The sequence below is a fragment of the Ahaetulla prasina genome, chromosome 2, assembly GCF_028640845.1.
Source record: "Ahaetulla prasina isolate Xishuangbanna chromosome 2, ASM2864084v1, whole genome shotgun sequence".
NCBI lineage: Eukaryota > Metazoa > Chordata > Lepidosauria > Squamata > Colubridae > Ahaetulla > Ahaetulla prasina.
The window spans coordinates 45,077,422-45,654,137 of NC_080540.1; the positions used below are offsets into that span (position 1 = coordinate 45,077,422).

General features: G+C 39.9%; 1 protein-coding gene across 2 annotated transcripts; it reads right to left on the minus strand.

Moving 5' to 3' along the window:
• Positions 1–13,350: 13,350 nt before the first annotated feature.
• Positions 13,351–257,493, minus strand: PDZRN3 (PDZ domain containing ring finger 3). 2 transcript variants are annotated; one of them, XM_058167061.1, is made up of 10 exons: positions 256,298–257,493; positions 236,902–236,988; positions 233,299–233,406; positions 40,750–40,997; positions 35,276–35,363; positions 22,685–22,783; positions 20,491–20,553; positions 18,935–19,039; positions 16,990–17,106; positions 13,351–16,077 (listed from the first exon to the last, which is right to left on the minus strand). In XM_058167061.1, the coding sequence occupies exons 1-10, from the start codon at positions 257,015–257,017 to the stop codon at positions 14,536–14,538; spliced, it is 3,177 nt and encodes a 1,058-aa protein (XP_058023044.1). In that variant the 5' UTR covers positions 257,018–257,493; the 3' UTR covers positions 13,351–14,535. The 2 variants fall into 2 exon arrangements, with proteins under 2 accessions (XP_058023044.1, XP_058023046.1); XM_058167063.1 differs by lacking the exons at positions 233,299–233,406; positions 236,902–236,988; positions 256,298–257,493 and adding an exon at positions 76,370–76,773.
• Between the last annotated feature and the right edge of the window lie 319,223 nt (positions 257,494–576,716).

Here is a 576,716-nt window from a genome sequence, read left to right on the forward strand (position 1 = left end):
AGCTTTCCTCTGCTTTCCAGATCTGTGAAGACCATAAATATGAGGACGGATCAGGGGTGAAATGCTCCTGGTTCGGACCGAATCGTGCGATCCGGTAGCAATCTTGGCGGCTGGTTCGGCGATCCAGTAGCGATGGCGAAACAAAGCTCTGCCCACCTGCCCAGATGTCATTACTTCCTGGTTTTAACCAGGAAGTAATGTGTTTTTTACCTTCTGCGCATATGCAGAAGTTTTTTTACCTTCCTTACTGGTTCAGAAGTGCACGTGTCACATGCATAGAAGGTCTGCACATGCATGTGACACGTGCATTTCCAAACCGGTAAGGAAGGTAAGTAAATTTCACTCCTGGGATGGATGACAAAGTAATTTTTTTTCATCATCATTGTAACTGTGAGTGGCTGCTAAATAAGGAAGTCACAAACCAAACATTACTGGTTGAGTGCAAATTGAAATAAAGGGTTTACCATTACGAACACCAACCAAAATAATGAGCATCATTCAACTGTGAAAAAGTGATCCCACTAGGTAGCTACAGGATGGCCAGTTCACCATCAGGATTCCCAACTTGTCCTTATGGATCAATTTAATATATAGGTTACCTCAAGAGCAAAGTCCCTCATCACAAATAAGGCGTCTTTCATTATCAATTGCCATCCCCTTAGGCTGGTTCTACCATTGAGACTAATGACCTCAGTAATAAGTAAATAAATAATGAATGAATGAATAAATGAAGATATTTTAGTTAATGCAAATTACCATTTGCTTCATGTATGCATTCATTTATTTACATTTACATCACATCTGGTGCTACATGACTTAACCTCTCTACATTTTAAATGGTTATAAGGGAACTACTGGTTCTGAATCAGCCCAAGTTTTGAAAAGTGACCATTCTTGTCATTTTCTGCTGCAGCATATTGATCAATTGTAATAGGAGCCACTGCTCTTGATGAAGGCAGCATTTATAGCTTTTACTTTCTGAGCAAGGCCATAAATACATACATTTCATTATGCTTTTGCCATTATTTGCTCATCATTCACCTGAAATTATCATAAGTCTATGGTAGAATCCATTAGGTTTTTCAGCTTATAGTTCATATGATTACAAAGCATACCGTAACACGGTCATAAAATGTCTTGGACTGAGATGCAGCTATTAGTCAGTATTGGTCATTTTCTTTCCATTGACATAATGGCAAAACTCATCTTGGTGATTGTGGGAACAGATAATCTTCTCTCCTCATCAGTTAGAAAGCCTTTTCTATGGTGCAGGTTAAAATATCATTTTGCTTTGCAAGTGGAAAAAAAGCTGTTTTCCTGATAGAAACGTCTGACGGATGTTTCATCTGCTCTTTCAAACAAACAAAACAATAGAGATTAAATAGCTACAAATATTTTAAATTGCACTTTGGACTGACAGACTTCCATGTGGTAGGCTAGAGAGGGAAATGATCCGAGTATAGAGCAGCGGTCACCCACTGGTGGTCCATGGACCACCGGTGGTCTGTGAGAAAATTTTGGTGGTCCACCCAAAAATTATTTCCATTTTTTATATTGCACTAAATCAGGAGTCCTCAAACTATGGCCCCTGGGTTGGATACATGCAATGAATGTTTGTGTTGCTGCAGAGTATCTTCCTTCGGGGTCTTTTTGTGCAGATAGGAGGGGGGCAGAAATTCTGACTTGGGATCTGCTTCAGCCTCCTGGTGTGGGGCTTTGGGCGAAGGTTGGAGGAAAGTGCCGCTGATGGCGAAGAGCTGGAGGGCCTTGTTCCAGTGGGATTGCATCATGGCCTGGAACTGGCTGACCATCTCAGCCCACTGAGCCTCCAGGTGCCGGTACCTGGTCTTGCACTCCCGGAGGTCTTCCCTCTGCTTGGAAAACCTATGCCCATAGTCCTCAGTGAGGTGCTTATCCTGAGCCTCGTTCTTGGTCAGATCCAATTTGAACTGAACCAGCTGTTTTGCCAATTCTTTCTCATAGTGGCTGCTTAGCTCCAATAACTATTTCCTGTTGGGGCCCTAAGAAGCCCAGGCGGGAGGTGAGGAGTGGCTGGCAGGGGAGGGGTGGGTAGAGGCCGGTGAGGTGCCCCTTGATGTGAGTGACATTGAGATGGCCACGCCCACCCAGTCACATGACCACCTAGCCACACCCACCCAGTCATTAGGCAGATCATATTAGTGGTCCGTGGGATTTAAAATTATGAATTTAGTGGTCCCTGAGGTCTGAAAAGTTAGTGACCCCTGGTACAGAGGACAAAACTGTAGGGGGAAAAAATCAGTAGAAAAATCACACTCAAAATTAGTAAGGATAATTGATGAAAATTATGTCTTCTAATATTTTGCCCAAAATAATTTTTCCCATCAACTGATGTTTAAAGAGGGCTATTAGAAAGTGTGCAGCATTTCCCCATATACAGCAGGTTATAAATAAGCAATCAAACTGGCAACTAATATCCTGAAGCTAGGTGATATACTAAATAATGTCATCACATTTTTACTGCCTTTTCTGAGTGATCAGTTCTAGCTGCCAATAGTGCCTCAGTAAATGTCAAGCTTTGCTTTTCATTATGTTTTAGAATCAGATGCAACAGAAGATTCTTATTTTTATTATTTTCATTCCTTGCCTTTGTTCCCTTTGATACAGATTTATACGGCATCAAATAGATTTCTGCAGAGCTGAGACCCCAGTCTGCAAATGTTGGTATCTAGGTAGCATTTTTTGCAGACCGAGTTATAACATTTTTATTTCCCTCCTCCATCCAGTTTTATCCTTTCAGGTGTCTCTGGTGCTTTTCCAACAAAGTGGAGTTGGATTTTGTTTCTGAAAGGTGGGAACATAATGGAAAGGACACCTTTTTGCTGTTAGAACCTCAGTTCTGTAGATTGAAAGACATGCTTTGCGCCAATCTGGGCGTGAATTATTTTTCATTCTGGAGCAATTCGCGTGAAATCTCACTCTGTCTTCCCATCATCTTGAAAAAGAAAAAAATATCATAAATATGCAGCACTCTTGTTATGAAGGAGATGGGACTGAAATTTGAAAGAAATAAACAGTTCAAATTGAGCATATTGTGCATGAAGGGTGGTGGTGGTGGTGGAAAGGAGGGGATGGGGAAAAAAAGAGAGGAATAGAAATTTAACATTGGATAAATACATGAAGTAAAGGAGAAATTTAAAATAATCTGTTGATCAGGAAGAGTATTATTATGCACAGAATCCCTCAAAAAGAAGGCTTGAATGACAATGAGGTGTGAATACTGTGACAGAAAAATCTGCATTTTTATGTTTTTCCCCCATCTTTTTTCCCATTTATTGTAGGACAGGCAGAGCCTGGGGGTGGAGTCAAGAGAGGAATTAGCCTGGAATCTCTCCCCCCCCCTTTTTTTTCAGTGGTGAGATTCAGCCAGTTTGCATCTATTTAGGAGAACCGGTTATTAACTTTCTAAGCAGTTCTGAGAACCGGTTGTTGGAAGAAATCTCCTTTTGTTTTTTTCCACTTTACAGGGCTAATCCTGTAAGGAAGGCAGGAAGGAAACATTCTGGAGTTGTTTCTAGCCTCATCTTTGTTGCCCTGATTACAGAAACTGCCTCTTCGGTTAACCCTTATTACATTGTAATAGCTAAGGTGAGTGACGTTGAGTTGGCCACGCCCACACAGTTACATGACCACCAAGCCACACCTACCCAGCTGGTCATTAGGGTAGAGAACCAGTTGTTAAATTATTTGAATCCCACCTCTGCCTTTTTTCATTCTTTTTTTTCCTTGCCCCTTAATTTGCTAAATAAGACAGTGTCTTTCATCTCCCAAAAGGCAGGATCGAAAAGATGTTTGGAAGCTGATGTCAAAGCCCAAAGTTCTTTCATGCCCCCACAGTGGCTGACTGGGGACACTGTTTTTAAGAGACAGCTTCACCGATTGGCATTTTTTTCTCATTGAGTTCATCAATTACAAATACAATTCAGCAAAGAGTTAGGTTATCCATTTGTCCACAGGTTTCTTCATGCAAATGCATCTTCCCAACAAGTCACAATGTGCAGAAACCCAACACTTCAATTTAGTAGTACATCCACTTTCCAGTTTTGCACATCTGTTACTGGAAAGGCCTGATGGGTGATTCCTTTTCCAGTAGTGCTTAAAGGTGTTAGCTAGAGTAGTATTCCACTTCCATTCCCACAATCTATAAATCAATCCAATGTAGTAATTACCATGTTTCCTTCTAAGCCTGGAATCTTACGTTCCCATAAGAAGTCTAAGTCAAATCCCTCTTGGATCCTGTTAACTCTTATGTAGCTCCAATTTGTGCTGACCATTTGTTGACTAGACACCAACTAAGAGTTCTCCACTCCTCTGAATACAACAAAATACCTTATGCCACCAGACTTGAAATGCTGGGTTTAGAAAACTTAGAACTCCGCCGCCTCCGACAGGACCTGTGTTTAACTCATAGAATCATCTACTGCAATGTCCTTCCTGTTGAAGACTACTTCAGCTTCAATCACAACAATACAAGAGCAAACAATAGATTTAAACTTAATGTGAACCGCTCCAATCTTGATTGCAGAAAATATGACTTCAGTAACAGAGTTGTTAATACTTGGAATACACTACCTGACTCTGTGGTCTCTTCCCAAAATCCCCAAAGCTTCAACCAAAAACTGTCTACTGTTGATCTCACCCCTTTCCTAAGAGGTCTATAAGGGGCGTGCATAAGAGCACAAACGTGTCTACCGTTCCTGTCCTACTGTTGCTTCATGCTTATGTATATGTATGATATTGTGACAAATAAATAAAATAAAATAAATAAAAAAGTATCAGCACTATCTTTATTGTAAGATCACATTAAACAGGATCTTTTAAGACTGAAAATAAAATTAGGGAAGATTCCTTCTGAAACATTTCCTATGCTTTTCCTCCACTTGCAGACTGAGCTACCTCTTACTACACCATTACCTGGGATGTAAGCCTTCTTGTCCGTTAAGGCCATTCTCACATGCTATCATACAATTTAAGAGCTGACATGCTGATTCTTAAACCCAGTTATCCCAAAGGTGTTTTTTTAAAAAGGCAACTGGACTTCGTTTTTCCTTGAAGACATTTTGCTTCTCATCCAAGAAGCTTCTTCAGTTCTGAAGATCTGAAGAAGCTTCTTAGATGAGAAACAAAATGTCTTCAAGAAAAAACAAAGTCCAGTTGCCTTTTTAAAAAACACCTTTGGGACAACCATAACCTGGATTACTGAGAACCTCCATAGAAACTTATATTCAGTACTTCTTTCCTCCTTCTCTCTCACTAAGAAGCACCAACATTTGTTATTTTGTTAGACCGATGTCCTTGATTTCCAGAGTCTATAACTGCTTGCCCTTGACTCTTTGCTCCATGATGCATGAATCTACTTATTGGAGCTTAGTGCAGCTCCATGTAGGATTTTACACATAGGCAACTGTACACTGCCCAGATTCATTCTGAGAGTAGATGAGCAGTCTTTAAATTTGATGAATGAATGAGACACATATTTTCCTCTAGATATGAGCTCAAACTGCATCTGCTCCTCTTGGGGATCATTGGTCCTGATTACCAACTCCTATAACTTTGCTCAGTCAGAGGCAGCATATATCCAATGTGGATGACATCAAAAAACAAAACAGGATCTTAAATTGGAAATCTTCAGGAATAGTTAGGCTGCAGAGTAAACTAGGAAGTTGAAAAAATTCCCAAATAAAGACAGTGATAAACTTCCCTTGTATTGTGGGCAAGAAAATGGCATGAACATATCCAAGTATTCATCATGAGTCAACGCTGACTCAAGCATTATCTCTTTAAAATTTGCATGGGGATTAGAATTTACCACGAAACCCCAACTCACTTCTTAAATTTGGCATGTCCTAAATTTTGAAGTAGATTCAGCTTTGTCATGGATGATCAACACTATCATCCACAATTAAGCAGACACAACTTACGTAGTTAGTTCAGAAGCAATCCATTTGTTTTGGGGACCAATGGTATTTTAAAATGTAGACTCAGAATGATGAAATAAGAACAGCATAGAATAAAGAATAACAAAGTTGGAAGGGACCTTGAAAATCTTCTAGTCCAGGGGTTTCCAACCTTGGCAACTTTAAACCTGGCGGACTTCAGCTCCCAGAATTCCCCAGCCAGCAAAGCTGGGAGTTGAAGTCCGCCAGGCTTAAAGTTGCCAAGGTTGGAGACCCCTGTTCTAGTCCAACTCCTGCCCAAGCAGGAATGAGCAGCAATGTGAATATATCTCTTCAGAATCAATGGAGGTTGATAACTAAAACAAGATATTACATTGTTTTAATACTATTATTAAAAACACTATTATCTTAAGCAAGAGCTTTCTGCTAATGTGTAAAATAATGCTCACATATGTCTTAAAAGAACTTTGAACAAATTTGTTAATTATTTACTAATCTTGTGGACCACACTGATTTTAGACTTTACACATGCAATGAAAAATAGCTTATTTCTTGAATTTGGGGAAAAAAAAACATAACCAAAGATAGGATAATGTTTTCAGTTCTGACTTCATTTTTTGGTAATCAGTTAATGTCAACATTTGGACTTTATATGAGGCCATATTCTTGTAGAGTCCACTAATTTCAATATGGAACCAATCATTGTGAAGCTTTTAATGTGATCTTCTCTAGAACATGGTTTTTTTAAACAATTATTGTTGGAGTTGCTTTTTTGAGAGGCCTTTGTTCAGGTCCCCACTTATTAACAAAAGCATACTATGCTGAAGGATGGCTTATCCAAAATCTCAAAGCCAGCGCTCCTGCTGAAGACAATAGAATTTGTCCCGAGTCACCAGTCTTGCTGTGACACCTGGGAGGCCCACTTTCCCATCTGATTGAGCACATATTGGAAGGGAAGGTCACAGAGAGTTCATTTTGACAGAAGTGCTCTTCCCCTATTCTTAAGGGGGCTCCCTGTTGCAAGAGTCCATCATGGCAAAAAACAAAACAAAACATAAAGAGGACGATTTGTCAAAAGAGGTGTTTTAAAAGTCCTTTAACTGATTAGTCATCTAAAACCATTAAGAGAATGGCTGTCAAGAGAAGAAATTTGTCTCAGGGTGATGCAGGTACTAGAAACAGTCTTGTTTACTCTAAGAATGAATGAAGTTCCTCAACTTCCTTAATATTCAAGATACACTGCTGTGTTTTGTTGCTAACATAGATTCTCAATATAAAATAGATTGAAGGTGTTTCTTGTTGTTTCTTAAGACAATCTGTAATTAAGATGGGATGGGAAGAATGGGGCTAGTTTTAGTAATCAGTGGCTGGGTAAAACACCACTTACTTGGAAGCCAGATTATTTTCAGAATACAGACTAGTAATACAGCTGGAAGGGAACTTGAAGGTTTTCCAGTCCAACCGCCTGCCCAAGCAGGAGACCCTATACCAGTGGTTCTCAACCTTTATAGTGCTGCGACCCCTTTAATACAATTCCCCACGATGTGGCAACCCCAACCATAAAATTATTTTCGTTTTGAATTTATCGCCACCGAAGTCAGACATAGCGATCTGAACTGCTTGCGATTGCCTTAAGGACGGAGGCATTAAAGCGGAGACTCCTCCCCTATTAAGTTTATTGCGCCTGAAGCCAGATTAGGCTAGCGATTGGGAGTGATTGCAGCTGGCTTGAGAGGGAGACATCAGAGCAAAGATTTCTCTCTTTTTTAATTCATCGCGCCTGAAGCCGAATTCAGCTAGCGATTTGAAGAGCCTGCAGCTGGCTTGTGGAGTCAACCATTGGAGCGCGATTCTTCGAGTCGCAAGTATACTTCCCATATTTCCGAAGGTCTTAGGTGACCCCTGGCAAATCGTTATTCGACCCCCAACGGGGTCCCGACCCACAGGCTGAGAACCGCTGCCCTATACCATTCAGGACAAATAGTTGTTTAATCTTTTCTTAAAAATCTCTAGTAATGGAGCATCCACAGCTTCTGAAGGCAAACATTCACTAATTAATTGTTCTCATTGTCAGGACATTTTTTCCTTAATTCTAGGTTGGATCTCTCTTTGATAAGTTGACATCCATTACTTCTTGCCTTGCCCTCCAGTGCTTTGGAGAATAGATGGTCCCCTTCTTTAGGACAGCTTTTCAAATATTTCTCAATTTGAGGGTATAGTGGCAATAATTACTATATTTAACCATTTGATGGACGCTCCTGATGTAAAACGGTGATGGCTTCCTAGACTAGCGTAATGTATTGAGTGAGTGCTGAGTCTCCACAGCCAAAGGAAGGCTGAGTTTAGAACAATTTCCATTCTGCCCAGCAGTGTTTGCGTATATTGAAATGTAGTTGTAGCAGCATTGCATAATCTTATATGCCATTTCAAGGTAATTTACTGGTGGAATTATTTCTAGAAATGCACACCTCCTCTTCATGCTTTTTCCATGCGTTAAAAAACAGTGTTAGTAAAAGTGGGATATAAAATGTTAAACAGTGATTGAGCTCACCTTTTCTTTATCTTTTATAGGACGAACAGCCCCAAGTGAAGATAATGATTACAAAGTGACTATGTAACTTTTATACCTCCAAGAACGATTCTGTAAACCATTTTCCTGAATGAAAAAAATGATTGCTATCATATCATCACTACTAAAAACTATCCTTACAATTACTTTTTGCTCTGCTTCCCAGAATGGGATACCATGTATGCCAACAATAAAATCCTGATAATAAAAGACTTCCTCTTACAATAATGAATCCAAGCCAGGGGTGAAATCCAGCAGGTTCTGGAGAACCAGTAGCGGACATTTTGAGTAGTTCGAAGAATCGGCAAATACCACCTCTGGTTGGCCCCAGAGTGGGGTGGGAATGGAGATTTTGCAATATCCTTCTCCCAGGAGTGGGGAGGGAGTGGGGATTTTGCAGTATCCTTCCCCTGGAGTGAGGTGGGAATGGAGATTTTGCAGTATCCTTCCCCTGTCACCCCCACCAAGCCATCCCCACAGAACCGGTAGTAAAAAAAATTGGATTTCACCAGTGATCTAAGCTTTTGTAGATTGGAGCAGTGGATCCATTTTGGCTACACAAAATGGGGTGGAAATAAATTTTCTGACCCCTTGGGTTTTCAACTCAGAAATAACTGAGTTTTGTTATACAAATCTACAGTGGTTTTTTTCCCCCTTAGGCACTTTAAAAAATGTATATTTCTTTTCACTACAGAATATAAATTGCTATTCAAAATATAGAGGCACAATTTAAAAGTCTTCATCAAGGGCTTTCTCATGAAAATTAAGTTTCTTTTGCGAAGATATACGGGGATTGTGGGTTGCAGAGAAAATATAAGGACAATCTGACTTGATTTTTTTGTCATTCCAGCTGCAAAGTATTTAAATGTAATCACTTTTGTGGGCCAGGAGGAGAAAGAAGGAACTACACACACTGTTCCTATCTCTAATGGTCACCCTTTTAGTGTGACAATGTCTTTTCTTAATTAGTTTGTTTTCCATAGGGATCTGCCCTCCCCCCAACAAAGAACTCTTTTGAAATCAAAATAAGTAAAGGAGCTTAAATTGCTGATGGCTTCCTTTTGTGTGTCTCCCAGACTTTTGAGCAATTTTGCTAACAAAAATCTGGTAACCTCTTTCCAAAGGCCACTGAAGATCAGATTAATTTACGTATTTTCTGTTTATCATCCTAATTAATTCTCCAGCCAGTAGCCCCTAGGCAGGTTGTGAGTTCTAATATGTGATAGCATGTGTTTTCGTTTAAAGAGGGCTGGCAGCACTGATGAAGAAGTTCTCCCATTGTGCCATTTTTACCGTGCAGGAAAGTGAAGGCATGGTAATGTCAAACTTTGTAGTTATAAAAATAACATACTGCAGATCAGAGTTTTTTTTTAATTAACTAGTAGTTTCTGCAAGTTTAATGGAACTTACTCCCATGAACACTGCATGCTTAGATAGTGGTGCCTAGAAGAGTTGATAAGATATTGGGGGCTTTATCATCCCCATACCAACACCCAGACGGTGTTGACAGGGGGGCAGAGGTCGGCCCCGAGGCGCCTCACTTGTGGGGTGCCGCAGGGGTCGATTCTCTCACCCCTTCTGTTCAACATCTATATGAAGCCGCTGGGTGAGATCATCAGTGGCTTCGGTGTGAGGTACCAGCTGTACGCTGATGACACCCAGCTGTACTTTTCCACACCGGGCCACCCCAACGAAGCTATCGAAGTGCTGTCCCGGTGTTTGGAAGCCGTACGGGTCTGGATGGGGAGAAACAGGCTCAAGCTCAATCCCTCCAAGACAGAGTGGCTGTGGATGCCGGCATCCCGGTACAGTCAGCTGAGTCCACGGCTGACTGTTGGGGGCGAGTCATTGGCCCCGATGGAGAGGGTGCGCAACTTGGGCGTCCTCCTGGATGAACGGCTGTCTTTTGAAGATCATTTGACGGCCGTCTCCAGGAGAGCTTTCCACCAGGTTCGCCTGGTGCGCCAGTTGCGCCCCTTTCTAGACCGGGATGCCTTATGCACGGTCACTCACGCCCTCGTGACGTCTCGTCTGGATTACTGCAATGCTCTCTACATGGGGCTCCCCTTGAGGGGCATCCGGAGGCTTCAGTTAGTCCAGAATGCGGCTGCGCGGGTGATAGAGGGAGCCCCTCGTGGCTCCCGTGTGACACCTATCCTGCGCAGACTGCACTGGCTACCTGTGGCCTTCCGGGTGCGCTTCAAGGTTTTGGTAACAATCTTTAAAGCGCTCCATGGCATAGGGCCGGGCTATTTACGGGACCGCCTACTGCTACCGAATACCTCTCACCGACCCGTGCGCTCTCACAGAGAGGGACTCCTCAGGGTGCCGTCAGCTAGGCAGTGCCGTCTGGCGACACCCAGGGGAAGGGCCTTCTCTGTGGGGGCTCCCACCCTCTGGAACGAACTCCCTCCAGGACTTCGTCAACTTCTGGACCTCCGAACCTTCCGTCGCGAGCTTAAAACACACTTATTCATCTGCGCAGGACTGGATTAGATTTTAAATTTACTGGTTTTAAATGGGTTTTATTATTTATATAGTTTTTAATAATTCGGCTATGTAGAATAAGTCTTTTAATTGTTATTTTAGTCTGTATTTATATGTACTTTTTACTTGCCTGTGAACAGCCCTGAGTCCCTAGGGAGATAGGGCGGTATATAAATGTGAAAAATAAATAAATAAATAAATACCTATCATTTAGCTCAATGACTACTTTAAAGTAAGCTACGGAAAAAAATCCAAATGTGGGGCCAGAGCAGGGATGTCAAGCTTGATTTCATTGAGGGCCATATCAGGGTTGTGGGGGGCCAGCTCGACATCACTCGTCTGTGGGGGCATCTGTGGTGGCCCAAGTGCTCTGCCAGTGAAAACAGGCTCCCAAGCTCTGTTTTCGGCTGTGACATCTTACTGACACCCTCTGGCAGTGAAAATGGAGCTCAGGAGGACCACCCATGGTCCTCACGAGCTCCATTTTCAGCTACAACAGCATCCTGCAACCCTCTGCCAGTGAAAATCAAACTTGAGAGGGCCATGAGTAGTCTTCCTGAGCTCCATTTTTGCTGGCAGAAGCACCGCAGGCCGGCCCCCGTGTCTTGAGTTTGACATCCCTGGCCAGGGGTGAAATCCAGCAAGTTCTGACAGGTTCTGGAGAACCAGTAGTGTAAATTTTGAGTAGTTCTGAAAACCGGCAAATACCACTTCTGGCTGACTCCAGAGGGGGTGGGAATAGAGATTTTGAAATATCCTTCCCCCAAGAGTGGGGTGCGAATGGAGATTTTGCAGTAACTTTCCCCTGCCAGACCCACCAAGCCACGCCCACTGAATCCGTAGTAAGAAAATTTGGATTTCACCACTGCCCCTGGTCTAGAATCACTGGGAGTTCGGCAGTATATAAATTTAATGAATGAAATAATGAGATGAATATCAGATTAAATTTACCTTATTGCTCGCAAGTTTGGAGGTGACTTCATCGAAAAATACTTAAGAGACAGAATGAGGTGTCCATCTGGGACTTTATGATTCAGAAAAAGATACTGAGGTAATGTCAGGCCTGGAAGCCATCTTTTGCATTGGGCCTTCAGGCCTGCCACATTTACTACTGTGGGAAATTGGGAGGGGGGATTGTATGGAACATGGGTGATATATAGTTATATATATGTATAGTTATGATAACATTCCTTTCTCATTGGAACTGATGAGACGGTGCTATGATTGGACCATGTGATGAACATGTGGGTTCAGAGGAAGGGACCTTGACTTTCTTTTGGGTGGGGAAAACCTGGAAGCTTTCATATTTGGATTTTCCCAGATGTGCCAATAGGACATCTCTAATAAAATGAAACTTTGAGGAACTTCAAGCCTCAGAATCTTCTTTCGTTGGGGGTGTTACTTGGAAGCCTGACAAGTAATTCTTTTGTTTATGGTTTGGTTAATCTGACACATAGAATCAGCTGGAAGGTTTTCTAATACCACACCCTGTTTCAGGGAAGAGCCTTATACCATCCCAGTCTATTTTTGACAATCTCCAGTAATAGAACACCCACAACCCCAGGAGGCAAGCTATTCCACTGATTAATTGTTCTCACAGTCAGAAAATTTCTCCTTGCTTCTAGGTTGGATCTCTCTTGAACAAAGTTCCAGCCATTACTATATCATGCAACATAGCCTCCAGATCCTTTGTGACCTTTGTTGCTCTTCTCTATACATTTTTAAGGATCAATATGAAGAATAGATCTTTTAAAGGCAAAGAGTGCCAAAAGCAGAATTCTGCCAACTGCAGCAATAAACTAGACTCAAAAATACACCTAAGAGAAAATTGAAAGCAAAAAAAAAAAAATCATTTTGAGAACATGATCAGCAAAAGAATCTTATTTTCAGAGAAAGAAGCTTCTGAGAAACTGCAGGGTAGATTGTGACACAGATCAAGTAGAGATTCAACCTAGAAATAAGGAGGAATTTCCTGACAGTGAGAACAATCAACCAATGGAACAGCTTGCCTTCAGAAATTGTGGGAGCTTCATCACTGGAGGCTTTCAAGAAGAGACTGGACTGCCATCTGTCAGAAATGGTGTAGGGTCTCCCGTTTGGGCGGGGGGGGGGTTGGACTAGATGACCTACAAGGTCCCTTCCAATTGTTAATCTATCTACCAATTATTTCTAAACTCAAATGTTTATTCCCAAGTAGGTACACGCTTGCACACTGTTTTTCCAATCCTAAGAATAAACATTCAACGATTACAGCTAGTAAAATCTCAATATTGCTGTGTAAAACAATGCAAGGCTCTGCAGTGACAGTGCTGCGAATAATGGATTAAAACAGACAAAATAAAGCCTACTACAACTGAGTTGAAATATAAAACAATAATTTATTTTAACTTCATTTTACTTGTTAATAACTAGTCATGTTTCCCATGAAAACTGCTCTCAATTTCAATACATTCCAATCTACAAAGCTGACAGCTACTACAATTGGCATTTCAAATTACACAATTGGTTTTGTAACACCATTAGACACACATGCACATTCGTTCAACAGGCCACAGCCTTGGCAAACTTCAAAACCTTTCAGAGCTGCAGCATGTAGTAGTTGCCTTCTGCTCTTTCAAGTGATACCTACTTTCTTCCTTCAGAAACCAGAGAGAGAGAAGCTGAAAGAGTGCAGCTGTTAGCTAGAGTCCTAAAGAGTCATATGCATAATATTTTCAGTGCATAGGCATTGCCTGTCCCCGTACACTTTTATGGAAAGCTTCCTCCATAATCTCTGTAATTTAATCCAATGACCTATCTCTGGCCACTTTGCTGAAACAGGACTGTAGTTACCCAAATATTTATAGTAATCACAGTGAGATTTTAATACTACCAGTCCAGCCAGCGCAATCCAAGTTATTCCAATTAGGCTTCAAATCTAGGGAGGTACATCTTCCAGCTGTGTTTAGTTTACCTATCATAGGTACCATGATGGACAGGCAAGCCAGTAAACTCCAAAGACACAGCCGGTGTGATATGTTACTGCAAAACGATTCTATGAAGGGTTTGCTAGTTCAGCTAAAAATATTGATTAAAACAGCAACCTCTGCGGAAAAAGGACCTACTAGCAAAGATATATTGCAAAATACTGCCTTGTTAAAAATACATATTTGAGGTTGTCATTGCGTTTCTGCATGTGTAACCTTTTTTAAAATAGGAATATATGAATAAAAAGATATTACCTGTGTTAAGTATGATTAATATGTTTTCCTGTTATTTTAAAACACTTTATGCAAAAGGATAACAAGTTACAAAAAAAGGTACTATTGGTATTCCAAATAAGCTTTGCCTCTTCAGTATTGCCTTCAAAGATTTGGGGTGGATGATGTCTCTCTCCTCTTTGAAAATGCTTGAGAAATCCAAATTCTCCATTTGGATGGTAGATCCGATGAACGTGTCTTATATACAAACAAGGAAACAAAAACAAGTGTTGCCACATTGAACGAGGCAAGAATCTCTACCCCAACGGAAGGGTTTTACGTGTTTAGCTTTGGCACAGAAAAATTATACGGTAGTCACTGAGAGGAAAGAGTTGTAAACTTTTGTCCCATCCGGTGATTTTGTGCCATGGGTTAGGAGTTCTTGAATTGTCATCCAATTGTCAAATATCTTTTTGTTTCGTTTCTTCATCATTTTTTTGTGGCTCAGTTCTATGATATTCATTTCCTTCTTGTCCTCAGTCCCTTGTTGCTCCTTTAAGCATTCCAACCGACTTTGCATCATAAACTCGCGCCGCTTTCTCTGCTCCTTGGCCTTCACAATATGCTGCTTCCGTTCCTCCTTGCTCCAGTAACGGCCCATCTTCATTTCACTGATGGCATCATCATCTGTTGTCATGCCGCTGCGCTCCTCTCTGATCTTTATAGCACGCTCTCGTAGCAGCCGGTCCCTGACTGGCCTTTTGGTGATGTAGCGAGTACCGTCACTTCTGACCTTGACTTTCCATTCCATCCTGGGTTCACTCTGGTTTGAAGAGTTCCAGTCTTTACACATGCTCACCAAACTCATCTGGCTCTGCGCGTATTCCACTGCGGACTTCTGCTGGATAAGCTGCATATAGCTTTGGTAGTGCTGGGCATGGGCTGGAATATGGGCATGCTTGTACGGAGAATGTTGATATGAAGACAAAGTGGACCCACCGGCTTTGGGAGCTGGAACTGAGCTTTTGCTTTCTTCGCTAATTTTCCTTTCCTTGATTTCCGATGGCTGGCTAAGATCAGCATCTTTGGGAGGAGGCGGGTTAGCCAGGCTGGATTCCTGATCTTCTGAACTAGGCAACAATTTCAGAGTGCCTTCTGCCCCCTCCCTGCCTTGTAAAGTGAGAGGATCTGCTGTCCTACATAGAGAGTTGTTGGGGGAGATGTCCAACGTGAGTGGTGTGCTTCGGCAACTTTCACCAGTGTTGTATGCACTGGAGCTGTCCTTATCTGATTTTTCTGGGAGCTCAGTAATATCCGAGAGCTCATGTCGGCGGACATCAATGCTGGTATTGTAGTTGCGGAAGCCACTGTTATGCAGCATCCACGGCTCTCGAAACTGTTCCTTCAATTGCTGCATCTTATGGGCTCGGACAATATTAAGACACTCCAGCTCAATATTACGCAGCTCCTCATTCAGCATCTCCAGCTCCCTATCCACACTCTCATGGTCACTTTTACTCATATCCAGAGTACTGTTGTGGCAGTACAAGCTGTACGGGTTTGTGGATTTGACCTGGCATTTCAGCTCCAGCAGTTCACGAAACCTCTCGCACTCATCCACTGAGATGCCAAGGAAGTCTGCATCTGTGCAGTCAGCTGAAATAAATGACTCATTGCTGAACTGCATGTCACCACTGCCCAGCGTGTCCTGGCTATAAGCGAGTTTCTTCTGGCTTCCCAAAGTGTTTGAGGAAGTAATGTGATCGTCGCCATTGTTCTCTTGCTCGGAGCTTTCGTCATTCCGAGTGCTGTCGTCTGTACGTCCTACGCCACTGTCTTTTTCGTGTTGATTGGATAAAATGGTTGCAGTATCTGTGGTACCGCCATCCTCTTCGTTTTTCTTCTTCTAAAAAGAAAATTAAGAACAGGGAAGTTTATTAAAAAAAAACACTAATATGCAAACTACAGGTTTCTTTCTTTCTTTCTTTTTTTTAGCCTAATCGTTATTTATGGAATGGGCCACTGTTTATTAAGTTCTTCCGGTAGGGAAGATTGATTTGGCCTACCTTCCAATAGTGGAATGCCAACTACAAAAAGACAATTCTTGGGCAGTGAAAAATTAAATTATTTTAGTATAAGACATAACAGAACTTGTTCATTTTACAAATGTAATCTCAAACTCAGTGATGCAAAGGAAGTTTTAGCTTGTATCATAGATAGGGGTGAAATCCAGCAGGTTCTCACAGGTTCCAAAGAACTGACTGGAAATTTTGAGTAGTTAGGAGAATTGGCAAATACCACCTCTGGCTGGCCCCAGAGTGGGGTGGGAATGGAAATTTTGCAATATCCTTCTCCCAGGAGCGGGGAGGGAGTGGGGATTTTGCAGGATCCTTTCCCTAGAGTGGGGATGGTAATGGAGATTACCACCAAGCCATGCCCACAGAAACAGTAGTAAAAAAAATTGGATTTCACCACTGATCATAGACTTTATTTATCACAGTATTTCTGGTCTTCGCTCAGATATTTTTTAGAAAATGAAAATGGTAGGTAGAAGCCAGTGTTTTCTATAGAAAGGTATTCACCTAATCTGAAAGGAATTTAAAACATTGAGTTGATGGAGAAGATTATTAGAACTAGTGGTAGCTGGGTGAGCAGTACCCACAACTTACTTTTGGTATACAGGTGTTTTGTGACAGGTTACATGCACCATATAATACATGCTGTATACCTGCAGCCTGAAGTTTGACTAAGTTCCCACAACACTCTTTCCATATTTTCAATATCCTCATCAGACGCTTGGCCTAACAATGTTTTTTACCTGCTGTAGCATATTGGCAGTAAACTGCATTGCTTGGTGGTGCTGTTCCTCTAGCATGTCCATATGTAAGTCATCCAGAAAATCATTTCTGTCATCATCCATCCATCCCTCGTCTAGCTGTAAACAAAATAAACGAAACAGGGTCATTAGGTACATAAATTTAAAAATATTATAAATTTTAAAAAAGTAAGTTTCCCCTGCCCAATCATATCTAACTGTAGAGGGCAGCGCTCATCTACATTATTTAGCCGTACTACATAAAATTTAGCAATGGCCCTTTAGGAAACTTCATGCATTATTATCTTGCCACTGAAGTCCTGCTAAATTTCTTCCATGCTGTTAATCCCAAGTGCAGAATGTAAGCCTATGTATTGCTGTCATCCCGGTTTAGAACAGTAAATGATTCTTCACTAAGCCGCCCTCTCAAATTTCAGAATCCCCATCATCCCATTAATTCCTAGAAATAAATTTATTACTGGTACCAAAAATAAATAATTAAAATTCAGATGGTTTCTGACATGGACATGTGCAGCAATAATATAGTGTTACTACCAGTTGGGACTGAGATAGGGCTGCATCAGTTCAGTGATTATGCTTTGCAAACTATGTTCAGTAAACCTTTGGAGCAGAGGTGGTATTCAGCCAGTTCTATCCGGTTTGGGAAAACCGGTAGCAGCAGCTGCAGGAGGCTCCACCGACCCACCCAGATGTCACCATGCCTTGTTTTTGATGCTCTGTGCATGCGTGGAAAGCTCTGCACATGTGCGGAGGTGGCGCGTGTGCTCACTTTTGTGAACTGGTAGTGAAGATAACTGAATACCACCCCTCCTTTGGAGGTGGTATAAGAAGTTCTGGCCATATACAAAATCATATTCAGAATCATATACTATACTGCCTCACCCCAATGGTATCAGCCCACCCCATTTGGTCCCACAGAAGGGGCATGCTACAGGGTCCTATTATTGGTCAAAGTGTTTTGACTGGTTGAGGTCTAGAAGGAGAGCCTTTTCTACCATGGCTCTTGCTCTTTGGAACATCTTGCTGCCTGAGATAAGATCTGCCCCATCTTTCTGGCAGGGCATTAAAACCTGGGTCTGCCAGTTGGCTTGGGATCCTTATGGGGGCATTATGTTGGAGATTCCTGGCAGACTAACAGAGAAGATGTCACCACCGTATCAAATCTTGCCTTTTGCTTCATATTTCTGTAACCTAATGTTTTAAAAGTTTTAAATATTTTACATTTATAATTTTAATTGTAAGTCACCCAGAGTTATTTTGCAGTGAGATGGGTGGCATATAAATTTAATAAGTACGGTAATAAATAAATAAATAAATGTCATTATCATGTCTTGATGAGATCAACCACTGCCCAACAATCCCACTGAGACAAAAAGAGCTACAGCAGCTGTAAAATATTAACTCTATTGTCAAATAACTTTGCTTCTCCCTGTCTACTTATTACATAAATAATAATAAAAATTCTTCATGCCTTCCCATTTTTTGCATTAACTCTTCCATTTCCTAGCCCCACGATCTTTAAAAACCATTTCCCTTTAGAAGTCTTTAACTATGTACTGCCATTTCTGCAAATCATTTCTTCGTCGCACTAGTTTCTCTCTTGGCTATCCTATCAGATGGGTAATACTCGAATGTCTCATATATATTGTTTGACCGATTAATTCATTAATCAATGATGTCAACTTGGTGTTGGCTCTTAAGTGTTCACAAGGATAGACCTTTTCCAGGCTGACTGTCCCTTGGAATATGTCCATCTAGCTTTTCCAAGGGTCCACACACATCTAGCTGTACAGTAATTGGCTTAATATATTGATACATTCAACAATATTTTTTTAATATCTTGATCAACTTCCATCATCAGAAGAGATTTTTTTTTACTGTAAGACATAGATAACATCACATCATTAACTGAAATATTGGAGAATACCTGGAGAATTTCTGGTCTTGCTATGAGTAAGGAGACATTCTTGCTTTCTTCACTGGTCAAAAGAGCTACAGCTTCTTCTCGATTCTGTATCTCAATTCCATTAATCTGATGAGAGAAAATTAAAAAAAAAAAACTTCTGTCACCCTCTCCAATCACTTAGAAAGTGCAGCAAAGCATGTTTCTAGAAAAACCTGCTGCTATATGGATATTTTGGACAGATATATTACTCTGATTGTAGATATTTATACAGCCTAAGGCATTTAATTTATCAGAACAACCTGCATCTTCATGAAACAAATAGAACTATTTGAGCTCAATTCTGCATTCCCCCAAACCACTGATTAAGTATTGCTTTTCATCTTCTTTCTGAATCTCTAAAATGGAAAGAATTTACCTCACACCCACTTCCTATATTCTTCTTTGGTTCTCCAAAAGAATCAAGCAGCTGCAGTGTTTAATGTTTTTTTTTTGGGGGGGGGGAGGGGAACCTCCAAGTTTTTATTTTAGGAGCATCTTAACATGGAACGAGCTGATTTGCCATGTCAAGGAAAATCTAGTTTTAAAACTTTGCGCTGGAAAGATAAATACATCTTCTTGCCACATAAACTTTATTGCATCAAAAAGTAATGTGACATTTGGGATTCACGGGACTGTTGTGATGCTGAATAAAATAAGGATTATAAATCTCTATGCCTGCTAAAAGTGCTATATGATGGCAAATTCAATAACATTACACCAGTGTTAAGAGACTGTTGGATTATCCCCTGAGGTAGTTTTTCACAAACATAATGCTGTCAAGTAACACTTTGCCTTTCATGGTTGATCTATGAGAGTAAATACAACTGCATTTGGTCTAAAACGATTTTCATCTGCCCTTTCACCAAGAGACTGTTTTGGTAGGATTTTTCCAGGGGGGACTTTCAAAATATGATTGGTAAAATCTAGACTGGGGAAGCTGGGAAAAAGAAAAATCTCAGAAGGCAGCAATGGCAAACCACTTCTGCCAAGAAAATTACATGCACAGGCCCATGAAGTTGCCAGAAGTGCTGTTCATCTCAAATGAAACTTTAACTTTAGTGGTTAAAATCAGAATGCACAATTCCTCAAAAGCTGGTTTTTCTTCCAGCAGGTTTTGGAAGCCCAGGAAAATAAGATACCTTCACAATGGCCGCATTGTCTGTAGGATGCTGGCCCATTCTCCCATTGCCTTATTTTTATCTGTTTTTAAATTGTTTACACTGTTCCTTTATATGTGATTGTTTTATTATATGCCACCCAGATCAGCATAATATCTGAGATATAGCCTCATATATAAATTTGATACATAAATAAATACAAAAGCCAATGTACGGTTTCACCTAATAAGGAAGATGCTTGGATTAGAAAGTCAGTCAGGGTATCTCATTGCGTAATTTTGACCTAGTGCCTCTCTCTCAACAGGTTTACTTCTGTGGGCAATATTGGAGAAAGGAATACTATACATATGGCTTTCAGCTCCTGGAGGAAAGATAAATATAACTATAAGCAATAAATGAATGAATATTTTGAGAGCTCACTTGAATTATGCGATCACCCTCTCTGATACGGCCATCCTTTGCAGCAATGCTATTGGGATCAATCTATAAAAGAACAGAAAGCAGTTATTCAACTGTATTCCCATCCACCCAGCACGTTTTTAACAATTAAAAATATTTGTTCCATTGCCTCAGGGTAATATAGTTTTTAAACTGGATTTAATAAATTTTAAGTGCGGCAATTGCTGATTTCCCAGACTGTATTGGTTTATAAGTCTACCTTGGTAGGTAGAATTTAATCATGGATCTTATAGATCAGGTTAGGCACTCCTATTTAATCACGCACTATATCTCAAGTAGGCATTTGCTTACTTAGGCAAACAGCTAATGGTCTACATTATTTTCACATTTGAGTATTGCAGAAAGACCATATGTTTCATATGAACATCTAAAGAAGGTGGTGGTGGGGGAAGCATTCAGGTGCACAAGTTTACTATAGTTGGGCATCCTGATAGAGCAACATTCACAATTGTGGGACAAGACTGCTGTGGCATTTGGGCACAGAATTCTTCTCCCAGCAACATCTACTTGCCTGATAAAATCTAGCAGAGGAAATACTATTTGTGTCCTCTTGGACTTTCTCAGTTGTCCCTTCTAGGGAAAACAGCACACACACTCCCGCCCCCTGCATTCAAACAATCCCCGCTTTCTTGGCCTTAAGGAATATAAAGGCCAATTTTCATTTAGCAATGAAAACTCTTCTATTCCATCAACCATTTGGTTGGGCCCTTTTAACTCTGTCTCCTAAAAAGGAATTGATATTTTTCTTCTGAATATGTTTCACAGTTTTATGTTGTCATACTGCATTATTATTATTAGAAAAACACTTGTATAGGCCTTGAGTATTGTCTTGTGTTCATAAATAAGCCATCCATATTTAAAACACATACATATACATGGAGAGGGAGAGAGGGAGGGGGAGGAAGAGAGGGAGGGGGAGGAAGAGGGAGGGAGGGAGGGAGAAAGAGAGAGAGAGAGAGAGAGAGAGAGAGAGAGAGAGAGAGAGAGAGAGAGAACAATTGAATGGGGCTTTCAGGCACCTGGAAAATATATTGATTTGTTGGCACATTTTTGTTTATTGAACTTATTTGTAAAATAGTTGCATTCAGTGCTTAATGTACCTATTTTTGTTAATACTTCTAACAAAACTAAAGTGTTGCTAGGGTACTCTAACAATAGTATTCTAACTAAAACATCTCCTCACAAAGCAATTGAAAATTTCAACCACTTCATCCATTCTTCCTGAATCCTTGCAGACAGAAAAACCAATGTGTAAACTTTATGTGCTCCTACATCTAAGTAAATATATTATATGCATGTATTTCATTAGACTTCAGTGCTTAAAATTGCACAGCCATCCCAATGCTACTGTGCAAACATGCTAACTTAGAATGACATTTCATGCATTTCATGAGGTGGGATTTAGAGAAATGTTTATTACTGGTTAAGGTCCCACAAGACTCTGGATCTTTTTTTTTTTGTGCAACAAACTAAACAGGCAACCATTACAAATTAATTGTGGCATTCTGAAATCAATAGGGCTTAACTTAGTTAATCTCATTATTTTCATATTAACCCATCTCACTTGAAACAAAAATACTTTTAGTTGTGACAGTTGACACATTCAATTACAAAGCCATCAAGGAATCAAGCAATTCATGAGTGGGTCTCACAGGTGCAGGAATCTGGTGTGTTCAACAAGAACAAATCAATTATTTATTTCCATAATTAAAGTTAATAAAAGCAGAAGAAATGACAGAATATAGCAGCAATAAAAAAAACACCCGTATCTATGTTGGTGATTTTGGAAACAACTTTAGGAAGCCTATAAAGAAAGCATACCACAATAGAAATCAACTCTGAGAAGGCACAACTTGCCTATTTAATTCCTGACTGAAGACTAACAACCAATAGGTCTTGTAACGAAGACTTGAATGGATACTTGAGCCTTCAACTAGGACTTTTGTGGAGATCCTTCTAAAACTAAGTGTGGAACTTTAATTAAAATTCATCTATGAATGGGGAGTATAAATGCTAGCGCACCAGATGATTTTTAAAAATAATATACCAATTCTCCTTTGGGGTTACATAAAGAAATGAAACTGATATAACAAAAGAAAACTCTATTGCAGCTACAGTCAAAAGACTCATGCTGTTAAAGGAAATATCATCTCACCTCACTGATATAAATACCAATATCATCTTCATCATCAGTTCTGTAGCAGACAGTAAGACCAAATTTGTCCTGGCTGTTCACTCGATGGAGATCCACTTCCTAGAGCAAAAGGACGAAACAAGGTAAAATGTCAGTTTTGTTCTTCAGACTAAGTAACAACATTTTGCTTATTGTTTCTTTTTCAATGCTTAAAATGACTGCATTAAATTAATTTACTGTCCTAGAGGTGATTATGGACATACAGTCAATACTGAAAGCAATTGTGAACCATCATCAATATTAAGTCATTTTGAAAATACACTCTTTTATTGATCATCTGGAAGAAAAATGGTCTGTCTCTTATAGTGTGTCAACCAACCCCTGAAAAGCTAAGAGCTCAGCTAAAAGACAAGAAAGTTTCTAAAACTTCTAATTTTGGTGCTGCCACTGTGTGTATACAGAAGATCCCTTGATATAAAAATTGGAACTGGTTTCTCTTTAGAACATGTAAATCTTTTGGCTTTAATAAAGATTTCATGAGCATAATTAAATTATTGAATGAATAATGAATGCTAGATGCATTTTTCCTGGGGATGCATCTTATTAGTATATTTCTTTGATGATGTATGAATTATAACTCTGGCAGATTGTGATGCAAAGACTTTAATCCTCAAATCATCCAACATCATTTAAATATCCTAGTGAAAGTTTGAGCCATAAACCAAGCCCATTATTAAATAATTTCATAGCAACTCCTAAGAATATTCTCTGGGTTAACTTTGAAATGCAATAATAACTTGGGCTATGCTCTGCACAATTTCCTATTTTTGCATAGTTTGGATTCCCCCCCCCAAAAAAAATAAATAAATCACAAAATAATAGCCTGTTGGAAAAAAAGATTGGAAGCTTCACAGAAAAGGTGCTGAACAGATCATGTACAAGATAGCTAATATGTGGAGTTTTTTTTATTTAACAACAAAAAATAGTTGTAAAAAAGATAGAATTAAGTTTTGAACTTTTGTGTCAGTGTGAATTTCTGCTTTTCCCCTGCATCATGTTTGACAGCATATCTTCACTGGGAATTTGGAGTATGCTATACAGACTCTTCACTAGGTTTTATGATCAGGAGGAGAGAAGAAATCTTGCCTTTCCTATGAATGCTTTGAGAAAAAAAATTCTGGATTTTTTTTCCCTCTCCAGAGGCCCAAACCAGAGCTACTCCATCTTCCTCTATTCTTTTGCTGGCTTCTCTCCTCATCCAGCTTTGCTCTGGTTCTGTTGTGTCTTCTAATATAGGCCAACGGAACCTTGAATCTTTTTTCAAAGTCTATTTTCAACATTCTGTTCCACTGGGAGAAAAAACAAGGTAGGGAAAGTTGTAAAATACAACTTCTACAATTCTTCCCAACCCATTTAGTAGACATGACCACAGGAAGCATATATTTTTTATTCTGTGTAACCAAATAACATGTGGGCATCTGTGTATGCACTTTCTCACTGGGGACCATGAATCATTGCTGGTGTATGTTTGGATAAATCATTATCATAGAATAACAGAATGGGAAGATCTTCTAGTTTAACCCCCTGTTCAAGCAAGAGACCCTATTCCATTTCAGACAAGTGGCTGTCCAGTCTTCTTAAAAGCCTTCAGTGATATAGCACCCATAACTTCTAGAGGCAAGCTGTTTCACTGGTTAATTGTTCTCACCGTTAGAAAATTTCATTCCAGGTTGCTTCTCTCCTTGATTAGTTTCCACCCATTGCTTCTTGTTCTGCCCTCAGGTGCTTTGGAGAATAGTTTGACTCCCTCTTCTTTGTGAGATATTGGAACACTGAGATATTGGAACACTGCTATCATGTCTCCCCTAGTCCTTCTTTTCATTAAACTAGACATACTAGATGGGGAGGAACAGGTTCAAACTTAATCCCTCCAAGACGGAGTGGCTGTGGATGCTGGCACCTCGGTACAGTCAGCTGCAGATGCGGCTGTCCATCGGGGGCGAGTCGTTGGCCCCGATGGAGAAGGTATGAAACTTGGACATGCTCCTGGATGGTCGGTTGTCATTTGACGACCGTCTCCAGGAGAGCTTTTTATCAGGTTCGCCTGATCCGCCAGTTGCGTCCCTTCCTGGACCGGGATGCCTTATGCACGGTCACTCATGCTCTCGTTACCTCTCGCCTGGACTACTGCAATGCTCTCTACATGGGGCTCCCCTTGAAGAGCACCCGGAGACTTCAGCTAGTCCAGAATGCGGCTGCGCGGGTTATTGAGGGAGTGGTTCAGAGCTCCCACGTAACATCTATCCTGCGCAGACTGCACTGGCTACCTGTTGTTTTCCGGGTGCGCTTCAAGGTATTGGTTACCACCTTTAAAGCGCTCCATGGCTTAGGACCGGGTTATTTACGGGACCGTCTACTGCCGGCCTCGATCTCCCATCGCCCGGTGCGCTCCCACAGAGAGGGACTCCTCAGGGTGCCGTCAGCCAAACAGTGTCGACTGGCGGCCCCAGGGGAGGGCCTTCTGTGGGGGCTCCGACTCTGTGGAACGAACTTCCCCTCGGACTTCGACAACTACCAGACCTTAGGACCTTTCGCCGCAAACTTAAAACCTATTTATTTCGTATGGCTGGACTAGCTTGATTTTTTATCTTTAAATTTTAATTGACTTTTGATGGGTTTTTAAAATTTAAATTTTTGTAATTTTATGGGGGTGTATGTTATTTTAATATTTGGGCAAATTTAAATCAGTTTTTTAAGGGTTGTTTTTACTATTGTGTATGTTTGTATTTTATCTGCCTGTTCACCGCCCTGAGTCCTTCGGGAGAAGGGCGGTATACAAATTAAAATATTCTATTCTATTCTATTCTAGAGAGTATGGACCATTTTTAAGGAGAACATCAGGAATCACTTTGAGATCCTAAACCTTAATAGCAGACAACCACAGGAACTACAGAATGAATTCAAAGAGGAAAGTATTAAATCCTTCCATTTTATGTACACCGAAAGCATATCACTAAGACTAATTCCTTGTGTGTCCAATCACACTTGGTCAATAAAAAATTCTATTTTATTCTATTCTATTTCCCACCATCCAGTCAGAGCTGAAGCAGCTTCTTGGATGAGAAGTGAAACGCCTTCAAAGAAAAATCAGAAAATCCAGTTGCCCCTTGAAAAAGCATCTTTGGGACAACCATGACCTGGATGACTGAGAATCTCCATAGATCGAAAGAGAGGGCATGAAATGAATGCAAGAGCAGGGAGGACAGCTCTCTATTTTCCATCTTTGAATAACTTCCACTATGTGATTTCCTATTTTGATATCCTTGTTAATTTGTTTGCCCCATTTAATCCTATTCTATTCAAATATACCTCTGTTTCATTCTGATTGGATAGTTTCTATCTATTCAACATTTATTTAAATGCTGCAATTTATACAGTAATTACATATATCAATTTATCTTCTAAGTTTTTTGTTTTCCACAATTTTGTTTTTGTCAATAGAAACTGCAGTTGCTAACTATATGTTCAATTGAACTCAGAAGTCCCACTGAGTGGGAAACATTGTTTTTTCTACATCCTAATAACACTGATCACTAAATGGTGGACTGCATGGAATTCCAGCCCTTATCATTTCTTTTTTCAGGTAGCGTACAAATTAATAAATCAGATCAAATCAAATAGGACTTCAGGAGACCCCCTAACGCACAGCTCATAAACTTACTGCTTAGAACTGCAATTAAGTGATATTTATTTGAGGATTATTTGAAAGAGCAAGAAATGAAAAGACAAGTCACACAGATGCATGATAATGGTCTTGAAAACTATTTACACATTCCTACATGTGGGAAAAACACACCCACAGTGTTCAGATCACGAATGCTCATTTCCCTTCCTGGTATTAATGCATTATAAGATCTAATAACGTAATAGTCTGCCAAGTAAGAACCTCTCCATTTCAACCTGCTATGTCATTCACTGGGGAAAGACAATAAAACTCACTGACATGAATAATTTATTGGCATGTTGAGATGACAGCTGCCACGATAAGCAACCTCTTGTTATTTACTTGTCAACATGTGTAATTTGTCTTGAAAAAAAAACAGAGCAGTAAATGTCAGTGACATTTGAGGTGGTATTTAAATGATTTTCAATCAATAGGTGCGATTGTGAATGGCTCCACATTCTCTCCTCATTCTTTCTTTTGTTACAGAAAGGTTGATTGAATATCAGTATAATGGATTTTTTTTTCCATATTTCTGAATCTTTGCCATTATTTTTAGCAAGGGGATTGAAGGATGCTGTTCAATAAGGATGATATCAGCCAAATGCAGTAGTATCAGCAATAATATCAGCCAAATGCAGATGCTGGGTCACTACTTTAGATGTTACATACCAAAAGAAATTTCAGTTTTTCTTTCTTTATTTCCTGCCTTTATTATTTTTATAAATAACTCAAGGTGGTGAACATACCTAATATTCTTCCCTCTTCCTATACCCTCCATAAGAATAGAGGAAGATAGATTCACTTTGAGTTACTTTGAAAGTCAAAGTAACTCAGCTGACTTTCATGCCTAAGGCACTAAGGTAGTGACTTAATAGTCTCCTGATTCTAGCCTGGTGCTTTAACCACTAGACCAGAGGTCTTCAAACTTGGCATAGCTAGCTGGAGAACTCTGGGAGTTGAAGTCCACAAGTCTTAAAGCTGCTAAGTTTGAAGACCTCTGCACTAGACCAAATCAGGCTTTATTTAACTAATGTTAAGGAGAGGTAGATGCCTCCCACTTCAAGGTTTATTTTCTTATATGCATTTTTATCCCATCTATAACGGTATAAGACATAAAAAAATCCACGTAAACTAACAAATGTAACAGATTGATAAATAATTTGTTCTATACGTATGTCTAATCAATAGGAGAGAATGTTTGTAGCTTAGGGTTGAAGTATGGAGACCTTGGTGTCTCTGAATTTAGTTTTGTTTGCTTGTAGACATTTCATTACTCAGGTAGGTAACACTTTCTATCCACTGAAGATGGTACTCAGTTGAATAATGCAACATCTTGGAAACAACCATGTTTACGGAACTTACCATGGCCAACTCGCCATGGGACAACTCATCACAATTCAACAATTCAATTTAATTATTTAAAATAATTAAAACATTATTTTTTGGCATTTGGATTTCATTTTGTTTCTCCTTTGGCGTCCTTTCTTTAATGATTCAATTCCACCTTTCTTCGATATTAGTGTAACTCTTGTCCTGTGGTGAGTAAGCAGTGATGATGAGTTGGCTGTGGCGAATTGGCCATGGCAAGTTCTCCATTCAGAGAGCTCCAAGGATTTCACAGTATGTTTATTCACTGTGCATTATGTACTGTGATATATCACAGCAGCCTTTCTCATCAAGTGTTCCATGAGACGTTGTTAGGGAGATCACGATTAGGAAAAACAAAAAATATTTTGTTTGAGTAGTAGCCATGCAAGGCTAGTACTCACAGTGGTGTGAATTTTTATGCGCCACAACTCAGCTGCCAGCCTGCCACTTTTCTGATGTTATAAACATTGTAAAACTTGGACACATAAGGTAAACATAAATTGTGAAGAATTTTTGCAATGTTTATGCAGAGATTCCCCAAATTATTTTAAGGATTCCTCTGAAGGAAAAAGATTGAGAAAAGCTGTAGGATGGAATGGAATGTAGGATGGAATGGAATGTACAGCTAAGACATGTACAATGTGATTTATATAGAAATCCTGGTGCAAACATTCTGGATGGGAGAAAATATATGAAGTACATATGCTATTTTTGAAATGTTCTTTTTTTCCTAAGTTTAACTTATCCGTGGGTTAAAAATTGATGAAGAAGGAACAAAAGCTACATGCAAAGGTGGAAGCATCCATACAGCTCTCAGAATGACTATGGGCTTCTATCCAAACACTGTAAGATCAAGTTCAGGAAAGGTTTTTTCCACTGAAAGAAATGGGAAAGGAAGTCTATGTAATGGGACTCCTATAAAAACAAGTGGTTGCTTGGAAGAGGAAAAGGTTCAAAAATACACAGGGCTATCATTAAAAAACTCAATTGTCAGTTCTTTGGTGCTCTATTTACGTTATCTGGAATATCACATTCACACTGATGATTACACTAATGTGAATTAACTTATGGAATGTGTTTTAGGCCTCAGACCAAGTTTCAGATTTCAGATGTTAATGGTTTGGATATTTTCATACTCCTGTATCTCAGCTGATCACTTGTTCTTTTCAGTATGATGTAAATTCAGCCCACATCACTTCCTCATTCCCTGCTATGCACTTTTGACTGATGATGCTGGGAGTAAATCATCAAAATAAAATTAAAAAGGGATCTGAAGAAGTGGTGCTTGGACAAAAAAAGCTTAGAGAAGAAAAAAAAATCGCCTTCAGGACAAATTCTGAACAGGTGTTTAATATCTGGATTTTTATGAATAATTATATGCATATTTACCCTTGAGTACAATTGCTTCAGTTCTAGTTAGAAGCAGAAATAACTGGGATTTGATGCTACTTTAAATATGATAATTTGGTGTCCAGAGAAAAAATAACAGCTGCTTCCTGGTTGTTTGCATTTCAGAAGTTATAATCTAATCATGAACCTTCAAGAGTTGATGGTTATCAGTGCTACTGATGTAAAGCAAGTTATTCTCTTTCTTTTAAGCAAAGCACCATCTAGATTTTCCAGTTATTTCCTGAAATAAAACCCATAGAGTAAAAATGAAATAGAATAAAATTAAAATCTGGTTTTCAAGGAGCCCACTTATAATGACTTTGGAATGCAGATATGATTGCAGTTTAAGCTCTGTCGTATTATATTGTGGTTTTGTGGGTTTTTATATTTATTCTTTATTTCTGTTCTATGCTTTTAATCCTTGTTAGCTACCCTGTATTACAATTCATACATTTGGCAGCCACACAGATAGTGAATTAAATAAATAACCAGAGGAGTATGGGAGGGGGAAGTAAATCATATTTGGCTTTTGGTCCCCCTCCCCCAACTCTGCAGCAAGGATAAAGAAAAGGGTAAATCTCATTCGTTTAATGGAGCCATATGGTTACCGTCCATCAAGCGAGCAAAACAATGTGATATGACAAAGTGGAGGATTTATTCTATTGCATATTTTGACATGAAGAATTTAGCTCTGAGCCAGAAATCCTCCTTTGCACACTAAAAAGCCTAGAAAAGACTTTTGTATTAAATGTTCCTAGCTGAGAATAAAGGGATTGGCAGTCTAATATCAATAAAAAACATATTCAAGAAAGAATAACATAGATTAATGGCATCGCACTGTATAAAACAGCTTCCTAGACTTCATTTTTAGACTACAACAGAAACTTCTGTAGGCTCTCTGGAATGACTGGAAAATATACTCTAGCAGGAATATGTTTTTTAGGGGGCGATTGATATTTTCTAAAGATGATGCACATTTTAAGAGGCAGGAATGACCACTGACAAAAGTTTGAGACATAGATTATTCTTGTGTTATAGAATTCTTATACACACATTGGCATCCTTCAGTCTCAAAAGACTATGGTATCGTGCTCTGGAAAGAGGTCCTAAAACAGCATCTAGTGTGACTAAAAAAGCCAATTCGAGAGTGGCAATTCCTTCCACACTGAGGGCAGACAGATTCTGTCCCCTGCCCAGCCCCCAGATTTCGCTGGTTCCGGGACTTCCTCTTTGCCTCAGCCTGCCGAACAAGTGTCTCTTTGAATTGGAGAAGGCCATGCTGCATCTTTAGCCTCCAAGCTGAACGACTGGAGGTCAAGGTTTCCCAGTTGTTAATGTCCATTCCCAGGGCCTTTAGATCCCTCTTGCAGATATCCTTATATCACAGCTGTAGTCTCCCTCTGAGGCGCTTTCCCTGCACTAATTCTCCATTCAGGAGATCTTTCGAAATCTGACCATCAGCCATTCTCACGACATGCCCAAGCCAGCATAGACGTCACTGTTTCAATAGTGTATACATGCTAGAAATTTCAGCACGTTCCAACACTGCGCTATTTGGAACTTTGTCATGTCAGATAATGCCAAGAATACGTCGGAGACAGCGCATATGAAAGGTGTTCAACTTTCTCTCCTGCTGTACAGTACGTAAAGGGTCCAAGATTCACTGCAATACAAGAGTGTGCTCAGGATGCAGGCTCTATTGACCTGGATCTTGGTATGTTCCGTCAGCTTCTTATTAACCCATACTCTCTTTGTATGTCTGGAAAATCTGGTGGCTGCTTTACTAATATGTTTATTCAGCTCAGTATCTAAAGAGAGAGTGTCGGAGATAATTGAGCCGAGATACACAAAGTCATGTACGATCTCCAGTTCTTGTGCAGAGATTGTAATACAGGGAAGTAAATCCATGTCCTGACTCATGACTTGTGTTTTTTTCAGGCTGATTGTTAGTCCAAAGTCTTGGCAGGCCTTGATAAAACAGTCCATAAGTTGTTGAAGGTCTTCGGCAGAGTGAGCAGTAACCGCAGCATCGTCAGCGAAGAGGAGAATTCTTATACAACCAACAATATGCAAATATAAAATCCTGAATGTGGAACACAATTGCATAAAATTATCAGTTGCCAATTGGCAACTGATAAGGAAAGCTAATGGCATGAATCTTGATGTACAAACACTATTGATTGTTAGACTAGCATATAGTAATACCTTATGAATTATTATGCCTATAGCTGCCCATAACAGTAAAATTCCAAAATAAAAGATTATAATGAATGAACATCTGTCTGCCAAAGGGAAAGTTAACCTCAGAGGTTTATTGAACGATATTTCAGACAATCCTTGTTAAGGCCAGTTTTAAACTTTATAAAACAGAGTTGTTCTTTTGAAAATGACACAAAGGATCACTTTTTATTGGAAATGAAGTGCTCTCTGGAGGTTGTAAGGTATTGAGCTTAGAAGTTTCCTTTCATTTGTAAGCATCTTTTGTTATTAAGGAGCCTTTTAATAAAGACCCTCACAATTGAAAAAAGAATATCCTTGCTGGGCTTATAATGGTGTTTTCTCCAGCAAAAATTTAAAGCATGGATGATAATGGATACATACGTCTGGAGGTGTTAATCTAAAGAAATGAACTCATCTACATTCCCAGGGGGCACATTCTTGGCTTTAGAAAACAACTCCGTGAAGCTGTTAGATGTGCAGCAAATACAGTACTTACGTATTCATTTCCATGAAATTAATCCTGTAACATTGCCACTAGCTTACAGACTGATATCCTGCACAGGCACATAAGAGGTCATAATGGGCCTAATTGTCAGAGTATTTATATAAAGTAAACTTGGGTAAGAACCATCCACAATTAGTTGAGTAAAAAACATTACATCACCCAATATATTTAAATGTGCATTAATATTTAGTTGATTCAATTAATTGATATTTGATTAGTTCCTTCCCTTTTAACCTTATGGAAATGTATCAAGGTCTAGGCTTGAAATGGGAAATTATTCTAAAGAGGCAGCATCCATGTTACATGGATATCTATTCAATCTTTTGGCAAAAAGGTATTGCAACTATAATTTGTTTCATCTTATTATTGTTGTGATTAATCACACAGTCAGCCAGATGTTCAGACTGGATTTGGCATTTTTATCTGTCTATTGAATCCTTCCCAAGGACCTGGGATTAAGGCATATGTTGATTTTGGTGATGGAATACTATTATTATTTGGATGCACTGTTTTGATCATGTTACTATATAGATAATTTTGTGAACAATTTTGAGTCTTCATGGATTTGAGCAGCATATAAATCCAAATTAGCTATGGTATGTTAGTAAGTGGATAGGGTAGATAATGTCATTGGGTTGGTTCTGAGTTGCAAATTCATTATCTGTGAAGACTTTTTGAAATACTGAATTGATCTAAGAGTGGACTTGATGTATGAGATTCCCAACTGTGACATTTTAAAACCATTTGGAATAAGGACATAATCTGGGTTATAGACTTTGATGAAATAAATCCATGAAACTCTTAGGAGTTTCTCTCTATGTGAAAATTCTGAGTATCTTTGAGTCTGATACCATACTATGTTTGGCCACAACAATAGAAATGAAGTAATTAATAAACAATCTTTAGTTTTTATTCAGACACATGGAAGAAAACTTAGTTGGATAAAATTAGTCACTCTTAATCAAATTACTCACAGATCAGATCCAGAGTACCAAATATCTCCCAGATCCTCTACTCTTACCGGTAGTTAATATTTTGAAACTTACTTATAATAACCCAAAATTGTAGCAGCAACTGAAGATTTGGCAGTAAGGAAAGCATGGATGGTAATACTTAAGAAATCGCTTAAATCTATAACTCTTGTGACCCTAGAGTCCCACAAAGTCAGCTCTTAATTGTCTGACTTGTTTTTCCCTAAGTAATTTCAGAAAGTTTTGATAGGCCCTATCTCCATAATAACTAATGTACGATGCAATATTAAAACATCCAGCGGCATCCAGCTCTTTTTGAATGGAAATGAGGGTTACCATCTGAGATATATTGGTAGGGAATGGATCTCACAAAAGTTCCTTCTGAGCAATCATACGCAAGATTTGGCAATGATGACTTCTGGTGAGAAGTTCCCTGAGGATGGGCTCCAGCATGAGACCAAAAGCTTGGAAGACTAAAGGGTCCTGGTTTCTGACCCAGATTGGATCCTGCAACGTTATCCTTGGACACATATATGTGCCTCTATTTGGACTTGCACTTTTAGTGCACTTAGTACTTTGGTCATTTTGAATGAAATTTCAAAATAGGAGATCTCAATACATATTGCCATGGTGTCATTTGTGCCTGCCTTTTTTTAAAGCTTAATTTTACTTTTTGAGACCAATGATAGAATATCTTGCCGAATTTCCCAGCAACGTTAGATTTCATCCAGAGCTGTGCTTGCTTGCTGCTGTTGTCTTTAATGGACAGTTCTTGGCAGTTACTCAATACTTGTGACTGCTATCAGCTTGTACAGATTGGTAGGCGATTCTAGTGCATTTCACTGCATTCTAGCAGGAGCGATAGTCATTTACACAGGGGACTTGTTGACAATATCTGTTAAGTCATTAATTGTGAATTAGGAAGGCCATAAAAGCCCAGATGATGGAGTGGAAGTCAGAGAGTGTTTTATGGAGCAATGAGCCCAGGTGGTTTGGTTTGATATTTTACATTCTTTTCAACATTCCTGCCTAAGTCGATGAAGCAAGTGGCCCGGTGGTCTATTTGAGACAAATTAGTCAATAAACAAACAATGTGGTTAGAACTGCTTGAGCATTTTTAACACTCTTGACTCTTTCCATTGATCTTGGTCTCCTGGGTTTAGAAAGATTCTCTTTAAATGAGAAACTTCCTTTAATCAGCAAACCTATCCATGATATTTAGTTGATCACATTAGAGAACTTAAAAAAGAAGAACTTAAGAACTTTCCTGAACTAAACTGCTATGAATTGAATTAAACTAAGTAATATGAGTTACACAAAGGGTCAGTTGTGAAAGTAGCTGCTTATTTAACTTGTTCTGCAGTTGTATAATGGCAATAGCAATTTGTTGCACAGTTGCTATAGATCTGGAAATCTGAAGTATAGCTGGAGGATGCCTGAGTAGACCTCCTGGCAAAATGTTCTCGTATCATAGAAGAAAATATTTGTAACTCAGGGTCCAAGCTTGGTGGTTTTCTTGCAGACATTTCATAACCACACTAGAATGAACTCTACAGGAAAGCTAGAACTACTTTTACTGAGATTGCCTATAATGATAGAATCTTGCAACTCTGACTGATTGTACTTTACTTCTTCCCTCCCCATATACTGAAGTGAATTAGGATGGTGTTTGACTGCAATGTTGAGTGGGCATGATTCTGAGTGACAGAAGGAAGATCCACAGACTAAAACAATGCTTAGATGAGAGGCAGTGTAACCTGCAGAAGCAATGGGCAAATATCTCAGTAAGGGATGCTCCTTAGTTTCTTGGACTGTAAAGGAGACTTTTAGGCTTTCAAGTTTTTGTTAATGTAACCTTACAATAAAGTTAGAGCTAGTATTTTTCGATGTGCTTCTTCTCTACACTAGCTTATACTTTGGAAGATTTTCTTGTTTCCCATGGCTTAAAAATATTTCAACCTTCCCTTGCTTAGGTAATAGTCCTTGCATATTTCCACCAAGGTCAACTTCCTTACTTTCTTCAGTTCCCTATAAAAATGAGGAGGGCTAAGATTTAGGATAACACATTTCCAAGTGAGAATCCATACATGCACAGAAACATTATAAATGAATGCTCCAGCTTTCAAATTTTATTACCAGTCTTTTCTTAAGTGAAATATGTAGTGGAAAATCTGTGCTTGTAAACCAGTTGAAAATATGGCTTCTTATCCTTTAATTATGTAATATTTAATTAACTGAATATCAAAGCAAATGAGCACTAATTTCCTATTCTTTGTAGTGCAAACTGCTGAACAAAATAGATCATTTAGAAGCATATTTCCAATAAACTGGGATAATGTAATGGCTAATTTGATTGCAGCAGTAATGGTGGTGGCATGTGAAAATATATTAAAACATTTGTATACTAAATGACTGCTTCAAGTTATTACTCATACCTCTAATTCTAGGTCCTCTCTGTCCATGTCTTGATGAATGCCTCCCATGTAAACATTGGGGTCATAGTATTCATGCCCTGATGAATGCCTGGGAAAATAAAGCACAGTTTAGGTTATCCCTCCTGATTCTAATTAGCATATTAATCCTCCCCCAGTCACATGGCAGATCATCACTAATATGTCAGGTATGCATCCACACTGATGCATTGCCTGTGATCAATGGCGCTGAGGTTGTTAGCACATTAAACAATGACCCACCCCCTAAAAGCAACCAAATATAAAAGCCTTCTCACCTCCTTAATATAATGCAACAGCATCATATTATAATGGCCCCTCTAGGTGTGGTTTGTTGCCACTAGACAGAAGAACATTTATTCCACAAGGTTCTATCAGTAACAGTGCCAATTCACTATCAGGCAAGATATAACTTCAGGGGAGGTAAAGCTTGGCAAAAGATTATTGCGTGAATGATAAGATGGGAGAAAAGAGGAACGTGCTATCAGAAGGGAGCAGGTCTATTGTATTGCAGACGAGGGAAACTTGGATGATTAGAGACACATTTTCCCCTCTTTTTTTTTTAAAAAAAAAAAGCTGCCAAAAGATAAGAGAGGTAAAGGCTGTGATTAATGATGTCACTGAAGATGATGGATTTTTTTTCTCCTTCTTTTCCATCTGTGCATCGGTCCTGAGAGGTTTAGACTGTAAGATGCAGTACGCCAATTTATGTCTTCGCATAGCTATTGTTGTGTTTTTGAAAAAAATCAATGGGAAATTGTGTGGTGACTGTTCAGCAGCACGCTAATCTTCCATGGAAAAGATCATGAGGGGAAAGTGGGCAACTGGTCTAAAACCATAGGAAAAAATTGTGATCATTTCTATCTATCCTTTGGTTTGATTCAAAAAGACTTTGAATTATTGTTCTTCCACAGAAGAAGAAAATACTTGGAAGAATTATTATGCTTGTGGTGATATTGGAAGATTGCAGAAAACTTTTCTCTCTTTAATTATGTGTTTTATTGCCTGTAAGCAGTCTAGAGTCGCTGTGAGCAAGTAGGCGGCTATATAAATTTTCTAAATAAATAAATAAATTATATTCCAGCCTTCCTAAACTCCACCCAAGGAAGATCATGAAGGAATAATTTCCAAATTGCTATCCGATTCGGAAAACAAGATCGCTAGAAGAGACCATGATGTGAGCTATCTGAAAGGCTGCACAGGTATGTAACGTGAAGAAAAGCCATCACCACTTTTCGTCAACAAGAGAATAAATAAAACAAGAAATACTAAAGTCCACTTGGAATGAGGTAATAAAGTCCTCATCGCTGGTGGTAGAAGAAGAAAACTTTCATAAATGTGGAAAACAGATTTTCCTGCCGTAATGTTTAAAGAATTGGAACATATGGAGGAGAGAGTGCACATCAGGGGTAAAATCCAGCAGGTTCTGATAGGTTCTGGAGAACTGGTGGCAGAAATTTTGAGCAGTTCGGAGAACCGGCAAATACCACCTCTGGCTGGCCCCAGAGTGGGGTGGGAATGGAGATTTTACAGTATCCTTCCCCTGGAGTGGGGTGGGAATGGAATTTTTGCAGCATTCTTCCCCTGCCACCCCCACCAAATCATGCCCACCAAGCCACACCACGTCCACCAAGCCACGGCCACAGAACCGGTAATAAAAAAAACTGGATTTCACCACTGGTGCACATATCTTGGGGACTGTTTCAGTAACGCAATATTTTAACTTTTCAAAAGAAACCCAGCAAGAGGACAACATGAGAGTGCCTTATTTGTATTTTACAGATAGTTGTGTCAGTTTCTAGGTTATATTTGAATAAAGGCAGAAATAAAGGCTGCTTCTATTGAGAAAACCAAGGGAAAGTATAGAATACATTTTCTTAGCAACCACCCTTAGCAACCATTCTTATCATCTGCAAACTACAAGAAAAGGAAATTATTGATAGTATAGTCTGGAGGTAGAAGTGGGGGGGGTGGGTGGGAGTAAAAAAAGGGAGACTAAGCAAGAAGTACATAATTATTTATTTCTTATTTAAAACCATCATCAAATCCAACTAAACTTAGCAAATGTTTGGATCCAGGCACCGATTACCTGTTGTTTTTACATTTTTTTTCTTGTTGCCTGCTTATGCTTAAAAATAATATACAGTATTAGAAAAAAGATCGTAGAAGTTAAAATAATAATATACTGATCTGAAAAGGAGGGACAACCAACATTTTAAACTTTTTCTCCTAAATTTTCATTACCTACTGGGACGAAAAAGAATTTAATGACACTTATAATGGTGTTAGGTTCTTAACGGGTAGAAACAAGCATTACGTCCCATTCCCTTGGGAGCCTATCCTAAGATAATTTAGGAAAATTTCTCTATCAAATTCAGAGGGTCTTTATATCTTGCAGATAAAAGAAGACCAAGCTTTCAATCTGAGTAACTGAAACCTTGTAGACAGATGATCCTAAACTCTATGGGACAGACATACTCTTGCCATTTATTTTATGGTCCTTCCTAATAGAGGCTGTCATGAACAAGGCAGGAAACAACCAGAACTTTACATTTTTTGGGGAAGAGGGGGAATTTATATATATATATAAAGTATGAGCCACTGTGGCTCATACTTGATATAGTCTTTAATATATATATATATTTGTTTTCTGAGGTTTTTGCGGGTGTTTGTATGTAGGTCTTTGGTTATTCAGGTTTTCTCCCACGTAAAATTGGAAGTGTCTTGGCGACGTTTCAACGAAGTCTCATTCATCATCTTCAGGCTTCAGCTTCGTGCTTCTGGGAGCAATGTGCACATATATTTTTATATATTTATTTATATATTTATATAAAAAATATATAAAATATATAAAAATATATATTTTAAAGATTATATCAAGTATGAGCCACAGTGGCGCAGTGGTTAGAGTGCAATAATGCAGGCTACTTCTGCTGATCACCGGCTGCCAGCAGTTTGGCAGATTGAATCTCACCAGGCTCAAGGTTGACTCAACCTTCCATCATTCTGAAGTCGGTAAAATGAGGCCCCAGATTATTGGGGGCAAAATGCTATCTCTGTAAACTGCTTAGAGAGGGCTGTAAAGCGGTATGTAAGACTAAGGGCTTATTGCTATTGCTATCCTAGGGGTTTTCTTAGTATTCAGTGAGAAATATTCCTTGTTCTAAAACAGAGGTGGGGAAAGACTTGTGGATTTCATAGCTGGCTCAGGTATTCTGGGAGTTGAAGTTCACACATCCTAAAACAGCCATTGTTCCCCACCTCAGTTCTAAAATATGATTTGCATAGAGTTTATTTACCTAGTTATTTAGCAGTAAATACAAAACTACTAAAAAATTATCAAGTAGATAGATGGTGATTTCCTTAGTTTTGTTTACTTATGCATATAAAACCTTTAGTGGCAATTACATATTTTTATAAATAAATTATATTTACCCTTTTACTTATATCTGGGCACAAAGCCATTAGGCCTGCCACGTCTAGACTACAGAAATGACCACTAGATGGCAGGAAATACTGTGTAGCCATCCAGATTGTTTCTGCACATCGTGGGCTAGTAGTAATTAAAGATAAGTTTATGGAAACACAGATAAGTGGGCATACTACTTCGGTTAGCAACATGTTTTCAACAACAACAACAACAACAACAAATCAGCACAATGTTTCCTACTCATAAAGCAGTAAATTGTTAAGTAGTATTGCCTGAATTATTGCAATTTTGAATTAGTAGTGTAAGGGTAATCCTGGAAACTCCACCAAATTATATTTTTTCATTTTGACCTGTTTTCATTGTGACATTGGCCCCAAAAGATGTCTCTTTGCTGTTGATTTTTTCAATAATTGCACCAAGTGAAAAGGTTAGTTTGCCCTTCTTTTGCTCTAGTTTCAATTGCCAAGCAAAGAAAATCTTGTTGAGGCTTTTAATTACTCAGTCTTTTAAATTAATTTGGAGATTCTATTATAAGCTGCTACTGCTATTTATTTCTGAGTTGCTGTGATTTTGCTTTCATTTAAAAGTTCAATTGCTAATGATAAACTAATTGGCCATTCCTAATTTCATTGAGCGTTACAGTGAAAAATGATTATTTGGAATAAAAATTATTTTAATAATTATTTCAATAAAAATGTAACCATACATATATATATATATTGTGAACACATTCAAGGAGAAATATTTTAATATAAATCCTTCTAATATAGTTTCTCCCTGAAGATTTCATAGAAATAGCTCTTTAAAAATCTTTATCTGAAATAAGGACATCTTCAAAAACAAATTTGTCCGCACACAAAAGTATTACTTGATAATTCAATATTCATTCCTATGGTTTTGTAGTTATTTTGGCTTATTGAAAAAGTGGCAGAAATATTTCTACCCATCATTACTTTACACTTGGGACATTCTGAATTGTTACTCAGAGAATGATTGTCTCTAATTTATAGGTCCTCACAGAGGAACTGGCTTAAAGTTCCATACTAATATGGACCTGAGTATGATATACTATAGGGGACACGGTGGCTCAGGGGCTAGGACGTTGAGCTTGTCAATCGAAAGGTCGGCAGCTCAGCGGTTCGAATCCCTAGTGCTGCCATGTAACGGGGTGAGCTCCCATTACTTGTCCCAGCTTCTGCCAACTTAGCAGTTTCGAAAGCACCTAAAAATGCAAGTATAAAATAGGGACCACCTTTGGTGGGAAGGTAACAGCATTCCGTGCGCCTTTGGCGTTGAGTCATGCCGGCCACATGACCATGGAGACATCTTCCGACAGTGCTGGCTCTTCGGCTTTGAAACGGAGATGAGCACCGCCCCCTAGAGTCGGCAACAACTAGCACGTATGTGCGAGGAGAACCTTTACTTTTACCTTTACGATATACTATATTATTTTTAATTGGCTTGCTACTGGGAAGATTGTGGTTTAGAGTTTAGATATCCATGATACCTGACCTGGATTGCCAAACTGAAGGATTTAAGCAGATGAAGAAATGTGACTCTTTCTTTCCATCTAGTAAGCCAAATGAACGAGTCCCAAATTTGCAGAGGAATGCACTAACATGTCTAGTAGGTGTGATGTCATAAGGATTCAGGGTTTTTGTTTAGGAAGAGTACAGATTTAAAGAGTAAAATAAATAGCCTAATAGATAAACTCATATTTTTCATTCTTTTGGGTGTGTCTGTGTGGTGTGTTTTGAACGGAAAATCATGTTGCTGAATTTCAACAGATGCAATCTGAAACTGCTTTTATGGGTGTAAGATGATTTCTGGCTTACATATTACCCATACATACAAAAACAAGATTTTTCAGTTAGAGGGGGCTGAATATAGAGTTAGATATTAGCATTTCAGCAGCTTAGGACACCAATGTATGAAATGGAGCCCTTCTGTGTTTACTGACTTGTTTTTGGTGACCAATAGCACCCATAGCATTAGCTGAAATTCCAGCATTACAAAACATAGTACTTACTCCTCAGGTAGGAGATATGGATCCAGGACTGGTGGGGTAGGTGAGCCCATTTTGGTTAGAGCCATGATATGTTCAAAGGTAATCTCAGTCTGAGTGCCTATGTCTACCAAGAGACACTCATGAGAAGGACTGAAGATCTTGGTGCGTGGCGTTCTTCTCAGGACTTGCACTACAATGGGATCTTTAGCTGTTTTAAAGGCTTCTACAGCTTGATCGTGAGTTGCCTTGGACAAATCTTTTCCATTTACCTGTGAAGGGAGACAACAAAACCAGAAAGAAAGGCAAGTAAGGACATGGCTTTCCTTTCACTGAAAACTATTTGTGAAATAAACACCTTCCCCTATCTTCCCATCCTTGTAAAGATAAATGCATCTCTAATGAACAAACTTTGATTTTGGAACCCTTCTACACCCCTGTAATGTGCAATAATGATGGTTGGGCTAAACCATAAGCAACAAGGCTGGTGTTGATGAGGAACCTTTTATTTTCTTCTGCTGGCAGCTTCTAAAATGTCTCAGTCAGTTTCCTTTCCAACAGCATCCATGAAAATGTTGAAGGGATGAATTAAAGCATCTCTCGTCCACATTGTCAGAGGCGAACTTATTTAAACTGCTTTGGTTTGGCTTTGTTTTATAGCACAAGAAGAATGCAATATTAAAAGGTGTATCCATTCATAGATAACAGATAAAAGCCTAAATAACTTTGGAACTTCCAGATTCATTTTAAATTTGCCATGGAAAATTATTTCTGCAGCTGATCAGCTAATTTGACAATTATAATATTAATCATTCCTATGTTTGTGGAACAGAGGATAATTAAGGTATACATAGTCTAGACTTCTATATTAGAAAAATTCCAGATATTCACTGTCATGATGGGGCTGCAACTGCTTTTCTCCTGGCTGAGAATTCAGGACATCTGAAAAACACCTGGTTGGAGAGGACATTAGACTATTTAAATAGCCTATTCAAAATTGCTGGGTTACATTTTTTCTTTTTAAATAACACTTAGCAATAGCACTTAGACTTATATACCACTTCATAGTGCTTTACAGCCCTCTTCAGCAGTTTTACAGAGTCAGCATTTTGCCCCCAACAATCTGGGTCCTCATTTTACCCTACCTTGGAAGGATGGAAGGCTGAGTTAACCTTGAGCCAGTGAGACTCGAACTGCCAAACTGCTGGCAGTCCAGCAGTCAGCAGAAGTAGCCTGCTGTAGTGCATATTAACCATGGTTCTTAAATATTCCTTTAGTTATTGTTTTGGCTACTTGTTGAAACATGATGCCATTTCTATTTCAAGTCTCTTTGAGGCGAAAAAGCATTTTGTTGTGACACCTATTCCTGTTAATTCATAGTGAAAATGCACTTCAGAGATACTCAGCTGAAAGAACTAAGCTGCATGAACATCTGGTGCATTGTCTAGTGGAGGTGATGTCTGGCAGATATCATGTATGGCTCTGTCTGCTTTCCTCCATCATTTCAAAAGGTGACTTAAGGCTCCTTTTCCCATATCCTTTTTGCAGGATGTCCTACATTACATTTTCTTCTCTTAATGCTCCAGTACTTATACTGGGAATGTCTATGGAGATTCTCAATCATGCAGGTCATGGTTGTTCCAAAGGTGCTTTTCCAAAAGGCAACTGGACATTCTTGGGTTTTTCCCCCTTAAAAATATTTTATTCAGTTCTAACTGAATGGTAACGTATCTATAACCATTCCCTCCGTTCAGTTAGAACTGAAGAAGCTTCTTGGATGAGAAGCAAAATGTTTTCAAGAAAAACCCCCCCAAGAAAGTCCAGTTGCCTTTTGGAAAAGTACCTTTGGGATACTGGGGATATGTTCAAATGTGGCTCTAGTCTCCCTGAGAATTAGATGTATTCTTTGGGGATGTCTATCAAAAGCAGTCCCAGCTTATGAAGGTGTAAAACAAGGTTGCATATAAGTTCCACTACTTTTTATCTATATTTAAATCCATAATACAAGCACTTGCTATTTCAGTTCACCATCCATTTATTTTAGGTGATTGTGCAATTTCAGCATTACAGTATGACAAACAATGTAGTTATTATTCTCTATTTCACAGATGGGAACAAGAAAAGCACTTAGAGCACTAGCTTTATTCTGTACAGTACAAAAGCTATCAATGAACCATCAGAAAACCAAAGTTTTAGTGTTATCATAAAATTCGCAAGTGGCAAATAAATGGGACTCAAACTGAGCAGGTATGACCTATAAATATCTTAGTACCATGCTTCTTTGTCCTGGAATTCTTTTTTTTTAAAAACTGGGCAAGTGTCACAGTGTCTATGTCAATAGCTATCATATGATTTTACCAATCAGAAGGAGCCTATTTCTCAGGCATAAAAAACAGGAGCCAGAATAGAATTCAAAAATACTACTTTTCATGGTACCCATACACCAGAATCTGATCTACTAATTGTCAAGGCAAATTGGAGCTAGTTAAGCGTCAATGGAATTCATGGGGGGGGTTTGATTTAGGTCTCGGGTGGCGACGTAATGCCTTCAAATTTACAATGACCCTATTCTCAGACTGAGCCTGGTTATCTCCTACTACACTATTATATCCTTGCAGCTTGCAAGGTTTTCCAAGTTAAGGTAGTCCCTCAGCTTCTTTAACACTCCAAATTTGCTCTTTTGCAAAACTTAATATTCATGAAAACTAGTCAGGGTTGCTGTTTTTTTCTTACCTTCTGACAAAAATTATGGCCACCTATCTGAAGTTGCTTACTAAATAATAACTGCCTATAATCAATGATACATGCACATCAATAGTCTCCTTTTCAGAGTTACTCAAAAGAAAGCATGTTGGAGGAATGGATTGTATTTTTTTTTTTGTTTAGATTATTTAACACATAAATCACATTGAAATCTGAAAACATGCTGCAATTTAGTCAGACATTAGGGTACATATTTATCAAGAAAAATGGGTATTAAAACAAATCTCACATTTGATTTTAATTCCTACTTTTTAAAAAAAAAGGTATTTTAATGCGTGCAACTAGATACAGAAACATTTGGGGAAAAAACATAAAGATGAGTATATTTGATCAGGAATCATTGCAAAACCTGATTTTGGATCTTCTGCTGACTATTTATCCTTATTGTGGAAATACCACCTTATGTATATGCTGAGTATATCTTACTGCATTCACCTATCTTGGCAAAGTAGTACATGATGGTGCAAACATCTTTCAATTCAACAGTGCCATATAAACCAGTTTTATTCATCCAAGTTTTATTCATCTGTTTTGGAGGTTAAAGATGTTTCACTGTCCAAATGGCTTTTTTAAAACACCAAACACTCTGAAAGACCATGGTAATATATAGCATCTTTGTAACAAGAGTTTTGCATTATTGAAGTGCCAACATCAGTTAGTGAGGGAATGATTTGCAATATGTATGTACATGTCAGTTCTTATTCCAATAAACATAATAAACATTACTGATAAGAGATTGATTAAGCCATCTTTGCTGAAACACTTGACTGCTCCATCTATGTGTATGTGTGTATATTTTGATTAATTTCAAAATTTACATCCATATAGATCAGCTTTCATTTAACAGGTATGATTTGATGATGTAGGGCTTGTAATTCCCAGAACTCCTCCAATCTGAAACCCTTCACATATGTTGAGTTTGAAACTGATAATTTTGCTTCTTTAGCCTGATATATCCTACATGAGTGGAATTTGGCAGATACCAACATTTACCGGCCAGCATGGTTTTCCACCTAAATATCTGGGAGACCACCAGTTTGAGTGGCGGTGCCAGTAACATGCACATCAGAGGTGGGTTTCAGCAGGTTCTGACCAGTTCTGGAGAACCGGTAGCGGAAATTTTGAGTAGTTCAGAGAACCAGTAGTAAAAATTCTGACTGGCCCCGCCCCCATCTATTCTCTTCCTCCCAAGTCCCAACTGATCAGGAGGAAATGGGGATTTTGCAGTAACCTTCCCCTGGAGTGGGTTGGAAATGGAGATTTTACAGTATCCTTCCCCTGACACGCCCACCAAGCCACGCCCACAGAACCGGTAGTAAAAGTTTTTGAAACCCAGCACTGATGCACATCTTTTCTTCCCATTTTGGCAAAGATACCTGTTGCAATTCAGGTCTTTGGACGGAGCTGCAACATGGTACAGGAATCTATTAAGGGGACAGAAAGCCCATCCAGACATCATATTGTTTTAATCAGCTAATGGGTACCTGAAAATAGGATATTAGTTTTCCATAGGAAAATGTTTTTATAGAAAGGAGAAAGTGTGTTGCTGGACTGGTAAGTGAAAGAGTCATTCAGGCTTCATTATTCAAAGCTGGCTGAGAACTTTGGGAGTTGAAGTCCATAAGTCTTAAAGGGACCAAGGTTGGAGACCCCTGGTCTTAATGTACCCCAGCAAACTAATTAGAGCTTGCTCTGAAACTAGGACAATTTGCCAGACTTTGCCACCCTTGCTTTAAGACTCTTCACCTCTTCCAGGAAATGGGAAGAGGTCAAGATACATAATGTGTCTGGAGCTCAATTCATATTCCCGAAAATGCCATTCCCACCAGCCTTCTTCATTTTATCCTGACCATCTGGGTTCACTTGTCCCAGACGGCTTTCGAGTGGAACATTTCTGACCTGCCTATGAACTTTGGCAGAGCAAAATAGGGCAGCATTGAACACAATAAATGTAGCTTCCAGAGTTCCTGTACAATTAAAATGCAGCTATGATCCTTGGAAGCAGGGCAGGATACAAATATAATATATAAGTACTTTTATGATTTGTGAGCTCTAAATTACAGCAGAAGAACAAAGCATCTTAGGGAAACATAAAGGCTAACAGATTTATTATAGCATATGCCTTTGTAGTATTGTACTTTCACAAAACTTCTGCCTCAATAAATCTGTTTTGTCTTTATGGCATCACATTTTATTCTTGTTGCTGTTGCAAGATGGCTGCTTCTCTGCAGCTAAAGTCTCCATGTGATAGGTTTTATACCTCTGTTCACCATAAAGCCATGCACATTTCTGTTCCAGCGAGATAGATATTCAGTTGCTTTCTGCAGCTTGAGTATTTATTTTTGTATAGTGTGAATATTACAAATACATGCTTGGAAACATATCCGAAAATTCAGATAATGTTTTGATACATACTACAGTATGATTAGTTTCATGTGTCTCTCAAGTGGATTCAGTTGCAATCCTCATTTTGCTGTTATGAATGTTCATTAATTTGTTCTATTAATCTTTATCTCTTTTCTCCAAGGAGTTAATGATCACATGCATGGATTTCTATTACAGTATCTTCTTTATGACGACCTTTTGATGTAGATTGAAATACAGTGGCCATAAAATCTCCAGATCAGCACAATTTGAATTTGGGTCACTCAATTATAACCGGTAAGTAAAATACCTCTAACAGAGCTCAATGATTTCCTTGGCTTATAGAGCTGAACAGAGGGCTAAAGTGCAAATGTAGGAAATATCATGACAAATCACGCTTTTTTTTTTCAGGCCCATTTGAGATTTACTCTGTGCCTATGGATGTAACAAAAAGGCCCTAAAGAGTAGTAATGTTGCACTTTACAGTCTAATACCATCTTTACCAAAATATTGTGTTCTAGATTTGAAAGACTGAATTGCTACACCTTGAATCTCAATCTGGAGACACTGGGAGGCAACCTTATTATCACTTGTTGGGTTTATAGAAACACTTATAGGAATAGATCTCAAAGATGTAGACAGATGTATGTAGATATGAGGGCCTCTACTCATTTATTCAATGCTTATATATAGGGTTAATATGTAGGGTATAGCAGTGGTTATCAACTTTTTCTTTACCACTGACCCGCTTTAAATACCATGGACCAGAGTGAAATCCAGCAGGTTCTGACACGTTTTGGAGAACCGGTAGTGGAAATTTTGAGTAGTTCTGAGAACCGGCAAATACCACCTCTGGCTGGCCTGAGTGGGGTGGAAATGGAGATTTTGCAGTATCCTTTCCCTGCCAGGCCCAGGAAGCCACGCCCACAGAACAGATAGTAAAAAAAAAAAAGGATTTCACCACTGCCATGGACCATGGTCACGGACTCCCCAAAATGTAAATCAAGATTTCTTTAAATTGTTGTGAACACCCTGTGACCACAACATGGGCCCCCAGGAGTTCATGGACCACAGGTTGAGAACCACTGAGGTATAGGGTTTCCAGCCTCAGCAGGGGGTTGGACTAGAAGACCTCCAAGGTCCCTTCTAACTCTGTTATTTGGCTTTTCCTAGTTCATTAAATTAGTCAGGCTGGGACTAATATCATGGTTAAGGGGGGAGGGGTTAATCAAAGTCTTCTTTGATTAACTAATCAAAGGCTATTGCTGTCCCACTTGAAAACCATCACGGATCTGCTGTTAGACCCCTTGCAATTTGCATACCGAGCAAATAGATCAACAGATGATACTTTTAATATGGCTCTGCACTACATCCTACAACATCTTGAATCTCCAAAGACTTATGCAAGGGTCTCTTTTGTAGACTTTAGTTCAACATTTAATACCATCATTCCAGACATTCTTCTAACTAAGCTAAACCAGCTACAGGTACGTGAACAGACTTGTAAGTGGATCACAAGCTTCATAACAAAAACAGGAAGCAGCAGGTGAAGCTAAGCAGAATCACATCAGATACCTGTACAATTAGCACAGGGCCCCCCCAAGGCTGTGTGCTCTCCCCACTTCTCTTCTCTCTGTATACCAGTGACTGCATCTCCAACGATCCATCTGTTAAACTACTGAAGTTCACAGATGACACAACAGTGATTGGTCTCATTCGAGACAATGATGAATCCACATACAGACGGGAAGTTGAACAATTAGCCTTGTGGTGTGACCGGAACAATCTGGAACTGAACACACTCAAAACCGTAGAAATGGTGGTAGACGTAGACTTTAGGAGAAACCCTTCTATACTTCCACCTCTCACAATACTAGACAACACAGTATCAACAGTAGAAACCTTCAAATTTCTAGGTTCTATCATATCACAAGATCTAAAATGGACAGCTAACATCAAAAACATCACTAAAAAAGGACAGCAAAGAATGTTCTTTCTGCGCCAACTCAGTAAGCTCAAGCTCAAGGAGCTGCTGATTCAGTTCTACAGAGGAATTATTGAGTCTGTCATCTGAACCTCTATAACTGTCTGGTTTGGTTCTGCAACCCAACAAGACAGACACAGACTTCAGAGGATCATTAGAACTGCAGAAAAAACAATTGCTACTAACCTGCCTTCCATTGAGGACCTGTATACTGCATGAGTCAAAAAGAGGGCTGTGAAAATATTTACAGACCCCTCACATCCTGGACATAAACTGTTTCAACTCCTACCCTCAAAACAACGTTATAGAGCACTGCACACCAGAACAACTAGACACAAGAACAGTTTTTCCCCGAATGCCATCACTCTGCTAAACAAATAATTTCCTCAACATTGTCAAACTATTTACTAAGTCTGCACTACTATTAATCTTCTCATCGTTCCCATCACCCATCTCCTTCCACTTATAAATGTAACTTTGTTGCTTGTATTCTTATGATTTATACTGATATTGTTTCCTGATTGCTTATTTGTAGCCTATGACTATCATTAAGTGTTGTAAGTGTACCTTGATGAACGTATCTTTTCTTTTATGTACACTGAGAGCATATGCACCAAGACAAATTCCTTGGCCAATAAAAATTCTATTCTATTCTATTCTATTCTATTCTGTTCTGTTCTGTTCTGTTCTGTTCTGTTCTGTTCTGTTCTGTTCTGTTCTATTCTATTCTATTCTATTCTATTCTATTCTATTCTATTCTATTCTATTCTATTCTATTCTATTCTAGAGATAGGATACACTTCTATGTGCCTTTAAGAGACAATGTATAAAAATATTTTTAAAACCTGCAGATTCAAATGACATTTTTAGCTACTGTATAAGTCAATCTCAAATGTTTCCTGGACCAGTTTCTATTAGGCTTCTGTTCTCCTGGAACTAATGGAGATACATTCTTAGTGTTTTTTTGATACCATCAGCCATGGTATCCTTCTAGATCAGGGCTGTCAAATGTGAGCTGGATGCATCATATGTTGGCCATGCTCAAAAAAAGTCCTGATACATCAGGTGATGCCGCCATGTCGATGCAAGTTTGACACCGGTGTTCTAGATCATTTGGTAGGATGTTTTACATTGCTTCTGTGCAGATTGTGCGCAGAAGATGGTGCTAAGAGACTATTATTCAACACCCATTACCTTCTCTGGTATTTCAAGGTTCTATCATGGCTTCTGTACTTTTTCAAGTAGCTGCATGAAATTGTGAGGAATGTAATTCAGAGCATCAAAGGTGGGTGCCTTTGCTATGGCCATCTCTATTTCTCCTTGGCCCCCAACAAAGTCATCAGTACCCTTGAATGTTGCTTAATTTCTATAATAAACTAGATGAAACAGAACAAGCTGAAATTAAAGCAACTTCCCAAGAAAACCGAAGTGGCCTGGAAAAAAACTGATCTTGAAGAATGAGGTGGAATTTACTCTGAATTGGGTTATACTCCCTCAGAAGTAGCAGGTCCATAGCTGATCTCTAGCTGTCACATGATCACCACCCCACTGACAAGCAAAGTCAACGGGGGAAGCTGGATTTCCTTAGTGGCTGCATGAGTTACTTATTACCACACTGATTCGCTTAACAACTGTGGCAAAAAGTTTTTTTTTAAAAAAAAAATCAGAAATGACACACTTAACAACCACTTTGCTGAGCAACAGAAATTCTAGTCCCAATTGTGGTCATAAAGCCAGGACTATCTGTATGTTGTTTTTTGTTTTTATTGCTCCTGCATGGTTGCAGCTCCTGCCTGTTTTTGCATTGCCATCCCCTATTTCTTATCAGAAAGCTGTCAATGCATTCATGGGACAAGAAATTTGTTTTTTTATCACACAACTTGCCTTTTTTTAAAAAAATTAAGGCTAGGAGGGAGTGATCAGTCAAGGTTACCCAGCTGCCTCAGGGAGAAGTAGAAGATAGACCGTTCCTAGTTTAGCAACTTAATCATATACCAAGCATCATAACTATATTGCACTGTCTCTCTGCCACATATACATGTAATTGCTTACTATGTATAGTACATGAATAGAATAAAGAAAAATGGAAGGAGTAAAGAAATGAGGCATATAAAAGACAGGTTCAGATAGATTTGGAAAGAGGGAAGAAAAATGGGCAAATTAAGGTGAGGCATGAGAAAACAGATGCATGAGAAGAAGGATGAATGCATATGAGGGATGGTAGAAAAAATATATGCAGAAAATGCTGTGCTATGGTAAAAGAGAATGAAAATTGGGAAAAAGTGGGAAATTAATAAAAAGATATCTGGGTCAGCTGAGGCAGTAGCCCTGCCCTCTTAGATTAACAGAAATGGAAAAATGACTCCCAGAGTGACCCCAGCTGGCCGCTTCTCATCCAGAAAGTGCAGCCAACCTGGGAATTAATGTATTTCTGTTTTTCTACACTCTCTGGGTAAATCAGTGGTGTTGGCTGCATTTGCAAAAATATAAAGACAAAGGAATGCTCAGTTTTGTTCCGGTCAAATTAAATGTCATTAACTCACTCAGTTGAGCACATTACTATTTGTACTGCTGTAAAATTAAGCCCAATTCAGTTAGTGGAAGAAATGCTGATTGTGTCCAAAGTTTTATTATTTACCATAAATGAAATGTGAAATGCTAATGCCTGAGGTTTAGTCTTGATCTTTTCCTTAAAAGACTAAGCAATTAGGGTGACAAAGCAATCAGAGTTAAAGCATACAGAAACAACCCATGTTATATCGAGTGTAACATCCCGAGATCACTGATAGCAGAAAAACACTTAAATACTATTTGGTCTAAAGTTAATGAAAACTATGGAAAGTATTTTCTAGCCAAGTCTTCTTAAAATCTTAAAATAAGATTCTTATTCAGAATTTGCTTTCAGAATTTATTTTAATGAAAAAGATGTTTTTGATAAATTCTCAGTGGCCTCATAGAATAGTTGCACTGAATTTGATCCTCATTTCAACAGCTTTTTTGGCTGAATTGGTTTTGCTTTTAATTGGCATAAGTCATTGACATTTATGGATTAAGTAAGCAGTATTGCCATCATTTCTTTGGCTTCACTCCAGGTTAGAGATGGGAATGCCTGGAAAAAACTTGGAAAAATGGGGAAAAAACAGGGTTCCCCCCCCCATTTTTTTCCAAATGGCTTTGGAAAAAGCCAGAAAAAAATGGGGAAAAAACCCAACAACTTCCCCCCCCCCATTTTTTTCTGGTTTTTTTTTTCCTGGTGATCCCATCTCTATTCCAGTATGTGTATCCATCTGCAACCAGTGGTGGGACTCTACTGGTTCGGACCGGTTCTGGCAAACAGGCTCCTAGCTGACAATCAGCTAGGAGCGAACCGGTTCATCCCGATGATCAGATGGGCCCATCTGCTTGCCCATGCTATTTTCCTACCTTTGTCTTCTCAGCTGATTCACGTGATAGAGCAGATTGCCACGTGAATCACCTGTGTTACTCCTCCAAAGAAACCAGGAAGTGAAGATTTGTTCAAACTGTGCACATGCGCCCAGCGTGCGTCAGGTATGGACATGCGCAAATCGCACAATCACCAAACCGGTTGTTAAACCGGGAGGATCCTACCACTGTCTGCAATGGGCCTTGGAATTCAAGAAGAATGCTCTGTACTGGAATTATAACATTACCAAACACAAATAAAAATTTAATAAAGTAGCTTTTAGATCTGTAAGTGAACAAGATGTTTCACCATAGTTTTACTTGGGTTAGTCATGGAATACCTACCATTATTGTTGCAACTCATTAAACTAACTCATATTCATTTCGTAACCATGTAGGGCAAAGGAACTGTTGTTCATAATGGCTATTCAAATGTATTAATCATGTAAGTGATTAGATGTGGAGAAGTGGTGGGTTTCAAATTTTTTTACTACCGCTTCTGTGGATGTGGCTTGGTGGCATGGCTTGGCTTGGTGGGCATAGCTTGGTGGGTGTGGAAGGGGAAGGGTACTGCAAAATCTCCATTTCCTCCCAATCAGCTGGGACTCAGGAGGCATAGAATAGATGGGGACGGGGCCAGTCAGAATTTTTACTACCGGTTCTCCGAACTACTCAAAATTTCTGCTACCAGTTCTCCAGAACTAGTCAGAACCTGCTGAAACCCACCTCTGATGTGGAGTATCACATGGTGCTTTCTCTGAATTCATTTAGTTCCCAAGATAGAATACCCTTTCATTACTGAGATTATAATTCGCAGAATTCCTTAGCCATCTGGGGTTCAAAAGACTTTGGAGAATATATATAGGAAAAGTCTAATTTACAGTGAAAGCCACATGAACTTTGTCGGTGGAGTAGCTATAGTTATGAGGAAAACTGCATGTGGAGAATACAAAGGTATCTCGAAATATCTGAGCCTTGGTTTTTTAGTAATCGGAAATAGACAATTCTAGCCATATATGCAGGCTTCCAACCTTCAAAATATTCAGAAACAGACACATCATTTTCTCACATTACCACTTTTTTTCACAGTAGTAAAAAGATCTTAGTTTAAACTGGTGTTTAAACTTGCTGTTTTTCCTTGTTCCTTCTTGTGTTTATTTATCTTCCGAGTTAATGGAACTCGGTATTGTGGAAGCTTTCATTCTCTTTTCCTATTGACAAGAGCATGCTGGATGTCTGACATACTAAATGCATATTAGATTTATCACATGGGAATAGTTGGGATGACGGAAACCATCATTCTAGGTATGGAAATAAAATCAGTCATGTGAATCAAGCACAATCCCACTGCTTTCTTGGGAGTTATTTAGATTTATATTAATGTCAGAATCATTGACATCTTGCATCATTTCTTACTAGCAAGAAACCTCTGAACACTATTAGTGAGAAATGAGGTATTTCAAGATGTCTATCTTGCCCAAGGAATCCAATTAACATGATCACAGAGTGTAAAGAAGATTTAATTTATTTATTTGTATCCCGCCTTTATTATTTTTACAAATAACTCAAGGTAGCAAATGTATCTGACACACCTTCCTCCTCCTATTTTTCCCACAACAACCACCACCCTGTGAGGTGAGTTGGACTGAGAGTGTGTGACTAGAAAAGCACATTCAGATCTGTAATAATTTGGCAGGTTAATTTTTTAATAAATAGCTTATCGTTTCCATGGCCCATAAAAAATTATTTATTTATGAAATTTCTAGGTGGCTTACAAAATACCATAACAAAAATAGAAAATTAAAAAATAACATTGCCAAAAAGTAGACATCCAGAAAAAAAGCCAACAACCTTTTAAAAGACAAAACACCACACCACACCCTGATTCAAGATCTGGGGATTTTAAAGTCTTATTTGAAGAGGGGAGGACAAATCAGGGGGGTAATATTGAAAAATGGCAAATGTTATTATTATTCGCACCCTATATGTGGGGTTATCTTCCACCTAGTTTAAAGCAGCTTTTTGAAATTGTTAGGCCTAGCCATAAAGATGAATAAGGATGCATGGATGTACAGGAAGCCCTTGTATTGTGAAGTTCATTGGATCTATATGCATAAGATGACAATGAATTCAGCTCCCTAGAATTTCTGACTGCGAGGACCATTATCAATGCAAGCAAAAGAAGTAACATTCCGAAACAACATAGATTGTATAATACTTTAAGTTTCTCTATGAGTCCAAATCAAAGAATGCAAAGGCTGCTAAAGCACATGAACTTCTCAACTGGAAAAAAGAAGATCTATTATTGTGTTGTTCATCCTGGACATAAACTGTTTCAACTCCTACCCTCAAAACGACGCTATAGAGCACTGCACACCAGAACAACTAGACACAAGAACAGTTTTTTCCCGAAGGCCATCACTCTGCTAAACAAATAATTCCCTCAACACTGTCAGACTATTTACTGAATCTGCACTACTATTAATCGTTTCATAGTTCCCATCACCAATCTCTTTCCACTTATGACTGTATGACTATAACTTGTTGCTGGCAATCCTTATGATTTATATTGATATATTGATCATCAATTGTGTTGTAAATGTTGTACCTTGATGAACGTATCTTTTCTTTTATGTACACTGAGAGCATATGCACCAAGACAAATTCCTTGTGTGTCCAATCACACTTGGCCAATAAAATTCTATTCTATTCTATTCTATTCTATTCTATTCTATTCTATTCTCAGAGAGGTTTAGAGGTAATCCTTGATTTATAAGCATAACTGGGATTGGAATTGCCATCATAAATTATTGCAATCATATGTTGAGTTGGACCTGATTTTACAAGTTTTCTGGTAGCTGTTAAGAGAATTTTGTGGATGTTAAACAAATCTAAGTTCCCCAATGGACGTTTGATCACATGACTGCAGGATGCTGCAACTGATTGTAAATACAAGCTGGTTACCAAATTCCCAAATTGAGATCATGTGACTGGGGGTGATGCAACAATCATGAGTGAAAATACAGGTCATAGGTCACTTTTTGTGAGGTTGTCATAACTTAGAACTGTTGTTAAATGAACAGTCTTAAGTCGACTACCAGTATTAGAAAGCATCTGTTCCAGTTTGTTCTATTTGTATTCTGTCTTTACTTTTAGCTAAAGGAAGGCTTCCAATTGGAATCCAACAATTTAACCATTATATTCTGAATGGTATATTTCAAGTGACTCCAATCTTGGCAAGTTTAAGATTTATGGACTCCAACTCCCAGAATTCCTTAGCCAGCATATCTAGCTAAAGAATTCTGGGAGTTGATTTCCACAAGTCTTGAAGTTGCCAAAAATTGGAGACCTCTGGTATATGGGAGTGATCTTGGGAGATGAAATGCTTGGGTGAAGAGATACTGTCTAGGGAGCAATCTGATTAAAGGGAACATAGCTCACAATTGCATAGTGAGTGGAGTAGGGCTAAGGCCTTTAGCCACTTTGCCTAAGTTATAGGCCTATAAAGATGACAGTGGGAGAACTGTACTTCAATCTTTCAAGAATCTGTTACAGCTTTACAATAAATTAAAATGATCTTATATGATCTTGTTTCCTATCTGGTCTAACTTGGTAAGGCTGACCTTACCAGATAGACCGGATAGTCTCATTGGTTGCCCTCTTAATATGTGATTGTGAAGCAACTGGGCACATATTTTAAAAATTAATGCTTCACTTTCAGGCAACTCTGGCCTGATCAATCTTTGCATTATATTATATTATACAAATAGTTTGCAGAAATTGAATTCTACTATAGGAATAGTGTGTAGCCACATAATTGTTTAAAATTAAAACATGTATAGATGGAGGGAAGATTTGATCTTTCCAGTTTCTTAAGAAACTTTGCTCTCTGACTGATCTTGTAACAAGAAAAGGATAAATTAATAACAACAGAATAGGCAATTGCTTTTTCACTGAAGGTTTTACAATAAAATAAAGGAACTCAGATGGAGTGGAATTCAGCAGCACCAAATTATGCTTAACTTCTTAATGCTCCTTAAGGGTTTGCAAACAGAAAATATTCTTCAAGAATTATTGACTATGTACCTCAAACATACCTGCTGTAAGTCAGTAGCTGAACCCAGACTTTACATGCAGAAAGCTCCAATTTAACAATTAGTTAAAAAGGTCAAGTCACATGCGGTGATTAGATAGGGTTGGTCTGCATTGGATTTGTAGCTGAGAAAAAATTCTCTCTATACATTTCTTACCATCTAATGCTTATCCAGGGTTTTGCAGAGCTGGTATGTAACTGTTAATGTCACAATTAGAGGAGACAATATTAGATAAAACTTGACTAAGAATAATAGGAAAGCTGCTTTGATGACAAAGGATTCAGATGAGGGACTGGGGGAGAATAAGTCAGCTCAAACTAGCATTTTGTTTCCTGGTAATTTCACCAATTTATCTAACTGTGAAGCAAGATTCAGAAAACAGGTAATGAAGTTGTGAAATTAATTTTTAATACAAAATATCTGTCTCCAGCATTATTTAAAAGCACAGTTTATGATTCTGTGCTGGTTTGAAAGGGCTGCAAAAATCTGGATGATCACTTGATTAAAATAAAGAGAGAAATACAGAAAAATCCAATTTCTTGCTGCTGCCACCTAATAATCCTGTGTGCTTGTTTGGTGGTGTTTTTGGTTTTTTTTTGCAGTTGAGAAAGGATTTGGTTAAACTCAGAAAGAATATTGTAAAGGAGAAGACTTAAGAGTGAAAAGTAAGTAATTCAAATGGTCAGTCAAGAAGGTAAAACCAAAATGAGCTATCTATATGTAACAAGACATCAATACTATGAAGCCATGACTGAGAAACAGAATGATAGAACAGACCATTAAGGCAATAGATGATGAATGTTCCTAATCAAGAAAAGATGACACCATGAGATGAAAAATGGCAGGCCTAGGCACAAATCCAAATGGAAAGTCTTCCAAGCAAGGGAATGCAAAGGAAATCTGAAACACATTAATCATGTGTGTGGATTTTTTTAAAAAAAACCTTATGTTGTGATGGGCAAACAAGGACAAAAGGCAATAAAAGTTCACAAGTGTCTCTGTTGCAGCACACCTATTACCATATCCCTCTCTGACATGACCTTTTTTCAGGTTAGGCATTTCTATTTCTTCCATAGAAGGCTGCTACTAGAAGGTGATTACTGCTTGGTCAAAAGTCTAGAGCAGGGGTGTCAAACTCAAAGCCCGGGGGCTGGATTCGACCCACAGGATACTTAGATCTGGCCCACGAGGCCACTCTGGAAACAGCGAGGGACCAGCCCGCGGTGCTTCTGCCAGTAAAAATGGCATGTCTCTCTCCCAAGCTCCATTTTCACTGGCAGACGGATGCAGGAGGCTGTGGCAGCCAAAAACAGAGCTCGGGAGCCCATTTTCACTGGCAGAGCGCTTGGGCCACCACCAGTGCCCCCAACAGGAGTGATGTCGCCCTGGTTATGCCCCCCCACCAAGCTGCCTGAGGTCAAACACAACCCTGATGCGGCCCTCAATGAAATCGAGTTTGACACCCCTGGTCTAGAGCATTTTGTCAGATGAACCTTCTTAAATGCAAACAGAATTTCTGAAAAATATCTAAGAAAAATCCCACATTAGTAACATTTGGGTGCCAAGTAATTTACATAGATTTATGAAAAATTGCATAAAATTCTTTTTAGAGTTAAATTAAAATGTCTCCAGGCATTCTGAATTTTGAAACTGAAGCAACTAACTTTTCTTTTAGGTTGATAAATTTTAAATGCATATTGTATAGTTTTTATACCTCTTAAGTTTGTACAGTTATGTTATACAAGCTTTATAATTTTAGCTACTCCACCCTGAGTTTACTAGAGATGATAAAAGTGAAATTTGGAAATAGAAAAAAATGAAGTAACAAAATACTGATCAAAGCAAAAAGAACAATTGTGAGAACGCTTGCGAAAGGCAAAAAGAATGAATATAGGAATGAACAATTTCTACAGAAGTGTCTACAGCAAAGTCAAGTGAGAAGAACGTGATTGTCATCACCCAAATGCCACCTGTTAGAACATAGAACACAGAATCATAAGGATGGAAGAGACCTTGGAGGTTGTCTAGTCCAACCCGCTGCTGAAGGCAGGAGCTTTATAGCATCCTGGTTAAATGGCTGTCCAAACTCTTCAGGAGGCAAATTAGATATTATTGCTGCTGTGAACTAGGTTCTGGGAAGAAACTCCCCTAAGGTTTTAACATACCTCTGTTAAACATGGGTGACAGTATACTTCTGGAAATATGTATGAACCAGATGTTTATGTTGGTTCAATGGAATGTGTCAACTCTCAATCTTCAAATACTGAGTTTTGACTGAGAGGCAAGGCTGGATAATATTTAGTTCCGTATAGTCTTGGCCTAAGGCAATTTTTAAAATTTGAATTGCAAAGATCTGCGCATAATTAAAACATTTCTACTGCAGATATTAGAATTTTTGTTTTGTTTCTAGTTTTCTTAATTTCTTTTTTTTTAATTATTTCACTTCCCCCACTTCAGTTTGTTTTAAATAGAATAGAACAGAATAGAATAGAATTTTATTGGCCAAGTGTGATTGGACACACAAGGAATTTGTCTTGATGCATATGCTCTCACTGTACATAAAAGAAAAGATACCTTCACCAAGGTACAACATTTACAACACAAATGATGGTCATAGGGTACAATGCAGTCATTGGTATACAGAGAGAAGAGAAGTGGGGGGAGCACACAGCCTTGAGGGGCCCCTGTGCTAATTGTACAGGTATCTGATGTGATCCTGCTTAAATTTTTCCTTTTATGCATTGAGCACTTTTTACAATATCAGTATAGTTTATACATACTTACAGTTTATACACTATAGCTTATAAAGCTTGTATAACATAACCAAACAAACTTAAGAAGCATAAAAACCTGCATTAAAAATCTATCAGCCTAAAACAGAAGTTAATTGCTTCAGTTTCAAAATTCAGAATGCCTGGAGACATTTTAATTTGACTCTAATTTTTTTTAATGTCATTCTTTGTAAATATATATATGTGTGTGTGTGTGTTATCTGAGGCAAATGTGTAAGTTGTAGCATTTGTGTAAAGGCATCATCATTTATATACACATAGTCTTTGATCATGATTCAGGTGCCTGGCAACGAAGCCCACACTTTTGACCATTGCAGAATTCCATGGCCCTCATTTGCAATCTCAACTGCCAGCTTCCTGCAGGCAAAGTCAATGGGAATTGTCAATGGGGAAATTGGCAGGGAAGGTCACAACTAAATTGCTTTTTCTCCTGAGGAGCCCCACTACAGAGTGCAAGATCCCAGAGATTTCATACTCCCTGCCAGCCCTATCTTCCTGCACTCTATAGCACATGCCAGAAGCCCCAGCTGGTCTCTGGTTGTGGCTCCATAGAACTGTCCATGGACCTCCCGCCTGTGGCCCCCATTGGCTCCTCCATAATCTGTAGCACTGCATCTAGCACTCCTCCTCAGTAACACCTCCCATTGTGCTTTTCACATCTTCCTGTTAACAACTTGTGCGGTTCTGGGGTTACAATGGCAATCAGGATTGCTGTCACTAAATGATCTAAGTGGCATCACACTTTACAGCTGCTTCACATAGCAACTGAAATTCCCAATCATAAACCAAGGACTACCTGTATTGTCATTTAATCCCTATTGTGTATCAATTTATATTCACAGATGTTGACAGGACGACACTAGATATTTTACTACTTAATAGTAGAATAGAATAGAATTTTTTTTTATTGGCCAAGTGTGATTGGACACACAAGGAATTTGTCTTGGTGCATATGCTCCCAGTGTACATAAAAGAAAAGATACCTTCACCAAGGTACAACACTTACAACACTTAATGATAGTCATAGAGTACATATTTAACACTTAATGATACAATACTTAATGACAGTCATAGGCTACAATTAAGCAATCAGGAAACAATCAATATCAGTATAAATCGTAAGGATACAAGCAACAAAGTTACAGTGATAAGTGGAAGGAGATGAGTGATGGGAACGATGAGAAGATTAATAGTAGTGCAGATTTAGTAAATAGTTTGACAGTGTTGAGGGAATTATTTGTTTAGCAGAGTGACGACGTTAGGGAAAAAACTGTTCTTGTGTCTAGTTGTTCTGGTGTGCAGTGCTCTATAGTGTTGTTTTGAGGGTAGGAGTTGAAACAGTTTATGTCCAGGATGTGAGATATCTGTAAGTATTTTCACAGCCCTCTTTTTGATTCGTGCAATATACAGGTACTCAATGGAAGGCAGGTTGGTAGCAATTATTTTTTCTGCAGGTCTAATTATCCTCTGATAATAAACAGAACTGTCTTAATTGTCCTTGGGGTGCAGAGTTTGGAAATCACTAGAGGTACCCCAAAACAATTACAGAGATACTAAAAGTAATGTGAACTGAGAAACTTTGGGAAGCTGCTTTATGGGAAGGTAAATCACAGGATCCAGAAGTACAGCTGAAAGAATGAAAAGTGTTTTCTATATTACCGTCATGTCATGTCATGTCAGGTCACGTTAAACTTCCTATTTCTAAACTGACCATCTCCCTCAGAGAGAGGTCTTGGTGGTGTACAATATTATACTACATTATTACTACACTACACTTTATTATACATGTAGTCCTCAATTCACAACCTTTTGTTGTGAATTACAACAAAAGTACAATATTAAAGGTCAGTTATGACTGTTTTTCACACTTATGACTGTTGCAACATCCCCATGGTCATGTGATCAAAATCCAAACGCTGGTAACTGACTCATGCTTATGATGTTGCAGTGTCCTGGAGTCATGTGATCAACTGTTGCGACCTTCTTACAAGCAATGTCAATGGGGAAGCCAGATTCACTTTACTAACTTAACAACTGCAGTGTTACTAACTTAACAACTTCCGTGATTCACTTAACAACTGTGGCAAGAAAGGTCGTAAAGGTCCACAAGGTTCACTTAGCAACAGACATTTTGGGCTCAGTTGTGGCCATAGGTTGAGGACTATCTGTACTATGCTAACCACCCAAGTCAGGAGTCTATTTTATGCATCTAATTAGAGAATTTTCATCATCAACATATCACAAACTGCAAGTTATGCAACAAGGAATCAGTTATTCCTTACCAATGCAACCTCTTTTTTGTTTCTATAGAAAGATACTAAGCAGACCAGCAGCTTCTAGACCTGTGATGGCGAACCTATGGCACGAGTGCCAGAGGTGGCGCGCAGCGCCCCCTCTGTAAGCACGTGAGCCGTCACCTCAATTCAGCTCTGCTGTACATGCACGTGTGCCTCCCACTGGCCAGCTGGTCTTTGTGTGGGGTGGGCACGCGCGCATGTGCGGGGGTGCACGTGCAGGGCCCCCCGTTTGTGCACTGAATTTTGGTGGTTTGGGCGCACGCACACACTCGTGCTTTGGACACTCGGTCCGGAAAAGGTTAGCCATCACTGCTCTAGATTAACTTTCTACAGATAAGATCGCAGTTTTACTGCTACCAATATCATGGCTCTTTATTCCTTGGAGTACAAAAGAACATCCTCCTAGTACTACTATTATCCACTTGAGGAACAAGGGAATAGAAGATGACATCTCTGTTTGAGAACTTTGATCCCAGAGGAATGTGAAGAGAGTAAGGCAGAGCAAGAAAGGCATATGTCATAACAGAAGTTCTGTAAAGAGATGAAGAAAGTAGAACTATTTATATCACTTACATAGTGCATCAAAACATTCTTTTCCCCAGAGCCACTGAAAGTGTTATAATGGAGATGTTATTTTGACTTTTTAAGCTCCACTTTATACCTACTAACTGCAACATGTGCAGCATGTTTCCCTATCTGAATATTTACAAGATGAGTCAACGTCTATTTCCAAGAGTTCTCATCAATGACCATACAGGATGGTCAAGTCAGGGTGTAAAGATTCATTTATTTGTAAGGACAATAGGCTTGGGTATATTATAATGTGAACTTTGTTATGGTTCAATATCAAGTGTCTACCGTAACTTATAAAATATGCACCTCTTTAATCTTATATACCCTCTTACACAGCACTCATTTCCTAGTACTGTATTATCCAGTGGTGAAATCAATTTTTTTTACTACCTGTTCTGTAGGCGTGGCTTGGTGGGCATAGTGTGGCTTCGTCAGTGTGGCAGGGGAAAGATACTGCAAAATCCCCATTCCCTCCCCACTCCTGGGGGAAGGATATTGCAAAATCTCCATTCCACTTCACTCTGCGGCCAGCCAGAGGTGGTATTTGCTGATTCTCCGAACTGCTCAAAATTTCCACTACCGGTTCTCCAGAACCTACAGAACCTGCTGGATTTTACCCCTGGTATTATCCCCATTGAGTGAGTGAATGAGTATGTGTGGGGCTGTCTGACTCCATCCTGACTCTGGGGAGAGTACAGCATGAAATAATTAAGAATAAAGTAATGAAAAGACTATACAAAATAGACTTCCAGAAAAAGAGAGCCAATGCCATGAAAACACAGGGGTCACCAACTACTCTACTCAAAGGATTGAAGGAAGACCCAGATTTTATGATCTTCATTAAAAAGGGTTGAGGGATCTCTGTGGGGGACGTTGTTCCAGATAGGAGGCAATACAACAGAGAAGACCCACTTCCTGGATCCTATTGGGTTACATTGTCTAATTGATGTCACCCAAAGCATGCTGACTCTGCCTGATTGTATATTTTTATTCTCTTCTAGCAATGGTCCATCCGGACCTGGATACTGTTGGTTTTTCACCTGGCTAGTAAAAGGTGGCTCTGCTATCTTTTTGCTCTTAAAAGTTCTCCATCTACTTTTTTTTTATTTGCATTTATATCCCGCCCTTCTCCGAAGATTCAGGGCGGCTTACACATGTCAAGCAATAGTCTTCATCCATTTGTATATTATATACAAAGTCAACTTATTGCCCCCAACAATCAGGGTCCTTATTTTACCTACCTTATAAAGGATGGAAGGCTGAGTCAACCTTGGGCCTGGTGGGACTTGAACCTGCAGTAATTGCAAGCAGTTGCTGTTAATAACAGACTGCATTAGTCTGTTGAGCCACCAGAGGCCCCTTCAAGCTGGCTGACAAATATAAACTACCTATAAATACATTTGAGTTAGACTTAGAATAATATTATAGTCACTTTGAATGTACACTAATTGGCATAAATTAAAATGAAATTTCGTAGTATACAGCTCTCAAAGGGTCACCACCTCCAATATACATTACATAAATATGACGAATGAATGAATGAATGAATAAATAAGCAAGCATATACCCACATATATTATATGACACAGAGAAACAACAGTCTTGTTCGGATGTATAAAAAAGGTAAAGGTTCCCCTCGCACATATGTGTTAGTCGTTCCTGACTCTAGAGGCAGGGCTCATCTTTGTTTCAAAGCTGAAGAGCCAGCGCAGTCTAAGATGTCTCTGTGGTCATGTGGGCAGCATTACAAAATGCCAAAGGCACATGGAACGCTGTTACCTTCCCACCAAAGGTGGTCCCTATTTTTCTACTTGCATTTTTATGTGCTTTCGAACTGCTAGGTTGGCAGAAACTGGGACAAGTAACAGGAGCTCACCCCATTATGTGGCACTAGGGATTTGAACTGCCGCATAATGAGACCTTTCGATCGACAAGCTCAGTGAAATGAAATTTCGTTGCATACAGCTCCCAAAGGGTCATAGCTCCAATATACACTACATAAATATGACAAATGAATGAATGAATGAATGATTGAATGAATGAATGAGCAAGCATATACCCACATACAGGGGTGAAATGGTCCCGGTTCAGACCGGCTTGCCCAATCTGATAGTGATGGTGGCTGCTGGTTCGGAGAACTGGTGGCAAAAATCCCTGGCCCCGCCCCCCTGCCTCTGCTGAGCCGCACCATCAGCAGAGTTTTTTTTTTTTACTTTTAAAAGCAGTTCTTCGTCAGCCAAAAACATGCCTTTAAAAGTAAAAAAAAGCCTTTGAGGATTCTGCCCCTCAGCTGAGATCGGCAGAGCCTTTAAACATTTTAAAAAAAATTGTTTTAAAGGCTTCTCTGGTGATCTCACCTGAGTTCCTCATCAGCAGAACCTTAAAAAACATGTTTTCTACAAGTAGAAAACTTCCTTTTAAGAGATTCTAAGGCACTTACCTGATTACTGATCTAGTTGCTAGCTAATCTATTTCCTAAGCGAGCAACTAATGCTGGCTGACTTTGCTGGCTGAGGAATTCTGGGAATTGAAGTCCACAAACCTTAAAGTTACTAAGGTTGGAGACCCCAGATCTAAAAAATATAAATAAAATAAAATAATAAAATAAAATATTTGTGCAGCTTTCTGACATTTGGTGTGTTTCTGTAGTGTTTCACTCTAACTACACAAACACACAAAATCGCACAAAGCTGTATGTGGCATTTTGTGTGTGTGTGTCAGTTGTGTTGTGTGTGTGTAAAGTATGAAAGTTGGTTTTTGAGCTTTTTGTAGCTGTGTGAGGTTCCTGCTTGTTGCAAGGGCCATTTTGTGTGAAGTACAGCTGCTTTTACATTGTGTGTGTGTGTTAGTTGTGTTGTGTTGTGTGTGTGTAAAGTGTGAAAGATGGTTTTTGGTACCACTTTTTGTTTTGTATACTTTGTTTATTATTTTTATTATTTATTGTTATTGGCCATGCCCACCCAGTCATCTGACCACCAAGCCACACCCACCAATTAAGCCACGCCCACAGAACTGGTAGGGAAAATTTTTAGATTTCACCCGTGCCCACATATATGACACAGAGAAACAACACAGTCTTGTTCGGATGTATACATGTACGTTATTGGTATCTACTCTGACATGCAGCAATAGTATATGGTTCAAGATAAGAATGCATATGGAGTCCTATATGAAAATGCTGAGAACTGAATTTGGTATTTTTTGGATGCAAAATGCAAGGTGAAAAAAACTGAGCTTTGTCCCCTGCTACTTTGCAGTTTTCTTATAAATAAATATTGCTCATATGAACAGCAACTGTTTGTATGAGTAACATTTTTATTAATAAGCTATTAACAGTCTACCCAATTACTTGTAAGACTATTGAACTTAGAGGGATTTATTTCTCTCTGAGTAGACCTAGTAGTAGGCCTAGAAACAACTGTAATGTTTATTACTGAAATATGATTTAGGTTACAATTTACCTACATTGCTCTATGAGTAACATCCACTGAACTCTAAATGAAGGCTAACCTCTGAGTATGATAACTTTGTCCTTATAAAAAAAAAGCAAAGAACCTTCTATAAAATCATAGTAATTTGGGGATTTGTATTATCAAAAACATCAATTCTGTTAGACTACAAATGTCTGGATTCCTTTATGTCCTGGTTTAGCTACTTTAAAAGATATCTGCAATTCGAGGAAGGAAAAACACTGTAACTTTATTACAAACACAGCTGGGAACAACACCTGTTTTCTAAATCTCTTTTTCTCCCTCGGGTAAAGAGAAAAGAGGTTCAAAATTAAGGTTAATCCCTTTTACAACTTCATTTAATTTTTTTAAAGAAAGAAATTCACTGGAATGGGCAGTCTTTCTTTTTAAAAAGTGCAACTTTTAAACTTTTGTTTAGGAGTAGGCTTTCAAGTATCTGTGGATATGAGCCTCTATACTGCCCTTTTCTCTTATCATCTATAAATGGCAAAGTAGTAATACCAAGACTAAGACAATTTTTTAATTGAATGGAACAACATTCACTTGTTAAACATATTTAATTTTGCAATAGTGGTGAATACCTGTAGCTCAGGTATAGGATGAGGGTGAAGGTTCATTCCCCAAGCTTGTGGGTTGGTTTCCAAACATTTCATTACCAGGCTAGGTAACATCTTCAGCAGAATTTAGGGGATGTCATTGTTAGTGTTCTTCTGTTTATAAGGTGTGGGCATGTCAAGTGAGGTTTTTGTGATGGGTCAGGTGTGAGTCATCAGTGAGTCTTGTGATGGCTACCACCTGCCAAACTTATGAGTTTATCGAAGCCTGGCACTCCACAAGCAATTCCATCAACAGATACATTGACCTACAAGCAGCCTATGAACTACTAAAAATCCAAATCAACTACACAGCCAACCACAGACAGCATCGATCCTCAACAAACCCACGCAACTCCCCCACCAGTTCACCTCCCAATGAGTCTGACCTGATGTGATGGGTCACAAGACTCATCACAAGACTCACTGATGACTCACACCTGACCCATCACAAAATCCTCATTTGACACACCCACACCTGTAGCCTTTATAAACAGAAGAAAACCGACATCCCCTAAACTCTGCTGAAGATGTTACCTAGACTGGTAATGAAACATTTGGAAACCAGCCCACAAGCTTTGAAAATGAACCTCCACCCTCCTATTTAAACTTTCCAGTAAAATTTTCCAAGTGGGCGGTCTCAGTTCTAAAAAAAAATGATATTGAAGTGGATTAATTAGAATGAACCTTGAGTGATTTCTTTCGTGCTTATATTAAAAGACACAACACTGTGTATTTGTCTTAAAGTCTGAGCTCACTGAAAGGTGTTGGCTTTCTTAAATTGTTTTGCTTTAAACTAAAGCAAAACAATTTAGCTCAAGGGGCTAAGGTGCTTGTCGATCGAAAGATCGGCAGTTCAGCAGTTCGAATCCCTGGTGCTGCCGTGTAACAGGGTGAGCTCCCATTACTTGTCCCAGGTGCTGCCAACCTAGCAATTCGAAAGCACATAAACAATGTAAGTAGAAAAAATAGGGACCACCTTTGGTGGGAAGGTAACAGCGTTCCGTGTACCTTTGGCATTCAGTCATGCCAGCCACATGACCATGGAGACTTCTTTGGACAGTGCTGGCTCTTCAGCTTTGAAACGGAGAAGAACACTGCCCCCTAGAGTTGGGAACGACTAGCACGTAGGTGCGAGGGGAACCTTTACCTTTAAAGTGCCTTGGAAACTAACAAATAACACTTCCGATACTGAATTACATCCTTATTTCCAAGTATCCATTGTATCTCTTAAGCATGTGAGAATACCCTGGTTCACCAAGAAATATGCAACCGAGAAGTTGAGCTAAGTTCAGGAAGCAGCCATGGAAAATGAGGTAAAATGACTCAGAGTGTTTTTGCAGATACAAAAGAAATGAAAATGAAACTTTGATTTTAGGTTTTGATGATTATATTGATTTTGCTGCTGTAGGAATGGTTTGAATTAACTAGAAACTTTAAAGCAAAAGGTTGAAGTTATAACTTTTCATGTACCTGCTGCCAGTGGTGGAATTAATGTTTTTTTTACTACCGGTTCTGTGGGCGTGGCTTGATGGGCGTGGTGTGGTTTGGTGGGCGTGGCAGTGGAAGGATACTGCAAAATCCCCATTCCCACCCCACTCTGGGGCCAGCCAGAGGTGGTATTTGCTGGTTCTCCGAACTACTCAAAATTTCCGCTACCGTTTCTTTAGAACCTGTGAGAACCTGCTGGATTTCACCCCTGCCTGCTGCAGTGAAAAAAGTTGTAAATCACTGCTTTTTTCCTTTAAAATACCATTTAGCAAATTATAAAATTCTACAAACGAAATAAAAATAAAGAGGATTCCAAACTTTTCTTGACTCTTCAATGAAACTGACAAATATTTCAGAATATTTTCAAGGCTTCCTTTCCTCTTTAGCTTTACCATTTTTATCACCTGTAGAAAATTAACAAAACATTGATACAGGTAGTGATTCCTGGCTACTTCATTGAACTTCTACCAAAGGAGTGGCCTTGGGTGGAGAATCATGACATGGTATAACATATCTTCTTTTAGAAGGTCCAATTCAAAGAATCAGATAGGAGATAGGGAAAAAAACACCACTCTTTGAACTAGATGGATAAACCATTTGACTAGGAAAGGACTATTTTCTTCTCGTGGTATACTGAATGTCTAGTAGAAAGAATGAACCTGCACGAAACTCTTAGAAAGTTAGCTGATGCCAGCTTCCACCAATTGAGCAACTTCAGAGACAAATGGGAAATTTATTTGGAAATGTTCAAAAGTTTTTTAAGATAACTGCTTTCCGATTTAACTGAAGTAACCAGACAATCTTCCTTCCTTCCTTCCTTCCTCCCTCCCTCCCTCCCTCCATTATTGTTTTTTAACTTAGTTGTACATCATCGAGTCACTTTATGAGATTGGTGATCATTTAAATTTTAAAAATAATTGTTTAATTATTTAAAAATGGAGGTGACTTATAAGTTTAGAAGACTTTACCCCTTTCCTACCAGGTTCTTCACTCTCTTAGTTTGATTTTAGTATAGTTCTTAATAATATTTTGACTTCATGTTGTTTAATATTTTAACTAACTTTTACTTTTTTTTAATTTGTAAGTCAAGAATTTGGAAAGGTAAATATTAACAAATTGTTGTTATAGTCACACAGAATCACCTTGTAGGGGAGATGGGCAGCATAAAAAATTAGTATATAAATAAATATATATTGGGGAAGTATCTTCTATTGGTATCTGAATCTACCATCGTCTTCTTCACCATAAACTCTTCTCTTGGTCAGAATCTGGCTGAGTGGCCAAGTCCGAAAATATGGATCAATGCTTTATAGCACCACCCTTCAATTGACTCAGTTTCAATGTACACAGCTTTACTGCTTGTTTTGGTGCTCCTGAAAATGAGCCATGACCTTCCTTTTCATTATTAATGAACATAACACAACCCATTTATTAAACGTATACTTTCCCCTCTACTCCTGATGCCTGTTTTTCCTTCCAGTATTTGACATGTGACAGTAAAGTGTCAAGTAAATGTCCCCTGTGAATTCTTGCCACCTGCTTCCTAGTGTTGAACAAATGTATAAAAACATTATGAAACCTATTCGCCCAATCATTTATCATTTTAAGGAGGAAAGATGCTTTCTTATCAGCAAAGCACACTAGCTACACCATCTTTGGTTTAATGTTTTAGCTTAACTAAACATGCTACAATTCTTGGAAGGAATATAGTAGAACAGACATCTATCAGCCATGTTAGTTTAGTCTTTATGCATTACTATTATTTTTATTTTAATATATACTGGGGCTGTTTTTCAATAGATGTGCACACAGCCATGTATACATAAAATCCTATCATGAAATATAAGGGAATTTTTTTGTAGATAATTGAACAAAAATATTGCATTATTTATAAATAAACTAACAGGAAAAATCCTATTGCCAGTTTCTTGAAATGTTCTAATTAAGAATGGATTATGAGCCACAGAGAGACATGAATATCATTATGAGCCATTTTTCAGAAAGTTACAGCTCTCTCACTGGTGAGAATGGTGAGCTATTTCATCTGCAGAAAACAGCGAAATCCTTGGCTTCAGTATCCCGTCTTTTATTATTACATTTTTCTTTAATGAAAAGTGTGTCCTTTTTCCAGATGGCATTCACTGCCTTCTCAAATTCCCGAAATGTTATTATTTACCAACCATGGCATAGACACTAATGATGGTACATTAAATACTATGTCTAAGTTTTTAGTACTTAGAACCGTTAAACACATGAATGGGCTATCAAAATATATATTGTATGCCTGGAACTCTTTTAAGTTTGGAGATGTTCGGCTGGCTGATGCATCAACGTTTATTTTTCACTTTCCTCCCTTCTGCAAATTTTGTAATGGATTTATTTAATAAAATGCATCCATCAGAGAAAACTCTACACAATTCTGTACACATGGGAGAAAGCTTCATACATTATTGTGTACACTGGAGAAAATGGCTCATTAAAAGTATCTATGAGAGAAGAAAAATGTATAAAAAAAACTCCATACAAAGTTTTGTGTGACAGAGTAGACCAGACTAAGGAATCAATGTCACGTAAGTCTAAAACTACTTTTATTAGAAGAGCCTACAGTATATAGGTTGTCTTTAATTTATGACCATTTGCTTAACAATGGTTCAAAGTTACTATGACCTTAGAAAAAATGAGTTATGACTTGTCCTCCCACCTCCATGGTCACAGAATTGCAATTTGGCCACTGATAATTGGTTCACATTTACATCAGCATCTTATGGTCACATGATCATGATTTACAACCTTTCCAGCTAGCTTTGAACAAGCAAACCAGCTGGGGAATCTTGATTCGCTTAATGTCTGGGTGGTTCACTAAATGACCACATGATTTGCTTCATATGATTTGTTAAAATGATTGCAGAGTCACATCATGACTTGCTTAAAGACTGCAATGCTTAGTGACCAAAACTCTGGTCCAATTGTGATTGTAAGTTGAGGCCTATCTATTGTAATAGAATCTTACAAGGCTGATTGTGTTTTCCTCCTCCCTCACTTTATCTTTGTGTGAATTGGGGGGGATCCTATCTAAGGTATTTCTTCAAGTAAGTCTTTTTGGAATGGGCTTAAATTGTGCTTCTCTGATTGTTACCTTAGTATCAGATCTTCCGACTGTACTTCAAAGTCACCCTGTGTCCTCTTTATTGGCCACCAATGTTCATATATGTTTTATGCAATTTCTTTACGAAGCCACCATTATTAAAAAATAGTTTCACTGACTAATCTGGACAGAATTGATCAACTCAATGAATAAATTAATCGATAGCTGTACACATGTTCTTCCCTTAAAAATTATGTCTGGTATTATATTGTGATGTATGTGTATAGTCAGAATGGGAAACCAGGAAATAATATGATGGATAGATTTTCACTCACAATGATATTGATGAGTTGAAAAGTCCTCTTCAGCTAAAATATCAACTTAGTTTCTCACAATTGATTATAATAAATCAGAAGAATTCCTGAGTGGAGTAAATAAAATGTAGTTGTGGGCTTGTGTGTTCTGAGGAAGATATGCCAAGTCTTATCAGAGTGGGCAGATGAGAGGGTTGTAAAGCACTATGAAGCAGTATACACATTTAAGTGCTATTGCTATGCAATTTAAATAAGAGAGCAATATGAAGTGGTATATAAGTCTAAGTGCTATTGCTATGTAATTTACAGAAAGCCATACTAGATCAGTTGTTGTGGAGGTCAACAAGGACCTAGCTAGAGTTGGAATTCCTTGACATCTGATGACAAATGGGCTACAGGCATTAGGACTGTTAGCTGAGCAGCTGTAAGACTACTGGAAGAAAATTGTTTACCTATTGTAAATATTCAAAGACTGAAAACAAAGATCTGAAGCACAATGAAGAAGATGCACTGAAACTAGTATACCAGGATGACTTACTGACTACTGGAGACATCAAGCTGGTCTACAAGAAAGACCAAATGAAGAACAGAAAAGAGAGATGACATGTCAAAGTATTACATAGTCAGTGCATAAAACAAAATAGCAGGCAAAGCAGATCTGGCAATGGTGTAGGAAAGTTGAAGAAGGAGACAGAGGGGCTAATTCTGCCTGCACAAGACCAAGCTTTAAAAACAAATGCATGCAAAGACAGAATTGAGAAGGCAGCAACAGACAGAAAATGCAAAGAAGCTGAAGAAACAGGATAACCTAAGTAACTGCTGTAAGAAGCCTGAACAAATTGACTATAAATAACAATGGTGTATTGGAATAACTTCAAGAAATGATGGGGTCCCAAAATAGACAAACTAATAGAAAATGAAGTCACTAAAGTGTTCTGGAACTTTAGAATTCAAAAGAGAAGCATCTACATACATAACACCCCAGACTAAACAACTATCCATAAGAAATAAAGGAAAATGTATAAATAGTGGAAAATTGCAGAACCTGGAGACAACAGAATAGAAGAGAAAGAACTAAAGAAAATCACAAAATACAAAGGCCTGTGAATAGAAGTAGATTGACTACGAGAAAAGAAAGAAAACACAGTACCAACAGGGATAGGCTCTTTGGGTGCAATTCCAAGACATACTGTATGGAGCACCAGTTTCATATGGGGCCACAGATTGCCAGCCTCGATTGAAATCTTGTTTATTGTTGATATTGGCAAAAAACAAAACAAATAAGAACATCCTCTCCTCTCCAAATAGAACCTTTCTGTAACGTCCAGAGCAGCATGGGAACATTTTTTAAAATTTCAAATTTCTAAAGATTGTCTCCTTAGAACAAACTGTACAAGAAAGCATTTACAATTAAGCTTTTGTCATGTAACAACTTGTATTCAGATGGTTGTAACTGTAGAGAATATATATGTACAATAACTCGTAAGTGCCATGAATATGCATGGATACTATATGTGCTTTGAAAACAAAGCCAATGTCAAACATGTAGAGTTATCTGGAACACACTGTTGCACATGAATCCCTCTAGCTCTGTAGCATTTGCATTCTTGGACTTTAGGATAGGGCCAGCTACTCATATTAACCATGTAAGTTTTCATCCTGTTTTGAAGCAATACTTATGTTGTTGCATATGGATATAAAAGCAAATAGTATTTATACACCATGTTACAATTTAATGACAATATGCTAGGGTAAGTCTATTATCTGCTTTGCCTTAAATGCTAATGTTTACAATCTTAAATAGTTCTAAAACATTAAATAAAATGAAATCATTACAGTTTATCAAAATATCTCCACTATTAGGTTTTGCGTGCACACACACACACATAAAGACCCATTCATTGTTTCTTAAAAAAAAAAGATAAAATGATTGCTATTCACTTTGAAATTATGTCATCTGGTTATTATTTTTAGTTTTCATTTTTCTTTACATCATTAGTTTATGCCACTTGATTACAATTGTTTCAGATAGGATTTCTGTCCAATAATTCTCTGGTAGTGAACTGCCCTCCACACAAATTACTAGAGCAGCAGTCACCAATTGGTGGTCCGTGAACCACTGATGGTTTGCGAGAAAATTTTGGTGATCCGCAGAAAGATTATTTGCATTTTTTATATTGCACTAAATACTATTTATCTTTTTAAAAAATTCATATTAGTGGTCCTCGGGATTTAAAATTATGAATTTAGTGGTCCCTGAGGTCCGAAAGGTTGGTGACTCCTGCACTAGAAACTGTAAAACAAACTATTCTCCTCCCATTAATGTTTTGATAAAATTGAAGCAGTACATGAAAGATGTACTGACACTGTACTTAAGAGAGAAGAAAATTCTTCTCTTGGAATATGATGATAACCACATGCCAAAGTAGTAGGTATTCCTTCTCTTTTCCTTTCTTTCATAACTGGTCTAACTATGGTTTGCTTGAATCATGTAATAATCCTAACAACTGCTGAATAGCTTGGGGAGCAGGAATTATTCCTGTTCTCTAACAATAGGAACATTAGTGCATTCTAAAGAAAGGACAGGACATTATTCTTACCCTGTGCATTCCTTTAACTTGTAGTACACAAATTTCTTGTTATGCTGCTAAAGCTTGTCAAAAGGCCCAAGACTATTATCTTAAATTCACCAACTTGGAGGGTTCAAAAGTAACGCTATAAACTGGTAGAAGTCCAACTACTTCATTTTAACTACCATATTTTTCATTGCATAAGAGACACTTTTTTCTCTCCCAAAAGTGGGTGGAAATGTCTGTGTGTCTTATGGAGCGAATATTGCTGAAGCCCCGCCCACCCGCCGGCCCCCACCCACTGGCTGTTTTCAGCCTCCGTGCGCCCTGTTTTCGGCCTCTGCGCATCCCATTTTTGGCCTCCATGCAACCCATTTTCAGCCTCCCCGAAGGTCGAAAATAGGATGCGCGGAGGCCAAAAATGGGATGTGCGGAGGCCAAAAATGGGATGCGCGGAGGCCAAAAACAGGAGTGTGTCTTATGGTCAGGTGCATTTTATGGAGCAGACATCCCCAAACTTTCAGACCTCAGGGACCACTAAATTCATAATTTTAAATCCCACGGACCACTAATATGATCTGCCTAATGACCAGCTGGGTGGGTGTGGCTAGGTGGTCATGTGACTGGTGGGCATGGCCAACTCAATGTCACTCACATTGAGGTGCGCCTCATCTGCCTCTACTCGCCTTTCCCCTCCCAGCCCCTCCTCGCCTGCCTGCCCGGGCTCCTTAGGGCCCCAACAGGAAGCAGTTGCTGGAGCTAAGCAGCCACCATGAGAAAGAGTTGGCAAAACAACTCAGTTCTAATTGGATCTGACTGAGAAGGAGGCTAAGTAGAAGCACCTCACTGAGGACTAGGAGCATAGGCTTTCCAAGCAGAGGGAAGATCTCTGGGAGTGCAAGGCCAGGTACCGGCACCTGGAGGCTCAGCGGGCTGAGATGGTCAGCAGTTTCAGGACATGATGCAGTCCCACTGGAATGAGGCCCTCGAGCTCTTCACCACCAGTGGCATTTCCCCTCGGCCTTCACCCAAAGCCCCAAATCAGGAGGCTGAAGCAGACCCCAAGTTGGAATTTCTGCCCCTCTCCGACCCACACATAAAGACCCTGAAGGGGGAGACTCTCTGCAGCAACACAAACATTCATTGCATGTATCTGTCCCAGGGGCTGTAGTTTGAGGACCCTTGATTTAGTGCAATATAAAAAATGCAAATAATTTTTCTGCAGACCACCAAAATTTTCTTGCGGACCACCAGTGGTCCATGGACCACCAGTTGGTGACTGCTGTTATGGAGCAAAAAATAGGGTAAATGTGGATCAAATTGCTCAACAAATAAAGGGTGTAGGGGAAGAGAGGAATCTTGGGGAAAAGGCTACTTTTGAAAAAAAAAATACAATGGAAAAATTATTGTATTTCAGAGGTGGGCTGCTGCTGGTTCAGACCGGTTCAGACGAACTGGTAGTTGCGACCAGTGGTCCCGCCCACCCACCGTGGCGCTATCCCATCTTATATCGCCCTCTTTTTGAATATATACGGAAGGCACATGTGCAAGCGAAGTGAGCGTGCGCATGCACACGCTCACATTTTTGGTGCTGGGCAAACTGGTTCTTACAACTGGCAGCAGCCCACCACTGTATTTGTTGCTTTGGGAGAATTGTGATTTATTGTGCATAAAACTCAAGTTTTAACCTTTATAGCACATTTCTCATCAACTTCCCCAAATCTTATCCAGAGGTTCTCTCAACCGTCTGGAACCAATTAAGATAAGAGGATTATAAGAAAGTTATACAAAGAAGGAGAATCCGTTGCATTGAAAAATATTGTTTCATAGCCAGACAAAGTTGAAGATTGTTCATGATATTATATGAGTAATAGATTTAAAAATCCTTATAGCAGGAAATTCGTATGTACGGACAACTGTAAATATAAATATATGATTGATATGTTTTCTCATCAATGTGGTTTATATTTTATATCTTCAGTATTTCATTTTGCAACCTGAGGCTTTATTACCCCATTAGCTGCTCAGAATCACTCTACAAGTGGGTGGCCCTATAAAAGTAAGATAAATAAACAAGTTTGCTCATGTGATGTAAGGACTTGATACTCTAATGTACCCCTAAAGGATAAAAATCCCACCTTCCACAAAATACATAATAAAAAAATAATAATGATTCTAGGAGAAAGGATATTTCCTATTCCCAAGTGTCCATTAAATATGGAATGATGTCATTATGGTGGTTTACATAATTTACATAATGATGTTACTACACAAATCATGGAAATTGGTACAAGTAAACAATTTGCATCACATGGCTGTTATAAAATTAAGATAAAATTAACCGTCTTATTCAGTTGATTTTTATGCAATGGATATCTCTCTTATTTTGAGGAGAATATATAAAATGAAATTTTGGTCTACTGCATCTGAAGTCCTCTAAATTAGGATCAAGGCTTCATTTTATTAATCTACATTTTCTATCTTCTGAAGCCAGAATGACAGGCAAAACATTCTTACTTTAGTTTAAGACATAAGATATACAGTGCAACTGCTTATAAAAAGGGACGTAGACTGCTATTGTAAAGCATCCATGTCATGTTTGTAGTTACCAAATCATTTCTGGATTAATTGCAGCTTTCAGGACAGGCAATACATCCATAGGAAGGTTTAAAAAGCAATTCTATTCCTTTTCTATTTCTGTCAGCAATAGAACAAGATCCATTTTATACACTACATTGTGAATGCTATGAAAAATCACCTTTCTCAATGATTTACAATAACACCCTCTGCTGGCAAGTATAAAAATCCTCCAGATTTTGTATTTAACAATACATGCAGCATTGTTGTTAAACTACTTAAGTGTTTTCATTTTGTAAAACACTACTTTGTAAGATAAAAATCAGTGTACTCATTACTTACGTACAGATAACGAGATGTATTTCTAAAGGTAGGTTTTGATCTGTCAAAGCTTGCAAATATTTTTTTATAAAGAGAAGTTAAAATAGTTTCTGGTATCAAATGGCTCTTTTTCTTTTCACAATTATGGTTTCTTTGACAGCATCTCCCTTTATCATGAATACAAATCTACGGTAGGTTGTAATGGATATTTCAGAAGGAACTTCAGAAAGAACTTAAGAGACAGAGCAACCAATGTGAAAAGGAGGAAAAAAAGACCGGAAAAGGATTAATTATTATTGAAGGCTTTGTTTCCTCTTTCTTGGGGACTTGGGAGAAGCAATTTTATCAAATGGTATAAAAACAATTCTGAAAGAACTAGCCACCGACTCACAGATTTCTGAAATTTAAGAGTACAACTTGGGTAAGTATTTGAGGAAACATTTATTCATTTTATTTATAGAGCCATTTTCCCCACAATTTGTGACTCTGACATCAGTCACTGATCTGATTCTTGTAGGTAAGTAAATTAATGTATGTGACCTGTAGAAACAAATGCCACAATATTATTGGTAAACAGAAAGCTCCCCTTGTAGTCTGTCAATCGTTATTCATTTTACTCCAAAGTTGATCAGAGAGCTTAACCAAAAGCTCACCTGGCTGAGGTGGGTTTTTTTTAAAAAAAACCGTCAGTGGGAACAACATTCCCCAGTGTATTGACCGGTTTGTGCATTTCAACAAATATTTAAACTTCTGTCAGAAAGCAAGCTGCAAAACAAGATGCCCAAACCTTTCCATTGAAGTAAGAAAGAGATCTCACTGAGGAAATAAATTAAAATTCCCCATTCATTCATTCACCCTGTTCTAGCAACCACTACCCCCAGGATAAGTTAATGTGCCCTCAATCCTTGCAATTGGAAGCAAAAACAGGATTACCTGGCAAACTTCATATAGTAATTTGTATTGTTCTTCTTGCTTCTGAAGAGAGCACAAGCTGCATCCCATGTTTCAGAAAAAGAGTCTTCCTTATTTGCTGTGAGAGCCAGAAAGTTGTTGTTTCCAAGCATGCAGGCAAATACTCCTCTGGCACACACAAGATAATCAGATGAAACTGAACGGGCTCCGAGTGGAGATGCTCTGATCACTGCTCTGCCTTCTTCCTTAACACACGCCCTCTCACAGTATACAACCCTCCCTCTCTCCTGCTTTAGTCCAATGCACACACTATATACTGCTATTCATGCATATTAATCAGCTCTCATTGACTATTCATAACAGGCAAAGATACGGAGGCTATAATTGCTGCCTATGACAGCTGAAATTTCTCTAATTAACAAGCAAGCACTTCAGTAGCAGGGCATAATAAAAGACACTAACAATTCTGTAAACCATTTTGTAGCAATTACAAATAAACACAACTGCATTTTACTGTAGTCCCCAAGGATAATTTTTAGCATACTTAAGCAGATTAAAAGTACATTTTAAATGTAAGTCATATCCCAAACACTTCTGCTGCAGAAACACATTATGGGCATTATTAACCTATGCAGAAAAGTTAAAGAAAACAATAAATATTTAAAAGAATTCAGCTACAACTAAAGAAAAGTCTGTTGTGAAGAGGCCAGATGTTGAACAAAAGTATTTAAGACCAAGGACCCTCTGGAATAATGTTTCTCAACACCAACAACTTTAAGATGTGTGGGCTTCAATTCCCAAGTATCCTATAGTCAGATGCGGGGGAATTCTGGGAATCCACACAACTTAAAAGTTGCTAAGGTCAAGAAACACTGTTCTGGAAGATGTGAAAATTGGGAGGAAGACATTCTTTTTTTAAAAATTATTTACATTTATATCCCGCCCTTCTCCGAAGACTCAGGGCGACTTACAGTGTGTAAGGCAATAGTCTCATTCTATTTGTATATTTACAAAGTCAACTTATTGCCCCCCCAACAATCTGGGTCCTCATTTTACCTACCTTATAAAGGATGGAAGGCTGAGTCAACCTTGGGCCTGGTGGGACTAGAACCTGCAGTAACTGCAGGCAGCTGTGTTTTAATAACAGGCTATCTTACAGCCTGAGCCACCATGGCCCTTCTGAACCTTTTTTAAAGGCACATTATTACCAGAGAATCCCATAATAGCAAAGTTTATTACACCTCAATTCCCATTAGCATCATAATAATTAGAATGTGGTTATAGCACCTAATGCTATCAGATAATATTGTATAGCTTTGCTGTATTTATGTACATGTGGTGGCTCAGGGGCTAGGACGTTCAGCTTGTCAATCGAAAGGTCGGCAGCTCAGCGGTTCGAATCCCCAGTGCTGCCGTGTAACGGGGTGAGCTCCCGTTACTTGTCCCAGCTTCTGCCAACCTAGCAGTTTCGAAAGCATGTAAAAATGCAAGTAGAAAAATAGGGACCACCTTTGGTGGGAAGGTAATAGCGTTCCGTGCACCTTTGGTGTTGAGTCATACTGGCCACATGACCATGGAGACATCTTCGGACAGCGCTGGCTCTTCGGCTTTGAAACGGAGATGAGCACCACCCCCTAGAGTCGGCAACGACTAGCACGTATGTGCGAGGGGAACTTTTACCTTTACCTTATTTATGTATATATAAAACAGAAGAAGATATTACAGCTTCCTTTAAAGCCCACAATATGTGTTCAAAATGGATAGTGACTGTTATAAGTTCTCTTCAAGCATTCAACCTATAAATTAGAATTTCACTTGTAACACACTTGGCTATTCGGATGCATCAAGACATACTGATTTACTGCCTTCATCTGATAAATACTTCATACTGTCTTTGTCTAAATTCTTGCCCTCAGGTTAAGCACCGACAAGAAATAATTAGAGCTACAACATACCAAGGATTGGTTCATATGTTATGTAAGTCTTATTTACAAGTTAACCAGAGAGATGGTTTGATACTGTAGTTATAGAACTAGACTTCATGATTTTAGGCCAATCATTATAACTTAACTTAGCATATGGGTTTGTTGTGAAGATAAAATGGGGAACAGAAAAATGTGGGCATTCTAGCAATTAAAATACTTTCTGAACTAGAATCTAGTTTATAGTGATTCTGCTAAATTCTAGAGGTCACCCAGAATTCCAGCAACACTTCTTCTATTCCTGGGATAATTCATTCCTCTGAATATGTAGCAATGACTTGCAAGTTTATTTCTTTGCTAACACACATGGAGGACCAGTTTTTTCAGATATACCACAAGTTTGGAAAATATAAAAGCCTGTCCCAAACTGGCAATGAACTTCTGAGTTTAAAGTGGAACTTTCCCATAGTATTCCTTATAGAAATATGATTGCTAGCTTAGCTCACCAAATGATATTTTATAGTCAGTATGAAAGCCACATGAAATGTGAATAATCTAAGCTTGTACAATGATGTAATTTCAAATAAACATTTATATTGTAAATATATTGCATCATATAAAGGACAACTTTCAGCTGAAATGCTCCAATGAGGCCCATATCTTACTTGCTACCTATGCTGATCTCAGCCTCTATTGGGTTAAGAGAGACACACCATGATGATATGCTAAATTACAGGGGTGTTAAACTGGCGGCCCTTGGGCTGGATACATCATATGCAGGCCACACCCACCCCAGCTCCGCGAAGGGAAAAAACATGACAGCAATGTGAAACCGCAAGTTTGTGCTAAAAGATAGAGTAGTGAGGTTGGGTGCTATGGTACACTTAAAGTCTTCACTTCTCCAAGTTTCATTTACTATGAAGATGAACAATTTGTCATTTTTATGAATGTGATCTGCATGCTTTGAGATAATTTACAGCAGTAGTAGGAAGATTTGCAATCTCTAGTAATCTATTTATTAATACAAAGAAGAAAATTGTTCTGTAGGAGAAATCTGTCTCTTAAACATTAGAAACACTGAGCATGGAAAAGTATTACTCGGGGTTACAAGTGTTGGGCAAAGTGCTAAGAAGTCAGGGTTGAGAAGACTTGTTTCATCCTGTTCTCCTTGCATTCTTAGGTAGTGACCTTACAAAGCTACTCTGTGCTCAGTGAGATATATTAAATTGCATGCTAAATTTTCCCTCTCTTGTGTCACAGTGTATATGATCTTCTGCAATTGCTGCATCACCATGTAGTTTCAGTATCTACCTCTCCAATGGTCAAATAAGGAGGATCTGAATGACATTGCACCAGTTGCAACTGAAATAAACCATCAACTTACTGTAGCATTATTAAGAAAATGAAACAAAATAGGTATCACATGTAAGCAGACTAGGGGTAATTTTTCCCCTACCGGTTCTGTGGGCGTGGCTTGATTGGCGTGTCAGGGGAAGGATATTACAAAATCTCCATTCCCACCACACTCCAGGGGAATGATACTGCAAAATCTCCATTCCTACCCCACTCTGGGGCCAGCCAGAGGTGGTATTTGCCAGTTATCCGAACTACTCAAAATTTCTGCTACCAGTTCTTCAGAACCTGTCAGAACCTGCTGGATTTCACCCCTGAAGCAGATACTCAGAAATACAATTTAGAACATCAAAGTTTACTTTTAAACTGTTCCATAATATCAGTTGGGAGAATAAGTCAAGAAACTTTGACGCTTCATGTTCTTGTTAACAAATATTCATTCAACTATGCAATATCCATGAAATAAGGTCCACATGGTTAGGAATCAAGTCAGTAATTCATAAACAGATTTGGCTTTTTTTGTTTTTCAACTCTCAATCTTAATACATTTTTACTTCTTAAATTAACTCACATTATAATATGTATGTTCCTTATGAGGGTTTGAGGAAAGTGGTTTCATATATGTTGGGAGCAATGTACATTTGGCTGACTGTATCAATAGCCTAATTAACTCTCTTTCATTCTGAACATTCCTCATATGAAAAGAGGGCAGAACACATGAGCAGCTGTTCCTTTGTAATAAATCATACCATTTATATATGCTGAGTTCATTTAATGATGATGACCACTCTTGGAAACAAAGTAAAAAGAAAAAAAATACATGTCTTTGAGCAATAGCATTTATTTCTTAATCTAGATTTTTCATTTCCATACAAAATTATTTTTAATCAGACACAGAAATTGGGCAACCTAATCAACTCTGAAATAACTATAAATCCATGTGAAGAATGTATTCCACCATCAATAAGGCTATTTATCAGATCTTTCCTATGCTCATAAAACTCTTATGACTGTCATTAGAGTTTGGCTCTTTATAATTAGAGACTAGTCATTTGTAAAGATGGAAGGTTTTTTTTTAACTTATGAATAATTGGAAGCACTGGCAAAATGCAAGAAAAATGACAGCAAAGGCAAATTCTGAGAGATACATCTAAGGCCAATTTCAGTCCTCCTATGCTGAACAGAATTTTCATTTTCCTCTTAAGTTGCTATACAGCTACAAGATTTGGGTTGCAAACATCGTACTGGACAGTATGATGATTACTTCATTGCCATCTAGTTGCAGCCCCAATCTGATATCTTACTATCATCAGTTTAATTATCCTCCAGTTCCTACATTTCCTGGCTTTTGTGCCCTCATCACATTGTTGCTATCATGTCAATGTTGTTTAGTGTCATTTCTATAGACCACAAATCTGTGTGATACCAGCAGCAGCCTAGGGACAATTGTTCTATGGACTTTTTGATAGCTTCTGGTAAAGTATACTACAAGAACTTCATCATAGTTTTCAGTGTAAATTGTCCTTAGTTCCTTATTAAGTTGATTTATTTGTTTACTTACGTTATCTTCTTTGCCTATTTGTGATCTCATATAAGGCTCTTGATTGCTATAAAAGTCAGTCCTTCTCTACTTAAACTGATGGAAGACAGTCACCAGAAGCTTTCAATATTATGCAATTGTAAATGTCCATACTTTGAAAAATGATATTTAAAAGAAAGTTTTCTGTTCCAGATTATTATAATTTCCAAAGTAACTACATGGACTTTTTAAAATATAAATCCATCTACAAGGAGGGAGGAGGAACAAATATTAATAAATATGTTTAGATGGCACTCTTTCATCTGAAATTTGGACGAGTTCTTTATCTTCTTGAAACCAAAATTACCATATTTTTTAGACTATAAGATGCTCCGGGCATGCACCTAGCTTTTGGGGAGGAAAACAAGAAAAAAAAAATCTGCCTCTGCCTCCCAGCAATTTGCCTCCTTGCAGCAAACAGTAAACAACCTGGTCAGCTTCAGCACAGCCTGATTTAGCACGAGTAACTGATTGGCAGTTGGATCAGCCTCCCGGAGTATCACCTATCAGTTGTTCCAGGCTGCGGGGATCGCCACTGCGTGTCGCTGCCCATTGTTGTTGCCGTTTATCCCCACCGCCTGGAACAGGCCAAAAATGGGATGTGCGGAGGCCAAAAATGGGACATGCTGAGGCAGCAATAGGCATTAGCAGTGATGGGCACTGGTGATCCCTGCAGCCTGGAACTGCTGATGGGCGGTATTCCGGGAGGCAACTCCAACCACCAATCAGGCTGTTTGTTCGTGCCAAATCAGGCTGTACTGAAGCTGACCAGGCTTTTGCTGTTTGCTACAAGGAAGCAAATTGCTGGGAGTCAGAGGCGAAGGGTAGGGGCTGGTGGGTGGGCGGGGCTTTGGCAACATTTGCTCTATAAGATGCACAGACATTTCCACCCACTTTTGGGAAGAAGTGCATCTTATACACCAAAAAATATGGTAAGTTAAAATTACTGTGTGGCTTTAATGCTGAAATAGTCACCACATAATCATTTCCTGTAGACGTAAGAAAGAGATAACTGTCTACTTTTCACATTCAAATCCCAGGTTCAGAGTCTGGTTTTTAATTAAAGTGGAAAAGATCAGACTGAAATCCAGAACAATCCTCCAATCACTGAACCAATATTTATAGATAAATCAGCTTCATTCTGTATAAAACAGATATTGTATGAGTTAACAAAGATGAAAGGACATTTCGAGCCCCACAATGGATAAATGGCTGCAAAAGTTGATGGAATTAACAGAGGTGGCAAAATTGACTGCTTTGAGCAAAGAAAAAAAGAAACACCACTTTAGTACTTTTGTTTTTACTTGGAAACCGCTTCTGGGCTTCGTGCTTGAGGCTGAAAAAAAATGAATCTTCGATTTTAGGTTTTATTGATTAGATAGATTAGTTATAGAAATGGCTACTTTATACTATTATGTAAAAGTAAGAAGTTGAGATTGGATGTTAACACCAGAGGGAGTTAGACCTGAATGCCTTTTTTTCTTTTCTTCCTTTTTTCCATACACTTCTCCTTTCCCCTTTTCCACCCTTAGTTTTCCTACTATTTACTTTCGTATTTTTGTATTTTATATTGTAAACTAATAAAACTGTAAAAAAGTAGATATTGCATGAGTTAAAAATCACTGTCTTTAGTGCTATACATTCTTCCAAATTCAAAGAAGCAGGTGCATAAGACCTCTTTAAAATAGCTACATCTTTTTTCAGGCTTCTATTTCAGCTTGAAACAAAGATATAGCTGCTTTAAATAGATAACTCACTAAAAAAGCAGAAGATTCAGTCAAAAGGCTGAAAGAAATTAAAGCTGTTCTTACACTTATGTTCATATTCCAAATGATTCACTTTTTAACATTGCACAGCTCTACTGTTCATTAATTAAATGGAAGATTTGTAAAAAAAAACTTTGTTGCAATATTCACAGTAAGAATATTCACTCTTTTTTAAAAAAAGAGTGGAATTGACAGATTTGTTCTTATAAGAACTACAATACTTCTGAAACCTTCTGGATTTGACACATGCTATGTAAGTAAATAACAGCAGTTTTTGTTCAATTTTATCCTCTTTGATATGCTGGACAGGAATACTCAAAACCATGTGTTTGAGTTAGTCACAGTGCAATCAGATTTAAGTAGTTTACTGGATTAGAATCTAGCAAAAATCAAAGGCAGGATACTTTTTGCAAACAGTTTTGGCAAATAAATATTTGAAATGCATTAAAAATGAATATTCAAAACCTACAAGTTTGTTTTTGGATTATGGGGCTCTTCAAGAATAATATTATCTCCCGTTCCAGACATTCATTACCTTCATGCAGAGCTACAATATCTCTCTGTTTCAAAAGATATTTAAAATGCAGACTACCTGACAAATCCTTTTTATTCTGTGTAGATGCAGGAATATTATTTTATTCTGAATTAACTCTATTACTTAATTATTTTTCTACCTGAAGGAATTAATTTATGTAAAAGTGAATGTGTGTGTATGTGAAAAACAGGCAAACATTATTCCTTTCATGGAACAAGTTTCATTACTGTCTCGTGCGACATTACTGCCCTCTATTGGAATGAATTCAATTTTAAGTGAAGCCACCAAGAAGAGCGATCTTGACTGTGTTCTTCTTAAGTGAGAAGATTTCCTTTACTTTTAGTATTTACCCAATATACTTTCTTCAACATATGGGGTCTGAAATCTCATTTCAAATAATTTTGATAGCAAATATGATGGTTGAATCTCCCCACATGCTCTCCAAACCTATTTGAAATAACCATAAATGTAGAATTATTTGTCTGGAAGAAGTTATTTTGAACCTAAGGCTCTGGCTAGCAAATCAATGGAAAACTGAGTGTGCTTCATGTTCGGCAGAAAGTTTGTGATAAAAGCTGACTTGAACCCAATCAGTCTGAGGCTCAGAAATGGAGGGATAACGTCTTCACTTCCTACAGCATTTTACCTGTCCTCAAATACTTAGGCAGAGGTCAAGCTTTTCATTATAACTATAGTTCTGAAGTGATGCCTTTCAAACCACAGTTACACCAAGCAGATGGCCTCCATCCAAATGCAACCAGGACTTTTATCTCCTGTCTGGTTTAAAAGCATTGCCTGTACAAAAGCCAGCCTTCTTTGACCTGTTATTCCTCAATATAACTATGCACAATTAAAATGGACATTGGTCCTACCTGAATGTCCTTTCTCAGTTGACGGGACCAGCAGCCAGACATGGGAGTGACTCGCTCTGTATCCAATGGGATCGAGTCTGCTAGTTGAAAAGCACCTCCTCCTCCTGGTGCCTTCCAGCTTTCAGACGAGGATGATGCGGCAGACCGACGCACTGAGCTGTAAAACAAGAAACTGCAAGAGACATATTATGTCCCCCCCGCCGCCAGATGACCATGAGTGTCCCTGTGTCCCTCTAGAATACAGGAACCGGGCGCCCAGGGTGGGGCTGGCTGCTGGTCCCGCCAACTGAGAAAGGACATTCAGGTAGGACCAATGTCCATTCTCCAGCAGGGCGGGACCAGCAGCCAGACATGGGACATACCAAAGCTAAGTCTTATCAGGAGGGAACCGCCCGGTCCGGGTTTGAACCCCCCTCCAGGACCCTCTGGAGAACTCTGCGACTGAACGCCGCGTCCGCAGACGCATAGGAATCGAGCTTGTAATAGCGTATGAAGGGATTCGGGGATGACCATGTGGCTGCTCTGCAGATTTCCTCTAATGGAGCCTGAGTGGCTCAGGTGGCCGAGGTAGCCGCACTTCTTGTTGAATGAGCAGTAATGCGACCTGGAATAGGAATTCCCTGAATCTGGTATTCCCTGGCAATGCACGCCCTAAGCCATCTACCGATGGTAGATGAAGACACCTTGAGACCGATGGTGGCTGGTTGAAAGGACACGAAGAGAGCCTCCATCCTCCTAAGAGAGGCGGTTCGTTTAATATAAATTCGGAGGGCTCTCCGGACATCTAGGGTATGCCAGGACCGTTCCAGCTGGTGTACCGGATCTGGAGAAAAGTTGGGAAGAATTAACTCTTGTGATCTATGGAACATTGAGTTAACCTTTGGCAGGAAGGTGGGGTCTAGCCTTAGGACCACTGTATCTGAGTGGAACACGCAAAGATCCGCCCTGGTGGAAAGGGCAGCAAGCTCAGATATTCTGCGAGCAGAAGTGATGGCAACTAGGAAGGCCACCTTGTACGATAAATGTAAGCCACACTCCCTCAGAGGTTCGAAGGGGCTTTTGGTGAGGGATGACAGAACCCTCGTGAGGTCCCAAGATGGGTACCTGTGGACTACTGGAGGGCAAAGGTTAGTTGCTCCCCTCAGAAACTGGCGAATGAGGGGCCGGTGGGCTAGGGAGCGTTTTGCACCGCAAGTCAAAATAGAAGAGAGAGCAGCTACCTGTTCCAATCCGTGTTGAAGGAATATCAGGATAGTGACCGTAGAGGCAGTTGTAGGGTCTATGTTCTTGGCTGAACACCAGGCGAAGAAGGTGCACCAGATCGATCCGTAGATGCGAATGGTGGAACCACGACGGGATGCCTGGATGGTGTTGACGACGTTGGCAGGTAAGTGTCTTTTCCTCAGGAGGCTCCGCTCAAGCGCCAAGCGGTCAGCTTGAACCACTGAGGGTCCGAATGGGTCAGATGTCCTTGATTGAGTGACAACCTGACCTGAGGAAGTTTCCAGGGGGGAGCCACTGAGAGAGCCACCAGGTCCGCAAACCACGGGCACCGCGGCCAGTGTGGAGCCAGCAAGATGAGTTCCGCCTGTTCCCTTAGCATCTTCCTGATAACCTTGGGGATTATCGGAATGGGAGGGAAGGCATAAAGAAGGGCTGCGCAGAGCGTCTATGCCCTCCGCCCCCGGGACTGGGTACCTGGAGAAGAACCGATCCAGTTGACGATTGTCTCGAGTGGCAAAGAGATCTACCAGCGGGCTCCCGAAGCGGCGTGTGATCTCGAGGAACAGGTCCGGATTCAGCTGCCACTCCCCGTGGTCGACTGAGACTCTGCTGAGCCAGTCGGCTTGTGTATTCGCCACCCCTGATATATGAGAGGCCCGTATGGACCTCAGGTGAGCCTCCGCCCAGAGGCCCAGTTGTACTGCCTCCTGCAACAGAGGCTGAGAGTGGGTTTCCCCTAGGCGGTTCACATGAGCCTTTGTGGCCACATTGTCCGTTAGAATGAGAATGTCCTGATTTAGAACGATGTCCCGGAATGATAGTAGAGCTAGATGAATGGCCCTTAGTTCTAACCAGTTTATGTTGTGGGTCAGGTCACACTGACCCTGAGCCATGTTCGATCCCAGATGGGCGCCCTAGCCGTGAAGACTGGCGTCTGTTGTCAAGACTAGGCGTTGGGGTTCCCTGAACTCTCTGCCTTTTGACAGGGCTGGGTAGATCCACCATAGAAGGGAATGCCTGACCTGCTCTGGAAGTTGGACAAGTATTGGTGACGTAGCCGTGTGTGCTTTTTGATACGGGAGAAGAAACCACTGCAATATCCTGCAGTGGAGACGTGCCCAAGGTACAATGCTGATGCAGGAGACTAGTTTCCCCAAGAGTTGGGAAAGGATCTTTAAGGGAATTAGACGTCTTTTGATCACGCCCATGACTAGATTCTGTAAGTTGGAATGACGCTCCTGTGACAGATAAACTCGGCCCTCGACCGTATCTATGATGGCCCCTAAGTGTTGGATTCGATTTGTGGGATGTAGGTGACTTTTGGCTCTGTTGATTGAGAAGCCGTGGGCTTCGAGAACCTGCAGTGTTGTGGACAAATCCGCTGCTGCCAGGGTCTCTGTCCGGGATTGGATGAGGAGATCATCCAGATAAGCCTGGATTCTTATTGGGATTGCCCGGAGATGAGCCAGGAGAGAGGCCATCAGTTTTGAGAAGACCCTGGGAGCGGAGGAGAGCCCGAATGGGAGGGCACAATATTGGTAATGAAGACCCCCGTGGCAGAAGCGGAGGAATCGTCTTTGAGACGGACGAATAGGGACGTGTAAGTATGCTTCCGTCAGGTCCACTGACGTGAGGAAGTCTCCCTCCCTGATGCTCTCCAAGATGGACTGAAGTGACTGCATCTTGAACTGCCTGTAAACTATGTGGCGGTTCAGAGCCTTGAGGTCGAGGATTGCTCTCCATCCCCCCGAGGACTTTGGGACTATGAACAGTCGGGAGTAAAAACCCTGACCGTGCTGGTCTCGTGGCACCGGTTGGATGGCCTGAATAGAGAGAAGGTGTTTGATGGCTGATGCCACGAGAACCCGTTTCGTCGGGTCGCAAGATAGCGGGCACTTGACGAAGTGACTCGGAGGGGCGGAGAGGAATTCCAGGGAGAGACCCGACCTGATTGTCTCCCTGACCCAAGAGTCCGTGGTGGAGTCCTCCCATTGGCTGGCGAAGAGCGCCAGTCTGCCCCCAATGGGAAGGACGGGCAAGCAGTCAACGTGAGCGTCTGAATGGGCGACCTCTCGCCCCCGAAAGGGCCGCTTGAAGGAACCCCTCTGAACCTGACCTCCCTGTCTATCCTGTCTACCCTGTCTGGGGGAGAAGGACCGTTGGGTTCTGGAAGTTCCAAAGTTAGAATCAGCCGTCCTGAAGGGACGAAAATAGGGGGCGGGTCTGGAGTCTGAACGATGGGACATGCTTGGAAGGATCTTGCGTTTGTCCTTGGTCTCTATAAGCAAGGGATCCAAGGCGCTCCAAACAGTGAGGTTACCGAATACGGGGCTGAGGCCAACCACCATTTGTTTTTGGCGTCAGCTTGCCAGCGTCTGAGCCAAAGAAGGCGGCGTGAAGAAACAGTGGAGCCAATCGATTTAGCAGCAAATCGAGAAGCGTTTAGGGTAGCATCGGCTGAGTATTCAATGGCAGCTATAATCTTGTTTAGGTCCTGATGGGACCGAGTGTCCGTGACTGGTAAACGGTCACGCAACTGCTTTAACCACAGGAGGGCAGCCCAATTAAAGAAAGAGGCAGAGGAAGAGGCCCTAACGGCCCAGGCTGCTGCCTGATGACTTTTAACTAGGGTTTGCTCGGCACGCTTGTCTTCCGGGCGAAGGGTTTCCTCTGGAGGTCCTGTTACCACAGATGGTCCTGCTAATGCAACTACTGGGGCATCAACTGTGGGGATCTGCAATAATTTAAGGAAGTTAGGTTCCAAATTATATAAGCGGCGGTCCAAGGCATTGGGATTAGGACCAGCTATAGGAGTGGTCCATTGTCTATCCACGACCTCCACAAAAAGTTTGGGGGCAGGCACCTCTTCTGACTCAATCACAGGAACTGAAAAGAAGTCCAAGGGTGGATCTGTGGTCCCTGAGGTAGGGTCTGGGGCAGTACGGGTCACCTCCAGCCAGGTGGTGACCTTGGCCTTGTGTAACAAGGACCAAAATAGTTGTGGATTAAAGAGACTCACAAAGGAGGGTTGGTCTGGGACCAAATCCTCATCCTCAGAGAGGTTCTGATCCCTGAGGTCCCCTTCATCCACTAGTGAAGCCCGAGATGGTGAATGAACTTGGAAATCTTCAGCATGAGTTGTGGTGTAGTCATGCACCAAATCATGACTAGTCTGGGATGCTGCATAATCTGAGACCCATGAATGGGTTCGTGTCTGCCTGGAGGCAGTAATGCCCCTCTGAACAGCAGCTGCGATCATATCTGCCATAGCTGCAGGGTCGTTAGGCACTGGACCAGGTTCCTGATGGCTTACTGGCCCCTTGGGAATATTGGCCCTGGAAGACACTGTTGCTGAATCCTGTAATGGAGGAGCTGCAGGTAAAACTTCCACCTCTGATATGGAGATAGAACAGAATAAATCAGTGGAAGGTTGTGGCTGGGATGAGGCCACAGAACCATCCGGTGATAAAGAACTCACTGGAACCCCAGAAGCCTGCACAGAGGACTGAACTGGTGCAGTGGTGGACTGTTGTTCCTGTATAAGATCAGAGGATTCCCTCACTGCCCTTGCAATAGCTCGATCCATAGCCTTTTGGCGTTGCAGGGCTTTCTTTTCAGAAGTCTTGGAAATTGCCTTTTGGGGCTTGGAAAGAGAGGATTGTAGTGCCTCTGATCTCAAAGGGGCCTGAGAACTAGAAGAACTAGGCCCTGGTATTGGGCTAGTTTGATGTTGCTTTCTCTTACTAGGCCGGGTTGGGGGAACAGTGGCCATCTTGGAAGGCTGTGACCATTGGTTTAGGCCTCTAAATACACGTGGGCAAGGCCTGGATGAGATGGCTGTAAGCCTCTAGAGGCCCAAGGCGAGGCCTATATCAATCACAAACCTAGGATAAATTAAAATACAATGAGAGAAGAGGTCCCAATCCCTATATATTCCTAGGGCATACCCAGTAATTGATCCCTTTGCCACGTGGCTACTACAGAACCGGGGGTGGCTGAGAAGGGGAATAGTACTCACACACTGAAGACCTTAAAAGGCAGCAGAAGAGCCAGCCGAAGAACGGAGAAGAGGCTCTGCAGGGTCACCAGAGCAATCGGGAGCGAAGCCCGGGAGCGCCCACAAGGATCCGACGACTGCAAAAGAGGCCCAGCAAAGGCCTTGATCAGGATGGGGCGATCTGCAAAACGCCCCTTAAAAATGCCCCAGAGCTCAGGCAGGGGCCGGCTGGCTGGCCTAAAGCCTTTTCTGGCGAGGCCAGGGCGATCGGGAAGAACCCGGGAGTGCCTGAAGAATGCCTTTAAATCTGCGGCTGTGCCTTTAAATCTGCAGCCGCCAAATCTGCCAGCCACGGGGAGGCGTAATAAATCCTCTTCAGCCTCCCCGCTCTATATCCAGCGGCTTCTTAACTGTCCCCAGCGGTATCAGGCTGAATCGCCCTTCTCACTGGGGGGGGGGAGCGCTCAACCTGCAAAGGGAGCCTCAACCCCAATACCAGCAGCCGTGGAAATAATAGAATAGGGCTGAATCGCCCTCCTAATAAGAACTAAATTTCTTACTTTGCTTTCTGTAGAAACCGAAAGGGAAGCAGCTCAGAAAATTGCGTCTGTCCCAGTCAGATCAAGTCTGAAAGCTGGAAGGCACCAGGAGGAGGAGGAGGTACTTTTCAACTAGCAGACTCGATCCCATTGGATACAGAGCGAGTCACTCCCATGTCTGGCTGCTGGTCCCGCCCTGCTGGAGAATCAAGGAAGAGTTTCATGTTTACAGTTGACAGTGACTAAATGAGCGCAATGAGTTCCTGCAGCTATTTTGTTACAATTCAGGAATTATAACTGCTATGTGTAAGCAGATCCATATTATTTCCATCTCAGGACCAAACTCTAGCTGTTTTGGTCTTCCCATGAATACGAAGATGTTATCCACAATTTAGTGCTGTATACTACACAGCTGAACACCCACAAAATGCCCCATTTATAATGTTCTGGCAATTTCTGAGTGGGCAACTGGGAAAAGATCATTAAATTTATTTACACATGTATTTATTTTAAATTAACAAACTGTTAATGATCAATCCGGGAACCAATTTTAGCAGGCTAAGAAATGCTAGGAACAAGCTGCTACATCTGCATGAAAGCCAGGCAAATAAAAATGGACAGTCCTACAATATCGATATAATAGCCTAGGTCAAAGTGGACAAGATAGTATCCTTCAGGATCTCTGGTGGGCCCCTCATTTCATGTATCTCATCCAGAGCTTCCTGTCAGCGTCCCCAAAAACCCCCTCTTCAAGAAAAGACTCCGAAGCAAGCATCTTTCAAAGTTCTTTTATAGGATAGGTAAAGTGGCACAACTGGGGAAATCCGAATCTGGGAGATCCGGGTCTTCCCTCAGAGAAACACACTCCAAAACCACCACCCCAACCCCTCTGCCAATCACATGGTCCAATCGCCAACCGTCCCATCTCAAGACATCACTCCGATCATTCCTTCTCCAGATGCAGTTCTGGCCTGACCTTGACCAGCAGGAAGAATGTTATTATGTCTCATGGCCCCTTCTACTAACCCCCCCTCCTACTTTCCCACATAGGAGAAAGTGGCAGCGCGGAAGCCATCAGCCTAGTATGGCTTCCAAAGCTGACACTTCCAAGGTTAAATCTGCTTTTCATTTCTGTAAGATAATTAGTTTTATTTTCAAAGAATCAATCAAATATTTTCATCTTTTCTCTGGACTCTTACAAATCCATTGTAATTATAAAAATTACCCTTTGGAAACATGTATTGGAAACATTCTTTTTATGTTCACATCACAGAAGTAAGTAACCTGCCCAATCTCCCTTTCGCTTTTTAAATAAAATTATGAAATCTTAATTTTTCCAAGGAACAAGTAATATACAGCCATCTCATATTATTTTCAGAACATTTTTATGGAAAGATTGTTAAATGAGAAGGGAAAACCAATAATTGAGATTTTTGTATATTTCAATATAGAAGAGTGTTTCATAATATATATTGTAAATGCATAATAGGTTAAAAGGTTGTAGTAAACATTCTATGAATAAAATATCTCAAATGACCCATAGACCCATGATGGAGAATCTGTAGCACGCGTAGCCTTATCAGTGGGCACGCGAGCTCAGCTCAAGTGCACATGTGCGCACTGGCCAGCTGATTTTCGGGCCTTCTGGGCCCACCAGAAGTAGGGAAACCGACTGTTTCCTGCCTCCAGAGGGCCTGGGTGGTGGTGGGGAAGGCCCATTTTTCTCTCTTACCTGGCTCCAGAGCCTCTCTAGGAGTCTGGGGGGTGGAAAACTACCTTTCCCACCCCTCCCCAGGCCCTCCGGAGGCCAGAAACGGCCCGTTTACCAACTTCCGGTTGGACAGGAAGTGACTTTTTTGCTGACCCCAGCCCCCAGAGCCTCTCTAGGAGTCTCTGGAGGCTGGGGACAGCAAAAAACGTCACTTCCTGTGCAACTGGAAGTTGGTAAATGGGCTGTTTCTGGCCTCCAGGGAAATGGGGAAGGCCATTTTCCACCCTCCCAGACTCATAGAGAGGCTCTGGAGACAGGTAAGAGAGAAAAACGGGCCTAGCAGGCCAGGGGGGAAGAGTCGTGTCAGGGGGGAAGAGGTTGTCTGGTACAACCTAATACAATAATGACATTTTAACTTTAGTAACACATTTTGATAGGATTTACTATGCCATACTTTCATCTATAATTCCATGATTTCAAATTTATCTTTAATATTAATAAAACTTCTATATAGATAATTTGGCCAGCTCTGTAATTGTTCAGCCCTTCAAGATGGACCAGCTTAGGAGAGACATCACAAGAAATATTAGAATTCTAATGATAATTTTTATTGAAGTTTATACATTCAAAGATAAAAGATAATACAAATTAAGAAAAATATAATAAAAAATACAGAAAAAGAAAACACACATACACACACTTTGACTTCTACCTCCATCAAGACAAGTACTAATATGTTCAGTAACAGATCATCTTCTCTGATATTTCAATGAAAGGTTTTTTTCCTTCCAACATCTTCTCTCCTATCAATAAACAAAATATAAAGCCTTGTCATTTAGTCCTAATCAGCAAAAGTCTATGAAAGCCATCTAGGTGACTTTGGACCAATTACCCTCTTTCAGCCTAACCCACCTCACAGGCTTGTTGTTGTGGAGAAAATAGAGGAAGAAGGTGGGTAGTCTGCCGCCTTGAGTTATTTGTAAAAATAATAAAGGCAGGATACAAATAAATAAAAATGGAATATAAGTAAATACAAATCATTTTGCTTCAAAATATAGTAGCTTGTAAATCACTAGTTTTCAAATATTTGAAAAATTCTATATGGAGACAACAAGTTCAAATATCATATTAAACTCTAATAGTCTTTGCTGGATTTTGGCTATGTTGTACAAATCAAGACTCTGTGGCATATATGTAAAGCATATCTTGAGAGACTTAACACCGATTTCCCCAACCTGAGCAGTGTGCAGATGCATAGATTTCAATTTCTAAATTGTCAGTACGGATTCAGACTGGTTGAGAATTCTAGGAACTGAGATTCACAAATTTAGAGGGCATCTAAAGGATGGGGAAGGTTGGTTTCCTGTGTTGTAAGAACAACAAAGATGATTAGAAGACTGAAGGCTAAAACATACAGTTGCAGGAACTGGGTATCTAGTTCAAGGGTGTCAAACTTGCGGACTGCGGGCTGGATGTAAAACACACAGGTCATGCCCACCCCAGCTCCGTGAAGGGAAAAAATTGCACGATACATCACATGATGGCAATATGACACAGTGAGTTTGATACCTGTGGTCTAGTTTAATGAAAAGAAGGACTAGGGGTGACATGATAGCGGTGTTCCAATATTTAAGAGGTTGTCACAAAGAAGAGGGAGTCAAGCTATTCTCCAAAGCATTACCTGAAGGCAGGACAAGAAGCAATGGATGGAAGCTAATCAAGGAGAGAAGCAATCTAGAACTAAGGAAAAATTTCCTGACAGAACAATTAATCAGTGAAACAACTTGCCTCCAGAAGTTGTGGGTGCTCCAACACTGGAGGTTTTAAGAAGAGATTGGATAATCATTTTTCTGAAATTGTGTAGGGCTTCCTGCTTGAGCAGGAGGTTGGACCACAAAACCTCCAAGGTCCTTTCCAACTCTGTTAATTTATTTTGCCAATCATTTTTAAACAAATCTTGTTTTGGTTCAATAAGTGAATCCAGATATAGAGACATTTGAAATAACAAGGGCAAAGACTGTTCCAGCTATATTTATCTGAGAAATTCAATATCTGTGGCCCAAGTTTATATTACTACACCATATCAACCTATTAGCCTTTCATGTGGATTTCCCAAGTCTTAATGAGATGAAAGCATCTTGGGTAATTATCCTTACCATTACTTTTCTACTATTGAATTTTCCTGCTTCCTTCTTTCTCTTAGGGCTTCGATTCTCTAAGTGGACTGTGAAAACCAATGGACTATTAAATTCTTCAAAGATGATTTGAAAAAAGTGGTTTTGGTATTGTACAAGTACAACCATACAGTGTCTTTTTTTTTTTATTAAAGTGGATACTTTTAAGCCTTCTCTGTTAGTTCGAAATAAAAGGTGTTACTGCTTGAAAAAGGCGTTAACTTTAATGAGTGGGTTTCTTAAAGTAAGTGCATATATATTTTGCAGTCTTATATTTTAATTAATAGCAGTGAGGTGATGTGTACTCATAAGTGGTCCAAAGCACTTCTTCCAAATTATTTTTGAAAAGTATGCAGCCCCACTGAATATGTGATCTTAGAGCTTTTGATGTTGAGCACATTATTTTAATCATTTTACATACATCCATGAATGTATTTTCAAAGTAAAAAGACCCATCAATTAATAAATACACTTGCTCCTTCCCCGATACGATTCTTACAAAACCCTTTTAGCAATTTTTCTGTCTTTTAGGATAGGAATTTGATAAATATTAAAATAAAAGGGTAAGGAAGGAATATCTTCATCAGAAGAATTGTGGACTCCCTGTTGTCTTATCAGCATTAAATTATGAATTGAGTTTGATGTTACATGATGCACATCTATTTGCTCAAGTGCTGATTTTGAAATGGACTTGAGCTTTATGCATGTTGTACAACGCAGTTAATGTTCCATATGGCTTGTAAATAGGGAAGCTTGTTTATGTGTGATATACAATAACTCTTTAAATCATAACCCAACTGGGGGACAAGAAGACAAAGAAATGTGAGGTTTAAGGCTGGGGGTCTTAAAGACGTAAACCGAAAGTGAGCCTTCAATGTGCAGGCTGTTTGAAGAAGCAGCTTCCCAATCTGTGTTTAATAATCTCTTTAAAAGTATACAGATGAAGGCTAGCGACTACTACATTTTATCAAAGGCATGAAACATCTAACTTGGTGTTTTCATTTCTGTCTCTGAAGGAAAGATAAATCTGATGGGAAACTGGATATCATTACTGCTAAAAATATTCTCGGTTTCTCCTGTGCTTAACAAGTGAAACCACCAGTAATGATGTAATTTAGCTTGTCAAAAAAGAAAGAAGGGACATAGGGAAAACAAAAGGATGAGGCAGAAGGCAAGGTATAACTAAGAGGCACAAACGCACTATGTCATCTTCTAATTAACTAAGTGATCCTTTATCTGTCAAATCAAGCAGGGAGCTCCACGGACTTGTGTCTTATTGATATTCACATTATGGCCCAGGGAGCAGTGGTTCTAGTCCCAGTGGTTATAGTTAAACATTTTCTTTTTTAAAAGATTGCTTTGCGTGGCCCGAGGTGGTCACCATTACCATTCATAGGGAAATGAGCAAAGGCCACCCGAACTGCACAAACTACTACCAGGAGAGAAAAAGATGATCTCCAGGGGTACATACTGATTTCTGAATGATTATGAGGAAGGGCCTATTTAAAAAGGCACACCTCACAAAACAACCCATACTTGTTATTGTCTTCTTGCCATACTATTGTTGTTGTTTTTTTTGGTTTTTTGGGCAAAGGATTATTTTCCTAAATTAGGAAAAGTTATTCCATTTCTGATTTCATGCAAGAGGTAAATATGTATTTAATGAAGTCTACCATGAGGGGGCTGAGAGGAATTTGTTCTAGCAGTTCATTGATTGTGAGCCAAGGAAGTTGTTACAAAATTCCCAATCCCACAAGAACAATAATCCTTAAAGATCAATAATACAATTATCTCCTCACATTGGAGACTGCTGGGTTTTTTTCCCCAAGACTTACCCTTCATTTTCTGACATCAATAAGATCAACTAATAACACAGCTAAGGTATTGTCTCTATTGTTGCTGTTCTTAAACAATTTAAAGTTACTAATGGCTTGTTTTCAAATTCACAGATATAAACCTCAGTGTCAATTAATCCCCTGCTTGGAAATGCTTTTGTGGGCATCTTTCACAGAAAGCTAAAGATATGAAAGCCCAAAGCAGTGTTCACATAATCCAGTGGTGTTTACATATGTGTGCACCTTCGAATCAGTATTGGCAACTGCCTGGACAAGTCCTGGAAGTTTTCTTGGCAAGTTTGCTATTGCTGTCTTTTTCCTAGGGCTGTGAGAGACTGACTGGTCTCAGTCTTCAGTTTCTAACCTGGTGCTCTAAGCCAGGGGTCTCCAACCTTGGCAACTTTAAGATTTGTGGACTTCAACTCCCAGAGTTTTGCTGGCTGAGGAACTCTGGGAGTTGAAGTCCACAAGTCTTAAAGTTGTCAAGGTTGGAAACCCCTGCTCTAAGCACTATACCAAACTGCCTGTATTACTGAAATCTTCAGTCACCAGCTATGCCCTAGTGGCTAAATTAAACTAACCCCCTCCATGATTTTAATTTTAAACTCTGTGTTGTATACTTCAACAGAAAGGAAGTACAACCTGTTCAACCATTATCTAATGCAGAATATTGACTTTTAAATAAAGGAACAATTGGGCTTTACATATCTGGCCGCTTGCCAACAAGCAAACAGCTTTTCCCCACCCTATTTTGAATGTTTTTCCAATACTCTTTTCAAATATTTTTCTGAAATGCTAGGATTTCAACAGTAATTATAAGAGGCATGCTGTTTTGAGAATATCCTTAAATATAAGATTCTTTGCTATTAAATTAATCTTCTGGTTGTATTGGTTTGCAAGACCTGGATCAGAAACTAAAACCTGGTGCCTCCAGGTGGTTTGGACTATCAACCCCATAACTTTTCATGCTGTAACCATTTAAAGGTTTCAAAAAATTAATGGCAGACACACATTTCAGCAAAATAAGTAACAAGAGTCAGCAATGAATGCCCAGAATAGGAGTGGATAACGATTAGCCGTCCATACATGGCTGAACTACAACTACTAGCAATCTCAGCTAACCTGATCAATGGTGAAGAATGCCGGAAGTTACATTTCAGCAACATCTGGAGCACTATCTTCTGATCTAAAGAATGCGTAGAGCACAGGTCTACAAGATATCTACAAGGTCTGTAGAATCTTCTATAGATCTATATCAGGGGTGTCAAATTCAAGGCCTGAGGATCCGGCCCATGGGGTGCTTAGGTCTGGTCCATGGGGCCACCCTAGACACAGCAAAGAACTGGCCCATGGTGCCTCTGCCAGCAAAAATGGAGCTTGGGAGGGCCATGTATTTACGTCCCCCAAGCTCCGTTTTCACTGGCAGAGGGTGGCAGTAGGCCGTCATAGCTGAAAACAGAGCTCAGGAGCCCATTTTCACTGGCAGAGTGCTCAGGCCACCACAGATGCCGCCGACATGAGTGACATCAACTGGCCATGCCCACCCCAGCCACACCCACTCAGCCCCCCAAGGTCAAATACAGCCCTGATGCAGCCCTCAATGAAATCGAGTTTGATACCCCTGGTCTATATGATCTAGAAAACTGAAGATGGAGATTATTATTACTAAAAATTTCATTCCTAAGGGAAGAGGCAAAACTGGATGGAGTTACATTATGATCATCTAATCCACAGGTGTCAGACTCGTGGCATCACATTGCCATCATGTGACATATCATGACATTTTCCTCTTCATGGAGCTAGGGTGGGCGTGGCCTGCCTGTGTCGTATCCGGCCCATGGGCCACCAGTTTGACACCCTGATCTAATCTATTGTAATTTCTACTTTTATTTAAATACATTAACACAAAAGTGCTTAGTAAAACAGGAGACAGTATTTGTATAAGCAGAACAATCATGTGTATTGTATAAATGAACATCCTAGAGAGATCTATCAAGTAGATGAATATTTGGATTTCAGATGTCTTCTGAGAACACAAATTATGGGTTAGAGCATTGACTGAACAAAGAAAATGTGTCACTCTAAGCATAAAATCGTAATACTTGCTCACAATTTCACCAAGAAATGGGCTGAATGAATAACAAATGTCAATATAAAGTGGAAAAACAAAAGACATTCCCACAATACTATTTACTTTCCATCTGCTTGTGTTTACATTTCTTTCAGCAGTGTGTGTGTGATCAAACCAGCTCCTTTCGGGGGATAGCTATGTCAGTGACGAAGACAGACAGATTATTTTCATAAAGAAAATAATTCCAGTTAATTATCTATGCAAAACAAAGGTCTTCCCCGAAAATTAAGCAGCACATATAATCAAGGACTTGCAAAAGTCTTATGCTGAAGTAGAGTAAAATGGACAAAACTGAGATCTACCAAGAGATTTATGAGTAATATTAATACACAGATCTATGTGATTTTCTGAACTGCTTTAAATTAAGTAGCTGAAATGAAGAAAGCCTGGCTGCCAAGAGTAAATTTTTAAATTACTGCCTTCAGTTCTCCTATTCAAAACAAAATTTTAAGGTTACTAGAATCCACTTGATGGAGGTCACAGCCTTAGTCAATAAGTTGGCAATTTATCTGCTCCAGAAAATCTATTGAAAAGAAATACCGCTTTTAGACAAACTTAATAACTTTTGTTTAAAATCGTACTATTTTACTTCGGTACATATGATCTGTACATGCATTGTAACCACTGTATAGCATATACCAGGGACAAAGCAATTGGAGACTGAACCTGGTATGAATTTTTGAGATTGCACACACATCAAATGTCTTCCTTCAGCTAAGATAAGAGGACAATTAATGAAAGAGAATTAATGAAGGGGAACCATAGACCTGACAAACAGATAACCTTTTGCTTGACTTCATAATTATTTAGATCAGGTAATGCTTTGGTTAAGCCAGGATTGGTATTTACTTGAATTTCTAATCCTTGAAGACAATCTCGAGGACTTTACCTTATGCCACCAAGATGGTCATACCACTCAGGATGTTAAATCATCTTCTTCCTGAGCTTCAAGATGCAGATTCTGATTTAAATAGCTGTTTTGTGTGATTAAGAGTAATTTGAAGCAATTAAAGAAAACAGTTCACTTGTGACAGGTGGCAGAAAACCAGAAGAGATAATTGCTTTTTTTTTAGCCATCTGTGTTAATTGCCATTAGCCAAATTAAGCTGAGATGAACCTCTTTTGAAATTCCGGGCAAAGTTCTTTCCTCCTTCAGCTTGTAATACAATACTGTCTTAAGACTAATTAGAAAAAAAGTAATTTCATCCTACAGGCCACAAAGTATCTATTTATTAATTTCAGTGAATGTTATAAAACATGATAATTAAAACTGAACCTTTTCAAAGTAACTATTATGATTGTGGAGGTTGTTTCTGGTGAGCATAAAAACCTCAGCTGGAAGCAAATGTAAGCAAGTTGTTCTTTAAATAGAAATGTGTCTGAAAAATATTACTTCCCTTTTTTTGGTATGCAAAATGCAAGACAGAAAAAAACCTGTTTTATGGAGCTTGGTGTCTTTTGGATAAGGGAAGGTCTCTTGTTTTCTCTATTATCTTCCTAATTTTTTTTAAAATGGCAAAGTCCCTTTCGTCCAGCTTGATATTCTATTTTCTTTTCTTTCCCAAAGCCACGGCTAATCAAAAAATGAAAAATCTGTACAGTATATGCACAATATAAATTGTCAAAAACCTAAGCATAATGCCCACTTCTTCCATTACACTAATTTTGCTTTCACCTATTATTCATGAAAGGGTCTTCATGATCTGCTCCATTGCCAGTGATGACCCAATGGTGCATAAGATGTCATGTGTACATAAAAGTCCGTATCATCTTTAATGACATGTCAGTTATTGTCTACAGCCCCCTTCCCACTTCTGGGAAAGATTCAGCCTATAGGTCTGCCAAAAGAAGGGTCATGATTCAGTTTGACAGGGGAAGAGCTTGGACATATTTTTCCTTAATTGCTTAGCTGTCATCTTAGATGCTACCTTGGGTGACTTTTTCCATTTGGAGTAATACATGGTATATGATATATTCAAATGCCCCAATATTTATTTTATTCAAGTTGTTCCTCATTAAGAAGACAAATAACTATCAGTCATTCTTTCTTTAATCTAACCGGTGGTCATGATGGCAGAAGATGTTTGAAAGAATGAATGAAAGCGAGATCATTTGGATTGCTTTCATTTGTCTTCTGCTCCCTGCAACAGACGTGCCACAATTCATAACACTCACAAAGAGAAGCAGGCCTTGAAAGAGGTCCTGAGCTGCATTGTAAAGCCACACAGTAGCACCTTTTTTTTTCTTTTTCACAGCAGGAAGTGACTTAATGATCCTTTCTGATATTTTTTTTCCTCCTTGCAAAGATTGTAACTCTTTTATGGAGGAACATAAAATGTTCATGTTAACATAGCCTTACAAATATGGTATGTGCTACCCTTAAGCTGAGTAAATCAAGAGAAGAATTTAAGATGGATTCAAAACTAGATTGAACAAAAATGTCATATTTTCCATCACCCATTTTCCACCCATAAAACTAACAGATACATCCAGTTTATATGTTTAATGAGAATTACACAGGGTAAGAAATTATATTGTCTTAATTTCTTTTCCCTTTTTTTACAACATGTGTAGATAACTCAGTTTCAGATGTATTCTGGAAGGCTTACAACATAAAATTAAATAAGGCTTAACATTTAATAGCCACGAACAACACAAACAATACAAGAGACACAGCATAAAACAGCCAGTTTGGGGTAGTGGTTAAGGTGAAGGCCTAGAAACCAGGAGACTGTGCATTTTAGTGCTGCCTTAGGCACAAAAGCCAGCTGGATAACTTTGAGCTAGCTGTTGTCTCTGATCCCAATTGTTATGGAGAAACCAGGGAGTATGTTTACCACTTTGAGTTACTTATATAGTAATAGAAGCGGAATAAAAATCTAATTAAAAGAAGTCAAGAATTATGAAGTAAATTATATGTAGCAAACTGAAGGAAGGCAACCACAATTCTGGAACATCTCCCTTGTTAAGAAAAGACTAGTGAAAATATGTGTAAATGAGAGATAGAACAGAGATGAACAATGGGGGTTCAAAATAGAAGACCCTTAAATCATCCAAAGAAGTTGCATAATGAAAGATTCCTGAGAAGATAACAATTTGACATGATGGATGCCTCTCTCTTGGTCAACAATGGTTGTCAAGAAGAGGGAGAAGTGAAACCCTCTGCCTTTTAATCAACTACTGATTAAAATCCCCTGAAGTCATATTTTTATGACATTTTTGAAGGATGAATAAGCAGTGCCATCTTTTATCCATAACAATCGCCTCAGTGGGTCTCATTAACTGCCCCTTAAATTGTGATTTTTGCCATCACTAGTGATAGACACAAAATTGAGTAAGGGGAAGGCTTTTCCCCCTTGCTATATTTAGGCTGTAGGCTTCTGCTTTAATGTGTAAGAAAATGGTCTTTGTTTCATTTGCTCATGGCAAGCTCTGTTAATCCAACATATTGAAAGTATAACTCTCATTAGCCATGAATGTGTCCTGCACTCAGAAAGTTGGGTGTCTCATAAAAGCCTCAGTGCGGAAGTACCAATGTAGTGTCACAATTATTGTCCATCACTCAGTGCAATATCCTCAAGCAATGCTTTTATCAAATGCTTATTGATTAAAAGCCGGTGTTCTTCCTCGGTCTAAAGGATTAGGAAATATTACTGTTGATTTTAATAGTGTTTAGTAGACAGAAATCAGATACAAAGCAGTGTTTCTTTAAGTCTGGACCTTCTGAAACAGCCAGCCTTAATTTAGAATATTTGAAATATTTTGAAGTATTTGAAGAGTGATTGGATTTAGATCATGTTTCCTTCCCCTGCATCTAAGATAGAATGATAAGATTCTTCCTTGAATATTTCTTCCCTGAAGGATATTAAGATATGTATAAAAATAAGTACAGTTTTAAAAACAGATTTTCTAGAAAGCAGGCATCTATGTTTCTCCTCTGCCTTCTGGGGCAAGGGAAATGAAAGGATTACGGTGTATTTTGAAAGAAGCTGTATACGTAGGCCTACTGTACACCATCTGTAGGGTAGGCTACAGACTGGTGAATTTAAAGTGTGTCCTCCCCATCCATAGTATATTAATTCTTTTTGTTATTATCATTTCATTTTATAAATATTAGTTCTTACTTCTACAACATTGAGGTATGAAAAAATATGCTCTATATCTCATTAAAAATGAAAAGATTTCCTATAATTTTCACAGTAAAAATATTAGTTAACAGAGACTGATCTTCATCTCCAAACATGTATGTCACAATTCTTTTTTTTCTTTTTCTTTTTTCTTTTTTAAAAAACACTTAAGGACATGGGAGCTCCTGATAATACAGGACTGCTGAAGACCTTCCAGTTAAGTAAAATAACAATTAAAAAATGAAAAGTAGTTGAAATCTTGCAAGGCTGGCCAGTCATATGAGATCTACAGTAGACTCAGCTAATATCTTATCTGAGAATATCAGCAAGTTGAAAAAAAATTAGCATTCTTATAAAATGTCTCATAAAGTGACATTACTAAAATATCAAAGGATTCAGCAATACTATGAGAGTTTAGGCCATTTGGGAGCTAAATTAAAGGAACGTCTAATACCATGTGAAAAGAAAGAATTGTATTTCATAATCTCTGTCTGCATTAGCCAACTGCAGAGTTTAACCCTTTCAAAATGCCAAATTAAGTGCAACGTTGTACAATTTTCCACTTTACTAGAAGTGGGAAAATAACCTTGTGTTATTAGTCTTTTCACAAAACACGTGTTAAGAACTGCTAAGCCAACTCTTAGTACAAAAGACTTGAAATCTGATGAATAGGAAGCTCAGTCAAGCTTGCTTTCAAGTAAGATCTTAACTCTTTAATTAAGATTTCTTTCAAAAATATTAGTCGAGGATGGCTCAAAGACGTTCCATTTACTTAAGAGATGTATCTTTATACATATCACCAAGGATAATTCTAAACTGTGAACAAATAAAAAAAGACTTGTATGAAAGCACTTCTCGCTCACAGAACAGGGAGGTTTTATTAGTTGATATTTTACCTTGGCCCTGCATCTCCCATGTTCAGCTATAAAACAAAGGGTTTCATTTCTAGGTGTCCTTCATACAAAATTGGCTCCCAGTTACAGCAGCCATTTGTCAATGGCTAAAGAGCCTGAGGCTAGAAGTAGACATTTAGTTAAAGGACCTTCAGACTCTTTTAAAGAGACCGCTGGGACCCGCCAACTGACCAGTGTGTGACATCCACCCTAACTCCCTCCTCTGTCGCCCTTCGCTTCTTGCTGTGCTATTCCTTTTAATTGAGTCAGCTCAGTGTGGGCTGTTCCAAATCACTTTAACCTAAACATGCCCCCGGACTGAAGCTCCTAATGACCTTCCCTTGGCCCTAAACACATATGGCTGAGACAATGCAAACATCATTTGGAAGATGAGTAAATTCAATAACTCAATTACCACTGTACCAAAGCTACATCCATCAGCTTGACCACAGGAGCATGGATTTTTAGCTCCCTGCCTTTCAGTGGCTAAGCATTTGGGCAAGAGCAACTAATCAATTTAGAAATGATTAAACAGAAATTTGTAACACTTGGCATTATTAAACCTTCAATCTTCATTATGGCCTGTTAACGATTACATCATGCCAGTCCAAAATAAATTAACAGGATCTGGCAACCTTTTTGACATAATACATACTGGAGGAGGGGGAGAAAATTTATTACAGAATCTTGCAGGTTTACTAGCTTATACTATCATACCATACAAGTACACTAGTGTTCTATGGGACGCGAGATTTATCCAGTTCAATGTAATTCAAAGTTTGCTTATCTTTATAAATTTCAATGTTCAATTAATTAATTAATCAATTTTTAACAGTTAACAATATTTGTATGTTGCCTTCATCTCAAGACTCAAGACAGATAGCCATTACCATTAAACCACAGGTAAAAAAATAGTCAACTCTATCCACAAAACATTATCAGGGACAAAATGCATGAGCCACTACATTACTCAAGGCTGGGGAAGCCATCAAAAAATTCCGTGATCCTGTCCCTCAACTATTCAGAGAAAGAGAATCAGAAGCATGACATTCCTGATAAAAAGATTTTACTCAGAGATTGGTCCTCAGAAAGGAAAGATCTGAATCATAAATACAAGAGTCACTAGAACAGATTTGGACCAGTGGTGAAATCTAAATTTCTTTCCTACCAGTTCTATTGGCGTGGCTTGGTGGGAGTCATGTGACTGGGTGGGCATGGTTATCTAACCATGTGACTGAGGGATCAAAAGACAGAAACTCACTAATGATGTCCTGCTGGAGCAGGGTTAGACTAGATGACCTCCAGGTCCTTTCCAGCCCTGGATTATCCTCTGAAGCTGCATCTAGTGCCAGGTTTGTAGTCCTTCCTTCCTTCCTTCCTTCCTTCCTTCCTTCCTTCCTTCCTTCCTTCCTTCCTTCCTTCCTTCCTTCCTTCCTTCCTTCCTTCCTTCCTTCCTTCCTTCCTTCCTTCCTTCCTTCCTTCCTTCCTTCCTTCCTTCCTTCCTTCCTTCCTTCCTTCCTTCCTTCCTTCCTTCCTTCCTCTCTCTCTTTCAAAAATGGACCCCCGCACCCCACCCCCCCATTTTTGGTCTACCAGTCTTCAAGGAAGCCTACTGGCAGCAAAAATGGACCCCTACCCTTGTAAAAAAAAAGGTTCCGATGACCGTGCGCCATAGCTGTGATCCTCGGAGCCTTTTTTTACCTTTTAAAAACATTTTTTTACTGCTGGCTCTGGTGAATAGGTAGTAAACAAATGCTTTAAAAAAGTAAAAAAAAAAGGCTCTGATGATCGTACAGCTCAGCTGTGATCGTCAGAGCCTTTTTTTTAAAAAAAAATTTAAGCATTTTTTACTTCCTATTCGCCTGAGCCAATAGTAAAAAAATGCCTAAAAAGTAAAAAAAAAAAAAAAGTTCCGATGATCAACTGAACGATGCACGATTGTGGAACTTTTTTTTTTAAAAAAAAAACTTTTTAAAGCATTTTTAACTACTGGTTCCAGCATGTACCTCTGCATGCACAGGGGGTACAAAACACATTACTTCCTGTAATTGGTTAATTCTCTGAACCACCCACCATGATCACTACCAGATTGGGCGATCCGGTCTGAACTGGGAGCATTTCACCCCTGGTTTGGATCATTCCCAGGAAAGTAGGGTGTCCTTATTTTATATAAGGTATGATTAGGTTTTCTTAGAATGGGAGAAGGGAGTAAAGGAACACTGACAAAGGCAGGCGCTCAGTTTCGCAGTTTAGTCAGGAATAATAACTGGTTAAAAATAGAATAGAAATCTTCCAGCATTACGCATGGGGAACCTGATCTCATCTAGGTCTCTTGCAAAGGGTGACTGGGAGAACTCTACTAAGATCCTATCTCAGTGTTAAGATATTCTGCAATTACATTCAAGAAAAAGGGTAAACATAGTATATGGTAATTTTTTTTAAAAAAAATGATTCATGTGATTGACATGGATGGAAACAGGGCCAATAAAGAATGTGTATGGGTGTGTGTTTGGGTGTGTTTGGGCATGAAAAGTAAATCCTAAAATAATCTACACATTCTAATTGTTTTGTTCTCTGTAAATGCAGCTACTTAGAGAGGGATTGTTTAAAGATACATATTAATGTACTGTGAAAACAAGGCTTCATGTTTGTAATTTTAAGAAGCACAGTAGCACGCATTTCCAGTAACAAAAGAGAAACCTATCTTGATCGTATAAAAGGCAATACTATTAAAAGCTAGGTTTTAAAGTCAAATGCATCATGGTATGGCTTTTTAGCTGATTTGTGTATCTACTTTATTTACATTTAAAGCAAATACAATGTTCTGTCTACTTTAGATTGAATCCAATATGCTACTTGGGTTTCCTTCCTTCCTTCCTTCCTTCCTTCCTTCCTTCCTTCCTTCCTTCCTTCCTTCCTTCCTTCCTTCCTTCCTTCCTTCCTTCCTTCCTTCCTTCCTTCCTTCCTTCTCTCTCTCTCTCTCCCTTCTCCCTCCCTCCCTCCCTCCTTCCGCCTGTTTTTGATTAGAAGGCTGGACTTTGGAGATTCCTATTCAAATACCTACTCTGGAGTGGAATTCATTTGGTGATAGGGCCAATCACTATTAGCCTAAGTGCCTTCATAGGTTTGTAATGAAAATAAAATAGGACTGAGAAAGACTATGCATGCAACCCGGAGGTCCTGAAAGAAAGATGAATATAAATGTTTCAAATATTTTAATAATAAAAGGCTCATCTTTTGTTTTGGATGTGAATTTGAAACATACAGTGGAAACAGGATGGAAAATATAGTTAAAACGTTAAACTATCTTGCTTTAGAACCTATTTTTATAATAAACGCTAGAGAAATGCAAGCTTTGCAGTCAGATCTTCCTTGTTGAATTAGATCATATTTCGATGACGCTATAAAGGAAATGTCTCTGCTTTATAGTCTTGTTTTGTTTGAGAACTTTTAATGGGCTTAAAGTCACAAAATTTCTTTGCACTGGGGTGAAATCCAGCAGGTTCTGACAGGTTCTAGAGAACCGGTAGCAGAAATTTTGAGAAGTTCAGAAAGCTGGCCCCAGAGTGGGGTGGGAATGGAGATTTTGCAATATCCTATCATGCCTACCAAGTCATACCCACAAGCCACACCATGCCCACCAAGCCACGCCCACAGAACTGGTAGTATAAAAAAACTGGATTTCACCACTGCTTGGACTCCATAAATGTACTGCACCTTTCAAGTATTACACAGTTAGAAAGGAACAGGAGTAACAGTCATTATGGCAATTATGCCTATGATGGCTTAGTAATCATGTAGTTCCTGAATGATAACAACAACTGAATTCTGAAAAGAGCAGTACTACTTTGCAGATTTTTCAATAGGCTTCCTGTAATCTTTGTGGGCAGCTTTATCTTTCTAATAATAACAATACTGGTTATCCTTCAAAATTAACTATAGAATCATTAAGATCAGATAAAGGCAACCAACATGCCTCATTTCTGATCAGCTCACAAGACAGTAGTCTCTTATGAGGACCATGTTATCAAGCAACATAGCTAATGTTAGAAATAACTTTATCATGCTATGGGAAAAGTCAGCGATCATTGAACTGATCGGTTCCGGTTTAATGGACAAGCAAGTTACCCGAATTCAGTTTTCCACTGTTCCCCATTGTGGGCAGGTTCCAATCAATTTTATAAGGATGTAAAATCTTGGCAGACATGGATCTCAGTGAAGATTCATGTAGAACAACTTTACAAGATGTGTTTCAGCAAGCAGAATAATGGCAGCCAAGTGATACATCCAATGCCACAGAGAGGTTATAAGGGAAGAAATGCCCATAAATGTCTAAATGTTTATGGAGCACAGAAAAATTTATTCGTATAGTTCTCTCTCCAAATTCAATAGAGCAATTCTGTTCTATTTCATGCAGTATCCACCCCTCCTTCCTTCTGGTCATTAGTTGCTACTAAGCTGTGAGGAAAGCAGTAGTTCATCATCTGGATACATCTATGCACAGAGATTAGAACAAGCACCGACCTCCCCAACTTAGTGTTCTCCAGATGTGATGGGCCCATAATTCCAAACATCATATTTGAATTCCCTAAAATTGGTGGAAACTGCTATAGTGATAATCCAGAATCATTTATATAATTATTTATACCAGAATAAATACACATACACACACAGAGAGGGAGAGGGAGAGAAATACTGATCTTTAGCTAAATCTCCATCTCCTTCCAAAAAAGTTTATACAGAAGTATTTATTTGGAAGCTACTGATTACATTAGAACAGCCCATGTAAATTCATTTTTCACTATTTGCATATTATGTATACTATTATATATGAGTATACTATTATACTCATGCATAAAATGATTATTATTACATAGTGTACGACACAGAAAAAACCCTCTCATGGTTATTTATTTTTCTACTACGGGAGAAACGGGACCGCCTGCTGTTACCTCATGCGTCCCACCGACCCGTACACTCACACAGAGAGGGACTTCTCAGGGTGCCGTCCGCCAAATAATGTCGGCTGGCGGCCCCCAGGGGAAGATCCTTCTCTGTGGGGGCTCCTACTCTCTGGAATGAAATTCCCCCTGGTTTACGCCAAATACCTGACCTTCGGACCTTTCGCCGCGAATTGAAAACACATTTGTTTATTCGCGGCTGGCTAACAAGTTTTCTTAAACTGCTTAAATTTTTAAATTCTAAATTCTATTTATGTTTTAAATTGGGGTTTTTAGATTTTAAATTTTAATTTTTTGACCAATTGTATAATAAGTTTCTTAATTTAGTTTTTAATTGTACATTGTTTATGTTTTATCCTGGCTGTACACCACCCTGACTCCTTCGGGAGAAGGGTGGTCTAGAAATCCAATAAATAATAATAATAATAATAATAATAATAATAATAATAATAATAATAATAATAATAATAATAATACAACTTCTATGATGCCCGATCCTGAGATATGGTGGAGGTCAAGACCTCCATCCTATCTCTAGTTAAACCTGGGATAGACATGTATAGCTGCACTATTCACATTTTGAGGATACCCTACTGTTGTGACTCATCCTCCCTCCTCTCCTCAGCCGGGCCCCTCCCATTTCCAACCTGGCCTTTTATCAGACTCTGAGTCTAATAATCAAGATGAACGGCCTGTCATGACTCCAGCCCCCGGCCCTGGCCCCATGCCCGGAGAGGATTCAAGGAGTGAAAGGAGAAGCCCAATAAACCTCACTCATACAGCGTGTGTTCCTTTGGCTCAGCCTTCAGAGCAGGAAGCCAGCCAGGTGGTGGAATTACCTGGGCCTACTTCCTCTGACCCCTCCCTTTCCCAGATGCTGACAGCAGATCCAGCTGAAGACAATTCAGAGTAGATGGACCCTCGCTTCCGGAGATCTGAGAGGCGACGCCAGCAGAAGGAAGGGTGGGGCAGGCCTGGATAAATGCTGAGTCATGGAGTCACACCCCACAGCCTATATAAAGGACCTGCTTTTGGCATTCCAACCTTGAGTCAAACAAAGTCTTATCTAGTTTGCTGATATCAGATCCTATCGCTGAAGTCACAACTTGGACTCCTGCCTGCCCTGATAAACCTCGAAGGAACTTGGCAAGCTGAAGAGGCTTCGTTGCCAAGTTTGTTACGAACTTCCTTGAGTCGTTCGTCGGAGTGGGGGTGGGACACAACACCTACATTGAGTGGTACTATATTGCTGATGAGCAATATAGCACCACTCAATGGTATGTCCCTGAACCACAACTTGACTAAGGACTGGTTATTTACTCCCCACTCCAACAAAGAGTTTAGGATACCATAACAAAAGTTATGGAAGTCTGCCAGAATATACAACTACATTCCACTATCTGGGTTCCATCACATTAATTATCTGTCAGGATAATTAATCCAGCTTCCATTCTATATCCAGGTCTGTATCCAGTCAATTCCAATAAGAGAGCATCACAAGTATCCATTCCTAAGGATAGTCAGATAGTCCTCGACTTACAACTGTTCATTTAGTGACCGTTCAAAGTTACAGTGGCACTGAAAAAAGTGACTTATGACCGTTTTCCACACGTATGACCATTGCAGCATTCCCATGGTCACGTGATCAGAATTCGGATGCTTGGCAACCGACTCATATTTATGATGATTATAGTCTCCTGGGTTCATGTGATCATCTTTTGTGACCTTCTGACAAGCAAAGTCAATGGACAAGCCAGATTCAGTTAACAACTGTGTTACTAATTTAACAAGTGCAGTGATTCACTTAACAACTGTAGCAAGAAAGGTCATAAAATGGGGCAAAATTCGCTTAACAAATGTCTTGCTTAGCAACATAAATTTTGGACTCAATTACGGTTGTTAAGTTGAGAACTACCTATACAACTAACATCAAAATGACAAGTGCATGTTGTGACTTTACAGCACAAAGTTTGTATCACACACAACATGTTAAGCCACATTTTGTCCCTTCCAAATCCCTCTCCCTTATCTCCCTATAGATGTCTATGGACAACAGTAGACGGATACATGATATACTCTGAACAGCAAGGATTCTTTGTTCCTTCATCGTATTTCCTGATTTTAGAAATTCTAATTTTGAAATAAAGCTACAGAAAAACAGAACCAAAAGGAAATGAAGTTCTTTAAAGTACATGTTTTAATATTCATAAATATATTTCATTCATTTTGGAGACATTTTCTGATATGGTGTTTCTGGGCAGCAACCACAGGCAAAACAACAACAATAATAGAGATAATGGAAAATAGACTTTATCATATTAGGACTTTATCATATTAAATCCTGGTACCACTGTAATTGTATTAGTGTTGGTGCAAAAACTGTACTGCTGTTCTAACACTATGTAATCAAATCTAGGCAATACAGATCATCTTGTAATTTAATAAAGCAACAGTCTTGTTAAACCCACAGTTGTTTATCTCAATTCAAAATATCTGAATACATTTGTAAAGTTACATTAAAAAAAAGGATTATATTAGAAACTTTGCAATAGCATCCCTATGGTCAATCTTAAGGGTGAATTACAATGGTGCACTGCAGCAGCTGTAACCTCGAAACCAGATTATAAACTTTTGGGGGAGGTCCATTGTAACTTCGCTAAGTGACTGGTTGTAAATTGAGGTCTACCTGTATCCATAAATAAATGACCAAGGAGCCGTCACATATTCCTGCTTTACTGTCTTCCCATTGTTGAAGCATTATCTTCGATCTCATCCATGTTCTTTTGTATGTGGATCTTATTGTATTCAGTAATAATCCTCCTTAATTTTGTAAAATGTTTCAAAATTCAAACCTACATGGTTTATCATAAACTTCGCCAAACCTGGCAAACAGTTTCTCAAACATACCTGCTCATATTTACACATTTCTATATGAATTGCCGAAAAGCAAAAATTTGGAGAGCATTCCAATACCCATCATAAACCTGCACCATACTTCCCAAATTTTATTTCCTGATCCTCCCCTTTTAACCAGAGTTCAAATCTCCCAGGTATTTTAACAATTGATTATTATGTATTTACTCTAGCCATCTTTGATTTATAGAGGAGAACAATGCAGTCTTCACAATATTAAGCAAGCGTTACCATTTTCAACTTATGACTTCTTTGCCATATTTTTATATTTATGTATTCATTTCAAATTCACCTTTGTTGCAGGATCTTTGTTCATCTACTTCCACAATTGTTCAATTAATCTCTCTCTCTCTCCCTCCCCACCCCCCTGCAATATTTTTCTCTCATACTCATTTTTGCAGTGTTCTTTTATCTGTAGGTTTTATTGATCTACAGCTTCTTTCATTTGATTATTCTAGCATGGATCATTCCCAGAGTTGTTGGAAATTGGGCATATATAAATTTAATAAATCATCATCATTATCACCATATAAATAATCATGATTATGTTCCACAGTTCATAGCAAAACATCATACATTTCTGCAGCACTGTGTAACAAAACTCTCTTCACTGAATGAGGAACGGCTTTCATTAACTATGTTAAGTGTTATTGCCATATTCATTTTAAACCAAAACTATTTTATTCCAATTCATGAGATTCAGATGGATTGAAAAAAAAGAGAAATAGAAAAATGAAAATGTGGAAATCAAGTCAGTTAACCATGGCTTTAAAAAAAGAGATGGTACATGGCATAAAAGGGTGTGTCAAAATTTTCAATTTTCAATTTCCAAACATTAGGAATGCTCAAACGTTATGACCTCTCTGGGGGATTGTAAAGATACTTTGGTTACTTTAATATAATTTAAATGGTTGCTTGGTAAGTAACCACATAAATATCATAACTTTTTAACATTTTGTTTGTTCAATTTGCATATTATTTTAATCGTACATGAAATATTTAAAGGATAATTCCAAGTATGTTTTGTGTGTATTTTTGAGTATGTTCTTTGAAGAGGTGCATATTATCCTAAACTGGAATAATTATTCCTCTGCAGGCTCTTTCATGTTCAAGTTGGTTATATATTGCTACTTTCCTCACATCTATGCTCAGAAATGCACAATGGATGCAGAGGTACCTCACTGAATCTTAGACTTCCTTAAACTGGGAAAGTGATCTGCCATTCAGGCTCAAGAATGAGTAACACAGAAACCCAGGCTATCTTGAGTTATAAGGTAGAAAAGGGCAAGAGTTATAGAGAATTTATCTGAATGCATGGAGGACTTCTCACTGAGTAGAAAACAGGGTCATTACATTGGCTACATTTCCTGCCTTTGACCTCCATTCATTCATTTGGAAGGAGTCAGTTTGGTCTAATGGTTAAGGCACCAGGCTAGAAAAGGTTGTCAAGATTCGGGTTAATGTCAGGGTTCCAAGTAACACCCCCAACGAAAGAAGATTCTGAAGCCTGAATTTCCTCAAAGTTCTATTTTATTGAAGATGTCATATTGGCACATCTGGGAAAACTGAAATCTGAAAGCTTCCAGGTTTTCATCCCCAAAAGAAAGTTCAAGTCCTTGCCCAGCACCCACATGTCCATCACATGATCTAATCAGTCACCATCCAAAACTGGAGATACATCCCAGCCACCTCATCACAGCTGCAGGGCACTGTGGCCTTGACTCTCTGAGAAAAGAATTATTTTGACTATATATCACCCATACTTTATAAGATCCCCTTCCTATTCTCCCACAGTAGAAAATGTGGCAGGCCTGAAGGTTCAACTGTAAAAAATGGCTTCCAGGTCTGACAGGGGAGACTATTAGTTCTAGTCCCATCCTAGCTGTCAGCTAGATAACTCTCAACCCAACTTACTTCACAAGGTTGTTATTGTGGGAACAATAGGAAGAGGAAGGTGTGTTAGATACGTTGGCCACCTTTTTTTTTTATTATTCAAAAAGTTTTACAGAAATTTCCCCCCCCTTTCCCCCCCTCCCCTCCCTCCTCCCTTCACAACCCTCCTCCCCCCCCGACTTCCCGGAACGAGCACAAGGTATAGTTAAAAATAAAACAAACATATGCTAAAAAATTTCCATCCCAACTTAATTATACCCCTACAATCATCAATTCCTAACTTCCCCTGCAAACAATCAAAAATAATACATCATAATCATTCAAAAACAGTCTGATAACTCTTAGTCTGATATCTACTTGAATATAGTCAATCCATTTTTCCATTCCTTTAAGTATCTTTCTTGCGTATTGTCTTTCAAAAAGGCTGATATCTTCGCCATCTCAGCCAAATTGGCAACCTTCAATATCCATTCTTCTATTGTAGGTACTTCTTTTTTCTTCCAGTATTGTCCTATTAGTAATCTTGCTGCTGTTATTAGATTTAAAATCAATTTAGTCTCAATTACTGTACAGTCCGTAATAATTCCCAACAGAAAAAATTGCGGCAGGAACTTTATCTTCTTTTTCAAAACATTTTGTAAAATCTACCAAATTTTTATCCAAAAGGCCTTTATATCCTTACAAGTCCACCAAATGTGAAAATATGTAGCGTCATCACAATTACATCTCCAACATTTTGCTTGCATATCTGGATACATACATGATAATTTCTTAGGATCTAAATGCCATCTATAAAACATTTTATAAAAAATTTCCCTCAGATTCTGTGCCTGTGTGAATTTAACATTTCTAACCCAAATTTTTTCCCAAGTTTCCAATAATATTGGCTCCTGAAAATTTTGTGCCCACTTTATCATACAGTCCTTTACCAAATCCCTTTCAGAATCTATTTCAAGTAACACATTATACAATCTCTTTATATGCTCCTAAGACTGATTTCTAATTTGCTTTACCAAATTTCCCTCGTTCTGCTCTATACCAATTTTCTGATCTTCCTTCCATCTAGCACGTAATTGCTCGTATTGAAACCAAGTATAATTTTTCCCTTCTTCTTTTAGTACGTGCAGAGATTTTAATTGCAAATTACCTCTTTCAGTATACAAAAGATCTTTATATGTAATCCTTTCCTGATTCTGTTCTATGTTTATATTTTCTATTGTATGTCTAGGACTTGCCCATATAGGAACCTTATAATTTAGTTTATAAGAGTATTTTTTCCAAACACGCAGAAGAGCAGTTCTTAGCACATGATTTTTAAAAGCCTTATCCACTTTTTTGTCATAAATTAAATATGCATGCCATCCATATAGCAGGTCATAACCTTCTATATTCAAAATTCTTTCCTCCATTAAATTAAACCAATCACTTATTGCAGAGAGAGCAGCTGCTTCATAGTATAATTTAAAACTGGGCATTTTTAAACCTCCCCTTTCCTGAGAATCTTGAATTATTTTCAGTTTAACCCTAGCTTTTTTACCTTCCCATATAAATTTGTTAATTCCCTTCTGCCATTCCTCAAGATTCTTATCTTTCTTAATTATTGGTATCATCTGAAAGAGGAATAAAAATCTAGGTAAAACATTCATTTTAATATACGTTGGCCACCTTGAGTGATTTGTAAAAATAATAAAAGACAGGATCTAAATAATAAATAAAACAAATTAGTCCTAGAGGAAACCAACCCTGACTGCTCTTTAGCAGGCCAGATCCTGAAGATGAAACTGAAATACTTTGGCCACCTAATGAGAAAGAAGGACTCACTGGAGAAGTGCCTAATGCTGGGAAAGATTGAGGGCAAAAGAAGAAAGGGACGACAGAAAATGAGGTGGCTGGATGGAGTCATTGAAGCAGAAGGCGTGACCTTAAATGGACCCTAGAAGATGGTAGACGATAGGAAGGCCTGGAGGAACGTTGTCCCTGGGGTCACAGTGGGTCAGACATGACTTCACAACTAACAACAACAACAAAATAATAAATAAACTGTATGTGTTCTAATTTAAACCAGACTTTTAGCCAAGCAGAGTCTTGTTTGAGTTTTGAGTTCAGACAAAAGTGCGTTCAATCCTTCCAGCAGCAAGCATGGTGCCTAAATAGGAGAAGAAATGGGGCTACAATGCCAATCCCAACCTAGACCTTCCATGTGCTCAGAAAAATGCCTTAAGAGGATTTATGACAGCAGGCCCTGTGTCAGTTCTGAATTTCTAAAGGTTTGAAACTCAGCAGGTGTTTTCTGATGAGGTTAACCTTTCTGGTTGATTTCAGCATAGTATAGCTATGTTTTATGTATTTAAAATGGATGTTCTCTAACCTGCTTCAAATACAAAGGTTTCAGTTAATAAACGTATCTTATTAAATACTAGACTAAACTACAAAGCCATTCTAGAGATGAGCCAGTTAAATTACCTCTTTAATGCCACTGTTGACTCCTGAATAAATGCCCCATCTGGCTCTGCCACGGACTTTACCCTAATTGTAAGAAGCAAAGGTATGCCTGGTACTCATTAGTGCAAGCCCTCTCGCATTTGAGGCTGGTTTATAATGGCATAGGTCAAAAAAGCATCACTTTAATGAGAACCTTGGAGGAAGCAGATAGACATGAATCATTTCTCATCTTCACCTTGATATTGCAAACAAAATCTCCTGCATGCAGTGTTGGCAATAGACATTGTATTAGTCACTATTATTGGAATCCTATTATATACTGTATAAACCAAATGTAAGATTAAAACACAACAAATCTGGGATAATTTAAACTGAATAAGCTAATTTAATTCCCCTGTCTTGTTCTTTTTTATTGTGGAAAATGCAGCTACTGCTGTAACAGGAGTTTTTTTAAAAAACTGGAAAATGTCAAACTTGTCCGTAATCTCCTGAAATAGATTTTTAAATAAAAATGAATTACCTGCTCAAATATTGGGGCTTTGAAGAAAAAAAGTGCCCCTTTCTGAAGCAGTTGGGAGAAACTGAAAACCATTTTCATATTTTATTTTGCAGGACTGTAATATTTGATCCATTAAAAAGAACTTCTTCCAGGTTAAGAGGATGAAAATCAATTTCTTAGGAACAAATACCTAAAATCTGTATTTATGGTAACTGGAAAAATCAAATGGTACAAAGTTAGGCAAAAGGCTATGAATGAACTTGCATTAAACGTCCCCTGCAAAGTATTCTACATTACCTTTTTATCTATTATTACATAGATTTCCGGGCAGATTTTGACCAAAAATCCTAAACAGCCTAAAGTCAGCAAGAACAAGTGGGCATGGTTGTAAACAGACACGTTTGCTACAGTCTATTATTTGGTCAAGACAAACTACTTGTCAAGAATTATAAAAAGTTGCTTGTTCAGCCAGAAGTCTGAATGGAACAAACAAACAACAAAAATCCTTTCAAAATACAGTTACAGCAGGGGTGAAATCCAGCAGGTTCTGAAGAACCAGTAGTGGAAATTTTGAGCAGTTCAGAGAACTGGCAAATGCTCTGGCTAGCCCCAGAGTGGGGTGGGAATGGAGATTTTGCAGTATCCTTCGCCTAGGAGTGGGGTGGGAATGGAGATTTTGCAGTATCCTTCCCCTGGAGTGGGGAGGAAATGGAGTTTTTGCAGTATCCTTCCCTTGCCACCCCCACCAAGCCACCCCACACCACACCACACCATGGCCACCAAGTCTCGCCCACAGAACCAGTAGTAAAAAGTTTTTGGATTTCACCACTGAGTTACAGCCATATGTACATTTCTGGTTCATCTATCCTGTAACATGTAACTCCTTTATATACAGGTAGTCCTTGACTTATAACAATTCATTTAGTGACCTTCAAAGTTACAACAGCACTGAAAATGGATTTGTATGGCTACATCCAGAACAAAGAAATATGGCCTTGTTGATAAAATATTTATATGTTCTTCCTCTATATCAGGGGTTCCCAATCCTTTCTATACCCTGCACCCCTAGAATGCTTCTGATATATTCTCACACCCCTTACAAAAGTAAATAATTATATGCATATAATTATGCACATACACTATAATTTTGAAACAGTACAATAAACTGAACTATAAGGAGAGACCAGCGTATCTTTGTATTTTGGATCTGTCTTCCCCAGTCTTTGTCCTGCCACGCTATCATTCATTTCTCTTCAGAATTGTTCTCTAATCTATACAGTATCGTATCTCTTACTCATTTTTTTCCCTTCTGTTTCTGATTTTGGGTCTGTTGAACTGAACCAGAAGAGCCCAAGTTCCAATTCCTGATTCAACCACTAAATGCATTTGCAGTTGGATGCTTTCACAATTACAGCAATGCAAAAGCAAACGCACAAGGAAGCCAGTTTGGTTGTGTGATGAAGGCACCAGGCAAGAAACCAGGAGACTGTGAGTTCTAGTTCTGCCCTAAGCATGAAAGTTAGCTGGGTAACTTTGGGCCAGACACTCTCTGTTCAACCCACCTGACAGGGTTGTTAGTATGGAGGAAATAGAAGGAGGAAGGACTATTAGATATGTTTGCAAACTTGAATTATTTGTAATTCAGGGGGAATATAAATCAAATGAATAAAAATGTAGGATCTAGTTCTTTGGCATCCGCATCATGAAACTAAACTCATGTACAAAAGGAGCATTTTGTATCATGAGTATAGCACTACTGTCTCTTTTGCTTCTCTCGTTGTCATTACCTCCACCATCCCATTACTCAGTTCCCTGCAGGATTCTGGTCCAGCCACTGGCAATCCAATCTATATCTTACTGAGATTGGAGACCAATTATATTTGCCTGAAGCTTGAAGAAAAAAAGTGGAATATGAATGCAGTAAATGAATAATAATAAATAAGACTGTGATTGTCTATCCAGATTTGGACACTGATCACTTTTACAATGAGAAAACTGGTCCACACACGATTCATATGTTGCCCTGGAAATGGGGGCTGTGTGTTCCTTAGTCAATATCTTCACTGAACCTGCAGCTAGAACAGCCAACCCTACTTACAAAAAGAGAGACAGAAACTCTCTGATTATAGAATCTTTCTTGATACAACATTCCTCTATTCAAGCGCTCTCCCAGATACATTTGATTTAACCCTAACGAACTGTGTTTCTCCTGTGCTGAACTTTGGCTACGACTATTAGATTATAAGACTTGAAGTTCAAAACATCTAGAGGCCACCAGATGTATATGAGCTCTTCAGTATGTTTCTTTAATGACTGAAATGTCAAGCCACAGCCATGCTATTTTTCTCTTCCATGCAAATATAAAGTATGCAAACCATTATGGGAAGATAATGAGAAACATTAAAGAATTTTCAAAAGAAAAATAATTGTAAGAACTCAACTTTATCCCCGTTAACTAGTGGGTCAAGTTAAAGGGAATGTGAATTACAATTTTTGACCACAGGAAAATGTCGCATTCCGAATGAGTCAATCTTGATAGTTCTGAAGACTGAAATGATACTTTTGAATTAAAACATTCTTAAAAAGAGGAAAAAGAAGGAACTAATTTGCAAACCTCCTTTATTTGATGCTAAATTTTATGCATGTAAATTTCCAGTGTGAAAATGATATTGGATAATCCCTTTCAATGTTGAATAAATGTCATTGTTTGCCATGACTAATCCATGGTACTGGAGGCAAAATTCTACACAGGAAGCCATAAAGGGGCATATTCTGCTTCTTTATTATTGAATGTGCCCTAAGTAATATAATTTGTTTTTTGAAAAATAAGAATCAATTTACTAAGATATTTTCCAGGATGCAGCCCCAGGCACTTAAGTAAAAGGAAAGGGGAAGTGCTTTGCATCACCAAAGCAAATTCTGTTAACCTGATAAAGCCAGAGCAATCTTCATTTGGAGAAATCTTCTAATTAAATGAATAAAATTATTTTCAAAAGACGTTCAATGAAGGATGCTAAATAGGATTATTCTACCCCATCAATTTCTTTTTTTGATGTTGAATGAATCTGTGATGCCAGGTAACATTATGATTTTGTGCTCACTTCATGCTCGTTAATGGGATTATCAAGTAAAATCTGCTATAAAAATTGGAAAGAAAGCACAAAGGATTTCTGTAACACGGAGCAAACTTTTAAATAAATCACTTGGAAATAAGAACAACTGAAAAAAATTGCAGAGCAATGTCCTTTTATCAAATTACCTCTATGGAAATTATTTGAGTCAGGGCATGATTAATTCCCTTTATATGCCACCTACCTCTGTCTCTTTGTCTGACTACCCTTCCACATATTTATATCCTGCTCTCTGCATCTTAATTATCTCAATCCTGCCTCCCAATGTTATACAAAACAAAATTTAAGAACCCAAACAAAAAGTAATATTAAAAATTGAAGGGGGTATTAAAAAATAATACAATCAATAAAAACAATACATTAACAGCAACAGAAGTAGGCATTAAAAGCTTAACATTCTTACACATCCAGGAAGAAATTAAAAGACCTTCCATTAAAAGCTTGAATAGACCTGTCATCTGTCAAGAAAGATTGTCTTATCAAAACGGTTTTCTCTCCCTTTTTTTTAGCCAGATGTGGGTGGCTACTCTAAGCAGGATTTCCAGGGAAGATCTTAATATTTAGGAAGGATCACACCAATTTAATAGAGTCACCTTGTTTATTTGCCCAGCTAAAGCCTTCCAATTATTAGTGCTAGCTTTGACTTAATTGTAAATTGCAGAGAAGCTCAGCCAAAATGCATCTTTCTTCCTGGGAATCAGGACAGAGCTTGTTGGCATTAATTCTCTCTTAGAAAATATAACAAAAGGGTCAAAATGGGAAATACTGCAACTTTGAAGTCACTGAATTAGTAAAATTCTGGCTTGGCAGCTTTAGTGGAGATGAGATCTTCTGTTTCAAAAACTGTGCTATCCTGAATAGGCATGTTCTATCTTTCAAAATTAAAAGGGAACACTTTAAAAAAAATTGAACAGCAGTTACTTTGTTCCATGCCCAATAAAATAAGAAAATGGGAAAGAAAAGAATATTATACTAGAATGTTTTTCCTAATAAAATCTTCAATGCATCTGTCACTCACTGCTAGTTTAAACTAAGATTATAACATAGCCTTCCCAAAACGAATGGCTTTGCTGACTGAGATTTATGGGAATTGTAGTTTCACACATAGGGTCTGAAACAAATGGTCAGAGGTCATTAAATTCTAAAACCTCATCGCCTTAATATGGACAAGGCTGTATACGGTATTTAAAATCTCAATGGCACTTTGCTTTAATATTTGCACAGGAAGCATTATAAACCACTATCTTGATTCAGCTAATCATATCTAGACATTATAGTTTTGCAACATTAAGTTCTTCACAAATATAATAATTGGGACAGGTATTTATGCTGAGAAAGTGTTTGTGATTTCTGTTACCCCAGAAGTGACTATACATCTATGCTTCTTAGATATCATCTACCACTTACTCTAATGTTATATTCTTCTTTGAGGTGAATGCAATATAAGCATTACTTCACTTGAAAGTGTGCAAAGTATTATTATTAATGATCTATTTGCAAGAGAAAAATTATTTGGAAGAGAAAAAAATCAAAGTAAAACTATATTTTTCCTTGCTTCTCAAGGGTATACATGTATGTCTAGGGATAGAAGGGAATTATATGGTTCTGCAATCTCCGCCCTGATTTCTGATTTACCTTAAACAGGTAAATTTAATTCCTAACATCTGGTTATTTTAGAGATGAGCTGGAAATTAGGACTCATTCAAAGAATTATGGCATTCTAGTGCCATCTAGTGAAAGTTTACAGCACATTGTATTGTTGAATGGAAACTATATCTTAGATGCTACCAAAGCAAAGCTTCAATGGGTGTAATTCAGGGGTGAAATCCAGCAGGTTCTGACAGGTTCTGGAGAACCGGTAGCGGAAATTTTGAGTAGTTCGGAGAACCGGCAAATACCACCTCTGGCTGGCCCCAGAATAGGGAAGGAATGGAGATTTCGCAATATCCTTCCCCCAGGAGTGGGGAAGGAATGGAGATTTTGCAGTATCCTTCTCCTGCCACGCCCACCAAGCTACACCATGCCAAGCCACACCCACAGAACCAGTAGTAAAAAATTTTGGATTTCACCACTGGTGTAATTATTGCCAAAAATGCAGTAACAATAGAAGCAGAATATAAACCCTCCAAGAATCCCATAACATGTATTTGAAGGTGGGCTTTCCTTCCCTTAACACTGGATTATATAAACATTTCATTATCTGTTTATATGATCAGCAATTTAGAAATATCCTAACTTGTATCAACTGTGGATTGTGTATACAATCAGGAATTAATCACTACTGAACTGAACTTAAAGAAAAAGAGCACATGGATATTCCAGATTTCTTTAAAAAAAAAATCCCCTTTCAAATACGGTAGGATAAATGCTACTTTTTTTACAACTACATCTCAGCAATCTTTCAATGATTGCTTATCATTTTCTTCTTTTGGACAACTTAACTAAAAATTGGGTTGAGCAACCTGGGCCCTTGGGTCACAGTTATTATCATCTGGCACTCTTGTTTTTTGCAAGAAAGTAATCAGATCTCTCTTAAGAATGTTTTCTCTCTTTTCCAGAAGCCTGTTTACAGAATGTGGAGATGGAATGGGAAAGAGAACAATGAAAAGGGGGATTTTTAAAAAGAAAAAAAAAACAGAGGTACAAGAATGAAAAAGGATCCGTACCTCCACTCATAACTTGTTTCAGCCTTACTTCTAAATAGAATGTGGCTCCAAGCAGATAACTCTTTAGCAAATGTGACTGTGAAAAGAAAAAAAGTTGCTTGCTAATTAGTCATGGTGGCACACAGCCTACTTCTGCTGACTACCGGCAGCCTCAGTTTGGCAGTTTGATTCTCAAGGACTCAAGGTTGACTCAGCCTTTCATCCTTCTGAGGTCAGTAATATGAAGACCCAAATTGTTGGGGGAAATATGCTAACTTTGTAAACAAAGAGCTGTAAGGCACTGTGAAGTGTTATGTAAGTCTAAGTGCCTTTGAAGCGGTATACAAGTCTAAGTGCTATTGCTACCTTGCAATGTATATTTACTTATAAAGGTGATATTTATTTTTTGAAAAATTGTATGGTGTACTTTTTGTATGTTGTATTGTTGTTTTTGTATGCTGTATGTCATATTTAAAAAACTGTATTCATTAACTTTCTATATGGTAATTTTTTATTACTTTAGTTTCTAATTTATCTGATTCTTGTAATTAGGGCTGCAGGTGGAAAATGTTGTGATAAATTTAAGAAATAAATTCCCTCTTCCATTATAATCCCTTGCCTTAATTCAGAACTAATATCAAAAGTATTCTTATGACAAATAAAATAGTGCACTTTATTAAGGCAGTGTGTTAACTTTCCAAGCAAATAGTATAAGATAAACAACTTTATTCAGGTTAAATCATAAAATACCACAAGGTTTAAAAGCAAAAAACAAAAAAACAAAAAACCCCAAAACCTTTTCCTTTTCTTTTAGGCCTTTACACAAGTTTTGACTTTTTAATATGTATCTTGAAATAACTGTTCAATTCCATAAATCCAGAATAGGATTTTGTGGTGGCAGCAGTTTAACGACACAATTCTTCTTTTATTTATACCATACTATGCTGCTCTATTGGATTCTGTTCTGTTTTCAATTTTCTTTTTCCTTTTCCAAAGCAATAATTAAGTGATATTCACACCATTGCGAATGTAATGATTACCAGATTAAATACTCCAGGTGCCAAATCCTTATAAATAATATAAATTTGCCCTTATATAGTAAAGTACTGTTTGAATAATATCTTAAATATTGTATAATGGATATCCCTAATTATTTCCCAAAATATTAGCTGCTACATGAACTAACAATATAATTTAATGCTCAAATAAACTTAAATGCTACTTTAAAAGCATTTAGTTAGTTCCTCTAATGTCTACAGTGGTTATGTGGAATCAAAGAACATTACAGCATTTGTATCGAATGTTAGAATTTTTAAAAGCTAATGTGTAAAGAGCAAATCTAATTCAATGGTCATTAACAGCCAGAAAACAAATAATTACCAGTTAAGAAATACATTAAACTCTTTATTAAGTTGTATGCAAACATCTTTCAAAAACTCAAGGTACCTTGTAAAGAAGAGAATAATGAAGTTTGGATTTGTCCCCAGGAAGACAAAACTCTTTTTCTAAGCAATAGAAACCTTGTTTGCTAACCGACCTGGCTATTTGCACAGGTGATTTTTCTTTAGCATACAACATCAAAGCAAATGTGCAGCACTGTTCTTCAGTATTTCACAATGGATTTCTCTAACTATATATCTAACTTTAATGCCATTGTAATTAATAGGGTGTTATTAATTAAATTATACTTATATTTCATATTGGTTCATAGGTTATGGAACATTTCTCTCATCAAGTTCTGAAAATATTTTAACTAAAGGTGAGGTTGAAAAGGAAAGCCTGCTACCTCTTTGGTATAAAACAAGTTATGTTGCAATCCTGCATCATAATCTTAATCTCTAATGAAACTACTGTCAGATATCAGATTTTATTATATTTGCAGCTCTGTCTTCTACGCGCATGCGCAAGATGGCAGCTTGCTAGAAGATCGGAGCCGCCGACGGGATGTTCTTCGCTGGATGGCAGCGTCCAGGTGGCTAGCCGAGCTGCTTGCGCCCCCCGGCCCGCTTTACCATCCTCTTGGCAGCTGTGGGAGAGGTCTGCGGACCTTCTCGGACTCACGGCTGCCAAGAATGAGGTCGGGAGGGCAAGGGCGAGCAGCGGACGGCGGCCATTACTCCGGACGTGAGGTGAGGCCGTGGCTCGTCGTTCGTTGCTGACAGACGAGGCCGTGGCTGTTCTTCTGCTTTTTCACCGGAATAACTTTTCCTGCATCGGGTTAATTACGGTGTCTCGACCGCCCCCTGGACTTGTTTTTAGGTTTGAGGGGGATGGAGGGTTGTTTCTGGCCCTCTCACTGCCCTCCCTGTATGAGACTGTCTTCTAGGCCGTCCTTATTCCGCTCCTCGCCGCGCTTGGGACCTGCGGCATTTTACAACGTGTCGGCCCCTTCGGAGGTGCCTGGCCTGGCCTGGCCTGGCCTAGTTCTTGGAAAAGGCCTGGACGTGTGGAGTGGTCAGGCCTTTGGACAAGATTTGGAGTTCTTGGAGCGAGGGGCTGGCCTGGAGAGATCTTTAGTCTTGGACCATCTTGTTGGAGGGGAGTGGTGTGGTGGGCATTGGAGGCGTCCTGGCCTATATGGGCCTGCTTCATTCCACTATTTTAATATGCATTGTCATCAGCACTTTACATGGCCTTTTGGGATCCTTTGGCCATGATTGTTCCCGTGGAACTGTGGTGGAAGAGACTTGGAGACTGGCTTGCGATCTGCCGGGGGACTTATCCAGAAATGACTGAAAAAGAGATACCGATGGCGATGTTAGAAGAACTACCTACCTCATTTTCAATAGATTTTAGGACTGAGTCACTTTTCCATCTTTCTCCATCTTTATATCATTTGTCATCATGTACTAGCCACCATTTGAAGAGTCATCAGAAAATGGGTATCCATTGGAGAAACTATTGTTTAATATCCTGCCGTCCTGGGATAGTTTCATCCCTCGTCGAATTCTTTCTTCTAGCCACGCGATATTTATATGACATCTATGCGATATTCGGTACAGGAACTCTTGCGCCTGCGAGGTGCCCCCGCCTCGCAGGAGTGGCCCGCTTTATTACCGAGGGCTGGCCTCAATGATGGGTCTTGGAACCCACAGAGGTGGCATGCGTCAAGGAAGAGCCTTTAGGGTTTTTTAGATAGGGAATTTTTAAGGGGTGGGAGGGCAAGGGCGGGTGCTGGGGGCAGCCTGTCGGGTGGGGAGCCAGTTCCTGCGCGCGCTCGCGGCGTCCATTTAATAGGTTCGAAGGTTACGGGGGAGGATTGCGTTCCTTTTGGTGAGGGTGGTTCCATTTGTACGGTAAGTGGGAGGGGCAGATATGGCGGAAGGGGGGGATTGTATCGTTTTGGGGGGGCGCGCGCTCGATGTTTACAGGCGATCGCGCGCCCCGATCCCCCTTCCTTCTCCCGTTTCCCGGATGGCCAAGACCCTCAGAGCCTGGGCCTTCGACTTATGTTGTGCAACGCCCGGTCCGTGGTCAATAAGGCCCCCTTAATACATGATCTCATTCAGGGGGGTGCCGCGGATCTTATAGGCGTTACGGAAACCTGGTTTGGCACTGAAAAGGGTGTGCCCCTTGTGGAAATGTGCCCACCGGGTTTCCGTGCACTCCATCAGCCGAGGGCTCAGGGTAGGGGTGGGGAAGTGGCGGTGGTTATTAGAGAGAGTCTAGAGCCGAGGGAGACCACTGTACTTCAGATTGCCGGGTGTGAATCCCTCTTTGTGAGGTGGGGTCATAGGTGTCAGATGGGCTTGTTTGTCACGTACCTGGCTCCTTGCTACGTGACAGCCGCCCTGCCCGAGCTCTTAGAGGTGCTGGCTGGGGTGGCAGTGGAGACCCCCAGACTTATAGTCATGGGGGACTTCAACTTGCCATCTTCCGGCACATCATCGACAGCAGCTCGGGAGTTCATGGCTTCCATGACGGCCTTGGACCTGACCCAAGTAGTCGATGGCCCTACTCACACAGGGGGTGGCACGCTGGACTTGATTTTTATCTCTGGTCAGTGGTTGAAGGATCTGGACTTGAGGGATGTAGTCACTGAACCTTTGTCATGGTCAGATCACTCCCTCCTTCGCCTGGACTTTCTGACCGCTACTCACCGCCGCAGGGAGACGGAACCAATACGTTGGTTCCGTCCCAGGCGCCTGATGGATCCGGAGAGGTTCCAGACGGAGCTTGGGCCATTTCCTGAGGGTCTGGCTCACGGCACGGCTGAGGAACTAGTCGCGGCCTGGGAACGGGCCGCGGCTGGGGCTTTAGACCGCGTCGTGCCTTTGCGGCCTCTGACCCGGCGTAGATCCCAACCGGCTCCTTGGTTCTCCGAGGAGCTGAGGGGGATGAAACGCCGGAGAAGACGCCTAGAGAGTTCGTGGAGGTCCAGTTGTTCGGAGGCTGATTGGACACAAGTTAGGTCCTATAATAGGACCTACCTTGTGGCACTGAGGGAAGCGAGACGTTGCTACGTCTCGACCCTCATTGCGTCGGCAGATAACCGCCCAGCCGCCCTGTTTCGGGTGACCCGTTCCCTCCTTCACCAGGGGGAGCGGGATGACCCGTTGCAGGGACGTGCTGAGGAGTTTAACAGTTATCTATACGATAAAATCGTTCAGCTTCGGGACGGTCTGGACCAAAATTGCGGGGATCCAGATGGGGCGTCTGAGGGCGGTCTTGTTGACATTGTTTGGGATGAGTTTGACCCTGTGGCTCCCGAGGACATGGACAGGTTGCTGGGTAGGTTGAATGCCACCACGTGTTTACTGGACCCGTGCCCCTCCTGGTTGGTACTGGCCACACAGGAGGTGACACGAGGCTGGCTCCAGGCGATTACGAGTGCTTCTTTGTTGGAGGGAGTCTTTCCGACCGCCTTGAAAGAGGCGGCGGTGAGGCCCCTCCTCAAGAAGCCTTCCCTGGACCCGGCTGTTTTAGGTAATTATCGTCCGGTCTCCAACCCGCCGCGCGAAGGTTGTAGAGAGTATGGTGGCATGTCAGTTTCCCCGGCACCTGGAGGAAACTGTCTATCTAGACCCGTTCCAGTCCGGTTTCCGGCCCGGTTACAGCATGGAGACGGCTTTGGTCGCGTTGGTGGATGATCTCTGGAGGGCCAGGGATAGGGGTTGTTCCTCTGCCCTGGTCCTATTAGACCTCTCAACGGCTTTTGATACCATCGACCATGGTATCCTGCTGCGCCGGTTGGAGGGATTGGGAGTGGGAGGCACCGTTTATTGGTGGTTCTCCTCCTATCTCTCCGATCGGTCGCAGACGGTGTTGACAGGGGGGCAGAGGTCGGCCCCGAGGCGCCTAACTTGTGGGGTACCTCAGGGGTCGATTCTCTCGCCCCTTCTGTTCAACATCTATATGAAGCCGTTGGGTGAGATCATCAGTGGCTTCGGGGTGAGGTACCAGCTGTACGCTGATGACACTCAGCTGTACTTTTCCACACCGGGCCACCCCAACGAAGCTAGCGAAGTGCTGTCCCGGTGTCTGGAAGCCGTACGGGTCTGGATGGGGAGAAACAGGCTCAAGCTCAATCCCTCCAAGACAGAGTGGCTGTGGATGCCGGCATCCCGGTACAGTCAGCTGAGTCCACGGCTGACTGTTGGGGGCGAGTCACTGGCCCCGATAGAGAGGGTGCGCAACTTGGGCATCCTCCTGGATGAACGGCTGTCTTTTGAAGATCATTTAATGGCCGTCTCCAGGAGAGCTTTCTACCAGGTTCGCCTGGTTCGCCAGTTGCGCCCCTTTCTAGACCGGGATGCCCTATGCACGGTCACTCATGCCCTCGTGACGTCTCGTCTGGATTACTGCAATGCTCTCTACATGGGGCTCCCCTTGAGGGGCACCCGGAGGCTTCAGTTAGTTCAGAATGCGGCTGCGCGGGTGATAGAGGGAGCCCCTCGTGGCTCCCATGTGACACCTCTCCTGCGCAGACTGCACTGGCTACCTGTGGCCTTCCGGGTGCGCTTCAAGGTTCTGGTAACTATCTTTAAAGCGCTCCATGGCATAGGGCCGGGCTATTTACGGGACCGCCTGCTGCTACTGAATACCTCTCACCGACCCGTGCGCTCTCACAGAGAGGGACTCCTCAGGGTGCCGTCTGCTAGACAGTGTCGTTTGGCGACACCCAGGGGAAGGGCCTTCTCTGTGGGGGCTCCCACCCTCTGGAACGAACTCCCCCCAGGACTTCGTCAACTTCCGGACCTCCGAACCTTCCGCCGCGAGCTTAAAACATATCTATTCATCTGCGCAGGACTGGATTAGATTTTAATTTTATACGGGTTTTAATGGGTTTTATTATTTATATTGTTCTTTTTAACTATTTGGCTGTGTAGAATAAGTTTTTTAATTGATATTTTATTCTGTATTTATATGTACCTTTTTATTTGCCTGTGAACCGCCCTGAGTCCCTAGGGAGATAGGGCGGTATACAAATACGATAAAATAAATAAAATAAATAAATAAATAAATAAATACAAGCATACTCATCATAAATCCAACTAATTTGGGTAGGACCAAAATATAATCAATTGGAGCTTTGCATTAGGTTAAAAATAAGGCTTAGCGAGTGACATGATAGCAGTGTATCCAATATCTAAGAAGCTGCCACAAAGAAGATGGGAATCAACCTATGTGTCGAAGCACCTGAAAGCAGAACAAGAAGCAATGGATGGAAACTAATCAAGGAGAGAACCAAGGAGAACAAGGAACTATGGAGAAATTTCCTGAGAGTTAGAACAATTAATCAGTGGAATGGCTTTTCTCCAGAAGATGTGGTGCTCCATCACTGGAGGCTTTTAATAACAGATTGGACAAACATTTGTCATTTCCCCTTTTTTTAAAGAAAGAAGGATGGGGATGACAATATATAGTAGACAAAGTGGAAATGTGAAATGAACCAGATCAAGAGAATTAATTTTCCCAAAAGTTATGTTACTTGGGAGGTCTTCAATTCTAAGAAAACACTATACATCAGTGTTTCTCAACCATGGCAAGTTGAAAATGGGTGGACTTCAACATGGCTGGCTGGGGAATTCTGGGAGGTGAAATCCATATATCTTTAAATTGCCAGGGTTAAAAAACCAATGCTGTATATAGTTTACCTTTTCCACTCCTGTCCTGTCAGGGTCCATTAAAAGCCTTGAGTATCTAAAGAATAAATGTTAAACCATTATTACATAGAGTGGAGTGTGATCTATACAAGTTTATCCATCTGGATTTCGTATATCTCAGAGAAAATAGGTTTATCAATTCATACAGCTCTTATGAAGAGAATGGAAGCCAGGGGTGGGGAAGGGGAAGGTGGGGAGAAATGGTAAAATGAAAAGTGAATATTTGAACCGTGAGAAAATCTTGAAAATGATAGTATCTTCTCATGAGTTCTAGCTATATTTCTGAAGAAACAGATATTTGTAATTTCAGTGTAAAATTGGAGAAGCATATTTTGCATATTTCAAAAGTGAGGAAATCAGTCATCATGTATTTTATTGGTACAGCTGTCTTAGATCCTGTAAAACTCAGTATCTGCAGAACACATTTATCTGCATATCTGTATCTTTTCCTCTTGGTACTATCTATAGACACTGTTTGAATATGATGCCAGCCTTTTTCCTCTTCTTCTCCCCATGCATAACTAAGAGATCCAGGAATCCTGATTGAGACTGTTCACTACGTCTAAACTTTTTGCGTTAAAAAAAAAATGAACTGAACTGATTTCAAAATGTGAGCTACAAAATATTAGCCAACATATAAATGGCCACTAGATGGCTTCCTTATAATGAATTTAAAGCTATAAAAAAAAACGACCCTGGTTAGAACCATCAAGAGAAGTGGCTGATGAAAGCTTAGATGCTATTCTTATGAATAACAGAACAACTTCCATTACACAATCTCAAGTACAAGGAATTAAAAACTAAGTCTTGTTACTTTGTCCAAAAGCTTACTAGATACTATTTGATCAACATCTCTTTTTAAAAGGGAAAAGGCTGCAAGTAAAGCTGAAATATGGGGAAAAAAATGCATTTGGTTTTTGCTACATGCAGCGAGAGAATAAAATGTAAGTCTTTCATTAAAACAACATAAGTGCTGTAACATTGTCTTCTACTATTTGCTATCATAATTATCTGAGTTTTTTGTGCAATGCCTGAAATTGTCCCATTCAATTCCAAAGGCAGAAGACCCAAATTTAGGGGCCACAACTGAGAAGGCATTTGTTTCAGTCACCCTTTTATTGTGCATTGACAGCAGCCAGGAAAATAAGCTAGCCACCCATAAAGATTTCAACAGCAGGGCTGCTCCATTTCAACATTTGAATCCCAAAGACAATGACGAATCCGCATATAGACGAGAGGTCGAACGACTAGCCTTGTGGTGCAACCAAAACAATCTGGAACTGAACACACTCAAAACCGTAGAAATGGTGGTAGACTTTAGGAAAAACCCTTCCATACTTCCACCTCTCACAATACTTGACAACACAGTATCAACAGTAGAAACCTTCAAATTTCTGGGTTCTATCATATCGCAAGATCTCAAATGGACAGCTAACATCAAAAACATCATTAAAAAAGGACAACAAAGAATGTTCTTTCTGCGCCAACTCAGTAAGCTCAAACTGCCCAAGGAGCTGCTGATCCAATTCTACAGAGGAATTATTGAGTCTGTCATTTGCACCTCTATAACTGTCTGGTTCGGTTCTGCAACCCAACAAGAAAAACACAGACTTCAGAGGATAATTAGAACTGCAGAAAAAATAATTGCTACCAACTTGCCTTCCATTGAGGACCTGTATACTGCACGAATCAAGAAGAGGGCCGTGAAAATATTTGCAGATCCCTCGCATCCTGGACATAAACTGTTTCAACTCCTACCCTCAAAACGACGCTATAGAGCACTGCACACCAGAACAACTAGACACAAGAACAGTTTTTTCCCGAAGGCCATCACTCTGCTAAACAAATAATTCCCTCAACACTGTCAGACTATTTACTGAATCTGCACTACTATTAATCGTTTCATAGTTCCCATCACCAATCTCTTTCCACTTATGACTGTATGACTATAACTTGTTGCTGGCAATCCTTATGATTTATATTGATATATTGATCATCAATTGTGTTGTAAATGTTGTACCTTGATGAACGTATCTTTTCTTTTATGTACACTGAGAGCATATGCACCAAGACAAATTCCTTGTGTGTCCAATCACACTTGGCCAATAAAATTCTATTCTATTCTATAAAAAACAGTTTACACTAATTTGAAGCATCCGTTTTATAACAGATGAAGCAATCAACGTATTACATCCAGCTATATTGGTAACGCCACTGATACAACTGAAACAACATTTCAGCCTTTAAAAGAATTGCTTCTTTTAAGCAGAATTCCCCAGGAAGCCATCTTTAAGGAGTTACAGCATAAAGCATCCAGTTGTTCTGAATGCTTATTAGCTGCATGTTATTTCAGTTACATGACTTGGCTCCATTTAGTAGTTCTTGTCATTTGTGTTTTGCTGAAGTAGACGCAAAGTAAAATATTTCATAGCTGCATATTCAACCTACATAAAAAGTATGTTCCTCTAAAGAGACTGAAAACCAAGCAGCCATTCCAAACTTCAGACAGGAAACACCTGGGCTCTTGTGGTAAAACAGCATCACTATGAGCACACTGTTGAGTTTTCAAATAGACTGGATTGGATTCTTATCCATTCAGTTTTTATAAAACTAACACACAAAGAGGCTTAAAAAATCTGCGCAATGCAAACTTGTCCTGAGTCTTATATTAAACTGTTTCCCAAATGTTCCATGCACGTAACATCTGCAAAAGGCCTTGAGAAAGTGAAAATGTCATTTGTGACTACTATATTCTCTTTACTTAAATGATATGTACCAGCCTGGTCCCTAGGATATCAAATAGCACTGTGTTCACCTAACTTCAACTTGACAAGAAGAACTTAGTTCAGGACAAGCCCAACAGGAATATATGAATGTAACCTATGCTATGGCAATGGGTGGATGGCCTGTACAGCCGGAGTGTGTTCTGAATCATAAAGCACTGCCATTAAGGGTAATGATAAACAAATCATGCAAGCACCCCACTCACCCTCCCCTTCTTTATTTCTCTGAGCCAAGTTAATATTTAAAAGTCATCTATTTCTAAGCAAAAGACTTGTTTCTAAATATTTTATGCCCTGATCCACAGACTGGTGAAAGCCAACAAAACAAAACACATTACTACAAGCTTAGACAGAAACTCTCTCTCTAGCCGGATAAATAGATGCATTTCCCCGGTAATATGCATTGGATGCATGTGTAGGAAGCCCCCTCTTCCCCAGATTAAAAATATTCTTTACTCTTAATATTAAAATGAGGCAGGATAGAATATTTCCCCAAAAGAGGAATAGAGAAAAGCCTCAACAAAGGCAGAAAGCAGTCCCCGTCTTCCTATCATAGGAAAACAGCTTCAAACTAAGAAGCTTGAGGAGGCTGGCCTTTAGGAATGCAGATTTTGTATCCATTCAGGAAGACTGGGCCAATCTATTCACAAACAAAACGCCTTCAGCCACAGCTTCCCCAGGCTGGAGTTGATGGGATTAAGAATTTACATTCCCTCACCCAAATTCTAAGGACATGTCCTTTAAGATATAATAGGATTAACCCACCACCCATTGGAATAGTAAAAGACACAAGGCTCACTACATTGCACACACCCTGGAGCATCTCAATCACAAAACCCCAGAACCCTACAAAGATCCATCCACTCACTCAGCTATTTTGTCAGCCACCCCAGAAACATGCTGCTGTCACTGAAGTTTCTGAAAAACCAAATAGAGAACTTCTTTCCTTGTAGCCAGCCTTCATTTTATTTATTTTTTCTCCCAGCTTGGTACCAAGTCAGGATTTTTCTTCCAACACATGTAAAGGAAATATAAATAAGAAACACTACAACAAAATTGAAAACCCCTTTCAGTACATGTTTTTATGGCATGCTACGTTTGTGTATCTTTAGACAGATCCTCACACACTTCTGCTTTTCTCTTTAAACTTCTTATCAAACACCGGGTGCATTCTATAACACCTGGAAAGTTCCAAAATGCATTGCATGGGTGCATTTAGTATTTCATATTTGATATAATGCTCCAGAATCTTCCAGTTTTTAAGATTATTTCAAAATCTTAACGAGATTTTTCTTTGAGTACAATGGAGATACAGTGGGGTTTTGGGGTCAACAGAGTAGATTCACAGCGAGGTGAAATAGATATGATCATTTTGAATGTCCCAGTATAATATCCCTTGAATAACTAAGGCTTAAAGTATAAACTTTATAATATAATTTAAATGCCTAGATGGGTGGGTGCAGGGGAGAAAATTCTGAAAACATCACACTAGTAAAACAGTCTCTATTATTCATACACACTGTAATATCCTTTATAAAAAGACATAAATACAAATCTATTGAAAGAAGACTTAATATACCCAGATTGCACACATATATACAAATTCATATAAAATAAATTTTCATCTGCCTATTATGTTAAACAGACAACTATGGTTGCTTTGGTTTGCCCACTGAAAATATATCCGAATGTGTACTGTGTGCATCATACATTCTACACAAAATGGTACTGAATCTATTGTGATATTATAATTAGGGCCCCCACTTAATAATAATAATATAAAAGATTTGGAAGGGACCTTGGAGGCCTCCTAGTCCAACCCCCTGCTACCCTACTTCTACCCTACCCTACTTCTGGGCAGCAAACAGTTTAAAGCTTCCTATTTGCAGCCTTCTAGTAGTTGTCCAGGGTTTTGCAATTGAAATTTTATAACTTTATTTATAATATTAATATGAAGTGAACTGGGGAATAGTTTTAAACTCCCAAATTTCCCTAAGATTTATGAATATAGTATCAAATTCCCAGAGATATTAGAAAATATGTTGTTACAAATTCTTGAATTAAAACAGGAATATATTATAGTATCCTCAAAACAAGCTTTAGAGTTTATAAAACACTAGTTATAATTTGACTTAAGAACATTACATGAAAGATTTGAAAAGTAATCCCACCCTTGTTAAATTTATTTTGACTTTTTTTTGGGGGGGGGTGTACTTTTGTATAGAAGGAAACTTGGTATAGTTGAATCTGATTTTATAGCAAAGAAGAATGAGAGAATAAACCTGAAATTAAAAGCTCACAGTCATTCTTAAAAATATTTTGGCATGTATCTACCATATTTCCCTAAAAATAAGACCCTGTCTTATATTTTTTTGAACCCCGAAATAAGCGATTGGCCTTATTTTTGGGGAAGTCTTATTATTTTGGGGCGTGTGGAGCAAGATGGGGCTCGTCTTGCTGTCTTACCTGATTTCCAGCTCTGTATTTAAATATTTTTGGGGAGGGCTTATTTTTGGGGGGATGCTTATTTTAGCGCATGCGCTCAAAATCCCTAATGGGCTTATTATCAGGGGATGTCTTATTTTTGGGGAAACAAAGTACCTGATGCTTATCATCTGCTATTATAAATTTTACTGTTATTATTGCATCCACAATATCATCATTACTGTATTAACACATAGTTACATATAACACAACAAAATGCAAATGAATAGGAAAATATCAAGCTGAAAAAAAATGTGAACAATTCCTAAGGAAGTATGTGGTAATTTTGACATATTATAAAATGCAAACAAATAGCTAATGATAGCAAGAAACTAGACTTTCAGACTATGATGTCCAAACTCACAATTTCTGAAAGAGTGGAAGAGGAAGAGAGAACATCACTTTAGAATAGACATCTGAAGATCATACCCCCTACAAGGGCGTGCCGAGGAGTTTAACGGTTATCTATACGACAAAATCGTTCAGCTTCGGGACGGATTGGATCAAAATTGGGTAGATCCAGGCGAGGGTTCTGAGGCCCGTCTTGTTGAGGTGGTTTGGGATGACTTTGATCCCGTGACTCCCGAGGACATGGACAGGTTGCTGGGTAGGCTGAACGCCACCACATGTTTACTGGATCCGTGCCCCTCCTGGTTAATACTGGCTACTCAGGAGGTGACACGAGGCTGGCTCCAGGGGATTACAAATGCTTCTCTGCGGGAGGGGGTCTTTCCCGCGGCCTTGAAAGAGGCGGTGGTGAGACCCCTCCTCAAGAAGCCTTCCCTGGACCCAGCTGTTTTAGGGAACTACCGGCCAGTCTCCAATCTTCGCTTCACGGCGAAGGTTGTAGAGAGTGTGGTGGCATGTCAGCTACCCCAGTACCTGGATGAAGCTGTCTATCTAGACCCATTCCAGTCCGGCTTCCGGCCCGGATACAGTACGGAGACAGCTTTGGTCGCACTGCTGGATGATCTCTGGAGGGCCAGGGATAGGGGTTTCTCCTCTGCCCTGGTCCTATTAGACCTCTCAGCGGCTTTTGATACCATCGACCATGGTATCCTGATGCGCCGGTTGGAGGGGTTGGGAGTGGGAGGCACCGTTTATCGGTGGTTCTCCTCCTACCTCTCTGACCGGACGCAGACGGTGTTGACAGGGGGGCAGAGATCGACTCCAAGGTGCCTCATGTGTGGGGTGCCGCAGGGGTCGATTCTCTCACCCCTCCTGTTCAACATCTATATGAAGCCGCTGGGTGAGATCATCAGACTGAGCTAGATTTTAAATTTCTGGGTTTTAATTGGGTTTTATTTGTATATTTTAATTAACGGGCTTTAAAATAAGTTTTTTAATTGTTTTTATTCTGTATTTATATGTTTTTAAGCGCCTGTGAACCGCCCTGAGTCCTTCGGGAGATAGGGCGGTATATAAATATGATTAAATGAAATGAATGAATGAAAATCAGTGGCTTTGGGGTGAGATACCAACTGTACGCTGATGATACCCAGCTGTACTTTTCCACCCAGGGCCACCCCAGTGAAGCTGTCGAAGTGCTGTCCCGGTGTCTGGAAGCCGTACGGGTCTGGATGGGGAGGAACAGGCTCAAACTTAATCCCTCCAAGACGGAGTGGCTGTGGATGCCGGCATCTCGGTACAGTCAGCTGCAGATGCGGCTGTCTGTCGGGGGTGAATCATTGGCCCCGATGGAGAAGGTACGCAACTTGGGCGTGCTCCTGGATGGTCGGTTGTCCTTTGAAGACCATTTGGCGACCGTCTCCAGGAGAGCATTCTATCAGGTTCGCCTGATCCGCCAGTTGCGTCCCTTCCTGGACCGGGATGCCTTATGCACAGTCACTCATGCTCTCGTTACCTCTCGCCTGGACTACTGCAATGGTCTCTACATGGGGCTCCCCTTGAAGAGCACCCGGAGACTTCAGCTAGTTCAGAACGCAGCTGCGCAGGTTATTGAGGGAGCGCTCGAGCTCCCACATAACACCTATCCTGCGCAGACTGCACTGGCTACCTGTTGTTTTCCGGTGCGCTTCAAGGTATTGGTTACCACCTTTAAAGCGCCCATGGCTTAGGACCGGCTATCTACGGGACCGCCTACTGCCGGCCTCTATCTCCCATCGTCCGCACGCTCCCACAGAGAGGGACTCTCAGGGTGCCGTCAGCCAAACAGTGTCGACTGGCGGCCCCAGGGGAGGGCCTTCTGTGGGGGCTCACCCTGTGGAACGAACTTCCCCTCGGACTTCGACAATTACCTGACCTTAGGACCTTTCACGAACTTAAAACTTATTTATTTCGTATGGCTGGACTAGCCTGATTTTTATTTTTATTGGATGGGTTTTTAAAATTTTGTAATTTTATGGGGGAGTATGTTTTTTAACATTTGGGCATTTAAATCAGTTTTTTAAGGGATGTTTTTAATTATTGTATGTATTTGTATTTTATCTGCCTGTTCACCGCCCTGAGTCCTTCGGGAGAAGGGCGGTATACAAATTAAATTATTATTATTATTATTATTATTATTATTATTATTATTATTATTATTATTATTATTATTATTATTATTATTATTATTATTATTATTATTATTATTATCCAAGATTAATGGAAGTGATAGGCAACCAGAATTTTTTTCCATTGGCTCCAGCTCGATACTCTGCAAAGGATTGTGGGAGCCATTGTCAACTCTGAAGCTGGCCTTCAAAGTATCTAGAAGGCATCAAGTCACCATCTTCTGCTTTTAGGCATCAGTAATACAAGACATTGTGAACTCAGATAAGTGAGAAAAGTATTTGAAATAGCAGTGGTTCCCCTAAATTAATAATAGCTATGAAAAGGAAGAAAAGAACTGAAATGAGTGTGGTAAATATTGATGTTGAAGAAAAATACTGAATGAAAAGTAAGACATAAATTCTGTTGAAAAGTGGAAAGGCTGCTGACCTACATGCTGACGTAACTGGAGAAATGTTAAATATGTTGTGGTAATGAGATTTGTTGAATGTGTGTGTGTGGAGAATGGTGTTATTGCTCTTTAAAGGAAAGACAGTAAAAGTGAAGGAAATAAACAGGGAGACATTATTTTGGTAATTATGCCTGGAAGGTATTACACACATTTTCTGATAGAAATACCCAATGGACAATGTGAAAATTTTGGGAAGTACATTGAGGCTTTATGCCAGGCTGGGAAAATGTTTTCCTCTCTTGTGCAGATCATTGAAAACTGTATGAAAATTATCAAAAGTTTATTTACAAGTGGTCCTCAAATTACAAGTGTACTGGAGTCTTCCCATTACAATTGTAAGTCATTAATGGTTGTAAAACATGATGGACCTGATTTTATTATTATTTTTTTGCAGTGGTCATTAAGTGCAAATATACTGTTTGCTATGCTCATGGTATTGCCCAAAACCGGAAATGCCAGTTTTTGTCAAAACTGTTGTAAAATATGTTCATGTGAACATGGGATAATGCAAACAGCCATAAATGCGGCGGGGTTGCTGTGCAGCCATGTGACTAGAGGAAGGCATGACTGCCAGAACTTTAGAGTCAGGTTTTAAATCTCCCCTTTCATATAGCTCATAGCTTTAGCCGATCACTGTGCAACCGGTTGTAAATTGAGGACTACTTGTACTGTCAACTGGTTGATGTGGGGTAAGTGTATAATAAAGTCAATAGGTTTCCATTATAGAAGTTTTGGTACAAATGTGAAATCGAAGACTGGTTGCTGGTTATGGTAAAAGCAATACTGTTGTGGTCCGCCAGCAGCCTGCGGAGCTTGCAACGGAGTCGGATAGCGATGAGGCTGAGAAAGAACATGGGCCAGTCCTGGAGGCTGGGGAAGGCCTGGATGAGGGCTTACGTCGGAGGCAGAGATGGGGCCAGGGCTATTGGGGAGTGAGGTGCGGACTCTGGAGCCTCCAGAGGCTGACAGTAGTGAGGCAGAGGAACAGGAGGAGCCTGTTCCTAATGCACACATAAGAAGAGTTGCCAGAAGGCAAGAGCAGCTAAATCAAATAGGATGACTCGGGAGTAGGGCCAAGAGATGATTGGCCCCTCCCATAAGGCTTAAAAGACCAGCAACGGCGTTTGGACTCTTTGTCGGAAAACAACGTTGATAGCCTTGCTCCTTGTCTTGCTGCATTTATTTCTTGTCGGTGTCTTCTGCTTTTGAACTTTTGCCAAGAAAAGCCTTTGGCAGTTTGCCTAATTAGACCAAGGTTGGTGATAAGACTGAAGAATTGTGTTATGAAGAATTTTGATTTGATTTAGTTTGGACAATGCTGAGAATGAGTTAATTCTCAGCTGTTCTAATAAAGTCTGTTTGTTTTTGAACTGATTGCATTTACTATGAGCCAAGTATTACTACTTGGGCCTGGGTCACAACAAATACTTGATAGAAGTACATGAACATAATCAGAATGCTTAGCAAAAGAGGGAGTTTGAGAAATTAAATGATTCCCCATGAGAGTCAGGTAGATCATACAAGGAACTAAAGAGTTTGGATCTGAGCATTATTGCATGAAAAACCAAGATAATTATGTTTGACAGGGAAAATGAATAAATGGCAAAAAAACCTAAAACACATCTGTTAAATGTTTACTATAGATGGGAAAATAGATAGTGAAACATGAAGTCATGGAGATGCTGGTAGAGAGGAAGTGAGGGATATGAAGTCTGTTAAGAGGAATGAATGTATGGAAATGAGGATTCGGGATTCAGTATGTCAGTAAAAACACAAAAGTAAATTGAATGTAGGAGGAATATCATACTTAAGAAATGTGCCTCTAAAATAAGAAGCAGATAAATGTACAGTGGTATCTCGGTACTCATCATTAATTGGTTTTGGGGAAATGCGATGAGTACCAAAGATGATAAGTACCCCACAGATTTTTTCCATAAGGAATAATGTAGGGAATCGCAAGGCAGCTGATACTGACAAGTTCTAGCTTGTGCATTGCGTACCAAACAAACAATAAGTACCACAACAAAATATTCACATCAAAAATATGTTGAGTATCAAATCTGATGAGTTTCAAAGTAGTTGAGTACCAAGGTACCACTGCAGTTTGAATACAAATATGAGTACTTCAAGTGAATTACAATAATGAGGTCTGATCACATGAAGAGGATAAATGAGGACTGAATTGCATAAAAAAAGTATGAAGAAATCACAGATTAGATGAGAAAATGGGAGAATAAGACAATTATGGTTAGTGATCCTTAAAAAAAGAGAGGATAAAAATTTAAAGAATAAAAGGCAGTGTATGAATTATTATATGGATGCAATAAAAGCAAGAATGGATTGAGAGTGTAACAAGGCGTGAAGAAGTATGGCGAACACTAAATTTAGCTATATTTCCTCCTTTTTTTCTCATCTCATGTCTTTAATTTTGGCATATTCTTACATTATTTTTCTTACTCTGAAAAGAAATAGTGGGATGGGCAATAGTGGGATGGACATTTAAGTACAATAGAGTTATTTAGACATTCTGAAATCATCCATTTTTGGATTTCATTTATTGGACACACAGTACCAAATCTATTCCTATTGTTCCTTCTGCTGCATTGAATTCTACTGATTTCCACTTACTTGGTGTTCTACTAAATAATATAACCTTCTATATTAGCTACTTCAGCTGAAATTCTATCATAGTTAATATTTAACTCTTGAAAGGTTAATGGTCCAGGGATATGAAATGGGTTTGACTTGAAAAGGCAATGACAACAGGGGATTCCAAAGAACTGGAAAAGACAAAAATAGTCAAGTGAATTAAGTTAAGGATATAACTTAGAAGAAGTTCTCATTAAATTACTAACAAAATGTTATTGTTGATATTACAACTAACTTTGTTCTCTATTTCTGCAGTTTACAGCTGAAGCAGAAAGTTAAGTGAGATTGCCATACAGTCTGATAACATTACCAGCCACAAACAACAGAAAAACACAGGTAGACATGGTATAATTCCAGGTTGGCAATACTACAAAATGTGTGTGTGTTGAATACTCTAAGAACTTCAAATGTGTGGATAAGCATCTTGAATTCTAAATAATGGATAAATTAGCTGGGGGAATTTGGGAATGTGAGTTCATACCCAAGATAGGAAAATGTTACCTTAAGAAAGAATTTCCCCATAATATCTCATAATAAAAAAATAGCCAGATGAGGACTGTAAGTACTCAGTGGCTGTGGAATGCTAACTGATTACAGTATTGAAGATGGGGAGAACCATATGTGGAAGCATGAAATGGAGCATCTTGGAATATTTTAGTATAGATAACAATCTAAAACCTTTTGAATAAGAACTCTGTACAGTGGTACTTTGATATTCATTGTTTATTGATTCCGGGACGTACTATGACAACTAAAAACGAGTCCAAAATAAACCACTGATTTACCACATAACCCTTTGTTTCAGCAGGGAAAGACTTTCTATCTGTCCCTTCCCACCATGGCTGACTTCCTGTCCTCTTTCTAAAGCCATCCCCCCTCTTCCTTTAGCAGCAGCCTTCCCAGCATGGCTAACTTGCTGTCTATTCCTCATGGCTGTCCCCCTTTTCCTATCACAGCACATCAAGTACATCACAAGTACAGACTATGAGTACCAGGACAACATTTCCGCATCAAAATGCATCAAGTACCAAAGTCAAGCAGTTGAGTACTGAGATACTACTGTTCTATGAAATAAGCAATTCCAATATGTGATATGTCAACCCTGAAGTGAACCTGGCTGAGGCCATCTTTTGGGCTTCAGGGTTGCCACAAAGCAGAAGAAGGGACAGGGTGGGGAGAAATAGCTAGATGGGGTTTTGTAGCCAAAACAAAAATGTTTTCTGTGGGAACCAAGGACATTCTGACAGGTGGCTGTCCGGAGGAGGAGCAAAGTAACCATGCACCCGGCCAGCACCTTGACTGGACAGCATTATCAGTGACTTGGGGGAAAGGGAAAACTTTTACTTTTTAATTAGGTGAAAGCTGCAGGAACTTTCAGAGTTGGCTTTATTTATTTATTTATTTATTTTTATTTATTTATTTAATCACATTTTTATACCGCCCTATCTCCCAAGGGACTCAGGGCGGTTTACAGCCTATTAAAAACACAAAAACACAAATATAAATACAAGATAAAACACTAATTAAAAAACTTATTGAATAAGGCCGGATTTAAAATTATAATTAAAATTATAATTAAAATACTAAAACCCCATTAAAAACTGAATTAAAATTAACATCCTAGCCCAGTCCTGTGCAAATAAATAGATGTGTCTTAAGCTCGCGGTGAAAGGTTCGAAGGTCGGGAAGTTGACGGAGTCCCGGGGGAAGTTCGTTCCAGAGGGTGGGAGCCCCCACAGAGAAGGCCCTTCCCCTGGGTGTCGCCAGTCGGCACTGCCTGGCGGACGGCACCCCAAGGAGTCCCTCTCTGTGAGAGCGCACGGGTCGGTGGGAGGCAGTCGGTGGCAGCAAACGGTCCCGTAGGTAACCCGGCCCTAAGCCATGGAGCGCTTTAAAGATGGTTACCAAGACCTTGAAGTGCACCCGGAAGGCCACAGGTAGCCAGTGCAGTCTGCGCAGGAGAGGTGTCACATGGGAGCCACGAGGGGCTCCCTCTATCACCCGCGCAGCCGCATTCTGAACTAACTGAAGCCTCCGGGTGCTCCTCAAGGGAAGCCCCATGTAGAGAGCATTGCAGTAATCCAGGCGAGATGTCACGAGAGCATGAGTGACTGTGCATAGGACATCCCGGTCTAGGAAGGGGCGCAACTGGCGAACCAGGCGAACCTGGTAAAAAGCTCTCCTGGAGACGGCCGTCAAATGGTCTTCAAAAGACAGCCGTCCATCCAGGAGAACACCCAAGTTGCGCACCCTGGCTTTCACCAGTTGTGCCAATATGATGTATTCAATAAATTATTCTTTGAGGAATTTGCCTGCCTCAGAGTTCTGCTTTCTATGGGTGCACTACTTGCAACGCTGACATGCTGATCAGATTGTATGCGAATTGGAAAATCACATCAGTAGCATATCAGTGGCACCAATATGGGTCATCTCCATGTGATCCCAGCCAAATTATATTGGACAACAATAATAGATCAGGAAAATCCTTCCTGAAATTATTCTTTGATATTTAAGTCAAAACTGTAGCAGAAAAAAAGACAATAAGACCAAATGCACTCTCCAAAGCCATTAGTGTGCCACTAAAATTGCCTTTTCCTTTGGAGATGGGACATTCGAAGATGATTTCTTTTCCAGTGAGTGCAATAAAAATGGTTTAAAAAGCCATTTTTTTTTTGCAAATTAGACTTAAATTTTACATTTTCTGCTGGTCACTAAGAGGCCATAGTTTCCTCAGATGACCAGTGACACGGTTCCAAGTAACAGCCTGGATGAAATCAAAACTCCAAGGCCAGAGACCTCCTCATAGCATAGATTAGGTATGTCATACTGGCACAGCTGGTGAAAACCTGACTCTGAATCTTCCTGGGTTTTCCCCACCCAACTCAAAATCTGAAGTTCTTCCTCCCATTACACACAACCATCACATGCCCCAATCAGGTCACAGTCCCAAACCCGGATGATTCCCATCCATGCCCCGATAGGTGCTGGTGAAAGTGTCCTTGATTCCCAGAAGAAAGAATGTTATTTTGGCTACATATTTTCCCAGCTATCCCTACTCTCCTCTCCCTTTCCCACAGCTATAGCCAGCCTTGCTGTGGCAACCTTGAAGACATTCCAAGATGGCTCCAGGGTTGACAACCAGGTGAGTGGTTAGTTATACCTATGTAGACATAAGAAAAAAAGTGCAACCTGCTAAATGCTGTTCCATGCAAATCTGCCTCAAATAAACAGCAGTTCTGGCTGGAACACTTTGTGGATTGCATCCAAAGGGGTGCAAAGTAAGTTGAAAAACAGATGCTACTTAGCAGAGGTCAAGCGTCTTTTCAAAATAGCACTTTATTTTTTCAGGAACCTCTTAAAACATATACCTGCCATTTGGAAAAGCTTGGAATGTCCTGCTTTGAGCTGATGTTTTGTAAAGCTGTTTTCTTCTCAAAGCCAAGTCTGGACCAAATTCATAAACAGTTTTTCAAAGAGACATTTCCAATCTAAAAACAGACATTTCCTTGAACTAAAATATGATGATTGTTGCAGTCTCAGGCATACACCCAGATGCAATTGAGAAGTCATTTCTGCAGATGATGATCAGGGAACATAATGCAACCTTACAAGTTTCTTCTGGATCTTTCTCTTTCATCTCATTTTACACAACCCTTGGTTCTCCAAGGATTGCAAAGTGAATGGCAGGACTGCACTAAACTATAATATGGCATGTTGGGTCTGGCTTAGTCTGAGGCATGAACTCAGTCAATTATGTCATATTCAATAAATCATAATTAAATCAAGGTTTCATATCATACCTCAATAGTTCACTAATTCTTATCCCTTTTACACAGACAACGTTGCAAACTTATGGCAAGAGTCTAGCACTGTATGTCTGAAGAGGTTCCATTGCATTACTGCCACAAAGAAGAGATCAACCTATTTTACAAAGCACCAGAAAGCAGGACAAAAACCAAAGGATGGAAAGTAATCAAGCAGATAACCAACCTAGAACTTAGGAGAAATTTCCTGACAGTGAGAACAGTTAACCAATGGAACAGGCTTGTCTACAAAAGTTGTGGATGCTCCAACATTGAAGGTTTTTAAGAAGAGATTGGACAATCATTTGTCTCCTATTTCAGCAGGGAGTTAGACTAGAAGAACTCCAAGGAGATATATTCCTTTTCCCCAAAAAAAAATAAATAATGTGGCAAAAGTGAAAATGAAGTGTTCACATATTCATAGAAATAGAATCTGCTGTTCCCTTGTAGGGATGGGTTCAAATGCTCTGACCGAGAGTGGCATAAAAAATAATAACCTCACTAGGCAACAGTGCATAAATTCATACCACCTTGTTGGTGGCATGGCATAAATAAAATTGTTTTTTATTTTATTTTTTTAACAAAACAGCTAAAGTTTCAAGATAACACACATGACCTCTATAAAGGTTTGTCCATCCAATAAGGAGTCATCCATTCTTTTTTATTTTTTTAAATCACTTTATTTTGGAGGTCAAAGGGTACCATTTAAGGAGATCACAACATCATGTCACCAACTTTTACGCATTTGTGAAGTAACAGAAGTATTCCTTCTGAAAGTGAATATTTTATTTTACCATTACATCAATTACATATAAATGATATATTTCACACTGCTCACATTATCAGGGAACTTCCTTAGTAGATTGTGGAATGCTGTAGATACAATATACCTTGACTCCAGCAAATATTTGTCATAGTACCACAAGTTTGTTAAATGTAGCCTGGATTGCACGAAACCTACTGGAGACATCTCTGATTCAGAAACCATACTCAAAGTGGAACATTAATAATTATCAAATTAGAGTACTGCATCATATATTTGGATATTTGACGTGGTAGTTTTCAACACATTTATTTATCACGTAGATGACATGGAGGAAAATTTATAAATCGTACATATAGATATGCAGATTACATAAAACCATGTGGGGTAACCAAACTCTGGAATGGCCTGATATGTTAAATGGAGTGAAAGCATCTTAAAGACAAAACAAAATTGTCCATTTTGGAGACGGAAATAAAATATACAAAGAATGAGCTCAAAATAGTGCTCCAGGGCAAAAATGGAATAGTTGTTGGTATAAATTGGATCAGTGAGTCATCAGTTTGAAGAGGATATGAGGGAGGGATGGAGGGAGGCAGGGAGAGAGAGAGAGATGCCATTTTTGGCCGCATTAACAGAAATCACACAAAGTAACGGTTCCACTTGATTCTATCTTGGGCAGAGCTTACCTCAAGTATTGTGTCTGGTTCTGGGCACCTCATTTTAAGAAGGATTTAGACAAATTGGAACAGGTTCAGAGAAAAGTAGTAAGGGCAATTAGAGGATTAAAACTGTCCCACGGAGAGAGATGGAAGGAACTGAGAATGTTTAGCCTAGAAAAGAGAAAACTGAGGGGAAACATGATAGCATTTTCAAATACTTGAAAAAAAATCACATAGAAGAAGGCTAAGGCTTCTTTGTTATTATTGCAAAAATGAAGACAGAGAATCATACATGTAAGTTATAGGAAGACTGATATCAGATAAGAGTTGGAAAAAAGATCCTTAATTTGTCAGCAGAAACACCAACTCAGAGACATATTGCATGCACAATATCAGACAAAGAAACAGGAAGTGATGAGATATGCTTCATAACAACAACATGTACTTATTTATACAACAAATATCCATCTTGTTCTCATGAATCTGGATGGCTGACAATACATTAAAATACTCCAATCAAGGAACTACAAAACATAGACAAACAACAGTTAAAAATAGCCTTATCAAAGAGCCATCAAGAATACTCCCAACAAAACAGACAGGGCAAGTCACTAATACTAAACAGAGTGCAAACCTCACTCCCTTCTAACACTGATCATGTTACCCAGTTGGTTATAAAATGTTAGCAAGAAAACAACAAAGCTCAGAGAACACCAAGGACCTAGCAGTATAATAAAAATCTAGATGGAACATTCAACACCAAAAAATGTAAAAACAATTGTAAAAAATATACAGGGAAAATCAAAGAACATACAATGTACCAGAATGAACTAAAAACAACATTTCTCACTCTAACATTATTATTATTATCTTTTTTATTCATTAAACATGAAACTCAGTCAACTGAACATTTTAAAATGTATCATAAATACCACTGACTGGTGCTAATGGCTGATATGGGTTGCTGCCAGCGTCCTAGGTATCAGCCAAGTATCTTCTTAAAATATACGATGTTCCAAGTAGCACAGTTTTTTGTAGTTCCACTGATGTTATTGCAGGAAGCTGCAATTTCTTGATGTGTTTTGTAAAATTCTTGGACATGTGGACTTGTACCAAGTGTCCCAATGACAATGGGTATCACTATTACATGTTTCATCCATAACTGTGTAGTTTCAATGGCCAGGTCACAATATTTCATTATTTTTTCCAGTTCTTTTTCTTCAACTTTGAAATCTCCTGGTACAGCGATATCAATAAATTGTATGCTTCGGCCCTCGACAGTCATGATATCTGGCATGTTGTATTCCAAATGATGATCTGTCTGTATTCGAAAGTTCCACAAGATCTTCACCCTCACAGTTTCAACAACTTTTTCCACTTTATGTTCCCATGACTTTTTGGATAACGGGAGGGAGGGAGGGAGGGAGACTTGGCTTCGCACCAAAGAGAAAGGTAAGTGGCTTTTCCTGCAGCCAAGGTCCCCCTCCCGTCCTGGAGCTACTTCGTAAATGGGCACCACAACTGGGAAGGTTCAGATCTGTCAGGAATCTCCCTGCCTGCACAGAGCACCAATCTGCCTCCCTGCCACAATGGTACCTATCTATCTACTTGCATAGAACATGTTTTCAAATTGTTAGGTGGACAGAAGAGAGTGACAGGAACTCATCCTGCCACACAGTGCTAGGACTCGAACCCCAGAACAGAAATCATCTCCAGCGTCACTAAGCCATTGAGACACTGCACCTCCTGGTTTCCCTTAGTATCTTGGTTCTAGTGGCTGGGTGAAAAAGCCAGGCTTTCCTTAAGACTAAAGAGGAACAGGACCATGCTGCCATGTCATATGGGATGCTGTTTCAGAAAGGAGGACTACAAGATAGAAGGCACATATACTACATCTCAATAGGTGACACTGCTTCATTCAACCATTCTGCTGAATCTAATGAGATGACCAGACAAAGTAGAAATAGGCTATCAAATAATTTGGCCATGAGTCATTTAGGGCTATATAGATGATAATCAACACTTTATAAACACCATAACTTATGTTCTTGTATCAGATGTGGTGACACAATTATGTCATTAAGGCTTTTGCATAATGATTTTGCTGCCTACACATTATCATGTTGATGTCACTGCAGTTTATAATGTTTGCTGGTGGACTCATTTTCACTGGTTTATTTCAAGTAGAGGCTAGAAAGCTCTTGGTTAGAGAGCTTTAAATTTAGATTCTTCAACTAAGCTGAGAGTTCATTTTGATGGCTTAAATGTTTTTTCCCAATTCTATAATTCTGAGATGTCATAGTAATCAAAGCTCTCTGTTTATTTATTTCAACAATGATGAAAAAAAAATGTCAAAAATAAAAATATCCTAAAAAAACAACACAAGAATACCAGCACGGTCATACACTTGAGCTTCTGTTGTATTTAAAAATGTTGGTATTTCTTTCATATTAGAAAATAAAAAAGGAATGCTGAAAAAATCTTGAATTGCAGATTAACGACAGTGTTGTCTATTAGTACAAGGATGAATAAAAGTAGTTAGCTTGATTTAAGTGGTTAATGGGAATGAGTCTTCCTTAATTGGTGTTAAGCAAGTTTGCATACAAACCATAGTTTGACCATCTATTCTACACTGTGGTTTAAAATTATGATTTAGAGACAATTCTTAATTAATGATAATCAACATTTATTCACTTCAAATATTAAAACAGATTATTGTTATACTAATTAACAGGAAAGAATTAAATAGATGTACATATAAGTGTTCACAATACACTATAACAGGGGTCTCCAACCTTGGCAACTTTAAGCCTGGTGGACTTCAACTCCCAGAATTCCCCAGCCAGCAAATCTTTGCTTTGGTGGCTGTGGAATTCTGGGAGTTGAAATCCACCAGGCTTAAAGTTGCCAAGGTTGGAGACCTTTGCACTATAACATAGAAAAGCAGGGAGGCACTTGGAAAAAAATTAATAAATTGGTCAAAAGTCTAATTCCCCCCCCATATTCATATGCATATGCATATGCATATGCATATACATATACATACTATTCCCCTCTCCCTCCTTAGAAGGCAGCAATTTGAGGTACATTTTTTTTCTTTATATCTGAATTCAACAATCTTCCCAAATACAGGGAATAAGCACACAGATTTCTACCTGCTCCATTAAAATAATAACAATAGCAGCAGTGTTGATAGATGCACCTTTTCAAGGTGGCCCATGTTATGAGATTTCAATGCTTTCTTTTTGAGATTTTGGGAAAGTTAAATCACAGCATTCTGGGAGGTCTAGAAAGCCCTAAAACAGGGAGGAATGGTACAAAAATAATTGGTGAGCTTGTAAAGATGGAATGTATGCTTGCAGCTAACCTATAATAAAAATTAAAGTAACTCACAGAAAAGTGAGAGGTAGATTATTCTTAGCATGAAGAAATTTTAAAGGAAGGTGTAGACATGATTAAAATTAGTGTCTAGGTAGATAGAAATTACAAATCACATTAAAAAAAATTAAGTGGCCAGGCTCTCCCCTTGTTTCAGAGCAACTAACATGCAACAGATTTTGGACACACAGTATCTCTTAACAAATTACTCCTGTTGATCCAAGGATGGTGAGGTCAAGGTTATAGTTCAAATCTTTCTGCATCAGGGTCTCCCATTAAAAACCAACAAAGCATGCAGCTTTGAAGGGCTAGCATCATCTGTTCACCAATCTGGGTTTTTTAGTTTACACATGAGTGAAACCTGGGCCACCACTTTGGAGGAGGCACAGCTTAAAGTGCCGGTCAGTTAATCCTTCAAACAGCACAGCTACCACTTTCATGTAATCTAGAAAAGATTAAAATGGCTTGACGTTCTTTTTGAAGTTCAGTTGAAGCCAGTCACTTCCAAAGCTTGTAATTACATGCTGGACTTGAAGAGAAACAAATACAGGGAATTTATGGCTTTGATGGTTTCAAGCAAACACCAAGTGATTATTTAAAAGGGATTAAAGAAAGTATTAGATCAATATAGATTATATGATTCTTACACCCAGAGCAATCTGCCCTAAAGTGATAAATTAGGCCTCTATTTTCCCTTTAAAGCTGCTACTATCTAAAGCTGAAAATATGTGAGCCCCTTGTCTTTTAACGAGAAGAAAATATGCAACCTGAAACACAAAATTCCTTAGCAGCTTATATCCTTGGTCAAAAATGGCATTAGCCATTTACGGACATAAGTTTATCCACATAACAGTAGGCACCAAGGTGGAGGGAAAAAAAGAAATGTAGATAGAAATATTAAATATAAAATTGCTGTTCCAATGTGTGAAACTTTTTGACACAAAGGTATGCATGCATGTATAATAGTGCTATGCAGAATAATAGCGCTGATAATTCACTGGAAAAATCAGGAATAATAGAAACTGCAAAATCTAATTAGTTTGGCATTTAAATATACAGGTGTCCTCAACTTACAACCATTCTTTTAGTGATGGTTTGAAGTTACAACAGCACTGAAACAAGTGACTTATAATTTGTTTTCACACTTATTACTGTTATAGCATCCCCATGGTAACATGATCAAAATTTGGGTGCTTGGCAGCTGGCATGAATTGATAACATTTGCACTGTCCTGGGGCCCTGTATTCACCATCTATAAACTTCCCAGCTGACTTCTGACTTGCAAAGTCAATGCGGGAAGCCAGATTTGCTTATTGGCCACATGGTTCACTTAAGAACTTCAGTGATTTGCTTAACAACTGTGCAAAAAAGATCACAAATGGAACAACATTCACTTAACAACTGCCTTGCTTAGCAACAAAAATGTTGGACGTAAATCAAGCACTACCTATAAAGCCATAATAAAACTAAAGCTGTTCAGCTGGAAAATCAAATCAAATTAACTCATTTATATACAGGCTGAGACCAATTAAGTTAGGATTTATAAATCAACAGAAAATGCTAACATCTGGCTGTGAATTCCATCAGCTATGCTGGACTCCGGCTAAGCATTTGCCTTCATCATTAATTGAAACTTGTAGATCCTACTTGTTAAATAGCAACAGATTGGCCTTCATGGATTCACTCCAGTGAAACTACAGGAAATTGATAAGATCTATCTGGTCTCCATTCCTCACCCCTAAACCCTATGTGGATCATATGATTATTTCATCTACTGTACCTCACATGAGGGATGGTGCTAATTCAATGAGAGTATTCAGCAGCCACTTTTATGTTTATCTGTCTATCCCATTCTTCATGGTTTGTGTAGTTTTTAAATTCCTTGGGAAGGCTACTACCAGCAAGGGCAAGGGTTTCATGAAAATTATTTTAAAGAAGCACTGGCCTTCTGCAAAGCAAAGCAATTGCAATACTTCATTTAAAGCAACTCTTTATTTAATTGAATTTTTCTAGATCCCTCAGATACTCTGTAGCAGGGGTGTCAAACAGAAGGCCAGCGAGGTGGTGGGATATGGCCCATGAGGCCATCCTGGAAAATGTCAGGGGCTGGCCTGCATCGCTTCGGCCTGGTCTACCCAATGCAAAGAGGAAATATTGGGCCAGCGTGGCTTTGGTCCAGTCTTCCCAGTGAGAAGAGGAAACATGTCAGCAGTTTGGAGAGTGGGTCAAGCTGGCCATGCCCACCCAGTCAGCCATGCCCAGTGAGTGACGTCAAGCTGGCCACACCCACCCAACCCCCGAAGATCAACCACAGCCCTGATGCAGCCCTCAATAAAATTGAGTTTGACACCCCAGCTCTATAGCAGGGGTTCTCTGGACCAGCACCAGTCTCTGGCATGCTAGAAATCATCTGGGTGATGCAGGCAGTGTGCTAAACCCATGCCCCCTTTGGTCTGCAGAAAAATCTCTCTCCACGGAACTGGTCCATGGTGCTCAAAAGTTTGGGGTGGGCACTACTCTATAGGCATTGTTAGACAATATGAGAAAGGAGGGTCCATTTCTTTGTTTACAAGTGTATCAGACTGCCTCAAGAACATAGACCAATAAAGATAAGGTGAACTAATTACCATTCTAGGAATTTTGTTGAAGACAAATGGGAAGGTTCACCCATTTGCCTTCAATTAATTCAGCATTATGACTGACCACACCATTTCATTAACAGATTGACCCTCATTCTTTGCAGGCATCTTGTGATAATGCTCCCAACATATTCTCAAAATTCCCTTGTATCTACCCCTGACCAAAACAGTGATCATCATTTTACATAGAAAGTATAAAATCAAAACAACTGAACTTACTGAAGGTCCATTGGTATGGAATATAAACAGTATCCTAAAGCTTGTACATTTTTCTGATCTTATCTTTACATTATAATGTAAAGGACCATGGAGCAGCAGACTTTGGTTTACATTACCAGTTTAGACTAATTTGTATGCAAAGGCAGAATATAAACCACTTAAGACAAAGAAAGTGCACATCCTTTCCAAAGCGTATGTTTTTTTCAAGTCAAAATGATAGTCTGACATATCCAGAATGTCCTAGTTTCACAAATACTGTCCAGTACAATTGAAAAAATCCAGGTGATGCATGAAGAACAAACTAAAACTTACAGAACTAATAAACATTGTAATAGGGCTTTTTATCCAAAGAAGAGCAGCCATGTTAATCAAACCTGTCTTAATGAATCTTCCTGCGACCTTAGTCTTGAAGGGTAGCAAGTTTATTTTAATCCCATTACATTAACATCAAAGAGAATAAGATTTCTTGGCAGAGTTAAATGAAGCAACAATGAGGGATTTATAAAAGGAAGGTCAATCACCCATCAGTCTTTCTGTCTTAATTAACCTTATAATTTGCTGAACACTTTTGGCAAGATTTAAAGTCAGAAGTAGCAGACCATCAGAGTGTATATGTGTGTGTGTGTTTCTCTCTCTCTCTCTCTCTCTCCCTCCCTCCCTCCCTCTCTCTCTCTATATATATAAGGTAAAGGTTCCCCTCACACATATATGCTATTTGTTCACGACTCTAGGAGGTGGTGCTCATTTCAGTTTCTAAACCGAAGAGCCAGCACTGTCCAAAGACATCTCCGTGGTCATGTGGGCAGCGTGACTAAATGCCAAAGGTGCATGGAATGTGCATGGAACCTTCCCACCAAAGATGGTCCCTATTTTTCTACTTGCATATTTTACATGCTTTCGAACTGCTAGATTGGCAGAAGCTGGGACAAGTAATGGGAGCTCATTCCGTTATGTGTCACTAGGGATTCAAACCGCTGAACTGTTGACCTTTCGATCGACAAGCTCAGCATCTTAGCCTTATCTAAATCTACATCTACAATTACATCCATCCATCCATCCATCCATCCATCCATCCATCCATCCATCTATCTATCTATCTATCTATCTATCTATCTATCTATCTATCTATCTATCTATCTATTTTTTATTTATTTATTTATTATTTATTTATTATTCGAATTTATATACCGCCCTATCTCCCGAAGGACTCAGGGCGGTTCACAGGCAGATAAAAAACATATATATACAAATTAAGAAAACCATTAAGAGACATATTCAAAAAGCCTAATTATTAAAAATAATATAAATATTAAAACCAATTAAAACCCCTATAAAATTTAAAAAATTTAAAATTTAAAAAATTTAAAAACTAGTCCAGTCCCGTGCAGATAAATAGGTGTGTTTTAAGCTCGCGACGGAAGGTTCGGAGGTCTGGAAGTTGACGGAGTCCTGGGGGGAGTTCGTTCCAGAGGGTGGGAGCCCCCACAGAGAAGGCCCTTCCCCTGGGCGTCGCCAGACGACACTGCCTAGCTGACGGCACCCTGAGGAGTCCCTCTCTGTGAGAGCGCACGGGCCGGTGAGAGGTATTCGGTAGCAGTAGACGGTCCCGATATCTATCTATCTATCTATCTATCTATCTATCTATCTATCTATCTATCTATCTATCTATCTGCTAAATGTTGGAAATATAATCAGACACAGGGGACGTATTATCATATGTAGTGGACATGTGTAAAAAGCAAAGAAATATTGGACAAAAATGCATACACGGTTGGAGAAAATGTTAAAACAACATATAGATTATAAACCAGAAATATTTTTTCTAGGCATAATACCTGAAAAGTATGATAAAGGGAATTTATACTTAATATTACATGTCTTGACAGCAGCAAGAATTGTATATGCACAGTACTGGAAAAATGAGGAAACACCTACAGAGGATGATGTAATTAAAAAATTTAGATTGCATAGAAATGGACAGATCGATATTAAAAATAAAAGAAAAAAAGATACAGAGTATTTTCGAACAGTAGAGGTAGAAATTAGGAGTGGGAAAAGTATTATTGTATATAAATAAATTGATCCAGACAATACGCTGTTCACTAAGCACTTATGTATGTAAAGTGAAAATATATAAATAAACTGTTAAAAAAATTTATGTGCAAAGACATGCAACAGTCAAGTAGTTGCTTTTTACTAATCCTGTTAACTAAGGGTTTCTTTATTTGATTTTTACCCCGTTTCCCCCAAAATAAGACATCCCCTGATAATAAACCCAATCGGACTTTTGAGTGCATGGTAATAAGGCCAAGCGCTTATTTCAGGGCTCAAAAAAATATAAGACAGGGTCTTATTTTCGGGAAACACTGTATTTTTCCTCAATCTATCCAACTCTTGGCAGCTTGTAAATACAATAAAAACTAAAATACAGAAAGGCAGATATAAAGTGAGTTCCTCAAATACACTACCGTCCCCTACACATGCCAAACCCAAATGCTCTTCAGAAAGGCTTTGCCAATTTCTTCTCGCAGATGGCTTAGATAAGACTTGATCTAATCTCACAAAAGGCTCCTAAAATTATACAGATGAAGTTTTTTCCAGACATATATGGGGAAAAAAATCTGTTTTGGGGAAACAGGAAGGAACAGCAACCTCTTGATGTTTGGGTATTATACTAAATGGTTGCTAGGGCTGGAGACTGAATACTGCAGAGTTATCTCACAGAAAACAAAATCATTTTTTAAAAGGAAAAGGTAAAATAGAAACACTTTTCAGTTACTAGAATGCAAACTCTTGGTACTGAAGGAGCTAACTTACAACGCTCTTGTACTTCATGGAAAAAATACATAGTAACTCAGATAAAGAAGAAACTAAACCCCAAATAAAATATAAGGCTCCAGACAAGATGACTATGAAACAAAGTTATCTTTCATCTTCTTTGAGAAGAGACTGGAGAAGTTTCAAGTTAATGAACCAAATTATGGAAAAGTCTGTGGAAATGTCATAATTTCATGAACACATTCTGAAGAATGGAGTAAAAAGACATGAGCAATAAGACTTGAGTACTATATAAGAGAAAAAGACAAGGGGTAATGAGATTTTAGTACTATATAAGAGAAATTGAGCTTAGCACTTTGCCTAAATACTGTCCTTTTTTTCTGCAGACGCAAGCCTCCTGAAACAGATGTTTCCTTTGCTTCAATTACTGGGCTTCTTAGTGGGAAATTTGAGTTTAATATGAGTCTGACGGAAAGATAGGAACCCCCATTTTTTCTAGACTAAACCTATCTCCAATAGAACAGCAGGCTGGGATATTTATGTTTGGTATCTCTTGCAGTTGTGGACATACCTAATGATTTTTTGGGCACAAGGGCTGCATTTTGGCAGAGGTTACATCCACAATAGACACTTTGGTTTTTAAAGGATTAATTAGTTTGCATATATATAATAGAATGAGATGTTTCAAGCGCTTATACCCTGTTATGGAGATTCATAGGAGGTACATGGTAACACCCCTGTTATGTGAGCTGCACTGGTTGTTAATCTTTTGGGGTCCAATTCAAACTTGATTAAAGCCCTTTATGGCATGAGTTGTCTTCTCCAATGAGATTGGCCTGCCCCAATTGTTCTGACAGAAGGGCCCATCAACCAAGGAATTTCCAGCTGGTGGTTTCTAAGAGAAAAAGAGTCTTTTCTGCCAGAGTCCCTGCCTTTTAGAACATCTTGCCACTAGAGGTGAGATCTGTCCCAACCCTTCTGGCCTTCTAGAAGGGCCTTAAAACCTGCCTCTGCATGGGGTCCCAATCAAGATACTTTTTGGCTAAAGGTGGCTGGAGCATTAATAGAGAAGGCACCAACAATACTCCATTTGAGCCTGTGGATTTTAATCTACATTTAATCCATGTGATTTTAATTGTTCTTATATAACTATAAATTCTTTTTATATTTCTATTTTTACTACATTGCAAGCTGTTCAGTAGTTTTGGGTAGGGAGGTGGTCAACATATACCATGTTTTCCCAAAAATAAGACCCTGTCTTATATTTTTCTGAACTCCAAAATAAGTGCTTGGTCTTATTTTTGGGGAGGTCTTATTATTTTGGGATGCGTGGAGCAAAATGGGGCTCCTCTTGCCATCTTACCTGATTTCCAGCTTTGCGTTTAAATATTTTCGGGGAGGGCTTATTTTTTTGCGGGGGGAACCTTATTTTAGTGCATGCGCTCAAAAGTTGATTGGGCTTATTATCAGGGGATGTCTTATTTTTGGGAAAACAGAGTAAATTTAATGAGTAAATAATCATTTAAAGAAACTTCGACTGTTTTATGCAAGAGTACTGTTTTAGTACTCTTGGGGAGTGGCTAAATACACACCAGGTGAAGATCTTTTCTTGTGTAGCTGCAATCTGTTGTATGAATGGGGTGGGGCTGGAAAGAAGGGAAAGACGGAAAGAATGGTTAATGCAAATTAACCATTGTTGTTGCTGTTGTTGTTACGGGTAGTAGTAGAAAGTAGTATTTTGTTTTTATTAAACAAAAGTGAGATTTAAAAAAAAAATCAAAGGGTTCAAAATCAAAGTTATACCGAGCAAGAATTTCAATGTAAATAAATCAGTTTAAGTTCTATTGTTCTTGAAGGACTGGGATTTTCACTTTTTTTTATTTTTCACCTTTGTGTCTATGGAGGTGGGGGGAGGAACCAAGAATTAAGTCAGTCATTTGTCTGAATGTATTCATCTCTGTAGAGTACTTGCTAATTGCTTTATTGATTTTTATTTATTTTTTATTTATTTAAATAAATAATAAAATTAAACATTAAAAATTTATATAAATATTTTTTATTTATTGATTGATCTTGGCAGACTTGAACACTGGGCCCTATCTAACAAAATGAAATTTAATGTAGAGAAAAGCAAAGTCCTACTCTTAGGTAAGAAAAACCAAAAACACAATTATAAACTGGTGGAAACCAGGCTTAATAGCAGTGACTGTGAGAGGGATCTTGAAGTCTTAGTGGACAACCAGCTAAATATGAGCCAGCCGTGTGCAGTGGCAGCTAAAAAAGCCAATGCAATCCTAAATTGCATTAACAGAGGGATACAATCAAGATCAAGTAAGGTAGATATAATTAATACCACTCTATAAAGTCCTAGTAAGACCAAACCTAGAGTATTGCATCCAGTTTTGGTCACCATACTATAAAAAAGATATTGAGACACTAGAAAAAGTGCAGAGGAGAGCAACCAGGATAATTAGGGGACTGGAGGCTAAAACATACAAAGAACAGTTGCAGAAACTGGGCATGGCTACTCTAGTGAAGAGAAGGACCAGGGGAAACATGATAGCTTGGTCCAAGCTTCGGGATAGCTTGGACCAAGATTGCGATGATCCAGATGAGATGACTGAGGCTCGTCTTGTTGATGTGGTTTGGGATGAGTTTGATTCTGTGGCTCCCGAGGACATGGACAGGTTGCTGGGGAGGCTGCATGCCACTACATGTTTACTGGACCCGTGCCCCTCCTGGCTGGTGCTGGCCACTCAGGAGGTGACACGAGGCTGGCTCCGGGGTATTATAAATGCTTCTTTGATGGAGGGGGTCTTTCCCGCTGCCTTGAAAGAGGCGGTGGTGAGACCCCTCCTCAAGAAGCCTTCCCTGGACCCAGCTATTTTGGGTAATTATCGTCCAGTCTCCAACCTTCGCTTTGTTGCGAAGGTTGTAGAGAGTGTGGTGGCACGGCAGTTCCCTCAGTACCTGGAGGAAGCTGTCTATCTAGACCCGTTCCAGTCCGGCTTCCGGCCCGGTTATAGCACGGAGACAGCTTTGGTCGCTGGTGGATGACCTCTGGAGGCCAGGATAGGGGTTGTTCCTCTGCCCTGGTCCTGTTGGATCTCTCATCGGCTTTTGATACCATCGACCATGGTATCCTGCTGCGCCGGTTGGAGGGGTTGGGAGTGGAGGCACCGTTTATCGGTGGTTCTCCTCCTACCTCTCCGACCGGTCGCAGTCGGTGTTGACAGGGGCAGAGATCGGCGTGGCGCCTCACTTGTGGGTGCCGCAGGGTCGATTCTCTCGCCTCCTGTTCAACATCTACATGAAGCCGTTGGGCGAGGTCATCAGTGGCTTTGGGGTGAGTTATCATCTGTACGCTGATGATACTCAGCTGTACTTTTCCACCCCAGGCCACCCCAGCGAAGCTGTCAAGTGCTGTCCCGTTGTTTGGAAGCCATACGGGTCTGGATGGGGAGAAACAGACTCAGACTCAATCCATCCAAGACGGAGTGGCTGTGGATGCCGGCATCCCGGTACAGTCAACTGCTGACTGTTGGGGGCGAGTCACTGGCCCCAACGGAAAGGGTGCGCAACTTGGACGTTCTCCTGGATGGACGGCTGTTGTTTGAAGATCACTTGACGGCCGTCTCCAGGAGAGCTTTTTACCAGGTTCGCCTGGTCCGCCAGTTGCGCCCTTTTCTTGACCGGGATGCCTTATGCACGGTCACTCATGCTCGCCACTTCTCGACTGGATTATTGCAATGCTCTCTACATGGGGCTACCTTTGAAGTGTACCGGAGACTGCAGTTAGTCCAGAATGCAGCTGCGCTGGTGATTGAGGGAGCACCGCGTTGCTCCCGGTAACACCTCTCCTGCGCAGTCTGCACTGGCTACCTGTGGTCTTCCGGTGCGCTTCAAGGTTTTGTTACCACCTTCAAAGCGCCCATGGCTTAGGGCCCGGGTACTTACGGGACCGCCTGCTGTTTCCACATGCCTCCCACCGACCCGCACGCCTCACAGAGAGGGTCTTCTCAGGTGCCGTCCGCCAAGCAATGCCGGCTGGCGGCCCCAGGAAGGGCCTTCTCTGTTGGAGCTCCTACTCTCTGGAACGACCTTCCCCGGTTTGCGCCAAATATCTGACCTTCGGACCTTTCGTCGAATTAAAACTTATTTATTCATCCAAGCGGGACTGGACTGATTTTTTAGATTTTTTAAATTTCTAAATTTTAAATTTTAAATTTTTAAATTTTCTGTAATTTTATATGGGGTATTTTAGGTTGGTCAATTTGACGGTTTTAATTCGGCCACTATTGAATAGGTATTTTAAATTGATTTTTAACTTTGTATACTTACTGCTTTTTATCTTGGCTGTACACCGCCCTGAGTCCTTCGGGAGAAGGGCGGTATAAAAGTTTAATTAATAAATAAATAAATAAAAATAGCCATCTTCCAATATATGAGGGGCTGCCACAGAGAGGAGGGGGTTCAAGCTATTTTCCAAAGCACCTGAAGGCCAGACAAAGAATAATGAATGGAAACTGACCAAGGAGAGATTCAACCTAGAAATGAGGAGGAACTTTCTGACATGAGAACAATCAACCAATTGAACAGCTTGCCTTTGGAAGTTGTGGGAGCTTCATCACTTGAGACTTTCAAGGAAAGATTGGACTGCCATTTGTCAGAAATGGTGTAGAATCTCCAGCTTGAATGGGAGGTTGGACTATATGACCTATAAGGTCCCTTTCAACTCTGTTAATCTGTTAATGTCTATTAATGGGTCACAACACAAGCCCCTTAGAACTGGACCCAATTTGAGTGAATATAAGCAAAATAGACACATACAATGCTCAGTGATAAACAGGCAGTCCTAGACATACGATCATAATGGAACCAAAATTTCAGCTGCTAAACAAGGCAGTTATGTGAGTCATGCCTGATTTTAATGACCTTTTCTGTCACAGTTAAGCAAATCACTCCAGTTGTTAAGCAAACCTGGCTTCGCCCATTGTCTTTGCTTGTTGGAAGCTAGCTATGAAGGTCAAAAATGATGATCATGATTCCAGGATGCTATTACCATTGTATACACGCTGGTTGCCAAGCCATTACATGACTTCAGGGATGCTGTGATAGTCATAAGTGCAAAGACCAGGTGTAAATAACTTTGTCGTTGGAACTTTGATTGTTAAATGAATGGTTTTAAGTCAAAGCTGACCTGTAATGGAAAAACAGTCTTAAAATGTACATCTAAACTTTAATTTCCCAAAGTTCAACCCTAATTTATTTATTTATTGCTTCAATCACTGGTTTCATTTAATAATATTTCATATAATTGAGGTTATACATGAAAAGAATGAATATTTTGATTCATGAGAACAACAGTTTGTAAAAGAAGGAATGCACCACTCAAATACTGGAAGATGTGATGGCGCAGTGGTTAGAATGCAGTATTGTAAGCTAACTCAGTTCACTGCCAGGAGTTCGATCCTGACCGGCTCAAGGTTAACTTAGCCTTCCATTCTTCCAAGGTCAGTAAAATAAGAACCCAGATTGTTGGGTGAAGTTGTAAAACACTTAGAGCTGTAAAGCACTGTGAAGTGGTATATAAGTCTAAGTGCTATTGCTAAGGTAGAACTTTAAAATGCCTGGGTGTTCAGTGGTGGCCACTTAAATTTAGTTAAAATTATAAGGATTGTTTATCCATACTCAATTTAATCACTGCATCTTTCCTTCCTGAAAAATTGGGTCATCTAAAATTTGAAGCTATTAACTATTCAGATCCATAACTTGTCATCCCCCACCTGAGTGAACATATGCTTAAAATACTAGCTAGATATCTGAGCCTCTAACAACACTGTTACAGCATAAAAATCTGAATATTGAGGCAACATTAAAACTGTACAATGTTTATAGTTTTTCTAGCAGTTCTGAAACTGCAAACAAAATGTGGGAAATTTAAAACTTCCTCACCAACTCCCAGAAAAGCTCCCTAATGCCATTGTTGATGGCACATTAATTCTGAAGAGAGATGTGAAAAGGAAAAGCTCTGAAACAGTATTTCTCAACTTCAACAATGTTAAGATACATGGACTTCAACTTCCAGTATTCTCCAACTGGCACCCTAGGGGGGATTCTGGGAGTTGAAGTCAACACATCTTAAAGTTGTTGAGGTTGAGAAAGACTGTTTTTCAACATCATAACAGACCACTGAGCTTCCAAATTACGAAACAGATTCAGGGAGCAACTGTAATATAATCCTAGCAGCAGGCAAACATTTGCTTGAGCATGGGAATGAAGTGGATTTAAATGTACTCTGTTAAATTTTAACACATGCTCCTGAGAATCATAAAAAAAAATAGGAAACCTAAGTGCAGAGCTTCAATTGGCTAAATCCGTTATTAAAGACAGACCTTCATTGGTACACTTTTTAAATGACCTTACAAAATATGGGTCTGCATTTCCCTTAGATTAGTCTCTTGACTGAAGCTGGGTTAATAATTGCAAGTAGTAGTGAAACAGTTAAATGTTGTTGTTTTTCTCATGTATCATCAGTTTTCTGTTCACAAAGACTTCCAAGTTGTCAATAATTTTCCAAGTAAATAATTTTCTAAGTAAATAAAATAATTTTAAGTAAAAGTTACTTAACTTTGGAATAAACTTGTTCTGGATTTTGCAACAGATGTACAGGTCCTTTTTTGCAGAATATATCTTTTTGCAACTGACATAAGTAATTCAAGGAGAAAGCACAGTCAAAGACTGAACATTGAGAGCCCAATTTGGTGCTTGCTATACAATTCCAAACATATAGGACAATGATAGTTAACCTTTTTTTCCTTGGGTACTGAAAGCGCATATGCGCTTTTGTGTCCATGCCCATAATGCAATGCTCCCCACACCCTGTGCATGCATGCATGATCCCCCATGCTCCCCCCCCCTCCCCACACATCCCCCTGCCCGCATGTGCGTTCAACCCCCTTGCACCCTGTTTTGGGCCTAGCAGGTCTCCCTGAAGCCTCCTGGGACCCGCTTTTGGTCCCAGGAGGCTTCAGGGAGGCCTGATAGGCCCAAAATGGGGTGTGGGGGGTGCCACAGATGCCATCCCTGCATATGCATGCACAACCTCCCGTGCATGTGTGTGTGTGAGACCCCCCCTCCCCGCTGCACATGAATGCATGACCCCCCCGTGCATGCGTGTGCATCTCTGCAGAGACCCAAAAATCATCTGGCTGGTGGGAGGCTGGGAGGCGCGCTGACCTAGGGTGATGGCTTGCGTGCCAGCAGAGGTGGCTCTGTGTGCCACCCGTAGCACGCATGCCATAGGTTCGCCATCACGAATATAGGATATGTTGTCTTATCTTCCCTTGGTAAATTTTTCTACAGTCTGCACATATTCATATTCTTTGTTCTGCACAGGACTTACAGTCTAGACTATTCACCATCTTAATAGCCTTTCTCTGAACTTGCGCCATGTATTGGTTATTGCATTTGTTATTGCATTTTTTAAAAAAATCATTTTTTTTCCTAGTGTTTCCTAAACCACATGGAATCTTTAGCACCCAAATATCTTTTCTTTTCTGGACTAATCCAGAATGCAGATTGTCATATATGGAAATCTAAGAACTGGCTCATTCTTCCTGTTAACAGTGGAATGACAATACAAAGGGTTGGTGCATTGTCAATTGTTAACAAATCACGTGTATCAGATGGGTAGCAGTATAAACTTATTAAATACATAAATAGGTGTCAGATATATCATAATCCACATCTCCTTGGTTACATTCAGTTTCATGTAGGGTATGTTTGTTCAAATTATGATTAGTTTCTTGTTCTATCAAATGGTCCAAGTAGTTTTACTTCCTGTTATGTTTTCCTTAGAATATATGGTAGTAACTACAGGTAGTCCTTGACTTACAACTGTTCATTTAGTGACCATTCAAAGTTACAATGGCACTGAAAAAAGGGGCCTATGACCGTATTTCACACTTATGACCATACAGTATCCCCATGGTCACGTGATTTGCAATCAGATGCTTGGCAGCTGACTCACATTTATGATGGTTGCAGTGTTCCAGAGTCATGTGATCCTCTTTTGCAGCCTTCTGCAAGCAAAATCAATGGGGAAACCAGATTCACTTAACAACCATGTTAGTAATTTAACAACTGCAGTGATTCACTTAAAAAATGTGGCAAGAAAAATCGTAAAATGGTGCTAAACTCACTTAACAAATTTCCCACTTAGAAACATAAATTTTGGGCTCAATTGTGGTTGTAAATTGAGGATTATCTGTATAATGTCCCTAAAAAGGTTTGCCAAAAGGATGTTTAATTCATATCTAACGTATCTGAGACAACTTGTAGGAAGCTCCTAAATAGCTTTTCAACAGTGGTGGTATTGACTCACCTTCGCTATCGGTTCGCAAATGTGAGCATACATGCGTGTGCGCTTTGCTCACGCACTTCACTCACACCTCCTCTGCACATGCACAGGACCTGCGCATGCGCAGAGTGTCAAAAATGGGATGTGATGACGTCCAGGTGGGTGGAGTCTCCCACAGCCACAGCCACTGCTACTGCTCGCCCTAACCGGATCGAACCGGCTGAATACCACCACTGCTTCCCAGACAGATACTGATCAGGCCTATGAACAGAGTCCAGAGGAACTCGAGAAGATGATTTCTCCCTGTCAAAATGGAGTAATTATTCTCTTCACACCATCACCCTATTCCAAATTAGCCTTCTAAGAACCTCTTCCAGCTAAAGGATCAAAAGGAAACTTGGAAATAAAAGTGATGAAGAGGGAAGTGTCACTTGGAGCATATGGTGGATATGGATATTTTCTCTCCCTAACTACTCTTCTATTCCTAATTACCTCTACAAAACAGTACATTGAATTAAAAAGTCACTGCTTAACATAGACATGTGTATACATTGTTTAATCTAACCCTGCTGTGGTTTTTTTATTTTTTATTTTTTATTTGCATTTATATCCCGCCCTTCTCCGAAGACTCAGGGCGGCTTACACTATGTTAGCAATAGTCTTCATCCTATTTGTATATTTATATACAAAGTCAACTTATTGCCTCCAACAATCTGGATCCTCATTTTACCTACCTTGTAAAGGATGGAAGGCTGAGTCAACCTTGGGCCTGGTGGGACTTGAACCTGCAGTAATTGCAAGCAGTTGTGTTAATAACAGACTGCATTAGTCTGTTGAGCCACCAGAGGCTCTAACAATAATTAACAATAACATGTTTCTATGCTCTGTTCGTTCTATCTTCCATTCTAAGCAGTTTATAGTATTTTTTTTTCATGTGAGATGAGAAAAAATAACAAATACTATTGGTATTTTGATTCACTTTATAATGGAGAGGCTGAGCTGATGTTAGTAATGGTAATACAAAAAGCTCTGAATGTTCAACATCTGTAGAATGAAAAGCTCTCATTTTCTTTGGCAAGTAACTCTGAAGACAATCATCCATCAATTTCTACATTAACAGTAATGGAGACCTCTAAAGCTTTGAAAAGTAGGGAAACTTCTTAACAAAGCTTCGTAAAACTAAGTCTTTCATTATTGCTACTTACTGGATAACTGCTACATAAAACAACAACAACAATGATTTCACTGTTTCTTTCAGAAATACTGGATTTTAAAGATTTGGTGGAAGAGCAGAGTAGGGAGATGAAAAAATTAAAGGAATCAATTACTCCATTATTGTTATCTAGTATACAGACAGAAGAAAGACTAAATGAATTTAACCAAATTAATTCAGATTTGCAAAGGAAAATAGATGAAGTTCAAATTAATTTGAATTTAGAAAATAAAATAGATGATATTCAGGTTAAGGCTGATAAGGCAGAGGAAGAAAGGGTTATATTACAATATAAATTAATGGAATATGCTATAAGGGTGAGAGGAATAAGAGAGTGTAAGGGAGAAAATTTGAAAGAGATTTTTACTCAGGCCTTTGCTCAGATAGAGGGAGTGGAATCAGAAGATTTTGAAGTTAATATTGAAAAAATTTATCGTGTTAATTCTTGGTGGGCAAGGCAGAAGTGCTTACCGAGAGATGTGGTTATTTATTTTACAAATAAGAGGATTAGGTATGGAATTTTGCGAGCATTTTATAAAAATAAATTTCAAATATTAGGACAAGATATAATAATGATGAAGGAAATTCCTCCTAAAATGTTAAGAAAGAGAAAAGAATTTGCCTTTCTGGTGGATGAGCTTAAGAAACATCAGATATATTTTAGATGGGAGGTTCCAGCTGGTTTAACACTGAATTATAAAGGAAGAAAAGTATTTTCTCAACACAATTTGTAAAGCACGAGATTTTTATACTAATGTATTAAAGATTGGGAATTCTTTGTTAACAGATGTTAAGTTGAATGGTGAATAGATGGTCGAAAATGTGTAAGACAGAAGAAGGGGAGGGAGAATGTTTAACTTTATTATATATGATTATGGTTAATTTTTGTAAATGATTTATTGTGGATATAAATGTGTAATTTTAGGGGTACTATTTGATATATTTAAGGTATAAAGGAATAGGAAGATGGAATATTGTTTAATTTTGGAGGATAGATAGTAAAATTTAGGAATTTGGATTAAATATTATATTTAAGAGATGGATGTAATGTTAATTAGAATGTAATTGTTATAATAGATATATTTTGGATAAGTTATAGGTGTAATTTTAATAATGTTATTTGATATAAGTAAGGTAAAGTGAAGATTTTAACTACTATAATTGATACTTTGGATATTTGTAATATTATTTGTTGTATATATAAATGTTAAAGATGTGAAAAGATGGACTATTGCTTACCCTTGAAGGTTGGACAGAAAAATTAAAGAAACTAAGTTGGAAATATGAACTATTTTTGAGAGACTGTTTAGGGAAGAAAGACATTTTAGAAGAACCCTTGGTGAATATTGGAAGATGGAACGTTGTTTTGATATTGATTGATGAAGGTTGGATATTAAAAACTATGTACTTTATTCAAGAATAAACACTAACTCAATCGGAAACTTCTGAGAACTCTAGGAGTGGAATGGTTTGATATATAATGGATTGGAAGAAAAGTATCTTCTTTGTCTTTGGAAGGGGAGTGGAGGTTTTAAGGAATGACTATGGATTATGATTTGTGCTAGATTTTAATTCTTGTTGTTAGTTTTATACCCTGTATTCGGTTCTCGGAAGTCCTGGGGGTGGGGAGGAAGGGAAGGGAGGGAGGGGGCAGAAAATGGATTGATAGTTAATGTACAAAGATGATTGAAGATGTATAATTAATGTAAGATCGGACCTGCCTGGCTACCACTTTAGAATGATGGGAAAGAAGGAAGTAGAAGAGAGAAGGAGGAAAGAGAAGAGGAGGAGGAGGAAAGGAAGGAAGAGAGGAAAAGGGAGAAGAAAGGAGTAGGGAGGAAAGAGGAGGGGATGTAGATAAGAGAGGGGGAGGATGGATGGAAAGTAGAAGAAGGTAGAGAAGGAGAGTAAAAGGAAAAGGAAGGGGGTGGTGACCGGGCAGATCCGATTAATTGTATATGATGGTACATTAAATATGTTATTGGATATGTTATTGGATAAGAATGTCAAAATAAAACTTTTTTGAACAAAAAAAAACAATGATTTCACTGTTTTGTGATAACTATGTTACAATTCTTTGGTGGAAGATAAAAACCAATAACATCTCGACTTCAAACTGATCAAATAATAATGATTTTGTATTCTTAGAACTAAAAAGCCATAACACAATACACCATTAAGCTGAAACAGAAGAGGCGGAAATACTCAGATGTCCCCATGCAGCCATTTTGATCTTAAACTAGCAGTTTTCTCTGACCTGTACATGCAGAATCATCATTTATTTATGTGTGTACTTATTTAAACATCTCTTTGTATGCTTCTCTGTATGCTACTTCATCCAGGAAGCTTTCAGCTCATAAAAAGAACAAAACATTGCATAAAACAATATTTAAAACAGTATCACCATCCAACATAGCCAAGCAACCAGCTTGACTATTATCTGTAATTGTTACCCACCATTTACATGACAGCCTCATCTTTGAAGGCCCCATAGAAAAGCAGTTTCCACTGTCTTCCCAAGTATCAGCAGAAAAGACACATCTTCTAAACTTGGGATTGTGGTGTTCAGACAAAGAGGCTTTGTCTCTGGGGCTCCATCACCTTCATTTCTTCAGGGGTAGGTGAAGAATCTGTAACATGCCTTCTGGACCAATGTGTGCACGTATTAGCAGATTTTTTAACTGCAGCAGGCAGTTAAATGACCCATAAAGGGGGCTATATATAATGATGTATTTAATTGACAACGGGTGGATCTCCTGCACTATGGGTGTGGTTCCTGTACCCATCAGTAAGTAAACCATTATATTTTGCATCAACTGTAGATAATGTCAATATTATCTTCCTTAATATGTAAGACAGCCAATTGGAGCGTCTAATATAAGTAGTCCTTGACTTACAATTGAACCCAAAATTAAGTGAGACATTTGTTAAGTGAATTTTGCCCCGTTTTACAACTCTTTCTTGCAACAATTGTTAAATGAATCGCCGTAATTGTTAAATTAGTGACACGGCTGTTAAGTGAATCTGGCTTTCCAGGTTGTCAGAAGGTCACAAAAAGTGATGACATGCCCCTGAGACACTGCAACCGTCATAAATTTGAGTCAGTTGCCAAGCATCTGAATTTTGATCTCGTGACCAAGAGGATGCTACGGCAGTCGTGTGAAAAACGATCATTAACTCATTTTTTTCAGTGCCGTTGTAACTTTCAACAGTCACTAATTGAACCTTTGTAAGATGAGGACTATCTGTAATGACCTGTTGGATCTTTTATGTTCAGTATTGCAGCGGACTTTTCTTCTGCCCTACTGAAAAGGAACTCACTCAGTGTGTAAATGAAAGAACGGCGAAGAGAACATCATTCTCCTACTTGCAAAACTATTTCAGGAAAGCAGGAAAAGGAGAAGAAATAACCCCAAGCATCTCTGACTGACCCTCTGTTTTAAAGTGCCTCGGTTAGCAGAGTGCCAAGACAAACAAGCTCCAGAGCAGCAAGCAGCGAAGAGATCTTATTACAGCAGCTGAGCATAACCAGAAATATTGCTGGCTGTGGAAGAGGGAGGGGGAAGGAGAAACAGTAGAGTAGAGTTACAGCTTTGACGTGTACTATAACACAGTTTCGGTCTCACATGGGGCTTTTTAAAAAAAAAAAAAAACAACCACCAAAAAAAAAAGGAACAGGCCTTTTGCTCTTAAGAAAACTGGTGGGAAAGAACATTATCCCAAGCATGGAATCTGCTCCTTTCCAGAGTTCAAAACTCTGAAGATTTCATTGGAGAAATGTACTTAGGTCTTCAAAGAAGACAGCAGCAGCAAGGGCAGGAGGAAAGTTATATATATATAAAAAAGATCTCACCCTCTGAAAGGGGCTTTATCAGCAACAGTGCTAACAAATACATGGTTGATTGCTCCAGAAGAAAAGGAAGTTTTCTAAAGAGCTGGGAAACTAGAGAGCATTATTGATGCAGTGTCTCCTTGGCTCGCCGTAGTTTAGACCAGTTTGTGCTGTCAAATTCCACATCACAAGAACAGCTGCAGTCTGTCTCAGGAACGCAAGAAACATTAGGATAAATTAAGCCACGTACGCATATAGCTCTGACCATAGCTGTGATAACTTTTGTTTCCATTTCCTGAGGGGAAAAAAATTACCTGCAATGACAGGATAGGAATGGCTTATCACTGAATCACTGAGTGGTTTTGATTAGGTTGCAACTAAGCCTAGGTCCTGGAAATGGTGCGATATGTTGTTTTTTCTGCAGCAAAGTAGAAATTTTCCAAAATAGATACTCTTAAATTTTAAGCTACAGAGTCAATTATCCAGCTATATAAGACAGAACCCATGTGGTGTTGCTCTTCAATGCCTTGTCTATGAGTTTAGCAAACACTGCAGTTTTCATTGTCCATGCATGGCAGTATAAATATATTCCCTGTAGACAAATATGGAATTTTGCCATAGATGGCTTTGTGCCTGAGCTGTACCTTGAAAGGGCTATGTATTAGCTGCCAGAGGTAACAGCATGATTCTGGCACACTTATATATCTGGCCAGCTGTAGATTTCTGATTCCCACTGCTATTAATTGGAGTTCTCTACATTTGTCTCCCAAGACTTCTCATTTGTAATTAAGACAAAAACAAAGCCAAAGCTGCTGGTGCAATCTACACAAAAGAACAGAGAAAAAAACATGAAGTGGGATATCATGTGTTCAGGATAAGTTCTATGACCTGCAGAGCAGCGTTCAGCAATACATAAATATGGAAATAGGTAGAAGGTAGAGCATTAAGAAAGGATGACACATAATATATATTTATGCTCTACCTTCAGAAAGACTATCATTGGAGGAGGAAGACAATGAGGAAATGCAACACCCATCTACTGCTTCTTACTACCTGTAAAAGTTCTCTTCTACCATCACCATCTATGCATGTACACTGAGCCACAAGCATACTCTGGGGAGCCTGTTTTGAAATGTTCCACCAATCTTTCCTGCAGTGATAACAGTGAATAGCAGGTAGGCTTCAACTATTTTGGGAACTTATTTTTATGGGATAAGCCATTCGTGTTATTAGAATTATTGGGGTTATTTCCCAGAAACCCAGTAAGGTCCACCTTAGTTTTGACACTATCAGCCCATAAAGATATGAACCAAGTTTATTCCTGCTCCCCTGCTCAAAGCTTGGGGAAAATGGCCTTTGATCAATTAGAGAAATGGGAATCTTATTTTGCTGTAAAGCAGCACTTGAAGGCAGAACAAAGAGCATTGGATGGAAACTAATCAAGGAGAGAAGCGATCTAGAACTAAGGAGGAATTTCCTGACAGAACAATTAATCAGTGGAACAACTTGCCTCCAGAAGTTGCAAATGCTAAAACACTGGAAGTTTTTAAGAAGAGATTGGACAACAATTTGTCTGAAATGGTATAAGGTTTCCTGGGGTTGGACTAGAAGACCTCCAAGATCCCTTTCAACTCTGCTTTCTGTTCTGTTATTCTGTAATCAATGCCACAGTGATAAGACTTCCCCTTCCATTCTCAATGTTTGGGAGATTGACAGAATATTTTTTCAGTATAGAGGTGCTTGTTAGTGGCAACTGCTTTTTAAATATTCTCCAAGTGGGATAACTATAAGAGACAAGACAATAAAATTGTACAAACATTCTCGTGTTAATGGTCAGCCAACATAAGGGTTTCATGATTACCAGGCACTTTGGACAACTGAAGGCCAAATGGGATGTAATGCAGAAAACAAAGTTCAAACTGTTTGAGCAAGACCAAGGGACATGAAAAAGTTGGGACACTGCAGAAATATTTTTGTTGAGCTCTATGTATATATATAATAGTTTAAATTCTTCACTCTGAAAAAGTTGTATGTGTGTGTGTTTATTTATTTTACAAAGATCTTTCCTTGTTCTTCTTGTGACCATGCATCACTTGTAAAGATTTAAAATTATGCTTAAAAAAATTAGAATGTTTAAATAATATATGTAAAACAGAAGCCACAAACGAAGTTTTATATAAAATGTCAACAGTGCTGGAATAAAAAAAAATTTCTCAACACAAAATATACAGCTATTTACCTATTACTAATATTCCTATGCAATTTGATTCTCAGGTGTTTTCAGATGTTAATATTGAAACAAACAAAATGTTAAAAAGTTATGGTATTTATGTTGTTACTTACCAAGCATATCTAAATTGTATTAAAGTAACCAAAATATGTTTACAATCCACAAACCATGTCATAACTTTTGAGTACCCTTAATGATTGGAAATTGAAAGTTGAAAAATTTGACATACCCTAAAAGGTGCAGCAATAAACAAAAGGTAGAATAAAGATTTCTCTGTCAGTCGTATCCAATTCTAGATGAGCACCATTCCCTGGCAAAAGGAGCCAGTATTGTTCCACCATTTTCTGTGGTCATGTGACCAACATGGCTTTATGCCAATGGTACACAGAATGCTATTACTTTTCCACCAAAGTGGTACCTATTAATCTACTTGCATTTGCATGCTTTCGAACTGGTAGATCAGGGGTGTCAAACTCATGTCACGGCAGTGTCACGTGACGGACAGTCCTGTGGTAGATAGGCAGGATCTGAGACAAATAATAGGAGCTCACCCCATAGTGCAGAGCTCAGATATTGCCTTACACACTGTAAGCCGCCCTGAGTCTTCGGAGAAGGGCGGGATATAAATGTAAATAAATAAATAAAAAAAGATCTCAAACCCAGGCTGTCAGCTCTCTAGCTGACAAGCTCAGTGTCTTTAACTGCTGATCCATCACGCCCACTTCAGTAACAAAAAATGTGCTATTTACTGTGTATTCATACTCTAGGTGGACAACAAGACTGGGATTCTGACCTTAGGAAGTGGATAAGTTATATTGTGGACAAGGCAATACCTTATATATTCCGGATCAAGCCATTTAAGTTTAAAAATCACATTCTCACTGAAACTATATCCAGATTCATATCCTTTGGGATGCTGAAGATATGGCATCATCCAACTCTGAAACGAAATTGTTAATTTAGGTAAACTGCAGTGTCACATATTGTCTTTATAATATAAAGAAAATGCTGGCCATCACAGCTATTCTCTCTAACATATATTGGAATAGTGTTCTTAAATACAAGACTTACGTCACTGCTGCCTCATGTTTTTACTTTTCCCATCAAAGTCATCTTTTAATTGTAGCAGGTCAAGTGTTGCTTTATTTTGCTGACTATCTTTGTGTACCATGGCACTGTGCCCAAAAGTTACTTGTGGCCTTGTGAAACTGCTCATTAGGGGAGGACTAGTAACTGACATGAACTCAAATGGGAGGTTTTATATTTCAGTGTGATGAAAGAGGTTGCTTTTTGGACTTAGGCCAGAGATACATACAGAGTTATATTAACCAGAGGGGGAAAAATTATGAGATATCCTTTGCAGTTGGTGGTTAAACAACAACAGCATCTGAATTTCAAGCAATTTTACTTGGATTTCATGCTTGGATCACGTATATACCAGATGGTTTGCAAGCATATGGCATCCTGATCAATCGATGTCATCTTCAATTATGGAACTCAATGAGAAGTCTTCTGCTGAGGCCTTGAAGAATTGTCTAACTTAGGGTTGTTGTGTTTGGGCCAAGTCAGATGTTCAATATACATACTTATTATATTTTCAGTCAGCTGCAGTCTTCAGATGTGTTGCATGATATTAATATTTATAAGCTGCTTTCAACTCAAAAGAGCTCTTCTATAGCATAACAAGCAGAAACACAACACGATTTGCAGACAATATATGTTTAACATAATCATGTAATAATGAAGTAATAATGTAATAATGTAAAAGTAATAAAGTAATAATGAAGCTAAAAGCACACATGAGTACACATACACATAGACGTGGGCACAGCTGTAGAAACCATAATACTAAAGTAGTATAAATCAACAATTGGAAGCCTCAATAAAATTCTGTCAATCAACTGCATTTCTAATTTATGACTGTCAGCTAAGTGTTAAAGAATAGTAGGCAAGCATTTTTCCTTTCTGTTTTGCATGTGTAATTTTAATATGGTCTTTTTGTTTGATGTTCCTCCTCCCTCCTTAGTATTCATTGCATTCATATTCAAGCATCCATCCAGCTGGGTGATTTTGAATTTTAGAACTATATGAAATAACAATGAACAGGCAATGTGCAAAGTATATTTTCTAAATTACTGGGCAATGTTTCAAAGGACCCCAGATGGGCTAGCTCTCTGCTCATATGTATTTTGGCACATTATCACTGATTCACAGTCATAAAAACCTTGATAGAAAACTGGTTCATTTTTCTTCTTGTTTTGGGTAAACAGGCTGAACTAGAAGAAGTCAGAAGAATTACCAGGAATATTGATTGATTAGTATTTTCTGTATCTCTTTGGGGATAACTGAACTAAGGTGACACATTTTTTCACAGAATAAACTAATAATAATATGCCTTCAGATATTGTGTAATTTTTTTTGCTTTTCTAATCGAGTGTCTACCAATAACTTTCATGAGATGAAATCAGGCCTACACAGATTAGTATTGTTCCTTATGATCCCACTTTTTCTTGACTTAAATCTGGCTCAGAACTCTATTTTCAAAACTCATAATCTTATTTGTTAACTTTCCTATCCATTTAGTTTAAATATATATTGTTAACTCATCAAGCAACTGCTGTATTTAGATCCTTATGTGGCACATTACTTAGCTATCAATTCTTTAACACTTCTTTTGGTGTCTGGCAAAAAACAAACAAACAGATCTTCCACATGAGTTTCTTCCAATGAGATCAACGTTTTTTTTTTCCAATCAACTGAGGAACCTTCCATTAGTAAGATACTACTCTGGTGGCTCAACAGACTAAGTCTGTCTGTTATTAACACAGCTGCTTGCAATTACTGCAAGTTCAAGTCCCACCAGGCCCAAGGTTGACTCAGCCTTCCATCCTTTATAAGGTAGGTAAAATGAAGACCCAGATTGTTGGGGGCAATTAAGTTGACTTTGTACATAATATACAAATGGATGAAGACTATTGCTTAACACATTGTAAGCCGCCCTGAGTCTTCAGAGAAGGGTGGGATATAAATTCAAATTAAAAAAAAAACAAAAACTACCAAAATGTAGCAAAACATTGGTATAGTATCTTTTGAAAAATACTTTATTTAAAGGATTTTGGACTCAAGACCCTTCACAAGATCTAACATCTGTTCAGTCACTCTCCATTTCTTTTTAGAAAACCATTTTTATTTATATGCTGCTCATCTCACAGTACAAGACGACATTAAGCAGCTACATTTCCTATACTCAAAGCACTTATTTTTAGATATATACACAAATGCTTCTTGAATAATTTTTCCTTAGGATTTATGAGTTTTAAATGCATGTTTCAACTAAAGCTTTCCAAATGAGATATTCAAAATAACTATTCCTCATATACCAGGAATAGAATATGGTATCAGCCTGCTATATGTCACTACATATAAATTACAGATTATTTGGACTGTTCTTAACCATATAAATCTAAACAGCAATCATAACCTATATTCTGGAATTAAACTTTAGAAATTCTGTTCTACGCCTCCTTAGGGAAACTTCAGGTTAAACATCTTGTTTTAGAAATCAAGCACTGAATTTCATAAATGTGAGAAACACTTATACTGATATAACAAAAGGTATATGCAAGTTCTGAAACTTCCATTAAAAAAAAGGATATATGTACTGTATGTATGTATGCATGTATGTATATATGTATATAAACATGTATGTATGTATGTATGTATGTATTTATATCATCACCTGCTCTAGGCAACTTACAAGCAATAAAAGCACAGTATGGAAAATAAAAATAACCCCCCACCCCACCAGCAACAAATAACAAATAAATATAGTCAAATAAGCCACTTGATGGGCTCCATCACATTCTGGGTTTCCCAGACCCGCTGGCAAAACCAAGGCCTTATGAAAGACCATCAAAGTAGAGGCCAGTTTTTCTGAAATTTCTGAAAGAATGATATTCCAAGTTGCATTGCACTGTTTTATTTAAACTAAGAGATGTAAGAGATGTCATGATGTTCCTATCAAAAGGGTAAAAAAGTCTGGTATGATAGCACAATACTGCTTTCATCATTTGTTATCACCTTGAAAGGCATCCACACACACATACAATATAGATATCTCTGTCAAATAGTGCAATTGTTAAGATTTGCCTATGGAAGCATTTGGCTCAATGAAATCCAAATTCCATTTACTATTTCCATAGTAAGAGAACAGATATAGGCAGATGCTTAGAGTTGGCCAGTGTGCACAGGATGTTATTAGGACTTCCAATATGCATTCACAGCTGTCTGTAAAGGTTGTAAAAGTAATCAGGTCATGTCCTTTCCAGAAAGAGCAATTTGAAGAGGCCCAGAGTTGCAGAGAGAAAAGTTCATGTGGAAAAGCTCTTTTCCATGAACATAAATTCTGACTAGTTTGAGGTATGAAAGTTAAGATTTAGACCATAATCTACATGAAGTCTGCACGACTTTATTCTTTCACCATTGTAAAGCATATATTATTTAAGTTCCTAGACAGTATTTATTGTTTCATAATAATCATGTAAGGAACAGAGTAAATGTGATGATCAAGACTTTGATTATCCTACCAGTAAGATTTCAGCTGAGGGTTAAGCAGCAGCAACAGCATTTTTCATCCCTACTACCAGTCCCACCCTGCAAATAAAATTAAACAAAGTCCACAACTATAGGTGTACAACTCCAGGAACAAGCAACACTACAGCTCCTCTTCTCTGTGTTTCTTGGCTGGCAAGCTGGGAAAGAAGTGGTAAAACCGCTGCTTGAATTTGCTACAAAAGCAGTATCTTATTGAAGACACTATGCTCCTGGAATTAATAGGGACATAAGGGGTGGATCTACCTACTGGGTACTTTTGTTTTTAATTGTAGAACTTTTTCCAATTGGCCTATGGGTAGAAATCAACTTATCACATCAATCTCAAAGAACTAACCCACTACAATTGTCTGGAATTGGGTGATATATGAATCTGTGAACATGAGCATCTGGTTTTTTTCCTATTTGTTACTGATACTTTGGTAATCAGTGACAATATATGGATAGACTACTTTCGGTAATGAACTCTGCACATTCATGTGATACAGATAATCTTCGATTTACAACAATTTATTTTGTGACTGTTCAAATTTACAACGACACTGAAAAAAGTGACTTATGACTGTTTTTCACAGTTATGACCTTTCCAGCATCCCCATGATCATGTGATAAAAATTCTGCTGCTTGGCAACTGGTTCCTATTTATGACCGTTGCTATGTCTCAAGGTCATGTGACCCCCTTTTGCAACCTTCTGACAAGCAAAGTCAATGGGGAAGCGAGATTCACTTAACAACTGTGATTACTGACTGATCAACTACAATGATTCACTTAACAACTGAGTGCAAGATGACATTTACCCCCGACAAGAATTGCCAGAATATTCAAGGATAAATCTGAAAAATGTTAGAAGTGCCATCAGACACCTAGATCATATTACTATATGTGGTGGACATGCATGGAACCTAGAAGATACTGGACTAAAATACACACATGGTTGGAAAAAATGATTAAAAAACATATAGATTTTAAGCCAGAAGTCTTTCTATTGGGGATCATACCAGAAATATATAGTAGAGAATTGAGATATTTGATGGTGAATATTATAACAGCAGCTAGGATTGTGTTTGCTAAAAATTGGAAAAATGAGAAATTACCTTTGCAAGATGAAATTATTAGGAAAATAATGGAATGTGCAGAAATGAGTAAATTGACATTTGAAATTAGAAAGCAGGAAGATAAGCAATATTATAAGATATGTGACTTATTTTATCAATGGTTAGAAGAAAGGATATGTTAGAAAAGATCTGAGAAAGGCTATTACTAAGTGAAATATTAAATTGAATTGATTTAGAACGATGGAATGAATGTTATCAGATAAGATATTAATTTGTGGACATTTATATGAAATGAGAGAATGAAAGGTTATAGCCATTAGTTAACTAAAGGATCAAATATTAGATGGAGGTAATGTAATACTAGATGAATCAAGGATATTTTTATGTTGAAAGTCCACAAGAGATATGTAATCACCCCACCAACACACTGTAATTGGATTGAAGATGCTTTTATGTTTGTTTGTTTGTTTTGTTTAAAAAATAAAAAAACTTTTGCAAAAAAAACCACAACTGAGTTGAAGAAAGATTGTAAAATGGGGCAAAATTCACTTAACGAATGTCTTCCTTAACAACAGAAATTATGGGCTCCATTGTGATCATAAATCAAGGACTATCTGTAGTAGCATTTCAGTTCTATGCTACTATTCAGTTCACTATTCAGTTCTGCATTAATCAATATGTTTGCTTTAACTGATGAAACCAATCAATGAATGACTTTATGAAAGGCAAATCTTGAAGAAACACTTAGGCCAAGTAAGCAATGTTGGCAATTCAAGACAGAATATTTTGAAGAAGAAAATATTCTAATATAAGAAAAACAAATTCAAACCAATCTAGAGACTGACAGATCTTGACTTGAACTTCTACAGCCCAATTCATATATATTAATTATTGATTTATGTATGTTAGGATAAAAAGGAATCCAAACAGTATTTTCACGGAGGTTCTACTCTTCTGATTCTGCTATTTGGTGAACCTCTCATTTAGGAAGCTCTCAGCCTAAACTTTGATTTGAACCTCTGGTAATATTGTACTACTAACCAGAGCATATAAAACATTTGCTAGACTAATCCTTGAATACAGCTCATCTGTCTGGAACCTGCTCTGCATATCAGACATAGATACAATTGAGAGAGTTCAGAGATATTTCACAAGAAGAGTCCTCCACTCCTCTGCTCACAATAAAATACCTTATGCTACCAGACTCCAAATTTTGGGCTTAGACAACTTAGAACTACGCAGACTTCAATCTGACCTAAGCATAGTACATAAAATTATCTACCACAATGTCCTACCTGTCAAGGACTACTTCAGCTTCAACACAACAATACACGAGCAAATAATAGACACAAACTCAAGGTAAACCACTCCAAACTTGACTGCAGAAAATATGACTTCAGCAACAGAATGGTCAATGCCTGGAATGCACTACCTGACTCTTTACTTTCTTCCCCAAACCCCCAAAACTTTAAGCTTAAACTGTCTACTGTTGACCTCACCCCATTCCTCAGAAGTCTGTAAGGGGAATACATAAGTGCACCTGCATGCCTACCGTTCCTGTCCTAATATTCCTTTTTTTTTTACTTACTCTTTTCATGTACCTTAATTATGTTTATACTTTTACCTTTTATCTTATATATGCTTGACAAAATAAATAAATAAAATTTAAAAAAAACATCTGTAAATTGTGCAGCTGACCTTGGAAACTATTCCAAGTAGAACTTAACATGGAGGAAGATACTTTTATTCTAGAAACAGTGAGAGAAGAATAATTTTGTTTTGCAATTTCCTCTCTCCTATCCTTAATTGTATCTCATAAGCCTTCAAAAGTATATTTCACATGATTAAATATATTTTTTCTAGATAGAGAACTTTTATAGTGTTATATCAATCAATCAAAGACTTTACTGTAACGACTTCTCAAACAAAGAAGTGTTAAGATAAAGAACAGCTGTTCAGAAAAAATATATATGCAAGGACTTATTCTTCACTATGTACCATGGCTGTCCCATTTATGAAGAAAATATTATGCTATTTTAAAGAAAAGCAGCTGGTCTGAGTTTATGAAACCTGAATGATCGTTTCTTGGAACTTGATCATCAGAAGGCTGGAAACATTTCACTGAACAGTTCTGATCCAATTTCCGCCAGCATGTTTCCGATTCTGATTTCAGTAATAAAAATTGATTATGTGGTCACAATTTGGCCGTAATTCCTAATAGCCAAAGTGAACAGTGAAACCAGTCAACGAATTTCATTTGTTACATGTAACTCTGAGCCATCTTCTTTGTGACAGTCATTCTGTCACTGAAAGAAAAAAGAACTCAATGTAAGTCAAACTACTTAAAAAGGCTTTGAAGAATTTGTGTTGAAATATATAATGTTCTCAAATGGAAAATGGTCCACAAAAGATCTAGATTCTAGACATTAGTTTTATTCTGCTATGGATTCTTACTATATATTTAAATGTTTACTTAGGTATGAATTCTATACCAATTTATCAGGGGATGAGACAGACTGAATTCAAAAGATCTTGAGTTCGTTTGACTACAGAGGTCTAAGTTTATTTATTCTGACACTACAAAGTTTCAGTTATATGATATTCTAATCATATAAAAATTTCATTATAGTATAGTGTTTTCTTGGTCATGTTTGTAAAGTACAGTCAGACAAAGAAAGATAAAGAGAGAAAGTTTGGTCTAGTGGTTAAGGCACCAGGTTAGAAAGCCGGACACTGTGAGTTTTAGTCCTGTCTTAGCCATAAAAGTTCTGTGACTTTGGGCCAATTATGCTATCCCAGACCAACTTACCCCACAGAGTTGTTGTGGGAAAATAGGAAGAAGAAAATGTGTTGGATATGTTTCCCACCTTGAGTTATTTGTAAAAATAATAAAGGAAGGATATACACTGAATTTGTAAAGAAAAATAAAACACAGTTTTAAATGAAAGACAATAGAAGGAACAGCACATTATAGTATAACTTCGAAGTTTCCAACACTTTTCAGTACAGAAGTAGAGAAACAGATACACATCTGGAGCAGAGAAAAGTAATACCACAGTCAATGCATGATCAACTTCTGATGTGAAATAGCATATGTTGATTTTTCATCACAGATGCTATGGCCAGGTCTCAGTAGTTTACCCAAAATATAATCAAATCTTATATGAGAGCAAGTGGCAGCATATTGCTGATTTTGAAAAAGTTAAACAGGATCACATACAGTTACTACCTGAATGAGAAACCAGTAAGAAATCATAGAATTGAGCTTAGGGGTGGAACATGAGGGAAGGCAATAGCAAATTACTTCCATACTGCTGACAAAGGAATAACTAACATATATCCTGTTCATACAGTCACTAAGATTCAAATTTGACACAAAGGATATTTTACAGTTATTACCAATTTTGGATCCTAAAACAAACTCTGTGAATGTAAAATGTTTGCTTTAGGATCTTCATTATATGTTATTTTGTCCATTAATATCCCCTTTTAAAGTATAGCCTACAAGAACATGCACCTATAATATATTATACAACTGGACGGGATCCCAATTGATCTTCCAATCAAGTTACATGCCCCGAGATAGAACATTTACATCCAAGGATTCATACAACGGTATAAGGGTAACTTCAAAGTACTAGGCTGGTTTTTGACCATAATAAACATTTGATTTGAATCTTAAAATATAAATATAACAATACTGAGGAGATCTGTTGGTTCAGAAGATATAGATTTCGATAGATATATACATACATACTGTACATACATATTTCAATATATTATACACATATTGTATATTCATGCATACACACAGAAAACAATAATGAGTTTTGTTTATCTGAATTGCCTTCAAGGCTATTCAAATTCAGATTAGTGGTTTTCACTGAATCTTGAAGAATGTGGTGTCTATTTACTGTATAAACATCTTTTTCTGTGTTATAGTTGAGAGGGAGTTCTAATTTGGTCTCCCCATCCCTATTTGGAGGGATTTGGACCATGCATATCTGGGCAAACACTGCCTACATTCTCCATGATGCCCATATCTGCAACTAAACTTATCACGCCCCCTTCCTCATAATCCGTTTTAAACAACAACAACAAGAAACTTTTTGAAGTCCCAGTAAACACTGTTCATTAGACTATTCCCATCTAAGTGCTAAACAGATTCTTTTTCAACAAGATTTATTGATTTACACAGCTGATCATTTTTATCTTTCCACATGAAGTTAACATATGATAACTTCTATATAAGAACATGAACGAAGAGTTTTATAGTCCAGCCTGAGGTAAGGCCTTGGTAGGGCTGCTTCATTAAATGTAATGTTAAGGACAAACTCCTCATTGTTAAATTTTGCAGGAATAAAAACTGCTGCTTTTGTAAGTGGGTCCCAAAATATGAATTTTTTAGAAGATGCTGTTCTGCTACCACAGGAATGCTGAAACTGAGCCTGTTTGTCTTAAAAGTTTCATGCAAGAGCTAGAGCTCCCAAGATTATTTTCTATTGGCAAAAGTTATAAAAGTTATATATTAATTATAGACTAATAAGAAGCATCTGAGTTTTAGAAGAAGCAAAGTAGAGGCATAATATTTCACATCCAAGGAGATACTAGCATCCCAAATGGCGTTGGCTTTTAAATAAATTCTAGAACAATACAAAGGACTTTTACTGGTCAATATACAGATATACATTACATGAGATATTAGCAGCTACATGCAAACTATCATAAGGAAATAGTCTTTAATTAGTTCTATTCAGCTCTTAATTGCATTTGAACAACTCTCGGTGTGAATCAAGTGACTCTAGATTTAAGAAAAAATTCTAGATTTCTTCAAAGCTTTTGAAACAAGCATTGTTTGATAGTAATGATTTCTTTGTCTTGCTTACTCCAGGTTTCTACTTTCTACTTTTAAAAACAAAAGCATAATTATTTTTATAATGTTCCCTACAGAAAGGTAGTCAGATTAAAAATGAATGAGCTATCACTGGAGAGATCACACAATATCATAGACCCTAAATTACAAAGTCAAGTTTGCTCAATGTAAGTTCTATGCTTCAGACAAAGCCCACTCAGTTTTTCATTAGGGCAGAGCAGAAGTACACAGCCTATGGCTCCTGAGCATGCAGGAGCAATGCATACTTGAAAACATTTGGATCATATTGCCTTAATAATATAGTACCACCTACATCTGGTGGGTGACAATAACACAGCTGTCAATAACACAAATTTGTCAGAATTTTCCCTATAAAAATATTAGCAATAATTAAGAAATACCTGATTTGTTTTTGGTTACTGAATATTAAAGGTAAAGGTTTCCCTGTCCAGTGGTATCCAACTCTATGTTGTGGTGCTCATGGCTAAGGGAACCAATGTTGTCCAAAGTCATTTTCTGTGGTCATGTAGCCAAAGATGCATGGTATGCTGTTACCTTCCACCAAAGTGGTACCTATTAATCTAGTTGCATTTGAACTGTTTAGATGGGCAGGAGCTGGGACAAGAAACATTAGTTCTCCCTATCATGCAGCACTTAGCTTTCCAGTTGACAAACTCAGGGCCTTTAACCACTGAGTCATCGTGCCCTCTATTGAATACTATAAATCTTAAACACAGTCCCTTTTAGATTTCACAAAAACCAAAAGTAAAGTTTGGATTTTTTATTTTTTAAAGCCTTTATCATTCTGAAACTAAAACCATTACTAGAATTTCACAACTTAAAATGATGCATCTGTCCTTTCTCTGGCTAAGCAATTCATGCGCACGTTCCATCACTGTACAATAACGTTTAGAAGACTAGTGCACAGTTCCTATTCATGTTAATAAAGAAAACATCAATCTACATTTTCCTTTCAATAAAGGGGAAATCCACATAAGCAGACACAGATCTTTGTACTTCAACAACTTTTATTTTTTCATGGGAGTAGGCCACCAACTTAAGGTCAAAAGCCTGTTTTCAACTTCAGAAGAAATTTCCACGTCTTGAAATAGTTGACAAGTTTCAGATTTGTCTCTTTAAGAAAACAAACAAGAACTGATTGGATTAATTTGACTGAGGAAAGAGTTTTGAATATAGAAGGTTATGGTTTGTTATATGGGTGGCATGCCTATTTATTATATGATAAGAAAGTAGATAAAATATTTAAAAATAATATAATTAGAAATGCATTATTGAGGGTCTGGAGGAAATATCAATATAAATTAGATGGAAAGATTCCAATATGGGCAATCCCGAGACACATGATAGAAAATATAAATATATATCAAAAGATGGAGGTAGTTACCTATAAAGAACTTCTTTGTATGGAAAAGGGGGAATTACAATTAAAATCCAGAGAAAAGATGGGGGAAGAAGGGAAAACTTATACATGGTTCCAATATGGACAATTACAAGCTAGATGGAAACTAGATCAAAAAATAGGTGTTAAGCAAACTGAGGATAATTTGTTAAAACAAATGAGAGATCAAGGCCAACAGCATATTAAGAGGTTGTATAGTGTATTAGTAGAAATAGACTCAGAGACTGAACTGGTTAAGGATTGTATGATTAAGTGGGCACAAAATTTTCAGCAACCGATAATGTTGGAAACTTGGGAAAGAATTTGGGTGAGGAATGTGAAATTTACACAAGCGCAAAATATGAGAGAAAATTTTTATAAGATGTTTTATAGATGGCATTTAGACCCCAAAAAGTTGTCATGTATGTATTCTAATGTACAGGCTAAATGTTGGAGATGCAATTGTGAAGATGCCACTTATTACCATATATGGTGGACTTGTAAAAAAGTTAAAGCATTTTGGATTAAAGTATGGTGGATTATGCAGAATATTTTGAAAAAGAAGATTAAGTTTACTCCGCAGTTCTTTTTACTAGGAATAATTATGGACTGTACAGTTATAGAGACTAAATTGATTTTGAACTTAATAACAGCCGCAAGACTTTTGATTGCTCAATATTGGAAGAAAGAAGAATTACCTACAATTGAAGAATGGACACTTAAAGTATCAAATCTGGCAGAAATGGCAAAAATCTCTGCTTATTTGAAAGACTATACACAAGAAAAATATATTTTAGAATGGAAAATGTGGATTGATTATATTCAGAATAAGTATCAGATAAAAAAATATCGAATAGCATATGAGTAAATTTAGGAAATATTTTGTATTAGATATATTTTTGAAGGAGAGGGGAATTGAGAGTGTGATTAAGTGTGGAGAGACTAGAGGTTATAATTTAGGAATTATTTTAGATTATGATTGTTAGTTTTGATACCCTGCATTTTGTTCTGGGAAGTCGGGGTGGGGGGTATGGGGGAGGGGAATTGGGGGGTTGAGGCTAGAGATGGAGTGATGGTGAATGTACAGGGATTATTGAAGATGTATAAATATAATTAATGTAGGGTCGGGTCTGCCCAGTTACCATTTTAGAACGGTGAGGAGGGAGAAAAGAGAGAGTAGGAGGTAGGAAAGAGGAGAAGAGGAAGGAAGAGGGGTAGAAGAGGGAGAAGGAAGGTATAGGGTGGAGGGAGGAGAGGATGTAGATAAGAGAAGGAGAGGAAGGTTTGGAAAGAAGGCAGAAGAAGGTAGAAGAGGGAAGAGAGTTAAAAAGGGGGGTGGTGACTGGGCAAGCCCGACTAATTGTATATAATTGTACATTGGATGAATTATTTGATATGAATGTAAAAATAAAACTTTTTTATAAAAAAAGAAAGAAAGAAAACAAACAAGAATATGCTTTGAATACATCCATTTAAATCTGTTTGTAGAAGAGAAGGCATTCACAATGGCTTGGAATTCTGTACCCCTAGGATTTCTGGAAAGCAATACAAGAATACATACAGCAATACAAGAATTAATTAATACATAGAATACCAACCAGGAACAATGGGATATTTTCCTTTCTTGCTTTATCCGTATTTCATAATATCAAAAGGTTGGAAGGGTCTATTTAGACCAATGGTCACCAACCACAGAAAAATTATTTGCATTTTTTATATTGCACTAAAAACTATTTATCTTTTTTAAAAAACGTATTAGTGGTCCACAGGATTTAAAATTATGAATTTAGTGATCCCTGAGATCCGAAAGGTTGGTGACCCCTGATTTAGACCATTAAGTCCAACTCAGTTCAGGAATCCAAATTACTGGTAATGTGTCTCTCACTATCTAAGTGCAATGTTGCTCAACCTTGGCAAATTTATGATGGATAAATTCAACTCCCAGAATTCCCCACAGATATACTGGCTTGGGAATTCTGGGAATTGAAGTCCATATATAATACTGTTGCCAAAGTTGACAAGCACTGATCTAGCCTGAGCCTGAACACAATGTACGAACGGGAGACCACCACGTCCCTCAATAATTGGTTCCCCTGTCAAGACTATTATTTGTAAAGATATCATCCTAGTTATCTGATAAAGTAGCCTGTGCCAAAAATAACCCCTCTTTCTGATACCATAATCACAGATAAAAAATCCAATAACAGAATCCATTGTATTTATTTAAATGACAATTATGATTATTCTGGAACTTGGCATCTGAAAACCCAGTTTTGCTATTATCTTAATTCTATCCCTGGAGAAGCAGAATAATAATAATAATAATAATAATAATAATAATAATAATAATAATTATTATTATTATTATTATTATTATTATTATTATTATTATTATTATTATTATTATTATTATTATTATTATTATTATTATTAAATTTGTATACCGCCCTTCTCCCGAAGGACTCAGGGCGGTTTACAGCCAAGTAAAAACAACAATTAATAACACAATACAAATAAAACAATAACTAAAAAACTTATTCAAATTTGGTCCCAATTTAAAATACATTTAAAAACCATAAAACCCAATTAAAAATTAAAAACCCAATAATAAAGGATCATATTATTGTTTTCTGTGCAATAGTTAAGGGCAAGAAATCCTTCATAATATTTTTACTGTAGTGCAGGGCTGTCAAACTCATGGCCCATGGGCCGGATGCATCATGTGTTGGCCATGCCCCATTTAGCGAAGGGGGAGAAGTCATGATACATCACGCGACGCCGCTGTGACGCCACAAGTTTGACAATGCGAGTGCTGTAGTGTTTTCAGTGTTTTGCTGAAAATAACTATGGGAAAACTAATGAATAATCTATTGGCATGACTGATATGTAGCCACTGTAATTAGTAAAAATCAGTAGCTCACAAATCAAGTGAACAAAGATTCTTCAGAAGTTCATTTGACTGCACGTTTTAATGTTGTTTTTAAAAAATACTCCCTTTTTGTTTCACTGTTAGATACCAACCCTGTCTGTTACATTTGAAAAAAACGACTTGGATGTAAATTCCATTCTCAAGACTAATCAGAGCTTTAAAATTATTTTAAAATATTGTTTCTCCCATTATGTATCTTTCTACTTCATAGAAACCCAAACAAATGAGGCATTTTCAGATTCTTGATCTAATACTGCTATTTTGGAGTCCTCATTATCAGACTATTCACAGTCATTTATTAAGTTCACCGACTTTACAAAGAAACATGCACACAAATGGACTTTATGCTTTCCATCAAGTGAAAACTGAAGCAAGCATTCCAGCTTCACTTTCATACAGACTGGGGGGTGGAGAGTGTTATCCGAAGAATGAATAAAGCAAGGAAGGGGGGGAAAAACCCATCAAAACCATGATATTAACTTTGATCATATAAACCCCCTCCAAAGATCATTTAAACCAAAGGATCAGAACTAAATACTGTTCTCTTTATATTTATTGCTATAGCTGATTTTTATTGATTCAGTTCCAAATTAGGCACTGCTCAGCCGACACATGTAAGAGATCAACACAACAGGCAGCTCTTTGGGATTTTTTGTAATGAAAAACAGTGGCAGGAGACTGTGAGTTGAAATGGAAGATAATATAAATTTTTCCCAGGGGTGGAAAAGCAACTTGGGAAAATGAATTCTCAGCAAAAATATGAAGAGTTAAGCTCTAATTTCCCTGCTTCCTAATTCCAACAAGGCAAACTCTGTGATTTATCAGTTGGCTACTAAGAACCTGGAGTTCTTGTGTAGCCTTCCAGTTGCAATATAGTTGCTTACATATGTATAAATAACCTTTTTCCCCTAAGAAGGAAGTCTAGTTATTTTTTTAAATTTTGGCGCTTCTAACTGCAATTCAGTCTTTACTACTAATATTTGATTTTTGAGCTCAAATAAATTCCAAAACATCCCACAAGCAATAATATAACATTGAACCCCCTTCCATAACATTTTTAATTAATTCATCTATTTATTGAATCAGACTTTTTTAAAAAAACTGATATATTATTAAAGATTTTATTAATTGAAATGTACAAAATTAACAACGTTACTTAAAATTGTATGTAAAATTAAGTAAAAATTAAGTAAAATGTAAAATTAAGTAAAATTAACTAGCACTCTTACCTAGTTTGGGTAATGAAACGTCTACAAAAAAAAACAACCAAGCTCAGATAGCACCAAGGACTCCTAAAAATTCTATTCTGTATAAAAAAATATATAGATTATTTTGCTGTTATTTTTATAAATGTGTATGTTTTATTAGAAGCACACATAGTGAGCAAAATGGAACTTTGTGGAACTCCACAGTATAAATGATGGAATTAAATAGACATTTCCCCAACAATACCTTCTGGAAGTGATCCATATATGAGTGGAAGACATTCAGGAGAACGAACAAGGTTGCACTCTACCTTTCTCATAGGAAACATCATTCTACATGGCAACAGAATGCACCAAATTCCACCCAAACCTCAAGAGAAATGGATCTAATTAATCAATTTTCTCTAACAGTATCTGCATCTGATCAGACACAAATGTTCAAGTGTCTTGGCCAAGAAGGGAATGTTGGTTACAAACCTATAATTATGGGATCCAATTATATGTTTTTCAGAAGTGGTCTCACTACAACTTCCTTTATTGAGGATGGGACCATTCCTTTTCCCAGGGTTAGGGTATGGGCAGAATGAATAACAGAATGGATAACATCCCTGACTCAGATAAACTCTCTCTTGTTATGAGAGATAATTGGCTATAAGTGGCAAGTGTAATCATACTATTGGCCATATTCAACAATTTTTTGCTTATCATCCAATCTTAATAAGTGAAAGTGACCTAAAAATTTCTTATAGATAGGGCTTATTATTATGCCTATTTTGTGGAGATCGGATAGACAAAAAAGAAAGAAAAGGAAAAAAAGCATTGTTGCAGTGCTGCTTAAAAGAGCTGTTCTAAGTGGTTAGGGAAGAACCATTATCTCTGGCATTATGGCAGTACTCTGAGGACAAAATCAATCATGTTATACACTCTGCAGTTTTTGTGAGTAGAGTGGAGTGGAGGGGAAGGGAAGGGAACGGAACAGGTTTATTGGCCAAATGTGATTTGACACACAAGTAATCTGTATCCAGTGCAGAAGGCTCTTGGTGTACATACAAACAACAAAGTAATATAATCATAAATTGCCAATAGGAGAAGGTAGTAGATGAGAAGGTTAATACTAATACAGCCATGCTACATGGGTACATACAGACATAAGAAAGCACTGTGAGAATTAGATATTCAGCAGTATTTATCTAGCAGTTTTCAATGTTTTTAATATTTTGACTAGGATTATGGTATTTTCATGTACACTATTCTCATAAATTGGATACTAAACTGATAAGCATACATAAAGGCATACATAAGATACACACTGGATTTTTCATTCTAAAAGAAAGTACATTCTATTCAATTCAATATTCAGTGTGCTTTTAAATATTGCTTCCGGTATTGCCATATGCAAAATTAAGAGGCCTTGAAAAGGGTTAAGGGAGATTCAAGATCTATTCTCTTGTTCTGGAGTTTTTAACTGAAGGATTATTTAATATTTTTGCTCAAATACTGGTTATTTATTCATACAAATATTAACTGACATCATCCAACTCACTTTTGTAAAAATAAAATATATGCTTTCAGATTAACCTATGCAGCAATATGCAGCTGTATATTGTAAGGACATTAAAAGAGTTATTTATGAACTATTATTAATGATGAACTGTGTTTTTTTTCTTCTGCAAGCCTCTTCAGAAAGCCCAAAGGACTACTCAAAGCTAATGTACAAATGCATGGTAAACTGTATCACTAAAGATTTCTGCACTCTCATGCAAGTTTATTTAATTACACAAATTAGAAAAAGACCTTACAAATGCATGCTATAAAGCAGCTGACCCTGAGTCATTATGGTTCCTCAATGGCCAAGGGAAAGTTTTTGGTACAAAAGAAATGGAAAAGCTGAGTCAAGGTATTGGCAAGCACCAATGTTTGGATTCAGTGCTTAAAGCTATTCTCAGGACATCGGAGCTGGCTTCAGAAGGCATTCAGCCTAGGACCGCATATAGCAAGCTGGGGTGGACAGATCTTTCATTCTATCTAGCAAGGGATCTTGTGTTTTTCCTCTGTTAGCACAAGTTAGTCTTGGGATTCCATACCATACAAGACATATACAAAAAGAGAAGGTTAAAGAACATGAGGCAGACTCAGAAGAAGATGGAAAGACAACATCAGACACATTACAACAACACTAATTAATCAAAGACGCATTACAACAACATTAATTACCAATAGTTGAGGCCACCAGAAGAGCAAGAAGAACTTTGTATCTCCTTCATCACCCAAAACAGCAGGAGGAGGAGGAGGAGGTGGTGGTGGAAATTTTTAGGCCAGGCAGGAAAAGCTACTACTGCAGGCCCACAAGATAATAAAAATATTTAAAAATAATGTATTCATATACATTAACTATATTACATATTATATATGTGATCCAAGACAATTCCTCTTTACTCAACGCAAGCCAAAAGTTTGGACAACCATGCTTTGGACAGTGGCTCAACAGAAGGCTCAACAGAAGGCTGCAACAGTGGCTCAACAGAAAGAAACTTGGGGAGGACTCGCCCTAATAGATCAAGCAGTTAGAAGTGGTGGAGGAAGTCTGTACTTTTAGGGTTGCAAGAGTGTGTTAATATACCCTTACAATGTAATAGAATCAATTCATGTAGTCATGTCTCTTGTCTGATTTACCTGGGAAGGCTGACAGGTACAAAGCCAGCTGGATGACTTTGGATCAGTCACTTTCTCTCAGCTTTAGGAAGAAGGCAAGGATAAACAATTTTTGAAAATGCTGCCAAGATACAAGTAGTTCCTTGACTTACAACCGTTCATTCAATGTCCGTTGAAAGTTACAACAGCACTGAAAAAAGTGACTTATGACTATTTTTCATGTACGACTGCTGCAGTATCCCCATGGTCATGTGATCAAAATTTGGATGTTTGACAATTGGCATTTCTTGCAAACAATTGGCATTTCTTGCAAACAATTGTAGCAAGAAACGGGAAATTCACTTAACAACTGCCTTGCTTAGCAACAGAAATTTTGGACTCAATTATGGTCATAAATTGAGAACTACCTGTACTGGTCATCTGCCTCATATGTAATCTACATAATAACCCTGTCTTCTCCTTTCTTGCCTTATCTCAATATAATCCTGTATAGTTTAGCCATTTCAATCTTGTAATGAAATGAGCATTATCTCACAAAAGTGTATATAACTTTTAGTACATTTGCTAGTCTGAAAAGATTTTTTTTTAAATTCATAAACATTTTGAATACAGTTTATTGTCAGGGTATATCTTTTACAAAAGAAAAACAAAGAAAAGGCAGTAAAAATATGAACACAAATATTAGAAACAATAGTAATAATGTAACAGAATAATTTTGACTAAACTTCTCTTTATATTGGTTTATTTATAATTCTGTTAAATATATTGGCATTTTTATAGTTATAAACTATCTTTATCTTTAATTCATACGTAGCAATAATTTTTTTAATCTATTTTCTACTTCTTATCTTTAACCACTCATAAAATTCACTCCATATCAAGTAATATTCTGTGTCATCCTTATCTTTTATTTTTAAACTCAGTCTGTCCATCTCAGAACAGTCTAATATTTTCCGAATTATATCCTCATCTGGTGGAGTATGCTCATTTTTCCAGTATTTTGCAAATATGATCCTTGCTGCTGTCAGTACATGCAAAACTAAATATGTAGTCCCTTTATCATAACCCTCCAGCATTATACCTAACAGAAATACTTCTGGTTTCAGGTCTATAGGTTGCTTAGTCATCTTTTCTAATCAGGTATGTATTTTGTTCCAATATTTTCTTGCTTTCATACAAGTCCACCACATATGATAGTAAGTACCTGGGGACTGATTGCATTTTCAGCATTTAGCAGACAGATTACTAAACATTTTTGCCAGCCTTGCTGGTGGTAGTCTGAAAAGATTTTATTAGGAATGAAGGTAATTGAAATCTCTCATGACTGTATTTACCTCGTTTGAAAATTCCATAATCTGATCTAACATGAGCATATGTTTGCTTAAACTCTAGATTTTTTTCTGGACCGATGCTCAGAACAGCTCATACATATGTGGAGATTTCTGTCTTTATAGTAAACTTTTTAATTTACAATGTGGTGAAAGTGTTGCTTTTAAAAACTAAATTAAGGCTGTTTGAAGCAGCCAGACAATGTGAAAACTGCTGTTTGAGCTGGAAATGCTTGTAAAAATGCTCCAGGAGGCTGCCATATGTTCTTTTGTCTTATCTCCTCTTGGATATTTAGGGGAAAAAGTTTGCTGTCCCATGTTAAACAAAAAAATGAAACAACCCCTCCCACCCAACAACAGAAGATATCAAGGATCAAAACTATTTGTGCTGTATGTAATCGATCACTGAGCTCTTCCAATGTATATAAAAAGTATGTCTATATGTGCATCATAACAATGTCATCACATCTACAGGAAAACAATCCAGCAAAGAAAAAACTTCAGCCTTGAGCTAGATATTATATACATAATTCTCTACTATTGGAATCTCATCTTTGAAGCAGAAAAAAGTGAAGAAATGAACAGCTGAAAAGTGGGAAAAGTTATGGAACACCTTTACTGCCTCTGTCAAGGGATCTTTTGTGTCATAAAATGATTCTTTCACAGTTCTGCTTTATCAAAGCAGGACTGAATAAATATAACCATACAGTAATACTTCTACTTCTACACTTATGTATCTAATGCATTTCTACTTATGTATCACTAAGAACTACTCTAGGATCTTCCTGTTACAACTCTGTTTGGCCTATAATATAAGTATTTGTGGAACTTGTAGCAATTATCCCAGTTTGTGAAATTAGAAACACAGAGCTGGATTAAAGGAAAGCAAGTAACTTTATTTATTTATTTATTTATTTTTCGTATTTTTATACCGCCCTTCTCCGAAGACTCAGGGCGTTGAACAGCAGAAATAAAATATAAATATCAAAAAGGTTTAAAATACAATATTCATTATAAATCTGATTCAATAAGATGAGAAATTTAAAATTAATAAGTAAAAAATTATAAAATAGATTAATCCCCTTAAAAACCCCACTAAAACCCTTGATTAAAAATTTATCATTAGGCCAGCCCTGCTTGGTGAAAGAAGAAAGTTTTGAGCTTGCGCTTAAAGGTCTGAAGATCAGGGAGAAGACGTAGCCCCACAAGTAGTTCATTCCACAGGGCCAGATCCCCCACAGAGAACGCTCTTCCCCTGGGGGTCGCCAGCCGACATTATCTGGCCGACGGCACCCTGAGGAGGCCCTCTCTGTGGGAGCACACAGGTCGATGGGAGGTTACTGGCGGCAGCAGGCGGTACCGTAAATATCCCGGTCCCATGCCATGGAGTGCTTTAAAGGTGATAACCAAAACCTTGAATCGCACCCGGAAGACCACCGGCAACCAATGCAGCCTGCGCAGGAGAGGTGTTACATGGGAGCTACGAGACGCTCCCTCAATCCCCCGCGCGGCCGCATTCTGTACCAGTTGAAGCCTCCTGGTGCTCTTCAAGTGGAGCCCCATGTAGACAGCATTGCAGTAATCCAGACGGGAAGTAATGAGAGCATGAGTGACTGTGCATAACGAGTCCCGATTCAGGAAAGGGCGCAATTGGCGAATCAGGCGAACCTGATAAAAAGCTCCCCTGGCGACGGCCGTCAAATGATCTTCTAAAGACTGCCGTGCATCCAGGAGAACGCCTAAATTGTGCACCGATTCCCTGGGGGCCAATGATTCGCCCCCCACAGTCAGCGATGGAATTAGCTGACTGTGCCGGGATGCTGGTATCCACAGCCACTCCGTCTTGGATGGGTTGAGTCGCAGTCTATTCGTCCCCATCCAGATCCGAACTGTTTGAAGAGACAAACAGACAGACAGACAATATCATAGATGTATGGATGTGAACCAGAGTTTTTCTAAAACAAGTCTCTATTTAAGTAAATTAATATATTGTCTATTTTTCAGTGGCTATCTATAATCAATCTGTTTATTCATTTCTATCTCTATCACTTTAAAATAATTCCTTGTAATGAGCTCAATTCCTTCCTGAATTGTTGTACCATGAATTTTGGAAATATTATAGGGGAATAACTAGCCCTATAAATAGCTGGGACCTAGGTCATGTAAAATCTAGTGACCAGCTTGAATTTGCTCTGGAAGACAACCAGTGAATCTGTTTCAACACAAGAGCCATTTAGAACTTCTAGCAGGCAATACACATCATCACATTTTAGGCCAGCTACAATTACAAACCATCTTAAAGGTCACCCAACAAGGTTCATTACAGTAATAAAGTCCAGAAGATATACTAATACAACCTTGTTGTATTATAAAATCCTACCCTATCTTGGTAGCCTCCTCTGAATTTGCCTCACATGGTCAGTATTCTTTCCAGAATGTGCTGCTTAGTACAAGACCCAAAATCCCAACCAAGACAGAGTAAATATCCCATCCCAAGCTTTTTCATTAATATATCCCAAAAGGGATTTATCTTTTTAGCAACTATATGATACCCTCTGCTCATCATCATCTTGCGGTCTACTAAAACACTTTTCACATGTGCCATTGTCAAGACAGGCTCTCCAGTTTCTTGAGCCTTCCATGTTTTATTCCTCAGATAAAGGCTCCTATATTTTACTTGGTTAAATTTTACCTTATTTAATTTTCCCCACAGTTCAATCTTGTCTGGATCTTTAGGAATATTCTTTTTGTCTTAGTTTCCCATATTTCCTAGGCTTGGATCATCTACGTATGATCGAGAACTACCAGAACTACAGGCAGGATTTCGAAGAGGCAGAGGAACTAGAGATCAAATTGCCAGCATACGCTGGATCATGGAGAAAGCTAGGGAGTTCCAGAAAAACATCTACTTCTGCTTCATTGACTATGCTAAACTCTTTGATTGTGTGCATCACTGTGGATCACAATTATGTGGTTGTGGGGAACCACTGATTGGTTCAAAATTGGGAAAGGAGTCTGGCAAGACTGTATATTGTCACCCTCCCTATTTAGCTTATATGCAGAGCACATCATGAGAAAGGTGGGGCTAGATGAATCAAAAGTTGGAATTAAGATTGCAGGAAGAAATAGCAACAATCTCAGATATGCAGATGATACCACTCTGAAGTTGTGCAGAAGTTGGCTTGAAACTCAACATTAAGAAAACTAAGATCATGGCATCCGGCCCTCTCAATTCCTGGCAAATAGATGGGGAAGAAATGGAGGTAGTGACAGATTTTATTTTCCTGGGCTCCAAGATCACCGCAGATGGGGACTGCAGCCAAGAAATTAAAAGACGCTTGCTTCTGGGGAGGAAAGCTACGGCAAATCTAGACAGCATACTAAAAAGCAGAGACATCACCCTGCCAACAAAAGTGCGTATAGTCAAAGCTATGGTTTTCCCAGTTGCAATGTATGGCTTTGAAGGTTGGACCATAAGAAAGGCTGAGTGCCAAAGAATGGAGGCCTTTGAACTCTGTGTTGGAGAGGACTCCTGCGAGTCCCTTGGACTGCAAGGCGAACAAACAAGTCAGTCCTAGAGGAAATCAACCCTGACTGCTCTTTAGAAGGCCAGATCCTGAAGACGAAACTGAAATACTTTGGCCACCTAATGAGAAAGAAGGACTCACTGGAGAAGAGCCTAATGCTGGGAAAGATTGAGGGCAAAAGAAGAATGGGACAACAGAGAATGAGGTGGCTGGATGGAGTCACTGAAGCAGTCAGTGTGAGCTTAAATGGACTCCAGAGGATGGTAGAGGACAGGAAGGCCAGGAGGAACGTTGTCCATGGGGTCACGATATGAATTTATATATTTGCTACTACAATTTATATGCTGCTTAATTTTGAAAAAAAAATCCTATTAGATTACAAATAATGTGAAAATAAAATAAAATCCCAAAAAAAGAATAAAACAAACTACTAGTAGTGAGCCTTTCTGTCACTCATCAATACAGTGGGGAGTAACAATCAGAACAGCAATTGCCCACTCAATATTAGAATAACAGAGCTAGAAGAGACCTTGGAGATTTTCCCTATACCAGGAGACCCTACCACCGAGTGCCAAAAGTAGAATGTGTATGCCGGAACCCAGAAGAGAGCAGCTGGTCCGGCGCACATGTGCATCGGCTAGCTGCTCTCTTCTGGATTCTGGCACATGCATGCATACCAGCCAGCTGGTCTTTGTGTGAAGACCATCTGGCCAGCGCACGTGTGCGCACCAGAATCCAGAAGAGAGAAGCTGACCAATCTGCATGCACACCAAACCAGCTGTCCAATGCACATGTGCACAATGGAACCCAGAAGAGCAGCTGGCGAGGGCACACATGCCCACAGAGAGGGCTCTGCATGCCACTTTTGGCACGTCTTCCATAGGTTCGCCATCACGGCCCTATACCATTCTATATAAATGGGTGTCCAATTTCTTCTTGACAACCTCCAGTTATGGAGCACCCACATTTTCTGCCATGCTATTAATCGTTCACATTTCATCATGATCCACTGATGTTAGAATTTCACTGATGACTTGCTTCAAATTGGCAAGTGATCTTTCATAGAAGCTTCAGATGTTAGAAAAAATAATGCAGAAAAAATAATTGCTACCAACTTGCCTTCCATTGAGGACCTGTATACTGCACGAATCAAGAAGAGAGCCGTGAAAATATTTGCAGATCCCTCGCATCCTGGACATAAACTGTTTCAACTCCTACCCTCAAAACGACGCTATAGAGCACTGCACACCAGAACAACTAGACACAAGAACAGTTTTTTCCCGAAGGCCATCACTCTGCTAAACAAATAATTCCCTCAACACTGTCAGACTATTTACTGAATCTGCACTACTATTAATTGTTTCATAGTTCCCATCACCAATCTCTTTCCACTTATGACTGTATGACTATAACTTGTTGCTGGCAATCCTTATGATTTATATTGATATATTGATCATCAATTGTGTTGTAAATGTTGTACCTTGATGAAGGTATCTTTTCTTTTATGTACACTGAGAGCATATGCACCAAGACAAATTCCTTGTGTGTCCAATCACACTTGGCCAATAAAAATTCTATTCTATTCTATTCTATTCTATTAAATTAGATGGGAGACAGTGGAATGGTACCATAATACAGATGCTCAGGATAGTTTTAGCATTTTTAGTTTCTCAGTACCACTTTCCATAGCACCCAGAAAGATTTAAGCAAAACCACAAAACTTCCATCAAGGTAAGATGGTAATAGTTTCAAAAGCTGCTTAGAATCCAGGAACATTAGTAAGTTCATAGTCCTTACATCTGTCTCCTCCTTGTATAGATCATACATCAGGGTGATCAAAAACCATTTTTATGTGAAATATAGGTCAAATTTTAGACTGTAAAAGAAACAAGTAATTTGTTTAATCCGCTTAATTCCAGCTTCATTTATTTTATCATAATAAACAACATTTATTCAATTAAATTGCCTGACTACAGTGATGTTCTTTAAACTGACTATCACAAGCTATGGGCAAGGAGCTACAACTGCAAAAAAAACCCTGCATAACAATTGAGAATATACTGTTTATATTTAGGGGAGAAAGACTATTACTCCCTGCAAATATGTTCTTAACAGTATAGAATAGAATTAGAATAGAATAGAATTTTTTTATTGGCCAAGTGTGATTGGACACACAAGGAATTTGTCTTGGTGCATATGCTCTCAGTGTACATAAAAGAAAAGATACGTTCATCAAGGTACAACATTTACAACACAATTGATGATCAATATATCAATATAAATCATAAGGATTGCCAGCAACAAGTTATAGTCATACAGTCATAAGTGGAAAGAGATTGGTGATGGGAACTATGAAACGATTAATAGTAGTGCAGATTCAGTAAATAGTCTGACAGTGTTGAGGGAATTATTTGTTTAGCAGACTGATGGCCTTCGGGAAAAAACTGTTCTTGTGTCTAGTTGTTCTGGTGTGCAGTGCTCTATAGCGTCGTTTTGAGGGTAGGAGTTGAAACAGTTTATATCCAGGATGCGAGGGGTCTGTAAATATTTTCACGGCCCTCTTCTTGATTCGTGCAGTATACAGGTCCTCAATGAAGCTGTAAGCATTTGGAAGGAATCACAAACTCTTTTTTTATGGCTATTACCTGCTGAGTTAGCAACCATAATAGTATTGGGATTATATTCAACTTTCCATTCTGTAAATTATATTTCCAGACACTTTTTCTGCCATTTGAAAATACCCAATATTTCCTGAAAAAATCCTGGATTTATGTTCATAAAAAGGATGGAAAGATTAAAGCATTTCCACCACCCCCACTTCCCAAAAATGATGCTCTAAAATAAAAGGAGAGTAACTGAAAGAGGACTGTGCCCTAAAACAGGGATCCCCAACTCCCAGGCCGTATCCCACTACTGGGCCACTGCCTGTTCAGAATCGCACCACGCAAGCATGCAGGCAGACGCAGCTCCAGTTGCACAGGCCCTGGCTTTCATGTGCGAAGCTCCATTTGCACAAGCAACTACACAAATGGAGTTGCCACTCACATGGAACCATCTTCTCCCCTCCCCCCCACCCACCGGTCCACTAAGCTGGAAAAGTTGGCAATTGCTGTCCTAAAATCTGCCAGTCCAGTTTTGTTTTAATCCATATTTAGGTTATTTAATAGGTTTTCCAGGTTATAACTTTTAAAATCTTGGCAGAAAGAACTGATAGGGCTGTTTTATGCGAGATATTTCTAAAGATTAAGTTAGCTATCATCTTTCTGTTGCATGTCCTATTACCTCTGGTTTTAGCTTGTCACCTCTGCAGCCAGATAACTTCTAAAGCACTTTCTCTACCCATTTCACATTACAGACTAAATTGTGGCTAGTATAAGAATGCAGTTACTCACAACTGATAAACCAATACCTTTACTTATCACTAACAGATTGTATCATTTTACTTCGAAAGCTGTTTAGACCTTAAACAAAAGTGCATTCTTTGCAATCCAAACATTTGCTAGGGTAGCACATTTTAAATTTTTAATGAAGCTTTTGAGGAAACAAAATCAAAAGCCATTAACTATTCTGGAATCATTTACCTGACTGTATTACTGCATGTTTGGAAATGTATAATAACTTCGTAAGAAACTTAAGTCATAGCTAAAATTTAACTTCACCAAAATAAAAATATGCTCTGTAAGTACATATGCAATAAAGAAGTGTCACAACTGGTTTAGCATTTGAAAGTAAATGGATATAATCATATTTTCAGTAAGAACGTATAGTATATGCTTAAGGCTGAACTCAAATTTGAGTTGAATAGATGGTGTCATAATGATAAACAGGACATAAAGTACAATTGTTTCAATTTAATCTTGGCAACAACTAGCTCCACCAGGCTTTGTTCAAGAATGTCTATAAAAAGAAGAAAAGAGAAAAAGTTTGGTGTCCCATTAGGTAGTCACATGCTAAGACATCAAAAGCTTTATTTAGCAAGTTCAAAGGAATCGGGCCATTTAAAAAAGAAAAACTGAAGGTTTGTTAAAAAGTGTTTTAATCTGCATAAACTGCAATTACCATCTGGGGATGGCATGACATACATTTCACCAATGTGTGTAATTTACAGGTAGGTCTCAATTGCTTAGTGTTGGCTTGCAGCTCCTGCAATCAAAAAACCAACCCACAGCGAACCATTAGTTCACTTAATGATCATGGCCTTCATTTAATGACCATCACAAAGACGACTTGATTTATGACTGTAATGGGTAGCTTCGATGATGGTCATAACTCGAGGACTATCTGTGTTCTTTCATTTCTTTTTCCCCATTATTCTTCTCCCGGCTTGCTCAGCCACAGTTGTGTCAGAGGCCATGAGAAGAAACAAGCCAACTTGGTTTTCTTTCCAATAGTGTCTTCGTTTATTGGGTCTGCTACAAACAGGGTCTCAGTAAAGGAAATGTATAAAGTCAGTGCTGAAAGCTTCTGCCTCTCAGCCCCTTTTAAAGATCCCACGCTGCTCATGCCCCACCCCATGGCTGAACTGCTCTGTTGATTGAATGCCCAGCCACTCTCTCCCTCCTCGTCTGACAGCCTCAATTGCCATGTCATCTACTAAATCCCGGAACTAAAGCAGCTCTTCCTAACGCCCAGCCCACATCTCCCTCTATCCCGGCTGCCAGTGTGCTGATTCCTTTCTCATGCTTGCCAAACACTGATCCCTGCAGCCCTCAAACAAGTCCTTGATATGTCATCCCTTTGGATCTTTGATTAGGGGCTGCTCCCATGATCCGTATCCCTGTAGTGTCATGTGTCAAGCCGGAGCTGGGCTCGACATCTTGTCTGGACAACAAGATTTTTTTAAAAGATCAAAAGAGGCAGTTATTTACCTGCACAGCAGAGATAGCTTGTTTTAAAAGTAATAATAGATTAAGGTTGGGTATCGGTCATTGAATGATGCTATCCTGAATCAGTAGGAGCTGATTTGTTCTTCCCAATTCCGACCTTGGTTTTTCTAAAACTATGGCTATGCAGACTTCTAAAAGGAGCACTGCGTACAAACACTGCATCCACTGCATTCTAAAAGGAACACTGCGTACAAACACAACATGTCTCTGCTTTTCACTATTATTTCACTATTTTTTTTTCAGATTTCCATCTAGGGTTGAATAAAGAACTACATTAAAGATTGATTAAAGTAGAAGAATTTGTCTTAGCATTTCTTCAAATTATTTTTTAAACATGCAGATCTCTCTTGCCTATGCCTGCATGTTTCTAATATAATGCCTGACCAACCCACTAATAAACAAAAATTACTGGTTATGTGTTTGTACTGTTCATTTTTTCCATAGTTGTCTATTTCAATATTGAAACTGTAGTGTGAATCATTTGATACAACAAAATGGAGTATAAACTTGGAATCTGCTGGCAATCATTCAAGACTCAATTTTGGCAACCCCCTGCACTGAACCTCCTTCTAAATGCAATGACAAAGTTTCATTTATCATACAACTCATGAAATGCGTGAAATTAAATGCAGGTCCCCAGGATGAATAAACGGAATATATACATGTAAAAATGCAAACAGAGCCAAAAACAAAGCTTTCTTTTATTATTAGCAAACCTGTTTTTGGTACAGAAATGGAATTAGGAGAAGTAAAAGATTTGCATATTACGATCTATATGCCAGATCTGTTCCTGAGATAAAATGAACACACAAAAAACCTCACAGAAATAAAATTTCCCAGCCCACCCCCACTCTTCTTTTCTGCTTTTTCTAGCAACATGAGATGGAACACAAGGATCTAGGGGCAAGAAAAAGAGGGAAATAACATTGTAGCAACTTCTTAATTCACGGCACTTAAGCAAATATAAGGGTAAACGTATACGGTATCTGGAACTTATAATCTAAATTGTTATTTTAGAAAACATATAGTACTCTCACTAATATGCATAATGAGATGCACCTTTGTCAAAATGCCCAGTGTCACGTTCCCATATTAAGGCTTCAAATATTTAGGATGCAAAACCCAATTTTAATGATGGGGAAATTGATAAGATGAATTTTCCATAGGGACTGGTTTTCTCACTAAAATTGTTGTTGTTAGTTGCAAAGACATGTCTGACCCCTCGTGACCCCATAGACAACATTCCTCCAGGCCTTCCTGTCTTGTACCATCCTCTGGAGTCCATTTAAGCTCACGCCTACTGCTTCAATGACTCCTTTCAGCCACCACGTTCCTTTCTTCTTTTGCCCTCAATCTTTCCCAGCATTAGGCTCTTCTCCAGTGAGTCCTTCCTTCTCATTAGTGGCCAAAGTATTTGAGTTTCATCTTCAGGATCTGGCCTTCTAAAGAGCAGTCAGGATTGATCTCCTCTAGGACTGACTGGTTTGATCACCTTGCGGTCCAAGGGACTCACAGGAGCCTTTTCCAGCACCATAGTTCAAAGGCCTCAATTCTTTGGCGCTCAGCCTTTCTTATGGTCCAACTTTCACAGCCATACATTGCAACTGGGAATCTAATATCACTAATATTAAAAGTAAAGGTTCCCCTCGCACATACGTGCTAGTCGTTGCCGACTCTAGGCGGCGGTGCTCATCTCCGTTTCAAGGCTGAAGAGCCAGCGCTGTCCGAAGATGTCTCCGTGGTCACGTGGCTGGCATGACTCAACACCAAAGGTGCACGGAACGCTGTTACCTTCCCACCAAAGGTGGTCCCTATTTTTCCTACTTGCATTTTTATATGCTTTCGAAACTGCTAGGTTGGCAGAAGCTGGGACAAGTAACGGGAGCTCACCCGTTACACGGCAGCACTAGTATTAATTAATTAATAATTAATTTATTGATTAATTATTAGCACTAGTATTAATATTACTATTAGTGATATTATAGTAATATCATTAATATTAGGCTACCATTATTGCATGTAGAATAGGAAGAATATTAAATTTCACAAGAACTCTTAGGGGGATGGCCTGGAAAGTTATGCAACCATCTCTCAACCCTGGGTCAGTGACTATCCCAATAATTACCAAAGAGAAACCCCTCTCCCAAAGCCAAAGTAATATGTTAGGAGCAAAGTAACTGCCACAACTCCCTTTCTGAGAAATAAAGGAAAGACTGGATCTAACTCCATTTTTCAATGATAAATTGCTATGTCTCTATCACCAAATAACCTAATCTAGATGCAGGTAGTCCTCCACTTACAACACTTCATTTAGTGACCATTCAAAATTACAAAAGCACTGAAAAAAGTGATTTATGATCATTTTTCAGAGCTATGACTTTTGCAGCAGACCATGTGATCAAAATTCAGCTGCTTGGCAACTGGTTCATCCTTATGACCACTGCTGTGTCCCAGAATCATATGGTCACCTTTTGCAACCTTTTGACAAGCAAAGTCATCGGGGAATTCAAGATTCACCTAACAACCATGTTACTAACTTAACAACAGCACTCATTCACGTAACAACTATGGCAAGAAAGGTTGTAAAATGGGGCAAAACTCGCATGTCTCACTTAACAACAGAAATTTTGGGCTCAATTGTGGACGCATGTCAAGGACTACCTGTATATCTAGATTTACTGATGTACTTTTTCTGAGATAGAAAAATGAAGTACTATTTAACAAAAAGTGTAGTATATTGAACGTGTTGTTAGTGGAACAGACTATATCTTAAGACATAAGCTACTTTTTCCAATATTCTCTTCAGCTGTTTTAAGTTGTCATCAAGGGAAATAGTTAAGGGTTTCCACAACTCAAACTCCTATTATTTATACGGTTGTGAGCAGATGGGATGTCTATTTCTAACAGGTGTTTATAGAAAGGCTAAGGTTATAGGTCAGCTCGCAAGTTTACTAGGGTTGCAAAATCTAATAACCTATTTGCTCTTTGACCCTTTTAGGGAATATAAAAACAAAAGGGCAAAACTCTTTTGCAAAACTCAAATAACCCCAGAAGACTTGGAATATGAACCTCTTTTTCAGACAATGTTTTGCTTGATGTATATTTTTCAGTAGCAAGCAACGGCCAACCACAACCACAACTACCATTGGCAGACCTTGATTCATGCCATTCTGTTTCCGAGACCAATGTCTACAGATAGAATAGAATAGAATAGAATAGAATAGAATAGAATAGAATAGAATTTTATTGGCCAAGTGTGATTGGACACACAAGGAATTTGTCTTGGTGCATATGCTCTCAGTGTACATAAAAGAAAGATACGTTCATCAAGGTACAACATTTACAACACAATTGATGATCAATATATCAATATAAATCATAAGGATTGCCAGCAACAAGTTATAGTCATACAGTCATAAGTGGAAAGAGATTGGTGATGGGAACTATGAAACGATTAATAGTAGTGCAGATTCAGTAAATAGTCTGATAGTGTTGAGGGAATTATTTGTTTAGCAGAGTGATGGCCTTCGGGAAAAAACTGTTCTTGTGTCTAGTTGTTCTGGTGTGCAGTGCTCTATAGCGTCGTTTTGAGGGTAGGAGTTGAAACAGTTTATGTCCAGGATGCGAGGGATCTGCAAATATTTTCACGGCCCTTGACTTAGAACAACAGGTCACCTACCGACTGTTCCAGGTTTTTTTTTTTTATTTAGTTTTGTCACAACAGTATACATAAACATTGTCATAGTAAAAAAAGAATAACATATCATGAAATATATATGTGTGTGTGTGTGTGTGTGTGTGTGTGTGTGTGTGTGTAAAGGATATGCATAGCTATATTAATTAGAAATAATAAAGAGAACAATAGGACAGGAACGGTAGGCACTTTTGTGCTCTTATGCACGCCCCTTATAGTCCTCTTAGGAATGGGGTGAGGTCAATAGTAGACAGTTTTTGGTTGAAGATTTTGGGATTTTTTGTAGAGACTATGGATTCAGGTAATGAGTTCCAAGCATTAACAACTCTGTTGCAGAAGTCATATTTTCTGCAATCAAGTTTGAAGCGGTTGACATTAAGCTTGAATCTATTTTTTGCTCTTGTAATATTGCGATTGAAGCTGAAGTAGTCATTTACAGGAAGGATATTGCAATAGATGATTTTGTATGTTAAACACAGGTCATGTCGAAGTCGATGTAATTGTAAGTTTTCTAATCCCAGGATTTCAAGCCTGGTGGCATAAGGTATTTTGTTGTTTTCGGAGGAGTGAAGAACTCTTCTAGTAAAATAGTTCTGGATGCGTTCTATTGTATTTATGTCAGAGATGTGGTGTGGGTTCCAGACTGATGAGCAGTATTCAAGAATAGGTCTGGCAAATGTTTTGTATGCTCTAGTTAGTAGTGTAGAGTTTTTGGAAAAGAAGCTGCGTAAAATTAGGTTAACTACTTTTAGAGCCTTTTTTGCTATGTAGTAGCAGTGGGCTTTGGCATTTAGGTCATTTGATATGAGAACTCCAAGATCTTTGACAGGGTGAGGGTCGTCGGTAAGGTAATGACCATCAAGTTTGTACTTGTTGATAGGATTCTTTTTTCCAATATCTAAGCATTTGCTGGTAGAGATTTGGAGTTGCCAAGTTTTAGACCAATCGGAAACTAAGTCGAGGTCTTCTTGAAGGGTAGAAGTATTGTTAGTGGTATTAAATAGTTTGACATCGTCAGTAAAGAGAACACAATAACTTGAGATGAGGTCACAGAGATCATTTATGTATAATATGAAGAGCGTTGGACCAAGAACACTACCTTGGGGAACGCCATTTTTGACAGGAACAGGATTTGATATAGCGTTACCAATTTTGACCACTTGTTGTCTGTTTGACAGGAAGGCATTTATACAATTGTGAAGAGGTCCCGAAATGCCGTAGGATTTTAGTTTGAGCAGTAGTTTATCATGTACTACTGAATCAAAAGCTTTGCAGAAGTCTATGTAGATTGCATCTATTGCTTTACCTTGATCAAGGTTGGTAGTCCATATGTTTTTGCAATGAAGAAGTTGTAAGTTACAAGACAATTTTTTTCTGAAACCAAATTGTTTATTAGAGAGAAGGTTGTTTGTTTCAAGGTGGAGTGTAATGGATTGGTTTATGATAGATTCCATTACTTTGCATGAGACACAGCATAGAGAGATAGGTTGTGAGCTAACTGCAAAAAGGGAGACATGAAGTGGTTCTGAAGTTCCAACAGTCTTTCCCCCCACCTCCCCCTAGTCATGGGACCGCATTTCTGGAGCTTGACCAAATGGCTTCATTACAGATATTTGCAGTGCCCCCCAGTCATGTTTATTACATTTTTGCTGAAAACCAGAAGTTAGTTCTGGTTTTTGGCAAAATTGAGTCATAACAAACAATGGATTGACCAAATGACCACTGCAAAAAAGATCGTAAAATTGGTTGGTCGCATGACTGACCTGATCTTTATGATGATCACAACATATGACTGCAGTGGGAAAGTTCCATCACAGTCATATGTCAAGGACTACCTGTATTCAGGACTATGACAGAAATCTGGTGGAGAATCCCTTTCCCTGAAATGAAATTTACAAAGCTGACTTCCCCCTTTATTTTGCCCATGTATTTAAAGTACTATTGTTAATGTGAGCAGTAAGCCAGAGAGGACACTTATAATTTGGTGGCAAGGGAGTGTCTGAATGTTGGTTATAGATGCAAGGAGGAACAGTCAGGATTTCAAGGTTTTTTTCCTTGGGTTTTAAGGACACGAATGTAGTTGTAGTCATTTAACTATGCTAAGCCTCTTTTAGGGATTTCCCAACTGCATGTCAATATTTCCTCCTGAGAATGGCAGAAAACCATCCCATCAGTTTTAGCAACTGAAGCCAGAGGCGGTTCTGGAGGCCACAAAAAAGCACTACAAACTGAATCCAGATGGAGGTAACTGGATTAGTGTGAGATAAGGCACATGAGTTATGACCTGTTCCATAGGAGACAATGGCAACAAATCTGGATCAAATCTGATCTCATAGGAAACCTTCTAAAGAGTGATCTATTATGGAATATTCACACCACTAATTCATGCATGTAAAATAAAGCAGATTTGTCTTCTTTGGCCTCACGCTCTCTGCTTTCTTTTTGGACACAATTTGATCTCTTTTTCTCTCTGCCTGGTTTGCTACAAAACAAAAATGAAGAAATTAACGGCTGTATCCAAGGATTATGTTGTGCCCTAATTTGGTCAGTCTAGTTTTGACAAGTCACTAAAGAGCTCATTCTATAGAGGTGTGCAAAACAATATTAATTCAGAATGGCTATTTCAAGATGCCAGCAAGATTTGGAATAAAAAAAACACGTTAGTTATTAAGCATTTTTTATTTTCCTTGATGGAGAAAATAAAAGTATGCTTATTCAAGAGAGGAGATGGAATTTCATAATCCTTCCTTAAGATGTGTTTAAAGGGACGAAGCTCTGAAACACCTTTAAGGAAGGCTGGTATGCCCATCAAAAGTTTTCTGAAGCGATTTCACTTCTAAGTGAAAGATGGAGCCTATCAGACTTGTATTGTTTATGTCCAACTGTCTTATCTCAAAGACAGTGTTTTAAGGTATCTCTGGATCAGCAATGACATGATATCTTCCAATATTTGAGAAAGACAAGAAGTAACGGATAGAAATTTATCAAAGATAGATCCCACCTAAAATTAAGAGAAATTTCCTGACAGTGAAAACAATTAACTGGCGGAATGCTTGCCTTCAGAAGTTGTGAGTGCTCCAACACTGGAGGTTTTTAAGACCATTTGTCCAGAATGGTATAGGGTCTCCTGCTCAGGCAAGGTGGCTGGACTAGGAGAACTCCAAGTTCTGATATTCTATAAATTGGGTTGTTTCAAGAGCACCGGTCTAAGACTGTACTGTTGTTGTTGTTGTTGTTGTTGTTTTGAATTTATATCCCGCCCTTCTCAGGACGGCTTACATTGTGTTAAGCAATAGTCTTCATCCATTTGTATATTATATACAAAGTCAACTTTTATTGCCCCCAACAATCTGGGTCCTCATTTTACCTACCTTATAAAGGATGGAAGGCTGAGTCAACCTTGGGCCTGGTGGAACTTGAACCTGCAGTAATTGCAAGCAGCTGTGTTAATAACAGACTGCATTAGTCTGTTGAGCCACCAGAGGCCCAATTAAATTGTGATAGAAAGGGAAAATTATTTCTGCTATCAGTAAGCAATACACATACAAAAAGTATCCTGTTTTAAGGTTTACCAGGCTAAATGGAAACGTGAATAAGCAGCTTGGGGGTGGGTGGAACTTTGAAACAAAGAAATTGAATGGATTAGGACAATGTATGACCTTTTTCCATTCCCCTTTTGTGTTATTTAAACTGCTGACAGCCTGATACATGCCATACCTTCATCGGCATGTAGCAATCCTTGCATCTAGCTATACTTCTATGGATTTCTAAACATGAGTCCAGACTGAAATTATCCAGCACCCTCCATATAAATGCCTTGAACTAAGCATACCGAAGTTTGAGATTAATGCAAAGGACCGGTAGCGCCTCGCTTAAAACTAGCAGCAATCTCTTGTGCAACAATTACTGGAAACTATCACTCCTGTACCATCCTCAAATAAACTACATTGTCAATAGAGACATGATACACAAGGCTCAGTGTCTCAGTCTTTGGAAATCGTTGAACTTGCTTATATCAACCTCCTTATGGACCAATATATATTTGCTGATTTATTACTAAGAACGTTTGAGAGCTTAAATTATAAAGCTCTTCAGAGATGGTTCTACTGAAAATGTATTTATCCCTTTCAGAAGTTGCTGCCATTTGTTATGAAACTCATCCTGAACTGTCAAGCATACCTTTGCAATCAAAGCAACAGCTGCCAGACTGATACAGCCCTGTCCCAAAGTGAAAATGTTTGAATGCACTGATTTATCAAGAAAGAAAGAGGAAAGAAACATGCATTAGTTTATCAAGGAAGGAAGGAAGGAAGGAAGAAAAAAAGATGCAGGTTTTAGTATCAAAATATCACTGGATAAAGTGACTGAACACTAATCAAATGGAAGGACATGAAGCAGAAAAATAATTTGTAGTAATATTATTGTGTATACTCATGGAAACAACAAAAGAAATCTAAAGGATTTGTATATTTGAAGAATCTGATTATTTTGCTGAGACAACCATAATGATGGTTCACATTTAGGCACAAACATTTGAGCTAGCTGTGTAATTATACATTCTTTCTGAAGAGTAATTTATTCCTTCTACAATATATTCAATTATGATCTACATGGTGGAGCCCACCTTATGGAACAGATGGATACCAAAGCCAAAACTCTATGTTATAGATTAGGAACCCACAACATATTTTAATATCCCATACTTCTAGTTTTTTTATGTATGTTGTGTGTCTAACCACAGCAACCAGAGTACATCATTCCCCCCCCCCATGAACATTAGCAGGGCTTGCTGGATCATGTCCCTGGCCCACCTAGTACAGCACTCTGTCCTCACAAATGGTCAACCAACTGCACAGAAGCCCACTCATCTCCAAACAGATGATCTTCAGAGGTAGTCACACAAAGCAATAAAAGCTAATAGCTATTGATCTCCTTGGCTTCCATAAGTACATGGATTGTCAATCTAAGTGGAAGAGTTTTTACCCCAAACAAAGCCCTCTTTTGGAAGATTTATTTCCAGAACATATGGAATCCAAATGGTATTGTCCAAGACGTGGAGAATACTGTCCCCCAACCCTTTGCCGTTTTTAAACCACTTTAAAATAATCACTCTATTGCTAAACTCCTCTGGTTGATCTGAGGATGAGAAAAACAACTCTTCTTTCTGAAACAGAAAAATTAGCCAAGGTTGATGTAATTGCTACTGCCATTAAAAAGCTAATTGTTTAGGGTTTTGAATGATTATTACAACAAAAGTCTTACAGGTTCATTTTCTCGTGCTATGGATGAAAGTACTCAAGAGCTAATTTCCCTTTTTATCCATTTTTCTATTGTTAACTATTGTTTTTATCCTTATTCTATTTCACTTTTCTTTTTATTATTTTATTTTTCTATTTTATTTCTTTATAGTGTGTAATATTGTCACTTGGGTTCCCAATGTGTAAATATGACCATGAAAGTAATAATGCTCAAGTCTTTTAGTGCTTCTGTTTAAACTTGTGCTTTATTTTTATTTTAATGGTTTTATAAAAGGTTTTTAATTCATCTTTGTTAATTGTCCAGAACTAATAGAGGAGTGTGAAACATATAAACCTTTAAAATGAAAAAAAAAAAAGCTTTTGAAAACAGGATCCTCAATTTAATAAAATTTGAAACATATGTTAAAACATTGTCTAATTATATCATCTCTACCAATAGAAGAGAATATTTGTAGCTCAGGGTTAAACTGTGGGATCCTTGGTACTTTCTGAGTTTGGTGGTTTTCTTAAAGATGTTTCATTATCAACTAATGCACTGATGATATTATCTAGTTGGGTAATGAAATATCTACAAGAAAACCACCAAACCCAGAAAGCACCAAGGACCCCAGATATATCATCTCTAGTGCATTAATCTTTCTGCTTCTTAACTTCCATATAAATTCAAAAGATGCAATTTCCCTTCAAGTCAATCCATGCCACTTTCATGGCAGCATTTTTAGAAATCTCTGTACCTCCTTCCTGAATGGTTTTCAATTTTTCAGTCTGGGAGACAGAGAGAGGCAGAGAAAAGAAGGAAGAGAAATTGGCTAAAAGTGACCTATTTACCCAGCTGGCTTTTGTGCCTAAGAAAGGACTAGAACTTAGGTTTGCCTGGCTAGGTGGCCAAGATGCTGAGCTTGTCAATCAGAAAGGTTGGCAGTTCGGCGGTTCAAATTTCTATTATAGATCTCCTGTGTGAGCAGGGGGTTGGACTAGATGACCTCCAAGGTCCCTTCCAACTTCTGTTACTGTTAGGTTTCCTTGTTCCTAGTAGAGCACATTCAATCACCAAACCAAATTCACTTTCTATTCATTCTATAGCTTGAGTGGCATCAAGTCAGTTTTGACTCTTAGCAACAATAACAAAAAATGATACCCACTATTTAGCAAACTATACCTTTGCAATACAGCCTCAATGTGCTGTATAAAAACCCTTGTGCCGTCCTCAAGCCAATGGAAGTTTTACGACCTAACCTATGGTATAGTATCAATGAAAGTATCATGCCTCAAATGATCAAACATTTTCTTATCCAATAATTGATGCATGATCTAAATTGAACTTTCTTCTCATATTTCAACTTCTATCAGAGACAAATACAAAAGTATAGTGAGGTGGAGAATGTGTGAAAAACTTCAAATGGAAAAGAACAAACACTATGTACAGTTGTTGGAAATAACAAGTCTTGATGCAGAGCTCTCAGACATCTGATACTTCTAACATAAGCAAGAGAGAATCTATACTGGGTATGTATAGGGGATTTCATGCTCTTAGTAAGCCTTAATATTTCATTCTCCTAATATGCCCCTTTTCATGGCTGATATGTGTACTGAACAAGAAATTTTGATTTTTAAACAAATGGCAAATCCTTGATACAAGGTAATATCTCATCCTATGCTTAGATATGCTCCATTTGCATTTTTAAAAAAATGTATTATTAGCCATTTATATTGTGATTTGTATCCAACTAGTATCTGTAGAGCTTCTCAATCATCCAGGTCATGGTTGTCCCAAATGTGGTTTTTTTCAAAAGGCAACTGGACTTTTATAATAATAATAATAATAATGATGATGATGATGATGATGATGATGATGATGATGATGATGATGGGTCCTTGAGTGGCGCAGACTGCTAAACAGTCTGTTAGAATAGAATAGAATTTTATTGGCCAAGTGTGATTGGACACACAAGGAATTTGTCTTGGTGCATATGCTCTCAGTGTACATAAAAGAAAAGATACGTTCATCAAGGTACAACATGTACAACACAATTGATGGTCAATATATCAATGTAAATCATAAGGATTGCCAGCAACAAGTTATAGTCATACAGTCATAAGTGGAAAGAGATTGGTGATGAGAACTATGAAACGATTAATAGTAGTGCAGATTCAGTAAATAGTCTGACAGTGTTGAGGGAATTATTTGTTTAGCAGAGTGATGGCCTTCGGGAAAAAACTGTTCTTGTGTCTAGTTGTTCTGGTGTGCAGTGCTCTATAGCATCGTTTTGAGGGTAGGAGTTGAAACAGTTTATGTCCAGGATGCGAGGGGTCTGCAAATATTTTCACGGCCCTCTTCTTGATTTGTGCAGTATACAGGTCCTCAATGGAAGGCAGGTTGGTAGCAATTATTTTTTCTGCAGTTATTAACAACAGCTGCCTGCAATTATTGCACGTTCAAGTCCCACCAGGCCCAAGGTTGACTCAGCCTTCCATCCTTTATAAGGTAGGTAAAATGAGGACCCAGATTGTTGGGGGCAATAAGTTGACTTTGTATATAATATACAAATAGAATGAAGACTATTGCTTAACATAGTGTAAGCCGCCCTGAGTCTTCGGAGAAGGGCGGGGTATAAATGCAAATAAAAATAAAAATAATAATAATAATAATACAACAACAACAGAGTTGGAAGGGACCTTGGAGGTCTTCTAATCCAACCTCCTGCCCAGGCAGGAAACCCTACACCTTTTCAGACAAATGGTTATCCAACCTCTTCTTAAAAACTTCCAGTGTTGGAGCATTTACAACTTCTGTAGGCAAGTTGTTCCACTGATTAATTGTTTTAACTGTCAGGAAATTTCTCCTAAGTTCTAAGTTGCTTCTCTCCTTGATTAGTTTCCACCCATTGCTTCTTGTTCTACCCTCAGGTGCTTTGGAGAGTAGTTTGACTCCCTCTTCTTTGTGGCAACCCCTGAGATATTGGAACACTGCTATGATGTCTCCCCTAGTCCTTCTTTTCATTAATCTAGACATACCGAGTTTTTTTTTCCTTAAAAAAGTTTTCCTTCTCATCCAAGAAAGTTTCCTCAGTTCAGTAGCTTCTTGGATGAGAAGCAAAATGTTTTCAAAGAAAAAAAAAATCAAGAAAGTCCAGTTGCCTTTTAAAAAAAATACTTTTGGGGATATCCAACTAGTACATTTTAAAAATTTGTTTTAAAAGTTAAAAATATATGTTCAGTCTTACTAGAAAGGCTTATCCATTGAAAACCATATTCTAGAATTGTACAGCATTCAGGATACAGTTCCAAAAAGTTATTTCAGAGTTCATGAGGATATAAACATAACATTGCTGTGCAACTCTTTAAGAAGTACATCTCTTTATAGGAGGTAATCCCAGGAAATGATGTAGCTGCCTTAAGCAATTGTAGATAAGTGCTACTTTTACATCTCCCAAAGTGTGAGGTAGTTAAGCCCCACTATTTTTCTCCAAAACAAAAAGGGAAAGAAATCATTGAAACATTCTCTGGTGCTCTTAGAAGACTTTTTAAAATGTGGGCTATGACTTCCTTGGTCTCAAATAAAGCCAGGGAATCTGAAGTTAAGAACCAAAACCACGATAGTAGAGTTGTAACTCAGTTTTCATATTATCAAATTCAACTGCCTGACTATTATTGTGTAGCTTTTCACCATGATCTCCAGATCAAGCTCTCCATAATTTGTTTCATAAAAAAAGAAGTTTGCTTGGAATTACATTTCACAACATCTTCTCTTCTGATTCATTGTTTTGAAAAACACATTAAGTGGCAGCCATGTAGTACAGCTCAGGCAAATGATCCAATTCCTTGTGTGTTAAGGCCAGCGATAGGTTATCCAAGTGGATACTCAACAGTACTGCAGCTGAGATCAATCAGCAATGATGGCTGGCCTTCCTGAATGCAGGGTTTTGGAATGAATCAGAAAGAGAACTGTTTCTGCTGTTCCCTATCCATAACTAAAATGTTTAGTCTGCAGCTTTGGCAATATGATGCCAATTTCCCTCCTCCCTGCTTTGCTTTAGTAATTTCCCTTGCTATGGGCAGAAGTCAGAAACAGATGGGCAGAGCAAGGCAGGAATGTTCTTGCATTTATGATTGACACAATAAAACAACACTTTATCACCTTCCCTCAATCCACCCACTGCAAGAGGTCCATCACTCTTTGTCATTTTAATTGTCTTATTTACCAGTGCTGAAAGCATTGAGCCAGATCAATAACAAAAATGATTGCTCAATGACTGTAACTTTGTTGCTTGTATCCTTACGATTTATATTGATATTATTTCCTGATTGCTTATTTGTACCCTATGACTATCATTAAGTGTTGTACCCTATGAATCTTGATGAACGTATCTTTTCTTTTATGTACAATGAGAGCAAATACACCAAGACAAATTCCTTGTGTGTCTAATCACACTTGGCCAATAAAAAATTCTATTCTATTCTATTCTATTCTATTCTATTCTATTCTATTCTATTCTATTCTATCTTCTCAAGGGACAGAATAATAGAATTGGAGACCCAAGCAGGAGACCTTAATACCATTTCAGACAAATGGCTGTCTAAACACTTCATAAAACCTCCAGTGATGGTGCATCCACAACTTCGGTAGTTAACCTGTTTCACTGGTTAATTGTTCTCACTGTTAGAAAATTTCTCCTTAGTTCTAAGGTTGCTTCTCTCCTTGATTAGTTTCCTTCCATTGCTTCTTGTCCTGCCTTTACATGCTTAGGATGACAGGTTGACCCGCCTCTTTTTTGTGATAGCTTCTCAAATATTGAAAGACTGCTATCAGGTCATCCCTAGTCTTCCTTTTTGTTAGATTAGATAGACTAGACTAGAATGTCCTGTGGGATACATCTAAGGCGTTCCAGGATTCCATCTGTTAGATCCAGTTCACTTTCTTTCTATGTGTACATGTAATTTAGGTACAATGAGTCCTGAAATTATTTGGACCAGAAGGGTTGAGCTTGGAAGAAGAGGAATTTTGAGGATGGAAAAGGATTCTGTACATAAGTCTTGGGTGAAGTTTATTTACAGAATACTGTAAGTTCTAACATGGCAATATCAGAAACACAGTGAATGATAATAAAATGGACAAAGACCATGCAAATTTTCATGAAGGAAAAGAGTGCACTGCTCTATAAAATGCCGAATAATTTCCAAAACCTTTGTGTATTTATTCTCCTTTCAATCATGTTACTAACATTCCTTTTCGTTTTTCTTAAAACAACTTCACATTTGCTTGAACTTCTGTTGATCCCAGAATTCTCAGATTAAATGCCTTGAAATACTGAGTCATCATCCATTAGTCTTATGCCTTCTTTCCTAATGCTGATGCTTGTACTCTTTTCATTGACAGGGATAAGGCATCCCCCGTAAATTACAGATAAAAAGCAAGCCCCTTTGCCATTTTAAGGATACACTTCAGTGCTTAACAGTTAAAATTGCCCATGGCAGTAAAATGTAGAGAAAGGCCTATGAACTGACAGGCATAACTATAGTACTTGCCAGAAACATAAAATTTAAAACCAAGGGTATGCTCCAACCGCTTGCTTTGGCATTGACCTTGGCTTTACAAACTGCCCTCCTTAGCACAGCTTTCAAAAGAAAATGTTTAACCACGGCCTTAGCCATTAACTCCTATGGAATTAAGAAGGTAAACTTCATTACATTAATTGGGTTACCCAAGGATTCATTTCCACTTTTGAGAAAGAAAAACTGGTTAAAGAAAAGTAAAGAACCCAATTACACTGACAGATTGGACATCTAGTTGAACAGGAGTGAACAAGAAAAGGTCAACAGCATCTATTTTCAATAATTGTTGCATATTGCATAGTTTATGTAGCCACGAATCAACGGGCATCAGTAAAAGTGAAGATGCCACCTAATTCAAGAGAGACCTTTTTAAAGTCAAATGTGTGTGGTTACTATAGTTCACTCTTTAAATTACAAAAAAATAAAGTATTTTAATAGATAAAGTCATTTATAATTCTTGAGGAGTTATTTAACAAATAATTTTAATCCTAGTAGTATTCAATTTACCATCAGTCATTTAATCCTGGTAGTCCTTGACTCACAACTGGTCAAAGTTATCTGGAAAAAGAGAGTTACAACCCAATTCCAAAGTTCTGACAGTGCCACTCCCCACCGCCATGGCAAACTGCACCAGTGAATGGGTTCATTTAACAACCACTTATTTAATATCTGTGTGTTTGTTTTATAATTGCCATGGTTGCTTAATAACTGCTGCAAAAAATGTTGTGACCGATCCAATTTATGACCATCATGACATATAACCATAAATTGGCAGGCTCCATGGTGGTCATCGGTAAAATATTTGTCAACCCTGAAGCTGACCTGGCCAAAGCCATCTTTTTTTTTTATTTATTTACATTTATATCCCGCCCTTCTCCAAAGACTCAGGGCGGCTCAGTGTTGCCACACTGGAGCCACACTGCCACACTGGAGCGAGGGATAGGGAGGGGGGATTAGAGATAGCTGGGGGTTGTGTAATCAAAATAATATTTTTTCTCTTGGGAACCAAGGACGTTCTCACACCTGGCTGGAGGAAGGAGGAGTGATGTCACCAGACCTCAGGATGCTGCTTTGATTGGGCCACATGACTTGTTTGGGATTGAGGGAAAAACTTTTACTTTTAATTAGGTGAAAACCAAGGGGTCCCTCAGAGCTGGTTTTCACCAGATATGTGCCAATTTGATATTTGCAGTAAAGCTATTCTTTGAGGAATCTATGTGCCTCAGAGTTTTTGCTTACAATGGATCTATTACTTGGAATCCTGACAATATTACTTGTACTTAACCAACCAAATGGTGACTCCAACTCAGTTAGACCCAAACCCTTGAGATGAAAGTCAGATCTTAATGATTTTTCCCCCAAAGATAAGCAGAGATGGGGCCTGTTATCTGTCATGGAAGGGGAGGAGAGATGGTTCCAAAGCATGGGGCAGCCATCCCTCTTTTTATTTATCCTTTCCATTGCAGTATTCTTGATGAAGCACACTGAAGCTGGATCCATGCAATCCAGAAAGAAAATTGTGTTTTTTCATGGAATATGGAACAAGGGTTCATATGCTTACTTTCCGAGTTGCAAGGAGAAAAAAGCCTAGAAAAGTCAACCACATCAAAGGCACTGAATAATTCATTGCAAAATCACCGTCTCTCATCTGGCCTTATGTCTCTATAGTCATTTACAGTCTGGCTGACTGAAAGAACAGAGCCTTATTCAGCAGCCAAAGCTTGCTTGCTTGCTTGCTTGCTTCCAAGCAATGATCTTGTGGAATATGTTCTACCTTTGCAGTAGGCCACCTTTCCTACTGAAAGAATCTTCAACCTTCTGTCATGTCTCACTACACACACAATACAGAGATTACACACCAGGTTGCTACCAATTGCTTCTTTCCTAATTATTTAGGAATAACTCCTCAATAATTTCTCTTTAAACTCAGCAAGAGAGTTTTAAAGAGTGAAAAAAGACATACCATGGATAAAAATTCCAGTAAGCCACAGATTGTTGGTCCTTATGCTATGACTTCTCCCCTTCGCATATTTATCTTAATAAGATTCTCCAGTTAAGCACTCCCGTTGTGTTTAAAGGGAGATTGTTTCTCTGGGACTAAGAAAGTAGCACATAGCATCTTCCCACATTCCAATCACTGCACAAAAAGTAATGTGTGTTACTTCCTGTATGGGCAACAACTGCCCAGGTGAGGTAAAGGAACCAAGAGTGTGGCCATAGTTCTGAAAATGTTAGTTCTTCCTGCTATGGCTAAGGATGTGTGGAAATAGCTAGTGTCAACCCCCAAAGGTGCTTTTTTCAAAAGGCAACTGGACTTTGTTTTTCACTTCTCATCCAAGAAGCTTCTTCAGTTCTGACTAAAGAAATTTCTTGGATGAGAAGCAAACCGTCTTCAAGGAAAAACAAAGTCCAATTTCTTTTTGAGAAAGCACCTTTCAGAGAACCATGACCTAGATCAATTAATTGAACTAAGCTGTCAATGACAAACTAAGCTGTCAATGCGTGTCGCGCTTTGGCCAGATTGAGTGGCCAAAGCGCGACGCACATGCATGAATCCCCAAAATGCAATGCGCGCATGGCCCCCAAGCATGTGTCCCCCGTGCATGCTCGCACCCCCTGCATATGCCCTCTTCCCTGTGCATATGCAGCAGAGACCCAAAACCAGCTGGCTGGTGGGAGGTGTGCTCATATGCACGGCCGAGATGAACTGGAGCAACAATAGAGAGAGTCTCCTCCGACATGCGTGCCATAGGTTCGCCACCATGGACCTAGATGATTTAATTTAGTATCAACATTTATACACTCATCCTGATTAAACCCTCACCACGCATACATTGAGACACAACACTGTATATACATTATTCTTATTCTTAGGAGAAACTTACACATGCACACACATACAATATGGATGCCCACATCCTGATTAGCCCCTGAGGAGAGTTTGCACATACTCACACATCACAAACGCAACATGTTAATTTCCCAGAAGAAAATAGCAAGGCGTCCTATGACCACTGCTGGTAAGAGGTCTGGAAATGATGCCAGAATCCACAGTCAGGATGTATTCTACTTTGTTAAAAACAATTTATCATTCTTCTCTATTCTGCATCAGTCAGACCACATCTAAATATCCAATTCTAGACTCTACACTTTCAGAAGGACACTAACTAACTGAAGGGCATCCAGATGACAGAAACCAAGATTACCATTTTGAATGGAAAAACTTTAGAGGAATTACTTTAAATATTGGAGTCATGTTTAGTGTAGAACAAAGAAGATTGAGGAGAGCCATGATGGCTGCAGTTGAATATCTAAAGGACTGTCATGTAGCTGATGGGGCAAACTTATTAAGACTTGTTCTAGAAGATCAAAAAAAAAGAAAAGAAAAGAAAAAGAAAGAAAGAAAAGAAAAACCCTGAATTTAAATAAATGAAAGAAAGTAGATTTTAATTAAACTTTGGGAAAAAAATCCTAATGATACAAGCTATTTAGCAATAGGATAAACTGTCTTGGATGGTGATGCCTGTTCCTTCACAGTAGATGTTTCAACCTAGGCTAGATGTCCATCTTTTAAGGATACTGTAGCAGTGGATTCTGCTTTAGATGAGGACTAAGCTGAAGACGCTCTGAAGGTCTCATTTTATTCTACCATTTAAAAGAAAAAGAAAATCTTCAGAGCACTCTCGTTCAGAGTTCATGAGAATTACTCATTAAATTATTACTGTAAGTAAGACATTCCTTAAATCCAGATTGTAATTAGAATAGAATAGAATATTTATTGGCCAAGTGTGATTGGACACACAAGGAATATGTCTTGGCGCATATGCTCTCAGTGTATTACAGTGTATTACAGTGAATTACTATTGTCCATGACAGTCTAAGCCAGGGGTTAGCAACCTGCGGCTTGGCTCTGGAGCCACATGTGGCTCTTTCATCTCTCTGCTGTGGCTCCCTGTCGCTGGTCGGTGCCAAAATTTTGAGAGAAGCTTCCAGTTAGGGAGGGGGGAAGCATGGCGTGCCAGGAGGAGACTCTATGGCAAGGGGAGGGTTTTCAGGTCGGCTGCACAATTGATAGGGCTTTTGGTTAGGACAGGTAGAGGAAAAAGGACACCACACCAGGAAGAGACTCCATGGTGGGGGACCCGGACTTCCGGTCGGCTCCAGAATTGAATGGGGACTTCCAGTTAGGACTTTTATTTATTTATTTGAAGATTTAAGATTGCCAGCCCCCGGTCTACGCATATGTCAAAAGCTCAAAAAAACTCAAGACAAATCCCGTCCCACTGACTTCAGGACCCTTCTCTATATTTTCTTTTTATTTGAGTACTATTTTTTAATGGCAACCCCAAGATATTTTCAGATTGTACTTAGTGAACAGCCAGAAGGTTTAAAATATTCTGCCTTCAAAAGAGGTAAAAACAGCAGAGATAACATGATATAACCAAACAGCCTCTTTTTCTGTTTGCATTTGTTTCACAGTTTACTCTCACACTCATTTTCCCACTTGGAAGATGAGCCCCTTCAACTAATTCACTGCAAATATGAATGACCCTGGGTAGTAAATTGAACTTGCAGAAGCCACTGAGACCTTTCCCAAGACCTCTATTTATTGCTCCAAATTTGCATACGGCTCCCAAATGGGTTCTGCTATGGCTTATCGCCTCATTGACAGCTTAGTTTAATTAAGCATATGTGATAAAGACAAGACTTCCTGAAAACATTATGGAAATGTTCCACAAGGTATGTATGTGTGTGCATATGTGTCTGATTTAGAAAAAGGGAGATTAAACAACAATAGTGTGAACACTGTGTTTTAATGTCCTGAAAGTAGGTCATAACAATCAGTTGGGATAGAGAAACTCAATTTCCCTTGAAAATTGAGAATTCTGGAATAATTTTAGGAAATCAATTGCACAACTTGCAGATTGTCTCTTAATCTTTCATACAATACTAAAAGATAGTTCCAATTAAACCCATAGTATTTATTCCCATCTATTGGCTTTGGGCCAGTAAAATGTCCCCACAGAAATGAAAGTTTAATATATGTGAGATAATAATTGACCTTCATTCATCACACTTAAATTCTGGACTATGAATTTAATTTCTTGTCAAACATGACAACCTCAGCCACAGGATTGTATAAAGTTACTGAGCCACTTTGTGTGAAGACCCCACCAATACTACCATCAAATTTTGGTTTAGCTATTTTCTAACATTTTGAATGGGAAATATACACATCCCTAAATTAGGTACTACACAATAAAAACACAGACACAAGAAACATTCCAATTTTTCTCCAAAATCAAGAAATAGAAAATTCTAATCTGTATATCATCTTGCTTATTTGCTGTCTTTAAATCATTTCTGTTTTCTTTTATTAGAATTTTTGTATATTTACACCAAAGTAAAAAAACTAAAGAGGGAAGGGATATGATTTTCACCCTTTTTTCTATAAACTAGTTGCCATTTTATGCTTTCCTCTATAGGAAGTTAGCACCCACCCCTCTCCTAGAAAAATGAAATATTCTAGGAAATATTAAAAAGGCAGAATATTTCCCCTAATAGAGAAATAGAAATTTTAAGACAGAAACCCAAGTCCAGCTCCCTGCCCCCAGCAGATACTTTAGTTATTTACAAGGCAAAAGCCTGGGCCAGCTTATCTACAACACAAAAGACATGGCCCTCAGGACATGATAGGATTAGCCCTCACTCAAGATTCAAACCAGGACAAAGGCATTAAGCCATAATAGGAATTGCCCAAAGCCCCTTCATTACATCATTACCCAGCAAGATTCAACCAGGCCTGGGACACAGACAGCCTACAAAATTAACTAAGATATCCGACCCCTGGGAGACTGACAGCCAATGGGATACATTTCTTGTACAGGAACAGGAAACTCTAAAGCAGGGCCCAAGAGAGTGTATAAATATATCCCTCTCTCCACTCCATGTGTTGTTGTTTTTTTGCTCAAGACTCAAAAACCCCATGTGGTCCTGTCCACCATTAAACCATCTTTCCAAGCAGTCTCATGTTTCCAGTGTCTTTCTCCTCACTTGGAACTCAGATAGACATTTCTTCCAACACCTCCATAGTCTCTTTAGCCCTTTTTAAAACCCAAATGCATAAACCATTAATTCAGTATTTTCTTTGTCAATAAAAAGCCCATATAAGGTTTCCTGTCTTTGAAAAAAGTCATTTCATCCCCTGACCTACCTCAACACCATTTACCAAGATTTCCAAAAGAAACATTGAAAATAGTCTTGGCCTGCCAAAAGTTGTCTATTCTGGTCTTAGCTTATCAGTGTTAACAGAGACAAAACTCAAGAAATATAATTAACTAACGGCTGGGAAATGGCTTAACTTTTTCATATCATAAAATAGGAGATGTTTCTCTTGGCTTCTCCCCAGATATGGTAGACATCAAAGAAGAAACTCATGTGAACCTCTGCTTATCCACAACCTAGGAGCAAGACACTATCTACATTTGTAAAGTTATTGCAAGCTATCTAAATATGGCTTAAAACAAAAACAAAACAAATATGACAAGCTACTACAATTCAAATGCATGTTAATGCATTGTACTGCAATTCAAATGCATGTTAGAAGACTGCTATTTCTTCTTCATGGTGGCGCAGTGGTTAGGATGCAGTACTGCAGGCTACTTCTGCTGACTGCCATCTGCCTGCAGTTTGGCAGTTGAAATCTCACCAGGCTCAAGGTTGACTCAGCTTTCCATCCTTCTGAGGTCAGTAAAATGAGGACCCAGATTGTTGGGGGAAATATGCTGATTCTGTAAACTGCTTAGAGAGGGCTGTAAAGCACTGTAAAGCAGTATATAGGTATAAGTGCAATTGCTATTTCTAAAGTCTATAAAACTTGACATTATTTAGTTCTCTAGAAGGCAAATATTTCTATCTTTTCATTTGGCATCTTTGTAGGCTTCTTCTCATTTTTAAACTAATTCAAAGAGCCTGCTGCCCCTAAGTATTACAAAATGTCCTCAACCAGCTAAGTGCAGCACTTCCCACAATACAAATGAATGTTCATCTGTTTTACAAGCTTTCTAAATGTAGAGAAGAGTTAAGAAAGGTATGTCCAGTTATTGGAAAAGCTTGCAACAAGAGAAGGATGGAATCCCCTTGCCGCAAAGGAGGTTCTATCTTCAAAGCTTGCAGCAGCAGCAGAAAAACTAACATGATGGGAAACAATATGGGATAAATAAAATGGGCAACAGCCCATCCATGTGTGGAAATACTTTAAAACGAAACAAGATGGTTTGGATGAGAGCCATTATTAATTTACCATTCAGCTGAGTTTCTTTTTTGTTGTTGTTTTGCAGTGATTTGCCATGGTTGTCACAAACAACTTGAAACAGGAAAAAGGTTGTTGGGGGAGGATAAGTATAAATTTCCAGAACTAAATCCATAAAAGTATGGATCCAAAGGGCAGTAAATATTGTATTGTACAAGGAGTTTCTCCCTGCTTCTTTCTGCAGTTCCTAAAATGGGGGGATTTTTTTTCCACTCAGGGATTCAGTACTGTATGATCAGGAGATTTTCCTGAGTCAGTGGTGTGGTTTCTACCAGTTCACCCCAGTTAAGGCGAACTAGTAGTGGCGACGGCTGGAGGCTCCACCCACCCGCCCAGATGTCATCACGGACACTCTGTGCATGCGCAGAAGCGCCACATGCGCACTCCCAATTCCGAACCGGTAGCAAAGGGAAGTGGGACCCACTACTGCCCTGAGGCATTATGGATGAGCTCAGCAGACCACATGGGTCTCTTCAGAGCAGATCCTGATCTTCATATTCAGTAAATAATGAATTATCATATGGTGCAAACAAAACAAAACAAAACAACCCAACAAGTACTTTAGTTGTAAACTTTCATGAAGCACAATCCATAAACATTAGAAATATTGGCCCACTGTACTGTACTGATCCTGAAATAACACATTAAAAACTTTGCTTTTAGGTCTATTCAAGAGCTTGCCCCTGTCTAGTGGATTTTTAAATCATTTTTTATCATAGAATTATAAATGTACTTCATACATTTTGTGTTATTTTCTGGATGTGCAAAAGGGAGATTGCTACAAAGAGGAAAAAACACAAATAACAAATAAACCCACTTGATAGAGAGATAGCAATAGCAACAGCACTTAGACTTATATACACCACATTTTAAAAGCTCAAGAGAAAAATAAAGAGAATAAAGAGAAGAGGAGGAAATGGAGAAAAATTGAGGGGGAAAATTAAAAGAGTAAAAGTTAAAGAAAGGAGGTGGAAAAAAGATATAAGAAAGAGAGAAAAGAGAAGATAAAAGAATGGGAGAAAGGGAGAAAAATATTAAGAGATAGGATTTTGGAGACTGAAAGAAAATGGTTAAAAGGAGGGAAAAAATAAATAGTAGAAAAGAAATTAAAATAGTTGTAGAAATTCTTAGGAATGATGGAAATTAGAAAAAATATATAGAAATATATAGATTATTGTAAAAGTAGTAAAAAAGGGTGAAATAAAGTGAATGAAGGGATTAAAAAAGAAGGAATATATTGTTTAATGTAAAATGGAGAAATAAATGAAATGTGGATGGGATATATGTTTTCTTTTTCTTTTTGTGTCTGAGAATGCATGGAATGAGAGAGAATTATAGTTGATGGTAAGGAAATAAAGTTTAAATATATAAAAGAATGGAAAAAATTAATTGAAGTTAAGCTATAAAATTGTAAAGGTTAAAAAGAAGAAATATATTGTTTTTAAAAAAATAATAATAAATAGTCCAGCAGATGGAATGTGAAAGATAGTATTGTTTATAAGTGAAAATGATTGTTATTAAGATGTAAAAGGAAATGAAATTGAAATGTTAGTAAATGATGTATAATATTGGAAGAGAATAATAATTGAAATTGTGAACAAAACCTCTAAGTAAATAAGAGGTGGAAGGTTATATTAATTGATTGTAAGATACAAATGGAATAAGATGAAGGCAATGTTAATAACTAAAATATATAAGGGGAGATTTGAGAAATATACTCAATAAATGAGAAAATCGGGGTTGCCTGGACATTGAAGTGAAAATAAATACCGCAATGGAGAGAGATAAGAAGGAGAAAGATGGAAAGGGAGAAGGAGGGAGAGAGAAAGAAGAAAGGGAAGAGGAGAGGAGGAAAAGTAGGGGAAATAAGAGTAGGAGAGGTTAGATAGGGAGGAAGTAGGGAGGAGGGGGAGAAAGGAAGGGGAAGTAGAGAAGGGAGAGGAGAGAAGAAAGTAGGTAGGATGAAAGACGGGAGGAAGAGGAATGAGAAGAAGAAAGGATTGCTGTGAAAAGGAAAAGATGCAATGGAAGAAAGGCAACCCCGAATATATTTGAAAATGTTAGGATAAAAATTGAAATAGTTAAAAAAAAAAGGAGAATGAAAGAGAATGCATACTAATAAAAATGGAGAAATTAGAACTTGAGGGCAAAAGAAGATGTGACTTAGTGAAATGAGCAAGGAAATATTAGGATATGAATAAAAATTATGAAAAAAAATATTTTGGCAAAAACTGTAACTAAGAAAAATATACTTGAATATTTATATATATATAGGTCTTTGGTTATTCGGATTTTCTCCCACGTAAAATTGGAAGTGTCTTGGCGACATTTCGACGAAGTCTTATTCGTCATCTTCAGGCTTTAGCTTCTGCTTCTATATTTTTGTCCAATCAGAGCACAGCCAAGCTCCCACCCAATCAGTTCAAACCCCCACTGGCAGTTAAAAAGGAAGAGACAGCTGCAATCACACATTGCTCCCAGAAGCACGAAGCTGAAGCCTGAAGATGACGAACGGACAAAAATACAAACAAATAGAAGGCGCACCCATGGGATCACCCCTCTCACCTGTCATTGCCAACCTCTACATGGAACACTTTGAAACCCAAGCACTAGAAAAATCTGATCACAAACCCAAACTCTGGCTCAGATATGTAGACAACACCTTCATAATCTGGCCACACGGGAAAGAAAAACTTGACAACTTCCTCACACACCTCAATAGCCTACACCCCAAAATACAGTTCACCATGGAAACAGAAGTTAACAACCAACTTCCCTTCCTAGATGTCTTAGTCTACAAGAAACCCAATGGCTCCCTAGGACACACCATCTACCAGAAGAAAACACACACAAACTGCTATCTGCGCGCACTCTCACACCACCACCCAGCACAGATCAACTCCGTAGCCAAGACACTCATCTCTAGAACAAAACGCTTAGCTGACGAACAACACCTAAAAACCGAACTACACACTCTCACAAACGTACTAACATCCAATGGATTCCAGAGAAATAAGATTACCAAACTAATCCAAAAAGAACCCCCCACTAAAACCCAAGACAGACAACAAGAAAACGGCACAGCCCTCCTCCCATATATAAAAGGCACCACAGACAGAATCAGCAAGATCTTCCACAAACATAACATCAAGACAGCATTCTGCACAAACCAAAAAATATCCACCATCCTAAGAAACCCCAAAGACAAAATTGAGTTAGAAAATCAAGGAGTATATGAAATCCCATGCACCGCCTGCCCCACCACATACATCGGACAAACCAACAGAAGAATAAGTGCACGCATTGAAGAACACAAGAACTCAGTCAAAAAAGAGGAACCAACTTCTTCCCTGGTCCAACAACTTAAATCCACAGGACACGATATTGATTTTAAAAAGACCAGAACTATCGCCAAAACTGAACACTTTAACAACAGAATAATCAGAGAAGCCATCGAGATAGAAAAACGCCCACACAGCATGAACAAACGAGATGATACCTCCCGCCTACCAGCCATTTGGAAACCCGCCCTTATTGACAAACGAGTCCTTAACACGAGGAATGACACCAGACCCACACTCACGAGGTCCACACAGGATGTCACCACCACACATCCACCCAGAAAGCAGACCCAAACCCACACTGATCAGGAAGCACGACCAAGGACCAGAAGCCAGACCGCAGCTGCAACATTAGCCATTTCAAACCCCTCCAATCCATACATGCAGCAGACTGACACCCACTATGAAGATGTAGCACGACCACGAACACGAAGCCAAACAGCAGCAGTGCAGCTCACCAGCTCAAATCCCCCTGCAACTCAGACTCAAGCCCCCACCCAAACAGGACACACCCCCATCCAATCAGAGCACAAAAAAACCCCCATCCAATCAGAGCACAGCCAAGCTCCCACCCAATCAGTTCAAACCCCCACTAGCAGTTAAAAAGGAAGAAACAGCTGCAATCACACATTGCTCCCAGAAGCACGAAGCTGAAGCCTGAAGATGACGTATGAGACTTCGTCGAAACGTCGCCAAGACACTTCCAATTTTACGCGGGAGAAAACCCGAATAACCAAAGACCTACATATATATATATATATGTATTATTATTATTATTATTATTTATTAAATTTTTATACCGCCCTTCTCCCGAAGGACTCAGGGTCCAAAATAGAAACAGAATATATACAATTAAAACAACATTTAAAACATAGCAAATTATAAAGGCTGATAATTAAAAATGTATGTATGTATGTACAAGAAATGATATGGCCAATACTTTGTAGACTATATACCACTTTACACTTTACTGCTTTACATTCCTCTCTAAGCGGTTTACAGAGTCAGCATATTGCCCCCAACAATCTGGGTCCTCATTTTATCCACTTTGGAAGGATGAGTCAACAACCTTGAGCCTGGTGAGACCTGAACTGTGAAACTGCTGGCAGCTGGTGATCAGCAGAAGTAGCCTGCAGTACTGCATCCTAACCACTGCGCCACCGTGGCTCTATTATAGATTTAATAATAAATAAATATTGCTTCTTTTTCTCTCTCTTTCTTGACATAAAATGACCAGTGTTTCCTAAATATGTTTGATTATTTTGTTTCATCAATTGTTGACTTTATAGGAATTTTGTTAGCCAGAATTCTGATAAATGAAAAAACGATTTACAACCTAAACTTCACCGTAGCCAAAATACCGCTATCTACTGAGCTATGTACTTAATTTACACAACAAAATTCAAATAGTTGTCCATCCAGTTTATAATAGCTAAATCTTCCTGTTCTTTGTTTAACATGTACTCCATGTATAATATCATTTCTCCTTTTTTAATAATCTAGACCTCAAGAAAGTGCCCATGTAGCTGAAAACTTCATTCTTCTGGTGTTCAGTATTAACTACTGTTCTCATTACATGCATCCTTCCAGAATGTCTCCTAGTCTGCCAGGAACATTAATAATTATGCCAGGATTTCTTCTTTCTTTGACACAATTAGATTTTTTTTCTGCAGTCTTTTCCATGTGATATAATCGCAAAAGGAAAGGAATGTAAACTCTATGCTGTTTTTATATCGCTGCTGAAGAAATCCCAATGGTCTGTGGGTGATGATCCTAAAGAAAACAGAAATATCTACATACAAATGAAGATATGGAAGAGCCTGTAAGAAACTGGTATGGAGGGCTAGGGAGGAGCTGAAAATGGCCAAAAGTTGTGAAGACAATAAAACCTAACAGAAACTAGGTTTCTCTGCCCTGGAGGCTAAAATACCACGCATTAGGAAATGGAAAAGAACTGCAAAGAAGACAATATAGATCTAGCAATACATCCAGATGTATTTTCTTTTTCTTTTCTTTTTTCAGAATATAGGTATACCTCAACTTACAACAGTTCCTTTAGTGACCGTTTAAAGTTACAACAGCAGTAAAAAAAAAGTGACTTATGACCATTTTTCAGAGTTACAACTTTTGTAGCATCCCCATGATTATGTGATCAAAATTCAGACACTTGGAAACTGGTTCATACTTCTGACTATTGCTAATTCAGACACTTGGAAACTGGTTCATACTTTTGACTATTGCTGTGTCCCAAGATCATGTGATCAACTTTTGCAATCTTTTGACAAGCGAAGTCAATGGGGAAGCCAGATTCACTTAACAACGGTGGCAAGAAAGATCGTAAAATGGGGCAAAACTCACTTAACAAATGTCTCATTTAACAACATAACTTTGGGATTCAGTTTTTATTTATGTTATTTATATATTTGGTGACTACATTTTTCTCTTTTCCCATAAGGTTTGCATTTAAAAAAAAAAAATCACCAAACTCTAACAATGTATAGCAGCAATACTGAGAAACACAGGAAGCTGTGGCTGGTGTGCCATCTACTCCTAGCAGCCACATAAATAGATTTTCTTTATGAGCTGTGGCTGAACTCATACAAAATACTTGATTAAAAATTACTTTATTGAATTAAGGTTGAGTGAATCACGTGAATAGAGGCAATAACACAGAACTAAATAAAACAACTGCAGAAAACATTTTAAGAAAAATCTACTTCAGTAAAACAATGTCATATAAGCCTTTCCACAGATGCAGAGGTGTGATGGACAATGTTTTCGTTGTTTCTTGCATTAAATATTCCAGTTCTCACACTTTCTAAAGTTTCTAAAAGTCCAGCTTGTGTGGATTACTTTGGCTTTGCTTCCCCAGAAACTAAGCTGACAACAATCTATACTTACCAAAGCCAAAAAGGCTTGCTCATGTCGGTATAAGAAGCAATAAAAGGAAGTTGAATGAAAAGTACAGGAAAAGAGTCTGCTCCCTCTGTCTTTCTATTTCTCTAGATTAGGACATAAGTGGATAAAAACTTCTGTAAACAGACATGATCAATAGGGCACACAACATAGAGAAATTCTTTCAATAGTTCACCACATTTGAAAGCACTTAAACTTAACAGGAAAAGGTCTCACTCTTAATATTGTCAGCTGGTTATCATTTATATTTATGGAGGGGTGTCAAAACAATTCTATAAGCTTATTAGAAAACACTGTGGTTTAAAACTACATATATTATTCCATTGTAATCAGAGTGTTCTGCATTAAAATGATATATAAAGCATAATATGAATAATGACATGAAGCTGCTGAAATACCAGCTCCTAATTTTGTATAATAAGTCAATGAACTGTGAATTTCTTCCAAGCTGCTTCAAAGGATTCAAAACTTTGAATCCTAGGCTCCAAAGGACTACACCTCAAAGAGGTGTTCTGCAGATGGATTCAAGCACAGCCGAATTCTTGTACTTATTAGGGGCCTTCATTTTCAGCTGGGACAGCAGACGGTATGAAACCGAGTGTATCCTCACATTATTTTTTTTCACCAATTTCAAAAATGAACTGTTTCAAAGTAATGAATTCCACATGCTTGAAGAACAACAATGAAAGACCTAGTATTGGAACAGAAGACATACTTTCCAAATCTCTTGTTGGATGATTATTCTGTTTAGTTTTTGCTCCCACCTTATCATCTACCCCTATCAAGTTAGTCACTTTCATGCCTCCTACCCCAATGCCATATATACTAACTAGCTAGACGCCCATGCTTCACTACGAAGCTATTTGATCAGGCATGATAAATTGACACCTAAAGCCTGAAACTTAATGTAGAATGTGTTAACTCTGTAGCATCAAAGCATGTTAATATAAGGCAACTGGTAGTTGGAACAGAAAGGGAGGGGAAGTAGAATGTCCCAGCCCGCAGGATGTATGAGTCACATGCTGGCACCCCCATGTCTGGTTTAGCGAAGGAGTAGCATCAGAGTGTGTTAATATAAGGCAACTGGCAGTTGGGACAGAGTTCCTTTCAGGTGCGGAGGGGGTGTAGAATGTCTAACCCCTTAGAATCAGAGCGTGTGAATATAATACTGTATATGAAATACTAATGATCTGATGATCATTTCAAAAAATCCTTTCTTAGTAAGCACCTAAAAGCCAAGAGGAACATACGTGCCAAATTTCAAGTTTGTAGGCTTTACCGTTCTGAAGATTTCGTGATGAGTGAGTGGTATTTGGCTTTTATATATTCTAGAAGATGTATCCTTTCTCAAGCTGGTATCTATTAATTGCATTGAAATGCATCTCCCTAATCTTTACCTAGCAGGCAATGGAAACCTCCTTTTGATACTTAACGTTCAATGTCTATTGAAAAGCTAAACCATGAATTGTAGTCCTGTAGTCCTGCTTGGGCACAAAGCTAACTTGACCTTGGACCAGTCTCTTTCTCTCAGGAATGAGGTAATGGCAAACTACTTCTGAAAAACCTTTCCAAGAACATGCAGAAACTTGTCCAGACAGTTTCCAAAAACTGGACCAAATTGAATGGGGGGAAAAGTCACAAAAGTGCAATAGAATGGAATACAAAGACAATGATCACTTCTGCAAAAAAAAAAATCTGTGCAAAAGGCTAGAGACAATTCAGGAGCCTTTTTCCTTTATATATTGCTGTTTAAATACACAGATTATCCCATGTTTTTAAATAAAATGAAATCACTTTTTGAATAGGAATACTTTCAATATTCAATAGCTTTTCAGCTGATCCACATTAATTTTATTCCAATCACTTCATACAACTGACATAGTAATTTACTGCATATGTGAGACATTAAGAGTGATTATATCTAATTGTCTACTTATTGTGTTGTGCATGAGCTCCAAAATAGTACCATAGATGAGTTTTCCAAAACCTGGTGTACTCCAGATGTGTTTTCCACAGTGGCTGAGATTGACGAGAACTGTGGTCCAACACATCTGGAAAGCACCGTGTTGCTATAGCATCTCTAAAATAACATCCAGACCCACAAATTAACATCCAAAAGTTAAATCATGATACTTTTTAGTTACCTAAAATTGAAGGAATTAAACCAGAAGTGAAAGAACTTAATTTTTTTAAGTAAAGTCAGTATCTTGAATTCAAGCTGAGAAACACAATTCAGCAGAATTTACATCCTTTTTGGAACTGTTCACAAGTGTTTAATCTAATCCTGAACAGAATGAAAATGTGAACAACATACAGATAATTATGTGTAAAAACCACTGGAAGAAATATGTTCTTAATTTAATTTTTGTATTTCATTTCTTTAAATTAATTGTCTGAACTGAAATTCAGCCACTCTCTGTACTCTTGCCATTACATCTTTCTTTAAATGATAAATTATATTTTTGAATTAAATGAATTCAAAACAATAAAATTATATTCTGTACAACATAATATACTTTTTTTTATACGAACATTTTTATGATAAGCAATTATACCCATTTTGTGCGCACCTTTAAGTTACTGACTCCTAGTGACTGCCTATAGTTTTCTTGATAATGTTTTTCAGAGGTAGTTGACCATTGCCTCCTTCTTAGGGATGAGAGAAGGTAACTGGCTCAAGGTTACCCATCTGACTTTGTGTCCGAAGTTGGAAAAGAACTCCCAGACCACCAGTTTCCAGCCCAATATCTACACCAAAGCTCTTTTATTTGGCAAGCTTATTTTTTACAGGTTTGATCTTATGCTATGCTTGATTATTTCCAATTTAACTCTGTTCTTCAAAGCGGTTACAGAGGCATAGAACATTAGATATTCTGTGCATCTTATTTATCTCTGTGTTTCTTTTTTCATTTCAGATCATTGGAAGGGAGCCTATTTCAAAACCTTATGGAAGTTACATACTTTTGGCTCACAAGTTAACAAAACACCATGAATTTTCTATTAAGATCAGCATGAAATGGAATTTTGTTTATTTCTGAAAGTTGTTCAACTACAACCTGACTACAACATTTGATATCTAAAGTATTTTATGAGATATTTTATGAGATAGGTATTCTAGCCTACTTGTACATTTAGAAATGAACTGCTGAATATGACCAATACTTATTTTAAAAGAAGATGATCTCTTCTTTTTTGTGTGCTGGCTACTGACTAAAGGATAAATAAAGTCTACCAAAAACTCTCTTTTTTTCTTGTTTCTCACTTCAAAAGTCAAAGTGAAGCAATCTTTAAGAATGGTCCAACCTACAGCAAAAATAGCTTATCCTGTTCTCTCTCAGGCCTACATATTTTTCTTGTTATAAACCTATTATTTTTCTGTCTCATCATCTGCCAGTTTGCAACATCCTGACTTTAGCTGAGACATAAGCATAGTGCACTTTTTGCAAATACTGTTAAGAGCACAAAGACAATCTTTCGCACTGCTATTTTTTTCCAGATCATGAAATGAACACAAAATAGTTAATTAGAATACAACACTGACATATAAGGAGCATTTTTTAAATTTCTGCTAATCAACCTCTCCATAATGTAACTGTGAAACGTGGTATCTTTTGCATTATTAGATCTGGTATCCTCTGATTAGGCAGGGGGCCTCAAAATCAGCTTTCTGATTCTATAATTCTATATACAAGCACTGTGAGAGTTGCCATATATTCTATTCAACATGCAGGGTTGATTTAAAGAACACATAGGTAAACAGCTTGACGTAGTCTCCTCATCACATTTTCTCAGAGCATTTCTCATGTTCAGGCATGTTTCATGGAATCAGATTTCTTCTCCAGCATATAGAATTCTAATTCTTTCCAGCTTGGACTCCAAGTTTCTTTGCTTCAAGTCAAGTCAAGTCAAGTTCTTTACAATCAATTCATGGTGATTTTCTTTTTTTTTTTGAGGAAAGTATATGGATGTGAATATATGTAATGGGGATGCAGAAAACTTACATACAAGATGGATTCCCCCAACAGTTGATGTAGGTTCCCTTTGAAATTTTCCTATAGTATGTTGTTTTTAACAACTCTTTCAGAGCATGAATAAGCCAGCACATGAACTATCTTCTCTTACTTCATCTTCTCTGGTTTGAAACCCTAACCCTTCTTTATTTTTTAGTAAAGGGCAGTGTAAATTCCACAGACAGCAGCAAAGTTTATTATCATCCCATATCAGCATTCATAATCTCCATGTGTTCAATAAAACCTAAACGAACTGCCACAAAGTTGTGGCCCAATTATAATGCCAATATTTAAAAGATAGCAATCCTTACTCTTCTACAATACAGAATGCTCTCCACCTTTTACAGTTACGGTAATCACTGATGCCCTTATCAATAATTATAAAATAATACATTTTAATTCCTCAGTGGAAGAGACCTGTATCTACTGATTAATAACTATAGTGTGACACCATTCCTTATCTGTTTCACATTCTTTCTACCAGAACAAGGTCACCTCTGAAACCTATCTTTGCCTCTCAGACATTAAGATTGGATTGTATTTGGGAGTCCAGATAACGTTAATGTGTTTGGACATTAAAGAGATAAAATACAGTTCAAACGTTCAACCACCATAGGCTTCTTCATCATACTAAGACTATCACAATTCCAGAAGGTAACTTGCACAGGCATCCAGAGCCTTTTAAATGTCAAGATTTCTGCAGGCTGGAGACACCAACAAAATTAAAGATAACTGTTACAATATCTGATCTCTCCCACTTATTCTAGCAAAGTTATTCTGTAGTTATAAAGCAACTAATCCAACTGTCTGGACGTGCTATTTGTTATGTATCTTTAAATATTTAGGCGGGAAACCAGCACGTTGCTGATTGGTTGAAGCCGCCGGTTAAACAGTATATAAAGGGTTGTTTTTCCCCAGCCAGGTTGCTGGGTTCACCATATATTAAAGAGCTGTTGTCACTACCCTGGTCTCCAGCCTCGTTACTTCCCGAACTTAACACTATTCCTACTTTGGATTCATGTATTAAACCTCATTGGAGGAAGTTAAATCTTATAACTTCATAAAGAGATCATCAGTATTCACCATATGGTACATATAGGATGTGCCTTATTTTATATATTTTTAGTGTGAAAGTAACAGAAGGATTCTAATCTGAATTATGGCAGAGAAAGGATTAATTCTTCCCACTAGACAAAAATTTTATTAGGACCACAGTAAAACTCTATTTATATTTCAATTTTAATCTGACTAGATATAACTAGATTAGAACTGACACACATACACACACATATCCACTCAGAAAGATATAATATACAAAGTATATTGCTTCATTTAATTTATTTTTCATTATTAGTTATAAAAATGGGAAAAATCATAGCAACCACTTCTAATTGCCACAATACTGTCTTTCCATCCTATTTTAAGTTATGACAAAGTATCTTAGATGACATTATTTGTTTACATATTATTTAGTAAGTTAAATTAAAAATGAACAAGGTTGAAATTCAAACAGGCAAACTTGTTTCAAATCTGGCATGGACATATATCCTGTACCTCTTGGCACCTATAAGGAGCTGTCCCTTGTCCCTGGTAGAATTTATATTTTACCGACAAAGAAATAAAGGAAGACTAGTACAAATCTATTTCAAGCTATTTAGCTCTCATCAGCTAGCTATAAACTTTCTGGGATTCAAACCTCGGCTACTTGCATATTAGGTAGATGTATTAACCTCTAAGCCATGGGCTCTCCTCGCTTTGTCAGCTATACTAGGGTAGAGATTAATTTTTTTTCCAGTGAAACCTGTCTATCAGGGCAACCTGGTCTACCCAACTATGGGAAGGAGCATACTGCTTCCGCCTTTCAGCCCTAATCCAGGAGCCTTTGCTGGCAGAAAGGTTGCCTGCCTGGACTGGAGCTGAAAGGCGAAAGTGGTATGCTCCTTCCCATAGTTGGGTAGACCAGGTTGCCCTGATAGACCGGTTTCACTGGAAAAAAACACTTATCCCTGGTAGTTACATGTGGGTATATCTTGCTGTCACCTATGCAAGGCCTCCGGAAATCAAATTGAGTGTTTTCTTTTCCTTGAGACCATGTGACCAAAATGCAGGTTTGAGGAAGGGCATGGCTGCTTAAGTTGCTGCTAATAAGTCAGCAACCATGGCTGTGCAGCACCTGAAGTGTATTTATCCCTTTAGATCTAAACATGTCATTCTTTCAGAAAACCAAAACCATGAGGTCCAGTTTTTAGGAAGAGAAGTTGAAGTCGTTATAAAATTTATAAAAGTTAGTGGAGAAAAACTGCATGAATATTCCTTCTTTCTCTTCCGGTCAGCCTTCTTATATCTTTAAATCAGACATTATTTTATAATCTGCTTTCTCTTTTTCAGCCTCCATTGCATCTTTAAACAGCCTTTTCCAAGCATAACCGGTTCTATCTTTAACAAAAGTTAGTACATAAATAAATACATTTATTTTATGTATGCAGGAAAGAGAAAGTCTATATATTGCTTTCTGACAATAGAAAATCCATTACAGCTGCTTATTGCACATTTTAAAACATAAGAGCAAAGGAATTCCAGGACTTGAAAAGACTGGCTGTTCCAGTGCTATCTTTGGCCCAAAAGCAAAAGTCCTTTTTGCCTTTTCTTTTTTAAAAAAAGAAAAGAACAATAGTCCAGTAATGCTTCCATCTTTAAAACAATTTTAAAAATTGAGACGCTGAGAAAATCAACAATGGAACACGATTTGCAATTAATTGCTTCTTGTTCCATAAATTTAAGTTTCTCCTTTAAAAAATAAAAAGTGCTTTAACACCATCTTAAGAAATAACAATAAAAACTTTTTTTTCAAGCAATCAAGACATTAGGGAAATGGGAAAAAAGTTGAAAACGGGCATCCAGTAACTCTTTAAGGGATTTCTTAGGGAAGCTCACCAAAATGTGTTCCCATACTCAAGAGAGGCATCTGTCCTTTATCAACTGTTTGAACATTTTAGTCTTCTTGAAAAAAAAGTCTTAGAAACCAAGCTAAATAAAGTCACAGTTTTCACAACAAATATTTGCCTCACATATGGTTTTAACTAAACCATTTGCATGTCTCCATCAGCTTCAGAAGAAATAGCTGCAGCATACCAAGTAGAAGCTCGCTCTTCAAAATATCAGGACAAGCACATACCTTCCATAATCTGCTTTCTATAATTAGATAACAACTCTACCTAAAGCCCAGAAGGTCAACATTGAAACAGTCAAGCATGTTTCAGCTGCCTTCTCTTCCACCTTCTGCCACTCATGTCACTACTCTGTTGGATTGGAAATGCATGCTATACTTTATACCACAGAATGAGGATATATAGCTATGCCAGTTGAAAATAGATTAGACCAAGTGTTCTTACTTCAATAATCTGGTCATGAATCTGGAGTCCTCCTTCCTTGGCAGCAGGCCCACTGTCAGCTATTTTAGAGACAAAGATTCCTTCGCTGGTTGGGCCATCTTGATTGTCCTTTAAGCAAAGAAAAGAAAAAGAATGAAAACAGCACTTACGAGTGAAGGAAACAGAAGTCATAGCAAATGTTCACTGTTGAAACTTGGAATGCCATGTGGATGCTACAGGACATTGTGGTCTGCACCATGGGAATGCAGACCTTCTCTAGAGGTAAAGGTAAAGGTTCCCCTCGCGAATGTATGCTAGTCATTCCCAACTCTAGGGGGCGGTGCTCATCTCCATTTCAAAACCAAAGAGCCAGCGCTGTCCGAAGACATCTCTGTAGTCATGTGCATGACTGAACGCCAAAGATACATGGAATACTATTACCTTCCCACCAAAGGTACTCCCTATTTTTCTATTTTGCTAGGTTGGCAGAAGCTGGGACAAGTAACAGAAGCTCATCCCATTACATGGCAATAGAGATTCAAATGGCTGAACTGCCGACCTTTCGATTGACAATCTCAGCATCTTAGCCACTGAGCCATCATGTCCCTCTTAGGACTTAGAACGTCTTACCTAGACCTTCTCTAGGTAAATGTTAAAGGCAGCAACAATTGGTTTCTAGTTTGGAGTAGCTACATTGGATGCTCCTGATAAGCACCAGAAGAAGAAATACAAGAGGCTAGTTCCCAAGAAGCCTCTGACCCTGCCCACATCTACACATATAACAGATGAATTTGAAGAGAAGAATCTGCAATCTAGCTAAAATACCCATTCATAAAGAAAAAACTTTTTACATGAGTAAGTTAAAACTAAATGAAGGTTTTATATTTTAAAAAAGTTCTACTTTCAAGATTGATCTGTAAACTTTTTGCTAATTGTTAAGAGATTTTCCAATATGTATCATTGTAATATGAGGGGAGGAAATGATAATACTATCCTCAGTTAACTCACTGTACTAATTAATAGAAGACATTGCCTTTTAACAGGGTGCATTTGTTTCAGTGATGTTGGCAAATGAATATTACTTTTTATTTGGAAACATTTTATTTGTTGCTGACCAGCTGGAATTTGCTTAGACACATTACTTTTACAGTAGCTGGTTTATGTTCTTGCAGACATTTTATTAACAAACTAGGTAACATAATCAGTGCTCAACTGATGATCTTACCAGTTTGGTAATGAAATATCTGCAAGGAAACAACCAAGCTCAGAGAGCATCAAGAATACAAAAATATTGTAAAGTGTTTGTACAAGCTATATTGATATTTTTCATTTAGTTATTTATTAAATATATATGCCACCCATCTCACTGTCCAGCTATACTTTCACTTAGTTGAAAAACAGAAATTTAAACAGGTAACAAATATTCTAATAACATATTGTATTGTAAGATGTCCAGGAACACTTTGAATAGGGAACTGGATGGCATATAAATTTAATGATAACTCAATAAAAATATTTACAGTTCAGGATATAATCCTGTACGTGAATTCTTGACAGGAAATGTGGAAATATTTTTATCAAATTCCTTAACAAATTTGGGTTGTTATAAGCAAAAGCATCTCTATATTTAAACATATTGTCAGACAATATGGAGTCTGCAAAGTTTGTTAAAATATAGCAGCCCATAAATGTAAACATTTTGCTGATATTCAAAACAATTATAATTACAAGCAAAAATTATCAAGTGTCACCTAATCAATAGTTTTCTTAAGCAGAAAAATAAATTATTAAAACTAATCATCCAGATGTCCTAAAATTGTTTCTTATGAATATCTTATTGGAAATTTGGCATGTAACAAATAGCAGGTCCAACTGCTTTACAATTTTGTACAGTATATAAGCTTATTATAATAAGAAAAAGACTATACATTTAGATAGATAGATAGATAGATAGATAGATAGATAGATAGATAGATAGATAGATAGATAGATAGAGATAGAGATGTAGAGATATAGATATAGATACACAAACAGCAATGGAAATATTTTTATTGCTTCTAAAGGCCCATGAGATTTATTAGTCATTATGCTTGAGCAAAGCAATGTCACTTTAAGGAGGTGCATTGACTAAGACTGAAAGAACAATACAATAAAAGGCAATGCCTCCACTCAAAAAAAGTGAGACATCTCAGTGTTTCTAGCTGACATATTAGGATAAGTCACTTTGCTCTGCTTGGCTGCTTTAAGTTTTTTTTTTTTAATTTTGTCACATCATTATATACAGGAACATATAATGAAAGGAAACAATAGGACAGGAATGGTAGGCACTTTTGTGCACTTATGCACACCCCTTACAGTCCTCTTAGGAATGGGGTGAGGTCAATGGTAGGAAAATATACTCAAAATCTCAATGAAGAGCACTGGAGAGGTTTTCAATCAATCCAGGTGAAGTATCTTTAAAGCCTTCCACAGCTGTATCTGTTGTTTTTGCTTTTATTCAAGAGTCCACTTTTTAAGCAAGCTTCTGAAGAAACTGTTCAAGTCATACAGCAGTCTTTGCCAACTTGCTGTTTTCCAGATGTAAAGGACTTCAACTCCCAGAATTTTCAATGGGCATGGGAAGCTCAGCATATGGATAAAATCAGGTTAGGAGATACTGTTCCAAAGAATTCATTTATTTATTAGTCTCTTCTCTAGAAGCAAAAAAAGCAATATATACATAGCACTCTCTTCTCTATTTTTTCTCTCAACAAGTAAGTTGAACTGAGAGAGAGACATTTAGAGAACACCAATTTTTTTTCCAGTGAAATATAGGTAGTCCTCAACTTCCACCATAATTCAGCCCAATATATCTGTAGCTAAGCAAGACAGTTGTTAAGTGGCTTTTGCCCCATTTTACAAACTTTCTTGACACAGTTGTTAAGTGAATCACTGCAATAAAGTTAGTAACACAGTTGTTAAATGAATCTGGCTTCTCCACTGATTTTGCATGTCAGAAGGTCGCAAAAGGTGGATTATATGACCCTAGGACACCGCAACCACCACAAATATGAGACACTTGCCAAGCATCCAAATTTTGATCACATGGCCATGGGGATGCTACAATGGTCGTAAGTGTGAAAAACGGTAATGTTACTTTTTTCAGTGTTTTTGTAACTTTGAACTGTCTTTAAACAAATGGTTCTAAGTTGAAGTCTACTTGTATATGCACGGGGATACTATTTTTCAGGGCAAAATATACAAGTTGCATTACACATCACATGTTTCTTTGGAATAAATCCTACACCTTTTTTAGTGAATGCCTCTTACAGGGATGTTTGCAGTTACAGAATTTATGAAAAAGTAACTTTTTGACTTTTTCAGGTCTGGAAAGCAAAGAAAAGCTGAAGTAAGATCATAAACACATTCAAAGTTTCACCTAGCAACTGCTTCGAGAATGACAAAGGAGTCCCATTGTGGTCACTAAGTGAGAACTAAATATACTTTGTTATGTTGAATCAGGCTTGATCTTCAATTGGCCTTTTTCCTATGTTTAGTTTTATAGTTTTATATATTCATTATTTTTTCGAAACACATATTTTGCATCAAATATTCATAAGAAATATAAGTTCACTATCAACATACCATACACGGACGACCACCAATTATATTAAATCCAAGAGATCCTGAATCACGGTGAAGAAAAAGATTCAATGTCTTTGTCTCTTCACCCTGGAAAGAAGCAAGGAAAATCAATTTAACATTGGCAAGTGTGGGACAAATTTTGTTTCATAAAAATGATTTGAGAAACTACTAGGACTTGTCTGAAGATTAGATTTCTACAAGTTTAAAAAATGAAACAGTCACTAATTTTTATTTCCTTGGATTTTTTTTTTGTTCTAAGACAAAATTTTAGTGTTCTTTTTTAAGGACTTACTGATTTTGCATGTGTCATTTACAGAAGCAGGTATCTTCATATTCATGACTACAAGTATTTAGCATAAAGAAAATACAAAGGCAAATACTGGGATATTAATTACAGTTAGAAGCCTTTGATGGTGCTGGTTAATGCAGTTGCAAATACAGCTTACCTTCTGAGATAAAAAGGAACATAGTTCTAGGAATGTAGTGCATACAGTCCATATCTTCCATAAATATTCATGATGCTATGTTGTTATCTCTCTCTTTTTCCTCAAGCATTTTACTGAGATTTATTACAATCTAATTATTAATAAATTTGTAGGGAGGAATGTGGCAGTTCAAAAGTGTGTTATAAACATGACATCAGAGTAAAGGACAAAGGACCAAAATTAGAATACTTATTCTGAAGAAAGAATTCCCTTTTCCATATAATGGTTACCAAAACATGCCAATCCTTTGAAATCAAACTTGGAGATAATGATTACACACTCTTATGCCCCATCAACATACAATATTCACATCATCAGTCATTTTAAGTAAACCTGAACTGTTTTGTCCACACAATTCTCATCTTTGTCTATTGTGCTATTTTCTGATGAGAAAACAATGCCTTGGGGGAAAATATGTCATATATACATATATACTGTACTTATTTAATGAAGTGCTGCTTGACTCTAATCAGCTTCAGTGACAGTTCCCTCTCCCTTGATTTACAAAATATTTTGTAATTGTTTGTATGCAGACTTTTCTAGATGTAATGAATACAATTTTTTTTGCCTGACAGAAAACAATGGTTAGAGAAAATTGCTTTATCTAAAATATGTACCATTTGTTTAATTATGAAAAGAGCAAGTACATATACAATAACAAACTGACTATGAAATTCTGCAAATTGATCACGTCTGGTCCACTGCTGATCCTGTTCCTAAATATAGGAAGGTCATTTGCTGGCCTTACATCCTTTATCACTATTGAAATGGGGAGACATAGCACTGGAGGAAAAAGCACCCTTTCATGCATGTGGATTCAGCTCTAAGTGTTTGCAATTCCACTGGATAAAAGATCAAATATCAGGGATGGAAACAATTTCTACTTGAGACCTAGACCTTCGAGAGCAGAGTTCAAAATGCACTCTACTCAGAGGTATTATTACTATGCTATGAAAGATCCTATGAAGGGTCAATATTGTATTTCTTGGGGAAACAGGAGGATTTTAAGTTTCTTTTAATCTCCCATCAAGTTTTAGTCCATCTAGTCCAACCCTCTGCCCAGGCAGGAAACCCTACACCATTTCAGACAAATGGTTATTCAAGGGCCGGTTTAGCTCACGCTGGTAAAGCCTGTTATTAAGAACACAGTAGCCTGCAATTACTGCAGGTTCGAGCCCGGCCCAAGGTTGACTCAGCCTTCCATCCTTTATAAGGTAGGTAAAATGAGGACCCAGGTTGTTGGGGGGGCAATAAGTTGACTTTGTAAAAATATACAAATAGAATGAGACTATTGCCTTATACACTGTAAGCCGCCCTGAGTCTTCGGAGAAGGGCGGGGTATAAATGTAAACAAAAAAAAAAAAAAAGTAATACAGGAAAATGTAACAACGGTGTCTCCCCCACTACTATATCAAGCAGTGTATATTGTAGAATAATAAAAATGAAATCAAGCTATATATGTGAAGATGATATAAACTTGTAATTTTGAAGCTTCCATAAAATCAAAATAGATACAATGTAACTAACATTAACTCAATAAAAATTGAAAATTGAATTGTTGGTTCCATCGAAGCAAGGCATTTCTTAATAGAATGGATATAAAGGTGCCTCCAAGTTGCTAAAGCATACTGGTTAGCTCATATGTTTTTCAGCTGTATATATTGCTAAGTATATTTTAAAAGCATGTTAAACTAAAGGAACAATCTCTCAAAATATTTAAAACCACCATTAAAAATCAACTGATTTAAATATTTCTATAGCCACATATCTTCCTAATTTCAGATTTGAATTGTACCAAAACATCAACTTCTATGATTGAGGATCAAATTACAACTTACTGGTTAATAATTTAATATCCCTAGCAGTTTTCAAAATAGGAAACAAAGATTCCAATTTAATATACCTGGTTGCTTGCATCTGCTATGATTTCAAAGGTGCATACATTTGCTTTCAAAATGGTCCAGAGAATTAACAAATCAGAAAAATGTAGATGTCAAGGTAAAATTTTTGCTCCACCTTTAACATTCTGTAAAAATATTAGCTAGTATGTAAGTGGCTTGAAATTAATATATTTTACAGAGGCACAAGTAACAGTTCTTTTTCTGTTCCCAAAGCCATTCTAAATCAAGGTTTTCACCTTTATACCACAATTCCTCTTGAAAAACTAAGGTGTGCCACAGAAGAGCCCAGAGATTAAAATGATAGTAATTTTTAAAATCTATTGTTCATTATAGAAATAACGGAGTAAGTCTTGTCAAAAAGTTTATTGAAATTGGGAAGAATGCTTACATCCATTTTGATAGGGTTACTTTTCAGTTTCAGTTGCTTGAATGTTTGGCAATATATATCCTAGTTACGTATTACAAAATCAATCTTCCTGTTTATGATTTAGCCACAAGAGAAATAAGAGAACTGTCTGGAATTTAAGGCTTGATTCCTTTAGGCAGTTAATCTAATGAAAGCAGACTGGAGATATACATACTAGTTCCAGATCTTCAGTCATCAAAATGATAAGCGCTTGAGTACACTATAAAAATATATGAGTATGTGAAATGTGTGCATAATAATTCATGGATCTTTACTATTAGCTTCTGACCATCACATTCTCACATACCTTCTTTGTGAATATGGTTCCCACAAAACATTTCAATCTAGATATTCTAATTTTAGCCTGACTCAAATTATTAGCTGAAATGATTACATCCATTTCAAACCCATTAGTTAAATTTCAAACTCACACTTATCAAACCCATAGTGTCTACAGTATGCATGTAACCACATAGGGAAATAGTTAAAAAAAAAGAAGTAGTTATGATTCTGCATAGAGTTTAATCAAACATTTTCCAAGCTTTCATAATCACTTAATGCCATAAATTACAATTATTCTGTGATAATGTGACACAGATGGTTTAGACTTTAAGAGACCCGACTTCAACAAAGTAAGAGAGAATAAAGAAGGGTTCCATGGGTGGAAATCTTAATGGGAAAAACGATATAGGATGCTTGGGATACTTTGAAAATGAGATAATAAAGGTCCAAACAAAAACAATACCACTGAAAAGGAAAAACAAGAGACTCCAGATGAGACCAGTATGGCTGCACAAAGAGCTCTGTGACAAATTGGGGGATAAAGTAAAAAAATGGAAAGAGGGACATAAAACTAGAGCAGAATATCAGCAAATAGCCTGAATCTGCAAAGACAGTCAGGAAGGCTAAGGCTCAGAATGAACTAAGAGTTCAAAATAATAACAACAAAAGTTATCTTTCAATACAAAAGGAACAAAAAGAAAATCAAGGAAATGGCACACGAATGGGAGAAAATGGCAAACAGATGATGGGCAGCACAGAGAAAGCAGAACAGCTTAATTCCTTCTTTGCACCTGTCTTTACACAAAAGGGAAAAAAATAGCCCAATCTATCAAAAGCAGCACTGTGGGAGACAGAACAAAAATTCAGGTCAAAATAGGTGAGGGATTGACAAGACAACCTATTTCATAATTCATAATAACAGAATTGGAAGGGACCTTGGAGGTCTTCTAGTCCAACCCTCTGCCCAGGCAGGAAACCCTACACCATTTCAGACAAATGGTTATTCAACATTTTCTTAAAAGTTTCCAGTGTTGGAGCATTCACAACTTCTGCAGGCAAGTTATTCCACTTATTAATTGGTCTAACTGTCAGGAAATTTCTCCTTAGTTCTAAGTTGCTTCTTTCTTTGATCAGTTTCCACCCATTGCTTCTTGTTCTACCCTCAGGTGCTTTGGAGAACAGTTTGACTCCCTCTTCTTTGTGGCAACCCCTGAGATATTGGAACACTGCTATCATGTCTCCCCTAGTCCTTCTTTTCATTAAACTAGACATACCCAGTTCCTGCAACCGTTCTTCATATGTTTTAGCCTCCAGTCCCCTAATCATCTTTGTTGCTCTTCTCTGCACTCTTTCTAGAGTCTCCACATCTTTTTAATCCCCTTGATCGGGATGCCTTATGCACAGTCACTCATGCGCTCGTTACCTCTCGCTTGGATTACTGTAATGCTCTCTACATGGGGCTCCCCTTGAAGTGCGCTCGGAGGCTTCAGTTAGTCCAGAATGCAGCTGCGCGGGTTATAGAGGGAGCTACGCGTAGCTCCCATGTAACACCGCTCCTGCGCAGCCTGCACTGGCTGCCTGTGGCCTTCCGGGTGCACTTTAAGGTGTTGGTTATGACCTTTAAAGCGCTCCATGGCTTAGGACCTGGGTACTTACGGGACCGCCTGCTGTTACCACACGCCTCCCACAGACCCGTACGCTCCCATAGAGAGGGACTTCTCAGGGTGCCGTCCGCCAAACAATGTCAGCTGGCAGCCCCCAGGGGAAGGGCCTTCTCTGTGGGGGCTCCCACACTCTGGAACGAGCTTCCCCCGAGTTTACGCCAAATACCTGACCTTCGGACATTTCGTCGCGAACTCAAGACCCATCTTTTTATCCGCGCGGGGCTGGCTTAAATTGGGATTTTAATGTTAAATTTATTAATTTTAAACGGGGTTTTAGTATGGTAAATTTTAATCATTGGGCTAATTTAAATAAGTTTTTTAAATTGTATTTTTAAACTTGTATATTATATTGTCGGTTTTATTATGCCTGTACACCGCCCTGAGTCCTTCGGGAGAAGGGCGGTATAAAAATAAAATAAAATAAATAAATAAATAAATAAATATCATGGCGACCAAAACTGAATGCAATATTCCAAGTGCATTATAAAGTGGTATTTATAATGCCTTGGTAAGGCCACACTTGGAATATCTGTTTTTGATGTGTTCAAATCTCTGGGACTAGATGGTTTACATCCCAGGGTATTGGAGGAGCTGGCTAATGTGATCCACAGAACCACAGAATGACATCTTTCAGAGCTCCTGGAGAATTGCTAGAGGACTGGAAAAGGGCTGATGTGGTTCCAATATTCATAAAGCTTTAAAAAAAGTGGATCCAGGAAACTACAGACCAATTAACATAACATAACATAACATAACATCAGAGTTGGAAGGGACCTTGGAGGCCTTCTAGTCCAACCCCCTGCCCAGGCAGGAAACCCTACACCATCTCAGTCAGATGGTTATCCAACATTTTCAACATTAGCTTGACATCAATACCTGGAAAAATCCTGGAAAATATGATCAAACAGCAGGTTTGTAAGCACCTAGAAAGGAACAAGGTGATTACTGGATTTGGGTGACTACAGCATGGGTGTATTAAAAACAGATCTTGCCAGACAAATCTTATTGTCTTCTTTGATAAAGTGACTAAAAGAGTGGATCAGGGAAATGCCGTGGATATAATATACTTGAACTCAGTAAAACATTTGACAAAATAGACCACAGCCTACTTCTTGGTAAGATAGGACAATGTGACATAGACAGTATCACCACCAGATGGATTTGCAGTTGGATGATCAGTGGGCATTGATTTATTCTCCACTGCACCTGAAGGAAGGACAAGAAGCAATGTGTGGAAACTTGTCAAAGGGAGACCTGGAAATAAGGAAGAATTTCCTGAAGTGAGAACAATTAATCAATGGAAAAGCTTGCCTCCCTGAATGTTGGAGGTTTTTCAAAAAAAGATTGGACAACCATTTGTCTGGGATGTCACAAAGACACCTGTCCTGGGTAGCGGGTTGGACTAAAAGAGCTCCAAGGTTCTATGATACTTCTTTTTCTTTTTCTTTTTTTTTATTTACATTTACTGTATATCCCGCCCTTCTCCGAAGACTCAGGGTGGCTTACACTATGTTAGCAATAGTCTTCATTCTATTTGTATATTTTATATACAAAGTCAACTTATTGCCCCCAACAGTCTGGGTCCTCATTTTACCTACCTTATAAAGGATGGAAGGCTGAGTCAACCTTGGGCCTGGTGGGACTAGAACCTGCAGTAACTGCAGGCAGCTGCTATTAATAACAGACTGCATTAGCAGTCTGAGCCACATTGTTTGCATGTTAATAATGGAACTGTCAGTCAAGTTACATTAATACTCAGAAATATTCTATAAGCTGAAGGGTCACATATTTTCCTGTCACTGCTTTGAATGAAAAGGGAAGAGAGCTAAAAACAACTAGTAAATACTACAGACTCTTAGAAATTCCTATTAACTTGTAAAATTGTACAACAAAGTAGTCTTTGGAAAATATTACTAACTTAGACTTCAAAGAGCAATGTATCATTTATACCTCAAGTTTAATTATATGTAAATACCACTGATTTCACCAAGATTCTTTTTCATATAAGCTAAACATGTTTATATCTCAATCTCTAAATGTCTGATATTGTGTATGATCAAAATCCAGTCTGCAGAGAAACTCTGCTTTCTGCTCACTATAATTTATTGCATACTTACCTCTCCCAGAAGAAAAAAGTAGAAAAAAAAAAGACAAAAACATCCAGTCCTAGGAGACTGCTTTTATGATCTAGTAAGTTCAGAAAAGAAAACACAAGGATGTCATTGTCCCAAAATCCTATCCTCTGTTTTCCATTGCTTGATGGAAGGAAAAAGAACTGTATTAACCAAGAAACCAATTCTAGATTTCATTTAGAATTGAAGCCATGATTAAAGCAAGGGAAAAAGCTTTCTATTGCTACTTCCAATTCCAATGCTGCTATAAGAAAAGAACAAAACGGCAGTGTTATATAGTAACCAATTAAGTTTGGGAGAAAATGTTTTAGCAAAGTTTTGTAAACATTGTCCACATCAACTTTGCTACGCTATTATGCTATTCATAACTGCTTGCATTTTAGCAGAATAATTGGAGAGGGGAGGAGGAAAACACATATTGATAATTCTACCAGATGTGCTTTCAAAGCTGTGACAACTTTCTTGCCCCTCCAGAAATGAACATTTTTAAAGAATGCAGAAAGTGCTCCCCTCTCCTAGTCTGACTAAATATCTTCTCCGTCAATCACACTGATCGTTAAGGAAAGATTTTGCTGCAAAATGCCACGGCCACCCCACCCCCCATCCCCCAAATCAGTTCATCTGAACCTAAAACAAATGCAATGTTTCTTGCATGTGGTCTTCCCCGCAACTAAGTCAAACTCTTAAGAAATAATTCTGTATTCCAAGCTAACAATAATGGTTGTTTGGGAAAATAAAAATAAAAGAGCAAACATCAAAATATGAACAGTTGTTTCAAGGGCATCACCATTATTAAATAAACTGGTGGTAAAAAGTATCTTCTAAGAACTGCATCAAACCTGTTAAAGAGTTCCTTTTGCAGCCTCCAAAGTGAGACAAGTAGCAGCTGGTTTTTTGCTTGCATTTTTAGAGTTGTGAGATCTTAAGACACCAAATGGGAAATGTTGGCCTATTTAGGCTGAACTCACCATTTACACCACTTAAAACTCTCAAACCCCTCTTCCAGAGGTGGGATTCAGCAGGTTCTGACCAGTTCTGGAGAAACGGTAGCAGAAATTTTGAGTAGTTCGGACAACCGGTAGTAAAAATTCTGACTGGCCCCGCCCCCATCTATTCTCTGCCTCCCCTGACTGGGAGGAAATGGGGATTTTGCAGTAACCTTTCCCTGGATTGGGGAGGGAATGGAGATTTTACAGTATCCTTCTCCTGGAGCAGGATGGGAATGGAGATTTTACAGTATCCTTCCCCTGCCACGTCCACCAAGCCATGCCACGCCAACCAAGCCTCAACCACAGAACCAGTAGTAAAAAAATTTGAAACCCATCACTGCCCTCTCCCAAAACTTGTATTACTTGAGGTTTTACCTTAAATAATTTGTGGTATATACCTGATATACTTTAAAAAGCCTTTTAGATCTCTAGTTAAGAGAGTTGCCCTTAGAATTGGTTATTATTTGACATTTATTTACTAAATGTATAAGACCACCTTATCGAAAGCAAAGAACAAAATACCCTTCACATTGGGTAAACATTATATAAAGCAGAGAACAATGAAAAGTAATAAGTAAAAGAATCGTAAAGTTAAAAAAGTTAAAAAAAAACTACAGAAAGTTTAAAGTTAAAAAAAATTAAAAACTACAGAAAAAAAGAAGATCTATGTAGGCCAGGCCCAACACCAACATTATTTATCACATCTCTCATATTTCCTACACTCATAAACAAGCTATAATTCCTTCCACTAACTCAATACACCTTTTAAGGCACTGACTTTTGTTCTTTAAATTTGTAATCTTTTTATTTTTTCCAGGTGCAGATCAACAAATACAGTAGTGGTCACAATTGTGGAAACCTTTTGGGAAAAGTGTATTTTTGAGGTTTCATGGCTAATAACACCACTTTTTTTTGGAGTTTCAAGACAATCATATTCCACTTCCGGAATGGCCTGGGAATAGCCCAGACCTTAACCCAATTGAAAATCTATCAGCCAATTAAAGAAACTTGTTAGCCAGAAGCGACCCAGCAAAAATCCCAGTTAATAGAAGCAATCATTCAATCCTGGTTTCACATTATAACAGTTGCAGAACTAAAAGACTTGGTTCACTCCATGGGAAGACGTGGTAAGGCTGTAATTCATGCTAAAGATTACCCAATTAAGTATTAACTGACATGATAATTTTTGTATATCTCATTTTTTTTCTATGGTGATAATTTTTGTACATCTCGTTTTTTTCTACGTGTTTCACTTTTTTTCTTTATACTGCTATTCTAATAGCAAATCTTTCATAAAAGTTATTGCATTACATTCTTGATTAAATTATCCATCCATTGATATATAATTTTATGGTACTACTCAAAAAAAAGTGGTGTTATTGGCTAGTTTTAGAAAATACACTTTTCCCAAAAGGTTTCCACAATTTTGACTACTACTGTATTACTTCTGGGGTCCAATTCAAACTTCTGGTTATCACCCTATAATCAAAATTGATTTCATTTAGAGCCGCATCAGGATTGTGTTTGATCTGGGGGGGGGCAAGATGTGTGTGGCCAGATATCACATATGTCAGGGATGCCTCTGGTGGTCCGAGGGCTCTCCCTGCCAAAATGGGCTCCCGAGCTCCGTTTTCCGCTGTGACGGCCTCCTGCAACCCTCTGCCAGCAAAAACAGAGCTTGGGAGGGCTGCATGCAGCCCTCCTGAGCTCTGTTTTCGCTGTCTGAGGCACCGCAGGCCGGTCCTTCGCTGTTTCCAGGTCAGCACCGCGGGCCAGATCTAAGCACCCCACAGGCCAGATCCAGCCCATGGGGCTTGAGTTTGACACCCCTGCCCTATAAGGATCAGCTAACAAGAACTTTCAAGACAGTCTCACCTCAGTTATTTTGACCTGTCTTATGAGTTCTCTGAGACAAGTATGCTGAGAGGACCATCTCCAAGTAGACTGGGGGTTTGATGATGCTTCTTTTCTTGTGCTGCCCACATTCTAGAATACATTATCTCCCCCAGTAGAGGATACTTGAAACAATTTTTATAGTATGTTTTTGCATTGACTATGCAATATATTGGGATCTATAATAATAATAATAATAATAATAATAATAATAATAATAATAATAATAATAATAATAATAATAATAATAATAATAATAAAAACAACAACAACAACAACAACAACGAGTTGGAAGGGACCTTTGAGGTCTTCTAGTCCACCCCCTGCCCAAGCAGGAAACCCTACACCATTTCAGACAGATGGTTATCCAACATTTTCTTTAAAATTTCCAGTGTTGGAGCATTTACAACTTCTGCAGGCAAGTTGTTCCACTGATTAATTGTTGTAACTGTCAGGAAATTTCTCCTTAGTTCTAAGTTGCTTCTCTCCTTGATTAGTTTCCACCCATTGCTTTTTGTTCTACCCTCAGGTGCTTTGGAGAATAGTTTGACTGCCTTTTCTTTGTGGCAACCCCTGAGATATTGGAACACTGCTATCATGTCTCCCCAGTCCTTTTTTCATTAAACTAGACATACCTAGTTCCTGCAACCTTTCTTCATATATTTTAGCCTCCAGTCCCCTAATCATCTTTGTTGCTCTTCTCTGTACTCTTTCTAGAGTCTCAATGTCTTTTTTACATCGTGGCGACCAAAACTGAATGCAATATTCCAAGTGTGGCCTTACCAAGGCATTATAAAGTGGTATTAACACTTCACATGATCTTGTGTTGGCTTTTTTGGCAGCTGCTGCACACTGCTGGCTCATACCTAAATGGTTGTCCACTAGGACTCCAAGATCCCTCTCACAGTTGCTACTATTGAGCAAGGTACCACATATCTGATACCTGTGCATTTTGGGTTTTTTTGCCTAAATGCAGAACCTTATTTTTTTCACTGTTGAATTTCATTTTGTTAGATAGCGCCTAACGTTCAAGTCTGTCAAGATCCTTCTGTATCTTGAGTCTATCTTTTGGAGTGTTGGCTATTCCTGCCAGCTTGGTGTCATCTGCAAATTTGATGAATTCCCCATCTATCCCTTTGTCCAAGTCATTGATGAAGATGTTGAAGAGTACTGGGCCTAAAATAGAGCCTTGGGGTACTCCACTGCATACTTCCCTCCATGTGGATGTAGTTCCGTTGAGGACTACACGTTGAGTGCGGTTAGTCAACCAGTTATGAATCCATCTGGTGGTGGTGCTTCTAACCCACATTTTTCTACTTTATCTAGTAGTAGGCTATGGTCTACTTTATCAAATGCTTTACTGAAGTCCAAGTAAATTATATTGACAGCATTCCTCTGGTCCACTAATTTTGTCACGTTGACAAAGAATGCAATAAGATTAGTCTGGCATGATCTGTTTTTGACAAACCCATGTTGGCTTTTGGTTATTACTTTGTTTGCTTCTAGGTGTTCGGTGATTATTTATTTATTTATTTATAAATTTATTTATTTAAATTATTTATTAGTTGCTTATCTTTTCCAGAATCTTCCCTGGTATTGAGATCAGGCTGATAAGTCTGTAGTGTCCTGGATCTGTTGTTGTTTTTTTTCCTTTTTTGAAGATGGGAACTACATCAGCTCTTTTCCAGTCCTCTGGCATTTCTCCTGTGCTCCAGGATCTTTGAAAGATATAGTTCAGTGGTTCTGAGATCTCATCTGCCAGTTCCTTCAGAACCTTGGGGTATAACCCATCTGGTCATGGTGATTTAAACTCGTCTAGGGTAGACAGCTGTTCACTTACCATTTTTTCCCCCTATTTTAACTTGTGTTCCTAATCTGTTTTTTGTGGTGCTGTTTTTGATGGGTTGGATTGTTTTTTCCTTTTGTGTAAAGACAGATGCAAAAAATGAGTCAAGTACATCTGCTTTCTCCCTGTTGCTTGTCATCTTCTTGCCACTTTCTCCCAGCAATGGGCCAATTGTTTCCTTGACTTTTTTCTTGTTTTTAACATGTTGGAAGAAGCTTTTTTTGTTATTTTTTTACTTTTGTCACTAGCCTTTGTTCATTGTGAGCCTTAGCTTTCCTCACTTCATCTTTACAGTCTTGGGCTATTTGCTGATATTCTGCCTTAGTTATTTGCCCCTCTTTTCACTTTTTATACTTGTCCTTTTTGTCTTTCAATTTGTCAGATAGTTCTTTATCCTGGTTTCTTTTGAGATCTATTATTTTTCTTCTTCATTGGCATTGTGCTAGACTGGGCTTTTATAATCTCACTTTTCAAAATTTCCCAAGCTTCTTGAATTGTTTTCCCCTTGAGGATTCTCATCCATGGAATCCTTCTCAAGCTCTCTCTATGTTTATTGAAATTAGCTCTCTTAAAGTCCAAGACTCTAGTTTAACTTTGTTCTACATCTTGCTAATGTGATGGAATGTCTAATAGTCCCCAGAAAGGTGGAGAGGAAACAAGACTTGAGAAAACATGAGAAAGAGACTCAAAGCAACTCCATCTTTACTGTGCTAGGTATAGGTTTATCAGGAGAATTGCTCTGACATTCTGTTACATTAAATAAAGAGCTCTCTAGAATTCCAGAAGGAACTTTCTATTTCTTATTTTTATATAATTTATTTTATATTTTGTTATATTTTTGTAAATGGCCATGAAGTGAGCAATATACAAATTCTTATACAAATAAGCACTTTTTGGGGAATTCATTCTTTATTCATTTACTCTACTACAAAGTTAGATCGTATCAATGTACTGATTTTATACTGGTCACTTAATTTTGCACTCAATCCACATTCGTTCCATATTTATTCACCTTTGGCTCAACGGCATTCAACTAAGCTTCTCTGGCAAATCCAATTCTCACTTCTATTGGTAGAAGTATGTTCCTATGTTTGCCTCTTACAACAACTATGTTTTCCTCTTACAACATTCATTAATTGCAACAGATCACAAACTCTCCAAACTCTCTTTCTACCACCATTTGTGCATTTTAACATTCTACTACAGTATAAAAATTATCTATTTGTTCTGGTCTTTCTATATAGACCTTGCAATCATTCAATCATTCATTTTCTTGTCAAATACAGCTTCATCTTTGATAGCTAATCTCATATTCCACAATCCTTATTGCATCAATCTATTTAACATGGAACATAATAAATAAATTAACTATCATTTGGGTTCTCAGTCAATAACACTGCATAAAAAGTGCACACGGTCACAACTTCAACCATCACTTCTATACTATCACCACCAACAAATCTTTTTTTTTTTTTGTTTACATTTATACCCCGCCCTTCTCCGAAGACTCAGGGCGGCTTACAGTGTATAAGGCAATAGTCTCATTCTATTTGTATATTTTTACAAAGTCAACTTATTGCCCCCCCAACAATCTGGGTCCTCATTTTACCTACCTTATAAAGGATGGAAGGCTGAGTCAATCTTATTATATTGATTCAATTATTCATTAAATATCCAAGAGGGACATTATGTACCCCCCTTGACTTGATGAGACAAAAATAAAGAAAATTATTAAAGTATAACCTAATAACCTCCACACTGAAGCAGACAATAGCATTATTTATACCAGGAATAAAGATGGGGAGAGATTAAACTACGTATGATACCACCTACTTTAGCTACGTTTTGAGGTTAATATTTTTTATGTTATTTGATTTATGTTATTATTTAAATACCTGTATATGCACAATTTGCAATTACATGTAGTCCTCAACTTACAACCACAATTGAGATCATTTTTGATGTTTAACAAGACAATTGTTAAGTGAATCGGTGCAGTTGTTAAGTTAGCAATGTGGCTTCCCACATCTGACATGTGACTTTGCTTCTCAGGAGGTCACAAAAGGTGATAACATGACCCCGGGACACTGCAACTGCTATAATACATGCCAGTTGCCAAGCGTCTGAATTTTGATCATGTGACCATCAGATGCTGCATCAATCATGTCAAAAACAGTCACAAGTCACTTTTTTCAGTACCACTATAACTTGGAATGGTCACTAAATGAATTATTTTTAGCCAAGGACTACCTGTATTTTCAATGTACCTAACGAAACAGACACAGACTTCAGGGGATAACCAGAACTGCAGAAAAAACAATTACTACCAACTTGCTTTCCACTGAGGACCTGTATACTGCACAAGTCAAAAAGAGGGCTGTGAAAATATTTATAGACCCATCGCATCCTGGCCATAAACTGTTTCAACTCCTACCCTCAAAATAAAGCTATAGAGCACTGCACACCAGAACAACTAGATACAAGAACAGTTTTTCCCACTCTGCTAAACAAATAATTCCCTCAACACTATCAAACTATTTACTAAATCTGCACTACTATTAATCTTCTCATCGTTCCTTATCACCCATCTCCTCCCACTTATGACTGTATGACTGTAACCTTGTTGCTGTTATCCTTAAGATTTATATTCACTGTTTCCCTATGACTTATCATCAAGTGTTGTACCTTATGATTCTTGACAAACTGAGAGCGTATGCACCAAGACAAATTCCTTGTGTGTCCAAATTACATTTGGCCAATAAAGAATTCTATTCTATTCTATTCTATTCTATTCTATTCTATTCTATTCTATTCTATTCTATTCTATTCTATTCCATTCTATTCATGCTTTATTTCCTAATACAGGTCAATATTATATAAGCATTACTCATATGCATCTTAAGTCATGACATAAGAAAATGCAACATTGATCCTCTCTCACACCCAAAAATATACATTTAAAAAGAAACTATATTTTTATAGTTCGATTGACTGCTTTAATAAGCACAGCAAACAAAATACTAACAGCTGCCCTTGGGACAAATAATATTTTATATAAGCTTATTTTGACATGGTGCAATATGGTGGGCTTATGAATGAAACGTTTTACATTAACTGCTGCAGAATATCTTAGTATCACTCTAATCCCTGAGCCAGTATGCCTGCCTGCCATTTGTTTATAACTTTGCCCTTTGCTGCACATAACTATGTTGACATCGCGGTCTGATTAAATAATCCAGGGATCAAAATACTGGAAACCTGCCATTCTTTCACTCCCCACACAGGCGAGAAAGGAGAACAGGTCTATAGCCATGCTGTGGTTTGACTCTGTATTTCTTCAGTGTTTAAAGATGTATATTTTCTAATTGCACTTTTTTTGGCCGAAATTGTTAACCTTGGAAAGTTGCCCAAAAGGTTGTGAAAGACATGTAATTGATTGAAGACTGTGCCACAATTTTATGGTGACTTGACACCTTTGGGTTTTCTGTAGATTACATGCTGCCTTTTTCTGAAAACTGCATAACAGCCTTTTTGTGGACAGGCTGAAAACAGTCATATTATCCAGCTGTGTCCATAAATCTGATGAAAACATTGCTGCACGCTATCAAAGACTTTAAACAAGAAAATAACAAGTGTCCAGTTGGGTAATTTAATAATGCCCCAGCCCTGTTACAAGACCAAAAGTCAATTCAGATATTACATGTTCCAATGATGAGATCATTCCCTGTCTGCGCACTTATGAAAACAGATTGAGAAATGCATATAGCTTTTTGCTCACAATTGCACATTTCAGAATGGGACCACTAAGATCTAATTCTATTATTCTAATATACTAATAAAAAGCTTATAAGAAACTATAAAAGCTATCTGCATTTTACAACCTTAACAGGTATCCAAGCTCTAGGTCCAGGTATTCAGACACTGGTTTCATGGCAAGAGTTATCATGAAAGAAAGTCCGTAACTGCAAGCCATCCAGAGCCTCTGACTTGAGATGGGCGGCCACAGAAATGGAACAAATAAAATAGAAGGCAGACCCCAAAGCAAATCAGCAATTAAGGCTCATATTGTGGGACAGAGCAGAAATATAAATTTCAAAAGGGGAAAGATACTAATATATGATCACTGTATAGATATTAATAGTATCATATTTGGTAAGAATGTTTGGTTTTCATTTAGGTATCCAGGATAGGGACCAAAAAGAGAAGAACTTAATGGTATACCCTAAAGAAACATCAGGAGACAAAAAGTTTCATATCAACATCAAAGTCATCAGATTATTACCAGCAGTATACAAATGAAGGTATGGAATTCCACGGAATAAGAAGCTAAAAAAATGTGAACATAAAATTGTATGTTGATACGAATGTGGATCCTGAATGTTACAGCTCACTGAATTTTCTCCGTGGATTTAGTTTTACAAGGGGACCACAATGATGACTGAGGTTTGTTGGATTACCATCAAGTCACATTGGGATAGTCTTAGCTATCCCACAGTCCACAAAGTGAATAAGCAATATGGGACAATTACTTCTTGGACTCTTATAATATTGACTTTTTCTAGTAAGAATGATTGGATTGAAAGTTTATTTAAAACAGATCCTTAAGAAATGTCAATCTTGGGGGGAGGGGAGCAAATTGAAGAAATTTCAACTTTCTGGCCATTTGTTTCCTTTTGCTCTCAGATAAGGACTCAACACCTATTACCTTGATCTGAAACCACAGCTCTTTATATATTCTAAAATTAGTAGCAACCAAAATAGTGAAGACCTAACCCAGATATGAAGAACCATATCCTATCCCATCTTTTACCCGTATAATACAGATAATCAGATATCTAAAGAAAGCTATGCTATCTCCCCACAGTCTTCTCTCCTCCAGGCACCAACATTTCAAACCATTCCTTCTGTTTTCTTACAAATCTTTTAGCATCCTGGTTGTCCTCCTAGGACATGCTCCAGTTTGTCACCATTTCTCTTAAAATATGAGGCCAAACATACGTAATATACTCAGTGCTAGGCAAAACCATTTTTCTTTTCCCAGGAATGTCACATTTTGTACTCAGTAGGGTACAAGGGCCGGAATAGCTCAGGCTGTAAGGAGCCTGTTATTAGAACACAGTAGCCTGCAATTACTGCAGGTTCAAGCCCGGCCCAAGGTTGACTCAGCCTTCCATCCTTTATAAGGTAGGTAAAATGAGGACCCAGATTGTTGGGGGAGCAATAAGTTGACTTTGTAAATATACAAATAGAATGAGACTATGGCCTTATACACTGTAAGCCGCCCTGAGTCTTCGGAGAAGGGCGGGATATAAATGTAAAATAAAAAAAAAAAGTAGGCTAGAATGAGAGGTCAAAGAAACATCTTAGAACAGGGCTCTCCAACCTTGGCAACTTTAAGCATGGTGGACTTCAACTCCCAGAATTCCCCAGCCAGCTGAATCATGTCTGTCCTGCTACTGTCAAGAAAACTACATCGACTCTTCCATTACTGTATTGTATTCCATTGCATCTTCCTTGGTTGTTGTTGTTTTAGCATGTTTACAAATATTTAATGATATGAGTATTTTCCATCAAGTCAGAGACCGTTAGTTGTAGGCAATTTTGGAGTTAAATAATTAAGAACCAATGTTCAGATACAAGATGCCCATTAAAGTTACACTTTCTTTCTCTAAGGATTTTGGAGTGACAAGATAGATCATTCATTTGGGTAGCACTGAATCAAGAAATTTTTGCAAGCTACAAGGGACAAACTCCATTTTATCATTCTGTTTTCTCAAAATCCTAAAACAGATTTCACATGTGCCTTTGGTAATAGATGAACTTAGATATGTTAATGGACAGCCACACTCTGTAACATAATGAGAAACAGCTGTTACCAAATGCTACATGGTGATCTTTCTACATAATTAACAATTCCTGCTATCACCCTGAGTGATATCATCCCAACTGTGGTATCAACATTTCCTTTTTGAGAGCAGGGGGGGAAAAAACGCTGATCTGGGTTATCTTTTATTTTCCTTAAGAGAGCCACCATTTATGCTTTCGCTTTTATTTATTTACTAATTCATTCTATTTATATACACTTGTAAACTGCATGAACTCCTGGTGGTTTACAGCAATAAATGCTGATGGCCTTAAGGATTATCTTGAGAACTCTAGTAAGTTTTTAAATTTAAGAAAAAATATAAGTAATTTGCTCAAATGATCATAAACGAATAAAAAAGCAACCCTTTTAAGTATCCATGCCTTGTTTCAAGATGTCTTGAAGTTTTTTTTCCCCTTCTATGATCAAAACATTGAAGTAGTTCAAACTCTCTATTAACTCTATTTCCCAGTCCAGGGTCTCTGGATGAGTAGACTTCGACTTCCATAATTCCCAGCCACTGCTCAACTTTGCTAGAGGTGGGGAAAACTGTGCAAAACCCCTCAAAATCAGTCATGATTGAAGAAACCTCAAGGGAGAAAAAAGACACATGTTCAATAAGTGTTTACAATAAAACCTAATTGTGTAAAGGAAATAAGTCCACAAAGACAACTTTTTGTGGATATGAGGATGAGTTGCACTTTCATCCCCCCTCCCCAAAATAACAACAGTACCAGAAAGAGCAAAGGAACTTGGTAGAGGCTCTTAAACTCTGATTAAACATCCACCACCACCCACCAAATCTCTGTTTTGCAGGTCCTATTTCTCCTAAGTTAGTGGAGAGCAGCTTAGCTGTAAATATTTGCCCTTCACGCTGAGCCCACCAGCTGGCTGAAACTGCAGCTGACAGATATGTCTGTAAAGAAGGGAGAGAGTTAGAAGGAGATTGGAGAGGGCTAAGCAGATTTCAAAAAAAAAAGAGAGAGAGAGCTCTTTCCTTCCAACTCTCACTAATAAGGAAAGAGAAGAAAATAAACAACAAATATCCTGTCTCCTCACTCTTCCTTCTGCCTTGATTTGCTTGCTGATTCCCAAGTAACAGATACAGGATGCCAAAAGTCTGGCACTCGTATGGCAACCTCAGGGTCTTGTTTTGTTTCCCCCCTCCCTCCCAAGAGGGATGTTTCCTCTCACCAAAACATTTGTGCCAAACTATTCTTGACCCCCACTCGAATGCAAAGGCCTGGCACATTTGGAGGGTGAACACATTCAGAAGAGTTTATCCTGCAGGGATGAATATGGGAGGTACATAAAAGGGGCCAGAACATTTGGTATGTAATGTTTGGAAAGAAAGAGAGGGAGGGAGGGAAGGGGAGAGAGGGAGGGAGGGAGGAAAGGAGGGAGGGAGAGAGAAGAGAGAGATGGAAAGGAAGGAATTTTTTTTTTTAAATGCTGGGTTGTATAACCAAGCTTTCCATAACTGGGGCATCCCACAGATATGAATTGCAAAAGAGATTTTGAGAAAGCTAAACACACAGAGGCCTGCAGGTAGCTCAGAGCTCACACATCTGCAGAGCAATCAAACGCTCAGAATTGAATGCAGAAGGGGTGCAACTTTAGGATTAGGGTTAAGGTGTCCTCTGCTTTCTTAGGGCCACGGACCACTGGATTAGATCCAATCCAATCCAATCCAATTCAAATCTTTATTGTCAGTGCACAGCGTATGTACAATGAGATTGGTCTGAGCTCCCTCAGTACATCCAAAGACATTGGCGGCTGACTTTAAGACACTTGGGCTCTCCCCCTGCCCGTCTCTCTCTGGGGCGCCCCATGAGAGGACAAGAGACCAGGAAAAAAGAGAAAGGCTAGAGAGACAGCCCGGGAAGGGGAGGGGGTCACAGTGCCGCCCGCCTGTCGGGGAGGGGGCGCACTCACCTTGCTGGGCGAAAAGGCGGCCAGGCTACGGCCGAGCGAGTCGAGGCGGGCGCTGTATTCGGTGAACTTCTTCTGGTAGCGCAGCGCTGTCATCTGGAGCTCGAGCTGCACAGCCGAGAGCTGCGAGAGGAGCGACTTCTCCCGCTTGCCGGCCCGCAGCGCCTCTTTCTTCAGCTCTTTCTCCAGGCCGGCCAGTTTGGCTTGGAGGGCGCCGTTGTGCGCTTTGAGTGCCTGCAGGCAGCAGTGGGAGCCGGCCTTGCGCTCGCGGTGGGTCAGCACCAAGCCGCAGCCTTGCTCGCAGATCCCCACCGGCCGGGCCTCGCAGCTCTCCCGCATATGCGCGTCCACGTCGCGCAAGTTGAGCACCTCGGCGCAGCCCTTATGGCGGCACTTAGCCGGCGAGTAGTCGCACATCTCGGCGTGCTCGGCCAAATGCTGCAGCTTGACCACCTTCTCGCAACCCCGCTCGCGGTTGGCGCACTTGATGTCCAGCTTGAGGATGAGGCTCTTCAAGGGCAGGACGTGGTTCAGCTCCTTGGTGGACATCCGCTGGCACTTCACCGGGCAACTGCCTTGTTGCACGACCCACGGCAGGACGCAGCCGGCGCAGAACACATGACCGCAAGGGGTGGTGAGAGGGTCCTCCAAAACTTTGTTGCACAGATTGCATTTGAAATCGGGATCCACCTCCCCGTTGAAGCGATCCAGCTCAAACCCCATCGCTCTCCGCCTTCGGCGACTGCAAGGCAAACGCCTCCGTCCGTCCGTCTGTTCCCCCGAGCGCACGGACCCACCCAAGCTCCCCCACTTCTCTGGGGTGAGAAATAAGATTAAGCCGCGGTTTTAATCAGCTACTTTTATATACAAAAAATAAATAAATCCCAAGCTTTCCAAATCACACGGTGTCCAAGGAGGGGAAAAAAAGCGGGGGGGGGAGAGAACAAAACAAAATCTCCCTTCGAGAGAAGAAGCCCCGACTGCAGAGGTCACCGGACATTTATTCTCACCGCTCTCCAGTCTCATTCCTTGCGAGGCACGAGGAGCAGCCCAGACTGGCTGACTGCGGGCTGTCTACTGACTGAACTAATTGCCTCAGACTTCCTTGCAAAAAGGCTGGAGAGGAATCCTCTACCGCATTGATCTTAGTTAAAGCGCAGAGCTTCCTTCGCCCACCTCCCTTCCCTCCTTCCCCCTCACGCACGGCCTTTCCCAAACCCCTCCTGCTCTCGCCTTTTTTGGCTCGGTTTAGTTTCTTCTCCTTTTTTTTTTTTTTTTTTTGAGAGAGAGAGAGAGAGAGAGAGATTCGGACGAGGGAGGCCTGATTCCCTGAAGCTGAGAATGCTGTTTATTCATGAGCATAATCAGCAGTATGGCTCGAGCCGGATATATGAAGAAAAAGAAAAGGGGAGAAAAAAAAAGTCTCGGCTAAAGCATTCAGGAGTTTGCACGGGGAAGGGTAGAACGGCAGTTACATGAAGCTTTCTTTGTTTGATGGGTTGTGGAAGTTCTGTGCTGAGAGACTCTTGGAGCAGTTTCTGGTATTGGGGTAGGGGGATCCTTTCGGATTTTATACAAGAAGGTTCTCTCTATCGTTGCAAATAACCTATTTGGTTTTTTTCCCTTCTCCTTGAAGAACTAGCTGGGAGCTGGAATTGCACCATGTTTACTTGCAATATGTTCTGCAGAAAGGGGAGAGATCTGGTGTGGTTGGTCTCCCAGCAGTGGCGGATTAAGGCTCACTGGTGTCCTAAGCACAAGATGTTTTAGTTTACTTTTATCATTTTTTGTTTTACAAACCTTCATTGAATTTTTTTTCTTTCTTTCTCAACTTTGTGGTGCCCCCTTTGGGCCTGGTGCCCTAAGCACGTGCTTAGTCTGCTTAATGGTTAATACACCACTGGTATCACAACTTGAATAGAATAGGGATCCATAAGCAAAGGGAAAGCGATCCGTGGCTTGACTCTTGTATATGTGGAAACAGCAGTCTGATGATGTTTTAAAAAAAGAAAAAAAAGAGATCGAAGTTGATACTATTGTAGTTTTGTAGTAATAAGTAATGTTTTATTTTGTATTCATCAGTTCTCATCTAGAATGCGATCCTATCTCCGTTTCTGGGAATCTTTAAGAATAATATAAATGAAGGCAATGAAGAATGTTAGTGATTCAGAAAACAATTCTCACCCCCCACCCCAAAAAAAGGAAATCTAAAGGAACTGGATATCTTTAGCCTAGAAAGAGATGGGGCACAATCACACTCTTCAGATGTTAAAAAAAACAACAACTACCTATCACATGGAAGAGAGCAAAAAACTTGCTCTTTGCTATCCAAAGGAGCATATCTAAATCTGATGGGTTTAAATTACAGGATGCTTTGTCAGTGGAACAAATCCCCAAGACGGGTGGTGTAATTGCTGCAGGACTTCAACTACAGATTGCCTAACTTTCTGTGGTGACATATTCACTGAGTAGAAGTTTGTGGTTGATGATGTATAAAATCCTTTCCAACTCTCTGAAATGTAAGAGGTGTGCCTGATAGGACCTTTCCCAAGCACTTAATGACCAAACTACTTTAACCACAAACCACCTCCTCCCACTGAGGAATTGTGCCCTAGATGTTCACCAGAAGTTCTCCAGGTACTCAAATCTGTGTTTGGAAGTCTCGTCTTGGCCGGCAAAAATAATAAATGGGGGAGTGAGTTTTTGCTAACCAAAATTAGTTTTCCAAGATTCAGGTTAAAGAACTTCCAACCCCGCCTGAATATACCAGAGATTGGACCTAGGATTTTCTTTGTAGAAGGACCAGAGTTATTGCTATATCTATCCAATGTTACCCAATTTTATGCAGGATGACAAAAAGTATCTTTGTGCACTTTGTCTTGAGCAGACTGGAGATGGAGAAGCAGAAGATGAGAGTGAAAAGATAATGTCTGTATGCATTTTAAAAATAGTCAGGATGCAGGTAATGCAGGCTAAGCTCAGAAATTTCATAAAAGTAGCTCTAACCATTTCATATCACATCTGCACCTTCATTTGTTCTAAATTGAAGAAATGTCCATAGGAAAGGGGATTGTTGCAGAAAAGGAGAAAAGAAGAGAGGAACTGCAAAGGTAACAGGATGACAACTGACCCAGAAAAGCATTTGGATCAAGGTCAAGTTTAAACACGATTTAGGATATTCTACTCCCCATTACAGAATGTATTAGTTAAAGATTCCCTTCTATAAGTTGCAGAAATAAAATTTCGTAAGCTTGCCTTCCTGCCTTCTAAGCTTACAATTACTGACTCAGATTTACATGTTTACTTAACATAAGTATAAGTCGCTAAATGGGTTAGATATCCCCTACTCACTCTGTGTCACCAAAATGTATAATACACACAATGTTGAAAATATAACTAAATGCCATGACATGTTCCCATAAGACACTGTAAAAATAGCATCTTTAAACCTTTGTTTTTGGAGTCACACTTGAATTAAGCAAGTCAAAAAGCAGAAGACAAACATTCTAGGTACAAACAAACATACACACGCGACAGCTACCATCATCATTTTTCCTCCTTGAAACAGAAAGGGGTTAGGGAGATAGGTTATTTGGCAGGATAAGAAAGGAAGGAAAAAGACTCAGAAATTCAGCGCTCAAGCAATTGTATCCAATTAATGGTTGAGCTTCAGAGTCAGAGAGATATGCAACCATTTGTCATCTTCTCCTTTGCTGTCTTTTTAGCCTCACTCACAAGTCATACTATGATGCCTCATAATGGTTGTGTAATTGTGTGTAAGTGTTCCTGAGAGGGATGAACAAAGGATGGCAAGAGATGCATACCAAGATTATTTATTCCCAGCAGGATCATCCAAAATGTGAAGGTTATCCTAGCCAATAGGAGTTTCCTGTATCAGCAGAGCAATGACACAGGAAGATGCATCCTAGGAGGTAGATATTACTTTATTGACAATGGCAAAGGCATTTCATGTTGCATGGAAAAGGCAGTGGTAAACCATGCTTGCATTTTAGCAATAGCTATACCAATAGCACTTAGACTTAAGTGCTTTACAGCCCTCTCTAAGCGGTTTAGAATCAGCATATTGTTCCCAATAATCTGAGTCCTCATTTTATCAACTCAGAAGAATGGAAGGCAAAGTCAACCTTGAGCTGGTGACGATTGAACTCCTGGCAGTGAGCTGAATTAGCCAGCAATATTGCATTCTAACTACTGTGTCACCATGGCTCCTCCAAGAAAACCACATGGATAGACATGAGAAAGTGAAGGAAATAGTGCTGGATGATGGCCCTCAAGTTAGATGGCCTTCAACATGCTACAGAAAAAAAGTGGAGGATCTTTCAGAGTGCTGTAGTTATTTATAATGTTGTGTATGACATGGCTAGATTAGAACTTTTGAAACATTTAGTTGCTGATTTGCCATATAAGAAATCTGAACCTGCAAGGACAAAATTTCAGTCAGAACAAGGAATCTACAGCAAGAAGGATGAACATGGCCAAGATCAACAGTGAAAGTGTATGAATCAACAATGCATTGACAGTTTCTATAATCTGCTGTTTGGATAAACATTCCCTCCGATTCTTCATGCAAGTAATTAATTTAAAAAAGAGCAAAGATGAGTATTTTCACTGAATACCGTTTCACTAATATTTTTGAATTAAGGTTTTATCACATCGTCTAACCTTTACAGAATACTACTCAAAATGAAGAATATTCTGCTTTATTTAAGAACTGAACTCTTGTTTTGGCTTCTATGTTCAGTCATGCTCTATTTTTCCTTTACCATTTTACCCTCTTTCTTCTATATGGTATAAAAATGTAAGATTTATTTATTTGTTAAACATGCTTGAAATATGGGCCTGTAACTTTTTCACATCGTGGGGTAATTTATAAATATTAAATGATAAATCTAAATGATAAAAGATAAATTATAACCAATGAAGAGGCTAAATGAATAAAATAGCACACCTATTATCCTAAAATTCTAGAAATCATGTTTTAAGTACCCAATATGCTACCCATATTGTGTCCATCTATACAATTGGATTTCCTTTGTTTAACGTCGAACAGCCTGCATCCAGTTCACCGTGCACTCAGCATCTTTCCCCATATTGTCATAGTCACAGTTGGTTTATGCAACCAAGATGTCTCTGTGACTCGGCCACTAATGTTGTGGAGTGAACACTTGCTTTCCCATGTCAAAGATCCCATTCATTGCAGGCTCTCTATAAAAGTTCCCAGGCATCAGATCAGGATGACACTTTTGAGAGCTACAGCTAGTCCAATACCCAGTATTGGATTACACAAGTCTGACACATTTTGTTTACAGTAATAAAAGAATAAAATGCTGTGGAAGTATCCAGGAAACGAACTTCAATGACAATTGTTTTCTGAGACCAGAACGTTTTTAATTTGGGAATTGGAATTTCAAAGTGTTTTACTTCTACAGTAAATAAATATTATTATTCCCTGAAGGCCCTTTGGTTGGAACCAGTGGGACTTACATGCAAAGAGCTTGTGGACAGAGGAAGCAGTTCACTATTTCAAACCATGGAGATGGTTCCATTTACAAAGACTTCGTTTTGCCAGCTGGATTCTAAACTGTTGCAAAAGAAGCAGTGGAATTTCCACATGCTGCCTGGGTTTCCTTATGGAAAATATGTTCTGTGCGTTGTGTGGTCTATTACTGTCCCATTACTGTCACTGAGAATTATGTGTGCATGTCATACGGCCAGGAAAGTTTCGTTCTCAGAAAATCTGTTTCCATACATATATAATCTTCATTCATTCTGAAGGTATAATGAAGTGCAACTAAGTAAGACCATACCAGAAGACTATTGAAGATCTGGAAAATAATTTTCTCCCTAAGTGAAGAACTTATAAAATATAGGATGGATGCACACTTCACTGATCGAATGCAATGTATTTGATTTGTTTGTTTGTTTGTTTTAAAGGCGTGTCTGGAATTAGGATGGTTATTTAACTATAACCTTGGATCCAGTTTCTTTTTGCTGCAGCTTATAGACATCACCAAGAAGATTGCAGTGACAAAGCAATATTGACCAATAGATGACATGACTTGCCAAAGATAACAGTCAGTCGGCTTTCTAAACAACTTTAAATAACCTGAGGAACAAAGCTATTCAAAATGCCTTGTAAAATAAGGAAGACTTCAGAATATAAAGGATGATTATCAGCCAAGAAATAAAACTTAAGTTATTCAAGAGATCAAGCATTAAGATGAATCTCTTAATAAGCCACACATGAGAAATGAATATTGTAGGTGTTAAATGATACAGGAAGACTTCCAGTATCATATATATTGAGATTATTATGCTTATTGGAACAACTATTCTAAAATTCAAAAGCTATATAGGGCTGATTGTCTTTTCACTCAAAGATGCTTGCTGGCCTGTCCTCATGATTCTGCCTTCATCCTCCGATCACATCATGGGTAGCCTGGCTTAATTTTTTAGCTATTACAGTTCATTTTTTCTTCTTCTAAAATGTCTTGTTGTAGTGGACACCTGTGCCTCTCCAGGCACTCTGTTGCCCTCCATGGCTATTTTGGCTTGGGTTGCAGGAGACATTATATAGTGGAAGCCAAGGAATGCACACCAAACAGATGTTCAATGCACACCAAAGCCAGATAAGCTTCAGAAACAAAGAAAGGAACCCCCTCCCCTCCATGACATGCCTTAACACATTTCACCTACAGGGAGAAAGGAGAACTAAACTTAAAGAACAAGGAGAGATGGGATTGACTCCAAAGCGGGTGTGTAGTTTTCCAAAGCAACTTTTAGAGAGTGGGGGGGTATCTTTACAGGGATATTGTTTCCCTCTTCAGCCAGATTCATTGTTTAGCCCAGAAGAACTAAGCTATTCTAAGTGATCCATCAGACCTCATGGAATCTACCTATTCCATCCTTTCCATAAGCAAAAAACAGTTTTAAGAGGAAGGAGTCCCCAATGGACAATTATAGCTAAAAGGAATGAAGCACCATTTCATAGACCATAGCTTCTATACAAATGGGAAAGGGCATAAAAAATCCTGACATCAAATCCTTCACTCATATACTCTCATATTCTTACCTCGTCTCCCATCCCCATTTCACGTTAGGGAGAATATTTAACACTCGGAGAAACAAGCCAGAGGAATTCACTGATCATTTTTATTAACATGTTCTGCAGTAAATCTGTAAAAGCAGTACTGCTGTCATTACTGAAGCAGAATAGGACTTGGCAATGACGCTAGTATAAAATATACCAGCACCAAGGTTCCCCTTCCCTTCTCAAGAATTAGAGGAAAGCACTCCCACACCACTCAAGAGGTATCAGAGATCTCAGCAAAAGGCCTGAGGATTACAAGCCAAAGCTTGAGAAATGTCCTAGTCTCCATTATCAAACTATATTATACAAGTATACAAGGATAATTGTATACTTGTATACAAGGATACTTGTATACAAGGATACAAGGATACTTGTATAATATAGTTTGATAATGGAGGCTAGCACATTTCTCAAGCTTTGGCTTGTAATCCTCCGTATACAAGGATACAAGTATACAAGGATTCGAAACTGGCTGACCAACCGCATTCAACCTGTAGTCCTCAATGGAACTACATCCACATGGAGGAAGTATGCAGTGGAGTACCCCAAGGCTCTGTTTTAGGTCCAGTACTCTTCAACATCTTCATCAATGACTTGGATGAGGGGATAGATGGGGAACTCATCAAATTTGCAGATGACACCAAGCTGGCAGGAATAGCCAACACTCCAGAAGATAGGCTCAAGATACAGAAGGATCTTGACAGACTAGAACATTGGGCGCTATCTAACAAAATGAAATTCAATAGTGAAAAAAGTAAGGTTCTACATTTAAGCCAAAAGAACAAAATGCACAGGTACCAGATATGTGGTACCTTGCTCAATAGTAGTAACTGTGAGAGGGATCTTGGATTCCTAATGGACAACCATTTAGATATTGGTGGACAACCATTTAGAACCAGCAGTGTGCAGCAGCTGCCAAAAAAGCCAACACAGTTCTGGGCTGCATAAACAGAGGGATAGAATTAAGAACACGTGAAGTGTTAATACCATTTTATAATGCCTTGGCAAGGCCACACTTGGAATATTGCATTCAGTTTTGGTCGCCACGATGTAAAAAAGATGTGGAGACTCTAGAAAGAGTGAAGAGAAGAGCAACAAAGATGATTAGGGGACTGGAGGCTAAAACAAATGAAGAACGGTTGCAGGAATTGGGTTAATAATAATAATAATAATAATAATAATAATGATGATGATGATGATGATGATGATGATGATGATGATGATGATGATGATGATGATGTTTTAATTTGTATACCGCCCTTCTCCCGAAGGACTCAGGGCGGTGAACAGGCAAATAAAATACAAACAGAAACATACACAATAATTAAAACAACCCTTAAAAAACTGATTCAAATTTGCCAAAAAATTTAAAATAACATTACACCCATAAAAGTACAGAAATTTAAAACCCATCAAAATTCAATTAAAATTTAAAATTTAGAATTTAAAATCAGGCCAGTCCAGCCATATGAAATAAATAGGTTTTAAGTTCGCAGCAAAAGGTCCTAAGGTCAGGTAGTTGTCGAAGCCTGAGGGGAAGCTCGTTCCACAGGGTAGGAGCCCCCATAGAGAAGGCCCTCCCCCTGGGGGCTGCCAGTCGACACTGTTTGGCCTGAGGAGTCCCTCTCTGTGGGAATGCACCGGATGCTGGGAGATAGAGGCCGGCAGTAGACGGTCCCGTAAGTAGCCCGGTCCTAAGCCATGGAGCGCTTTAAAGGTGGTAACCAATACCTTGAAGCGCACCCAGAAAACAACAGGTAGCCAGTGCAGTCTGCGCAGGATAGGTGTTACGTGGGAGCTCCGAACCGCTCCCTCAATAACCCGCGCAGCTGCATTCTGGACTAGCTGAAGTCTCCGGGTGCTCTTCAAGGGGAGCCCCATGTAGAGAGCATTGCAGTAGTCCAGACGAGAGGTAACGAGAGCATGAGTGACCGTGCATAGGGCATCCCGGTCCAGGAAGGGACGCAACTGGCAGATCAGGCGAACCTGATAAAAAGCTCTCCTGGAGACGGTCGTCAAATGATCTTCAAAGGACAACCGACCATCCAGGAGCATGCCCAAGTTTCATACCTTCTCCATCGGGGCCAACGACTCGCCCCCGATGGACAGCCGCATCTGCAGCTGACTGTACCGAGGTGCCAGCATCCACAGCCACTCCGTCTTGGAGGGATTAAGTTTGAACCTGTTCCTCCCCATCTAGTATGTCTAGTTTAATGAAAAGAAGGACTAGGGGAGACATGATAGCAGTGTTCCAATATCTCAGGGGTTGCCACAAAGAAGAGGGAGTCAAACTATTCTCCAAAGCACCTGAGGGCAGAACAAGAAGCAATGGGTGGAAACTAATCAAGGAGAGAAGCAACTTAGAAGTAAGGAGAAATTTCCTGACAATTAGAACAAATAATCAGTGGAACAACTTGCCTGAAGAAGTTGTAAATGCTCCAACACTGGAAATTTTTAAGAAAATGTTGGATAACCACTTGTCTGAAATGGTGTAGGGTTTGCTGCCTGGGCAGGAGGTTGGACTAGAAGACCTTCAAGGTCCCTTCCAACTCTGTTATTATTATTATTACTATAAGTACAAACTGACTAGGTGATTCAGTGGCTAAGACACTGAGCTTGTCGATCAGAAAGGTCGGCAGTTCAGTGGTTCGAATCCCTAGTACAAGTCTCCTGCTTGAGCAGGGGGTTGGACTAAATGACCTCCAAAGTCCCTTCCGACTCTGTTACTCTTTAAACTTGGGAAAGAGATTCCTGTTGATACCCTTCTATAGCTAGACAGAAGAAGATCAAGAACAATATCTTGATTTAACTTGTACCATTATAGAATTATGGAGCTGAAGCATGCGGTAGTTAAAGTATTATAGAGAATTGGGTGATTTGAGGTCAATTCAGGATCAGCCATGGAAATTATTTGGATGACTTTGGGCCAGTTGTTCTCTCTTAACCCAAATTTTCTCACAAGGTTGTTGTGTCAGAAAAGGGAAAGAACGATAACTAGATATGAGACTTGAACTCCTGAATGAAAGTTGGGATCAAATCAAATTAACAAATAGATTTATAGAAATAAATGTACAATATGCTCATGAAAGACTGATTGGTCTATTAACTAATCAATTAATTAAAACCAGAAAATCCAACCCAAAAGTGACTTCGTTCTGCAAGAGGAAAATGGAAACTTGAGAGGTAACGGCATTTGTACAGTAAACAGTATGGCAGCTAGAAAACTGAGCTATGCTGAGGACACCTGGTATCCTTTAGTCTAAACTAGCTAAAACATATTTGAAGGATGAACATTTGGGTATGTCAAAGATAAACAAAGAGATGGGATTCATACATAGGTAAACATTATGAAATACCAATCCAGTTGTCAATGGGATTCTAGCCAAAAGAATTCATTAAGAAAAAAGGAGAAATGAAGATTCCAACATCTGCAAAAGTACTAAATACATTCTAATATCAGGCCTGCCTCAAATCCTTCACAATAAGCCAAACATTTCCAAAAATTGAAGGCAGATGAAATTCTTAGAAAAGTTGCAAAGAAGTTAGCCTTTTTTTTAAAAAAGGAATCTCTCTCATTTTTAAAAATGTCTCAGTCTGCAAATTATGTTTCCTGAGCCAAATAGACATGGTAAAGGTTTTAATTTACTTTCTTCACAATATAAATATGTTCAGACCATATTTATTTTTTTTATTTTATTTTTTTATTTTGTCATAATATATGTAGGTATCATTATATTTTTCCATAGGCAGCCGTTCAAAACCAAGGGTCATAGGATTCTTCAACATTCTTGCTCCCTCCAAGAAAGATGTCCAAGGTTTTCATGCTTTGGGACCAGATTTCCCCAACACTGAAAATTCTATCATGTGAAAAGTCTAAAAGAGGGAATGAAATGATTTGGCTGTATGCAGAACAAGAGGATACGTGACTGTTAAATTTTCCCAGGAACTCTGCCAAGCCATTGATTTGGACTACCTTAATTCTTTTTTTTTTTAATTTTATTTTTATTACAATTTTTTTTCATAACAATTGTACATATTCAACAGAGCTGTGACATTATTGTATATTTCGCATCTACCTTCCATATAATTTCTATATATATTTCTATATATGGACTACCTTAATTCTATTCCACTGGCTGCAGTAGATGTTCTTCCTGATCCCAGCTGATATCTTAAATGGCAAAAATAGAGGGTCCTTGAGTGGCTCAGACTGCTAAGACAGTCTGTTATTAACAGCAGTTGCTTGCAATTACTGCAGGTTCAAGTCCCACCAGGCCCAAGGTTGACTCAGCCTTCCATCCTTTATAAGGTAGGTAAAATGAGGACCCAGATTGTTGTGGGGGCAATAAGTTGACTTTGTATATAATATACAAATGGATGAAGACTATTGCTTAACATAGTGTAAGCCGCCCTGAGTCTTCGGAGAAGGGTGGGATATAAATGCAAATAAAAAAAAAAAGAGACAACCAATGTTTTCCCTCTATTTCTGCTTAGAGATCTATTACCAGTGTTACATTCACTGGTGTGTTTGAGTTGAGCCCATCCGTTATTTTTTTTCTAGCCACATTTCTTTTAAAGGTTGGACTCACCATTGCTACCTCATTTTTTTTTCTGCACCTTTCCTAACTCTGTTGAATTCTTTTGAGATGGAACAGCCTGAAGAATCATCACTATATTTCATGTATCTCTGTATGGAAACATGAAAATTGTTTCAATTCTTTTCTTAATAATCCCTAGCATGAAATTTGCGTTTCTCACAGCTGTCACACAAGGGTCTTGACATACAATCCTTACCTTCATCATGTTTGAAATATGCCCGAAAGTGCAGACTTTGGGCTCCTATTTTCCTGGTGTCCCTCTTTTTACTTCTTTTCTTCCCAGTCACTGCAACACAAAGTGATTGCTTGTTGTTTTTGTTTTTTATCCTGTGCTATGGAGAAAAAAATTATCATATTCTGAGCACTGAGATAAGATTTGCATGCCAGTGATCTGCTTGACACCATCACCGAATCTTTGTTGCTTGTTTATTTAGCGTAGTGTCAAGTTTGTCCCAGATAACTAAGGCCTCTTGAAATTATTCTATCAGGATGGAAAAATACAGGTAATCATTGCAAAAAAAAAAAAAGGGGGGACGTGTTTTCCTTCGGAGATGCTCCCCAGGGAACTCATGCAGATATTGCTAAAAAGTACTGTTCTCTTGAATATCGTTAGCTCAGCAAGAGCCAAGCTTTTGTTTATGAATGAGTGAAAAAGGCTAATTTAAAAATCTGATCTCCAATCATGTGCCCTGTATTAGCTGGAGCATTGCTTTGAAAGGTTTTCATAGTTCAGATCCTTTCTTAAAAGCCGTTATACACAGGGCGGGGTGAGGAGGGAGAAAAGCAGAGCCCATGAAAGGAACTCTTCTCAGCTGGAACACTATGCCTTAGTTCTTCCGTGAAGGAGGAGGCCCCATTCCTGCCTTCCTAGAAGGTTTTTTTTTCCCCTTTCCAGCCTGAGGTTTGAAGTAAGCCGGAGACCTGCTTTCTACCACAACTGCCATCCAAGGTGGACCTTTGATGGAAGAACGAATGAGGGGGCTTATTCAATTCCTCTGAAGCCTTTCTTGAGTGCAGGCATTGTAGAGGAGTGAAATCATTCCTTAAACCATCAGGGCATACTCATTTCAAGGCTGATTTTCTATCTCAACCAGGATCTGAGATTGCTTATTTATTTATTTATTTATTTATTTGTCATAACAATATATACAAGCGTTACATAAAAGGTTATAAATATATGAACGTATATATGAGGAAAAATGAGGTACTAAAAACGTGTATATACATAGGGAAAGAAACAGTAGGACAGGAACGGTAGGCACGTTTGTGCTCTTATGCACGCCCCTTTAGAGTCCTCTTAGGAAAGTGGTGAGGTCAACCGTGGACAGTTTTTGAGTGAAACCTTTGGGGTTATGAGAAGAAACCACAGAGTCAGGTAATGCATTCCAAGTATATACAATTCTGTTACAGAAATCGTGTTTTCTGCAATCTAAACTGGAACGGTTGACATTGAGTTTGAATCTGTTTGTAGCTCTTGTGATATTGTTATTGAAACTAAAAAAGTCATTGACAGGAAGGACATTACAACGGATGATTTTATATGCTAAACCCAGATCCAGTCAAGGCGACGAAGTTCCAAGTTTTCTAGACCCAAGATATCAAGTCTGGTGGAATAAGGTATTTTATTAGTTTCAGAGGAATGGAGAATTCTTCTCGTAAAATACCTTTGGACACGCTCAACTGTGTTGATGTCAGATATATGGTAAGGGTTCCAGACAGGAGAGCAGTAATCAAGAATTGGCCTAACAAATGTTTTATATGCTCTGGTCAGTAGCATGGTGTTTTTTGAAAAGAAGCTACGTAAAATTAAGTTGACAACTCTTAGAGCCTTCTTAGCTATGTAGTTGCAGTGGGCTTTGGAACTTAAATCGTTAGATGTAAAACTCCAAGGTCTTTGACAGGGTGGGGTCATCTGCGAGGCAATGTCCATCAAGCATGTACTTTGTGATTGGGTTCTTTCTTCCAATGTGCAAGACTGAGCATTTACTGGTTGAAATTTGTAGTTGCCAAATTTTAGACCAGGCAGATAGATGATCAAGGTCCTTTTGAATTGTGGATGCATTGTCAGTGGTGTTGAAAAGTTTGACATCATCAGCAAAGAGAACACAGTTACTTGAAATATCAATACAAAGATCATTTATATATATTATAAAGAGAGTAGGTCCAAGAACGCTGCCTTGAGGAACACCACTCTTGACAGGAACAGGATTTGAAAGAGCATTACCAATTTTAACTATTTGTTGTCTGTTTGACAAAAAAGCAGATATCCAGTGGTGTAAGGGTCCTGAAATGCCATAGGATTTTAATTTTAGGAGAAGTTTATCATGTACTACTGAGTCAAAAGCTTTGCAGAAGTCCAGACGAGAGGTAACGAGCATGAGTGACCGTGCATAGGGCATCCCGGTCCAGGAAGGGCGCAACTGGCGGATCAGGCGAACCTGATAAAAAGCTCTCCTGGAGACGGTCGTCAAATGATCTTCAAAGGACAACCGACCATCCAGGAGCATGCCCAAGTTTCATACCTTCTCCATCGGGGCCAACGACTCGCCCCCGATGGACAGCCGCATCTGCAGCTGACTGTACCGAGGTGCCAGCATCCACAGCCACTCCGTCTTGGAGGGATTAAGTTTGAACCTGTTCCTCCCCATCTAGTATGTCTAGTTTAATGAAAAGAAGGACTAGGGGAGACATGATAGCAGTGTTCCAATATCTCAGGGGTTGCCACAAAGAAGAGGGAGTCAAACTATTCTCCAAAGCACCTGAGGGCAGAACAAGAAGCAATGGGTGGAAACTAATCAAGGAGAGAAGCAACTTAGAAGTAAGGAGAAATTTCCTGACAATTAGAACAAATAATCAGTGGAACAACTTGCCTGAAGAAGTTGTAAATGCTCCAACACTGGAAATTTTTAAGAAAATGTTGGATAACCACTTGTCTGAAATGGTGTAGGGTTTGCTGCCTGGGCAGGGGGTTGGACTAGAAGACCTTCAAGGTCCCTTCCAACTCTGTTATTATTATTATTACTATAAGTACAAACTGACTAGGTGATTCAGTGGCTAAGACACTGAGCTTGTCGATCAGAAAGGTCGGCAGTTCAGTGGTTCGAATCCCTAGTACAAGTCTCCTGCTTGAGCAGGGGGTTGGACTAAATGACCTCCAAAGTCCCTTCCGACTCTGTTACTCTTTAAACTTGGGAAAGAGATTCCTGTTGATACCCTTCTATAGCTAGACAGAAGAAGATCAAGAACAATATCTTGATTTAACTTGTACCATTATAGAATTATGGAGCTGAAGCATGCGGTAGTTAAAGAGAATTGGGTGATTTGAGGTCAATTCAGGATCAGCCATGGAAATTATTTGGATGACTTTGGGCCAGTTGTTCTCTCTTAACCCAAATTTTCTCACAAGGTTGTTGTGTCAGAAAAGGGAAAGAACGATAACTAGATATGAGACTTGAACTCCTGAATGAAAGTTGGGATCAAATCAAATTAACAAATAGATTTATAGAAATAAATGTACAATATGCTCATGAAAGACTGATTGGTCTATTAACTAATCAATTAATTAAAACCAGAAAATCCAACCCAAAAGTGACTTCGTTCTGCAAGAGGAAAATGGAAACTTGAGAGGTAACGGCATTTGTACAGTAAACAGTATGGCAGCTAGAAAACTGAGCTATGCTGAGGACACCTGGTATCCTTTAGTCTAAACTAGCTAAAACATATTTGAAGGATGAACATTTGGGTATGTCAAAGATAAACAAAGAGATGGGATTCATACATAGGTAAACATTATGAAATACCAATCCAGTTGTCAATGGGATTCTAGCCAAAAGAATTCATTAAGAAAAAAGGAGAAATGAAGATTCCAACATCTGCAAAAGTACTAAATACATTCTAATATCAGGCCTGCCTCAAATCCTTCACAATAAGCCAAACATTTCCAAAAATTGAAGGCAGATGAAATTCTTAGAAAAGTTGCAAAGAAGTTAGCCTTTTTTTAAAAAAAGGAATCTCTCTCATTTTTAAAAATGTCTCAGTCTGCAAATTATGTTTCCTGAGCCAAATAGACATGGTAAAGATTTTAATTTACTTTCTTCACAATATAAATATGTTCAGACCATATTTATTTATTTATTTTATTTTTTTATTTTGTCATAATATATGTAGGTATCATTATATTTTTCCATAGGCAGCCGTTCAAAACCAAGGGTCATAGGATTCTTCAACATTCTTGCTCCCTCCAAGAAAGATGTCCAAGGTTTTCATGCTTTGGGACCAGATTTCCCCAACACTGAAAATTCTATCATGTGAAAAGTCTAAAAGAGGGAATGAAATGATTTGGCTGTATGCAGAACAAGAGGATACGTGACTGTTAAATTTTCACAGGAACTCTGCCAAGCCATTGATTTGGACTACCTTAATTCTTTTTTTTTTAATTTTATTTTATTACAATTTTTTTTCATAACAATTGTACATATTCAACAGAGCTGTGACATTATTGTATATTTCGCATCTACCTTCCATATAATTTCTATATATATTTCTATATATGGACTACCTTAATTCTATTCCACTGGCTGCAGTAGATGTTCTTCCTGATCCCAGCTGATATCTTAAATGGCAAAAATAGAGGGTCCTTGAGTGGCTCAGACTGCTAAGACAGTCTGTTATTAACAGCAGTTGCTTGCAATTACTGCAGGTTCAAGTCCCACCAGGCCCAAGGTTGACTCAGCCTTCCATCCTTTATAAGATAGGTAAAATGAGGACCCAGATTGTTGTGGGGCAATAAGTTGACTTTGTATATAATATACAAATGGATGAAGACTATTGCTTAACATAGTGTAAGCCGCCCTGAGTCTTCGGAGAAGGGTGGGATATAAATGCAAATAAAAAAAAAAAAGAGACAACCAATGTTTTCCCTCTATTTCTGCTTAGAGATCTATTACCAGTGTTACATTCACTGGTGTGTTTGAGTTGAGCCCATCCGTTATTTTTTTTCTAGCCACATTTCTTTTAAAGGTTGGACTCACCATTGCTACCTCATTTTTTTTTCTGCACCTTTCCTAACTCTGTTGAATTCTTTTGAGATGGAACAGAAGAATCATCACTATATTTCATGTATCTCTGTATGGAAACATGAAAATTGTTTCAATTCTTTTCTTAATAATCCCTAGCATGAAATTTGCGTTTCTCACAGCTGTCACACAAGGGTCTTGACATACAATCCTTACCTTCATCATGTTTGAAATATGCCCGAAAGTGCAGACTTTGGGCTCCTATTTTCCTGGTATCCCTCTTTTTACTTCTTTTCTTCCCAGTCACTGCAACACAAAGTGATTGCTTGTTGTTTTTGTTTTTTATCCTGTGCTATGGAGAAAAAAATTATCAGATTCTGAGCACTGAGATAAGATTTGCATGCCAGTGATCTGCTTGACACCATCACCGAATCTTTGTTGCTTGTTTATTTAGCATAGTGTCAAGTTTGTCCCAGATAACTAAGGCCTCTTGAAATTATTCTATCAGGATGGAAAAATACAGGTAATCATTGCAAAAAAAAAAAAAGGGACGTGTTTTCCTTCGGAGATGCTCCCCAGGGAACTCATGCAGATGTTGCTAAAAAGTACTGTTCTCTTGAATATCGTTAGCTCAGCAAGAGCCAAGCTTTTGTTTATGAATGAGTGAAAAAGGCTAATTTAAAAATCTGATCTCCAATCATGTGCCCTGTATTAGCTGGAGCATTGCTTTGAAAGGTTTTCATAGTTCAGATCCTTTCTTAAAAGCCGTTATACACAGGGCGGGGTGAGGAGGGAGAAAAGCAGAGCCCATGAAAGGAACTCTTCTCAGCTGGAACACTATGCCTTAGTTCTTCCGTGAAGGAGGAGGCCCCATTCCTGCCTTCCTAGAAGGTTTTTTTTTCCCCTTTCCAGCCTAAGGTTTGAAGTAAGCCGGAGACCTGCTTTCTACCACAACTGCCATCCAAGGTGGACCTTTGATGGAAGAACGAATGAGGGGGCTTATTCAATTCCTCTGAAGCCTTTCTTGAGTGCAGGCATTGTAGAGGAGTGAAATCATTCCTTAAACCATCAGGGCATACTCTTTTCAAGGCTGATTTTCTATCTCAACCAGGATCTGAGATTGCTTGGTCTATGCTAGAGGGATTCAGCACTGGCACAAGCCCAATATGAGTTTTGTTGTTGTTTGCAGCACGCAATTTTCAACACTAGGTGTTTTTTGTTTGTTTGTAGGGGTGTGTGTATGTAGGCATGTTTCAGACCGTTTCTGCTCTTCTACAACCAAAAATTCCTCTTGCGGCAAAATCTGTTCAGCAAATCCCATTCAGCTAGCTTTTCAGTATTTTATATTCTGGAGAACAGCCCAGTTTTTTATTTCCTCCATACAATCCTGAAACAAAACTATTGTTGCATCTTGGGGGAAAGCAGGCTTACTGATTATTTTCTTTTTGCAATTCAAAGGCACCTAAGGAAAAACTTCTGACAGAGCCACAGAAATGAATTCTGTGATTTTACTCACTCTCTTCCTTCTTTCTTCCCTTAAGTCTTATCCTTTCTTCAGGAGAAAACTGGTGGAAAATTATGAATAAAGCACTTTATACTCATGAAAGAATACATGTCACATTTAAAGTGTTGTCTGCCGTAAAGTTATTAATTAGGAGCTCTTATTCCTGCATATTCTCTACTGATACTCAGTTTTACCTCAGATTCTTGCAGAATTTTACATGCACAAACCCATGTATTCTAATTTTTTTGAGCTCTGGATGTCAGTGTTCATCCAAGATACAACATGGAAGCTGCGTTTATCATGTTTCTGGGTGACTTTTGGAGACACCAGGAATGGGAGAAATGCAACATGAGCTGCGGTGACGCAATGGTTAGAGTGTAGTATTGCAGGGTAGTTCTGCTCATCACTGGGTGTCAGCAGTTTGGCAGATTGAATCTCACCAGGCTCAAGGTTGACTCAGCCTTCCATCCTTCCGAGGTCAGTTAAATCAGGACCCAGATTGTTGGGGGCAATAGGCTGACTCTGTAAACTGCTTAGAGAGGGCTGTAAAAGCACTGTGAAGTGGTATATAAGTCTAAGTGCTATTGCTATTGCTAACTCTCCTGAGTTTCCTCAACTTGGTCTATCTCCAAGGGACTGGAGTTGGGGGCTCTGCTGTAGTTCTTCTCCTTTTATAAAAGGGAGAAGAGCAGCTGCCAGAAGAACAGGTGGCAACTTAGCAAGGAGGGCACTGATTGGCACAATTACAGCTTGAGTACCAATTGTGACTTTGCCTGCTTTGGGAAACCATGTACACAATCACTCATGCCTAGTGATATCCTGTTTCAACTATTGTAATATGGTGTATATTGGGCAGCCATTGAAGAACATTGGGAAGCCAAAAATGGTCCAGAATGCAGGAGCCCAGATAATTATGGATTTATGTGTTTATTTACTTAATTATTTAATTAACCAATATAACTGCCCATCTCAACAAATGACTCTGGACCACAAATAGTCATATGGTAGTCCTTTCTGCTTTGGAAGTTAGCAGATGGCTTCTTGGTGTGATTCAAAATGCTTGTTGTCATCTTTATTTTTATTTTATTTATTAAATTTATATGCCACCCATCTCACTGTAAAGTGACTCTGGGTGGTTTACAACAATATAATTTTTTCAGGCCCTATACAGCCCCTGGAACCAAAGGACTACCTTCTTTTGTATTTATCTAACTTTCCAATCAGTTCTAGTAGGACAAACTCCAGATGCCATACATATATACAAGATTGTCACTTGACAGAAACAGGCATTCTTAATGCCCAACTTCTATTGTTTGAAACTCCTTCCCTGTAGCAGTTCAATTAGCCTCATCATGCCAAGGAAAATTTTGAAGACCAATCAATTCTGTCTTGCACGGGAAGAGAATATTCTGTGAGATGTGGTGGTGCAGTGGTTAGAATGCAGCTGTCCTGTCCTCCTTCGCCTCCGTCCGAGTGATGGCTTAATTAGCCGACACTATCAGCTCTGGCAGCAGAATAGCGAGCATCTGCCAAGTGTCTCTGTTATCTCCCTCGATACCGATGAGTCACCCAGGAACAACTTCAGCTCTTAGTTAATCAGTTGATTTGCCTGCTACGAAGAGGCACAGCAGTTCTTGCTGCCTTTGTATCCTGTGGGGTGTGGCTCCATGACTCAGCACTTCCTAGGCCTGCCCCACCCCGCTTCTGTTGTTTCCTCTTCTCCTGCCTACGAAACCTAGGGTCCAACCAAGCCTGATTGCCATCAGCTGGGTCTGAAGGTGTGGCCTGGGGGGGAAAAGAGTCAGGGGACGGAGGCCTCATTATCTCTTCCACCTGGCCTACCTCTGACTCCTGGAGCTGAGCCAGGGAAGCTGGTGCTCCCGAGGTAAGTCCTGATGGCCCTTCCCCCTCACTGTCCAAGTCACTTTCTGGCAGCAGGCCCCGCTCGGGGGGCGCAGACACAGCAGCAGCATTGCAAGCTACTTCTGCTAACTGCCAGCTGCTGGCAGTTTGGCAATTCGAGTCTCATCAGCTCAAGGTTGACTCAGCATTCCATCCTTCCAGGGTCAGTAAAATGACAACCCAGATTGTTGGGGGCACTACGCTGACTCTGTAAACCACTCAGAGAGGGCTGTAAAGCACTGTGAAGCGGTATATAAGTTTTAAGTGCTATTGCTATTTTAAAATGGGGTTGTGGGCACCTGGCTTTTATATCTTAGTTTTTGTTTGATGTTTTAAGATGTTCCTATGTATCTAAAGAGTTTAAGAATAGAAACAAAGCATGTGTGCATGTGGATATATCATAGAACAATTTTAAAACAATTTTAAATGGAGACAATTACTCAGCTCTCTGCTACCAATAAAAATTAATGTTTAATCATGATGATTCCTTTATCATCTCTAGTTTAGCCACTGGAAATTCCCCAAGGATGTTTCAGCTCAGTCCCTGATGTCCTCAAGGCTATGTATGCTGTGAATTATGGAAGTTGAAGGAGTTCAAATCTGGAGTATAGTTAGTTGGAGAAGGTAAACAGTGCCTTGTAATCATGTGAGAAATGTTACAATCATGAGGGAAATGTTTATTATTTCTGTGCTCTGAATTGAGTAGCACAGAAATTGAGGAACACAGAGTTTACTTTTTTCTTTATGGCTGAAGAAGAATTCACACTGACCATCCTTTATCCAGGATAGGAATAGGATGGGTTGGTTTGGGGTTTTTTTAATGACAGAAATAAAAAGAGGAAGTATAAATCAATTGTCAATCATGCCATTGTAGATAATACTTAAGGCTAAATCACATAAAACACAAGGAGCCATTTGGATCTTGTTGGATCATTTATTTATTCCTGACTTTATAAATTGGGCAGTTGGGAAGCTAAGACTGCAATCTGCAAACAATTTATTCTATTTTTCCAATACAAATAGTACCTGAGTCCCTATGGATATTATTAGCACTGTGGAGATTTCTGAGTTTTTCTATGAAGCTCATATAGAGTGCGAGTGAGGGATTTGGACCAGAAAATAGCATAAGGGAATAAGTTACGCGCTCTGCCTACTATCCTCCTCTAATCAAAATCAAAATGCTTCTTCCCCACCCATAGTTGAACACAGTTTAGTTCAGTTAAAATTTAAAATATAGATCAGGTTGAGCCAACCGTGTCGGTTCACAAGTAAGTTTAAGTACCTAAAATATATATCTAAATTAAATTTAAGGTAAAGGTTCCCCTCGCACATATATCCTAGTCGTTCCTGACTCTAGGGGGCGGTGCTCATCTCCATTTCTAAGCCAAAGAGCCAGCACTGTCTGAAGATGTCTCCGTGGCCATGTGGCTGGCATAACTAAACGCCAAAGGCACACAGAATGCTGTTACCTTCCCACTAAAGGTGGTCCCTATTTTTCTACTTGCAACTTTTACATGCTTTCGAACTGCTAGGTTGGCAGAAGCTGGGACAAGTAACGGAGCTCATCCCGTTACATGGCACTAGGGATTCGAACCGCTAAACTGCTGACCTTTCGATTGACAAGCTCAGCGTCTTAGCCACTGAGCGACCACGTCCCTTAAATCAATTTACTGAACCCTAATTTAAGATATCCAGTTAAATACGACCCATTTAAGCCTCATTTCTTCTACATGAGGGGGGAAGTCTGACTTCATTGAACTAATGGCAATTCTCAGTTCCGTTTGTTTCAAAGGATAATTTTTTCACAGATGACCATCTTTCCCATTGAATTCAATCAGTGGAATTCAGCGATACATAATTTAGCTCTGGATTAAGTCTTTAGTGTTTAAGGAAAACCTATATTATGTGCCTGACTTTGGGACAGCATGAGCACTCATGGTTGCCTTCAACATATTGTTGCTTCAGAAACTGCTATCTGGGTGTTTTTGCTTACATTGAAATCACAGCTCACAGTGCAAATACTGTGAGAACCTAAAAGGTTAAATAGCCCAGATTAAAGGTAGGTTTTATTTACCTCTGAAGGCTCTGAGTTTAGCCTCTTTTTCTTTGAAGTCCCAGACATCATTCTTATGGTCATCGAGAGGAGCAAAAGGAGGCCTCTTTCTGAAATGAAAGCTGATTGAATAAAGATATCTCATGGGAAAATTCAAAAGTTCCCTTTCCAAGTTTTGTTGCTAGAAGGAAAAAGAAGTTCCATTGAACATTTTAAAAAGAATTGTTTTATACTTAAATCCCTTTTATCCTGTATCTTTTGGTGGGAATTAAACTCTTTCCTCCTTCCAGAAGTAAATCAATCTTTTCCAATTTGTTATCCTTTAGATTGAGCCAATTTGTAGATATCAGGTTAGAAACCAGGGAAACTGTGAGCTCTAGTTCCACTCCCAGCCAGTCACTTTCTCTCAGCCATAGGAAAAAGCCAAAGTCAAACCACTTCTGGAAAACCTTGCCAAGAAAATTGCAGCAACTTGTCCAGGCAGTGTCTGAGAATTGGACATGAGAAGGAGGAGGGGGGGAGAAGGTGGGGGGGAGGAGGAGGAGGAGGAGGAGGAGGAGGAGGAATTTTCTAGATACACTGTATTGGCTGAATTCTTGGAATGCAGTTCCAGCATAACTGAAAGGTCCATGATTCCTCTAATGAATAATGAGCCAAACAGCAATAAGAAGAGGCAAGGTGAGAACTCATAAGAGTTCCACTTGGTTTTTTGCTTGTAGCACTCCACCAAGGAAAAGGGACAAGGGGTACAATGAGATGAATATCTCCTGAAATGAGTTAAATCTGCTGCTGACTGTTCCATAAGCTTGAACTATAGAGAACTATGGCCATATAGAATAATATTGTGGTATTTATCAGCTTTGGAATCAATTATCAGGTATGAATTTTGTTGTATGCCATCCAATTGCCTTTGATGAGATGGGAAGCTTATTTAGTTATTAATTATTTTTTTTATTTCTGTCACACAATATATATAAGCATAAGCATGTAATAACTATACAATATATAAGCATATATATAAGTATGAGTATGTAATAACTATATTGATTGGATATAACAAAAGGAAACAATAGGACAGGAACGGTAGGCACACTTGTGCTCTTATGCACGCCCCTTACAGACCTCTTAGAAATGGGGTGAGGTCAACAGTAGACAGTTTTTGGTTGAAGCTTGTATTGATGTCAGAAATGTGGTATGGGTTCCAGACAGTCGAGCTGTATTCAAGAATTGGTCTAGCAAATGTTTTATATGCTCTGGTTAGTAGTGTAGTGTTTTTGGAGAAGAAGCTACGCAAGATTAGGTTTACAACTCTTAGAGCCTTTTTTGCGATGTAGTTGCAGTGGGCTTTGGCACTTAGATCATTTGATGTGAAAACTCCAAGGTCTTTAACAGGGTGGGGGTCATCTGTAAGGTAATGTCCATTGAGCTTGTACTTAGTGTTTGTAGTTGTTTGATTTATATACTTATATATATATTGTTGTGTTTGACAAATAAAATAAATAAAAAAATAAAAATAGATTTGGAAAGCTGAATACAAAATTAAAGGAAAACTTTGCAAAAGAAGCAGAATTAAGAGGAAAATCCTTATGCTGTATAATCAACAATAGATGGTAGTGACAGTCAATCTGTGTCGACATCTAGTTGTGGTTCAGAAGTCAGATTTTTTTTTTTTTGGCATATTTTAATAAATCCCTGGTGGGCAGCCTTTCAGTGCCTGATGCTGACCTTAACAGTGCTCAGAGATCTGAAATCCATACGGATTATAAAATGGGTATCCAATCCATGAGCAGGGGTAAATTTTTTAGTTTTTGACCTTTGTTTTAGGAAAAAGCTATTTGAGTTTAAGCTTCATGTAAAAGCAGCACTTTAAAAAAAATATTAAATAAGTATTTATCAAGATAACACAATACAAATTTTAAAGAAGAAACAAAGAAAATAAGGAAAAATATTGAATCAACTAAAAAAAAACAGAAAAAGCCCTCTCTTTCTATGGTTACATCATAATTTCCTTTTTTCCCCATCAGCTCTTCTTTTTTTTCAGCAAAAACTCAAAGGGGGATTCCAGTCACAAATAAATGTAGTTGTTGCTTTTTCTGTAATCAAGCAAATTACTTTTGCCATCTCTGCTAGACCTGTATTCTTCATCAATCCTCTATTGTGGGTTTTTGAATTTTGGTACATATAATAGTGTCACCGACCAATTATACATACAAATAATATTTCCTGGCTGTTTTCTAATTGACTGTCAATCAATCAGCCAGAAAAGTTCTGGTTTCAGTTTAATGTTGATTTTTTTTTTAAAAAATGTATCATATGTATTTGAATACAAAAAAATCTGATTTTTAAAAGTCCATCATGGCTGATAAATTGACCCTTGATATTGATGTTGTTCACATTTCCAGCATAAATTTGAGGTACCTTTATATATTCTGGACATTTTTCCAGAATCTTATATCAATAGTACATCATAAAAAAATATTTTAAGTTAAAACATAGTGTAAATTTCAATCCTTTTAACCACACATTTTCCTCTATTGCATAAATAGTGTCCAATGTTCTTAACCAATTTTATAATACAGTTTTCCACTTTTTCCGCTTAACTTTTCAATAAGAGTTTGTACATTTTAGCAATTATATATTCATAATTTATATGTAGGTCAACTTTAAATGCTCAATTCCAATGTCCTATTATCTACATTAAGTCCTTCTCTTAGCTGTGCATGCAAAAACCATTGAAACCAATCCCTGTGCAGCCAATTGCTCTCTTAATTTCATTTTATATTCTCCATGTTCCTGTTCTAACAACTCTCATTAATTTAAACTTTTGTCTTTATCTATTATTTCTTTCCTGTAAAATTATTCTTGTGCTGAGATCCATAAAGGCAGTTTTCTGGCACAGTTTGGGTTTATACCTGTTTCATATACTCAATATGACACTTCTAATGTAATGATTCTTAAATGATACTTAAAACTACTTTAATTTTATTGTACCATAGAAAACCATCTGACCTTCAGTTCATGTCCTTCTAATTCTACAATTCTTTATTACTCAGCAAAATACACTCTCTCATCCAGACTAAGTAGCAGGCTGCAAAATACAATTTCAAATCAGGCAGCTCCAATCCTTCTCATTCCTTTTGCCTTTTTTTTAAATTTCATTTTGTCACAACAGTATATACAATCATCAACATAAACAATAACCCACCATGAGAGAAAAAAAAGTATATATTAGTAAAAGTATGCAACAACTATGTTAATTTGATATAATGAAGGGAACAATAGGACAGGAACGGTAGGCACTTTTGTGCTCTTATGCACAAAATATTATGTATTATAATATTATGTATTTATTATGTATTTTGTATTTAACTCTTGGTTTTTTTTCCTTTGCCATATAAACTTAGATATATCTTTCTGCATCAGTTGTCATAATAAGTAAGTTTAAAACAAAATCATTAAGCAAAACATTAACTTTTATCACACAAATTCTCTCCAACAATTATAATTGTAATTTCACCCATAATACCCTTCTTCATTTTATTTCATGTTTTAACATAATTATTGTGTTGTAATATTCAATTGATGTTAGTCTAATGCTACCCAAGAATGTCATTTCTTTTTCAATCGGAAAACTATTTTTTCCCATCAATTTCATCCCCCTCCCCATTTTTATATTCTTCGTGTTTTGCTTGTTTATTTTAAGAGTAGCTATCCCCAAAACCTTTTAGTTTTTCCATTATTATTTCTACTATTGCGAGAGGATTTTCCAAAATTCAGAGCGGTAACTAATAAGTTTCCTTTCTGTGGGCAGTGGTCAATGCATAATAATTTGGAAGTGAAGTAAACCAGATATAATTGGTAAATGAGTCATCACTGGCACAGGAAGAAGTTTCCTAAAACTGATTAATGTGGAAAATAAATAAACAAAAGTTTATATTTTCATTATGCAGGAACTGTATTGGGAGTATTTACTGTACTTTGAAACATGTCCTTATCAACTAATCAATGTATTTTAGTTCTTTCTGCATAATGTGCTGTAACTGATCTATTTTAATTATATTGTTAAATGTTGATATTCATCGCTTTCCCTCCATACTCTGTAATTGGAAACATTCCTTGTGGCATTTCTTAATATTCCAGTTCTGGGTTTTTTCCCTCCTTTCCAAATGTAAATTTAATCACATTCAAGAGATCCCTGAAACAAAATTATTTTTTTGGAAACTAAACAAGCAATTTAACTAAGATAAGGAAAAAAAATTACAGGATAACAGCAATTAGAACTTATGCCTTTTAAAGAAAAGAAACTATTTTGTTGGAGTTGCTCAGATAATTACAAAGCATCTGGTTGCCTTTTATATTCTTGAAGTTTGCACTGTGCATTGCTGATCATTTTATATCATTCTGGTAGTAGTTGTATGTAAATTATCTTTTGTTCCTATAATTCAGATATTATAGATGCCTAAATGGCTATCGATGAATTGACTAACACCACATGTTAAAAAAGAAAACAAAGCCAGAGGAAATTTAATAATTTGTTTGCTCAAGTTTTTTTGTTTTTTTGACAGAAGGCTACATTTGACTGTGAAATGCAGTGAAGTAAAATGTTTATTTTCACAGTGTTTCTAGGCTGCGTAAGGAGAATTCTGGCACTGTATACTTAGAATTTAAAATAAATATTTATTATATTTTTGCACATTAGAATCAATTCTGATTCCTGGTGATTGCCTAGACAGGTTCCTGCAGTTTCCTTGCAATGTTTTTCAGAAATGGTGTGTCATTGCCTCTTTTTGAGGGGTGAGAGAATGACTAGCCATTCAATCAATCAAACTCTAGATAACTTTAAAAAATTATACCCTGGGTATCTTGTTTGGACCTCTGGCACCACTTCAGGGGAATTGAAGTGGTTTAATCTGCCAGATAGTATGGCCTTCTCCTCACTGTCAACCCTGAAGCGAACCTGGCTGAGGCTATCTTTGAGGCTTCATGGTTGCCACAAGGCAGAGGGGAAGAAAGGGAGGGGGAAAATTAGATAGCCTGGCTTTGCCATCAAAATAAAAAGTTTTCTTGTGAGAACCAAGGTAATTCCAACAGGTGGCTGAGAAGAGATAGAGTAACCTGGCAGCACCACTATTGGACAATGTGACTGATGACTGGAGGGGAAGGGGGAACTTTAATGTATTAATTAGGTGAAAACTGTGGGAACTTTCTTTTTTTTTATTGAAATTTTTTTAGAAAGATTTACTCCTCCTTCCCCCTCCCCCCTCCCCAGCCTCCCCTCTTCCCCCCTCCCTCCCTCTCCCAACACCCCCCACCCGGACTTCCTGGAACAAAATACAGGGTATTAAATCTAACAATCATAAGCTAAATTATGCTAACTATCTGTAAACTCCCATCTTCCCCTAGAACCTTAACTCTCCTTTTACAAAGAAAAAACATAAACATAATTCTTGTAAACTGTTCATTCAAAAGCTATTTGGTATTTCTTAGTCTGGCATCTATTTTCATCCATCTTCTCCATTCCAATATGTATCTTTCTTGTGAGCAGTCTTTCAGGAATGCTGAGATTTTCGCCATCTCTGCTAAGTTTGCAACTTTTAATATCCATTCTTCAATCGTAGGCAAATGTTCCTTCTTCCAGTATTGTGCAACCAATAGTCTGGCTGTTGATATTAAATTTAAAATCAATTTAGTCTCTATTTTCGTACAATCCATAATTATACCCAATAAAAACAATTGTGGAGTAAATTTTATCTTCTTTTTCAAAATATTTTGAAAGTATCAAAATATTTTGTATAATCCACCAAATTCTAATCCAAAATGGCTTAATTTTTTTACAAGTCCACCATATATGAAAGTAAGTAGAGTCATCCCTATCACATCTCCAACATTTAGCTTGCAAGTTCGGGTACATACACACTAGTTTTTTAGGATCTAAATGCCATCTGTAAAACATTTTATAAACATTTTTTCTTAAATTTTGTGCTTGTGTAAATTTAACATTTCTAACCCAAATTGTCTCCCAAGTTTCCATCAAGTTTCTTGTATATTTTGTGCCCATTTTATCATGCAGTCCTTAACTAATTCCGTTTCTGAATCTATTTCTAACAATGCATTATACAATCATTATGCAATTGGCTTTGATCTCTAATTTGTTTTACCAAATTTTCTTCATTTTGCATGATACCAATTTTCTGATCCTCTTTTCATCTGACTTGCAACTGTCCATACTAAAACCAAGTATGAATTATCTTTTCCTCTTTCAATATATTTAAAGACTTCAATTGCAGCTTACCCTTTTCCATAAAAAGAAGTTCTTTATAGATAATTACCTCTTCTTTTTATTCTGTACTTACATTCTGTATCGCATGTCTAGGACATGCCCATATAGGTATCTTGTAGTTTAACTTGATATTTTTTCCAAACCCGTAACAAAGCATTTCTTAATATGTGAGCTTTAAAAACTTTATCCACCTTTTTATCATACAGGAAGTAAGCATGCCAACCATATAACAAATCATAACCCTCTATATTCAATATTTTATCTTCTGTTAAGTTAAACCAATCACTAATTAGAGATAGGGCAGCTGCTTCATAGTATAGTCTTAAATTAGGCATTTTAAGATCGTCTCTTTCATGTATCTCCTATATTATTTTCAATTTTATTCTGAGTCTTTTACCAGCCCATATAAATTTATTAATTCCATTTTGCCATTCTTTCAAATTTGCATCTTTTTTAAGTATTGGTACCATTTGAAACAAAAAATAAAAACCTGGGTAAAACATTCATTTTTAAAACCACTATTCTTCCCAATAAAGATAACTGCAGCTTCTTCCAATTCTCCATTTCTTTCTGCACTTTTTGCCATAAAACTTCATAATTATTTTTATATAATTTCACATTTGAGGCTGCAATATACACTCCCAAATATTTGACCTTTTTTACTATTTGAAGTCCCGTTATTTTCTCTAATTCTACTTTTTGCTGTATAGTCATATTTTTAGATATTATTTTTGTCTTTTGTTGATTTACTTTAAATCCAGATACCTTCCCACATTGACTAATTATATCCATCAAATATACAACCGATTGTATTGGTTGGGATAAAGTAACCACAGGTCGTCTGCAAATGCCCTTAATCTATAATCTTGATGTCTAATTTTAATTCCCTTTATGTTAATTGACCCACATATCTTATTCAATAGAGGTTCTAACGTTAAAATAAACAATAATGGCGACAAAGGGCATCCTTGCCTTGTTCCTTTTTCAATTCTAAAAACTTCTGTTAAACTACCATTAACTATTATTTGAGCTATTTGTTTCTGATATACTGCCCTAATTGATTGTATAAAACATTCCCCAAACTGCATCTTTTCTATTACTCTAAATAAAAATTCCCAGTTCAATCGATCAAAAGCCTTCTCTACATCCAAGAAAAAAAAAAAAAGCTGCAGGGACCTGGTTGTTTCTCTCTAAATATTCTAGTAAATTTACAATTGTCTAACATTATTTCTCATTTGTCTCCCTTCTATAAATCCTGATTGATCATTATGAATCTTTTGTTGTATAATCAACATTAACCTATTGGCTAGTATTTTAGCAAAGATCTTATAATCAACATTCAAAAGTGATATCGGCCTATAATTTTCTGGCTTAGTACAATCTTGATCCTCCTTTGGTATCAGTGAGATAAAAGCAGTTCTCCAGGATGGAGGTACATTTCCTCCGAATTGAATTTTATTAAATAATTCCTTAAGAGGGTCCACCATTTCAAGTTGTAAATTTTTTTAATAAACAGCAGTTAATCCATCTGTTCCTGGGGCTTTACCTATTTTTAGCTGCTTAATAGCTAAAATAATTTCTTCTGATGTTATAGATTGATTCAGTCTTTCCCTTTGTTCTTACGTAAGTTCATCAATATTCCCTTCCTGTAAATATTTATCTATATCTATACCTTGAATTGAATCACTAGCATGTAATTTTGTATAAAATTCTAAAAAAGCTTTTTTAATCAAATTCTGTTGATATACTTCTTTACCTTTATAGTCTATCTTTCCAATAACATGTGATTTCTGTTTTTTCATTATTACATATGCTAACCACCTGCCTGGTTTATTAGCATTACAAAATGTATTGTGCTTAACATATTGTAAATTAGTTGCAACCTGGTCAGCTACAAGCATATTAAACTGTCCTTGCAGTATATTTATTGCTTCTCTAACTTTTTTGTCCTCTGGATTAAGTATAAATAGTTGCTCTTTCTTTTTTATTTCCTCTTCTAGTTCCCTATGCTTCTTCTGCTGTCTAATTCTGTGTTTATTATTCATATATATTAAAGTTCCCCTCATATATGCTTTACTTGCATCCCAAATTATTTCTATCGGAGTACCCTTATTCATATTCATAACAAAAAACTCTTTCATTTGTCTTTTACATTTCTTTACATTTTCTTCCTATCTAAACAAATTCTCATTTAATCTCCAAGATCTCCTATCTGACTTTTCCTGATTGAATTCCACCCACACCGGACTATGATCAGTTAAAGTTCTTGGACATATTTTGGTCTTCTTCACCCTAGAAAGAAAATCAATAGAAATTAGTATAAAATCAATCCTAGAAAAGGATTGATGTCTATCAGAAAAAAAAGTAAGTCTTTTTCTTCAACATTCCTTTCTCGCCAAATATCTCTTAGCTCCAAATCTTCCATAATATCAAAAAAAGCTTTTGGCAATTTCGCAAGATTTGAAATATTTTGAAAAATACTCTTTTTATCTTTCTTAGTATCCAACACTTAATGGGAGACTGTTCCAGTCTCCCATTAATACAAACGATTTATAATTCCACTGTATTATTTTAGTATGTAAAAGTTTATAAAAATTTTCTTGATTAGGTGCATATACTCCAATTACAAGTGTTCTCTTTCCCTCTATTAAAAGTTCAATAGCAATATATCTTCCTTGAGCATCTGCCTCAATTAATTAAGCTGTTAGTTCTTTCTTTAGGTATATAACTACGCCATTCTTCTTCTCTGGAGCCGATGCAGCAAAATGTGTACCTAGTCTTGAATTTATCAAATACTTTTGGTCTGTCACTCTAATATGTGTTTCCTGTAAGCAAATTACATCATTTTTAAATTGTCTCGAATAATGAAATATCTTTTTCCTTTTTTGTGGTGAGTTCAGGCCATTAACATTCCAATTTAAAAATCTATTTGCCATTCTTGGCACTGTGAAGCTTTTGGAACATCAGTTGAAGATCTTCCCCAATCCTCCTCTTTGGCCTGGCCCCTCCCACAGCTTCTGTTTTAGGAATTTCTTTAGTTTTTGTTTGAGATTGCTGCATTTTTTCTTGTTCTTTATGTTTAGTAGCTGCTCTGGTCAGTCTTTGCTCTTTTGGATCTTTAATATCCCCTATATTTCCCCCTACTTCTGATATTTGGAAAATAGCCAGTGATTGCGACAGATCTTCTTCAGTAATTGCAGCTTCCGCTTGCGCTTGTATCTGTTTTCCTTCCTTCTCATACTTTTTTGCTAACTCTGCTTCTCCTCTCCTCCTAGCATCTGGCGAAGGTGGACTTCCAGCCTTTAAAACATTGGTATAAAAATCCCTTGCCTTCCAAACCGTGCTAAGGCAATATCTTTCTCCAGCATAAATTAATGTTAGTCCAGTTGGAACATCCCATCTAAATTGCATCTGTCGATTTCTCAGCTCATTCACAAAAAGCAAACTCCTTTCTATTTCTTAGCATTTTAGGAGGAATTTCTTTCAAAACTAATACCTCTTGTCCTGCTATTTGCATTTTATTTTTGTAAGATGCTTGTAAAATTTCATTTCTAATCCTCCTAGTTGTAAAATAAATCACAATGTCTCTTGGCAATTGCCTTTGTCTAGCAACCCAGGAATTAACATGGTAGATTTTATCAATTTGGAATTGAAGGTCTACTGGTTGCTCCTCCAACAATTGTGCAAAGGCTTCTGAAAAAAATCTCTCTTAAATTTTCCTGTTTGTTTTCTTGCAACCCATGCACTCTTACAGCAAACTCCATCGATCTGTATTGTAGCAAGACCATTTCATCATCTGCCTTTTCCACCTTAGTCTGAACATCCTCCATTTTATTTTCTAAATTCAAATTAGATTGATTAATTTCTTCCACCCTTTCCTCTAACTGGATTATGTTGTTTGCCAAGCCTTGAAATGCAGCCACTATATCTTCTCTTATATCTTTATTATGAGTTGACATCTCCTCTGAGATCTCTTTAAATTTTTCTCCCATAACAGCAGTATGAAGCTTTAATGATTGTTCTATAGAATTTTTTAAAAATTCCTTCTGGGATTCTTGTAAAGCTTCCAGGTTTACGGCTTGTGGATTAGCTGTATGAGCCGGAGAGCCCCCAGCACTTTTAAAGAGTCCAGACTTCAGTTGTTTAGAAGCCATCTTGCTTTAATTATACTTAAATACCTCTAACAAGTCCAATTCTCCTTAATTCTTACAAAAGCATAATGATTAAATTAAATAAATATAAATCTTTCAATTACCATTTTCAAACTGTCCAAATTAATGTAAAAAAACAGCAGCCTTAAGTAACACTGAGGGCGCTAACAGCTTTAACAAGCAGTTCCTTAACTTTCACTTTCCCACCCTATTTATAACAAGCGCCATTTTCTTTGTTCTTCTCGAGTTGATTCGAAAGGAAACAGTTTGGAAACAAAGTTAAGGTTTGTTACTTGCAATCACGATGCTAGTTCTCCTGCTTTTGTTCCGTCTGCATTGAAATCACTTTGAAGCTAATCATAGATGCAGAGGTGGTCATGGCTTCTTGTTCTGCATAAAGTGAAGTGCTCTGGATGCGGAGCTCTTCCAGGCTAAAGAGGAGCTCTCACCCTTCGATCTAGTAGCTTTTCCCCAGGGAATCTCGGGGAGCTCTACCCATGCCTGACTGCTCTGCTTTCCCTCTTCTCCCAAGGAAAAGCTTTCCAAACCATCAGACAGCCAATTTGCGCTGTCAAAACGGTTTTAAATGCAACCACAGGGCTGGTGATCCGAAGGACCGTCTCCGAAGTCTGCGGTGCCACCGCAAGTCCCATGGGAACTTTCAGAGTTGGTTTTGTGCCAATATGATGTATCCAATAAATTATTCTTTGACGAATCTACCTGCCTCGAAGTTCTGCTTTAAATGGGTGCATTACTTGGAATGCTGTCAGTATCCCTGTAGATAATTCTGGGGCCTGTCCCTCCTCACTAAGGAATGGATCATTCTAAACTGAACCACTGGGTGGATGGACACTGTAATGATAGAGAAATCATAACACTTTGCTGTACTTATCACCCCAATGTAGGTGTCAAACCTTCCCCAGTCTGATCCCTTAGGGAAGTAAAACCATCAATTCCATTTGATTGAAGTGAAAAGGCACTTTTACTAAGACATGCTAATTGCAATAGAGTCAAGCAGAATCTAAAATTCCCACATGCCGATATGGAACTAAGTCTCTGGTTTCCTGCTGACCTCCTCCTCTGGTCTGTCCATGCATAGCCAATCCAACACTGATGAGATGTTATGAGAAGCACTGAGGTGTTTGGATTGGGGAAATTCCACTTTCAGGGCAAATGGCCTTGAAGATGCCAGCACCAGTACAAACCAGATTCCAAACAACCCTGTTCTTCGTCAATTGTCAATTCCCCCCTCCCAATTTCCTATCATAAAGGTATATACTTTTCCCTTCTGATGACAGAATGCCAGCAAGGTGCTGAAGCCAGTGAATCTGACAGTAGGTCTGAATATGGACTCCTACATGTGTTTGGTCTGATTTGCCCTTTGATTTGCTTGACTGGGTAAGACACCTTAAGCTTTTCAGATGAAGACTAATGATGGCAATGTATCAAGTTGTAATGGAATGTGAGATTGACCTTGGGGAAAAGGAGAAGAGACTACCTAGGAAACTTTCAATTAAGAGCAGCAGGAGTCCCCAATGGCTTAACAGTCAGAGAAGGAAATTTAGAAAGGACCTGCCCCAGTGGTGAAATCCTACTGGTTCGCACCAGTTCAGATGACCAGAACGGATAAAATCTACCAGTTCAGCAAAACGGTAGTAAAAAAACCTACTGGTTGATCCAAACCAATATTTCTGACGATCAACTGTGCTGTGCGATTTATATTCACTAGAAAGCAGGAAATCCTGCTTTCTAGAGAATCTAAATCTTGCGGAACAGCTGTTCCCCCCCTCGCTGTTCTACTTACCTTCAAATGGCTCCTTTTTCTGCACAAAGCACGTGTTTGGTGTGCACTGCACATGCACGCACAGCGTGCATTTGGTGTGCACTGTGGATGTGCATGCATGCAGCATATGTCTGGAGCACACCGCACATGTGTGGGCAGAGAACCGGTGGCAACCTGCGGAGGATTTTACCACTGACTTGCCCTAATGGATCAAACACTTAAAAGTGGAGGCAGGAAGTTTTATACTTTCAGACTCAAAGATTCTGTTAAAGCAGATGTACAATAAACTAGATTTAGCTCATCTAGTCACATTTCTTGTTTCGCTTAACCAGGAGGGCTACCACAGATGGATTTCTATGCATCCTTCCTTCCTACGTTACCTTTTCTATAATGTGAATAAGCTGCTTCATGGTAGCTAATTAAACAATTTAAAAGACATAACCCAAAAGAAAAAAAAGTTGGAGGGAAATGAGAAGGAAATCACCCTGATGCAGTTCTCAAGTTATAGGTTTTTTTTCAGTGTTTCATGGGAAGGAAAACATTCAGGTAGACTGCTGGAATTGGTGAGAAATAATCCAGATGTTTGGCTGAACTTTATTTCTGTTTCCTCTTGCATCCTGAGAGAATTCATATAACTGAAACCTGCCAGATTAAGTTAAAAGAGCAGCTACCTACATTTTACAGGGGATAGTCAACTGCCTGAAAAAACCCTGCAGAAAATCATTACTGCAACTATTCTTAGCAAATCCTTAGCAACTATTTTCCAGATATGTACTTTGCTTGCTGGTACCTCCTTCTGATGTTGGATGACACTGTGATGAAATTGTCACTTCTGCTGAAAAAGGCTGAACTCTTACGTTTGAAAATAAATTATTTCCTTTCAAGCGTCATTTAAAACCATATTTACAAGTGTCCATGACTGTAACCAGTGACTGATAACTTAAATCATTGTGAACCTGAGCTAGATGTTCCATCAGAAGCTCTTCCACATTGGCAGCTTTTTATATTAAGACAATATTGCCTCTGAAATATAGCTAGCAGATCTCAATAGCTAGCTATATCATTTTGGAGATATACAAATAATATATTAATATAAAATTATAGCTTACTTTAAAGTACAGAAATGAGCATAATTTTGAAAAGAAGTTAAGGTTTGAATTTTTTTTGCTACCATCTTTTTTAAAAAATTAAATAGAATGTCACAGGAGTGTGTAAGTAAGTAAGTATTAAAATAAGCATTCTGTAAGAATATCAGAAAGAGAACTAAGGTGCACCTTTGGAGCATTGGGGGAACTGATTGTTCCTTTAGAAATCTGATAGAGGAGCAGTCAACATTTTGACATTTGTTATAGTATTTTATGCTTCATTTTCATTTTAAGTTAGCTATGGAAAAAGTTGAGGAAGCTTCCAATGGCTCATTTCAAAGGACATATTCCTTTGGATTTTGAAGAAACAGAAGACCTAGGGCTGAGGCAATATTGTCATCCATATTTCTGGAGCATCAAAAAGGGAAAGAATAACACTGAAATGGAAGTTTGGGAAGTAATGGAGCTTATCAAACCATTCAGGGGGGGGGGAAATAACTCCAAACAAAACTAGAAAAAATATTGTCCCATAAAATCCATGACTTTTGTGTCTTGAATAGCACTTAGAGTATAGAAAGCAAAACATTTTTTTTTAATTTTTAGTGAAGGAAATAAATTCTGTGTCAATTAGAATAAAATAATTGGTAAAATGTCTATAATATAACAACTGAAAGATAAAATTAGTTCAAAAGGGAGAGAAATGACAGAATGGGATGAGTTGTACCACAGAAGGAGAGGACCAGGATGATTCACAAGTGCTCCTTACAGTGAGGAACCTGTAAGATTTGGTCTCTGGTGGGTCTGATGCCTTCAAAAGGACATTGGGTTCCTCACACTTCCTTTCTTACTAGGTTATTAAGAGCCATGATGGTGCAGTGCAGAGGTGGTATTCAGCAGGTTCTAACCAGTTTTGGAGAACCGGCTGTGGAAATTTTGAGTAGTTCGGAGAACCAATAAACACCATCTCTGACTGGCCCTGCCCTCATCTATTCTCTGCCTCCCAAGTCCCAGCTGATCTGGAGGAAATGGGAATTTTGCAATAACCTTCCTCTGGAGTGGGGTGGGTATGGAGATTTTATAGTATTCTTCCCCTGCCACACGCACCAAGCCATGCCACGCCTACCAAGCCACACCCACAGAACCGGTAGTAAAAAAATTTGAATTCCACCACTGGTGCAGTGGTTATAAAGCAATATTTGATCCTGACAGGCTCAAGGTTGACTCAGCCTTCCAGCCTTCCGAGGTCAATAAAATGAGGACCCAGATTGTTGGAGGCAATATACTAACATTTGTAAACCACTCAGAGAGTGCTGTAAAGCACTATGAAGTGGTATATAAATCTAAGTGCTATTGCTATTAATGATTTTAATAGGCTTATCAAAATATAAAATACAAAAGAAAAGTGGAAAAATAGGTGCTGGAAAAGGGAAGAAAAAGAAGTTTAAGGGAAAAAGGGAAAAGAAAAAGAAAAACATTGACTTCAGACTCTTTTTAGCGTGGTAGAATAAAATAACAACATTAGAGCCTCAAACATGGTGGGTTGCTCCCAGCTCGGTCTGGTTTTTGCAAACTGGTAGTAATGGCGGCAGGAGGCTTCGCCCACCTGCCCAGACATCATCATGAATGATCTGCGCATGGCCAGAAGCTTCTGCACATGCGCACGTGTGCGCTTCCGTTGCGAACCGGTAGTGGAGGTAAGTAGAATCCACCCCTGGCCTCAACTTTTTATTTTTATATACTTAATATATACTTGCTATTGCTATAACAACCAATGTATCTAATCAACAAAACCCAAAGTCAAAGTTTCACTCTTCCCATTTTCTCCACCTCAGCTCAAAAATCCAGAAGTGCTTTCCAAATAGCATGCTTCCTTACTTAACCACTTTAGGAAATTGCTTGTCAATGGCATTTTAGTTGTTAAGAACTTTCAGAAAGGCATGGGTTTTTGTTTTTGTTTTTTTACACGGACTGAGTTTCATTCTATCCTTGATGAAAGATGTTTTATGCAACCTTAAAAACTTTAATTTTCTTTAAAAAAAATGAACAGCAGAAAGGTGACTAGAAAGTTAATTTTGGAAAATTATAAATGGATTAAGGGACCAGAGGAACTGAAAATAAGAATAGAAATTAATGTAATACTTCCTCTTCCTCTCTCTCTCTCTCTCTCTCTCTCTTTCTGTTTACAATTTTACAAATAAATATTTAAGATTTTGAAACTAACTTAAGAAACCTGCCTGTGGGAAAGTGTTGTTAATTAGAAATAAAAGCATGATAAGTGGGGACTTTGAACATTGACTAGAGGGAACCAGAAATAACTAAAGTTTATAATTAAAGGGGGAGAAATCCATTAATATAAAATGGAGCAATATTATTTGACATAGAAGAACTTAAGGATATATGGGAACAATGTACTCAAAAATCACTCTTAAGAATGTCCGCTACTATAAAAATGGATTCAAAAGGAGTTATGAAAGAAGATATGAAAGGTTTTATTGGATAAAACAAAGACTGTGGTTGACTTGAATGTGGATCTGAACATGAATTTTAAAATGTCAGTCTACAATAATGATATGGTAAATATTGTTGCATTGTATTTGCAAATGAAACCAGCTGACCTCTTAATATTTAAAAGGGGACATATAAATAATAAACAGTCTAAATGACTTAGACAGTCCTCTTATCTTGGCTTTACAAAAGTGATGTGTTAAACTTGTGAAATAATTTCTGAGAGGACACAAAAATAGACTGATAATCAATCAACTTGTAGGACACTATTTGAAGGGACTAAAGATCAAGATTTTTAGAAGGCAAATTTTTTTAGAAGGGATACAAAGTGGGTTTATTGGATCAAAGTTAAAATATATATGTTATTGTTTCTGGTAGTTGTTACTGGATTTTTCTTGATTAGGTCTGAATGATGGGGCTTGTAATATTTGCTTATAGATCAAATATAGATTATGGGAGGAAGAGATTTCTTTGTTGTATTTTAGTTATAGTTACTCATTTACCTTTTTTTGGGATAAGGTTATATGCCACGCTGGTAAAAAGAAAACCCTGAACTGCTTACACATCCCTCCAGTAAATTATAAGAACAAAACTTTTATACCTGAGCAATAACAAAACACACAGGGCATTCCAAAACGGGGGTGGGTGAAAAGGGATGAATATTTCCACACAGAGCAAATATATTTTCCAGGCCCTCTGATATAGAAGTTTTAATGTGTTTTGGAAAAAATCAGCAAAGTGGAGGCCAGCCTGATCTTAGGGGAAATGTTGTTCCATAGAAGGAGGGCTACAACTTGCCTGTGGTTCTTGTAGAGTACTAGAGAGTTTCACCCGGAAAGAGCCTACACTCCAGATCCTAGTAGGTGGGCAAAGGCACTGGAAGTACGTAGTCTTAGTGATTGATTGATTGATTGGTTGGTTGGTTGGTTGGTTGGTTGATTGATCAAGTCATTTTTGACTCCTAGCTAGCACATAAAAAGATTTTCCCTGTGAGGATCTACCCCTAAGCTGTCCTTTCAAGTCTCTTAATGGTGCCCTCGTTGTAACTGAATCCATCCATCTTGCTGTCAGTCATCCTGTTCTTCCTTTTTCTTCTATTTTTCCTATCTTTAGAGCCTTTTCCAGAGAGTAGTGAGTAATTTGAGCCAGGTCACTTGTGTGCTCAAGTGAGAACTCTAGCTTGATTTATTTAATGACCCATCAGTTTGCTGCCAATGCTAAATTGACCAAATCTCTCGAGGAACCTGGCTAGGGATTGGCTTTTTAAGGGTGGCAGGAAACCCCACTTCCTGGATTTGCTGAGTTTGAGAGGCCTCTTAGCTCTCCACTCAAAGACTGTGGTGCGTTCTGTCCAGGCTGATATGATCTGGGGCTCTTGATACAGACTTGCCATGTCTGTATCAGCTCAATATGGTTCTTGATGCATCAGGCCCTTTACCAATTCCTGAGGTGGCAGAAGTCCTGTGCTGTCATCCCACTGAGAAGGGTTCACTTGAGCAAGGAGCCAAGATGCTTGTTCCTTGGGCCGGGCGCCCTACTGGAGCTCAGCCTCAGCTGCTGCCACTTCAGCCAGTGCAGCTACCAAGAGGCAGTAGATGCTCCCGCAAATGATCCCTGAACTGCCTTTTGTCACTCCTCTGGTGGTCGCGGTCCCTCTAGTATCTGAGGGCTTCTGCTTCATCTTCCCTGAGTCTTTGCGCTACTTGGTATCCTGGGAATGTGGCTCAGGACCCCAGACAGCAGCCCTGCAGTGGGAGGGAGAATCGAGTTAATGTCAGGGTTCCAAGTAACACCCCCAACAAAATCAAAACCCTGGCACATCTGGGGAAAATCCAATTCTGAAAGCCTCGCATTTTCCCCACCCAAATTAAGGTCAAAGTTCTTTCCCCCCAATTCACATGTCCATCTAATGGCCCCATCCGGTCACTGTCCCAACTCCAGCTGATCTCTGTCTACACCTCCCCAGCACATGGCAAGACATCATTAGTTCCCAGGGAAAATAATTTTATTATGGTTACAAACCCCTAGTTATCTCTACCCCCCCTTCCCATTCCGACAGTTCACCCAGCCACCTCTATGGCAGCCCTGAAGATGCCAAGGACAAATGGCTCCAGGGCTGACACTAAGTACTTTCAGGAGATTTCTCCAACACCAAATTTAAAGGCACCAGTACTCTTCCTATCCTGCTTCTTAAAGTCCAAATTTTGTTTCCATAGAGTTTGATGGGGAATACCATGGCTTGCACATTTCCAACTTTTTAGACACATCACATCATTTAAATATCTTTTCCAAGGCCTTCATGGCTGCTCTGCTAAGGGCTACCCTGTGGTATATTTCTTTTTATTTTTATGGTCCTATAAGTCCTATAGGCCCCTAGATACTATTAATTACTCCCATTTTAATGACACTTTTCCTTCCAAAGCAGTTGGATGAGGGGGGGGGGAGATTCATAAAAACAAAACTGTATTTAAGAATCACCAAAGAATCTCCCATAAAGAAAGTACAATAAAATAAGTACAAGACATTTTTTTAGCACTTTATTTATGTTATTTGCTCTTTGTATTATTTGTCTTCTACAGTCACACTATAGGGGGAAATAGAAAAATAGATGTGTTTGCTTTCATTTTTGTAATTTGCAAAGAAGAGTGATGGAGAATAGTAACTGAACTGAATTGTAAACTAAGTTTTTATTTATTTTATTTATTTATTTATTTGTCACAACAAATGTGTAGGTATCATACAAAAATATTACCGTATATACTCGAATATAAGCCGATCCGAGTATAAGCCGAGGTCCCCAATTTTACCCCAAAAAACTGGGGTAAACTGGGGACTCGAGTATAAGCCGAGGGAGGGAAATGAGGCAGCTACCGGTCAGGGAAAGCCTCCCTCCCTCAGCCGAGAAGGCTGGCGGCTCCCCCGCCCCGCCCTCTCACTGCACCGGCAGGGCTTCCCCACGCTAATGCAAAAGCCCGCCAAGTTTGCACCATCCGGTATAATGTGAAAAAAAGAAGAAAAAAAAAAACTCGAGTATAAGCCGTATATACTCGAGTATAAGCCGAGGGGACGTTTTTCAGCACAAAAAACGTGCTGAAAAACTCGGCTTATACTCGAGTATATACGGTATATAGTATATAAACACATATGAGTAAATTATTATTTATATTATTTATAGTGATTATTATTTATTACTTATTTATTTGTCACAACAGTATATAAAAGCATAAGCATGAAATAACTATACAAATTGGATACAATCAAAGGGAACATTAGGACAGGTACGGTAGGCATGCTGGTGCTCTTATGCATGCCCGTTACAGACCTCTTAGGAATGGGGTGAGGTCAATAGTAGATAGTCTTTGGTTAAAGCTTTGGGGATTTGGGGAAGAGACCACAGAGTCAGGTAGTGCATTCTAAGCATTAACAACTCTGTTACTGAAGTCAGATTATACGAAAGACTTCAAAAACTGTCAGGTTAGAGCCTATGTGTCTGATGAACAGGCCTCAGACTGATGAAATAAGCAACAGGGTCAGAGTTAAAGTTGAGTTGTTTATTAGACTTCTCTCAAAGGCAAAAGTTACATGTTGGGTGTGGTCAGAAGAAATTACATTCCAACAGCTTCAAAGATTCCCATATGGATAGATATACATAGCTTGCCCATGTTTTTTTTTGTAGTTACAAACCCAATTTCCTTTGCAAGCGACTGTTATGATATTATGATCCGTTATGATCTGATGTTTGGTTTTCATTGGTAGGATCTTATAATTATGGAATATGTAGGTCTCTTTCTGAACTGTTTTGTGGGCATTGGGAAATCAAAAAACTTTCAGAATTGGGAATGTTCCTCCAAATGTCCATTAAATATTTTATGGCTCCATCCTTTTATTATAGATGTTTTGTAGATGTATAGATTAGGGTTGAGAAAGTTTGAAGTTGTTGCTGTTGTTTTGTAAAGTTATCCAGTTGTGGTGTTTCTTGAATGTCAAATTATTTAATCTAAAAAAAAAAATCTATTCTAAAAGTAGCTGAAACCTACCTAGATAATGTTTTGTTTTATTTTCAGTGCTTTACAATTTATTTCAACCACGATCTTTATATCTGGAAACTGTCCACACTTAAGTTTTATTAATATAATCCAACTCTCCTTATTTTTGCCAGAAGAGCTTCTAAAATATCTTTAAATGTGGCATTATTTCTTCAGCTCCCTTTCCTTTCCCTTATCCATCCTGCACAATCCCAGCACACAGCATCTGGTTTTACTTGGCTGTCCTTGGCAAACAATCTGCACTGCTCAGAAGCCTGGCTTTCGACCAAGCTTGGATCCATGTCTTTCAAGATTGCTGCAGAGCCTTTAATGGTAAAAAGTTGATGTCGCTTTTCTCTGCGTTATGTTCAAAAAACTAGCAGCAGTTAAGAGAAACTTTCAGAAGTCTGAAGGAGAGAGTTTTCTCATGACAGTGAAAAAAACAATCGGCCTCAAAACAGTAAGCTGCTCTAGCTATTCTTGTGCCTCCCCTTTCTTGCTCGGTGTCCGGCATTTTGGCTGGTAGGTGTTGCTCTGAAGTGTATATATTTTATAATTTTACTGTAAAATTGAACTGTCAGCAGTCTTAAAACTTGAAATCTCTCTCTCTCCCTCCCCTCCCCTCTCTCTCCCCCTCTTCCTCCTCCCTCTCTCTCTCCCTCCCTCCTCTCTCCCTCCCTCCCCTCTTTCCTCTTCCTCCCCTCTCCTCCTTCCTCCTCTCTCGCCCTTCCTCCCTCTCTCTCCTCTCTTCCTCCCTCTCCCCTCCTCCCCCTCTCCCTCCTTCCCTCCCTCTCTCGCCCTTCCTCCCCCTCTCTCTCTCTCTCTTCCCTCCCTCTCTCCCCCCTCCCTCTCTCCCTCTCCCTCCCCCCCTCTCTTTCTCCCTCCCTCTCTCCCTCCCCTTCTCTCTCCATCCCTCTATCTATCTATCTATCTATCTATCTATCTATCTATCTATCTATCTATCTATCTATCTATCTATCTATCTATTTGTCACACAGTATATATAAGCATAAGCATGAAATAATTATACAATATATAAGCATATATATGAGTATGAATATGTAATAACTATATTAATTGGATATAACGAAAGGAAACAATAGGACAGGAACGGTAGGCACATTTGTGCTCTTATGCACGCCCCTTACAGACCTCTTAGGAATGGGGTGAGGTCAATAGTAGACAGTTTTTGGTTGAAGCTTTGGGGATTTTGGGAAGAGACCACAGAGTCAGGTAGTCTGTCTGTCTGTCCGTCCATCCATCCATCCATCCATCCATCCATCCATCCATCCATCCATCCATCCATCCATCCATCCATCCATCCATCTATCTATCTATCTATCTATCTATCTATCTATCTATCTATCTATCTATCTGCTTCCCTCCCTCTACTTCTACATCCATCCATCTATCCATCCATTCATCCACCTTTAAAGATGAGCATTTTAAAATTACTAGCAAAGACTTTGTGACAAGACAACAAGGGTTTGTAGAAAATTGAAAGATGCAGCCTGCCTATATAAGTAAAAATGCATACATGATTAATATGTGTTTAAAAAAGGATTAAAAATAAAATGAAAAGTCTGGCCCTTTTATCAGGCAGAGTGAATCGTTGGTCTTAGGCTGTGAAGACCGTATTCTGGAAATGGGGCACAGCAGCCAGGTCTTTTCAATGAATTTTTAATACAGAAACAACCAAAGGAGGAGGTTGGGGGAGGGCTAAAATTCCACTATGGCAAACCGCATTTAATCTCCATTGTATTAGCCTGCCTTGTTTACTTGTGTATTTATTGCAAATTGAGCTTCAAATCTTTTCTGAACTATACGGTCACTAGGGGGCTTCAGGCAAGTGATAGCTATCAGTTTAAACTCCTCCCATTTTCATTGCCAGATAAATGCTGGGTTCATTGACCCAAACCAAGGAAACTAAGCATAAATAAGTGGCTTTTTCTACCCCTTCATTATTTTTTTTCCTCTTCTACAAATCAGCCTTTGCAACATTTTTTGTATTAAAGCATGTTTCATATTTCCATCTAGGTCAAGGAACACAGTGTGGAGACATTCCAAGTGCCTTCCCAGTTATTTCCAAATTATTCAAACTACTGCTGATATAGTTACACATATACTTGTGTGATTATTATTTTCTCATCTCTCAACCCAATGACCTACCTACCTTCCTTTCTCCCTCCCTCCCTCCCTCCCCTTCGTCTTTTGTCCACAATCTTTTCCCAGCATTAGGTTCTTCTCCAGTGAGTCCTTCCTTTTTATTAGGTGGCCAGAATATTTGAGTTTCATCTTACGGATCTGGCTTACAGTTCAAGACCTGAAATTTTAACCTTGACACTGGCCTTCTAAAGAGCAGTCAGGGTTAATCTCCTCTAGGACTGACCGGTTTGATCGCCTTGCAGTCCAAGCGACTCGCAGGAGGCTTCTCTAGCACCATAGTTCAAAGAGAAGAAAGTTATGCTGTAATAATAGAATAAGAGATAAATTTATAATTATACTTTTTTTTAATTTTTTATTTTATTTACATTTATATCCCGCCCTTCTCCGAAGACTCAGGGCGGCTTACATTGTGTAAGGCAATAGTCTCATCCTATTTGTATATTTATATACAAAGCCAACTTATTGCCCCCCCAACAATCTGGGTCCTCATTTTACCTACCTTATAAAGGATGGAAGGCTGAGTCAACCTTGGGCCTGGTGACTCGAGCCTGCAGTAATTGCAGGCAGCTGCATTTAATAACAAGCTGTCTTACAGCCTGAGCCACACCGCGGCTTATAAGTTATAAGTTACTTATAACTGCTATAAAAATGTTGTGATAAGCAGGAGCTTATAAAAGGCCAAAGAAACAATTTAATGACTAGCTTAATGAAATTATGCCCATTGGATCATAAAGAATAACAGGTAAACTGGCTTAGCCTCTTCCACTTGAGATAGAATAGAATAGAATAGAATTTTTTTTATTGGCCAAGTGTGATTGGACACACAAGGAATTTGTCTTGGTGCATATGCTCTCAGTGTACATAAAAGAAAAGATACGTTCATCAAGGTACAACATTTACAACACAATTGATGATCAATATATCAATATAAATCATAAGGATTGCCAGCAACAAGTTATAGTCATACAGTCATAAGTGGAAAGAGATTGGCGATGGGAACGATGAGAAGATTAATAGCAGTGCAGATTCAGTAAATAGTCTGACAGTGTTGAGGAAATTATTTGTTTAGCAGAGTGATGGCCTTCGGGAAAAAACTGTTCTTGTGTCTAGTTGTTCTGGTGTGCAGTGCTCTATAGCGTCGTTTTGAGGGTAGGAGTTGAAACAGTTTATGTCCAGGATGCGAGGGATCTGCAAATATTTTCACGGCCCTCTTCTTGATTCGTGCAGTATACAGGTCCTCAATGGAAGACAAGTTGGTAGCAATTATTTTTTCTGCAGTTCTAATTATCCTCTGAAGTCTGTGTTTTTCTTGTTGGGTTGCAGAACCGAACCAGACAGTTATAGAGGTGCAAATGACAGATTCAATAATTCCTCTGTAGAATTGGATCAGCAGCTCCTTGGGCAGTTTGAGCTTACTGAGTTGGCGCAGAAAGAACATTCTTTGTTGTCCTTTTTTAATGATGTTTTTGATGTTAGCTGTCCATTTGAGATCTTGCGATATGATAGAACCCAAAAATTTGAAGGTTTCTACTGTTGATACTGTTTTGTCAAGTATTGTGAGAGGTGGAAGTATGGAAGGGTTTTTCCTAAAGTCTACCACCATTTCTACGGTTTTGAGTGTGTTCAGTTCCAGATTGTTTTGGTTGCACCACAAGGCTAGTCGTTTGACCTCTCGTCTATATGCGGATTCGTCATTGTCTCGAATGAGACCAATCACTGTTGTGTCATCTGCGAACTTCAGTAGCTTAACTGATGGATCATTGGAGATGCAGTCATTGGTATACAGAGAGAAGAGAAGTGGGGAGAGCACACAGCCTTGGGGGGCCCCTGTGCTAATTGTACAGGTATTTGATGTGATCTTGCTTAGCTTCACCTGCTGCTTCCTGTTTGTTAGGAAGCTTGTGATCCACTTACAAGCCTGTTCCGGTACCTGTAGCTGGTTTAGCTTAGTTAGAAGAATGTCTGGAATGATGGTATTGAATGCTGAACTAAAGTCTACAAAAAGGACCCTTGCATAGGTCTTTGGAGACTCAAGATGTTGTAGGATGTAGTGCAGAGCCATATTAACAGCATCATCTGTTGATCTATTTGCTCGGTATGCAAATTGCAAGGGGTCTAACAGCGGATCCATGATGGTTTTCAGGTAGGAAAGCACTAGCCTTTCAAAGGTTTTCATGACTACAGATGTTAAAGCAACTGGTCTGTAGTCATTCAGTTCCTTGATGGTGGGCTTCTTCGGCACTGGGATGATGGTAGAGCGTTTGAAGCAAGAAGGAACATAACACATCTCTAGTGATTTATTGAAAATATGGGTGAAGATGGGGGCCAATTGGTCAGCACAGACTTTTAAGCAAGAAGGAGTTATCTTGTCTGGGCCTGGAGCTTTTCCTGGCTTTTGTCTGTGAAATAGGTCCTGCACTTCCTTTTCTGTGATCACTAGGGGTTGTGAACCCAATGAAATGGGGTCAGTTGTAGGAGGCTTGGCTGTTGTTGGTGTGTCTGAGATGGGGGTTGTGGAGATAGGTGGCTGTAGTTTCCTTTCAAACCTGCAGTAAAACTCATTCAGGTCATCTGCCAGTTGTTGATTACCTTCAGCCTGGGAAGGAGGTTTGCCATAGCCGGTGATATTTTTAAGAGTTTTCCACATGTTTGCTGGTTCATTTGCTGAAAACTGATTCTTTAGCTTTTCAGAGTAGCTTCTTTTTGCTGCTCTTATCTCCCTTGTTAGTGCATTTGATGAAAGATTGATTGTAACTGTTCATAACTTCCAGTTCTGGGATAGCCTTTAATGAAGTTTCTAAAGCTCTTTTCCATTTTCTTTTACTTAGGTCCATAGTTGGAAGCTGAAGCTCTCTTTTCAGCCTTGTTTTGCTCTTCTAGTTTATTTATCTTATACTTTTAGATAATTGGCTTCTCCTCTTGCTGTTGTTTGATTGAAGTAAAGTTTCAATCTGTATTGTTTCAAACAGTTTTACAAGGTAAACTATATTGTAGGAACTTTGGTTGACGACCTGCATTCCATCAATCATATTTTTCAAAAATATAATTTATATTATATTTTATAATAACCAAAATATATTATATTTTGGTAATAACCAAAAGCCAACATGGGTTTGTCAAAAACAGATCATGCCAGACTAATCTTATTGCATTCTTTGACAAAGTGACAAAATTAGTAGACCAGAGGAATGCTGTTGATATAATTTACTTGGACTTCAGTAAAGCATTTGATAAAGTAGACCATAACCTACTACTAGATAAAGTAGAAAAATGTGGGTTAGATAGCTTCACCACCAGATGGATTCGTAACTGGCTGACCAACTGCACTCAATGTGTAGTCCTCAATGGAACTACATCCACATGGAGGGAAGTATGCAGTGGAGTACCCCAAGGCTCTGTTTTAGGCCCAGTACTCTTCAACATCTTCATCAATGACTTGGACGAGGGGATAGATGGGGAACTCATCAAATTTGCAGATGACACTAAGCTGGCAGGAATAGCCAACACTCTAAAAGATAGGCTCTAGTTACAGAAGGATCTTGACAGACTTGAACATTAGGCGCTATCTAACAAAATGAAATTCAACAGTGAAAAAAGTAAGGTTCTACTTTTAGGCAAAAAAAAATGCACAGGTACCGTATATGTGGTACCTTGCTCAATAGTAGCAACTGTGAGAGGGATCTTGGAGTCCTAGTGGACAACCATTTAGATATGAGCCAGCAGTGTGCAGCAGCTGCTAAAAAAGCCAACACAGTTCTGGGCTGCATAAACAGGGGGATAGAATCAAGATCACATGAAGTGTTAATACCACTTTATAATGCTTGGTAAGGCCACACTTGGAATACTGCATTCAGTTTTGGTCTCCGCAATGCAAAAAAGGTGCTGAGACTCTAGAAAGAGTGCAGAGAAGAGCAACAAAGATGATTAGGGGACTGGAGGCTAAAACATATGAAGAACGGTTGCAGGAACTGGGTATGTCTAGTTTAATGAAAAGAAGGACTAGGGGAGACATGATAACAGTGTTCCAATATCTCAGGGGTTGCCACAAAGAAGAAGGAGTCAAACTATTCTCTAAAGCACCTGAGGGTAGAACCAGAAGCAATGGTTGGAAACTGATCAAGGAAAGAAGCAACTTAGAACTAAGGAGAAATTTCCTGACAGTTAGAACAATTAATCAGTGAAACGACTTGCCTGCAGAAGTTGTGAATGCTCCAACACTGGAAATTTTTAAGAAAATGTTGGATAACCATCCGTATGAGATGGTGTAGGGTTTTCCTGCCTGGGCAGGGGGTTGGACTAGAAGGCCTCCAAGGTCCCTTCCAACTCTGTTGTTTTTGTTGTTGTCATTATTATTATTATTATTATTATTATTATTATTATTATTATTATTATTATTATTATTATTATTATTATTATTATTATTATATTCTGTAAGCCACCTTGAGTCGCCATGGGCAAATAGGTGGCAATATAAATTCAATAAATAAATAAATAAGGAAGTAAGTAAATAAGTAAGTAAGTAAATAAATAAATAAATAGACAAAATAAAATTGAAAGCATGCCTTAAATCGTTGAGTACTTTCAAATTAATTGTGAGATTGTTTGCTAACAAGTATTGCTCTGTATATGCATATGTAATTTTCTTTCTGCTTTTATTTCTTTTGAAAAGCAATGGATAAATATATACTGAACATAATCTTGTATGCTATTGCCACATAAAATCTGAAGGCTTTCTCAAGGCCAAAATAGGTGTAACAATTTGTAGAATAATTTGGATACTTGCCCGAAAGCCTTTTCCATCTGTACTGTACATGTCCAATTAAATGCTTTTGTTTATAATAAACTTGTACAGATGTGCAAACATATTTGAAGACTCTAAGCTCCAATATTATAGATAATTCTCTTTCCACAGATGGTCTTGTACACTTTGGTGCTCTAGGCAACATGCTAAAACAATGTCATTTTTAAAAGTACAGTATTTGAATCAAACTCAGTTCCAAGAGACTTCATGTATACATTTATATCGTTTCCTTAATAACAATACAGAAATGGCTTGTCATTACCATATTCTAGATTTTTCTTCTTCTCAGATAGTCTATGGTCACAATATTACTTTGCAGTCAACTTTTTAAGAGACTACATATGATCTGGAACCTTAGAACTGGACATCAGCACACCAGTAAGCCAAGTTAAGCACACCCCTGCAGTTAAGTCATGGTTAAACAAAGCCTGGCATATTGAAATATGTTCTCAGGGCAATGCTGTGTTTCTCTTTACAAAAGCCTGGCTACTAAGAACTCATTGTGCTTTCTTATACAGTCTGACAGATAAAAAATAAAAGAAGTATTTGTGGAAAGATTGCCAATAGGAAATAAGGAATGCCAGATAACAAAGCACAGAAGGAATTAGTCACACCGTTTAAATATATGATTAGGGAATCAGTATCTGTATACACCTTATGAAATGTTTAGAGGCATCTCAGGATTTCCAATATAAGAACTCGGGACAGTGGGAAAATGACTTGCATTTTAACGTGTATGTATCCAATTTTCATTTTCTGCACCTGTATCATAATAATAATAATAATAATAATAATAATAATAATAATAATAATAATAATAATAATAATAATAATAATAATAATAATAATAATAATAATAATAATAATAATAATAATAATGTTTTAATTTGTATACTGCCCTTCTCCCGAAGGACTCAGGGCGGTGAACAGGCAAATAAAATACAGACAGAAACATACACCATAATTAAAATAACCCTTAAAAAACTGATTCAAATATGCCGAAAATTTAAAATAACATTACACCCCATACAAATTACAAAAGTTAAAACCCACAATTAAAATTTAAAATTTAAAATCAGGCCAGTCCAGCCATATGAAATAAATAGGTTTTAAGTTCGCGGCGAAAGGTCTGAGCCAGGATGCAATTTTATGCCAAATCCACACCTTCCCAAATCTTGCTGCGCTGTCTGTAACTCAAAATGCCTGTACAGAATAAGGGGACATTCATTTTAATTAAGATGAATATTAAAATTGCTTGCAAAAAATTAGTGAAAAGAAAAGAAAAGAAAGAAGGGAGGGAGGGAGGAAGGAAGAAAGAAAGAGAAGAAAGAAAGAAAGAAAGAAAGAAAGGAAGGAAGGAAGGAAGGAAGGAAGGAAGGAAGGAAGGAAGGAAGGAAATTTCAAAGAATCATGTTCACAGACATATACATGTATTTAAAAAGAACATACTCACTTATTGCAACTGATGCAGAAATATGACTGTGTAAAAAATAAAGATAAAAAACTAAGCAGAAATTAACTTGATGGTTGAGTCCATCCCTCATTAGAAATTCTCCCTATCCTAGCATGTTGAATCTCTCATGATAGAGTCTTCAACTGTTTTCAATAGTAGGTGATGTCAATTTGGTTTTCTTAGTAGCCTACAGTGAATAATGGTGATAAATTTACAAGATTCAGGCAACAAAAGTCATGCTGCATCAGTTTTGTTCATTATTATCTACTACAAGGAACCCTTCTAATCTTTCTTATAAACCAACTAAGTAAAGTAGGACAATTTTGTTTGAATTGTGGTTTTTTCCCAATGCGACATCACATTTTTATTTCAAAACTTGATATCCACATTGAATAGGCAGAGAAGAAGGACATACAATTTTGCATTCCAAGTTCTATATCTAGCTTCACATTTTAATGAAGCTTTCCTATGATTGAAGCTTTTTATGAAGCTTTTCTGTGGTTGAAACTTTTTTTTTGGCTCTGAATTTCTCAGTTTTCCTTTCATTTCCAGGACACCTTTTTTTCTAAGCAAGGCCATTTTGACATTAAAAATATTAGATTAGAATAGGTCATGACCTAGTCAGTAGGATGATAATGTTTTTAAAACAGTGTCTGTTTCTTGGATGCCTCCCTGATTATTTTCATTTCAAGTTCACCCTGATCATTTTGTCAATCCTGATCGTAATACATTCCCAGGATTAAATTACTGGGGGTGAGCTGCCACTCACAGTGCTTCTCTGAAAAAAAAATCTGCCCCTTTATAGCTTGTTTAATTCTTCTCTGTTTGATCTAGAATCAGTGTGTCTCTTGTCCAACTTGAAATCTTTTATCTAAAGAATGTGTGTATGTATATATGTATTTAATTTATATGCTGCTCATATCACTATCAGAAAACTAGTAAATATCATTCAGAATTCCTTTTTTTTTTTTTTTTGGTCACACTTGGAAGTGCCTTGACTCAGCAGTTGCTTTGAGTTAAAGTTCTATATAATAGCGAATTACCTGTCCTTTTTTTTACTCATGCTGTTTGGAAGTTTATCAAGTTGTAAGGATAAAAATCTGCAGAGCGAAATTAAGGGTTCTCAATGGATTTCAGTTCAAATAATGGTCTTCCTTGACTCCAGCCTCTGTTTTAGCCACCTGGTCCCAATATGTCTATGCTTATACAATTTCTCTTTAAATAAATACTGTTGCCACAATGATGCTTGGAATTCTCTTTAAGTTGCCAACAGTGCTGCTTTATTTTCAGCCTATCACACAGCACAGAAAAACCGACATTGCAGATCAGTGAATTCTCTGGCAACAACGTCTGAATTTCAGAATCTCATTTTAAAGAAATGCTGTTCATCAGATTCACAGAGGATATGAAAGAGGGGGGAAAAAAGGCTTCCTGAAAAGCTGATATATAAGGAATGAACCCAGTGGTGAAATCCAAATTTTTTTTACTACCGGTTCTGTGGGCGTGGCTTGGTGGGCGTGGTGTGGCTTGGTGGGCATGGCAGAGGAAGGATACTGCAAAATCCCCATTCCCTCCCCACTCCTGGGGGAAGGATATTGCAAAATCTCCATTCCCACCCCAGTCAGAGGTAGTATTTGCCAGTTCTGAACTACTCAAAATTTCCGCTACCGGTTCTCCGAACTGCTCAAAATTTCTGCTACCGATTCAGTACCTGTCAGAACCTACTGGATTTCACCCCTGAATGAACCGCAGATGAATTTCAGCAGAGCTTTACCTAGAAAGATGATTTTTTGAGCCCCACTTGGTTTTTCCCCTCACACCCAATCAATTCCCCTGGTGATAACACAGATATCACAGCTTGAGTTTCTAAATATCTAAGAAAGATTTATACCACAAGTTGATAGGGGTCAGCTATTTTCATTTATTGCTCTGCAATTTATGAGGGAAACAAAGCTATGTTGTCAGGATTAGCATTAGGAATAGGAATCACTGGTTTCTTTTTATCTTCCACATGAGTTCAAGAAGCTATTGTAGTAGATCAAGAATGTTCTACTCATTGCTTTTCAGATTTTCTTTCTCCACAAACATTAGATGACCAGAATCTGATCCCTTGCTTTGTCTTTTTTTTGTGTGTGTGTAAATATTAAGGAGATCAATATATGAATGACAGCTCTGATTGTGGTGAAGTATCTAAAGAGCACCACTGAGAATATCTGAGAACAAAGAGTCTGGAACTAGGATTTCATTATAGAGTTTCTCCCCACACAAGAAAGATGAGCACCAACATTTTAACAAGGAAATGCTGAAACTAAATTAATACTGAAGTCTAATGTGGTTATTATGGTTTTTGCCTATATAAATGTTAGACCTCTCCTCTTTGCCTCCGATCTATATCAGAACTGACGATGAAAAAAAAAAAAAGCTTTCCAACCTCATATACTGTTTGCTCATATTATGGACCAGATATGGAACTTGTCTCAGGATTCCACTATTTTTTTAAAAAAATGCTGCTAACAACTTATTTAAATTAACATACATTGCCCACCTCTTTACACATACACAGTATGTTAAGCACATACATCAACCTTTTAATTTTTTTTTATCATGAAGCCAACCTTCTCCCGATATTTGATTTTGACAAGGATCTAAAGTTAGACCGTAACTGGCTATAGATGAAGACTGTTATAGAACTTGTGTAAACAACTTGTGTAACCTAACCATTCAGGATTCCCAGTCTCATGAAATGTTATTATTATAATTCAGCTGAGCACATTTACTTGTGCATGTCAAACTTTCTTTGTCACTGCAAGCTAGTTGAGGTTGAGACTGGCTGGATGGGAGTGGTTGTGTTCACTCAATTGTTAAATTTTTAAAACAGTAGATGAGGACTCCAAGGATTTTCAGAATGGTTGAGAAGATTACCATACTGTATATGTTTTGAAATAAAATATCCCTATCATGTCACTTTGGGAGGTTAGGATAGATACAGAGATCTGTGCTATAGAAGTCAATTTGGACTCAGTTCGCATAGCATGAAGAAATTGACAAATTGTCCCTACATCTCTACGCAAGATGCCACATAATAAAATCATCATGTTGGTTAGGCAAAATGAAACCTCTTTGTATATGCTGAATTGATTAATAAAAGCCAGATATAGAAAAATTCATAAAATTGAGGAATATGCATATGTCTAAGCAAAGAAGGAACCTGAGCATATGAGCATATTTAAGCTAGTGTATTTATTACTTATGGCAGAATGGTTATTTTCATGGCAAAAAGTTGGAATGGCAATGTGAATGTTTTTGCTCCAGTGCATGCATTACATTATGCCTTTTGCTGTACTAATTCATGATCTAAGGACATTTACTGTGTTGTGTATGTTCTTATTGGTGGGGATGTCCAGCAGGAAAACATTCAAATCCTATTGGCTGACACCTGGTCCAGATGTGTATAAAAGGGGGACCCTCTGCCTGAATTGTTTCTGAAGTCTCACTCTAAATAAAAGAGCTGTTGTCACTAGCCTGGTCTCGTGTATCCTCCATTACCCAATCTAACATTGGCGACGAGGATGGGATTGAGGAAAACACGAGCCAGTTGAATGGACCAACAGAGAGAGAACCAGCCCGGTCATCGATCGACAAATCAGGGCGGAAGGGAGCGCAAAGAGAGATCGGGGATCGACGAGATGTCCAAAGGTGCCAGCTCTCTAAGGCCTTCAGACCCATTGGCCCAAAAATGTGGATCGTTCATGGCAAGATTCGATTGCTTCCTCGAAGTCAACGACAATCATGGCTTGCCGGACAATCGGAAAAGAGCACTGTTCCTCCACAATTGCAGACAAGCTTTTTTCGACGGGGCGGAATCACTCACCGATCAAACCCCAGTGCAAATGGTGGACCGGAATGTCCTGAAGGACACGCTCTGGGCCCACTATGGGCCAGCCCTGTCTAAATATGCCCAGTGGTTTGAGTTCCACCAGCGGTTGCAGCATGAGGGAGAATCCATCGGCGCATACATCGCTGCCCTGTGGAAAGCAGCCACCCCCGGCGAGTATAAGAGATTCTTAGAAGAAGCCCTACTAGAACAATTCATATGTGGGGTAAGAGACACCCGATTGTGGCAGCAACTACTCTCCAAGCACGACTTAACCTGGCAAGTCACAATCAATGAAGCCAAGGGACACGAGCTGTCCAGCAAAGCCACCGAAACTATGCAGCACCCTGGAGCAAACTGTGCGCTAGCCCCCACAATGCCAATTAACCAAGCATTCACCCAAGTTGAACCCCAAGAATTCAACCAAGCTGAAGATGGGATGAAGAGATCGGTGAAGAGGCAGTTTCCTGTACAGATCAGTTCAACCGTGACAGCGGAAACGTATGTTCCAGCTGTGGGGGAGACCACCACCGGAGCAGCTGCCGTTTCCGTGATGCCCTGTGCCGTTGGTGCAAGAAGAAGGGCCACCTGGCCCGTGTATGCAGAGCAATGCAACCAATTCAACCTTCCTACCAGAGAGACCATGTGGAATGGAAGCCGGCTGGCCAGCCGCCATTTCCACGCAGGCACGGCCAAAATGGCCACCCCAAAAAGAGCATGAATTCAAACCAAGTCACAATCAGCCAGGCCAACGCAAGACCCGAAGACAAAACATTTACAATGTCGGCATCGATGGACAATGGATCAAAATGGAGATTGACACTGGATCATCCATCACGATCATCTCCTGGAAAACCATCCAAGAGTCACTTCCGCACATCAAAAAAAATTGACTACAACCCCAACCACTCCAAGTGCGCGATTTCCAAGGGTTCCCGTAGAAGGCATCACCACCGTCAATGTTATATACGGTCCCTACCGCAAGAAACTACTTATCACCATTGTCCGCGGACACCTCCCGAGCCTCCTGGGCTGGGACTGGATCCGGGCTCTGGGTATGGGACTCTACGGGGTAAGAGAGATCCAGATTAGCTACAAGAGCATGAAGGACGACCTGCTATGTGAATTCCAGGACGTCTTCATTAGAACCCTGGGCAAGTACGTGGGGACCCCTATCACTTTCAACCTAGACCCCGGGATAGCCCCTATTAGACTAAAAGCTAGGTGGGTGCCTTTTGCCCTCAGGCCAAAGATAGACAAAGAACTGGACAAACTAGTCCAGCAGAGAGTTCTCGTTCCCATCGACCATGCTCGATGGGAGACCCCATTAAGTCTGATGGGTCCATCAGCATCTACGCAGACTATAAAGCAACCCTAAACAAGGCATTACAAAAGAGCACCTATCCGGTGCCAATCGTGCAGCATCTACTGCACTCCCTGGGACCAGGAAAGATTTTCACAAAACTTGACCTGGCCCAGGCCTATCAACAACTGCCCGTCGATGATGCCACAGTGGAAGCACAAACAATTGTAACCCACCAAGGCGCCAAAACCGAATGAAGAGACTCTTGCAGGGAATCCCTGGAGTGCTGCCTTACTTTGATGATGTCTTAGTGTCAGCAGACCACCATCAACTACTAAAAACCAGACTATGGGAGGCACCCACCCCTCGCGACAAAACCAAATTACAAGCATTCCTGGGCCTCTTAAATTTCTATGCCATCTTCCTAAAACATAAAGCTACAGTAGCAGAACCCTATTGCTAATAGACTATTAGCAAAAAACAAAACAAAACCCTGGGTCTGGGGCAAGGAGGAAACCGCAGCATTTGCAAGAGTCAAGGGACTACTAACTGGAGACAGCCTTTTGCTACAATATAACCAGACACTTCCCCTGGTCCTTGTCTGTGATGCATCCCCCTAAGGTGCCATCCTTAGCCATCGGCTACCCAATGGCTCCAAAGTGCCAATTGCCTACTTCTCCCAAACCCTGTCCAGCCCCGAGCAGAACTATAGCCAGCTGGACAGGGAAGCCCTGACCGCTGTGGCTGGAGTGAAGAAATTCCAAGAATACCTATTCGGGTGGAAATTCAAACTCGTCACCTGCTACCACCCCCTTCTAGGACTGTTGGCAGGAGACTGACCCACTCCCATTGTGATGTCACCTAGACTAATGAGATGGGCACTTTTCTTGGCTGCATACAACTACACTTTGATCCACTGCCCCAGCAAGGACTTAAGTCATGCCGATGCTCTAAGCAGATGCCCACTCCTGATGCTGGTGGATGATTCAACCCCGGGAAGGCCGGCCCTACTAATAGACTCTGTGACCTCGGGGCCTCTGACTTTGGCCGAACTAGCTAGATATGACCATCAAAACTGTCATGGGCTGGGTGCAGAGGGGGTGGCCCACAGGGAGGCTGGCAGAAGAGTTCAAACAATTCTCCACCACACAAACCGAATTAGCCACACAAGGGGTTGTTTGTTGTGGGGACAGAGTCGTTGTGCCAACTGGGTTCCAGATGAGGGTGTTAGAAATGTTGCATGAAGGATACCCAGGCATTGTCCACATGAAGGGTCTTGCTAGGAGTTACGTTTGGTGGCTCAAAATGGATACAGATATTGAGGCATGGGTTGCCCAATGTTCACCTTGTCAAGAATCCAAACCCAATCCCCCTGCAGCCCCGATAAGAGATTGGGAGTGGCCCTGAAGCCCCTGGTCCCGCATTCACATTGATTTTGCTGGACCATTCCACGGCCAAACCTTTCTTATAATCATGGACGCTTTTCCAACCAAGTGTTTCTTATGAAATCAGCCACAGTGAAATCTGTGGTCAGGGTGTTCCAGAGACTATTCGCCACCCACTGGACACCCTCGTTTCTGACAATGGACCCCAATTCACTTCTTTACAATTCGAGGGTTTCCTAGCAAACTTAGAGATCTGACATGCCCTCTCAGCGCCCTACAAACCGGCCACAAATGGATTGGCAGAAAGATTTGTCCGATCCACCAAGGAGGAATTAGCACTCCTGGGCCCAGGGGACTGACAAGAATGGATTGATATATTCCTCACGGCCCAATATGGGACACCCTGTTCGGCCATGGGACTGAGCCCAGCTGAACTCCTAATGGGGTGTAAACTACTCCCCTGATGGGTACCAGGTGGGAGGGGAGGGCACAAGGGAATTCCAGACAGGCGATCCAGTCTTTACAAAAAACCGCAGCGAAGGCCCCACATGGATAGCCGGCAGAATTAAAGAAAAAACAGGGCCCAAATCATACACAGTAGATATGGGAAATGGTAGAATCAAAAGGAAACACATAGATCAAATCCGCAGACGAGCAATCCAAGCACCACAAAAACCAGGCCCTAACTACAATCCAATTACTTCAACAGCTAACTCAAACCCGAGGGAACAGGATGACTTACCTGACGACTTCAGTGTCCAGCTGTTCTGTTTCCCTTCCCCCAATACTCCCAGCAAAGAGTCAGTCAGAGGCCTTCTTTTCTCCTTTTATTTACATAGATATATGTCCTGGCCACGTCTACCCACGGGCCTGCCAAGTTTCTGGAGATAACGAGGAAATTATAGATAAGGCCAGAATTACTCACGAATATATTCTTCCCTCCATTGATACAGTTTGCTTGCGCCAATTCATTGCTTTGTCCAAGACAAAAAACCAGGAAGTCCCGCCTCCTATTTATAGTCTCTGCAGATGTCACTGCATGACAATTATGACTTGGCTTTATCCCAACGCTGCTTCTGCTGCGCACGCCGGTCACGCCTGCGCAGCCTTGCATCACTCCAAAACTGTTCTTGGGGCGTTGCCAAATCAGAAGAAGGCTCCAGGGAATCAGGTCTTGCCGGCCCCTCCTCCTCCCTTTGAGTGGGTGCCAGGGAGGGAAAGGGCTCAAGAGAAGCAGGGCTTGCCAGGTCTTCTCCCTCACTTTCTGAATCATCCGAGTCCAGGAGTCCAGGTCCAGGAACCTGGGTCACAACACCAGCGCTGTTCGGGTCCTCCTACAATCCCTGCCGATGACCCAACAGCTAGTAATCCACAAGGGTTTGAAGAAATAGCCGCCAATAATCCACAAGAAAGGGCCCCAATGGAAGAGCTAGGAGGAACCAAAAACACCTCTGACCAGCATGCTTCCCCCGCCAAAACTGAGCTGCGCAAGTCAAGTAGACACAGGGAACGCCCTGGCTACTTGCGCGATTACATATGCTAATTCATGCAAGAACAGAGCGTAGTGCATTCTGGGGGTGGGGGGAGAGTGTTGTGTATATTCCTATTGGTGGAGATGTCTGGCAAGAAAACATTCAAATCCTATTGGCTGACACCTGGTCCAGGTGTGTATAAAAGGGGGACCCTCTGCCTGTATTGTTTGCTGAAGTCTCACTCTAAATAAAAGAGCTGTTGTCACTAGCCTGGTCTCGTGTATCCTCCATTATGATATGTATAACTTTCTGGGCCATGGCTGAATTTGGCCTTTGAGTGTTGAACATGAAGAAGTAGGCAGGATCAAGCCAAAATATAACATCATCAGCACTGACAAATTCACCAACCATCAATTGCAAAAGGCAACTTTACTTGGAACAGCTTACATCCTGTGACGATACCTCTAATACCATCAAACATCAACATCTACCTATCTCAGGGTCTTGGGAAGAACTTGACAGATGGATAAAAATGTCAAATGCAGCCTAAACATCTGTCTGATTATGCACCAAACCATAATAATAATCATCAGAGCTATTTTCAGTTAAAGTCAATGTGATTATTCCCCATCTATTTCCAATAGAATATCCAAGTGTAAAATATCCAGAAATAGCAATAGCAATAGCACTTAGACTTATATACCGCTTCACAGGGCTTTACAGCCCTCTCTAAGCGGTTTACAGAGTCAACATATTGCCCCCAACAATCTGGGTCCTCATTTTACCAACCGTGGAAGGATGGAGGCTGAGTCAACCTTAGCCACATTTTGGGATTTGAGATAGAAACAAAAGACGTTTTATATAAGCCTCTTTCAGTACAATTTTTGGATACCCTCATTGCCTATTTTGCTTTCCCCTACTGAATAAAGAATGGATGATAGCAAGCTTCTCACTTTACTATGTCCAGTGTATGGTATGAAAGGAGCTTCTATGTGCACAGAGATGAATGGGCCTAGGAATTTTGTTCACACTGACTGCACCAAAGGTCTGCATACGGTTTGCAGTGCTGGGATAGATCTTGAGTTAAATCTTACTCCTAATTAAGGACTAGGGTGGAGGGAGAAACATATAATAGAACTGTTGTCTGATTGTCATCAACACATGGTGATGAAGACACTTCATCTTCTTTTCTACTTCTCAACATCTGACCAAAGCTTTGGACTTCCCAGCATTTGCACCGCAGTTTTGAAATATTGCAGAGAACCCATATGAGAAGTATTAAAGGTTGCTTGCAATGGAATTTCTTGGAATATGATAGCAGGCGCTTAATGGGCAAATCTGTAATTACCATATTCATTTCTCATGCAACACAGAAATCAAGTTTTCGGTTAATAACACAATAACAATAAGACTTCTCTGGGGAGCAGAAGTGACTTGATTATACCTTTGCAAAATAATTGGATGGGGTTTGGACTTTGGGGAGAGGCAGGGAGAGAAACCTTAATACATTGCAGATCTTTTTTTTTTTCCTGTATTGCTTTGATTCATTCATCAAAATGTTTTTAATCTTAGCAATGTTGTAAAGCTTTGGAGTTGCATAAATTAAGATTCCCCTGGCTTCAGCAGCAATGTCATTGGAAAAAACTTTTGGTTGTTCTGAAAATATACAAAGTCTAAACCACAGACAGAATTTGCTGAACACTGTAAACATTCTCACAGTGTGGGTATAAATATCTCCTCTTTGATTCATCGCATACCAGATTTTCTAGTCAAGAGGTAGAATAGGAGGTAAAGAAGAAGGAGCATTTTACATTTTGCAAAGAAGCTGACAATCAGGAGAAGCCAAGAAAAAGAGAGAATTGCAAAACCCCAGTGTCTTTCTTTTCAGGACAAACTCTACATTTATATTTGTGATAACAGTAATATAAAATAATGTAATATTTTGACTGTCTGATGTTTTATGCAAAAAATGCTCACAGAGCCTTTGCAAATAAAAATATCTTCCTCTAAATTTGCTCATGGAAACCTTCTCAAGCGATAAGGGAGGCTTGCCAAGAAAAGAAAAAAGATGTGAAACTTGATGTTTGGGAAAATCCAGCCATTTTTATGAGGAATGAAATACTTTCCTGTAGATGCTCTGAATTCAGAGCTACAACTGTTTTAATTCTAATCTAGGACTTTCCAGGAGCATCTAACGTACTTTGAATAGAGGAGAAAAATAGCGAGGCATTTATCTGAAGTTTAGGATCTAAAGTGTTGGATTAGGATTATAAACCAAAATTATAAACCAATTTATAGCAGGATGGGAAGGTTCAGATTCTAGCCACTGTATGATTTGGCACTCATCGCTTTCTTTCAGCCTATCTTACAGGGTTATTGTAGAGAAAAATTAAAGGAAGAAACGTTGTATATTGTGTATGCTGCCTTGAGCTCATAGAAGAAAGGAAGTAGGCATTCTTTTACTTCCATGTGGGCAAAACAGGGCACAGCTTGCTCCAAAGAGAAATGAGGTCTTCTCGCTTGGTTTCACATTTCATATGCAAGACTTGAGAATGTAATATAAAAGAGCTCATTCATATATCTCCAACAGAGCTATGGGTATAGCTGGCAGGGTGGAATACCACTTGCCCTAAGTGCATGGAAGCAATTGCTCTGAGTGGTAGATTGCCATATATATGCCATATATAGCATATATGGGCTGGTCCCAATTTCCCCCACCGCTTGGGTCCAGCCGGTTTCATATTTAATTTCATAGCAGGTGTGAACACAGCAGATTTCCTCTGCTCAGTTTGGTGTTTTGTTTTGTTTTTAAATAATCTGGAGGAGTTTCATTATTAACTGTCTCCTATGTCCCAGAATAGCTCATCCAAAACAGGACTGTTAAAGAAGATTTTGGAATTTCATTGTTCTGATCCAGGAGTGCCAGCAGCCCTGAAAAAAGTTTTCTCTCAAAGCAGGCTAACAAATTTGTCTGGAAGGGAGATGTATAGTTGTCTGCCACATCTATTCATCTCCTCCCCCTGCCTTTTATCCCCAGAGCTAGGATGGGGCTTCGCTAGCAGTGGTGGCTCTTCCATCCCAAAGATCGGCCCACAGATTTCCACTGCTCTCCTCTCCTCTGCCTTCTGTACATCCGGGTGTCAGGCACTGGACCCAGCTGTTCCCCCTGTTCCTCATCAGCCACTTCCAGACCTGGGGGCTGTTGACTCTCCATCTGAGGGCTGACAGATGGCCCAGGCTCCGTCTCTGTCTCCCTCTCTGACAGCTCCACTCCCTCTCCCCCCTTGGAGCTCTCAGGTTGCCTTGATGCTGACCCTGACTCACACACCTCCTCCTCATCTGATCTGGAGGGTCTGGTGGCTGAGAGGCCACAACATTCATATTATGTGTAACTTGGACCCTGATTTATTTTCTTCACCAGAATGTGTTAGTGTACCTGTATAGCAGCCACTGTTAGCCTTCAGTGGCTGCTATACAGAATACGTTCTGTTAATGTCTTAGGGCTGCTGAAGGTTTTTTTTTTATAGTTAAGTCTTCTTAATTTGAACAGTATTCTGTTGTATTGTATACTTGAACAGTAAGTATTTTACTATCATTACATTCCTATGCCAGGAAAAGAGCACTTGTTAAAATTCTGCCTTGTGAGCAGTGATCGTGGCCACAAGGGTACTTGTATGGGGCCTTGAGAGGGGAGGGAAGAAACTGTCAGTCTTGTCTCTGTTGCTGATCTTGTAATTAGAAAAAGCTACAGGAAACCAGTTTTTTTTAGCTCTGTCCTTTCATGCTAGCAATCATTCTCCGTTGGCTTTGAATTTAAGGGAGGCAGGTCAGCACATATTGAACACTAATTGGAGCAAAAAGCTGTCAATAAATAGGGATTTCACCAAACAGACCTGCACTATGATGAACACTGATGGAACATTATGATTTAACATGTTTCAAAATCTAATGGATCTTACCACTATATGAATTTTATCCATGCGTGGCTGAGAAAGGAAGACATATGGAGAAAATTAGATGATACCATAAGAAGATCTCCTTTATAGTCTCTTCTTGCAAAATACATTCGGCTTACAACTTTTTTCCCAAATAAATTGTGCAGGAATAGAAGGCATCCCCTTCCTTTGTGGACAATCGTGTTGTGAAGTTTATGTCTACATTAAATTCCACATAAGATCAACGTTATCTTCTTATTGGGGTTGGACCTGAAGAATCATCCTGGATTCTTGTCTCTGTTTTTTTCTTGCCACTCTGGCTTAACTATTTCTTTTTCTTTTTTTCTTAATGAGACTTACTATGAAGAAGCAGAGAAAATAAAGCCATTCCTTTTTCATTGCTCATGGAAACATTCAAAGCTGCTCTAACAACGTTTTCCAGCAAGCATCCAAAATATTCCCATGCCTCCTGCAGCCAAGTTAGAAAAACACACAAAAAAAATCAGAGTAAAGATTATAATGTGCGCTTTCATTCAGATGACATTGCTGAAGTATGCTGGAATAATTATTTCAGACTTACTAGAGCAGTGATGATGGGGGATCATTCCAAAGCCCAAACAAAGGATTATTTTTTTTCCTTAGAAATGCATTTGCTGCAGGCATTTAGGCTGCAATTGAAATGAGGAGACTTGATTTTGAAGATGGGACCTTTATATGGCGCAAATAGAAGAGAAAGTTTTGCACAAGCATGAAATCAGGCCTGTGTTTCCTGCTCTGAATAATCCAAACTATTAAGCTACCTAAGACCCAGTTCTGACGTTTTGACAGCTGTTCTCCTTGTTGTCATGTGACCACATTTTTCATACTTAGCACAGTGGTGGGTTTCAATTTTTTTTTACTAACGGTTCTGTGGGTGTGGCCTGGTGGGTATGGCATGGCTTGGTGGATGTGACTTGGTGGGCATGGCAGGGGAAGGATACTGTAAAATCTCCATTCCCTCCCCAATCCAGGGGAAGGATACTGCAAAATCCCCATTGGTCAGAACCTGCTGAAACCCACCTCTGACTTAGCAACCTGCCCAGCATTTGCAGCATTAGACATGTTCTGCAGTCATGTAACCATGATCTGACATTTTTTTTGGTCAAAAACCTTCCAGTTTTCGGCAGTAACGCCTCATACAAACAAATGTTCATGTAATGACTGTGGTGTTTGCTTAACAACCATGGCGATTTGCTTAATGACTGCTACAAAAATGTTGTGAAATTGGGTAAGTCATCTAATTATGGGTTACGGCCATCACAACTTACAATCGTAATGGACTGGCTCCATTACGGTCATAAATTGAGGACCACCTGTAGCCTAAATGTTGGGAAACAATGCAGGGAAAAAAGTCTTTTGTGCCATTTAGGGGTTTTCCATACTTTTATTAGAAATAGTATGCTGAACTAGACAGGCTCTTGGTCTAGGTTCTTCTTCTACCATGAACTAGTGATAGCAAAGAAAGAGAAGCATAAGCACTAAATAGGAACTATGCTAATGGAATGAAAAATGGACATTATAGGCATTACAATTTTTTCTTTGATCTTGAATTTGTCTGTAATTTATATATGTATGAATGTACATCATCATCATCTTCTTCTTTTAATTACCCCATAATCCCTTGCGGGGTGGAGTCTGGGCAACTGAATGGAGCTAGCAGAGTGTTTACTGGCCGGACGCCCTTCCTGTTGCCATATGTATATATGTACATATGTGTAAAGGTAAATAGTAAATAGTAAAAGGTAAATAGGGATGCGGTGGCTCAGTGGCTAAGATGCTGAATTTGTCGATCAAAAGGTTGGCAGTTCAGCGGTTCAAATACCTAGCACCACGTAACGGGGTGAGCTCCCATTACTTGTCCCAGCTTCTGCCAACCCAGCAGTTCGAAAGTGCATAAAAAATGCAAGTAGAAAAATAGGGACCACCTTTGGTGGGAAGGTAACAGCATTCCATGCACCTTTGGCGTTGAACCATGCCAGCCACATGACCATGGAGACGTCTTCGGACAGCGCTGGCTCTTCAGCTTTGAAATGGAGATGAGTACCTCCCCCTAGAGTTGGGAATGATTAGCACTTATGTGCGAGGGGAACCTTTACCTTTATATATGTGTGCCAAATTATCCCATATCTTGGTAACACAAACTAAATGCTTATAGAATAACCTCCTAAAACTATTAGTATACCTCCAAAAGCTCGGTGTGATTTAGGAATTAAAAAAGCACAGCAGGGAAGACAGACCTGCTCGCTATTTTAATGGAGCTACACCTTTGTGGCTGTCCTACTTCTCAGTGACTCAGATCAAAACATTTTTATCTGTCAGAACAGTATCTGACTTTTTTATATTAGGAATAATAAATTATTTAGGCAAAAAAAAAATGATTACAACATTTTACTCACTATATTTAAGTCTATATTTCATATTATTTCAGCTGCTTTTTCCCAGGGCTGATCCATAACCAGTGGCATATGCCACCCCCACACTATCCAGCAAGAAGAACTGGCCAGAATGAAGGATAAACTTTACAGTGGAAGGAGACTCAACAGTTTTAAGCACTGATCCGTGCAATGCGGTCGTGATCTTCCTTTCAATAATTACTTTTAAAAATAATTTTTAAGAAAGAAAAAGAAACTCAAAAAGATCAAAAGAAAAGGAAGTGCATATTGCATTACATTGAATTCAGCCTAATTTTAAACAATGCATTTTAACTTTGATCACTTTAAATAATGTTAGTCACTTTCTAGTACATTGATAAAGAGCTAGTTTATGAAGAGAAAGAGAAAACTTATCTGCAATCTAAGATTGTAATCTGCAGTAACTATTTTTTAATACTTAAGAGTGATCTTTATTATAGTTTATGGCAGCACACTTTTTACAAACTAGTCAATAAAAATTATAAAGAAAAAAACATTTATTTATAGGACTTATGTGGCTATCTATGACATATAGTAAATCTAGATGACTCACAACAATCCATAAAACATAAAGGTAAAGGTGAAGGTTCTGCTCGCACATATGTGCTAGTCGTTCCCGACTCTAGGGGGCGGTGCTCATCTCTGTTTCAAAGCTGAAGAGCCAGCACTGTCCGAAGATGTCTCCATGGTCATGTGGCCAGTATGACTAAATGCCGAAGGCGCATGGAACCTTCCCACCAAAGGTGGTCCCTATTTTTCTCCTTGCATTTTTTACATGTTTTTGAACTGCTAGATTGGCAGAAGTTGGGACAAGTAACAGGAGCTCACCCCATTATGCGGCACTAGGGATTTGAACCGCTGAACTGTTGACAGTTGTTGATCGACAAGCTCAGCATTTGGCCACTGAGCCACATGTCCCATAAAACATAGTTACAAACAAAAATATCCTCCCACCAGGTGCCAGAATAAACATCCTCCAAGCTCCATCTTAACTCAATGCCTGAGGGAAGAGCCATGTCTACACAGTCCTCTGGAAGGCAAAAAAAGGGTTGTCTCAAATGGCTGGAGGAGCCAACAAGAAGGCATTCCTCTAAGGTCCCATCAGAGGACTACATTAAAATAGGAGACCTGGAGTAAATCCATACTATATAACCTAATAGGATTGGCTGATACTTTCAAAGAGAGGATGATCCTGCAAGTAAGTTTGGCCATGTGCCATGTAGGGCTTTTCAAGGTGATAACCAACACCTTGAAGTGCACCTAGGAAGCAACTGGATGCCAGTGCAGGTCATGCAACAGTGGTGTTACATGAGTGAACCCTAAGTCATCCAAAATTGTACATGCTGCTGCACAGCAATAGCACTTAGACTTATATACCACGTCATAGTGCTTTAGAGCAGTCTCTAAGTGGTTTACAATGTCAGCATATTGCCCCCATCTGGGTCCTCATTTTACTGACCACAGAAAGATGAAAGGCTGAATCAACCTTGAGCCAGTGAGAATTGAACTCCTGGCAGTGGGCAGAATTAGCCTGCAATACTGCATTCTAACCACTGCATCACCCACGCCTCTTAATGTATTTTGGAATAGTTGCAATGTCTGGGTCATCTCCAAGGGTAGCCCTTTGTAGTGTGCAGAAGGTGACTAAGGGACAGGTGATAGTGAGCAAGCAAAAATGATAATCACCCAGCTCCTAGACCAGGGGTCTCCAACCTTGGTCCCTTTAAGCAAAGCTGGCTGAGGAACTCTGGGAGTTGAAGTCTTAAAGGGACCAAGGTTGGAGACCCCTGTCCTAGTGAGATTTCTTGATCAGTTTGACAAACTTTTTCTCTTCATTTATTTGGACACTTCCAAACAATTGCTTAAACTATTTAGGGAACATGAACTCTATGTGTCACCTTTCGTCTGACTTCACCTTAAGCCCTATGTTACTGTGTTGGCTACATTGTCTGAGACAAAGTATAAGTAATAGTCTAAGCATTCTCCTGACCTTCTTGTCAGGACCCATGATTCCTTGACTTCTTTTCTACAGTGAAGTTTAATTATTTTTGTCTCTGCTTGCTGACCTTTACCCTCCACATAAATTGAATCTGAAATCTAAATATTTTCCTCTTTGACTGTAGGCTTGGCAGAAATCTTTGTAGAGTAGAACATCATCAAGGTAAGCTTTCATTAATTTTAAGGGGAGTCGGGGAGATTTCTAAAAAAGTTCCCACTCACCTAACAATCACAGGGCATATGTAGTAAAGAAAGGCACATTGTTCCAGTTGACAAAAGGGTGCTATCTCTTTTTATAAATCTACATTCTCTAGACAACTTTTAATTTTATTTCTTTATAACTACATACCATAAAAACATTTTCAGTCTCCCACACATGCAGTATAGTAGACAAAGAAGAATTGGTTTAAGACTATAAAGACTTAAACTTAGACTATGTATATAAAGCTTCTTCGTGATCTGGTGAAGACAATATACTTACAGATACATAAGGTGCAAGTTACCAGAAATTCTCTTGCACAAATTCCATCAGTATATATTGAGGATGCTTAAACTCTATTCAATCACAAATGGGATTTTGAAATTGAAATACCAATTCCTGGAATATCCCCCATAAAGGGAAATGTATAGGCTTGTCTGATTTACCATCTTTTTGAAACTGGATTAAGATCTTTTTGTTGTTGTTGCTCAGCTTTTAAATTTATATTGCCTCTCAGAAGTACTTGCAATTGCAATTTAAAGTTTTTACTGCCTTTTGTTGTTAAATACATTAGATGAAAATTTTATTTACCTTCTTTTGATTTTGAATTGAATTGGATTTGGACTTGAAATTACGTATGACTCATATTGTACCTTCCATGGAGTATCATGATGAAAAAGGATACACAAAAGCTGTAGGTAAACTAAATGGCATATTATTTATAGGATTTAAGAGAAAAGGGATATGAAGGCTATTATCCTTGGAACCAGCCAAATCTGAATACTTCTTCTAAACATAGCTTTTGAAGAAAACTATGTTGCTAAAATTAAGTATATGTTTCTTTGCTTTAGTGCTATTTCCAACATTCGTGCCAATGTTGGAAATAAAAAAAAAGGAGTTAAGTTTGTATAGAAACAATGAGTTCATTTTAGTTGATAATGTGTAACTTTATCTGGGAACAGGATGTTGCCTAGATAAGTAGTTACAAAATGAGCACATAAATAGATCAAAATAATACCAATTAACAGCCCACTCAGATATCTGTTGAATAATATTAATAAAACAGATAGTGTTAATAAAATTAAGAAAATCGATGTAATTTTAAATTAATTAAAATTAAGAAAAGAAATGAAATAAATTTTCTCCTGTTTGAAAAACCTCTATATCAATAAATAGATATAAAAATTCTGGTTCTAGTCTACAGCAAGAAAGAAAAGGTTTAGCTGTTACAACTTACTCCATAGTCACTTTATTAAGCATTGCAATTGAAACAATATAAAGTAGCAATAGCACTAGCAGTTAGACTTATATACTGCTTCATAGTGCTTCACAGCCCTCTCTAAGTGATTTATTGCCCCCAACAATCATTTTACTGACCTCGGAAGGATGGAAGGCTGAGTCAACCTTGAGTCGGTGAGACCTGAACTGCCAAACTACTGGCAGCTAGTGATCAACAGAAGTAGCCAGCAGTACTGCATTCTAACCACTGAGCCTCTGTGGCTTGAATTAATTAATTAATTCAAAAAGAAAAGAGTAATATCCCGCCCTTCTCCGAAGACTCAGGGCGGCTTACAGTGTGTAAGGCAATAGTCTCATTCTATTTGTATATTTACAAAGTCAACTTCCACCTTTAATTTGCCATTTCTTCCCCAGAAGTCCTGATGTCACCAATAGTTTTAGATTGTTAATTTTAACTAAAAAGAAGGACTTTATAAAACATGAAATTAGAACATCAGAACTGGTCTATGTTTGGCAGAGGGAAAACAAACAGAAATGAGATTAAATAACATCACTTACCCTTTTTGTAACTTATCAACACATAAACATCTCCTCTTTAACATCCCCTTAAAGAGTTGTACAGGCATTATAGAAAATTGTACAATGTTCACCTTTTTTCACCCCTATGTCAATTAAACACCCATTTTTTAAAAAAAATGTCAAAGTCTATAATGCCCACGATTTCCTTTTTAACATTCTACTTAACTGTTAATTGGTGTATCATATGTGCATTGTATTTGATTTTTAAATCATACATGAATCATACTGTACCCTGCCAGAAATGTCATATAATGAATGGCCGGATGGATATTTTTAAATAACATAAATTAGACAGGAAAAAATAATAGTAGAAGACCTTATAATATTGTTCTTGGAGCCAGACTATAATTTAAGAACTGATTTTTTAAAAAAATATATAGCTCCTATTTCTATATAAAATTATACCTCCTTTTTAAAAACTACTTCAAGATTAGATTACAAGGACTAAGTATGTCTAACCACAAATGTAGTTAATCCTTGTAACCTTGATAGTCTTAATATTTGCATCCTCGTAGCAACAGAAACATAACAATGAATAATCAAGATGAAATAAATAGAATAAAAATAGAGTTATTAGAGTGGATGGATATATAAAATGGCATCTAAAATGGATGGATATATAAAATGGCATCTTAAAGACCTAGATGAACAAACCCGATAAATATAAATATCAGAAATATCAGGAAAATTGGCAAGGAAAAACTCACCAACATTTCTACACCAGTAAAAAGTATGTGGGTTCAAACTAGTGATTTATAGTAAAAGAATACTGCCAAGTTTCTTGGCAGGAGAGAATTTTAGCATTTTGCTCCCAAAGGTTCTATGGCAACATGAACAGAAGACCCATATGAAGTCTGATTAGCATGACAATCAATCCTTAAAATTCTATGGAGATGCAATGGATTGGCCCTATTTTTTCCTCTATATATCCCATCATCTTTCTAAGAGATGCTGTGTAAGAGAGAGCATTCTAATATTCTAAATAATCTGGTTTAACTATTTTCACTAACATTTTAAAATATAACATAGCTAATCTTAGGGTGAAAAAACTGGAGTAGATGTCAGTCTCTTCAAAGTTATATGAGGATGATTTTATTTCCTTCTAAAATCTGTAGCTGAAAAAAAATCATGATATTGTGCCATTTATTATTCATATTTTAATGTGTTTTTCTACTTTGCTTTTCTAATCCAGATATAACAGATATTCTGCCGGATTCATAAAACCAAGGAAGCAAAGGCTATTTTTTTTATTGATAATGGCAACCAAACCTTTCCTCTATATTTTATTTGTCTGTAGTCTATCCTTGCAGAGGACAGCAAATGCATAAGTTCATCATTAGAGGGAGTGATGCCTAATCAGTGTATGAATAAATATGAAGAAAACCATTGCATGTTTCAGGAAACCTTATTTTCTTTCTGTTTGGGGACGATAAATCAGTGGTAGAAAAATTACACCATCAGGAAGTGTAAAAGGGACATGGTCCATCTGAAATGGGTTTAAAGAACTTCGACTGGCAGCAACATTTTTAAAGATGTGGCTTCCAAACATGTGTTTGCATATATAGAAATATGGGTCACATCAGTGGTGGGTTTCAATTTTTTTTACTACCGGTTCTGTGGGTGTGGCTTGGTGGGTGTGGCATGGCTTGGTGGGTGTGGCTTGGTGGGCATGGCAGGGGAATGTAAAATTTCCATTCCCTCCACACTCCAGGGGAAGATTACTGCAAAATCCCCATTTCCTCCCAATCAGCTGAGACTTGGGAGGCAGAGAATAGATTGGGATGAGGCCAGTCAGAATTTTTACTACAGATTCTCCGAACTACTCAAAACTTCCACTACCGGTTCTCCAGAACTGGTCAGAACCTGCTGAAACCCACCTCTGGGTCATATATGTGAGTAAGGTAGCTATACAAATTGAATAAATAAATACATAAATAAATAAACAAACAAACAAAAAAATGAACAAACAAACAATACAATTTTTTCAAGTGAAGATATTTAGCTTCTTAAAAAAAAACTTCAGATATTGAATTTGTGCTGTTACTTATCTGTTTATGATAAAGAGAGGCTGTTAAAAAAAATCTGACCAGCCCATCATTGAACTGCTGTTAGATATTAAATGCTATATATTAAATGAGTTACCGTGACCTGAAAAATTTGAATGTACAGAACTCATTTGCAAAGCGTTCAAGGTTCTAGAAGTTGTCTGAATGTTTTATTTAAGGTACAGACACAGGGACATATGCAGTCAAAAAAAAGACAAGACAAAGCGAAAACATTGGTAATTCTAATCAACGGGTCTACATGGGAGAGGCGAGCAATGTCATATTGTTAAGACAAGTAATAATAATTCATGCAATTTTAACAATAACATGAATTATTTAATTTGTGACAGTTGTAGATGTGACTGATAGAAAAACATATAATTCACATCATTTGTGTGATGATGTCATGGTGCATATCTTGATTGTGTCTTATATTCAACACTAATATTCCAAAGATATAAGAGCAATTATTTTTTAAATAAAAAGTGTTCATTTTTTAAAGATAAGAAATGGGTATTTCACAGGCCACTTGTAGTTCTAATGCCTACACACACATGTTTCTATAGCAGCAAGAGACCTAATGAAAAAGCACACACCACTGAATTTCAGTGACAGGTTATTTTAATGCCATACAATGCAATAGTACATAAACCACAATAGTATTGCAATATGAGAAGCCAAAAACGAAACACACCATGGTTTAACAAATTAGTGATCAAAGCCTTTATGTATGTTTATGCGCATGTGTTTGTTCACACAGAATCACAGAATGTAATTCTGCAATAATTTAATGTGTCTGAGCAAATACGTTTGTATGAAGAAATAAGATGAGATTATTTTAAGTTTTATGGGTTTCTTCACCACTTATCAGATTATGCCATTTTCTCACTAGATTCAAGATTTACAGAGTTCATAAAATTATATCAACCAGAATGTATTTATAGAAAGGTGATATAAAGATGTCTATTGCAAAATTGTAAAGTTATAGAATTTCTTATGAAAATTGTATTTTTGTGTCTGTGAATATTCTGTGAATATGTCGTGTCCCACTCCTCCGCTGACGGCCGGGTCAGGGAAATCCGAATCAGGCTTGCCTCTGCAGCTCTGCCCAAAGTCCTAGCAAAGTCCTCAGAGCAGGCAGGAGACCAGTAAGTGACTTCAGCAAGATAAGTTCGACTTTTGCCTGACTCAGAGACTGCCAGAAAGTAGATCCTTTATATAGGCCATGGGGTGTGGCTCCATGACTCAGCACTCATTAAGGCCTGCCCCTCCCTTCCCTCTGTTGCCTCCGCCTATCCAATCTTCTGATGCGAGGGTCACACCAATCAGCAGCTGTTGGGAATAAACCCTCCTCAGGCTCACATGCTGTGGAGGAGGGGGAGGGGTCTAGCTGCTCCGTTTGCCTGGGCATGGAGTCAGGGCTGGGGCCGGGAGATTCTCCTTCTTCTGCAGTTTGTCTGGGCATGGAGCCAGGACTGGGACCGGGAGGCATACATTCCTCAGTGTTCGGGAGCAGGTAAGAAGGCCCCGGCTGCTCTGAGGGCGGGCAAGACACAACAGAATATTTATCAGGGAATTCTAAATGGTACTTCAATTTTATGGGAGTTTCTTAGTTAACAGAACTCTCTTCCAAGGAACTCTTGTGACTCACATAAAGCAGCTAATGTCTCAATTCCTTATTAGATTAATTCTTGAAAAACTGTGTAAGAAAAGTCTGTGAACAACTGAATAAGATCTTCTTTGTCCAAGGGAATAGGATGACCAAATCTATCCATGATAAAACCATGATAAAATAAATAGTTTGCTGCATATTGCTTGCAACTGATAAATGGTCTGAAGGCAGGGGGAACATTAATGGGGAGGATACGGTCTGCCTATACTTAATTGGGAGTGAATAATATTTATTTAGGAAAGACCAAATGTTCCCATTGTAAATCTCACTTTTTACTCTTCCTTTGATTTTGACCATTCTACCATTATATACCATCAGAAATTGTCCTTACAGAAATTTATGCAGAAAGAGGTCAGCAAAAGGCAATGCTTAAGTGTTTTTGTTAGAAACATGCAGGGTAAGATAAGGGAGATTCATAGCTCAGTAGATTTTAAACAAGCATATGAGTCACCAACTAGTCATTTTGAGAGCAAATATCTTTCTCTTTCCCAGCAAAATGATAACAGTTGTGAGATGGAAGAATGAATGTGTCTTGAGAAGACCAAGAGGTGTGAATCTGAATATTTCCTCTGAATGTAGAAGGAAGCTGTTTATTTGAATACACTGATATATTTGATCTGTTTGTCTGTGCAGAAGATCTGATAATTATTGCTTGGTTAGATTTGTTACATCAAGATCACAAGCAACAGGTTATTTCCAACATGAAGTGTAGAAAACTGAAATACAGTAGTAATAATCAGCTCTTCAAGTGTGTGGATATTTTAATTCTTCTGTTTTTCAGGATAGGTACCATGACGTGAAGAAAAGAAGATGGGTGAAGCTTACTATTGATGCAGCACTCATTCAATACCCCATTAGATATTTTCCTCCAGAATGATGTGGAGCCATTTATAGGCATTCTTTAGCAATATAAGAATAAAAATAAATGATGAGACACTAGACAATATCCATCCATCTGGTCATCATCCAACCATACATCAAAATACATGTAAATAGCAGATCTGTACATTCCTTACACAACTGGATTCCAAAATGTAGCTGGTTATTAACACCATTAACAGAATAACAGAGTTGGGAGAAACCTTGTAGGTCTTCTAGTCTATTCCCCTGCTCAAGCAGGAAACCCTATCCCAGGGCTGTCAAACTCCTGGCCTGCGGACCGGATGCATTACATGCTGGCCACGGCCACTCCCTGTTTAACGAAGGGGGGAAAAGTCCTGACACATCATGTGACAATGCTGTGATGATGTGAGTTTGACACCCCTGCCCTATACCATTTATTCAGATATACAAATCCCAGCTCAAGACTTCTATATTTTCACTATTCTACATACTTTATGATCATTCCTATTCACAAATTAATCACACATTTCTTGCCTTAGAAAGCATATTTTAATTAATAAGGTAGAAAAAAATAAACCACCAGCGTTTACTCATGCATAACATAATCCTTAATCTCTTATTATTATTTTTTAATTTGTTTGTTTATTTGTCTGTCATATTTATATACCGGTAGCTACTCATCTTACAAAATAGGACTAATACTTTGCTTGAATAAGCTTGTTGTTCTAGGGTTAAAGTTCTCCAATCTAGTTAGTAAGCAGACTGTGGAAGTGAGACATTATGGTATAAGGCTCATCATAAATATTATTGCTATTATCAGAAAGGAACATGGTTGTAACTGTGCCTAAAGATGAAATGTGCTGCAGAGGATGGACTGCAAAGGCTTACTTCTCTATTTAACATATCAAGGGCCACAGTGATTTTAATCAACCCCAGACAAACTGTAGAGATTTCACAGAGCAATCATCTATAAATGCCTGGAGGCTGTTTTTCATTAGAAAATCAGATTTTATCCTGGGAAGGAAGAAAACCTAGGAAGTTACAGAAATCATCTCTTATACCAGCCAGAATGAACCTTGGAAACCAAAAAAAGCAAGTAGCAATAACACTTAGACTTATATGCCACTTCATAGTGCTTTACAGCACTCTCTAAGCCGTTTAAAATATTAGTCTATTACTCCCAAACAATCCTCATTTTACCAATCTTGGAAGGCTGAGTCAACCTTGAGCTGGTCAGGTTTGAACTCCTGGCAGTGGGCAGAGTTAGCCTGCAATACTGCATTCTAACCACTGCATCACCATGGCTCTTTAAAGTAAAGTAAATTTATTTTAAATAAAGAAAAGTTCTATAAAGTGAAAGAATGAGAATAAGAGTCATAGAATATAACTATAAGCAAGTTCTAGCTTGGAGGTTGCCTACTAATAACATCTGGGAGGCAAGTAAGTGGGAACTTTCAATATTAGATTCATGGTGGATGAAGTAATGAATGGCTACTTATGATGATTGCTGTATGTTGCCATCATTATTGCTTATGTGTCTCTGAATATCAATGGCTAAGAAACCCAGATAGGAGGATAAAATTACATCCCTGTCTTATAACAAATTAAACTTCAAATTAAAAGAAAGATGATTTCATCATTCCCATGGAGATTAACTCTAATTCTCTTCTATTACACAAAGGATTTAAAGAGCCATTTAATGTTTTAGAATGAAACTTCTTTCCAGTGTTTCAGTTTACTAAAACATAACTATGTTTCTGCTGCCTCACGGTAAATTTTGGAGAAGAATGTCATTAAGGTCTTTTAAAGTTGTGGCTTCTGGAGGGAAAATTAAAAATAAATCTTGCCCTTCCATCTTACCCTCTGTTTATGTAAAGGAGGCATAATCACTGAAGAGGGGTATCCTTTGGAACACAGGCTAGTATTTAAGAAGAGTCTCATGAGGGGGATTATTTAAAACCATAAAGCAAAATATATTTTCTCTCCAGAGCCTGCCAAATTTTCCTCCTGACATAATATATCCTGCCTCCGATTTTAGCTTGTTCTTGTGACATCCTAATTCAGAGAAACAATAGAATATTGCATGCATACACGTCTTGAAACTGAAAGATTAAATGGCATATCTCTGTTTTTCAAATGCCATCCATATATGAAACATCAGGTTGTTATCTTTGTAGGCTCTCTGTAGAACTGTATGGGATATCTTCTTTAGGTTTAGGTTCCTCCATATAACTGTGAGAAGCTAATAAAGGAGTTGCTCTGTAAAAAGCAGATAAACAAATCCATTGGTTTCCACTCTAAGTTGTGCAAGAGGATTAAGTATTAAATATGCCAGCTTCTGCTCCTAAAGCGATAATTTATTTATTTATTTTATTTATTTTATTAAATTTTTATACCGCCCTTCTCCCGAAGGACTCAGGGCGGTGTACAGCCAAGATAAAACACAGGAATATATACAAATTAAAACATTTAAAACCTAGCAAATTACAAAAAGGCTGATAATTAAAATTTAGTTTTAAAATTTTAGAAATATTAATAAAACCCCGAATTAAAATTTAACACTATTATGCCAGTCCCGCTTGAATAAATAGGTGTGTTTTTAGCTCACGACGGAAGGTCCGAAGATCCGGCACTTGACGTAAGCCAGGGGGAAGTTTGTTCCAGAGCGTCGGTGCCCCCACAGAGAAGGCCCTACTCCTGGGGGCCGCCAGCCGACACTGTTTGGCGGACGGCACCCTAAGGAGACCCTCTCTGTGAGAGCGTACGGGTCGGTGGGAGGCATAAGGTAACAGCAGGCGGTCTCGTAAGTACCCGGGTCCTAAGCCATGGAGCGCTTTAAAGGTGGTAACCAAAATCTTGAAGCGCACCCGGAAAACCACAGGAAGCCAGTGCAGGCTACGGAGTAGTGGTGTTACGTGGGAGCCACGAGCGGCTCCCGTTACCACTCGCGCAGCCGCATTCTGGACTAACTGTAGCCTCCGGGTGCACCTCAAGGGCAGCCCCATGTAGAGAGCATTGCAGTAATCCAACCTAGATGTAACCAGAGCGTGAGTGACCGTGCATAAGGCATCCCGGTAAAGGAAGGGATGCAACTGGCGGACCAAGCGAACTTGGTAAAAGGCCCTCCTGGAGACGGTCGCCAGATGTTCATCAAAGGATAGCCGTCCATCCAGGAGGACACCCAAGTTGCGAACCACCTCCTTTGGGGCCACTAACTCGCCCCCAACAGGGGTGTACCGGGGTGCCGGCATCCACAGCCACTCCGTCTTGGAGGGATTGAGCTTGAGTCTGTTTCTCCCCATCCAGACCCATACAGCTTCCAGGCACCGGGACAGCACTTCGACCGCTTCATTGGGGTGGTCCGGGGTGGAAAGGTACAGCTGAGTATCGTCAGCGTACAGGTGATAACTCACCCCGAAACCACTGATGACCTCACCCAGCGGCTTCATATAGATGTTGAACAGGGTAGGCGAGAGAATTGACCCCTGAGGCACCCCACAAGTGAGGCGCCTCGAGGACGACCTCTGCCCCCCCGTCAACACCATCTGCGACCGGTCAGAGAGATAGGAGAAGAACCACCGATAAACGGTGCCTCCCACTCCCAATCCCTCCAACCGGCGCAGCAGGATACCATGGTCGATGGTATCGAAAGCCGCTGAGAGGTCTAATAGGACCAAGGCAGAGGAGCAACCCCTGTCCCTGTCCCTCCAGAGGTCATCCACCAACGCGACCAAAGCCGTCTCCATGCTATAACTGGGTCAGAAGATGGACTGGAACGGGTCTAGATAGACAGTTTCCTCCAGGTGCTGGGGGAGCTGCCATGCAACCACACTCTCTACAACCTTCGCCACAAAGCGAAGGTTGGAGACTGGACAATAATTTCCCAAAATAGATGGGTCCAGGGAAGGCTTCTTGAGGAGGGGTCTCACCACCGCCTCTTTCAAGGCAGCGGGGAAAACCCCTTCCACCAAAGAAGCATTTATAATCCCCTGGGGCCAGCCTCGTGTCACTTCCTGAGCAGCCAGCACTAACCAGGAAGGACACGGGTCCAGTAAACATGTAGTTGCATGCAACCTCCCCAGCAACCTGTCCACGTCCTCGAGAGCCACAGAATCAAACTCATCCCAAATAACATCAGCAAGATGTGTCTCTGTCATCCCGGTTGGATCGCCGCAGTCTTGGTCCAAACTATCTCGAAGCTGAACGATTTTATCGTATAGATAACCGTTAAACTCCTCAGCTCGTCCCTGTAAGGGGTCATCCCGTCCCTCTTGATGAAGGAGGGAACGGGTCACTCGAAACAAGGCGGCCGGGCGGTTATCTGCCGATGCAATGAGGGTGGAAACGTAAGAACGTTTCGCCTCCTTCATTGCCACTAGGTAGGTCTTAGTAAAAGACCTCACTAGTGTCTGATCAGCCTCGGAACGGCTGGACCTCCAGGTGCTCTCTAGACGTCTTCTCCAGCGTTTCATCTCTCTCAGCTCCTCGGAGAACCAGGGAGCCAATTGAGTTCTACGCCAGGTCAGAGGCCGCAAAGGCACGACACGGTCCAAAACCCCAGCCGTGGCCTGTTCCCAGGCCGCAACCAGTTCTTCAGTCGTGCCGTGGGTAAGATCCTCAGGAAACGGCCCAAGCTCCGTCAGGAACCTCTCCGGGTCCATCAGGTGCCTGGGACGGAACCAACGCATTGGTTCCGTCTCCCTGCGGTGGTGGGCGGCGGTCTGAAAGTCTAGGCGAAGAAGAAAATGATCTGACCATGACACCGGTTCCTTCACTATATCCACTATATTAGATATTATATATCTAATTAGATCTAAAGCTAATAAATTAATAAATGTAAACCACAGCCATAAACATCAACACATAGAACTGATAGCCTTGTATATCTATTTCAACTTTCAAAGTGAGAGTGAGTATATATTGACATTGGAAGTCTGATCTTGTGTTATCCCTTGGTCCTTCAGTAACTAAGGTATTACTTATACGCAACACAATCTGGCTCATAGCAAAGATTCTAAAACAGGGACTTGCAACACCATTTATACTGCTCAACATATATTTCAATTTGGTGTCATTTTATGATCTTGCATTTTGAAGGCTCAGAAAATATAACTCATGTGTGACAGATGAAGTAAAATATGATCTCCTTTATCTTTACTAATATTTTGTAATTTTTTTATAACATGGTGACTTTTATCCCCCAATGACTGCTTATGTCCTGCTGTAATATTGCATGAATATATTCCTGTGACACTATAATATCTCTTTACAGCACAATTGTTTGTACAAATCTGAATTTGTAGCTCATAGCATTATTTATCCTTTATTTAAGGGGGTAAAATAGGAGCTAATATTTTACCAGGAACAGAACAAAAAAACAAACAAATCAACAACCTCCAGACAAATATGTTTTTGGTTTTTAAAACCATAAAATATGGTTTTTATAGCTTTTCTATAACAGAACAGTATAAAGATACAGTATATTCAGAAACAAATTAATGTGGCATTTGAAATATACTGTGGCTTTAAGGGCTGTTAAACTTTCAAGTTAATAATTCTTGAGGGTCTCACTGTGACTTGTACAACATTTTCTAGGCATACATGTTTAAACTATGCTTTAATAATAATATGCTGCATTTCCCATAGAGTAGTTAAAGAAGCAAATGAACTATTGGTAAATGGCTTCTTTATAAGAAACAATATTGTTCCTGCTTAGTGAATCAAATAATTTGTGGATATTCTGTGATTCAAGAAATCTCCTAAGTCTTCCCTCCTCTTCCCACTCCCATAAGATTTTCAAAGCAGGGAGTGGAAGACAGGCAGCAGCAGGTGAAGCTAAGCAGAATCACATCAGATACCTGTACAATTAGCATAGGGGCCCCACAAGGTTGTGTGCTCTCCCCACTTCTCTTCTCTCTATATACCAATGACCGCATCTCAAACGATCCATCTGTTAAATTACTGAAGTTTGCAGATGACACAACAGTGATTGGTCTCATTCGAGACAACAATGAATCCACCTACAGACGGGAAGTTGAACAACTAGCCTCGTGGTGACACCAGAACAATGTGGAACTGAACATACTCAAAACCATAGAAATGGTGGTGGACTTTAGGAGAACCCCTCCCATACTACCACCTCTTATAATACTAGACAACACCGTATCAACAGTAGAGACCTTCAAATTTCTAGGTTCTACCATATCTCAAGACCTAAAATGGACAGCTAACATCAAAACGTCATCAAAAAGCACAACAAAGAATGTTCTTTCTGCACCAACTCAGAAAACTCAAATTGCCCAAGCTTTACATGAGCTCTGAATGAGGGGGAAAAATAGTTTCTGTGCTGTTTCCTGATTTTATCAGATATTAGGGCCAAAACAAAAATAACAGTGTTGTTGTGTACTTTAATACAGGCATTGAACTGTGGTGTTTATCATTAAAATTTAGAAGAGTTGCCAGTGACACCAGAGCTTCAATATCAAAATGAGATTGAATTCTTTCATCTGGATCTGAATTTAAGACAAAAAAAAATCTCCTTTTTTTTCATCAGCATTGCCCAACATGCATTCAAAACACTGCACTTGTAGACAGATTACAGCATCTGTTTTCATCTCAACTCACACCACCAAAAGACAAAATAACTTTCAAAATTGGCAACGCTATATCAAATCCTGTTCCTGTCAAAAGTGGCATTCCCCAAGGTAGTGTTCTTGGACCAACACTCTTCATACTATACATAAATGATCTCTGTGACCTCATCTCAAGTTATTGTGTTCTCTTTGCTGATGATGTCAAACTATTTAATACCACTAATAATACTTCTACCCTTCAAGAAGATCTTGACTTAATTTCCAATTGGTTTAAAACTTGGCAACTCCAAATCTCAACCAGCAAATGCTCAGTCTTACATATTGGAAAAAAGAACCCTAACATCAAGTACAAACTTAATGGACATTACCTAACTGACGACCCCCACCCTGTCAAAGATCTTGGAGTTCTCATATCAAATGACCTTAATGCCAAAGCCCACTGCAACTACATAGCAAAAAAGTTTACAACTAAGAGTTGTAAACCTAATTTTACGCAGCTTCTTTTCTAAAAACTCTACACTACTAACTAGAGCATACAAAACATTTGCCAGACCTATTCTTGAATACAGCTCATCCGTCTGGAACCCATACCACATCTCTGACATAAATACAATAGAACGAGTCCAGAAATATTTCACTAGAAGAGTTCTTCACTCCTCCGAAAACAACAAAATACCTTATACCAACAGACTTGAAATCCTGGGATTAGAAAACTTACAACTCCGTCGACTTCGACATGACCTGTGTTTAACACACAAAATCATCTATTGCAATATCCTTCCTATAAAAGACTACTTCAGCTTCAATCGCAATATTACAAGAGCAAAAAATAGATTCAAGCTAAATGTCAACCGCTTCAAACTTGATTGCAGAAAATATGACTTCTGTAACAGAGTTGTTAATGCTTGGAACTCATTACCTGACTCCATAGTCTCTACTCAAAATCCCAAAATCTTCAACCAAAAACTGTCTACTATTGACCTCACCCCATTTCTAAGAAGACTATAAGGGGCGTGCAGAAGAGCACAATAGTGCCTACCGTTCCTGTCCTATTGTTCCCTTCATTATATCAAATTAATATAGTTGATGCATATTTTTACTCATATATATATATATTTTCTTCAAGACATGTTGTTTTATCTATGACAATTATTTGTGTATACTGTTGTGACAAAAAGAAATAAAACAATAATAATAATAAAAAAAACTGGAGAATTCGAAAACTGAAAATTGCATTGCCACAGCAGAGCAAAATTGGGGCCTGAAGGTGAAGTAGAAAAAGGGAAAAAGTTCAGCGTTGAATAAAATGTTCTGCTTATGTAACTTTCCAGGGTCAGGCTTAATTCATTAAAATGTGATCATGCATAGCATACTTTCTGTTTCCAACGAACAAGTTTTATAGGACACTCTGTTAAAGCAAAGCATCAGATCTCCCTCGGCTTCTACCCTCCCTCCCACCCCAGCATCCTTGTGGCCTGTTTATCTTCTTGAGTTCATTTGTTTAGCTTCACTTAGTGTAGCAACTTGATGTATCTGGAGCATGAAAGGTGGTTGACCAAGCATGACTGGCAAGATCACAGCAAGCACTGTTTTTCTAGTATTAAGCAAAATCTATAGACAGGAGACCATTTGATCTCAGGTTACTTAGTTAAGGAGAGAGAGGTGGGGTGGGAGGGAAACTCTTACATTATTCCCAGGAACAGTAATTCCAAGGACGATCTACATATTCAGCTGTTTCCATTATGGAAGTTGTTTTTTCTTTTTTAAAAAAAGGAAAGAACTACAAGAAGCACAAACAGTTCCACTGTTTTGTTGTGGATGGCTGAATGAAGTCTTAGTAGAGGTGACTTTCTCTACTTACAACATTAACATTGAGGGACATGACAAAATATCCTTCCTACATGTCAAGCTGATTAAAATACTGTGGTTCAAATATTCTAGACTGCAACTCCCTCCATTCCTTTATGTTATCAATGTTATTGGATGTTGATAAGAGGTAAAGTGTGAAATAGCTGTAGAGCAATAGATTGCTAGCTTATCTTACACCAAGGAAGAATAAACTTGGCCTATTGACATTTTTCACCTTCTTCTCTCCTCTTCATCTGCTCAGCTTCACACTAACTTTGAATATTCAGAAGGACTTGATGAGGTTGGGGTGTTTTTGGTGGTCTTAGTGGGAGAATGTACATTGACTTAGGACCACAACTGAACTTAAATTTTCCATTGCTAAGCAAGACAGTTGTTAGGTGAGTTGTGTCCTATTTAAGAGTTTGTTTGCCACAGTTGTTGAGCAACTTTGTTGTTAAATTGTTAAATAAATGATGTGGTTATTAAATGAATCTGATTCCCTTCACTGACTTTGCTTGTCTAAAGCCAGCTGGGAAGGTTACAAATGGCAATCACATGACCCCGGGACACTGCAACAGTCAAAAACACACACCAGTTGCCAAGTGCCTGAATTTTGATCACATAACTATGGGGGTGTTGCAAAAGTCGTAAATGTGAAAACCAGTCATAAGTCACCTTTTTCAGTACTATTGTAACTCTGAACAGTCACTGAACAAATGGTTGTAAGTCAAGGACTAGCTGTAGTCCAAAGGGTAGTAGCTGATCAGGAAATATGGTAGGGGGTAAATCAGTGATGGAGGAAAGAGCTTCTCATGAATTATTGGAATTAGGATTAACTGCTATTGTTGTCATCAATTCATGCCTGACATTTCTCAGAGTTTGTTGGGTTTATTCTAAATATATTCTTAAGCTGTTTGTGATGAGGCCCAAAAAATAATAACAAATCACATAGACTCGCAAAGGAATCGTATAGTTGAATATAGGCTCATTTTATTTGCAGATTATGTTCTTCTACTTATTTCTAAACTTCACACTACTGTTCCAGTGTTGAGGCAAATAATACACATGCCTTTAGTAAAATAGCAGGAGATTCTATTAACTGGTACAAATTGGAATTGTTGCCAATAGTGAAGAATTGACTAGTCATCCATTTAAGGAATACCAATTCTATTTTGTAATGGATCCATTAAATATTTAAGTACAGCTGATCCTCAATTTCTGGCCACAATTGAGCTCAAAATTTTTGTTGCGAAGCAAGGCAGTTGTTAAATGAGTTTTGCCCGATCTTATGATCTTTTAGCCACAGTTGTTAAGGAAATCACAACCAATCAATGGTTGTTAAGTGAATTATGCTTTTGTTAAGCAAATTTGGATTCCCCCATTGATTTTGCTTGTTGGAAGCTAGCTGGAAAGGTTACAAATGGTGATCACATGATTTTGGGTCAGAGCAGATGTCATAAGTGCATCCCATTTGTCCAGGGCCCAAATTTTGATCATGTGACTATGGGGATGCTGCTGCAGTCGTAAATATGAAAATTGGTCATAAGTCACTTTTTTCAGTGCCATTATAACTTTGAATGGACACTAAACAAATGGTTGTAAGCCAAGAACCACACATATCTATACATCTATATATATCCCTCACATCCTGGACATAAACTGTTTCAACTCCTACCCTCAAAACGACGCTATATACCACTGCACACCAGAACAACTAGACATAAGAGCAGTTTCTTCCATCTAACACCATCACTCTGCTAAACAAATAATTCCCTCAACACTGTCAAACTATTTATTAAATCTGCACTACTCTTAATCTTCTCATCGTTCCCATCACCCATCTCCTTCCACTTATGACTGTATGACTGTAACTTTGTTTCTGGTATCCTTATGATTTATATTGTTATTGTTTCCTGATTGCTTATTTGTACTCTAGGACTATCATTAAGTGTTGTATCATTAAGTGTTAAATTTGTACCCTATGACTATCATTAAGTGTTGTGTTGTACCTTGATGAAGGTATCTTTTCTTTTATGTACACTGAGAGCATATGCACCAAGACAAATTCCTTGTGTGTCCAATCACACTTGGCCAATAAATAATTCTATTCTATTCTATTCTATTCTATTCTATTCTATTCTATTCTATTCTATTCTATTCTATTCTATTCTATTCCATATCTATACAGTGAAAGCTATAACACAGTAGAAACAATAATAGAAATAAAATATAAAAAGAGGTTTCTTCAGATATGGATAGATGGGAAGCATTAAACCTTATCCTTTGGGGAAAGATGGATACGGTCAAATTGAATATTATTCCCAGGTTAATTAATATTCTGAGAGGAATTCCTGTTGAAATATCTGGAAAATATTTCCAGAAAATGAACTCTTTGTTAAAAAATATTCATGAACTCCTTCGATACTAAGAATATCTTTATTGAAAATGCAAATTACCAGTTAATGAGAGAGGTTTTGGTTTTCTGAATATGGAGCTATCATCAAGCTTACTTATTGTCAAGTATTAAATAATGGAAGCTAACAACTGATGTTAATTTTCAGATTTGAGCAGTTTTAGAATATACATTTATAGCATTGAGGGGATGGACAGTATTAGAGTCTAAGTACAGAATAATTAAATAGGGCATTCATTTATACCAAGCCCAGTAGGTTAAAAATACTATTAAGTGTATTAAAAATTTATATGTATATACACAAACACACAAACGTACACACGTATGAATAATGCTTGTATTAGAAAATTAATTGTAACTGTTTATTATTGTAACAACATATTATACTTTATACCTTTTTTTCCTGTTTCATTTATTCACTTATTTTTAAGTACTTAAATACTTATTATAGCAATAACACTTAGACTTATATACTGCTTCGTAGTGCTTTACAGCACTCTCTAAGCAGTTTAGAGTCAGATATTGGCCCCAACAATCTGGATCCTCATTTTACTGACTTCAGAAGGGTGGAAGGCTGAGTCAACCTTGAGCTGGTCAGGATCGAACTCCTGGCAGTGAGCAGAATTAGAATGCAACAATCCATTCTAACCACTGCACCCCCACAGTTCCTATTATGTATTCCTTATAATGTATACATTCTTCATAATGTATATAGTATACCTTTGTGCTTTGTGCATTTTTCCTTCTTTTTTCCTTTTTCTTTTATTATTTTAAAAGCAATAATAATTATTTTAAAAATGAGCTATAGAGAGAAGATTTTTACAATCTATCTTTCACCTTGCAGTCTATCTATTGATATAAACTGGATAGGCAGTCGAAACAAGGTCAGCAGAAAGCTAATGGAATTTATAGAGGTATTTGAGCAGTTCCTGGTTTATATTGTAGACAGAGTTCTGCTATTTGGCATATGACATAGTGAAATGTGGATCAAGGTAACAAGGAAGGTGAAAATTAATTCCTTATCAGAGATAAGGGTGACACACAGCCTTTCAAAAGTTGAAATGGTCACAAGGATCCGGTCTGCGTAAGATTTATTGAGTTAGGAGTTTCTCATCTGGACTCCAACATTTTACTCATTCCTGCTTTATCCCAGCCTTTCAAATCTGCAAGAATTTTGTTTAACTCTTTCACATATATCTTTTTATTTAATCTGAATGGTAATTGCATTTGTGAGAACTGGCAGAAAATAAGGTTTGAATTGGGGAACAAAGTAGCAAGCTCCTTAAACAAAAGCATAGCAAAGCACAGCTATAATTGAACATATACAAGATTATGAAATTGACATGAACCTATCTAAAGTTAGACTTAGAATGCGTATAAACATTAGCCTTCTTCATCAACAAATACAGTTGGAACTGATATGCACATAGCTATTTTCCCTTCCCGTAGAAAATATAAATGAACAATTATAATCATTTTCAGTCATTTCTTTTCATGCACGCACAGACTATATGTCAAACTGTAGATTACACCGTGATGAGCTGTAAGCTGAGGGCATATACTGAGCCAGTGTTCAATTTAATTTTTTTAAAATATAAAAATGCTGTGCTTCAATGGTTAGGTAACCTAGACCAATGGTAGTCAACCTGGTCCCTACCGCCCACTAGTGGGCGTTCCAGCTTTCATGGTGGGCGGTAGGGGTTTTGTCCAATACTGAAGCACTTTCCTTTTTTTTAATTTAATTAACTTTTTAAAATATTTTCATAGCATTATTTAAAAGCATTTTCATTAGGTTTTCATAAAATTCACCGTGACAAGTTAAATTTCTGAAAATATACTATTTATTTTGCCCACGCATAAGTTTAGTTCACGTTACGTAAATGAAACTAAATGGCGCTATAGTGCGACCGCAAACAAAAGACCCCCATCCCAGAATAGGTTGTGAATCTCCCCCCACACCACCCAGCTGTAACAGACAAGCAGAGCTGGTAGCTACCCCCTGCAAACTCAATCCACGATGCATGAGAGGCATGCACAGACGACAATACACTGCGCATTACTGTCTAACTGGTGGGTGGTTAGAAAATTTTACTACTAACAGAGATATAAAAGTGGGCGGTAGGTATAAAAAGGTTGACTACCCCTGACCTAGACATTGATATTTGAACACAGATCTTTTTAACATTTATATTTTATTGGATTTTATTAAAGTAGTTGAAATATTAATATATATTGCTAGTGACTAGTCCATGTATGATATGCCATAGGCTATATAAACAAACAAACAAACAAACAACAATACACAGACATAAACTCAGCTAAACTGCACCATCAAATCTATTAATATAAATGTTACTTTTATCGTAATTCTATTTTCCCAAGAATGTTTCAAATGCGGTTTGGTGGAATTCCAGAACAAATTAAATAATTCACAAGTTCTGAAGATCTTGTCTATATTTGAGTCAGGCTTATTCTTAAAGTACTGAATTTCCAAATGTTTATAAAACATTTGATTTCTTCAGAGAGCAATGGTAAGGAAAAAAAAAAAGAGAGATTTTCCTTCTTTTGAATTCATATGTAAAATATGCAGATTCTATTTTTTTAAATGCTGTTGCGCTGAGCTCAGCTCCACTACGTCAAATTAAAGTGTTGATGAGCATGCAGATTTGATTAATTCCAACACTACATAATAAGCATTAAAACGACAATATGCTGTAGCTAAAATACAGAACTGCTGTGCTAATTCTGACTAGGCTATGATAATTGAGCAGTTGATGTCTAATTTGTCAATATTAAGATTAAATGTTCTGTTGACAGCTGTTACCCTTCGGGTTTAGTCTGCTCTGAATTTATTTATTTTGAATAGAATGCTGCCACCTTCTGGTTATCTAACTATTGCTGGAATGAGAAATAGATTGCTAATTTGCAAAGAATGGTGATATTAGAAACGTCTACACTGCAGGAAATGGAACTACCGGTATATCGTGTCTACAACCTGTACCTTTTTCAATGCTACACATTTTCTCTTTCCTTTCTATATATTTCTCTTTTTCCCCCCCAGCCTATGTATTGTTGATAGAAATATTCATCTGGTTCAGTTCCAAGCTGGGAAAGGCACTGGAGAGAAAATGGAGGCTGATTGGAAAGATGGTCCATTTATTGATGAAGCAGAACCACCAAGCACCTGTGATTCTGGGCAGCTGATCACATGGAGTGGGGGGTATTTATACCTTCTCTCAGCCTTCACACTTGAACTTCCTGTTCAAGAACATATATTCTATTGGCTGTTGTCAGTCTCCCATGGGACCATGTACAAATCCTAGGAGTTTGTCGGAGTTAGGCTTGGTTGAAGTTTGGCTGATGCAATGAAGGGGCTTATTGTGCAATTCCAATTGTGACAGAGGGCTAACTCTACCTCAGACCTTGCTTCAGGGAGTAATGGATTACCAACTCTGCATTTCTAAAAGCTGGCCTCAGTTTAGTATCTGCTTGGGGGATAGGGAGCTGGGACTCTGAGTTTCTGTCTCCCTTAAGATTTTTCTTTTTCTTTTAGGGGAAATCTCTTACCCTGCCTTTTTAAAAAATATTTCTCAAAATTTTTTATTCTTCTAGGAGAGAGGTAAATGTTAACTTTCTACAGTTTAATGGTGATTTCTTGTATATTGTATTACCTTCATGATTTATGGAATTATAGAAGCAATTTTCTGAGTTAGAAAGATACGGTTCAAAAGCACAAATCCAGGGGCAGCTATGCAAAACACTGGCATGAAGAGACTCAAATTATACTGTGGTTGACCACTTGTGAATAAGACGGATGCTTACATAAACACGGATGGCTACATGTGGCTTGTAATGTTGGAAAGAAACTTTAAACTGTACATACTAATTTTCTTAGGTCTATCTTTATATATTTTCAGTGGTTTTCTTCAGTCCTTTGGCATCAGTTTTGCCTTCTAAACCTTCTAATCCAATCCCTTTAGCTCTATGAACTTCTCTAATCATGCACAAAAATAAATTTGGATTTTTAAAAAATTTGTAACTCTCTATGCTAACATGGACTTTTCCTCAAAAATTATCCCCAGAGATAAGGTTGCAAGAAAAAAATAAAATTATCTTTATCTTCAGTATGCTCATTTATTGCAACACAGATGGCAGTTCAATAGATATTCATACACCTATCTGTGAATCTAAAATCCCCCAGCAAGCATTACCACTAAAGAAAGGATATGAATTTATTGCATCCCCAAAGGATACTTGCTCGATAAATTAAATAGGCTAGAACAGATTTAATCCTTGCTTCCATATGTTTCCTGAAGTATATATTTCTCCCATATGGACAGAGTGAAAACCTAAATTAAACTGCTTCTTCAACATTTCTTGCAATGTATGTTTGTATGGGTACGTATGCATACATAATGATTTGCTAAAATTGATGGCGTATACTTTTATGATATGGAAGATGATGAAGACAGTGATGATATAGTCAACCAATAGCATAAATTTGTATGGTGATTTACAATGGAACAGCAAAATTCTCAGTTCTCATGATCTGAGGATCTTCAATCTATAATTTGATTTTAGAGAGAAGACATGAATTACATCTTCATCTGGATTCCTGCAGTGAGCCAGTTGTGGGGCTCAGCCTAAATATTCATTCTGAACTCTAGGGTTCTTTAAAGATTTTGTTTGGTCTATATTTTTAAGCGATCTTCTTTGTTTTAATGGGAAATCAGAATATGCATACGAAAGTATCTTCAATTATATGAAACTTCCTACACCGTGATATCGGTACTTATATTTTTTATATAGTGAATCAATTACTAACTTTATTTTTCTCCCCATCCCTTTTGTTTTTACTGTTGCTAGCATCTTGGAGCAGCTAAAAAGAATAACAGATTTTAAATAGGTTTGGCAATGTTCATGGGTATGGTAATACATTGGTTCCCATGTCTGGGGACAGTTAGACTGCACTGTATTGGAAACAGATTTGGAACATTAAACAGGCATCCCTCCCATCTCGATTTGCTATCCAGGGGAAAAAAGGAGAATGGCACAATATCTACAACATTATTATTATATACTTTATTCATTAAACATGAAACTCAGTCAACTGAACATTCAAAAATGCATCACAAATACCATTGACTGGTGCTAATGGTTGATATGGGTTGCTGCCAGCATCCTAGGTATCAGCTAAGTACCTTCTTAAGATGTTTTAAATAGTGCAGTTTTTTGCAGTTCCGCTGGTGTAATTGTAGGAAGCTACAATTTTTTGATGTATCTTATAAAATTCTTGGACATGGCACCAAGTGCCCCAATGACAATGGATATCACTGTTACATGTTTCATCCATAGCCATGTAGTTTCAATGGCCAGGTCACAATATTTTGTGATTTTTTCCAGTTCTTTTTCTTTGACTCTGGCATCTCCTGGTACTGCAATGTCAATAAATTGTATGTTTTGGTTTTCAACAATTGTTGAAATATCTGGCGTGTTGTGTTTCAAATGACGTATTCGAAAGTCCCACAAGACTTCACCTTCTCATTTTCTATAACTTTTTCCACTTTATGTTCCCATGACTTTTTGGATATAGGTAAGTTGTATTTTTTACATACTGACCAGTGGATTAATTTAACAATTCGGTCGTGTCTAGTTTTGTAATCAGTTTATGCGATTTTGCTGCATTCACATATTAAATGTGAAACAGTTTTCACTTTGTTGTTGCAAAGTCAGCAGTTTGGATTGTTGGTGGATTTTTGTATCTTTGTTTTCATGGCATTAGTTTGTAGTGCTTGTTCTTGAGCAGCAAGTATTAAACCTTCAGTTTCTTTCTTGATAGTTCCCATCTTAAGCCATGCCCCTGTAAAGTTGTCATCATATTTGCCTTCAATGTTTCTCAAGTGTTTTCCATGCAACGCTTTGGTTTTCCATCTATTTAATCCGTCATCCAGCTGTTTTTCCTTATACTGTGTTCTGCCTTTGTTTCTGTTGTTTTTATTCTCCATTTTCACAGCCTGCTGCAATTTTTCTGTACTTTGGTTCACATAATTATTCAAAATTCATTTTTCTTCTTCTACAGTTTGATGGATTTGCAACAGTCTTCTGCCCCCTATTTTTTTTTGCAGGTACAACCTGTCAATATCACTTCATGGATGTAAATCATGGTAAATAGTCAAAAGTTTGCATGTTTTCCGGTCCAAGTTTTCCAGTTCAGCCAAAGTCCAGTTGATAATTCCAGCTGACTAGTGCATCACTGGAACTGCCCATGCATTAATGGCTTTAATTATGTTCCCAGCATTCAGCTTTGATTTTAATACTTTGAGGACCCTCCTAATGTATTTATCATCATCATTGCTATTATTATTATTGTTGTTGTTGTTGTTGTTCACACAATCAGACATATATTCAGAGTGGGATTGGCATTTTTGTCTACCTATCGAGTCCTTATCAAGGACCTGGGATAGGCAAATCTGGATGTTTGATGGTGTTACAGATATTGTTGCAGGATGGAAGCAGTTCCAAGTAAATCCGCCTTCTGCAACTGACTGATGGCAAATTTGTCAATGCCAATGGTATTCAAGTTGTTTTGGGACTGCACTCAAGGTGCCTATTACTATTGGAACTACCCTTGCTTGCCATTGCCATAGTCGTTCTATTTCTATTTGCAGTCTTTGTATTTTGTGATCTTCTCCAGTTCTTTCTCTTCTATTCTGCTGTCTCCAGGCACTGCCACATCCACTGTCCAGACTTTTTTTCTTTCTTATCGACAATTATTAAGTCCAGGGTGTTATGTGGCAGATGCCTATCTGTCTGGATTCTGAAGTCCCAGAGCAATTTGTCATCATCATCATCACATAATTATAGTACTCAGGAGACTACAATGCTACTGCGGAGTAGTAGTTTCCTTGCTAAGATACTAACCCTATTATAGGACACGTTTGCACATTACCCAAGATGTGTCACAGGAGGGTGAGCTGGCTTTGCACGAGAGAGAAAGATGAGCAGCTCTTCCTGTAGTGTCACCCACGGTCCCCTTCCTTCCTGGAGCTGCCTTGCAAGCAGGAGCCACAACCAGGAAGATTCAGAGCCATCAGGTATCTGCCTGCTTGTACAGAGCACCAGCTCATCTCCCTGCTGAAGTGGCATCTATTTATCTACTTGCATAGAACATGTTTTTGAACTGTTAGGTGGACAGAAGTTGAGGCAAATGACAGGAATTCATCCTGTCATTTTTGTGCCATCATCTTCAACATTTATCATCATTTTCTTAATACATACATTTATCTTTCCTCTTTCATTTACTTTTAACTTACTACAACATATTCTTTCCAAAATTCTTATTCACCCTGAGATACTTCATGTGCACTTAACAACCTGCACATTCGATTTGCAAATGTGTGGATGAAATCAGGGAGTTTTCACATTCATTTTATGTGATTCATTCCAATAAATTCTTGGGTTATGAATGTAACTGACAACTGACAATGTCGGTTGGTGGCCCCCAGGGGGAAAGCCTTCTCTGTGGCGGCACCGGCCCTTTGGAATGAGCTGCCTCCGGGGTTACGCCAACTCCCCGACTTCCGGACCTTCAAACGTGAACTTAAGACTTTGTTATTTCATCATGCGGGACTGGCCTAAGTGTAATTTTAATTGTAATTTTAAATGGGTTTTATGTCGGTCTATGACCGTTTTAGTTGATTCGACCTATTAAATATTTGTTTTTAATTCTGTTTTAAATTTGTGATTTGTATTTTGTGTTTTAAATATGGCTGTAAACCGCCCTGAGTCCTTCGGGAGAAGGGCGGTATAGAAATTAAATTATAAATAAATAAATAAATAAAATAAAAACTGGCAGGCTCCATTACATTAGTAACTCGAGGACTAGCTGTACAGAACAAGCAAATGGACTAGTACAACTGTGCTAATAGTGGTTGAATGGTGGCAGCTGTGGAGATGAAGGGAGGAAAAATGATGTCCTAGAAAGATGGGGGCATAGGTAGGCATTGGGATATGTCATGTTGACAGCAATGGAAAATGGAAAAGGGACAATGAGCACAAGTCATGCCCTACTTCTGATTTTGCTTCAAGGCTATCTTTAAGTCCTGAATGACATATGGTAGGGTCTGATTAGTTTCAGAATTTCCTACCTCTGAAGATCTCTATCCATTCACTGTATCCAGTGTACTCCAGGTCTCCCCTATTACCGTATTTTTCAGAATATAAGATGCACTCCCCCCCAAAAGAGGGTGAAAATTTGGGTGCATTTTATACACTGAATGTAGCCCCGCCCACCTGCTGGCCCCCACCCTTTCGCCTCTGCCTCCCAGCAATTTACCTCCTTTCAGCAAACAGCAAACAGCCCGTTTCAGCTTCAGCACAGCCTGATTAGCACAAGCAATGGATTACCAGTTGGATTGGCCTTCTGACCCTCAGCTGTTTCAGGCTGCAGGGATTGCCATTGCCTATTGCTGCACAAGCCTCTGCTGTTTGCTGCAAGGAGGCAAATTGTTGGGAGGCAGAGGCAGATTTTTTTTCTTGTTTTCCTCCCCAAAAAAGGTAGGTACATCCTGTAGTCTGGAGCACCTTATACTCTGAAAAATATGGTAAATAATGTAAGACTAAGCCATCATTCCATCTCTGTCATGGTGCTTGCCTATGGAACAGCCTCCACTTTGAGATACAGAGGGCCACAATTTGTCCTCTACTTCTAGCTAGTATGAAGAGTTTGAAAACACGGGAAGTGAATTTTCCTGGGAAATGTCTGAATTTTCCTGGGAAATAGTCAGATATGAAGGATAATTAGAACTGCAGAAAAACCAATTGCTACCAATCTGCCTTCCATTGAGGACCTGTATACTGCACAAGTCAAAAAGAGGGTTGGAAAAATATTTACTGGACATCCTGGACATAAACTGTTTCAGCTCCTACCCTCAAAATGATGCTATAGAGCACTGCACACCAGAACAACTAGACATAAGGACAGTTTTTCCCTGAATGCCATCACTCTGCTAAATGAATAATTCCCTCAACACTGTCACTAAACATTAAATCTGCACTACTATTAATCTTCTCATCGTTCCTATCACCCATCTCCTCCCACTTATGACTGTATGACTGCAACCTTGTTGTTGGTATCCTTACGATTTATATTCACTGTTTTGTAATATGATTTGATTGCTTATTTGTACCCTATTTGTACCCTATGACTATCAATAAGTGTTGTACCTTATGATTCTTTACAAATGTATATTTTCTTTTATGTACACTGAGAACGTATGCACCAAGACAAATTCCTTGTGTGTCCAATAACACTTGGCCAATAAATAATTCTATTCTATTCTATTCTATTCTATTCTATTCTATTCTATTCTATTCTATTCTATTCTATTCTATGGATACTCATTCATTCATTCATTCATTCATTCATTCATTCATTCATTCATTCATTCATTCATTTCCTGTAAAATTAAATAAGTTCCACTTGATTTTACAACACTTTTTTGCTGCAGTCATCCCCCATTGATTTTGCTTGTGAGAAGCAGCTAGGAAGGTTGCAAATGGCAATCAGGTGATCCCAGGATGCTGCAACTGTTATAATTACTTGCCGATTGTGAAGTGCCTGAACTTTCATTATGTGACTGTGGGGACATTGCGACAGTCATAAGTGCAAGGCCTAGTAATAAGTTACTTCTTTTAAGCACTCTTGTAACTATGAACAATCACTAAATGAATGGTCATAAGAACTCCCTATATATGTGTGTCTCTCTTTCTCTCTCTCTCCCTCCCCCCCAGTGTAAAATGTGGGGGAAAGAATGGATAATTTACAAATAAAAGAATACAAGTATGGCGGGAATAGAGGAATTAATTTTTAACAAATGTGTTGCCTATTAAGGAAGTGTGTGGGTTGGAAAGTTGAGAAGATTATTAAAGGGAGGGAGGGGAGGCAGGGAGGAGAAGGATATATATACACACACACACACACACACACACACATATATATAAGGTTATTTGGGTTTTCTCCCACGTAAAATTGGAAGTGTCATGGCGACATTTCAACAAAGTCTCATTCGTCATCTTCAGACTGGTATTTTCAACCGTGCTTCTAGGAGCAATGTGTGATCACAGCTGTTTCTTCTTTTTAACTGTTAAAAGGAAACTTTTAAAACTCTTAAAATTGTTAAAAGGAAGAAACAGCTGCAATCACACATTGCTCCTAGAAGCACGAAGCTGTAAACACCCAGCCTGATGATGACGAATGAGACTTCGTCGAAACGTCGCCAAGACACTTCCAATTTTACACGGGAGAAAACCCGAATAACCAAAGACCTACATACAAACACCCGCGAAAACCTCAGAATATATATATATATGTATGTATGTAGGTCTTTGGTTATTCAGGTTTTCTCCCGCGTAAAATTGGAAGTGTCTTGGCGACGTTTCGATGAAGTCTCATTAGTTATCTTCAGGCTTCAGCTTCGTGCTTCTGGGAGCAATGTGTGTTCGCAGCTGTTTCTTCCTTTTAACTGCTAGTGGGGGTTTGAACTGATTGGGTGGGAGCTTGGCTGTGTGCTGATTGGATGGGTGTGTTTTTTTTGGTGCTCTGATTGGATGGGGGTGTGTCCTGTTTGGGTGGGGGCTTGGTTGTGCTCAGATTAGTCTGAGTTGCAGGGGGATTTGAGCTGGTGAGCTGCATTGCTTTTGTTTGGCTTCATGTTCATGGTTGTGCTACATCTTCATAGTGGGTGTCAGTTTGCTGCATGTATGGATTGGAGGGTTTGAAATGGCTAATGTTGCAGCTGCGGTCTGGCTTCTGGTCCTTGGTCGTGCTTCATGATCAGTGTGGGTTTGGGTCTGCTTTTTGGGTGGATGTGTGGTGACATCCTGTGTGGACCTCGTGAGTGTGGGTCTGGTGTCATTCCTCGTGTTAGGGACTCGTTTGTCAATAAGGGTGGGTTTCCAAATGGCTGGTAGGCGGAGGTATCATCTCGCTTTGTTCATGCTGTGTGGGCATTTTTCTATCTCGATGGCTTCTCTGATTATTCTGTTGTTAAAGTGTTCAGTTTTGGCGATAGTTCTGGTCTTTTTAAAGTCAATATCATGTCCTGTGGCTTTAAGGTGTTGGACCAGGGAAGAAGTTGGTTCCTCTTTTTTGACTGAGTTCTTGTGTTCTTCAATGCGTGCACTTATTCTTCTGTTGGTTTGTCCAATGTATGTGGTGGGGCAGGCGGTGCATGGGATTTCATATACTCCTTGATTTTCTAACTCAATTTTGTCTTTGGGGTTTCTTAGGATGGTGGATATTTTTCGGTTTGTGCAGAATGCTGTCTTGATGTTGTGTTTGTGGAGGATCTTGCTGATTCTGTCTGTGGTGCCTTTTATATATGGGAGGAGGGCTGTGCCGTTTTCTTGTTCTCTGTCTTGGATTTTAGTGGGGGGTTCTTTTTGGATTAGTTTGGTAATCTTATTTCTCTGGAATCCAAACAGCTGCAATCACACATTGCTCCCAGAAGCACGAAGCTGAAGCCTGAAGATGACGAATGAGACTTCGTCGAAACGTCACCAAGACACTTCCAATTTTACACGGGAGAAAACCCGAATAACCAAAGACCTACATACAAACACCCGCGAAAACCTCAGAATATATATATATATATGTATGTATGTAGGTCTTTGGTTATTCAGGTTTTCTCCCGCGTAAAATTGGAAGTGTCTTGGCGACGTTTCGACGAAGTCTCATTCGTCATCTTCAGGCTTCAGCTTCGTGCTTCTGGGAGCAATGTGTGTTTGCAGCTGTTTCTTCCTTTTTAACTGCTAGTGGAGGTTTGAACTGATTGGGTGGGAGCTTGGCTGTGCTCTGATTGGATGGGTTTTTTTGTGTGCTCTGATTGGATGGGGGGGTGTCCTGTTTGGGTGGGGGCTTGGTTGTGCTCAGATTAGTCTGAGTTGCAGGGGGATTTGAGCTGGTGAGCTACATTGCTGTTGTTTGGCTTTGTGGTCGTGCTACATCTTCATAGTGGGTGTCAGTCTGCTGCATGTATGGATTGGAGGGGTTTGAAATGGCTAATGTTGCAGCTGCAGTCTGGCTTCTGGTCCTTGGTCGTGCTTCATGATCAGTGTGGGTTTGGGTCTGCTTTCTGGGTGGATGTGTGGTGGTGACATCCTGTGTGGACCTCGTGAGTGTGGGTCTGGTGTCATTCCTCGTGTTAGGGACTCGTTTGTCAATAAGGGCGGGTTTCCAAATGGCTGGTAGGCGGGAGGTATCATCTCGTTTGTTCATGCTGTGTGGGCGTTTTTCTATCTCGATGGCTTCTCTGATTATTCTGTTGTTAAAGTGTTCAGTTTTGGCGATAGTTCTGGTCTTTTTAAAGTCAATATCATGTCCTGTGGCTTTAAGGTGTTGGACCAGGGAAGAAGTTGGTTCCTCTTTTTTGACTGAGTTCTTGTGTTCTTCAATGCGTGCACTTATTCTTCTGTTGGTTTGTTCAATGTATGTGGTGGGGCAGGCAGTGCATGGGATTTCATATACTCCTTGATTTTCTAACTCAATTTTGACTTTGGGATTTCTTAGGATGGTGGATATTTTTCGGTTTGTGCAGAATGCTGTCTTGATGTTGTGTTTGTGGAGGATTTTGCTGATTCTGTCTGTGGTGCTTTTTATATATGGGAGGAGGGCTGTGCCGTTTTCTTGTTCTCTGTCTTGGATTTTAGTGGGGGGTTCTTTTTGGATTAGTTTGGTAATCTTATTTCTCTGGAATCCAAACAGCTGCAAACACACATTGCTCCCAGAAGCACGAAGCTGAAGCCTGAAGATGACGAATGAGACTTCGTCGAAACGTCACCAAGACACTTCCCATTTTACGTGGGAGAAAACCCAAATAGCCAAAGACCTACATACAAACACCCGCGAAAACCTCAGAAAACAAACATATATACACACACACACACACACACATATACATACACATACACACACAAACACACACACACACACACACAGGTTAAAGTAATGAAATGAGTGAAAAAGAAAGAAGAGAAAGAAGATAGATAAATGTATTAATAGAAAAGCAAGAAATGTGGGAGAAATGTTATAACAAATGAAATGATAATATTAAGATATGATAAATAGTGGAGGAGTAGGAAGAAGACACAAAAGATGTACTCAGATGATGCACTGAATGATTGATTATGTATTGTATGTTTGTTTGTGTATAAAATAAAAAAAGCTTTTATTAAAAAAATAGAAACATTTTTAAAAATCCTAAATTATTAAGCAACATTACCTATTTAACCTGGAAACCAAACACATTTACACCAATCATCCTCAAGGTCAAAATAGCAGAATTAGCAAATCAACAAAGACAGTAAATTTCATCTGAGAATTAGAACATAGAATAACTGAGTTTTAAGGGACTTTGGAGATCATCTAGTTCAACCCTCTGCACAAGCAGAAGAATCATTTCAGACAAGTGACTGTCCAGTCTCCTTGAAAGCCTCCAGGGATGGAGCACCCACAACTTCTGAAGGCAAGCCATTCCACTGGTTGATTTTTCTCACTATTAGGACATTTCTCCTTAGTTCTAGATTGCTTCTCTCCTTGATTAATTTCCATCCATTGATTCTCATCTTGCCTTCTGGTGCTTTGGAAGATAGTCCCACCCTTCCATTTTTGTGACAGTCCCTTAAATACTGGAATACTGCTATCATGTTTTTCCTAGTCCTTTTCGCCCAATTCCTACAATCTTGCTTCATATGTCTTAGTGTCCAGCCCATTAATGATCTTTGTTGCTCTTTTCTTCACTCTTTCCAGAGTCTCACATCTTTTTTATATCGTGATGACCAAAACTGGATGCAGTAATCCAAGTGTATTGTATTGAATTCCAAGTGTATTGGCAGTAAGGGTATGGATTAGGACTTTTAATTTTACAATAATCTCAAGGAGCATGTTCATTTGAGCCCCCTACCACTTTATATATAAATAGTTTTCTCCGTTCTTTTTTATTTTTATTTATTTATTTATTTATTGGATTTCTAAACCGCCCTTCTCCCGCAGGACTCAGGGCGGTGTACAGCCAGGATAAAACATAAACAATGTACAATTAAAAACTAAATTTAAGAAACTTATTATACAATTGGCCGACACGTTAAAATATTTAAAATCTAAAAACTCCAATTTAAAACATAAATAAAATTTAAAATTTAAAATCTAGACAGTTTAAGAAAAAAACTTAAACCAGCCCCGCGCGAATAAACAAATGTGTTTTCAATTCGTGGTCAGTCAATGGCCCAGAAAATAAAAATTACTCATAAGATTGTATTTGCCTTGAATGAAAAAAAAATCTAGATTTCTTGACAAATTTCAAATATTGAACCTTATTCAATATTGAACCTTTGAAAGAAGCTTCCTGTATATATGAGCCCTAAGACAATTTATCCCATTGCTCCTACTCAGAGTCCTGAAAATAATTAAATAATAATTAAATTTTAAATTAAAATTAAAATTGGCCAGGAAGATGGCAAGGGAGAAGGAAGTGGAGAAGAAGAAGGAAAACTTGAATTTATAGCAGATGAAGCTAAGTTTTCATAGTCCTTCAGAGGCATAAAACAGTTAAATGTGAATGTCTTAATATTTGCTGAACCAACAGTTATATCTGGGATGCCTTAAAATTTTCCTCCTCTATTTTCAAACATGAATTACAAACCACTTGAGCAGACTTGAGGGTTGTCATTTATTCCAAAACCTCAGCAGCCTCAGTTAAAACTTATCCATCATTCAAATTAGGGAGGGCAAATTGGTATAAGCAGCAGAGGAAGAACTGAGTGGAGCCAGGGTATTGGCTATTAATTTACTGACCTCAGTTCCACTCATTGTGATACTTGGTCAGCATTACTGGTAACTTTGAAGAGACTGTTTTTACTGACATCCTTATATCTGAATCAGACAGTTTTATAAAGTGGGACACTGAGATGATAAATTTCTGCAAAGCATCTAAGTTGGGTCTTTCCATGGTATTATTTGTTGTTTCCATCTTGACTTTGCTCAAGGCCTGAAATGTTTGTTGCTAAACTATTCTGTTCTAGCCTTTGTCCTCAAATGGGTCTATTAGAAGCAAATTACTCAATCTGCACTCTCAGCAGGACTTTGGCAGAATACCTAAAGTGATAGGAGAAAGTTCTGCAGTGTAAGGTTCTGTCCTTTATTGGGAGTTCTTTTAACAGATTAAGAGTTGGAAAGGATCTTATAGGTCCCTGACAAATGACAATCCAGTCTCTTCTTGAATGCTTCCAGTGATGAGGCTCCCACAACTTCCAAAGGCAAGCTGTTCCACTGGTTGTTTGTTCTCACTGTCAGAAAATTTCTCCTTATTTCTAGGTTGAATCTCTCCTTGATCAGTTTCCATTCATTACTCCTTGTCTGGCCTTCAGGTGCCTTGGAACATAGCTTGACCCCCTCCTCTTTGTGGCAGCCCCTCAAATATTGGAACACTGCTATCATGACTCCCCTGGTGTATTGGCAGTCTTGCCAATACACCAGTCTAGACTAGCCATGCCCAGTTCCTGTAACCGTTCTTCATATGTTTTAGTCTCCAGTCCCCTAATCATCCTGGTGGCCCTTCTCTGCACTTTTTCTAGAGTCTCAACAACTTTTTTATAGTGTGATGACCATAACTGGATGCAATATTCTAGGTGTGGTCTTACTTAGGCTTTATAGAATAGTATTAGTACCTCACTTGAACTTGATTGTATCCCTCTGTTAATGCAATTTAGGACTGCAGGCTCTTTTGGCTGTCACCCCATATTGCTGGCTCATATAAATAACTGGTTGTCCACTAAGACCCCAAGAACTTTCTAACGGTTACTGCTATTAAGCCTGGTTTCACTCAGTCTATTTGTGTACTTTTGGTTTTTCTTGCCTAAGTGTAAGACTTTACTTTTCTCTACATTGAATTTCATTCTGTTAGAACAGACCCAGTGTTCAAGTCTTTCAAGTTTGCATGTACATTACACATTCTATGATACTCACACTTCGCTATCCTAAAACACATATTGCCAATGATAAGGATGACATTGTTGCTGTTGCTCAGTCGTCAAGTCATGCGACCCCATGAATCACAGCACACCAGGCCCCCCAGTCTTCCATTGTCTCTGCATTGATGACACCGCATTGATGACACTAACTATGGTTATCTCATCCTCTGCTGTCCCCTTCTCCTTTGCCTTCCATCTTTCCCAATATCAGGGTTTTTTCCAATGAATCCTCTCTTCTTATTTGGTGGCCAAAGTATTTGAGTTTCAGCTTCAATATCTTTTCTTCCAAAGAACAATCAGGGTTGATTTCCTTTAGGATTGACTGATTTGATGTTCTTGCAGTCCAAGGGACTTTCAAGAGTCTTCTCCAACATCACAATTCGAAAACATCAATTCTTCGGCACTCAGCCTTTCTTATGGTCCAACTCTCATAGCCATACATTACTATGGGGAATACCCATTTAACTGTAATGACAGTGAGAAGAAAGCAATTATTAATTTCTCATTTCTAGAAAACCTAATAAATTTGACTATCTCCAGATGAAGTTAATGTGAACCAGGCTAGAAGTTGGTCAGGCAAAGTGCACAGTTTCCAAACACAGATGGGACTAGACTCCAACTATTGTCTGCAAAAATGAAATTGAGCACATCAAGTTGGCCAAGAAGAGGTAGGATTAAACACTCATTTATATTTTGTGGTCCAGTAGAGCAGTGAATTATCTACGATAAATTAAGACCTGGGATGTGGTATATTCAGTACTGCCTCAATACATCCCATGTTTTGAAATTTGCATAGATGCACTCCTTGGCTGATTGGACTTTTAATATATAGTACCCACATATAGTAGATAACTGAGCTCCTACTGGGACTTCCTAAGTTCTTTCTCCCAATTAACTTCTATGTCCCAAAGCCAAAACCTTGGTGAAACTTTGATGTGTGTGCATCTGTATCTATATATCTATATATCTATCTAATTCAAGTTTTTAAAATAGCCCAGGATGGTTACTGAAAAAGTTTCTTTGATACTAGTGAAGAATGTAAGATAAAAAGCAGCTGAGTAGGAGAGTTTGAGAGGATTTTCTAAGACAAAAAGAAACAACTTTGAACTTTCAGACAATGTATTTTAAACCCAAACAGATGTGGCTTAAGCTCTGTTTTTGATCCCCTTATAGGTTTCCTTTCAAAATGTGTACATGTGTGTTGAAATGATGACTTTCAGATGCCTGAACACAATTTGTCTCTGTTAGGGTATCACCTTGGTACATAGATCACATATGTTGAGTGCTCAGAATCTTTGAACATAAAATGAAAGGACCATGTAGAATTTATGTTGGCCTTTTAGCTCGTGTGTGTGTGTGTATGTGTGTGCACGGATCATGTAACTGAAGCAGTGCAACCACACACCAAAACAGAATAATCCTTTTATCTTAAAGCCTTGAGAGGTGCTAAGTTTAACTGAATTGTGGGGGGGGGGAACATAATTCTGGAAGTTAAAATACTAACTCATGTGCCACAAACATTAGAGACTCCTGCTTACATCTGTTAACATCCTATTTTCTCATGTATCTGATCTTATCCCATGAGCCATAGTGCAATGCCAACCAGGGGCGGGTTTCAAAACCTGTCACTACTGGCTTGCTCGCATGTGCAGAAGCATCCAGGTGGGTGGAGCCTCTAGCCGCCGCTACCGGTTCACCTGATTCGGGGCAAACCGGTAGCAACTCACCACTGATGCCAACCACAGAAATCAATATTGGAAGATATTTCTTTTCAATTTCATTGCAATCTCAATATAAATGCATTAGTGAAACCATCCTTCTCCATCTGTATAGGTATATCTCTGTTTTCAAAAGAGATCTATAACAACTTCCCCAAGGAAAAATTAAAAGACTAAAATAAAAGCTGGCAATAGAAATTGGTTATTGATACATGGGAATTGCACATTTGGCATATGAAAAGAAAGAAAAAGTTTAAACTCAGGCTGATCAAATTCTCCTTTAATAATTTTGACAGTTGACATGACAACTGTTCATAAGATGCAATAACATTGCTTTTTGGCTTGCAGATTTGCTGAGGCTATTTTTTGAAGCCTTCAATTAGCTCCATCACTATTCTGTTATGCATAATGCTACTGGAAACCATTAACATCTATACCGAAGTCTGCTTTTGAAAAATACAGAATGACTTCATGGCTTTTACTGTATGGGCGGTTAAATTTAATTCTGAAGGGCAATCTCCATGGTATATGTATAATATCATTCCAGTTTTTATTCCTTCATTTGTAAGATAATATTGCAAAATTTCATAAGGGTTGATAAAATCTTGTATTTTTCTCACCCTTTTTTAAAATAGTGGTTCAATAGTTAAATAATGATGTCTGTTTGAACCAATCTCATTTTACTTAGCCATACCCATGCTTAGACCTTGGAGGCCTTCTAGTCCAACCTCTATCCAAGGCAGGAGTCTTCATACCATCTTAGACAAATGGTTGACCAATCTTTTCTTGAAAACCTCCAGCACTGAAACAAATTTTGTACAGATCACAATTAAGTCACCATTATAATTCACTAAACAAATGAAGGAGTGGAATTTGATGGGATGGGATGAATTCTACATGTTACCTAGTTTGTCCATTATTGTCTTCTTTCCTTGAAAACATATTGGTGCTGTCAGCTACATTTGGGATCCTGTATGCTTCCTACTTATACCTTTACCATCTCAATAAGCCTAATGTCTAAGATTGCTTGTTTCCCTTTGATATTCTCCCCCACCCTTCCCAAGTGTTTTTAAAAGCTTCCTGATGAAGAAAATAGAACATAGTGTAGAACCTCTGGTCACGAACACTTCTGACCACCACCAAATCAGGGTACGACCAAAAAATTCACAATTTTTTTTTTCACGGCCGATTTCCCCTTCCGCACCAATTTTTTTTTGTCAGCACCAAATTTCCAAAATTAGGTTCGGATCACAACCAAATCGGGTTGCGACCAAAGTTATGGAACGAATTATGGTCGTGAGGTTCTACTCTATTCCCCAATGAAGTGCCATTCTGTTGAGTGTTGGCAATATAATAGAACAGCAATAGAAGGAATTGCCCAGTGGGTTAATTTTCCCCTCCAGAAATTCTAATCGTGTAGGGATGAACATTTGAGTATAGCCAAGGAGACTGGGTCTTCGAGGCAACAGGAACTTAAGTCTGTCTGGTTCTAATTAAGGAACTGACCACTGCATCACATTGACTCTTGATGGAAATGTTGGAAAACCTAGGATAAAAATGCTACAGACCAAAGCCAAACCACAAGAAATGAGAACGTGTACTTGGATAGGACTTGTCATGAAACACAATAGCTGAATCTCAAAGGCACAGGTTTACTCCTCTCTATGACATTTTGTGGCAACTATTCAATTAGAGACTTCTAGATGGGACGTTTTAAAAAATAAAACAAAGTCTTGGGGTGGAGCTCTGAAATAAAGCAGATATTTCCTGCTTTTATCTCGCATGCTAAGGTCAAAACTTTAATCTTCCCACCCCTCACACTATCATTCCAAGCACAACAAACCAATACTGAGATTTTAGTGAAAGATTCCAACCCCTTCCCCACCAGTAAACCTTCAGATTAATCTTTTGCATGATTCATTGTAAGACAAAAATGCAGTATGTAATAAAATAAATACACCCATGCCCTAAAATATGATTAAAGCAACGACTGGCTTAGAGGACAGGAAACCAAAGCCATTATTTCTCCACGTCTTATGGTTGAAACAGTTTCATGTTTGTGAAGCTTTAAATCCTTTACTAGATTTTCTTTTTCTTTCTTTCTTTCTTTCTTTCTTTCTTTCTTTCTTTCTTTCTTTCTTTCTTTCTTTCTTTCTTTCTTTCTTTGGAAGCTCAGCTATAATTATAACTTTCCCATTATTTCCTTTTCTTTAAGTAGTCATCGTAAACTCCCCTCAAAAGTAAGGAGTAATGTAAAACATTCCAGTTGTAACACATCTTGCTAGAGGACTGAATTAACTAATATTGTCCTAAATATTCCTTAAAACTTATTTCTTTCAGCTAAAAAAGCATTCCTATCATGTTTTTTTTATTCCTCTATGTTTCTTTTTAATGGAATCCATGTAATAGGTGTGGATTGCCTTGCTTCCTCTAGAGATTTTACCCGCAATATGACTAGGGAGAAAAATCTAAGAGCCTAGATTGGATTTATAGAGTAGAAAGTCGTTATTTAGGCTATCAAGACCAGCCCTTTGTTCAGCGCAGCATTTCTGTCAAATGGTTATCAGATTCTGATAGCCAGTGAAGGGAAGCCCACTGCTTTTCTAAATAATTGGTTCCACTGTCACACCGTTCTTACTATTAGGCAGTTTATCCAAGCATGCAATCTGAATTTGCCTTCCTGTAACTTAAGATAATTATCCCGCATTCTGGGACAATAGAGTGTAGGTCATGGCCTTTTCCTTTATGATGTCACTTCAGATCATTATGGAGAAGACAGCTCTCTGTTCAAGAAGCTCATGTTAATTTGTGTAAAATCAGTATTACGTACAGAGGCTCCCCTTGCTATCTTTTTCATCTGTTTACCTGCAGAGTTGTCTAATTGATCTTGCAGTCTCAGGTCTACAGGGGAAAAGGTTAAGGCCCTACCAAACCATACTACAAACCATAATCAGTAGCCAGCTTCCTCCAGCCATGTACAGTTACACTAGTGGCCAAAATTGTAGAAACCTTTTGGGACAAGTGTATTTTTGAGGTTTGATGGCTAATAACACCACTTTTTGGGGGGGAGTTTCAAGATAATCATATTCCACTGCTGGAATGGCCTGGGCCCAGATCTTAACCCAACTGAAAATCTATGGAGCCGACTAAAGAAACTTGTTAGTCAGAAGCGACCCAGCAATAAAACCCAGTTAATAGAAACAATCATTCAATCTTGGTTTCACATTATAACAGCTGCAGAACTAAAAGACTTAGTTCACTCCATGAAAAGACATTGTAAGGCCATAATCATGCTAAAGGTTACCCAACTAAGCATTAACTGACATGATAATTTTTGTATATCACATTTTTTCTATGGTGATAATTTTTGTATATCTGGTTTTTTTCTACGTATTTCACTTTTCTTCTTTATACTGTAACTGATATTTTAATAGCAAATCCCTCATACAAGTTATTGCATTCTTGATTAAATTATCTTTCCATTGTTATATAATTTTATGATACTACTACCCCCCCAAAAAAGGGGGTGTTATTAGCTAGTTTTATAAAATAAACTTTTCCCAAAGGTTTTCACAATTTTGGCCACTACTGTATGTATTTGGGTTTTACTGGGGCCCTAAACACAATTTTCAAAACCATCCATTGGTGATTATTTATGAGAGAATTACTGAAGGAGAGTGTAACAATGAGAGGATGTAAGGAGAGAGAATGTGGAAGCTACTTAGAGTGGCTAGAGTGAGAAGAATTGTGTTCCAGAATGCCACAGAAACTTGTACAATTGTGCTAATGGGAAGTATGAAAAAGGATGCTTAGTAAAATAATGAAGTGAGAGAAGCTCTAAATGCGAAAAAGAAAATGAGAATCCTGCAAAAAAATGTGGATGAGAAAAATGTTTCATATAATGCATATAGAAAAAAGATGTAGAATATAGTTGAAGAAAGCAAGGGATGCTTAAGATTTAAACAGAATAAATGCAAAGCAGTTCTGATGGAAATAAAACTTAGTTTTGGAAGTATGTGAAGAGGAATAAAGAAAGAGCCTCCAGCAGAGTGGATTAAAATTAAAACTGATGAATGATTTGGAATGAAACTGAAGTTAGATAATGAAGAAAGCATCTTGTAGCAGTTTATATGAGAAACTTAATTAGTATTCCATCTTTTGTTCAGATATGATGAAAGACAAGAAAAGAAAAGCAAGGTGGATTTATTTATTTATTTATTTGAATTCATTAGCTGCCCAACTCCAATAGACTCTGTTACAGTGGCAGTGGGTGTATTGATGGAAGACGTGAAGGATCAAGTTAGTCCCATGGTAGAAGATGACAAGGCTGAGCCGAAGGGAAGAAGTCGAACATGTCATCAGTCTTGAGTCCCTTCATGTCTGCAAGAGATCTAAGTTCTGCCCCTCTTGAATTCCATGGAATCTTATCTCCTGCCAATTTGCTTTTATTCTTATAAAATTATATTAGCATATAATAATATATTATATTAGCATATAATAAACCTATAATCATTTGAACTACCCAGGATTCCTGATTTCATGCACTTGACAAATAGAATGCCATGGAGAAAATCTATCAATGTGGTCACTAAGAGTTGGCACCAATCTGTTAGGTGCCGAAGTTGGTGTATATAACACTTCTTCCTCCATTGTCCCATAACAAAGCCTGATTTAGGTTGGTTGGGCTGAGACAGAGTAAGTCACCTAAGGTCATCCAAGGATAGGGGTGCCATTATGTAGATCAAACCAAAAAGTCAAGTCCACACAAAAACTGAGTCCAGGAAAACCACCAGATTTTGCTCTGTGTCCATCTGAGGAACACCAAACATAGGAAACATTCAGCACTGGAAGGTCCAAATACCCATAGTTACTCCATCTTGCTTTTTTTTTAATTTACATTTATATCCCGCCCTTCTCCGAAGACTCAGGGCGGCTTACATTGTGTAAGGCAATAGTCTCATTCTATATGTATTTTTATATACAAAGTCAACTTATTGCCCCCCCAACAATCTGGGTCCTCATTTTACCTACCTTATAAAGGATGGAAGGCTGAGTCAACCTTAGGCCTGGTGAGACTTGAACTTGCAATAATTGCAAGCAGCTGTGTTTTTAATAACAGGCTTCTTACAGCCTGAGCCACACCGCGGCCCTTGAGTTGAATTGAAGCCTGTTATTCCCACCAAGGGGAAGAGCCACCAAGATATACTAGGGCAGTATATCAATGGTGGAGGTGGAGATATAAAAATTGGTATGCTAGCGTATTGGTGATCTTATATAGATGTTAAAAAGGGTGTGGGAGTGGAGAGAGAACATCTAGCTGCAACACCCAAAGCAGGGGCTGCGGGGTAGTTTTCTTTCTCCCTATCAACCCCCATTGGGACCTTCTTTGGAGGAAGGAGGTGAATTGGCACAAAACTGTGCTCCCCATCCAGAACTGGAAGATACCACGACTCATACAAACTCCAAGGTGACACCATGACTGTTGACTTCAAAAACTACTGAGAGTTCAAGAACACTGTAAACCGCCCTGAGTCTTCGGAGAAGGGCGGGGTATAAATGTAAACAAACAAAAAAAAAGACCAAAGATGAACATAGTACAGCCACCCTGCTCCTTGATCCATTCATTCTTCAACTAGAGTCCATTCTTCCACAACCTTCTCTATAATTTTAGGAAAAACCCTTCCATACTTCCACCTCTCACAATACTTGACAACACAGTATCAACAGTAGAAACCTTCAAATTTCTGGGTTCTATCATATCGCAAGATCTCAAATGGACAGCTAACATCAAAAACATCATTAAAAAAGGACAACAAAGAATGTTCTTTCTGCGCCAACTCAGTAAGCTCAAACTGCCCAAGGAGCTGCTGATCCAGTTCTACAGAGGAATTATTGAGTCTGTCATTTGCACCTCTATAACTGTCTGGTTTGGTTCTGCAACCCAACAAGAAAAACACAGACTTCAGAGGATAATTAGAACTGCAGAAAAAATAATTGCTACCAACTTGCCTTCCATTGAGGACCTGTATACTGCACGAATCAAGAAGAGGGCCGTGAAAATATTTGCAGATCCCTCGCATCCTGGACATAAACTGTTTCAACTCCTACCTCAAAGCGCTATAGAGCACTGCACACCAGAACAACTAGACACAAAAACAGTTTTTTCCCGAAGGCCATCACTCTGCTAAACAAATAATTCCCTCAACACTGTCAGACTATTTACTGAATCTGCACTACTATTAATCGTTTCATAGTTCCCATCACCAATCTCTTTCCACTTATGACTGTATGACTATAACTTGTTGCTGGCAATCCTTATGATTTATATTGATATATTGATCATCAATTGTGTTGTAAATGTTGTACCTTGATGAACGTATCTTTTCTTTTATGTACACTGAGAGCATATGCACCAAGACAAATTCCTTGTGTGTCCAATCACACTTGGCCAATAAAATTCTATTCTATTCTATTCTATTCTATAAAGAAAAGTGTCCATCCCCTCCCTCAAGAAAGAATTAACCACTGTTTGTACCCAGTCACACACCTTTCCTGGGCATGCAAGATCCAGTGCATGTGGAGTCTAGCACAGCGAATCTGAGCAATTTCATCTCTCAGTGGGATCACCAAATAGAGAGGGGTCACACCAGGGGACAGAGAGACTGGGAAAAACCCCTCAGGACTTTAACTTACTTTTTTTTTTTAAAGTCAGCTATGGAACTGAGTGTAAAGAAAAGATGGCTGGGTGTGGGAGTGCAAGGAGGGCAGTAGAAGAGGTCAGTGGTGAAATCCATTTTTTTTTACTACCGGTTTTGTGGGTGTGGCTTGGTGGACATCGTGTGGTTTGGTGGGTGTGGCTTGGTCGGCGTAGCAGGGGACAGATATTGCAAAATCTCCATTCCCACCCCACTCTGGGGCCAGCCAGAGGTGGTATTTGCTGGTTCTCTGAACTACTCAAAATTCCCGCTACCAGTTCTCCAGAACCTGTCAGAACCTGCTGGATTTCACCCCTGGAAGAGGTCCAGTTCAGAGCAATGGAAGAGGAAAAGGTTTGAAAAAAGCCTAACTGGGAGTCTTTTGTCTCTTAGCATCAAGAGAGAAAGATGATTCGAGGGGTGGGGTGGGGAGTTGAGCAAGAATTAAGGGAAGGGAGTGCGAGGCTTGTCTCTGTGCGGCATCCAGCCCACAGCTGTCCCCTCTTTGCAGCTAACAAGAGAAGAAAGGCAGCTTTGGGGTGCAAAGGAATCAGGAGTGTCAGTTTTCAATGTACGGTTAAAGGCAAACATCCCTAGCAGGGAACTAATCCAGCAAATTGATTGGAGAAGGAAGAGCCAAGGAGAGCAACAGGGAAGAGATCAGATGCTCCAACTGATCCAACCCGGGAAAGAAGAAAGGAGAGTGAAAAAAACTGTCAGTGCTTCAGCTAATGCATGAAGTATTTTCCAAAGGGATATGTGGTTTGTTTAAATAAGTATTATGCTCTCACAATATACTATGTCAAGAAGTGTGCAGTCAGCCGATGGAAAGGAGAGGGGGGGGGAGGGAGGGAGGGAGGGAGGGAGGGAGGGAGGGAGGGAGAGAGAGAGAGAGAGAGAGAGAGAGAGAGAGAGAGAGAGGAGAAGTTTCAGCAAGATAAAGAGGGATTCAATAGTTTAGCATTGTTTAGTTATTCTTGTACCAGTATGATACTGCCTGTATCCAAACCCCTGTGGCATTGCCATCTTCTTGTTATAAATAGTAAAGCTATTCTTATTTGCTCACTGTTAGAGGTTTCGTGTATTTTCTATCAGAAGCCCCAGAAAGGAGGACAGAAATTAACCACTTAGAAGACGTCCTCCATGCTGCTAGCTGGAGATTTAGCACTGGCCTTATTTAAAGAGAATTGGCCTACGGGGATTCTGCATAGAGAATTCTTTAACCCAGAATAGCTTGTATTGTTCTTTAAAGAGACACCTTTCCATACCGGCCACTCCACTCTGCTTGTTGTACTTATTGTGCTTGCTGCCACAAGCAGCATGGCAGGGAAAGGGGTTTGTGCGGACTAATCCAATAGTGCCCTTGGGTTCAGACACATGGATCTTGTACATGTGGCTGTGCAGAGAGGAGGTTAGAGCAGGGGTCTCCAACCTTGGTCCCTTTAAGACTTGTGGGCTTCAATTCCTCAGCTTTGCTGGATGAGGAACTCTGGGAGTTGAAGTCCACAAGTCTTAAAAGGGACCAAGGTTGGAGACCCCTGGGTTAGAGAAATCAGAGGAGGCTATGGCACAACAGCAGAAGATGTGTTTGGCGAGTGGAAGCATGAAGCTGTAAGCAGAAAATAGTCTATTAGGTTACTGACTGGCCTGATAATTGCAGTTAGATATGTGAACAATGACTTTGCCTTATCAGACAACAAGAGGGATCAATGTTTCTTAATGAGGGGGAAATCTATCCAGTTTTTGGGAATGCTTTTGTATTAGAGGTCAAGACATAACACAGAAATACCTTCAAGCAGTTCTCTGTGAGTGCAGAGAAAGAGCCATAGTAATGTGTAGTTAGAGGGACATAGTAATGTGTAGTTAGAGGGACACGGTGGCTTAGTGGGTAAGACTCTGCGCATGCGCAAGATGGCGCAGCATTGAAGAATCGGCTCCGGCGTTCGGGAAGGCCCTCCGAGGACAGTAACATGTAAGCCGCCCGTTTAGCCGCCTGCTGTCTCTGGCCCGGACTGTCATCTGGTAGGCAGCCGTGGGAGAGGGTTTCGGAGATTTTCGAGCCCACGGCTGCTGAGAACGGGGCCGGGTAAGCAGACGGCGGAGTTCCAGCGGCCATGTTTTTTGCGGGCCTTGGAGTGGGGCGATGAGTGGCGTTTTTTTTCCGGCCGTTTTTTCGGCCGACGCTTCAGCTGGCCCTGCAGTTGGCGCTGGGTTTGGCATCTCCTGGCTGGTTTGACATCTCCTGACTGGTTTGACATCTCCTGACTGGTTTGCCTCCGATTTTGTTTCATCTTGATGTCTGGCTGTGCTGTGCTGTGTCATCCGGACCTAGGTCTTTACCCTGACCTGGATGATAGCAACAGAGGCGTTTCATCAGCTTCCGGCCAGTCGTTCATGGCTTATTCCCTGCTGCCAGACTGTGATCATGGCGTCCTTCATATCCTCCGGCCTCTCGGAAGGAGAGGTTTGGAGAGACCTGGCCTCCGAACCGGGTGAGGATGTACTAGGGCGTGTTGGAGTTGAAGGGGCCCCCGGATTGTGCCTTCTGACTTGGTTTGAAGGTGGTGGTTGGAGGACAGTGGGAAGGCGATGGAGGTATTATGGACTCAGCTGCTTGTAGTCCCCCTTCGGGTTTATCATCTACTACGCCTCTTCTGGCCAGTTTGGGATTCTTGGCCGTTGATGGTCTTTGGGCCTTTTAGAAGAGGCAGTAGTTTCGATGCGGGACGGAGGTCGACATTGTTTACGACTGGAACACCCCCCCCCCACTTCTTATGCCAGGATGCTTGCTTCAGACTTCCGACAGACTATCATCTGGACTGTGTTGTGTTTACTATTCTGGTCTGCCCTTACGGGGACTATTAGCATTCTGGACTACTGCTTTGAATCATCCTTTTAGGCCTGCCTTTATCCAAGTTTTATCATCGTCTGGAACTATCATCTAATTGTCATCATTTTTGCCACTCGGAGATGGACCATCCTTTTCGCCGATCCTATCTTCTACTGCTATGCACTATTCTTCTCATGAACTCTTGCAACTGCGAGGTGCCCCCGCCTCGCAGGAATGGTCCGCCTCGTTATCAAGGGCTGGCCTCAATGACGGGTCTTGGGACCCACAGAGGTGGCATGCGAAGAGAAAGAGCCTTTGGGGTTTTTTAGATAGGGCATTTTTAAGGGGTGGGAGGGTTAGGGCGGGTGCTGGGGGCAGCCCGTCGGGAGGGAAACCAGTTCCTGCGCGTGCTCGTGGCGGTCATTTAACGGGTTCGGAGGTTATGGGGGGGGAAAGTGTTCCTTTTTGTGAGGGTGGTTCTATTTGCACGGTAAGTGGGAGGGGCAGATATGGCAGAAGTGGGGGATCGTATCGGTCTAGGGGGACACGCGCTCGATGCTTGCAGGCTTTTCCGATCCCTCTGACTTTTCCCGTTCCCCGGATGGTCAAGACCCTCAGAGCCTGGGCCTTCGGCTTATGTTATGCAATGCACGGTCCGTAGCCAATAAGGCCCCCCTAATACACGATCTTATTCAGGGGGGTGCCGCGGATCTTATAGGCGTTACGGAGACCTGGTTGGGCACTGAAGAGGGCGTGCCCCTGGTTGAAATGTGCCCACCGGGCTTCCGTGCATTCCATCAGCCGAGGGCTCAGGGTAGGGGTGGGGGGTGGCGGTTGTTATTAGAGAGAGTCTAGAGCCGAGGGAGACCACTGTACCTCAGATTGCCGGGTGAATCCTTTTGTGAGGTGGTTCTATTTGCACGGTAAGTGGGAGGGGCAGATATGGCGGAAGGGGGATCGTATCGGTCTAGGGGGCACGCTCGATGCTTGCAGGCGATCGATCCTCTGACTTTTCCCGTTCCCGGATGGTCAAGACCCTCAGAGCCTGGGCCTTCGGCTTGTGTTATGCAATGCACGGTCCGTAGCCAATAAGGCCCCCCTAATACACGATCTTATTCAGGGGGGTGCCGCGGATCTTATAGGCGTTACGGAGACCTGGTTGGGCACTGAAGAGGGCGTGCCCCTGGTTGAAATGTGCCCACGGGTTTCCGTGCATTCCATCAGCCGAGGGCTCAGGGTAGGGGTGGGGGTGGCGGTTGTTATTAGAGAGAGTCTAGAGCCGAGGAGACCACTGTACCTCAGATTGCCGGGTGTGAATCCTTTTGTGAGGTGGTTCTATTTGCACGGTAAGTGGGAGGGGCAGATATGGCGGAAGGGGGATCGTATCGGTCTAGGGGGCACGCTCGATGCTTGCAGGCGATCGATCCCTCTGACTTTTCCCGTTCCCCGGATGGTCAAGACCCTCAGAGCCTGGGCCTTCGGCTTATGTTATGCAATGCACGGTCCGTAGCCAATAAGGCCCCCCTAATACACGATCTTATTCAGGGGGGTGCCGCGGATCTTATAGGCGTTACGGAGACCTGGTTGGGCACTGAAGAGGGCGTGCCCCTGGTTGAAATGTGCCCACCGGGCTTCCGTGCATTCCATCAGCCGAGGGCTCAGGGTAGGGGTGGGGGGTGGCGGTTGTTATTAGAGAGAGTCTAGAGCCGAGGGAGACCACTGTACCTCAGATTGCCGGGTGTGAATCCTTCTTTGTGAGATGGGGTCATAGGTGTCAGATGGGCTTGCTGATCGCGTACCTGGCTCCTTGCTGCGTGACGGCTGCCCTGCCCGAGCTCCTGGAGGTGCTTGCTGGGGTGGTAGTGGAGACCCCCAGACTTTTAGTCATGGGGGACTTTAATTTGCCATCCTCCGGCTCGTCATCAATGGCAGCTCGGGAGTTCATGGCTTCCATGACGGCCTTGGACCTGACTCAAGTAGTGGATGGCCCCACTCACATCGGGGGAGGCACACTGGACTTGATCTTTATCTCTGGTCAGTGGTTGCAGGATCTGGACTTGAGAGATGTAGTCATAGAACCTTTGTCATGGTCAGATCACTCTCTCCTTCGCCTAGACTTTCTGACCGCCACTCAACACCGCAGGGAGACGGAACCACTACGTTGGTTCCGTCCCAGGCGCCTGATGGACCCAGAGAAGTTCCGGACGGAGCTTGGGCCGTTCCCTGAGGGTCTGGCTCACGGCACGGCCGAGGAACTAGCCGCAGCCTGGGAACGGGCTGCGGCTGGGGCTTTAGACCGTGTCGTGCCTTTGCGGCCTCTGACCCGGCGTAGATCCCAACTGGCTCCTTGGTTCTCTGAGGAGCTGAGGGGGATGAAACGCCGGAGAAGACGCCTAGAGAGTTCTTGGAGGTCGAGCCGTTCGGAGGCTGATCGGACACTAGTTAGGTCCTATAATAGGGCCTACCTAGTGGCACTGAGGGAAGCGAGGCGTTGCTACGCCTCCTCCCTCATTGCGTTGGCAGATAACCGCCCAGCCGCCCTGTTTCGGGTGACCCGTTCCCTCCTTCACCAGGGGGAGCGGGATGACCCGTTACAGGGACGTGCTGAGGAGTTTAACGGTTATCTATACGATAAAATCGTTCAGCTTCGGGACGGTCTGGACCAAAATTGCGGCGATTCAGATGGGGCGTCTGAGGGTGGTCTTGGTGACATTGTTTGGGATGAGTTTGACCCTGTGGCTCCCGAGGACATGGACAGGTTGCTGGGGAGGTTGAATGCCACCACGTGTTTACTGGACCCGTGCCCCTCCTGGTTGGTGCTGGCCACTCAGGAGGTGACACGAGGCTGGCTCCAGGCGATTACGAGCGCTTCTCTGTTGGAGGGAGTCTTTCCGGCCACCTTGAAAGAGGCGGTGGTGAGGCCCCTCCTCAAGAAGCCTTCCCTGGACCCGGCTGTTTTAGGTAATTATCGTCCGGTCTCCAACCTTCGCTTCGCGGCGAAGGTTGTAGAGAGTATGGTGGCATATCAGTTTCCCCTGCACCTGGATGAAACTGTCTATCTAGACCCGTTCCAGTCCGGTTTCCGGCCCGGTTACAGCACTGAGACGGCTTTGGTCGCGTTGGTGGATGATCTCTGGAGGGCCAGGGATAGGGGTTGTTCCTCTGCCCTGGTCCTATTAGATCTCTCAGCGGCTTTTGATACCATCGACCATGGTATCCTGCTGTGCCGGTTGGAGGGATTGGGAGTGGGAGGCACCGTGTATCGGTGGTTCTCCTCCTATCTCTCCGATTGGTCGCAGACGGTGTTGACAAGGGGGCAGAGGTCGGCCCCGAGGCGCCTCACTTGTGGGGTGCCGCAGGGGTCGATTCTTTCGCCCCTTCTGTTCAACATCTATATGAAGCCGCTGGGCGAGATCATCAGTGGTTTCGGTGTGAGGTACCAGCTGTATGCTGATGACACCCAGCTGTACTTTTCCACACCGGACCACCCCAACGAAGCTATCGAAGTGCTGTCCCGGTGTTTGGAAGCCGTACGGGTCTGGATGGGGAGAAACAGGCTTAAGCTCAATCCCTCCAAGACAGAGTGGCTGTGGATGCCGGCATCCCGGTACAGTCAGCTGAGTCCACGGCTGACTATTGGGGGCGAGTCATTGGCCCCGATGGAGAGGGTGCGCAACTTGGGCGTCCTCCTGGATGAACGGCTGTCTTTTGAAGATCACTTGACGGCCGTCTCCAGGAGAGCTTTCCACCAGGTTTGCCTGGTGCACCAGTTGCGCCCCTTTCTAGACCGGGATGCCTTATGCACGGTCACTCACGCCCTCGTGACGTCTCGTCTGGATTACTGCAACGCTCTCTACATGGGGCTCCCCTTGAGGGGCATCCGGAGGCTTCAGTTAGTCCAGAATGCGGCTACGCCGGTGATAGAGGGAACCCCTCGTGGCTCCCGTGTGACATCTATCCTGCGCAGACTGCACTGGCTACCTGTGGCCTTCCGGGTGCGCTTCAAGGTTTTGGTAACCATCTTTAAAGCGCTCCATGGCATAGGGCCGGGTTATTTACGGGACCGCCTACTGCTACCGAATACCTCTCACTGACCCGTGCGCTCTCACAGAGAGGGACTCCTCAGGGTGCCGTCAGCTAGGCAGTGCCTTCTGGCGACACCCAGGGGAAGGGCCTTCTCTGTGGGGGCTCCCACCCTCTGGAACGAACTCCCCCCAGGACTTCGTCAACTTCCGGACCTCTGAACCTTCTGTCGCGAGCTCAAAACACATTTATTCATCTGCGCAGGTCTGGATTAGATTTTAAATTTATATGGGATTTTAATGGGTTTTATTATTTGCTATTTATATTGCTTTTTAATAATCTGGCTAGGTAGAATAAGTTTTTTAATTGTTATTTTAATCTGTATTTATATGTATTTTTACTTGCCTGTGAACCGCCCTGAGTCCCTAGGGAGATAGGGCGGTATATAAATGTGATAAAATAAATAAATAAATAAATAAATAAGACACTGAGCTTGTCGATCAAAAGGTTGGCAGTTCAGTGGTTCGAATCCCTAGTGCCGCGTAACGGGGTGAGCTCCTGTTACTTATCCCAGCTTCTGCCAACCTTGCAGTTTGAAAGCACGTAAAAATGCAAGTAGAAAAATAGGGACCACCTTTGGTGGGGAGGTAACAGCATTCCGTGCCCCTTTGGTATTTAGTCATGCTGGCCACATGACCATGGAGACATCTTCAGACAGTGCTGGCTCTTCGGCTTTGAAACGGAGATGAGCACCGCCCTCTAGAGTCGGGAATAACTAGCACATATGTGCGAGGGGAACCTTTAACTTTACCTAATGTGTAGTTATTGGCTGGCTGGTTGATTGATTTACAGGACCTAAAACCTTTTCTATTCCCAAAGGATACTGGAAGGCCACGTAAGACCAAAAAACAAAACAAAAAAAACCCATAACCAATAGCTGAACCCAGAACAGTACCAAAAAGTAAAAAAACCCCAATAACGCACAGAACATGAAGATAAAAACCAAAATAGGTTTCCAGAGTCAGTCAGTTAGGACCAAATGTGCTCTGAAATAAAACATCCTTCTTTTACAGATAGTCCTCGATTTATGACAATTGAGCCCAAAATTTCTGTTGCTAAGTGAGACCGTTGTTAAGTGAGTTTTACCCTATTTTATAACCTTACTTGCCACAGTTGTTAAGTGAATTAGTTCAGCTGTTAAGTTACTAATACAATTATTAAGTGAGTCTGGCTTCTCCTTTGACTTTGCCTGTCAGAGGTCGCAAAAGGGGATCACATGAGCCCTGGATGGTACAACTGTCATAAATATGAGTCAGTTGCCAAGTGTCTGAATTTTTATCATGTGATCATTAGGATGCTACAATGGTTGTAAGTGTGAAAAGTCACTTTGTAAAGTTTTTAACCTTGAATGGTCACTAAATGAGTTGTTGTAAGTCAAGGACTACCTGTAGGTAGGTAGGTAGGTAGGTAGGTAGTCAAGGACTACCTGATGGAATTGCAAGAATGGAGATAGCATGCATTTCTTGGGGGAGATATTCCATAGGGTGGGAACTACTACAGAAAAGGTCTGCCATTTCACCCGTATCCACAGACTTCCTGAGGAGAGTTATTATTTATTTATTTATTTATTTATTAGATTTTTATACCGCCCTTCTCCCGAAGGACTCAGGGCGGTTCACAGCCATAATAAAAATAGAACAATATACAATTAAAACAACAATTAAAAAACTTATTATATATGGGCTGAGATATAAAACAATATCCTATTAAAATTAAACTCTCTAAAAAATATAAAATTATAAAATTTAAAAATCACGAAGCCAGTCCCGCACGGATGAATAAATAGGTCTTGAGCTCACGGCGGAAGGTCCGAAGGTCAGGCAGTTGGCGTAATCCAGGGGGAAGTTCGTTCCAGAGGGTAGGAGCCCCCAGCCGACATTGCTTGGCGGATGGCACCCTGAGAAGCCCCTCTCTGTGTGAGCGTACGGGACGGTGGGAGGTATTTGGTAGCAGAAGGCGGTCCGGTAAGTATATTGTAGAGGTGGGACTGTCCTGCCAATCTTGTTGTGGCACTTAATACCAGTTGAAGCATCTGGATTGTCTCCAAAGGTAGCCTCACAAAAATCACATTTCAGTAGATATAGGAGATGACCAGGTTGAGCCCAAGAGTGAGGCCAAATGCATCATCAGTTTGAAGTCTCAAAAGCCCTCAAAAGAGATTTAAGTTCAGCCTCCCTTGAAATCCATTGACTCCTATCTAGTGCCAATTCACCTTGACTGTTAATAGTTCAGATTAACTATTAATCTGTTTTGGTTCCTGACTTCTTGCATGTGACAGTAGTCCAAATGAATGATGAAGGAGGAATTGCAATGGTGAATCACAACAATGAGGACATCCTACTGGAGCTGGCTACGGTATCCCCAGCCACAACGTTTACCTGCTGTTTAAGCCCAGGTGGATTCCCCAATCACAACTACTGGTATTTCTCTGGGAGGAGCATGATCCTGTCCAGAATATTAACAGAACCAATATTATATTGTCCAAATATCTATTGATCACTAACTCTGTCTTGGTAGGATTTAATCCAAGGTTCTTAAATTAAACCTCACAGCTTCCAGACAGCACATGATCTAATCATATTAAGAACTGCAAATTGCACCATTTGTGGACAGAATGTCTTTGCTTTTAAGTATGAATGTTCATAATAAACAGATGCTATAAAATGTGTGAAGCTCTAAGCAATATCTTAAGAAATTCTGTAACTGTTGTCACCTTTACTTATTCCCACCGATTTCTCTCATTTCCAGAGAAACAGGTCATTTCATTAGTGATCTATTCATTGTTTACTGGATAATCGAAATGTGAGTAGAAAATCCAGTATAGAAGTTTGGAAAATAACATGTGCATATGAGGCTATTCATTCATAAGTATTACCTACCTGGACAGTTTTCTGGTAAAAGTGGTTTGTGCTTAATTTTTTAATTATTTGGTTTCAAATAAGGTCTTACTAGTTCCAACTGGATGTTCAGCACCATCATAGCACATCTTATCAGCCATACAGTTCTGTCCTCACTACACATTAGTCTATGTGCAGTTCAACATGCAGCTAAACACACCTATCTTCCAATAAAACAGACTGTGTGTAGATCTGAAAGCTTTATTGAAAGAACAGGATATGGTGAAACTGGGGAAAATAGGGATACATACAAGAACCAAATACAAGTCAGATAGTATTTGATAGTATCAAACACAACCTTGATGCGGCCCTCAATGAAATCAAGTTTGACACCCCTGATCTACTCAAAGAATTCACAGCAACAAATATGACTCACTATGGAGCACACAATCATGAGATAAGATAAGTTTCTGGGATATATATGTACAAATAAGGTGAACCATATTTTCCAAATACATTTTGTTGCTAATGCTTTCTGTAACAGTTGCCAATGGAGACTGCAGCTTGTCCAAGCTGAACTCAATAAAATCTTATCTATTCTTCAAAAGGAAACAGGAGATTAACCTTGAAAACATCTCAATAGACTGTGGCCATTTTTTCAATAAAAGACCCAAAACTTAGACTTAGAATAACTTTATTGTCACTTTGAATGTATACTAATTGGCATACATTAAAATGAAATTTCATTGCATACAGCTCTCAAAGGATCATACTACTTGGGTTCATCAATCAAATAACCATAGTAGTGCCTACTATGCAGTCAAGGAAAAAAAAGTAACTTTCCTTTCTAAACATGGTAATTATAATTTTCAAACAAGCTATTTTAAGTTATTAGGTTTTATTTTATTGAGGTAAGTGTGTAGAGCAGGAGCTTAAGAGGAGTAAAACAGGAAGAAGATATAACTGAGATTTTTCAAACTTTTGGATGAAGCAAAAGTTGACAGAAGCACAAAAGGAGACAGAATGTTATTGCCAGCATTGAGATGAACTTACAGGCAGGACTAGAGGATTCAAGTGTCCCTAATTGTTGGTGCAAAGTGTTGAGACCTTATAACTGATTGGCTGGTTTGAGAAAGGCAAAACATTCTTGGAGTTTTGTGGCTTGTAGAGCACTCATAATCTTGAGTGGGGCAACAATCTTTAGGCTGTACAAGCTTGGATTTTCTCTTGCCTACCTTAGGTAAATAGACTTCCCAAATCCTTCTTTTGTGTTTATCATCTCGGTCATCTTGCTTTGACAGTGGTAAACTTGACTATCATGTTGCTTTTCTCTGACAGTGTGAGAATTAACACCCATAAAAGTCTATCTAAGGGGGAAAAAGACAATTTGATACAATTTGGTGCTGGCTAAAAAAAAAAAATCAGGTTACTTTGTTCCAGATATGATCACAGCTCTATTGATTAAGAAATCGAACATAAAGAGTCAGTAATACAGAAGAATATTTGTAGCTCAGGGTTGATATGAGGGGTCCTTGGTGTTCTCTGAGCTTGCTTGTTTCCTTTCAGATATTTCATTACCCAGACTAAATAATGGTGGAAGAGAAATCCAGGTCCAGTTGCAAGCTGGGAATAAAATAGAGGCTGATAGGAAAGAAAGTTTCTGTGTATTGGTGAACAGAACCAACGCACACACAGCATGCAGTTCTGGGACAGCTGACAAAATGGAGTTGAGAGTAAGGTGGATTTTTATACATTTTTTATTTCTATGGGGTCACGTAGAGGTCATTGCTGGCTCTATAGGCAAAAGGGGAAATGCAAATTCTAGGTGTTTGTCTGAGCTAATCTTGTCAACCTGTGGCTTGCTGCTTATCTGAAGTTAGCCTTTTTGCCCTCTCCAGGCTCCAGAGGCTTTTCTCAAGCCTCCAGGAGGGCAAAAACGGCCTCCCCCGAACGCCAGAGGCCTTCCGGAGGCCAAAAATGAGCCCGTTTCTGGACTTCTGGTACTTCCGGTAGGCCTGTTTTTTGCCCTCCTAGAACCTCCACATGGGCCTGGCACTTACCTGGCATCCACATTGGGCCGTGTGGAGACTCCTGGGAGAGTGGGTGGGGTCAGCCAGTCCTTGCAACTACTAGTTCAGCAAACCAGATTAAAATTAACATCCGGTTTGCCTGAATCGGTCTGAAGTGGTTGAATCCCATTCCTGGGTTTATTATCAACCTTACTGTTTTAAAAATATGATTAGAGCCAAGGTGGCGCAGTGGTTAGAGTGCAGCACTGCAGGCTACTGACTGTTAGCTGCAGTTTGGCAGTTCAAATCTCACTGGCTCAAGGTTGACTCATCCTTCCATCCTTCCGAGGTGGGTAATATGAGGACCCAGATTATTGGGGGCAATATGCTGACTTTGTAAACCGCTTATAGAGGGCTGTAAAAGCACTGTGAAGTGGTATATAAGTCTAAGTGCTATTGCTATTGCTATTAATTAAATGTTACTTAAAACCAATTTAGAAAGTATAGTTGACGATTCTGAATTTAATAACAGCAGCAAGACTGTTGATTGGACAATACTGGAAGAAAGAAGAGATACCTACAATAGAAGAATGGATATTGAAAGTTATTAATTTGGCTGAGATGGCTAAAATCTCAGCGTTTTTAAAAGACAATACGCAGGAAAAATATTTAATTGAATGGAAAAAATGGATTGATTATCTACAAAACAGATATCAGATTAAGAAATATCAGATTGCCTTTGAATAATTAGAAAGTTATTTTATGTAATGGGGAGGGGGTTGGGAGATGAAAAGCTTTGGATGTGGTTATTTGGATTGGAAGGGAAAATTTTATTCTATGCTTGGTTTATGTATAACAATACCTTGTGATTGACCCGGGAAGGCGGGGGGGGGGAGGGGGGAAGGGTTTTTTTTTTGTTTGTTTTTTTGGGAGGGAGGGGGAAAAAAAGGGGAAAAATGTTTTTGTTTTTTAAAACTCTTTCAATAAAAAAATAAAAAATAAATAAAAGAAAGTATAGTTGACCAATTATATGACCTTAAGTTGCTTTTCACATTGTAGTGTACGCATACCTAGATTTTATATATGGTATGAGTACTATAGGACTAATAAAATTAATCTCATAGCAGTCTAAAATCTAATTTACTGACTTCTTGGTTTTATTATTTTCCAATTACTACATTTATGTATGACTACATGTTGCATCCTGCATTGCTGACCTTCCAGAAACCACAAGAGACAAGAGCAGTTCCAGAAAGTATTTGAGGAATAATCGGTCACTGTTGAACCTTTTGGATTATGCATATTTTGGTGATTATTGAATGTTATGCTTTTAGAATATTTTTAAATCTTATGATGTAAACTGCCTGGAATCATCCTGCAATGTAAGTCCAGTGTAACATGAACACAATCAATCAAGTGGCTAGCAATTTATTACAAATTATGGTATTACAGTGAAATTGTGCCATTTTATTTTGTTAAAATAGAAGGCCTCACATAAATTTTAGCTTAGTCTAAGTGAAGGTAATGATTTGCATCCACAGATGTTTATGCTTAAACTGCTATCAGTTTTATAAATTCATGGTTACAGCCTATAACAATATTCTCTAGTTTTTCAAGGGTAGGTCATCGTAAATAGTGAATCTACAAATAATTATGGAAGCACAAGTCAATTCTTATGAAAAGAATTGAGGACAGTAATTTTCCCATGAGGAACAAGGAAACATTTTCCTTTCCTTTTTTTAGCTATGTAAAAAATCTCTTAAAAATAACTTCAAGTAGTTTTTTGATCATTAAAAAACAAAGTGTGACCTATTTATTTCTTTGTTTTATTTTATTTCCATCTGTTTAATAGTCAGAACTGGCAAAATCTGGCCATGCGATTTTGATGAAAGTCAGAAAAAGGAAGCTTCCCACATGAATGGTATACTCACAAGACTAAATGTTTCATAGGGACATCATCTCTTGTTGAAAATAAGTCCAACTGCCATAGATTTCCAACTGCGTACAATAAGCCAACAATGTGTCCTTGTTGAAGGGAAGAAACCAGCTCATTAGCAATGATATATTGGGATGGCTTCTATAAATGGCTTCCTCTCTCTTTTCTCTCAGATTCTTTTGTTTTTCTAATACTTTGGAGAAATAAGATGACCTCAAACACAGTCTGGGATATTGCCTCAGGGTCATCTTGAGAAGTGGTTACTTTTATCAAAATAGCAGGTGTATCTAGATGGTCTTGGGTGTAGTATCTTCAAAGGGTGACCTGTGAGGGAGAAGGGGGGGAAAGGAAACGAAGAAATTCTGACTGCTGTAATTGTTTTCTTTCTGATTAAAAAAGCATGACTTTTCTTTAGATTCTGTCTCATATACCTTTTCAAATTAGGGACTGGCCCTCTGTGCCTTATTATCTGATATAGATAAAGCAACCCTATCTCCAACTTCAAAGGAGTGAGTAGGGGGGAAAAAAACCTTTGGTACTGTCCATTTCAATTAATCACACCAAAAAAAAACACCAAGTTTTTAAGTGACTGGAAACATTTCTTCTTAAATATGAGAAGATTTCTTACAACTAAGCATTTTTCCTAAGATGCAAAGGCAGCGCAAATGCTGAGCAGAAAGACTTTCTTATCTTTTTATGCAATTCTATTTTAACTTATCAGCAGTAACAAAAGAAAGGACTCATTTTAGATTTATATTTGATTCCCTCCCAATAGAGTCTTATCCTTCTTTTGCCTGGAGAACAATAGAAAGTTGTAACACAGAGACCTAGAAAAAAAATCTAAAAAAAAATCATGTGTAGAGAATATATCAAGCAGAACTTTGTACTGGCGTCATTTTTATACCAGTTGAATTATGGGGCAAGATAAGATGCACTGGGTCAGTTATCCTTTAGACTGCTATTCAACCTGGTAGCTGAACTATTCTTGTGGTCTTCAAGAGACAAATAATGTGATAAAAATAGTTCTCATTGCACATATTTATGGAACCTTCATAAATTTCAGATCTAGTTTCTCTGAATTTTTTTTATGTTTATTGACTCTGCCATCAGACAAACGTTCCTGCATTTTGTTTTAGAGATAACTGTATTTATTCAAGGGCATAAATGCCTATATGTAAGAATGCTCCAAATGCTATATAACTCATGTTTGGGACTATCTGGAAAAAGTACCACAATTCTGTAGGGGCTTCTGTGTTGAGGCTGGTTTTATGTAACAATGAGGAGATCCAGTGATAGGTTTTAGTATCTTGAACCTTCTTTCACCCATATTTCTCATTCTTTTCAGATGACATCATTGGTTGCTGATTAATAGTTCCAAATTCTTGATGAAGCTGTGTCTGTATCTGGAGAATGGCAGAGATGGATTAGAGCAGGGGTGTCGAACTCGCGTCATCATGGCATCGTCACATGACATATCGTGACTTTTCCTCCTTCGCTAAACTGGGTGTGGGCAGGGTCACCGCATGACGCATAGGCCCACGGGCCGTGAGTTTGACACCCAAGGATGAGAGGAACACTTTTAACATACTTCCTCTTTATTTCAACATATTACTTCAATACCAAAATCATATTATTATGAATTGGGATTCCCCTTGATGCCAATTGTAGTTTATTCAACCAGCTCTTGTGTTCAAGAAGTCCAAATATGAAACAGTGATGAACAGCCAATCAATTCAATTTATGAAACTAATATTTGAGACTAATGGCATATGGATAAATAATAAAGAGATGGCAGTTGAAGAGGAACATGGCACAAAGAACTTTTAAAGCTACCACATGCAACAATCTAATAAGTAGCAGATAATGCTATCAGAATTTAGTACCTCAGTCAATTGATTGAGAGAAAAGCAGGTCAGAAAATAGAACATTAAACTCAAGGTGAAAAATATCTGCTGTACAGAGCGTGGCAGGGAAAATAGAGGAGGTGATCCACTTTCCATAGTGTTCAGCTACTGGATAAAGTAGAGAGAGAAATACAAAAATTCCCAAAGCAAAGACAACCAGAATCTCAGAAGCTTCTTGCCAGGCAAGGAGGAAGAGAAGATTAAACTGTCACATTTCCATATTCTTGCCCACATGGGCTAAGTGAGAACTTCACTTCACTTGGGAATGGAGAACAAAATAGAGATAACATTTCTGAGTTGAAATGGGAGGAAAATCACTTTTTACTTAGCAGTTCATGTAGAACTGTGGTCCTTGAAAGTCAGTATTAGACGGATCTTCCAAAATCTGGAGGGAAGGAAGGTAAGGGGATTCTATCAAACCATTTTTCAGTGCTCTATGGCTGGTTTTGTTGCACTCCTCCACTTCTTCTGGAGCTGAGGACTTAGTGAGTAGAGATATACTCCTTTTTTCTTACATTGCAAGGCTGTTTCCTAGGTCCAGGAAGATTGCTTCCAAAATTATCTGCTACAATGTCCCACCTGTCAATGAATACTTCAGCTTCAACCACAACAACACATGAGCACACAATAGTCCTTATGATAAACCATGCCAAGCTTGATTGCAGAAAATACGACCAGCAACAGAGTTGTTAATGCCTGGAATTCATTACCTGACTCTGTGGTTTCTTCCCCAAATCCCCAAAACTTTAACTTTAGACTGTCTACTGTCGACTTCACCCCATTCCAAGAGGTCTTTAAGGGGCATGCTTAAGCGCACCAGCGTGCCTACTAGCCCTGTCCTGATGTTCCCTTTTATTCATATCCATTTTGTGTATTCATAATTATGTTTATCCTTATATCTGTTATCTAATACTTGCTTGACTATTTATTTTATTTATTTATTTTGTCACAACAATATATATAAGTATCATACAAAAAGATTATATAGTATATAAACATATATATGAGTAAATATTAGGAGGTATAAGCATATATATATATATATATATATATATATATATATATATATATATATATATATATATATATATATATATATATATATATATATATATATATATATATGTTCATATATATATATATATATATGTTCATATATATATGTTCATATATATATATGTAGGTCTTTGGTTGTTCGGGTTTTCTCCCATGTAAAATTGGAAGTGTCTTGGCAACGTTTCGACGAAGTCTTATTCGTCATCTTCAGGCTTCAGCTTCGTGCTTCTGGGAGCAATGTGTGATCGCAGCTGTTTCTTCCTTTTAATTGCTAGTGGGGGTTTGAACTGATTGGGTGGGAGCTTGGCTGTGCTCTGATTGGATGGAGGTTTTTTTGTGCTCTGATTGGCTGGGGGTGTGTCCTGTTTGGGTGGGGGCTTGGTTGTGCTCAATTTAGTCTGTGTTGCAGGGGGATTTGAGCTGGTGAGCTGCATAGCTGTTGTTTGGCTTTGTGGTGGTGCTACATCTTCATAGTGGGTGTCAGTCTGCTGCATGTATGGATTGGAGGGGTTTGAAATGGCTAATGTTGCAGCTGCGGTCTGGCTTCTGGTCCTTGGTCGTGCTTCATGATCAGTGTGGGTTTGGGTCTGCTTTCTGGGTGGATGTGCAGTGGTGACATCCTGTGTGGACCTCGTGAGTGTGGGTCTGGTGTCATTCCTCGTGTTAGGGACTCGTTTGTCAATAAGGCGGGTTTCAAATGGCTGGTAGGCGGGAGGTATCATCTCGTTTGTTCATGCTGTGTGGGCGTTTTTCTATCTCAATGGCTTCTCTGATTATTCTGTTGTTAAAGTGTTCAGTTTTGGCGATAGTTCTGGTCTTTTTAAAGTCAATATCATGTCCTGTGACTTTAAAGTGTTGGACCAGGAAAGAAGTTGGTTCCTCTTTTTTGACTGAGTTCTTGTGTTCTTCAATGCGTGCACTTATTCTTCTGTTGGTTTGTCCGATGTATGTGGTGGGGCAGGCGGTACATGGGATTTCATATACTCCTTGATTTTCTAACTCAATTTTGTCTTTGGGGTTTCTTAGGATGGTGGATATTTTTCGGTTTGTGCAGAATGCTGTCTTGATGTTGTGTTTGTGGAGGATCTTGCTGATTCTGTCTGTGGTGCCTTTTATATATGGGAGCATATATAACCAACCATATATAACAACCAAAGACCTACATACAAACACCCGTGAAAACCTCAGAAAACAAATGTATATATATATATATATATATATATATATATATATATATATATATATATATATATATTTGTTTTCTGAGGTTTTCACGGTGTTTGTATATAGGTCTTTGGTTGTTCGGGTTTTCTCCGTGTAAGATTGGAAGTGTCTTGGCGACATTTCACGAAGTCTTATTCGTCATCTTCAGGCTTCAGCTTCGTGCTTCTGGGAGCAATGTGTGATCGCAGCTGTTTCTTCCTTTTAACTGCTAGTGGGGGTTTGAACTGATTGGGTGGGAGCTTGGCTCTGATCTGATTGGATGGGGTTTTTTTGTGCTCTGATTGGCTGGGGGTGTGTCCTGTTTGGGTGGGGGCTTGGTTGTGCTCAGATTAGTCTGAGTTGCAGGGGGATTTGAGCTGGTGAGCTGCATTGCTGTTGTTTGGCTTCGTGTTCGTGGTCGTGCTACATCTTCATAGTGGGTGTCAGTCTGCTGCATGTATGGATTGGAGGGGTTTGAAATGGCTAATGTTGCAGCTGCAGTCTGGCTTCTGGTCCTTGGTCGTGCTTCATGATCAGTGTGGGTTTGGGTCTGCTTTCTGGGTGGATATGTGGTGGTGACATCCTGTGTGGACCTCGTGAGTGTGGGTCTGGTGTCCCAGAAGCATGAAGCTGAAGCCTGAAGATGACGAATGAGACTTCGTCGAAACGTCGCCAAGACACTTCCAATTTTACGTGGGAGAAAACCCGAATAACCAAAGACCTACATACAAACACCCGCGAAAACCTCAGAAAACATATATATATGTGTTTTTTAAGTGCCTGTAAACCGCCCTGAGTCCTTCGGGAGATAGGGCGGTATATAAATATGATTAAATAAATAAATAAATAAATAAATAAATAAATATATAAAGAAGAAAAAGAAAAACAATAGGACAGGAACGGTAGGCACGTTGGTGCTCTTATGCATGCCCCTTATGGTCCTCTTAGGAATGGGGTGAGGTCAATAGTAGAAAGTTTTTGGTTAAAGCTTTTGGGATTATGGGAAGAGACCACAGAGTCAGGTAAAGTGTTCCAAGCACTGATGATTCTGTTACAGAAGTCATATTTTCTGCAATCTAGATTAAAGCGGTTTACATTAAGTTTAAATCTATTGGTTGCTCTTGTATTATTGCAATTAAAGCTGAAGTAGTCTTTAACAGGAAGGACATTACAATAGATGATTCTATGAGTTAAACTTAGGTCTTGTCGAAGGCGACGGAGTTCCAAGTTTTCTAAGCCTAGGATTTCAAGTCTGGTGGGATAAGGTATTTTGTTGTTTTCAGAGGAATGGAGAACTCCTCTTGTAAAATATTCCTGGACACGTTTAATTGTATTGATGTCAGAAATGTGGTGAGGGTTCCAGACAGGCGAGCTGTATTCTAGAATTGGTCTAGCAAATGTTTTATATGCTCTGGTTAGTAGTGTAGTGTTTTTGGAGAAGAAGCTACGCAAGATTAGGTTTACAACTCTTAGAGCCTTTTTTGCTATGTAGTTGCAGTGGGCTTTGGCACTTAGATCATTTGACATTGTAGGAATTTAGCACCCACCCCCCTCCTAGAAGAATGAAATATTCTAGGAAATATTTTAAAAAGCAGAATATTATACCTTCCTGGATGAGAAAAGGAGAAACATGCTCTTGGAAAGCGGCCCCCACCTTTGTTAATAGCCCCAGAAAGACAAAAGACATCTTATCTACAACACAGAAGACCTTCAGCTCCAGGGTGATGGGATTAAGACATGGTCCTCAGGACATGATAGGATTAGCCTCTACCCATCTCACCACATGGCACCTGGGAAGATTACATCAGCCAGCAAGGCTCAGGCAAGCTTGAGGGACAACCTATAATGTTAGCTAAGACTCCCACCCCCTGGGAGTCTGACAACCAATCAGGATACTCTTCCTGTGCCCCAGAAAGTTCAAAGCTCAGAAAAAGCATAAAACCAGGGAGCACACAGGATATCAGCCCCTTTTCTGTTCAGGATCTCAAGCCATGTGATCCTGGCCACCATTAAACCATCTTTCCAAGCAGCCTCCATGTTTCCAGTGTCTTTGTCCCCACTTGGAACTGAACCCAGATGGATATTTCTTCCAACAACATGAAAACTCCAAGGTCTTTAACAGGGTGGGGGTCATCTGTAAGGTAATGTCCATCAAGTATGTACTTAGTGTTTGGGTTCTTTTTTCCAATATGTAAGACTGAGCATTTGCTGGTTGAGATTTGGAGTTGCCAAGTTTTAGACCAAGTGGTTAGATGATCAAGGTCTTTTTGAATGGTAGATGTATTGTCTGTGGTGTTAAATAGTTTGACATCGTCAGCAAAGAGAACACAATTACTTGAGATATGGTCACAAAGATCATTAATGTATAGTATGAAGAGTGTTGGTCCAAGAACGCTGCCTTGAGGAACACCACTCTTGACAGGAACAGGATTTGATAGAGCATTGCCAATTTTGACCACTTGTTGTCTGTTAGACAGAAAAGCAGATATCCGTTTGTGAAGGGGTCCTGAAATGCCATAGGATTTTAGTTTTAGGAGAAGTTTATTGTGTACTACTGAGTCAAAAGCTTTGCAGAAGTCTACGTAGATTGCATCTATTGTTTTGCCTTGATCAAGATTTGTAGTCCATATATTTTTACAGTGGAGAAGTTGTAAGTTGCATGATAATTTTTTCCTGAAACCAAATTGTTTATTAGAGAGTAGGTTGTTTGTTTATTAGAGAGTAAGTTATTAGTTTGTTTATTAGCGAGTAGGTTGTTTGTTTCTAAGTGTGAATGAATGAATGAATGAATAAACAAGTCTAATAAAAGAGGACAGGAAGAAGAAGATATAAAGGTAAAATGATTGTATTAATGGCTTTCTTCCTGGGCTGAATAAAACAGTTGCTAAAAGACTAATGTTGGTAGTAAGGTTTTCTAGAGTCAAATGTAAAGAGACTTCAAGAAAAAACATACGAGTCATTATGCAACGTATGCCTATTGCTTTGCCTAAAAAAAGGAATAGCTCATACTGTAGCAGGAAAAATTGTAAAATGGGGCAAAATTCACTAAACAAATGTCTCACTTAGGAACAGAAATTTTGGGCTCAATTGTGATTGAGGACTACCTGTAAATATATAAATAAATAAAATAAAGATCTTTTTCTTTATGTTGGTTTACTTCTTGACTATTGAACTGTTCAAACAGTTTAAATGATTATATCTATTATTGCCTATCTGTTATAGTCATAAAACATGTTTATATTATTCATTTTGTAAATAGGGAGGGGGGGGAGAAAGGAAGGAGGGAAGGGAGGGAGGGAGGGAGGGGGCATTAAGATCATCTAAGGAGGCCTGGAGGACCATTGTCCATGGGGTTGTGATGGGTCGGACATGACTTCGCAACTAACAAAAACAAAAGGAGATTCTTAGTTATCAATAGATAGCTCATGTGTTTCTGTATACTGCACAAGTCAAAAAGAGGGCTGTGAAAATATCTACAGACCCCTCACGTCCTGGACATAAATTGTTTCAACTTCTACCCTCAAAATGACGCTATAGCGCACTGCACACCAGAACAACCAGACACAAAGACAATTTTTCCCCAAATGCCATCACCCTGCTTAACAACTAATTCCCACACTGTCAAATAATTTACTAAGACTGTATTACTATTATTCTTCTATCTTTGTTTTGTTTTGTTTGTTTTGTTTACATTTATACCCCGCCCTTCTCCGAAGACTCAGGGCGACTTACAGTGTATAAGGCAATAGTCTCATTCTATTTGTATATTTTTTTTTTACAAAGTCAACTTATTGCCCCCCCAACAATCTGGGTCCTCATTTTACCTACCTTATAAAGGGTGGAAGGCTGAGTCAACCTTGGGCCGGGCTCGAACCTGCAGTAATTGCAGGCTCTGTGTTCTAATAACAGGCTTCTCTATTGCCTGAGCTATCCCGGCCCTATTATTACTATAACCATGTGCCTGTATCTTTCAATTTATATTGTTTTTACTTGTTTCCTAGTACGATTTGATAGCATATTAGTAACCTTGACTATCATTAAGTGTTATATTTTTTATTCTTGATGAATGTATTTTAATCTCTTTATGGACACTGAAAGCATATACACCAAAGACAAATTCCTTGTGTGTCCAATCACACTTGGCCAATAAATAATTCTATTCTATTCTATTCTATTCTATTCTATTCTATTCTATTCTATTCTATTCTATTCTATTCAGCATAAACAGATTCATTTTATATTCATTTAGAAAACAACTCTAGAAAGCAACAAAGATGTATGTCTATGGAGATTCTCAGTCATCCAGGTCATGGTTGTCCCAAAGGTGCTTTTTCAAGAGGCAACTGGACTTTCTTTGAAGACATTTCACTTCTCATCCAAGAAGCTTCTTCAGCTATCAGCTCTCCAGAACTGAAGAAGCTTCTTTAATGAGAAGCAAAATGTCTTCAAAGAAAAACCAGAAAGTTCAGTTGCCTCTTGAAAAAGCACCTTTGGGACAAAGATCCATAAATCCTTCCTGGCTGGCTTTAAATTTTGCTAAATTTTCCACTAATCTCTACAGTGAACAAAATTAGATGCTGTTTTATCCATCTTGAAGGGGTTACAGGGAAATACTTATTCCCTAAGTGAGGCATTTATTTCAGGCCAACTTTTTAGGTCTCAGATCAGGTGTCTAAATTGGAAAAGAACAACAATTCCAAGAAGTTTGTTGTGTTGAACCCTTATTCAAGACGTTCAGTTTGCCATTGTGCAGAAAGAGGTCTGCTGCAGAAAGAGCAAATGGAAGATTGCCATCATTTTGCTTTTGAACTAGGAACATTAGATTGTCAGGGGGGAAAATGTATTTTTGGAACAGAGGTGATCAGAGGGAATTGCTTCCTCTGCAGTATGTTATATTCTGTTATAATGTATTCAGTGCTTCTGCCATTGTGTAGGCAGAAAAGTGTAGCAGGCAAACCTTAATACAAATACCGAAAGCCTTTAATAAAGTAATTTGTTATGAAGGAAGAACAATAGATACAGTAGTTCTAATTTATTTAAAATGATCCAACAATATTGTGGTGGGGTTGTTTTTTTTTTGCTCTCTCTCAAAAAAGCCTCGTTACAATTCAGCTATCATACTCTATATAATTAGGAGGAGACGAAGATGGTCCATGGTTGGGAACTGAAATGATTCCATTTGTCCGAAGCACTATTTAATGAACTTGTTATTTCAGCAGAGCTTGAATTAGCAGAGCTTGAATTAGGCTGGAGGAGAAGAAATCTGTTGATGGGAAGGAAGTTCTTAATGAAAATTTTGCGTCCTTGAATATCTCCAGTTTAAGTTATAATAATAATAATAATAACAACAGAGTGGGAAGGGACCTTGGAGGCCTTCTAGTCCAACCCCCTGCCCAGGCAGGAAAACCCTATACCATCTCAGACAGATGGTTATCCAACATTTTCTTAAAAATTTCCAGTGTTGGAGCATTTACAACTTCTGCAGGCAAGTCGTTCCACTTATTAATTGTTCTAACTGTCAGGAAATTTCTCCTTAGTTCTAAGTTGCTTCTCTCCTTGATCAGTTTCCACCCATCGCTTCTTGTTCTACCCTCAGGTGCTTTGGAGAATAGTTTGTCTCCCTCTTCTTTGTGGCAACCCCTGAGATATTGGAACACTGCTATCATGTCTCCCCTAGTCCTTCTTTTTATTAAACTAAACATATCCAGTTCCTGCAACCGTTCTTCATATGTTTTAGCCTCCAGTCCCCTAATCATCTTTGTTGCTCTTCTCTGCACTCTTTCTAGAGTCTCAGCATCTGTTAAATCATGTTCATTCCTGTAGTTGGCTAAAATGAGTTGTAGAGGACACAGAAGAACGAAGCAGGCCCCTTCTGTTTCATTTTGTAATCTATACCTTGCTTATGAAGAATAGAACATAGAATGAAAGTACTGGAAGGGACCTTGGATGTCTTCTGGTCCAATCCCTGATCAAGCAGGAGAACCTACATCATTCCAGACCAATGGCTGTCCAGTCTCCTCTAGAAAACCTCCAGTAATGGAGTATCCACAATTTCTGGAGCAAGCCATTCCATTGATCAATTGCTCTCACTATCAGGAAATGTTTCCTTAGTTCTAGGTTGGATCTCTCTTTGATAAGTTTCCATCCATTACTTCTTGTCTTGCTCTCAGAGGTTTTGGAGAATAAATTGTCCCTTTATGACAACCTCTGAAATACTGGAAGACTGCTATCATGTCACCTCTAGTTCTTCTCTCCATTAGACTAGACATCCTAGTTTATTATATGGTTTAGCCTCCAGATCCTTTATCACAGGAGTGAAATCCAGCAGGTTCTGACAGGTTCTGGAGAACCGGTAGCGGAAATTTTGAGCAGTTCAGAGAACCGGTAGTGGAAATTTTGAGTAGTCTGGAGAACTGACAAATACCATCTCTGGCTGGTCCCAGAGTGGGATGGGAATGGAGATTTTGCAATACCCTTCTGGTCCCAGGAGTGGGGAGGGAATGGGGATTTTGCAGCATCCTTCGCCTGGAGTAGGGTGGGAATGGAGATTTTGCAGTATCCTTCTCCTGCTATGCCCACCAAGCCACACCACGCCCACCAAGCCACGCCCACAGAGCTGGTAGTAAAAAAATTGGATTTCACCACTGCTTTATCATTTTTGTTGCTCTTCTCTGCACTCATTTACGGCCTTAACAATTTTTTAATATCATGGTGATCAGATGTGGATACAGTATTCCAAGTATGGTCTAATCAGTGCAGGATAGAGTGGTACTACCACTTTACATGATCTTAAAACTATCTTCTATTGATGTAACCCAGGACTGCATTAGCACTTTTTTTGGCAGCTAGATCCCTCTAACAGTTACTACTGTTGAACTAGGTACTGTCTGTTTTGTGTCTGTGCATTTGGTTTTTCTTGCCAATGCATAGGAATTTACTCTTCTCATCTCTGAATTGCACTTTGTTGAATAGGTCCCAATATTCAAGCCTTTCAAGGTCCTTCTGAATCCTTACCCTATCATTTAAAAATGCAAGTAGAAAAAATAGGGACCACCTTTGGTGGGAAGGTACAGCGTTCCGTGCGCCTTTGGCGTTGAGTCATGCTGGCCACATGACCACGGAGACGTCTTCGGACAGCGCTGGCTCTTCGACTTTGAAACAGAGATGAGCACCGCCCCCTAGAGTCAGGAACGACTAGCACGTATGTGCGAGGGGAACCTTTACCTTTACCTTATTGTCCCCAACTTGCTGTTAGGGAAACTACCTTAGCACTAACATATCATTTAGCGCCTCCAGAAAACTCCCTTAAATATTTGCTTGCTGAATATTTAAATAGGCAGGAAAGATGCAGGAATTGCCCTAGCTCATCTTTCTTATATAGTTGCCCTATTGTTTCAGATCAACTTTTTCAATTCTAGTTAAAACTCTGGCAAAAATGGAGTTAACTAAGCAAATCAGCTCCAGAACCAGACTCTCAGATACATTACTGCCTTGTTCCAGTAGACTTTGTATTAATTTAAATATCCTGGACCGAATTCATGCCACTTGCAGACCATAATGGCTACTGAGGAGCTCCTTCAGCCAATCCTGTGCCAACAAATGAGTCTGAAAGTCTATGAAGGAAGCATCAAAAAAAGTTCTGCGGTATAGCAGGGACCCAACTCATTGGATGTAATATTATCTTTAACAGACACTGAGCAGTTAAATTTAGACTCAGTGGAGAAACTGATGTGCTGACACTTGTTCTTTTCAGCCATGGTCTGATTTTCTTTGCAAGTCTGGCAGGACTCCTTGCCAGGGAGGTGTAGCCAAAAACTTTGAGAGGCTTAAAGTCATGTTTTCGTGATTTTGCATTAGACATAATGTCTGATGCAAAACTGGATGGGTTAAGCAATTTGAATCTCAAAGTCAAAAGGACAGATCCAGCACACCAGAATTAATTCCTACTTTGTTCTTTCACAGAATTTCCATGTAAAAGAAACTATTTGGCTGATTCATCCTAATATAATGTAGTCTGCAAAAAAACATTTCAGGCAAAGCACTCAATTAGTACTGATTAATAGCAACTTGGATGACAGTGAGGAACATGAATATAAGTGGTGAGGCAAACATTCTTCCTCACCGAGTAGCTATTGTGCTGAGCTGCTGAGCTGGCTCTAAGGAAGTTTCTGATTGCAACAAATCTCACCCCCCCCCAAAAAAAACCCCTCAAAGATTCCAGGGCATCAAGATTTAAACATGAACACTTTATGCAGATGTGAGTGATGAAACATACTACCTGCCAAAAGGGTATGATGATCACGCCATAGAGATTGTTCTTTCTCAAAATGTAATTACCTTATTACATGTTTTGCAACATGTAGTAAGGAAAAGGTAAAGGTTCCCCTCATACATATGTGACAGTCGTTCTGTACTCTAGGGGGTGGTGCTCATCTCCGTTTCAAAGCCGAAGAGCCAGCGCTGTCCGAAGATGTCTCCATAGTCATGTGGCTGGCATGACTAAACACCAAAGGCACATAGAACACTGTTACCTTCCCACCAAAGGTGGTCCTTATTTTTCTACTTGCATTTTTTATGCGCTTTTGAACTGCTAGGTTGGCAGAAGCTGGGACAAGTAACGGGAGCTCACCCCGTTATGTGGCACTAGAGATTTGAATTGCTGAACTGCCTACCTTTCGATCGACAAGCTCAGCATCTTAGCCACTGAGCCACCGTGTCCCGTTTGCAACATGTTATATTACTTGTCAAACGTGGCTCACTCTATGAATAACAGAGTTGGAAGGGACTTGCAAGTCTTCTAGCCCAACCTCCTGTTCAAGCAAAAGACTATACTTTTCAGACAAATGGCTGTCCAATCTCTCCTTGAAAACCTTCAGTAATGCAACAACCAGATCTTCTGGAGGCAAGCAGGAAAAAAAATAACTGTTGTGACCCAGGCCCAGGTACCTGGTAGGAAACTCAGTCAGTGAAAAACAAACAAACTTTATTCAAACAGCTTACTTCATTCCCAGCGTAGTTCAACTAAATTAAAGCAAATTCCTCCCAACACAAATTCCTCAGTCCTATCGCAAACCTTGGTCCAAACTTCCAAAGGCCTTTCTTGGCAAACGTTCTGAAATCACAGATACAAAAATAAATGCAAGATGTAGATGAAGAAGAAGATGAAGTAGCAACGTTGTTTTCCGGCAAAGCCCAAATGCCATTGCTGGTCTGTTTTAAGCCTTATGGGAGGGACCAATCGTCTCTTGACCCTACTCCTGAGTTGTCCTCTTTGCTTGAGCTGCTCTTGCCTTCTGGCAACTCTTCTCATGCATGCATTAGGCTCCTCCTGTTCCTCTGCCTCACTACTGTCAGTCTCTGGAAGCTCTGGAATCTGCACCTCACTCCCCGATGGCCCTGGCCCCACCTCAGCCTCATCGCTTTCTGACTCTGTTGCCAGCTCCACAGGCTGCTGGCGGACCACAACACTATTCTACTTCCCTTTCTCAACAGATGCCCTGATGTCCAGGTTTCATTCTGGATCAGTTGCATAATGTAGGACCGAGACATGCAAGGTCAGTTGACTTGAAAACAGAAGGAGAATTGCATGGCATCTCAAAGGCTGAGTTTCAGAGGAGGAAGAGCTAGGATCCAGGGGGCATTAAAGATGTTTGAAGAGAGGGCGTTATGTATCTGCAAGGATGTGTAGGTCTCTCCTGGAATACAGTGGAAAATGGGGAGAGGTAAAGAGAACTCTGAGAAAAATAATAAAGACATGATACAAACCAACTAACCAGGAGTGGTATTCACTTACCTTCACTACCGGTTCGCAAAGGTGACTGCGTACACATGTGCAGGGCCTTCCACCTCCGTGCATGCACAAGGCCTTCTACGCATGTGCAGAGCATCAAAAACATGGAATGCTGACGTTCGGGTGGGTGGGCGGAGCCTCCCACAACCACCGCTACTGGTTCGCAAATGTGACTGCGCACACATGCGTAGGGCCTTCCTCCATGCATGCACAAGGCCTTCTGCGCATGTGCAGAGCATCAAAAATGTGACGTGATGACATTTGGGTGGGTGGGTGGAGCCTCCCACAGCTGCTGTTACTGATTTGCCCGAACCAGATAGAACCAGCTGAATACCGCCACTTCAACTAACCAACCAGCAAACAAACAAACAAACAAACAAACAAACAAACAAATAAACAAATGCTTCAAAGAGACTGCATGTTAATTAATCCACTATAAAAGGAACTGGGAAATTTCTCTTGCAGCTCCCAAATTTCCCTAGACATGCCTTTCAGATCCCTTCCTGAAATCCACATTATTCTTGCATTGTGGTTCATTTATTAATTCCTGCTTCTCAGTAAGCCTTAATGTCATTTATATTTAGTTCCTTTCTAGTGAGCTTTTCCTCAAGGACCGTAAGACAATGGCAGATTCTCTTCTATTCCTGATTTCTAGCTGCACAGAAGCCCTTTGAGCCAGAATAAACTGAAAGGCAATGATCAATTAAAAAAAAATCATTGATTTATTTGGACATAACATTCCCAACTTAGGTCTTATGGGGCTACCATTACCTTAAGGAAACTTTCAGTTCTGGAGTTGCAGTTGCTAGAGGTCAGCATTTTACTCTAATTCCCTAGAGGGCGACTTCATGTCTTGAAGCTTTAGCTTCTATTTTAATTCTATACATAGAAAGATATAGGATTCCTATCACCTGAACTTGCTTTTCTGCCATCATCCATCTCTTCATCTCTTTGTCTTCTTCTTCAGATATCTGGCTTTTTTGTAAGATTGCTTTGTCCACGCAGAAACTTTTTCAAAGGCTGCCCAGTCATCATCCGATCTAAAGAACAGGAATGTTCCAGGAGCATTGATTCTTTGCATAATTTATCCTATATGATTGTTAGGACAGAGACAGCAAGCTGGCAAACTGGGGACATTTCAGGCAGCTGGATTAATTTGCCTTCTTCCAATTCATCAGGCAACATCAAAGTACGGCAGCATCATTTGGCCAGTGAGCGGTGCTGTGGTTGCACCTTTAATGTGTGAGGAGTTAAGGAAAGCAATTTCAGGATTTTCCACTGGTGGAATGGATTTTCTGCAATCACCCTTGTTAAGATGAGTGAGCTGAGGCTACAGCTGGGGAAAGGGATGAGTTCTGAAGATGGCCAGATCCCTGGGTTTAGTTGACCTCAGAATAACTTCGCTAGGGACTTTCTACCTCTCTTGCTTTATCAGAAGCTCCCATTCACATTGCAGATGAGTTTGCTGCAGAGCCCCCCCATTTGCTCATATTCTCTCTCCTTCCTTCCTTCCTTCCTTCCTTCCTTCCTTCCTTCCTTCCTTCCTTCCTTCCTTCCTTCCTTCCTTCCTTCCTTCCTTCCCTCTCCCTCTCCCCTTCCTTTCATTCTCTTTCTCTCTCCCTATTCCTCCTTTCTCTCTTTCTCCTTCCCTTCTTCCCTCTCCCTCTCTCCCTCCTTTCATTTTCTTTCTTTCTCCCTCCTTTCTCCCTCTTTCTCCTCCCTCCTCCCTCCCCTTCCTCCCTCTCCCTCTCCCCTTCCTTTCATTCTCTTTCTCCCTCCCTATTCCTCCTTTCTCTCTTTTTCCTTCCCTCCCTCCCTTCTCCCTCTCCCCCTCCTTTCATTCTTTATCCCTCCCTCCCCCTTCTTTCTCTCCCTCTCTCTTTCTTCTTCCCTCCTTTCCTCTCTTACTTGGTTTTTCTTGCTTAGCAAGACAACGTAGAGGAACAATCAGGGTAAAATCAGGATTTCTCTCTGTTCTGCCTCCCTCAGTAGAAGACTGCTAATTTCCTACAGAAGAATAAAGTCCTTCTCCTTTTCTTTTCCACCATTAAAAGAACAGAATGCTCAGAGATGCAGGCATATTGCTGAAGCATTAACTTTCTTAATAAACGTGCCTTCCCTTGTTTTTTGGATCTTAAATGGATCTTTAGATACATTTAACTGGCTTGGATCTACTTATACGAGACACCATGAATGAATGGGACAAATCTGTTCAGAGCCATTTCACAAAGAACTGGGCTTCCAACCAATTGTGATAATTTCTTCCTCATGCCTAAGAGAATAAACATTTCAACAAGAAGAGACTTCTCAAAGTATGTGGGGACATGCTATATAAATGGTTTAAAGTATAGCAAACAGTGTAGCATTATATCATGACTGCAGTGACAGATAACTGGATTTAAATTGTAATTTAAGAGAAAGATATATAGAGTAAATTGTATGCTTCTATCATTACCTACCATAATTTTCAAGGGCAGTGCCATGATATAATAGAAGATAATTGTTTAAATTGTCATGGGTGTTTTTTTAGAAGAACGGGTATGATAATAATAGAATCAAATAATTTAAAAAATCAAATAATTAAAAAATCAAATAATTAAAAAAAATCAAATAATTAAAAAAAGAGTAACAATGATTTAGGTCAAAATGAATTCAACAAGCTGAAAAAAATCACACACAGTCTGGCCACTAGAGGGAAGCAAAAGATAAAGAAAGCAAACCATAGTCCTGCTCTCTCCCCCCCCCCCCCTTCAACACTTTAAAAGCCACTTTCATAAAATGGTCTATTCCTGTCAAACTGCTGCAGATTAAATTGAACCTGCTTTGCCTTCCATAATTCGGAAATTCAAAAGACCAATTTCTGAGTGTAATTGAAAAACACATTTCAGGATTATTCGCTGAATCAATAGTCCCAGCAAGAGTTCATATTAATCGATATACTGTTCAACATGATAACAAGAGGAAAGTAATGTTGACTCAATATTCCAACCTTCCTATTGCAGAAATTAGCAGGGTGGGTCTAGAGCCATTAGTGAGCCTTTGGCATCAAGCACAGACAAGAGAATAGAGTGGTAATATGGGACTTCAAGTATTTGATTTACTTACATGGCCCTACATTCTAGTTAATCTTAAAGCTCCTGGGTTATGGACAAATCTATCTTCCAGGGTTAATATGGGGGGGGGGGAAATGAAAAAATTGCTAAGTCATGTAGGATAGAGCTCATATATATTAATAAGAAGAGCAAAAACAAAAGGATTGCAGAGACAGAAACAGAACATTAGGCTTCCACTACTCTTTACATTCTTGTTTATCAGAAGATTTAAGGCTCCGAAGATAGGCTAGAAGGCGGGAAGGATGCAGCAGTTATTCTTAGTTTTATTTTGTGTCTCTGGCTTTCCTCAGTTTTTTCTCTCTCTTTTTTTTCTTTTCTCTTCTCTTCATGCTGCAACATTAGGCCTTTGGTTATTTTTTAAAAGAATAGTTATTAGAAATGGTGTCCTCTGAAGGATTCTGTTCTTTCATCAAAATGACATACAGCGATGCACCCCCTGGAGGACAGTCCCACCCATTTGGTATATTTTGTGTCTAATGTCCTAAACAGAGTTTATGTCATGACAGCAGGACACAAAACTTTGTCCTTTGCTTTCGCATGATCCCTTCCGGAGATGCCCTGATTAGAAAGACCAAAATAGTTTTGTGCTCTGTCAAGCTACATCGCACGCATGTCCTAGTAAGGAGAAAGCAACACTACTAATCAATTTAATAGACTAGAAAACAACAACAACAACAAAAAAGGAAGCGTTGTTAGCTGTTCAACTATGAATTAGCAGGCCAACCTCTGTTATTCTCAGGTGAAAGGTCTATCTACCTGTCCCTTTTTCCTCTTTCAGATCTCCAGCTCTACTCCTTCAAATCATTGCAGCCCATCCTCCCTCTGAGCGTGTCACAACCTCAGAAATAAAATCAAATCAAATCACCCCTTCCAAAATCTGCTTTAGGGAAAGCTTTCCAAAGCAGGCTCCCAATGGCCGCTCTCCAGTTCTTCTTTCAGAGAAGTGCATTTTTTTCGCAAGAGGTTATAACCAGAAGGGTATTTCTGTTGTGTCTTGTCAGGTTTGTTCAAAAGGCTGAAGTTGAGCTGTAGTCCAGAGTTTTGTGAGCCTTCACAGGTGATTTGTCTATCCTGTTAGTGCTTTTCAATATCTCTGCAAGGGGATTAGGTGAAATTGTTAGCAAGCTGAGGACCATCTTTGTGCAAATAACAGCCAGATTTGTTTTCCCTTTCCATCTTTTCAGATATGTTGGCAAGGGGATCTGTGTTGTTGGCAGGGAAAAAGGGATCAACTGAGAAAAGGTGCACAATTGCACCGCACAAATGCTGGGATTTGCACATCTGCCATGTGTAAAATATTGGAACACAAATTTCTAATCCCAGTATTTGCACAAAGATGTTACCGCCCAACAGTCAACATTTTGGCATTACTGCTTTTGCTTTTGACATTATGGGTGATGGCCATCACAGTCAGCTCTGTTTGATCCAGTCTACAATCTGGATGAAGTATAATGGACTGAAACTGAATTGAGAAAAGTCAGAGTTAGGCTATATTTCTATCCAGTTGGAGGGGTCTTCACCAGTTTTGGATCAGAAAAAAACCCCCTCCAATCCCACTGAAAACCTAGAGATGTTTCTTAGCTATGTGCTTTTCCTAATGTAGTGGCGAGAACCACTTTCTTTGAGCTCTTCCTAATTTACCAACTTTACAGCTCCAATCAGAGTTAGCACACTCTTGGAGGAGTATGAGAAAGCCAATCCTATCTCCAGCCTCTTTGCAAAAAACATTCCAGTTTTGTTGTGGCCCATCAGCTGCCAGCAGAGCTAGCTGCAGATTCAGATGATGATGAGGAGGAGGTGGAGGAGGAAGAACCTGGGCCAACTTTGGAGCCTTTGGAAGGCTCAATAAAGAAACAGCATCAGAGGCAGAGCCCGGGGCCTTCTGTCCTCCGCCTAAGTGGAGAGGCAGCTCTCTTCAGGGTCTGAGCTGAGCAAGGGGCCTCTGGTGGCTCAGACTGTTAAGACAGTCTGTTATTAACACAGCTGCTTGCAATTACTGCAAGTTCAAGTCCCACCAAGCCCAAGGTTGACTCAGCCTTCCATCCTTTATAAGGTAGGTAAAATGAGGACCCAGATTGTTGGGGGCAATAAGTTGACTTTGTATATAATATACAAATGGATGACAACTATTGCTTAACATAGTGTAAGCTGCCCTGAGTCTTCGGAGAAGGGCGGGATATAAATGCAAAAAAAAAAAGTGGGGGGGGAGGAACAGATGGGGCCCATCCCAGATATGTGTATGCAGAGAGGAAAGGAGGGGAGAACAAAGGAAAAAATAAGCTGGCTCCCATGGAAAAGCTCCTCTGTGGCTGGGAAATAAATAGTAGGGGCTTGGGAGTGGCCAGTTGTCACAGTCAACCATTTGTTTTTAGAATACAGCAAGCAATTTGAATTTCTAGGCCAGAACCAGGTCTGTTGGGACTAATTATGTTTGGTTTTATGTTTATCCACGTGAATAAAAGACTGTTCCTGCCCTGTTTGAAAAGGGATTTGTTTTTTTACTCACGAGTAAGTGGCTTACCTTTACTTGCTAAGGCTGGATCAGAACAAGTTTGCCACATAGGACCACATAGCTGCTGCGGGAACACCTATATTTACCTGCATCATTTTCTTAATATATGGCTGCTTAATATAAAAAGATATAGACTTTCCTTTTTGATCAGGAGATTGGACTAGAAGACCTCAAGATCCCTTCCAACTCTGTTATTCTGTTATAAGTGAATCATTAGTTGGAATGCAGATAACACCTGGAGCTGTGGCTGACATTTTGACCTATTTTTTTTCAAATATAAGTATGTTACGTTTTCTTGTAGTCCAACATACGTTTACTGTTTACCTCAAGTTCAATTTGAAGACTTTAAATTTAGCTCTATTGAGAATGAAGGCCCTGTCATTTGTAGGAAAGTTATGGTCAGATGATGGCTAGATCATAAGAAAATATACAAAATAAAAAGATAAAAAGAGGTTGTAGCTTAGCTGGAACAAACAAGTTACTGAATTTGTTATCACATCTTAAAAATGGAGGATCCCCAAGATGTATGGTAGAAGCAGAGAATTCTGGGAACTTGTTAGGTCAGGTTGCTTCTAGAGGTTTCTGTATTTTTCGGAGTATAAGACACACTGGAGTATAAGACACACCTTAGTTTTGGGGGAGGAAAAAAAAATCTGCCTACCAGGTATTCATCTGGCTAGTGTCCTAAGCCTGATCAGCTTCAGCAAATTAGTTCACTCGCTGGTTTTGAGGTTGGGGCTGGTTGGTGCTAAAAACAGCTTCTAAACAGCTGATCGTCGGAGGAAGCAGCAATTAGAAAAGCAGGCAAAGCGCGGAAGATCGCTTCGCTTGTGTTGGGGCTGAAAAACAGTTTCAAAAGCACAGCAGATCATTGGAGGGAGCTACAGTGACTAAAGCAGGTGAAGTGCGGAAGGGGTAAGAGAAGGCAGCAACTGTTCCTGGTAGCCATTTTTGGCACCGTGCATCACGTTTTCAGTCTCCAAATGCATCATGTTCTCAGGTGGCGATCGGCGGTGATCTGCTTTGGTGATCCCCACAGCCTTGAAGGGCTCTCAAACAGAGCATTTGGAAGCTGAAAACATGACGCGTGGAGCCCAAAAACACAAGCCATTGTTGGTGGCAATCTCTGCAGTCAGGAAGTGGACACACAAAGGCCAAAGGATGGGGGCCAGCAGGTGGGTGGGGTTACATTTGGAATATAATATGCACCCAAATTTTCAGCATCTTTTAGGAGGGAAAAAAGTGTGTCTTACACTCAGAAAAATAGGGTATCTAAGGAATAGAAGTCACTGTGGTGATTATTGATCATGGCACTGAGTAATGTATGATAGCAGGATAAATTAAAGAGACTTGAGTGAGATTTAGATTAAGAGAGAATAAACTAACAGACTGATGTTATGAAACCAAGGACAAATCATGTATACTTAAAATTCCTTACTCAATTATGCTTTGAGGTTTGGATGACATGGCTTAGCATGTCATGTGAATGTGGTCAATACATGAGGGGTTGAAAAATCTGAAATATATACCCTAATTTCCTTTTAATTATTAAATATGGGGTTCAAATATTCAATTCTGCCTCATAACATATAAAAAAAACCCTACATTCATTTCAATTTTTTGAATAAGATTCTCAACAAAATAACTACAATACGCAACCTCTACTGGGGGATTTCAAAATACTATTGCTCTGTGAAAATTATGTGCTTGGAAGGATGAACATAGCAAAACAGCTAAAATGCACACTTCACGCAAATCCAAACAGATGGATTTTTTCTTTACTGAATATTCATAAGCAGGTACTGGAACAAAAGTTTGCTAGAAGAAACTTTTAATGGGGGAATGGAATTATTTGGTGAATAACACAAGGCAACAACAGCTAGAAACTGCTCCAGAGATACCTGTAAGCATTTCTAAAAATACCTCCCTTCGACAAATCACTCCTCAAGTGGAAATAATTTTTTTAGTGAGAAGATACTAAATCTTCCCACGGTTATGAATTGGATTTTGGAAGGCTTGGAAATTCCATTTATCACTGGCCTAGTTCATGGCCACCTTTCTTGCTGTGCTGAAGAAGAAAGCCGAGCTAGCAAACAGGCATTTAAAAAGAACATCTCAGGAAAAATTCTTAATCAGGGCAGCTTTACATGTTCATTTCTCTGTAGTGTTCACTGTCCTGGAGGAAAAAAAAGCAAACACATCTGGGAAATGCTCCTCAAACAAAACAACAATCAAATTCTACCTTTTTCCATGCAATAGTTTGATGATAATGACTAAATCTATATATTGCATTCAACAAGAGCCCTGGTGGTACAGTGGTTAGAATGCAGAACTGCAGGCTACTTTTGCTGACTACCAGCTGCTGGCTGCCAGCAGGTCAGTGGTTCCAATCTCAGCATCTCAAGGTTTACTCAGCCTTCCAACCTTCTGAGGTGGGTAAAAATGAGGACCTAGATTGTTGGGGACAACATGCTGACTTTGCAACTGCTTAGAGAAGGCTATAAAGCACTGTGAAGAGGTATATAAGTCTAAATTGCTGTTAGTATGATGTAAAAAAATAATAATTTACCCACATATTATGACTTAGTATGGTGTAAAATAATCACGCAGATACTTTCAATTCCATTGCCAGTTCTATGTATAGAAGTCATGGTTAGCACGAATAAAATTTCTCAGATTCTCCTTTCTCTCTTAAGAGATCTCCTGTATATTTGGGGAATATATACATTTTTCAAATATATTGGGGTGCCAGTGTACCCTTTCCTAGAGTGGGAGACTTTTCAGACAGTCATTCATGTCCTGGTCACCTCACAGCTTGACTATTGCAGCAAGACACTCTACATGGGGTTTTCCTTGAAGACCACCTAGAAACTGCAGCTCATCCAGAAGGTCTGGGCAGTAATGGAAATACCTCAGTATGGCCATGTAACATCTATGCTTCATGTGCTGCGCTGGTCCCTAGTTTGCTTCTGGGTTTGATTTGAGGTACTGGTTATTCCCCATAAAGCGCTATGTGGCAGACATGCTGGTCACTACCTATAAAACCCTACATAAGTACTTAAGGGAGTACTTGTTTCAAGGATGGTTCTGACAAAGTTGCTGCATTCCACACCAAGGTTCCCATATTTCAATTCTGGGCTACAAATATTCTTTCTATTGGAACCAGATACTTGTTTCTAGAATAATTCAAATCTACAACAGCCATTTAAAGTGTACAACATTCTTCCATTTTTAAATAATCAAAATGTATTTACGATTTATAGTCTGCCCCAATCTTTCATAACTCTGGCTGGCTCACCAAATACAACAGTAAAAAATAGTATAATAATAATAATAATAATAATAATAATAATAATAATAATAATAATAGTATGGCAAGTCTAACCTAAAACATCTGGCTGACTGCAACCAACTATTCTAATAATAAAATAATACAAAACCCCATCAACTAATTGCAAAGGGAAGTTTTACTAATCTGCCTTTCTTGGATCCTTGGGAAGAATTTGATAGGTATATAAAAATGCCAACTCCAATCTAAATGCTGGCTGACTGTGTGATCAACTACAAACCACCCAAACGATCTGATGCCCATTTTAACCAAAACTCTGAAGTAGAATCTGAAGGCCTTAGGTCAGAGTAGGAGGAGCCACGTGAATGGTGTTCCAGAGGGTGGGCACATGATAGAGGGGCCCCACTTCCTGGATCCCACCAGGTGACCTGTTTACCTATCTGGCTGGAGAATTCTGCCAGTTGAAGTCCATATATCTTAAAGTTGCCACGATTGAGAGACACTGATCAATACTTGTCTAAAGTATGATATAAAGTGTTATATAAATGTATTATATCCATGTAAGCTAACTTGAGTCAGTATGTGCAAGTAGGCGGCAATATAAATTTTCTAAAATAAATAAATAAATAAATAAGTAAGTAAGCAAGCAAGCAAGCAAGCAAGCAAGCAAGTAAGTACATACATACATACATACATACATACATACATACATACATACATCCTTTCAGAGCTGAGCTGTAATTGCATGCAGTGCCTGCCATCTTCCTCCTCACCCCAATGGGAGATCACTTTGTTGGGCAATCATTTTATCTTGGGCTGCCAGACTGCAATAATTTCTGCATTTTTTTCAAAACCTTACCATTGATACAAAGGTGGGCCATTAAATCCCTGAATTTTCAGAAACTCAGGATCTAAGGCTGAGTCAACCTTGAGCCTGGTGAGATTTGAACTGCTAAATTGCAGGGAGCCAGCAGAAGTAGCATGTGATACTGCATTCTAACCACTGCGCCACCATGGCTCTTATAACTAATAATTAATTGTGGTGGCTGAGGCCCAGGCTCTGTAATGGCCCACCTACCACGTCGCTGCCACTAGACTAGATTTCTGAAGTTGCCTTAAAAATAACTGGGAACAGTATGGGAGATAAGCAGCTAGGGTTGCAGTGTAGAATTGCCTTCTGTCTATCATTGTCTGAGAGATTGCTAGTCCCAGGGGACTTCCTACACCCTACATGCCCAGAGTCTTTGACAGTCAGGTCCCATAAATCCCTATCAGGATGCTGCCATTCTGGTGGGGAGGGGGCCGGAGGCATTCCTCAGTTTATAACCTTCTTCCTGGTGCCTATCTATCCTGTACTTTGATTTACCTTCCTAGGAACGAGGTTGGGGGGAGGGCCATCTGTTTTGTTTCAGCTCCAGAGCCTCCTGCAAGCTACACCTGAGAACAGCTTCTTATCACCTTCTCAGCCTGAGATTCTCAAAACATCTTCACACTTGTGGATTAGTTTATTCGACACTGGACTGAGGGGAGAGGTCTCTAACTGTTTTAACCTAATGGAATTGTGCGGGAATCTTCAGATCCTGCTTTCTTTGTCTTGCTATCACTTTCCTTTCCATAAAAGTTTCCTTTTGAAATGCTAATTGTTTCAAGACTTCTCCTTTATTGAGCAGAGAGGAGAGGTAGGACCTAACATTGACTCTCCTCCCAGTGGGATGCAGTTAGTAGATGCTAGGCTTTGCCTTCTATATCAGTGTTTTTCAAAGTTGCCAATTTTGAAAAACATTGGTCTATATAGCGGTTCTTCTTTCTGTATGATCCAGAAGGTGATCCTTGACCGTAGTTGAGCCTGGAATTATGATCATAAGTTGTGGTCATTGTTAAGCAGCTCACCACATGAACATGCTCAATTTTATGACCTTTTCTGTGATGGTTGTTAAATGAACGTTGTAGTTGTTAAGAGAACAGCATGGTTCAAACAGAAAATGTTGTTAATCAAAGCCATTGTTTCAAATGAGCATTTTTTGCTTGAAACCAGCAAAAACTGCCCAAAATCATGGTCATAAGGTTGTAAATGCAAGCCAGTTGGCAAACACCCCAAATGCGATCACATGACTATCTTTGTGAACCACCATAGAACAGGGTCATAAGTAGCCCTGGATAGCTCTATTGTAACTTCGAATGGTTGCTAAGTGATTGGCCATTAAGTGAAAACTAATCTGTACTTTTAAAGCCTGCTACACTAATAATTGCTTCGGTTATATTCCTGATCTCAGCAATGCTTTCTCATTCACATGCACATATAAAACAGTTCAATACTGATATACATATTTTCTTTTTTTTCCCCTGGGTAATATTCTATTGCATATTTTAGTAAAGTCAGTCAATAGATTGACTGGATATCTGTTGATTATGGTAACTTAAGAACCTAATAGCTTCTCTACCCCACCCCCAGCCTTTTATCTCTGTAGAAGATGCCCAAAGTAGTTTAGGAAGCTCTACATTCTTATCACTAGATTTGATAATGTAACCTTGACAAGATAGGTGGAAAAAAACCATTTTCAACAGAACTGATGATTTTCAAATGAAAAGTTAGACTCTAAAAGCATTTCTGCCAAAGTCCAACAGCCAAGGTTAATTCATCAGTGTCAAAGCAATGATGGGAAAAAGTTGAAATTTCAGGTGAGAAACTGAAAACAGAAAGAAGAGCACAAGTCAAAAGTTTATTGACAGAACAACTTGGGGAAAAATCATGCCAATTTAACATGTTAGAGGAACCAAATATTTTAATGGCTAGGAAAATAAGTAAAATAAGATCAAATCCTTCTTCCATTAAAACTAGAAAGAGATTGCTAGAAAGCACTGTTTCTAACTAAAAATTAAACTCCAAAACTTCCTGATTGCATTTGGACCATAACATCTAAAAGATAAAGTGAAATAAAAGTATCATTGTAGATGACTATGGACACATTTTAGTTGGATCGTAGCCTGAGATTTTTTTGGGGTGGGTGGGAAGAGTGTTAGGGGAACTTAGATTTTTTTGGGGGTGGGGGGAGATCTTAATGGAAGGCCTATCTGGTAGATACTGAAAGACAATAGTTTTACACAATTCTGCAATCCCAGCAATAATGATGTCAATTTACAGTAGCTTGCCCTTTGATTGGACTTTGGTGTCAACAATTCCTTTGCATGCTTCATTGGGTAAAATTCAGAAAAAAGTACTGGGAAAGTACTATTTATATTTTTATGTATTTTAAAATTTGAATTTATATCCCGCCCTTCTCCGAAGACTCAGGGCGGCTTACACTGTGTTAAGCAATAGTCTTCATCCATTTGTATATTATATACAAAGTCAACTTTTATTGCCCCCAACTATCTGGGTCCTCATTTTACCTACCTTATAAAGGATGGAAGGCTGAGTCAACCTTGGGCCTGGTGGGACTTGAACTTGCAGTAATTGCAAGCAGCTGTGTTAATAACAGACAGTCTTAGTCTGCTGAGCCACCAGAGGCCCTGTTATCCATACTTTTGCTATTCTTGGTACAGAATTGCATTAGGGATCCTGCTTTGTGTTTTGTTGTTTATAACTTTATAATTTGCACACCTTGGAGGTTTCCTTAAAAGAAAGGTTGCATGTGATTCTTATAAATCATTCAATCAATATCTTGACATAAATACATGTCAATATTCAAATACATTGATTGACTTACAAATCAGTCAATCAATATCTTGAAATAAATATTTTTTACTAGCCTTGTTTTCTAAGCAACATATTCACTTAGAGAACAAGGCTAGTAAAAAAATATTAAAAGATTACCAAATACTAAGGAAATTTCCAGTGGGAAAACATGTAGCAGTCTTATAAATGTCTTCGGGAAGCAATAGATTTAGAAGGAATTTTTCACTTGACTCTATATTTTTTTAAAAAAATAAAATAAAATATGAAGGAGAATATCACCAATTGAACCTAAACTTCTAGAGATAATGTAACACTTTGGAAATATCAGGGTTATTAATGTCAACAACAAAGAACATTGCTTTTATTTTACCCCATGCTGGGTTTGTTTAGTTCCAAATCAATTCTAATCTTTTTAAAAACAAAATCTTCAAAGCTTTTATGAAACTAACCAACCAAGGAATTAGAAACGATCTTCCATATGTAACTGGTATTTATTTATTTATTTATTTTATTTATTTTATTTGATTTTTATACCGCCCTTCTCCCGAAGGACTCAGGGCGGTGTACAGGCAGAAGTAAAAAAGACAATACAATGTACAATTTAAAATGTAAATTAAAAAACTTATTATAATTAGCCCGAAACTTTAAAATATATAAAAAACTAAAATCCCATTTAAAATTGATATTAAAAATTTAAGAAATTTAAAAGACCAATAAAATTGTTAGCCCCGCGAATGAAAAGATGTGTCTTCAGTTCGCGGAAGGTCGAAGGTCAGGTATTTGGCGTAAACCGGGAAGCTCGTTCCAGAGTGTGGGAGCCCCACAGAGAAGGACCTTCCTGGGGCCACCAGCCGGCATTGCTTGGCGGACGGCACCTGAGAAGTCCCTCTCTGTGAGAGCGTACGGGTCGGTGGGAGGCATGAGGTAACAGCAGGCAGTCCCGTAAGTACCCAGGCCCTAAGCCATGGAGCGCTTTAAAGGTCGTAACCAAAACCTTAAAGTGCACTCGAAAGGCCACAGGTAGCCAGTGCAGTCTGCGCAGGAGCGGTGTTACGTGGGAGCTACAAGTAGCTCCCTCTATCACCCGCGCAGCTGCATTCTGGACTAACTGAAGCCTCCGAGTGCACCTCAAGGGGAGCCCCATGTAGAGAGCATTACAATAATCCAAGCGAGAGGTAACGAGCGTGTGAGTGAATGTGCACAAGGCATCCCGATCAAGGAAGGGGCGCAACTGCCGAACCAGGCGAACCTGGTGGAAGGCCCTCCTGGAGACGGCCGTCAAATGATCTTCAAACAACAGCCGTTCATCCAGGAGGACACCTAAGTTGCGCACCCTATCCTTTGGGGCCAATAACTCACCTCCAACAGTCAGCTGCGGCTGCAGCTGACTGAATCGGGATGCCGGCATCCACAGCCACTCCGTCTTGGAGGGATTAAGCTTGAGCCTGTTTCTCCCCATCCAGACCCGTACGGCTTCCAAACACCGGGACAGCACTTCAACAACTTCATTGGGGTGGCCCGGGGTGGAAAAGTACAGCTGGGTGTCATCAGCGTACTGCTGGTATCTCACCCCGAAGCCACTGATGATCTCACCCAACGGCTTCATATAGATGTTGAACAGAAGGGGCGAGAGAATCGACCCCTGCGGCACCCCACAAGTGAGGCACCTCGCGGTCGACCTCTGCCCCCCTGTCAACACCGTCTGTGACCGGTCAGAGAGATAGGAGGAGAACCACCGATACACGGTGCCTCCACTCCCAACCCCCCCAACCGGCGCAGCAAGATACCATGGTCGATGGTATCAAAAGCCGCTGAGAGGTCTAATAGGACCAGGGCAGAGGAATAACCCCTGTCCCTGGCCCTCCAGAGATCATCCACCAATGCGACCAAAGCTGTCTCCGTGCTGTATCCGGGTCGGGAGCGGACTGGAGCAGGTCTAGATGACGGATTCATCCAGGTATTGGGGTAGCTGTCGCCACAGCACTCTCTACAACCTTCGCAACAAAGCGAAGGTTGGAGACTGGACGATAATTACCCAAAATAGCTGGGTCCAAAGAGGGCTTCTTGAGGAGGGGTCTCACCACCGCCTCTTTCAAGGCGGCAGGGAAGACCCCTTCCAACAAGGAAGCATTGATAATCCTCTGGAGCCAGCCTCGTGTCACCTCCTGAGTGGCCAGTACCAGCCAGGAAGGGCACGGGTCCAGTAAACATGTAGTGGCGTGAAGCCTCCCCAACAACCTGTCCACGTCCTCGGGAGCCACAGGGTCAAACTCATCCCAAACAGACTCAACAAGACGTGCCTCCTCTCCCTCGCTTGGATCATCCCAATTTCGGTCCAGACCATCCCGGAGCTGAGCGATTTTATCGTATAGATAACCACTAAACTCCTCGGCACGTCCCTGCAACGGGTCATCCCGCACCGTATAAGTATCAGAGGAACAGATCAGAATCAAGGTGGGCATCTCTCTCTCTCCCTCCCTCCTCCCACCCTCCCTCTCTCTCTCCATTATCTGTCTGTCTGTCTGTCTGTCTGTCTGCCTGCCTGCCTGCCTGCCTGCCTATCTATCTATCTATCTATCTATCTATCTATCTATCTATCTATCTATCTATCTATCTATCTATCTATCTATCTATCTATCTATCTACCTTTCTTTCTTTCTGTCTGTCTATCTTTCTGTCTGTCTATCTATCTATCTATCTATCTATCTATCTATCTATCTATCTATCTATCTATCTATCTATTATCTATCTATCTTTTGGTCTATCTATCTATCTATCTATCTTTCGGTCTATCTATCTATCTATCTATCTATCTATCTATCTATCTATCTATATCTTTCTTTCTTTCTTTCTTTCTTTCTTTCTTTCTGTCTGTCTATCTATCTATCTATCTATCTATCTATCTATCTATCTATCTATCTATCTATCTTTTGGTCTATCTATCTATCTATCTATCTATCTATCTATCTATCTATCTATCTATATCTATCTATCTATCTATCTATCTATCTATCTTTCGGTCTGTTTATCTCTCTCTCTGTCTATCTATCTATCTATCTATCTATCTATCTATCTATCTATCTATCTATCTATCTATCTATCTATCTATCTATCTATCTATCTATCTATCTATCTATCCATCTATCTATCTATCTATCTATCATCTATCTTATAATTAGACATATACACACAAGATACTGTTTATGAAGAAATTTAGGAATATTGGTTAAGGTTCATACACAAAAAATGAAACAAAGAATTTTTTTCAGTCATTCCTAACTACAATCTGCCAATTCAAATATTATCATTCTTACCTGATTTCCTTCCGCTCAGCTGTATAAAAGGGACTATGTAAAAATCAACAAGACATTTTGGATCAATGAGAGAAGTAAATATTTGGCAGGATTATTTAAAAGGAAAAAACAAAACAAGATTTTACGGATGTCCAGAATAAGGTCCTGAGGATAAGACTGCATGTTGTTTACTACATAGCATGCTAGTTACTTTACTCATTTGATTTAGTAGAGAAGCATTTAGTGCCATCTTAGGGAGGAATACAATTATGCCTTTTTTCCCTATCAGCTGCTTTATTTCCAGATTTATCAGCATGCACAGAAGTTTAAAAAAAAAACACCACAATCCACTGATGATACCTCTGGTGCCATTGAAAGTTGTTCTCTATTTAGTTGTTCTCTAAATTCCAGGTTAAGGCATTTACTAAATAGAAAAGTAGGACAACATTTTTTCCCAACCTTACTGCAATGTTCTTGCTCTAAATTAGGACCATCCTTACTAAAAAATGAATGTGTAGGTTTAAATGTAAAGATAAAGGTTCCCCTCACGCATACATGCTAGTTGTTCCTGACTCTAGGGGGCAGTGCTCATCTCCGTCTCAAAGCCAAACAGCCAGCGCTGTCCGAAGATGTCTCCGTGGTCATGTGGCTGGCATGACTAAATGCCAAAGGCGCATAGAACACTGTTACCTTTCCACCAAAGGTGGTCCCTATTTTTCTACTTGCGTTTTTTACATGCTTTTGAACAGCTAGGTTGGCAGAAGCTGGGACAAGTAACGGGAGCTCACCCCATTACACAGCACTAGGGATTCGAACTGCTGAACTGCTGATCTTTCAATCGACAAGCTCAGTGTCTTAGCCACTGAGCCACCACATCCCTCTTTGTGTAGGTTTAGCAGCATATATATCATATATATTTTAATGATTTTATAGTTTGGATGCCTGTTTCACATATGGTTTCAGGGACTGTGAACAACATTGCTAGCTATACCAGGATAATATGATCTATAAAGAAGTCCAATATATAACTTCTCTAAGATATTTGACAGATTTTGTTGTGTTCTCCATCCAGTTGAAGTTGGCCAACCAATCTTCCAATTATTTTAAAAACCAAACAAGTGTCATGGTTTAATAATATTTCTAAAATGAATTAAGATAATACAAAGATTTCAAAAAGAAGAGCGTGTGTTAATATTGGCAGATAAATAACTGAAATGGCAGTGCTAAATTTTTGATAAAACATTCTTAAACAATTGTGAATATAAGTACAATATTATGGGAACTGCATAGGATGAAGAAATTGTCCTTGCCAAAAAGAAAGAGAATCAAGGAGAAATATTAAAACCGACAGAACAATAAAATCTAATTGCACAATAGTAAGCTTTGATTTTATGGATTTTTTTAAAAACAGAAAATGTGTTATAAAAGATTTGCCCTTAACCATCTCCTCATCCCTTTGGCTTTGGAGAATATTTGAACATAAAGTCAAAATCAGGTACAATAGGTACAAACTATTATTCAACTTGTTCACAACTAGGCCTGTTCAGGTGTTCCAAGAGCTTGTAACCACTATACGTGAAGAAGAGAAAGAATGAGAACATATTTACTATTTCTTCTATTTCTACCCTCTATCTTGAGGGGCCCTGGTGGCATAGTGGTTAGAATGCAGTATTGCAGGCTAATTGTGCCCACAGCATAGAGTTCAGTCCTGACCAGCTCAAGGTTGATTCAGCCTTCTAACTGTCTGAGGTCAGTAAAATGAGGACCCAGATTGTTGGAGGCAATGACTCTGTAAACTGTCCAGAGAATGATATAAAGCTCTACAGGGCAGTATATAAATCTAAGTGCTATTTCTATTTCTATTTTCATCACATTCCATGGAATAAGGAGAATAGGTTTAGCATAACAAGACTGCAGAAAATACGACTTCAGTAACAGAGCTGTCAATGCCTGGAATGCACTACCTGACTCTATGGTTTCTTCCCCAAATCCCCAAAACTTTAACCTTAGACTGTCTACTTTAGGCCTCACCCCATTCCTAAGAGGTCTGTAAGGGGCATGCATAAAGCACCAGCATGCCTACTGTCCCTCTTCTAATGTTTTCTTTTATTCGTATCCTTTATATGTATTTATAATTATGTTTACACTTATATGTGTCATAAAATAGATGCTTGATGAAACAAACAAACAAACAAACAAATAAATAAATAAAAATTATATGTTGGTGAAATCAGCTAAAGCTACCTTATTTGATGCTGACAATACTGTGCCAGGACCCAATAAGAAGGAAGTTCAAATTTCTGCTGTCACAAAAGTTGGTAGGTAATATTCTTGTCTCATTGCCTGCAGAATTGTTTTCAGGTGTCACTTAAATAGAACTAAGAGACCACATTTACAGAAGGAGATGATTTGTGTATGTCTTTTAAAATAAAATCCTTAAAACATAGCCGGGATAGCTCAGGCAATAGAGAAAGCCTGTTATTAGAACACAGAGCCTGCAATTACTGCAGGTTCAAGCCCGGCCCAAGGTTGACTCAGCCTTCCACCCTTTATAAGGTAGGTAAAATGAGGACCCAGATTGTTGGGGGGGCAATAAGTTGACTTTGTAAAAAATATACAAATAGAATGAGACTATTGCCTTATACAGTGTAAGCCGCCCTGAGTCTTCGGAGAAGGGCGGGGTATAAATGTAAAAAAAAACAAAAAAAAAACATACATTTTTCGTATGGCATCAATTTGTTCTTCATATGAATGCAAAGATTTTTAATATTTTATGTTACTAATCAATTAATTAGTGATATCTTTTTATTGACTGCATTTAAGCCATATCATTTATCATGGGCTTCTACTCTTTGATTATATACCTCTATCCTTCTGCCTCATAAACCTAAGGCGTGAAAAATCACATTGGTTGGATTTCTTTTCTTTTGACTATTACGCTTCTCTCTTCCCTTCATGCAAATCATACATTTTCTCTTTGGGGCATTGATTCTTAGCCAATTATGTTCTATTACTCTGAACTTCCTCTTTGTCTTCACTGGAGCACAGTGTCCTTGGCACAGTGTCCTCTCCAGCATTGTAGGTAATAGAACTGACAAACTTAGTGTCAGAGATATTTGTAGAATATGGTCAAAGGATTTAAGATGGTAGCTGCAACAATGGTCAAATCTCCATCTAAATTTTATGCTGAACGCCACCACATGTTTATTGGACCCGTGTCCCTCCTGGTTGGTACTGGCCACGCAGGAGGTGACACGAGGCTGGCTCCAGGGGATTGTTAACGCTTCTCTGAGGGAGGGTGTTGTTCCCACCGCCTTGAAAGAGGCGGTGGTGAGACCCCTCCTCAAGAAGCCTTCCCTGGACCCAGCTGTTTTGAGTAACTATCGTCCAGTCTCCAACCTTCGCTTTGTGGCGAAGGTTGTTGAAATGGTGGCACACCAGTTACCCCAGTACCTGGATGAATCTGTCTATCTAGACCCGTTCCAGTCCGGTTTCCGACCGGGTACAACGGAGACAGCTTTGGTCGAATTGGTGGATGACCTCTGGAGGGCCGGGATGAGGTTATTCCTCTGCCCTGGTTCTCCTTGATCTCTCAGCGGCTTTTGATACCATCGACCATGGTATCCTGCTGCGACGGTTGGGGGGATTGGGTGTGGGAGTCACCGTGTTTCGGTGGTTCTCATCCTATCTCTCCGACCGATCAAAGACGTTGTTGGCAGGGGGGCAGAGGTCGACCTCGAGGCGCCTCCTTTGTGGAGTGCCACAGGGGTCGGTTCTCTCGCCTCTCCTGTTCAACATCTACATGAAGCCGCTGGGCGAGGTAATCAGTGGTTTTGGGGTGAGTTATCAACTGTACGCGGATGACACCCAGCTGTACATTTCCACCCCTGAGCACCCCAATGTAGCTGTTGAAGTGTTGTCTCGGTGTGTGGAGGCCGTACGGGTCTGGATGGGGAGAAACAGGCTCAAGCTCAACCCCTCCAAGACTGAGTGGCTGTGGATGCCGGCATCCCGGTACAGTCAGCTGCAACCGCGGCTGACTGTTGGGGGTGAATCATTGGCCCCAATGGAGAGGGTGCGCAATTTGGGGGTTCTCCTGGATGGACGGTTGTCTTTTGAAGATCATTTGGCGACCGTCTCCAGGAGAGCTTTTTACCAGGTTCGCCTGGTCCGCCAGTTGCGCCCCTTTCTAGACCGGGATGCCTTATGCACGGTCACTCATGCCCTCGTCACTTCTTGCCTGGACTACTGTAACGCTCTCTACATGGGGCTCCCCTTGAGGTGCACCCGGAGACTTCAGTTAGTTCAGAATGCAGCCACAGGATAGAGGAGCCACTCGTGGCTCCCATATAACACCGATCCTGCGCAGGCTGCACTGGCTACCTGTGGTTTTCCGAGTGCACTTCAAGGTGTTGGTTACCACCTTTAAAGCGCTCCATGGCATAGGACCGGGATATCTTCGGGACCGCCTTCTGTTACCACATGCCTCCCACCGACCGGTACGCTCTCATAGAGAGGGCCTCCTCAGGGTGCCGTCAGCCAGACAGTGGGAGGGAGGGGGAGAGAGGGGGAGAGCCTTCTCTGTGGGGGCACCTACCCTCTGGAATGAGCTTCCCCCAGGACTTCGACAACTTCCAGACCTCCGGACCTTTCGCCGCGAGCTTAAAACATATTTATTCTTTCGAGCAGGACTGGCTTAATAGGGTTTTAAATATGGATTTTATTGGGGTTTATTTTATATTTTGTATTGTATTTTAAATTTAGGCTATTGGAATAAGTTTTTTAAATATTGTTTTTATTGAAATGTATCGTTTTTATTTTATCTGCCTGTTCACTGCCCTGAGTCCTCCGGGAGAAGGGCGGTATACAAATTAAATTATTATTGTTATTATTATTATTATTATTGATACACATACGTGAACCTAAAAAACAAGCTGTCAGGCCTGGAAGCCATCTTTTTTGTTGGATCTTCAGGCCTGCCACATTTACTACTGTGGGAAATTGGGCGTGGGGAGGGAAATTGTGTGGAGCCAGGGTGATATATAGTCATAATAACATTCCTTTCTCAGAGAGTCAAGGACATTTTGCCCTGCACCTGGAAGGCTGGAACTGGGAGGCATCTACAGTTGGGATGGTGCTTTGATTGAACCATGTGATGGACTTGTGGGTGTTGGGCAGGGACTTGAATTTTCCTTTGGGTGGGAAAAACCTGGAAACTTTCAGATTCGGGTTTTCCCAGATGGGCCAGTATGACATCTCTAATAAAATGGAACTTTCAAACCTCAGAGTCTTATTTCATTTGGGGTGTTACTTGGAATCCTGACACAAGCAACATTGCAGCCACCATCTTTTCTGACCATATCCTGTAGGCAGTCCTGCTTAATGACTTACAGCAGCTGTAATAAGAAAATCTGTTGAATTCATCAAGGCTTACTTCAGGACTGACGTATGTCAGAGCACAACATGGGTTTATTTCTTCTAACTGGAAAATGGCTGTTTCTGTTACAACTGAACGGCACTGAGCATTTATAATACACTGCACAAGGATATGAGTACCTACTTATCTCTGTGTGAATGTTTGTGTGAATGTGCGTGAGAGAAAGACACAGAGAGAAAAGATAAATACACATATCATGATTGCAGGCCAATTTCAAGTCCGTTCACCAGTCAGAACCAATTATATCCTGGCATTTCTATTTTTAGAATTTCTCAAAAACAGATCATGCATTTTAGTATTTGAAAGCTCTTGCCATATAGCTTTTAAGTTAATTTTCTTTGGTCTCTGTTCTGGGACTGACAGAAAGAAAGAAAGAAAGTGCTAAATAATAAGATTTAGGATATTTGTCCTGCCCTTAACCCACAATGTGTTCAGAACTTCAAATTGCACTAAATTCTACCTCTCACAGCTGGAAATATTATTTGGTGATGATAACAGGCTTTATACAATGTTATGTTCTCTGCATTAGATTGGGCAAGATTTTCAACAGAAATTTCCTCCCTAAAGGAAACTTCACTCATAAACCCAGTTGCTTCTTGCTTCCAATATATCGTTGCCTGTGATTTTTAAGAGGGTTATTATTGTCTGATTTTGGAGACATGAATGAGGGAAAAGAAACAATTTTCTCTGCAAAGGACAAAAGTAAAAAAAGTAGCAGAAACAGACCACACTATGGCAATTAAATCACTTAGAAAACAAACCATATTAATCGTAAATCCATGTTAAACATTCAAGCACTTGGCAGGGATATAAACCATGGATTGCTAAATTCCGGGAGAAGTATTTACATGACAACATGAAAATGATGATGATTTTTAAAACTCTGTTTGATTACAGCAGATTTCTAAATGCATTCAAGAGCATCCAGGTAACCTGTATCTATAGTCACTTATTTGGGATGGCAATAAATACACTATATTCTAATTTCTACCCATACTTCCAAAACCTAGAACAAGATCTTACATATCTAGGTCATATTTTCGTGTTTCCCCAAAAATATGATCTACTCAGAAAGTAAGTCCTAGCTTGATTTTTACATGTGTGCCCAATATAAGCCCTAATTAAGACCCCGCCTTAAGGGAAAAATTAAGCTAGGATGGAGATGCGGGTGGTGGAGCTGCCCTACTATTTACCTTCAGACAGTTGCAGCCAGGCCTGGCACACCTTGGCCCATATCCTTTGCTGCAGCCGGCAAGGCTTTTGTGAAGGCCTCTGTAGCTGATAACAGAGCTCCAGATTGATCTGGAGCTCTGTTATTGGCTAGAGAGATCTTCAGGAAAGGCCTTTAACAAATGGAGGGTGGCCTTTAGGAAAGGGGGGGATTTCGTTCTTTGACTCACCTCATTTGCCTGCATCGCCCCCGGCCTCCTTTTCACTATCAGAGGCCTTTGGGAACTTCTTCGGTTTTGAATAATTGCAGCCAGGCCTAGCACCCCTCGGCCCATTTCTTCTGGCCAGCAAGTCTTTCCTGAAGGCCTCTATAGCCAAAAACATTGCCCATGATCGATCCAGAGCTTTGTTATCAGCTACAGAGGCCTTCAGGAAAGGCCTTTAGGAAAGGTGTCTCATGTAATTATCCATGTATTAACTGCAACTAGAATTGTATTTGCACAAAATTGGAAAAGTGAAGAGATCCATACTGGTGAGAATATGATTAAGAAAATATTAGATTGTGCAGAAATAAACATATTAATACTTGCAATTAAGGAGAAAGAATAAACGGAATATTATATAATATGGGAATTATTTAATCAATGGTTAGAGAATAAAAATGGAAGTTGGAAATAAAAGGAGATGAAAGAAGATTAGAAAATATGTTAAGATAGAGATGTGAACAATACGATGATTGTTATTAAGACTATTAGGATTATTATGCTTAATATTATTATTATATTCTTATTAGAAGATACGTTTAGAGGGAAAAATGAATAGGTTTACTATGTTCAATACTACAATTGTAAGATCAGAAAACTAGTATCAAAGTAATAGAATAGAATAGAATTTTTGATTGGCCAAGTGTGATTGGACACACAAGGAATTTGTCTTGGTGCATATGCTCTCAGTGTACATAAAAGAAAAGATACCTTCATCAAGGTACAACACTTAAAACACTTAATGATAGTCATAGGCTACAAATAAGCAATCAGGAAACAATAGCAATCTAAATCGTAAGGATACAGGCAACAAAGTTACAGTCATATAGTCATAAGTGGAAGGAGATGGGTGATGGGAACAATGAGAAGATTAATAGTAGTGCAGACTTAGTAAATAGTTTGACAGTGTTGAGGGAATTATTTGTTTAGCAGAGTGATGGCATTTGGGAAAAAACTGTTCTTATGTCTAGTTGTTCTGAGGTGCATTGTTCTATAACGTCGTTTTGAGGGAAGGAGTTGAAACAATTTATGTCCAGGATGTGAGGGGGTCTGTAAATATTTTCACAGCCCTGTTTTTGACTTGTGCAGTATACAGGTCCTCAATGGAAGGCAGGTTACTAGCAATTGTTTTTTCTGCAGTTCTAATTATCCTCTGAAATCTGTGTCTGTCTTGTTGGGTTGCGTGAATGCTGTTGTAAATCTTGATGGTCATTACACAGAGATATTTGTACCCAGACAACATACTGTTTAAGAGAAGATGGAATGTTTATATTAAAAAAATAAAAATTAATTTTTTAAAAAAGGATAACAAAGCCGATAACAAAGCTCTGGAATGATCCGGAGCTCTGTTATAGACTATAGAGGCCTTCCGGAAAGACTTGCTGCCTGCAGAAGAAATGGCCTAGGTGTGTGAGGCCTGGCTGCAATTATCCAAAGCCGAAGAAGTTCCTGAAAGCCTCTGACAGTGAAAAGGAGGCCGCGGATGATCCAGGCAAGTGAGGTGAGTCAGTGGATGACATCCCCCCAAAAAATAAGACCTTGTGCCTTTTTTGGTGGCAAAAAATATATATAAGACAGGGTCTTATTTTGGGGGAAACACAGTAGAAGGTCCAAAAATTTTGTTCAACCTAGAATTCTATAATTCATTTAAAAGTCATGTTCTGGTAGCCACAATTTGTCATGAGACTTAGATCAAGTAAGTAGTCCTGAAGAGGTGCTGCTTCTCCAATCACTTGATCAAAGTATCTCCAATGAGTTGACACATCTGTGCAAGGGATAATGATTTTCCAAAATTACATCTCAGTCAAATGTTGAATTTTATGGATCTCAGCCAACTTTGAATGCAATCGAGAAAATCTGGTTTAAATTGCTTTAGGAAACCAAGGAAATTATACTGTACAATATTCCTACATTTTACATATATTACTACAATGGATTTAATGCACATTTAACTTTAATGTGTGACCTCCTACCATCTGGTTGTCATAGTAGTAGTTGCAATTATGGAATCAGCAATAACTAGTAAGTTCAGCATTGCCTGTTGTGACATTAAAACCCTGAATCACAGGATGTTGGTGTCATCTAACAATTCATGACATGGAATGCAGTGGGAAGTGGAAAATCCAAGCAGCCACATCAGAAAAAGAAAAAAAGGAAAGTTACAAATCATAGGACAATAGGACATTCCAGCTTTGCGGATTGGCAGGGGGAAAGGGGCTGTCTGAGTGGCTGTCAAGCACGCATGTACAGCTCTATTTGCACAAGTAGTGGCAAGTGCACCCGCCGCTTGCACAAATGTAGTGCGCATGTACACACTTGTCTCACATAAGTGGGGATATGTGCGCGTGCCCACCTCTTCCACATCCCAGTTCCAAGCAGCTAATGGTCCAGTAGTGGACTGCTGCTGAGGGGTTGGGGACCCCTGTGGTAGGACACTGTTTCTGAACCTCAACTTTAAGGTGTGTGTATTTCAACTTCCCAGCCAGCAGTATGTTCATCCATCTTAAAGTTGCTGAGGTTGAGAAACACTACTATTGAAGACTACAAAAAATGACCTGATCTAGCAAATAAATTAACTTAGCCCTTCCACCCCATCTTTCTGTATCTCTCTGTTATGAACACTTAAAGAATCATCATCTTCTTTTAACGACCCCATAATCCCTTGCAAGGTGGACTCTGGGCAACTGAATGGAGCTAGCAGAGTTTTTTTTTTTAATGGCTGGATGCCCTTCCTGTCAAATATATTCTCAGTGTGCCCAGAGAAAGAATATATCTGTCTCTACCTAGGATCAAAGAGGATGTGGTGGCTTAGGGGCTAGGACGTTGAGCTTGTTGATCGAAAGGTCGGCAGCTCAGCAGTTCAAATCCGTAGTGCTGCCATGTTATGGGGTGAGCTCCCGTTACTTGTCCCAGCTTCTGCCAACCTAGCAGTTTTGAAAGCACATAAAAATGCAAGTAGAAAAAATAGGGACCACCTTGGTGGGAAGTAACAGCGTTCCGTGCACCTTTGGCATTGAGTCATGCCGGCCACATGACCACGGAGATGTCTTCGGATAGTGCTGGCTCTTTGGCTTTGAAATGGAAATGAGCACTGCCCCCTAGAGTCGGCAATGACTAGCACGTATGTGCGAGGGGAACCTTTACCTTACCTAGGATCGAACACACAGCCTCCTGATTGTGAGGCGAGAGCTCCACCTTTAGGCCACCGCACCACTCCTATGAAGACTTAAAGAATGATGCATTGGGAAAAAAAACCTAGGACAAAATCTACCAACAATTTGCTTTGGGTTCCATGTAAATAGCTAAAGACAGAAAGTGCTCCAAATCTGATTTTTAGAATTTTGTGTTCCTGGAAATACATCCTATAGATTTTATGCAACCTTAAATGACTGAAAGTGAAAGTAAACCAGTGTTGACCCTTTCTAAAAATGTTACCTTTTGGCTTAATCTAATTTGATCTTCACCAAATTTGGAATGGTCTTAGAAGTAACCAAGTGCTTAATGTGTACCATGTTTCAGGAAGTCTAAATATATGTGTAGTTTTTTTTTAAATAGCATTCAGAAAATAGATATAAGACTTGCTTGTGACCTTATATATGAGTGTTGTGCTGCATCCTAGTTATCCCTACTGTACCTTCATTAACATTAACATTAACATTAACATTAATGAACTCCTTTATATGATCTGGAAACAAACTAAAACAGAATAGAATTCTTTATTGGCCAAGTGTGATTGGACACACAAGGAATTTGTCTTTGGTGTCTCAGTGTACATAAGGAGAATAAAATACATTCATCAAGAATAAAAAGATACAACACTTAGTGATAGTCAAGGTTACTAATAAGCTATCAAATCGTACTAGGAAACAAATAAAAACAATATAATTGAAAGATACAAGCAACATGCTTGTTAAGTTCGGGAAGTAACGAGGCTGGAGACCAGGGTAGTGACAACAGCTCTTTAATATATGGTGAACCCAGCAACCAGGCTGGGGAAAAACCTCTCCTTATATACAGTTCTACCGGCGGCTTTAACCAATCAGCAACGTGCTTGTTTCCCGCCAAAACCATTTAAAGATACATTACACTCCTTCCCCCCAGAAAACACTTTACCCATATTTACATGATATTTAAATTAGACTGTCTCTGACTCTTTAGTACATTAGGGTCGAGCTGACCGGAGGGCTGTTTGCTCCTCTCAGCTCTTTCTCTAGGCCATCCGGCCCTGGATTATTAGCAGAGTCGTCCCTGCTGTTTTCTACTGGAACCTGTGGGCGTCGCTGGACCTCCGGAATTTCAGCTAAGTCCTGCTATCCAGGTTGGGCCTTCACCATAGTTGTGTGCCCACACTCGGTCGCCTATGTCCATTTCTCTTGTTTTTCCTATTTCCCCCTTGTAACCCTCCGGCGTATAGTTTGGATGTAGACGGTCTAGGGGGCACCTGAGCTTTCGGCCCATTAACAATTCGGCTGGGCTTCTGCCGGTTGTGACACAGGGGGTTCTGTGTTGGACTGCCAGGAAAATATCTATTTTTGTTTGCCAGTCGCCTGGCTTAAGTCTGGACAATGCCTCTTTAGCGCTCCGGACGGAACGCTCTGCAAGGCCATTCGTCGCAGGGTGGAAAGGCGCCGTGAGGGCATGTCGGATGCCCTCCTCTGCCAAGTATTCTTCAAAATGGGTTGCCGTGGATTGTGGACGTTATCGGACACTAGCGTGTCGGGCAACCCATGGGTTACAAATAGGTGCCTTAGGACTGAGATCACGGCCTCGGCTGTCATGGATCTCATGAGAATGATTTCCAGCCATTTGGAATGGCGTCTACTACGACCAGGAAGGTTTGGCCGTGGAAGGGCGGCAAAATCAATGTGTATTCTAGACCAGGGGCCCTGGGGTTTCTCCCATTCGAACCGGGGCCGTTGGGGGTAGCGGTCTGGACTCCTGGCAGGCCTGCCATTTCCCTACCCTTTCAGCAATTTCTGAGTCCATTAAGGGCCACCACACATAGCTTCTCGCTAAACCCTTCATCCTAACGATCCCTGGGTGACCCTCGTGGAGGAGGTCCAACACCCTTTTCCTCAATTTTTATGGGATCACCACTCTATCCCCCATAGCAGGCACCCCTTGAGCCGACAGTTCCCCACGTTTTTACAAATTCCTTAAAGCGCTTCGCCCGGTAGCCCACCCTCTTTGTACCCAACCGAGTACAGTTCTCAAAGTAATGTCCCGGTATGATGCCCGAGCCACCTCCTTAGATGTGACTGGGCCAGAGTCCAGAAAGTCAATTAACAGTATGGGCGTCCCCGGAGTGGGGTCTTCGATCGCTCCTGGTAGTGGGCATCTACTTAATGCGTCCGCATGCCCCACCTCTTTTCCCGGCCGATGCTGCAGCCATTTGGAATAGGCGTCTACTACGACCAGGAAGGTTTGGCCGTGGAAGGGGCCGGCAAAATCAATGTGTATTCTAGACCAGGGGCCCTGGGGTTTCTCCCATTCCCGAACCGGGGCCGTTGGGGGTAGTGGTCTGGACTCCTGGCAGGCCTGCCATTTCCCTACCCTTTCAGCAATTTCTGAGTCCATTAAGGGCCACCACACATAGCTTCTCGCTAAACCCTTCATCCTAACGATCCCTGGGTGACCCTCGTGGAGGAGGTCCAACACCCTTTTCCTCAATTTTTCTGGGATCACCACTCTATCCCCCCATAGCAGGCATCCCACCTTCGTCGCCAGTGTTAAGTTCGGGAAGTAACGAGGCTGGAGACCAGGGTAGTTGGAAGAGATAGATACTAGTAAGGAAAAGAATAATAATAGTAATACAGTCTTAGTAAATTATTTGACAGTGTTGTGGGAATTAGTTGTTAAGCAGAGTGATGGCATTTGGGGGGAAACAAGTCCTTGTGTCTACTTGTTTTGGTGTGAAGTGCCCTATAGCGTCTTTTTGAGGGTAGAAGTTGAAACAATTTATGGAGGTGCAGATGACAGACTCAATAATTCCTCTGTAGAACTGAATCAGCAGCTCCTTGGGCAGTTTGAACTTTCTGAGTTGGCACAGAAAGAACATTCTTTGTTGTGCTTTTTTGATGATGTTTTTTGATGTTAGGTGTCCATCTTAAATCTTGAGATATGATAGAAACTAAAAACTACAAAAAGTATAATTCATTGTTAGGCTTATATTGTGGTTGTTAAGCTAGTCCAGATTTTTCCCCTCATTTTTTTTTTATTTTTTGCAGGAGTCTAAATTAAGAGACTGAAAATTATTTGGCTTCCTTTATTGGTTTTCCTGAAAGGTTCCATCTGCAGCTTGCTGTGCGATTCTTTTCCTCATTCCCTCCTCCCTCCCAATCCTGGCCAGGAAGTTTGGTCCACAATGAAGGATAAAGGGGAAATGAGTCATTAAAAACGATAATTACCTTGTGTACTTCCAGAATTAATTAATATCTATTTAGGTCTTTGAGCAGCAGAGTTAAACCAGCCATAAATGTGACACTGTTCAAGAAGTTGATTTTCTGAATATTTGGGTAATTTCATTTTTTGCATTTTAGTGCATAAATAAAAGATGAAAACTGCTGTATTTAGAGTTATATGAATATATTAGTTCCAGTGAAGCTTAAATTAGATGACAATGAAGCCTGCTGCACAGTTAGAACATCCATTCCTTCGTGCATCTTTGTCACTGATTATATGTTATACCAGAGTGTTTTCAATAGGTTTTGCTGCCATGGATGCAATCCGCATAGTCCACATCTTGTTATATTTCTGCACCCACCCTAATCATATCTTTTTTTCTCCTAATTTCATCATTTATTTTCCCACAGTTGCATTTCAGTCAGTTTATATCATGGCTAAGGATCTTTAAGACATTAATTGTGATTATAAGTTCTATTTCTGAAACCCTGCATGTTAAGGCACTCTTAGGAGAGGTTGCTAAAGTTTTGTGAGTAGTAATGGAAGGGATAATTTGGGGATCCTCAACGTATTTTCAATTCCTGTCCAAATATAACATAGTACTACCTGGTGAAATGTATTTGTCCAATTGTGCTCAAGGAAATTTAGACATTATACCTTTATACCATTTCAGTTGAATAATTTTAGTTGTTTTAATGTACTGCTACTAATTTATTTAGTGTCTCCTTAGCTCTATCACAGGGGTCTCCAATCTTGGTCCCTTTAAGACTTGTGGACTTCAACTCCCAGAGTTCCTCAGCCAGCTTTGCTGGCTGAGGGACTCTGGGAGTTGAAGTCCACAAGTCTTAAAGGGACCAAGGTTGGAGACCCCTGCTCTATCATTTAGCTGAGCTTCAGTTCCAGAAAATAACAAAATGCTACAGAATTTTGATTTTCTGAAAGTGGTCGCTCATCATCTTAGTCTCTTCTTCTTCCAATGTCAGATATGAGGATCTATTGAAATAAAACTGAAATGTTCTACAGCTACAGGAAGCCACACTGGGGCATTATTAAAACTAATACAAGGGAAAGGATAGGCTCATCTGTTGTGGTGGGGGAAGAGGTGAGAATACTCAAGATGTTGCCCATAAGTACAGTATGTGAGCAAAATCCATCCATTTTAAGTGTGTTGTGCATATGATAGCAATAGCACTTAGCTTTAAATACTGCTTCAAGTGCTTTACAGCCCTCTCTAAGTGGTTTACAGAATCAGCATATTGCCCCCAACAATCTGGGTCCTCATTTTACTGATCTTGGAAGGGTGGAAAGCTGAGTTAATCTTGAGCCACTCAGGATCGAACTCCTGGAGTGAGCAATGAGTCCGCTTGCTTTAATTTTGCCCTGGGAAAGAAGCAAGATTTTCAACACCTTTCTGTTTTGAAGTGTTTTATCTCCCATCTCCCCAATATTATTGATTTCCTAAAACTTATATAGAGACAGACAGTAATTTGCAGCAGTGCAAAATGGCAAAACAGCACATTACTCTTTAACCATTTAGGTCACATGTAGGCTCTCTGGAGACACAGAGACAAATTGTGGGACTGCCCTCAGTTTACAGGTTTATTTATTTATTTTATTTATTTTATTTATTTGATTTTTTATTTATTTATTTGATTTTTATACCGCCCTTCTCCCGAAGGACTCAGGGCGGTGTACAGGCAGAATAAAATGAACAATACAAAATACAATTAAAACGGAATTTAAAAAACTTATTCAAATTGGCCTGAAAATTTAAAAATTTACCAAACGCTAAAACCCCATTTAAAATTAATATAAATTTAAACATTTAAAATGCAATTTAAGCCAGCCCAGCGAATGAAAAGATGTGTCTTCAGTTCGCGGAAAGTCCGAAGGTCAGGTATTTGGCGTAAACCTGGGGAAGCTCGTTCCAGAGTGTGGAGCCCCACAGAGAAGGCCCTTCCCTGGGGCCGCCAGCCGACATTGTTTGGCGGACGGCACCCTGAGAAGTCCCTCTCTGTGAGGCGTGCGGGTCGGTGGGAGGCATGTGGTAACAGCAGGCGGTCCCGTAAGTACCCAGGCCCTAAGCCATGGGCGCTTTAAAGGTCGTAACCAACACCTTAAAGTGCACTCGAAGGCCACAGGTAGCCAGTGCAGTCTGCGCGGGAGGCGGTGTTACATGGGAGCTAGCGTAGCTCCTCTATCACCAGCGCAGCTGCATTCTGGACTAACTGAAGCCTCCGAGTGCACTTCAAGGGAGCCCCATGTGAGAGCATTACAATAATCCAAGCGAGAGGTAACGAGCGATGAGTGACTGTGCACAAGGCATCCCGATCAAGGAAGGCGCAACTGCCGAACCAGGCGAACCTGGTGGAAGGCCCTCCTGGAGACGGCCGTCAAATGATCTTCAAACGACAGCCGATCATCCAGGAGGACACCCAAGTTGCGCACCCTATCCTTTGGGGCCAATAACTCGCCTCCAACAGTCAACTGCGGCTGCAGCTGACTGAATCGGGATGCCGGCATCCACAGCCACTCCATCTTGGAGGGATTAAGCTTGAGCCTGTTTCTTCCCATCCAGACCCGTACGGCTTCCAAACACCGGGACAGCACTTCAACAACTTCATTGGGGTGGCCCGAGGTGGAAAAGTACAGCTGGGTGTCATCAGCGTACTGTTGGTATCTCACCCGAAGCCACTGATGCTCTCACCCAACGGCTTCATGTAGATGTTGAACAGCAGGGGCGAGAGAATCGACCCCTGCGGCACCCCACAAGTGAGGCACCTCGCGGTCGACCTCTGCCCCCCTGTCAATACCGTCTGCGACCGGTCGGAGAGATAGGAGGAGAACCACCGATACACGGTGCCTCCCACTCCCAATCCCCCCAACCGGCGCAGCAGGATACCATGGTTGATGGTATCAAAAGCCGCTGAGAGGTCTAATAGGACCAGGGCAGAGGAGTAACCCCAATGCGACCAAAGCTGTCTCCGTGCTGTATCCGGGTCGGAAGCCGGACTGGAACGGGTCTAGATAGACGGCTTCATCCAGGTATTGGGGTAGCTGTCACGCCACAGCACTCTCTACAACCTTCGCAACAAAGCGAAGGTTGGAGACTGGACGATAATTACCCAAAATAGCTGGGTCCAGGGAGGGCTTCTTGAGGAGGGGTCTCACCACCGCCTCTTTCAAGGCGGCAGGGAAAACCCCTTCCAACAGAGAAGCGTTGATAATCCTCTGGAGCCAGCCTCGTGTCACCTCCTGAGTGGCCAGTACCAGCCAGGAAGGACACGGGTCCAGTAAACATGTCATGGCGTGAAGCCTCCCCAACAACCTGTCCACGCCTCGGAGCCACAGGGTCAAACTCATCCCAAACCGCTCAACAAGACGTGTCTCCTCTCCCCCGCTTGGATCATCCCAAATTCGGTCCAGACCGTCCCGGAGCGGAGCGATTTTATCGTATAGATAACCACTAAACTCCTCGGCTCGTCCCTGCAAAGGGTCATCCCGCACCTCCTGATGAAGGAGGGAGCGGTCACCAAACAGGGCGGCCGGGCGGTTATCTGCCGACGCAATGAGGGTGGAGGCGAAGAACGCCGCCTCCTCATTGCCACTAGGTAGGTCCTAGAATAGGACCTAACTAGTGTCCGATCAGCCTCAGAGCGACTGGACCTCCAAGTGCTCTCTAGGCGTCTTCTCCGGCATTTCATCTCCCTCAGCCCCTCGGAGAACCAAGGTGCTGGACGAGATCTGCGCCGGGTCAGAGGCCGCAAAGGCACGACACGGTCCAAGGCCCCAGCCGCGGCCTGTTCCCAGGCCACGACTAGTTCCTCAGTCGTGCCGTGGGCCAGATCCTCAGGAAATGGCCCAAGCTCCATCAGGAACCTCTCCGGGTCCATCAGGCGCCTGGGACGGAACCAACGTATAGGTTCCGTCTCCCTGCGATGGTGTGTGGCGGTTCGGAAGTCTAGGCGAAGGAGAAAATGATCGGACCATGACATTGGTTCTGTTACTAAATCATCTAATTCCAGATTAGATCTAAATCATCTAATTCCAGATCATTTAACCACTGTCCAGAGATATAAATCCAGATCCAGATCACAACAATATACATAAGCATCACGCAGAAAGGTTATATAGTATATAAACATATATATGAAGAAATATAAAGAGGTTTAAGCATATATATATATGAAGAAGAAAAAAGAACAAAAATAGGACAGGAACGGTAGGCACCTTTGTGCTCTTATGCACGCCCCTTATGTTCCTCTTAGGAATGGGGTGAGGTCAATAGTAGAAAGCTTTTGGAATTATGGGAAGAGACCACAGATTCAGGTAAAGTGTTCCAAGCATTGATGATTCTGTTAAAAAAGTCATATTTTCTGCAATCTAGATTAAAGCGGTTGTTCTCCATTACCCTGCAAGGTTTAGTGTAGGGGCTAAAGGTCAGAACTGAGCTATTTTGCTTTTCAGAGGGACCAGTATAGACCCACCCAATATGATATTCTAAAATTTTGAAGTACCACCCATGTCCTCAAGACCTACAATATGGATCAGAATTGAAGAAGTGAAGCAGTTGAGCCATTAATAGATTGCAGACGTCTCCTTCCTTCCTTCCTTCCTTCCTTCCTTCCTTCCTTCCTTCCTTCCTTCCTTCCTTCCTTCCTTCCTTCCTTCCTTCCTTCCTTCCTTCCTTCCTTCCTTCCTTCCCAAAGAGAAAGACAGCCCATGTTTTGAACAAATCATTCAACTCATCCTGGCTGCTTCACTAAGTTGAAGAAGGAAGCAAAATGGTCTTGCAGCCAGAAGGAAAGCCAGAAGGAAACTTCCATGGAGTTTTGTAAGTTAGTTTTTTGACACAAACGGATTAAAAAAAAAAAAAGACACTAAGTGAACTAATTAGTTCATTGCCTCATCATAAATCACTTCAATACCATATTTGAAATTATTCCTTTTTCTGCATGTTTTGCCCATATGTCTTGGAAGAAGAAAACAAAATCTGTATCTTTTGATTGGTCTTTTTGTATTGATTTGGCCTGAGGTTCAGTTCTTCTCTAGCAATTCAGCTTTTTATTTCCATTTTGAACTTTTATGCTGAATTGATCTACTTTGGTGGTATTGTCCTACATTATGAGAAAACCCAGCTCTCTGGAAAAGAGAGGAAAGAGATGAAAGCTGTTGTGACCTAGGCTTGCTGAGTCATTACAAGACACAATTAGTCCCAAATAAACCGATTTTATTGTAATAGCTGAGAATTACGTTCATTCGCAGCTGACTCCCAATTAGTTGCAAAACAAGTCCTTCGGAAGAAGTCTTTCGGGATAATCACCAACCTTTATCTTCTTTGACACCCTGCCAAAGGCCTTACTTGGCAAAGCCCCATAAAGTTCAGAAACAAACAAGAAACGCCAACTGGAAACGGAGTTAGCAACATTGCTTTCCTGCAAAAAGGCCCAAGTGCCTTTGTTTCTCTTTTAAGCCTTATGGGAGGGGTCAATCATCTCCTGGCCTTACTCCCAAGTCGGCCCTTTTGCTTTAACTGCTTTTGCCTTCTGGCAGCTCTGCACATGTGTACACTAGTAACAGGCTTCTCCTGTTCTTTTGCCTCTCTGCTGTCTGACTCTGGGGGCTCCAGAGTCCATGCATCACTCCCAGATAGCCCTGGCCCCATCTCTGCCTCTGATGCAGACCCCTCGTCCAGGCCTTCCTCAGACTCCAAGACTGGCTCATGTTCCTCCCCAGCCTCCTCACTGTCTGACTCCGCTGCCAGCTCCGCAGACTGCTGGCAGACCACAACAAAAGCTCATCTCTTTTGAAAAAAAGTGCTAATGCTGGGAAAGGTGGAAGGAAAAAAAAGGCTAGCCAGCAGCAAGTTGGATGAGTCCACCTTGCTGTTGGCCATCCTCTTATTCTCTTTTACAAGGTGATGAGTGCACTGCTAGAAGACCTGACAAACCAGGTGAGGGACTTAACATCATAGAAAAAATCTATCTATGCCATGGCTATCAAACTTGTGGCCAGAGGGCTGGATTTGTCACATGCTGGACACACCCATGCCCGGTTTAGTAAAGGGGAAAAAAAGCCCCTATACATCACATGATGACACGAGTTTGACACCCCTGGTCTATGCCAGGGGTGGGTTCTACTTACTTTTACTACTGGTTTGCAACAGGGCCGTGCACATGAGCAAATGTCATTTATGATGTCCAGGTAAGTGGGCAGAGCCTCCCGCCGATTTTACTACTGGTTCTATAGAACCAGACAGAACCGGGAGCAACCCACCACTGGTCTACGCTGTTTTTAGGAGTCAAAAACAACTTGATGACATGTAATCAGTCGATCAATTAAGTACCTTCTCCATCTTGACAATCTTGATGCAGTCCCAAATTATCAATCATTCCTAAGAAGATACTTTCTTCTAAAAAGGAATTACCCATATGGTGGTAAAAAGTACCTCCTCCCATATCCAAGTAATTCTTGACTTACAACCATTTGTTTAGTGACCATTCAAAATTACAACAACTGTAAAAAGTGACTTATAACCAATTTTCATCCTTGCGACTGTTTCAGCATCCCTTTAATCTCTGTGATTAAAGTTTGGGTGCTTGGCAACTGGCATGTACTTATGACAGTTGCATTGTCCCGGGATCATGTAATTACCATTTGTAATAAAGTCAATGGGAGAAGCCAGATTCACTTAACAGCTGCACGATTCATTTAACAACTGCAGTGATTCACTCAACAACCATAGCAAAAAAGGTGGTAAAATGAGGCAAAACTCAATAATTGCCTTGCTTAGCAAAGGAAGTTTTGGGCTTAATAGGGGTTGTAAGTTGAAGACTACTTGTATATATGAGCTGTATTTACTATCTGTGGTCCAATAAACAAACCTGATATTCACTGATAGTATCGCTGTCATGTTGACCTAGTAGGAAGGGATAAATAATAAGGTCATACAGACTCTGTGCCTGCCTTTTTCTTGGTTTTACCTTTGCAACATAATCGGCCAAGAGTATATAAACTATGGTTCTGTCTTTGCTCAGGGCCACCTAACAAGCTTCCATTTTTAATTTGCTGAGAGTCCAGTCTACACCACTTTATTGTTTGCATGCTAATAAAATTAAGTTGTATACTCAAAGTGATTTGGTTGTTTTTGGAGATTCAGATTTGGGTCGTAACACCCAAACCCACACTTATTCCTTTAAAGTCCTCCTTAAAGGGAGCAAGGAAAAAATAAGGAATAGAGTAGATCAGGGGTGTCAAACTGGCCGCCCGTGGGCTGGATGTGTCACATTCAGGCCACACTCATCTCAGCTCTGCAAAGGGAAAAAACGTCACAATGCATCACGTGATGGCAACATGATGCAGTGAGTTTGACACCCATGGAGTAAGGTGGATAGGACAGTGATCAAAAGTGAGTAAATTATCCCTTATGCACGTGGCCCCAAGATTTTTTTGTTATTCCTAGAGATGAAGATTTATTCCTTTAAAAATATATATATATTATGATAACTCTGCAGTAAAACTAACCTTACATTTTTGTTTGTTTTCTACCTCAGAATAGTGGGAATCTACTGCCAAGTTTTGGAAACTGGGGTTTTGTTTGTAGTTTAGTTTTATTTTTTTACATGGCCGCATCTCTCTATTCTGACTCTGGGTGGCAAATGAGAAATTAAAACCTGAAAAACAACAGAGAAACTCAATTAGGAAATCACAACCACAATCAATCGAAGGTGTGCCAGAAGTCCAAAAAGGTAATTCAATTTTTACAATCAGTAAAAAAAAAAAAATGGTTACAAGCTTATTCCCTTGTTACCTCGCAACAATAACAGTCAATATCCCAGGACACGAATGTGTTTGAACTATTTCTTTTATGCAATTTTCCCATCTGTTGCCACCTTTGATTAATCTGACCGCCATCATCACCGAGAGAATAATGAAAGCAGCAAGCATTACTTGGCTGTTTGGTTAAACACAGCAGTTATTTTTCCTTGTTTTCTTTGTTGTCTGACATGAGTCATGCAAGAAGCAAAAGAGAGAGAGGGGGGAGGATGAAAATAAAAGCAAGAAAAAATGTATCCCAACAATTGTTGAACCTGGTGCCAGAAGAATCAGACTGTGAGGCCGAGATTCATTTTCTATCTTACCTTGCTAGCTTGCCAGGCTACATGGGGGAAAACGGCTTAAGACTGCCACAAGTTTTTTCTCCCCCCAGAGTTATTTGTTGTAACCCACATTTGTTTCAAGGATCCCTCTCCATGGGTTGCCCAGGTTGCTGTTTTCTACAGCTTGCAATTTAACTGTTATAGAATATAATTTAGGAAATGTGTATGGAAGTTTACATGAAAAGAGGGAGAGGAAGGGAGGGAGAGAGCTCTAAAAAGAAAACCATTACCACAGCAACAAAACTTCATACGATAGTGATAAAGTGATCGCTTGCATCTATCCAATTAATTATTGCTGTTAGACACTTAAGTGTAGCTAGAAGGTAGCGAGAAAAGAACAGTGATGGAAAGTAAGCACTCTAATGCAGGGGTGAAATCTACTTACCTTCCTTACCAGTTCGGAAGTGCGCGTGTGCATCACATGTGCGCGCACACCCTCTGCGCATGCACAAAACCTTTCTTCGCATGCACAAAGGGTACAAAACACATGACTTCCTGGTTAAAACCAGGAAGTAACGACAGCCAGGCGGGTGGGTGGAGCCTCGTACTGCGATTGCTACCGGTTCTTTGAACCACCAGCCAAGATCGCTACCAGATCAGGCAATCCAGTCCGAACCGGGAGCATTTCACCCCTGCCCTTATGGATTGAATAGGACTACTATTGATGAATTAATTGAACCACCATCCAGAACCAGACACCCCAGGGTCATTCTAGGATTGATAAACCTTTGGTACTGGAGGACTTTAATTGCCATGCTAGAGGAAAAGACGCCAATGGGTTCAGGGATTTATAGTCTCCATTGGGATCATTGGGATCTTGGGGCTGTCTCAAGAGAACTTGGGTTTGCTATATACAAGTGCCTACAGGTTGGACCTGATCTTCACCTTGAGGCAGGTAGAATGTGATCTGAGGATGTTGTCACAATGCTGCAGTATTTTAGTTTATCTTTGAAGATGACTCAGAAACATCAAATGGGACAAGGTTCAGTGGCTAATCTGCTACTTAGAGATAATAGATGTATCTGTGATCTATTCATCAATGCTAGTGGGTTCAATTAAAAGGCACTTCCGGGTTCTTACAGGATTGATAGTTCTGTGCCAACTTAGAAAGCTCAAACTGCCCAAGGACTTGCTGATACAATTCTACAGAGGAATTATTGAGTCTGTCTTCTGCACCTCTATAACTGTCTGGTTTGGTTCTGCAACCCAACAAGCAGACACAGACTTCAGAGGATAATTAGAACTGCAGAAAAAACAATTACTACCAAACTTCCTTCCATTGAGGACCTGTACACTGCACAAGTCAAAAAGAGGGCTGTGAAAATATTTACAGACCCCTTGCATCCTGGACATAAACTGTTTCAACTCATACCCTCAAAACAATGCTATAGAGCACTTCACACCAGAACAACTAGACACAAGAACAGTTTCTTCCTGAATGCCATCACTCTGCTAAACAAATAATTCCCTCAACACTGTCAAACTATTTACTAAGTCTGCACTACTATTAATCTTCTCATCGTTCCTATCACCCAACTCCTTTCACTTATGACTGTATGACTGTAACTTTATTGCTTGTATCCTTATGATTGATATTGATATTGATAGTTTCCTGATTGCTTATTTGTACCCTATGACTATCATCAAGTGTTGTGCCTTAAAATTCTTGATGAAGGTATCTTTTCTTTTATGTACACTGAGATCGTATGCACCAAGACAAATCTCTTTTGTGTCCAATCACACTTGGCCAATAAAGAATTCTATTCTATTCTATTCTATTCTATTCTATTCTATTCTATTCTATTCTATTCTATTCTATTCTATTCTATTCTATTCTTCATCTGTCCTGTATGCTCCTATAACAAAAAGTAAATGAGAATTCCTACCCCATATGAGAAGAAAGGGATAACATTATGACAAATTTATCCCCAAATTTGGAACACTTTGCCTTCCAAGATCCAGATTCCCCCAAAATTTCTGCGGTCTTTGGGAAGCTGTTAAGACCTGGATGTTGTACAAGGTGTTTGGGTGCCAATGGTGTTTGGGTGCCAATGGTTCGAGGGTTGCCTTAATTAGTTGGTAGTTAGTGGATTCTATGCTTTGTTGTACAATATCATTCTGTTTAATTATAAACTGTCATGAATCCAAACAGACAGTAAATAAAATCCTGTACATATTTTTTTCCTGAGCAATATAATTCAGAGCTGGATCCCAGGTGTACAAGTATGTGCAATTCATTTATGTGCATTGCTGTGTGGATAGCTACTCACTATTTTAATTCCCTTGATTTTAATTCTGAAGTTTGCACAGCACTGAATACTAGTTTTCCGTCACAAATGGGAAAAATAAGTAATATTTACGGTAAGCCTACCTCTGGAGTTAAAAAGCAAGCACAGCCAAGCTGGTCTATTAAATACAAATTTAAAATTCATAGTGGAGCAATCCCTTTATTAGGACCAATCAATACGGCACAAATATGTGTGGAAAGTTTGGGTCTCTACAAAACATTTCCTCAGACAAAATATTAGAAAAAGCAACAGGTGGGAAGGAAGTAGTAAGATCCAAAAATTAGGTCCCATGTTTCAACCATAAGGCCTACAGTTTAACATGATCCTCAGAGTATTTGGTGCAGATTGAATTGATTTGTTAATAGTAAGTGTAATTTTGAGATTACTCATTTTAAAGAAGTAATCTTGATATTGCTTCCATTTAAAGAAAATAATTAGCATTAGCCACAAGAAGTTAGTAATAGATTATAGTATGTTTGTATGTGTATTAGAGGTGGGATTCACTTACCTTCCCTGCCGGTTCACAAATGTGAGCATGGGCACCACTTCTGCGCATGCGCATGGCCTTCTGTGCATGTGCAATAGTTGTGCATTATGTCCAGGTGGTGGGCGAAGCTTCCTGCAGTCACCACTACTGGTTTGCACAATCAAGAGAGAACCGGCTGAATCCCAGTGTGTATGTATGTGCCTTTGAGTCCTAGTGACTGCCTGGAGAAGCCCCTGCAGTTTTGTTGGCAAGTTTTTTGAAAGTGGTTTGCCATTGCTGGCTTTCTAGGCCCGAGAGAAAGGGATTTGACCATGCCACCCAGCTGTAGTCACTAAAATGGGACTAGAACTCACTGCCTCCCAGTTTCTAGCCTGATGCCTTAACCACTACAACAAACTAGCTTTTGTAATTTGTATAACGTTGTCTTTAGTGACAACCAACGTAGTGGGAGACCATATTCTTCATGATATATTTATTTTATCATTTCTTGGATATTTTCCTCTCATTCCAAATCAGACAGTTTCAAACTGACATTGTTGATAAAAAGATCCACATATAAGCCACCATCAGATAAACCAGACTGTAAGGTTTTACAAATAGATGTTATATTTTATGAAGATATTTGTAGAGGTCAAACCACAGAGTAAAATAAGAGGGGAAAAAGGATTATAGGTTGTCTTCGACTTATGAGGGCAATTTGGACAGGAATTTCCACTGTAAGCCATGTGACCATAAAGTGGGACCATTTCACATAATGATGTCAATTCCTACAGTTTTGGTTGCCATCATTAACTGAACCCAATGGTCATTAGGTGACAAAGCTGGGAAGATGTTGCAGGTCCCAATGGTGGAGAAGCTGAGAGGAAATTGCAAGTCCCAGGCCAGTAGGGAGATAAGGTAAGATAAGATAAGTAGTTGCCAGGTACAAGGTAACATGCAGGGAGTGCCAGGGAGAATTGGTGAGGATGCAAGAGTATGCACAAGAATTCAAGACTATGTGTGAGAGGTAAGGTACAGGTCAGCAATGGTTGGACAAATACTTGAGTATGTGAGGTGGTGCACATGCAGGGGAGGGGGCACAAGGAGTAGGATAGAGAGTGTGAGGGGTGTAAAATGTGTGTAGAGGTGCATGAATAGCTAGCATGGCATAGTATAGAGCAGGTGTGTCAAACTCAATTTCATTGAGAGCTGCATCAGGGCTGTGGTTGATCTCGGGGGGCCGGGCGGGCATGGCCGACTGGGTGGGCATGGCCAGCTTGATGCCACTCATTGGGTGTGGCTGACTGGGTGGGTGTGGCCTGCTGGGTAGGTGTGGACAGCTTGTCACCACTCCCCAAACTGATGGCATGTTTTCTCTTTGCATTGGATAGATCAGACCGAAGCTCCATGGGTAGACTGTTCCGAAATGATGCTGGTAGACCTGACTGAAGCCACGCTGGCTCAGGGTTTCCTCTTTGCATTGAGTAGACCGGGCCAAAGCAACAAAGGCTGGCCCCTTACATTTTTCAGGATGGACCCACGGGCCAGATCTGACCACATTGGAGGCCAGATCCGATCACATTGCAGTTTGAATCTGGCCTGTGGGCTTTGAGTTTGATGCCCCTGATATAGAGGGGCTGAGGGTGGATCTGTGGGTGGAAGAGATTTACCACGGCAATGTGCAATCTTCTGCTAGCTTCCTCCTTGACCTTCTGGAGAAGTCAGCAGGGAAAACTGTAAATGGTGATCACATGTTTAAGAGGCACTTGGGAATTGGTCATAAGTGCGAATGGGTGTTGTGATCCAGGCCCAAGTAGGTAGTAATATACTTAGTCTGTGGAAAAACAAACTTTATTCAAACAGCTGGGAATTACTTCATTCCCAGCATCATTCAACTCAAAGTAAAACAAATGCCTCCCAACACAAATTTCTTAGTTATCTCACAAACCTTAGACCAATTAGGCAAACTGCCAAAGGCCCTTCCTGGCAAACGTCCAGAAGCCACAAAAACAAATATGTACACGAAGCAGAGGACAAAGCAGAAGACGCAGCTAAAACGTTGTTCTCTGGCAAAGCTGAAACACTGGTGCTGGTCTGTTTTAAGCCTTATGGGAGGGGCCAATCGTCTCTTGGCCCTACTCCCTAGTTGTCCTCTCTATTTGAGCTGCTCTTGCCTTCTGGCAGCTCTTCTCATGCGTGCATTAGGAACAGGGTCCTTCTGTTCCTCTGCCTCACTACTATCAGTCTCTGGAGGCTCTGGAGTCTGCATCTCACTTCCCGATGGCCCTGGCCTCACCTCAGCCTCATTGCTGTCTGACTCCATTGCCAGCTCCATAGATTGCTGACGGACCACAACAATGGGTTGCCAAATCCCCAGACATGATCGTGGGGGTGCTGGGACAGCTGGAATTGTGAGAACCAGTTGTAAATGTTAAGTTCGGGCAGTAACGAGGCTGGAGACCAGGGTAGTGACAACAGCTCTTTAATATATGGTGAACCCAGCAACCGGGCTGGGGAAAAACCTCTCCTTATATACAGTTTAGCCGGCGGCTTCAACCAATCAGCAACGTGCTTGTTTCCCGCCAAAACGTTTAAAGATACATTACACTCCTTCCCTCCCAGAAAACACTTTACCCATATTTACATGATATTTACATATTATTTTTCAACGTAATCACGCAAATAGACTGGGCGTCTCCTGACTCTTTCGGACCTGCGCAGTTCATTCCCTGGGAGTGGGTCGAGCTGACCGGAGGGGCTGTTTGCTCCTCTCAGCTCCTCCTCTAGGCCATCCGGCCCTGGATTATTTGCAGAGTGGTCCCTGCTGTTTTCTAATGGAACCTGTTGGCGTCGCTTGACCTCCAGGAACTCAGATAAGTCCTGCGACTTTTCCGGGTTTGAGTCAGCTGTGGATTCAAACATTGTATAGTCAGGGCCTGTTTCGTCTAATTCAGATTGTTCGGCTATGCGTTTTCTTATTTGGTCTATGTGGCGCCTCCATACTCGGCCGTCCTTAACTCCACCAAGTATGATTTTGGACCTGTTATGTTTATGATTTGTCCTGCTACCCAGATTGGGCCTTCACCATAGTTGTGTGCCCACACTCGGTCGCCTATGTCCAATTCTCTTGTTTTTTCGAGTCCCCCCTTGTAACCCTCCGGTGTATAGTTTGGATTTAAACGGTCTAGTGGGCACCTGAGCTTTCGGCCCATTAACAATTCTGCTGGGCTTCTGCCAGTTGTGACACAGGGAGTTCTATGTTGGACGGCCAGGAAAACATCGATTTTTGTTTGCCAGTCGCCTGGCTTGAGTCGGGACAATGCCTCTTTTGCGCTCCGGACGAAACGCTCTGCAAGGCCATTCGTCGCAGGGTGGAAAGGCGCCGAGAGGGCATGCCGGATGCCCTCTTCTGCCAAGTATTCCTCAAACTGGGTTGCTGTGAATTGCGGGCCGTTATCGGATACTAACGTGTCGGGCAACCCATGGGTTACAAATAGGTGCCGTAGGACTGAGATCACGGCCTCGGCTGTCATGGATCTCATGAGAATGATTTCCAGCCATTTGGAGTAGGCGTCGACTACTACCAGGAAGGTTTGGCCGTGGAAGGGGCCGGCAAAATCAATGTGTATTCTAGACCAGGGCCCCTGGGGTCTTTCCCATTCCCGAACCGGGGCCGTTGGGGGTAGAGGTCTGGACTCCTGGCAGGCCTGGCATTTCCCTACCCTTTCAGCAATTTCTGAGTCCATTAAGGGCCACCACACATAGCTTCTCGCTAGACCCTTCATCCTAACGATCCCTGGGTGACCCTTGTGGAGGAGGTCCAACACCCTTTTCCTCAATTTTTCTGGGATCACCACTCGATCCCCCATAGCAGGCACCCCTTGAGCCGAAAGTTCCCCACGTTTTTACAAATTCTTTAAAACGCCCGGCGCAGCAGGCCACCCTCTTTGTACCCAACCAAGTACAGTTCTCAAAATAATGTCCCGGTATGACGCCCGAGCCACCTCCTTAGACGTGACTGGGCCAGAGTCCAGAGAGTCAATCAACAGTATGGGCGTCCCCGGAGTGGGGTCTTCGATCGCCCCTGGTAGTGGGCATCTGCTTAATGCGTCCGCATGCCCCAACTCTTTTCCGGGCCGATGCTGCAGTTTGTAGGAATAGGCGGCTAAAAGATAGTCCATCGGGTCAATCGTGGCAAAGTGCCACAGGCGTTGGTGATCGCCAGCCAGTATCCCTAACAGAGGTCTATGGTCTGTAACAATTTCAAAGTCTCTACCAAAACGTATTCGTGAAACTTTTTTACCCCTGACACAATAGCTAGCGCTTCCTTATCCAACTGGCTATAGTTCCTCTCTGTCGAGGACATCGTTCTGGAGAAGAAGGCTATTGGGGCTTCTGTGCCATTTGGAAACCTGTGGCTGAGCACAGCCCCCACCCCGTAAGGGGAAGCATCGCAGACTAATATCAATGGCAATGAGCTATGATATTGAACCAGTAAGCTATCGCTCGAGAGTAGGTTTTTTACTGCTTCGAAAGCCCTAGCTTCCGACTTTTCCCAAGACCAAGCAGCATTCTTTCCCAGTAACTTATGTAGCGGCTCGGCAACGGTTGCCTTATTTTTTAAAAAGACCGCGTAAAAATTCACTAGACCCAGGAATGCCTGTAGCTCTGTTTTGTTTTTGGGCGCTGGAGCCTTTCGTATTGCCTTGACCTTGCTTTCAGTGGGGTGAATTCCCTCCTTGTCTATTCTGTAGCCCAAGAACTCTACGGATTCTACCCCTATCTGGCATTTGTTCACTTTAACCTTTAGACCGGCTGACCGGAAAATGCCCAGAACTTTTCTCAAACGCTCCCCCAATTCTTCTAAATTTTCGGCTGATATCAATACATCATCGAAATAGGGGACTACCCCCGGGAGCCCTTGCAGAAGTCGCTCCATTAAATTTTGGAATAGACCAGGAGCCACACTCACCCCAAACTGTAACCGGGTACACTTGAAAGCACCTCTGTGAGTCACGATTGTCTGGGCTTCGGCTGTGTTGGCGTCTACGGGCAGTTGTTGGTAGGCTTGGGCCAAATCTAACTTGGCAAAAACGTGCCCTTGCCCCAGCGAGTGCAGCAAGTGTTGCACCACGGGGACCGGTAGCGCTTTTGCAAGGCTTTGTTTAACGTTGCCTTGTAGTCAGCGCAGATTCTAACTGACCCATCTGGTTTCACTGGGGTGACGATTGGCGTCTCCCACTTTGCATGATCGACTGGCACCAGAATCCCTGACTGATGAGCTTGTCTATCTCCTTGTCAATCTTGGGTTTGAGGGCAAAGGACTCTCCTTGCCTTTAACCGAATGGGGCTACCTGGGGTCTAAATTGAAGGAAATAGGGGTCCCCTTGTACTTGCCCAGGCAGTCCTTGAAGACATCTTGAACTCGTTCATGAGTGTGTCTTTTAGGTTAAAGTCACTTCTGTAAATGCCAGTCACTCCCATGCCCAATGCACGGAACCAGTCTAGTCCCAACAAACTTGGCAGGGTCCCTTCGACTATCGTGATGGGCAGGGTCTTCTTGTGTGGTCCGTACTCGGCGGACGGAGGTGGTCCTCGAACAGGGATGCGATTCCCTTGGTAGTCTTGAACTCGTAGCCGCTGTGTTTGCAGTTTGCGTTTGGCGATTCTTGGCAAAGCTTTCAAAAGTGTCCCAGGACATGATTGTGATCGCTGACCCTGTGTCCACTTCTAATCGGCACGGCACTCCTTGATTTTCGGTTTAGTGAAGATTTTCTTCTCGACGCGGGTTGCTGCACGGCCTATGATCACGGTCGTTCGATTTGAATTCGCGCACTTTTTGTTTTGACCAATCGCGGGTCGCCTTGCCGATCCTGCGCTCTGATTGGTTGGTTTGAATTTTCGGCGGGAAGGTTGGGGTGCTCGACAGACTTGAGCCAGGTGCCCCTTCTTCTCGCACCGCCGACATGTAGCGTCCTTGGACTTGCATCGTTGCCGCTGGTGTTGCCCTCCGCAACCTCCGCATTCATCCCCGTCTTCTTTGCCCTTCTCGGTGAGGCAAACTCCTTCCTCATCCTCGCCGTCTGATTCGGTCTGGATTTCTTCATGGTGGACGGGGTTGATTTCGCGCTCGCCGTTGGCGTGAGTGGCTTTGTAGGGTTTCCGCCGCTTGGGTGGACATCTCATGAGCTCTGGCTTCGTCCAGGCGTTTGCCAGCGTTAGATTGCTTTTTTGCTAGCAGCCGCCTCCGCAAACGAATGTCTCTGACCCCACGGATGAGTTGCTCTAACAGCTCCTCATCCAAGTCTCGGTACCCACAGTCCTTGGAGGCTTTTCGCAGGGAGGCCATGTAATCGCTGATGGATTCGCCCTCTTGCTGTCTGCGCTCCCCAAATTCAAAACGCCGTACGTATTTGGACGGTGTTGGCGCGAAATGGTTCTTCAATAGATTTTTGCAGAGTTTGCCACGATACCGATTGTACCGGCGTTGGCTCTGCCAGGGCTTCCGCGATGTCGATGACCTCGGGACCGCAGTGGCTCAGGAAATATGCCCTTTTGCGGTTGTCTGGAACTCCTTGCAGTTCGTTTGCTTCTAGGAAGCTTTCGAAACGGGTCATGTACGTTCCCCATTTCTCCCTGGCTGGGTCAAACGGCGCAGGCGGAGTGTAGCTGGCCATCTCCGCGTTTCTGCCCTGAGTTTGCTGGGTTCGGTTCTTCCGTGCTTCAGCTCGTTCCTGGTGCTCTTAGCCTCGAGATCCCACCCTCGTCGCCAGTGTTAAGTTCGGGAAGTAACGAGGCTGGAGACCAGGGTAGTGACAACAGCTCTTTAATATATGGTGAACCCAGCAACCAGGCTGGGGAAAAACCTCTCCTTATATACAGTTCAACCGGCGGCTTTAACCAATCAGCAACGTGCTTGTTTCCCGCCAAAACCAATTAAAGATACATTACAGCACCAGTACCGTATATGTGGTACCTTGCTCAATAGTAGTACCTGTGAGAGGGATCTTGGAGTCCTAGTGGACAACCATTTAGATATGAGCCAGCAGTGTGCAGCAGCTGTTAAAAAAGCCAACACAGTTCTGGGCTGCATAAACAGAGGGATAGAATCAAGATCACGTGAAGTGTTAGTGCCACTTTATAATGCCTTGATAAGGCCACACTTGGAATATTGCATCCAGTTTTGGTCGCCACGATGTAAAAAAGATGTTGAGACTCTAGAAAGAGTGCAGAGAAGAGCAACAAAGATGATTAGGGGACTGGAGGATAAAACATATGAAGAACGGTTGCAGGAACTGGGTATGTCTAGTTTAACAAAAAGAAGGACTAGGGGAGACATGATAGCTGTGTTCCAATATCTTAGGGGCTGCCACAAAGAAGAGGGAGTCAGACTGTTCACCAAAGCACCTGAGGGTAGAACAAGAAGCAATGGGTGGAAACTGATCAAAGAAAGAAGCAACTTAGAACTAAGGAGAAATTTCCTGACAGTTAGAACAATTAATAAGTGGAACGACTTGCCTTCAGAAGTTGTGAATGCTCCAACACTGGAAATTTTTAAGAAAATGTTGGATAACCATCTGACTGAGATGGTGTAGGGTTTCCTGCCTGGGCAGGGGGTTGGACTAGAAGGCCTCCAAGGTCCCTTCCAACTCTGATGTTATGTTAAATACATCCATAAAGACTTTAGAGTTATAATATCCAAAATTAAAGAAAAAACTACAAATGTTTCTATCTTTTTATAATTTCAGTAAGAAAAGATTGGATTTCTTTTGTTTTGGTCTATAAGCAGATTTATTTTATTAGCAATAATCAATAACGTTTGGCTAACTTGAATGAAAGAGCTAAATTAGACTAAGCAAACTATTTAGTATTTGATAAGCTAAGCCTTTTTTCTTCAGGTGGAACCCTAAGAGCACAGTGTTATGAATTATTGGTTGCTAAATATATACTTTTCTCTTTTTAATACAGGCTTATACTGAGCTTGGCATAAGCTAGAATGGCAAGTTTAGAAACTTTCTTACTTAGCAGGAAAGAAATTAAACAAGAGCTCCTTATTAGTAACAGTCTGAACCTAAAGTGGTTTACTTCCACCTCTCAGTATAGAGTTGCAGCCTAGATGTAATGAAAATAAGAATATTAGAAAGCTGAGAATATTAATCAATAAAAGATCACAGTTATTTGCAATATAGTTAGTATTTTCCAATTCCAATAGGTTCTGAATAGATTCCAATGGTTGATTTGATTCTTAATTTGATCTAATTTGAACTGATTTGGAGAATTGAATTGGTTTGATTTCCATTTTCAAAAATACTTCTAAATCCTTAAATCAAGCTGGATGCATCTGATTTGGCTTGATAGTTCAGTTCAACTCAAATTGCCTTACACACTGTAAGCTGCCCTGAGTCTTCGGAGAAGGGCGGGATATAAATGTAAATTTTAAAAAAATGAAAACGACTTGCTTTTGTGTTGAATTTCCAAACCAAAACCTCTGTATGTCCTAATAAATCCTTATTTATTCTTGTCACTTTACAATTTGTTTGGGCTACTATTTTAACATTCCACACCCTTCTGGCCTATTAAATTATGGCCTCTTTTAGTTGTTGATGAAAGCTATGAGTTTATTTCTGTTAACATGGTGGATTTTATTCTTTTTTAAAAAAGAGAAACTTGCTATTTTGCATTCCTCTTATATCATCTCCAGTTTAGTTGATTTTTCAAGAAATAACACATAGAGTATAGATAGGAGTGAAAGTCCTTTCCTCATTTTCTGTTTTAGTCTGATTATGCCATCTGAGTTAGCCAAAAATAAGGGTGGGGAGGAAACCCTTTAAAACAAAACAAAAATCATCAGACACTTGTGTTTCAAGATTCTGAAGTGAGTCTTCAGATGACTTTGTGATTAAAATAGTTTGATTTGCATTTTCTGAAAGGAGGGAAATGAATCTTAAAAAGAAATCTAGCTTACTCAAGGATGCCTGAATATTCTTAAGAATCTGTTTTGCCAGAACTATATATGTTTGGCTTTTGGAATGCATTTAAAGGAACTTAGGTTTTGAAGGTCTTTACAGGACCAGATGTAATTTTGAAGAGTTAATATGAGTATTACTTTTGTGAAATACATTGCTTGCATTTATAAAGGATGTCTTAATTGGATAATATACTGTCAATTGCACTGCAAATGTTGTGTGGTGGCAATGTATAAGAGTTTGACTGCACCAGGGAAGTTTATCCCATTGCATTTTCTTCCACACAATTGCTTCCACTCAATGGTTTGTAATTCCTGGTCTGCCTATTGGTATTTTAATAAATGGAATGTAAAATTAGATGAATTAAGTGCCCATTTAAATCAAGGCTCTAAATGTGTTAGAAAACATGAAATCATTTTTATTTTATTTTATTTATTTTTTATTTATTAATCATATTTATATACCGCCCTATCTCCCGAAGGACTCAGGGCGGTTTACAGGCACTTAAAAAACACATAGATACATAAATACACTATAAAAACAATTAAAAAACTTATTCTATAAGCCCGTATTTTAAAATATAAAAAATAAAACCCAGTTAAAACCCATAAATTTAAAATCTAGCTCAGTCCTGCACAATTAAATAGGTATGTTTTGAGCCCGCGGAAGGTCCGAAGGTCCGAAGGTCCGAAGGTCCAGCTGACGAAGGCCGGGGTAGTTCGTTCCAGAGGGTGGGAGCCCCACAGAGGCCCTTCCTGGGCGTCGCCAGGCGACATTGCCTCGCTGACGGCACCCTGAGGAGACCCTCTCTATGAGAGCGCACGGGTCGGTGAGAGGCATTCGGTAGCAGTAGGCGGTCCCGTAAATAACCCGGCCCAATGCCATGAAGCGCTTTAAAGGTGGTCACCAAAACCTTGAAGCGCACCCGGAAGGCCACAGGTAGCCAGTGCAGTCTGCGCAGGATGGGTGTCATACGGGAGCCACGAGGGGCTCCATCTATCACCCGCGCAGCCGCATTCTGGACTAACTGCAGCCTCCGGATGCCCTTCAAGGGGAGCCCCATGTAGAGAGCATTGCAGTAATCCAGGCGAGACGTCACGAGTGCGTGGGTGACCGTGCATAGGGCATCCCGGTCCAGAAAGGGGCGCAACTGGCGTACCAGGCGAACCTGGTAGAACGCTCTCCTGGAGACGGCCGTCAAATGATCTTCTAAAGACAGCCGTTCATCCAGGAGGACGCCTAAGTTGCGAACCCTCTCCATCGGGGCCACTGACTCGCCACCGATGGTCAGCCGCGGATTTAGCTGACTGTACCGGGATGCCGGCATCCACAGCCACTCTGTCTTGGCGGGATTGAGCTTGAGCCTGTTTCTCCCCATCCAGACCCGTACGGCCTCCAGACACCGGGACAGCACTTCGATAGCTTCGTTGGGGTGGTCCGGTGTAGAAAAGTACAGCTGGGTGTCATCCGCATACAGCTGGTACTTCACACCGAAACCACTGATGATCTCACCCAGCGGCTTCATGTAGATGTTAAACAGTAGGGGCGAGAGGATCGACCCCTGCGGCACCCCACAAGTGAGGCGCCTCGGGGCCGACCTCTGCCCCCCTGTCAACACCGACTGCGACCGGTCGGAGAGATAGGAGGAGAACCACCGATAAACGGTGCCTCCACTCCCAATCCCCCTAACCGGCGCAGCAGGATACCATGGTCGATGGTATCGAAAGCCGCTGAGAGGTCTAATAGGACCAGGGCAGAGGAACAACCCCTATCCCTGGCCCTCCAGAGATCATCCACCAACGCGACCAAAGCCGTCTCCGTGCTGTAACCGGGCGGAAACCGGACTGGAGCAGGTCTAGATAGACAGTTTCATCCAGGTGTAAGGAAACTGATATGCCACCATACTCTCTACAACCTTCGCCGCGGCGGGTTGGAGACCGGACGATAATTACCTAAAACAGCTGGGTCCAGGGAAGGCTTCTTAAGGAGGGGCCTCACCACCGCCTCTTTCAAGGCGGCCGGGAAGACGCCCTCCACCAAAGAAGCAATCGTAATCGCCTGGAGCCAGCCTCGTGTCACCTCCCGAGTGGCCAGCACCAGCCAGGAGGGGCACGGGTCCAGTAAACACGTGGTGGCATTCAGCCTACCCAACAACCTGTCCATGTCCTCGGGAGCCACAGGGTCAAACTCATCCCAAACAATATCGCCAAGACCACCCTCGAGCATCTCACCCGTGTCACCGCAATCTTGGTCCAGACCATCCCGAAGCTGAACGATTTTATCGTATAGATAACCGTTAAACTCCTCAGCACGTCCTGCAACGGGTCATCCGCTCCCCTGGTGTAGGAGGGAGCGAGTCACCCGGAACAGGGCGGCTGGGCGGTTATCTGCCGATGCAATGAGGAGGCGTAGCTACGCCTCGCTTCCTCAATGCCACTAGGTAAGTCCTAGTATAGGACTTCACTAGTGTCGATCAGCTTCGAGCGGCTAGACCTCCAGGAACTCTCTAGGCGTCTTCTCCGGCGCTTCATCCCTCTCAGCTCCTCGGAGAACCAAGGAGCCGGTTGGGACCTGCGCCGGGTCAGAGGCCGCAAAGGCACGACACGGTCTAAGGCCCCCGCCGCGGCCCGTTCCCAGGCCGCAACAAGTTCCTCAACCGAGCCGTGAGCCAGACCCTCAGGAAATGGCCCAAGCTCCGTCCGGAACCCATCCGGGTCCATCAGGCGCCTGGGGCGGAACCAACGTATCGGCTCCGTCTCCCTGCGGTGGTGAATGGCGGTCAGAAAGTCCAGGCGAAGAAGAGAGTGATCTGACCATGACAAAGGTTCAGTGACTATTTCCTTTAAGTCCAGATCTCTCAACCACTGACCAGAGAGAAAAATCAGGTCCAGAGTGCCACCCCCAATGTGAGTAGGGCCATCAACTACTTGGGTCAGGTCCAAGGCCGTCATGGAAGCCATGAACTCCCGAGCTGCCGTCGATGGCGAGCGGAAGATGGCAAGTTAAAGTCCCCCATGACTAAAAGTCTGGGGGTCTCAACTGCCACCCCAGCAAGCACCTCCAGGAGCTCGGGCAGGGCAGCTGTCACGCAGCAAGGAGCCAGGTACGTGACCAGCAAGCCCATCTGACATCTATGACCCCATCTCACAAAGAGGGATTCACACCCGGCAATCTGAGGTACAGTGGTCTCCCTCGGCTCCAGACTCTCTCTAATCACAACCGCCACCCCCCCACCCCTACCCTGGGCCCTCGGCTGATGGAATGCGCGGGAACCCCGTGGGCACATCTCGACCAGGGGCGCGCCCCTTCTGTGCCCAACCAGGTCTCCGTAATGCCTATAATATCCGCGGCACCCCTGGATAAGATCGTAAATCAGGGGCCTTATTGACCACGGACCGTCGTTGCATAACATCAGGCGAAGGCCCAGGCTCTGAGGGTCCTGACCATCCGGGGAATGGGAGAAGGAGGGATCGGGCGCGATCGCCTGCAAACATCGAGCACGCGTCCCCATAACACGATATGAGCCCCCACTTCCGCCATATCTGCCCCTCCCCCTTACCGTGGAAATAGCACCACCCTCAACCGATGGAACACAAACACCCCCCGTGACCCTCGGACCTATTAACTTACCGCCACGAGCACGCACAAGGACTGGCTCCCCACCCGGCGGGCTACTCCCAACACCCGCCCTTTCCCTCCCACCCCTTAAGAATGCCCTATCTAAAAACCCCCAAAGGCTCTTCCTCTTCGCATGCCACCTCTGTGGGTCCCAAAACCCGTCATAGAGGCCGGCCCTCGGTAACGAAGCGGGCCATTCCGGCGAGGCGGGGCACCTGCAGGCGCAAGAGTTCTTGTGCAGCGTAACGCATAGAAAAGTACGAATCGGTGAAGGATGATAAGATGGCAAAAATCCCAGGTGGTAGGACATTGGGAGATGGTAACGCCTCCAAGGGATGTCCAGATGTCAAGTAGGACAAATAAAAGCCGGAACTGGATAATAAGGATGATACAGCCAAATAGGTAGCACAAAGGCCTCCATGATTAAACCTATGGATAAAGTCCCTGCAAAAGGTCTTAACAAGGCAGAAACTACCATCCATAGTCACAGTCTGTGGTCCAGTCCAAAATCCCATAAGATGAAAATAGATGGCATCACAATCCCCCACCATCAGTGTCCGTTGTCGGTTTCTCCACCGGGCCCCATATCACCCCCCCCCAACTCCTCCGAGAATGGGCTGCGGACTACTGAGGCCCAAACCTGCCCACGGCCACTACTGACTCCAGAAAGCCACAGGTCCCAACGTGGTAGGGGTCAGCAGGGGCCAGCTCGGATAGATGATACCAGGGGGGGAGGGCGAATGAAGGCCGGGAAAACCTTCACCCCTTCAATGATCGAAAAGTCAAGGGTGGACAGCCATAGGCTAGGGAACAATCCTTCGCCCCTTCGATGGTCAGAAGTCCGATGTTCGCAAAAAAGTCCGATGGGGGGGAAGAAAGGCAGACCAACAATAGGGGACCAGATGGAAACATGATGTAAAGTGCCAAAAGGGGGAACGAACCGTAGCCACATCTCAGGCCTCGCCTCAGGCCTCGTCTCCCACTGCGGCCTCACCACGCCCACCTCCGATGGAACCGTGGATCCGAGGGCGCCGCTGAAGAAGAAGACGCCTCGCGGCCCGCCAGGGCCTCGCCCAGCCTCGCCCGCCAGGGCCTCGCCCAGCCTCGCCCGGCGCAACAAAACGCCGGTAGGGCGGACGGGCTGGAAACGGGCTGGGAAGGGCTGGGAAGGGCTAGCGACAGCGCCGCAGCTGGAGTCGGGCCGGAAATCGAGGCCGGAGTCTGCCGGAGCCTGCAGGGAACAGCCGGAGCCCGAAGGGAACAGCAGGCCTCCCTCGCGCCCCAGCAGCAGGCCTCCCTCACGCCCCAAAGATGGCCGCCATCGCCCGGTCCGCCGCTCCTCCCTCGGCCGTTCTCGACCGCCGCACATCCGAGAGGATCAAAGAACCTCTCCTGCGGCGGCCAGAGAGATGACATAGCCCACCGAGGGACAGGAGCAGCCGGGCGAGTCATCCCAGGCCCACCACTTCAGTGGCCCAGTTCTGAACAATCTGCAGCCTGGTAGTGGGCTGCAGCCCGAGGATTGGGAACCTCCGGTATATCCCATGCAGGGTCTTGTCTTACCATAGGACTTCCTATGCTTGATCTTTCTCCCATGTCTGCTGTTGCCTCTCTCTTGCCCTCTCCCCGTCCTCTGTGTATATACACGGTATATTGAACATTAGCCAGTATCTAATTTAGATTAACAATGTTTCCCTTCCCCAGGAGTGGGGAGGGAATGGGGATTTTTTAGTATCCTTCCCCTGCCACTCCCACCAAGCCATGCCCACAGAACCTGTAGTAAAAAAAATGGATTTCACCACTGTGTTACTCTAATCATTGCCTCAGGGCTGTCATTTGGTCCAGCCCTTTCCAGTCACTGGTAGGATTTCCCAAAATGTCTGCCACCTCAGCTCTCTGTTGATGATCTGTTGATAATCCAGCTTTGCAGATCAGTGGGGGGGGGGAAGAGGGGATGGTTCCATGTGAGCGGCAGGTGAGTGTGAATGCACAGCTCCATTTGCATGAATTGCAGGCATGAGCACCTGACTTTCACACAAATGGTGTACCCTAATACTTGCCCTCCTGCTGCATGTGCAAGTAGAGTTGCGTGTGTGCATGTGCAAGTAGAGTTGCGTGTGTGCATGTGCTTGCCCACCACTTCAGTGGCCCAGTTCTGAACAATCTGCAGCCTGGTAGTGGGCTGCAGCCCGAGGATTGGGAACCTCCGGTATATCCCATGCAGGGTCTTGTCTTACCATAGGACTTCCTATGCTTGATCTTTCTCCCATGTCTGCTGTTGCCTCTCTCTTGCCCTCTCCCCGTCCTCTGTGTATATACACGGTATATTGAACATTAGCCAGTATCTAATTTAGATTAACAATGTTTCCCTTCCCCAGGAGTGGGGAGGAATGGGGATTTTTAGTATCCTTCCCCTGCCACTCCCACCAAGCCATGCCCACAGAACCTGTAGTAAAAAAAATGGATTTCACCACTGTGTTACTCTAATCATTGCCTCAGGGCTGTCATTTGGTCCAGCCCTTTCCAGTCACTGGTAGGATTTCCCAAAATGTCTGCCACCTCAGCTCTCTGTTGATGATCTGTTGATAATCCAGCTTTGCAGATCAGTGGGGGGGGGAAGAGGGGATGGTTCCATGTGAGCGGCAGGTGAGTGTGAATGCACAGCTCCATTTGCATGAATTGCAGGCATGAGCACCTGACTTTCACACAAATGGTGTACCCTAATACTTGCCCTCCTGCTGCATGTGCAAGTAGAGTTGCGTGTGTGCATGTGCTTGCCCACCACTTCAGTGGCCCAGTTCTGAACAATCTGCAGCCTGGTAGTGGGCTGCAGCCCGAGGATTGGGAACCTCCGGTATATCCCATGCAGGGTCTTGTCTTACCATAGGACTTCCTATGCTTGATCTTTCTCCCATGTCTGCTGTTGCCTCTCTCTTGCCCTCTCCCCGTCCTCTGTGTATATACACGGTATATTGAACATTAGCCAGTATCTAATTTAGATTAACAATGTTTCCCTTCCCCAGGAGTGGGGAGGAATGGGGATTTTTAGTATCCTTCCTGCCACTCCCACCAAGCCATGCCCACAGAACCTGTAGTAAAAAAAATGGATTTCACCACTGTGTTACTCTAATCATTGCCTCAGGGCTGTCATTTGGTCCAGCCCTTTCCAGTCACTGGTAGGATTTCCCAAAATGTCTGCCACCTCAGCTCTCTGTTGATGATCTGTTGATAATCCAGCTTTGCAGATCAGTGGGGGGGGGAAGAGGGGATGGTTCCATGTGAGCGGCAGGTGAGTGTGAATGCACAGCTCCATTTGCATGAATTGCAGGCATGAGCACCTGACTTTCACACAAATGGTGTACCCTAATACTTGCCCTCCTGCTGCATGTGCAAGTAGAGTTGCGTGTGTGCATGTGCTTGCCCACCACTTCAGTGGCCCAGTTCTGAACAATCTGCAGCCTGGTAGTGGGCTGCAGCCCGAGGATTGGGAACCTCCGGTATATCCCATGCAGGGTCTTGTCTTACCATAGGACTTCCTATGCTTGATCTTTCTCCCATGTCTGCTGTTGCCTCTCTCTTGCCCTCTCCCCGTCCTCTGTGTATATACACGGTATATTGAACATTAGCCAGTATCTAATTTAGATTAACAATGTTTCCCTTCCCCAGGAGTGGGGAGGAATGGGGATTTTTAGTATCCTTCCTGCCACTCCCACCAAGCCATGCCCACAGAACCTGTAGTAAAAAAATGGATTTCACCACTGTGTTACTCTAATCATTCTAGTTGATACATTTTAGTTAGATCCTTTACAAAATCCTTGATTTGTGTTGTTTTAATGTTTTAATAGGTTTTGGTCAATAAACTTGCTCTATTGTACCTTTTGGAAAAGTTTGTATGTTGCCTTGTGGGCATTCAGTCCAAAAGACTTGGATGAAACTTCAGTTTACCGGCTCTTGATACAACTGACTTTGAATGCAATGGACAAAAATGTCCATGGTAATTTACTCTGTATGCGTAATTAGGTCATTATGCTTATTTCATGAATGTGGTCATTGTATCAACTTGTGTCATTTGGATAATGACCTCATTACACAAATATGGAGTCATCATAGAAGGGACACAAATGATATCATTTGCATAATGACTTTATAATGAAAATGCTATAAATCATTGCAATCGTGTGCTGTCATATATAATGGTAATTGCAGATAAGAGATATACCATCCCTATTTAGTCTATTACAATGAAATTTTACAGTTGTTTTGTTTTAGGCTCAATGTATGTATTGATCAAATTATTCAATAATCAGCAGGAAGCTAATGGTACTTCCCACCATAAATAACTTCAATCAAATCCCACTCATTGGGGATTGTGCACCTGATCATTCTGCACAATTGTGCCATTTTTTTGTGCCAAGAATCTTGCCTATTTTTTCCATTTAATTTGGATCCAGAGTTGATATAAAGATTTCTATAAAGAGATCTCACTTTAAATAGTGAGATGGGTGGCGTATACATTAAACAACAACAACAACAAAACTCAAATTGCAATTAATCTTAATGACAAAATTGAATCTAAGTGACTAAAAATATACACCTTGGAGTAATGTAGCAATACATTTGTGTTTTATAATAGAAACATGATCATGTTTCCACTGCAAATCATAAAGATTATGGTTTGTGGATTCTTGTTAAAAGACACAAAGTTGTTGTTATTATTATTATTCAAGAAAAACAGACCATTCTGAAGATGAATTCTTGTTCTGAAAGCAGGAAAAGAAGCAATGGGTGGAAACTAATCAAGGAGAGAAGCAACCTAGAACTAAGGAGAAATTTCCTGACAGAACAATTAATCAGTGGAATAACTTGCCTTCAGAGCTTGTGAATGCTCCAACATGGAAGTTTTTAAGAAGTGGTGTAAGGTTTCCTGTCTGAGCAAGGGGTTGGACTAGAACAGTGGTCACCAACTGGTGGTCCATGGACCACTGGTGGTCTGTGAGAAAATTTGGTGTTCTGCAGAAAAATATTGGACTAAATCACCGGTCCTCAAACTACGGCCCCTAGGCTGGATATGTGCAATGAACATTTGTGTTGCTGCAGAGAGTCTCCCCCTTTGGGGGCAGAAATTCCAACTTGGGGTCTGCTTTGGCCTCCTGGTGCGGGGCTTTGGGAGAAGTCTGGAGGGAAGCACTGGCCTGGAACTGGCTGACCATTTTAGCTGGCTGAGCTTCCAGGTGCCGGTCCCTGGCCTTGTACTTCTGCAGGTCTTCCTCTACTTGGAAAGCCTATGCTCATAGTCCTCAGTGAGGTGCTTCTGCTGAGCCCCCTTCTTGGCCAGATCCAATTTGAACTGAGCTGTTTTCCCAACTCTTTCTCATGGTGGCTGCTTAGCTCCAACAACTGCTTCCTGTTGGGGCCCTAAGGAGCCCGGGTGGTCAGGCGAGGAGTGGCTGGGAGGGGAGGGGTGAGTAGAGGCCAGTGAGATGCCCCTCAATGTGAGTGATATAAAGTTGGTCACACCCACCCAATCACATGACCACCTAGCCACGCCCACCCAGCCGGTTACTAGGCAAATCAGATTAGTGGTCCGCAGGATTTAAAATTATGAACTTAGTGGTCCCTGAGGTCCAAAAGGTTGGTGACCCCTGGATTAGAAGACCTCCAAGGTCCCTTCCAACTCTATTTTTTTGTTACTCTGTTATGAAGGTACTTGGAACTTTAAAGTCACTTTTTCAATTCCATTAGGCTTGGATTCACATAAAGGTAATTTTCTGTCTGTTCAATAGAATGTATTACTCTCCTGAAAGAAACAGCATTGAAGAATTTGCCTTCAGGGTTGAAAAGGGAATTCTTTTCTGCAGAGCTACACTGCAATCTGATTAACTGTCTTGGCACAGGTGTCACTCATTTTAGTTGAATTGGGTTTTCCTTAATCCCAAAGTAAATTGTCATTTAAACCTTGATTTCACTTCTGACTGCTATATGTTCAGAGGATTTCAAATATATACTCACCCCCACAATTTTTATTCTGTTATTCTGATTGTTTCGTTTTAAATTGGGAAAAAGATAGAAAGTGACCAATCACATTGTGATTTTGGATTTCACCGAAATGGTATTACTGTAAAAGTTTATATATATAAACTTTTACAGAAAACAAACATATATATATATATATATATATAAACATATATATATATACATATACTTATATACATATATATATATTTGTTTTCTGAGGTTTTCACGGGTGTTTGTATATAGGTCTTTGGTTGTTCGGGTTTTCTCCCGTGTAAAATTGGAAGTGTCTTGGCGATGTTTCGACGAAGTCTCATTCGTCATCTTCAGGCTTCAGCTTCGTGCTTCTGGGAGCAATGTGTGATCACAGCTGTTTCTTCCTTTTAACTGCTAGTGGGGGTTTGAACTGATTGGGTGGGAGCTTGGCTGTGCTCTGATTGGCTGGGGTTTTTTCTGTGCTCTGATTGGCTGGGGGTGTGTCGTGTGTTGGTGGGGGCTTGTTTGTGCTCAGTCTAATCTGTGCTGCAGGGGGATTTGAGCTGGTGAGCTGCATAGCTGTTGTTTGGCTTTGTGGTCGTGCTACATCTTCATAGTGGGTGTCAGTCTGCTGCATGTATGGATTGGAGGGGTTTGAAATGGCTAATGTTGCAGCTGCGGTCTGGCTTCTGGTCCTTGGTCGTGCTTCATGATCAGTGTGGGTTTGGGTCTGCTTTCTGGGTGGATGTGCGGTGGTGACATCCTGTGTGGACCTTGTGAGTGTGGGTCTGGTGTCATTCCTCGTGTTAGGGACTCGTTTGTCAATAAGGGCGGGTTTCCAAATGGCTGGTAGGCGGGAGGTGTCATCTCATTTGTTCATGCTGTGTGGGCGTTTTTCTATCTCAATGGCTTCTCTGATTATTCTGTTGTTAAAGTGTTCAGTTTTGGCGATAGTTCTGGTCTTTTTAAAGTCAATATCATGTCCTGTGACTTTAAAGTGTTGGACCAGGGAAGAAGTTGGTTCCTCTTTTTTGAATGAGTTCTTGTGTTCTTCAGTGCGTGCACTTATTCTTCTGTTGGTTTGTCCAATGTATGTGGTGGGGCAGGCGGTGCATGGGATTTCATATATATATCTTTGGTTATTCGGGTTTTCTCCCACGTAAAATTGGAAGTGTCTTGGCGACATTTCGACGGGGTCTCACTCATCATCTTCAGGCTGGTGCTTTCGGCTTTGTGCTTCTGTGAGCAAAGATACACACACACACACACACACACACACACACACACACACAAAGTTCTACAGCTTTTGTGATGAGTAATGATGGACTAAAGAACAATTTGAATCTATTAATGGCTAGAACCATGCATGAGACTGAAATATGTGGAATATTCAAGCTGCAGTTTGCACACATGTAATATAAAACAAGCCAATTGTTCTATAAACATTCACAGGACAACAAGGGCAGCCTGGTTACTATGGGCAATATATTAAAACTTAGGCTTGGAACTTGTCTAGCCATGAATCAGAACTAACACAACTATTGATTGATTGAGTGATGTGCTATCATCAAGTCATTTTCAACTTCTAGTGACCACATAGATTTTCCCCATGACGATCAATAGCAATAGCACTTAGATTTATATACCATTTCACAGTGCTTTACAGCTCTCTCTAAGCAGTTTACAGAGTCAGCAGATTGCCCTCAACAATCTAGATCCTCATTTTACCCACCTCAGAAGGATAGAAGTCTGAGTCAACCTTAAGCCAGTCAGGATCAAACTCCTGGAGTGAGCAGTGACTTAGCCTGCAGTACTGCATTCTAACCACTGCGTCACCACAGCTCTTTTAACCCATGTTTTCAAGTCTTCCAATGGTGCACTCATCACCACTATAATAGTCCATCCACCTTGCTGCTGGTGGTTCCCTTCTCTTTCTTTCCACCCTTCTAGCATTAGAGCCTTTTCCAGAGAGCTGAGTCTGTGCAGAATGTGTCCAAAATAAGCTAATTTGAGCCCAGTCATTTGGGCTTTGAGTGAGGACTTGGATTGATTTGTTCAATGATCCTCTGATTTGTTTTCTTGCATGTCGACAGTATTCTCAGGAGTCTTCTCCAAAACCAAAGCTGAAAGGCATCAATACTCTTTTATCTTGCTTCTTTAAAATCCAGCTTTCACTTCCATAGAATGTTACCCTGGTGTGAATTTTAGGCATATTTTAAGTGTGGGTTTTAATCAACATAATAGTTTCATTGATATTCTTGGACCGCTTATTTGCACTTTCAGTTAAATGCTTGGAATTATAATGACAGGCTCTACTTCATCCATTACATAATGAAAACAGGTATAATTATTAGAAAATTTGTAATCAGTGTAGGCTGAACCATTTTGATATTCCATAGGATGATCTTTGCGGGCAAAGGCAGGGATACAAAATACTGCATTTCTTGGAGCGTTCAGTATCAATGATCTGGAAATTGTAACCATGGGTTCATGTGGGTGAAATAGCAATGCAATATTTCCATTTTTTTCTTGGATGGTGGACTCCAGAAAGTGGCGCTTAGGGAATTCTCCTCAGCACAATAATCTTTGTTCTGTAGGGTTGTGCAGGGATTAATTTGATTCTCCATGCTATTTAATATGGAACTATTGAATGAAAACATTTGGAGATTTAAAGTGCCATGTGTATGTGGATGACACCTAGCAGTTTTCTTTCTTTCTTTCCACCCTTCTAGCATTAGAGCCTTTTCCAGAAAGCTTACCTTTTTCTTCTCATCCCGCTTTTTTTCTTCTGTTCCTAGATAAAAATTTCAGACTTGCTCTTCACTTTGTAACATTGTGATGGTCCTGATAGAATGTTACCCTGGTGTGAATTTTAGGCATATTTTAAGTGTGGGTTTTAATCAACATAATAGTTTCATTGATATTCTTGGACCGCTTATTTGCACTTTCAGTTAAATGCTTGGAATTATAATGACAGGCTCTACTTCATCCATTACATAATGAAAACAGGTATAATTATTAGAAAATTTGTAATCAGTGTAGGCTGAACCATTTTGATATTCCATAGGATGATCTTTGCGGGCAAAGGCAGGGATACAAAATACTGCATTTCTTGGAGCGTTCAGTATCAATGATCTGGAAATTGTAACCATGGGTTCATGTGGGTGAAATAGCAATGCAATATTTCCATTTTTTTCTTGGATGGTGGACTCCAGAAAGTGGCGCTTAGGGAATTCTCCTCAGCACAATAATCTTTGTTCTGTAGGGTTGTGCAGGGATTAATTTGATTCTCCATGCTATTTAATATGGAACTATTGAATGAAAACATTTGGAGATTTAAAGTGCCATGTGTATGTGGATGACACCTAGCAGTTTTTCTTTCTTTCTATCAGATCTTGCTGAAGTAGTGGAAATGGTCAGTCAGTGTCTGGCTTAAGTAATAGATTGGATAAGGGCCAATAAGTGAGTATTGACAAAAGGAAACGTCTGTGGTTCATCTATCAAAACGGGTGGCTTTCGATCTGTTCTGAAAGGGTTTGCTCATCCTTAAATTAGAGTGGACAATCATTTCATAGCATATAGAATAAGAGAGTTGGAAGGGACCTTGAAGGTCTTCTAGTACAACCCCGTAGCAAGGTCGCAGGTATAGCAGGAGACCTATACCATTTCAGACAAAGAGTTGTCCAGTCTCTTTTTGAAAGCCTCCAGTGATGGAGTACCCACAACTTCCGAAGGCAAGCTATTTCATTGCTGGATTGCTCTCATCATTAGGAAATTTCTCCCTAGTTCTACGTTGCTTTTCTCCTTGATTAGTTTCCAACAATTGTTTCTTTTTTTGCTTTTTAGTTCTTTGGGAAATAGTTTGACACCCCCCCTCATATTTGTAGGAGCCCCTCAAATATTGGAACAGTGCTATTATGTCACCCCTGTCATTGTTTTCATTTGATGAGACATACACAATTCCCTGTGGGTTGCATCAGCCCCCCAGGTTCACCCCAATATGGAGCATTTCTTTTAAAGTAAAGGTAGAAATGGGAGAATAAATGGAACTATAAACAAATTTACTTGCATTTTGATTCTTAGAAAAATACAAACAACATATAGCAATAGCACTTAGATTATATACTGCTTTACAGTGCTTTACAGCCCTCTCTAAGCGGTTTACAGAGTCAGCATAGTGCCCCCAACAATTTGGGTCCTCAATTTACCCACTTTGGAAGGATGGAAGGCATGAGCCTGATGAGATTTGAACTGCCAAATTGCAGTCAGCAGAAGTAGCCTGCAGTACTACACTCTGACCATTGCGCCACCATGGCTCACATCATGCTGTCTCTGGTGATTGTTTGGAAGATGACTGAATTTCAGTAGCACTACTTTGAAGTTCTGGAGAGCCTCTGGGAGCCTATTTCCATCCTTAACCCTAAATCTGCAGCAATATAAACTTTAAGTCTCTCCTTTAAGCGATGCCACTGTATTATGCCATGTGAGAGAACTCATCAGATTCTGTCTCATAAGAACCTGAGTTCTTAAGTGTGCTCCTGTTGCGAACCGGTAGTAAAGGTAAATAGAACCGACCCCTGATATTGACCTCAACAATCTGGGTCCTCATTTTATCCAACTCGGAAGGATGAAAGGCTGAGTCAACCTTGAGCCTGGTGGGATTTGATCTGCCAAATTGCAGTCAGCCAGCAGTCAGCAGAAGTAGCCTGTTGTATTGCACTCTAACCACTACACCATAGCAGCTCATAAAGTAAAAGACTAGTATACATTACAATAACTTTATTTTTTTTTAATTGTAAGAAAATCCTAAAACAATTAGCAGCTAACAAGTAATGGCATGAAAGAGGAACCAATAGTTTCTAATGCTTATCAATCAGCAGTCCCCAACCATTCTGGCTTTGTGGACCAGCAGCGATGTCAGGGGAGGGGATGGTTCTGTGTGTGCAGCTCCATTTGTACAAGGGGCAGGCACATGTGCCTGCTGCTTGCACAAATGGAGCTTTGTTCATGAGCTCTCGCATGCTTGACTTCTGCTTGTGTGGCCCAGGAGTTAGGGACCCATAGTATAAATCAGGGGTGTCAAACTCGTGGCCCATGGGCCAGATGTGACATGCACTGGCCATGCCTACCCAAATTTTAGCAAAGGAGAAAAAGTCATGATACTGTCAGTTTTGGAAGGCAATTTTCTTTTTGCTTCTTAACAGCCACATATTTTAGCTGGGGAAGTTGGGAGGGGGTTGTTGTTGGAGCGGTAGAAAGTTAGTCATAACAACATTCTGTATTCAAGGACTTTTGTCTGCATCTGATGCAGACTGCCTGAAGATTGTATCCAATTGAGTGTGAAGAGTTGATTGGACAATGTGATGAACTTGTGGGTGTGGGGCAGGGCTGTGAACTGTCAACTGGATGTGGAAAACCTGGAAGTTTTCAGTTTCGAGTTTTCCCAGCTGTGCCAACATGACATCTCTAATAAATTGGAACTTTGAGGAATCTCAAGCCTCAGAGCTATATTTCGTTTGGGGTGTTCCTTGGAACCCTGACAGATACATCATGTGACGACTTGACGACACAAGTTTAACACCTCTGCTATAGATGACTGAACCTAAATGGGTGGCAAACAAATTTATTACACAATAAATAAGAATTTTTAAACCTTTTTAGAGGTTTCTGAAGAGTGGTTTCTCAGAAGAAGAGTAACAGCCTCCTGATCACAATGGCAATTAGAGTTATTAATAACTGGAAGTATTAAACCTGATCACCATTGTGTGTATAATGACCATTTTTAAAATGTACGTGAGACAGATTTTCAAATCTGAAAAGAATTGACTTTGGGATTTGTATGGGATGATTACATATCTACCAGTTATTGTCCTAACAGGTCAATTCTCCAATTCAGGCCAAGGCTTCTGTGTGTAGCACATAAGTTGCTGAAGAAATTTCCAGCGACATTCCCAGTATAAAAGGGATAGGAGATTTTGGCTCTGTCATTTTCAATATCTAGACTTCAAATTCTCTGCCGTAGTTCAGCCAGTGTTTTATCAAGTCCCAAAGCAGGTGGTGCTGACAAGATGAAACTGCAATATGCTAAATCATCATTAACTTGTCTTCTTAAGTTAGAAGAGAACCTATCCAGCCAGGTGAGATGAAGTAAGGAAGTTCCCCAGTAGATTTGTTTCAGCCAGAATCTAAGACAACAAAGTCTTAATCAGCCCCCAAGGGAAATGCAGCATAATCCTATTCACGTTAGGATATTAGAAGTTGAATAAGGAACTCGTAGTGAGAGTTTCAAGAATTTTGATTGGACTGCATGTAAACTAGAACAGTCCTTATGAATACAGAACCAAGCACCACATAGCCAGTACTTTGTCTTTAAATAGCATTAGAGCTGCTGGGACATAATTGTGAAGATAGAAGTCTATTATTATGGAGACTAATTTCTTCCAGAATTGTTTCAATGGAATAGAATCAAAGGCTGCCTTCAGGTCTACAGTATAAAAGCTACACAGTGGTGCCTTTGGACTGACTGTAATATCTTCAGCTAAGAGATGGAGAATGGTTACAGCTATGAAAAGGGAACAAGGACAAATGCCCATATACAGGCTTAATTTTAAAAATTGTGTTAAGATAAAATTTTTACAGGGAGCTTTATTTTTTTTCCAATTGAGAAATTTGCTTTTTGAACTTCTAGGGGTGAAACTATGGACTATTCCGGGAGAGGTTCATCATACAGATGGGCCAGATATTTGCTGTCTTCGAATGCAATGTATCACTTATAGAAATATTCAATTTAAGACTCAAAGGAAATTAGATTGATATTACTCTTACCATTTATTTTGGAGGCAGTTCAGGAAACAAATGACCAGAACTGGCAATCACCTTAATTCAGGACTTTTTTTTAATCAAAGAGGCAACAAAAATAGGAAAAAAGGTACAAATACTACTGCAGGTAATATCATACCTTTAATTCAATCTGTAAGTTTCTCATTAAATTTAGATCACACAAAGACATAGTGCATGATGTCACTTTCTCATTTGTCGAACAGAGAGACTTTTCAAAAATAAATATCCTGGATCCATTACTTAAATAGCAATAGCACTTACACTTATATACCACTTCATAATGTTTTACAGCCCTTTCTAAATGGTATACAGAGTCAGCATATTGCCCCCGCCAACCTGGGTTCTCATTTTACCGACATCAGAAGAATGGAAGGCTGAGTCAGCCAGGTAGGATTGAATTGCTGGTAGTGACCAGAGTTACCCTGCAATACTGCATTCTAACCACTGCGCCACCACAGCTCTCTATAATGAAATAATTTTCTTTTCAATTATGAACAATTATTCTTTTTGTATGTCCCAGTTTCAACAGTGCCAAAGCATTTTGTGAGATGATGGATTCCATATTTTAGAAATATAATTTAATCTCACAATAAGATCCTTAATTATAGTTAAACAATGCTAGACAATGTGAATTAAAGAATGTTCAGATTTCTTACAATGCCAACCTAAAAAAAATAAATCTCCATTCCTTTTAATACATGCAATAAACACAAATTATTTAAATCCAAATAAGTATAGTTCACATTTTTTAATGTCTGGATTTACTGATTCTCCAGAACTGGTTACTGCAGTACTTCATTCTAAGCTCTAAAGACAAACGTGTTCTTTGTAGCACAGCTACAGCTCTCTTATATAGCAATAGTCTTCATGAGTAACGCGCATATTGCCTGAGAAAGTGTGGGCTGTTTACAAATGTAGTGCAATAAACAAATGGTTTATCCATGGTTAATGACCATCATGGTTGTACATATTAAGTGAGCATTCATGCACTGAACAAAGTTGTTGATGGGGACAGAGTCAAAAGCACTATAAATCTAAATTCCTTCTGCATTCACAATTAGAAGATCCATTTGGAGCAGTGATGGTGAATCTTTTAGACACCTAGTGGCCAAACTGTGCACCCATGCCCAAACTAAAATGTGCGTGTGTGGGGACATGCACAGTTGCATACATGGACATGCGCCAGCGAGTGCATGTGAGGACATGCACACATGCATGCGAGGATGTGAGATTTAAAAAAATGCAAACCTCATAAAAAGAAAGTGGAGGCCATGAACAGGTAAAAAGCAGATTTATTAAATGGATATATATATATATATATATATATATATATATATATATATATATATATATATATCATAAGCTTTTGCAAAAGGGTTCTCCCATGAAGGAGAGAGAGAACGTCTAACAGCTCTGATTACATGGTTTAAATACATTTTCAAACAATCAACAAGGCAATTAAAACACCCCACATATCATTGTTTTTCAGACATTACATAACATTTTGGCTTATTCAGCACCATCTTCTTCCTCTGGGAAGTCCCTGGAAAATACTCTTCTCTTATGTCCTTTGACTAAATGTTTAAGCAAACACATGACCTACTCTGGTGAACAATAAAGTGACCTTACAAAACTCAGGCGTCAGATTTCAGGACAAGATATCAATCATTGCTACATTCAAAGAGCTATGCAATACAAATTGCCAGCTCAGGATTTGAAGCAATTTAGAATTAATTGTCAAGAATTAAAAGGAAAATGGACTATTTTAATCCCATTCTCAGTATGTCATTTCTCACATTCAAAGTGTTAACACAGTACTATAGCTGTTAGAATATGTAAACAAAGCAAATCAACTGAACTAAGTTACAGATTAATGTGCTAAGTGTAAAAATAGATATATTTTACAACATGTTTTCCTTCTGGTTTCAATTCTGCTGGTTCACCAGAACAATGGGTTCTTTCAACATAAAGGATGGAAAGGTTCTTCCACCTTTCAAGGAATATATATATATGATATATATATATCATAAGCTTTTGCAAAAGGGTTCTCCCATGAAGGAGAGAGAGAACGTCTAACAGCTCTGATTACATGGTTTAAATACATTTTCAAATCCTTGCATACTACAATTGTTATTTTTTTATGTTGTGCCATAATAGATGAGCCTATTTATATTCTTGTGATTCTGAGAAGGGAAATTTGTTTGCTCCAGTGTGTTGCACCAAGTATCTAGATAGCCACATGTACCTAAAATGTATGTATGTATGTGTGTGTGTATGTATACACACACACACACACACACACACACACACACACACACACACAATCTCTAAATAAATGATAAATTTTGTAGGTTCAAAATAAACAAAGGCACATGTGCCTTTTTATCAGGAGTTATAATTTATCCTGCACTTGTCTGATTGCAATGAAATTAGTGCAGAAATTGAAATTAGTAGGGTGCAACCCAGCGGTGAAATGCTACTGGTAGTGATAAAAACTACTGGTAGTGATAAAAACTACTGGTAGTGATAAAAACTACTGGTAGTGATAAAAACTACTGGTAGTGATAAAAACTACTGGTAGTGATAAAAACTACTGGTAGTGATAAAAACTACTGGTAGTGATAAAAACTACTGGTAGTGATAAAAACTACTGGTAGTGATAAAAACTACTGGTAGTGATAAAAACTACTGGTAGTGATAAAAACTACTGGTAGTGATAAAAACTACTGGTAGTGATAAAAACTACTGGTAGTGATAAAAACTACTGGTAGTGATAAAAACTACTGGTAGTGATAAAAACTACTGGTAGTGATAAAAACTACTGGTAGTGATAAAAACTACTGGTAGTGATAAAAACTACTGGTAGTGATAAAAACTACTGGTAGTGATAAAAACTACTGGTAGTGATAAAAACTACTGGTAGTGATAAAAACTACTGGTAGTGATAAAAACTACTGGTAGTGATAAAAACTACTGGTAGTGATAAAAACTACTGGTAGTGATAAAAACTACTGGTAGTGATAAAAACTACTGGTAGTGTGTGTGTGTGTGTGTGTGTGTGTGTGTATGTATGTATGTATGTATGTATGTATGTATGTATGTGTGTGTGTGTGTGTGTGTATGTGTGTATGTATGTGTGTGTGCAGCATGCATTTGGCGTGCACTGCGCATGTGTGTGCAGCATGCATTTGGCGTGCACTGCGCATGTGTGTGCATGCTCACACAGCATGCATTTGGCGTGCACTGCGCATGCGTGTGCATGCTCACACAGCATGCATTTGGCGTGCACTGCGCATGCGTGTGCATGCTCACACAGCATGCATTTGGCGTGCACTGCGCATGTGTGTGCATGCTCACACAGCATGCATTTGGCGTGCACTGCGCATGTGTGTGCATGCTCACACAGCATGCATTTGGCGTGCACTGCGCATGTGTGTGCATGCTCACACAGCATGCATTTGGCGTGCACTGCGCATGTGTGTGTGTGTATGTATACACACACACACACACACACACACACACACACACACACACACACACACACACACACACACATATATATCCATTTAATAAATCTGCTTTTTACCTGTTCATGGCCTCCACTTTCTTTTTATAACCAATAACCAAAGACCTACATACAAACACCTGTGAAAACCTCAGAATATATATATGATATATATATATGATATATATATATATATAGAATATATATATATGATATATATATCATAAGCTTTTGCAAAAGGGTTCTCCCATGAAGGAGAGAGAGAACGTCTAACAGCTCTGATTACATGGTTTAAATACATTTTCAAACAATCAACAAGGCAATTAAAACACCCCCACATATCATTGTTTTTCAGACATTACATAACATTTTGGCTTATTCAGCACCATCTTCTTCCTCTGGGAAGTCCCCTGGAAAATACTCTTCTCTTATGTCCTTTACCAAAACAATTAAGTGGAACATGGTTTCTTCCTTCTATTAATTTAGCTTGGGTCAGCCTGACCCAACTCAAAAGGTACAAACATAAGTTTATGGCTTGTTTCCTCAGAACAGGCATCATATATACTTCCCCTTTTTAAGTATCTTACACAGCTAAAATAGCTCAGGTTAACTTAAGTCATAGGAAGAGTAAAATATGGAGTTACTTAAGCTATAATCTTTACAGGAATAATTCCATTTCTCACAATGGATGTGCATGGACATGCGTATCCATGGACATGTGTGGACATGTGAGGTCATTCCTATGAATGGACATGTGCACGCACATGCACACACATGTGCAGCAAAGACCCAAAGACCAGCTGTCTGGCGGGAGGCGGGGCATCCCAACACCAGCAGGGGCAAGAAGTAAGATCTTTTTCTTTTGTGAGTTTCTGTTTCATCATTTGCAGGGAAACAGAAGCTCATGAAAGAAACGCCACAGAGATGTGACCTAGGGCGACGGCCACAGCTGTGTGTCACCTTTGGCACACGTGCTATAGGTTCGCCATTACAGATTTAGAGTATAACATACATACTGAGCAGATCACAATAAAATTTTAGGATTTTTAAAAAAATTGCATTAAAATACATTTCTTCTCCTTATGCTAAACATGTTTATGATAATAGTGAAGTTGTGCACAGAATAGTTATGATGAATTTATTTGACCAAAAAAACAACAACAACTCTGGCAAGCAAATGTAACAAGAATTTAATAATTCATCAGTTGAACTTCAATGTCTATTTAATAATAGATCAACTGTCATGCCAAGTTCACTTAAAAATCTACACAGCACACTCATTTAATGTTTTCCTTCAGTGTTTCTGAAAGATGGCACCCTACAAAATTATTTTGTGTTTATCTCATTTCAGCATTTTATTTTCTTTGAGTTGTTTTAGAAAATGAAAGTTAGCACCATGAGAAATAAAACACTAAACTGTCCGTTTAGTCAGAAGATAAGAGATTGGAGAACAGACTTATTTATGTAAATAGTTCATATATGAGTCCCAAAACTTTACTGGCATATAAGACTCTTTTGTAAGCCCTATGCATCTAACAAGTGCAAATCAAATATTCTGCTGGACAAACATGTAAAACAGGCCAATGGTTATACCTCATGACAGTACCAGCTGAGTAGCAACAATAGATGCAGTCGAACTTCCTTGTTCTCAACTAACAATCTCAGGGGTTGCTACAAAGAAGAGGGAGTCAAACTATTCTCCAAAGCACCTGAGGGTAGAACAAGAAGCTATGCGTGGAAGCTAATCAAGGAGAGAAGCAACTTAGAACTATGGAGAAATTTCCTGACAGTGAGAACAATTACTCAGTGGAATGACTTGCCTGCAGAAGTTGTGAATGCTCCAATTTTAAAGAAAATGTTGGATAACCATTTGTCTGAAAGGGTGTAGGGTTTCCTGCCTGGGCAGGGGGTTGGACTAGAAGACCTCCAAGCTCCCTTCCAACTCTGTTGTTATTATTATAACTAGACTTTTGTAAACCAACATTTCCAAAGATACCAAGTTGGAGAGAGAAAGAGAAAAAGTCTGCAGGAAAAGAAACAGACAAACAAGTAGGGGTACATTTCTAATTATGTGCCTGTTTTGTGAGCTGTAAAAGTACATAGGGAAGTGTTGGCGAACCTTTTCGGCACCTAATGCCGAAATGGGAATTGCATGTGTCCGCGTGCATGCCAGAAACAAGAAGAGCAGCCACCCAGTGCGCATGCATGCACTGGGAACATAATTTTCCAGTTTCCAGCACGCACATGGGCTGGTCTTCATGCTCACATTCATGCCAGAAACTGGAAGACCAGGTGGCCAGTGCACATGCACACACCGGAAACTGGAAGATCGTCATCCTGCGGCGTGCATGCACACAGGGAGGCGGCTCTTCCAGTTTCCAGTGCTCCTGTGCGCGTGAAGACTAGCTGGCCAAAGTGCCAGAAGAGGAACGGGCGACGGCTCGTGTGGCCAGAGAGATGGCTCTGCGTGCCACTTTAGGCACGCATGCCATAGGTTCACCATCATGGACTTAGGTTCTTATACGTTATCTCAAATCTTTCTAAAAGTGAGGCATGAAATGTTAAAGGAAAAGAAGGAATATTAAATAGCCATTCAAAATTCAATGCCTCGTAAACGGTGCAAGCATTCATAAAATGCATCTGAAATATCTACTGTATGTATTTATTGGTGAAATGACATCGAGATAGTGCAGTGTAAAACAATGCTTGCTTTTTCCCTGTTTTGCCCATGTTCTGCCGAGGTGGTGCAGTGTTTAGAGTGCAGTACTGCTGTGCAATTCGGCAGTTCAAATCTCACCGGCTCAAGGTTGCCTCAGCCTTCCATCCTTCCGAGGTGGGTAAAATGAGGACCCAGATAGTTGGTAATATGCTGACTCTGTAAAACCGCTTAAAGAGGGCTGTAGAAGCACTAGGAAGCGGTATAATAAGTCTCAGTGCTATTGCTATGTTCAGTGGAGTGCAATGCCCACAATTAAAAAACCAATCATGTTGATGATAGTTAAGTTCATTGCTCAGTCTAATTTGCTCCTTAGATCAATCCACAATTATGCCTTTGGTTAATTTATATCTGATGTGTATCTACAAGGCATAGTGCTTTTCCTAGATTATATTTGTATAATATTGATAGGCAGAAATCCAAAAGATTAAGAGTCTGTCCTCAGTCATTTTCTCCAGATGCACCTCATGGATTTCTGCCTGATGCATGTTGGCATTATTCATATGCAGTACATGACATTCCACCATGAATGTCGTACATATTTGAAAATAAATATATAAAACTCTCAGAATGGTTAAATGCCTGCCAGGGAGCTACATGTTACAGATACACCAGGAGAGGGGATATTTTTAATCTGTTGCTTAGAACTCTCAGTAGAAGGACAGATAGCTTCTATAAAGTTGGTATTCAGTTAAACACTGAGGGAGGGAGGGAGGGAGGAAAAGGAGAAGGAGAGGGGTGGGGAGGAAGGAAGGAAGGAAGGAAGGAAGGAGGGAAGGAAGGAAGGAAGGCTTCTCATTCTTCCAATCAAGTAATTCTTCCCAGAAGTTTCATGAACTTCCTTTTATTCCAAGTTTGCTGACAGCCCATTGATCAATCATCAAAGAACCCTAGAAAAAGATAAGAAAGTCATGGAACAAAAAGAAAACAGGACTGATTAGAGAAGAAGTTTCTCGTGCCTTCCAAAAATCCCATTTGTTTCCTTTTTCTTCCTTCCAGTTCACTCTACAATAAATATGTGGCTATATATGGTTGTGTTTATAAAGTGATAAATCTTTGTGTTGTTTTTGGTAGGGTTAGAGGAAGTGTAAGAAAGGAATGAGTGTGTGTCTCTAAAAGGCTGAAAGTATTCCTCATCCATGCCCTATAATTAGGATACTTTAAAAATGGCAAAACTATGGAGCTCATAGAAGTGACATTAGTTCTGATGTTTTCAGTGAGATTCCTTCTAGTCGGTGTGCCTGAGGAGAGAACTATTTGAAAAAATTGAGGGGGATAAAATATGAATATGATTGACAAACAAAAGAGTGCTGTTTATTAGACGGTAGGCAGAATCTTACGATGATTATCAAACCTGCGAATGAGATATCCCAGGACATCAGTGTGAATGTATCATTTATCTTCATTGAATTTGATCAGAAGGGATACACCAGTTGATGTGGTTTTGAAATTCAAAATAAAAATGGGTAATTTATTCTCTTTTCTCTCTGAGCTTTTGTTTATGTTTCTTCTTCACCTAATACACCAGGCGAATTTATATTAAACCAAGGAGGACTGCAAAGAAAAAGAAAGGCCAAAGAATTCATGGAATCATTAATGTATGGAAATGTATTAATTCAGTCTCTCAAATATCCCGACTGCATTCTTATCTGTTGACCACAATTCTACTGAATGAGCCAGTTCATGATAAATTAACATGACATCTTTCTACTCAGTGCTTGTTTTTACTTCTCACTTTTATGAAATAATCTGAGGTCTGGAAATTGAGTTTGAAAATACTTAATTAATGCATCTGCATGATTATTTATTTATTTATTTATTTATTTATTATTTAAATTTATATACCGCCCTATCTCCCAAAAGGACTCAGGGCGGTTTACAGGCATATAAAACATCAGTATACAAAATTAAAATCATCTTTAAAAAACTTATTCCAGTGCCCTATCATTTAAAATAGAAATATAAATATTAAAATCAATTTAAAACCCCTATAAAATTTAAAATCTAAGCCAGTCCTGCACAGATGAATAGATGTGTCTTGAGCTCGCGACGGAAGGTTCGAAGGTCCGGAAGTTGACGGAGTCCTGGGGGGAGCTCGTTCCAGAGGGCGGGAGCCCCCACAGAGAAGGCCCTTCCCCTGGGCATCGCCAGCCGACACTGCCTAGCTGGCGGCACCCTGAGGAGTCCCTCTCTGTGAGGGCGCACGGGTCGGACGGGGGTATCTGGTCGGAGTAGGCGGTCCCGTAGATAACCCGGCCCTATGCCATGGGCGCTTTAAAGGTGGTCACCAAAACCTTGAAGCGCACCGGAAGGCCACAGGTAGCCAGTGCAGCCTGCGCAGGATGGGTGTTATCACGGGAGCCACGAGGGGCTCCATCTATCACCAGCGCAGCCGCATTCTGGACTAACTGTAGCCTCCGGATGCCCTTCAAGGGAGCCCCATGTAGAGGCGTTGCAGTAATCCAGGCGAGGCGTCACGAGGCGTGGTGACCGTGCATAGGGCCTCCCGGTCCAGAAAGGCGCAACTGGCGCACCAGGCGAACCTGGTACGCTCTCCTGGAGGCGGCCGTCAAATGATCTTCTAGAGACAGCCGTTCATCCAGGAGGCGCTAAGTTGCGCACCCTCTCCATCGGGGCCAGTGACTCGCCACCGATGGTCAGCCGGATTTAGCTGACTGTGCGGGATGCGGCATCCACAGCCACTCTGTCTTGGAGGATTGAGCTTGAGCCTGTTTCTCCCCATCCAGACCCGTCGGCCTCCAGACACCGGGACAGCACTTGATAGCTTCGTTGGGGTGGTCCGGTGTGAAAAGTACAGCTGGGTGTCATCCGCATACAGCTGGTACTTCACACGAAACCACTGATGATCTCACCCAGCGGCTTCATGTAGATGTTAAACAGAAGGCGAGAGAATCGACCCCTGCGGCACCCACAAGTGAGGCGCCTCGGGGCCGACCTCTGCCCCCTGTCAACACCGACTGCGACCGGTCGGAGAGATAGGAGGAGAACCACCGATAAGCGGTGCCTCCCACTCCCCAATCCCCCAACCGGCGCAGCAGGATACCATGGTCGATGGTATCGAAGCCGCTGAGAGGTCTAATAGGACCAGGGCAGAGGAACAACCCTATCCCTGGCCCTCCAGAGATCATCCACCAACGCGACCAAAGCCGTCTCCGTGCTGTAACCGGGCGGAAACCGGACTGGAGCAGGTCTAGATAGACAGTTTCATCCAGGTGCAAGGAAACTGATATGCCACCATACTCTCTACAACCTTCGCCGCGGCGGGTTGGAGACCGACGATAATTACCTAAAACAGCGGGTCAGGAAGGCTTCTTGAGGAGGGCCTCACCACCGCCTCTTTCAAGGCGGCCGGAAGACACCCTCCACCAAAGAGGCGCCGTAATCGCCTGGAGCCAGCCTCGTGTCACCTCCTGCGTGGCCAGCACCAACCAGGAGGGCACGGGTCCAGTAAACATGTGGTGGCATTCAGCCTCCCCAACAACCTGTCCATGTCCTCGGGGCGACAGGGTCAAACTCATCCCATACAATGTCACCAAGACCACCTCAGCCGTCTCACCCGTATCACGCAATCTTGGTCCAAACCATCCCGAAGCTGAGCGATTTTATCGTATAGATAACCGTTAAACTCCTCAGCACGTCCCTGCAGCGGGTCATCCCGCTCCCCTGGTGTAGGAGGCGGGTCACCCAAACAGGGCGGCTGGGCGGTTATCTGCCGATGCAATGAGGGAGGAGGCGTACGCCTCGCTTCCCTCATTGCCACTAGGTAAGCCCTAGTATAGGACTTCACTAGTGTCCGATCAGCTTCTGAGCGGCTGAACCTCCAGGAACTCTCTAGGCGTCTTCTCCGGCGCTTCATCCCTCTCAGCTCCTCGGAGAACCAAGGGCTGGTTGGGACCTGCGCCGGGTCAGAGGCCGCAAAGGCACGACCGGTCTAAGGCCCCGCGCGGCCCGTTCCCAGGCCGCAACAAGTTCCTCAGCCGAGCCGTGTGCCAGACCCTCAGGAAATGGCCCAAGCTCCGTCCGGAACCCCTCCGGGTCCATCAGGCGCCTGGGGCCGGAACCAGCGTGTCGGCTCCGTCTCCCTGCGGTGGTGAATGGCGGTCAGAAAGTCCAGACGAAGAAGAGAGTGATCTGACCATGACAAAGGTTCAATGACTATTTCCTTTAAGTCCAGATCTCTCAACCACTGACCAGAGACAAAAATCAGGTCCAGGGGGCCACCCCAACGTGAGTAGGGCCATCAACTACTTGGGTCAGGTCCAAGGCCGTCATGGAAGCCATGAACTCCCGAGCTACCGTCGATGGCAGGCGGACGATGGCAAGTTAAAGTCCCCCACGACTAAAAGTCTGGGGGTCTCAACTGCCACCCCAGCAAGCACCTCCAGGAGCTCGGGCAGGGCAGCTGTCACGTAGCAAGGAGCCAGGTACGCGACTAGCAAGCCCATCTGACATCTATGACCCCATCTCACAAAGAGGGATTCGCACCCGGCAATCTGAGGTACAGTGGTCTCCCTCGGCTCTAGACTCTCTCTAATCACAACCGCCACCCCACCACCCCTACCCTGGCCCCTCGGCTGATGAAATGCTCGGAAACCCGGTGGGCACATCTGAACAAGGGGCAGATGTGGATGTGATCTGCCTATAAATGTCATATTCCATGTAGATCTTCACTGTTGCTGAACCTGTCTATAAATAAATGTACTAGAGAAGAAAACAGATTCATTGCATTCAAATAAGCATTTATGTGAGCGCAAGGTTCAGTACTGAGTGCAGTGTGATTTACTTCCAAGTAGAACATTGCATATTCTTTCCAGTGTTATATCATGTATTTTGTCCTGAACTTTTTTCAAATACAAAACACAGTATTTTTTTTTTTAAAAAGGAAATAAAGTTTGGCTAACTTGTTCTTTCTTTTGGAAAAGAAGATATTGAATGTGCTTGCTTTTCCATTACATAATCGAAAAAAGAGTCCAATTGAATTTTTGGCACCAAATTACCTTATTAATCCACCAGGAAAACAACCTGGAATTGAAGAAATGCTCCCCTATAACACTCTTGCACAAACATGCAGGTAGTCCTCGACTTACAACCAGAACTCATTTCCACTGAGATATTTGTTAAGTGAGTTTTGTCCCATTTTACTAGCTTTGCAAGGTTATTTAGTAACCCAGTTATTAAGTGAATCTGGCTTCCCCATTGACTTTGCTTATCAGAAGGTCACAAAAGGTAATCACATGACCTTAGGATGCAGGAACAGTCATAAATATGAACCCCTTCCCAAGCATCTGAATTTTGATCAGATAATCATGGGGATGCTGCAAAGGCCGCAACTGTGAAAAATGGTCGTAAGTCACTTTTTTCTCTGCTCCTGTATCTGTGAACGGTCGCTAAATGAACTGTTGTAAATCATGGATTACCTGTATATCCCTACCTATATTCACAGTAAATCTGTTTGATTTTTCCATTTTAAAGTTAAATTATTTTCAAAAATAGTCTTATTTTCAGGTAACTACAGTATTTTACCCATATGTTGCTCCAGAGATCTGGTTATTCTTTAGAGCTAAATTTTCCTCAACAGATCCCAATCCAATAGATCTAGAGCAGGGGTGTCAAACTCAAGGCCCGTGGGCCAGATCTGGCTGCGGAGATGTTTAGATCTGGCCTGCAGGACCGCCCTATGTCGTGTCCCACTCCTCCGCTGACGGCTGGTCAGGGAAATCCGAATCAGGCTTGCCTCTGCAGCTCTGCCCAAAGTCCTAGCAAAGTCCTCAGAGCAGGCAGGAGGCCAGTAAGTGACTTCAGCAAGATAAGTTCGACTTTTGCCTGACTCAGAGACTGCCAGAAAGTAGATCCTTTATATAGGCCATGGGGTGCGGCTCCATGACTCAGCACTCATTAAGGCCTGCCCCTCCCTTCCTTCTGTTGCCTCCGTCTCTCCAATCTTCTGATGCGAGGATTACTCCAATCAGCTGTTGTTGGGAATAAACCCTCCTCAGGCTCACCTGCTGTGGAGGAGGGGGAGGGGTCTAGCTGCTCCGTTTGCCTGGGCATGGAGTCAGGGCTGGGGCAGGGAGATGCTCCTTCTTCTGCAGTTTGTGTGGGCATGGAGCCAGGACTTGGGCCGGGAGGCATACATTCCTCAGTGTTCGGGAGCAGATAAGAAGGCCCTGGCTGCTCTGAGGGCAGGCAAGACACAACACCCTGGAAACAGCGAAGGACCAGCCTATGGTGCCTCTGCCAGTGAAAACAGAGTTAGGGAAGGCGCATGCGGCCCTTCCGAGCTCTGTTTTCACTGGCAAAGGGTTGAAGGAAGCAGTCGCAGCCAAAAACAGAGCTGTTATCGCTGGCAGAGTATTCAGGCTGCCACAGGCACCGCCACAAGTGACATCAAGCTGGCCACGTCCACTCTGGCTACCCCCACCCCAGCCCCCTGAGGTCAAACACAACACTGATGCGTCCCTCAATGAAATTGAGTTCAACACCCCTGATCTAGAGTAGTGAAAAATGAATAAACTAATAAGGTAAACACAGGATGTTGTTGATAATGCAGGTGTAGATTGTAGTGATAGTCTCATATTTACAAAAATAATATTTCAGAAATCATCCATTTACAGTACCACTAGGTTATTTTTAGTAGTTCAAGCCAGCATGTTAACAAGCCTTAATTATTGGAGTAGCCCCTTATTCAGAATTTCCTATCTTTTAAAAAAAAAATTGTCTGTGAAAGAGTATCTCCCTTGAAGTTCTTTCTGTACTCTTTGCATTAATTTGGTAGTTTTTATTTACATATAATAATCGTGTCTGAATCATGTGAATTATGGCAGTTTCACAAAAATGATAATTTATTGGCCCCAAAGGAGCTGAGGTCAGGGTAGAAATGAATATCAGTCAGGTAATTTGTGCTGCCTTGGTGACTGCTTTTTCAGAATATATCTGCACTGTTTCAGTTTCATAAATATATAGAGATTCGTACCGATATAATTTAAAATGAATGTATCAGTGGGACCAGAATGCTTACAAGGACTATATTTTCTTGAAAAATAAATAAATAAAAGGCAAACCTAAAAAAGGGACAAATCTGAAATAGATAAGGACAAAAAATATAATTGTTTTTGTTTATTAATTTGCTTTACAAAGGAAATTACAATAGCAAAACCAAGAAAAACTTTACAAGAATGCATATTCTAACAAAAATATCCAAAGCAAACAGCATTTAACAATGAAACGTGTCTTTAATCAATCTTAGACATATCAGGTGATAATCAAATCTCTAAAATGAATTATCCAAGTGACTGTACACAAGCGTACATCCATACAGAATGTTGATTGGTGTGACAAATTTTATCATGATGATGCAATAATGATTTTTACATGGTTATTATATGTGTAAGTATCATGTCTGACTACAAGCATAGATCACACAGACCTTTTTCCTTTCCACTGAAGAGTTCCTACTTTGTATAGAGCAAATCAGATCAGATCAAATCAAGTTTATTACAGTCAAAAGACCAGAGACCAGAACAAATAAAAACACTCAAGAAATATCCAGCTAAAAATTATAGAATAACATAATAAATAACAGATAAAATCTACATTAAAATCACAATTTGACATCCAATCTGTCAGTTACATATGGCCTAACTATACTATAATATCAATCCTTAAACTCAGGAGTTCTGGGCTGCAGTGGCCTATGCCCAGGGAGCCCAGGTTGCCTAAGGCAGGGGTCTCCAACCTTGACAACTTTAAGACTTGTGGACTTCAACTCCCAGAGTTCTGGGAGTTGAAGTCCACAAGTCTTAAAGTTGCCAAGGTTGGAGACGCCTGGCATAAGGAGGGGTGAACCAGCCCAGGTTGGAGACAGAGCAGGTCAAAACTCTGTGCCGATCAGTAGTGAGTATAGAGCAAATTATGCAAGCAACAGTTTTGAAGAGGGCTCCTCCAAGTCTCCATCTTCTTGCTTTGCAACAATTGTGACATCCTTTTGTCTGGCTAAACTTCTAGCTAAACTCTCAGCTACCAAACTTTGAGCATTTCCAGATAACTGGCTTCGAACACAAATGCTCAGCTTGAGACCTCAGCATTCCTCCCTCTGTTTTCATCACCTCCCACCCCATTCTCTCCAGTCTAATGTATCAACTCATTAGACTGGCATCTGTGTTAGGTCTGATAAAATAGATCACAAGATTTTTTTTTTCATCTCGGCTGAAAACCAGACCAAAAATATTGTAATAACAACATCTAATAGTGTGAGCCAAAAATCCATTTTTGATTAAACATACCAGGACAGCTGGTAAACAATAAGTACAAGAAGAACTTCTTCTGTTTTTAGGATCTTATTCTTGATAGAGGGATTGATTGGTTTGATGCCTGTTGTCGTACCTTTAATCTATCTTCCAGATACTCATAAATTTTGAATTAAGCCTTTTTTTATGACTCTTAGAAAAGAAAACCGGTGTTATTCACTGAAAGTAAACTTGACAGGTAAATTTTTTTTTTCTACCAAAGAATGTCAGAACTATACAACACTTTTTCTGTTTCTTAAAAAGAGCACCAGTCAATTTTTCTTAGTTGCTTCAGATTCAGGGGTTAAATACCAAATGTTGCAATACTTGTAAAATGCCAAAGGTATATAATTAGGTGTTTGAGTTTTAACACAAAATACACATTCACTAATACAATTTAAGTAACTATTTTAATAGCAATCTGAAATTAGGTTCTTGATTTTGTAGATGGTACAGTATATATTCCATATCTTAGCTCTTGTGCCCCTCACCTTTTTGATGGTTGGCACATTTGAAATATTAAGAATGTATTGTGGGTGTGCCTGCAAAATGAGTACCATGGTCTGTCTGTCTGTCTGTCTGTCTGTCTGTCTGTCTATCTATCTATCTATCTATCTATCTATCTATCTATCTATCTATCTATCTATCTATCTATCTATCTATCTATCTATCTATCTACCATCTAAAACAGGGGTGTCAAACTTGAGGCCCGGGGCCGGATCTGGCCCATGGGGTGCTTAGATCTGGCCTGTGGGGCCACCCTAGAAACAGCAAAGGACTGGCCCTTGGTGCCTCTGCCAGTGAAAATGGAACTCAGGAGGGCCACATGTACCCCCCACTCCGTTTTCACGGAGGATTGCAGAGGATTGCAGGAGGCTGTTGCAGCTGAAAATGGAGCTTGGGAGCCCATTTTTGCTGGCAGAGCAGTTGGGCCACCACAGACGTCCCCGACATGAGTGATGTCAAGATGGTCATGGCCATTCTGACCACACCCACCCCGGCCCCTGAGGTAAACACAACCCTCAAGGAAATCGAGTTTGACACCCCTGATCTAAAACATTTGTATAGTTGTCCATCTTAAACCAAACTCTGGGTGGCTTTCAACCAAGAATCAAACAACATATATATAATAAAAAGAAAACCAATAAGCCAAAAAAAAAAAAAGGTTTAGTAGAAAGGAAGGTAGTTGGGCCTTCACCTTGCCAGCTTGCTTTTGTCTTCCTGCTGGGCAGGCGGTTACACTACCAGCAACAGTTTATCAGCAGTCATCCATCATTTTCATCTACTGAGCATGTTGATGAGGCTTACAATTGATGCTTCAGGACAGGATTTTAGAGCATGGTGGATTCCCACTGTTAAGTTCTGGAAGTAACGAGGCTGGAGACCAGGGTAGTGACAACAGCTCTTTAATATAGGGTGAACCCAGCAACAGGCTGGTGGAAAAACCTCTCCTTTTATACAGTTCTACTGGTGGCTTCGTCCAATCAGCAACGTGCTGATTTCCCGCTCAAATATTTAAAGGTACATACGTGAATACATAACACCCACCTTTATTTTTTTCAAAAAACAACATCCATAAGTAGTTAAGGCCTCAGGATAGAAACTGGGAGATGATCAGTGCCAGTTCCATTTTAGGTATGACCTTGGGCCAGTCCCTCTTTCATCCCTCGTAAGGAAGCAAAGGCAGGCCATTTCCCAAAAACCTTGTCCAGAAAACTGCAAGGACTTGTCCAGGCAGCTGCCAAGAGTAAAAACTTGACTCAAAGGCATAATAATATAACAGTAACAACCAGAGTCTCCCCATCCCTCTACTTGATTTGTATATGAATCAAACTAAAAGCTTATATATAATATAAGAGATGGTGAAAGGCTTTGCACTTTACAATAAGGTAAACAAGTCACACTGTGGTTTAACCTGTTTAACTCCAGCCCATGTGTGGCTGATTTTTATAGACTATTACTAAATATTAAAATAGAGCAGTCTGTTCCCTTCTGGGATTCAGCCAGAGGGAGCATATGGCATCCTTAATGAAAGGACTGCATTAGCTCTCACTAGTTCCTGGATTCCATTCAAACAAGTTTCTGACATTTTGATAATTAAAACTATAAATGATTTCCAATCCCAGGTAGAAATTCCCCATGTCTTCTAATTAAGGCTTTCCATTGAGATCTGGTCAGTCTGAATTTTACCTGGGTATCATGGAAGACTAATCAGTTTCAGCAATAATATCTGAATTTTGTCTTGAAGATTTTCTGCAGAGATAACTTTGGATCTAGAATGTTTTATTTCCTGGTAAAGTTTTTAAAATTAAAAAAAAAGTCATTTTATAAATAGAAAGTGCCTTGGGTTGCTCTTCCTGTCTTTAGCAATTACTATGAGCAACTTGAACTTCACAAAGGACCAGGATATATGTGTTAACAATAATAGGTTTATACCCAATTAGAATTCTTTACTATCAGAAATATTTTCTGAACAAGAGGTACTCTAATTGTCTCTGTCACTCGCCACAGTTCTCTATGTCCTGATAAAGTTTCTTTTAAAGTTTCAGATATGGAAAGGGGAGGGGAGGGGAGCCTATATCAGCTATATGTACAATATGTTACGCTCACCTACACAAAGTAATCAGTGGATGACATTAAAAGAATATTGCATCTGGATTATTAAAACAGGAAGTAAAGGTAAAGGTTCCCCTTGCACATAAGTGCTAGTTAGTTAGTTAGTTTGTTTATTTGTTTGTTTGTTTGTTTGTTTGTTTGTTTGTTTATTTATTTATTTATTTATTTATTTTTATTTATTTGTCAAACACAACAGTATATACAAGTATAAGCAGGAAATAACCATATGAATTGGATACAATCAAAGGGAATATTAGGACATGAAGGGTAGGCACGCTGGTGTTCTTATGCACGCCCCTTACAGACCTCTTAGAAATGGGGTGAGGTCAACAATAGATAGTCTTTGTTTAAAGCTTTGGGGATTTTGGGAAAAGACCACAGAGTCAGGTAGTGCATTCCAGGCATTAACAACTCTGTTACTGAAGTCATATTTTCTACAATCAAGATTGGAGTGGTTCACATTAAGTTTAAATCTATTGTGTGCTCGTGTATTGTTGCGATTGAAGCTGAAGTAGTCTTCGACAGGAAGGACATTGTAGCAGATAATTTTATGCGTTATACTCAGGTCATGCTGAAGGCAGCGTAGTTCTAAATTTTCCAAACCCAGAATTTCAAGTCTGGTGGCATAAGGTATTTTGTTGTGATCAGAGGAGTGGAGCACTCTTCTTGTAAAATATTTCTGGACACGCTCAATTGTATTAATGTCCGAAATGCAGTGTGGGTTCCAGACAGATGAGCTATAATCAAGAATTGGTCTAGCAAATGTTTTGTATGCTCTGGTTAGTAGTGTAATCTTTCTGGAGAAGAAGCTACGCAAGATTAAGTTTACAACTCTTAAAGCTTTTTTGGCGATGTAGTTTCAGTGGGCTTTGGCACTTAGATCATTTGACATGAAAACTCCAAGGTCTTTGATGGGGTGGGGGTCATTACAAGGTAATGTCCATCAAGCTTGTATTTAGTGTTCTGATTCTTTTTTCCAGTGTTGGAGCATTGGAAAAATGCTCCAACATTGGAAGCATTTGCTGGTTGAGATTTGGAGTTGCCAAATTTTTGACCATTCGGACACAAAGTCAAGGTCTTTTTGAAGGGTAGGCGCATTGTTGGTAGTGTTAAATAGTTTAACATTATCGGTGAAGAGAACACAATTACTTATAATATGGTCACAGAGGTCGTTAATGTATAATATAAAGAGTGTTGGTCCTAGAATGCTGCCTTGGGGGACACCGCTATTGACAGGAGCAGGATTTGATAGGGCACTGCCTATTTTGACCACTTGTTGTCTGTTTGACAGGAATGCTGTTATCCAATTATGGAGGGGTCCAGACATGCCGTAGGATTTTAGTTTTAGGAGAAGTTTGTCATGTACCACAGAGTCAAAAGCTTTACAGAAGTCTATGTAAATTGCGTCTATTGCTTGCCCTGATCAAGATTTGTAGTCCATATGTTTTTGCAGTGAAGAAGTTGTAAATTACAGGAAAAATTTTTTCTGAAACCAAATTGTTTATTAGAGAGTAGGTTGTTTGTTTCAAGGTGGAGGGTGATGGATTGGTTAATGATTGATTCCATTACTTTACAGGTACGCAGCATAGAGAAATTGGTCTGTAATTTTCAACTAGGCCGGGGTCTTCTTTTTTGAAGACAGGGATGACCGTGGCTAGTGACCATAGTTTGGGAAAGGAGCTGGTTCTGAAAGATTTTTCAAAGATTATGTTTAGGGGTTTTGCTATAACAGTAGAAAGCTTTTTTAAGAAGTATGCACATAGACCATCAGGTCCAATAGATAGAGATGGTTCCCAACTCAGCGGGGCATGGGGGGGGTGTCATCTCCATTTCAAAGCTAAAAAGCCAGCACTGTCCGAAGACGTTTCTGTGGTCATGTGCCCAGGATGACTAAACACCTAAGGCGCATGGAACGCTGTTACCTTCCCACCAAAGGTGGCCCCTGTTTTTCTACTAGTGTTTTTACGTGCTTTTGAACTGCTAGGTCAGCAGAAGCTGGAACAAGTAACAGGAGCTCACCCTGTTAAGCAGCACTAGGGATTCGAACCACTGAACTCCGGACCTTTCGATTGACAAGCTCAGCATCTTAGCCACTGAGCCACCGTGCCCCCCTAAAACAGAAAGTAATCGTTCTCAAATTTCATATTGCTTTAGTTTTGAATATTATTTACAGTATAATCTTGTAGTACCAGGAAAATGCCACTAGATGTTATTATACTGCGTTATGAACTTATGCTTTAAAACAAATGCGGTGTCTTAATGCCTTCTGGTCTTGGAATATTTTGTAAATATGTATTAGTATTTCATCCTTATTCAACTATTGCTGATCAGTTAAAAATCAAAATGATGCCTACTCCTATTTTTATTCCTATTATCTTAACTGTAGGCTGAACCCAAGAGTGTGGTCAAACACACCATCCATCTATATTCCCTTAGCCCCCAAAAGAGACCGAAGTCTTTGAAACAAAACAAAAACTGAAGGCAGCATATATGAATGTCAAATATGCTCTATCGTTGGTAATTGTCAAGAATCTATTTTGATACAGATAGAAATACAGAGAACGTGTTTCAGGTTTTGCCATCATGACTGCCATTTCCCATCAATTTGCTAGTTCTATAAAACAGAGAAGTACCATGTATAGGAAGGAACTGTAATTAAAAATAATTTGTAACACAATTCTCCAGAGGAATATGCCTGACCCACAAAAGTTGGGATTTTTTTCCCCTGCGCTATTAGCTAGGAAAAAGTAAACGCCCGAGAACAGTGGCAGAGGCACAGAAAATTACTGTGAACATGCATATGCCTTCGCAAACAGATTTAGCTGACATTTAAGGTGCATTTAATTATCCTGGAAAATAGTTTAAGAGAGGCATCATTTTAATCATGCTGGAAAATAGGAAGATATAGTAATTTGGTTGTCAAAGGTAATTTCAGAGTCTGGACTCACCTCCTATGGGGAGGTCCCCTTTGTACAGTAGTGAGTATTGGAAAAGCGCCCTGATACTTGTAAAGCCTCTTCTGCTCATGCTATAAAATATTTTCCCTGACATCCTGCTGTAATTATCTTGCCAATCAATTCTGGAATTGACTGAATACTTCTAGCCCTATGATATCCAGGCATTTGTGCCCATGAATTCTTACATTGCTGCCTCTCAGCTTCCTTATCTTCCTAGTCATTTTACTTTAAAAAGTATTTTTCTAAGCGTGTGGAAAGCATAAGGCTGGCTCCCAGCACCATCTTTATCCACAATTTAAAATTGGTTTCTTAAGAAGTAGAAAGGACAGACAAACGGTAATTCTGTCCTTGTATGGGAGTATCCCTAAAAGGATACTTTTATAGGAGTATCGCTAAAAGGACCTAACGCAGTGGTTCTCAACCTTTATAGTGCTGCGACCCCTTTAATACAATTCCCCACGATGTGGCGACCCCTTTAATACAATTCCCCACAATGTGGCGACCCCAACCATAAAATTATTTTCGTTTTGAATTTATCGTGCCTGAAGCCGTATTGGCTAGCAATCTGAACTGCTTGCGATTGCCTTGAGGACAGAGGCATTAAAGCAGAGACTCCTCCCCTATTAAGTTTATCACGCCTGAAGCCAGATTAGGCTAGCGATTGGGAGTGATTGCAGCTAGCTTGAGAGGGAGACATCAGAGCAAAGATTTCTCTCTTTTTTAATTCATCGCGCCTGAAGCCGAATTTGGCTAGCGATTTGAAGAGCCTGCAGCTGGCTTGTGGAGTCAACCATTGGAGCACGATTCTTCAACTCGCAAGTATACTTCCCATATTTCCGATGGTCTTAGGCGAACCCTGGAAAATCGTCATTCGACCCCCAATGGGGTCCGACCCACAGGTTGAGAACCGCTGGCCTAACGGTAAAGAATGCAATGATGAAGCAGTTAAAGCAAATCTCTTTAACACATTCTTTGTCTCAGTCTTTGTTAACAGCAGTGGCTCATGCCTAACATTCCCTAGTCATACCAATAATGACTACAATGATGTAACACAAATAGATTTCACAGAAGATAATGTTGAAAAGGTAGACTGAAACCATATCTATCTATTGGACCTGATTGACTATGTGCATATTTCTTAAAAAAGCTTTCCACTGTTATAGCAAAACCCCTAAGCATAATTTTTGAAAAATCTTTCAGGACCAGCTCCCTTCCCAATCTATGGTCACTAGCCACAGTCATCCGAACACAAAATACAAGCTAAATGGACATGACCTTGTAGATGACTCTCACTCTGTCAAGGACCTTGGAGTACTCATATCAAATGATCTAAGTGCCAAAGCCCACTGTAACAACATCGCCAAAAAGGCATTAAGAGTTGTAAACCTAATCTTGCGTAGTTCTTCTCCAGAAAGATTACACTACTAACCAGAGCATACAAAACATTTGCTAGATTACAGCTCATCTGTCTGGAACACACACTGCATTTTGGACATTAATACAACTGAGGGTGTCCAGAAATATTTTACAAGAGTCCTCCACTCCTCTGATTGCAACAAAATACCTTATGCCACCAGACTTGAAATTCTGGGTTTGGAAAATTTAGAACTACACTGCCTTCGGTATGACCTGAGCATAGTTCATAAAATCATTTGCTACAATGTCCTTCATGTCAATGACTACTTCAACTTCAACCACAACAATACATGAGCACACAATAGATTCAAACTTAAAGTGAACTGCTCCAATCTCGATTGCAGAAAATATGACTTCAGTAACAGAGTTGTTAATGCCTGGAATGCACTACCAGACTCTGTGGTCTCATCCCAAAACCCCCAAAACTTTAACCTAAGACTGTCTACTGTTGACCTCACCCAATTCCTAAGAGGTCTGTAAGGGGAGTGCATAAGAGCACCAGCATGCCTACTGTTCTTGTCCTAATGTTCCCTTTAATTGTATTCATTTTATGCATTCAATTTATGCTTATACTTATATATATTATCTAATATGTACTTGACAAAATAAATAAAATAAAATAAAATAAAAATAAATCCCCACCTGCCAATAAAAAGCAAAGGAAAGAAAATATGCTAATGAGGGGAACAGCTTGAGAGAGGTTAGGTAACATGCTAGTGTACCTTTGCTTTGTAATTGGTTGTGAATTCAATGGATCTCTTTTCACTTAGCATTATTTGCCCCTGGAACCACAAATGAGGACCAAACAGATCATTCAATATATTTTGCATTTACCATCACTATTTCTGAAAATGGTAAAATAGTAATTACAGAGATTCAGACTGGCTAAAATCATGGTAGATAGAAATGTGGAGTTTAACCCCCTTTTTCTTGCCATGACTCTTCCCCCAACTTCACTCCAAAACTGTTCTTCCAATGCAAATAGCTGCTCTGTGACTGAGATGCAAGCCTCCAGACTAGATAGATAGATAGATAGATAGATAGATAGATAGATAGATAGATAGATAGATAAATGATAGATGGATAATAGAGACAGAGAGATGATATATGAATGATCTATCAATGATGATAGATAGATAGATGATAGACAACAGTTTCACTGGAAGTATTTTTAAAAAGAGGAAGAATAAATAACACTCCAACTTGTTAGTCTGCTTAGCATTGTAATTGATTTGTACTGAGACCTGCTGCCTGTATCAGCATCTCTCTGACACACACAGACAGAGAGAAAGAGAGGGGTGGAAGGGAGGGAGAGAGAGAGAGAGAGACTTTTTGTTTTACCAAAGAAAAGGGAAACAAAATATATAGCTAGACATTTACAGTTTTTCTATTGTGGCATAAAAAAAATGAGTCAGTTTTGGAACTTCTGATTGACATCGCGGAGAGACCAGCTAGAAAATAGCAGAGCTCTGCCATGTTCTTTGAAATGCAGCCAGCAACTGCTTGCTGGGAGACCCTATGGGGTTAAGTCTCCCTGGAGGGGAGGTGAAGAAAGGAGAGGCACTTCATCAGTCATTAGGAATTTGCAATTTCCTCATTGATCTGAAGAAAGCTGTCCTGAACAGCAGCAGGGACAATGGCCATTTTTGATCAGTCACAAGCTGGGACAACCAGGACACTAAGATCTTGTGCTGGAGCAGTATGTGGACAGAGCAGTGAAACTGGGTGAGAAAATTTCCAACTTCTACCTTAGAGATTTAACCTACGTTAAAAGCTTCAAAAAATGAGCTCCAAACATTAAGAAAGTGGCAATTGGATTTATGGAGAAAGATTAAAGACTAAAACTAAAGAGGAAGATTAAAGATTAGACTGAGAAGCAAAAGAAAAACCTAAAGGCTGATTTAAAATTAAAAAAAACTTGGAAAAGCTGGATACATTGTGAAAAGAGGCAGATATGGCGGGGATGTTCGTCTGAGAGCGATCACGTGCCCCGGCCCCTCAGTCCCCACCCGTTCCTCGGGTGGCCATGATCCTCAGAGCTTGGATCTTCGGCTGATGTTATGTAATGCCCGGTCCGTGGTTAATAAGGCTCCCCTGATTTGTGATCTTATTCAGGGGGGGTCCGCGGACCTCATGGGCATTACGGAGACCTGGTTGGGCCCTGAGGGGGGGGGTCCCCCTGGTGGAGATGTGCCCTCCAGGCTTCCGAGCATTTCATCAGCCGAGGTCCAAGGTAGGGGTGGGGGTGGCGGTTGTTATTAAGGAAGATCTAGAGCCGAGGAGACCACTGTTCCTCAGATTGCGGCTGCGAATCCCTCTGTGTGCGTGGGGCTATAGGAATCAGTTGGGCTTGGTGATCGCGTACCTGGCTCCTTGCTGCGTGACCACAGCCCTGCCCGAGCTGTTGGAGGTACTGGCTGCTGTGGCGGTTGAGACCCCCAAACTTATAGTCATGGGGGATTTCAACTTGCCATCAGTTGGCTTGTCGTCAACGGCAGCTCGGGAGTTCAGGCTTCCATGACGGCCTTGGACCTGATTCGAGTAAATGATGGCCCCTCGCACAGGGGAGGCATGCTGGATCTGATTTATATCTCTGGACAGTGGTTAAATGATCTGGTATTAGATGATTTAGTAACAGAACCAATGTCATGGTCGGATCATTTCTCCTTCGCCTAGACTTCCGAACCGCCATTCACCACCGCAGGGAGACGGAACCTATCGGTGGTTCCGTCCCAGGCGCCTGATGGACCCTGAGAGGTTCCAGACGGAGCTTGGGCCATTCCTGAGGATCTGGCCCACGGCACGACTGAGGAACTGGTCGTGGCCTGGGAGCAGGCGGCGGGGCCCTGGACCGTGTCGCGCTGCGACCTCTGACCCGGCGTAGATCTCGTCCGGCCCCTTGGTTCTCCGAGGGGCTGAGGGAGATGAAACGCCGGAGAAGACGCCTAGAGAGCACCTGGAGGTCCAGTCGCTCCGAGCTGATCGGACACTAGTTGGGACCTATTCTAGGACCTACCTAGTGGCAATGAGGGAAGCGAGGCGTTCTCGCCTCCACCCTCATTGCGTCGGCAGATAACCGCCCGGCCGCCCTGTTTGGTGACCCGCTCTCTCCTACATCAGGAGGTGCGGGATGACCCTTGCAGGGGCGAGCCGAGGAGTTTAGTGGTTATCTATACGATAAAATCGCTCAGCTGAGGGACGGTCTGGACCGAATGTGGGATGATCAAGCGAGGGAGAGGAGGCACGTCTTGTTGAGCACATTTGGGATGAGTTTGACCCTGTGGCTCCGAGGGCGTGGACAGGTTGTTGGGGAGGCTTCACGGCACGACATGTTTACTGGACCCGTGCCCTTCCTGGCTGGTACTGGCCACTCAGGCGGTGACACGAGGCTGGCTCAGAGGATTATCAACGCTTCTTTGTTGGATGGGGTTTTCCTGCCGCCTTGAAAGAGGCGGTTGTGAGACCCCTCCTTAAGAAGCCCTCTTTGGACCCAGCTATTTTGTCTAATTATCGTCCAGTCTCCAACCTTCGCTTTGTTGCGAAGGTTGTAGAGAGTGCTGTGGCGCGACAGCTGCCCCAACACCTGGATGAAGATGTCTATCTAGACCCGTTCCAGTCCGGCTTCCGACCCGGATACAGCACGGAGACAGCTTTGGTCGCATTGGTGGATGATCTCTGGAGGGCCAGGGACAGGGGATATTCCTCTGCCCTGGTCCTATTAGACCTCTCGGCGGCGTTCGATACCATCGATCATGGTATCCTGCTGCGCCGGTTGGGGGGATTGGGAGTGGGAGGCACCGTATATCGGTGGTTCCGTCCCAGGCGCCTGATGGACCCTGAGAGGTTCCAGACGGAGCTTGGGCCATTCCTGAGGATCTGGCCCACGGCACGACATGTTTACTGGACCCGTGCCCTTCCTGGCTGGTACTGGCCACTCAGGCGGTGACACGAGGCTGGCTCAGAGGATTATCAACGCTTCTTTGTTGGATGGGGTTTTCCTGCCGCCTTGAAAGAGGCGGTGGTGAGACCCTCCTTAAGAAGCCCTCATTGGACCCAGCTATTTTGGGTAATTATCGTCAGTTCCAACCTTCGCTTTGTTGCGAAGGTTGTAGAGAGTGCTGTGGCGCGACAGCTGCCCCAACACCTGGATGAAGATGTCTATCTAGACCCGTTCCAGTCCGGTTCCGACCCGGATACAGCACGGAGACAGCTTTGGTCGCATTGGTGGATGATCTCTGGAGGGCCAGGGACAGGGATATTCCTCTGCCCTGGTCCTATTAGACCTCTCAGCGGCTTTTGATACCATCAACCATGGTATCTTGCTGCTGCGTTGGGGGATTGGGAGTGGAGGCACCGTGTATCGGTGGTTCCGTCCCAGGCGCCTGATGGACCCTGAGAGGTTCCAGACGGAGCTTGGGCCATTCCTGAGGATCTGGCCCACGGCACGACATGTTTACTGGACCCGTGCCCTTCCTGGCTGGTACTGGCCACTCAGGCGGTGACACGAGGCTGGCTCAGAGGATTATCAACGCTTCTTTGTTGGATGGGGTTTTCCTGCCGCCTTGAAAGAGGCGGTGGTGAGACCCTCCTTAAGAAGCCCTCATTGGACCCAGCTATTTTGGGTAATTATCGTCAGTTCCAACCTTCGCTTTGTTGCGAAGGTTGTAGAGAGTGCTGTGGCGCGACAGCTGCCCCAACACCTGGATGAAGATGTCTATCTAGACCCGTTCCAGTCCGGTTCCGACCCGGATACAGCACGGAGACAGCTTTGGTCGCATTGGTGGATGATCTCTGGAGGGCCAGGGACAGGGATATTCCTCTGCCCTGGTCCTATTAGATCTCTCAGCGGCTTTTGATACCATCAACCATGGTATCTTGCTGCTGCGTTGGGGGATTGGGAGTGGGAGGCACCGATATCGGTGGTTCCGTCCCAGGCGCCTGATGGACCCTGAGAGGTTCCAGACGGAGCTTGGGCCATTCCTGAGGATCTGGCCCACGGCACGACATGTTTACTGGACCCGTGCCCTTCCTGGCTGGTACTGGCCACTCAGGCGGTGACACGAGGCTGGCTCAGAGGATTATCAACGCTTCTTTGTTGGATGGGGTTTTCCTGCCGCCTTGAAAGAGGCGGTGGTGAGACCCTCCTTAAGAAGCCCTCATTGGACCCAGCTATTTTGGGTAATTATCGTCAGTTCCAACCTTCGCTTTGTTGCGAAGGTTGTAGAGAGTGCTGTGGCGCGACAGCTCCCATGTAACACCGCTCCTGCGCAGACTGCACTGGCTGCCTGTGGCCTTCGGGTGCACTTTAAGGTGTTGGTTATGACCTTTAAAGCGCCCATGGCTTAGGACCTGGGTACTTACGGGACCGCCTGCTGTTACCACACGCCTCCCACCGACCCGCACGCCTCCCATAGAGAGGGACTTCTCAGGTGCCGTCCGCCAAACAATGTCGGCTGGCGGCCCCCAGGGGAAGGGCCTTCTCTGTGGGGGCCCCCACACTCTGGAACGAGCTTCCCCCGGGTTTACGCCAAATACCTGACCTTCGGACATTTCGTCGCGAACTCAAGACTCATCTTTTTATTCGCGCGGGGCTGGCTTAAATTGGGTTTTTAAATGTTAAATTTATTAATTTTAAACGGGGTTTTTTAGTATGGTAAATTTTAATTGCTGGGCTAATTTAATAAGTTTTTTAAATCGTATTTTAAACCTGTATATTGTATTGTCGGTTTTATTATGCCTGTACACCGCCCTGAGTCCTTCGGGAGAAGGGCGGTATAAAAATCAAATAAAATAATAAAATAAATAAATAAAATAAAAGTGACTATTGGGAGATATTGCTTTTCTAAATCCGATCTCTTACCCTCCCCCCAGACTGGATGACAATCAGCTGTTTCTGACCTTTACACTTCGTTGAATAGGGAGTAGGGGTGCCTGGAGGAAGAAGATTACTGCAACATACAGAATTTAAAGGATAGTGATGAGACAAAGTAAACAATACCTGGAAGCTGCTTGACCTTGACTTTATCTTAACAGGCCATTTGGATGCTGGGAAATATCTATTGAACTTTTTGAAGCAAACAGAAACACTAAACATTAAAACTTTATTGGAACTGCATATTGAAAAGCGGATTTAAAAGATTTGAAGAAATCCGGTGAGCTAAGTTGGACTTGGACCATGTGACGGATCATTTTATGAAGCAAAAGAAGAAAAATAACAGAAGAAGAAAAGATAGATAAGACTTTAAAATTTGGATAATTGGGAAGGTGGGAATTGGAAAATATAAAGACTGAAGAACACAAATTTATAGCATTTAAAGAGTAGAAAGTTAGGAGATTTGGAGGAATAATCTTGGGATTGACCAAACTTTGATTTTTTTCTGGAGTCTTTAGCTATTGGGATATTGGGATTTCAGAGGCATATTAACTTGTTACAAAATGACTCAGCAGGAGATAATAAAGTTTTATGAAGAAATATTAGAAATAATGACAAAGAATTATAAGAAGTTGCTGGGAATATTTAAAGACACATATATAGATATATAATAGAATTTACTATACTCATAAACATAATAAAGTTAGGAGTAGAAGATTGTGATTAGGCATATTTAAATGTATTATTATGATTAATAGTGAGCAAAATATTTTGGAATTGATAGCTTTAAGGATTATAAAGTCAGGGGATTTTGAGACATAATCCTGGGACTGATTTTTTTATTAGTAAATCGTTTTATTATTGTCTACAGAAAACTGAGATATCGGGAATTTGGTGGAATTTGAGTAATATTTAAAATATTAAAATATTGGTGATCCAATAGGGGTCAACAAACACATTGTAAGACAGGTTATTTATTTATTTATTTAGTTAGTTAGTTAGTTAGTTAGTTAGTTAGTTAGTCAAGCATGTATAAGATAACAGATATAAGTATAAATATGATTATGAATAACATAACATAACATAATACATGAAATGGATACAAATAAATGGGGACAGTAGGACAGACCAAGGCGGCATAGTTCTAAGTTGTCTAAGCCCAAAATTTCAAGCCTGGCGGCATAAGGTATTCTGTTCTGAGCAGAGGAGTGGAGGACTCTTCTCGTGAAATATCTCTGGACTCGCTCAATTGTATTAATGTCCAAGAAGCAGTGCGGGTTCCAGACAGATGAGCTGTATTCGAAAATTGGTCAAGCAACTGTTTTGTATGCTTTAGTTAGCAGTACAGTATTACCAGAGAAGAAGCTATGCAAGATTAGGTTAACAACTCTTAATGCCTTTTTGACAATGTTTTTACAGTGGGCTCTGGCACTTAGATCTTTAGAGATGAGTACTCCAAGGTCCTTGACAGAGTGAGGGTCATCTATGAGGTCATATCTGCCCAGCTTGTGTTCTTTTTTTCTTTTTTTTGCCAATGTGTAAGACAGAGCATTTGTTGGTTGAGATTTGGAGTTGCCAATTGTTTGACCATTCTGACACATAGTCAAGGTTTTTTTTGAAGGGTAGCAGCATTGTCAGTGGTGTTGAATAGTTTTACATCATCAGTGAAGAGAACGCAGCTGCTTATAATATGATCACAAAGGTCATTTATCTAAAGTATGTGTTGATCCTAAAATGCTGCCTTGGGGAACACCACTGATAACAGGTGCAGGATTTGATAGGACGCTCCCTATTTTGACCACTTCTTGCCAGTTTGACAGGAATGCAGCTATCCAATTATGGAGGGGTCTGGAAATGCCATAAGATTTTAGTTTTAGAAGCAGTTTATCGCATACCATTGAAGTCTATATAAATTGTGTCTATTGCTTTGCCCTGGTCGAGTTGTGTAATCCATATGTTTTTGCGGTGTAGGAGTTGCAGATTACAGGACAATTTTTTTCTGAAACCAAATTGTTTATTAGAGAGTAGGTTGCTTGTCTCTAAGTGGAGGGTAATGGATTGGTTTATGATTGATTCCATGGCTTTGCAGGTGATGCAAAATAAAGAGATTGGTCTGTAATTTTCAACTAGGCTGGGGTCACCCTTTTTGAAGATAAGGATGACCATGGCTAGTGACCATAGGTTGGTCAAGGAACTGGTCCTGAAAGATTTTTCAAAGATTATGCTTAGAGGTTCTGCTACGGCAGTGGATAGCTTTTTTAAGAAGTAGGCACATAGTCAATCAGGTCCAATAGATAGAGATGGTTTTAGGCTGCATAATGCCTTTTCAACATTATCTTCTGTAAAATCGATATGTATTAGATTGTTGTAATTAGTTGTGGTATGACTAGGAAATGTGGGGCCTGAGCCATTGCTGTTTACAAAGACTGAGCCGAAGAATGTGATAAAGAAGTTGGCTTTAACAATTTCATCATTACAGTCTTTAGCATTAGGTCCTTTTAGGGGTGGGATGGATCTCGAGCCTTTAAGTTTTTTTAAATATATCTTTGTTTAATGTTTAAATATATCTTTGGAGAAAGCGATAAAGAATCATTAAGCGAGAATAGTACTGTTTAAAGATAAAGAGATGAATATGGAAGAATCCCAATAAGTGGGTGGGGAAGTATAAATTGGGAAAATAGTATTATATATTATACATATTGTTATATAAAAGAATATTTTATAATTATAATGAGTTTATTAAGGTTAGAAGTTGGAAAACAAAAACTATGTATATGTAATTGTATTATTATTGTTAGCACTGTGTAAAAATGTATAGACCCAGTCATTACACTGTCCACAAAATATGTTGGTTGTTAAAGAAAAATTGCAAATAAAACATATTCAAAAAAGGGGTCAGTTTTAATAAAATAACAGCAGTTTATTCATCCTTCCCTTCACGTATATGTTCCATTTTATTGCCTTTTCTGTATTCATCTTGGAAAAAAAAGACAAAAAAGGAACATCTTTTTAAAAAATACAGTCATACGTAATTTGTCCTATTCGAAAACGAAGCAGATTCTTTTGACACAGTGCCAACATTTTTTCCAAACAACAGCAAAGACATAAAACTACTATCATTTTATGAAGCCGCAGATATTTATTCTATAGCAAAACTGAGTTAAAAAAAAGTGACTGAGGATATATGAGGCTTGCATTTTAGCATGCTGAACATCTGCAAAGTGATGTGTCACACATTTTTGTCATTACGTTTGGTCTCCCATTTCCCGCACAGCAAGAATCTGATCTGATTAGAAATTCACAGAGCAGTTGATTGCAAATGAGGGTCACCAGAAAAGATTTGAAATTAAAGTTACCTTCTTCCTTCTTCAAGTGCCTTGGAACAATCCTTTGTCTGCAGAATCAAAAGCTCCTTCTCCATTTTAGTTAGGTTTTGAGATGTAAAAATAGAAGAGTCCCTACAGTGATCATCTAAAGTGCCTATGCTAATTCAGATTTATGGAGACCATTTGGGTAGAGAAGTTTGGTTGCCCAGTTCATGGTTTCTTGAATGCCAGTATGGTAATTACAGTGTATAGGGCAAAAAGGAGTAACTTTTAGAGCTATGAAACCAGACTCAAAGCAATTTAGAATTAAAATACAGGTGTCAAAAGTGAGTAAATCCTTGAAGTTAGTTAATAGACCCAATGAAGAAAAACAGAGGGATAGCATAAAGTATTAATACCGCTCTATAATGCTTTGGAATACTTCATCCAGTTTTGGTTGCCACAATGTTAAAAAGATGTTGAGATTCTAGAAAAAGCAACAAAGATGATTAGGGGACTAAAGCATATAATAGATTAGGCTAAAACATATAAAAAACAATAGCTGGAATTGGGTATGTCTAAATTAATGAAAAGAAGGACTAGGGATGACATGATAGCAGTGTTCCAATATCTCAGGGGCTGCCACAAAGAAGAGGGAATCAACCTATTCTCCAAAGCAACTGAAGGCAGGACAAGAAGCAATGGATGGAAAGTGATCAAGGAGAGAACCAAGAAGCTAGAAATAGGAGAAATTTCCTGACAGGTAGAAGAATTAATTAGTGGAACAACATGCCGCCAGAAGTTGTGATTGGACAACCATTTGTGTAAAATTGGGTTTCCTGTCTGAGCTGGGGCTGGATTAGAAGACCTCAAAGGTCCCTTCTAACTCTGTTATTCTGTTAAAAGTTCTTTTAGAACTTTTAACAGAAAAAGTTCTTAAATGTTGTACCTTGATGAAGGTATCTTTTCTTTTTATGTACACTGAGAGCATATGCACCAAGACAAATTCCTTGTGTGTCCAATCACACTTGGCCAATAAAAATTCTATTCTATTCTATTCTATTCTATTCTATTCTATTCTATTCTATTCTATTCTATTCTATTCTATTCTATTAATAGAACAGCTATAAAATTTGAGCGAGAAAAGATGCTGAGTTCCAGTTGATATTTTTCATCCCTGATACATTTGACTGTATTTGTTCATAATTAGTTGTACTCCTTCTAAAGTAGAGAATTACACCTGTACCAACAGAAGAAAATATTTGTAGCTCAGGGTTAAACGGTAGGGTTCCTGGTGCACTTTGAGCTTGGTTGTTTTCTTTCAGATGTTTCTGTTTCATTAGCCAACTAGGTAAGTAGCTAGTTGGGAAATGAAATGTCTGCAAGAAAATCACCAACCAACCAGACCATCAGGGATGCCACAATCACAGCTGTCTACAAACACACTTTTCCTTGTTTTTTATTTGTTTTGTTTCCTTTTGCTTCCCCATTTCTCCTCTTCTTCTATATGTTTCTATACCATTTTCCATTCCATTCCATTTCACCTTGAAGCATTTTACAGTAAAAACAGAAAACAATGTTTTCTATTATTAATAATTAATAACATAAATTATTAATAATCAAATATATGAAGTTGGAGCTACATAAAATATACTATTTAAATGGAGTGGGGTAAGGAATATGAAGAACAGGAAAAACAAAATGAAAACAACTATTCATCTGCAGTATTTATTCATGGAAAACCTTGATAAAGACAAAATATTTAAAGATGCCTAAAAGATGTTACCATAGATATTTCAGGGATTTTAATGAGGAGAAATTCCGGACAACACAGCCACAACACCAGTATCTAAAAGATGAAACAATAGTGGTGGTATTTGTGAATGTGACAGGAGTGTAGTTTATGGCCCTAAAAAATGAAAAATCATACTTTGCAATTATTATGTACTGTATCAAAGACAGCATTCTATTTAACAAGGAAACAAATGGTTGTTTTTTTTTTGCTGATTTGGTACTAAAGTGAGTAATAAATTGATGTGTTTTAAAAGATCCTTAGTTTATTGGGGCCAATAATTTAAAACATGATCATATAGCTGTTAAGTAGACTGGAGGCAATATACTCCCCTCAAGGCATTTGTCAGGTTTCAACTGCCAATATTATTTCTGAAGTCTATCTGTGCAAGTATGAATACAAATACTTTAGCAAAGTGCCTTTCATTTATGAAAATTGGCCAGAAGAATTCTTTGGTCAAGTATATCAAAAACTTCTAAGAAGGTTCAACGGTCTTTTTCTGCAAGTAATAAATCAGAATAACTAAGGCTAATTCTGTCCTAAAATCAATCATGAATTCAGATGGAAAAGACTGAATATAACCAAGCTTATCCATAGACACCTGCAGCTGCACAAACACCTCGAATTCCTTGCCTTTAGATTGGGTATTTGTGAGAAAGTATTGGTTAACATACTTAACTGGTTCAAGAGAAGTCATTGCAGATCAGTGCCTCCTTCTAATTTGACATCACAGCAAAAATCCACCATTGTTGGATCCTCCTAGTTAACCTTTGAAAATCTTGAATAAATCCAGATGACCAGGGGCCAAACAGCTAACAAGCATCCATTGTAGTCTATGGCCCTAAGAAATGAAATAGGGTACCTTGCAATTATTATGTACTGAATCAAAGGCAGCATTCTGTTTTACATGAAAACAAATGTTTTTGCTTATTTGATACAAAATGTAAGGTAAAGGTGTTCCTCTGGCACATATGTGCTAGTCGTTCCCAACTCTAGGGGGTGATGTTCATCTCCCTTTCAAAGCCAAAGAGCCAGTGCTGTCCAAAGACGTCTTGGTGGTCATGTGGCCAGCATGACTAAACGGCAAAAGCACACGGAGTGCTGTTACCTTCCCACCAAAGATGGTCCCTATTTTTTCTACTTGCATTTTTTACGTGCTTTCGAACTGCTAGGTTGGCAGAAGTTGGGACAAGTAACGGGAGCTCACCCCGCTATGTGGCACTAGGGATTCGAACTGCTGAACTTCTGACCTTTCGGTCGATGAGCTAAGCATCTTAGCCACTGAGCCACCGTGTCCCTTTTGATACTAAAGCAAGTGATAAATTGATGTGCTTTAAAAGATCCTTCAATTATTGGGGCCAATAAAAATCTTTTCATGTTTGAAGAAATGTTTGGGTTTGTTTTATTGCTTTTCACAACCACCAACAATTGGCTTATTTTAAGGCAGCTCTTCTTAAGCATGTATCAGTTTGGTTTAGATTTTGTGGTGGGAGTTTGACATTATGGGAATTGGGAATTAGTGACTTTTCCTCCTGTTCCTTTGAAGAACTGGCTTGCCAGTTAATGATAAAGGGAAATGCAAGACAATTACTCCTTCAAACTATTTAAGAAAATTGATGCATGCATTTAGTTCAAGCATGGGAGCAGCAAAGTACTTCTTTCTAGAATACTTCTGGTGGATTAGAGCAGGGGTCTCCAACCTTGGCAACTTTAAGCCTGGCGGACTTCAACTCCCAGAAAGCCCCAGCCAGCAAAGCTGACTGGGGCATTCTGGGAGTTGAAGTCCACTAGGCTTAAAGTTGCCAAGGTTAGAGACCCCTGGATTAGAGTATAACAGCTAACTAAGATTCTCAATTCTGCCTATACAATATAGTAAATGCAATTGTGTGTCTGCATCTTACAACATCAGCTTTCTCTCTCATATTAAAAATCATTATAGAAGTTTAGTAATAGATATTGGTTCTCTGAGGGGCTGAGGGAGATGAAACGCCGGAGAAGACGCCTAGAGAGCACCTGGAGGTCCAGTCGTTCCGAAGCTGATCGGACACTAGTTAGGTCCTATTCTAGGACCTACCTGGTGGCAATGAGGGAGGCGAGGCGTTCCTACGCCTCCACCCTCATTGCGTCGGCAGATAACCGCCCGGCCGCCCTGTTTCGGGTGACCCGCTCCCTCCTTCATCAGGAGGTGCGGGATGACCCTTTGCAGGGACGTGCCGAGGAGTTTAGTGGTTATCTATACGATAAAATCGCTCAGCTCCGGGATGGTCTGGACCGAAATTGGGATGATCCAAGCGAGGGAGAGGAGGCACGTCTTGTTGAGCCTGTTTGGGATGAGTTTGACCCTGTGGCTCCCGAGGACGTGGACAGGTTGTGGGGAGGCTTCACGCCACTACATGTTTACTGGACCCGTGTCCTTCCTGGCTGGTACTGGCCACTCAGGAGGTGACACGAGGCTGGCTCCAGAGGATTATCAATGCTTCTTTGTTGGATGGGGTTTTCCCTGCCGCCTTGAAAGAGGCGGTGGTGAGACCCCTCCTCAAGAAGCCCTCTTTGGACCCAGCTATTTTGGGTAATTACCGTCCAGTCTCCAACCTTCGCTTTGTTGCGAAGGTTGTAGAGAGTGCTGTGGCGCGACAGCTACCCCAGTACCTGGATGAATCCGTCTATCTAGACCCGTTCCAGTCCGGCTTCCGACCCGGATACAGCACGGAGACAGCTTTGGTCGCATTGGTGGATGATCTCTGGAGGGCCAGGGACAGGGGTTATTCCTCTGCCCTGGTCCTATTAGATCTCTCAGCGGCTTTTGATACCATCGACCATGGTATCTTGCTGCGCCGGTTGGGGGGATTGGGAGTGGGAGGCACCGTGTATCGGTGGTTCTCCTCCTATCTCTCCGACCGGTCGCAGACGGTGTTGACAGGGGGGCAGAGGTGGGCGCGGTGCCTCACTTGTGGGGTGCCGCGGGGTCGATTCTCTCGCCTTCTGTTCAACATCTATATGAGGCCGTTGGGTGAGATCATCAGTGGCTTCGGGGTGAGTTACCAGCTGTACGCTGACGACACTCAGCTGTACTTTTCCACCCCGGGCCACCCCAATGAAGTTGTTGAAGTGCTGTCCCGGTGTTTGGAAGCCGTACGGGTCTGGATGGGGAGAAACAGGCTCAAGCTTAATCCCTCCAAGACGGAGTGGCTGTGGATGCCGGCATCCCGATTCAGTCAGCTGCAGCCGCAGCTGACTGTTGGGGGCGAGTTATTGGCCCCAAAGGATAGGGTGCGCAACTTAGGTGTCCTCCTGGGTGGACGGCTGTCGTTTGGAGATCATTTGGCGGCCGCCAGGAGGGCCTTCCACCAGGTTCGCCTGGTTCGGCAGTTGCGCCCCTTCCTTGATCGGGATGCCTTGTGCACAGTCACTCACGCGCTCGTTACCTCTCGCTTGGATTATTGTAATGCTCTCTATATGGGGCTCCCCTTGAAGTGCACTCGGAGGCTTCAGTTAGTCCAGAATGCAGCTGCGCGGGTGATAGAGGAGCTACCCGTAGCTCCCACGTAACACCGCTCCTGCGCAGACTGCACTGGCTACCTGTGGCCTTTCGAGTGCACTTTAAGGTGTTGGTTACGACCTTTAAAGCGCTCCATGGCTTAGGGCCTGGGTACTTACGGGACCGCCTGCTGTTACCGTATGCCTCCCACCGACCCGTACGCTCTCACAGAGAGGGACTTCTCAGGGTGCCGTCCGCCAAGCAATGTCGGCTGGCGGCCCCAGGAAGGTCCTTCTCTGTGGGGCTCCACACTGGAACGAACTTCCCCCGGGCTTACGCCAAATACCTGACCTTTGGACCTTCCGCCGCGAACTGAAGACACATCTTTTCATTCGCGCGGGGCTGGCTTAAATTTTAAATTTTAAATTTTAAATTACATAAATTTTATCGATTTTAAATTTTTTACTAATTTTAAATGGGGTTTTGGTTTTTATAAATTTTTAAAGTTCTAGGCTAATTATAATAAGTTTTTTAACTTGCATTTTAAATTGTATACTGTAGTGTCTGTATTTTATTGTTGCCTGTACACCTCCCTGAGTCCTTCGGGAGAAGGGCGGTATAAAAATCAAATAAATCAAATAAATAAAATAAAATAAGATATGATTTATCTCTAAAGCCGTGATGGCGAACCTATGGCACATGTGCCACCTGTGGCAGGTGGAGCCGTCTCTGTAGGCACACGAGCCAATGCCCAGGTCAGCTCCACTGTGCATGTCTGCATGCCTCCTGCCGGCCAGCTGATTTCTGGATCTCTGCCAGGAGGTGCAAGTCCATGTCTGGGGGTTGGCGGGTCATGCGTGCATGCTCGGGAGAGTGGGGGGGGGTGCAGCACTCCCCCCTGTGCCTCGTTTTTGGTCCTAGGAGGGTTCAGGGAAGCCAGCTAGTATCAAAACGGAGGTCATGCATGCATGCGCAGGGGGCAGGGGGAGCATGGGGGGGGGTTGAGCACGCATGCGCAGGGGGTAGGGCCTGCAAGGGGGCACTGGATTATGGGTGTTGGCACCCACACACGCACGTGTGCTGTCGCACCCACACATGTTTTTGGCTATCACTGCTATAGAGTCTTTGCATGTTTAAAGAAGAGTCTTTTCCTGTATAACCATTTAGAACAAGCATTCAAGATATATGCACATCTATTTAAGTTCCATCAAATTCATGGCAGCTTATTCCCAAATTAAGACAGCAATTGAAAATTGTAATCTGAAACACAGATACCAGGAAATAAACGTTTCTGAACACAATGGGATGTATCTGTAAATCAATATACATGAAATTGTTTAGAAATTCATACACAAAATAGATTAAAGTCACATTGAGTGGTTTGAGAAACAGAATACTCATTCTGTGGCCCAGTGGAGCATACACTCCACTAACCATTTCCTTTTCATTAGAGAAAAGTTCCACTTTGCCTATTTCCTCTGCTGGAGTTTCTAAAAGAAACTTCTAAAAGAAACTCCCCAAAGATTCTGACCTTGGATCAGAACGTACAAGCCGGAAGGACAGAGGGGGAAAAAAAGCTACATTAGCTTTGAAGAAAAAGAGCGCTAACAATATATAAACTTTGCTGAATTGTTAGGTGGTAAAGTGTGAAAAAAAGAAAATTAGAATTTAGTCTCACTTGCTAGAGGGATAATGAAACTACAGGATGGGTAGTCATCTGGACAAACATATTGTTCCTTTAATTATGTTTTGGGTTCCCTTTAATGAAGCTATCTTCCATTACACCCAAAGGAAAGAAAATAGTCCAACGATGTCCCCTGCAGATGAATCTGTGTGGGCTCTGAAATAGATCCTTAGCTATTGCACAGGTGTTTGTTTTTATATTTGGTAGAAAGCCAAACATAAGTAGATTTGGGGAAGATCAGCATTCTCTGCTGCAGAGAAAGTATTGGGGAAAGCATTTGCGCAATGCCTCTGATTCAGGTCTCCGTGTGCTTAGCACTGAGCATAAGCTAGTATTGCATCCATGTTGTAAAGTGAGCTCATCAATATGATTTAAAATAAAAGTAACATTCTATATGCATGTTTTTGCATTTTGCTTATTTGGTACTAAAGTGAATGATAAATTGAGGTGCTTTAAAATTAAAGAGAATGAGAGAATTCCTTCTATCAATCTATACAGGTGGACAATATTTAAATGATGATACATTTTGATATTTTGTATTTGGATTATAAAAACCTGGATGAGTAGAAGATGGTGGAAGATTTTTTTAAAAAAAACAAATCTGTTTATTGCCAACTAATGGTTGCCCAGAATGTTCAAAATCCATATTGTTCTATAGATGACATTTAATAAAATAGTTTCCCTTCTCTTCCTTATGTTATTTACTTTGTTCTCTTTCTTTTCTAACTTTCATCGCTGGTGAAATATTGGGTGCTTGACAATTAGGGCAGCTGTCTGTCCATGCTGCTCCATCTCTTGCTCACACTCATCTGCATGCTTGTTTTTCTGTTTATGTACTCAGTAAAATATCACATAGGTGGATAGGACTATAAGCAAATCAATAAATATACTAGACATGATTAATTCAAAAATTGTCTTATAGAAATATTTCCATTATGGCTCAGATTTAAATTCCTTCCCAGAGATGTGCAAATAAAGATGATCTTTAATAAAGATTCCTAAAGATGTAGAAAGAAAACAACAAAAGAAAAATAATGAGACAGATGCAGAGATAATTTCCAAACAAGTTTTGTTGAATGTGGCAAGTTACCTCTTTCAAAGTTCTGTCTGATACATTTTCCTGGAATGCTGTAGTTGTGAATAATTGATATATTTGTCTGATCTCTGTAAGAGTTGATTTATATCTCCCCACCAGTTGTTTTCATGGTGTTATTTTTGTATATGGTTCATGTTTCTGCCTTTTCATCACAATTTTGAACTAACTTTTGCTAAGGTGTGCATTCTCAGGTTGTATTTCCCAACCTGATTATCATGTGAAATCTTGGGTTAGCTCTCGCAGTTCCCAAACAGATGAATGGATATTCAAGGAATTCCAGTCCAAAGACATTTGGAATATAGCAAAGGCTGGTAAAGAATATAATGGTAGAAATATATGTACAATAACTATAGAAGTAATTTCAAAATAAATCCAATGGTAGAAAGAGTGCAATTTGCATTCATGGTAGATGGTAGATAGTTGCTAAATATTTATATATGTTTAGGCATTCTGTATTCACATTTCTAATCTCATATTGTAACAGAAATGAAAAATTAAAGTACCCATGTCAAAAGGTCCAGTGCATGTGTATTGTCCCTACGGTGGTGCAATGGTTAAAATGCAGTACTACAGGCTACTTCTGTTGACTGCCTGCTGACTGCATTTTGGCAGATCGAACTTCACCAGGTTCAAGGTTGAGCCAGCCTTCCATCCTTTTGAGGTGGGTAAAATGAAGACCCAGATTGTTGGGGGCAATATGCTGACTCTGTAAACTGCTTAGAGAGGGCATTAAAAGCACCTCGAAATGGTATATAAGTGCTATTGTTATTCTCCACCAAAATGTTGAAACATCAGAAATAGCTACCCAGAGTAAGTGTCAGCTGGTATCACAACATTATTAATAATGTTATAGGAATGAAAATCAGTCATGAAATGGAAAGTCCACAATGTTTTTATCAGCTATGAATGACAGGAATCACTCCAGAAGAAGGAGGAGATATTTTAGAGGTGTTCATCATATCTACTATATACAATATAAAGCGTCACTATAAGTATCTGGAATTCAGATACTACAGTGAGTTGAGTCAGCTCTTATGGCTTAGACGATGTTTGACTTTTTGGTTAAGAGACTATGAAATGCTGTTTAATTTTTTGTTAATTTCCACATGATAAGTGACTGCAGATAAGTACCCCTTTTTATTTTATATTTAGCTGATGAAATATAAAAAGAATAAGAATGGGCAGCAGATTGGAATGTGTTGCATGAATACAGTCATTATGGCTTATGGATAAACCATAAAACTTAATATGTAATATCTCTTTATCTAACTATGAATGACTCGGTGAAACAACTATGTCCTAGTGGCACTCTGAACCCATGAGCATGCAGAGAAAAATAGCAGCTTTTTCATAGAAGGTTTACAAAGAGAAGATAAATTCCTACAGGGAGAAGCAATCAAAGTGAGACTAGTTTATGGTTCATCTGCAACTTCCATGGCAGAGAAAGAACAAATGAACTTATAAACCATGATTTCCAGAACAGCTTTCTCACCAATTAACTGCAGGCTACCAAGAGAAGGTGCACCATGAAGCATTTTTCCCAAAATTATTAGACTATAAAGCATAATGTTATACAGTGAATGAATAACATCTGCCCACTTCTTCAAAAACAAACATGAATATAAACAAAATAAAAACGCAAATATAAACCAAAGGCAAAACTGTAGCATTCATAAACTGGTAATCCTTATCTCACCATTGATTTCCTGACTCCTGAAAACTGTTTGGACAAGTCCCTGAATTTTCTTAACAAGATTTTGGAAAGTGGTTTTCCCCTTGCCTTCTTCCTAGAGTTGAGAGTGAAGGACTTGCCCAAGGGCAGCTAGCTGGCTGTGTTAGAACTCATGGTTTCCTGGTTCCAGCCTGGTACCTTAACCATTACACCCAAAAAATATGACTAAATAAATAATAACAATTGTTTACCTATGAAGAGTTATAAAGCAAATGTTGTGCATGTTTCTGCACATGCACCCAGTGGTGAAATCCAAATTTTTATACTACCGGTTCTGTGGGCGTGGCTTGGTGGACATGGTGTGGCTTGGTGGGAGTGGCAGGGGAAGGATACTGCAAAATCCCCATTCCCTCCCCACTCTTGGGGGAAGGATATTGCAAAATTTCCATTCCCACCCGACTCTGGGGCCAGCCAGAGATGGTATTTGCTGGTTCTCTGAACTGCTCAAAATTTCCGCTACCGGTTCTCCAAAACCTGTCAGAACCCACTGGATTTCACCCCTGCATGCACCCTAGATAAAATTTATAGAACAGAATCAAAATGGTATGCTAAATCCAAGCACTGAGCATTATAATTGTCGTGTCCCACTCCTCCGCTGACGGCCGGGTCAGGGAAATCCGAATCAGGCTTGCCTCTGCAGCTCTGCCCAAAGTCCTAGCAAAGTCCTCAGAGCAGGCAGGAGACCAGTAAGTGACTTCAGCAAGATAAGTTCGACTTTTGCCTGACTCAGAGACTGCCAGAAAGCAGATCCTTTATATAGGCCATGGGGTGTGGCTCCATGACTCAGCACTCATTAAGGCCTGCCCCTCCCTTCCTTCTGTTGCCTCCGCCTATCCAATCTTCTGATGCGAGGGTCACTCCAATCAGCTGTTGGTAATAAACCCTCCTCAGGCTCACATGCTGTGGAGGAGTGGGAGGGGTCTAGCTGCTCCGTTTGCCTGGGCATGGAGTCAGGGCTGGGGCCGGGAGGTGCTCCTTCTTCTGCAGTTTGTCTGGGCATGGAGCCAGGACTGGGGCCGGGAGACATACATTCCTCCGTGTTCGGGAGCAGATAAGAAGGCCCCGGCTGCTCTGAGGGCGGGCAAGACACAACACTAATCTAAAATGAAAAATAAACATGACCACGATGCTAAGAGCAAAAAGTTCTGTTCCATGTTTCCCTAACTGCATATCTTGGTTGGAGAGTTAACAAGGAGCTCATAAGGCAAGTGGTACTTTAGAACAGCTTTTGGGGAAACTGTCTTTCAAATATTCTCACCGTGTCCTTTGGCTGCTACTCCCAAAAGAGCTTCTCAGAAGGATTGGAGGGACCACAATGCCGTAAATTTGGCACGAAACAGTGAAACAATTGGCAACAGATTTAAGAACAGATTAACCTTCCAGCACAGTTAATAGTGCTGTACCAAGCCCTACATTCCTTATTCTTTCGAGGCCCTACTAAAGTTAGGCATCTTATGTTGATGCTGTCACAGGAGCCAAGGGAAAAAGTTTTAAAGAAGTACTCAAAAGTTTCCTTGTCTTTTTTTCCCTCTTCTTTTTAAAACATTTACTGATTTCGTAGGGTGACTCTATAGCCTATTTTTGCAATTTCAGGGTTGGGATTCAAACATTATCTCTTTATTTAAATATCCTTTTTATTTTTATTTATCATTTTCCACAGCAGATACCATAGCAAATACCTACCAAGGATAGATGTGAAATGATTAAAGACTCATTTAATTTATGGGAAAATTGCAAACATTTTGTTATGAAACATGCGGTCCAGTTTTAGAGTAAGCAAACAAGTTTTTTTTTAAAAAAAAAAATCATCAAACTCTCTTCAAGTTCCTTTACATTTTATGTATTACTGGTTAATGCATAAGTAAAGGTAGATCTTCCACTGTGCTTAGTCACTGTGCTTGGGCCGTGGTGGCTCAGGCTGTAAGACAGCCTGTTATTAAAACACAGCAGCCTGCAATTACTGCAGGCTCGAATCCCACCAGGCCCAAGGTTGACTCAGCCTTCCATCCTTTATAAGGTAGGTAAAACGAGGACCCAGATTGTTGGGGGGGGGCAATAAGTTGACTTTGTAAATATACAAATAGAATGAGACTATTGCCTTACACATTGTAAGCCGCCCTGAGTCTTCGGAGAAGGGCGGGATATAAATGTAAATAAAATAAAATAAAATAAAATAAAATAAAATAAAAATATCATCATCATTTTAGCCACTGTTTCCAACCCATATGGTTCTGAGCCTTTTCTTGCCAATTGGGCCCAAATACTTGTTGATGCCATCCATCCATTTTGTTTTAGGTCTCTTTCATGGATGCTTTTTATCAAGTGGAATCCACTCTATGACTGCCTTAGTCCACCTGCCATCAGTTTTTCTTGCTATGTGACCAGCCCATTTCCACTGCAATTATTTTACTCTTTACACACATACAACACACACACAATAACAGAGTTGGAATGGACCTTGGGGATCTTCTAGTCCAACCTGCAGGGGCAGGTTTCAAAACCCATCGCTACTGGCTTGCTTGAGTGTGTGCGTGCACTCGCTTGCATGTGTGACGCTTCTGCACATACGCAGAAGGTCTGGGTGGGTGGGTGGAGCCTCCTGCCACTGCTACTGGTTCTCCCGATCTGGGGAGAACCAGTGGCAACCACCACTGCTTCAAGGTCCTGTTCAAGCAGGCAACCATATACCATTTCAGACAAACGGTTCTTAAAAACCTCCGGTGTTGAAGCACACACAATTTCTAAAATGTGATCATTATAGCATCCATGCTAATTCAGATTTATGGAGACCAATCGTGGAGAAAAGTTTGGCTGCTCAGTTCATGGTTTCTTGAATTCCAGTGCTGTTATTATAACACATAAGACAAAAAAAAAAAGAACAACTTTTAGAGCGAAACCAAACTCAAAGCAATATCAGGATGAAAAAACAGGTGTCAAATTTCAATTCAGAATAGAACTGGAAGGGGCCTTGGAGATCTTCTAGTCCAACCGCCTACTTAAGCAGGAGACCCTTTACCATTTCAGACAAGTGGCTGTCTTTTCTTAAAAATCTTCATGAAGCACCCTTATGACATCCCAGCTTGTTTCCTGTAGTTGCTATAGCAAGTCAATTCTTGGGAATGCTGAAATGAATCCAGTAGTCTCAAAAATTGTTTATTACAATAATCTGCCAGTTTGGGTTTACCATGAACACACTTTTAGCAAGCAAAAAATATACAATATCATACAATATTGTATTTCAGGATTGTTCTGTTATTTTTATTGATTTGTTTTCTCTGCTCCATTTGTCTTTTTGTAATTCTCTTTTGTTATTTCTTTAGAAGTAACATCAGTGAAGATCGTGACAATTTTGTTATAGCTTTGTTTTGTTATTGTCATTTATCTTATCTCTCCCAGCCTACTTTCTCTTATTCACAGGATTTGCTCTTTCCTGTTCTTTGAATTTTTAGCTAACATGATTACAGTTTTTATTAAGGTTTACTAAAAGGAAGTTTGCAGAAATATAATTGGACCAAGAATTTCCTTTACTCATATATACTATACTGTGTAAGCAAAGCATTCAAGGTTTTACCCGGGAAAAATGGATTCTGTGGTTTAAAGGTGTAGTTAAAAATGGGAACATCTTTGTTTTTTTAAAACTTTGTTGGCTGGAGGTGGGTAAAATTCCCACTTCCCCATTAAAGGTTCATCACAGATTAAAATGGGCTTTCTCTGCTATAGCTACCAATGTACCAGTGTCTGATTTCATCTCAGTTTGTAGTCAGGTAGGAAAAACCTTACTGCTTACAATATTAATTTTACATGATGCCAAAGATTTTCTATTTTGTTTTGTTTTAATTTTTGTGTGTGTTGACTTATCTTTCTTTTAAGCCTTTATTTAAAAAGTCCTGTAAGGTAAAGGTAAAGGTTTCCCTTGCACATATGTGCTAGTTGTTCCTGACTCTAGGGGGCGGTGTTCATCTCCGTTTCAAAGCCAAAGAGCCAGTACTGTCCGAAGACATCTCCGTGGTCATGTGTGGCTGGCATGACTAAATGCCAAAGGTGCATGGAACACTGTTACCTTCACACCAAAGGTGGTCCCTATTTTTTCTACTTGCATTTTTTACGTGTTTTCGAACTGGCAGAAGCTGGGACAAGTAACGGGAGCTCACCCCATTACATGGCAGCACTAGGAATTTGAATCACTGAGCTGCTGACCTTTCGATCAACAAGCTCAACGTCTTAGCCTCTGAGCCCTTACCAAACATGTATAAGAGACCCAAATACTTGTAATAATTGGGTGCAAACCATTTCCCACTGAGAAAATGGTCCCAGAGGAAGATTTTAAGTCCTTTCTATCACATGGACTCTGATATTCCTTATCTATAAATAGAAAATGAATATAAAGAAAAGGAGATGTTGTCTATTGCACTGAGGATTCTGCAATCTATTTCTCTTAGATTGTGAATGAACCATGGTGCTGCAGTGGTTAGATTACAATATTGGAGGCTCACTGCTCACTGCCAGGAGCTCGATTCTGACTGGCTCAAGGTTGACTCAGACTTCCATCCTTCCAATGTCAGTAAAATGAAGACTCAGATTGTTGGGGGCATTATGCTGACAATTTAGAGAGTGCTGTAAAGCTCTGTGAAGTGGCATATAAGTCTAAGTGCTATTGATAAGTTCTTAGGTTGTCATCTATTACACATGTTCTCAAGTATTTTTGGACAATGCCTGAAGCATTTGGAAGCCCAGCTGCTATTGTTACTGTTCATCCTCCTCCTCCAAAATTTATTTGAGTTAAGGTGACCTAGTGCATAAGGATTAGGTATCCTGTATTCTTATATTTATAAGAAAACTTAAATATGTATAAATTGATGGGTATGGTTCCTATCAAATTCATTTGAGGGACAGGCCAAAAAGTTGTTGCTGCTTGGAATATCTGATCCCCATTCAATATCCAGAAGCCAACTGGATTGGCTAATGGTTTATTTCAAACCTTGGATTATGATGATCTTCTCTGTTTGACTACATGAGTCAAAAAGAGGGTTATGACTATATCTACAGACTGCTCTCATCCTGCACATAAACTGTTTCAACTCCTACCCTCAAAATGATGCTATAGTTGTCTAGTTGTTCTGCACACCAGAACAACTAGACTCAAGAACAGTTTTTTCCCAAACGCCATCACTCTGCTAAACAAATAATTCCCGCAACACTGTCAAACTATTTACTAAGTCTGCACTACTATTAATCTTCTCATCGTTCCCATCACCCATCTCATCCCATTTATGACTGTATGACTGTAACTTTGTTGCTTGTATCCTTACGATTTAGATTTATATTGATTGTTTCCTGATTGCTTATTTGGACCCTATGATTATCATTAAATGTTGTATCTTATTATTCTGGATGAAGGTATCTTTTCTTTTATGTACACTGAGAGCATTTGCACCAAGACAAATTCCTTGTGTGTCCAATCACACTTGGCCAATAAAGAATTGAATTCTATTCTATTCTATTCTATTCTATTCTATTCTATTCTATTCTATTCTATTCTATTCTGCCACACTTATGAGAGCAGATAGTAATAGCAGTTGCAAGATCAGCTGCTGTAAGTACTGGTTGTGACATCAGTGAAAGAATGGATAAATAGAATGTAAAAAAAAATAAAAACAAGGGAGTCAAAAGAAATATCTAAGAGGCTACCTCCACTTCTTTTCAGTATCTGCTCTGAAGATGGTCTTATGTTGTATAATGACAGGGCCAATACTGGTTTCAGTGTGAATGATAAAAAAAACCCCACCTAAATCTTAAAAGAATTTCAGTTTTCTGAAAAGAGATATTACTTTGAGATGTTCATGCTATTCTTCCATATTTCTTTGTGAAGAAGCAATCCTTTTATATATTCTCTGTGCTGCCCTGCTTCACCTAATCTAAGTAGTTTGTTTTGAATGGGTGTCCTTGTAAACTTCTGTCTTTTTAAACTCAAAAGTCAATGATACTTTCTATATGCAAATGTAGTTGTTAGATGCATTCTGTATTACTAGTCCTGGCAGACAGGAAAAACTGCAAATTTATCAGGGTGATGGCTTTTAGAACAAAGTAAATAATTATACATATGGTATGTCACTTCATGACAGAATCTTTTGTTCTCAAGTATTGTTCCAGCTTCCTCTAAACAAAACAATATTAATAATGATAATAGAATAACATTAATAGATAATATGTTTCTATAAAGAAATCATTTTGAGTTTGACAGAATCAAAGGCGGTATTTAACCTTGAATGATTACATAGGAAATAAATTATCAAAAAAAACCCCTCTTAATGGTCAATACTGAAAATAAAATTAAAGGCAAGAAAATTTGGCAGTTGCTTCAGATTGGATTCCTTACAAAACAGAAGCATTAATATATTCAGCACAAGAACGAGTCGCAATGATAAATCCCATAAAAATAAAAATTCAAAATGCTGGAGCACCACCAAATATGGCTCGTGCAAAGAGAAAGGCGAGGCTGTTAGGTAGCTATAGCAAAATTGTCCAAATTAAATTGTTTTGCAAAAATGGTACATTGGAGTTTATGCAAAGCATGCATATTTAGTGTCCGAAATTATTGGTATGATCATAACACTGAAAAAGTGTTCTAGAATAAGTAAAGAAGTAAAAAAAAGACTTCAGAATTCCAGTAGAATGACAAAGTAATAGAGAACAGGGGTCTCTGAGCTGTCACCCACTACTGGCTGTGAGCTGTTCAGAACTGGGCCACGGAAGTGGCAGACAAACACACAAGCATGTGTGCACACATACCCACTTATGCAAGTAGCATGTGAGTGTGTGTGTGCTCCATTTTTGCGAGTGGCAGGAACACATGCCCGGCGCTCATGCAAATGGAGCTGCATGAGCATGCTTGCCAGCCACTCATGTGGAACCATATCCTCTCCCCGCGCCAATCCACAAAGCAGGAAGGTTGGGTAACACTGATCTAGAACACAGCATGTCATAGATCAGAGTAGTTAAAGACTTCTCTTTATACTTGCATCTATATGCAAGTAGTTGTAGAAATATAAAATAACACTGGAATGGCTCTAAAAACTGGAAAAGGTGATAAACTGTTGTAAATTAATGACTGAAATACAGGGATTATGAAATAAAGTGGCAAATGTCTCTCCACAGTTATTGGAACATTAAAGGTAAAAGGTTTCACCTGTCCAGTCGTATTTGACTCTAGGGGGCAATGCTCTTAACTGCATTACAGAATTGTAAAAACTGGGGGGAAATATCTAAAGCTATTTAACCTCACAACATTCAGTTTACCAGAAAGAAAGAAAGAAAGAAAGAAAGAAAGAAAGAAAGAAAGAAAGAAAGAAAGAAAGAAAGAAAGAAAGAGTGTTGTTTGGAACTACAAACATTATGATGATTCTTGAAGAAGTGCTGCTAAATTTTAAGTCTGTATTATGAGAAAAAGCAATAAAGCATATCCCTTAATACCACAGGAGAGGCATTTTAATTTCACCTCCCAAATAAATGTTTTTCTAGATATGTATTAATCCACATTAGGCCAACATCTGATTAAAGAGAATTGAATTGATTACATTACAGAAAAGATTACCAATAATGCAACCTTTCTCTTTGGATTTAAAATGCATCTGCTCTGCATATACTATTTTTATCTACCTGATAACTTCAACGAAGGTTACAATTTATTTAATTCTTTATTTATCCCATGTTTCTGACAAGAACCCCAGTGTTTTAAATCATACAAGGAGCATCCCTGTAAACTTAATCCCAATGAATAGACAGAGATGAGCAATTTAGCTCTTCAATTCTCCCTTCCCCGTGTATAATTTTTTTATTAAAGCATTTAAACTAGAGATAAGAGCTAACACAGATTAATAGAAACTAAGAAGTAAAAAAGATAAATAAATAAATAAATAAATAAATAAATAAATAAATAAATAAATAAATAAGGTACAAGAACTTCCAATATACAGTTATGTATATAACTGTATACAACAGTTATACTACTTTTTCCTGAAAATAAGACCCTTTATTATATTTTTCTGAACCCCGAAATAAGCGCTTGGTCTTATTTTCGGGAAGGTCTTATTATTTTGGAGTACGTGGAGCAAGTCAGGGCTCCTCTTGCCGTCTTACCTGATTTTCAGCTCGGTCTCCCTAACCTGAGGAAATGGCGGCAACCGGCTGCGCATGTGGTTAAGTATTTTTGGGGAGGGCTTTTTTTGGGGGGGGTTATTTTAGCACAAACACTCAAAAGCCCGATTGGGCTTATTATCAGGGGATGTCTTATTTTCAGGAAAACATGGTAAGTACAAGTATATTTTAACCTCTCTTTCTAAAGTTACATCTTATTACTGTTCTTTCTATAATCTATTCTATCTAATCATCGAAACTATAAATATATGGCTCTGCACTACATCCTACAACATCTTGAATCTCCAAAGACTTATGCAAGGGTCCTCGTAACGTAACATAACGTAACGTAACGTAACGTAACGTAACGTAACGTAACGTAACGTAACGTAACATAACATAACATAACATAACAACAGAGTTGGAAGGGACCTTGGAGGTCTTCTAGTCCAACCCCCTGCCAAGGCAGGAAACCCTACACCATTTCAGACAAATGGTTATCCAACGTTTTCTTAAAAATTTCCAGTGTTGGAGCATTCACAACTTCTGCAGGCAAATTGTTCCACTGATTGATTGTTCTAACTATCAGGAAATTTATCCTTAGTTGCTTCTCTCCTTGATTAGTTTCCACCCATTGCTTCACCCTCAGGTGCTTTGGAGAATAGTTTGATTCCCTCTTCTTTGTGGCAACCCCTGAGATATTGGAACACTGCTATCATCTCTCCCCTAGTCCTTCTTTTCATTCAACTAGGCATACCGAGTTCCTGCAACCGTTCTTTATATGTTTTAGCCTCCAGTCCCCTAATCATCTTTGTTGCTCTTCTCTGCACTCTTTCTAGAGTCTCAACATCTTTTTTACATCATGGCGACCAAAACTGAATGCAATATTCCAAGTGTGGCCTTACTAAAGCATTATAAAGTGGTATTAACACTTCACGTGATCTTGATTCTATCCCTCTGCCAAGAACTGTGTTGGCTTTTTTGGCAGCTGCTGCACACTGCTGGCTCATATCTAAATGGTTGTCCACTAGGACTCCAAGATCCCTCTCACAGTTACTACTATTGAGCAAGGTACCACATATACGGTACCTGTGCTTTTTGGTTTTTTTGCCTAAATGTAGAACCTTACTTTTTTCACTGTTGAATTTCATTTTGTTAGTTAGCGCCCAATGTTCAAGTCTGTCAAGATCCTTCTGTATTCTGAGCCTATCTTCTGGAGTGTTGGCTATTCCTGCCAGCTTGGTGTCATCTGCAAATTTGATGAGTTCCCCATCTATCCCCTCATCCAAGTCATTGATGAAGATGTTGAGGAGTACTGGGCCTAAAACAGAGCCTTGGGGTACTCCATTGCATACTTCCCTCCATGTGGATGTAGTTCTGTTGAGGACTACACCTTGAGTGTGGTTGGTCAGCCAGTTACGAATCCATTTGGTGGTGGTGCTGTCTAACCCACATTTTTCTACTTTATCTAGTAGTAGGCTATGGTCTACTTTATCAAATGCTTTGCTGAAATCCAAGTAAATTATATCGACAGCATTGTACTGGTCCACTAATTTTGTCACTTTGTCAAAGAATGCAATGAGATTATCTGGCATGATCTGTTTTTGACAAACTCATGTTGGCTTTTGGTTATTACTTTGTTTGCATCTAGGTGTTCAATGATTCGTTGCTTGATTATCTTTTCCAGAATCTTCCCTAGTATTGAGGTCAGGCTGATAGGTCTGTAGTTTCCTGGATCTGTTTTTTTCCCTTTTTTGAAGATGGGAACTAAATCAGCTCTTTTCCAATCCTCTGGCAGTTCCCCTATGCTCCAGGATCTTTGAAAGATATAGTTCAGTGGTTCTGAGATCTCATCTGCCAGTTCCTTCAGAATCCTGGGGTGTAATCCATCCGGTCCTGGTGATTTGAACTCGTCTAGGGTAGACAGGTGTTCACTTACCATTTTTTTCCTATTTTAACTTGTGTTCCTAATCTGTTTTTTGTGGTGCTGTTTTTGATAGGTTAGATTGTTTTTTCCTTTTGTGTAAAGACAGATGCAAAATATTAGTTAAGTAGATCTGCTTTCTCCCTGTTGCTTGTCACCTTCTTGCCACTTTCTCCCAGCAATGGGCCAATTGTTTCCTTGACTTTTTTCTTGTTTTTAACATGTTGGAAGAAGCTTTTTTTGTTATTTTTAACTTTTGTCGCTAGCCTTTGTTCATTGTGAGCCTTAGCTTTCCTCACTTTATCTTTACAGGCTCGGGCTATTTGCTGATATTCTGCCTTAGTTATTTGCCCCTCTTTCCACTTTTTATACTTGTCCTTTTTGTCTTTCAATTTGTCTTTCAATTTGCATCCATGCTGGTTTCTTTTGACATTTATTATTTTTCTTCTTCATTGGTATTGTGCTAGACTGTGCTTTTATAATCTCACTTTTCAAAATTTCCCAAGCTTCTTGAGTTGTTTTCCCCTTGAGGATTCTCATCCATGGAATCCTTCTCAAGCTCTCTCTAAGTTTGTTGAAATTAGCTCTCTTAAAGTCCAAGACTCTAGTTTGACTTTGTTCTACTACTTGTGTTTGCATAATGTTGAATTCCAGTATTGCATGATCACTTGCCCTCAAGGTTCCTGTAGCTTCAACACCTTCTATCATTTCATCTCTGTTAGTGAGAATTAAGTCCAATATGGCTGATCCCCTTGTTCCCTTCTCTACTTTTTGGGAAATGAAGTTGTCTGCTAGGTTTGTTAGAAACCTGTTGGATCTTCCACTTGGTGCAGAGTTTGTCTCCCAGTTGATGTCAGGGTAGTTAAAATCCCCCATTACTACTGTGATGTGCTTCCTACATACCTTAGTTAGCTGACTAGCAAAAAGTTCATCTACTTCCTCTGTTTGGTTGGGTGGCCTATAGTATAGACCTATGGCAATATCATTTCTCCCCCACCCTTTAATATTGACCCAAATGCATTCAAGATAATTTTCATCATTGTTGTGCTCTATTTCTGTAGAGATGTAGTTATTTCTTATATATAGTGCAACTCCACCTCCTCTTTTATTTGGTCTATTTCTTTTAAATAATTTATATCCCTCTAGCTGTATGTTCCATTTGTCGTTTTCATCCCACCAAGTTTCTGTAATGGTAACAATATCATATCTGCCCTCATTTACTTGAATTTCTAATTCACCCTGTTTATTCCTCATACTCTGTGCATTGGTGTATAGACATTTGAGTCCATTTTGCTTGACCTTGTATTTACTGTCTACATAACCTGTGTTGTGCCTGACTGCCCCTACTTTCTTGCCACCTGTTTGACTAGTGCATATGGTATGGCACTCACTATTAAATGCTTGGTTTTGCTTGATAGCAGGGCTGATAATCTTACCCACACAGGCATCTATGTTACATGCACTGATAACCCTGATAACCTAAGCAATACTATAACAATAAGCAATACTGGAATTCAACATTATGCAAACACAAGTAGTAGAACAAAGTCAAACTAGAGTCTTGGACTTTAAGAGAGCTAATTTCAATAACCCTGTAGACTTTAGTTCAGCATTCAATACCATCATCCCAGACAGTCTTCTAACTAAGCTAAACCAGCTACAGGTACCTGAACAGACTTGTAAGTGGATCACAAGCTTCCTAAGAAACAGGAAGCAGCAGGTGAAGCTAAGCAGGATCACATCAGATACCTGTACAATTAGCACAGGGGGCCCCCAAGGCTGTGTGCTCTCCCCACTTCTCTTCTCTCTGTATACCAATGACTGCATCTCCAATGATCCATCTGTTAAACTACTGAAGTTTGCAGATGACACAACAGTGATCGGTCTCATTCGAGACAATGATGAATCCTCATACAGATGGAAGGTCAAATGACCAGCCTCATGGTGTGACCGAAACAATCTGGAACGGAACACACTCAAAATCGTAGAAATGGTGGTAGACTTTAGGAGAAATCCTTCCATACTTTCACCTCTCACAATACTAGACAACACAGTATCAACAGTAGAAACCTTCAAATTTCTAGGCTCTACCACATCGCAAGATCTAAAATGGACAGCTAACATCAAAAACATCATCAAAAAAGGACACCAAAGAATGTTCTTTCTGCGCCAACTAAGAAAGCTCAAACCGCCCAAGGAGCTGCTGATCCAGTTCTACAGAGGAATTATTGAGTCTGTCATTTACACCTCTATAATTGTCTGGTTTGGTTCTGCAACCCAACAAGACAGACACAGACTTCAGAGGATCATTAGAACTGCAGAAAAAATAATTGCTACCAACCTGCCTTCCATTGAGGACCTGTATACTGCACGAATCAAGAAGAGGGCTGTGAAAATATTTACAGATCCCTCACATCCAGGACATAAACTGTTTCAACTCCTACCCTCAAAATGACGCTATAGAGCACTGCACACCAGAACAACTAGACACAAGAACAGCTTTTTCCCAAACACCATCACTCTGCTAAACAAATAATTCCCTCAACACTGTCAAACTATTTACTAAATCTGCACTACTATTAATCTTTTCATTGTTCCCATCACCCATCTCCTTCCACTTATGATTGCATGACTTTAACTTTGTTGCTGGTAATCCTTATGATTTATATTGATACTGATTGTTTCCTGATTGCTTATTTGTACCCTATGACCATCATTAAGTGTTGTAAGTGTTGTACCTTGATGAAGGTATCTTTTCTTTTATGTACACTGAGAGCATATGCACCAAGACAAATTCCTTGTGTGTCCAATCACACTTGGCCAATAAAAATTCTATTCTATTCTATAACAAGTACTTTTTTTTTCATTTTTATGAAAAAAGTCCATAAGAGACTACAAGATAGTCATAATTGTAGGTAGTGTGTTTTCTGTAATCAAAGAAGTTAATTTATCAATTTCAACAAAATCTGACACCTTTACGAACCATTCTGCCATAGTGGGTAATACTGACTCTTTCAATCTCTGTACATATAATAATATCATCACGGTTGTCATATATTGAAATAAACTTCCTTTCCTCCCCCAATTGTTTATCCATTAATCTTAAAAGAAAAAGTCCTGACTTCAATTGAATATTGTTCTTTAAGACCCTCTGTATAGTATATATTTGGAGCCAAGCTCTTTTAAAGCTTTTTTGCACATCCACTAAGCCTTTCAGTTCTTCCTATGGTGCATTGAGGGCACTTGTAATTGAGTTGATCTATCATGCTGTTGATCATCCTGTCCCCTTTCTTTTTATCTTTCTAGCATGATAGACTTCTTAAGGCAAAGAGGTCTTTGCATAAATAATTATAACATTATATGAGAGCCAGTATGAGATGGTGGTGAAGATACCAAGATAGAACCTGGGAGACTGTGAGTTCTAGTTCTACCTTAGGCACAAAGCTAGCTCAGTAAATTTAGGCTAGTAGCCATCTCTCAACTCTAGAAAGAAGACAGGGACAAAACACTGTGAATATTGCTGTGTGTATACATAAAGTATATATGCTGTAGGGGAAAGGCAATAGGCATGAAAGAGAGGGATTGGGGCAATGTCCCTCCCTCATGTAATATCCAGTGGTGGATTCAGCCAGTTCACACCACTTCAGGAGAACCAGTTGTTAACTTTCTGAACAGTTTGGCAAACTGGTTTTTGGAAGAACTCATTAGGATAGAGAACTGGTTGTTAAATTACTTGAATCCGGGGGTGAAATGCTCCCAGTTCGGTCTGGATCGCGCAATGCAGTAGCGCTGGGGGTGGGTAGTTTGGAGAACCAGTAGCAAAAATCCCTGCCCCCCACCACCCACGCCTCGCTGTTCCTCTTCTCTGTCCCTGTAGCTCTCGGTGATGATATAGCTGCAAACAGCCTTAAATGACTGTCGCGGTGCTTCAAAGGGCTGCACTACAGCTGATCAGTGCTGTAGGCGGCTAGTAGATTGGTGCCTCTATTTTTAAAGAAGGTAGACCGGTGCCTCCCCAAAAAAAGGCAATTGGTAGACTGGTGCCTCTATTTTTAAAGAAGGTAGATCGGTGCCACCCAAAAAAAGGCAATTACTAGACCGGTGCCTTCTTTTTAAAGAAGGTAAACCAGTATGCTCCCAAGTTTTGTATACTTTATTATTTTTATTATTTATTATTATTGGCCATGCCCATTTTGTATACTTTATTATTTTTATTATTTATTATTATTGGCCATGCCCATTCAGTCACCTGACCACCAAGCCATGCCCACCAATTAAGCCACACCCACAGAACCGGTAGGGAAAATTTTTAGATTTCACTCCTGCTTGAATCCCACCACTGGTAATATTTATATGCATATGAGACAGGCAGAGTTTGCCAGTCATTGCCTGAAGATGCACTGATAGTTTGGATAATGAAACATTTGCAAGAAAACAACCAACTCAGAGAGCACCAAAGACCCCCTCCTTATCCGAAGAACCTGCGATGTAATGTAATACGATATTGAATTGCCCCAGGATAAATGAGACTCCTCCGTTTTTATCCAAAATTTTATCATTTTTGGAAGAAGTGCCACATCATAGTTGGCATGGGAATCAGGAAAAGAAAAGAGGATACCGGTTTCTATCTTCCCTGCTTACCTATCAGAGGAAGCACTGAGGTGAATTTGTTTGAATTTGAAAGATTCATCAGAATCAAATATGGTTAGTAATTACATAGGTGATCTCCGGAAAGAGCAAAAGTGGGGAGGAGATTCAGAAGAGGATTTTTTCCCCTTCCTTAAGGAAAGCTCATGGATAGGTCCATAAATTTACCTCAAGCATCATCTTGAGGACTTGACCTTTTTTATCTGCCTCATCAAAGCCCCAGAAGAGAAAGAGAAGGCCAGCTATTTACATTTCAGAAGCTATTTTTGCAGTTGCTAATTGCATAAATGGTATGGTGTTTAATTTGGCCCTCAGATACAGAAGGCAAAGAGAAGGAGAAACGGTAGTTAATTTTAGACATATAATTATTCATGAGGCAGAAGATAAGGTCCTGCCCCATAGAAACAACAAGTGTCCTTTAATACAGTTTAATTTGGCGAATACAATTTTCCAAACCTCATGATGAGTGGAATTAACTCTTTCTTTGGAATAAATGTTAGCGTTCTCTCACAAACGATGCATAAACACTCTTTGTACAAAAAAAAAAAAAAGAAGAAGAGAAGAATGAAAAATGAGAAAAAAAAGCCATCTTCATTCTTTCTTTGCAATTCCTTAATTTACATTAGGGACCCAAATTGGGGAATAGATTAAACCTCATGGCAATAATACTGAAAGGATGTTTTGAAGGTTAAATTGTGTTTTGTCGCATCTGAAAAAGCTTTGAAAAATACTCACCACTGGGAAATGGGAACAGCGGGGAGAAAAGGTGTCCTTCAAATACAAATAGTAGTTTTGTATTGTAGATTGTTAAACCAGCAAAAAAAGGGTTAAAGTGCGACTTCAAGGATCCTCACAATTATCATTTCTTCCTTCCTCTCTAAAGGTCATTAAATAAAATTCTATTTGGTTCCATCTGAAGTACTTTTTCTGCAAAACATCCAGAGACAGAAGGGTCAACAGTTATCACGGATTATGGAAAACAGTTCAATTTCTTTGAACTCTCAATAATAATTCTTGTATGTACTATAATTACTTTTTGTTGACGTTTGATCATTCACTATTCAAAATGTACATTGCTTTCTACGCTATGCTGTTCTAAGTGGTTAGGGAATAGGTATGCTACATTTGCAATCTATTAATTTCATACTCTAAATAGAAAATGTTGGAAGAGTCCTCTGAAGGTCCTACTGATCTGATAAGAAGTTATAATGAACTATGTTTTGATACATTATCAAATTTCTACTTAAGTAAGGTCAGAGGTTCATAGATGACTACAGGTGCAACTAGAGGGAAGGAAGTGTGATCAGTGAAACAGAAGGAACCTGATCAGCCGCTTAGCAGATACAAGGGTGAGATCAAACTAATTACATTATCAGTAGTAGTACAGGAGAACCATGACAAGAGTACATCCTGCAGACAGCTGCTATAAATCTCCATTTTAAGCAAAGGCAATATTAAACAAGGAAGTGATTAAACATTGTAAGGACAGCTGCAGACTATTATTTGCGAGAAAAGAGATTAAAGATTATTGTTGCCCACTATGCAGGATATTGTTAATTGCTTTGCTTCCTATCCCTTCTGTCTAATAATATTTTTTTTTACACATGGTAGCATATTTAGATCCAAGAATTGCCAAATGCTCCACTTTCTATAATTAATTGCAGGCTGCCTAAAACTGATGGCCTTTTATTAACATAGGCGCACAAACATTCATTTTCATGAATGCCCTCGACAGCACATGATGTAGGCATGCTAGACTTTGCTTGAATGAATCAGTTATGGAGAAGGGATAGATTTAACAACAGAAGGGCTCAGAAGTTGAGTTTAGGTTTCATTTTTTTCCATCACCAGGTGGGCTAGTCTGGATAGAGGTAAATATGTTTAACTGTGGCTTTTGCAGCAAAGTTTGTCAGGAGGGAGGAAGATGTTAGAGAAAAGCTTGCACAGAAATGCACATTTTGAATTGAAAAAATATGTTCCATTGGGGAAATGTTTGCATAAATTGAACATACCTTGAAAAAAACGCATAAGCATGAAGACAGAGAACTCTGCTACAACTGGTGCTTTTGTCAAAATGATGCAAGAAGTGTTCTTTCTTGTCACACAGAGTCCGTCCATTTTGTAGGTCTTTGGTGAAAGATACATATAATGCTACTTTCACACATATACCCTCAATTTTACCCATGGATGCTTCCTCTTAGAGAAATGTGACCAAAACTGTTAACAGATTTTAAGAAGGTGCATATTTTTGTTTGTTTTTTCTACTTTGTTTCTACATTAGTGGTTCCAAACTCTTCAACTCATCAATCCCTTCATGAAGGGGTCTTTTTATCAAACCCCTTTCATAAAAGCTACTTTAACTAGTAGAACTGTACATAACAATAACACCAACACTAGGGCTTTGATATGGACTACTTTGAGGAGTGTATTGCATGGGTCTATAATCTTTGTGATATCGCAATGTGAAGGAGATATTTACAGATCACCTATATCGTGGTGTGAAACTCACGTTGTCACGGTGGCATCACATGATGAATCAGGATTTTTTCTCACTTCGCTAAATCAGGCATGGGCGTGGCCAGCGAGTGACGCATCCAGCCCACAGGCTGGGAGTTTGACAGCCCTGACCTACAGATTTTAAAAATGCAAAGGTTGTTTTAATGACTATTGCAGGGGTGTCAAACTTGGGCTGGATGCGTCACGTGCTGGCCACGCCCACCTCTGGTTTAGCAAAAAAAGTTGTGATACGTCACATGATGATGTGACGTCACGAGTTTGACACCATAAACCAAAATAATATATGATGAAATTGAGCATATTAACCTAACGTTCATGACCAGATGAAAAGAAATTAGATATTGGAACTTAAGTGCAGATGAATTTAGAATAACCTGAGATAATTTTTTTAAAGGCACCTAGAAAAGAGAATCTGTTATGGGTAAAAAAACAAAACAAAAAAATTGTTTTGTATAGCCTATAGTATAGGCTATAAATAACCTATACATTTTGGAGAGCTTAAAATCCCCCCCATTAATATCAATCAGATATTAATTAATTAATTAATTATAAGAGATGGTGGGATTTATCATCTACCAATATCTGCAAGGATCTATAAATAGAAATCAGAATGGAGAGTGAACTCAATCCTATAGTTTGAATATGAGTGAAACATTTGGTGCAGTCTTTGTCAGATAGGGACAGATTATCATGGAGAAAATCTATTTGTAATTACTAAGATTTGACACCAACTTGATGGCATGTAATCATTCATTAAATCGATCAATCAGTCACATAATTTAATGCCAATCAAGTCATACTGCATGTTTATGTTTCAAAAATAGCTGATCCACTTTATATGTACTCATGTCAGAGGAACTTCTTAAGGACAATAAATGGGAACTGTGCTATGCAAAGCTAAGAAGCGCATCATTTTAATGTCATCAATTAATAACCATATTATAGTTGCCTTTCTATTACCATTTCTTTTTTGTCCAGTTTCTGTCAGAGGTAGGAATATGATACCCAAACCAGAACATCAGTATGTCTCCAAATAGTTCCTTTATTGCCAGCCACAATTCATCCAAAACTTGCTGACACTAATACGTTTAGATATCTCCAATCACTTCAAGGCTTCATGGTCCCACATCAGCCTCATAGGCATTTTTGAAAAATAAAACCACCAAGGGATTGCAGATCAGTATTTTGTTTGCAAGTCTACCCACTTACCTAGGAAAATCTATCACTATATAGTGACATAATCTGCTTCTGGTCTTTAAAGCCTCTAGCAGCTTTGTCCACCTAGGTTCTGCTGTGCTTTAGGGTTCCATGAGAGGTCACTAGAGGTTCTGTGAGAAGTTGTGAATATATATATATATATATATAAAATTCAAACACACAAACACACACACACACACACACAATTGTTTGAATTTTGTAGGTCAGCTGCCATAATTATGGAGACTTTACTAAGACCTGAAAATCATTTTAAGGGATGCTCCTGGGATAAAGGTTTGTGAAAGGCTTGTCTAAGACTGTATTGTTGGGCACCTGATAAATCAAAAGTGAATTACAAAGTTATAATGTGATCATTGCAAGATATGGCAATAACCAAAAGCTCAGGCATAAAAAGGACAGGTTTTTTCAGATTCAAATCGAATAGTTAATTGTGTAAATTATAAATACCATGAATGCAACGAAAGAAGAAAATTGTTACTTTAATGCTTATGAGCACCCAGATGCATCAGGAGTATTGTCAGAAGAGTACTGTAGTTATGTGCCATATGCATTTAACTTTATATTCCCTCTTTGCATTTTAATCCTCCTGAAAATCCTGTCTACCTTTTTTGAAATGTATTCACTTAAGGTAATGCTAATCTTCACTGAAGAGATAGTAATGACAACAATATAATAGCTTTAATACTGCAGGTACCTTTCAACATTTTTAAGAACAGACAGAAGAGGGAAGAGGAGATGATGAAAAAATAATGATCAGGTTCGTGTTGGCAAAGCCACACTTAAGCTACTGTTAATTTAATGAGTAATAAGTGATAATAGATGAGAAATTATAAAACCACGATGTAAACTTTTTTTAAAAAAAAAATTTAGTAACAAAAGAGAAATGCTTTTATATGACATTAAAGCATTCATTAAGCATTAGGAAGCAAACTTATACAGGATGGGTGTTAAGAGAACCGTGAAATATCTAACAAGCAGAGTTCTGATAATCCCTTGCAAATCTCAGAAGCAGCGGCTAGTGGAGATAAAGCCCATGTAAAGGAGTGGCAAACCAAATTCTCACGTCTTCATGAAATGAGTTCTCTGAAAATCACCTCCTCAGGTAGAGAAACAGTCAGACAATACTCTCCAGCGAAGTGAAGAAAGCTTTCTTTGAAAAAGGGGTTCCTAGTATTATTATTGCAGTGCATTTATAATCTATTCAAGAAACACCCTTTTCTGATTTTACCAAAAGATTAACTTACCAAATATTCACACATACCCATACCCACCCCACCCCCGCATTTACTGTATATCTTGGATATACAGTAAGAGAGTGGTAACTTTTCTGATGTTTATTGGAGAAATTGGAATCCAATAATAATAATAATAATAATAATAATAATAACAACAACAACAACAACAACAACAATAATAATAATAATAATAATAACAACAACAACAACAACAACAACAACAACAATAATAATAATAATAACAACAATAATAATAATAACAATAACAATAATAGTAATAATAATAATAATAATAGTAGTAGTAGTAATAGTAGTAGTAGTAGTAGTAGTAGTAAACAACTTGACATGGGCATGGCTTAAGATGGGAACCATCAAGAAAGAAACGGAAGGTTTAATAATCACTGCTTTGTCATGGTCAGATCACTCTCTCCTTCGTCTGGACTTTCTGACCGCCACTCAACACCGCAGGGAGACGGGACCAATACATTGGTTCCGTCCTAGGTGCCTGATGGACCCGGAGAGGTTCCGGACGGAGCTTGGGCCGTTTCCTGAGGATCTGGCTCACGGCACGGCTGAAGAACTAGTCACGGCTTGGGAACTGGCCGCGACTGGGGCTCTAGACCGTGTCGTGCCTTTACGGCCTCTGACCCGGCGTAGGTCTCAACCAGCTCCTTGGTTCTCTGAGGGGCTGAGGGAGATGAAACGCCGGAGAAGACGCCTAGAGAGTTCCTGGAGATCCAGTCGTTCGGAGGCTGATCGGACACTAGTTAGGTCATATAACAGGACCTACCTAGTGGCATTGAGAGAAGCGAGACGTTGCTACGTCTCCTCCCTCATTGCGTCGGCAGATAACTGCCCGGCCGCCCTGTTTTGGGTGATTCGCTCTCTCCTTCAACAGGGGGAGTGGGATGACCCGTTGCAGAGACGTGCCGAGGAGTTTAGTGGTTATCTATATGATAAAATCGTTCAGCTTCGGGATGGCCTGGATCAAAATTGGGTGGATCCAGGTGAGAGGTCAGAGAGCCTCTTGTTGAGACTGTTTGGGATGAGTTTGACCCTGTGGCTCCCGAGGACATGGACAGGTTATTGGGGAGGTTGAATGCCACCACATGTTTACCCGTGCCCCTCCTGATTGGTACTGGCCACGCAGGAGGTGACATGAGGCTGGCTCCAGGGGATTACTAATGCTTCTCTGTTGGAGGGGGTCTTTCCTGCTGCCTTGAAAGAGGCGGTGGTGGGACCTCTCCTCAAGAAGCCTTCCCTGGACCCAGCTGTTTTAGGTAACTATCGTCCGGTCTCCAACCTTCGCTTTGTGATGAAGGTTGTAGAGAGTGTGGTGGCACGTCAATTACCCCAGTACCTGGATGAAACTGTCTATCTAGACCCGTTCCAGTCTGGCTTTCGGCCCGGATACAGCACGGAGATGGCTTTGGTCGCGTTGGTTGATGATCTCTGGAGGGCCAGGGATAGGGGTTATTCCTCTGCCTTGGTCCTATTAGACCTCTCAGCGGCTTTTGATACCATCGACCATGGTATCTTGCTGCACTGGTTTGGGATTGGGATTGGGAGGCACCGTTTATTGGTGGTTCTCCTCCTATCTCTCTGACTGGTCGCAGACGGTGTTGACAGGAGGGCAGAGGTCAACCCCGAGGCACCTCACTTGTGGGGTGCCACAGGGGTCGATTCTGTCACCCCTCCTGTTCAACATCTATATGAAGCCACTGGATGAGATCATCAGTGGTTTCGGTGTGAGGTACCAACTGTACACTGATGATACTCAGCTGTACTTTTCCACATCGGGCCACCCCAACGAAGCTATAGAAGTGCTGTCCCAGTGTCTGGAGGCCGTATGGGTCTGGAAGGGGAGAAACAGGCTCAAGCTCAATCCTTCCAAGACAGAGTGGCTGTGGATGCCGGCACCCCGGTACAGTCAGCTGCAGCCGCGGCTGACTGTTGGGGGCGAGTCATTGGCCCCAATGGAAAGGGTGCGCAACTTGGGCGTTCTCCTGGATGGATGGATGGATGTCTTTTGAAGACCATTTGACGGCCGTCTCCAGGAGAGCTTTTTACCAGGTCCGCCTGGTCCGCCAGTTGCGCCCCTTCCTAGATCAGGATGCCCTGTGCACGGTCACTCATGCTCTCGTGACATCTCGCCTGGATTACTGCAATGCTCTCTACATGGGGCTTCCCTTGAAGAGCACCCGGAGGCTCCAGTTAGTCCAGAATGCAGCTGCGCGGGTGATAGAGGGAGCCCCTCGTGGCTCCCGTGTGACACCACTCCTGCACAGACTGCACTGGCTACCTGTGGCCTTTCGTGTGTACTTCAAGGTTTGGTAACTATCTTCAAAGCGCTCCATGGCTTAGGGCCGGGTTACCTACGCGACCGTCTGCTGCCACCGATTGCCTCCCACCGACCCGTGTGCTCTCACAGGGAGGGACTCCTTAGGGTGCTGTCCGCCAGGCAGTGCCGACTGGTGACACCCAGGGGAAGGGCCTTCTCTGTGGGGGCTCCCACCCTCTGGAATGAACTTCCCCCAGGACTCCGTGAACTTCCCGACCTTCGAACCTTTCGCTGTGAGCTTAAGACACATCTATTTATTTGCGCAGGACTGGACTAGAATTTTAATTTTAAATTTAGTTTTTAACGGGGTTTTATTATTTTAATTATAATTTTAAATTCGGCCTTATTCAATAAGTTTTTTAATTAGTGTTTTATCTTGTATTTATATTTGTGTTTTAATAGGCTGTAAACCGCCCTGAGTCCCTCGGGAGATAGGGCGGTATAAAAACGTGATTAAATAAATAAATAAATAAATAAAAGAAATACTGCTGAAGAACAAGCACTACAAACTAATGCCATAAAAGCAAAGATACAAGAATCCACTGACAATCCAAACTTCCAACTTTGCAACAACAAAGTCGAAACTGTATCACATTTAATATGTGAATGCAGCAAAATCGCACAAACTGGTTGCAAAGCTAGTCACAACTGAGTTGCTAAATTAATCCACTGGTCATTATGTAAAAAATACAACTTGCCTGTATCCAAAAAGTCATGGGAACATAAAGTGGAAAAAGTTATAGAAAATGTATAGAAAATACGGTGAAGATCTTGTGGAATCTGTTTGAATTCAGACGGATCGTCACTTGGAACACAACACACCAGATATCACAGTTGTGGAAAACTGAAATGTACAATTTATTGACATCGCGGTACCAGGAGATGCCTGAGTTGAAGAAAAAGAATTGGAAAAAATCATGAAATATCGTGATCTGGCCATCGAAACTACACGGCTATGGATGAAACATGTAGCAGTGATACCCATTGTCATCGGGGCACTTGGTACCATGTCAAGAATTCTATAAGATACATCAACAAATTGCAGCTTAACACCAGCGGAATTGCAAAAAACTGTGCTACTCAGAACATCATACATCTTAAGAAGGTATTTGGTTGATACCTAGGACGCTGGCAGCAACCCATATCAACCTGTTGTGACCCAGGTTCCTGGACCCGGACTCCTGGACTCGGATGATTCAGAAAGTGAGGGAGAAGACCTGGCAAGCCCTGCTTCTCTTGAGCCCTTTCCCTCCCTGGCACCCACTCAAAGGGAGGAGGAGGGGCCGGCAAGACCTGATTCTCTGGAGCCTTCTTCTGATTTGGCAACGCCCCAAGAACAGTTTTGGAGTGATGCAAGACTGCGCAGGCGTGTCCGGCGCGCGCAGCAGAAGCAGCGTTGGGATAAAGCCAAGTCATAATTGTCATGCAGTGACATCTGCAGAGACTATAAATAGGAGGCGGGACTTCCTGGTTTTTTGTCTTGGACAAAGCAATGAATTTGCGCGGGCAAACTGTATCAATGGAGGGAAGAATATATTTGTGAGTAATTCTGGCCTTATCTATAATTTCCTCGTTATCTCCAGAAACTTGGCAGGCCCATGGGTAGACGTGGCCAGGACATCTATTTATGTAAATAAAAGAAGAAAAGAAGGCCTCTGACTGACTCTTTGCTGGGAGTATTGGGGGGAGGGAAACAGAACACAACCATTAGCACCAGTCAATGGTATTTGTGATGCATTTTTGAATGTTCAGTTGACCGAGTTTCATGTTTAAGGAATAAAGTATAATAATAATAATAATTATTATTATTTATTCGATTTTTTATACCGCCCTTCTCCCGAAGGACTCAGGGCGGTGTACAGCCAAGGTAAAAACAGACAGCACAATATACAATTAAAATACAGATTAAAAAACTTATTATATAGTTGGCCTAAAAACTTTAAAATATATAAAACTAAAAAACCCCTTAAAATTAATAATAGAAAATTTAAAACCAATAAAATTTAAGCCAGTCCCGCGCGAATAAATAGATGTGTCTTCAATTCGCGGCGGAAGGTCCGAAGGTCAGGTATTTGGCGTAAACCCGGGGGAAGTTCGTTCCAGGGTGTGGGAGCCCCCACAGAGAAGGACCTTCCCCTGGGGGCCGCCAGCCAACATTGCTTGGTGGACGGCACCCTGAGAAGTCCCTCTCTGTGAGAGTGTACGGGTCGGTGGGAGGCATGAGGTAACAGCAGGCGGTCCCGTAAGTACCCAGGCTCTAAGCCATGGAGCGCTTTAAAGGTAGTGACCAAAACCTTAAAGTGCACCCGAAAGGCCACAGGTAGCCAGTGCAGTCTGCGCAGGAGCGGTGTTACACGAAGCTCCCTCTATCACCCACGCAGCTGCATTCTGGACTATCTGAAGCCTCTGAGTGCACCTCAAGGGGAGCCCCATGTAGAGAGCATTACAATAATCCAAGCGAGAGGTAACGAGCGCATGAGTGACTGTGCACAAGGCAGACCCGTATGGCTTCCAAACACTGGGACAGTACTTCAACAGCTTCATTGGGGTGGCCCGGGGTGGAAAAGTACAGCTGAGTATCATCAGCGTACAGCTGGTATCTCACCCCAAAGCCACTGATGATCTCATCCAACGGCTTCATATAGATGTTGAACAGAAGGGGCGAGAGGATCGACCCCTGCCGCACCCCACAAGTGAGGCACCTCGCGGTCGACCTCTGCCCCCCTGTCAACACCATCTGCGACCGGTCGGAGAGATAGGAGGAGAACCACCGATACACGGTGCCCACCACTCCTAATCCCCCCAACCGGCGCAGCAAGATACCATGGTCGATGGTATCAAAAGCCGCTGAGAGGTTTAATAGGACCAGGGCAGAGGAGTAACCCCTGTCCCTGGCCCGCCAGAGATCATCCACCAACGCGACCAAAGCTGTCTCCGTGCTGTATCCGGGTCAGAAGCCGGACTGGAACGGGTCTAGATAGACGGCTTCATCCAGGTATTGGGGTAGCTGTCGCGCCACAGCAATCTCTACAACCTTCACAACAAAGCGAAGGTTGGAGACCGGATGATAATTACCTAAAATAGCTGGGTCCAGGGAGGGCTTCTTGAGGACGGGTCTCACCACCGCCTCTTTCAAGGCGGCAGGGAAAACCCCTTCCAACAAAGAAGCGTTGATAATCCCCTGGAGCCAGCCTCGTGTCACCTCCTGAGTGGCCAGTACCAGCCAAGAAGGACATGGGTCCAGTAAACATGTGGTGGCGTGGAGCCTCCCCAACAACCTGTCCACGTCCTCGGGAGCCACAGGGTCAAACTCATCCCAAACAGACTCAACAAGACGTGCCTCCTCTCTCTCGCTTGGATCATCCCAATTTCGGTCCAGACCATCCCAGAGCTGAGCGATTTTATCGTATAGATAACCACTAAACTCCTCGGCACGTCCCTGCAAAGGGTCATCCCGCACCTCCTGATGAAGGAGGCGGGTCACCAAACTGGGCGGCGGGCGGTTATCTGCCGGCGCAATGAGGGTGGGCGTGGGCGCCTCGCCTCCCTCATTGCCACTAGTCAAGTACTCTCTAGGCCTCTTCTCCGGCGTTTCATCTCCCTCAGCCCCTCGGAAAACCAAGGGGCCGGACGAGACCTACGCTGGGTCAGAGGCCGCAAAGGCACGACACGGTCCAAGGCCCCAGCCGCGGCCTGTTCCCAGGCCGCAACTAGTTCCTCAGTCGAGCCGTGGGCCAGATCCTCAGGGAATGGCCCAAGCTCCGTCAGGAACCTCTCCGGGTCCATCAGGTGCCTGGGACGGAACCAATGTATAGGTTCCATCTCCCTGCGATGGTGGGTGGCGGTTCAGAGGTCTAGGCGAAGGAGAAAATGATCTGACCATGACATCGGTTCTGTTACTAAATCATCTAATTCCAGATCATTTAACCACTGTCCAGAGATATAAATTAGATCCAGCGTGCCTCCTCCCATGTGTGTAGGGCCATCATTTACTCGAATCAGGTCCAAGGCCGTCATGGAAGCCTGGAACTCCCGAGCTGCAGTCGATGACAAGCCAGCTGATGGCAGGTTGAAATCCCCGCTCTCGGCGGCCAGAGTGATCATAAGCCAGGAGCCAGAGGCCAAGCAGCCAGGCGGCCGGCAGAATGGCATTGAGGCCCAAGGACTTCCAATCGCCGTCTCCACAAAGCTCAAGACGCCGCCATAACGCGCATGCACAGAAGGTTAACTTATTATTAATAATAATAAATATCCAAACTGCCAAACAATCCAAACTGCCGACTTCGCAATGACAAAGTTTCACAAAGTGTTCAACCTCCCATCTTTATCAGTGGTGGGTTGCCCCCGGTTCGGACCGTTTCACAAGAACCGGTAGTAAAAGCAGTGGGAGGTCCACTCACTGACCCGGACGTCATCAGGAAGCTTCAGTGCATGCGGCCCCATTGCAAACCAGTGGTAAAGGTAAGTAGAACCCACCTCTGGTCTGTATGCGGATTCATCATTGTCTCAACTGAGACTGATCAGTGTTGTTTCATCTGTGAACTTCAGTAGTTTAACAGATGGATTGTTAGAGATGCAGTCATTGGTATACAGAGAGAAGAGAAGTGGGGAAAGCATACAGCCTTGGGGGGCCCCTGTGCTAATTGTACAGGTATCTGATGGGATTCACCTGCTGCTTCCTGTTTCTTAGGAAGCTTATGATCCACTTTATAACTTGAAGCTGTTACTTTTAAATCAATGCAATGTGTAGGATAAGTAAAGGCCTTTGGCTATTATCTCTAAACGTTCAAAGAAACCAAGTAATAAATGAGTGGAATATCAGGATAATTCTAGGATGGGGAAATGACCGGTCAGGATTTTAAACACTGTATAGGGAACAAAATGTTTTTATATATACAAGAAAGGTTAACCACGTGAGTCAAAAATATTGATTGCACCAAGGACAAGCAGACACATTTTGCTGTGCAGGTTTATACTGTAAGTACTGTAACCATCACAATGCTTCTGTGGGATGAATGCAACAATAGTTGCTGAATAAACATTTTTGTGTATTTGTGATTCTCCTAGACTCTAGATAGTCCTCTACTTACGATCACAATTGGGACCAGACTTTCTATTGCTAAACAAAGCAACTATTCAGTGAGTCGTGCCTGATTTTGCCAACCTTTTTTTTGTCATGGTTGTTAAGCGAATCACTGCAGTTGTTAAATGTGTTACATAACTGTTCAGCAAATCAGTCTTCCCCCATGGACTTTTGCTTGTCAGAAGCCAACTTGGAAGCTTGTAAATGGCAATCGCAAGACCACAGGACTCTGCAACCATTGTAAACACAGGCCAATTGCCAAACACTTGAATTCTGATCACATGACCATGGGGATACTACGATGGTCATAAGTGCAAGGACCGGTTATAAGTCACTTTTTTCAGGACTGTTGTCATTTTGAATGGTCACTAAATGAATGGTTGTAAGTTGAGGATGACCCATATTCATTATTTGTAAACAAATATCATTTCTAATTGTGCCAATTTCATCAGGTAGAAGTTCCAAAGTTAGTTTTGGGATATTTCCTTGAAGCCTTTTGTGATGCAGAAGGGTTTAAGGCAGGGGTGAAATGCTCCCGATCTGGTAATGATGGCGGGTGGTGGTTCAAAGAACCGGTAGCAAAAATACCTGCCCCCCACCCCATGCCCAGCTGAGCCATGCAATCATCAGAGGTTTTTTTTTTTAAAGCATTTTTTCTTCAGTCGAAAAAATGCTTTTAAAAGTTAAAAAAAAAGCTTTGGTGATCGCATGGCTCAGCTGGGATCTTCAGAGACTTTTAAAAGCATTTTTTCTACAACCTCTTCGGCCAAAGAGGTTGTAGAAAAAATGCTTTTAAAAGGCTCTGATGATCCCAGCTGAGTTGCCTGATCATCAGAGGCTTTTTTTTTTCTTTTAAAGGAAGGCAAAAAAAATGTTTTTAAAAGAAAACAAAAGCCTCTGATGATTAGGCAACTCAGCTGGGATTGTCAGAGCCTTTTAGAAGCACTTTTTTACAACCTCTTTATTGTGTCTTGCCCGGTCCCCCTGCCGCAGCCGGGCCCCTCTTATCTCCTGCTGGACGCTGATAGTTTGGAAGAATGTCCTGGCATGCCTCCAGGCCCCAGCCCTGGCACCATGCCCGGACAGGCCGAGCAAGACGAAGGGCCTGATGTGCCTTCAGCCCCCAGTCCTGGCACCATGCCCAGGCAAACGGAGCAACTAAACCCCTCCCCCCACAGCATGTGAGCCTGAAGAATGTGAAGCCAGTCATGAGTTCAGATTACCAACAGCTGGAGGCTGGAGAGATCCTCGCTTCCAGAGAATTTAGAGGCGACGTCAGCAAAAAGAAGGGAGGGGCAGGCCTGGATAAGTGCTGAGTCATGGAGCCACACCCCATGGCCTATATAAAGGATCTGCTTTCTGGCATTCTCTGAGTCAGGCAAAGTCTAACTTGGATTGCTGAAGTCACTTCCTGGTCTCCTGCCTGCCTTGAGAACTCTGATAGGACTTTGACAGAGCTGCAGAGGCACGCTTGATACGCCCGACCCAGCCGTCAGCGGAGAAGTGGGACACGACACTCTTTGGCCGAAGAGATTGTAGAAAAAATGCTTTTAAAAGTAAAAAAAAAATAAAAAAGGTGACCACGCCCACCCAGTCACATCACCCCCACCAAGCCACGCCCACAGAACCGGTAGTAACAAATTTTACATTTCACCACTGGTTTAAGGACATCTATGAAGGGTCCACAAACACCAAGCTTGGTATAAATGCTGAAGCCTTTATGTGAAACTAAAGGCTGTGAAGCTACACAGAGATAAAGATTATTTGGCTTGTATTCTACCAACCAGCTCTGGATATTTATGGGAAGACTAACTGTATCAGTCACAGACAGCAAACCAGTCTGTCTTCAAGCCTATACATTCTCCACCCCCTAAGGTTGAGTATATTCCTGGGCTGTGCAATGAAGTAATTGGGCCCTGCTGTCAACAGGCCTGCATCTGTTTTTCCAGCTGATATGCTTACAGTAAATGCTCATGTTTAGTTTCTATGCAAGCAAACTGATCTAGCGTATTTACAATAACATATATGAAGAAAAGACTCTCACGGTGTTCTGTGTCATAAAGGAAGATGATTGACACAATACCGTGCATGAAATTTTCCTTTCAGAATCTTGACATTTCATAATAAAAACAGAAATGATGCCAAGAGCTTAATAATTACAATGCACTCTCCTCCAGCAAAAAAAGGAGAGAAGTCCACGGAGGGAAAAGTCAAACAATGCATCTTACAAAGAATGTAATTAAGAAAAGCTAGATTACAGAACCCACAGAGGGGAAACCACATGCCTGATTATCTGAAATGTGTAAATTTAATTTGCTTTTCCCTATAATTCTTCCCCGAGCTCTCCACACTATTTTTACTCCACAGAGATCAGTTTGCAACAGCTTCATTCCTCTATTGATCAGTTGAACATTTTCAACATTATGCGTAAGAAAATAATGAAAAGCAAAAGTCTTCTCATCTGAAAGCAGGCTCTTTTGTTTCACCAAGCAAAATACAGGGACCTTGTGCCTTCCTCTCCTCTTCCCCAGTTTAAGATGACTTTAACTATTTTATTAGGAGAGGCTCAGAATTAAATATTGAAAATAAAGGAATTTATCTGGAAGAAGGAAAGGCCATGATGAAAACCTACATTAATACTACGGCCTTTTTGTAGCTAATTCAACATTTGACCTGTGTTAGAATTGCACAGATTTAATTATTAGTCAGATCTATCCGTGTTCCACACTGTTCAGGACCTTAAGAGCTTGTCTCGGTGTGTGCATCTGTGTAAGGGAGGGAGGGAAGGAGGGAGGGGGTGAGAGAGAGAGAGCAAGCATAGGAGAAGAATAAAGAATAAATCTGGAATCTCAAATGCAATGGTTCATTTACTGGGAACCTGTGATCTATTGTACTGCAGTTGCTGTGGATGCAGGAGCTTCTGCTACTAAAAACTGCTACAGCCAATTTGCTAGACAGCAGATAGTACAAAATTATTGGACCTCTGAACAGCCATTTTGAGTTCCAAGCATGAAACAAAATGTGGGTCCTCTGAGCACTGCAGTTGGACTTGTTATTCTGTGACTTGTTTGTTGTCAAATGTTTTCTGCTTTACCTAGTGACTGCTCACATCCCTGCTGTTCTTGGTTTAGCCTGAATGGCATAAAATCCTTCGAGATAAGGCCAATCAAAAGAAGAAGGTCATTTTCAGTCCCGACTGATAAATTATACTTCAAAAAATCCCAAAACACCTTTTCTATGGAGCTGTTAATGCAAATGTGGCTGGATAAGTGGGCTTCATAAGGGTTGGGCGATGCTGCTATTTACCTGTAGATAACGCAAAAACTGTGACATGTTTTTGTGGGCGCCCTAGTTTGCTTCACTTTGCAAATGTTATGTTGAGTCAATACATGTAAAAACTAATAGTATAATATTGGTTCAGTTGGTTTATCGAACTTTGCTATGCGTTAGCATTCAGGACACATCTTTCACATCTTATTGGAATGCAGTTAAGAAGGATTTGCAGGTATTTCCTTTCTGATTTTCTGAAGCAACAATCAGTAAACAAAAACATCAAGAAACGCAACACAGTTTATGCTGGGTTTGCAGTTGGCACGCAGGCTGCCAAAAAGTATTCGCAACATTAGCCAAGCCAATTTTTAAAAAAATATGAAATGTTAAGACAGGGGTGTCCAATCTTGGCAATTTTAAAACCTGTGGACTTCAGCTCTCAGAAATCTCCAACCAGAATTTTGAGAATTGAAGTCCACAAGTCTTAAAAGTTGCCAAGATTGGACAGCCCTGCATTAAGAAAACCTTATACAGAAAGTGCATGCAGCTGCTCTCTTTGGCAGGTTGGCATTCAACATGGACTGTCTAACACCTCTTCTTGCACCCCAGGCTGGAAACTGAGGGAGAAGCAGCTGGTGTCAAGTTCTCCCTTTTTCTTCTTCCTTGAATATTTGAAACGTTTTCAGTTTTGTTCTGATGAAGCACTGGCAATCTCTTCCGTACAGAGCCATCTTTACAAAAAGGAAAATGTATTTTGGCTGCGGATCTTCAGAAATACAAGTTTTGAATCACTGTATCCTGGAAGGTAGTGCATTGAGACTATTCTGCCTTTGGCGTCCATCTAACCAAGTCTTATATTTATCATCAGGTACGAGTTTCTACAAAAGCAGATGGCGATGGCAACATTCATAACACTCATCAAGTGCCTCGTGTGTGGGTACCCGGTTGCACAATTTATCTGAGAATAGTTTGAGCTCATTGGCTTCTGTTAACTAGAAACGTTATGCATTCGTTTCAAGTTCATCGTGTATTTGGCATTTAAAGAGCGCTAAGTGAGATGCATGTCATCACATAATCTAATGACTAGGGAGTCCTGGGGGGTAATGATTAGGCTTTATGGAGTGTTAGAAAAATTGATTGATTAGAACACGAAGTGCAATGAAAAATAAATGTTAGATCTATAAATGGTGTGATGAAAATGAAGTGCTTTGTTAGATATGCAAGCCAAAGTGCCAATTACTGCAACTGGCTGATAAAGGAACTTAGTATTCCTGCAGTTAAGTAGTTGAAAATCTGTCTAGTTGTTCTTACTCTAAAGACATTCAGATTACACTGAGCTGGACATGAGGGAGAAGAATTCCTTGCTTCTTCTTAAAAAAGTTGCTATTTTTAATCTTTAAAAGAAGGGCATCCAACTGCACAGAGTACAAAAAATAAAACAACTGAAGAAAGCAAAAGCAATAGGACTTATATATACTGCTTTACAGTGCTTCATAGCCCTCTCTAAGCAGTTTACAGAATCAGCATCTTGCCCCCAACAATCTGGGTCTTCATTTTACCCACCTCGGAAAGATGAAAGGCTGAGTCAACCTTGAACCTGGTGAGGTTTGAACTGCCAAATTGCAGGCAGACAATTTGAATTAGCCTGCAGTACTGCACTCTAACCACTGTGCCACTGAGGCTCATGATGATGCCTGCAAGTCAAAACTCCAGTCTTATTTATGTGTTTTGCATGTACAACACATGTAACAGTGCTTCAATCAGACAGTTGCAGCTGCCATCTCAAGTTTTCTGAACCTCACCCTGCCCCTGTTTTAAAATGTCTCAGACAAGGTCTTTGCCTTGACAGCAAAAAATACAATAAAATATTTAAGAGTTTACATTTAAAGGTAAAAGTTTTATAAAAAAAAAAAAGCTGACTGCAGTAGATTGGGAGTCTGAAGAATTGGAGCAGGAGACAGTTCATGTAGACAAACATGCATATCAATAAAGCTCTTTAGACATTTTTGCCCTTATGATTATTGTGCTGAACGTATTGCATATTACAGCTGCTAAATGCTAGTAGCGCTTTTAAAAAGCTCTACAATTGTCATACAGGTGGAAAAAATATAAAAGCAATAGTTATCTAGACTTCCATTATGTATTCACCCTTATCTGTCTGGTCAAGGTTAATCAATAAAGCTAGGGAAATAAAGCAGTTCCTTCTCTGTAGACTCCTATCTACCTTTCTTTCACTGCTTCTTTATGAACAGGTTGGCCACTCCAGCAATCACTCTAATAGAGTCCCAAGGGGACAACCACCTTTCAAGAGACCTCACTACCTCACTGCAGCATTCTTTCTATGTTCACGGAGGTAGATGATAGAATCCCTCAGCTGATTTCAGTCAGCCATAATGCAGTCCTGGTCCACAGTCTGTCCCTACAATGACATCTTGCAGAGCACAGATTACACATTCTATAAATTCCAAACAAGAAAGAAAAACACATTTGGTCCTTCTCAAAGCAAACACTCTACTTACGAGGCAATTATTTTATATTTATTTATAATGCTTATACAAGACTATAAACTTCCATAGATTTCTTTTCTTATTAGTGTTCACCAGTGGTGTCAAACTCGCAGCCCCTGGGCGGCTACAGACAACCAAAAATCTGCAGCAGCAATGCCGAAAATGAATAAGCCACTGCAAGCAAAAGAAGCCACCACTGTCCGCTACAAGGAGCCTAACACAGAATCCGAGAACGGAGATGAGGAAGAAATCCACCAACTCTGTTTGGACCAGAAGAGGAGATACCCTGAGAGAGAAAGAAAAGGGCCAGATGTGAGGGAAACAACCCCAGGACAGAGTGCAGGTTCCGAGATTCCATCTGCAAGTGATGTGAGAGAAAAGGGAAGATTGTAAGAGTCTGCAGAGCATCCTAACCCGTTTTCTGCAAATCCAGGCAATTCAGCCCTCCACAGCATCCCAAGAGTTACCAGACGAGTGGCCAAAAGAATCCATCCAGGAGAAACCACCACAGAGACGACTATGAATCAGAGAGAGGGGAGACACACCAAACAATAGTCATGGGGAATTTGAGTGTGAGAAAGACAAAGAAGATGGCGGACACCATTTACATCGAACGAAGACTATGTAAGATTGAGGTCGACTCAGGATCCTACCTATCTATGGTCTCCTGAATAAAGATCAAAGAATTGGTACCAGACATCACAACCCACAAACTCAAGACTGACTCTTAAGACTACCAAGGAAACCAGATCCCAGTGCTGAGAATCGGTTATTTCAATGTGACTTTTAAACAATTCAAAGGAAAGCTACTACTAACTATTGTAGACTGGGACTGACCTAGCCTGCTGGGTTTGAAATGGTTCGAACCCCTAGATCTAGCCATGATGGGAATCAACTGGATTGAAGATGACAACTGGGAAGATGACCTCCTGGTGGAATTTGCAGATATTTTCAATGGGAAGTTGGGCAAGTATATTCGGACCCCTATATCTCTCAGCTAGCTCAGCCACAGTTGTGCCAGATGCTGTGAGAAGAAACAAGCCAACTTGGTTTTCTTTTCCACCTGTGACTTCGTTTATTGGGTCTGCTACAAACCGGGTCTCAGTAATAGTTGAAATCTTTCTGTACAAAGTCGGTGCTGAGGGCTCCTGCCTCTCAGCCCCTTTTAAACATCCTGCGCTGTTCATGCCCCGCCCCATGGCTGAACTGTTCAGTTGATTGGATGCCCAGCCACTCTCTCCCTCCTCGTCTGATGGCCTCAGCTGCCACGTCATCTGCCAGATCCCGGAACTAAAGCAGCTCTTCGTGACACCCAAGCCTCATCTCCCACTATCCCAGCCGCCAATGTGATGATCCCCTCCCCATGCTTCCCAAATGCAGATTCCTGCACCATTCGAACAAGTCCTCAATAATTCGTCTTTTTGGATCTTTGATTAGGGGCTGCTCCCATGATCCAGATCCCTGTAGCGTCATGTGTCGAACCAGAGCTCGGCTCCACAATATCATTTAATCTAGATTCCAAGGTCACCCCTGTCCGAATAAAGCCCAGGAGGGTTCCTTTTGCTTTATGACCAAAAATAGAAGAGCAACTGGATAAACTCATTGCCCAAGGGGTTTTAGAGCTGACAGATCATGCGAAGTGGGAAATACCCGCAAAGCCAGATGGGTCTGTGTGTTTGTGCGGAGAGTATAAATGCACATTAAATAAAGCCTTACAACAGAGCGCATGTCTGTTGCCTGTTGTACAACATCTTTTACATTCCCTGGGCTGAGGAAATTTTTTTACAAAACTCGACCTGGCCCAGGCATACCAACAGCTACCTGTAGATGATGCCAAACTATAGTTACACATAGAGGGGATTCAAATGCCGAAAATTACAGTTTGGAGTAAGTATGGCCCCGGGACTTTTCCAGAGTCTCATGGAACGCCTCCTCCAGGGCATCGAAGGGGTAGTTCCAGAGGTGGGTTTCAGCAGGTTCTGACCAGTTCTGGAGAACCGGTAGTGAAAATTTTGAGTAGTTTGGAGAACCTGTAAATACCACCTCTGACTGGCCCTGCCCCCATCTATTCTCAGCCTCCCAAGTCCCAGCTGATTGGGAGGAAGTGGGGATTTTTCAGTAACCTTCCCCTGGAGTGGGGAGGGAATGGAGATTTTACAATATCCTTCCCCCAGCCATGCTCACCAAGCCATGCCCTGCCCAAGCCAAGCTACACCCACCAAGCTACACTCACAGAACTGGTAGTAAAATTTTTTGAAACCCACCACTGGGTAGTTCCATATTTTGACGATGTTCTGATATCAGCCATTAATAAAGACCAACTAAGACAAAGACTAAAAACTGTATTAAGCCATTTCCAGGAGGTGGGGTATAAAATAAATAGGGATAAATGCTAACTAGCCACGGAAAAAGTGGAGTTCCTAGACTATTTGATTGATACTTCTGCCATTCAGACCACCATCAGCAAGTTAAAAGTGATCCGAGAAGCTCCAACCCCCACAAATAGGTCAGACCTCCAAGCATTTCTGTGGTTATAGACCTCCAAGCATTTCTGGGGTTATTAAATTTCTATAACATTGTCCTGCCACAGAAAGTGATGATTGCCGAACCTCTATACCGGCTACTCAGTAAGAAGGCAGAATGGATATGGGGAAGGCAGAATGGATATGGGGAAGGAAAGAAGCAAGCTCATTTAACCAAATAAAAAGACTTTTAACATCAGACAGTGTACTTGTACAGTATAATGAAAATCTACCGTTAAGATTGACATGCAATGCTTCACCTTTCAGAATAGGGGCCATCGTAGTTCAGTGCATGCCGAACAGCAGAGAAGCCCCCATTGCTTTTTATTCTAAGACTTTATCCAAACTGGAAAGAAACTACAGTCAGCTAGACAAGGAAGCACTGGCTGAAGTTGCTGGAATCAAAAGATTCTATGAATACCTTTACGGCAGGATATTTGAACTTATAACAGACCACAAACCACTCCTGGGGATCATCGCGGGAGACTGACCAACCCCACATGTGTTATCGGCAAGAATGATGAGACGGACCGAATTCCTCACTGCATACAATTACCAACTACAGTACAGACCTGGCAAGATGATTGACCATGCTGCTGCACTCAGCAGATGCCCACTGCCAGAACCAATGGAAGATCCAACCCCGGTGACAACCACCCTCCTAATAGAGACTCTCGCGAGGACACTGATCACAGCGGTGGAGATCGCAAGAGTTACTGCAAAAGACAAGACTTCGGCATGAATTTTGAACTGAGTATGAAAGGGATGGCTGGAAGACACAGTAACCAAAGAATTCAGGCTGTTTAAAATGTGCCAAATGGAACTATCAGGACTGAAGGGTTGTTTGTTGTGGGGGGATAGGGTAATCATACCAAAGATATTACAAAAGGACATCTTAGACACACACTAAGAAGGGCATCCAGGGATAATTAAAATGAAAGCACTAGCCAGAGCTACGTTTGGTGGCTGGGGATGGACAAGGAGATAGAAACATTGGTATCAACATGCATGGCCTGCCAGGAGTCACGGCCAACATCACACATTGCACCCACAGATGACTGGGAAAGCCCTAAGGCACCTTAGTCATGCATACACACAGATTTCATGGGGCCCTGCCAAGGAAACACTTTTCTAACTATAGTCGATGCTTACTCTAAATGGCTGGTTAACCTCATGACATCGACATCGACAGAAACAGTAACACGAGTATTGCAGAGACTATTTGCAACACATGGGCTATTCGATATAGTAGTCTCAGATAACAGGCCCCAATTTACTGCAAATCAATTTGAAATGTTCCTGGCTACCCATGGAATAAGACATGCACTGTCTGTGCCTGGGCATCTGTCGACAAATGGACAGGTAGAATGAATTGTGAGAACAACAAAGGAGTCGCTAACCAGAATGGGCCGTGGGGACATACAAGCTAAATTAGATAAACTATTAAGTATACAACGTATAACACCTAGTGCAACCACCCATAGAAATCCAGCAGAACTATTAATGGGGAGGAAATTAAGATCCCAGCAGGACAGACTACATCCACAATACAACACAAAAAACCCAGTAGATGTAACAAGTAAGTATAGGTCATTTCAGGTGGGGGACAAAGTATACGTGAAAAATTTCAGCGGAAACCCCCTTTGGGTACCCGCATGAATAACTCAAATTACTGGGCCACTATTCTACTGGGTAGAGACAGAAGAAGGGTGAGAATGGAAGAGAGACATAGACCAGCTCTGAGGCCGATTAAAAGGATGGAACACGACACAAAGGAAGAAGCCTCAGAGCGAGAGGAAAGAAACCAGAGAGAAATGATAAAAGTAGACCAGGCCCAATACAACATCAGACCAGAAACATAACAGTTAGATTCAAACCTGAATAGAGTCAGCAATTACTTAGCTGAGATCCCTCAATAAGTTCCAGAAGTCACCGATAGTTCACAGGCACCACCAGAGGGTGAGGCAGTAAGAATCCAAAGAGCCATGCCACCAGAAAGGTTTGAGATAGTTCCAATAGTTCCACCAAGAGAGACAGAGAATCCAACCTCTCTGTCCGGAGCCACTGAGTCGACTGAGATGCGCAGATCAGGTCACGCCCACAAGCTCCCCACCTATTGATGGGATTATGTTCAGTAGTGGGTTGCTACCAGTTCTCCTCAGTTCACAAGAACTAGTAATAAACATTTTGAGTAGTTCGGAGAACCAGTAGTAAAAATTCTGCCTGGCCCCGCCCCCAGTCTATTGCTGCCTCCCGACTCCCAGCTGATCGACTAGAAGGAAAAAATCAAGACTCACTTGTCGAAGAAGAGAAAAAAAACCCAAGATACCGTCCCTTTAAATTGAGATGCCAAGAAGCCTCCCAACTGATCGGCTCGCTTCTCAGCCAGGAGATCGCTTGGCAAAGAAGAAGGGGGGGGGAAACGCTGTCGGTTTAAATTGACAGAGGGGCTAGAAGCTCCTTTCTGGGTCAGCTGAACAACAAATTGAATAAGAGGAAGAATTCTTATATGGTTCAATGTTTTTGACGTTTTGGGGTTTGTGCAACATGGGCTTTGAGTTTCTAAAAAGATTTGGGTGATTTCCATTGTGAAGTATCCTTTCTTGAATGAGTTTTCTGCCTGCTTGTAAATGGAGCTGAATTTCCTTTTTTTTTTTTAATTTTTTTATTACTTTTTTCCAACAAACAAAAAAGAAAATACATTATTACACCCTTGTGCTATACATAAAAAAAAAGGAAGATTTGGGTCTTCGGATATGTCCTCATGATTGCCAAAATCCACGTTCTCGAGGTACAGGTACCGAAGCATCCAATTTTCCAAGCACATAGTCCACGAATGGTTTCCAAGTCTTCCAGAAAATATCTTCTTTATACACACCACTTCTAATTTTAATATCACATGTCATTTTATCATTTATGGCTAATTTCCACATTTCAGAATTCCACTCTTCTATTCTAAAAATCACATCTAATTTCCAATATCTAGCTATTATAATTCTACCTATTATAATCATAATTCTAATCAATTCTTTTTCATATTTTGTTAATTCTATTTCCTTAATTACCAACAATAATATAGTTTCCACTCTCAATATTATTACTTTCCCCATCATTTCAAATATCATTTTCTCCAATTGTTGCCAAAACTTTTTAACCTTGTCACATTTACACCACATATGTTCATAAGTCCCCAATTCCATCTCACATCTCCAACATTTTTTACTAATTTTTTTATCCATTTGTGACAATCTTACTGGAGTCAAATACCATTTCAAACAACTTTATAATTATGCTCTTTAATCCTTATAGATAAAGTTCTCATAATTCTACTATTCCAATTCACATTCCAATCTGACTCTGGTATTTCAATATTAAGATCTTTTCCCAATTTGTCCTCATCACTCTTTGTAATTTTCATCAGAATTTATAATCTTATAAACCCTACTAACGAGTCCCTTTAGCCCAATTTCATCTTTCATAATCCGAGATACTAAATATTCAAATTCAGTTTCACATCTATTTATCAAGTAATTTTCCTTAATTTTTGTCCATTTTTCTATCTGTATTTTTTCAAACCAACTTAACCTTAATTTTTCAATAATTTCTTTATTCCTCCTTTCATTTTCCATAACTTTTATCCAATCTCTAATAATTTCTATATTTTCCTCTTTAATCACTTCATTACGTTTTATATTATTTTTAATCGGCCAATTTCCAATTGTCTCCCCCAAAAAGATTATATCCGGAATTAAAATTTTAACAAATTTATTCCACACTTTACTTAATCCCTTTAACCAATAACTTCTAATTACACATTTTGAGTTTGCTTTATCTAAAAACCACCTTGATCCAAATTTCTCTATATCCCTTAACTCTAAGTCTCTCCAATAGTTATCTTCACCTTTAAATATTTTTACCATTATCATTATACGCACAGTAATAATTAAATAATTTGGGGATTCCTAATCCACCCTCCCTTTGATTTTGATACCACATTTTCTTCACTAATCTAGGTCTTTTGCCACCATTACAAAATTTGTCCAATTTTTTCTGGTATCCTTCAATATCTTTCTCTGTCAAATTTAGCGGTAGCATCTCAAATAAAAAGTTGAACTTGGGCAACAACATCATCTTACACATTGCAATTCTACCAAACTAAGACAACTTTAACATTTTATATTTGTCTATCTTCTTCTCAATTTCATTAATCACCAGATCATAATTAAGTTTTTTCAATTCTTTAACCTTGAGTGAAAGCACTATACCCAAATATTTCAATGTATTTTTAATCCTTATCCCAAATTGCTCTTGCATATTCTCACACTCATTACCATTACTATCCATCAATAATTCTGACTTTGACCAATTTACTTTCAGACCTGTCATTTCCTCAAATTCTTTCAAATGCTTATATATCTTTTTCAGGTCTTTCTCTACATTTTCAAAATAATTAAAGTATCATCCATACAAATTTATCTTATACCCCTTATATCCTTCTAATTCTTCATCTTTTTCTATCATTTTTGTCAAAATTTCCATAGCTAATAAAAATAATGTTGGGGACAAGGGACATCCTTGTCTCGTACCTGCTTCTAATTTTATCTCTTCAGTTAATATTCCATTCACCTTCACTCTTGCACTGCTTTTTTGATACAATTTTGAAATAACATGTATAAACTTATTACCAAAACCTAAAGCCTCCACAATTACTTTAATAGTTTCCCATTGTACAGAATCAAAAGCTTTAAAAATATCCAATGATACTATACCAATTTTATCACCGTTATATTCAGCTACATCTATAATATTTAATACTCTTCTAACAATATCACTCATGTATCTACCCTTCACAAAACCTACTTGGTTGTAACTTATATATCTATCTATAAATCTATTTAATCTATTACTTATAATAGCAGTAAATATCTTTGCATCCTGATTAATTAAAGAAATGGGCCGATAGGACTCAATCCTTTCTAAATCTTTATCTGGCTTAGGAATTAGGGTATCACCGTTCTATTCCATGACGAAGGTACTTCTCCACCATGTAATATTCCATTGAATAATTTTTGCAATCTTGGTATTATTAATTCTTTAAATTCTTTATAGAACTCAGCAGGTAATCCATCCTCACCTGGAGCTTTCCCTAATTTTATTTTTTGTATAATTCCATTAATCTCATCTTGTGTTATATCTTCTTCCATCAATTCCTTATATGTTTGATCAATTTTCACCACATATTGTTCTAAATAGCTTTGCAATTTTCCCCGATTAACTGGTTTCTTTGAATATAGATTCTGAAAAAAATTTCTAACCACTTCACATTTCTCTAATTTTTTATAACATCTTATACCTCTGTCATCTATCAAAGCTCCAATTTCTCTCTTCTCTCTTTTATTTTTCGCCATCTTTGCCAATAACTTAGAATTTCTATTACTAAATTCAAAAAAATTCCTATTTAAATATCTCAAATTTCTTTTTACTAACTCTGTATCCTCTTCTATCATTTTATTTCTTAAAATATTAAGCTCCTGAAGAATTTTTTTTTCTTTAGTAAGCAAAAATTGATTTTCCAATTCTTTAATCTGGTTTTTATCTCTTTCCATTTTAGTTTTATAATTTTTATATTTCCTACTTGATAATTTAATACTCTCCCCTCTAAACACCGCTTTCATCGCATCCCAAACAATTTCAAATTTAACCTCCCCGTTATCATTTAATCTCCAACTTTCCTCCAATTTTTTAAGTATCCATTTTTTATCCTTTTCATTTTATACAGTTTCTCCTCATATCTCCAATAGCTTCTTTTTTTCTCAAAATTAAAATCTAAATCCACCATAACTTCTGCATGGATGTGAGGGCGATCTGGCTGCGACATCTGTCACCCCATTGATCGCCAGGGTTGGAGCTGAATTTCCAGCTTCCACTTTATATTATCTGTAAGCGCCGGTAGCTGTTTTCTGCTTACAAAGTTTCCTTTATGCAGCTGGCAGGAATGTGGAATTCCAGGTAGGTTCCTTGCTAGCAGCTTGATTATTCCTTAATTATCTGGGATGTTTTATTTGGGAAATGAAGAGGGGGAAGTTTGATTCCTTCCCAGAACAGATTAGTGGGGTGGGGAGGGAATGGGGATTTTGAAGTAACCTTCCCCTGGAGTGGGAGGGAATGGGGATTTTAGGCTTGCCGTCAAACATCAGCCATAATACTAATGATTGTTTTGAAAAATATGCAGGTTGTATTACATGAATGGCTATTTTATATGTGAAATTATGACTGAAATCTATATAGGTTCACACTGTCAGGAAGTTTGTCCTTAGTTTTAGATTGATTCTCTCTTTGTTGAGTTTCCATCCATTGTTTCTTGTTTTGCCTTCTGGTGCTTTGGAAAATACTTCCCCCCACCTTCTTCCTTAAAAGACTGTTGCCTATCACACTCTTGGGCAAAGCATGTGAGCCATTTCCTCCTTTCAGTGGTCCATGAAAGTGCATCTATAGCAGAGGTCTCTAACCTTGGCCATTTTAAGACAGCAAAGCTGGCTGAGGAATTCTGGGCATTGAAGTCCATAAGTCTTAAACTGGCCAAGTTTGGAGACCCCTGATATATAGTATGTAGATAATAAAGTTGAAAAAAGGTGAACAACATTTTTGCAAAACTATAGATACGTTGAGGCTGGGTGTGACAAGGAATGGCTGGGAGGGGAGGGGCCAGGCAAGTTACCCCTTGACATGAGAGACATTGAGTTGGCCACGCCTACCCAGTCATATGACCATCAAGCCACACCCACTGCCACATGATCATCAAGCCATGCCCACAAAATAAGCCACGCCCACAGAACCGGTAGTAAAAAAAATTAGAACCCACCCCTGACTATGTTGCATAAAGAATTGTGATTGGGTAATACCATTCCAGACAGGAGCGGTGTTGAATATTGAATAGTTTGACGTAGGAGCCAATCATTGGGTCCGAAGTAGCAGGAAAAATCAAGCGCACATTAGTGGCTGAAGCCATAGACAGCTCCCTTTAAAAGCAGCTGCCGCAGCAGTTTGGTTTGGCATTGCTGTACTAGAGCTGAAATCAATGGTTTAAGCCTGCTGAGAGTGTCCTGTTGCATCTCTGTCCACCCACTATTCAACACTACCCATAGGGATAAGAAGGAAAGTGTGTGTGTTTGTGTGTCTGTCTATCTGTCTTATCATGTGCCTACAGAAGATCTAGTCTACCCGATGCAACTTCATTAAAAAGCCGGAAACAATTCCATAGTACCTTCCTTTCTTTGCTTATCAGAATAATTTCTCCCTTGAAAACAGTGGATTCTCACTTCTCTTATCATCATATCCCTCAGACGATCATAGAACTTTTAAGTTTGCACCAATAGGAAAAAAATTGGATGATGCTCATGAGCCTACCAATAGACTCATTTTTCATAGGTTAGAAATAAGTGTTCACATAAGATTTTTACATAATTGGACATTTGTAGATCAAACAGTTTCAGAGCACAGGTTACAAACATTCTATCAGAGAACAAATAGCAATTGCAATGAACTAATGGTTACTGAACGTTGGTTTATTTTTAGGTTAACTTTTAAATCTTTCATTAGAATTTCTACATTCTTTCAGTGTAATGTTTGTATAATTGTTATTATATATGTACTGAAATGTGCTACATTATTGCATGATTATTTCTGAAGCAAAGTTATTAACATTTGTAAGTTTATAAAAGCAGAACAAAGAGAATATAAGCAATACACTGAAATAAGCAAAGCAAGAAGTATTTAATTTTTTCCTATATGCCCTTGATAGATAGTGGGAATACTTGAGAATTAATCTAATATTTAGCTGGTGCAGTAATAAACTCAATGAAGCAGCTGTGAAGTGTTTTTGGGAGACAACACTTTAATTTTTATATTATTTTAATGTTTTAGGAAAACAGCGTGTAGGCTAAATGCAGCCTTCAATATTCCATTTGTTTTTAATAAGCAACTGCCTAAGAGCACAAACATTTACTCAAGGATGGCTCCAATGAAGATAGATTTCTAAGTGTCTCAACAGAAAATTGTTCTAGTGTGTATCTACAAAATTTCCTTTCTTTTGTAGCAGTTGCTTCTATTATTCCATGAATAAAGTGTTTTGGATATAGCAGGATAACACAGGATAAATACTTATGGGACCGCCTGTTGCCGCCAATAGCCTCCCATCGTCCGGTGCGCTCTCACAGGGAGGGCCTCCTTAGGTTGCCGTCGGCCAAACAATATTGGTTGGCAGCCCCCAGGGGTTCTCTGTGGGGGCTCCGGCCCTGTGGAATGAATTACCTGTGGGGCTACGTCTTCTCCCTGATCTTCGGACCTTTAAGCGCGAGCTCAAAACTTTTTTCTTTCACCAAGCAGGGCTGGCCTAACGATTTTATTGAGGGTTTTTTAGTGGGGTTTTTAAGGGGTTTGATTCATTTTTAGAATTTTACATACTCATTTTAATTACTTAGCGTATTGAATTAGATTTTTAATTAATACTGTATTTTAAGTTTCTTGGTATCTATGTTTTATTTGTGCTGTACACCTCCCTAAGTCCTCGGAGAAGGGTGGTATAAAAATTTGAAAAATAAATAAATAAATAAATAAATAAATAAATAAATAAATAAATAAATAAATAAATGTCAGAAAGTATTAATTAAAAAAAAGAAGAAGAAATGACCAGATTATGATTAGATAAAGTAGGCTATTTTTAATAAAGCTTCTGTGTGAACAGCAAAAAAGAATAAGAAAGAACTGTGATCGGTCTTGACTAGTATTATGGACATGTTATCTGAAATAAAATGCTTATTTCCTAAAGGTTCCATATATTTAAATAAAAAATATGTATGTTATTTTAGAGTTAAAGATGGGCTAATCTCTGAAATGGTTTATACATTTTGAATACATTATTGCCGGTCATTTCTTGCTTCTTTAAAGAAAGACTTTAAAGTAGGAAGTGTATTGACACCTTTGAACTGTAGAGTTGGAGAAAACCCCTGCAAATACCTTAGATACCCAAGCAAGCATACCAGAAGATCGTCAAGCAAATCAACCCAGAATTCTCCCTCAAATAACTAAGTTCAAACTGTTCTATTTTTGGACACATTATGTGAAGATCTAGCTTTCTGGAGAAGGCTCTAATGCCTGGAAAGGCAGAAAAAAAAAAGAGAAGAAAAAGGCAACCCGTAGCAAAGATCATGGACTCACTTATAATGGTGCACCATTAAAAAACCTGAAAGAACTGTTTAGGGACAGTTTGCCATGAAAAAAAATCTATTTATGTGGTTACTATGAGTCAAAATAGCACAAAATCAATCAGTAACCATCGAGATTAGTAGCTATTGATAGCTCAATCCTCCATGAATTTATCTAACATATCATTTAAAAGTTATGAAACACGGTGGCCATCATTTCTACCTCTGATGGCAAAACTTTTCCAGTTTAACTATCTGTTGTATAAAAATCTACCCAAATTAACGGAGTTTCATATCATGTATGACTGCCTAACTCTTTCATCTCATCCCTGAACTTGCAAGCTAAGGGGCCTCAGACATTAAAATTTTCCCTTATCAAATTGCTTCTATGGCTCCTGAAAAATTTTGCTGTCTTTTTTTATTTATTTTTGAACTGGTTGCAGCTCTGCTAGATCCTTCTATAGATGTAATGCCTAGAGCTGTATAAAGTATTCTAAGCATAATCTCACTAGAGGATTTTATAAGCACATTGCTATATCAGCTGTTTTGTTTTAATTTCCTTTCTAATTATTCTGGGCATGGAATTTTGCTTTTTTTACAACAGGCATGTACGAATTTGACATTTTTATTGAGCTATATACCATGACTTTAAGATCCCTAGCTTGATCAGTCACTGCTAGCTCCAATCCCATAAAACCGGAGGTAAAGTTTTGATTTTTACAGCTATCATGCATCACTTTTCTCTTATTAACATAAAAACCATATCTGCATTTTAAAATTCCATTCATATGGTTTCCAGATATACTTTTGGAGCCATTTGCAATCCTTTTTTTGTTTTTGTCTTTTTATTTTATTGCTGTGAGCACCTTTGCGTCAACAACATTTTTGGCAATCTTATTGTTTACTCATAATTCTAGATCCTTTAAATTAAAAGCAGCTTGTCCCAACACCAACTCTTGCTACAGTATCTCACTTTCACATATCTTTCCAGGGTGAACATTGTCCATGTATTACTACTCCCTGCTTTACCAGCCAATCATGCTCTTATTCCATAGCTGCTATAGTCAATTCGAGAATTTTTGAGTTGGTGAACAGCTGTTTTAAACTCCTAATATAAAGTGTTTATTGGATGACCTCTCTCAAAATGCTTCAAATTTAGAAGGTTAATAAGACTAGACCCCCCACTGATTTCTTTTTATAAGACCCATTCTTCCATATTTTCTTTTGAATAGTACTAAATTTAATACTTAGCTAATTATCCCGCAACTCCCTAGGTAGCTCCTTGATCTCTTTTTAAATAATTGAAGTCATGTTGGCTATTTTCAAGTTTTAAGGACAAATGTTAAACTTAAAAAGTAGTTTGCATATTTTTTTGATAAATCAGAAGTTTTATATTTTAAGTCTTTCTGACTCTTCAAGACAGACAGATTAACAGATTTGGAAGGGACCTTATAGGTTATCTAGTCCAACACCCACCCACCCATCTGCTCAAGCAGGAGACCCTACACCATTTCTGACAAATGGCAGTCCAATCTTTTCTTGAAAGTCTCAAGTGATGAAGCTCCCACAACTTCCAAAGGTAAGTTGTTCCATTGGTTGATTGTTCTCACTATTAGAAAGTTCCTCCTCATTTCTAGGTTGAATCTCTCTTTGGTCAGAGAATACCACCTTGACCATGGTAATTTTTCTTCAAGTAGCCTTGTAACTTTATACACAATTATCTCATTACTTCTTTGTCACTGTCTGTCTGTCTGTCTACCTCTGTTTCTGTCTCTATCTCTGTCTGTCTCTGTCTCTGTCTCTGTCTGTCTCTCTCTCTCTGCATTTCCAATAAAAAGTAAAATTTCATCAATTTCTTCGCAGTTCACCTATCCTACAATCTTACAAAGCATTCTATAAGATGTGTGTTTTGTGTTGGTGTGTATGTTTGAGCCAAGAAGGAAAGTAAACAGAGTAGATAATGTGGATTTCTGAGAGTATTATCTTGTGGTTTAGTGGTAGGATAAGTTATGCCCTCAAGTTACTTATTTCTGAATTCTTTAGCAGTGAGCCATGCTGGTAACTTGACTTCATAGAATCCATCTATTCTTTCTCTGTTCCACTTTGTCATGTGGGATAGAAGAGAACAATTGTACCTGTTTTTGTCAGGCAAAAGCTTATATTCTCTGTTGCATTAATTCATAATTATGTACCTTTAGCAAGGGAACAGAATGACTGAAAGAAAGAATGAGATGGAAATTTGAATTTATAACTTTTCTGTATTAAAAAGGAAATGGGAAACTAGTTAACAACCAGAATAGGGAACAATAAGGCTCCCACTTGTCCCAACTTAAGTTCATGGAATCTCACTGGGCCACTTTAGCCATGTAAGTATCTCTCAGCCTAGTTTCCTCCATGGGGTTGCTGCTGTTGAGGGTTAAAATTAGAAAATGGGAAAAGAGACATGTTGTTTTAAATTACAAGTGGAGAAATGGGACATAAGTCACATTTTTAAGAAAATGAACTTCTACCACCATCTGCTGCTAGGAAACTGAAGGATTCCTGTTCCATATTTCCTGCATTGTGTAAATCCTATCTGCTTAAAGAAACTGGAAAGGAAGAAGTACTGCTTTGTGCTATTGGTTGCCCTGGTGTCTCTAAGTTATTTTCTAGGATTACCACTTTTGTTTGGTTAAAGATCCAGAGATGCAACCAAAAGAACTTCTTGGTGAGAGACAAGGCAAGGCAAGGCAAGGCAAGGCAAGGCAAGGCAAGGCAAGGCAAGGCAAGGCAAGGCAAGGCAAGGCAAGGCAAGGCAAGGCAAGGCAAGGCAAGGCAAGGCAAGGCAAGGCAAGGCAAGGCAAGGCAAGGCAAGGCAAGGCAAGACACAATGGAAATACTTCCAAATTCTTTTCTAAGGATCTTCTGAGTGGGTTATGGCCTGCATCTCTCCAGGCTTTGAAGATGCAAAGAGCATTTCACTCAATGAAAATCTACCAACTATTCCTTCATATCTTAGACAAGAATAAAATTGGTATGGGTTCAACTCTAAGCCTTCTTTCCAGTGGTGAAATCCTCCATGGTTTGCCACTGGTTCATTGCCTGCGCATGCGCAGTGCACGCCAAACACATGCTGCATGCGTGCATGCATAGTGCATGCCAAACATGTGCTTCACGCTGGAAAAGGAGGCTTAAAAATGTAAGTAGAATAGTGGGGAGGACAACAGCTGTGCTGCGCGATTTAGATTAGCTAGAAAGCAGGATTTCCTGCTTTCTAGCGAATATAAATCATGTGGTACAGCTGATCATTGGAAATACCAGTTCAAATGAACTGGTAGCTTTTTTTTTTTTTTTACTACCGGTTCACCTGAACCAGTGTGAACTATTTCATTTCATTTATTTATTTTGTCACAACAATATATGTAGGTATCATACAAAAGGATTATATAGTATATAAACATATATGAGTAAATATAAGGAGGTATAAGCATATATATAGGAAGAAGAAAAGAAAAACAATAGGACAGGAACGGTAGGCACGTTTGTGCGCTTATGCACGCCCCTTATGGTCCTCTTAGGAATGGGGTGAGGTCAATAGTAGAAAGTTTTTGAAGTTAGGATTATGGGAAGAGACCACAGAGTCAGGTAAAGTATTCCAAGCACTGATGATTCTGTTACAGAAGTCATATTTTCTGCAATCTAGATTAAAGCGGTTGACATTAAGTTTAAATCTATTAGTTACTCTAGTATTATTGCAATTAAAGCTGAAGTAGTCTTTAACAGGAAGGACATTACAATAGATGATTCTGTGAGTTAAGCTTAGGTCTTGTCGAAGGCGACGGAGTTCCAAGTTTTCTAAGCCTAGGATTTCAAGTCTGGTGGGATAAGGTATTTTGTTGTTTTCAGAGGAATGGAGAACTCCTCTTGTAAAATATTCCTGGACATGTTCAATTGTATTGATGTCAGAGATGTAGTGAGGGTTCCAAACAGGTAAGCTGTATTCTAGAATTGGTCTAGCAAATGTTTTATATGCTCTGGTTAGTAGTGTGGTGTTTTTGGAAAAGAAGCTATGCAAAATTAGGTTTACAACTCTTAGAGCTTTTTTTGCTATGTAGTTGCAGTGGGCTTTGGCACTTAGATCATTTGACATGAAAACTCCAAGGTCTTTGACGGGATGGGGGTCGTCTGTAAGGCAATGTCCATCTAGTATGTATTTAGTTTTTGGATTTTTTTTTCCTATATGTAAGCCTGAGCATTTGCTGGTTGAAATTTGGAGCTGCCAACTAGTAGCATTTTACCCCTGCTTTCTTCCCATCCTCTCTCATAAGCCCAGAGAGAAGAATCAGCCTTTCCTTTCTTACACGTATCTTTGAAGATTGATTCTGCTGACCCTCTTATCACAGCCAAAGCTTCTAAATAAGAGAAACTTCTCTGATAGAGGAGATTTGAGATAAAATTCCACTGGAAAATTGCAAAAGCACACAGTTTGGAGAGGGAATCCTTAAAATTCCTGGCACCTTCTATCTGGTGCATTTAACAAACCCAAGGTGTTCATCTTACAATATGTGGTGTTGAAATATGAGACTCCCGGTCAATTATTATTTTCCCCTTGCCTACCAAAGAAGGGAATGATACAACCACCAATGTACTGCCTGTGGTTTTCTTTTCAAAAGGAGGAAGGGGATATCAAAAATTTTAATGGGTCCATTTGTTTAATGGAAAGCAATCATTAGTTCAGCCTGGAGATTTCAGTATTATAACTAGAACACAGTCCTAAGAAACTACAATTCCAGGTCTCTGGATCAAACCCATAAAAGTGATAGCTCTGTTTATTAATTGCATAAAAGGAGAAATGAGGGAGGTTTGAAAGACCTTGGTTACACTATTCAATAATCTTCTGGAATTTTTTTAAGTTTCAAAAAGTTAAGTCCCCTTGAGAACCTTGGCAGAAAGGTGATATATTAATAAACATAAACAGGACAAGGAGGAACAATTGAAATTAATATATGACTGCAATATATTCAGTGAATAGTGACAAGTACTCTTCGGTAAGTGAAAGCTATCTCATAAATGTTTTTCTGTTTTACACAGGAGATTCTAGAATAGAAACTCAGGACACATTCTTATTCCCTCTAACACAGGATTGCCTCATTAACCATATTTTAAAGGTTACAACCTCCTAACATAGAGGAAGCAGCTTAATTTTAAAGTATATATATCAGTGGTGGGCTTCAGCCAGTTCTTGCTGGTTCTGGTGAACTGGTAGTGGCCACTGTGGGAGGCTCTGCGCACTCGCCCGGACGTAATGCACAAGCACTGTGCATGCGCTGAAGACCATGCACGTGTGCAAAGAAGACACATGTGAGCAAAGCGTGTGCACACTCCCATTTGCGAATTGGTAGGGAACGTAAGTGAATCCCACCTCTGATGTAGATCTAATGTGAAAGCAATGTCCCGAGCTTTCTGCTAATGCAAGCTTTGCTATAAGTATAATGGTTGATGCTTTGACAGTGACCTTGGAGTTGACACAGTCCTTGGGATCTCCCAAGTTCCCCTTGGCTATTTCAACTGGTTGTGTGATGGAAGCTTCCTCTCCTGAGGTGACCAGTCAGTCAAGGCATTATTTTTCCATATTGGATGATCTCTGTAGAAAAACAAAAAACAAAATATAAGCAAAAAAAAAAAACCTGATTGGCAGGCAAGATGGGAAGGAGCCCATACAGAATGAGCTGTTGGCAGAATCCACCCTAACTTGTAGATCATCCACAGAAAGGGTGTTAAACTTGCGGCCTGCAAGCCAGATGCATCACGCGCTGACCACTCCCACCCCCATTTTAGCGAAGGGGGAAAAAAATTGCGATACATCACCTGATGACAACATGATGCCACAAGTTTGATACCCCTGATCTACAGCATATTAACTAGAGACCTAGGATGATAAAGGTTACCAGCTTCTGTTACTTCATATCTATGTATCAGGTACTACAGGTAATTTACAGACATGAGTAGGGATTTTCCAGTAATGAAAGATAGGATATTCTCTCATGATCTACTAGGACCTGTTCCATCTGGACAGTCTTGTTATCCCACCATAGTCTGTCATGACTTATGATCTACAGGGTGTCATCTCTGGTCTGCCTGGCAGCCCAGGGCTGCCATTCCAATGGGGGAAGGAGAGACTGGGGCAGCCATTCCGAAGAGCCGTGCAGCTGTGCCACGCCCACCAAATGCCATACTTGCTGGAATTATGGACCCACACATTGCAACCAGACAGATTAGCGAGACTGGACCAGACCTGGCCAGGCTCAGTTGCCACTGCTGACTCCACAGCTGTGAAGCAGTCAAAAAAGCTGAGGAGTGGGGCAGGCGCCTGTGCATTGGGCGTGCCTTGCTATTTGAAGCAGAATGATCTCTGTGTGAGGGGTGCGTGCGTGGCTGGGAGGGGCTAAGGAAGTACTTAAAAGGTGGAGGGGAGCACTGGCTGGTGAAATGATGTGAAATTTCGTTTCACTTGTTGAGGGTCAGTTCATGCCGGCATTTCTGCGACAACGATAAATCCACTGTAACCCAGGACTGTGTTCTTTGGCATTTTTCCCATGGTTTACTGGAACCTGACACAGGGTAGTAGGAAATGTTTGTAAAGGAGAAGAGTCCTCTCTCTTTACCAAGAAATTCACACCACCTGAACTATGTTAGATCATTTGACCTCAAAGGTGTCGCACCTTCCTGTCAATTTATATTCACCCTATAGATCTGGACCTATAGGTGACCCCTAAGGTAAGGGCCCACTTCCTGGTAAATCAAAAACAGACTTTTCAGATCAAATTCTGATGGATAGCTAAACCCCACAGTCTACACTTGTCGTCTCCCAGAGTCACAGCTTTTGCTAGGAAAATAAATGGTGGCAGTTTTCCTTTCTATTAGGAAACCTACCAACCGTTGGGCCTTGCCATGTCCTGCAATCACAGTATTCACCAACCTCATGAACAAGATGGGGCAAAATGTTGATTGTGAAGACACAGGAGATTTATTCTGGCATTCTTTGTGTTACCTCATAGACCAGGCTCTTGTGAATTCTGCCTGTAGTTGAAAAGCAGAAGTAAAATGCTCGTGTAATCTTTCACATTTCCCCCCTATATAAGTCAAGCAACTATTGGGCCATGTTTAACTTCCTTTTCATCATGCAGGACGAATGAGAGAAATGCCTTTCGCTAGCTTCTTCCCTTAGTAGCAGCAGTTGCTCTTTTCCTTGAGCAAGTGTTCTTGTTCCTTGAAATTATGTGGGGAAGAAGCTGCACGGCTGTCATGTCATGTTGTTTCTGGATCCCCTTCCTAGCAATGTGACTGTGAGAGATTTCAGAAAACAGCACTGGCAGTTTATCACGCTGATAATTGGTGGTCAGCAGGTGAGGAAACTGCTTGGTGATGCTGACAACAGATTCAGAGACTGAAAGACGGTTGTACATGAGTGACAGATGCTTTGGGAAAATATACAGACTTTCTCAGCGGGAAAGCTTTATGGTTATCACCTAATAAATATTCTCCTTATACACAAGGTTCAGATCAGCAGCCATGTCATCCTCCAGAATACTCTATTTCCCTATTGTGTTTTTTCCTTACTCGACATAAATTCCAGAGCTTAAACATTGTAGAGAAGATAGAACTTTTCTGTGTGTGGCCTGATTGCTGTATCTGCTGTGTGCTGTCAGTGGCTGTGTAAGTCAAATCATCAGTTCAACATTTGATGAAAATCTATGAAGCCAGATAATATAACTTTTGGGCAGGTGTCAGCAAACCCTGGTGGAGGTTTCACATCAGTGGTTGGGAAAAGACGAAAACTGATGATCCTGGCTGATTTTTGTGTTTTTTCTGCTGTTTGGAGAATAGCATTTGTAATCTGAACCACTAGTTAATTATTTTTTTAAGCACACCATGTTTACCCCTCCCCATCTCCCCATCTCTCACAATTCCATTGTTTAATATTTCGCTTGTTTGCTTTATTTGGTAGACTCTTCATTAATCCTTTTGCTTTTCCTTTGTGGGTTTTGGGTAAACCTTGTCATTTTACTACTGCCAATATACAGTTATGCATTTCAATCAGCAAAACTAAAGATACTTTATTTTTAATTAACAACTTACTTACCAGGTGTGAACACAGCACTAATCTTTTTATTATTAGGTATTGCTTAATAAAAAAAAATAAAAGAGAAAGTTGAAAACGTGTTAGCTCTCTTTGAGGAGTTTTGTACTTTTCCAGTGGCTAGTTCACTGGAACTTTTTAAGGGAAAAAAACTCTGTGCTCTCAAATAATAGCTGCTTCCTTTTTAATTCTTATCTAAAGTTGGTTACAGGACAAGGCTCTTGGTAACTCTCCAAGCAATGAACAGCTTTAAGGGGAGTCAAACTTGATTTAGAGTTTCCTGCAACTATGTGCAGGCATCTGTTTGCTTTCCTATGCTGTGAAGGAGTTGATAGATAGGTAGAGGCTATAGAATAGGGGTGTCAAACTCATGTTGTCATCATGGCATCAGGACTTTTTCCTCCTTCGCTAAACCGGGCATGGGCATGGCCAGTGTGTGCTGGGAGTTTGACAGCCGTACTGCAGAGGTCTGTGGATGGGCCAACATGCACATCTCCTAAATCCCAATGGAGGTGCGCATCCTGCTGATTGGTTGATGCAATTTCCTAAAACACCCGGAGCATTTGAGTGCCAGAATGTTAACATTCACAGACATTTAAATGGAATAGCTATGCAATCATGTCTGAACCATAGATGCACATGGGACTGATATTCAGTCATCCAGGTCATAGTTGTCCCAAGGGTGCTTTTTGAGGAGGCAACTGGACTTTCTTGTTTTTTCTTTTGTAGACATACAGAACTACAACTTAAAAGAACCATAGCTATTGCACTAAATAGGAACGACTCTTTTCATTCTACCTGACCCTACTCACCTCTGACTCTGTCATTCTTTTCTTGGAAAAAAGTAATCTCTTATTCTTTCTGCTGTCCAATAAGAAAAGCAGGCTTCTTTTAAATCCTTGCCCTTCTTAAATCTGGAATATATTCACACAATTTAACAACCATCATTGTCTTGCAGAAGTCTCATGGAAGGATTTTCTGTCCCTATTACTTGCCTTTTTGGGATTCTTCTCATACCTCCTTCTCAAGGTTCACAGTCTAAATCTAATGGGCTGATCATTGGGTTTTCCAATCACGATCCACACCCCCAATGTCTCACACACTGGATGCTCCTCCAATTCTTGACCACAATCTTCTCTTCATTGGATATATTGGGTTAATTTCCTAAAGCCCTACTTTAGAGAGAAAAGCCTTATGGGTTTTTTCTCTTGTTCCTGAGTAATCATTCTGTCATTTATTGTACTCTCCTAACTAGACTGCTTTCTCTTTTAGCTCCCTGTTGTCTTCTTCAGTTCATGACTACTGAGGAATTCTTTTTCCACTTAAAGCTTATATTCTTTCCTCCATTATTCTCAAGTAATCTTCCTATCTCATTTTAAATCTCTCGTTTTCATTTCCTCTGGTTGCTTTCCTAAGCCAAGCACTTTGTTTTCTTTTTCCTAGCTCTTTCTTCCAGAGTTGAGCTCTATAGTTGAATCTTGTCTGTGTGATAAAGTCCCAAAGTCTTCTCTTGCCCCTCAGTGCAAATTTTGCTACTCCAATTCCTTTTGTATTATATCTTTTTCTAATTCTGGACACCATTTTATCCATTCATGTCTCCAAGATGACCTCTCATCTCCTTTATTTTCCGATTCCCTTGCAAGTTCTCTGTTGTCTAATAGGAAACACGTCACCTAATGCTGTGTTCTAATTATCTCATTTCCACCCTGTTTACATTTATATTTTTTCCTCTTTTCTACATGCTGCTAATTACTAACCCTAGTTATTTATTTAGTTTTATTTATTTATTTTATTTGTTGCAACATCATACATAAGCATAAGCATGAAGCAATAGTAGGACAGGAACGGTAGGCACATTTGTGCTCTTATGCATGCCCCTAATAGACCTCTTAGGAAAGTGGTGAGGTCAATAGTAGACAGTTTTTCATTTCATTTCATTTCATTTCATTTCCTCTAATAGAAAATCCCTCCAATCTCCACCAGCTTCACTTATTGCCACTGTTTTCTGCAAACTCACTCCATTACAAAAGCATTATTTGTTTGTTTGTTTATCTGCCCATATTAATTATACAACTGTGTGTGAGGTGTGTGTGTTTGTGTGACACATACAAAGACTATACCCAAAACAGATGAAAATAAGACAAGGAAAACAATTGTTTATTATTTTACTTTTTTTCTGCTTTTGCAGCAGTCTCAATATATTATATCCTACTCAGTCACAATGCTTTTAATGGCAAGAAATATAGAAAAATGATCTGATCTTTGTTTTCATTTTTTCCCTACCTTTTAGAAATGGCTTCACATAACTTAATGAATATCTTGATACTTAAAGATATCAAAATGGTTTTCACATATGACCAATTTCTAGTCCATACCCCATTGAAGTCAGTCTTCCCCAAATTAGAGCATTTATTCTGTTTTTTAATGCTTTGAGACACATCAACTGTTGCTACCACATTTTCCCCAAAATAAGATCTGGTCTTATTTTCTTTTAGGTCCCAAAATAAGCACTAGGACCTATTTTCAGGGGTGTGTCATTTTTTTTGAGTGCCTATGGTGTGAGGCAGGGGGTGGAGCTGCCCAACAAATCAATGCCCCAACACTGCGGCAGCAGCAGCCATGTGCAACAGCAACCCACGTCTTCCAGCACTGGCGCTGGAAGCAGGAGGCTGAGTAATGCAACCAGGTCATCCATGCCATAACAATTGCCTCACCTCACAGCAGCAACCCACTTCTTCTCCTGGCATCAGCGCAGTACCTCAGGAGAAGGCCAAGTGACAAGCTGGTGCTGCAGCCCTGAAGTGAGGCAGTTGTCAGGGTGTGGATGGCCCGGCTGCATTGTTCGGCCTCCTCCTGTGGTGCTGTACTGGTGCCAGAAGAACTGAGCCAGCGGCCACATGGGCCCCTGCTGTACATGGCTGTGGCTACTGCAAGGGAGGAAGTTGTTGGGGTGTGGAAACACAGCGGCCTTGAAGTAAGCCAGTGTGCATGTTGGGCATCTCCCCCCTCTCGGCCTCGCTTCACCTTTTATAATAATAATAATAATAATAATATTTTAATTTGTATACCGCCCTTCTTCCAAAGGACTCAGGGCGGTGAACAGGCAGATAAAATATAAATACACACAATAATTAAAAACATCCCTTAAAAAACTAATTTAAATGCCCAAAATGTTAAAAAACGTACTCCCCCTTAAAATAACACAGTTTTAAAAACCCATCCAATAAAAATAAAAATCAGGCTAGTCCAGCCATACGAAATAAATAAGTTTTAAGTTCGCGGCGAAAGGTCCTAAGGTCAGGTAATTGTCGAAGTCCGAGGGAAGTTCGTTCCACAGGGTCGAGCTCCCAGAGAAGGCCCCCCCCTTGGGGGCCGCCAGTCGACACTGTTTGGCTGACGGCACCCTGAGGAGTCCCTCTCTGTGGGAACGTACCGGACGATGGGAGATAGAAGCCGGCAGTAGGCGGTCCCGTAGATAGCCCGGTCCTAAGCCATGGAGCACTTTAAAGGTGGTAACCAATACCTTGAAGCGCACCCGGAAAACAACAGGTAGCCAGTGCAGTCTGCGCAGGATAGGTGTTATGTGGGAGCTTCGAGACGCTCCCTCAATAACCCGCGCAGCCGCATTCTGAACTAGCTGAAGTCTCCGGGTGCTCTTCAAGGGGAGCCCCATGTAGAGAGCATTGCAGTAGTCCAGGCGAGAGGTAACGAGAGCATGAGTGACTGTGCATAAGGCATCCCGGTCCAGGAAGGGAAATAACTGGCGGATCAGGCGAACCTGATAGAATGCTCTCCTGGAGACGGTCGCCAAATGGTCTTCAAAGGACAACCGACCATCCAGGAGCACGCCCAAGTTGCGTACCTTCTCCATCGGGGCCAATGATTCACCCCCGACAGACAGCCGCATCTGCAGCTGACTGTACCGAGGTGCCGGCATCCACAGCCACTCCGTCTTGGAGGGATTAAGTTTGAGCCTGTTCCTCCCCATCCAGACCCGTACGGCTTCCAGACACCGGGACAGCACTTTGACAGCTTCACTGGGGTGGCCCGGGGTGGAAAAGTACAGCTGGGTGTCATCAGCGTACAGTTGGTATCTCACCCCAAAGCCACTGATGATCTCACCCAGCGGCTTCATATAGATGTTGAACAGGAGGGGTGAGAGAATCGACCTCGGCACCCACACATGAGGCACCTTGGGTCGATCTCTGCCCCTGTCAACACCGTCTGCGTCCGATCAGAGGTAGGAGGAGAACCACCGATAAACGGTGCCTCCCACTCCCAACCCTCCAACCGGCGCAGCAGGATACCATGGTCGATGGTATCAAAAGCCGCTGAGAGGTCTAATAGGACCAGGGCAGAGGAGTAACCCCTATCCCTGGCCCTCCAGAGATCATCCACCAGTGCGACCAAAGCTGTCTCCGTACTGTATCCGGGCCGGAAGCCGGACTGGAACAAGTCTAGATAGACAGCTTCATCCAGGTACTGGGGTAGCTGACATGCCACCACACTCTCTACAACCTTCGCCGTGGCGAGATTGGAGACTGGCCGGTAGTTCCCTAAAACAGCTGGGTCCAGGGAAGGCTTCTTGAGGAGGGGTCTCACCACAGCCTCTTTCAAGGCCGCGGGAAAGACCCCCTCCCGCAAAGAAGCATTTGTAATCCCCTGGAGCCAGCCTCGTGTCACCTCCTGAGTAGCCAGTACTAACCAGGAGGGGCACGGATCCAGTAAACATGTTTTGTCATCAGCACTGCGAACAACCAGACGGAATGGACTGGCAGCTGGCTGCATATGTGCTTAAATAGGGCTTATTTGGAAAGGGGTAGGGCTTATATTGGGCACACACAGGGGTGAAATGTTCCCGGTTTGGTCCAGCTTGCCCGATCTGGTAGCGATGGCGGCTGGTGGTTCGGAGGACCGGTAGCAAAAATCCCTGGTCCCGCCCCCTGCCTCTGCTGAGCCAAGCCATGAGGTTTTTTTTTTATTTTTAAAAACAGTTTTTCTTCAGCCGAAAACATGACTTTAAAAGTAAAAAAAAGCCTTTGAGGATCCCGCGGCTCAGCTGAGATTGGCAGTGTCTTTAAACTCTTTTTTTAAAACAACCTCTTTGGCCAAAAAAAGGCCAAAAAAAGGCTTTGTAAAAAAAAGGCTTTAAAAGGCTCCTCTGGCGATCCCAGATGAGTTCCTCATCACCAGAACCTTTAAAAAACATGTTTTCTACAAGCTCTTCAGCCAAAGAGCTTGTTAAAACAATTATTTTAAGAGGTTATGGGCTGCTATGAGGGAACTTCAACTGAGATCGTCAGAGGAGCTTTTAAAATCTTTTTTTCCTCTGGCGATCCCAGATGAGCTGCCTGATCCTCACAGGCTTTTAAAATCATTTTAAGAGCTCCCACTTACAAGAGCCTCCACCCATGCCCACCCAATGCCCCCTCCTCACTTACCTATAATTACTGCTCCTTTCGGGCTGTCAAAGCCATGCATTACTTTAGCTACTGTAATCATTTGCATCAGCTTGCAACTGACTATGCCTGCCTAAAATCCATCTCCTCATGAGCAACCGAATCTGCCTGCTTTGCTGGCTGAGGAACTCTGGGAGTTGAAGTCCACAAACCTTAAAGTTACTAAGGTTGGAAACCCCTAATCTAAAAAAATAAAAAAATAAAAAAAAATATTTGTGCAGCTTTCTGAGATTTGGTGTGTTTCTGTAGTGTTTCACTCTAACTACACAAACACACAAAATCTCATAAAGCTGTATGTGGCATTTTGTGTGTGTGTGTGTGAGTCGTGTTGTGTGTGTGTAAAGCGTGAAAGTGTGAAAGTGTGAGGTTCCTGCTTGTTGCAGGGGCCATTTTGGGTGAAGTGCAGCTGCTTTTACATTGTGTGTGAGTCAGTTGTGTTGTGTTATGTGTGTGTAAAGTGTGAAAGTTGGTTTTTGGTACCTCTTATTGTTTTGTATATTTTATTATTTTTATTATTTATTGTTGGTCACACCCACCCAGTCACCTGACCACCAAACCATGCCCACCAATTAAGCCACGCCCACAGAACCAATAGGGAAAATTTTTAGATTTCACCCCTGATTCAAGGTACTGCTTGCCTAAACCCTGAGAATTATCAATCTGTAGATATCTACAGACCTTTTGCTGGAGTACCAAAGCAAATTTATTTTCATATATGACAGTAGCTACTGTTAATCACAACATGAGTGCTTAGTGATATGCATTAACTTCAGAAGTAGTAATTTAATGTAAAGCATATAAAACAAATGTTATTTTATGTTTTCTTATGATTTACTTCTACTTTGCCTTTTGGCCTTCAGGGTAATCATAAATGTCAATTAATATGGCAGAAGTAAAACTTAATAATGTAAAACAGCACTATCTCAGTATCAAATGGGAAGAGAGGCTAAAACATATAAAAAGTGGAAAGAGGGGCAAATAACTAAGGCAGAATATCAGCAAATAGCCCAAGCCTGTAAAGATGAAGTGAGGAAAGCTAAGGCTCACAATGAACAAAGGCTAGCGACAAAAGTAAAAAATAAAAAAAAAGCTTCTTCCAACATGTTAAAAACAAGAAAAAAGTCAAGGAAACAATTGGCCCATTGCTGGGAGAAAGTGGCGAGAAGATGACAAGCAACAGGGAGAAAGCAGATCTACTTAACTCATATTTTGCATCTGTCTTTACACAAAAGGAAAAAAACAGTCCAACCTATCAAAACAGCACCACAAAAATCAAAACAGATTAGAAACACAAGTTAAAATAGGGAAGAAAATGGTAAGTGAACACCTGTCTACCCTAGATGAGTTCAAATCACCAGGACCGGATGGATTACACCCCAAGGTTCTGAAGGAACTGGCAGACGTGATCTCAGAACCACTGAACTATATCTTTCAAAGATCCTGGAGCACAGGGGAGCTGCCAGAGGACTGGAAAAGAGCTGATGTAGTTCCCATCTTCAAAAAAGGAAAAAAAATAGATCCAGGAAACTACAGACCTATCAGCCTGACCTCAATACCGGGGAAGATTCTGGAAAAGATAATCAAGCAACGAATCACCGAACACCTAGAAGCAAACAAAGTAATAACCAAAAGCCAACATGGGTTTGTCAAAAACAGATCATGCCAGACTAATCTTATCGCATTCTTTGACAAAATGACAAAATTAGTAGACCAGAGGAATGCTGTCGATATAATTTACTTGGACTTCAGTAAAGCATTTGATAAAGTAGACCATAACCTACTACTAGATAAAGTAGAAAAATGTGGGTTAGACAGCACCACCACCAGATGGATTCGTAACTGGCTGACCAACCGCACTCAACATGTAGTCCTCAACGGAACTACATCCACATGGAGGGAAGTATGCAGTGGAGTACCCCAAGGCTCTGTTTTAGGCCCAGTACTCTTCAACATCTTCATCAATGACTTGGACGAGGGGATAGATGGGGAACTCATAAAATTTGCAGATGACACCAAGCTGGCAGGAATAGCTAACACTCCAGAAGATAGGCTCAAATTACAGAAGGATCTTGACAGACTTGAACATTGGGCGCTATCTAACAAAATGAAATTCAACAGTGAAAAAAGTAATGTTCTACATTTAGGCCAAAAAAACAAAATGCACCGGTACCGTATATGTGGTTTCTTGCTCAATAGTAGTACCTGTGAGAGGGATCTTGGAGTCCTAGTGGATAACCATTTAGATATGAGCCAGCCGTGTGCAGCAGCTGCTAAAAAAGCCAACACAGTTCTGGGCTGCATAAACAGAGGGATAGACTCAAGATCATGTGAAGTGTTAGTACCACTTTATAATGCCTTGGTAAGGCCACACTTGGAATATTGCATCCAGTTTTGGTCGCCACGATGTAAAAAAGATGTTGAGACTCTAGAAAGAGTGCAGAGAAGAGCAACAAAGATGATTAGGGGACTGGAGGCTAAAACATATGAAGAACGGTTGCAGGAACTGGGTATGTCTAGTTTAATAAAAAGAAGGACTAGGGGAGACATGATAGCTGTGTTCCAATATCTCAGGGGTTGCCACAAAGAAGAGGGAGTCAGGCTGTTCTCCAAAGCACCTGAGGGTAGAACAAGAAGCAATGGGTGGAAACTGATCAAAGAAAGAAGCAACTTAGAACTAAGGAGAAATTTCCTGACAGTTAGAACAATTAATAAGTGGAACAACTTGCCTGCAGAAGTTGTGAATGCTCCAACACTGGAAATTTTTAAGAAAATGTTGGATAACCATCTGACTGAGATGATGTAGGATTTCCTGCCTGGGCAGGGGGTTGGACTAGAAGGCCTCCAAGGTCCCTTCCAACTCTGTTGTTATGTTATGTTATGTTATGTTATGTTATGTTATGTTATGTTATGTTATGTTATGTTATGTTATGTTATGTTATGTTATGTTATGTTATGTTATGTTATGTTATGTTATGTTATGTTATGTTATGTTATACAAAGAATGGTTGCAGGAATTGGGTATGTCTAGTGTGATGAAAAGAAGGACATTATAATAATGTTCCAATCTCTAAGGGGTTGCCACAAAGAATAAGGGGTCAACCTATTCTCCAAAGCACCTGAAGGTAGAACAAGACACAATGGATAGAAACTAATCAAAATGAGAACCAACCTAAGGAGAAATTTCCTGACAGTCAGAACAATTAACCAGTGGAACGACTTGCCTCCAGAAGGTGTGGTACTCCAACACTGAAGGCTTTGAAGAAGAGTTTGGACAACCTTTTGTCTGAAATGGTATAGGGCCTCTTGCTTGAGAAAGGAGTTGGACTAGAGGACCTCCAAGGTCCCTCCCAACTCTTTTATTCTGTTATCTTGGAATGCAGTACAGCAAATGCAAAAAGTTTGCATTGAATCATAACAATACTGCCTTCCCTGTTTAAGATCTTTGGATTTCTAACTTCTTCTAATCTATTTAAGAATTATTAATATTCAAGCTGCATCTTCTCTTATTCATTCACCTTTTAAAAAGGTGCTTGCAGTGTTCTTGACTCTCCAACTCAAATGAGACCTACATTAGTCTCCTTGATTCAACAAAAAAGTCAAGTCCCCAAAGTTCATATAATGGCTCGAAAGCTGCTCCATTAATCAACAATGACTACAAGATATTAGGCAGAGAGGGGAGTGAGGAACAATGGCCTTTTGCCTGTGAAGCATATTTTAAGTTATTTTGCACTAATAAGATAGGCTTCATTAAGAAGCAATTAGCATCAGAGAATACACTGGAAAAAAAAATCCATTGATTTCTTTGACCCATAAAAGAAACAGCTCAAAAAAGAACTATGCACCACTGATTTACAATAAAATGTCATCTGCACTGTTTAGAATATCATAGAACAGCAGGACTGGAGGAAACTTGAAAGTGATCAAAGTAAATTGTGAACCAAATAAAAAATTTAAAACCCTGACACTAATAGGAGGATATTGCTGTAGTTATTAACTGGCTAGGTTTACCCAACATGTAATTTTTGGTTTTCTTATTGGTGATTTAGTAGATTATTATTATTTAGCATTTTATTATCCATGCTCCTTTGGCATTTAGTCATGCCGGCCACATGATCATGGAGATGTCTTCAGACAGAGCTGGCTCTTCAGCTTTGAAACAGAGATGAGCACTGCCCCCTAGAGTTGGGAATCACTAACACGTATGTGCGAGAGGAACCTTTACCTTTACCTTATGAATATATCTATTGTGATTTAGAAGTCACAGATGTAGGAATTTACCATCTTCAGAAACTGGATAGGATTACACTGCCCGAAACAGATTTTGTGTTCAATTGGTTGGTGTGTGTGTGTGTGTGTGTGTGGTCAAGCCAATATTTAGCCTAGAACAGTGGTCCCCAATCTTTCGGGCACCACCAATTCCATGAAGAGAGGTGTTTCTGTGGATGGGAAGGGGTGCAGTTTCATGTGCTGCCTGTTAGATTCGGGCAATAACAAGGCAGGAGACCAGGATAGTGACAACAGCTCTTTACTATATGGTGAACCCAGCAGCCAGTGCTGGGAAAAAACCTCTCTTTATATACAGTTTAGCCGGAGGCTTCAACCAATCAGCAACGTGCTATTTTCCCGCCAAAACTTTTAAAGATACATTACACTCCTTCCCTCCCAGAAAACACTTTACCAATATTTGCATAAAATTAGCATCTTATTTTTCTACGTAATCACGCAGGTAGACTGGGCGTCTCCTGACTCTTTCGGACCTGCGCAATTCACTTTCTGGGAGTGAGTCGAGCTGACCGGAGGGACTGTTTGTTCCTCTCAGCTCCTCCTCTAGGCCATCCGGCCCTGGATTATTGCAGAGTCGTCCCTGCTGTCTTCAGGATGGGCGGTTGGTGTCGCTGGACCTCCTGGAACTCAGATAAGTCTCGCGTTTGCCCGGGTTTGAGTCAGCTGTGGATTCATTCATTGTAGTCAGGGCCTGTTTCGTCTGTTTCTGATTTACGGTTATGCGTTTCCTTATTTGGTCTATGTGGCGCTTCCATACCCGGCCATCCTCTATCTCTACTAGATATGATTTTGGTCCTGTTATTTCTAGGATTTCCCTGTTACCCAGGTCAGACCCTCGCTGTAGTTGTGTGCCCACACTAGGTCGCCTACTGCCATCCCTCTTGTTTTACCCTGTACCCCTTTGTAACCGTCTGGTGTGTAGTTTGGGTTTAAACGGTCTAGTGGGCACCTGGGGTTCCGACCCATTAATAGCTCTGCGGGCTGCGGCCAGTTGTGACACAGGGGGTTCTGTGTTGGACGGCCAGGAAGGTATCGATTTTTGTTTGCCAGTCGCCTGGCCTGATTCTGGACAATGCTTCTTTTGCGCTCCGAACGGAACGTTCTGCAAGGCCATTCGTTGCAGGGTGGAAAGGCGCCGAGAGGACATGCCGGATGCCCTCCTCTGCCAAGTACCCCTCAAACTGGGTTGCCGTGAATTGCGGGCCGTTATCGGAGACTAACGTGTCTGGCAACCCGTGGGTTACGAATAGGTGCCGTAGGACTGAAATCACGGCCTCGGCTGTCATGGATCTCATGAGAATGATTTCCAGCCATTTGGAGTAGGCATCGACTACTACCAGAAAAGTTTGGCCGTGGAAGGGGCCGGCAAAATCGATATGGATCCTAGACCAAGGACCCTGGGGTCTCTCCCATTCTCGAATCGGGGCCGTTGGGGGTAGCGGTCTGGACTCCTGGCAGGCCTGGCATTTCCCTACCCTTTCAGCAATTTCCGTGTCCATTAAGGGCCACCACACATAGCTTCTCGCTAGACCCTTCATTCTCACGATCCCTGGGTGACCTTCGTGAAGGAGCCCCAATACCTTTTCCCTCAATTTCTCCGGGATCACCACTCGATCCCCCCATAGCAGACACCCCTTGAGCTGAGAGTTCCCCGTTTTTTACAAATTCTTTAAAAGCTCGCGCAGCTGACAACCTCTTTGTACCCAACCAATTACAGTCCTTATTGTAATGTCCTTATCGAAGCCCGAGCCACCTCTTTGGCCAAAGAGGTTGTAAAAAAAAAGGCTTTAAAAGGCTCCTCTGGCGATCCCAGATGAGTTCCTCATCACCAGAACCTTTAAAAAACATATTTTCTACAAGCTCTTCAGCCAAAGAGCTTGTTAAAACAATTATTTTAAGAGGTTATGGGCTGCTATGAGGGAACTTCAACTGAGATCGTCAGAGGAGCTTTTAAAATCTTTTTTTCCTCTGGCGATCCCAGATGAGTTGCCTGATCCTCACAGGCTTTTAAAATCATTTTAAGAGCTCCCACTTACAAGAGCCCCCACCCATGTCCACCCAATGCCCCCTCCTCACTTACCTATAATTACTGCTCCTTTCGGGCTGTCAAAGCCATGCATTACTTTAGCTACTGTAATCATTTGCATCAGCTTGCAACTGACTATGCCTGCCTAAAATCCATCTCCTCATGAGCAACTGAATCTGCCTGCTTTGCTGGCTGAGGAACTCTGGGAGTTGAAGTCCACAAACCTTAAAGTTACTAAGGTTGGAAACCCCTGATCTAAAAAAATAAAAAAATAAAAAAAAATATTTGTGCAACTTTCTGAGATTTGGTGTGTTTCTGTAGTGTTTCACTCTAACTACACAAACACACAAAATCTCATAAAGCTGTATGTGGCATTTTGTGTGTGTGTGTGTGAGTCGTGTTGTGTGTCTGTAAAGCGTGAAAGTGTGAAAGTGTGAGGTTCCTGCTTGTTGCAGGGGCCATTTTGGGTGAAGTGCAGCTGCTTTTACATTGTGTGTGAGTCAGTTGTGTTGTGTTGTGTTGTATGTGTGTAAAGTGTGAAAGTTGGTTTTTGAGCTTTTTGTGGCTGTGTGAGGTTCCTGCTTGTTGCAGGGGCCATTTTGGGTGAAGTGCAGCTGCTTTTACATTGTGTGTGAGTCAGTTGTGTTGTGTTGTGTGTGTGTAAAGTATGAAAGTTGGTTTTTGGTACCTCTTATTGTTTTGTATATTTTATTATTTTTATTATTTATTGTTGGTCACACCCACCCAGTCACCTGACCACCAAACCATGCCCACCAATTAAGCCACGCCCACAGAACCAATAGGAAAATTTTTTAGATTTCACCCCTGATTCAAGGTACTGCTTGCCTAAACCCTGAGAATTATCAATCTGTAGATGTCTACAGACCTTTTGCTGGAGTACCAAAGCAAATTTATTTTCATATATGACAGTAGCTACTGTTAATCACAACATGAGTGCTTAGTGATATGCATTAACTTCAGAAGTAGTAATTTAATGTAAAGCATATAAAACAAATGTTATTTTATGTTTTCTTATGATTTACTTCTACTTTGCCTTTTGGCCTTCAGGGTAATCATAAATGTCAATTAATATGGCAGAAGTAAAACTTAATAATGTAAAACAGCACTATCTCAGTATCAAATGGGAGGAGAGGCTAAAACATATAAAAAGTGGAAAGAGGGGCAAATAACTAAGGCAGAATATCAGCAAATAGCCCGAGCCTGTAAAGATGAAGTGAGGAAAGCTAAGGCTCACAATGAACAAAGGCTAGTGACAAAAGTAAAAAATAAAAAAAAGCTTCTTCCAACATGTTAAAAACAAGAAAAAAGTCAAGGAAACAATTGGCCCATTGCTGGGAGAAAGTGGCGAGAAGATGACAAGCAACAGGGAGAAAGCAGATCTACTTAACTCATATTTTGCATCTGTCTTTACACAAAAGGAAAAAACAATCCAACCTATCAAAAACAGCACTACAAAAAACAGATTAGAAACACAAGTTAAAATAGGGAAGAAAATGGTAAGTGAACACCTGTCTACCCTAGATGAGTTCAAATCACCAGGACCGGATGGATTACACCCCAAGGTTCTGAAGGAACTGGCAGACATGATCTCAGAACCACTGAACTATATCTTTCAAAGATCCTGGAGCACAGGGGAGCTGCCAGAGGACTGGAAAAGAGCTGATGTAGTTCCCATCTTCAAAAAAGGAAAAAACAGATCCAGGAAACTACAGACCTATCAGCCTGACCTCAATACCGGGAAGATTCTGGAAAAGATAATCAAGCAACGAATCACCGAACACCTAGAAGCAAACAAAGTAATAACCAAAAGCCAACATGGGTTTGTCAAAACAGATCATGCCAGACTAATCTTATGGCATTCTTTGACAAAATGACAAAATTAGTAGACCAGAGGAATGCTGTCGATATAATTTACTTGGACTTCAGTAAAGCATTTGATAAAGTAGACCATAACCTACTACTAGATAAAGTAGAAAATGTGGGTTAGACAGCACCACCACCAGATGGATTCGTAACTGGCTGACCAACCGCACTCAACGTGTAGTCCTCAACGGAACTACATCCACATGGAGGAAGTATGCAGTGGAGTACCCCAAGGCTCTGTTTTAGGCCCAGTACTCTTCAACATCTTCATCAATGACTTGGACGAGGGATAGATGGGGAACTCATCAAATTTGCAGATGACACCAAGCTGGCAGGAATAGCCAACACTCCAGAAGATAGGCTCAAGTTACAGAAAGATCTTGACAGACTTGAACATTGGCGCTATCTAACAAAATGAAATTCAACAGTGAAATAAGTACATTTAGGCCTATAAAATAAAATGCACCGGTACCGTATATGTGGTACCTTGCTCAATAGTAGTACCTGTGAGAGGGATCTTGGAGTCCTAGTGGATAACCATTTAGATATGAGCCAGCTGTGTGCAGCAGCTGCTAAAAAAGCCAACACAGTTCTGGGCTGCATAAACAGAGGGATAGAATCAAGATCACGTGAAGTGTTAGTACCACTTTATAATGCCTTGGTAAGGCCACACTTGGAATATTGCATCCAGTTTTGGTCGCCACGATGTAAAAAAGATGTTGAGACTCTAGAAAGAGTGCAGAGAAGAGCAACAAAGATGATTAGGGGACTGGATGCTAAAACATATGAAGAACGGTTGCAGGAACTGGGTATGTCTAGTGTGATGAAAAGAAGGACATTATAATAATGTTCCAATCTCTAAGGGGTTGCCACAAAGAATAAGGGGTCAACCTATTCTCCAAAGCACCTGAAGGTAGAACAAGACACAATGGATAGAAACTAATCAAAATGAGAACCAGCCTAAGGAGAAATTTCCTGACAGTCAGAACAATTAACCAGTGGAACGACTTGCCTCCAGAAGGTGTGGTACTCCAACACTGAAGGCTTTGAAGAAGAGTTTGGACAACCTTTTGTCTGAAATGGTATAGGGCCTCTTGCTTGAGAAAGGAGTTGGACTAGAGGACCTCCAAGGTCCCTCCCAACTCTTTTATTCTGTTATCTTGGAATGCAGTACAGCAAATGCAAAAAGTTTGCATTGAATCATAACAATACTGCCTTCCCTGTTTAAGATGTTTGGATTTCTAACTTCTTCTAATCTATTTAAGAATTATTAATATTCAAGCTGCATCTTCTCTTATTCATTCACCTTTTAAAAAGGTGCTTGCAGTGTTCTTGACTCTCCAACTCAAATGAGACCTACATTAGTCTCCTTGATTCGACAAAAAAGTCAAGTCCCCAAAGTTCATATAATGGCTCGAAAGCTGCTCCATTAATCAACAATGACTACAAGATATTAGGCAGAGAGGGGAGTGAGGAACAGTGGCCTTTTGCCTGTGAAGCATATTTTAAGTTATTTTGCACTAATAAGATAGGCTTCATTAAGAAGCAATTAGCATCAGAGAATACACTGGAAAAAAAAATCCATTGATTTCTTTGACCCATAAAAGAAACAGCTCAAAAAAGAACTATGCACCACTGATTTACAATAAAATGTCATCTGCACTGTTTAGAATATCATAGAACAGCAGGACTGGAGGAAACTTGAAAGTGATCAAAGTAAATTGTGAACCAAATAAAACATTTAAAACCCTGACACTAATAGGAGGATATTGCTGTAGTTATTAACTGGCTAGGTTTACCCAACATGTAATTTTTGGTTTTCTTATGGGTGATTTAGTAGATTATTATTATTTAGCATATTATTATCCATGCTCCTTTGGCATTTAGTCATGCCGGCCACATGATCATGGAGATGTCTTCAGACAGAGCTGGCTCTTCAGCTTTGAAACAGAGATGAGCACTGCCCCCTAGAGTTGGGAATCACTAACACGTATGTGCGAGAGGAACCTTTACCTTTACCTTATGAATATATCTATTGTGATTTAGAAGTCACAGATGTAGGAATTTACCATCTTCAGAAACTGGATAGGATTACACTGCCCGAAACAGATTTTGTGTTCAATTGGTTGGTGTGTGTGTGTGTGTGTGTGTGTGTGTGTGTGTGTGTGTGTGTGGTCAAGCCAATATTTAGCCTAGAACAGTGGTCCCCAATCTTTCGGGCACCACCAATTCCATGAAGAGAGGTGTTTCTGTGGACGGGAAGGGGTGCAGTTTCATGTGCTGCCTGCATCCCATGGATGGGGCTTTTCTTGCTTGCATGGCCCAGTTTCTGGCATGCTGTGGCCCATTGCCGGTCCACAGACCAGGGGTTGGGGACTCCTGGTCTAGACCATCAGATTTATAAGTTCTGCTACTTAAGATCTGGTTGTAAAAGCAAAATGAACCTATTTTCTGTTGCGGTCCTTGTAGATTGTCCTGGTTGGTAATGCACATTATTCCACAGAATAACTGAAAGTCTTATTCTTTATAATACTCTTTCTGAACAAATGGCTTACACTGGAAAAGGAATGAATTTAAATTAAGCAATTCAAAATTGGCTCCATCCCTGTAAAGAATTGCTGGAGATACAAATAGAGATTAACTCTATTTGTATCAGCCCTTCTTCTTACAGGAATTTATGACTTTCCATCCCCAAAATATAATATCTCCACAGACATAGCAGGAAGCAAGCACAATATAAAAGAAACAAATGGACTTTAATTTTTGCTCATTTCTATTGGAAAAGAGAAAAAAGCAACTTGAGGGAGGGGAAGGGGTTCAGGCAGGGAGCGTCTTCATCATTTCATTGATCATCATAGAAATGGTAATAGCTTTTCCCCCTCAAGTCCACAAGATCAATAGAACTATTTTTCTGCTAAATATTGTTTCTCCAGTTGATCCAGAAGGTAAAAAAAATACATGTGTTTTTTTTAAAGCAGAGAGACATAGGCAGAAACAGACAATGAGCTTTACTTTTTGAATTTTATTTGTAAGAAAAAAAAGTCCCTCCAAATTTAGATGAAGCTCTAATATTTACCTTCTAATAATGACATTCAAATATTTGCCAATCTATCTAAGATAAAACAGGAAGCTGCATGAGTTGAAACTGAATTAAATTCTGATGCACAGGTAGCCTTGACTTACAAATATTCATTTAGCAACTGTTCAAAGTTACAGAAATACATGAAACAAGTGACTTACAACTGGTACTCACATTTACCCTATAGTCTTATGGTCAATATTCAGGTGCTTGGTGATTGGACTATATTTACAAGAGTTACTGTCAACCCTGAAGCTGTCCTGACCGAGGCCATTTTTAGCCTTCAGTGTTATCACACTGGAGCTGAGGGATAGTGAGGGGGGTAGAGTTAGCAGGGGTATGTAGCCAAAACAAAATACTTTCTTTTGGGAAACAGGTGGTCAGAGAGAGGAGGAGTGAAGTTACCAGGCAACTGGAGAACACCTTGATTGGACCATGTGACTGATGGTTTGGGAAAGTAAGAAAAACTTTTACTTTTAATTAGGTGAAAATCACAGAAACATTCAGAATCGGTTTTCACCAGCCTGTGCCAATATGATATATCCAATAAAATTGTTCGTTGAGGAATTTACCTGCCTTGAAATTCTGTTTGCTATGGGTGTATTACATGGAACACTGACAGTTACAGTGTCCCAGGTCATATAATCACCATTTGGGATCTTCCCAGCTGGCTTCTGACAAGCAAAGTCAATGGGGGAAGGTGGATTCACTTAACAACCTCATGATTCACTTAAAAACTTCAATGATTTGCTTAACAACCATGGAAAAAAAGTTGCCAAAAAAGGCATGATTTACTTACCAACTGCTTTGTTTAACAATGGAAATTCTGGGCCCAAATGGAGGCCTACCTGTATTTACAAAGATTAAAGAAATGTGGGGTGGGAGAGATATGGCATGCTTTCCTAGGGTATTTGAAAAACAGTTGCTCCTCTGACAATGTATATAATGGAGAGGCAGTCCTACCCCAAACCTCAAAAGAAGCCTGTTATTAAAACACAGCTGCCTGCAATTACTGCAGGTTCTAGTCCCGCCAGGTCCAAGGTTGACTCAGCCTTCCATCCTTTATAAGGTAGGTAAAATGAGGACCCAGATTGTTGGGGGGGGGGCAATAAGTTGACTTTGTAAATATACAAATAGAATGAGACTATTGCCTTACACACTGTAAGCCGCCCTGAGTCTTCGGAGAAGGGCGGGATATAAACGTAAATTTAAAAAAAATTTACATTCCTGTCAAAGGTGGTATTCAGCCAGTTCACACCGGTTCACGCAAACTGCTAGCAGAAATTTGGCTAAGGTCACTGAACCAGTAGTGATGGCCTGCTGGCCATGCCCCTGAACTGGTCCTCCGGTCGCCGCTTGCTCACCCCGCCCATCATGTTCATCACCGCCAAGTCCAATGGGATGTACATACGTGAAGAACATGGTGATGATGACAGTGGCTTTTTCTGTGACCTCTGGTATTTTTTGGCAGCCTGACGCCAGCTGCTGCTTCTTTGCAAGCTGCTTCCCAGCAGCGGCAGCTGGCTGGGGGCTGCCAAAAACTCTGGTCAGCTTGGCTTCTGGACTCTGGACCAGCCACCGTGGAAGGTAAGCAGCCCAAACAAAGAGGTGGTGATGGGGGAGGATGTGGGACTAGGGCCCGGGCTCCTAAAGGATGGAAAATGGGGGCAACTGGTGAAGGGAAGGCGGGGGTAGATAGGTGGAAATTCCAAAATTTTGCTACCTTTTTTCTGTGGGTGTGAGGGTCATGAGTGGCCATGGGTGTGAGTGATGTCAAGTTGGCCAAGCTGACTCAGTCACATGCCCCCCACCTAGCCATGCCCACCAAACCGGTAGCAAAAATTTTTTGAAACCCACCACTGATTCCTGCCCATCCAGTCTGATAAACTTCCGCAATTTTTCTCGCCTTAAACTTTGCCGCCTATTGTAAACACTCTTCCTACTTATCATGCTGTTATCATTTGGGGTAAGCAACATTATGCAGAGCAAAACAAAAAGAGTAAGAAATACTAATCAAAAGAAATTAAAGGCCCAAAGAAAGAAAAGAAAAACATAGCTATTATTTTTCTGAACAGAATTTGCACACAGCATTTGGTAATTTAACAGGTTTATTAGTAGCATTACATATAAATTCCCAGCAGAGATCTTAGCAGAGTCTCACAGAGGAGTTTCTGTAAATCCACAGAGAAATAGAAAAGTATATTCTTTATTGTATATCAAAAAGCTATTGGAACTAAGCAGCAAAACTCTGGGTCTCAACAAAGCAGTCACAAACTCTTTGTGCTACTTAAGCAATGGTATAACTAAATTGCTCCAAACGAAGCACAACGAATATTGTTCAGAATGTTGAAATTACATCTTCTGTAACAGGGAATACCTTCATTAAGATGGATGAAAATCCATGTTTTCTAATCTCCAAGAAAAATATCCAGGGAATATTGACTCAGATAGAAAAGAATAAAGTATAAACTTAGGCTTGATCTGTGAGTCATTGGTGCTCTCTGAGCTTAGTTGTTGCAGATATTTCATTACCCAAATAGGTAACATCATCAGCATCAATAATGTTGGCTCAAGAAGGAAAGGGGACTGATAACCTCTGATATCTTTTTTCCAGGATGTTTTATGGGGAAAAAAAAGAATACCAGTATCTCCGTGTCCCAAATTATTTAATCTCGATTGAGGGGTAATGTTTAAAAGAAGCAGAAACTCAAAGGATCGGGGCTCCAAAGGAAAGATTTGAAATCAAGTATTTTTTTTATTTGTCAAGTTCATAAACTTTGTTTTGCCTCTTCACAGTCTCTGTAAGGCAGAAATATTTTATTTCTGATCCACCTTTAAATGGCAATCACAACTTCAATGAATAAGTACAGATAGTGATCTAACTATTGTTAAAAAGTTCTTCTTGTACCAAATATTGTAATTAGATGATTGGAATTAACCTGTTATTCCCCCCTCATCAAACACACACACACACACACACACACACACACACACACACTCAGAGAGAGAGAGAGAGAGAGAGAGAGAGAGAGACTAACACACCAGAATGCTAAAAGTGCCACTAACTGTTTTTTTTTTCACCTTCCTTGGAATAAATTTGCCACAAAGATGTTGCCACAAAGAAGAGGGAGTCAAACTATTCTCCAAAGCACCTGGGGGTAGAACAAGAAGCAATGGGTGAAAACTAACCAAGGACAGAAGCAACTTAGAACTGAGGAGAAATTTCCTGATAGTTAGAACAATCAATAAATGGAACAACTTGCCTGCAGAAGTTGTAAATGCTCCAACACTGGAAATTTTAAAGAAAATGTTGGATAACCATTTGTCTAAAATGGTGTAGGGTTTCCTGCCTGGGCAGGGGGTTGGACTAGAAGACCTCCAAGGTCCCTTCCAACTCTGTTGTTGTTGTTGTTGTTGTTGTTGTTATTAATCATTTTACCTTCTGTTTTGTAGTAATTCAGAACAATATTAGACAATGTGTAGTAATTCAGAACAATATTAGACACATTTGATACACAACAATATGCTGTGTATTAAATGTGATCTAACATATTGAGTGTTGGGATGTGATGGCTCAGTGGCTAAGATACCCAGCTTCTCAATCGAAAAGTTGGCAGTTCAGAGGTTCGAATCCCTAGTGCCGTATAACAGGGTGAGCTCCCATTACTTGTCCCAGCTTCTGCAGTTTGAAAGCACGTAAAAATGCAAGTAGAAAAATAGGGACCCCTTTTGGTGGGAAGGTAACAGCGTTCAGTGCGCCTTTGGTGTTTAGTCATGCCAGCCACATGACCACGGAGATGTCTTCAGACAGTGCTGTCTCTTCGGCTTTGAAACAGAGATGAGCACAGCCCCCTAGAATTGGCAACGACTAGAACGTATGTGCGAGGGGAACCTTTACCTTACTACTATACTGAGTAGATTACGGTTACATTTTCACCTTAACCTAGGCCCTCGACTATGGGTACTTTCAGATATAGCATTTATAACATAGTTACCCTGTCTCATTCATAATATTTTATGGGAGTCCTTAATTATAATTTTTTTTCCTATTGCTGAACTGGGTCAAGTTAGACAAATATCACTGATACTTTATGGAAACTTCCACTGCTCTTCTGACTTAGTCAGTGATCCCCCTTCTTCTGATCTCCCAGTCTATTAGAAGACTTAAAGATAATGTCACCATCAGAAGATACTGTGTTAGAAGATAAATGGAGGCAAAAAGAACAAAAGGCTAAAGGAGAAACTAATAGAGGACAGGAAGGAAGATTCATCCTCAAATGATTTATTAATAGCATTTTGTGAAGAGGAACTCTCTAGTGAAATATCCAGCTAGAATTCAAGGTAAGTCTGTGCTTGGCAGAAGGAGGCCACATCTTCTAAAGCTCCCCAGTTAGAAATAGCTTCTGGCAGCACAAAAAGAAGAATCTGTTAAGCCCCAACACGGTTATATTCCAGCCATTAAACATGTGTGAGATGCATTTTGTTTCTGTTCCCCGTGTGTGTGTGTGTGTTTGTGTGTGTGTTGGATGAGGCATAGCAAGTTTATTTAAAAGTTTATTTCACCGTTATACATTCAACTCACACAGCATCTCTCTGGTTATTTTTCAGCACTGTCTGGAGGCAAGGATAATGAGGTACTTTGTAACCTCTACCATTTCGCTAGCTCTCTTTTACTTGAAAACAGGGGTGGCAGTGGAGCAGCACATACAATTGTCCTGGTGTGGTTGGGAGGCTTACTAGCACATTCATCTTGCTATTTGTGGCACAACTTAAAATGTTGTGAGATTCATCATGGTCTGTTGCCCTACAAATGCCTATTGTCCTTTTCACTGACCTAATATGATGCGATGCGATGCACTGGGCATCCAAATAGAGGAAATGCGCTTTTATAGAAGAAGAAAAACCTGGATGTGCCTCATTCCACTCATGAGCAGCTCAGATGCTCATAATCCATGACATTCAGAGAGCTCTGCTATTCCAGGTAGTTCTGCAAAGAAGAAGTGGTTACTACTAACCAATGATTTTTTTTTATTTTGCAGGTAATTAAAAGTATTCCCCCGTTCCTAGATTTGTTAACATATTCTAGGAATAAGCTTGGTTGCAATTCATGGTTAAGGCTGTGTATTCATGATAAGAACAACAAAACAAAAATGCCACCCCCATGTTGGGCCACAATTTCATTATTGGATTAAGACTGAGGAAGGGAAGGTTTAAATCTGCAGTGTGGCACTGAACTTAATTAGTTGACCTTGGACCAATCTTTATTCTTCAACCTACTCTATTTTCCAATATATATACTGCCTTGTATTCATTTTGTTAGTATTATACACATCTACACACTAAAATAATTTAATAGAATAATTCAAGAATTGTGTGGCTGAATTATTGAGACTGGTGATGACACAGCATACGAATTACTCATCTTATAGAACTAGTCCTAATTAGTCAGTAAGAATAATGCATTTTATTTTAGTCTGAAATCAACTTCCATCAGATTTGCTTTAATCAAAATGATGTATAATCACAAGGGATTATAGCATTGAATGCCAGAAGTGAAAATTCTCTCATTATTGGATAAGCAGTCCAAACCCACAGTACAGGACCTCTTGGAGACGCTCCCAGTTCAGGGGTGCTATTCAGCAGGTTCTGACAGGTTCTGGAGAACCCGTAGCAGAAATTTTGAGTAGTTCAGAGAACCGCCAAATACCACCTCTGGCTGGCCCCAGAGTGGGGCGGGAAGGAAGATTTTGCTGTATCCTTCCCCTGTCAAACCCACCAAGCCATGCCCACCAAGCCACACCATGCCTACCAAGCCACGCCCACAGAACCAGTAGTAAAAAAATTTGAATTCCACCACTATCCCAGTTCTCTGTTGCTGAAAGTTGTATGGGAGACTATGGTATGACCGGATAAGTTCCTGGGGGCACCAAGGCAAGAAAAGCTGTCTTGTTAACTTAGTCTTAAAGCATATTTACTGAGATATATTTTCTTTTGGATATTAATACTTTCATACCGCTAGTCATTCCTTTCTCCCATTCCACAAATGCAGAATAAAGCCAAATTCACATTCATTCTCAAGCCACCCAAACCACACAGATCCAAGGTTACAAGAAGAGAAAGAATTCTGAATGATCAAAATGCATGATGAGCCAAGTGTTCCTACAGAAATTGATAATTTTAATGCCTTTCTGGAGGGCTTCTCCAGCACTCATCATCATTTGGCTTAGGCCAAGACTCTGGAGACTCTGAGAAAAGCCACTGGAAATCTGGAGCTGACCTTCTATAACTGAATAAGCAGTTTATCTTCAGGAGTCCTGCTTGAAGGACTATTTGGAAAATCTGGATTTCTTACTTCCCATCATACACTGTCATCATTTAAGAACTTTGACTGGAGATCTTTCTGAAAGGTGGTGGTAGGGAAGTACTTCCTTTCCTTCTTTGGAGCTATGGTGGTGCAGTTTTTAGCATGCAATATTGCAGGATGACTCTACCCACAGCCAGGACTTTGATTTAGATGGGCTCAAAGTTGACTCAGCTTTCTATTCTTCCAAGGTCTGTAAAATGAGGACCCAGATTGTTTGGGGCAATATGTTGACTTGGTAAACCACTTAGAGAATACTGTAAAGCACTATGAAGTAGTATATAAGTCTAAAAGCTACTGCTATTGCTATTTTTTTCAAGTCTCATTATTTTTGTTGTTCTTTCACTTCTGCCAGGGATATTTACAACCCAAATCAAAACTTGCTTAACCATGATCTGTCAACATAGCATTAAAAGAAAGATTATTTTATTTATTTACAAAGGTCTAAATAGCAGGGCCATTTTTAAGATGGATTGAATCTTCACCTGCAGTTTTATGTAGCTTTCAAAGTGTTAATACTATAGAACTTTCTATTTTCAAAAAACTGATTTAACAAAAGATTGAATTAATTAAAGATTAAATGAGCAAATTTACTCTGAGAACTTGCATTATTTGGGGATGGAGATGATTTTCAATTTACGAGAGCTGATTAACTCTTTCTATTTCTGATCAATATTTCTATACTTTGATATAACCAGAGCTTATATAGGCAGGATGATGTTTCACTTCATATACACACACATACACACAGAGCATCCCATAGCACAACAGAGAACAGTTTATCTATTACCTGTACAGGAAATCAGTAAGTCATAAAACAGTCATTCAGGATGATGGAGCAGACAGTATTTATATTTGTATTTTGTGGGTGTTTACAACTATTATACTTGACATCTAATAATATATCCTAAAACTTTGTATCCTTGGTTTTTCTGCTTCAGTGATAGAAATGATGCAAAGAACAATAGAAAAAAACAGCCACAGAAAAGCAGCACAAGACAGAAAAACATCAATGGCAAAGAAATCAATAGTTACTGCATATCTATGTGCCTTTCCACTTCATTCAGGACTCTTTCCACTTGTCTGGCATTTATATGCATGGAGAAAGGCAAGAAGTAGGAGCAGATTCAGAATTATTCCTATCTCTCCTCCATGCCTGTAACACAACCCTCACTCTATTTCAGAATAGGAATTCAGCATTCTTGAAACAGCAGTAAATCTATGACCCAAAATAGGGCAGGTGACATTTTACACATCTGGAAGAAAACTCATTTCAAGTGGGCTTATTTTTAAGTGATATGGATGGTTCCAAGTGCTGGATTTTATTTTTTGCTTTGTGGGTTTTTTTAAAAAAAATCAACCCCAAAATTTGCCCTGATTGTTGGCTTTTAGCACAGCAATCGACTGAATTTTACAGACTTTGGAGAAAAACAGTTAAGTTTCATGTATAAATTATTTTAAATAAGTGCCCATTATTGCCTACTGATATGTTTGTTCCAGAAGTACAGGCAGAGTTTAGAAGAGGCAGAGGAATTAGAGATCAAATTGCCAACATACGCTGGATCATGGAGAAAGCTAGGGAGTTCCAGAAAAACATTTACTTCTGCTTCATTGACTATACTAAGGCCTTTGATTGTGTGGATCACAACAAATTATGGCAAGTTCTTAAAGAGATGGGAGTACTGACCATCTTATTTGCCTCTTGAGAAACCTATATGTGATCAAGAAGCAACAGTGAGAACTGGACACGGAAACACTGATTGGTTCAAAATTGGAAAAGGAGTCTGGCAAGGCTGTATATTGTCACTCTGCCTATTTAATTTATATGCAGAACACATCATGAGAAAGGCGAGGCTAGATGAATCAAAAGTTGGAATTAAGATTGCGGGAGAAATATCAACAACCTCAGATATGCAGATGATACCACTCTAATGGCAGAAAGCGAAGAGGAACCAAAAAGCCTCTTGATGTAGGTGAAGAAGGAGAGTGCAAAAGTTGGCTTGAAACTCAATATTAAGAAAACTAAGATCATGGCATCCGGCTCTCTCAATTTCTGGCATATAGATGGGGAAGAAATGGAGGTAGTGACAGATTTTATTTTCCTGGGCTCCAAGATCACTGCAGATGGGGACTGCAGCCAAGAAATTAAAAGACACTTGTTCCTGGGGAGGAAAGCTATGGCAAATCTAGACAGCATTCTAAAAATGCTGCCCCCAGAGGGAGAGCCTTCTCTGTGGCAGCACCGGCTCTTTGGAACGAGTTACCTCCGGGGTTACGCCAACTCCCCG

Excerpts from the sequence above, each read along its gene's own strand:
- PDZRN3 (XM_058167061.1), bottom strand. The coding sequence starts at position 257,017 with ATGGGGTTTGAGCTGGATCGCTTCAACGGGGAGGTGGATCCCGATTTC. Across the intron at positions 22,784-35,275 it reads GAGAGGACCTAGAATTAGAG|GAAGTGGATCTCCATCGAGT; the intron begins GTATGAGTAATA and ends CTTTTGCTCTAG. Across the intron at positions 17,107-18,934 it reads CAAGACCAGAAATTCTCCAG|CTAGACGAGGGATGGATGGA; the intron begins GTATTCTCCAAT and ends TTTTGTTTACAG.